This window comes from Anas acuta, chromosome 7, assembly GCF_963932015.1.
Source record: "Anas acuta chromosome 7, bAnaAcu1.1, whole genome shotgun sequence".
NCBI lineage: Eukaryota > Metazoa > Chordata > Aves > Anseriformes > Anatidae > Anas > Anas acuta.
Window position 1 is genome coordinate 11,999,860 of NC_088985.1, and position 457,391 is coordinate 12,457,250.

A 457,391-nucleotide genomic window follows, 5' to 3' on the forward strand; every position below is an offset into this window, starting at 1 on the left:
AATTCTTTTGTTACTTCTTTCTACAAAATACATCTTCTACTCAGCACGTAGTATTACAAAAATTAAGAACATCACAGCTTGTACTCTAAAAACTCAACATTTTCCCAAACACATACAGATAAATGAAAGGCTATACACAGCAGCAACATATAACTTACTCTCGTCATTGCCCTGCAGAACAGAGTTTCCAAAGGGATATACAGAGGTATGAAAAATCTATGCATGTGTCATACCATGGCTTAAACACTGGGCTAGCTCTGGTGCTGGAGTGATAAAGGACATGATGAAGAGAGATAGTTGATAGGTTTTTAATAGGGTTCAAAAATAAAGTTTGTATATCTTGCATCAGGCAAGAAGGAGAATAAAGTTGGATATATATTATTATTCTGATTGAGCCTTCTTTGTTAATTAGCATTGAAATTAAATTGTATCTTCAAAGCATGAAACAATTAAGTGGTAAATTTCATGAGCACTGTGAAAAAAAAAAATTACTCTGATGGGAAAGCCAGCAGAGAGAAAATTATATTTTCATTGGGTTCTTTTTACTGTTTACTGCTAAAAATAAGATGGGTTTGGCTAAGAAAACCTTTAAGAGTTGTTTTTACTCTGCATAAATAGAAAAGTTGTAAATTTTCTACAAAAAAAAAAAAAAAAATCGCAAAACTGCTAGATATGTATAGGCAAAAATTGCATTACATTTGACAGTTATGCACAGCTCCGAATCTGTCATCTTAAAGCATATTTATTTCTTCTTTTAAAATTGGTATCTGTGTAGAAATGAACCTGTTTCTGAATAGTAGAAAAGTTAAACTCTTTTACTGCTTCCAAGTTTCACTGATGTGATTAGAGTACCAGGAGAAAAGAAGGTTGATATTGGTGTTTGTTGAACACTAGCAAAGTCCTTTCTCTGTCCTTATCCTACCTTGCAGCTGTGAGAACTTTGCATAATGAAAAATTGTGTCAAAGTGTTTAACTCTTTGTCACACTTGTGAACCCTATGGTGTTTTCACCCTGCGTGGGAAATCACTAGCAATGTGGTAACATATTTTGGGCCTCAGTGGGCCTCAAGGAAATGTTGTCAAACAGGTACCTTGGAGTTGATTGGGATGAAGATTTGCTCATTGTTTAAAGCCTTCAACACATGAATTTACAAACAGATATCACTCTAGAACTTGCTCACGATCTCTTCATTATACATGTTCCTTTGGTGATTTGGCTGCTGTATATTTCACTAATATATTCAGTGACATAATTTATGTGCAAATGAGATGCCCTTTTCAATTACAGTTCTAGAAAAAAGCTGTTTTCTAGCCAACTTTTTGACAGCACTTGGGGAAGAGTGGGAATGGAAAGAATGAGTTCTTGAAAAACTAAAAGTTTTTTGGGGGCGGGGTTTTGGTTTAATTTTGTTGGCTCATTTAATTTTGGCTTGCTAGGTTTATACTCTTCCCCCATATTATACTCCTTCAGTAACAATTGTTTGAATGTTTTTGTAATTAACTGCCATACTGTTTATAGCTGTATGGGCAAAACTTGACTGTGATTAAATCCAAATTAATTAATTTCACACAAATACTAGCAGAGTGGAATTTACTTGGGAAAAAAAAAAAAAGGCAAATCTACATTCCCTCATCTGTCTCAAACAGAAAATTCATAACCCCTCCCAGAGAAAGTGTTTTAAACAGGCTAACTGAAATGCAAGGACTTAAACTGTCAGGTTTCTTTATGGTTTAATTAGAACAATAGATGCTGTAACTGTATGACAGGATGGTGTCGATTATTTTGGCAGCTTTATACCATGAACCAAGGGAGGTTTAAAAGTAATCCTCTGTAACATCTCATCCACAAACAGATGAGAAGTCATGATGAACAACCCTTTCAAACCGGAAATGGTCAGATGACCAGAAAAAAAAAAAAAAAAGGATAGCCTCAGCCAGAGAGAAGTATTAGGGCCTCCAATTCCTTTTCTCCTGGGGCAGGGATCACAGCCCTCACTCCAAGGATGGTGCCACAGCACCCTTCTGCTTTGTTAGCATGGCAGAGTTAGAGTGCAGCTGTGGATTGCCTCAGCTTTCACATTTATACCACCTTCTGCACAGGTTTTTCTGTCTCCTAAGGAAACGTTTAATCTGAATTACTGGTTACCACAATAACACAGTAGAAGTCTGAACTGCCAGAAGTTGCCATCAACAGAACAGGGTCCCTTTCCTCAAACCAGGACCAGGAAGCAGATTATGGTGTACAGAGCAGGTTCAGGCTGGAAGGCACTCACCATGGTCTACATGCAAGTTTTCAGGAGCAAAATCTTGTAATGGCTTGGTTCTGGAAAGGACTGACTCAAAGGTATTCCCTTGGTAATTTGCACTGGGCAAGAAGTATTATCATCACAGCCTTTCCAAGTGCCTGAATAGGTAAGTGGACAAGAATTCATTTTGCGGCAAGAGCTATTATAATGGAATCTGAGCCTGGCATTCTTAAGGCAGGTATCAGAGGACTTTTAAATAGAAGTATACCAGTTGTACTTCCTCAATAAGTGAATAATATAAAAAGAATTCTTGCTTTTCACAGATACTGTGCACTATAACACACAATACTTCTTTTGTATTTAGGTTCAATGTGGATGTTTTATGTTTACAATGGCACTTTTCTCTGAGGAAGTGACAATTATGACAACTGATGACAATATCGCGCTTTATATGTTTTATATATAATAAACGTGATTTACAACTATTGTGCTACAACAATAAAACAAAAAGCAATGCAACCAATAATATCCAAACAAGTTTCACCCTGTAGATTAATCAAAGCTACATTATTTGCTGTTTCTCAACCCAAGCATAGTTTTCTCTGGGTATCAAACCATTCTCCCTAGTTTCTACAGTCAAGACTCCAGAGTTTCCAATATCAAAATAACATAAAGGACAGTGGTATTGTTTACGTCACTGATAGCAATATCATGTTAGCTAACAGCTGCTACTTTTAATCTGTTATCGACATGTTTTATAAAAAGACTTGTTTGAAATTCTTTTTGGCTTATTTTACAGAAACACAGAATTGTAGTGGTTGGAAGGGACCCTGAGAGATCATCAGGTCCAACGTCCCTGTCAAAGCAGGTTCCTTAGAGCAGGCTGCCCAGGTAGACATCCAGATGGGCCTTGAATATCTCCAGAGAAGGAGACTCCACAACCTCCCTGGGCAGCCTGTTTCAGTGCTCCATCACCCTCACCGTGAAGAAGTTCTTTTGCATGTTGGTGCGGAACTTCCTGTGCTCCATCTTGTGGCCATTGCCCCTTGTCCTGTCTCCACAAACCACTAAAAAGAGGTTGGCCAAATCCCTCTGTCTCCCACACTTCAGGTATTTATACACATTGGTAAGATCCCCTCTCAGTCTTCTTTTCTCCAGGCTGAACAGACCCGAGTCTCTCAGCCTTTCCTCATACGGAAGATGCTCCAGGCCCCACATCATCTATGTGGCCCTCCACCAGACTCTTTCCAGGAGATCCCTGTCTTTTTTGTACCAGTGAGCCCAGAACTGGACACAGTACTCCAGGTGAGGCCTGACCAGGGCAGAGTAGAGGGGGAGGATCACCTCCCTTGACCTGCTGGCCATGCTCCTTTTAATGCACGCCAGGATCCCATAGGCCCTCTTGGCCACAAGGGCACAGTGCTGGCTCATGGTCAACCTGTCACAGAATCACAGAATTTCTAGGTTGGAAGAGACCTCAAGATCATTGAGTCCAACCTCTAACCTAACACTAACAGTCCCCACTAAACTATATCCCTAAGCTCTACATCTAAACGTCTTTTGAAGACTTCCAGGGATGGTGACTCCACCACTTCCCTGGGCAGCCTGTTCCAGTGCCTCACAACCCTTTCAGTAAAGAAGTTCTTCCTAACATCTAACCTAAAACTCCCCTGTCATCCACCAGGACCCCCAGGTCCTTCTCCCAGAGCTCCTCTCTAGCAGGTCGCTCCCCAGCCTGTACTGATACTTGCAGTTGTTCCTTCCCAGGTGCAGGACTCTACAATTACTCTTATTAAACCTCATTTGGATTCTTCCTGCCCATCTCTCCAGCCTGTCCAGATCTTGCTGAATGGCAGCACAGCCTTCTAGCATGTCAGCCACTCCTCCCAGCTTTGTGTAATCCGCATACGTGCTGAGGGCAGACACTGTTCCCTCATCAAGGTCGTCGATGAAGATGTTGAACAGGACCAGACCCAGCACCAACCCCTGGGGAACACTGCTAGTCACAGGTCTCAAGCCAGCACCACCCTCTGAGCTTAGCCAGTCAGCCAGTTCTCAACTCACCTTACTGTCTACACGTCTATCCCACACTTTCTCAGCTTTGCTAGCAGGATGTTGTGGAGACAGTATCAAAAGCCTTGCTTTTGATAGTAAATAAGGTAGATGACATCCACTGCTGATAACTATGGTAGATGACTACCATAAAGGTAGATGACATCCACTGCTCTCCCTCTGTTTGAAAACAGGATTTTGAGAGGAAACATTTTCAAAGGCCTGACAGAGCGATTGGTAAGATATGAATAAACACAAAACAGAGTTACAATTTTTTTCCTTCCTATGAAGCTTTACTAGTGTAGATATAACTGGAGGGAATACAGGGAGGTATTTCCCTGAAATTGTCATGTAAATCCATACCTGCCACTCACCCCTTGTTTAAGAAAATACACTGATTGTTATGCAAGAAGTGTTCCTTCTAACTAGCTAGGAGCATCTTTATGCTAGGTTAAAACATAATGAAGCAAAGCAAAATAATAAATAAATAAAACCACCTTATGGTAGATTTGGAAGTCACTTTTTGGAAACAGAGAAGTCAGACCTCAACAAAATCAGTCTTAAAGTCATAACAAGTCAGATTCATTCTATATTCCATCCTTACTGAAGAATTTGATCTATGACATTTTCAGAATGACATCTGAAAAAGACATCAGGAATGTAAGGCACAAAGAGGCTGTGAAAAAGTTACAGAATAATTACACTTATAAATATAATTCCTAACCATTTAGCAGGTTGATAACCAGACATTTTCTAGTCAGTGTTTTAGCAAGGGGCACAGTGAATAATTAGGAAACCTTGTGCCCTCTTTGGCCTTGAGTTAAAAAGCCTGGCTTACGGATGTCATCAAATACAACAAGTCATTCATGTCACATGAAATGAATGTTGTGTGGCATCTGTTCAGGAACAAAAAGGATTACAGGCTAAGGTGTTAAAAGTGGGAAATATGCCTGTCCACAACCAGAACTTCAGTGATGCAAAAAAGACTGAAGTATGCGGTCATGCAAGCATAAGGTAAAATTTATCATGCCTCTCTCAAGACAGCATTTTGGATCTTCTAATAGATTAGATTCTCTCATGTACAGTTTCTAAAACCTTAAAATTGCCACTGTCTTTAGAACAGATAAAAAGGTCTTGATATGAAGAAGTTGTGACAGCAAAATCTGGAATCTAACCTAACAATAGGGGGAAAAAAAAAAAAAAAGAAAAAAAAAAGTAGGATTTTCATGGATGCAAACTGAGTTGTTAGCTGTCCTTACCACAGATGTTCTTCACTCTCTGAAATCCAGTTTCAACATCAGTGAATTCAGTCAGAAACAGGATTTTTTAAAGTCTCTAAGTTTACTGGGTGTCCACTCTACGAACCCTTCACAAGTTAATTGTACAGGAGAAAAAATAAAAGGACAGGTAATCAAATTATAGAATGCAACAGAGTTTCAGGTTCTCAGAAACTTTTCATGGACCAAACAAATGGTAAATTCTGGATGGTGTTACTCAGTTACCTTTGATTTCATCTGCCATTTTATCACTTCAGCATCACACGTCAGGAAAAATGGGTTATCAAACTACTGTCTGGTTGCTCATGATAGTAACACATGTCTTGGTGTTGAGTCCAAGACCAAGACACTCTTAGCTAACCCCACTAACACATCTGTCAGCTGGCTCTCACAAGGCAGATCCAGCAATCAGTCAAGCACTTACACTGAATCAAGCCCTTACAGCCAGTCAGATTTTATCTTAAGTAGGGTAATTGTAAAAATATTAATTAAATTATAAAGAATTAATTGATTTTATAAATTATTTATTGCTCCCATACTCACACAAAAGTTAAGGAAGACTTGATTCTAGCTGAAGATTTGAAGTGTTTCTTACTCCTCTACTTTCCTATCATTAAACTTGAAAAATGAATAAAGTAAAAATCACTAATGGTTTTGTACTGCTCTATGTTTTTTTGCCACTGAGGAATACGTGAGATAATGTAACTCAGTAAGAAGCTTCATCTGATTTCTCTGATAGTAAAAATAACGGTTTCAAGGTAGGGAAGATATTTCCAAGTAAACTGTGGCACAGAAAAAAATGCAAACTACCTTCTCTGCTCTCCCAGTATGTGATGTAATCATTGATTTCTTCCTTCAATATAAAAACATTTTAAATCATGTGAGGCCAGGATTTTATCTGGTTGAATTAAATTAGTTTTTATTAATAATAATTAATTTTTAATTAAAATATATGAATGAAAGATTGAAGTGCAAAAAAAATGAAAGTGCTGAAGAGATGGGAAGAATGAGGATTCCTTTTCCTCTCCAGCTTTACAGATCTCAAGACAACCCTTTGAATACTGCACAAAGAATTCACTTCTGAAATGCTCAGTACTGTAAGTCACATGGAATCTATGCTTGTTACCCTTTTTGCTTTAGTTTTTGTCCCAGTATATGACTCACGTTATGCTCCTCTGTATGCTGCTATTGCTACCAGACACCATGCCGAAATACATGTAAGATACAACACTTTAGAACTGGCAAGTCAAAGTTACAGTCATGCATGCAGCACTATTCCATATTTTCCATGGGGTTGTTATCAGGTGGATAAGCAATAGGAAATAGGCTTGGGATATTTATTCATCTCATATGAAACATTTTCATTTTTACTGCCATGGTTATTTATTTTATATGATTAAAGCCTTTAGTCCTAATGCTCTGGTGCTCACCTTTCAATAAGGGTAAAAGTGTGTCACTGAAAAGGCAGATTAGAAAATTTCATTGAGAATGTTTGGGAAGATTATGGAATTTCACTTAGAATATTTGCAATAGCTTCATTTTCAGAAGCTAGAAATTCTTTACAGCAGTCTAAAAAATTCAGAGGGACAAGAATTCAGTTTATTATGGCCAAATACTGAAAATCTGTATGTATAAGGATATGCGTACATATACGTATGCGTGTTTACATTACGAACATAAATTAGCAACACAAGACCTCCAGATTCATTAAGGACAATATAAACCTCTCTTTCTTCATGAGAATGAAATGGTTTCTGTTCACTCAGAACAGTCTGACAGAAGGTAGAAAGCCACTTAGCAGTGTTATAAATTGAGTTGGTTATTAGTCAAGCAGTTTCACAGCAATTCAAATGCACTAATTTCATTCTCCTCTCCCCTACACCTCGATGCTCTCATTCCAGCACTCCATGAGCACAGCCACCCACACCCACCTCTAAACTCGCATCTATTTCACACCCTCTCCTCCCCAGCAAAGCAAGTAACAGCATGCTCCACTTCCCCAGTCACCCAGGTGTGCCACTGCAAGCACTTCACACCAACAAAATTACATGGGCAGAAGCTCCACAATGTGCTGTGAAGAAAAGCAATCTGAGATAATTTCTATTAATGAGTGAGATGCTTAATACTGAATGGGAATTAACAATAAACTACCCACCAAACCAGTTATTTAGGAGAAAATATACAGAAAATAAAATAGATTAATTCAGTTGCCAAGTAAGGATATCTTAGCAAGTAACTTGAAATTAACCCATTGTTGTTCTTAAGAAGTCCGTCTACAGCAGCAAAAATGGCTAGATTTTTTTGGCTAAATTAATCACAAAGGGATATTCTTAGGAAGCTGAGGTAGGATGGAAAGTAAGCTTAAAATCTAGATTAATAGCCTGGAAAAAAAAAAAAAAAAAAAAAGGAAAAAAAAGGCTAAACTCATAGGAACGACATATCAATAATAATAATGAAAATATAATAATAACAATAATAAACTCTACCATATAAAGAAAAGAAAATCCCCAACCAGAAGAAAAATATGGATCCCAGAAGTTTTCCCATGGCCACATCACTGCTCATCAAAATTGGAGCACCTCCAAAGAACCAGAGATTTAAAAAAAAATACTAAGAATAACTTTCTCAAAAGTCAGCACTAGTGACGGGTTAAAATTAAAATGCTGTTTTTCCACCATTCCTTCCCCAACCAAAGAAGCACTCACATGAACACTTGGGCATTAAGAATGCATGTAATCAAATCTAGGCCAGTTCTGGACCGGTAAAGTTCTGACATTTCCTGTCTGACAGATATCCATAGCACAGAGCACTGGGATTTTCTCAAACTGTAATTACAAGTTTTTAAGATTCTCCCAAATTTTTTGCAAGTTGTTTATCACACGCGCAAGTCTTTCTTTCCATCCTCAACAAAGTTTATTTTCAAGTAAAATTATTTTCTTAGCTTTCTGAAGCTATGACAGAACAGACTGAACTGCTGTTCCCTACAAATCCTGCATATGGACTCAGTGCTTGAAAGGAAACTGAGAAACAAACACTGACAGTAATGGTCTGCCTCATTGTTCTTGAGGGAATATAGTTTATAGACCTAATGCAATATGACTTTACATAGTGTCTACTGCACTCAGCATGTTAGCAAGAGGTGCCTGGTTTTGTCCATTCGGTTCTTGGCCTCATGCATGGCAGTGTGTCATACCTCCTGTCCAGGTCTTGCATTTTTTTTAAATTTGTTTTCCAGAAAGTACCAGAGGTCTTTTTAAAAAATCTTTAAAATGCTACAGGCTTTACAAAAAATGATATTAATAATAAGGAAATAGAAAAGAAATATACATTTAATTCTTTGTTAAAAATTATTTCAAATGTTTGTGTCTACTATGATTTACCTAGAGGAATAGTGCAGGCAACTCTGTAGATATACCATAAATATTGCAATAGCTGTCATGGGGAAATAAAGAGGTGACCTATTGTTCATCAAAACCTTATCAAAGGCACACTATATAGACTACACTCTGGCTCCAGGGAAGTTAATATAGCAATTTGTGTTCCTGAAGCTAGAAAACATAAAGCTGAGTGAGGTTCCTTACTGTTTTCCTTTTATGTATTATGATTTTTTCCTTCACTGTTACAGGATAGTAATTGATGCATTAGCAACATATGATCAAATAACTTCACAGCTATCCTGTATAAATAAATATTTTCTTCTAATCTTACCACAGGAATTAAAAACAAATGTATTTACTTGAATGACAATTTATTTGCAATTTCATGTAGATATAATCTGTGTCTTTCTCAGAGATTGAATCACAGAATCACAGAATTTCTCGGTTGGAAGAGACCTCAAGATCATTGAGTCCAACCTCTGACCTAACACTAACAAGTCCTCCACTAAACCATATCACTAAGCTCTACATCTAAATGTCTTTTAAAGACCTCCGGGGATGGTGACTCCACCACTTCCCTGGGCAGCCCATTCCAATGTCTAACAACCCTTTCGGTAAAGAAGTTCTTCCTAAAAATCCCAGGATTTCCCAAAGATTGAAAAAATCCCTAGATGACACTTTTGAATAGGTGGACATTCATGATTTGTGACAGTTCAGCATAAAATTGCAGTGGAACTGTGCATGGTATTTACTTGAATACCTAAAGAATTGGCTGTTCTTGAAATGAATAAAATGATTCCATAAAGAGTAAGGGCCTGATCTTCTAGTACTATAGTATCTGAACGTGATTAATACCAGTAAAGATCAGACAGCATCAAGGCAGGTGAAAACATACCCCTAATTCTTTAAATGTTACTGTCACGATGTTTATATGTTCCTTCACCTTGCATTTTTTACATTTTTTCCCCAGTCTGTCCTAGCCCAAACTCTGACTTTTCAGTTGCTTGGATTAAAAGTAAAAAGCAGTGGTAAATGAGAGTGAGCTTTTATGCTGCCCTCACTCATTGAAGCAGCTTAAGGATTCCTGAACCTTAAATAATGTTTGCTTCAAATCTTTATACCATTTATCCCAATGGCTCTATTTGCAAATATTACTTCTAGGATGGGAGGTTCTGACATATTACTTTTTACTAGTGATATCACCTTCTTTTCCACACAATTAATCTATAAGTATTTAACTTGAGTCATCACCCCATTTAGAGACCGGTCTTGCTGAGTTTCCATTCCTACTGACTCCACTCGGAAAAGGAATGAATCCTAAAAGCATGTCCCTTTACACTGCAATAAAAAGGGCAAAAATGTTTGGAAAGAGGCATTAAAGTTTGACAGTATTAGACATTATGTATTTCATTACAAAGCAAAGAGAAGCTGGCAGGTGTTCAATTTGTTATGCATTGGAGTTTGGGCCCCTAAGATAAATTGCAAATGGCACAATGTTTAGGTGTACTGAATTATAGTGAGACACTTTAATGTTCTATGATTAGTTAAATGAATTATTTTGACCCTTAAGCAACTGAAGTATGGAAAAAATCATTCAATTCTATATAAATTTAAAAGACAGCGACTGGAAACACAGACAATGGCTAGCAAGTAGCAACCAGCCTGTCTCATTGATGAGATGAGAATCAATGAATGATGGCTACTCATTCTAGATAAGAAAAACTGTATGGTTTCTTTGCTTCTTCTCTTTCAAATATCCTGGATCAGCAACAACAAATAAAATGGAAACCTTTAAGAAGAGGTTTCCTGCACTAGGTAATTTACACTAGGTAATTGTTTTACCTGTGTAAATGATATTAGGTGAATGAAAACATAAAGAAAAATTGAAAATAGTTAAATATCTAGTAGATAATTTGACTGTCTCCCATCACGGTGATTCTAATGGAAGACAATATTTGCGTATTTCGTATAAATGACTTCAACTGTTGCTCAGCATTGTCCATTATAAAAACATTCTGTATTTCACATCTATGCCAGTACATTATTAGAACTACAAAGCCTTTGTGTAATCACTTAAAACCATACCTATGTTAGTCCTCCTCTGGATGAAAAAGTTGTGTTGAAGTTCCGTGCAATGATTTACTCCAACTCTGAACTGTTCAGACTGAGCCTAGGCATAGAAGAACTCAGACAGACAAGGTTTTCACTATGAGCAATTTTCTTCAGACCAGCAAGTTACACAAGAGTAAATGGTTCTCTCCACATATAGAGCAATGGAAATACAGAATCAGCACACGATCACTGGATACATAGCGATGAACTGAAGAACACTTTTTAAGATTTTTTTATTAGAGTTTGCACAAATGAGGTTTAATGAGGTTATGCTTGAATGTGCGCATTATTCATTACATACACCACTTACAAAAAGCGCCATAGCTTTTATTTGACAAGCTAGTGCAGGGAAGAAATATGAATGATCATATGGTCTGCAAGGTTGCTAATTTAGAAAACAGAAATTGCCAGAGGATGTTAGACCTTCATCCAGCAGCATGTGTCCTCCCTGAAAGGACCATAATGGATGTTGGAGTAAAAAAAAAAAAACCATTCTGCAAAACTTATTAATTACACAAATGTGCAAAACAATAATGCTTTCAAGGCTCCTTCCAGCTACTGAATAACACCTGCCTTAAATAATCCTGTAATTGTATTGCTACATAGAAAAGTCACACATAAATAATACGAGTCGTTAAAAGTTCATAGTTATGTATTTGCAAACCAGATGATAATGGGTTCAAACAACCTGTTACATTCAACTATGCCAGCTCTCATCATAATGGCGTGTGCAGATTGGCTTGGCTTTTTAGGTTTAATGTTAGATCTTTCAAGTCATTTACCTATAAAACAGATTATTTGTTTAGAGTTACACCTGACCAATTCTAAATAGTATAAAATAATACTAATGATATTTAAGGCCTTAACCACCAGATCCCTCTTTCTAGGTTTCCAAGGAACTAGTTTATTTTTCTATCAGATAAATCAAAACACTGTTGTTGTATTAAGCACATATATATAAATGGCTATAGGCTGGCACTGAAACATTTATCCTACTCTCCATTTAGTTTCATGGTAACAGATTCAGGTAATAAATTGGTTTTGAATAAAATATCTAGGCTAATACAATTTGGAATGATTTAAAAACAGATCTCATAAATCAGTTTTCCAGTAGTGTTTATTTTTGTCATTGTTCCTGATTCTTGTCAAGCAGGAAATGTCAGCCTTTGTTACAGCCTTGATTTGTTTTATATAAGAGAAAGTAACTTATCATTGCATTAAAGGTTGGACTTTTTATTTAAAAAAGCTCTCTAGTTTACTATCCTATCCTATATGTCACTGCCATCTTTAATATATATATAATCTCCATTAACGTATTAATTTCATACATTTTTGAGATGAATAGAGTAATTCTCAAAAAAGTTTAGATTAAACTACAATGAATGTTTGGAAGGAAACTTGAACATGACACTGAACTTTGCTACCACAGAAATGAGAAACTAAGAGAAAGAAATGGGATGGTCCACTGAGAGCTGGGTGGCAGCTGAAAAAGATCTAAAGAGCCAAGCTTGCTGGTGACTGATAACTGCTGCAACTGGCAGTAGCACACTGCAGTTGTAGTCAGTCTAAATTCTCACTAACCCCATGGCAGTAGTAGCAGGAGCTTAATAGAAATAGCAGCAAGGCCCAATTCTCAAGTACCATTGCTATTTCATTTCTGAAACTAATGTGCTATCCTAGGCAGCTGCTTCCTTCCTTATGCCTAGAAATGGTTTCAGGACAGGTGAACCTGTCTTGTGGATGAAAACTGCAAGATTAACAGCTCTAGAACATGAATTCTTCAGGTATCTCAGGACAGGTGTAACATAGAAAGTGGATGTACAAGCTCCCTAGATGTGTTGTGCTTGGAATGTAACAACGGAAAATCTTGGCTCTGTAAGCCTACTTGTTCATAGTCCAGTATGTTGTATCGTGTCAGCTGATTTGACTTACTGTTCACAAAGGTTTACGTAGGTACTTCTGCAGAGCATTCTGCTGGGGAATGTGCACCTTCCAGATGGGAGAGCATTGATCCTCTTTAGATATACATATTTGGGGTACACATCAATAAACTTTATGACAAACCCACAAAACACATAAATTTTATCCCTGGTCCTTTCTATTCCACACTATTTATTTCTTGCTGCTAAAGCTTTTGTATCTGTAATTTAAAATACCACACAAAATTACATGATTCAAATCAAGCCACCTGGCAAGACTGTGATAAAAACAGGAAATTGTTCCCAGTTAACTGAGTAGACCTCTAGATTACTATAGATTCAACTCTCCCATATGCCAGACCACTTATACAACAACTACATAAGCACATCTTATCCTGAAGAAGTAATATAACAGATTGCATATCTATTAGGAATGTACAAGTTCAAAGTAACATTTCTCAGCAGAATTCAGTTTTAGCTATCATGCTTTCTGTTCCTTCTAAATTCTTCTGTAAACCATTAGATGTGCACTTTATACATTCCTTCAGTAACATTAACTTTGAGGGCAACTGTCCAAAAGAATAACATGCACAACCTAAAGGTACGTAGCTTCCAGGATAAAGCTTAATTTTGGCATATCCATTTTGCATCTGGCTGCGTATGAACTGTTCGTAACACTGCTGATTTAAGTCTATATTTGTGTTCTGGTTAGGTTTTTATATCAAAATATGGATGTCATTTTAAAATAGCATTATGCTGGGGTTGTTCCTAAGAGTGCATAATGTGCAAAATTAAGAGATCAATAATGACTTTCAGCAATACCATATAAGCCTGATCCTCCAGGGCTGTTAGTCTTCAATGTCTGTTTAAATCTGTGCCAAGAGAATACAAAATGTTACAATGGGCATCAGTGAGTAGAGAATCCTGGCTGGGTCATGGACCATGAACTCTTTTCCCAGGTGAGTTACAGTCTTTGCACGCAGCTACCCAAAGTGAAAGGGAGTGAAGAGGCCTATTACCTCTGATGTAGCAATTACAGAGTGATCACTATATTTTATTTCTCTTTCCCTCAATGTCTGATTAAACCATTTAGCCTTGGAAAGCGGTAGCTGACCACCTTTCTGATTGTGGTGTATAGCTTGGACTCACACACACCTAGGAAGCCCCACAGGATATAAGGCTACTAATTCTGAAGGATCAAAGGCTGCCTCTGTAATGAAAAAGCAAACACAAGTAATTTTACTGGCTGTCATTCCTGCTAGATTACCTTATGCATTGCTTGAAGCCCTGCATTAGTCTGTTTAGACTGACCTGGCCAGTAGTGATTGGATAGTAAATTTATTGTTTGAATAGGATGAGCATCAGAAAATGCCAGACTGCAGAGTTCCAAATTCCAATAAAGTCTGGCATGCTCTGCTGCCCATGAGCATCTCTGAAGTAAAGCACTATAGTTAAGCTTTCACCTTGCATGCTGGTATAGAATTCATAGGACAAACAGGAAAGAAATCATCATAAGAAGCTATTCAAAATGTTACTGCTGTACTCTTGATGACACAACATATTTTGCTGCTTTTCAGTATTCACTTTTTCCACTCTCCTTCCCACTCCAGACCCTCACTCTTAAAAGTACTGCCCACTGTGTAGCCTAGGAAACATAATGCAGGGTGAAAATCTGGTTGGATAACAGGTTCAGTGTCTTCAAGTGAAACAAGAGCATAGTAGAAGGCAACCATAGAATACAAAACAGCCTGTTGCAGCAATTACAGAATACTAAGACTCTCTAGATACATGTATAATTTAGGTGATTTATTATGCACTGTTGGTAGTTACTGAAGAAGACACTCATGTAAATTATTTTGTTATGTTAATATGCTGAAGTGTGTTTTTTTGTTCTTCATGTTTTCATATCTGGTGGCTTGAGGATGACATGGTAGAGTCTGATGACCCCATGCTGTCTTCAGACTGATAAGGGGTGTTCTTCACTGATCATTGTTGGTTTAGACCTAGAGACCTTGCTTCAATTTCCATGGACAAACAAGCCAGAAAATCAGTAATAATTTCCTCCAAACCTCAACCACCTGCTTTTTTGTTTGATTGTTTTTTGACTTTATTAAATTAGATTATCAGCTGAAAGGAGAACACCTATGCAAAGTCAGTGCTCATTAAGATCAGATGGAAAAGTGTCATTCTCTCAATTACATTAAAAAAAGTTATCTATGAGATTAACTGATAGAAACTCTAGAGGCCCTGTGACAGGCACCTACAATTATGCACTGTTTAAATTATACAGCTAAAAACAGAAAACCCTAATGAACCTTCTCTCACGTCCCTGTCTCCACCTTTTTCCAAAGTGACTGTACCATATTTCCCTCTGTTCTGTGTCAGTAACTTGGTTAACAAAACATATTGGGTCCTGGTATGGGGGACAGCAAAATATAATCTCAAAGTTAGCAGATTGCATTTTATGGTTATTTTATTTTCATTCAGGATTCAGCTTCTTGACATCCAAGTTCACTAAGTCATTCTCCACTGAACAGCCTTTCCTACCCAAAAATTTTAAAAATACTCATACGTTGCAATGAATGCCACCTTTTAGTCTTCCCTGGTGGTCAACTAATCAAGCTGACCTCTTTTGTCTCTCTTTACAAATAGTAATCTCCAGTACAGGGTTTGGTGGTTTTGTTGTTGTTTTTGTTTTTGTTATTGTTTTTCACTATCATAAGATTTTCATAATTCTTTTGAAGAACAAGAGTACTGGCACTTCACACAGAATTTCAGTATCAGTGTTACCTGTGGCAAAAAGAGATCAAAGTCCTTCCCTTCTCACCAATCTCCACTGTAAACAGTCAAGGACTCCCTTAAACCTCTTGCCATAGCTTGATCTTGAAAGCTTGTTGTCTATCCACGCTGACATCTAAGTTTGTTGCAAAATCCTTGCTTTTTAGAGAAAATACAATGACTCATAGAGAGTTAATATTCACCATCCACACCTAATAAGCTGTGCAATATAATAAAATTCAATAAAAAAAATCAATAAAATAATTTGTCCAAATAGGTGTGCAATAATCCAATGTAGTTTAGGTGATTACTGATTAAAAGGGCAGAAGGGGAAGGAGGAGGAAGGAAGCAATGAAGGAAATGCTCTGTCATGAGCCTGCCAAAAGAGAGATTTCCTACTTAAACCTCTGTTTTGACAATTTTTTTTTTACCATAGCCTCTGACCAAAACAGAATTTAGTGGGTTCCTACAGAGAGAACTGAGGACTGGGTTGCATTGGGCAGAAAAGCTGTGCCAGTAAAGAGAGAAACTCAGGTGGATGAAGGAAATAGCTTTGGTAACTTATTTCCCTGTAGAAAATGAAATTATGGAGTATCATACTGTAACAGCAACCATATTTGCTTGCTATCTTTTTCTGAGAAAACAAAACTAGCATAGCTTGGAGAGACCAGAGTGTGAGCTTTGATTACTTCTCAGCGACAGTAGTTTAATTAAGAAACAACACAAGTATTTCTTAGCTCAATATAGCCTGTTGAAATCCTCAGAGAAACAAAATTGGCTTTTTGCATATATGACTCTTGTTTTGTATTCTTCTGACAAAGTAAGAATAGCAAGGTTTCAGTATTCCTTTATCTGCTTCTAAAAAGTTACCATCACCCCTCTTGCTTACCATCTCCTATATAAAGGACCATATGTTAGCTCCATTTCATAACCTGTCACATGTTGCTGCTCACGTTTTGAGAGCTTAAGCCTCAATTTGAGCTCAGGGTGGAATCATTTAATGTTTAAGACCTCAGCTGTTAACTACTATGAACCAGGAGAAGTAGGAGGGAAATAATACTTTATAGTATTTCTTAGTAACAGTTCAACAACAACAACCAACATTGACTGTTGGTAACAGACAAAATGACTGACATGAGAGCAAATGACGAGAGCAACACAAAAAATATTTTTCTTTATTCTCTTTTTCTAAGAGTACTTTTTGTAATAACAATTCCTGAAACTTCTTATCCAGCCACACCAATTGTACTGCTGTAGCTAATTGACCAGATATGTCACTTGTCCACTTCTTATTCAGTAGCGTGGACAGACTGTGTTGTATGTAGATCATTTCCACATGGTATTACCAGCTGTTTTGCAATCAAGTGTTTTTGCAGCTGTATTAAAATCAACCAAGTATTCTTCATTCAAATCAACAAAGGTTCTTCATAGAACATATGATTCAGCTGCTGTCTAAATAAATAAAGCGCCATGTCTGAACTTACAAACTTTTAGTCACTCCTTGTTCTCTAGATGGTTGATGGTGCAATAAATAGGGACTGGAGTGAACTCAGTCTCTGACATTTAACAACTTACATGGTTACATAAGAATGAACTGGATGATCACTAGATTCCTCCCAGACAAAATGATTCTATGCAACTGCATGCAAACCAAAAGTCAAACAGAAATTCCTCCTTTGGCACATTCCCAAACCTTCAGATTGGTTCAGACACCAGTAGTGCACCCATAATTTTTTGGCATAACCAGACTCAATATAGTTATTCTACCTTTATGGTACAACAACTGATAGAAGATTATGGCCTGTTTGTGCCTCACATTTTCTGTGCAAAATGGGATAAATGTATTGTCCAGGATGGCACAGCTAATGGCTGTGAGGTGCTTTCAAGTTTTAAGTTGAGACTTTTCTGAAATGGAATTTAAAATCTCAACCTGCCTATGTCACAGAACTGCCACCATCATTACATATTAATTGCTTGAGGGAAAAAAAAAAAATGAAAAAAAGGCTTTGAGAAGGTGGCAGACACCTTCTCCTCACTGACCACTGTAATGCAGAAGAACACAATTTCTGTTCTGAGGCTGGCAAGCCTCTCAGCATATCCACACAACCTGCCAAATTTTTGAAGTGTGTATTATTGCACATACAAACACGTCCTAACACATTTTTTTTTCATTACAGACTTTTCTTAAAAGAAGACAAAATGAGTTGTCCTAAATATATATATATATATATATATATATATATGCAAGGTTTCAGTATTCCTTTATATATATATATGAGTATATAAATAAATATATATATAAATGGGGATTACATAATTTGTTTTGAATTACCCCTTATTTCTACTTGTTACAGTCAGTTTGGTAATTTACTGGCAGCCAATGTCAAGAAGCCCCAGTCTGCTCAGGATTGTTGAAAACTAGACAGTAAATATATCCACAAGCTCTGAAGAAGCACAAGCAGAGCAGCTACTCTGCTGGAAGCCTGACTGAAGGGAGTTGCAATAAATCAAGCCCAATCCACTAAGGAGGATGTCTTGCAATTGCAAGGTCAGCGTTGGACATATAAGGGTACAAGGTAGCAAAAATGTACAGTCTGAGACATTTTCACACTACATGCAGCAAACTGGACTTACCATAGAAGATACAGTTTGCAATAAGTATAAGACAATTAGAAGAGGTCTGCTGCAATGGCAGTCTTCCCTGGTGGAATCCTTTAGATAAACTGCTACATTCTTTACCTACCTGTAATGCTACTATTGTTTGCATCAAGCAATTCTTGCATCCTTGCAATAATACACTGTAAGCTTGTCTGGGCAGGGAACATGTGTTTATGTACATATTGATAAAGACACCCTGAATGACCTCCCCTCAGCAGCAAGGCTAATGTTTTTATAAAGCTAAGAACAAAATAATTTGTATGCATCCAGATGGCAATGTCATGTAAGCAATTCTCCAGAGCAGAGACTGAACTCCACAGGGTACAAGATACACAGCTGTGCATTATGAGAGTGCCGATGTTATTCTATGCTGTGTTAGGAAACAACTTTGTCTAGAGGTTTCACATGTCCTTTAAGAAACAAAGGTTTAGAGACAGATCCTTAATAGATGTCATATTTCATGCCTCTGGACAGCATCTCTGCAGTTTGATTATTTCTTATTGCTCTTAAGAGAAAGTAAGTCCTGGTAAACCAGTAGCATCTCTTAGTTGCTGAAGCAATCACCCATGATCAGTCATATCAGATGTTACTGAAACATCTGCCTAAAATCTTTCAAATCTCCAGTTAGACATAATATCTGCCCAAAAGCTGCTGGTCTCTCACAAGCAGAGTAAAGAAATATATGGTTAACAAATGATTTCTGAGTGAAATATCAAGTTCCTTGCTTGGTCAGTGTTGCTCCAGCTCTCCATCCTATATAACCACACCCAAGTTTTCAGGCAGCTCCAGACAGACCACAGTCAGAACCACACATACCATGTCTCTTAGTCACTTTCAGTTCTTATTTGCCCGTGCAAAGTCAAGCAAAATTGAGCACATAATGTGCAATGTGCTCTTGCTTCACTTTATTGGCCATAGGAATATAGCTTACATTTGCAGAAAAAAAAAAAAAAAGTGTTAAAAATAATGAGTAAGACATCAAAGTACATGCACAGGAATAACTTAGACACATCAGTGTTGTATTTTGTCATGGGTACGGTTTACCCCTGAGAGGATGTGATCTACATAAAAAATAGTGGAGGTAACCCCTGGATGGAAATGCTGAACACAGGCATATTTAATTGCATTGTGGAGCCTACATTTTACTTGCAAAGTGTTATGCACATAAATGAGGATGTATGAAGGATGTTATTATCTACCTGCTAAGAATACCAACATTCCAGCTGTAAGCATTTTTGAGATACTGACTTTCTTCTTTCTTTTTCCTCTTGAGTCTTAATGCAAAATGTCTCCTACAAATTACACTGAGGAATTGTTTGCAGGGGTAATAATTCTTACTTGTTATTCCTGATCCTTCTTACTCATCACCTGCCCTTGACCCTGCTCTTTTTAAGTAAAAAATGTACACAAATCTCAAAGAGCTTACACCTCTTTTAAAATAGAAGCCATTCAGACAGTAGACACACAAGGATGAATCACAAATAGTTAGCTCCTTTAAACCCAAACTTTGCTATGATAAAAATCAATGTTAGCAGAAGATTAGACCTTTGTTATGTTCAGTTTTACATCAAAGACAACTCTAACATCTCCTGCTTGTGAACCAGCAGGGCTGAATGAGCATTCAACCATTGGAAACTGTTTTGACAGGTGAAAAGAAATCAAAAAGCATAACTACAGTAACCACAATAGTCCTAATCCAAAAAGTGTTGCATATGTTAATACTTCTGCAGAGTGTTAGCGAAGGTGTTGGCAATAAGTTGCTTGGGAGGTAACCACTAATAGTACTGAGGCCAACATTCATAAAAACAGGGCAGGTCCCCCTTTGAGGACTACTCTTGCGTCTGGAGCACAGAGGATCTACCGAGAGAATTTTAGCCATCTTAAACTGCTTCCATAACTTTTTGTTGTGCTGTTATCTATCTATAGAATGCATGCAATTTCTTTCAAATAAGAAATTGGATTAATAATTAGAAATTTAATACAAATCCACTCAAAATCAGAATTGTTTTAATTCTTTCATCAGAAAGAAATGGACTTCCAAAGTGAACGATATAAGAAACCTCATTCCTGTACCCATTTCTGCTGCCCTCGGTTTAAAGTGGTACAACACTGTCATGACTTGCAGAATGCATCACCGTAATATTAAATTTATTATTATTATTATTATTATTATTATTATTATTTATTTTTTAGGCGGGAGGAGGGAATTTAGGAAGGGAGTAGCTCTGCTAAAATGGTAAGCTCAATAGTGCCACCTGCTGAGCATCAGTTCAAGACATTTGTACCTGCGAAGCCAGTGGCTCTCTCAGGCAGGCCATCTCACCGTGCACCAGCCACACTATGCTGCCCATGGCTGGATCATTTCAGGGTCACGCTGGCCTAACACCCTCAAGTTCTCCTTCCTTGGCCCAGCATCCTCCTCCTCTAGAGGTGGATGATAAATGCAAACACAAAAGGCATCTGTCTGGCAGCTGCCTAGAAATCAGTGTCAGCTGAGGTGCTGATGAGCTGTGGGTTTCAAAGGTGGTACATTATCTGTCTCTTCCTCATGTTACAGTGGCAGGTTTTAGGGATCTATCTTCAAATCATTCTTTATTTATTCTTAATATGGTGTCCTTTCTCAGCTTAATCGAGCTTCTGTCATCCTGAATTAGTAACTGTTAGTAGCTCAAGTAATAGGTGCTCTTTTCCTTTGTTACAGCTAACAGAGCCAAGTTATTTCAGAGAAAGATACAAGTACATTGTGCATGGAGCTACGGAGAGGAAGGGAAGCAGGCACAGCACAGCTTCCACTGTCAGGCTCATAAAACCAAAGGAACTAAAGTACAGACAGAATCAAAGACCTCCTTCTGTAGGTGAGCATTTCTGCTTTCACATCAAAAGACCTGTCTTTAAAATGCAGTTCAGACTCTACATCAGTTAACGAAATCTTCGTGTTAAACCTCAAAACAAAACTCTTAGTCAAGGTCATGCACTGGCAAAGGGCAAATACAGAGTTAAATATAGACTTAAATACAGACTTAAATCCTGTTTGGAGCTGAACTTGCTTCAGCATGGTACCATACCCACTCAGAAATAGGGAAAAAATGTTTTCAAGCACCTGGAAGGAGTCCAAGCATCAGAAAACCTGCCTAATTCCAGAAGACATGGACTACTGGTCACAGGATATAGCCAGGCTGTCCCTGTGTGCACATACATAGCATTACCCTTGACTTGCAATGCCTTGGAAGAGACGGATAATACAGCAGCATGATGCACAGAAGTTTTCCTTTTTCTTTCCTGCAATGTCTCTCCATGGTAAAGAGTAAAATTGGGGGGGGGGAGAGAGAGAGAGAGAGGAGGAACAGTACACATCTTTCAAAGTATGAAGGGCTGAAGGGCAAGGCTAAAGACAGGGTAAGCTGTCTCATAGTTTGCAAACCGCATCCTAGCATCAAAATGGAGCCTACACAAATAGCCTGTTAGCAAGCCTCATTCAAGAAACGTACTAAAGAGGAAAAATTAAGTGCAGCTCTGACAGTTTGCAGTGCAGTACCTCTAGAGGAAGGGTATCTTGACCCACAAATTTTAAAATGAAACCAGCAGAAAGCACTCGGTTTCCCCTGCATTGAGCCCAGCAGATCAGATTTAAGGATTCTCCTTGAAGTCCTTCTAGGTACTTGAAAAAAAGATAAAATTCTGAGAAATTAGAGGCCAGGTTTCTAGAGTTACTTTGCCACTTGTACTTCATTCCCAGATATATTATGTGGGCTCCATGCAAGAAATTTGTCATAATTTAAATTGCTTTTAAATTATCATCACATTACAAAAATTTTGTAACCACAGTTCCTTGGATCCACTTTATTTGGTTTTATCTGAATTTTTTATTCTAATCCACATGATGTCTGGATAAATTAGAACACTAAGTCAAGTTCTCTAATAAAGGTATCTCTGCGTTTTTTTGTTTGTTTGTTTGTTCTGTTTTCAAATGTTATATTCCAAAAATCACATCAACAATACTTCTTATCCCCCTTTACTGCCATAGTATTTTTAAAAAGACAGAATTTGCTATTCCATTCAGAAAGGAGATATATTTCCCATAAATATTTGGGTTCTAAAGTGGCAATCATCTATAAATGGATGATGCCTACAGTTCCTAAGTGATTTATCCATATGGGAGTTCACTAGACTGTGAACTCCTTTCACTATCACTTTTCTAGAGTTAGGAAAAAATATAAGTTTTTTTTTTGTTTGTTTGTTTGTTTTTTTAAGATGAAGAATAAATTGCAGACTGAATAGCAGAACCCAACAGTTTGTTAAGTATTTCAAATAATGGGTAGATGATCATTGAGATTCACAGTATTATCTTAGTCTTCTTTCCAATTTTTTTCCTTTGTGTAACCATGGCACGAACTATTAGAGTACATGCAGGAACATACTGTGTGTGAAACTTTTCAAATGTGAAACACAAACCTATTTTCACAAGTATTTTTAATTTTATTTTCTCTAGAATGCTGTATAAAATGTCTGTTACAAGCAAATTATTCCAAAGGAGGAAGAAGTTTTTTCCACGTGTCTCCTGATTTCTTCCACCACACGCAAGTAAATGCAATGCTATTTTGGAGAAAGATGAATCTATTTGTCAGGTGTATGCACTTAATTTTCTCAGACATGTTTCAATCTGTACTAATTCTATCTTGATGAGCATTCTGTCAAAATATAATTTCCCCTTTAGTTTCATATGATGAGGAAATTTTCTTATAATTATCACCAGTATGACACTGTCAGCTGACTTCAGCTTTGCACATGCAAATGTGGATGTACAAGTGAATATGGATATGAATATGCTTTGAAGTGACCAGCTTGGCACATAGCCACTAATTTCTGTGGATTAATTTCTATGATATCTTAAATAATAAACTAATATTTCTGTTCAGTTCCATATCAGAGGTAGCTAGAGATAACAAGCAAATTCTATGCCCTATTAAATTATGCAAAAAGTTAAAGGTAGAACCCAGGGACCACATTTCCCCAAGATTTAACACACCACTTAAGCGGGCTGGTGTGTATTAAAGTTAACCCAAATATATCTGATCTAAAAATAAAATAAAATAAAATTGAGCACAGATTTTGGCTAAAGTTTCAAGTCAGTGAATAGGCTTTTTCTCCAGGTTATTTAGGCTTCTTCCATAAGTCAGCTGCAGACCTAAGACAGTAGGACTGTCACCTTATCAGTTTATCTGAGCTTGCTTTTTACCACACTTTGTAAGACCCTCAGAGTTGCATAGTACCATTCAGCTACAAAGGGGGGATTGGAAAAAAGGAATTCTATCTAAAACGATAAGGGCAATCATGAACACATAATTCCCCAATAATCTATTTTATTTGTTACTTTGTTTTTCCTTGTAATTCTAAAGGGAATTATATGAATTTGTTTTGAATTCAACTTCATTTAAACTTCAGGCCTCATTAATTGGCCAAACACTGGCTGAATGAATATTTTAAGCCTTTGTTTTTTAGAAAAACTTTCCTTTTGCTGAGAATCTATCAGAAATTTTGTGCAGAAATACTTCATAGCACACACTACTTGTTAGCATACAGATCCAAGCCATAGAACCTGAGGGGCCTAGCAGAGGAATCAAACCTTTGATCTTCACTCAGACAAAGGCTGTGCTTACTCATTTAGACTCCAGTTAGATTTTGTCACCACAGGACAGCTGGATATGGGAAAGATACACCTTTTGAGAAATATTTGTGCCTGCTTTCTAGAAAACTGCCCCTATCATCTATCAGGGTTGGCTAATCTCCACTGCATGTTCTTGGAACAATACAATTATGAAATGAAGTGTTCCCAAAAGATTATTTTGACCTGTAGTTCTTTATTATTATCCCAAATCAGGCCAAGGTGATATAAATCGTGGTTATAAGGGATAATCCAGTATCAAAAGGAGCCTTTTAAAATATTTAACTGTAAAACTTTTGCCTGGTCTGCTTCTGATCAGCTACTAATTTCATGGATGACGAGGACAACAACAACAAAACACTGTAAAGTTTGAATAATGATAGCTAAAGGGACCAAAACTATCAAAGTCTGGAAAAAAACAGCAGGCCAAGCCTGTTCTGGTATAAACATAAAACCAAGTATCCTTTGCAAGAAAATACAGATCCACCACAAAACTTTTCACAGGAGGAAAACTCATTAAAGTTCTATTTCTCCAGGCTGGAAAGTACATACATACTAAATCCCATTGATCAGCAAAGTCACCCTGTGCAAAGAAAAGTGATCAGCTCTTTAAGGATGACACAAATGCTCATTTTCTTTGGTAATAAGAGCTCCTCAGATGTGAAGTTTCCCAGTAGAACTTAACAGAGAATAGAATTTTACCTAAATGTTTCTTGACCTGTCCTCACAATTTGAATTGAAACATATATTCTTGTTATAAAATTCTGTTTTTAAATCATCCTAATAAATTTTGTCTTAGGCCACAAACATATTGGTTTTATTACAGTCTTTGGAAGTTTGCAATTGGTTTTAGTAAGGATATAGTTTACCCTAGATTTTATCAATAATTTTATAGCTCTTTTTTGTTTCATCACTATGAAATCTGTCAAACTCCCACATATTAAAATGCCCTGAATAATATTAGACTAGAATATAGATTTTAAAACTATGCTGAGTAAGTGAAATGAATACTTGATGGGAAGAAGCCAGAATATTCTCATAAGAACTCATTATGAAGGTTGTGTCTCTTCTATGCGCTGTGCTGGGAAAGAGGTACATACAATAGCTGTGAGGAATATTATCAGATCTGAGGGCTGAACAAGCCAAGACTACAGCAGCACAATCTAGTCATGAAGATTCGCTGCTTCTATTCACTCCCACTAAGGGGATAGAACAGCAACAATTGATTTTCTACTTCGTATGCCCTTCCAGATCAGAAACTCCTGCGGAACCTGATGAGACTCATGCACACATTAGGAATTTCATGCATTCAAGATATAGCATACCCCCTCCTCCCTGCCCCAGTCCATGTACTTCTGTTATAATATGATTAACTGTCAACACTGCTTTCCCTATTTCTGCAGCTGTATAATCTATTATTTTGACAGACCTGTAGTCTGCTTAAATCTGCAAACAGAGGGATGCCATGGCTCAACACCTTCACAGTGCAACTGCTTTGGCATTTTTTAAAAGAGGCATTCCCCTTACAAGTAAAGTAAAGGTATACTGTACCAAGCCACAGAACTACTGGGCTCCTGCAAATACTAGAAACTGAAATCACAGCTACAAAAAGTGATTCCTACAAAGACAGGTCATGCAAAGATGAAAAGTTAATGTTACAGAATGGATTACCCACCATGTAATCACAAGCAAGAAGAACCTGCAATATCTCAGGGACATCTCATACAGTCCAGATTTTCATCCTGCAAGGTATCATTTGGATTTTCTCTGTTGCTTTAGGCTTCCCCATTTGTAATCTCATGATAGAGTTTGGTTTCCCAAACTTCCTTGGGAAGAGTTTTCTTCCCAAATACTAGGTCAAACTATCGCTTAAGAGATTTGTTTGTTTGCTTTCTGCTGTATTGGTAATTGACATGTTAATTGTTTGCTATATCTTTTTTTTTTTTTCAAGATTATAGCTTTGTTCTTACAGAGCTGCTAAAATAAACAGCATTGCCTAACTGCTATTCTGAAGGTTTCTTCTGTGTGCCTGCAAGGTGTCCACTCAAATACAACAGCGATTACCTAAAATGCACAAGATTTTTCCTGATTTGCTTTCAGTTTTGTTGACCTCATTTTGCTGGGTGCCAACATAAATTCTTGATGGCAATAGCAGTAGACGAGAGATTGCAAGAATTCTCTGTAGAAGGGCTCAGGTCAGCATGAAATCAGATACACAGGACTCCCAGAGAATTGATTGAGGGTCTTGACCCTTAACCATGGGTATTAAAGATAGATGAAAAAGAGAAAAACAGCTTGATTACTCCACTCAAGTCCTAGCCCCAGCAGAAGCATCACGAAGGGGATCTTGCTGTGTGGGCATGGTGCCACTCTAGTATGAACTTTATAATCATGTTCTCCAAGAATATGGAAATATAAATACCCATATACCACTAGACATACAATGCACCCACTTCAAGTATCAACTGCTGCATTGTACTATGAACCTCCTAAGTTGTTACCACACACAAGGACATTAGTATATAAGAAAAAGATGATGAGGTCCTTCAGGTACCCTTCTAAATAAAAGACAGTTTCATTCCAGTGCTTTAAGGTCAGCTGAACCCAGCATAACATACATATTTTCATGGTGCATTTCCAGAATTACCCAACTCACTAACCACAAAATTAACCAAATGACTCTTCATTTTCTTCTTTTTTTTTTTTTTTTTTAAATCTATATGTATCATTCTGAATGATCACTTTCTTTGCCTTATACAGAATGAATGTTTAGCAAGGTATAAATAAGAAAAAAATCTGAAGCTAGATTAATCCAGAAGCATGGAAATCCCATTATATTAGCACTGGGACTGTTGTGCATACACCAGTTCTGTCCTTATTAACCACTAACACCAGTCTCCATACTAAACATTCTCCCCTAGTCAATTTTTTTAAAAATACTAGTTTCATTTTTGAGGCTCAGATACCATGCCTTCCTTCTACAGGGATTTTAGACTATGAACAAACTGTTAATAATTCCACTTACACATCTCCAACACATTCCACAGTTGCCACTGCAGATTATATATATTTATACACAGTGTGCAAATGTGTCCCTATAAGTCTAGAAAGAAAAGTGGAAAGTGAAATGTAAAATTTTTGATAGTGTTCCATCAAATCACAGGAGATCAGAAAGGTTTTTGATTTAGCTAAATATACTGATAGCTTTACATGGCCCTCTCTAGTCATAATGCTATACCTTTTTAAACTACTATTTGTAGTTAAAAGCAATTCAAAACCACAAGAGGAAAAAGTTACTTTGCAGTCATGGAAAACTTGTAAACATTTTGCTAAAAGACAAAGTTTCATATAGCTTTTTTGGAAACTTCTTCTTCTTCATCCCACATAGTCAGAATTGTTAAAAGCAATTTTATTTTATTTATGTATTTATTTTTGAATCAAGGCTTTTTTTGGAAACAACAAATAACCTTAAGATGACATGGCACTAATATCCACTTAGGGATAGTTAGATTCATAGTGACAAAAAAAAACGTGCAAATGAGAAACGTAAAACAAGTAAATTAATTAAAATAAATACATAAAAATAACTACTTAATAGTAACAGCAATTACAACAATAGCACAAAGAATTTTTGACGTCATTTCATAGTGCTAGTCCATCAAATTAGCCTCTAAAATTCGCTGAAAGCAAATCACTGATCAAGGACTCTTGAGACTGATTGAGATTGGTTCAGACAAAGGTATTGCAGAAAAAAATGGCACCAGACCCTTTTCACTTTTCATTCTCTATGTAGTTATGATCAGGAATAAATAGATCATGCCACAAAGTCATAGCCACTAGGTTTCTACTAGGAGCTATAAGGAATGCATAAAACAGGGCTTTCTGTCCCACATTTCCAGCATGAAGGTCCTCTACTGAACATGGAAATGTTCATATAAATGTTCATAAAATGATCATATTGATCTATCATTCCTAAAGCTGTGTTAACATTTCAGAGAATAGTAACTTTTGACCTAATCTAAAAATTGAACATATGTGCTTTATAATTTTCCATGTTATTAAAAAAAAATACATTTTGTCTTCACTACAACAATGTTCTTGCATCCATCCAGGCAAATCTTAGTAGCAGCACGTTCAGTTTTACAAGAAAATTTAATTTCAAGGCCTAATGAACACGATGAAGTCTCAGGCAATAAAATATATCAGCTTGAATGTGGCATTCTTCTCTTTCAACATTTAAAAAGATGTTTGCTCCTCAGATATCAGAAACATGAATCCCCATGGGCTAGATGAACCAGTTACTGTCTTTAGCCATTTATCCTATTAAAGAAATTCTGAAATGTGGGAAAGAATTTTTTTCAAAGTTAACAGCATGATGAAAGACCACATATTGGGAGAGTGGAATCAGTTTTGGGATGCTGGAGTTGAAAGACATAGCCAGGCTTGGGAAAAGTGTTAGATCCTTAAATGTTTTCTGTTTAGTATTAGAGGCAGAAATGGAACTTTTGATGTAGAAATCAGTACTTACCACCAAAGTAGGAAGCTATTATTATCTTGCTTTCCATTTTTAATTCAGTCCTTTTGACTGAGTATTCTTAAAGTAAAGTAACAACACATTAAATCTGAACAACTAGTGAAAGGCATGATTATCTGCTTTTGAGTTTAATTGCTGGTTAATGTTCATTAATTATTTTCACATTTAAAAGGATTTTTTTCTTCCCCATGTAATGCTAAAGCTTAATTCCCAGATAAACTGTAGCTCCCAAAAAAAGAAACCTGGCATATCAGTTTTGCTGTCTTAATGTTTATGCTTAATGTTGGTACATAGGAGAAACCCTCAGCTGGTGTACATTGATACAAACCAACTGATTATACAGAAGATGGGCAACTTGTACTGGAGGCCTGACACTTCATTATGAGAATCTGCAAAATTGTGTCCTGTTGCAAGATTTCAGCCGAGTTTTTAGTTTGGAATGGAGTATGGGCTACTTCTAGATGCCTTACTCCAGGGTGTATATTGATTACCAAACCAGTCATTCAAACTGCTTATTTCAAAATCAATCCTGCCTTTTGAGTCTTTTGTCTAACCTTGTATCAGTCTCAGCCTCCCACTGAGATTCTCACTGAAAGTGAGGCAGTGCTCAGAAATATCTCAGGAGGGAAAAAACAAGTAAATAAATAATATACATACATGTATATATATATATCTTTGACAGAAGTCTGCTCTATTTGGTTGCAACTGCTACATTTCACCTACAATAATCAAGCCATACAGCTCTTAACAGAGCTTATTAAGGGCATACTTTCTCACCATTCTCACATAATAATACTATCTACCATTATTCATAATTTTAAGCACATGTAAAGTATCTCTTACATTCAACTGGTGTTTGAGTTGACCTGTGTTAGCATACAAAAACACCAGGAACAGCACTTTGAGATAGTAATCATCACTGAATTATGTCTATGTACCGCAAGGCTTCCTTGAGGTCTTATGCAAGACCTCTATTTGAACTTGTTCTAGCATGGAATTAGGAGATATGCTTTGTATGTCGACATCATATGCTTTCCAGTTTTCACTGTCTGCCCCTGAGGACTTATATATGTTCTGAATCATTTTCAAAAAAAAAAAAACCACTGCAGTAGACTAAAACATACCGAGCATTTTCTTCTACAGTTGCTGTCACTTTATGTGCTTACACAGATCCAGTCACAGTGGCTAGGCTCTAACATTACATTTCTGTTTCAGTTTTTAAACAAGTATCAAACAACCTATGCAACAATGTTGATGCTTTGTTAGTTTAAAATACAAAATATAGCTCAGAGATAAATTTTGCAACCTTCTTAACTCATGCTTTATTTTGATATTGTTTTCCATCATCTCATTAAATTTGGAACTTCCTGTAACATGCATTTAATTAAAAAATGTCTTATTTCACCCACTAAATTTTCACCTATTATCAGATTACATAAAATGTACGCTATCTATTTATATATATAGAGAGAGAGAGAGAGAAAAGGAAGAAAAAAAAAAAAAAAAAAACAGAATTGTGGAATAGATTAATAGTTGGTTGATTGCTGCTGGGGGGAGTTGTTTACAGTTTCAAATTAATTTATACAAACTACAAAATTTGGTTTACTTTTGTTTGATAGTAAAAATCCTTTTATTAGTGTAATTAGATCATTCAGGCTGAACTATGGGTTTCTTGTGCTAAGTGCTTCCAGTATTTTCTGCAAACTATTATCCCGGAAAGGATCTCTGGATATCTAGTAATCACTGGTAATAGCTCAATTTTTTTCTGAGATTTTTTTGTTCATTTCCTTACTAAGTTCAGGGTGTGGAAGTGGAGAAAATAATTATCCAAAGTGCTATATGTTTCATATTCACTTACATGAATAATATGGAACCTTAACAAATAACTCACTCATTTTACAGAGTATAAATAAGATTCTGTCTCTAATAACTGTCTTTTAGATAAAAATATATATATATATTTATTTTTAATGATATTGTGAGGGTTTTTTTTTGTTGTTGTTGTTGTTGTTTTTAATGCTATATTTTTGTTTGAGCTCTGTTCTGTTTTTTGTTTTTTTTTTTTTTTTAAGTCAGTTCTTTCATACAAAGCTTTCTGCAGGAGACTGAATGCATGCATGCATGCATGTCTAGCTAGTGATAGCTAGGTACAAAATGCAATGGGCCTGCATGGTGAATAAAACTACAGCTGGAAGAAACTCCCCCAACATCACAGGTTTTGATCCTGATTATTAGAAAAGAGTGAGATCTCAGAACGACTGAAACTGCAAGAGCAGAAGGGGAAAATAGATACTGTTTTTAAAAGGGCAAGGAACTACCTGAGAATCACAGATCACACAGTCTTATCTGACACCCAGGAAGATTCTAGGAGAGTTGCGGAGAGTAGTGATAACTAAGTAAAATAACCCCCTTCATGAAGTATGGATCTATCAAAACATCTTCCTGTGGCAACCATTCTAGCTGGCTCAATGAACAAGGTTAAGCAACAGATATGACACACTTTGGCTCTAGTGAGGCGTTTGATACTAGAATATAATAAACTGGAAGAATTTACAGAACCACAAGCAAAAATTCAAAAACTAATAATTTATCATTTAGCAGACTAAAGCACTTGAAGTGATGTCTTCTAGAAGTCTGTCCTGAGATTGTTTGTTGTTTTTTTGTTGTTGTTGGTTTTGTTTTTGTTTTCCCTTAAACTCTTTAAGTCATAATATCAATGCAAATTATTTGACTGGTGAAATAAACAGAAAAATAGTGTATGGCATCACACGGTGAAAATTAACATGCATTTTTGAGGAGAGGAATAGAATTTGAAATGATTCTGCTAAGTGTGAGACATGGTATAAATTCAGTAAGATCAATTCATTTAAGACCAGTGCATAGCATTGTCCATAATAAGGGGAAATAAATAGCATAAATAAAAGAAGGGAAACAAACAAACAGATTATGCGTGGAAACAGTCTGGTAGTCAAGATTAAACCTGAGTAAGAGTCACCCATACAGGACAATTATTCAGAACTGTACTAACAGGAATATTCTAAATCAGAAAGAGAGCAAATTGATTTGCTTTGCATATTCCTGGTGAGAGCTCAGCCAGAACATTAACTGTAGGTTGGTCAGTCTGCTTAAAGCAGGCAAAAGCAAACTGCAGAGTCCTAAAGAGAACATTAAGAGTAATAATATTTTTTTTAAAGTCTAGAAAAAGAGAAATCCTACAAGGTAACATGACAACAGGTCTCTAATGTGAAAGTAGGTAAAAATGCTCTTGTGATAAACTATTCTCTGGTCTCACTGGAAGGGAAAAGGGAAGCAAACTTTGGTTGACTCAGAGATTCCAGAGAGATATTGAGGAAAACAGAATTCTAATTCAGAGGTTTTCTATTTATTGTTAGTGACCAGGGAAGTTCTGTTATGGCACAGACAATGAAGAATAAACAGTAGTTATTAAACCTATCTCACTGAAAGAAGATGAACTAGATAAAGAGGTCTATTTCTAATGTTACATTTCTAATATTTGTATGAAGTTTTCTCTCTTTTAGGGAAAAAAAAATCTGAAAAATATTGGTATCTGTGGTTTTTCAGTCAACATATATTAAGCAGGTTTTTTCTCCATCTCAAAAAAAAAAAAAGAAAAAACAGCAACAGCAAAAAAGCAGAGATGGTCCTTGGAGTTTATATTATATTTATATTTATTTTATTATCATTATATATTTATATTATTATTATTATATTATTTATAATATACTATATTAATATATTATATTAATATATATATTAATATATATATATTAATATATATATAATTATATTATATAAATTATATTTATAATATAATATATTAATATATTTATATTATTATTATTATATTTATATTTATAATTATATTCATCACCCCCTTTCTCCATGGAGTCTGTTTTTTTTGCTTGTTTGTTTGGTTTTTGTTTTGTTTTGTTTTTTAACCCTTAATGGCAAACACCATACACATTCATGCAGCTTTACAGGAAAAAGATAGGTAACAGTAATAATTGACTGGGTAATATATATGTCACTACTGAGCAGAAATTCTGCCCATTAGAAGCTTGATTGCCTTTTTGTCATTGTTATGTAGCTTTTTTCTTAGTCACTCTAAGAGTTTGAGTAACAGCTCAGCCATTTGCTGCTATTTGAAACAAATAGTTTAAATCTGTATGGTGTTTTGTAGGTGATTTATTTGGTAGGTGAAAGAAAATAACACAAAGTACTTCTCAGTAGTCATGTTCCTTTGCAAAACCCTGATTAACAATGTATATTTATATTGTTTGTTTGAAACCCATGGAATCAAGTGCTGATGATTGTTTGTCCCTATTTAATTATTTGTAGTATAACAAAAAAAAAAAAATTAAATGTTGATTTCTCATGGAAATGTTGATATTGTATAATTTGTTTATAATGATATTTGGGGAGAACAGTGCAATTTTCTCAATTAGTAAATGTGATTAATAAGACTATGTTATTCAAACCATCATGTCTCTAATTTAGCCTTGGCAGTGCTGCGGTCTATTACAAAAACAAATTTTCAAAATTTAGGATTGCTTTGCATTCTCACTGTCCCTCTAACTACTCACTTAGGATATGCAAATAACCACACAGACATACCTGACTTCTCCTTATCACATGATGAAGCTATTAAAGTAAAAGTCAGATGCCCTTCCTTCTTCCTCCACTGAAAACCATCCTCCAAGTCTCTTGATTTACTTAACTGCCCCAGTCTTTCTCAGTTAGGACTCTTGCTCAAAGTTGTGGGAGAAGGAGAACACACCAGGAAATAAACAAACACACAAACAACAAACCTATTTCTGTTTTATTCATCTACTGTTGATAGCCCAGCCAGAAGGCTATAAGCTAGATTTGGAAGGTGAGTTCATGACATAAATCCAGTTTCTCTGAATATGGAAGTGAAGAAATGAAAGGGAGGAACAGAGGAAAAAGCTTTTATTCCAAATAGTCAGAAGTCTGGTAATTATAAAAGCAGCAGTTTGATACAGGTGAATGAAATTCAAGTTCTTGTATTAATGCAGCTCTCAGTGGTTTTCATGGAGGTGACTATTTTCAATAGTTATTAGAATTGTGAACCTTTTTTCTCTTTCAATTTTTTAATTAAACTTTCAAATAGTGAAATGAATCTGCACTATCAAAATAAAAACATGTTTAGTCCATAATGAACTAAAAGAAATAGTTTTCCTGGGAAGACTTATCCAGAGACCTTGAAAACTTACACAGTGGAAAGGACACTTTGCAATGCAAAGGACACCATTGCAATGATAATGTAGGAGAGAAGAAGGAGCAGCAAGTAACTATTTAGAATGGAAAAGAACTTTAGCGTGACTCCTGGATGAATTACCACCTCATGATTTGATATCAGGGATTGATCTTCTTTCTTCACTTCATCTCAGTCTATAATTCTCCCTAACTGGCACCAAAGTTTTCCATGGCATTCCCAGACCAATGGGAGACAGAACTAATTTCTGTCTCTAATTTCTGTTAATGGGAGACAGGGGTGCTAATTTTGCATTTGCCAACAGAGATACGAATGGAGTGCTGCAAAATGGCACTCATCATCCCTCTCACCTGGGTTCCACAACCAGTTGAGGCCAAGTTGTGTTTTTTTGTTTCTTTTTTTAAATCCATTTGATTACGTTGGCCTACACCATCATATCTGTGTGCCATATTTACATACATTAAAAGTATCCTTAAAAATTGAGGCTTTCAATAGAGCATTCTTATTGATATACATATTTTGGACCTTAATTTCCCTTAGAAGCTCTAATCAAGAACTGTTGAAAAGCATTTCATCAAATAACAAGGAAAGAAAGATTGTTCAAAATTCAATATTATTATTATTATTATTATTGTTCAAAATCATTAGATTTTGGGTTCCTCCATTTTTGCCTTGATTTCTTTGAAAGGATTTGTTCTGCAAAGCACTTGAAAATAAATTAACAACAACAACAAAAAAAAAACTTACAAAATGTAACTAACAAAACAATACAATGCAAAACCACATATCGCATTTGAAAAGTTGGGCTGTAGTACATTCCCAGCTGAGACTGCTTTTGAAATAGGCACCTAGATACAAATATATGAACTGCAGAATGTTGTCTGCCAAGATCAGCCCTGCCTGTTCTTATACTTCTTGGAAAAGATCATAATCATTCTAGCTCATAAACGGCTGCTGTGTCTACAAAACAAGTCAATTTTTCCACTATTGTCTTGCTTTCATTTCAAACACAGAACACCACATGCATGCCAAAGCACCAATACTATTAAAATATTTATTTTAAAGGAATGTGCTGTCTACTTGTTTTCCTAGTAGAAGGGTAATAAGAAAATGAATTCACTGACATTTCAGTACTTGGGCCTTTAACAGTGACAGTGACACACCAGCTGAGAAGGATTCTGTGCCTGTTCCAGCTTTAGCATGATCTGAAACATTTTCAGTCATCTGTCTGCCAAGCCCTGAAAGGGGTTAAACTGAGAATGTCCAAACAAAAACAGAATGCAGCCTACCTGGCTTTATGTCTGTCAAAACTACTTTCATTATTTATTAATGAGTTGTTCTCACTTGTCAAAATTTGACAGAATACTGCAGCGAGTGGGGAGTGGGAGGGTGGGGGGGAAGAGGGACTTATTCCCATCTTATAAGACAAAACATTCTAATTATATGTATATTTATATATTAAAAAAAAAAATGGCCAGCTGCAAGCGGTCTTGGATGCTATAGCCACTGAAAGATCTCCTATTTTACCACAAACAAGTGGGGAAAAGATTGATCTGTCAGCCTGGTTCAATAAAATTATGTTTTAAAAGATATGGCAGCTAACCAAAGTACTGGGATTGTGCGAGCAGGACAATCCCAATTCAACATGCATGAATAAATACTATACACAAATGTTTCTCAGAAGGAGGCTAAAGCATACGAGAAATACGGTAACAGAGATTTGAGAATAATTATCACTCTTGAATTATGCAAGTTGAACAAAACCAAGTAGCATGCTGATGCACATTAAAAGAGGAAGTGAAAGTAAAATGGATCAACTCTGGCAAGATCTCTTTCTTCATTCTGTCTTTGTAGACTTTTAGCCCATCAGGAGTTTCCTGGTTCCAGCACTAAGCACCAAAAATAATGAACTAGGTTTAATGTTTTGCACAGTGTCAGAGCTAAGTTAATATATACTCACTTGGTTCAGGGTTTATTAGTTTGACTCAGCACTGTATTCACTGGCTTCAGGTCTCTGAGCACAGGATGAATACATCCACATCTGCTTGCAGCATGAATATGGAGAGCATAAGAGGTCACTCGTTTCCATGTGAATAAGACTGTTTAGCTTATATTCCTATTTTCACATTCTGTACATTAGGTGCAAAAGTTATATGAGCTGAACTTCAGGTGGAGTCAGTTCTTCAAAGCCCTTCTTTTTACATGTTTTAATAAGGTTCTCTCTTCTTTGTGCAGTGCCTACCTTATCACAAACTTGATGTACTATTTGCAAAATAATAAAATTCCCTCTCAGCAAAACAAATAATTGGCACTTAGCGTTTTGTATTAAATTATTTAGTGCTTGGCTAGAATTTGTTCCATCATTAACATATTGCTGTGGTGGACATCCACAGCTTGATGCAACCCATCAAACCCTCATTTGACTTCCATCTCCAGTCCACATCCAAACACATTCTTCTGCAGGTTGTGGAAACTTTTTCCACAGCAAGGCACTGTTACAGTTTCTCCAGTATATTAAGTCCTTCTCTATGGCACACAAAACACTTCAGGTCTGTGCTGGCTGTGTGCTGGTGTCCTGAATAGGGCTGAATTTTTATGTTTAAAAATTTCTTTTTACCTTACAGTTAAGAGCATTTATTTGTTATTAACTTATAGGGGAGTTGTGACCATCGCCTAATCTTAGAGCCCCATTTTTACATTATTTTTCCTTTCAAAAACATCTTTATTTGAAGTCTGAATGATACTGGAAGAATGTTTGTCAGCAGGAATATCTAAGGTACAGCAGATACATTTTACAAGATCATTTCCATTGTTATCATTCTGTGGAATAAATAAATAAATAAATAAATAAATAAATAAAGATAAACAGATCTGCTTATCTCTTGGTAAACTTAGTTTTTCATGAGTTACAAGCGCTCCTAACACTTCACATATGATTGACTGGCTAGCAGCTGACAGTCAGATACCTAGACTTGCCCTTGTGAATCATTTTTTCAAGGACAGCTCAGTTCAGGCTGATGGCTTATAGCAGTTAATGTAAGATGAGCTGTCTTACATTAATGGGATTCCCAGTACAGAGCTATCTAATCCCCAATCAAAAAAACTCTGCAGATAAGTCAAAAACAGACTCAAATTCATCCTCCTAGCCTTAAAATCTACAGAAACAAGATGAACTGTACAGGAACATGCTGCTGAAAGCCCAGCTCTGCAGATAAAGAATCTCGCACTCTTCCATCCAACACCAATGCCCATCACCTTTTTCATTTTTTGTCTTGTACATCACCGTGTTTTCTCTGCGTGTATAAGATTTTCACTGTATTTTTTTCACTGACTCTACTTTTCATATGAACCAATGCAGTCAATGGGAATTTTAAAGTATACTTATATGGAAAAAACAGTGGCTTTAGTCCTATTGCATTATGATTTCCAACAAATAACTTTAGAATGCTGTTTCTTTTACTTCATACAAAATAGAGTTTCAAGGAGTTTTAATAGAGTTTTAACATAATCATGTTTTAAGAAACATGTGTAAGTTAAAAAGGGTAACTAAACACAAGTCAGAGACCCAAAACCTCAAAAAGATTAATTTAGTGACATTCAAGCCAGTATTCAGAGCTATGAAACAGTTTCATAACCAATGACATACTCTTATCAAGAAAATAAACGGTGTCTGACCAGGTAATAAAGGATTTTATATTTCTCATGATGATGAAAGATGGGGAATTAAAAACATCCTTAAACAGTGTAATTTAAAACACTATTAAAATTGAAGTCACACGTCCAACAGGAGTTTCTAAAACCTTTACTCAAGTTCATTAGGAATGAAACAAACAAACAGACAACGACAACAAAAGATCCCTCTTGCATTAAACTGCATTTTACTTGGTGTTGGGGGGATTGCAAGAAGCTAAGAGGTTTGTGAGGATATGCATTTTAAAGTATTACAAATGGCTTCTTAGTGAATATCAAAGCCATTTTATTGATAATGAGGGATTTGCTGACTATTTACCACTGACATTTTGAGAAGTTGTTCTGTAATCCAAAATGATCTCCTATAGTACAGCATTCATTTTTAAGCTAGGATCCAGAGGGAAAAAAATAGGTATTCTGCACAAAATGACATTTTGATGTATTCTGAAGAGTTATTAGAGGACTTATCATCCAAAGTAGCAAGATAGATTAGAAAATAGGTAAGGACATTTTCATTACAGATTGGCTGTTCTCAAAAAGTTCAGAAGTTTTTATTTGAAGCACAGGACAGAATTCAGACACTCCTCTGAAATTGTTTCAAGAAATTCAAGTCTTTGTGGTTCATCAGATTTATTCACAGCAAGCTCTTCTTTTGAGACTTTTCATTCTTTATGCCTTCTTGTACCAGGCATTTAACAAGTTGGAAAATGAAGATAAAAGCAGGCTTGCATAGATTCCCAGGAGTTTTAGGTCAGGCAGATACTAGCCATGCATTCTTGTAGCACTCAGTTCAAAACTAGTAAGAACCAGAAACTTAGGAGAGCCTAAGGGGAGACCATAAGAGGAGGCACTGAGCTTCTGAGCTTTGCTTAAATATGAAGAATTCTGGTAGTTAAGTATAAAAACAAAGACTTCAGTTTGCTTTAAATTGTTTGCCTTTGTTTAATTGAATTGTTTATTTGAGTGTTTGTCTTCCCTGCTTTTTCTACAATAAACAATTTTGAACTATTCTGGCACAGCTGTCAAAGGAATGCTTCAAGCACACTTTAATGGCATGCTCACAGGATACTGATCCCCCTGCAGCGCTACAGGCTGGGGAAGAGTGGCTGAAAGCTGCCAGTCAGAAAGGGACCTGAGAGTGTTGATGGAGAGTCAGCTGAACAGGACCCAGCAGCATGCTCAGGTGGCCAAGAAGGCCAACAGCATCCTGGCTTGCGTCAGGAATAGTGTTGTGAGCAAGACCTGGGAAGTGATTGCCCCTCTGTGCTCAGCCTGAGTGAGACCTCACCTGGAGCTCCGTGTTCAGCTCTGGGGTCCCCAGCACAAGGACAGGGATGCATAAGAATGAGTCCAGAGGAGGGCCACGAAGATGATTAAGGGATCAGAGCACCTCTCCCGAAGGCTCCTGGGAGACCTTATAGCAGCTTTCCAGTACCTAGAGGGGGCCTACAGGAAAGCTGAGGAGGGACTCTGCATCAAAGAGTATAGTGATAGGACTAGTGGTAATGGTTTAAACTGAAAGAAAGAAGATTTAGATTAGAGATTAGGAAGAAATTCTTTACTCAGACAGTGGTTAGGCACTGGCAAAGGCTTCCCAGAGTAGCTGTGGATGCCCCATCCCTGGAAGTGTTCAAGGCCAGGCTGGATGGAGCCTTGAGCAACCTGGTCTGGTGGGAGGTGTCCCTGCCCACGTCAGGGGGTTGGAACTGGATGAGTTAAGGCCCCTTCCAAACTAAACCATTCTGTCACTAAGGTGACTGCAACTTATTGGCAAATGTTTTGGCTCTCTAAGATGGGGGGTGAGGGGAGGAAAAAAAGGAAAAGCAAAAAATTGGGCAGAACTGCTGAACCAGTTTGTGGGCTGAGTTGTGCTATAATTGTCTGCTTATTCTCCCAGAAAATATGGCCCACTTGCTCCTTTTATAGCCTTACAATTACTATTGATGAAGGGCTCTCATTGTGTGCGTCTAAACAAATTAACAAGAAATGTCACAGCTTTATGCAATTCAACACATTCTCCACATTTTCTCAGTCTTTGAAACTATATTGAATTATAATTTTTCCCAATGTGAAAGGCATCTTGTACATATTAAGTTATGTAGAGAATATCTGAGACTTTTCAGCTTAGCCACTTCTATTTTGGTGCCAAAATGTGAATTTTGAAGCCTAGCTCTGAACAAGCAAATGTGAAAATTAAGGCCATTTGCTTTTTTACAATCATAATATAGTGTAATAACTCTATTTGCATACTCCTTTAGGAAGTAAAAGAATACAAGAAAAACCAATAAACAAGGTAATGATTTCACACCACAAATTCACTGCCTGAAAGGAAAGATCTCCATCAAGGAAGTTAATAACATTGGTCTACTAACCTTCCTGAGACAGGACATCGTTCAGATGCTAATATAAATTCACTGTGTAGACGTTTATCTATTGCAATATTTATTCATTTTCCTGCTGTCAGCATTGACAAATTGTTTCCTTGCCTTCTTTGGTTAGAAATTGACTTTTTTTTTTTTTTGTCTAACATCCCTCCCAACACTCCAACACCTTTTCAGTCATATCTGCAGCTGTTACAGACCTCACAGCAACAGCACTTTATCAGACATGCAACAACAGCAATCACTATAAAATACCAAGCTTAAAGAAGAAACTCCAGTTTTCTGGGGTAAAGCAAAGACTACAACAAATCCCCATAAAATAGTTAAAAGAAACAAAAAACTTTATAGCTCTGTTACATACATTTTAAGAACTTTAGTATTGCTGAAATAAAAGAAATCTCAGTTAGCTTTTGGTATATTTTGGCCTTTTTCAGTAGAAATTTTATCCATAACCACACATTGTAAGTTTCACCAACTCTGTGTGTAACAATAACAAGTTACTTTAACCTAGGATTGAAAATAAATAAACAAATAAATAAATATAATAAATAAAATGTATAGTAAAAACTTTACTCAAAACTTACTGAAACTGTACTGAAAACTACAAGGATGGATCTGCAGGTTGGATAAATAAATCAATCAACTACTTCCAAAGGGTGCATGGAAAAGGAGAAAAAAACATCCCAGATGCTGAAAGTTTAAACAAAACTGAGCAAACTCCACATAAGCCCGTCTAAAATTTCAGTATAAACATGACTTTCAAAGGCCCCATAGTAACCCAAATTATTCTGTGATTCTCAATTCTTTCATTCCGAGTTAAAACCAGCTTTCCTTCTTTACTGTCACAAGGTGGCTCTTTGACCCAGAGCTGTGCTGTGCAGGGCAACCCCTCCTTTGGTCATGTACGGCAGAAGAGAACAAGGGCAGGAGATTCCTGGTCTTTCACCTGCTGCTTCACATCAACTAAAATCACAATATCGTGCATCTACATTTTATTTTCTCTGTTGGACTCTTTGGTTTGCTAGAAATTAAATTACCATGGAAAATACACACAAAATATTAAGGCAAGCAGAAATATTCAATCTGAACTGTTTAAGATAATGTTGGGTTTATTTAGATTTTTGCTACCCTGTTCTTGTACAGTGAGAGGATGTTTATTGAGATAACTTCAGAAAAAGATATCAAAATAGAATAATTTCATCGTGAAAAAATAGATGATTGTATTTTTGGAAGCTATACACAGCATTCCTTATAATGCAAAACATTAATTAAGTTTCATTATTGAGCATTATTTCAGTATGTATTAAGTAGTCCCCACTTTTGAAAGTTTATGGACTGCATCAAAGCATATCAAATCAAACAGAACATACCAACAGGTTGCCACTCCACTTTCTCTACCACAATGTTATTTTTGACATTTATTATTTTGACATTTGTTAGTATTCAGCTTTCCCTCTCCTGTACCTGAAATCATGTGCTTAGCGTTGTATAGCGTTGATGATAAGATGTAAATTAACAATTTCAGAGGCTGATACACTTTTTTTTATATAAATTAAAATTGTTTTATTGAATAGAAATTGTTTTATTGAATAGAAATTAAGAGAAACATGAGCTACCCTGATAATGTGTGTTCCAGCTGTGACGCTGAAGTTGAGAAGGCAGATTAGTCTTTCTTTGCATTCAAGGCTTGATCCAAAACCCACTGAAATCAATGAAAGCCTCAATCAGATTTTGTAAGCATCCATGAGACTGAACTAATATTTGGCTTTCTTTCAGCAGTTAACAGGAATGGAAACACGTTGGATTTTTTTTTTTCCCCTTAGATTTTTTCTAGATTTGGATTTAAGTAGAAAAAATAAGCCAGCGATAGCCCCCCTCATTATCAACCATTGTGATTTTTCATGTTGCAAGTACCAAACAATAACATTCCTAAACACCAGCACCTTGGCAATTTTGGGATGCTAAGTAACAAAAAAATGTACCTTACCACCCAGTCCACCTCCACCACGTGGGCGCTGCGGGAGAGCCAGCCCCTTCCTCTGCAGCGTGAGACAAAACGGCAGCACCTTTCCTTACAGTCTTCACATTTCTACCGTCCAGCTGCAAACGCCACAACTGAACAAGTCCTCTTCAGCAGATGAAGATGCTTAAACCAGCATGGTTTGGGGTGCCCTCACGTATCTCCTCCAACCAGTTTTATTCTGTCAGCCTGTAGTTATCTAATACGTTCAGCCTGAGAGGAATCAGCCCAGGAAAAATGTTTTTATTAGGCTTAGTTTGGGCCCTGCTTCACAGGGAGGCTTTTACCAGATGAAAACAGGTACTGAAAGCTTCTTTCCAGCAAAGCTCCGAGGGTGCACCCTCACCCCTGGAGCCTTCTTTTGGAGCAGTGAAGAGCAAGGTACACCATGCTGGCTCCATCACCTGCAGCTGCTGCTCTTTGATACATAACTAATTTTTTCTTCTTGAGACTTTTTTTTTTTTTTTCGAGAACGGCTAAGAAATATCAGACTTGAAGTGTGAGGTCTAAAAGCCTCATGGAGGAAAAAAAAAAAAAGACTGGCAGTGGTGCCCCTTGGTCCTCCCCTCAGCACTCAACCTGAGGCGAGGTGTGTGTGGTGGGGCAGCGGGCTCACACCACCGAGCCGCGCTGAGGGAGGGCTGTGAGGCGGGAGCCGTTGGGCTGAGGTGTGGCCACTCAGGTGCAGTGGGTGGCTGCCGCCGCCCAAAGCTCAGCTGTGCTAAAAAGCACACTTCAAAACTACCGAAAGGGAGTTTGAGACTGTCATTGCTGTCTTTTGCTTTCAAAGCATTCACAGTAGTAAAAACACCACATGAAATGCCACAATTCAGCTCTTAGAGGAGCACAAAAAAGCCTTTCTACAGGGGAATAACCTAGCACAATCACTTTGCTGTACAGATGGCTTCAAGACAATGTTGAGAGCTGCTGGAGCCTCTCAAGACCCATACGTTAGGCTGGCAGGATTTATGTACTGAGGGAAGACCTCTGTATGCCACAGGCTGCTGCAATGAGGCCACAGTGGCTGATGCGATTCCTGTGGTGCTGAGGGACTGCACAGCTGACTACAAGTCAGGTTCCTTCTGTTGCTTCAGAGAAGGGAACTCAGTCCTTGACCTTGTTGTACTTCCCAGTGCACAGTTAATTACTGCATCACCGTGGAGATTTTAAAACCAATTAAGATCCTCCTGTCCTTGACACCCCCCCAGTACTCCAGGCGTTAATGTACTCACAGCTATATCACTGTGGCATTTACATTCCTGATCATGGATCCAGCTATCAGTTTCAAAGTCTGCTTTTTTTTTTTTTTTTTTTTTTTTTACGTTGTCCCTCACAGCACACGGCTACTATTAAACTAAGTTCACTAATGCATTTAATCTTTATTACATCTGATCTCAAGGATGCCACCATTGCACAGAAACAAAGTTATCAAGGAAAAGAAATCTGAAAAACTATTATCCTGCTAGACTTTGAAAACTTCACTTGATATTGAAATGGGTAAAGCAACATTAATTCAGTCTCAAGTAGAGCGCTCTGTTCCATTAAAATTTCATTGATTTGCTGCTGATATAAAATGAACCACCAAAGACATTGATAAAAAAGCTTTATAAAGGGATATGGCAAGTGATCATCAATTACTAAAGTGTAACTTGAAATGAATTTTAGCACCGTGGGGAGGTGCAGACACCATATTACAAACAGTGTATTAGCCAGCAGGCAGCTTTCTCCTTGATTGTTGTGAATTTGGTTCATTATTAATAGGTATGTGGGACAAGGAGAGAGAAAAGAATTAAAAAAAAAAAAAAAAAAAAAAGCCCTGATGCCTCTTAATATATTTGCAGACAGTGGCCCAAAGTAAAAGCATCCAAACAGTTTCAAATCACCTTGAGTGTCTTCTTGGCAGAGTATTTTTAGTCCATTGGATTTTGAACAACTTCCGAGAACAGCCGGTTTAGCACTTCACAATTATATGTGCGGTGCTGTAGGACAGAATAAATAAAAAATGACCGAGCTGTGAAATCCTTATTCCCCATTTATTTCTCATTGACCTTAATGAATTGTGTAAATCTCTGCTCACCAATAGGAAAAAGATAGCTGCAACAGTTTCATAAAACCTCCTTTTATTCCCTTGAAAACTGACTCTCATCTAGGGCAGGTAGGGGGAAGAATTTGTTTTCAAATCATGGAAATATTTCATGGTTTCAAAATTTTTCACACTCTCTGATAACCCAACATAACCTCAAATAACCAATGACAGAGGAGCCTATACCACACTACCTGGAACTTTGAATGAAATCAGTTTCTAGTCTAGCTTAAGGTGAACAATGGGAGTCAAAACCATTTCCCTACATGACAATGGCTACTCTGCAGGACATACATGTGTACATGCTGTGTACATATATTAAAGTTACAGGCAGAATCACAGTCAAGAATAACTCATATACCCTGTATATAAAAAATCTCTCTGATTTAAATGGGTTTTGTTTGGTTGGTTTTGTTTTTAAATGTTTTTCATTTGCATGCAACTGGTTCGTTGCAAATGTTTCATTTAGCATTTGAACATGGAGTCAGTACTTTCCATTTCTTAATCAGAGTCCTTCATCCAGAAGGAGATTGCTGTTGTGATTAGTCACAATGACAACTTAGAAAATTAGATCCTTTTCCTGCAAAAAGTTCATGAAAAGGCTTAGTCTTTTACATAACCATAGGGCAGATAGAATTAGCCTTTTTCAGAGAAACTGGAATAGCAGACTTTTCCAATTTCCAGTGTATTGTTTATTATTCCTTTTAAATTAATTGTTTTTTAGTACTCAGACTTCATAGTAGTAAAAATGGAAATCACACTGAAGGGATCCAAGCATTTAATGCAAAATATTCAAAACTGTGATCAATATTCATTCTCTTTGCTGAATTTATCCACCTTGCTAGATTGATTTTTCAGGAGAAAATATGATCTATTAACCTTCATAAATATATTTCAGTTGTCAAATCAGACCATTTAATGGGGTTAAAATTTTGAATAGCTATTCCCTGGGTATTTCCATTTGCCTTAAAAAGAAATAGGGAGAAAATGGATACCTAATCAGATGTCAAAAACCTGGAATATCTGTCTTGACTTTGGAGCCTAATACACCACATTTTTTTTCTTTTATAGAGGACTAAAAAATATAAATTTTGTGATATTTTTTTGCATACTTTTCCTATTTTCTGCAATTAGAAATGCCTGTAGATACTAAAGCTTTTTAATTCTAAAACATTGCAACATTAAACAAAATTAAATGGAATTAAATTTTCATTAAATGGAACATTGTAAAGTAGCTCTGTTTCTTTCCAGGAAAAGTGAAAAGTGATTCTGACTGACAGTTCTTATAAATAATTCCCATATTTATCAACTAAGAATTGCTACATGAGTTCCAGCGGATGTGGGGGCTCAGAATTGGAACTGGGCACACAGTTTTGTCCCATAGAACAATTTGTTCACGTATACAGTTCTCAACTGCTTTGTTATTTAAAAATATAGATACATTCCAATGTAGCATACAGCATACTGAAATTCAAAATAGATGAACTAGCATGCTTTGAATGCAGCACTGAGGAGGTAAGAAAACACTGTCTAGCAGTCAGACCAGAACTGTATGCATTTGGTCATTGCTCTTAATTTTTTATTTTTTATTTTTTTCCAGGGATTCCCTGAGAGAAAATGTTAATGCTAAAAATGATAATGAAACATATACCTTAATGCAACTTCCATAAAGCTGGATTTGAATGTATTTTACTGAAAAGATGTTTCTCATTAGTATCAGGCTTTCACTAGAAAGAGGTGTTTGAGAACGAAGAACAAATTTTTGCAAGTTTATCTTACTAAGTGCAGCACAGTGTTTAGTGTAGGTCTCTGAAATGTTTTTCTATAATAGTTAAGTCCACTATTAAGTTTAAAATCCTAGATGAGAAGATATTTTCTTTTTTTATAACATTGACAGCATTCCCTACAGGAAAGGGGTATAACCTGGGATAGCTTTATTCCTTGTTGAATCTTAAGTGCTATAAAAATGATGCTAATAAGTTCACTATGCTTTATGTGGTGAGCAGTGTCTAGCTTTTACATTCTCATATCCCAACAGTTACGTATAACACATTTAAAAATTCTATGTTTCAAATACCATATAGTAATGTATGATAACTCTTGTCTAAGAAAATTATTTCTGATTTTCCTTTCAGACAATTCTATGATTTTTTTGAATAACAGGACTGTTACGATTGCTCATATCTTCATATGGCTGACCATGAATCACAACTGTATGATTAAAAGAACTGACTTCTAGCAAACAAGAATATGTAAATACTCCTAGCTCTACACACCTATATAAAAAATGTCTTTACCATATTATGATTGAGATCTTCACCTATTTTTTCTACATGCTACTTCTGTACCACTCCTGAGGCATGTAACACTACTCATTCAATTCAGTTTGGGCCATTTTCATATTCTGTATGAGCTCTTTTCTGTTTCGGTTGTATAAGGGAAAAGTAGGGACGGTAGGTCTCAGCCTAACCTCTGAACGCTAAGCAAGAAATACACTCTGTCTCAGGAAATAATAAATCAAAGACTTTGCCAGCTGTTGTATGTTAACCACTATGAATAAAGACAGTCCTAGCTCCTTTCTTTCTTATTCTCCATTGTTCATGAGTGTATGACCTTCCCCCACATAAAATTCTCATTAAAACTGAGAACAGGGCAGAAATATCAGCAAAACTCTAAAGGAGACATAAAAACATGCTAAGTATTTTCTTTGCACTCAGATCAAAAGGACACAATTAGGACCAAACTAAATGTCCATTCTCTTTTGTGGTAATTTCTTCTCCATAAGAAAGATCAAGTATCAATGTTTAATAAAGATACTATAAAATTGTTATGTTAATTGAAAAGTACTGGAAGAGTAGTCTCCAAGAGAGAAGAGACCAAATTCACTGAAGGCTCCAGCCTAGTAGAAAATGTGCATTAGCTACGGGTCATAATGTAAATATACAAGCTACAGGACTAATTGCTAGCAGTAAACAAATGTTTGAAGAGATTTCATGCAGCACTTGCATGGCAAGAAATTAGCTATAAAATTCAATTATGTATCATTATCATCAGACAGTATGTATCCAGAAGATCCATCTCAGGAAACACAAGTCAAACATCTGGTCAAGTGCAAACACATCATTCTGCAATTGATAGCCCAGCCAGGGGACATGTTATTACTTTACAGAGGTCACTAACCCCATTCTCTTGGGAAAGGAAAAAGGAATCTTAAAGTAGAGGAATAATAAGACAGAAAGGAAAGTCAGTCCTTGAAAATCATTGAAAAATAGACTCCAACTTATAAATGATGGAAACAAATTCACTTATACAAAGGAAGAGAAAAATTTCTCCCATTGCGAACTGACCCATTTCACTTGAGATCAAGTTTGTGTTGTGGCATTACGTAAAGAGAAGAGTTTAGACTGCAGTGAAATGTGGTGTAACTCCATTAATGCTCTGTAGTCAGGTTTGTGGGGACTCAAGGGAAGAACGAGCAGACACAGATCTCTATTTCTTACAAAACTGAATTGGTTTACTGTAACCAGTGTATTAACCTTGGTTCACCTCAGCAGAGAAATAGGTTTTATGGATTTGATTCAAAGTCATTGAAATCTACTGGAAATTCTCACTTTGAATTCATGGTCTTTGGAAGCAGTTTCTACTCAGTAAGTCTGAAAATAATCTCTTACAACTAAAATTTTTAAGTAGATTTCTCTTGAGGCAGGAGCTATATTTTACTCAGTACTTATTCAGCACAAGAGGGTTTCCACACTTAATAGTTGGCTTGGATTATGCTGTTACACATCTAATAATATGTAAATACTCATACTAGATAGTTATTTCATTACAGTAATTGTAAGAGGTAATAGACTGGCATCTACATTCTTCATGGTGCCTTGAAAATCTCATCCAGGATTGCTGTCAGTTTCTTTGCTTGATTTTTGCTCTCCTTTACAGAAGACAGCAGTAGTAAATTGGAGATGTCTATGTATGCACATATAACAGATTAAAACAAAATTAGACAGAACAGATGCATCTGTGAATCCAGGAAGAAGCAAGAATAAATCTTCAAGAGCTGCTTTTTCAAAGATACGTGCAAACAAGCTTTGGAACTTGCATGCCATATTTTATTGCTGTGAAACAGATATAAAGAAAAGTTCGATTCATTTAAGTGTTTAAAAGTTTTCCTTATTGCTGTAGCATTTTTCCCTATGAAACAGAATTACCATAATAGGTCTCTCATTGTATTCCCGGTGGTCTCATTGACAAGAAAAATTGACAGGAAATCTTATAATGAAAATCCATAACATCTACCTCTTATGACTCAACAATAGCTACTGCTAGAAAAATCTAGATCTGAAAGCAAGACTCGAAGGTCATTGTATAATAGAATAAAGCTGGCCATTTCAGACAATGAAATTGCAGGACTAAAAAGATTTGTATATAGAGATGAACAGCTTCAGATAACACTAAATGTAGACGCAGACAGAGTGAAGCAAACACAGTGTTCAAGGCTCCAACCAAGAGGTGAACAACTCTTGTAGACTAGTAGTGTGAAATCTAGCTCCAAGGTAGATGGAGCTCAAACACATTTCATAGCTGAAATCTCTGAGGCCTACAGAGTAAAAGGGTAACTTTCAAAGGGGAAGTAGCAGTGTCTTTCTCCAAGGGCAGCAGAAATCCAAAATGCTTCTAAAACAACCAGATAAGCATATTTTTCCTTTTCTTTTTTCTTCACTTTCCAGGTTTACTCCTTCACTGCTTTCCCTTCTTTTCTTCCTACTAAATGGCTACCTTTTCATAGTCCACTGAATTTCTGCAGGGCAAAAAGAAGTATTCTAGCTTAGAAATCATCTCCACAATCATACTTCCCCCACAGCCCTTGCTGCACATGTCTACCAAGGAAAGCTTCTGTTTTTCTTAATTTCTGCTTGCTGTGATCTCCTTTTGTTTCCTTTGAAATTTATCTTCAGTTAAGCTGCACTGAATTTTATTGCTACTGCTTCTGGTTATATATTGTTGAGTTTTTCTTTGCTGATACTGTATGAATTGGATGACTCTTTTTTTTATTATTATTATTTCTGTGGGAGAAAAAAAAAAAAAAAAAAAAAAAAAAGGCAATTCCTTTACTTGAGAATTCTGACATTTATTAGCATAATAAAACTCTCAGATGAAATTGCAGTTTTCCAGACAGTAATTTCATTTGCAGAGGAACTTACATGGAATTTATTTTAAAGCCAGGTAAAACCCAGCATAAAACCCAGCATAAGAAATAGACGGAATAGGCAGAAGAATTTACAAAATTAGAAGAAATGTAGTCTGAAATGAAAATGAAACTGCTGGTAGGTTGTTAATTACATCACAATAGGACGTGTAACATACAGAGCCATATTTCCAAGCCTTCTTATCCACTAAACAAAATGCAGGAAGTTGTTGAGAATTGTGTAACTAGAAATAAATAGTGGTATTATTAACAGTCTCTACAAATGTGAATTCCTTACTGAACAAGTTTTTCAATTTTCTGTATTTAAACATTCCCAAAATTGTGTACAATGGCTCAAGTAATCTTCAGAAAAACTCTGAAAATTGCATATATATTTTCCAGCATGCTGAGCAACTTCTCCTAAAAGAAGTCATTTTATGCCTTTAAAGAAACAGCAAACAAAGAGTTCTTTAAGGCAATATACCTGTCTGCAAAGATGTTTAGATGTCTAAATATCGTCTTAATTATTCAGTACTGTCTTTGGACTATCAGTCCTACAGTCAACTGCTGCTCTCTGGCCTCAGAGTCTTTGTATATTTACACTTCTTAACTTTAAAATGTCCCTTTCCCTTCTCCTGTAAAGTAGGGGTCCAGTTCTTCTGTAATGAAACATGTGCAGCTGTAAATAACCTAAAGATAGGGAGATTCTTGAGATGCCTATATAAAGGGTGCAAAATGAGAGCTAGTTTTTTGAGAAGAAGATAGTAGATATGGGGGCTCTTTGGAAGGGTGCTTACTGAATGTTATATCAGGGGGGAAAAAAAAAAAAAAAAAAAAAACAACTTTCTGTGATAGTTTCTATACAGTCCCTATTTGAAAAGCACGGTGAATTACCCTGTGCTGAGCTCCACCAGTGGGATTCATGTCTGTATATACCTTTACCAGGTGTATTGTGGACCCAGATCAGACATACCAGGCTTCTCATTTAACAGAGATTGTAGACCATAATAGAGGAATTCTACATCTACATTCTGAAATGCAAAGCTGTATTCCATTTTGGGGATCCACCCCTGCTGACCTGCAGAGGACCACACTTTAACAAAATTCCAAACAACTTGGGTATCTTGCCCACTTATCTAGCTTCCAAGTCAATTTGTTCCTCAAGATATTAGCTGAAGCAATAGAATGTCCTACCACTGTAAAACTACTTGTTGCAAGAAGCCCAGCTGTCTTCTCATTTGAGAAATGTAAAATAAGATCAACTGTTCCAGGTAATAAGCATTGCTTTTTTGCTGCACTTCTTGATTTGCTTTATTATGAGGTGTTAGAGTAACCACTTATAGCTCAGCTTAGGAAAGTATCTGGTACTATAGCAAAATAAAGCTAGGAATCTCCAGTGTGTTGTACATCACTACACAAAATATGACAAGGTCAGTGCGAGTTGTGGTTGCTGCTACAAATCAAACTGTGGTTACTAGAATAACTAATTTAGAAGAAACTAACCACTTTCTGTACAGAAGTAAAATTCCTTCCACAGCACCTGGACTGCAAGAAATCATAAATAAAATGTGAATGACCTTTTTCTGACTGTCTCTGCTGTGGTTAACTTTGTCGGCCTATATTCAAAAGCATAATGGCAAGTTTCCAGCTATACCTAAACATTTTAGCAATGACAAACTGCAAAAGGACATTTTAAGACTGCATCTCTTGTTATCAAAAGTGAATCACTGAGTGATGAGATTGTCAATAGAAACTGACAAACCTTGCTTTGGAAAAAAGAACCCATTCAACAATACTGGTACTCTATACAATATTTGATGAATAATTCCCATCCATACTTCTAGCTGTTACAGTATATGGTTTTGCATTTTCAATCTTAAACATTAAGAAAATTAAGATAGAAACTTAGCTTTCAGTGCAATTGGCCACAACCTCTTAAAAATTTCTGGTAACAGTCTTCATTTGTAATCTGACAGTAAATTCTCATCTTCAGAATATTAGCAATATGAATAATAATGATAATTCAGATGTGAAACGGAAATATTTTAGGTCTTCTAATGTGGATATTTATTTTGGCCACAAAACTAGTGGCTTTGAAAGTTTGTTAATTACTTTTCAGTGTTTACTTTTGTAGCTATCTATTACTGTAGCTATCCAAAACACATTATTGTTAGTCCTGGTTACTCGAATAAAGGGCTGTAGTCTGGTGGATTCTTCTGCTGTCCACATGGTTCCAGTAGTAGCTCCCCACCTGAGGATGTGATGATTTCTTCCTAAAAAGATACAACCAATTAGAATATCATTCACAGATGTCCAAGCCTTTCCCTGTCTTTCAAGAAAAGAAACCAATAGTAATAAAAAAATAATAATAATAAAAAACCACACACACTGTAATTGGTAATTGATAACAAACAATACTTGATACAATAAGTAAAGACAGCAAAGGGATCCTATCAAGTACTCATTTTCTTCATGGTTTGTTTATTTTGTATTCATGCTGGTAGTAACTCGGGCTAGTATCAAATAGTGAAATCAAATAGTTGTTATACAAAAAAAGGTTGTGATTTGACTTACCTGTAAGTTGCTATATTAAGAAAAAAGCTATAGATGCCTGTAAAGGGTGTTCTCAGTTGTTAATTTAACACACATGCCAGTCCTACTATGCTACTTCCATAGTCGCTGGGATGAAAGAAGCTTCCCCAGGTGGACTGAGGAAGAGCTCTATATTGAGTGCTCACACACAACAGTAACAGCTTTTTGGCTGATTACAGAAAGTTGAAAGATACTAGCCTTGCTAAGGTAAATGTTTTATACAATGTTTTTACATTTTGTTTTTTACAAATGCTTTTTACAAACAGCATCTCTTCTCATAAATTAAATACCCCCAAAAAAAATCTTACTAGAAAACTAGAGAACTTGGTCTTTGCACTACTTCTAGAGTAATAACAATTCTGTTTGTTGTTGTTGTTTTGTGTGGTCTTTGTTTTTTTTTTTTGTTTTTTTTTATGGAAGTTTGAGATCTACAGATGCACCAAAATGAGTCAGAATTCAGAATATTATTGACTACAATAGCATAAAGTTTGATCCAAATTTTGGGCCTAAAACTTTCAAAAGGCATCTAGTTTCCATTAAAAAATACAATGGATATTCAGTTCCTGATTTCCTCAGGACACATGCAGTTGTCATTCTTTCACTCACCAGGCTAACTTCAGAAAGTTATTATTCAAATTAAATACTTTTGTGAAAATTATGAGGAAGTAAATACAAAGATTTAGCAGTTATGTTGGATGTGTTATTCCTGCCTTCTCAAAAGTACTTAAATGCAAATAACAGAAAACGAGCATTCACACTCACTTCTGTAAGAATTTTGTTCTTCCAGCTAATGGTTACCATCCCTTAGTGTCAGCTGAATGACCTATTCTAATTCTTTATTTGTTTTTTTTAAACTGAAATGAAGCAGTAGTAGATGAATAAATATAAGCACCTAAAAAAAAAAAAAAAGAAAAAAAAAAGTAGTTATGTCAGCCCTGCTTATTTTGCTTGAAAGTGAAAAGGAACCCTCAGTTCAGATATCTTATGGTTTGGGGAGCTATACTCTTGCCAAAAACAACAATGAGGAAGTAGCATTTTTTCCAAACAGTATAGCAATAACTGCATGAGAGAGTGTGTCTATTATGCAATCATTTACATCAAGATTGCGTAGCTGATTACCAGAAAAAACACCTGAGTGAGGGAATAAGATGCCTACTGAACTAGTCAAAGAGACCAGTTTTAATGTAACTATTAAGTTAAACAGTTAAAAGAGAACTGTGTGGAGACATTAAACACAAAGCAGTTCCTCTGATAACTGTTAACAGGGGATACCTAAGAAACATTTTTTTTTTTTTTAACATCATAATCTAAAAGCTGTTCAGCTTCTGTCAAGTCTGTAAATAGATAGGTTTCTGGTACAGTGATTGCCTAGGATGAGAAAAGCTGTGATGAAAACAGGACAAACTAATCCTTTACAGCCAACCTGAATGAGTTTGGGATTTTCTGCCCTTGATTCATTTATCTTTTGATTTGGTCACCTAAAAATCCTATTTAAGTAGTGACTATGTATGTTTTTATGAAGGATGTCATGTCATAATCCTTTTTCCTTTATGAAATGTAAATTCTGAGAAAGTCAGCTTCATTTTGTTAAATAAAATTACAAAAAAGTTGACTTACAGTATTATACTGCTAATAACAATTGCAGTATAAGGATTACAGCTGGAAGAAATGTTGCAAACTAACTGGAATAACAGAAAGATTTAGAAAAGAATGGAAATTAGAAGAAATATAATCTCTGCTTAGTGTCTGAAAGACTGAATATTGGAAAAATTAAATGCTGTGAAGAAAAGGCAGGAAAAAAAAGAAAAAGAAGAAAAAAATAATTAGTTTGAAATGAGAGTGACAAAAGGGTGAAAAAAATGGAATGCAGAGAAATCTTGAAAAAAAGGATCAAGAGAAATTGTAAGGGTAGCTAAGGGAGAAAAGCAACATGAAGATAACCTATACCATCAGAAACAGTGCTCCTATTTAGTCTCCATCTGGTAAACAGGAAACCAAGAGGCAAAGTAATTCAAGCACATCTAAACACACCAGAGACTTCAAGCAAATTACTCTCATAAGATTGTTTTGGATACTAAGGAACAATCCTTTGCACATCCCAACAAGAGAAAACCTGCATATTCCCTTCTTTCCCATAGTGCCCTGCTACTATGATTTTGCACATTACAGCCTTCACATCAAAGGCTGAAAAATGTTGAAATTTCATTAAAAGACCTTTCCTGTGGTATTGCCAATCCAATTTTATAAAGCAAAGAGGCTCAAAAAGTGTTAGCTCTGTCAGCCCTTATTAGTTCATTTTTATCCCATGAAAGCATACATCGCATAAGAATCTGCTTAGAAGGGAACACAAATAAATACTGAAGCTTTTGAAAGAAAGGGAGAAGCCTTCTGATTCACTGCAACAGAAGACAGACACAAACTATAAATGTTACAGCTAGGCTTACTCTAGAATACATACGTATATTCTTTTCCCCACTATCGTTACTTCTACTTTCCAGTGTGGTTTCAAATTACACAGTTCATCTTTAAATTATTAATCCCTTCCACTCAGCTATTGATCTCTACCTAGCAAGTGTTACCTTGTGAAAATCAATAAGATCTGTCAGTGTTGCATGTCGGTTTGGATCTACCCCCAAGAAGCTGTAGAAATCCCCCGAAGCATCAACCAAGAAATGTTTGAACCCACTTTGCTGGCGATAAGACAACGCATAGCCCCAGATTTTCTCACTGACTCGCACCAGGAATGTTCCTTCAGATTTATTCATCAACAACTCTTCTGCCTCCTGGCGGCTGATAATACCTGGCAATGAATAAAATGTATAGTTATGAAGACAACAACTCTGGCAGAGCTAAGTAGATCAAATAAAACAAATTCAGAGCACAAGTGAAACTGAAATTGTCTAACTTCTTAATATTAAAATGTTTATAGGAAGAGTTACAGCTCTGAAGACTACATAATTGTTACCTGCTTTTGAAGGGTAGCTATATGAGTTGTGATGATGCCCTTTGGGATACGCATTTTAATTATCTGATTAAAAATTTCTTTTTCCTACCTTACCACCTTTTCAAAGGAAATGTGTTAAACACAACTGGCATATCAGACAGGTGAATTCTGTACAAGGGACCCCTTAGCTGTAGTAGCATAGTTTTACATTGCAATTTGAACTCACAATACCTTGCTGATATTTGCAACTGTACTGCAGTACTTCTGACTGCGTTGCTTTCCACCTGTTTTATCAGGTCCTAAGGAAGGAATGTGACACCAGTGCCAGAAGAAAATGTATTTTTCTGGTTTTGTACATAAATACACACAAACATCCATAAATGCACATAGATAAATTGGAGCACAAAGAAATCAAATGCTGCAGCTAACAGAGCTGTTAACAGAGGTTAATATGTTAGATTATCTATTCACAGGCTTGCATTTCTAGGAAATACTGTTACAGAGGTAAAGAAGAAACAAAGATCGCAGTCCTTCCTTTCTGGGACATTTCAGGCTTAATTTCAGAGTAATAATTCTTCTCTAGTTAATGTAATTGTAGCCACTGACCAAAGAGGAGTACCAATTTTGTGTGGAGTACCAACGCTAAGGACTGGATGTTGTATTTGTTAACCAGAGTTGAGCTAGTCTTCAAAGTTCATAATGAATAATAATGAGTTATGCACCTTGCTCTAGGACAAGAGAAGACAATTCTGTGGGTTTTCTTATGGTACACAGCTGTCATCCTCCTGGTGATGCTGTTTTTTCTATAAGCCAACTTACCTTTCTAAGACAGCATATTAGGGAACAAAGTCTTTCCCCGTGTCCTTGTCACCAAGTAGTTTATGTCCTCCCCCAAATTCATTCCTTTGGTATCTGATAAACTTACTTGTCAGGGCAAAAGAAGGATTATAAATTCGGATTTTTAGAGTAAAGCAAGGAATAAAGTTTAACAGAAGCAGAGCTTTCAAGAAAAAATTTCATTGCTTTTTTTTTTTTCCCCTTTCTTATCCTAGGATATAACACTGAAGTTGCCATTACTTCTGCCTGCATACAGGGTACAAGATATAAACCTTGAAGAACAATGCAAAAAGTGTGATCAGAATTGCACCCAGCACTGAACCATGCCTTACCATCCACCTAGAGAGCTTGGTTCCAATTTGTCTGTTAGGCCTAGAAGATGATAAACTCATGTCTCATAATTATCTGTAAAATACCAGATGCTCATTTTAATCAGGAACAGATGTTGAATTAGGCCATCCTGGATGTAAACATGGCACAAATGTCAATAAATTATATATGTACATGTTCCAAAGTTATTTTCTGTGAGGCTAAACTTTCTCGAAGCTATACATGTAATATTTAAGGGAGCTGTTTGTCATCATAGAATCCTATGCACATCCCAGTGAGAGTTCCATGGAGTCCCAGTACTGAAAGCCACATTGTTTTAGTGTAATAGTAACCATACCTCAGGAATTGCCAATTAGTACAAAGGAGGGCCTACCTGAAAAAACAAACTGCAGGATGCTCAAATTAAGCCCACACAGAAAATTTTGCCTCTGAGAAATGTACGAAGAAACTAAGGAGATCTGGATCCTAAAAGCAAGCTCTGTGACATTAAGATAGAAAAGATCTTCCTCTTTCAGTTTTTATCTACTTTGAGGCAATGAATTTCTTTTACAGTTTTACTTGGTACAATGATAAACATGACAAGGACTAAATCCCAGTGGGACTCAGAGGTTCCTATTGAAGTATCATCAGTACCAAGAAGAAACATAGAAACATAGGCTCTGCTAAATGAGGTACTGTTCTATTTTCTGGAGGATATTACATCATCTTTGCACCAGACATGCAAAAGAGGCAGTAAACATGCAAACATATGCATTTGTTTAGAAACAGCATGCAATTGCTCAGTCATCAGTGTCAATTACTGCACTTTGCAAAACTAAAAACAGATTTATTGGAAGAATTCCAAGATGAATTGTTAAAAATAACTCAAACTCTGTTCAAATGAAAAGACAGTACTAGTTTGAATCCATATGATACAGCACATTATGCAAAGCTGTAGACCAGGTGCCACATGCCAAGAAATGAAACTATTTATTAAGACAAATATCCATTTTTCTGTCATTTTGACCTAATTTGAACATACATTGGAAACTTTTTATTGTGATAACGATGACTACTTCCTTGAAACATCTCTTCTAGAAACACGCTTGAATGAGCAACACCGTAACAAGCTCACAGCACTCAATGGTCCAGGAAAGAATAAACAGTTCCATCAGCAGCAAATGGTATATTAATTCCTGTAATCAATATTTGTACTGCAATTCTAGACTAAAAATATGCTGATAACTTTTGGTGTAGGAACTAGATGCTGTTACAACTACCCCTTCTCTAAGACTTAGCAGTGGCAGAATGGTAATGCAGCACTGAAAAGGAATGAGTTGGCCTAGACAATTTGGCAGATATAAGAATCAGGTTTTGTAAAAACAAAACAAAACAAAAACTAGTTTGTATTATACAGCAAACATTATTCTCAGGGCATTTCTAGAGTTTGAATGACCATCACTATCAGGCATATAATACAAAATTAATTTAGCATTGGTTAGTTTAATACTAAACAATCTGTTCACCTGCTCTCAACTCCCACCAGTAGAGCTAAAACACTGCAGGCTTCCACATGATGTTATCTTCTTTGCCAGAACACATTTTTGTTCTGGGAACTTTATGTCATTGAGTAGGTGAGAAATGCTACGTTGCTCACAGACAAGTTCTTTTTTCTTTTATTCTCTTTTTTCCTAAAGATGGTGTAATAAATTATCAGCCAGATGTTTTTTTCCCTTTTTCTCTCCTGGCTCTGTTAACAGCTCATGAGAAACCATTTCCTTCTCTCTGCTCCTCTCTATTTCCCCATTATTTTATTATCTGGTTCAATTCTACAGTGGGTGGGGATTGCAGCACTGAGTCTCACTCCACCCTTTCGAAAACATTATACTATTCTCAAGACAACTGAAAAAAGAGTGGCAGTGTGCTGACTCCTGAGAGGGCTGTAGAGAAATAAACAACATCTGTGAAACCCCTACATGAACACTTAAAATTGTTTGAACTGAAGTCAAGAAACTTTGGTTTCCCAAGGCTCTGGTAAGAGGTTTAGAATCACCAGCCCCCTTATTTGTGTTAGTTAGGATATTAATTGGAAGTATTATCTGGAAAAAGAAACCAGTGGTGCTTTGAAAGCTTTTTTTTTTTTTTTCTCTCTAATTCTTGCTAATCTCTTTTAAAAAAGGGAAAAAAGGCAACTTTTTCAGCTGGTGTAAAGCAGAAGTGCTCTATTTATTTTAAACTATTGCAAATAACATTAAGAATTCCATTTATTTATGCCAGTTGATTTGGCACACAATATCAAAAACAGTACTCCTTTCAACTTTGCAAAACAGTCACTTAAAAATATACTTCATGATCAATCAATCATCTGTATCACCATTTTAACTTTTTATGTGGCCAAATACATAATAGTGTACTTGAACAGAAGTTAGCTACCCCACTGAAACTCACTTCAGTACCTCCCTTACATGTTCTACCTGTCACGCCAAATAATTTCTCTCAGAAAATGCACGCTGGCATTGTCTATAGGAAATTGCAAACGAGCAGTAGGATTTTGACCGGGAGAAGATTAAAGGTGTAACTAACTCCTCTCAGAAACAGTGAAATCCTAGCAGCTGCCTTTATTTTTAGCTCCCTACCCCCAGATTCACTGCATGTATCCATCATATCACACGTGTCTACATGTCCGCTTTAAACATTCTAGTGTTGTAGTTCTTTGAAACAAACATTTGGTGTCCTTAATGAGAGAAGAATATTTCTAAAGACAGCTATTTCAAATCATAAGACAGGTAGTTATTCATCATTAATTGATCTGTTCCTAATTAACAACTTTTTTTTTAACTGTTTTTTAAATACAGCACCTATAAGGACAATTTGTAGATGATAGGCAAATCTTAACATTTTTGCTGTAATCATGTTCTTTTTAATGCCACCAGTTTCTATTAAGGAAAAAAAAAAAAAAAAGAGGAAAAAGAACATTCTAATATTTAGAGTATAGGAGTATACAAGCATACTAAGCTCACATGACAACTGCAGAGTCCATTATGAGTTTGGTGGGCACAGCTGAGGAATTTTGATGTTCCCTTCAAGTTTATAGAAGTCTCAATAGCAAGAAAATACTATTCTGAAATATTATGGAGTGACACTTCAGCTTCCCACTCCTCTCAGCATATTATCCTACGTATATCCCTGAGTGAAATTCAGGACATGAAATACATAAATATTTTTTCAGATAATGCCGTAACGAACACAAATCCAAACGAAAAAAAGCTGATAAACTTTTCCAAGAAGGCAAGACTATATTCAAAATTGGTTTTTGAATATACTGATAAGTCACATCATGTCCACTCTTGTGACCTTCCAGTGACCTTACGTACCCTGTGTTATAACAATGTCAATATATAAACATAGTTTGGTCTTAATGATCAATACATTTTAAATATGCATATATACATTTATACAAACCGAGAGGTTGACTGAGATTAGAGAGACAGCAGGTACAAACACAGCTCAGAAGCGTTCATTTACTCCCCTGCAATAGAAATTATGTGTTTAGCTGATGTTTTCCCTCCTTTTGAATATTTTTTCATTAGCTTGATCTCAAACACTCTAGTGTGTGAGGTTTTACTCAGAGCAAAAGCATCACAAATGTAGGCATAAATAAATATTAATGAGATCATTCATGCCAAAAGTGCTTTCATGACCATTATGAAAAGCCTTCTATTTCATACAAAATTGATTTGTTGAACAATTATGAATATTCACAGGTAATCAATGAATAGGAAAGAGACTCATCCTGTTTACACATCTTAAGACATCTAACCAGGGAAGTGTGTGATTTAGGTAACCACTCAAAATTAGGAGGAAGATCCAAAACACAGAGAAGCCAATACTAATATTTCTTTTGTCATCAGTGGGGTTATATCAAAGTCTATACGAATATAAATATTCATGGCAATCATTACATGAATAATTCACATACTAAACTTCACACAGACACATTACATCTTGAGCAAGTGTACACAATAAATAAATGAGTAAACACGAGGAAATATGAAGAATTAGCAGATAACTCCCAAATAATGTAAAGGGCTATATTTGTCCAATTATGCAGGCAGGTCTAAATTGTAACTTGAGAGAAAGTAATTGAATAACATAAGGGCAAGAAGTATCAGTTTGCTAAGCACTTGCCAGTTTTTTGTTTTTTTTTCTTTTCTGTAACTGAAAAACAGAGCTGGACAAACATACCGGTAGAACTATACCAGTGGAATAAAATAGTAACGAGCCAACCTACTTGGGACTTTATGAATAAAGGCAACTATTCTTGAAAGAAATCCTGACAAAAATAAACAGAAGTTCAGAAGGATGAATCCTACTGCAGCTAGTATGGTTTTAGATGAGCCTACACAGGTTCACTTGTTCATACCATTTAGTAAAAAATATAGCATAGTAAATAAAAATCAAAATAAAAGTTTGAAAGGTAGTTCTACTAGAATAAAAAAAAAAAAAAAAAAAGAATTTTGAGCTCTTATATTCCTTGTAAATTTACAAATTTACATCTTTATTGGCAATATTTCTGGTTTTATATTAGTTCCACATGGTTTTATATGTTCTTCCTTACTTGGTTTTGTTCTGTTACTAACCTGCATTTTATACAACATACATTGACAAATCCATCCTAAAAAGATGTTTTCAAGGACGGACTCATTCAGATATTGAACACAAGGAAAAAAGAACTTTATGTCACAAAGCCTGACAGACTATAATTACAAAGAAAATACAGAGAAAAAGAAAATAAATATTGAAAAATAATTTGTAGGAATTAATTTGCATTTCTTCATTCCAAATTTCAACTTATCTTACACGGTTTATCAGAAGGATTTCAATAGGTGCCTTCCAGATTCATCTGAGAGTCCCAGGCTATTTTAGCAAGTACCTGTGATAGGTACTTTCTATGATCCATGATGGCATCCATAAAGGCATCCCTTTAGCAAGCAAGATCTGACAAAAAAGGGGAAGTCTCTCATGTTAATTAAAAAGTAGACCCATTCATTTCATAGAAGTATAAATTATAGAGAAGCAATTTTTATTTTTAAATTACATTACTTAAAATTGAGAATATAATAAAAATCACAATCGTGCTTCAAAATGCAACAGTAAAAGGAAAATATCCATCCAGTACTTGATACAACAGTCTGTATTAAAAGGTAGTACAAAATAATGAAGTACACTGTGATTGTACCTATGTTAAAGTGCTAGAATCTGTATTTGCAGCAAAGCAGCAGTGGCACCAGAAAGTCTAGGGATTTTAAAAAGGATATAGCCTTAGCAATGTAAACTTCCTTCTGTCGGTGGTAGGAAAAGTTCAGTTTGTGTACTCAGTGTATAGTTAGGGCTAAAAAAGAAACCTGAGGCATTCTACAACCCCAAGTGTTACAACTACTCCCTCTTTTTTTCATTTGGAACCCGTGTTGCAGCAGTGCCACAAGCTCTCCAGAAGAATCTCTTGTTCTCTCCCCATAAGACTCCTGGCTGGGTAGAGCTGTCCAACAGACTGCGGAAGCATGGCAGGATTTGCATAAACCACTATCAGAAAGTGCAAGAACAGCTTGCAAGAATACAAGTCTATGAACCTAATGGAAGGGCGTCATGGATTCTGGAGCCCATGACAAAGGCAGATACACACCAGTAACAACCACTAGCTAAGATGGAAACTGAAACTGGGGAACTAAAGTCTAGAATATATATATATGTCTAGAATATAAAGTGAAAATATATATATATACTTATATATATATATAAAGTATATATTTCCCCTAAATTCCCTAATAAGGTGGGAAACAAAAGGCCTGAAACTAATGTTTGGATTCATGACACTAACTACCAGGTCTGGCCTAGGAGAAGGTGAAAAATCCAGCTCCTTCAGTCACTCAGAAATACCAAAAGAATAAAAGCAGGGAAGGTGAAGTGATTACTTCCCTGCAGTGCAAGAACTAGAGCAGCTATAGTTTATGCTCTCAAAAAAAGCAATCTCTATATCACTCAAAGCAATAGTTTCCACATGTTGACTTTTTCAATTCTCTCCCACGGGTGTAAGTCCATAGGAGAACTCTTAAGTTAACTGAACATACTTATTGGGGTGCACTGGGAAGGGCACAATTCATCAACAAACTATGATGTTTAGAATTAATTCCTTATTTTATCCTTGAGACTACCAGTGTCACATAAAATTTAAGAACTTTGTTATCAGTTATGATGGCTTATGGACTGATCTGCAACTGAAATAGCCAGAGGATAATATACATATATGGGTCACACCTTGTCATTTCTCAAGCATTTACGTCAGAAATAGCATGCATAATTAAATATACGCACAAATATTTGCAGCGATAGGATCTTACAGTGTGTCAGCTTATTAAAAAGGCTTATTCTCTCCTTTTTCCTTTTAAAGTCTCAGTGCTTTTTTGGATGGTGCAAGAAAGCAAATAGTGAAAGAAGAGATCAATAGTATTGTGTGAAAAAGCTATGGCTGAGAGATAACAATAGTTCTGACTTTGCCGTTCCAGAATAGAAGCAATAAAGTCTGAAAAGCAAAGCAGGGGAGTAAATCAAAGACTGATGGTAACAGAAACAAAGCTGTTGAAGTTATTCACCATCTGCTGTTAATGCAGGATAAACTCACATGGGACTAGGTCTTCAGAAGCGTTCTGTTCCCATTTAGGCATCAAAATAAATGTCCAGGTTTAAAATAATAATAATAAATAAACAAAATAAAAAGCACACCAGCAATGGTTGTTTTTGTTTGTTTGGTTGGTTGGTTTTTGTTTTTTCAAAACCTGGACACAATCGTTACAACAAGAGCCCAAAAGTCAAGGGGTACAGAGTTCCTATGAAATGCTTTTCTGTCTTACAGTTGGTGAGAATGCAAAGATTATTTGCTGTGCTGCATGTTTGTAATCTGAATTTAAGTCCCAGTAAATGAAATAGTGTCCATGAGTGTCCCAAGTATGACTCTCTGTACTGATAATAGAGAAAAGGTGGGCATTAAGTCACAAAAAGTAAAAGCTAAAATATGCAATAAATAAATAAATAGCAAAACTTTCCTGTTTCACAGAATCACAGAATTTCTAGGTTGGAAGAGACCTCAAGATCATCGAGTCCAACCTCTAACCTAACACTAACAGTCCCCACTAAACCATATCCCTAAGCTCTACATCTAAACGTCTTTTGAAGACTTCCAGGGATGGTGACTCCACCACCTCCCTGGGCAGCCTGTTCCAGTGCCTCACAACCCTTTCAGTAAAGAAGCTCTTCCTAACATCTAACCTAAAACTCCCCTGGCGCAACTTTAGCCCGTTCCCCCTCGTCCTGTCACCAGGCACATGGGAGAACAGGCCAACCCCCACCTCGCTACAGCCTCCTTTAAGGTATCTGTAGAGAGCAATAAGGTCGCCCCTGAGCCTCCTCTTCTCCAGGCTGAACAAGCCCAGCTCCCTCAGCCGCTCCTTGTAGGACTTGTTCTCCAGGCCCCTCACCAGCTTCGTCGCCCTTCTTTGGACCCGCTCAAGCACCTCGATGTCCTTCTTGTAGCGAGGGGCCCAAAACTGAACACAGTACTCGAGGTGCAGCCTCACCAGAGCCGAGTACAGGGGAACGATCACCTCTCTAGCCCTGCTGGTCACAGTGTTTCTGATACAAGCCAGGATGCCGTTGGCCTTCTTGGCCACCTGAGCACACTGCTGGCTCATATTCAGCCGACTGTCCACCATCACTCCCAGGTCCCTCTCCGCCTGGCAGCTCTCCAACCACTCATCTCCCAGCCTGTAGCTCTGCTTGGGGTTATTGCGCCCCAGGTGCAGGACCCGGCACTTGGCCTTGTTAAACTTCATGCAGTTGACCTCAGCCCATCTGTGCAGCCTATCCAGATCCTCCTGCAGAGCAAGGATTATAGAGAATATAGAGATTTATAGAGAAAAGCAACATATGTGGCAAATGCTGCCCATGGGATTCCACTGTCCAGCCAGGAGGGTTTGTATTTGTCTGAAAAGGGGGAAAGCTATGGTTGGTTTTTCGCAAGAGATCCCTTCAGGCAAGGATGAGGAATACTGATAATGCACCACACTCTAAACAAGTTCTTCTTGAAGACATACGCAATGAATAGCATTATCTTGAGCCTCTACATACAGGAAGTCAATGAGAAACAGTATCTAGTGTAAAAACATATAGGCCTGATGTTTTGTTTTAATAATATGGACTCATCTCTCTGTTCTGTCAGAATGAAGCAGTTCTCAGAATAGGGAAAACTCAGATCTCAGAAGCTTTCTTAATGCCCTAAGGCTAAGATTCCTTAAAGCAATTAAAAAGATACTGAAATTCAGAAGGAAATGGGTGTCCTCCTCCCCTGGGGATCTTGAAAATCCTGTCTAAAAGAGTAATGCAGTTATAATGGGTATTTTCCTTCAGGTTTACAGAAAATCAAATGTGCTGCAACCATTGTTGCCAGTGTGTCTCACAGTTAATTCCCTATGCACTTTGCTGAAAACATACCCATTAACTGTCTCCTTTAAAGTTCATTCTATATCCAAACTCTCAAATACTGTAAAAGCCCTTATACTCACTGTCAAAATATTTACACCATATTCACTAACAAGCAGTGCAGCACATAAAAGATAGGCATTCGCTTTACTTGCCTGAATACACCACTGGTATAATAGAGCTATAAATTTGTCTATTAATCTCTCCTCAAAGCATAGTGTTGGTGTCTTTCTTGCCTTCCTTTCAGATCAGCATATAGACTGCATTAGCCAGGAGAAAAACAAAGATTTCAAACCATCTCTTTTCTTTGTCCATTGTTATACGCTGTCTATCAGAAAAGAAAAGAGCACAATAAAGATATTTAACCTTTTACACCTCTAAGTTTATCTCATACATTTTTTTTTTTTTGATTTTTTCTTTAGATAAGCTATTACGATCTCAAATTCCTGCATTAAATCTCTGCTATTACTGCTTAGCTTTTCTTATCTAAACAGTTTCTGAAAAGTAACTCATTTTAAAACTGGAACTGTTACCTATTCCATTTTCAACAGCTTCTCAAACCACATTTTGCGTGTGTGTGTGTGTGTGTAGTTTTACACTCTGGTAGAGTCTATGGAAGATCAGTAATGAAGAGGTTCAAAGCACCTAAATTGGATGCCTTATATAAACAGTGCAAATATTCTTGCTAATGGTGTTTTTCTCTTTTCTGGTAGGATGACTGGAAAATAAAAAATGAAAGTTAAAAATGAAACAAAACAAAAACCTGTAAATGCATCCAGGCCTTTATAAGCATCCTAGATGCTGTTGTAGATACTTGACATTTCCTGCAAATAGTATGGTAAGTAAGTATATTCATGAAGATGTCTGCAAACTCCAAATAAGAAACAAACATTATCTGAGAAAATATCAGTGCACTAATCTAAATAGGGAAATTTGTTATAAATATTACTGCTGTAGGATATGTTCACCTCTTTACCATATATATGAGAGTATATTTTTATTTCTATTATATGTGAAAAAGCCAACTCTACAGACTATCAATAAACTTTTGTGATAGGTGCATGATGTTACTAATGAAAAGTAAACCTTAAAACCTCACTGTATCTTTTGAAATATTAAGATTTGTATAATCAGTAAAGTGTACACACAGAAATAGCTCACTAGAGCAGCCTGACAAGGTTGGAAACAGTACAGCGTTGTAATAGAAAAACAAAGTGGAGCAAAATAGCTGATTTGAGCTATGACCCTGGCTCAGCAATCAAAGAGAAACTGAGCTGTTCTGGTACAATAGTCAGTGATATTATGTTGTGTGTGAAAATTGAAATGTTTATAAGTTTTTTAGAAAGTTTTCCTGCAGAGATGTTTTCATTGAGTTCATGACTGACTGGTGCGTAGCTGATGAAGGAGAGTTTGGAGATACAGTTCTGAACACACACAACATTCAGAACAGTGTGTGAGGCTTGTGGGAATTGTTCTTGAATTAAAAGTTCATTTAAAAATGATCTTAAATATTAAAGTGGAAACCATTTGCAGTTCCATATTATCCAACACCAGACTCATTAAACATTGAAAGCATTACAATCAGACTTTTGTGCAAGTTCTCCGAAGCAGCATGCACTATGCATTTTGAACTTACAACTCAAGATGCCTGCTCCCCCTGTGTATGTACCTTACCTTTTCATATTTTCTGCAGGTTGAAAACAGTGAGTCTGAAAAATCACAAGCATGAAAACTATATGAAAACTATACTGTCAGTCTTAGAGAATGCTTTTGAAAAACAGCCTTCTAACTCAAATTTTGAAAAAGTGTCTATAAGTTTTTCTGAAAGCATGCTTTAGCCTTATTTCCGTGATTTATAGCAGAGTGTTTATAAAAGACACCAGAAGAAGCCAGATGTTTAGTGTAAGTTCTTTTAGAATGGGATTTCAAAAGTTACAGTTATTAGAACAAAAACAATTGGGCATCCCATCACCCGACAGATGGGGAATTTCATTGGTTTTACCCCAACAAAAATTGAAATAAACCATTAGCCTTGGGGAAAAAGAAATCTAATTGATGATCCATATAGATGGATCATCATGATGGATCTAGTCAGTGGAAACACATTTTTATAATATTTAAAAATATTGATGCATATTTATTTTAAGTCTTGTGAAATTATAAATTAACTGAAAATTCAAAGCAAACATTTCCCATTGAGAATGAAAGGTTTTTGTTTAGAAACTGACAGTATTCATTCAAATACTTTATAGTATTTCCAGAAAAAGAGATTAATCACAAAATTATCTAACCCAGAAAAGAGATTTGCTCAATACTGACATGAATAAATTCCTATCACATAACTATGTAGATACATCATCGACTACAATGGGCCTTAGTATGGAAATTAGTAAGTAGGAGATGAAATAACAAGACAATAGCAGAAGAGGGCATAGGACTTAGTTGTTCACAAGAAGCACTAAAGTTCCTAACTAGCCTGAGTGCACAATGCCCAGACAGAAATTTACTTTAGGGCTTATATCACAATGAATTCACAGAATTCACAGAAAGGGTCTTAACTGGATAAATTGCTTCTGAGAATGACTCTCAATATATTCCTTTATACCCCTAAGTTTTGTACTCCCAAGAACCACCTTTCTTTTTGAGTACAACACTGGAATTATTGTGCTCAAAGCCATCATAATAGTAATGTTTATAACATTTCTAAACTATCATATCCACAGGCAAGAAAATACTACATCAAAAGTTGTCCAGTTGCACTTGGTAACTACCATACATTTCAGCTCTTGCTGAAATATATATGCAACATGTCACTTCTAAAAGCACTTTGCAGTTTGGTTCAATCACCTGCTAAAGTGACACAAAATGAGTGATACTACTATTCCTTTCTGTAGCACAAGAAGAAGAATCAAGAAGATTAAGAAAGACACAATACTAATGTTACTGGATGACTGCATCATATCACAGTATAGTCACTCAGGACATTTCTGTAAGACACAGTACCATGGAGGAAACAAATCATATATAAATATAAATAATAATAATTAAATTTAATTTGCTGTCTTTTGAAACATATACCCATACCACAACTATATTCACTAATGTCTTTGAAATACTTTATATTCATATACACACAGAGTCAAGCAGGCATGTCCCTGTTTTATGGATAACGCACTATCAGAGTATTTAAGTTTTCAAGTTTTAGTTAAATACAACTTTTCCTCATCTGTTAGGTGACATATGATATACCTAGTCAATACTAACAGTGTCTGTCAATGTTTAACATTTTGTTTTATGCTCTTTGAATGGAAAAAATGGTGAACAGTTGTATCTTCATAAAGAGGATCAGGTACCTGGAAGCCTGAAGGACTGAAGGAAAGACGATAAAAGGTTTTCTGAATACTTTGAACTGATGATATAGTACCTTGCTGAATATCAGAACAACAGATGTTTAATAGGGAAGTGAGTGTGCTCATACAGATAATATAAATTTGAAATACATTATCAAAACAAGAGGAGTTTGGAAAGGCACATGATGGCCTCTCCAGCACATTCAGCTGGGACAGAAACAGTGCTGGTGCTACCTACGCATGAGTTGTTGAGTTGTTCTTGCTAAGTAGAAAAAGACATCAAGTACCATTGTGGCACTGGAGAATCATAGAATATCCTGAGTTGGAAGGGACCCTTAAGGATCATCAAGTCCAACTCTTGACACCGCACAGGTCTACCCAAAAGTTCAGACCATGTGACTAAATGCACAGTCCAATCTCTTCTTAAATTCAGACAGGCTCGGTGCAGTGACCACTTCCCTGGGGAGCCTGTTCCAGTGTGCAACCACCCTCTCTGTGAAGAACCCCCTCCTGATGTCAAGCCTAAATTTCCCCTGCCTCAGCTTAACCCCATTCCCGCGGGTCCTGTCACTGGTGTTAATGGAGAAAAGGTCTCCTGCCTCTCGACACCCCCTTACGAGGAAGTTGTAGACTGTGATGAGGTCTCCCCTCAGAAAGAAAGAGAAAAAAAAAGGTTTAAGAGAAATAGTAAAACAAACAAACAAAACCCTGCACTGACTGTAAATCCAGGACATCCTATATCATAACTATATCATTCTCTATACCTAATTTAGGGGATTGAATGCTCCACAAAAGAGTGGAGCATTGATACGTTAAGAGCAATGTGTAAGGCAAACCACCAAAGTTGGGCTTCATTTCACAGATTTTTTTTTAAGTGTGAAAACAATTGTTAACCTAAAACATCTGTGCCCTATTGTTAGCAGTATGTTATTATCTCAGTCAAGACAACATCTTTCCCTCATTATGCTTTGCATGAAGATGTCAGAAAATATCTCCAGAGTAATTAAGAAGCACAGTAGAACTTCCGTCATTTTATTTTATTGTTTCAGTTTTCTTCAGATGACTTCTCTCAGTTTTGGCACAAGCAGGATTTTATCATCTTGCCTATTCTCCCTTCATTCAACTATAAATGTACATTTAACCAGCAAGCTTTTCTTTGAAAACCAGTGCCAGAAGAAATACTTGTAACTTGCAAATCTACAGGTGTTTAATTTCAACAAGAAACACAAGTCAAGGGCAGAACTTCTGTCTAGAAGGATAAACTATGCAGTCCTTTAAAACAGTACACATATTTCACTAGCTCCAAAATAAGCATTAGTATTATTAGTGTGGAATGTTTTACATCACATGTAATTTGATAATCCCTAGTTAAAAAAAATAAATGCAAAAATATATACAATATATTTCCCAATTTTAGCACCATGTTCTGCTTCTAATACTACACATTTGTGTTGATATTTCTTAAGGAGTAAGGTGCTACAGGACTAAACGATATAATAAATCAACATAAACTCTGGCAGAGTGGGTAGGGCCTGATTTACTTTTGCCTTGCATGTTATGCATTCATTATTCTGGGGTGGTTTTATGATCCATTATATCCATTTTTTCCATGATGCAATTGATTACAGAAAATGCAGAAAAAAGAAAAATACAGATACTTGTCCACAGACTGGACTGAGACAACCAGTTTGACCTCAAGCAATCTGCCAAAAAGCTTTCTAATAATAACAGTAATGAATTACTAAGAATTGTAATATGCTATGATTTCATATCCGAAGGAAAAGGCACCAACATTAAGTCCTTGTGCAGATTTCCTGTGCCACTACTACTAGAGGTGTAAATACCCATGAAATGTAGCCACTAGATTTACTAAATGAAGAAGAGAAACAAATTACTTAAATAATAAGAAGCTACTGGCAAATTTCATCAAGCCAAGTGAGACAAGCTAAATGAACAAGATACTTTAATCACGATTTAATTGTACTGGAGGCTGTATGGTGCAGAGATTGACTATAAAACGACAATGGAAAACCAAAGCAACCCTAGCTACATTACCACATTTTATGGGGTACTCCTGCTTTTATCAATATGTCTCCAAGAACTATAGGAGTAACCCAGAAGGGAAAAACAGTCTATTCAGTCATGAGCTAAATTATAAAAAGTGCAATTTTAATAGTTAAAACTCAAGGCCCCAGAAGTACTGGTTCTGAAGCTCACCCTCAAAAAAAAAAAAAAAAAAAATTTCATTCTTGCATTCTTTCCCTCTCCATACTGCTACAATTCTCATCAATGTGAGTCTCGTATAAAAGCAGTATCTTTCCTTTATTATGAAACCAAAGTATGTTTGAGAACAACTACAATATGTGCATAGGTTGCTCCCAGTTTTGGTGGTGAATTAAGATAAAGCCCAACACTTCAAATTTGAATTTAGAAACTGGATTTTGTCTTTTTTAGAGGACTGACATATTTTATTCCAGTGCAACAAAGTAAACAAAATATAGATTACAGCTTCAAGCAAACAGGAAATAGATCCTAAACCTATTTTGAATAAAAAAGAAAAACAAAAAAAAAAGAAAATAAGATGTAGTAAACAAAAGCACATTTTAAAAACATATGAGGAAAACTGATCTTGCTAGTGGTAAACAGGAAGAAGACTGGATTGGTTTTAGATTAGTAGATGTCACTGATGGTTCTATGGGTCCAAACAGATTGCTCCAGCAATAATATTTACTAGACACCTACGTAAAGTACTTTCCATAATGGCAATTAATTTGTAGTCCTACCTAAAACAAACATTAATCCTCACAATCACTATGATGCAGAATGGTACAACTTTGACATGAGTAAGAACTATTAGACATTCAAAATGTGTTTGTAAGTAAAACAAAATTAAATATATCTGTACACCTCCATACTTAAATTTTATGCAAATGGGAACATCCTGTGTAATACAAAATGCACAGTTGTATGGGAAAGGCTTTGTAATTCTACTGATTAACACTTGTAGAGGTTATATCTGGGTTGATCATGTTTAGAGCTTTCTTAGGAAGTCTTTCTGGTACATTGCTAATTTTACTGGCTTTATTTTATGCTAGTATTGATCTGTCATTCAGCACACTGGGAATGCATTATGAATACAATTTCATTAATTCAGTGGTCTCACTGTAAGAGCATTTGCCCAATGAATAGACATTGAAACATCTAGAAGTTAATTGAGTAACATAGTAGTAAATAAAATATCACATTACAGCCTCTGACAAGCTGCTAATTTGCTACTATTTTCCACTGGCCTTTTAATACTTGTACTGATTTGCACTGATGTACCTACGGCATTTTAATTCTAATTTGCTTTTTATCTGAGTATATGAAAGTTAGATTTTGATTCTTCATAGCATCCAACAAGACTCATTGAACTTGTAGTTTGACCTCCAGCTCTATAAGCAACTTTTTGATTTTGTGTCTGGACTACACCAGCCCTGGGAAGACAGCCCAGGGCTCGCTCAGGGACCGAAATGGCATTGTCAACAGGGTGCACTAAGCTCCAGCTTCTCCTTTCCCATGGTACATTTCCTTGCTCCTTATGACAAAGGCAACCGTTGCTCTATGTTCCCATTATGAAACTTAAATTCAGGAAGAACATAGATGGTTGGCTGTAAATTGTGGTATAGATTTGTAACAATCAGACACACTATCATGAGTACACTGACATATCAGCTGCTAATGGAAATTATATAGCTCAACTGGCTCTGCAATCACCAAAACTATTGTACAGTATAAGGTGAATAAAACTTTTCAGGAGCTGTTTATGATAATGCTCTTCATTGTGAATTAGACATAGAAGAAAAGCAATTGAACGCGTTCTGAATTTGTTTTCAAATATGAAAAAAATACCCACTCAGAAATAACCATTTGACCTATCACCTTTTTATAATGAAATTAATGGATTCAAAGAGTAGGAAAATTTTACATATATACACATGGGTGTGTGCCCATTACCTGATAGTTATTAGCAAACAAATACGCCCATGATCGTCTTCAAAAACACATATTTCACAGTTTTTGTTGAACATAATCTCATAGATGTTGAAGAAGCTGTCAAGATACATTTTTATGTAAACCTCATTGATTATTGTAAACCACAATGACAGAAAAGCTCACTCAATGTAAGGAGAAAAATAAAAGTCACAGTTAACACGGATCCCTAGAATTCAAAGTTTACAACTTGTCTCATAACAGATAACTAAGCAGAAAATATATGTTGTTCTTTGTTTTCAAAGCTTCCTCATAAATGCAGGAAAATCCTTTTGCCTATTCACTTTACGTAAGCTTTAAGGATGCATGTTCATTTTATTAACAGTCAAATCTGAAACCTATGTACATTTGTGAGAATCTTCCAGATCACATCACTATGCTTAGGAGAAATCTTTCTACATTTTTTTTTTTTTTTAAACTAAAAAATCATTAAAACTTTATTTGCTAAAAGGGATACAAATTTAAATCATGCTATACTTATTTTCCCATATTCAAATTAAAATAACAGTTCCAGCTAGACTTCTGCAAAGCAGTTTAATTGTGGTAGTTCTGGAAGTACTGAAGAAACTATACTTCTTTTTCCAGCTCAAAGAAAATTAAGTCAGCAATAATATTGATAACTATTTTTTCTTCTCACACGCTTGAGTAGATTTGAGAACTTTAAGCTAACATTGTTAATTACAGTGCATTCTAGCTGCTTGCAGCATTCTTGACTATCGATTTAGTGTACTGTTCCTCAGGGGAAAAAGTTACCTTTAATCACTCAAAGTGAACCAGACACTGAAGCATTATTGAAAGTCAAACGAGAATAACATTTGGATAGTAAAAACTTCACACCCAATGAGTGTCAATATAATAACCATGTGCTGCTCTTGCAGTGATCCAGTTCTGGACATCCTCTGGGGTTTGCCCCAGTTCTCAGTCAAGCCACTGAAAGATGGCCACTAAATAGCCTCATTTCCTACATCCTGAATTAAGGTAAATGAGCAAGCAGCTAGGCTCACACTCACAGCAAGATGATCTCAGTTAGGCATTTGAAGCCACTGTGTTTGAAGTCACTGTGCTAATCTGTATAGCTGATTTTACCTCCTAAAGATTCACACATTTGTGATTTGTCAGTCCCTTTCACTGAAAGACATGGAGAAGAAAGAAGAATTGACCTTTCTGAAACTGAAGAAGGAAGAGAGGGAGCTGTCTTTCCCTTAACTTTCGCAGGGGAACAGCAAATTTATATTCCCTGCTCTTCACCTGGTTCTGCCTCCATGCCAGCGTCACATTGATAAAGTGCACATACAGGTTACTTGCCAACAGACTCACAGAAATCTCTTTGCTTCATTTTCTTATCATCTCCTACTGTTTATTTCCTGTGGTGAGAGCACTTTAAGTGTCACAGTCTGCTCCTAACTGGATGATCTAGAGTTAAGACTAACCAGCAACATAATTTTGTGCAGGTGCATGCTTTCCCCCCTTACATGCCTACACACCATACCTGCTGATAAACTGTTTGAGAGAGCTGAGTTTGCTTAGCAGGAAAATAGCATTGCTTCAAAAGAGCTGTTGATCTAGTAACTTGTAATCCTTTGCCTTAAGGCTGGATCAATAGGACTGTGGTTTCAGTACTCTGTGTAGTAAGACAGAAGGACCAGTAAGAAGGCCATCTGCTGGGAAACCAGTAAAAATTTCTGACCTTTAGTCTGTAACTATTTGCTGTACTTTAAACAGAAAATACTGAATATAAAATAATATATACAGCTTGGTCTGGCATAAGCTGAAGAAGGTAAGTGGAGGCCTATAAAATTGAAAGTATTTAATTTTAACTCTGCAGGCAAAGTAACAAGGGCTTGCAGGCACAGCTGATAAACAGTTAGACTAATAATAAGCAGGATACCAGCAATTCTTCCAAGACTAACGAGGACAGGACACCTGTGCTGTGCTCGAAGAGGTGATGTGCCAGATCCAACATTTAAAGATATGCAGTATGAGCTGAGCATCTTGGGCTGGTAACAACTGACATCTACGTGCACTTTGTGTGGGGATAAAATAACTAACCAATTAAAACAGACAGGACTGACACTGAAAAGAGAAAACATGATCCAGTGTCTAAGAAACAGACTACAATGTACGCCAAAGGGAAGCACAGCTCAGATTCAGGGTGTTGGACAGATAAACAAGTCCTTCTGCATTCACTTTTGTCACCATAAATGGTCACTATAATTTCTTCCAGTCGTAGCATAAACCTTTGTAGACAGAAGGGCTTTTTACTTGAATCTAACCTTCCTTACGTTCTTAAAAATGCATGAGTTTTAGCCTTTATATATGTTTGTGGTTTTTTTTCTCCCCAATAACTTCTTTTTTTCTAAATTTTTAATAAGTGATTCTTCATTTCCAAACACAAACAGCAGAAATTTCAGCTCAAAAAAACTCTCCTTTTTGTTTTATGTAATGAGATAAAGAAAGCCTGATTGAAGGAGCTATAGTAATAGAGAAAATGTACCCACTCACAGTCCAGTCCTATAAGGGGACACGAGACAGAACAGTAATGAAAACTACACGTAAATACACTAAGTTACCACTGTGGCCTACTAAATGAAATCATAATCGCTCACTATATCATGTTCTAATAGAAGCACGTGGAGAAGAAAATCTTTAAAAGTATTTTAAGTAAAGGTAACAACAAGTCTCTGAATTGTAAACCAATTTGATTTTTAATAGCAAAATATGTTTTCCTTAAGAGATCAGTATTTTCACCCTGAAGCAAGCTCTATGAAAAAGCTGCAGGATATTTTTCACAAATACAAAGAATTCTCTGGCACAAGACTGAACTTTAAAGGACACGCATTCTTTTTTTTTTTCTCTCTTATATATATAAGAGAAATATATATATATATATACATGTGTGTGTATATATATATATATATATATATATATATATATATACACACACACATGTATATATTAATCTTTGACTACCAGTGCACCAAGTAGGCACTGCACCTGACCAGTTTGCATCAATGAAACCATTAACACTTCAAATGTATCTGCACTCTTGTGGTCACTTATGCTTTATAACCTCTCATTTTTAGCATCTTTCTCTGTTTGGAGAAATTGCCTTCTTCTGTCTCATCTACATCTTTAGAATATGGCTTCCAGTTAACAAGTAGTCAAGAAGGACAATGTATTGAAAAAGAAAAAGAAAACTCATTTCACATTAGCAATTAGCCTATTTACATTAATTATTCATTTGCCTCATTCTACAATTTCCCTGCTGTTCTTTTGTGCTTCCTTTCTCCTTGCTGCATGCTACAGCTCACATTACATCACTTTAATACTTTGCTCCCTTCCAAGGGGAGCCATGAGTCTAAAACATTTATTCTGTTTGCTAATAAACAGCCTATGTAGACACTTTGGAACTGTAATGGCACTAGAAAAACAATTCCAAAGCCTTCAAAAGAACTGACAGACTAAAACTATCATTATGAGCTAAGTGGTGTGAATGGAGTATATGAAGACTCATCTCATTTCTCAGAAAACAGCAAAACATTTCTTATTTCTTAAGGAAGAAGCTGAGTACTGAATTGGATCTGATTAAGTAATTGAGTTTTGTCATACATTATGAGCGGACTTGAGTTGAGACATCAATAATCAAATACAGGAACCTGCCATAGGACCTAAACGCTTAACTCCAAATACTCTTCTGTCTTTGAAAAACACTACAAGAAGGTGATTGATAGGGATCTGTTCAGCTACACCAATAGGCACTCTGTTGCTGCTGCTGCTTAAAGGCTCAAAATTAATAGATTTTTGGAAATACTGTTTTAAAGCCTTTATTGAGAGCATCTGATTTGCAGAACATTGTCACTATTTAAGCCTGACAGATTTTCCTCTTGATAACAAATTTCTTCTTTTAGCTATGAAAAACTAAACCTTGATTCATAAAGATTTGCAACATGATACTGTTATGCTGAAAACGGCCTTCCCTGGCTCCCCTGACCTCAGGGCTCACTCAGCTTCTGCTTCTCACAGAATTTTTCAGTCTTTCCTTCAACTTGCTCTGATCAGCTTCTTCACAGTTTGCCTCTCCCTTAGCTAGTAACTCCACTGCCAACCTGACTTCTTTTGAGAAAATAGTTCACCACAATATGAACTGCAATTACATTTTAAAGGTACGACCTTTAGGGCAGCTACCTCATGTTTCTAGATCTGCAATATCAGCCTCTGAACTTTCCTTTCAACCTCAAGGCAAGCAGAGGTCAGATAGTCCTACAGTAGATGCTCAGCACACATGCACAAAGCCACCTCACAGGCAACATATAAATTCCTCATTTTGTCATCTTGCATTATATTTACTATACATCTGAGAGATCCCACTCATGTTGTGAATAAATAACAACAGCAATCACAGAAAATTAGCTTCAAATAAAGCTGGGGAAATATTTAGAGATCAGCCCTTCCCCAGGCAAAAAGGAACAGTCTCCTATGTTCTGAATGGAAAATAACCAAATGCAGAATAGAATACATTACAGCAACATGTCTACCATACCTGAAGTTTCAAAAATAACAGCTGACATAACAGTGGGAATGGGAAAAGATAACATGCTTAAACAAATTTCAAGCAGAAGAGCAAAGTTAAAGGACAAGGGAAAGACAGAGCAAACAAATCACAGAATCAGAGACTATCCCAAGTTGGAAAGGACCCACAAGGATCACTGAGCTCCACCCAGGACCACCATAAAAAACAAACCATATACCTGAAAGCATTGTCTAAACACTTCTTGAACTCTGACAGGCTCAGTGCCATGACCCCTGCCCTGAGGAGCCTGTCCCACGCCCTCTTGGTGCAGAACCTTTTCTTAACACCCAGCCTGACCTTCCCCTGTCCCAGCCCCATGCCATTCCCTCAGGTCCTGTGACTGGTCATCAGAGTTCAGAGATCAGTACCTTGTAATATTATTAATATAACTGGAAATATTATTACCTGTTTCAGATACCAACATCTCTTTTTTATATCACAGAATGGTTGAAGACTTATGGGAGAAAGACATCTGTAGTTTTTTTTTGCCAAAAGGAATAGAAATCAAAGTGTCTAATGGCTACATTAAACTGAAAACTCCAGTTGTTTGCTAATGTGATAAGAGTATGGCAAAACATATGGGGAAGGGTAGTAATTTTGACTTTACTTGGCAGGAGCTGCACAGAGGTTTAAAAAGAAAATTCTAGTTCAAAGCTAAACCTGTTTGAAACAATGAGGCTGTCTCCCTTAATAGCCCTTTTAAAAGTCAGACCTCCCATCCTAAACCCCATATCATTTCCCTGTTTTTAAAGTGTACCAGCAATAGCAAAGCATGCTCTGAATTTGTATTTTTAAAGTTTCATTATCTTAATAAAACATGAGGATCCACTTGTAAGTTAGAATTCATCTGCCCATATTTGTCAATTAGTAGGTAAGATAGCAGAACATGATTATTAATTTCCTTATTATTACAATGATCAAAATTTAGACCAATTTTCTTGTTTTCATAGTGAAGCACTTGAAGGCATGCTTCTTTTCACCCCAAAATGTAGGCATCTATTAAATAATACAAAAGAAAGAGCTGGGTTTTGTACCAAAGATATAGGCACCAGTTACATTGTATCTCAATGACACCTGAACTGCTTGCCCTGATTCTTTTTTATTCTAGGAGCTGGAGATATAAATGGTACTGTGGTCACTGAGTGACTGCAAGCCACTTAAAGAAAATTTGTTGCTTGCCAATCCAACTGAAGTAAACATAGAATCATCATCTAATTTTATGATTTTTGAAGAGATTAAAAATGGTTTTGAGTTGTAAATCAAATTTATAATTAGATTTAAAAAGAACATCAAATTTTCATTACAAATTTTTTAAAAAAGTATTCTGTATTCCCACCAGAGCTGCAGAAGGCACAGCTAAAACAGCTAACCCAATAAACAGATACCAAAGCATTACTTGTGAAGATCTCTGCAAAGAAAACTACTGAGCTTTGTACTGGAGATCTATCTTAATTATCTTTGTCAGCCTTCTTGAGTGGGAGGAGGACAAATGAGATACTTTGCTCACTTTTATAAATGTCAGTGGATAGTCACTGTATCTAAGATATGAACTAAAGGGACTAAAGAATGATTATGAATTCCTCCATTGTTGTAGTGATTCAGAGATTACCCCAAAAGTCACTTAAGTTGGTAAAAAGACTTCACAGGCATTAGCTTAAGACCAGATGCCTTCTTAATTAAAGGCATGAATATATTCATAACTATTCATTTTCGTTTATATGGATGTTAGTTCCCACAAGCAGGGAAAATATTTACCATTGGATCACACAGAAAGATCATAGAGAAGGTGGTAGAAAATCCTTCTGAATAATGTCCACAGATGAAATTTTAATCAGCTTATCTCTCAGAAGGAAGCCACACCAAATATCTTTAGTAAGACAGCAAAAAGCAAACAAACAAAACAACAACAACAACAAAACCACCACCTGTCTGCATAATTGTTCATAAGCAATGGAAGAATGTTCCATTTGCAGGGGAGGTGTGACTGAGGTCAGTATTTTTGACTAACTAGGCCCATTAAAATTGCAGTCTTCTAAGACATAAGGACTGGTACATCATAAAATGAAATCTGAAATCCATTGAAGACTAAACTTGTTCAGAAACCTTTCTTGCCTGGTTAAGTTCAGAAATTCCACACGTCTTGATCATATGCTCACAGAATCATGAAAATAGAATTGAGGTCAGTTTAGTTATTTGAACAATAAAATAACAGATTCATTAAAAGCAGCTGTGATTTAACACTGGGATTTAGCTTTAAAGTCCTTTCAGTCCCTCAATTATGTCAGTCTTTCAATCATTCCACCTTAACAGCCAGAATTATTATTTTTTTCATATTTAAGTATAACAAATATAAAGTGCCTATGAAAACAAGAATGTCTTACCTGTGAATTTGACACAAAAGATTCAGCTGCATAGCAAATGCTATACAGACCAAAAACTCCAGAGAATCTAGGAACTCCAGCAGATATGATGCCAGCTTATTGATTTGAGCAGGAATTCTTTTCCCCATTTTATGAAAACTGCCTAAAATATAAACTTCCAATCCATTCTAAGAAAAATTAAGACCTTTCAATGCTTTTTGTTTGCAAAATAAATATATATTAAAAAAAAAAAAAAGCTACCTTGGTTTACAAAGTACAATGAGGGTTAGACACGAGTTCGAGACATTCTTGCAAATCAGATAAAGCAAAAAAGTATCAGTCATCCATCAGTCATCCACCCAAAATATAGCTCTTTGTATATATAACTGGTATTTGCCAGTTTGTCATTTTTAGAGTCCTTCCCACCCTATAATGGTCTCATTCCTTTTTCTTGGCTTGCTATATTACAGCAAGTATATTTTTATCAAAATATTTCTGTAAAATGTGTTATTTGAGCCATAAATTAATCTACTTAACCAGGAAAAGAAAACAGGAAATCATATGCTACTAATAGGAATGAGGCAAAAATGTTTAACAGGCACCAGGCTTCACAATGTCAATAGACATTCCTTTCTGTGATGAAAGCTGTCAAGCTTTACATCCTGAATGTATGCTCACAGCTCTGTTATTTGAGAAAGTAAGGATCAGCATATTACCATGAAACCATTGAGCAATCCTGTTGGTGTTCCTCTCAAAGCCAGCACGTCGAGGGACCTGCTCTTCTTTGAACCAACGAATAATGACTTCTCGAGAAAAGGGTCTAGATGGGCGCTCCCAGATGTTACTACGTATAAAGACAAATAAGTAAACAGCCATATAAAGAATTAATAGTGTAAGAAAGCAAGGGACAATATAAATATAAATCTATTTCAAGTGTATTTTTAAATACACATATAAAAACACAGGATGTTCAGTATAATTGATGTTCAGTATAATTGATGCTCACTCAACAATTTTAACCTTTTTTGGTTTGTTAAAATTCTTTTGAGTTTTTAGGAAAATCAGAATATTTTGCAATGGAACTGTAAACCTTTTCTTAAGCGAATAACTAAGTGAAAAACAATTCGCCAGAAAACATCCAATGAATATTTCAGCCAGCTTTCCTATTCAACCTTATTTTTATTCCAATTTACATATCAACAAGGAGTTTTGTTTTGTTTTGTTTTGTGGTTTTTTTGTTCGTTTTGTTTTGTTTTGTGTGTTTTTTGTTTTTTGTTTTTTTTTCTGCTTAAAGTACACTCCTTTGTGCTGGCAAGAATTTCTAAATCAGAAACATCTGTAATAGGTACTGTACCTAAAACATTAAGCCTGATAGAGGGAATGTTTGGTTTAAGCTCTTATGTCATCTTTGCATTCTCTTTGCCAGCCTCCCTTACTACTTTCTAAGCACTTTATATTATGTTAGGTAGTAAAAGTCAGGTAAAATATGAGTAAAATGCATCCTGCTACCTCAAATAAAGACTAAGAGCACATCTATAATATCAAATTGAAATGTGACTACATCCTAATTAAACATAGTCTCATGGCAACAGTAATAAACAGTAATAAAAGGGAGGTTTTATAATGGACTTCTGTAAAGTTTGAAATCCCATAGAGGTTTCTGGGTGCTCATACTCTTACCACAAATTACCAAATCTTCATCGCTGTTTCTAAGGCAAAGGTATGGCTAGAGTGGGTATGTCTACTTGTATGATAATTTCACTTTCATTCGACAAGACAGACATAGTTTTCACAGGAACCAGTACAGTAGCTGGATACATATTTCTTGCTTCCTACTCCACTTGCCACAGAGCTGCCACATGATGTTGGTGTTTCCAGACAATGTAATGAAGAACTAGTACTAAAATCAGGATGTCAGCTCAAAAGGCACTGAACAGCATTAAACTAATTTGTGAGATAATCAAGAACCCTCAAAAACAATCAAAGTTCATCAATTCTTGACAGCAAAATTCCCTTAAGAAAGGATTAAAGCAAAAAGATGTCTGCTTGATGATCTGAAACCGAGCCCTTTCAGCTTGTCTTACTAAAAGCAGTGATCAAGTTTGTTGAAATCCATTGATGAAGCCCGCAGTGAAAGTAACACTTACTGCTAAATTACACAAACATGGAAATAGATCTGACCAGTATTCATTATAGAATTTGAAGACACAAAACATATGAATAACGGGAGAAAGTGAAGATTCAGCTATAGATATGCACTAACACGAACAAAAATCCTACATATGCTTCTCATTTCTGCATTTTAATATCTTTCTTCTAAAAAGATACACAAACCCCTTTGAATTCCAGGGCCCTACAATCCATTTCCATTCCTCAGGTCATTTCTCTATTATTCTGTTTAATTTGGAAAGACCTATCAAACTGATCATTTTTTCTGCCCTAGACCAAATATCAAAATTACCATCCATCATTTTCTATGCTGCTGCTGTGGTCAAGCACGTCCAGTCAGACAAGAAGAGAGAAAAACAGCCACAAAACTAAACTAAACTAAAATGAAAAAATATATCTATATAAATAAATAAATAAATAATGATTTTTAAAAAGTGAGTGAGCAGGCCAAATAGAGAACCATTGTGAAGAGAAGACTCAAAAGAACAAGGGAGAGTAGGAAGAAATTGAATGAAATATTTCTGAACTACATAAAAAAATCACAAGAAATTGAGAACTCAAGCAAAAATAAAATAACATTATTTTGGTGTGACTTTTAAAAGAAAATGCAGGACAAGGTAAAAATTACAGGAACTATGCTTCACACTGAAAAACTAGAGATATAGCCCTGAACCTGCATTCCCTAGAGGCTAAACGTCTGCCTCACACCAGTGGTAAATAGCAACATCTCCTCCTTGACTTCCCAGGCTACTGGCAAAGGAAAATTTTAGATACCCACTTTCTCTTAGAATAAAATCATAGAATCATCTAGGTTGGAAGTTATCTTCAAGATCATCAAGTCCAACCATCAACCTGAACTCCAGAGTCCCAACAGCCAATATTTGCAAATGTAGCATATTTATGCTCACATTGAAAATATTTACATATTGGAATTGTTTGATATAGGCTTCATCACACTAGCAATAGGTGTGAGAAGGTGAATTATATGAATTTATTTGTATGCAGTATCACAGCACATGTTTAAAGCATAGCTTATAATAGATAAACAACATAGAACACAAACTGGATAATGATCAGAACGTTCTCCATATTTTTTTTTTCAAACCCTTTTTCAAAAATTCTATTGTAAGTAACCTCACTTCAGAAGTTCTGAACTTCTGGTTAAAAGATTTTTTTTAAAAAAAAAAAAAAAAAAAAAGTCTATCTCTTTTAAAAGGATAAAAAAAAAAAGTTAAAAAAAAAGTCTTTCTTTTTTTTTAAAAAAAAAACATTTTACTAGTGTTTATATTACTCCATTTCAAAGAAAACTTTTATTTAAGTAGTTTGGAAAAATAACTAGAGCATTCCTTTGACAAGTTGATTTGATGGTAATATTAGATATCCTGTTCTCTTTCAGACAGTGAAATTTTGATTCCTTCTCAAACTGGGAGTTTTGGCTGCTATTATCGGAAATTCTGTGTTCCAACACAATACAGCAAAGAACTTATTTGTCAGAACAGAACAGATTTCCAAATGAGAAGGGATTTGTTCTCTCTGGTGGTGACTGGTAAAGAAAAACTTGATTTAATGGCACTCTTTCCTTTATGAGTTTGGATATTTGTTGTTGGGATTATTTTAGCATTTAATGCTAAAACATCCTGACAGTGTTCACATTGTCATTATCACCACATGAAGCCAAATTAATGGTATAAGTTATAACCAGGAAAACAGTGACTTTCTAGCACCCATCTGCCAGTTTGTGTCTTTTTCCTCTTCCACAATTCATGACATTCACAAATAGCCAGATGAAACATTAATAAACAGAAAAGAAAATAAAGACACTTGATTTTGCCTAAAGAAAACTTAAATCCCCTGAAACTTGGGAGCATGACAGCTCTTTGTAAAATGTTCCAAAGATCCATGAAGTGGCGGGCAGTTTTAGGCCTGAGGTTTAAGACCTACCTAAGAATTTGTCCATTTGCCTTTCTCCATATCACAACCTTGCATACTGATCTAATACTAACTTCTGAAGGACCCATTGCTGTCTGTGTGGACTCTAAAAAAAAAATTGTCTGAAAAATAAATGTCATTTAGTTTACATTAAGTGTGCAGTCTGTTTCCACTTTTTTACAAAATATTCTTGTTGTGGTCTTTGTGAAACAGCAAGACTGTGAGAATATCTAAAAACGGAAGAGCTCGTTGAAATGGTGGGGATTGAAGAGGGAGCAGTTTAACAGAAACTGTATTTCAAAGTCACTCTTGTACAAACTAACCTGGATGCTGCAGAGAGAGACAGCAAAGGACTTGCACTGTTGCAGTTCAGTTTTGTCTCCTGTTCATTATTCAGGCTTGTTCCCTGGAACAAATTACTCAGACCAGCCACTATTCCCTTCTGGATGGCTCGCAAGGATTGCCGTCGGTATTCATCCCGTGCCCTGCGTGCTTTGTGGCTCCTTTCCTCATCTGCGGCTTTGGAGCGACGCACTGGGTGGAATGAATGGGAAGGGTTGGAAGGAGAGACTTTAGAAATACTAACAGCCATTTACCCTTTTCCTTATTAAACAACCTACTACATTTATTCTTCACACTCCCTGATTTTAAGAACATTCCAATTATAATGCAGTATCAAAGAGATGACGAAATAACCTTCCTGATGCTTCAAATACAGGCCCACCACTAGAAGGATGCCAGACTTGAGCTACCAATGACCTGATCACTGCTGGCAATAACTAAGCCTCCACGTTACGATTACATCTGACACTTGCATTGGGTGCAATAAGAGAAATTTTGCTGCAGGACATATTTTCGACTGGTGGTACATCAAGTTTTACATTTCAACAGAGAATATTAACTATCACTTGATTTTTAAGTCTGTGCTTAACAGAATTCATTGCAGCTATGCACATAACTTGAATTGCAGGAGGTTCTTCCAAAACACACAATTACCTAACATTTAGGTTGCACTTTTTGTTGTTAATGCTGCTTTCTTTCTGAAGGCAGATGCTATCTGCATTAAATTATTTAAAATCATAGAAGTCTCCATCTTGAAAACTCCAGTCTAAAAATGGCTGCAGTAACAACAGAGAAATAAATAGCCACTGTAAAGGGCATGCTGATGCTAAGGATGGGATTGTCTCCCACTTCAGTCTCTGAGATTGGATATAAAAAAACAGAATCTGTTTTGGCAGATTTAATACACACCTGTCAATGGCACCGACCAGGGATACATAAGTAAATCAAACTAATTTCCATAAACTGAAATGATGGAACTGCAACTCTGGCCATTGCAGGTCAGACATCTATCACTAAAGCTTCTTTATTTTAAAAATAGTGTACTAACAATCCTGTTGTCAAAATGGTGTGACTTAAATGTACCAAGAATCGTACTGCAAATATTTGTCATCTATCAGCTCTTTCCTGGTGCCTCAAGCTCCATTTTGATGATTTTTTGAGACACAAATAACTTCAGGCAGGCAAATTATTCCAGTGCAAAACAAATCTTTAACATGCAGTGAAGCAAATATTAAAGCAGCAAGCTATTGCCTCCAGTAGCAATTATCAATCCTGCCATGACTATCCTGGCTTAGATCATACCCAATTCATAAAGTGCACATGCTATTTCTTACTTTACTGTGATTGTACCTGTGACCAGGAATACATGATATAATACCAGACAGATGCATTTCATTAGGTTGTCTGCACGCCTCTGGTTTACACTCCTGAATTAAAGCAAGCACAAGTACAAATGGATCTGTCTGAATTATGAAAAGGTCTAATGGAATCAAGAAATAAAAGTGCTTAACAGAAAATGAAACAAAATAAAACCCTCTGGGTATATGAAGGATTGAAAGGAGACCTTAAAGTTTAGCTATATAATCTTATTATAAGTAGAAAGGTATACAGGGCTAAAAACTAATCAAGAGAGCATAATAAATGAGTCATAGACGTTTTCTATGTACACAACTGGCAGAATTTCAGTTTCACTTAACTACACACCCTGCACTTTTAGCCAAATGCAGTAACAAACAGCCATACTGTACAGAAAACTGAGTAATAGGTTTCACTATTTATCTTCCAGGTCATTATTTTTAAGGGTACATAATCTTATCTAAATATGCTACTTCAATAGGTCAAGTGTACTAGGTACAACATTTCTGTGATTTATCCTTTGTAGAGCCACTGAGTAATGACTGCTTTAAACACGGACTTTGTGTCTGCAATAATGTGAGAGACAGCAAGGAAGATGAGTACAATGCTGCATGGTGAGACATTTAGAAACCAGTCACTGTTTGTTACAATTGCAGTATACAGATCGAGGGCAGACTGCCTGGAGCTTTTGGGGATTCTTTTCTACTGATGTACAGGCTGATTGGTAAGGAAAAAGGCATGGTGTCTTCATGCCCCAGTTTCCTCAGCAATAGATACTTTTTTCAGTAGACATTTCTTCTGTCTTTTCACTGCCTAACGAATCTAAACCATCAGAAGCCTGTGACCTGGACTAAATTTTCCCAACCAGTAACAAATTTTAATATTTCTTATCTCAAAATTGTGGGAAGAGCTAACAGTTTGCAACTGTCAAATACTAACATTCAGAAAAATTTTTGAAAGGATATCTGACATCCAATGTTCCCTATCCCTACACATATAGATGTATGCATATTTCTATATATGTATATAAATGTATATGCATATGTATCTATACAGATATATATATATATATACAGGGATAGAGAAGGCTGCACATCAGATATCTATGTATAAACATATTCTTATACACACACACACATATATATACATGCATACATAATGTAAGCATCTCTTTCACATGAGGAAGAATTTTTACTAACGTTTTCCAGCTGAAGTGTCTGAACATCATGGTCCATAGGGATGCATAGGGTCTCTTAATCCATTTTTAAATTATTGACTGGCTGTCAAAAGACACTTTTACAGTAAATTTACTTTTGGCATGACCCCTGTGCAAAGCATCAAAGTCAATAATCATTTTTATCCATGAGGAGACTGGATATTTGAATATCTCCTGTTCTCAAAAATCTCTGAATCACTGCTATAGGTCCTTCTATCTAGCATCAAGAATTACTACAAATATATATACACACACACACACACACAATTTATATTATATTCCTCTTCTTTTTATGTTACAGAATAATGCCAAGACAGTCAAGTCTGGGAAATTAGGAATTTGATTTGTCAAGCTTGCACAGGAAATCCATAGTTCAGCCAGGTCCCCTGAGTCCATCTCCACTACCAGTTTTCTTTTTGGAAGTTGGTCATACCAAGAAGAGGTACATCCTCCTTCAGCTCAGGTACAATTCAGCCCACTTCTTGTGTGATGGCACTATCTTGTGTAGAAATGCTAGATATCTGCTAGATACCGATATGATCATAGTTGCAGTAGGCTAAAAAATGGGTTAATGAACCCTCCCAGAAAACTGATAAAAAGACAGAGACCTCTGGCATGATTACATTGTTATCGTTACTAGAAATAACTAGCTTAGAGCAGGTTTGGATGCTTCTACATGATCTGCAGTGTGAACATACTCTAACAACACAGAAGAAACCACAAGGCTTGTGCATGCAATAGCTCTCATGATCTCACAGGTCTTAATTTGAGTTTGCTTGAGCACTTTATGAAAACCTATAATTTCTCTGTGCTAATCTAAATGATCTTTCGAGTGAAAATGCAACACCTTTTATATTTTCAGTTAGGATTTGGAAATCCCTATTTACAATCCTGGCAAGGTTCTAATACCAAATCATTTGATAGAGATGAAGATTAATTTCTCCTGTGCTGGGGCTGAACTTGAATCACATCGTTAGTGAAAGACTAGGCACTCTCCATTTTCTCTAATATTTTGTGATTTTGAAGGGGTGTGAATTACAGTCAGAGCTATGCAAAAGGAAAAAAAAGTGGCCATGAACGTGTATCCTTTTTTAAAATATTTGGTTTAATTTTACCTTCATTAATAATTCTTGAAAGCTTTTTTATGAATAATTAGAAATGACTACTTAAAAATAAAATTCAACTTTCAGATTTTCTGAGTGCACATACAAATCACATGGTATTTTTCTGCTTCTTAATTGAAAAAAATTCCCACAAATATTCTCTAATGTGGTTCCAGTTCAGCAATCTTTATCTAAAAGCATGTGAATAATTCCATCCCTATTCAACAATGCACTCTGAGACCTACTGAAGTTCAAAGAGCAAATACTTAAGGTTGAGCACTTGCTTACTTAACTGTACAGCTGAACAGGGAACTATTCACTTTAAAATTCAGCATTGCATCAAATGCTCCTGCCAGTAAACTCACTAGAATTTCTGTGGAAGGCAAGTACCAAAAGAACATAAATTCCTTTAAAACTCAGACCAAAAAAAGTTCATAAGAAGAGTTTGTAGAAAAACGTAATGATGGCCATAAAAGGTCAGACTGGTATCCTGTTTCCAAGACCAAAAGTGGGTGCTTCAGAAAAGGTATAAGAATAGAGCAAGTCACTCAATCATGTTTGCATTTTTACTGGCATAATGTCTGTCTGGAAGTGAGTGCAGCTGGTCAGACAGTATCCAAGCAATCCATTACTTGTTACAGTTTGCAGGAGGTTGGGAGTATACTAACAGTATGCCTTTTGAACTATTCAATCAGATGAATACTTATGCTACAAGTTTTCCTATAATGTTTTATAAATCCCTTTTCTACTGTCACGCAATAGAGAGTCACACTCAGAGACTCTGGCTTCAGGTATTATTTATTGAATACTCTAGAAACACACAAAATGGAACAGCCTGAGAAAGGTTCAAAACTAAATCAGAATATATACATGACTCCATCCAAGTTTAGCCTCAGTTCTCACTTCTCAGTTTCACAGAATAGGAGCTTTGAACAGAGGATTTTTTTGAATCAGCCTTTTCTACTATTCATCTCCTCATTTGTCAACCTATATACTTCCTCCATATATTAACTTGCAACTGCCCTCTAAAACACCCCAACATATATCTACTTCATGAAATCGGTGTGTAATTGTTCCTACACCACCATTATTTCCTTGTAGCACTTTCTCAAGTTATTCCACGCTTGTCATTTAGTATATTAAAAAGCACTGAAATTATGTATTTCAATTAACACAGTAGTTCTATGGGCTTTTATTGTTATTTGGCACAATCAGGCAAACCGCAGAAGCAAACTGAACAGAACAACAGAAACTAATATTAGCAACACTTTGCTTATTGCCTTAGCAATAAACAGCTAAAGGATAATGAGATGAGGAGAGATGAATCCTCATCACATTCTAAATTGCATCTACTAAATAAATTAGTAGTGTCATCAATATCATTGCAACATTTGCTCTCCACAATAGCTGCTCTAGCATGGCTGCTCGTCTTCAGTACTGACCCCAGCACTGTTGAATATGAAGGGCTGACTTCAAGGAGATAAGACACAAAGGAGCCTGGCCTTGTTCCTAATGGGCAATATGGTCTATCGCAGGTGTTTAGGAGACAAAAGATGTTAATATTACATCCGCTTAGACCTCTCTTATGTATTCCTGCATTTATTTATTGCTTAGAAAAGATGACAAATGGACAGCTTTGCCTATCTTGACTAAATTGCCTCTCAGTGTCTCAAAGGAATTTATGAAGACAAAATGAAAGAATTGACACAGAAAGGGGAAAAATATCCCTGGAACTGAATTTAAAAGTGAAAAGTGTGGTGAACCTGAGATACTAGCTCATTCCTCAGCAGTTTAAGATGTTTATATGTCCAGATATTTGTTGTTACCTGTCTGCTGGAGGTTCTGTTTTTTAAGCAAAGTTAGAGAAACAAAAGATGTGAACATTCCTCAGGAAGCTCAGTGTAGACTGATGGCAGACTCTAAACCAGTGCAGGAACTGGTTTCAGCTAAGGCACTAAACACTGCATCTTCATATCTTAAACTGTCACAGCCATCTGCTAATGGAAGGCAGTTCTAAGCCCTCAAACCAACTGGGATAAATTGAGACACTGAGATAAGCATAAGAGGATAAACAAGGACATGATACACTCTAGTCATTAGTCTGCAGTTAGTTTAATGCTAAATCAATTCCTGATAACAGCATAAACTCTGACAGCGCAGAATTTATAGTAGGCTGCAAGACTCAACCAGCTAGATGGTGCTGACCTTTTGTTTTGCCACAGCAGCACTATTATTGTTGACCACGCTAGGTATCAAAAGTGCACGAGCTGCAATCAGTCATCCTTTTGACCACAACCACACATCAATATAAGTAGTGAAGTATAGAGACTGAGGGTGACAAAGGATGGACCGATAATTTAGAAGTCCTTCAAAGCATAGAGAATGCTCCAAACAAAGCTTACACATGAAAAAATACTGGTTGTAGATATCGGTCAGCATACGATGCAGTTGAAAGTGTTCTAACTGACATGGACTGCCATTACAGAAATCATGCTCAAAGCATTTCATAGCTTGTTCCTTTTCTTTCTGCCTCTACCTAAAATTTCTCTATTGTATTTCTGGTGTCTGTCCCTCCACAACCTGCTTTCCTTGACTAAATCGAAACAACAGTTTCAAAACCTGAGTTACCTCTTTAATGCATAAAAGTAAAATAATTGCAATAGTAAGAAAATTATATCTATTTTTAGTGAAGTTTATAGTATTTTATTTTGTTGCCAATGTCAGTATAAAAATCGGCTGGATTTTTTCTTTATAACATAGTTGTAAATGTATTTTCTTTCCTTATCTACTATCAAAGAAGTCCTAAAGTACACAATACCATCCTGTATGCTAGGTTGCCAGCTGATGCTAATTTGACAAGACCTCAAAGACTATTTTTGACCTAACTTACGCTGCTGTTAAATGCTCAGAATATAAAAAGCATCACTTTTCCTTTCAGAATAAGCACATACACCTGGATTTAGATAATTCTCCAGAGAACAATTACATTTTCCTTATTGACAGTGGTACCATGCAGAGGTTTTATTGATCAAAAATGGGCATACCATGCTACCACCTTGGGAAATGGCACCAGTACATCTTATATAAATTTAATTAATTTTGTACAGAATGATTAGTTGCTACACCAATCCCAGGTAATAGGATTTCAGAAACTAGTCTTTGGTAACTCCTGAAGTGAGCAGTAAAACCATTATATTAACTCATCACATATTTTGAAACATTACTTTTACTTCTGTCAGGAAATAAGTTACACTACGGCAATATTTTTCCTACTTCATGAGGTATTTCATGCAACACACATACTGTCAGCTTTCTAAAGCTCTGTTTTCAGTATTAGTTGATTAAACTCTAATATCCCCTAAATAAAGCTAAAACTTTCCAAACATCACATTTTCTTTTTCTGCAAAGTAATCAAATAACTTTAGCTGTGGGAAACAAAAATATTCTCCCCCCAACAAAAATACTCAATTATACAATAGACTTCAGATAATTATTAAGTATGCCTTATTACCAGGATGTGGACTTTTCCTTTTTTGCAGTCTGTATACAAACAGAGTCATATAGTTGTTCTGTTCCTTACAGGTTTTTAAAAAAACACTAATATATTTTTAAATAGATCATGATGATGATATCAATAAAGAATTTCAGGGTGACTAAAAAGAAACAGGATCTCCATACACTGAGAACATCATCATAAGGATTTTTTCCAGGGCAACAATCTAAGTGTTATTTACTGTAATCCTTCAAAATGAAGTGAGTTTCAGTGCTGACATCATAGCTTGACCCCATCACCATATGGAAGGAATTAAAATACAGATGAAGACAGATTTTACCTCTTCAGAGATAGTTGAGGACAAGCTGTTCAAATAAGTGTGTCCAGAATTATTATTACTAAGCCAAAATTACATTAGACAAAAAATAATGATCTCAGTCACTGTTATGGGTATGTTACATTTTTTTCCAAGGCATTGACATAGATTCTTATTCAGAAAGAAATGTGAAATTGGTAAACTCATAGCAACTTTCATTTGTAAGTGCGTGTTGGTGATCTCCTGCAAAATAATACAGCATTTTGCATTGCTCTAGGTATAAGAGATCTTTCACAACACTTCTTTCCACTCTAAAAACAAATAGAAGCAGACTTTTAGAAGTAACTTTTAGAAATACACAAATCCTGTGAAGGTTATTTTACTCACACTGTTCTTCCCACTCCTGGTCATCGTCACTGTGTTGACTGTGCTGCTGAGCTTGCTTGAGGCTCAGATACAGCTCTTTTGCTCGGATTTCCTCCTGCTGCCTTATTTGTTCTTCACCCTTTTGTCTTTCCTCTTCTTCTCTTTTCTAAGCAAAATGAAGTAAAACAGAGGTGGCTAAAGAGGAAGAATGTGCCAAAAGTTAGGACACTGATTCAGTTGTTTCCTACCAAAGTAGCTATGTTACCTTGACAAATCCTTATTTCTTTTGACTTAGGGTTTCTCACCTGTCACAAATAGGCATAATAGAAACTTTTTACCTCTTACGGAATTACTGAGAAAAACGTGTGTCACAACATCCTTATGTTGTGAGATGCACAAATATCACAGCAATAAGGAATATCTAAGTACCTAAGACCTGAAATGTATACGGAAAACGTGTTTCATTACATGGCATCAGAGCCTGTGCTCTCCTACAATTCGTAAGTAGTGCTTGTTTTCAGTCCACATGTACTCCCACTGTAGGCATCACTCTCAGTGTAGAGCTATGTACATCTTCTACAGGATCTTACAATTCAGAAGCTGATGTACTGATGTTCTCAGTTTAGCAACTGTCACCGCGTGTCATCAATACTAACACAGAGAGTAACATTCTCCAAATATCAAGACCATTACATTCTGGAAGAAACTCCAGATCCTTCAGAACGCACCAATCAACTAAAAGTAACATACACGTAATTTCCCTTGCAAGAAGATCTTAAAGGAGATGGAAATGTGACAGGAGATGGAAATGTGACAGAGTACCTCTACAGCTGCCCTTCCAGATACATCAATAACTCTTAGTTAGTGCAGCAATAGGAATCCACATCTGTGTTTTTTTCTTTGTTTGTTTTTATCAATTTTCCCAATTTCATTGTTCAACTGATCTCTAAAGACAACAAAATTGAACTTCATGCTGTGCACAAAATTATTTCAATAAGAATGGGGCTCTTTAATTAAATTGATAATGGAAACACTACCTTTTGGGTAACAAACTTATGAATAAGAAGTTAAAAAAAAAAATTTATGTCTTCCTTAAACAACATTTGTTTGTTAAAGGACAGAAGTGGAACTTCATAAGATCTTTGCTTTTTCCTAATTTTGTTTCTTTTGGGTGGGATTTTAATGCTTTATTGCAATAGGACCAGCAATAGTTCAACACAAAGAATGGAAAACAAATAAACAAACAGGATTACTTTAAATTGGAAAACAACTTTCTCAAATCCACCAACTTTCATTGATGTATTTCAGCTAACAGTTCTTAAGTACAGACTTTGCACCAGTAATTTCTTTTTATTAAGGCATTGTGTGATGTAAACTCTGAAAATTGTGTTCAGATGAGATTGTTCCTTCTTTCAAAGGGGAATCAGACACATTTAGCTTCCTTCACTTGTGCCCAGCAAACTTTGTGGAAGGGCATACTTTCTAATTTTGTAAATAAATGTGGTATGTTGGATATCTTCATAGTTTTCATCACAGCATAACCCTAACAATCCATTGCCTATTTAACAAGTACTACAACTATGAGTGGAGAGACTTTTAATATGGAGCTTAAAACTGACTTCTAGTATGCTCTAAACTCACACTTTATGCGTTCAGAAGATGCACAACTGAGCTTTCATGATGTTGCCAATAATGCTGTGAAAAGTGTCCTTGACACCTATTTTCCACATGTGGGTTCTTCCTGTTCAATGTTTGAAGATGCTACTTACATGAAAGTTCAAACTATGTGAATTGTAACAAAAATTTCAGCTTCATTTTAGGCTGAAAGGGCCTGAACTACTCCAAAGGCTATATTAATTCAGTAAAGGTATATATGGATTAACACTTTACTCCAGTAAATACATTTTGTTTTATAATATATTGGAAAAGTACTCCTTTGAAGTTTGTCTGTCCTATCTTAACTCCTGCAGTAGACAAATAGGAAAAGTGACCTCAATATAGTAATATTCATGTCCAAACAATGTTGGTGTTTAACACCTATAAGAGTGACAAGTGTACATGTTTTTCCAGTGGTGAAACTGATGTCTGGAATACCTGTCTGGGAAACAAGAAACTTTATACCCACCATTGTGAAATAAAAGGTTTTTTGCTTTTTTTAACCCCTAATTCTCTCCAGCTCTGCAAAAGTTATATGTTGCTGTCAACTGGGAACCTGGAGTTAAAAGAAGACAAGTCTATTTTTTTCAGAAGACAGCTTTTCAAAGCAAATAATATTGTTTATATCTGTGACCCCTGAAAAGTTTTGGCTGTTCTGGTCAGGAATCATGATGGCATGGTTAAGGAAGAATGACACATTATATTTGCATGAATATGGAAGTAACAACATAAATCTAACTGTGAATAAACAAGGACAGGTGCCTTGAGTTTCACAGGGGTGGTTTACTTCTGAATAGTCAGCCAGCTGACACAGCTCTAAATGCGTTTGTCCATTGACAATTCAAAAAGACTGAAAAGTAGCAAGCTATTAAGCAGTGACAATCAAACATCATCTTCAGAGTGGGAAAATAGAACAAATACAAATCTACACCCTTCTACACCCTAGAATTCAACGATTTTTCCATTTCCTTAAGTAACATAAATCAACATTTCTCCATTAGGCTCTGCTGAACGCCACCAGTTTATGCCAGAGGATGTCTCTTTGATTCTACTAAAGCAAATCAAAAGACCTGAAATATTGAGTATTAGTAGTGATGTACCTGTGTAGTCAATAATAGCTTTATAACACATATGATGAACAATAACTTAGGCTGCTCTTATTATTTCTGCAAAAGAAAAGCCTGAAATTGTTCTTCAGTCCATTTTTCATATTTTAATGCTAGAATCTTTGATTGTTTCTAACATTATCCTCCCATTGTTATCTCCTGAGTCGTAAAAAGATTAGTTGAGTGGACAATTCATTATTTTTAAATTGCCAATGCTTCTAGGAAGCACTGATTTCAAAGCCCAGAAGCTTCTTCAGAATAAAAATTAATAAACTCTCTTTGTATATACCTCATAGAATTAAGGTTTTCATATTTCAGTTGCTAGTAAATGTTTTCAATCCCTTCTTGGAAAAAGCAATCAATTCTTTATTCTTATGAGGAAAATATTTATTCACCAAGCTTCAGTGCTTAAAAAAAAAAACACAAATCCAGTACATATAGGCTGTCCTTTCAGGAAGGCAGACCAACAAAGAGGTAATTCTGGGTTATCAGAATGTTTTCTATTCAACATCTCACACCAGATGTACCAGAAAGTAAACTAAATACGAAAACAAAACAAAATAAATAAAAACAAAACCAAAATAAACAAACCATCCCACAGCATTTTCCCTGAATCACATGAGATTTGTCACAAGTTGTTGTTTTTTTTTTTTTTAATGCAGCTGCTGTTGAATAATTTGTAATGTAAAGATGAGAATACCTAAAAAAACAGAATTCAGTCAGTTTGAGTTCTTGACAAAAAGCAATAGCGCCTAAGAAAGCTGTACTTTTTTCTTTTTTTTAGTGAGAATAAGGATCTTCAAGTCAAAGAAACAGCAAAAAGAATAATAATAATTAAAAAAAATTCAACACTGCCACTTGACTCTGAATTCATGAAAGTTTTTGTATCATTTTCCTTTTTATAGGAATCTAAATTGTAAATAGTATTTATTCGCATTAGCTCATGAATGCATGTGTAAGTATGTTTTGCAACCCCTAATGGTGAGGAGAAATGATACTTCTTAGCATGACATAGGAAAGAAAACTAATCCTTTGGATAAGTAGGAATAACAAGTGTACATTATTATTTAAAACGATCAATAATTGAACTTTCCACATATACTCCACTGGAAAAACAACAGCACCCAGTTTATCTGCTTTTCCCTGTGAACCCTATCCTGCCCATCAGAGCTGAAAGAAAAGAGCTAGAATAATCTACAAACATCACCTCCTGCCTGACAGTTGAGAGTGACTATTATACTGTGGGCCCTGACCCTCCCAGCTCTTCCAGAATAATTAGGAAGGTGACAATTCAGTACATGGTTGCAAATTGCCAAGAAATACCAGCCTGCTGCAACAAATTATACTGGCAATTCAATAGGCTACAGTAATCCTCCCCAGCTTTAACTCCACTGGAGGATTTGAACATGCTAAATGATCTTATCTAGCCTCTGGCATTTGAGCATTTACCACAAACTTGTTACTTATTACTGTAAATGTGTGTCTCTCAGTGTTTGATAGCTCTACTACAGCCAACTCTAAATAATATTTAATCTTAGCCATGGTTAGCTTCTAATGTTTCAGTCCAATGCAGATGAGAGATTAGGTCAGTATTCAGTTTCTGCTGCAGGAAGATTTTTAAATGCCTTGGGGAAAAGACAGAACGCATCACTTCATTGTTTTCCGATGGAAAACTGAGCTTCTGGTTGCTCAGGCTCTCAGGGCTTCTCTGGGGAGCCCTGCAGGATGCAGGGCAGCTGAATGACTGCCACCTAGCTCAGGGCAGAGCCTACCCAATGTGTTTTTTACAGCAGCCCTCTCCAAAACAAAGGATGCCTGGGATTCCCTCTATGCTTCAGACCGTCAAGAAGCGTCCCTGGCTCTTCTGAGAGCTGAAGCCACTCTGCTGCATCTAAGCTGCTGTGAATGTCCTGCAACCCTTCAGCAGTAGGCCTTGAGCCAGGGCGGGCATTCAAGCCACCTGCCATGGAGCAGAGAGCACAGCTTGCCTTCAAACCTGAGTCCTTAGGACTCCCAGCTCTGAATAAGGAAATCTGAAAAACCCAGGGCCCCGGCTCCAGGACAGCCTGCTGTCAGCAAGACTGACACAGCAGGACCGAATTCAGAGATCAGCATTCTCTACAAACCCACCTGGCAGTTTCCAGCAGAGCTGTGAGCGAATACCAGCAGAAATATGTCCAACTGCCTGACAGCCTTTTTCTGAGAAAATTCTCTCACTTGCCTCAGAAAGAAAAGTGTTTGCAGAAACTTATTTTCTCTACTACCACTGTCTCAAAACAAACACAGAATTTGCATCATTTCAATGGTCCATGCATGAATTTGCACGGAGATAAATGTCAGCAATGCAGCCATGCTTTATGTAAAGTCATGTTTCAGACACCGATATGCCCCAGGACACGCTATTCACATATAGCGCATATGAGCTGGTGCCAACATTGTACTCTGGTTCGCAAAGGCCCTCATTTACCTGAGATACAAAACAAAGGTAAGAACTGTTGCTGATCAGGAGACATCTGAGATTTATTAAATGTGCTGGAGCAGACTCTCCTTGGGTAACTTGCCATAGATCCAGTGACAATCCCCTAGGAGTTTATCCCTGCATCTTAGGGAGTGTTCATAGCTTGAATTCTTGATACGTAAACTATCCTCATTAGTGGCTCAGATGTTCCCATTTGCCCATGGGAAATATCATAGCTTTGCTGGTTTTTACTAGAGATCCAGAAAAAGGACAGTGGCTTCAGCAGCACAATCATTACTGATGTCACTGGGGAAAAGATTTTTCTTTAAAGTTAATATCACAGTTCCTCACATGTAGGATAGGAAAACCTTAAAATCTGATTCCCAGCAGAAACTGAACAGCATTATTAAAGAAGCAACTACAAAGAAAGAAAACTATTTCTGAACCATGGTCTCACAAAAGAGGACAAAACGAAGCATTACAGAATTATTGCAATTGGGACTGAATGGACCCATTGGATTTTTGGAACGAGTTGGGTGCAAAATGCCAGCAAGAAGCTGTTGTCATATTCTTGGATTCTAAATATGCTGTCCTTGGGAGACAGTTCAGTGTTTTCTTGGCACAGCAAAGCACAGAGTCAAAATTACAGCTTATTTTCACTTAAAGATAACAACAGGCCCACTCAGGTGCTTGATATTTACTTGGAAACAAGTGGTTTGGTTTTGTTTTCAGATCAGGACAGAATGCTCATTGCTATGTCGTAAGTCCACAGTACTGTAAATTTTGATGGTGACATTCTACTGTATTCCTAATCCCTACACCTGGCAGCAGCTATCTGAAGAATCAGATCCACAGTACTTTTGGGCACAGGAAAGAACTCAGGCATGTGTTGAAATCTCATTCAAGTCAATGGGACGAAGTGTGTTCTTTCTATTAGGTACAACCTATCCTTATTAGAGATGCTTTCCTGACCTGGAGCCCTAATTACTCTTTTTCTTCTCTGAAGGTTGTTTCTAAGCCTGTCTTCTTTCATGAGAATGAAGACAGCAAGGACATAGAAACTCTTGGATTCACACCTTTAAAAAGCTCACTTCACTCACCACAATCCCAACAGGAATTAAAGGTCACAAACTTCTTCAATCCAAAAAAAAGGAAAAAAATGTGGCAGGAAATTATCACACACTATTACTCTCTTGTTGCCTATCAAAAGAATAAGGATTATTTCTCTATAAGCACCATTGTCATTACAACTCCCACTAAATATTTTTTTTTTGCATGAAGAAACACAATGCCATTAAAATTGATATGCCACTTTTGATTAACACACATGGAATTTTTAAGAAGCAATCTAGCTTTATTGTCAACTGTGCTTATATAATCATATTTGACAGGTATCTGATGTTGTCATAAAGACAGTTCTTCACTATTAATATTTTCTTGCTTTATGAAGACCACAGAACTGAGAGAATCTCTCTTATTTCTAAAGGTAGCTGAAGGATACCATTCTCCCCTGGCTGGCTGAGGCTCATACCTTTAATTTGCTCTGCACATTGTTCAGGACTTTTAATGACAGCTGCTGATAGAAGTAGGAAATGGTGCTTATGATCTCATAGCCTTTGTGAATTTGCAAAAAGATTAATGACAGTAATTGGCTCTCCTATTTGTCCTTTGCAATAGGTGCATAAAACAATAGCTGTCCTCAAACTGCAAAAATAGAGCAGTCAACATTTATATTCTAGCATCATAAATTAAAGGTGTTTCTGCTTGAGAAACACCAAGGAATGCAATATTTTTCCAATAGCATTGGAAAATGAAACAGGAGTCATCTTTCACTCTGATATGTGAGATATCATTTATCTAGTGCAGACAGCTTAAAAGTCTCGTGATAGGTCAAGAGGCATAAAAGTGTTTTAAAAACGAGATTTTGCAATACAATGCAGTTAGAAATTAAACATATCAGCAGAACAGACAGAGTTTCAATCTCCCAAGTCATAATGCTTCAAAAGCATTAGCAGACAGAGTTTTTCATTCCCCTGTTTCGGAGACTACTTTAACTGCACTCTGGTCATCATCACAGGATGACTACCAGTGCATTAAATATTTTAAACCTGTTAAAGTGGGCTTGCTAACTGATCTGCATCTCATTCCACACCCTGAATCATTTATGAAAGGTACAGTTCTTCATGATTTCAATGATTGCAGTCATACACGAGTAGACTGATTAATTCATCTTCTTCCCAACATCTCTAGTTCCATTTTTGCAGTTGGAGGTAGATGCCAGCAGTATAACCTTCCTGTCTGGGTACCTTTCCTCTTATTCATGGAATGAGAGCTTGTAAATATTTCATGTACTTTGTCCACTGCACATTTATAAAAGGAGTAAAAGAGGAAGGACAAGGAAAGCCAAGTGAAATTAAATAAACTGGTGGGCAGAGATGCTACTGTGACATTACCTTTCCATCAATATGACTATGAGCAGAATTCGGTGGCATTCTTTTAGAATTGTAGAATATCAGTATTCCTTAATAGAAAAAAATATGGCTGCTGATCTCTAAGAGTTTCATAATTTGCTCATTCAGCTTTTCGAAAAAATCTCTTTAAAACAGAAGAACAACAGTGAGCTTGTGGACATTTGCCCCATCAAGTGCACTGTAAATCAACCACAGAGATACAAGTGAACAACTCTGTATCAGTCTTTGTTCAAGAGGGCTTTGCTATCTGCAAAGCAGAGGAAGGAGCGTTTAATTAGTTGCTCTGCTCATTATTCATACATTAATAAAGCCACTTGAAAGGTATAGTTTCATTACTCATTGACATCAAATTTCAAAGGCCCTGTTCTCTCCTATGAATTCAAATTAATTGTGCAAAGGTAAATCAGCAACTTTGCACCAAGGAAGCTACAGGAACTGTCCTTGCTTTGTGCTACGCAGCCACCCTCAAATCCCAGTCCCACAGTGTGCAAAATAACAAGTAACTTGCTGACTCTACCTGGTAATCAAACCACATCAACAAACACTGAGTTTTTCGGCATTTGTCCTGTTACAGAGGGATGAGGAGGGGGATTCCATCCACAGTTTCCTCACCTTTAATCACCATCCCAGGAAGAGAAAGACATAGGCAAACTGGCAGCAGGGGACAGAGAGAAGCATGCAGACGAAGTCACCGCATGCAGGCCTCCTAGGAGTCGTACTTTGCTGCAGGCTTTCTCCATGGAAACCCAGCAGCACCAGTCTTGTGCCGTACACATCACAGCACACATCCCAGACTCAGGAGACTGTGGTGATTTCTCTGCACATTAAGACAATTCTATTTTATCATCTTTAAGTAAGTTTTTATCATGACAAGTTTTTATCATGACAAAATAATAAGCAAGTTTTTATAATGACAAAATAATATGAAAGTTAAGACACATAGGCCTTCATTTCCTGTTTTGTTTTCAAAGGGTTATTTTCAATAAGAGAATCTGGAAAAATATTATTTCAAACTAATGTTAATGCACTATAACTGAGTTCATGGAAAATTCATGATGGAGTCAATAAAAATCAGGTAAATGAACTTCTTGCAGCTAAGCCAACTGGGCTGTTCCCACGTGTTGAGCAGGAGAAAGATCCACCCCTCATTTCCTTAATGAAAATAGTGACATTTTTTAAATTAAATATGTGAGCAACCTACATAAAATACACTAGCTTAAAAAGATATATGTCACGATCATACATTTTTCCCCGTGTGATTCACTCAGTACAGCTGACTGAACAATTCTGTTAATGTGTGAGCTGAATAACCCATTTGATTGTCCTGACACTTTTGAATGAGATATGTAATTTTTTCACATCACTCACCCAGCTGTTCTGGTGAACACCATGTAGCTATTTGCATATTCCAGGATGAAAAATTACAACTCTGGTTCTTAAAGCATATTAATAAACATACACTGAAGGTGACAAGAACTTTGAATCTATATAAAAACACTATTAAAAAAGCTAAATGTGATTCTATGCAAACCTTCAACTCCTCCTGAATTTTTTCCTCCTCCAATTTGGCAGCTTTCCGATCTTCTATTTCTATTTTCCATTTTTCTGCCACTATTCTGGCTTTTTCTTGAGCCATAGCATCCCGGAATTTCTTTGTAATTTCAGCTTCTTTTTGTCTCCTTCAAAAAATAATTTGAAAATAAAAACAATTTAAGACACTGTTCTTTTTTTTTCTAAATTGAGGATCAAATTTTAGTCAGTAACTGGTTGCAACATATAATTAGCATAAGACATCATGGAAATATACAAGGAAAAAATCAAGCTGTATTTAACAGGAGACCTAGCATGAACTGGATTTAAGAAAACCATCCAGAAAGGAGAGATTTCAAATTTTTGATAAGTGAACAATTAATAAAGCATCTTCCAAATTAGAGAAATACTTCTTGGATGTTTTGTATTCATACCCTATGTTTTTGGTTCCCTGGCTGAAAACATAGATTTTCCTGTCAGTCTAGCAAACCATGATCAGGAATTTATTGTCTCTCAAATATCAATGATAACGCCTGCCAAATTTTAACACTGGAGTGTTTATTAGTACTGACAATCTAAAAAGAACACAGAGCACAGGCTGAAGCCTTTAATCTCTGCTTAAGTATGCAATCACTATAAGCAAGAAGAATCTGATATGAAAAGGAATAATACAGAATAATCTGGTATTTAAAGTGTCACTTTTGAGCACTGTACTGCAAAAGGAAGTGCAAGAGGCAGGTGGCCTACTTCCCAGCAGCATCAAGCTTCAAAACAATTTTGAATTGCTCCCAAAGCTGGAAGAAGCCTTGCTTGAAACACCAGCATGTCACTTTTTGTAATCAGTTTCTAAACTGCTGGGATAAGAACTAATACAAACAATATGCACTTGAAAACAATTGCAAAAACAATTCTATGTACAAAATCTTCATTGTGGGCACAGATGTGTGCTGCAACAAATATTTCTAATTTAATCATCTCAAAACCAGATTGTTTCATTTTTATTTATTGACATACTGGCCAATGGTTTAGGAAAATTCCCCTAAAGAAAAACATTTGATTCCTTTTTATTTTTTTTTTTTTTTGTGAAAGAACATTTCTGTTTTTCAATACTCAATAAAAATACAATTCAGTTTTTCACATGCTTAAAAATTGTCATAACAAGTGAAAGAAATGCTCAGAAGACATACATACGAGTTTTTACCCACCATTACCTGACACCTTCCTACAAGGTTATATGTCCCATTATGCCAAGTGAACCCTGTATTCAGATTCTTAAATCCTCACCATAGCTCCTCTGCCTCCTTCTGTGCTTGTTGCCTGGCTCGTTCTGCTATTAGCTCCTCTGATATCTGGTCATATGGCTTGTCGCCCGGGGCTTCTCCCATAACCCAGACCCAGACCTCACCATCTTTCCCACATAGCCACTGCACGTGCTTGCCATCACCTGCAACAGCCAACAGAAGAAGAAAAAAAAAGACATAAGTATTAGCTCAAACTCTTTCATAAATATAGATGAACAGACAGGAAATCTGTAATTTAGAAACATTAAGCTTGTAATTTATAATTCAGAGCAAAACATCACCAAAATGTTGGATGAAATCTTCAGATTTGCCCAACCCACCAGAAAGGGTATGTACACTTCAGACCGTAAAATCTTTAAAGACTCATTGTTCCACAAAAATATATTTATATATTAATTTTCAAACATGTTTCCCAGAATTTAGATATTATGATCCATTTTTCATTGCTGAAAGTGCACTTTTTTCTTGCTTAATTCAGCAAGGATGAACAAAGGGAATGGAAAGGAGATGGAAATAAAAATATTAAAAATTTTTAAATTTTAAAACACCAAAAAAACTTGTGTGTTCCTTACAAAATAGATGTTTGGTGAGCCTTCATGTCCAAGAGTCAGCTGAAGGCTTCCAGCTGACTACGTGGCACTAAATCAGATCCTATACGAATACATTTAAAGTCATATATATACTACCTGACTTTTGTATATTTAACTCAGATACTTTTATGCATTTTTGAGATTCATGGGAAGGAAACAGTGGAAGCACCTTTTACACATCCAATTTTGTTTTATTTCTTGCTAATAGATTGAAACTGTTCTTCACAAAAGGATATTCCACCACAAAGACTATTGCCAAGATAGGCAACAAATTTATTTCAGAGAGCACAGACTGAAAGGCCACAAGGTATCAGCAGTTCATCTCACTCCCTCTGTATTGCATTCCACAAGGTTTCACCCTCTTGCCCTCGTATTTGAGATCAGTAAATTCTGCATGGCCACGTATTATTGTCCAAAAGGCCTTCTGTCTCAACTGAAAACATGAAGAAATGGACAGTCCACCATTCTCCTAGCTAATTTTCCTACGATCATTCCAGCAGGATGAAAAAGAAAAGAAACCTAGTCCTAACCTGATGGCTAGTCTGCATCTCCAGTCTTTTTACATAGAATCATACGGGTTGGAAAAGACCTCTAAGATCCAACCTTTAACCTAGTACTGACAAGTCCACCACTAAACCATGCTACTAAGTTCTACATCTACAGGTTTCTTGAACACATCCAGTGATGGTAACTCAACCACTTCCCAGGGCAGCCTGTTCCAATGCCACAGAACACCTTCAGCAAAGAAATTTCTCCTAATATCCAACCTAAACCTCTCCTGGCACAACTTGAGGCCATTTCCCCTCATTTTATCACTTGATGCTTGTAAGGAGAGCCCAATTCCCATCTTGCTACAACCTCCTTTAAGGTGGTTGCCAAGTACAATAAGGGCTCCCCTGAGCCTTCTTTTCTCCAAGCTAAACAACCCCAGTTCCTTCAGCCACTCCTCCTAAGACTTGTTCTGGAAGGGTTTGGAGAACCTTCACTAGCTTCATTGCCTTTCTTTGGACACATCTTTCTCTTCTCACATCAAATTAGCTATTCTCACTACCTTAGCTACCTGCCGTTATGCAACAGGACAATATCCTCTTAACCAGATTAAGTTTCCTGATGTCCAATCAATAAGGTGTTTTTGACATCCCAGACAGAAGAGAGAGAACTGCAGAAAGGAATGAAGCAGGACTGTTGACAGCAGGCACCGCCAGCACCAACCCACACTCACAAGTGTTGACAATACAAACCAAAGGCAATGAACATATCAGATCTCTCAATGAAAGCTGATATTCTACATCAAATTTGAAAATATGATCTGTAAGAATTCCCTCTGTTGGCCTAATGGTACTGACTTCAAGGGTGGAAAAATTTAAGCTAATAATGTTTTCCTTCAATAACTCTCAAAAGCATTTGCTCTTTCACAGTCTATCAGATTATGTCTCAGGATATAAATGTCAATGCATTTTATTGTGGTTCCTATGCTGTATATTTCTGTGTTCCAGTGTTAGTACTACATTTATGTTGTATTTTTTCTGATATAGCATTTGAAAACAGTCTACCAAGAACAGATTGAACATATCAGTTTGTGCTCCCAAGGCTGTCACCTACTGCCTTTCATGGTGAAACATCCTGAGAAGTATGGAACAATTCCCCAGGAGTATTGATCCCATGTGACAATTGACAGGTGTTGCATTAAAAGTGGCTGATGACCTCCTTCCTGGGAGAATCCTGAATATCCTACTCATTTCCCCTTTATTTAATGCTTTAAAGAAAACATCCCAAACATTTTACCTGTATCATAACATGCAGATACCAAATATTGCTACTGTTTCAAGACACCACTTTTCCTCACTAATGACCTTATCAGATGAAAAGAAGGAAAAAAACATCTCAGATAAGTAGACATATTTCATCTTTGCTTTTTTTTTTTTTTTTCCAGTTTTTCTGTGCCAAAGCATTATTAATATGTTTCTTGGAGACACTACTTATCCATTACTACCCAGCCTCTTAAAACAAATAGTTGATTGCAGACATGTCTTGAGAAATTGTTCTGATTCTTACTTTTAAAGCAACGGATCTCTTTTCTAAAGCTATAGACAGCAGACAGTAGTAAACTATTTTGAAAACATTAGTATAAATTTTTTAGTTCAGCACTAACTACTGTATGCTACAGTAGAGACTACTGCTGTATATACATCCATAGTTCAAATTGAAAGATAAAAACACTATCAATCTGGCAAATTAAAGCTTCAGTATTAAACAGACAGACCTCTACATGTAAAATTAAAAACAAACAAACAAAAAAAACAGTTTGAGCATATATATCTTTATTTACATTTTTCATTAGAACAACAGAAATTTTTCCATGTCCAACCACCCATTCTACTTTACTTCAAGGAATGACTCCCATGTAAATCTTTCCTTAAACCTATACCAGCTACACTCCCCATAAAGCTGAACATGCACTTATATGCAAAACCTGAGCATAAAACTTAGTAGCTCCTTAGCACATAGTAACATTTAAAGATCAAAGAGAGCACAGAGAATTTTTTTCCTTAATACTTTTAGGAAACTAGTGTTGTCTGCTTTGCAACCGTAGAATTACCACTATCGAGGGCTAATTATAATAAAACAATTTCTGCTTTAAGATACCTTTCAAGTATAACATTTTTCTGAAAAAAATAAGATATCCTGTTTATATATATTTCCAAATGAAACAACTTTGAAAAATAAAAATTCAAATAAATATAAAGAAAAATACAGGTCCTGACTAAATACATTTGAAATCTAGGTGAGAAAGAGGCAAGGGAATCTCATTTTTCCTGTTCAGAAGCAGGCTTCTGAGCCCAGGAACAAAACCTAATTCAGAATCAGGAAATAAATTCACATCTCTTGAGTCCCAGTCTGGTGCCTTGACCACAAAAGTACTTCTCTTTTTCCTGAAGAGACTGTGACAGGCTGTGAATAGTTGCCATTAGGAAGTAGTGGATGTCAAAATTAGTCTGGGTGGGAGAGGTGAAATAAAAGTGTTATAGAAACAAAAACTGCCTTATCAGGAAAATGTACTTAATAATTTACCAAGTTGTTTTTCCAGCTGTACTGTTCAGGCAAGCTATTTATTAGGTATAATGTTTTACCATGTTTTTGTCTAAACTCTGTAGCACCACAAGAAGGCAACATTACTTCTTGCCATTCTCTTCACTCCTCTGTGAATGAGCACCTCTCACAGAGCCCCCCAAAGCTACATCTACACAGCTTCAAGATCAGCAGATAGGTTTCTGTATGTTGCTTCTTACACCAGACAAATGAAAAATCAAGTATCCTAAATATGCAGCACAAAGGAATCACAATGAAAACTTTCTTGGAGACCTACAACCTGCAGTGACAGTAACACAAAATTGCATATATAAACACAGATACATACACACAGTCAAAAATAATAGCAAACTATGTTTTCTGCTTATTTGTATTTATAGAGGGAGACCTCTGTAAAAGCAATATAAGTAAAAAATAAGGCCCTGGGGAGCAATAGTAAACTCAAGGGTCTCACCTGTAAGCGTTACTAATCTCTACCAGCAGTACTGCCAGCCTTGTGTATGCGCACACACACACACAGAGCTGGGGTGTGAGCATGGGCTGTGCTGTAGGGCACCATGGGCTATCCTCGGCCTTTGGGCTACCCTTAGGGAATCCCAGGTGTAAGGCAGCGCATGGCTGAGCGTTGCCAGAAAATACGATGGAGAGAAAAAAACACCCCGTGAAGGTGCCTGGGAGGGGGATTCCGCTACAGGCATTACTTACGCTAAATCAGGGTTCAGTTCGCATCAGCTCAGGCTTCCATGCTGTGACCAAGGCTTAAAACAAATGGAAGTACATAAAAGGAGAGCTACACCTTTTCGTGCTCTGCTAAGTGGGACAGAGAAGCAGAACCATGGTTTGGGTTTGTCTGCTTTTTCTTTTTTTTCTTTTTTTTTTTTAATGAGGGCTTTATCTGGCTTTATTTTCACACATGCTTCTAATTAAAAGTGCTTTAAAAATAGCAGTAATCAGAGCAAACGGAATACTGCTGGAGTCGGCTTCCTTCCTCTGAGCTCATTCGTCATGGCTTTAATAGCTACAGCAGCATCCCCGGCAATTCCTGTTTGTGATCCATCTCCAGGGCTTTCAAGGGAATGGCTCCAAGCACCATTAGAGGCCTGATTTGGTGTCAAGCCTCCCAGCTGTGCTGTTACTTAGCCACAGGCTGCCGGCTCAGCCCAGCAAAATGCTGAGTGCCAGCAATCCCCCTTGCCTTTGCAGCGCAGGGATTGCTACAGGCCATGTCAAGTGCAAATTCAGAAAACCGTAAAATCACCAATTTATAATTTCAGGTACATGGAATGACATTCAAAGTCTGCTTAAACTTTCTCAAAATGACACGGAGCTGCATTGGGGAAGTTCAGGATGGGTGTTAGGAAAAGGTTCTTCACCCAGAGGGTGGTCAGGCTCTGGGACAGGCTCCCCAGAGCAGTGGTCACAGCACTGAGCCTGCCAGAGTGCAAGAAGCGTTTGGACAACGCTGCCAGACACAGGGTCTGATTTTTGGGTGGTCCTGTGTGGAGTGAGGAGTTGGACTCGATCCCTGTGGGTCCCTTCCAACTCAAGATATTGTATGATTCGATAAAAAAAGTCTGTTATTTCCATTAACTCTCTTGATTCTCTGAGGTTTGGCTTCCTACCATTATTCACCCCCTTGGAAGCTACAGATCTCTGTGATAGCAATTGACTCTCCTTCCTCACTAGCTGGAAAGCTTTGTAGTCACATAAATATCCTCTGACCCAGTCTTTAGAAAGCCTTCCTTTTCTTTTCTCACCCTGCACTAGAAATCCTTCCTTTTCTTTTCTCACCCTGCACTAGAAGAAACCTCCTGAAACTTATTCTGCATTTGAAATAGACTGCGTGAGCATTCACTGCTGACATCAAGCTGATCAGCCTGATCTGCCTTTATCATTCAGAGATAAATGCAGCTTGTGGGGTACTTTTGTTGTTGTTGTTCTTTGGGAATATAGATGTGGTATACTTTGGTCTTAGCACAATGTGTTTTACATGAAATTTTACTCTTGGCTTTCTGAATAAACAATTTTTATGTCTTCTTTAAGACAGAAGTTTGAATTTTCATAGTCAGCAGGGTAGATGAGATTCCATTCAGAGTTTCAGGAGCTACAGGACATGTACTAGGAAAACACTGATTGAGATGAAAATGAAGATGTTGTGAGCTTTAGGCTGTTCTCAGTTCCTTGAGCCTACCCCCTACATGCATTTATTTATTTATTTTTTTAATAGAAACACACCAATATACACAAAATTTCAATTCTTTCTATGGAAAACCCAGGAACTATTACTGCAAATGTTTCTGAGATTGTTCAAAGGACAAAATGCACTTTTCCAAGCACTAACTGCTGCAAATCCATTAAAATACATATAGAATAATTAGGTGGTAATGATGAAAGCAATGAAAGCAACATAATCCCACAATAAACTGATGATCTACTATAATTAACTCTGCAGTCTGCCCTTGCTAATAGTCACAGGACCATGAACCCATCTCTTCCAAGAATACATTCCAAAAAATCACTCACTTCAAATTAATCCTCAAGGCAACAACAAAATGGGGAAAAATTCTAAACTTCCTTAAGCAGCCCCCCAACATTTCAGTTTACACACTCTCCAATTTAAACACCATGTCGTGTGCCTTTCTGTATAAAGGAGGGTTTGCAAGGGGAGAAAAAATCAGCTGATTTACATTAATATATCAACAAGTATTGCTGGATCTCAGCATTGCTGAAAAATCAGCCTTCATGGCTCTCCAGCTGCTTCCCGATCATATAACAAACTCAATCTTATGTTTATGGAATTACAGCCTGTTACCATGGAAATAATTACGCTGCAATATACCCCTGCAGGATCAAATAAAGGAAGAGTGACTGCAAGAGAGCAAACATTAAGCAAGGAAACAGTTATTCAAATAAGACTATGGTAATTAACAAATGTGGCAAAGATACCTATTCATAACACTCAAAGGTAAGTGGTTCTGCAATATCAGATGGTGCATTTTCAAGGTTTGCATAGTGCAAACAAAATAACAACAACAACAAAGGAAAAAAAATACACTAGTATTTGTTTGGTCTCTATCTAGTATGCCCCAAATATCTTCTTGACTCCCTGGCCAAGGAGCACTGTAACACCTATTAATCTTATAATTTGCCCCCTATCAACCAGGAGATAACATCCAGAACTTACTCTTTTTAAAAAGACACTGATGTAACTCTATGAACTACAATCTAGTTCATAATCTGCATAAGAGATCAAAGTGGAACATTGTGAATTCATTCGCATCAGTAGGATTCATTTGATTTATTTTTCATTCATAAAAAAAAAAAAAAAAAAAAAAAAAAAGCTATAACATAACACTATAGCTTCTGATTCCCAAACTCAATTACCTTTTGTAAACAGTAAAGCTATATGCAGGATTTTTCACTCGCACAGAGCTATTACAAGGCATCAAGGTTTACCCACCACTGGAGAATCAACAAAAACAAGTCTGCATGACTACTTCAAGGATTGATGGAAAGTCAGAGCAGAAGGGTTCCCTGCTACAGAATGAACTGGTACCCGTGGATCACTTGCTGCACCAGACTCCCCTGCGTAATGCAGTGTGGCAGGTCTGCACTGACTCCTTTTATCAGGCACACAGGACCACCAAAGCAGGGAGAGCTGTACCACTACAGTGAGATCTTCCAGCACAACAGCAGAGGATTGGATTTGAAGGTTAATGAACCATCATGAGTGTCTGGCTAAACCCACTGCTTAGTTGAATACATCAAGTTTTCCTAAGTCTTCCAAATCCTGCTATCAAAACCCAATGCCTCTGCTTAAAACTGGCAAAATCAGGAAGGAAATACTGAATTAGCTTGGGTAAATCCCTCTCACCTTGGCTGCAGTGCTGCTCTCTTTCCATATCAAGTATTCATGAGCTTGCAACCAGTCACAACCTCATATCATTACCAGAGCACAAGTACGTACAAGAAAGCCTGCCTGCCACCACTCTGTCCTGACATGCTCAGAAACACCATGAAAGAAACACAGAATTGTCTCCATGCCAGTTACTCAATTAACCCAGTAGCCTCTCTCATAACGCAGCTGATACAGATGCTTCAGACAGTGCTGAGGACTGCACACATGCAAGAGAAACCTTGGGCGAAATAAGGGCCAGGTAGTCAGCAGTATTCTGTGCTTTTTCTGCAAAACAGAGAAGTCAGCTGCAGGGCAGAGGATGAGACTAAAAAGCATAGACTTATGGCTAATCCTAGGAGGCCCAAGAAGTCCCTCTGGATTTGTTCCATCTGGTGCATATTTAGGTCATATGGCAGTTGGGGGTCTCTTTCCGGCCCCAGCTTCAGATAAGTGAGCAGTTTAGAAGCTGCTGTTCAAGCATACCTCACTACACAGCCATACTCAGCACGAGCTCCAAGCAGCTGAGTTCTGGCCCCAAGGTATCTACTACTAACAAAACCGCATCATATCACAAGCTGCTATACATGTTGTGAATGCTACATTAAAGCTTTTCCAATTATTTCAAATTAGTTGGCTCAGTCCCCTAATTACAATTATTCTAATGTTCCCTTGTTACATTTTCAGTCATCTCTGAATTGAAAAGAAAAGATGGGACTTTACAGGTTTCAAGACTGCGTATGACCAAAAATTTCAGAAATACTCCAGTCTGATGTTTTTGGTGAGACCTGTACCCAACAATGCAGGGAAAGAGACAACAAACAGTGCCAGGAGCATACCTCTGTACTCTTAGCCAAGTCTTGGCTAAGCATTTCCAGGGCATTGAGAAGACAGTATAAATGAGGAATACATTTCTGAGTTCAGAAATGTAGAAAAATGTCACAGTACACCCACTCACCCTTACATGCACACTCTACAACACATACATGTGCCTTCATGCGTGACAGTGATGTATCCTCCAACTATCCCGTTGTGATATCTGAAATACTTGCTTTCAAATCACTTCATCTATTCTCCAATAATTTTCTAACACAAATGTCATTTAGATAAAGAAATTATTTTTTAGCCATGCTGTGATAAGCCTACCTAATTTTCTCCCAGCTATACTTGTTGAGGACGGGTAAATAACAGCATTTACAAATAGCTCCTGTCTGAACATCACGAGCTACAGTTCACAACGAGTAAATGTCAGAATATGTAGCAGCAGTCTAGCACTGTCTTCCCTATCACATGGCTGTCCTTCAGCTATCTAGCGCTCAATAGGTTTTGAAATCTCATTTTGGGTATTCTGACAGCTCTGGATGGTGCACAAGAGTCAAAACCCAACCTGGCAGCGTCCTTCACTTAGTCTCAGCTCAGCTATCCTGGTTAAAGGACTTCTGCCTAATCACATCAAGGCATTTCTTTGCAAATTGCAAAGCTGCCTGCCAGTCAACTGAACAAATCCCAAAGGGATCTTGAACTTTTGAGGAGGTTTCCCTTAGTGATATTAGCACAACAAGAAAAGGCAATCTGTTTTATCACAATGAAGATATGTCCCTGAAAAATCTGCCCAGCAGTAATTTTTAAACAAAGTGAAGACCAACCCCTCAATTCCAAGAACCCTATTGGCTTTTGAAGCTCTTTCAGTCCAAGCCAGGAGTCATACTAAAAGCTAAAAAATAGTTTTTGTTTTTCGTAATTTCGAATAAATTCACTAAATACTGTCGTTTCAGGAGAACCCAAACAATGCTGAAATTCTACTAACATCTTTTAGAAAAAGTACAAATGTAGATAAGGTACAAACAGCAAAAATGTCAGAACAGTTCACTATTTACTGAAGGGAATATTTCATTCTGAAGAAGTGATGTTTTATTTGTTTTTAAAAAGGGAATGAAATTTAAACTGTTAAACAACCTGGAAGCATTTAATTCACCCCCAAAATGAAATGATTTCTTTAATATTGGCACAATCTGATACAAATATTAGTTTTGACCTTTACTCAAGACACATGAACCAAGCAATCCAAATGTAAAAGCAGGCACAATTTGCAGTTACTGAGGAAGGCTAATATGATTTTCTTTAGACATGAAGACTAAGACTAATCACACATTACACAATTTGGCTTGCTAAACACTCTCAACAACTTACATCATTTTAATTCATGTTTGGAGCTTATTTTTGTTTTAAAAAACAAAACTAAAACCAAAGACAAACTAAAAAACAAGTGTCTTAGTATTTAATAGGACATTTACAGACAATCTCCATTCAGTGGCACTTCTATAAAAATCGCTGTAGATTCTGGGTCTTTGCTAATCAGTTTCCAAACAGTTCAAACAGTTAAAAAGTTATCACGCTGAGCAGCATTCCCTAAACACGTGGATGGTTTTTAAATCTATAGCAAAGCCTTTTTTTTTTTTTTTTATTTAGTCTGTGAATGCCACGTTTTTTTCTTTCCAAACTCTGCACTTGTGATTTCTGTAAGACAACACATTTAAGCCTTGCACATGGTAAGTTACTTACACGATGCAGCTTTCTTTGTTTCAGATCAGAAGGACTTCCATGACATCAACGACATGGAAGTACTCCATCCTGAAGAAGTAGACAGAGGCATGCTGGAACGGGGTGGCCCTGACAGTCTGCAGAAGCCAAGGCATCTCCGGCTGTGAGCACTTCACCAACCAGCTCCAAATCCCACTCTTAGAGACAGTGCCAGGAGTCCTCCCAGGTATGTGTAACCACTCCTCACCTCAGGTGAACCCCAGTATATTCAGGGATTTACCTCTACTGAAATTCCAAATGATTTGGACATGGGTTTCACAGAAACTTCTTGAAAGCTTATGTGAGTTTGGAGCCTTCATCCTCAAGACACTGCAGAAAATCAGAATTGGATTCACCATCACCACAGTATTTTGAAAAATCCACCTCTGTTTATTTGCTGCTGGGTTTGCACATAGAATAGCAGGTAAGCTCTTGAACTGATTCAGAATTGTATCAATCGGCGTACATGACTCCAGATCAAGCCCCAGAACTTTTTGGAGCATTTTTAGTTAGAGAAGTGCCCATTATTACCACTTCCTTTTGCTCTATCTCACCCTATCACATCCCGAAGAGGTGAGGTAAGAGTTTCATATGTAGCTATTCTGACTATGAGGAAAATGGAAGGATTTGAAATAGTCCTTCAGAGGCAATTCAGAGTAAATTACTAAAAAATAATCATTTTATGGAAATGTTATTTCATATTCACAAACATACACATTTTCCTGTAAACTAGAAAATCACATATTCAGCTAGCAGATTGCTATGCTTGAGTAATCCTGAGATTCAGCACAGCATTAGGGCTAGATATTAAAAACTCACTTCTGTTTTCTACTATGTGTCAGGCTACAAAGACCTTTAATTCTGTGCTCCATAAACACTTCTATAAAGCCAGTGTAATTTCTGACTTCAGCAAAGTAATACCAGCACAAAACCTATGTTATGCAGTGTCAAAAACAACATCTTGAAGGTGAAACTGTCCAAATCCCCCAGTCTCAAAGGGATAAAGAACATATAATTGTGGTAACTTCCAAATTTCCTGGTAGACACTAATTTTGAACAGGAAAAAATACTCCATACTCTGCGTTGTGTAGCTGGGGGAGAATGTTTAGATACTTGCTTATACACCAATGGAAAGAAAAAAACTGTGAAAAGGTTAAATTTCCAAAAAGAGTGATGCTTAATGTATTTTAGAAAGAAAAATAATCACATATTTTAACATAGGAAAGGATTGTTACAGCCATCTGCTCTGACCATTTGAGTTATATAGGCAATGGAATTACATAGTAATTCCTGCATGATACCCTCAATTTCTGGTTGACTTACAGCACATTTTCTTTACAAGAATGTAGCTCCATTGTGAGACCATTTACCATTATATTATGGAACTGTATAACAGAAATCAGTCACACGTCTCTGTACAGTTATGCCTGGATAGATGGAAGTTATCTTTTTTAACTCACCCACATCAGATCGTGGAAGTCAAAATACATTTTCAGAGGAAGCAAATGCCTGACTTTAATCCTCAAACTGTAATTCCAATAGATCTGTCTCAAGAACTTCTGTAAGATCAGTTCTTTAGTATGTTTGTGAAGGAAGTGGAATGTTTTCATCTTGGGTAAAAGTCAAATCTAAAGAATAACTCAAACTGGCAATTTAAGAAGGTGAAATGTAAAATGAAAATGTTCTGTTGTGAAATTTTGCTCTATGCAAATACCCGAATACTTTCATCAGAGCAAATATAATCTACAGGTTAGTCTGCTGCTCTTCTCCACCATTCTCTTATTCTTTATAAATCAGAAAATTAATTACCCAGAAAATGGCCTCCTGTAGTAGGAAGCTGAACAGGTTTAATGCATAGTTTGTATATGGAAATTTAGATGTCAACACTATGAGAAATCATCACATAAATATTTTTACAGTTAGATTTTTCTGCATCTGTCTTCCTAAAAGAATGAGAATAATACAGATTATTTCAATGATATAGTGGTGTTTTGGCTTAAGGATCTGAACTGCATTTTCATTTTTTTTCTCAGCAACAAATCAATCAAAATGAACAAGGTTATTGTGCTGTATGAGAGAAGCTATCTTGATGTCATCCTTCTTAGAGGAGAGCTATTCACAGTAAGAACATTAAAATGAAGAAAACAGAAATTAAACAATTAAGTTTCCCAACTTCCACCTTGTCATCTCTAAGGGGCCATTTTAAGCTCGTTCTACTGCTTATTAGGCCATTCTGAATGTTCCTCCCTTACTTTAAGGCTACCATTGTTACTTACTCTAGAAACATTTGATAAAGGCCTTTGCTTCAAGTGAGTCTTGAAAAATAGTTTTGCTTTGAAACACATTTCTTTAGTCAGTCTTTGAATTGTCAAGTATCTAATTGGATATACTTGGCACTTTGTAAGGTTCAGCAGCTTTAATAAGTCTGACAATTGAATCCAATAATGCATCTGTATTGAGGTGCTCAAAGCAAAGACTTCTACCATAGGTGTATGTTAACATAAGCAACACTTTATATAGTGAATATAGTTGTGAGATAGCTATTAAGGCACTTTCACATAATCAGCTAATCACATTATTAGTGATTTTGAAAATTCAGATTCGAATTAATTTTAAGACTGGATAAGGCCTTTGGCATTTCACAGGAAAAGGGATGTTTGACAGATCTCTGCAACATCTCCATGTTGAGTGAGGATCCACTGCAATTACATTTCCATGAGGAAACTTTCTATCCTACATCAGCCTGACAACTTCATTCTATTAAAGGGCAACGAGACGGAATCCACTTGTTCACAGGGGACAGCAAGGAAATAAATATTCCTACTTATTCTAAACCACTTGAACCCCAGATCAAACACTTGGTAATGACACTTCAAGAACCTTTAACTTTTTTTTCATGAGTTTGCTTATTTGCTTTTTAAACCAACACACGCATTTAGCATCCATAACAGCCTGGGGATGGAGCCCCATAGCTTAACTACATATTGCATGAAAACACATTTCATTGTTTTCACATGCTTGCTCTGCTCTTATCCTAGGGGACAGCTGGCACTCTTCTTTGTAATCTCTTCCAGACATGCTGTATCATAGCCAGTTGCATGCCCATCTCCCCCAGCTCCTGAGCAAGCACAGGAGGTCACAAAGCTTACTTTGTTTGCGCCTCGCTGTCCTTCTCAACACAGCCTCCTCCATTCGTGCTTTTTCTTCCCTCTCCTTCCAGCGCCTCAGCTGCTCTTCTCTCATTTTGTAGAACAAGATCTGCTTTTGCTCTTCATTCAGCTCTGCCAGGAGCTCGGGGTCAATATACATATCACGTAAAATTTGCTGCAGCATGATGACTCCAAGAAAAAAAAGAGACAAACCTGCTCCCAACTATCCTCACTACAGTGACAAAACCCCACGTACGGCACTCCAGACAGCAACCTGCAGCAAAGGAGCTCTCCCACGCCTGCCTGCCCAGCAAAGGCTCGATTCTTCTTGTTCTGTTCCTCTTCTTGCGGGCATATTCTGCTACTCTTCTATTACAGTGCAGGGTTCTCTGCTTATCTCATCCACCAAAGGCAGTGACAGGTGTCAAGTGAAAGAGGGGGGAGGAACAGGGAAGGATAAGGAAAAAAAAAAAGAAAGTTCAGGAGAAATAATGATAAGTTGCTTTAGTAGTCCTGACTGCATTCAAGTAAAAATAAAGGATTCTTGACTGAACCCATCATTTTTGCTCCCTTGAGTAGAAAGAAATTCAACATAAAGTCTCACACTTTCAGCTGAAGTGGTAATACACTCCCAAGGGTCTAAGTGTTGCCCTGGGGGTTTAAAGTGATGTCATGGTTAAAGGTATCACCTACACCAACAATATCTATGTCACTTTGGCAACTGATCTCTTCTGATAGGAGAAATGAGCTTGCATGTTATTTCCCAGCCTAACCTGTTAACTGGTCTCAAAAGGGTATCAGAGCTCATATTTACCCGGTGCTGACAAATACAGTCATGCAAACTGATTAAAATGCCTTTAAAATTAAAAGCAGCTGTAATAAAAGCCACAAGAAGCTTGTTATCACTTTATAAATAGCAAATTAATATTAATTAAACAAGAGTTAGTTCTCAGCAGTTCATGCGGACTATGCAAGTCTTGTTGTTAATTCATTTTCCACTTTGCGACTGGAGAGACAGAACGCTGCTCTTCAAGCATATCGTGACCTTTCACTGTTCAACAAAGTTTGTACCAAACTCAGTAAAATGCTATTTTACAGCAGCAGGGCCAACAGTCAATTAAGTACATGGAAAAAAAAAATACACTGAATTTCAGATCCAACTTTCACAGGGCAGGTGCCCGGATCCTCCAAGGAGCAGTGGCACTTTGTGGGAAGGGGGCCACCTTCTGAGGAGACAACAGATGTGGCCCTTCTGAGCTATAAAAAAAGGAAAACCACACGAGAATGCATGCTGACTGGCATCCCACTGCATGATGTTCACACAAGATACCTCCTCTAATCTCATTTCTGCCTCTAGAAGGTGGGCTTGGTTGTAGGGGGAAAAGATATACTGTCTTGTTAGAAGGATCGGAGCATCACTCCCAGGCCCTTCCTTTCAGGCAAAAGGAACAGCAATGGAGCAGAATTGCAGAGCAGTCATCCTCCTTTTCTATTCCTTGTAGTTAACAATTTTCAGAAATAAGATATCTAACCTGAGGTATTTGTGGTGGCACAAGATTCTCCGTAGGGAAGGGGAACACAGATGATCCATCCACCATTCACCTATATCATTTTTCAAATAAAATATTCTAGATTATTACAAATATACTTATCCCCATCCTTCATCAGCAACATTTCCTTGCTACTGTGCACAACAGGTGACAGGAAGATGCCTGCTCACTTAATTACCTAATATTATATTCCTCATACATTACTGTTTCTTCCTGCTGCTTGCCAACACTGAGACCAGAAATGAAAAGTTCTAAAGCTTCACTTGTACTCAAACTATCCTACAAAGACAGCGTTCAGGAAGATGCTACATAAAACAAAGCGATGCATTTCTTCTGCAGAGAGAGATCAACCAGGGAACGTAATATGCAGGTGCCCCCCTGGAGTCTGTGTCCTGGCCTCACCTCAGTTCCTGAGCAGAGGAGGACACAAATCTGGGGCACATTTCCCCCTTCCTCACTCCTTGGGATTCTTATTTGTTCTCTTTCATTGGGGAAAGGAAATGGAAAGAGAAGAGGGCAAGGGCACAGAGACTTGCCAGTCCTAACTCAGTCTAATAACTACACGCATTCAGTCAGACACAGGCTTCTTTCTCTGCTAGTGAACATTGGAAGTTCCCAGGTACAATGGCAGCAGTCTGTCGCAAAGTGGCATAGCAGGTGTCTGGGCATGACTACATATTTAATGTTATGGCCACAAAGTTAAAAAGAAAATCTAAGAAATTCTGAGAGTGTACTTAGAAAAAATAAAAGATTGTGTACCAGCTCCTCTATGTGCCTGTAACAACACTATCCTTTAACTGCATGATTACATACCATTTTTTCTCACAAAAAATCCTGTTTTATAGATATGTATGTCTTAAACTCTTATCTGACTTGCATGATGCTCAAAATCAAAACCTTATACTATTATTCTCTATTCATGTAACATATTTTTGAAGAGAGCAAAACATTATAATAATATAAGAAGAAAATGTCTTTGATCTAAACTAAATTTCAAGAAAGACACCATCATATGGAAGCACAAATCCAAAGACTCTACTTGAACGATGCCCTCAGCCAAAGCGCAATTTCGGATCCCATTGAGTTTGTGCTGTACAGGGTGGAGTTCATGCACAGGCTGCTTTGCAGTTCAGGATCTCTCTTTTATGCACAGGTTTTGTCTCATAAAACAAAATGCTTTAACCTTGTTTTGTTTGTTTGTTGTTTTCTTTAAAGAAATAGAGTTTGGCAAGAAAATACCTAAAGGAAGAAAGACTTTTCTCCTCCTTGCTTTTTCTATTTTTCTTGGTCAGGTATAGAAGGGGGAGAGCCTGGGGGACTTGGCCTTTCTTCCTCTGCTTTTATTCAATTACACTAGAGCTGTAGCTTCACATTTTGGCACTAATTGAAAAAGACTCGCCTTTGTAAAGGCTTCAGGGCAAGCAGTTTTGCTGTTCTATCCATTTGTCATCTTTCTTATTTTATTTTACTTGACTTCACAGAACAGAAATCAAATCGTGATCACAAGCTATCACAGTGCAAAGAACAAACTCTTCATCAAGGATTATGTGCATTTAAGCATGATAAGAAGCAGGAACTATTTCTGAACAGCATTTAACTGCAGAAGTAGCTCAGGATGGAGATCCAAGATGCAAGACAGCATACAAACAAATTTTCAGGCAACTGCTGGTAATGTTCAATGAGCAATCACACAACAAAAATAGAAAAAGCAGGGAGTTGAAATGAATACTTCATGAACAACCCACTGCCTGAAGATTATTTACCCAAAATATCTGAGAACAGTAACCAAATGATTAAGTGGAATTAATTTGTGGGGAAAACATTTATTTATTTATTTTTCTAAAAGGTCACATTTGGAAGTGATATAATCTAATAGCAGCAATGAATCCAATATCTTCCTCTGTTATAGCCTTTCTTCTTTGCATTGTATTCTCATTCACAGAGGAAGAAGGAGTCTAGCCTCTCTCACTGAGAGGTGAACAGGGAGCAAAGCTGCATCACTGTCTGTGTCTTGCTGGTCATCCTGACCCTGCCATGTGCTAGGGGAGCACACTGAAAGCAAACACTATTATGCAAATATTCTTTCCTACTGTTCTCTTTCTACACAGCTTTTGTCTTCCTGTGGGAGGCATCATTTTAGACATTAATGCCCTCTTCACATTTGGCCTTTGGTGATCTTTAAAAGTAGACTGTTTTCACAGTCTACTCCCCTTAACAACAACATATAAAAGAGATGTCTGACTCTATTAAAGTGATAAAAGGGCTGCTTCTCCCTTGGCTACCTCAGTGAACCTGTTGTCTGGACACAAACTGTTCCTAGCGGCATCCTATGCAAATCCATGACTGAATTTTTAACCTAGTACACGTGGATTCTTGTTTTACAGTTCAACTATTCTGAAATAATCCAAACAAATAAACCAAGTCCAAATTACCGTGAGGAAAGCAGCATGAATTCTCCTACTTTCTGAGAAAATTTGGAAAACCCACAAGGTCTTAAACTCAAAAGGCAACCTTGAAAAGACAACAAATCTAGTTTTAAATACTTTCTTCCCCTAGGATTTGTTCACATTTTGTAATGGCTGGGCTTACCAGCTCCAGCCAACCTAGAGTCAGAAAGCTGAGGAACAGGAGATTGGTTCAGACAAAACGTGAATTAAAACTTTCTATTGCAACATAAAAATTCTCTCTCTTTCCTTCCTTTCCCAGATTATGACATGGATAAATAATGACTCCCAAGAGCAGAGAAATTTGGAGTAAGGGTGCCTGACTGGGGGCATTTTTCATCTTCCCAGCCTTTCTAGGAAATATTTTGAATTGTTTATAAGGACGATGACCTCTCCATTGCTTTTTCATCTTGATTACCCCTATTTCAATGCTCCAAACTAAGCTAAGATCATTACAGAAAAAGATTATATCTCAAGAGCTTATGTGCAAAATAGAAGATTACCACCAATACGATTCTGTGCTGGCAGTTGTTACCCTGTTATAACTGCCACACAACTTGATGTTCTAATTAGCAGTAGTCTCAGCAAGGAGCTCAGAGCTGTTTGAAATTTAAGACTTTAATCTTTAACAGTATTTTCTGGGACTAGACACACACTGTCCCAGTCTCTGGTATAGCATCTTTCTGGATAAGCAATCCTCAGCACTGCCACTAGAATTCATCTGCTGGGAAGGGGAGGTGAAGAAGAGGCATCTGTGGTTTAGTTCCATTTTTTAGTTCAAGTGTTTTAATTCCACTTTCAAGAAAAGGGGAAAATGTTTAATTGGCCCAAGCTTGCTCATCTCCTCATCCATTTTTTTCCAAGCATGCGCATCCTCTATTCCCTGGACTGAACAGCTCACTGGCAATGCTGCTGAATGCTGAACCAGCAGAAAGCATTTTCATTCGGATTTTGTAACACAGCCACATAACCTACTTTAGCCATGTCATTTACATAAAAATATTCTGCTATAACCTACATACTACAGGGAAGGAGGGGAATAATACACCTCTCTCCATAAAGAAGGGTATAAAATTAAGGAAGAATAAACAGAAAATGTGGCAACAAAAATGTGACTGAAGTCTGCAGCCTTAATATTTATCTTTTTTTAATACCTTTTTTTTTTATTATTCAGGAGGTAGCAGTGTATAATATGTGTAATTTTTCAAGTCCTGCTGTGTCAGCATCAAAACGAGAACAGTGGAAACTGGAACTGAATGGTGTGGGAGGGGAAGGTAAATTAATGTATTTATGAGGCCTTCTAAACACAAACAAATCTGTCACTAGAAAAGTAAATACATTAGAGGACTCACCTCAGGAAACCAGTCTTGTGCCTGATTTTCACATTGCTGTCAATTAAAAACTAGAAATAAACAATTGAAAATCATCCCTTCCCCACCTCCTCCATCAGAGATAGGATGTAACAGAACCTGCCTTTTTCCTCCAGTTCTATAGTCAAGTCTGTGGCTCCCTCTAAGGGCTAGAATGAGCTGGGACTCAGGACAAGCTCAGAAAGCTGGCTGAAATTCGACAGCATAATCTGCAGAGGGTTCAGAATGATTAGCAGATCATTTCCCTGGAGCTGCTATTCCATTACAAAGCATCACATAGAGCAAGGATAAGGGTATGTTTTCCAGACCTTCCTTTTCCATACTGAGCTCGTATCAGCAAATCAGACTGTCTAGTGCTTTCAGAGTATGGACTGACTTTGCATGTTTATCATCTTCTCTTTACTTGTTCAAGACTAGCATTTCTATGAAGCACCACCATAAACCAAACAGGAGGGAAAAAAAAAAAAAAAAAAAAAGGAAACGAGGTCTCTATAGCAAAATAGGAATGAAATAAATTAAAACTTTGTCTTAAAGAAATGAAAAGCAGAACTGCAAATCAGTAAATGAGAAAATCTATCTTATCATGCTGTCATTCACATAGCTGTATGTGAAGCGACAGTAACTTAGGATTTTAATGCTGCAGTGAAGATTTACACTGGCAGGAGTCTCATCAGATAGCTGTGTTTGGTTTATTGTGTTGTGGGTTTTTTTTGTTTGTGTGTTTGTTTGTTTTTTTGTTTTTCTCCCCAAGATTCAAATCTCTTACACCTCAGCCTCCTGCAAAAATTAGACAATCCCAAAGATAGATAGCACTGACAACAGGGAAACTAAATATATGAGAACTAACCCTGAGAAAATAGTATTTGAAGTCTGGAGATGCAGACTATAGAGTGATCTGTATTATTCTACTCTCCTAAGGTTAATTCTCTCTCTGTACTCTGTACCACCATTTGCCCTTCAGAAGTCACATCAGTGATTTTTGCCTAGCAGCATGGCAATCCTCCCCAGCAAGATTACACTAGGTCTATCCCTTTGTGTTCGGTGCTACAGCTGTTGTACACATGATTACACTGGAGCGTGTAATGCCTCCATGGTTCAGCACAATTTATCAAAGATTTGAGAAGCTGGGTAGAAAGGGCAGCACTCCAATTTTTCTTCAAGTTGATAGCAGATATTTGGAATTCTAACCTATATTACCAAGGTCTGAGGTTAACACAAATTCATCAACTTTACGTTTAGACTTGTTTCAATTTTAATGCTTTTATAGCAGTAGACATGGATACAACCCAAACTAGAACATTACATACATAATGTTTATTGTTATCAATGCATTCACAATAGCAAGATACAAAGAGTTGGCAAGTTCCATCATAGTTTTTCAAAAGCAGAATGAAACATCTACCATAAAAATAGATAATCAAAGAGGGAAAGCTAATAAAGTAAACCAAACAGATAAAAAATTCAAGGTTCTTTGAGAAGGTTACCTTGAGAAAACATGGTACATAAGTCTGGAAGCAGCAGTAAGGGTTCTAGAAGTCACCAGAGAAGCACTAGAGAAGTGTAATTCACAGGGAGTGGGCTGAGAGTGAAGGAATGCACACTCGCACTGCAGTGAACCCAGAGCTCTCAGTGCTCTACTGTCCTCTCGCTTGGATTGTCCTGGTGTCTTTGGCGTTGTATCTTGTTTACAAACCAGTAATCAAGCTTTTCAGGTCAGACCCTCCACTATGAGAGGGGTGTACTTGGTTGGCAGACAGCAGGCTCTGCTTAATAAGCAATTATAGCTTGCTAAGTGTCTGTGGGGATCTGCTCTGGCCTTAACATAGCCAAAAAGGCCCAGTGGCAACAACCTCCATGGAACTTTAGTTAAAAATGTATGCAGAATACAGTGCCCCCTGCTCTCCTATTTACACTCCCTTGCTCACATCAGATCCTGATGTTAAACTGCGCTGTATTAAATGCAGCATGTGTTTATCCTGTATGCTGCAGTTCAGCTTTGTGCTACTTAAGTACAAAATGCATCAGTCCATCTGTTTCTCAGCAGAAGTCTGCATAGCTGAGGGAGGCCATCCGTGACTCTTCAAAGTGGAATTGGTTGCCTTTCAACTCCTGATTGATAGGCTCTTCTCAAGGCTCCGCACACCTTTCCTTTTTATTGATTTACTTATCCGCCCTCTCTATCTGATCTTTGTAACAAACTGTTAACCCAGGGTGAGACTTTAAGTACAGGCAGCTACATAAAGAATACCGGTACAGTCTGCTCTTCTCTTCCCTACCCCTCAGCGCACACCTGCCTGCATAACACAGGCTACGTACCTTTAAGAAGGAATTTAATATTATCCTTTACATGAATTATTCACTTTGTGTATATGCAAAGCCCAGGAGACCTTTGGTTCCATGACCTAATTGCTACACAAAATTATTCCAGAGTTTGGTACGTTTTCAATGAAATACATTACAATGAGCTACCCAAGAGATATCACATTCTAAATTATGAGAGTTTCTTCTCTCAGATATATATTAACTTATGAAGATGCTCACTAAGTTCACCTTTTTCCATCTAACTGCAAGTGCATCAAAATGTATCATGTGAGACCTAATTTTCTTTAATATACTCCCTGGTACAATTTATCTGCATTATGCATAATGCTGCAGTCATATCATATCAACTTCACATCATATTAGACACTGCATTATGGCAGCTAAATTGATTACTGGTGTAATTGAAGGCTACCGATAGGAAAATTTTTAATTGTTTAAATGACTCATCAGCTTTATATACAAAATTTCTTGCTTTAGTGGCATCATGCAAGTGATTTTCTTTCAGGGCATAGCATTTTGCCTATTTAAGCCACTTCTTATTCTTGTCATCTTTGTTGGCAGTAAAATCCCACAGACTTCATGGGATTTCTTTTGACTGCTGAACTCTTGTTTGCAGGATTTGATCAATAATTCAGCTGGCAAGAGCTAACTGCCATTTTTGTTTATTTTCATTTGTTTGTTTGTTGTTTGTTTGTTTGTTTTTATACATATTTCAATATAAAAAGCCAGACTGTTTCTCATTTTCAAGAGACAGGCAGAGAGCAAATATTTCCACAAACATTTTTTTCCATTATATTGTTCTTTAAAGCACCTTTGAAATTTTCAACTTCACTTGCTGCCCACCCCTTGAGGTGGTAAATCCTCTACCACAAGACCCTTAAATTCCTGCAGCAAGCCACATTCAGTACTTTCTGTGTCTTGACACCAAGGTGCTACTCAAAAGGTTTAAGGACCAATACCTAACATATTCTCAAAATCCTTTCTTTTTACCTCATAGCCTTTCTAAGACCTTCTCCATTCCTGTCATAGACTGCGGGACAAAGAACAGCTCAAGACATTGTTGAGACTTTTTTTTTCCTGACTCTAATCATCTTCACAGTTTCAAGCCACAAAGCCTGGATTAAGCCTGCTGACTCATTTTCACAATACAAGCCTTAGCAGCTCTGGCATTTCCGTCCATGTTCCATTCAGCTGACAGAGAAAATACACACTTCAAAGCTCTTTGCAAAATCAAGACAGATCCAAGTTTCACAATAGGGATGTGCCCCATCACACCCGTATGATGGGCATATGAGGGAACAAGAGCTCTATTTCCCCTCATCCCGTCTTCTCTTACCATGTCCTCAGTCATAACAGGTACCTCCTCACCTTTTTCAGCAATGCCATTCAATGTAGTTCTTCATGCCCTTGTTTATTTTTTCCTTTCTTCTAAGCTTCTGCATTGAGGTTTCCACTGCTGCTTCCTGTGCTAAGCCTCTATCCTCTTTTGACAGCTACCTTCTGAGAAAGAGGACCAGTTTGAGTAAATTCACCCTCACTTCTCTCACTGCAAGAGAGGACTGTACTATCCCTGAGGACTGTACTATCCCTGTGGTACCTTTCCTCTCTCCCAACAGGCAGATGAGCCTCCTCTACATTCCCTATGGCTCAAACACGCGAAGGGAACACATCATGTTATATTAAATACACTATACAATATGGCCACAAAATGACTAAGCTACTCATGTGATTGAATAATTTCTCAGTACAGAAACTCTTGTTCTGGAAAAATTACCACTGTATTAACCAAGTTCCTGTAAAAAGACACACACCATATGCTGGCCAAATTTTCTAGCTATTCTTGAGTAACAACAGATTCAAGTAGGTTATGGCTGTTGGTCCAGGTCCCTTCTCTCCTTTTACTAAGTGATCTTAAGCCACCTATGCACACTCAAGAGGATATTCGGTGATTACCCAAAATAAGATTATCTGCAATTGCCAAACAAGATTATTTTCATGTGTTCACCTTAAAATTCTTTAAGTACCTCTTTAGCTTACCATAGGGCAGTAAGTCTGCCAACCAGATGGGAGTCAATGTACTTTTACTGTTTCATGTTTCTCTTCTCTCAATGCTACGTGTATGGCTCATCAGCAGATCAGATCTCTGAATGACACAAGCTGCTGTCTGCCATCCTCAGAAATCTAGAGGATTGGCTCCTGCAATTCAGTTACCAGAATTTGCTCCTATCATGGCCATATTCATGTTCTTCAGGGCAGTCTTATGTCTGTAATGCCTACAGCCTCCAGTTCAAAGTCATGGTTGCCTTCAGGTATATTTTTATTATAGCTAGAATGACTGGAGCTCCATGAAATTTGTTTGCATGTCACTGGTTCACCTCCGGTAACATTTTCAGGAATCTGATGTCTCATACCAAGGCTTATTTACCATACTGCAGAGCAGTAGCTACCATCGTATTTGTTCTTGTCTTCTCTTCCATAGATCACCCGCCCTAACTGCACAACTGAGTTGCTCAGATATCCCCTCACATCCACACTGCCATGAACTCCAGAAGCCTTAACTAACTGTTCTGCTCTAAACTAAAAAAACAACCACACACACAAAAAAAACACCTCATTGTTTTTCCCTTAGCCTTCTTTTAGTCCTCTTTCTCACAAGTCCAATAGTCAGGCCAGGCTGGCACAAATCATCCTCTGTGCAGCGAGGCCCAGCTCTCTGTGCTATCCACTACGCTGGCCCGTCCTTAGAAGCCTGACTTAGGCTGCCCTTGCTACCTCCCACCCAAACCTATTAGGTGGAAGAGCTCATTTATTCCCTGTGAGACCAAGCAAGTAGATCAGATTAGTTTATGGAAGTAAAGGTGGGGCATCAGGATTTAGTCATTCCTAAATTCTCAAAATAGTTCACATAAGCCACCATCTGGCTTTCTGACCTGGTCCCTCTAATTTGATGAAATGTGATCTATTTACTAGAGGAAGGGATTTTAACATTAATACTGTTGAGTTTCAACTGAGACACACAGTAAGCTGTGTCTTATGGATACAGGCAGTTCCTTTGATTAAATTATCCTGATGATCGTTAGTCACCTAGTGAGATTACTCATGCACTAACATAAAGCTGAAGGCCCAAGTTATCAGTAAATTTTTCATTTTTCTCTATTGACACCACCACCAGTTCTTTGCAAACCAAATTAAGCATGATTTCTGAATGTTAGAGTGCTCCAGTAATTCCTGAGAAGTTGCTTCATTTTCTCCTATGGAACTCAGAAAGGTCATAGAACTATTATTTCCAGCCTTAGGAACAAATGTTACATGGATAACTGGGTGAATTTTTAATGGCCTGTGATGATCAAGATGATCTAATAGTGCCTTCTGGCTTATTTACTATGAATCTATAAACTCACCCAACAGTCAGACAGACTGTTCCCAAATGGAGTTGTCACTGAATAGCACAAAGGAGTTAGTACTTAAACATGATAACTGCCAGAAGGCACCAGAGTAATGCACTACTTGGGCTGATAATTTTATTTAGTCTTTACTTTGATCATATAAAGTAATAATCCTTATAACCATAACTATTATAGAAATGAAAACAAAGCAGTTTTCTATCCCTCTCTAGGATTTATTGGATTTGCTTGCAGCTTTGTCACCAGCAGAGAGTCCCTCCTTTGTTGGACCAGCTGTTAATGAAAATACAGACTGAAGCAAGCACTTAACTTTATGCAATAAAGGCAACTCTACTAAAAATCAATGGGATTAGCTAGAGTGTGTAATATTAAACAGCTTTGTAGGTCACTGAAGAATTGGGATCAGACGCTACATCTTTCACGGAAAAAAAAGCCTAGTAAGTAGAAGCATACATGTGGGAGTATTATGTGATATGGAGGTGAAGAGGGAAATGCAGGCCAAATTGTTATCCCCAGTACGGCTCCTCAGAAGCCACAGGGAGCATAGAACCAGCTTAGCTAGTTCCCAGAGGACTCCTGTCCCATGGGTCGTGTTGCTCTGTAGTATGTACAGCAGCTCACAAAAACAAGAAAACAGATCAGCTGAAGCCTGAGCTAGAAGGCATTGGCAGGATGCTATAAAACAGGATGCTTATTTGGAGAAAAAAATGCATATATCCCCTTTGGGCCATGAAAAGCAGGTAGAGCACTAGAACAACCTTGAGGCTACACTCTGGGCTACACAGGTATTTGAACTGCCCCAGTTTCACTCCAGGCCCTTCCTACAAAACCCAAGGCTATACACAGAGTTCGGCTATAAAATGAAGACTCTAGGTCCTACATATTGTCATTTATATTTTTTTCTACTTTATTTACTTCAACTTCTTTCCATATTGATTCCCACAGACACGTTCGCAGACCATATTTCTTTAAGTTTTATCACTGTTACAAAAATGCTGTGTTAATACTTTTTATTTTCTGGGAATAAAATCCATCACAGAGCAAGATGGACAATATTTGCATTCTCTAGGAGTGATACTACAGACACTCATTATGTAGAACAGGGACTAAATAGCCTATTTACAAAAAAAAAAAAAAAAAAAGCTGCAGAAAGATAGAAAGATGCAGATGGTTGATGTAGGAAGTCATCTTATAGTTACATCTGCATTAAAAAATGGAAGGGGAAAGGAAAAGCTAACAGTGTTAAGAACTGAAAATAAAATTAATGAAACAGAATATATCCTGGTTTAATAAGGTGAAATCTCATATTTTACCATAAAAATAGCAATCTGGAATTGAAATAGAGAAAATTCTGCTACAGTGGATCCCTTTGTGACTTAAGGATGTCAAGTGCAGAATAGGTAGAAATTCTGAAACCGGAACTGCAACCAAGATCCAGACTTGAATGAAGATGGCCTCCCAGAAACTCACAAAAACTTTCAGACTTCTTATGGCCTATTCTCCTTTTGAATAAGCTCACTTTCATTTCAGCAGTGTTTGAATATGAAGGCAGTTCTCATTTACTGATATATCCCTGTAACTTGCAGCTGTTGTATTTCAACAAAATAGCTCACACTATTAATACCTGATCTTGTGAGCAAAGACATTTTGTGGTCTTTGGCAAACGTTCAATAAGCAATCATATACCAGGGTATATTTCTGTCTTTATACACTCCTTTATCATACAAGACTTGTAAATATATAAAGCAACACCACACTAAAAAGTCTCATAACTTTTTACATGTAAAGATATATTGTTATCACTGAAGTGGAACAAGATGAACAAAGTCCACAACAATCTCAGAAGAATGCAGGCAGTTATGAGCATCATAAACACAAAAAGAAAATTCAGAGGGGATACGTGCACATTCATGTGCACACCAGCAGGAAGAAAAAAAAAAATAAACAAACAAAAAACAAACAAACAAACAAACTTTCTTGTGGATTCACAGAACATTTTATAGGCTATTTTGTGCCCTGCAAAGTCACAGGTTCAGGTAGCTTCCATTGTTCTGCATGTCTTTTTTAAAAATTTCAGTGAATCCTAATGTAAATTTTTATTCTTCAAGCAGGTTTATAACACCATAAGCATAATATTTCTTCATAATAATTTCTTCAAACAAAGCAGCTACTGGATTGTTTTATTACTCAAATACTTATTTAAGAATAGACAATTTATCTCTCAAATGATTTAGAAGAGTATTTAATCAAGACTCTGGAAAGTATGGCAAGAGACAAGTGCAGCTGGGTTCTTTGCATCTTCCAGGCTTCTACCAGGTCAGTTGGAATATCCCTTCCAGTATCCCTAACAAGGACTATGGTAACTTTCCAGATGGCTGAGCTGTAGAATCTGTCTGCTTCCTTCCCTTGATGTTAGAATACTCACAGCCTCATGAGGCAGGGAGCTGGGAACAAGTACCTCAAATCTGAATTGCTCAGTTGGTGCTCAATCTGTTTCTTGAGCCTCAACTCTTGGAACTGAAGGGGAAACGATCTAAATAAACAGTAATTAATGAAAATTAAAGGAAGGAAAACTTCAAATTCTCAGAAGACCTAAGAAAAGAAGTGATGCTAAAAAATAGTCTTAGCAGTGAAGTCCTTCTAATTGCCACTGTAAAATGAAAACCAACAGGATTTGGATGATTTTAGGTAATTAAAAGTGACATGGGAAACATTGAATATTTCATTAATATTACTTTCTGCAGTCTTGCTCAAATTCTGAAGTCAACTACATGGTTCTCCTGAGCATGACAGAGATGAATTACCCTAAGTGTTAAACATACTAATTGTAGAAAGCAAGATCAGTCTGTACTTCTGTGCTGTACATGCTGTCACACAGATGGACATAATTAGAACTGATTGGAACAGTTCCTACTAAATGAAGTTCTGTGAATGCCTAAATATTTCAGATTTATCAACAAATGTTGTAAAAAAGGGTTACTTGGGGCTAGGTCTAGGTATAAACGTAGACATTACTTTCACTGGCCCTATTACTGAAGTCTTTGACGTACCTGGATGAATTTGCATTTAAAACCTACTCCCAACAAATAGCAGTCAGAACAATTTGCCATTTCCCAACCAGATTTACCAGCATGGGTGGATATGTATACATAGTCTTCTAATTGAAATCCCAGAGTTTCCATTCCAGAGATGTCAGAGTATAATTCTATTTTTGTGGAAAAAAATACAACCCAAATCTTCCCAATGTAGAAGAAAAATGTCAAAAACAAAAAATCTGAAACCACTGTGGTAGTGTGTAGCCAGCTGCTACTGTAATGTGTTATGAGGCAAATTATCTTTCTACTGAAACAGACAGGAAGAATGAAAAATCTATAGGTAATTTTAAATCTGCCTGGTACACAAAACATGTAGAAAAATTTACAAATGTACAGTGGCAGAACAGCTCACCTAAATAAGGGATTTGCTTAGTAATTCCCCAGAACACTGATACGCCTTTAACCGTTCCTTATTTTGTGAAATGGGACTCAGAATTTTCTTAGATTTCTCTCAGAAAATTTCCTGACCAACGTCCTAAGGAAAAAAATGATTTAAAAGTCAGTTATATGGAAGGACATGACATCTCAGCCTCAGGGAAAAAAAAAAAAAAAAAAAGCTAGGAAACCCATGGAAAGTTAATTTTGTCTCTTTGTTTGTATGAATAAATTATCACAGTAAGGCTATGACAACTTAAGTTTTCACCTATGCTACATATTACAGAATGAAAATCTGACCTATAGACATGATAATAAAGGATTCCTAGGCAAAGAAGCTTGCTCAAGTCATTGACTGCACTAGTCCTTTGGTCACACAGATCCACAGCTCTTGCGCCACTGAGCAGAGCTCAGGACCTTACATGTTAGGATTGCGTGGGTTTTACTACCTTAATGCAATTCACAATTAGATTTCCAATTCACTATAACCCTGTTAATTTCCTGCTTACTCAGTTAGGTCTCAATATTCCAGGGAATGAACAAAACGTTAACATTTCTTTAATGATGAGCAGACCAAAGGCTGAGCAGAAATGCATCTTTTCACACAGCAAGTCAGAAGCTGCTCTGAACGTGCAAGTCTATATATCAGCCTTTCAAGTAACCTGAGGACTTCAACCAGCAGCCCCTGTACAAATTCACCAGAAGAGCAAGCTATACTATCACAGTAAAAGTGTGTGCTGGTCAACTATGACCAAAGCACAAAACTGTCAAAGTTGGAGTGAAATTCCCATTTTTAGAGTGTGAATGACCTTCTGGATTGAAACCACAGCAAGAGTTTTGTCCCGGTACTGAACCTTAAAACATAACAGGAGTGAAGAACAATAAATCCAGATCCTGTATAAATGGAATAGAACTAATTTTACCACACGCTAATTTGGCCTTCATCCTGAGACTTAACAGTACTTATGACTTTGATAGAGTCAGTCTGACTTTTTTCATGACACTGCTACTCCACCATCAAATAAGGGTAGGATTTGTGTTTTGACAGCTCTGAGAAATGTTAGCATGTGGGCCTCATAAAGTGGTTCACATAGAATAAGGAAACAGAGCAACTTGAATCTTTATATACAAGTTTTCTAACTAAAGTTAAATTTAACCAGGATCACGAACTATCACATCTATTCCTGTCAGTCACTTCTTTGCCTTCCAGAAGCATCTCTTCAAAATGAGAAGTGATGCAATGACTTTTTTCCATCTGCCCTCTCCCCCCCCCCGCTTTTTTTTTTTTTTTCTTTTTTTTAAATATGTGAGTCTCTTTCTGCTCTCCAAAAGCACAGGCTTCAGTTCCACCAGGTCTCTGCCACAGAAAAACCCCAGACAAGTTTCTTTGAAGTGAATCAAGGGGTAAGGATGATAATGGTGTTTTGTTGTGTTTTTTTTTTTTTTTTTTTTTCCCTCAGCTGAAGATACTCAGGCTAACTGCAGGCATATGCTGCTTTTCCATTTTCATTTGCTATTTTTATTCTGTACCAAATAGAATAAGAATCTGTGGGTGTACGTACATATATTTTTATTGCATCAGCATCACATTAAACAGGAAGCAAAAAAAAAAAAAAAAAGGTACATAGAAATTAGAAAGACAGACAAAACTATTCAAAAACAAACTTGAAGGATCCACGTGCTTCATCAATGTATAGGAAAGGAAAATACCCTAACACTGAAATTACTGATTCTATTCTAGTAGTAAAGATGAAACAGGAAAAAAAAAAAAAACTTAAGTGGTAAATTCAGCTCTTCACACTTAGCACATTAATTCACTAAAAGATATCATCCTTTTCTACATCTTATTTTTAATCTTTTTGGTCAACACTTTTGCTTGTAAAGTTCCCTGATTATTCATTGTCAAAACATGAACATTGAAACGATTAGAGAAGAGTTCATAACATCGGACCCTACTCTTCTCAGTAGGCATTCATAAGCAGACTTTCAAAAGTAATTTGATCATCAGAGACGTTCTCAAGAGGTATTCTCTAAGGTCTCAGGCAGTTAATGGTAGGCATGAACACCACCTTCTTCAAGTAAATGATTACTGACATGTTAAAAACTGCATGGCATTAAATGAATTGTAGATCTGCGATGCTTTGTGCAAAAAGTAGTTTTACAACACAAGAAGATAAAGCCGTAATAGTACAAATTTATGGCTTCCATATTTTCATATGACGGGAGGATCCTATTCCAGAGAAGGATAAAACTTAGTGTTGGCATTTGCCAGAGTTAAAGAGAAAAACTTGAAAACACTCACCAAAAGTTTAATCACTCAAAGTTTAAACAGCTTATCTCTACAATGAGTAGGACACAATTACACAGAGAAAGTTGGTGGTTTTTTTGTTTTGGTTTGGTTTTTTGTTTTGTTTTGTTTTGTTTTTTTGCAGCCAAGGAAAAGAAAATCCAAAGAAATGCCTTGGCCAGCTGACTTTCTTTACAATGAACCATTGCTCCAGCTTAATGCAATGCATTTTCAATGAATTTATTTAAAATCCTGTCTCTACTAAAAGTGTAAGAGTTACTGCATTTGTCTTGGATTAAATGAATTTTCATGACAGGTAAACCAACCTAGAACCAATCTGAAAGTGAAATGAGAGTATTCAGTTGGCCCACTGCTTCAATTTCATAATTCACAACTAACGAGGCATTTTAATAGATAGACAAGCTTTTGGTGGCCAAATTCTTCACATAATACAATATTGAAGGTGTATTGGTATAAACTGCTTGAAAAGAAATACTAGTGGCAGCAGCAATTCATATACTTCATTGATAATTCTTCTCTTGCCATCAAGAAATAGTGCCCTGAATCTGAGAACTTGACCATCAGGTATATCCCAATACAACACTGAACAAATTGTCAGAACTCCAGACAAGACCCCTAAATACATGCAAATTCAGTTTATATTTTATTACCAGAGTACTGTAGACAAATAATGGCAATTTTCCCTGGATTTGGGGATATCTGTAGCCCAGACAGAGCTGTAGTTACAAGAGAGTTGTAAGCATCAAGAAATCCCTGACAATAGCACTGTCAAGTCACATCCAACACATGCATGGGAGCATGCACAGTAAGTCCAGAGTGCAGTAGATTTGTGTGCTCCTTTCAAGGAAATCTCGGGCAGAACTCTGATATATATCAAGTGATTGCTTGTTGTTTTACCAACAAGAATAAATAATAATTTTCATAAGTCAAAAGTGTATCTCTAAGCCTAGTATTTGCTCATATGACTTCCCCATCAAAGTACTTCAGAGTCTAGTAAGAATTTCAGAGTAATAAATCCTTTCAGTAGCTTATGCACAGCTAGAGAAGCCCAGCAGCACTCTGGGAGGACTGCAGCCACCTCTCCCACAGCACCGTGTGAAGTTGTGTACTACTCCCTGCCTGACAACATGCTCTCTACCACTCTGAGTCCTACAAAGTCAGGATCGTGCTCCTGACCACAAAGAACGAGAAGCTTGCGTTGGGTCTTAACGGGATGTTCTAGATCACGTTATTTCTAATTCCTCTCAAAAACAGTTTGCTGAAGCACGACCATGGGCCCTAGTTCTACCCTCTGATGTTCTTGTCCTCTGCTCCAACTCCTCCGCTTTCCCTTCTGTTCCCTTAGGTTTATTTTCATCATAGTTACAGGAATTTCATGCTAAGCAAGTAAGCCGATGATAGTTCAGCTCCTCTTCTAAAAAATCTTTGATTTTCCCAAAATAACTGCATTCACTAGACCTGCAAACCAGACTAAAATATCACTTCATAAGTATTCAAAGGCAAAGAAGAAAAATGATACCATACATGGAAACACCGTAGATTCCCTGTGTAAAGAGTCTTTAGCAGTTATTTTCTGACATTTTACTGTGCTGATCAATACATGTATCCACTGTCCACTTTTTTCCTGAAGAAGCCAGTTTACCTAAAGCTACAATAAACATTTCCACTTTTCAAAAAATTAAAACAATAAATTAATCTTCAGATGACAGAGAAATCCCAGTGCAAATTATTAGGTTAACTACTTAAAGCAATCCATCCATCAGGAAAGAAAAAAATCTCCATTTATTCTAGATCAGTTCTTTTACTTCTGCTGAAAATAAATTCTCATAGGCACCTGCAGAGAAGATAGCTGCTCCATCTCTTTCAGTCCAGTGATATGCCTAGAAGAGGAGGCACGAACACACCTTTGCTCCCCCAGCAGCAGTCCCTGCTTCATTTCAGAAGCTGCACAGAGGTGCAGACCCAGACCAGCATGCTGGCCCTCTCAGCCCTTCTGGCTACACCTAATGCCTCTCCAGAGCTGGGGGCTGCCTCCTCCAAGGAGCACCGCCAAGTTCCCCAGCTGCCTCTGCCACTGGCTCTATCTCAGGTTACCGGCAAGGTGTTTTTTGATTTTTCAGTTTGGTTGTAAACATTTCTGGAGCAAAAACTGTTCTCGCTGTGCTTTTGAACAGCACCTAGTGTAGCTGGCACCTGATGGTGGTAAAGACTACTAAGTGTTGCTATACAACAGGTTTACAGGACTATACACAAACAGAAGGAGCATTTTAGCTTGACAGTGCTGTTCTACAAATTTGGATTCCCATCCTGTCTTATTTTGCCATAATCTTTGTAGCTGATTAGTTTGCATATAAAATCACAGTTCATTTGGCACAGAATTTCCATACCTGGCTGCTTTTCAGTGTTTTTTGCAGTATTATGATCTTGTGTTTTCCCATTAGTATTCACTGAGGCATGATGATGAACGACACTGAAGATGAGTTTATCTGATGTGATTTCTTACTTGTCTTCACCAATTTACTGTACACCTCATTTTGTTTCCTTCAGGCTTTTACAAAGGACAGGCAGTTTTTTTTTCCATTATTACCTTTTTATACACATTCATGAGTCTGATTCAGTGTTACTTGAAATCTTTGAAAAGCTCCCATTGACTTCAAAAGGCACTGGAAGTGGCCCCTATACAGGCTGTATGCTTCTGGCTTACCTAATGCCACAGTACCACCTACTCCTCCCCACCACGCTTTGTATTACATCTCTTTAAAGGCTTCACCCTTTACCACGTTTGCCCATAACATGCCATCATTTACCCTTCTCCCTTACATTTCAGAAATGTCACCACCTCTGCCCATGCTGACAGCTTGTGGCAATCCCACCGAAGAACTGTCAGTACCCTAAACTCCACTTTGATACCCAATAGTGGTCAAGAGACAATTAATCTTGTAAATCCCTCAGCTGGCAGGAGAGTGTCACTGTTTTGTGACAAGCAACTTAATCCATGACTGATATCGGTCCCTTTTAAACAGTCAAACACATATCATATTTCTCCAGTATCTGTATAATACTTTTTCCAAATGTAGTATTGCAAACAAATGATACACAAATAAGTAGTTTTCCCCATTATGATATGTAATGGAGCAATCCTTACCTTAGGACTTTATTTTCCAATTTACATGAAACTGCAAAACATGCCAATATGACTGGGGAAAAAAAATGCATTCAGTTTACCCTCCCTCTCTATAAACACAGCCAAGGGGACCAGCTTTTTAATTATCTAGGAAGAGTCAGTAAAAACTTCCAACCTCCTTAACAAGATCCTCAGGCTCCAAACTCATTATCAGATCACTTTTTTTTCTTTAAGAGTCAGCAATTTAAACTCCCTTCAGTGTTATAACCATCACAGTCATTATAGCACCACAGTGCAGCAAAGTTTAGAGCACTACAGACTTGGAGCCCAGTGCTAAATCCACAACCGCGACAATACGTCGTGCCACACTGGGAAGCTCAATCTGCTTGTCGGAACAATCTTTAAATAGTATTAACAGGCAGACAGTGTTTCCTTAAACTCATGCTACAGCAACGTCAGGGGGCTGTAGCAGATCCTAAAGGGAGCACAGCATGTACTCTGTAAGCCATTCTTGTAACTGCCTTGCATGTTAGAAGCTCAACTCTCAAGCAGAATGAAGTGGGCTGAAAAAGGCAACAGAAATAATGTACCTTTTTGAAACTATTGCTTGGAAAATACTGTTTTTTTTTCCCCATAACAATTACTCCCACCAAAACACAGAACATTTAATACACATTCTACTTAATCAAAAATAGCAAGGCAGAAGTGGCAGCTTCAGACTCCAATGTTATCTTAATGGAATAGAAAACAACACTTTGGCCACATATGCTTCAGTCACATGAACTTGAAGCGTGAGTGAAAAGTAGAAACATTAATAAAGTGAATGTGGATCAGATGAGTTTTCTCAAGTTCTCAGCACCCACCAGGTGAGATTCAGGTGTTGACACACTTTTGCTAGACTTTAGTTGTAGCTTCAGGGAACCAAACACTTTTTAAACTGGCTGGTGTACTTCGATGCCAATAAGGGAACTGGGTTCTTGAAAATCTGTTCTTTATTAGATTCAATAATCACTTTTCCTGAATGACAGCAAAGGGAAATTCAATATAAACTATTCTGAAGATTTGAAAGGTTCTCTCCCAGCATGATAATTGCTGTGTTTCCATTTCTGTTAATGACATCTAAGAACTGGAAACACAAGCAGTGGTGGAGGATTAAGTAATTATGGAGTATTAGATGCATTTGAAGAGCAGGGTCACAGAAAAGAGAAGGAGAAAAGAGCGAAGCGTGCTGTGGGCTGCTCATCAGCCTGAAAGCTATAAAATCTCTCCCTTATTCACAGCTTGCTAGTTGTAAAGGACAAAGACTCACAGTACAGATCAGCTATTCTCTATTGTCCCCACTCTGGAGAGCTGCAGCTTTTATGGGTAAGTAAAGCTCTTGTTAACTATAGATAGATATGATTGCTAATACATGATTAATTTGCCTTTCTCATATAGGAATTGCAAATGTATGTGCTAGAAATAGAAAACTAATTTAAAATCATTTAAAAATAGAAATGTAGTTTTATAATAAACACATCACTGTAGCTGACCTGAAATCTTGTGCCCCCTTTTTCTAACAATTTGCACTCAAATGAAAGCTAAGATTTGTTTAAATAACATTATCAAATTATGAGAAGGACAATGAACACTGAAAAAGACACCGGAAAATTATGAGTTCTTATGAATAAAATATTTTGAGGGGAACTAAAATTTACCATTCTCTATTGACTGTACGACATACATCAAAGCAAAACTGCTCACATTTGCCTCTGCCTCTTTGTCAAGCACAACTGAAAAGACTGGAGAAGCATCTAAATGGCCCAGCCTTTGAATGTATTTCTCTATGACTCAACACTTAGCCTAGATAAAGACTGAGTGTGTAAGCCTTTAAATATGAACGTTCCGTGTGAAAGGAATGACATTCAGACTGGATTTAAAATACACCTTTGAGATTTTAATTTCCATTATTCTCCAGATCATCAGAAGGTATCAGGTAACTGGATCAAAGGGTTCAACCTTCCACCTCCATTCACATGATGGTAACTTACTCCACAATTAGACCCCATGACATCAGTGGAACTAATCTTAGCATTACTCAACGCATTTAAAGGTGAAATAATCTGTCTCTAAGTGGAGTACAAAAATTGAGCAGCTATTGGGAATAATTATCTTCTTAGTCAATTAAATAAATGTTCAAGTCAAACATCTCAGTAGTTCTGGGACACTGATAAAGCAGATCAAAATATAATTTAAAAGCACCATAAAGACTCAAAGATGGGCACACAAAACATAGGCGGACTAAACAGTATTACATGTGTATCTTGGTATTGCTTCTGGCCTAACCTAGTTCTATCTGTATAGAATATTTCTGTAGGACTTATTGTTTCTACTGCAATTCTTGTGAAGATGACTGAAGCAAGTCTTGTCATGGTGGGTTCTTTCTTCTCCTATTCCTACATTGTTTCTGTATATCTGCCCTATTTTGTGAATGTTCTGTTCAGAAGGCTTATTTGCTGATGGCTGCTCAAAGCTTTAATTTCCAGTTCTGTTATTGCTCTTTACAGCATGCATTTGGTCACGCAGCACTGTTTCTGCTCTTGAAGTATAAAACTTTGGCCAGAAGAATAATAAGTAGCAAACAGAAGACCGCACAGTTCTAGTACATTTATCAAATTTTCCTTTTTAAAGAACTATTCATTCATATAAAACCATGTAACAGTTACAGCATTTTTCAGACAAGCTGTGTTACCTACCTTACAACTCAAAAAACTAAATTGCCCAGCCTAGGCAATATTAGAATACATGTATTACATGTAGTAATCAACCTTCCCCGGTATCTTGCTATACACCATTTACTTCAATAGCTTATTCTTTAATACATCCATAAAGTGGAAGTCCCACAACTGTTGTGGCTTTTTTTTCCTTACAAAATTTTCAAGCATCATGTGAGATTAATAAATACAACTTGTTTTCCAGTTGTTTTCCAGTACCTGAAGGAAATTCAGCCACCCTTGTTCTTTAGAATTAGAACCTAGATTGCACCAAAGCCAGTAAAGCCATCCTGACCTGCACCTGCAGCGGAGACAGGGTTCCAAACTGCACAGCTTTGAATAAACCCCTCAAAGTCTCTCTGCTTCATTTCAGCTAGATGTTCTTTGTGCTGTGTGAAGCAAAGCTCTAACACTTAAGAATAGATGTTGAAGGAATAAACCCAATTGTACTTCACTATCAGGGTTTCCATCTTTCCTTTGTTTGTAAACACAGTAATTTGTTTTCATCACAAGGTCATCAAGCAGCTGGAAAGGGCCTCTTCTTGCTCTGTCACAATCCAAGTAACTTTTAATACCTAATCCCCTGAAGCTACAGCTTGTATGTTTTTTACTTCCCCCTAATCATAAATAAATAAATAAACTAAATAATATTCAGCACTGCTTGGAAGGAACTCAATTATCTTTTTTTTTTTTAATCTTTTTATCTTTTTTATCTTTTTTTTTTTAATATCAAAAATAATTCATATTTTTAGCCAGATTGTTCTAATAAGGAGCTTCCAATAAGGAGCCAATTTCAAATAACAGATATAATGAAAACATACGTAATTCAGGAGTCAGTCCAGCAAAAACATAATGACAGTAAATTCCTATCAATAAACTGGGGTTGAGAATTTGCTTTGTAGATGATTGCAGTCTAAAATGACTGCCTTGTTTACACTAAAAGAAATTGGGGATAACTGCTCAGCTTTACTAAAAGACTTCTAGAAACTCCTTCAAAGAGGACACTAACTTCGACATCTCTAGAAATGAAGTCAGAAAACAAAATAACCTTACATATCAAAAAGTACATTGTTTCTGGTAAGGATGTTTCTTCTCTCTATAGTGGATGCTCCTTTTAAAGGCTTGGATTATGGTAACAATGCTAGAAATGCTAGGCACTGTATCTAGTTAAATCTAGGAATTTTTAACATCTACGTATATCAACCCGTTGTACACTAAGAAATGCAAATGGCTTTGTAAAAGATAATGAAGGAGAAGCAAGTAAGAAAAAAAAAGTTTCCAGAAAAAAAAAGTGAATATATGTCCACTTTAGAAAGAAACTATCTGAAGGTTCAAATCAGAGAACATTTTACCACTAAAAGGATAAGAAATAACAGAAACAGGTATTTGAAATCAGCACTGTTGAGCCCAATTGTTGTCCCAAAACCTTTTCATCAAAAGTATTTCATCTTCATTCTTTAAATTCTGTGTGAGAAAAGTCTAACAGTAGGTAGAAATCTAGTCACAAAGTACTTAGACCGAAATGCACAAGCTCACCACAGTAAAAATGTTATTTATTCAAAAACACTTCTTCCCTCCACACCTTAATTAATTGCTTCCTTCCTTTCTTTTCTCCAAATCCCAAATCTCCTCCCATACGCTTTGGCATATGTTTTGATATTTTAAAAAGCTAAGATAATTTCTAACGGTTGTAAGGGAAAAATAAAAGAGAGACAAGCTGCAAAGACTTTTGAACCTGACAGTTCTAGGTACTATCAAAAAAAGCTTGTTTAGCATTACATAAATTTAGGTTTGCACTTGAAGACCTTATTCCAACGTTCAGACCAGGAAGAGACATACACATAGAAGGTATTTGTGTCATCTTGAATAGGCTGGAGGTGTTGTAGACACAAACAATGCCTAAAAATACTTCACAACTATTTTGCAAACCACTTTACTGTATTTATTTCATTAGTACATCTTGAGTTTTCTCAAGATATCAAGACGCCTGCTCCCTTTCAAACAGCACTGTTTGACATCACCACCCTCTCACTCTGGCAGCAGAGAACAGCTACGGGGAGCTCCCAGCAGCGAGCTCCCTGCAGAGCCTGGGAGCTGCACTGCAGCATCCGATGTGCCCCCAGCAATGCCAACCCACTTGTATAGCAGAGCTCAAACCTTTCATAAAGCACAGGTAACAGTAGGCCAATATATTTAAGTAATATAAATACCCAAATTAAATTTAAAGTGTTAGGAGACGCATGCCTTTAAAATCTGACCCTTCTTTTTGCACTGGGAACACACACAAAAATGGCCCTTTATAGGAAGCAATAAAGCAACGCACCGATAAGGCAGATTCTACTGAGCAACTCAGGTTTTGGAGCAGAGCTCTAAAACAAGTCATACATTACAGCAATGGGTTACTTGTATTAAGCACTGATTTTATAAGGCTATAATTTTTAAAATGCATGTCAGACCTCCAAATGATCCTTTTTCACTGTGTGATATCTTACGCTGCGTAAATACTGCCACCCTCCACTACTAACTAGGAAAAAATATTCCTAGCATGTCCACTATGCAATCAATTTCAAGGGTATCTTTCAAGGATCTTCTTCACATCCCTATTAAGTGGTCTAGTGGGGTCAAGTTCACATGTCAGGATCAGCACTGTAATATTGAGTACTGCAAAAGCTTCAGACAACGCCCACAGAAAAAAAAAAAAAAAAAAACTGCCAGAATTTACACAAGTTCCCACTACAGTAGCTTTATTCAGAAGACCTCTGAGTAATAAGAAAATGTAGTAACTGCACTGTAGACTCTGTGGAACCCTTAAGTTACTCAACAGTGCAGAGACAAATCCTTCCTCTCTCAGTGGGATTTTCGAGGTCTTGTGTGGAGGCATACAGATAATTATCAAGGACAAGACAGGTGCAGATGGAGGATGAGGTGCAGACAAAAGCTCTGTCCTTGTGAACCACAGAAATACACTTCATTTGCTGTTATACCAGAGCAGACGAGAAATGTCATTTCAAGTCTGACAATCTTTGTACTATAGCCTCCTAAATCCATGTGGTACAATGAACTTACATAGCATGTGTCACACGCAACTGGAAATCTAAAATGTTCAGGCCTGAGAGTTTCCTTGCACAGATAATAATCATGAATTAAACTCTAGAAGTTCAGGAGTTTTCATGTGATCTGAGGGACCTTTTTGTGCTGTGCCTGTTTAGGTGGAGTCCAGGCACAGAAGCCCAATACTTGTATTTGGTTTGTTCCTCAGCACCCGTCCAGGTAGTTGCTCAGCAGGCTACTCACTTCCTGACTGGGCCTCCCAGTGCTTCCACTACCATCCATTTTCTAGACTCTACAGGGCCATCTTTTCTTCACTGCTGCAACAGGTTCTCGCTTAAACTGCACATCAACATGCTCCAGCAACACCCATATGCCAACCAAAACTTCTACAGCCAAGCAGGTAGCTTTCAGATCTGTCCCTGTGGACAACTGGATTGCATGCATTGCCATGCCAGGGAAGAAACTCCTCTGCTTCTGTGGAGAGAAGGCAGGCAGCAGGCCAGGGATGGCATAACTTCCAAGCCTCCTGGCCCACTGTTCTGCAGTCTACCTCCAACACTTGCCTGCATCTTTTCTTACAACATAGCAGGGTCTAACAATACCAACTATTGTCACTGTTGTGCTACTATGGTCTCAAACATACATCTATGTTCCCAACACACTGCTTAGCAGGGATAGTCGTGGACTGGTCTGATGCTTTGACATCAGTGCAAAGGCTACTTTATTCACAGCCATTCTTTTACTTGACTCAAGGAAAAAAAAAAAAAAAAAAAAAAAAAAACCTTGTAGGAGTTGTCAGCCAAAGGAAATTAGTGTTTTCTCTGCTGTGGAGTCTAATTGGTTTTTCCTCTACTGACAGCTCTTCAAGCTAAATTTAGGGAGCCAGGGAAATTAGACTGAATGTTATTTGGCTGACACTAAAGCCCACTTCCCACACGCATATAATGACCAAAGGAAAGGGCTCCTTTAATTCACTTTGTGCTGCAAGATTACAGATGTGAGCAAACAGCAAGTCCATGATGTAAAAGATAACCTACTTAAGATGTATAGTAGCTGTGTGACCAACAGTAGCTTTAGAGATCAACATTGCTCATAACAAATAAAGAGAACTAAGTCTCGGTGCACTAGCAAGACAGAGCTGAAATTGCATTAATTTCCATAAATGAAATCAATCAATTTACACTCTGCTGTCACAATTTGTCCTATTACTTATCTGCTCACATTGTTTTACAGTCAGCATGTAGCTTTGCCAGCTCTGACAACTCACCCCATGTTTGACAAATGTGTTGAAATCAACGCCTCCTAGAAGTGAGCATCTAAGGAAAAAGCTGTACTTTGATTTAAACCAGCAAGCTTCTTGACCTCGTTTACAAAGAAAAATCTGAGGATGCGACCCAAACACAAACTGTTGTTCGTGCAGAAAGCAAATTTTTAGGTACATTGCTCACTATTTTTGAGCATAGCACATTTGCTGCTATTCCTGCAAGTCTGACTAGTAAACGTGCATGCTAGCATTCCCATACCTACCTTGCATAAGGAATTAGGGTATCTGGGAGCTCAGACTCAGCATTAGCCTATAAAGCTAGCATGACAAACAGACCTATTCCATAAGCACTGTGTCACAGTTAAATTATCAGGAATATAAACAAACAAACAAACAAAAAGTCCATACTTGTACACAAATTTAAAACAACATTTTGATTCAACATTCTAAGTGAATGTTATTCCTATTCTACAGCCCTCAAAACAGGAATAAGTTTAGCAGAAGACAACTAAGCAGCTTTTCATACTATAGGTCATCTCTTCAGCACATATGTTCTCCCTGACTGAACTTGTCTGGCTTTCTTCCGACTTACCTCACTGATCTGTTTCAGGTTATCCTAGGATAAACATATTCTTCCTCTTATCCATTTTCAGGCAGGATTCTCCAGCCATTCATAATGAAGACTCCACAGGGCACAGCATCAGCCATAGACCATTAAGGTCTGCTTTCAACCCCTCGTCTCCCTTGTACCAGCACTCCCCATCCTTCCTGCATTCCCTCCTTGGTGGAATTCAACTATCTCAAAACTTTATTTTTTTTTATTTTTTTTTTTTAGAAAAAAGGGTTGGATTTCTTCCTGTTAATCTCCATTTCACAATCAATCATCATTTTTCTCACCAATAATATATCAAATTTGTGTTACCATACACTTACAGCTTTGTACTTCAGTAATTGTGCTGTGAAATTCTATACTTCAACCATGTAATTCCCAACCAAATCATACAACATTCCTTCGTCTCCTTTAACTGTTGACATTTTCAAATTCTTCACTCGTTTATGTTTTACTCAAGTTAAAAACTATGTTCAGCTTCTCCATTTAAGTGATAATGATGAATACAGTCCATTAAAGTCCGTTCCCACACCAACACACTCTTTTTAAATCTCTCAGACACATAATGAAGTTATCTTTCACCACTCTGAGCAGTCAGGTTGTTAGTAACACTTGAGCTCAGAAGAGAAGTGCTCTGTCCACCCATCTGTTCTCCAATATCTGCTCTGAATATGCCTGGACACAAGCCTGACACCAAAGGCCAAGGGAGAACTAAGCTTTCTGGACAGACTGCAGGCCAAACAGCAGATGAACAATAGGAAGCCCCACAGAAATAAATGCTGAACTGTGGTAATCAACAGCTGAGAGACTGAAGAATAGCCCAAGGCCAGCTGATGCACATATTGTAGACATACCAACACTATAGTAAACTCCTCCAATACTTTCTGCTATCATCCTCTTGCAATGCTCTTCTGCTAAGGGATTGGTGTTTAAGCATTAAAAACCCAACACTCAGTACCCAGCTATGGCCACAAGATGCTGACCTATTTGTGTTTGTTATTGCTTTTTCCACTTTACTGCTAGGTGTTCCTATTATTTTTCAACTCATTTTTTGACCACAGTACTTAAAAATAAATAAAAATAAAAATAAAAATGAAAAAAACACAGATGCAACACTGAGTCAAAGAAGGTATTTGTAGCTGTCCTGGCTAATCAATGACAATTAAAGGATTTCTAGACATGGATTAGAGAAAATTTTTTTAGATCCTTTGCAATTGATAGAGCACCTCAAGCTAAACAGTAAAAACCTCCTTAAATACCTGCTGCACTCTCATTCTTCTGAACAGTAAAATGTTCAGAGTTGCATCCCACATGATCATAGACAATGAACTCTGTGATCCCACATGATCATAGACAAAGTGCTCTAAAGAGTTCAGGGTTGGTAAATGCAAAACAGAAAGGCTGCAAAAGCAATGGGCAAAGGCAAGTTCTTGTGGACAATATGAATAGTAGGTTTTCTTTTGTTTTCCATTTCTTGATAATAGGTATTTTTAAAATCATTCTTATAAACTGTAGGTATTTGGCCATTAACATTGAGTATATACATCAATAGTCCAGACCAGGTAAAAAGAATATCAGGCAAAATAAGGAAAAATAATAATAATGGGGACAACATGACCCTTTTTAGATTGAAATCAAAAGGAAACCTTGACATCTTTCAGACATTCACATGCCTAACTCAAATACTTGCATTTAATAAAACTAATCTGTATCTTCAGAGATTTCAGTCAAGGCTTGTCAAGTTTACAAATAAAACTGGTTGGAAAAGACCTGGATTTCTTACTGTTAGGGGTGGTCAGAATGATGTATTTCACTTTCCAGTTAATGACAGGGCTCCAGCCTTCTAGAATAACTTATACTAGTCATTCATTCCCACCCCTTTCCTTCTTGCAGAGGATTGCTAAGGGATGCAGGGGCAAGACATGAAGGCTATGTATGCCTACGTGACCATCAACTATAGGACCACCCTGGCTCAATTAACTTAGAGCAGTCTCAGGTGTCATTCGAAATGACACTTAGCTTTCAACCCCATGCTACTGACAAAAACAGGATCATGCCTTAAACTCAATTCAGCTTAAATAAACCAAGGGCATTCCCTCAAGAGACTGCAATTTAAAATGCTGTCTCAAACTCAAAAATAATTCAAAATACTTCCTCCCCCTTTTCTTCAATCTATGCTAATTTTACTACAGCAATTGTGTCTACAAAGCAGAAGTCATTTTCCATCCACAGACATTTTCTTTCAAGTAACTTCCATTCAGAAACTTTAAATAAATAAATAAAACACCACCACCACACAAAAACCTACCTCAAAAGAATCCTTAAGATTTACTTCTATTGCAAATTCTTTATGGCTACGGACTTGAGTAATCTAAAATACTTTATGCAGAAAAACAAGAGTAAAAAAAAAAAAAAAAAAAAAAAAACAAGTGAGGAGATGTTCATAATTATGTTATACCTATGATATTAGTTTCAAATTCTCTCCCATGCTTCTTTTTAATCTAATGATTTTTCCCCTACATCTCATCACCCTTTAGTGCAGTGACAGAGACAAAACATATCTTCCAACATGGCTGCATCTTTTCATAGAGAGATGGATAAAAACGTGGCTTATGAGACAATCTTCTTGCCATGGATTTAAAAGTGTAAAGAGATGGAAGATCTGTTCTTACTGTACTTTACTTTTTCCCATTGGAGAAATTAATTAATTAATTAGTTAAATAAATTGTATCTTTCTTCTCCTTGACCCTCCTTTCCTTGCTAGGCACACAGGAGTCAGAAGCAGCAGGTTTTGCTTCCTTCAGTTACAACAAAACTGTTATAATGACAGAGCTGCTCTCCTTTCTTTGGGCACAAGCGTAAATATTTGAGCATATAAATATATGCTTTATTTGCTGTTAAACACACTTACCAGCCCTTCCATATTACTTCATCTCCAATTTATCAAGTAAATATAATACAACATAGCTAGAGAAAGAGAGCTGAAGTCCTACTTCCACTGCTACTAATTCTTCTAACTTGGTATGCAGACGCATTTTTTATTTTAGGGTTACATGGGAGATTTTGCATCTCCTATGTACCAGACGTTAATTTAATTGTTTCAGGAAAGAACATCAAAAAATACTGTGAGAAAACTGAGGTTTATAGCTACATGATTTTGCAGGTAGCCATATTAAAAAACAAAACAAACAAAAAAAACACTATGAATACAGTGAATTTTTAATTTTTCATTTTCTTATTAAATTGCTAGATTTAACACATATTTACTAGCATTATAACTTGAAATTTTAGTTTTCTTCAGGACTCCTCTTGTGCCTTCTGGCTGCTCTTAACCTGCAGAACTCTAGCAGTTTATCGATATGGACTCTTATCCCTTAGCTGTTACGTAGGATGTGATTTTAATTAACCATAAAGACTTGTGCTTCCCGCCAGAGCAATACAGTGTGATTTCAGAAAACCAGAATGATGAGAAGGCCAAATAACCACTTCAAGGTTGTTTTTTTCTCCTCTCTCAACCCAAAGTTACTTCACAAAACTCATCACCAGTCTATATTCTGGAAGCTAAAGTATAAGCAAATTTAAAATAAATATGTTCATGAATTTAAGTGTAAATTAAACGGGCTGAAAGCTCAAACTAAAAAAATCCCTGAAGAGTTGGCTGCTTATAGTCAAGGATATACCAGGGAAAGGATATGTACAATCATCCTTCACTTTTTTTTAATCATCTATTACCAGAGATTACACAGAGCTAAATGGACTTCTGCTGTAATAATCCCTATGTCTTTATGTTACAGGAAAAAAAAAAAAAAAGAAAAAAAAACCTTATTTATAGCTTTGAATAATAATCAAAGTGTGTGGAAGAATCTTCTAAAATATTATGAGGATAAGCAACAGAAGAACAAGTTTAGCTTGTGAAATTACTAAAGTTGTAAAGGAGACATGCAAGGCAAGGCATTCAAGGGGAGTAAGTTGTTTCAAGTCCTCTGAAACAAATTGGTACACACTGACTTTACACTGCTTGTGACCAAACAGTGATAAATATCGGTAACAATTGCAGGACAGGGTCTATGTTTCCTATAGGAAAAAAAAAAAAAAAAAAAAAAAAAAAAAAAAAACCTAGAAAATAGCTCATACACACATGAAAGGTTATAAAATGAGAAAAATAAATAGGTAAGGCATTATCTTTTTAGGGGATAGTTATCAATGAAAAGTATACAAAGATGTGTGGGATTCCTCACTTCTTGAGGACTTTATTAGTCAAAAATTGTGTTGTTGTTTTGGGAATTGACTCAGCAGCGTTTCAGCGGATCTAAAGAGCCCACATTTCATGGCTCCTTCCCTATGGCAGAGGCCAGATAAAGTCAGCAGGACACAGCATGTTTCCTGCATTATTGTTTCTGCTCTCGGTGATCAAAAAGCCAACTCCCACTGAAAAAGTGTGGTTCCTACACCTCTACTCAGTAGTTTATGCTCAGATTTGTGTGTGAATTAATCTAGCCCTTCAGCTCACTGGAGGGAAAAAAGGGGGGGCTTTTGTACTTGAGTCTCAAGAAGTTCTGGCCCCGCAGGTAACCAGTGAGATCAGAAGATTAGAGCTTTCCAGAGCAGAGCTCGACTGCATTTCATTCATACAGCCAACTCCTAAAGCTGATCAACAATATTCTGAAGAAAACCGCTGATTCAAGAGAACGAAGAGATTCCTCGAGACGCATTCATTCTGCTGAAGGCCTCCTCAGCACGCAGGCGGCAAGCGCTCCCGGGGCCTACCAGCTGGCCAGCTCGCCTGGCTTCCGCCCAGCTCGCTACCAGCCGGCCGGGCTGCTGGCCAGCCCCGGCTGCCAGCTGGGGAAGGAGCAGATTTGCAAAAACTGAAACAAATTGTTCTCTTTCGCCTCAAGTTCTGCAGTGTCGACATTCTGTTCCAGCACGGGATGAAACGAAATGTCAACAGCCCAGAATTTTCCACAAAACAGAAATGCCGTTTTCTGGCCAACTTTCGTCACGAGCTTTGTGCACGCTACTGTTGTTGCCTCTCCACAGTACGGCATCTGCCTCCTAACTCCGCTTTCATAAGCATTGACTTAAAGGCAATGAGTATCAAGGAATCTGTCCCACGCTGATTAAATAACATGAGTTTTGAGAAATAACATACAACATGGGAAAATTCTGAGTGTCTGAGGGCTTATTATTTTAAGACTGTTGCAGTTAAATACTGCCTTCTGCAAGACACATAAAAATAGCTCTTTAGTCAGCTGGGTGATTCTGCTGCTTATGGTACTGTTTTCACAACACAATAGACAAACCAGATGGGTTATTTTTCAAGGACTTTGTCCATCATCATGCATATGGTGTTTCTCTGCTAATCTGTTCCCTGGAGAAATAACAAAGCACCTGGATTTCTAACCACCACTATCCCATCCTAATGGGTGACCAGTAATATATACTGCTCACTGCTATTTGTAAAACAACCTCCTCCAATTTAAGACATTCAGATGCCTTTTCATTTTTCTAAATATCTTAACTCTATTCAAAATGTAGTTGCAAATATAACTATTGCTCTAATTAGACAAGTACGAGAATGTGAATGCATTCTCTCATGCTAATGTGTTCTGGGTCTTGGTAAGGATGAAACCATACAGTTCAGAAGATAATTCTCATGGGCTCCTAATTTATTAAAAATTGCACTATCAGCAGTTGTAGCTCTCTACCCACTCCCACTAGATCTAGTTTAAGATGAAAGCTGATTCAACTGTCAGGTTACTCAGGTGATTTTTTTGGGGGGGGTGGAGAGAAGGAAGAAAATTTCTACCTACATGTACCTTCATTCAGAAAACTGTAGCAGCAGAACCTTACAGAAACGGAAATCAATGTTTAACACCCATTTTTTAATAAGGTAATATGCAATCAGCCTTGTAAATCTATTCTAGGAGTTTTCAAAAGGCAACAAATTTAAAGTCACCTACTTTTTAAAAAACAAAACAAGGAACACTGATCTATCAATTTTATGCCTCTGTTGTCCTTAGCACACAACTTTGAAAAGGCCATAAAAAGACAAAAAAAGAAAATAGTTACATTCAATTACAATAACTTTCCAAGAGACATCAGATACCTACAGCCTCAGTTTCTTACTCAGAATAACAACTATGGAACTACTTCCTCATGTTTCTTCTCCATATGGATTTTTAACCTGATGAATGCAGGTTAAAAATTTTTCTGAAGGTGGCATCTTTAAAGCACAAAAATCTAAAATTGTGACTCTTCATAAATAACTGCTTTTAATTAAGCCAAAAGACTTTTTTTTTTTTTTTTCTTCTCAAGGTCAATAACATTTAATTAATCTTCTAGTTCCCCTCTCTTTAATTCCTCCTTTCTTCCAAACAACTCAAGGCACTTCTGGTTCCTCTGTAGAAGTCAGTTCCTGTAGGTACTAAATTTACACATTCTAACTTAAAATATATATGTATATATCTTACATTAATAGGCATGTTAGGGAGAGAGAAAAAAGTGAACCTATTAAACAAGAAAAAAATATGAATTATTAATCCTACGCAACTACTGAAGGATTTCTAAGCCAAGACTCATGAATCATCTTTTTCAGTGAAACAGTTTGTGAAGTAGAAATGCTATTTTACTGCAATTTTGATAACATTTTACATTATATTCTACTATAAATTAACTCCTTCAGCCATTAGTTTTCCAGCATAATTTCTTACATTCATTTCAACCACTTTAAGTCCTTTTTGTTTCCAGGAAGTAGTTGGAGAAATCTTCAGACTGAAAGGGCAGAAGATTGATTTAGAGCTAATCAATAAAACAAATGGTAACAAATTGTCAGGTCTGGATGTTATTCCCCAGAGTGTATAAGAGAATAAAAAATGAATAATCAAATCATTAACTGTGATGTGTAGAATGCCCTTTAAATCAACTGCAGAATTAATAGTTTGGAAAGCAGCAAGTGTGGCAAACACAGTTACACAATGTAGGAAATTAAAGTACAGAAGTCTGATCTCTGCACAGGTAAATTGTGGGATTGCAGTAGAGCACATATTTGTGTAGTAATTTTAATAAAATGGGAGAGATTGTATATGACAGTTGCTCAATCTCTCTCTAAACATTTTTAAGGATCTTGCAAGAAGGTGAATAAAGAAGATGCTGTTAACCATGCCTTTTGATTTCTACAAACCTTTCAATAAAGTTATCATTGAAGCTATCTTTGGATGTGAGAGAAGGTTATCTGGTGAAGTCTGAAGGGCAGAATAAAGACTGCTTTCATAATAGAAAGCCACAGTTATTAGAGGTTACCTTTTCTGGAACCTGTGTCTTTCAATATATTCATAAGCAATCTGGAAATAGCTGAACAGCAAAATACTTACAGAGTGTTTAGAAACTCAATTAAAAGCAACAGAAAACAAAAATCTTCAAATTCATGGAAGAAAAGGCCATAAAAATATATTAAATGCACTGATATAAATAGTAGATTTGTTTTTAAAGCCCAAGGCTGCCAGTAACAAATGGACAAGTACGTTACTTTATCTGAAGTTACTGCATTCTTTTAATGCCTGCTACTGCCCACTATCATCAGTGAGTAGATATACAGCTAGTTGAACTGCAAGTGCTATTATTTTTTTAAAAAGATACTTTGAAATGACAGATTTGACTTCATTTCTCTATTTCTCTCCTCCCCCCCCCTCGAACTCTACCACAGTTACTATACGTTAATTTATTTTTCCAGACAGAATTTCTCTCTGCTGTTTATGCCTGCACAAGAGCTATGTGTTGTATGAGAAGTAGACCAAAGTTTTGCCGCATGCTTTTGGGTGAAATGAGTTACTTAATGAGCACATTTAGACCTGAATAATTCAGAAGATGAGCTTATAGTTAGCTGAAGTCACTGAAAAGAAAAAAAAAAAAAGTATTTTTTTATACTGGCTCAACAGTTTTCCATCCCTTTCTGTTTAGAAACCCTGAGTCAGCACCTGGAGTACCTGGGGCTCTGTGGAGATGACACGGAAGCTGAAGACCAGATACTTGAAAGTCTAAATGGGATTCTCGTGGCTCTTACTGAAGATAGCTAAGTATCACTCTTGATCGCTTTTTAACTGTTTACACAATGTGGAAGTATTCACTAGAGCTTTTCATCTATTGTGATAACCTGTATTAGAAGAGGCTGATGATGATGCTATAGATCTCCCCCAACCTGTTTCATGATTTTCCTTTCTTTCTGCCTACTCTCAAACCTACCTGTGACCAGATAAAGTTACTGACCCCTAAAACACCTCAAGCTACAAAGAAATTCCAAATTTAATGTTCTACTTATTACAAACTCCTACGATTAAAAATGGAGTGACCCTATCAGAACATAGGTAAAAACTGATTACTGTGAAACACTTAGCTCAGATATAGGTATAGACCACATTAACCTCTAGAACTCATTTCAAGGATTAATTAGCAATTAAGGTAAATTTGTAAGAAATAGATCTGGAAGAAAAATATCTCTAAATCACTCTAATCACTCAAATTACTAATCTCAATGGTACAACAGGCATCTTAAACTAGAAAATCCATTATTTGTGTCATATAAAAAGCTGTAATGGGCTTAAAATGCAGTGAATTTGTTACTGAATATATTTAAGTTTATAGCTAGTTATTCTACAATACAGCACAGTAATCATTATGTAGATGACCAAAAATGACTTCTGGAAGTAATTTTCATATGAATAAGCACAAAGACTAAAGTTCCTGAAATGTTATCTGAAATACTGATGAATTTTTCAAATACCACTTCGAATAATCCAATAAATTAGAGCAAAAAATAAGTTCCTAGGTATTTACAGACTTTATTCTATTTGACCATCCCATTAATAACACCAGTCTCATCTCAACAACTGTTTATACTTTCCTTACCTTATCATGTTTTCCACTCTGACGCATCACCACCTCTCTACTAGTGCTGTTCCGCAGGGCTGTACAAACAGATATTGCCAACCTACTCTGCCCAAAAGCCCTTTCAATTTCTCACAGACATCTTATTTGCAGAGGCAAACTAAGTATCTGAGGGGACAGAAATCATGCCTGTCAAGAGCTGATTACTTGTTAATTGAGAACTGTTTATTCTTCACTGAGGGAGCTTGTTTTACTTGTGACGTAGCTCTCCCTCCTTCAGTGGCTATAGTGATTTGACCGTACTGGTACAGCAGCGTGCTTCACACACAACATGTGAACAAACCCCTTTGAGCCCACAGAAAGTAAGAGTTACAAAAATCTGAAGAATAAGGCAAACATGGCTCTAACCCTTTAAGAGATTTCAGCTCACGAGATCTGATTTTTCACAGGCTTTCACGAAATGTCAGTCTTTCCTCATTAACCAGACTTCCTGATCTTCCTGAAGACCTCAGAGAGGTCTTCAGCAGTATCCAAGGACTGCTCTGTACTAGAGATCTAGAGCTCTAAACAAGCCATACACACTACTTGTTTGCAAATAGCTTTGCAAAAAGACCATACTTGTAGTTACGACAAATGCTTGCAATAGTATTCAGTGTATTTTTAATGCAGACAGACATCACTGCAGCCCCACTCAGTGTTCCAGGCCAGGAAGAGCACAGCATCCAGCTTCAGCAATCAAGTATGTTGGCAATGTTCTGAGGAAATCTGCCTATACCAAATGAGTCTTTCTTTTAGTACTAAATAAAGTAGAGAAGATACCATGCTATACATCTTGACAGTTACAGTTATGTCAGCTTTCACATACAAAGCCAGAACTCAATCTCCCTTCTGTAAATATTAGATTGAATTCTTATAAAGGCTTAGCTCTAAGAAAGCTTGTTATTAACCTTTTACCAAATTACTGTGGAATGATGCTGTAATGACATTTCCGCATTATAGAATTGGTTTATGTAACCACATAAGAAGAAATTGTGTATCTAGAAAACATATACTCAAGCACCCTTTACCTTTTAAACACAGAAAAATCAATAGGTGAATGGAAAATTCAATGGTCTCCAGGGGATAGCCAGACAAAAGCAAATTAATGGAATGATCTACATCTCAAAACTGCATCGGTGTGTCTGGGTTGCATAACACAGCCACATTGTATGGGTAGTAGTAGTCAAAGCAAAATAATGAGGTGTACAGAAATGGCTAGCACTGGAGTTCTATACAATGAATTACTGTTTATTGTAGGTTTTCTGCTATAATACAACTTGGCCCATTTCTAAATAGAAGAATGTCACTTTGACCTGCTTTGAAAGAGAAGCAGGTTAGATGGGATCCTCTGGTTGATTATTCCCTGTGTTACCTACAGTATCAGAGATATTCTAATTCTTATACCAAGAAAGTCAATCAGTCATTTCATGATGATAAAACATGCAGCCTTACAGTAAATAGTCTCACACAGATATCGACAACAAGGAAACAGACTTTAAGTTTTATTTTAATTGTCTATGGTTTGAGCTAAGACATCCACCAGCCAGACAAGAATTTTAAAAGTAGTTCTTATTATCCTTATGAAAAAATCTTTCTCTAAGGTCTCTGCGCGTTCTCCTGAGATCACATATACCTGCATTTATTTGAATGCCCTGGCAGATGGTGACTTACTACTTTAAGGACAACTAGACGTGCTTTTAATGTAAAAAGTCTGAGAGAATGGACTGTTCCAATTGCTGGTCTAATAAAAGATATTGTGCCTACCTACAAAATTAATGGCTAGGCAATACATCAGGAATAGCATCTTAATCCACAACTTCCCATGCCTTACGCAAATATCTTTTTATAGTCAGAGATGAAAATGTCTTCCTCTTTGCTTTGCCACCTGTGCTTCAATTCAGCATGAAGCAGAATAATCAGCTGGATAGACACTCGCTGCAATTTAAGCAGATGAGCATTCCCGTATATTTAGACTGAGACAGACTTAAGTACCCTGTTAAGGCAGCAACTTAGATCCCAAAGACAGCCACTCAAAAGTCTAGGAAACAAAGTACCATGTAAATAAACAGTTGCAAACCTACTGCAGGTGTTGTTAATATTCCTATCATTACAGAGCAGAGATCCTTCAGCCTACTCAGAGAGAGTGGGATCTTCCTAACTTTGGCAAAAATCCTGAAAGGCAATCCACGATGTGCAGTGAAAGCAGCCCAGGTGCTTTCAGAGATAGCCAAGAATGGTATGTTGCACTTTAGTATGTACAGCGGTACTACAAGGCGTATTACAGCACCTTAGCTGTTTTTCCACTGCTTAATTTTGTTTCATGGCTACCAGTTATTGGTCTTGCAATTGCAATCATTTTATTTTAACATGACAAAAGACACAGCAGTCCCTCTCCTTTACCTTTTCAGATGAAATGAAGAAGCCGTGTATTGAAGCAGATTTGGTTGTGACTTTGATACCTTTGCTGGAAAGCACAGACCAAGAAATGCTTCTTCATGCTGGGCGGGCTATTGGCCGTATCTGTTATGATAACCGTAAGTAACTACTTGAGAGAATTCAATTTTTTTCTAGTTGCAAGACTATTTTAGAAGGCATTATTATGAATTATAAGCTATGTTTTATTCCATGAGACCTGAGCACACTATGCACTTCAAGCTCCTGTTAGTCATACAGTATACACAGCTCACAGATTCCAGTCTGAACTCATCCCAAACACACCCTAAACTGAGTTTCCCCCTATATTTTTGACTTCAAGGTGATATATCTTTCTCAGACCAGAGGCTGAATACTTCCGCTCTTCAACTAAAGAGTAGCAAAGCTTCATATATACTTTAACAGCTTAGCAGAAATACCTTGGGGCCAAATCCCAAAGGGCTTTGACTTCTCCCAAGTGTTTATAAAGCAACAGGTTGTTTTTTTTTTCAAGTGTGTCAGGAAAAAAAACATTAAAAAAATACTGAGACATTATCTAGTTCTTTATTAAAGACCATTCTTTGCATATAGAAGATCTCTGTGCTCCAAAGATTTCCATAAAGCCAGTATACCAGCTTGCATGCTGGTCTCAAAAATTAAGCCCGTTTCACTTAATTGACTCAACAGATTATTATTATTTTTTAATCCTCACTTCCCAGACTGACCAAAGTATTTATGGCATCCTGGAGTTAATATGGAGCTTTTCACGCAGTGTCTGCTATCAATATCCCTCAACATTCTCGTATTTTTCTAGTGTGGACCCATGTAGATTTGTCTGGAGAACCATGGGTTTGCCTCCTTGCATTGTTGCTATGAAATCCAAGCATGATAGGCAAAAAATCTGTATCTGGTATAGATTCTACTACCTCCCTGCAAATTAGATCAGAGATTCCCTGATTGAATTACAATTACATATCCTACAATAGCACCCAGATGCTTTTCCTGGTAATTGTCATACATGCTGCCACCTGAGTTGCAGTCTAGCTCTCAGCAAGACACTTACAAAAGCACTGTCATTGTAATGGTAAGCAACCACCACTGACCAACTTTGTATCTCAGTTTTTGGCGTTCTCAAAATTATTGTAGAAATTAAGCCTTCAGTCACTGCAAACCAAACTACAAAAAGAAGAAAGAAGTTATCCATTTTCTCAGTAATTCTACAGAGACAACTGTACTTCATATATTAGAACTATGAACAAATTCATTTCAACTTACCGTACTTCACTGACTTCCCTTGAGCTACAGTGATTTATGCTTGTCTGATGACTTTGCTCAGCCTATAAAAATGCCAAAGGTACATTGAATTCAAGCACTCCAAGGCTCCCTACATTCAGAACAATTAAAAAAAAAAAAAGATACACTCGTAGATCAACTTTAAAGCCACCTCTCTTTCTCAGTAGTACCTTATAACAGCCTGGGTATTGTAAAGCATCTTTCACAAAGTTTTTTGTTTGTTTGTTTGTTTTTCTCCTCAAAAAATAATCATTACCAACATGCAAAGAACAGGTATGTGGACATATACTACACAGTTCAGAATACTGGTGATCCCCAAAAGCTGAGTCGTCACTAGATTGTGCCTTATCATAGGTTCGAGTCCCTTATATATCTCTGCCCTTTAGACAGAAAGAAGCCATGGGATAATACAGGTCAGGTTCCTGCTCCCCAAGAGAAATAAGCCAATGTATATTTCTCACTCAATTTTCAGATAGTTATGAAGTGATGCAGTCCATCAGAATTTGCACTAGAAGGTGTGCTACTAGTCAAGATGCTCATTCAATTGCCCTGATCTATTTATTTTTCGCAGTGGCCTAATTACTCAGTTCAAACTAAGACCCGGAGGTCTAGCAGAGCTGTTCTGAACCTGTATTTTCCATGCACACACATTAGCCTGAACCCATGACATGAATGCTGTATGAAATGTAACAGTGTAAAAACGAACTAGATTACCTTGCTGCAAAGAATCTTAGTTTGACCTTGTTTACTGATTTAATTGGCCCCTATTTAATCATCTTTAACTTCTGTGCATGCTATTACCAGGTGATCTTCAGGAAGAGCTGGTGAAGGTAGGTGTAATCTCATCACTAGTCCGAATATTGACTGATTATGCAGAGAGCGAACCACTTGTCCACGTTGACCTACTGGCCTTATGCAATCTTGCAGACCTTGGTAAGTAAATGCTTTTGTATCTTGCAGGTAAATGTCAACTTCATACTGTCATTGCCTTATCATTTACATGCAGAATGCCCACAGCTGTGGTAGGCTTTTTTATTTGTTTTGGTGGGTTTTGCTTGTTATTTCCCCTTACTGGTACATAACAAGAAACTGGCCACAGCACCCATGTTGGGAAAGTTACTATTCTGTCCTGGAGTATCAGCAATTATTATTTAATAATTATTAAAATAATTAAGTTTCAGCAGACTGTTTTTTGTTCTAGAAAAAAGGTATAAATGGCATAACTTCATCTACTGTAAACTGATATAGTTTCAACTAATTCAGATACAGTACATAAAAATACTGTTAAAAGTTCTATTTAATAATTATATTTATAAACCTTAATGAATCAGTTTCCATTTTCATTTACATAATTTTTAAGCAAAGGCATCTCCATCAATCTGAACTATATTTGTGGAATCTTACATAAGCCTTAAGTAGTGATGGAGGAATAAGACCAAACAAAAGAAGTTACCACGCTTTGTATACGGTCTGACTCTACGCTATAATTTAATTACCTCCTGTCTTTAGGGGAGAGGCAAGAAAAGGGGTATGTCACACTATCTTCTAGCCAGGCCTTCCCTTTATAAATCTCTTACAATACTAAATACCATATTCTATTAAAATGTGTTCTATGTCTAAGAACAGTAAGCTTTAAAATATTTGATCTCTGTTATCATCATCTTGCAGATGGTTAGGATCCCAGTGAGATTAGAACTATCTAATCTAATCAAGGCAGAAAATATACTGCTACAGCAAACAGGCATGTGGCAGATGCCAATTTGATAAATGAAATAATCATACTGCAGATGGATTTATAAGAGTAATTTATAAGGAATTAAGCCAGGATTAATTTCACAGCTATTATAAAGTCATAGCTACAGGAATTAAACAAAAAAAAAAAAAAAGCATTAAAACAATGAAAGTAGTAAAGATGGGGAGTAATAAAAGTGATGGAATAGAGTTTTGCTGTCTCAGTGCTGTTCAAAGGGATAAATAAATATAAAATATTTATATATGTATTTATAAATAAAACAGGAAAGGCTTTCAAAATCAAAGTAACATCTAGTTACTTCTGATTATAGGAAGATACGTTTTTAACATTTTATCAAATACAGAACCAAAATCCTGACTTTATCATATACACAGATACAGCTAAGGAAGCTCTAAGCAAGACAAAGGTTGCTGAACAGCTGGTGAAACAATTGAGAAGAGCAGAGAACCATGAAAGGTTAGAAATCATCTTTGAGGTCCTACAAGCACTTGCAGAAAATGGTAAGGCTCCTTTTGGCTTGAGAGAAAGAGGGGAGAAAGGGATACTGGTGCTTAACTTAAGCTCTGGGTTCTGCATTTACTGAGGGATCCTACTATTGGAAATTAGTCATCCCTTCAACGGAAATAAACCACAAGAACATGTGAAATCCCAGCCTGATTAAGGCTTGGAAGCTTAATAGGTGAGACAGCAAATCCAGGCAGGAGAGAATAGCTTTCCACTCTATTTTGGTAGAATATGACTTCGCAACAGAATACCAGAGTAAACAAAAGACTGAAGTCTTTTCTTTTTGTATTAAAAACTTGACAACCAAATACAGAAGGTATCTACTCTAAGCAGCAGTGTAACAAGCACTGACAAGAATCCATCTAGAATATCTAGATACCTGACGAAAACTCATAACTGGCTTTGCTCATCCTGCCTGTGGTTTCATCGTTGCACCAGGATGTCTGATAAACAAAGAAACAGAAAAAAAAAATAAAAAATAAAGACCACACCTGGAAAGAGACTGACCTAAATTCAAAGATTTAGCTTCCTAGCTTGAAACTTCTAATATGACCCAAGAAACTTCTAGTGTGCTTTTGTGTTCTTTACAGATGCTCTAAAAGTTCAGTTGGTGGAGGCAGGTGTGCAAGAGGTGCTGTCTGACATCCTGCTGAGGCTCCAGGGCAATTCACAAGCTGAAGATACATGCATCGTGAAGGCTGCATCAGATCTCATTGTCTCTCTGCTTCTTGGAGGTAAAATAAAATAATGGAATATTGACAGTCCAGATACATAAAGAAATGTCAGGAAGTCCACTTGGAAGAAGTGTTGTCATCATCTGCTTGGTTGCTTCCATTTGCTTAACAGGGACACATCTGCAACCTGTTTCATAATCCTTAAGGGAATTCTCAGACATTGTATTTTTTCAGTGTTTATAGGAGCTTGGTGCTCATGTTGCAATGCTTCTCTTCAAGCACCATGCATATGCTACCTCAAGCAATCTAATAACAATGTGAATGCTTCTGTGCAGAAAGCAAGTGCAGGTACAAGAACTTCGAGCCACTGTAGCTGTACCCATGGTTGTGTCAGACACACCCAGCTTCTAACACTTTACTTTCAAAGATGAGCCAAGAATCTGCTTTAAATTTAAAGCTAATCATCAGATTAAAATGTTCACATGGTGCTGTGCCACCTGTCTTTCCTCATTCACTACTCCAAGCCTACTTAAATACTTGAAGCATTTGGATTAACAAGTGAAATGTAAGAATTTCCTTGTAAAGTAAATTGCACATTTACGTAGAAGGAAGAACATCATCATTCCATGCTACACACATGGCTGATGTAGATTTTCCTCTCAGTCTTTAAGCTGATTTGAGCAACACTACAAAAAGGCTGAAGACACCTAATGCACCTAAGTTTAGGTGGCCCTGTTATATTGTATTTTGGACAACACAGATTAAAAAACAAACTTCAAGAACTGGACACTTACACTGTACCCCACCAACCAAATTCCAAAGTAATCATCAGTTTAAAGATTTTAAATTATTAACTACAGCAACAACCTTCAAGTCATTATTGATTCATATGTCCTCTCTGGTCCCCTAACAAAGACAAACAGAACAGTTCACTTTGGGGGTAACTATGAGCAGACACGAGATGTACATTTAACATTCTCTATTTATCATGCCTTAGATAAACCCATGAAGAATTTTTATGTATTTATTTTGCTAAGGGACATGGCATTATCTCCCAGAATGCTGTTAACTGCCTCGTATCCAAACATACGCAGCGACAGAGTCAGGAACACTGGCTTTTGCTAATTTTACAAAACTAACGGTAAGGTTGCTTTTTCTCTACCCATCAAAGCTAGAAAGCCACTGTTTGAGTGAAGAACAACACTGTTAGATTTTATTGCCTCATGCCTCTGAAACTATAACCTTGTTTTTCTGCAAACTAGAAACTTGCATACATTTAAGTAACAGAGACTAAGGATATTGAAATAATTTGAGGAACTTAAGTCACTTTTGGGAAGTGGGGAGGGGATTACTCAGACATAGGGGAAAAAAAGGAATCTCAAAATAAGCCATTTTTATCTTTCACACTTTCCTATGATAGAGAGCAACGAGCCTTAATACTATGCAGAGAGAAACACAGAGAGACTCTTATAAAGAGACGCTTGGGAGACATGCTGTGCTGAATCGGTCAGCAGAAGAAACTCTGTTTTCTGTCCATTCCTTTCTCATTGACAGATGCTGTGATAGGTTCAAGCTTAATTAACAAAAAGGAGCTCTTTTTTTGAACAATTCCTAACTTTCTCCACTAACTTAATTATCAGTAAGGATTCCCTGAGATCTTTCTGAATAGTTAAGCAAGACAGCTCACTTCAGAAAAACGATGTAACAGTATCACTTGCATTTCTCCTCGCCTTCCCCCACATCCTTTCTAGCCTTCCTTTCTTCATTGTCTCTTACCTAGCTCTGAAGCAGCCTTTGTGCACGGCTGCCCACGAAGGCTACAGAAATGCCCTCCGTGCCTTTAGACTTGCTATCTCCGGCTTAGCCAGCTGAATGGCTTGCTTTGTCACTCCCTCTTCTCCCTCCATCTCCCCCACAACCCTATTAGATATTTCATGTGGAATAAATGAATAATCCTTTTCAGGCCCCAGTTTGTGCCTTTAATCTAAGAAAAGAAATCCTATGGAAATCTGATCTCAGCATCAAATGACTTCTGAGGCAGTGAAAAGATGACAGCTTTTGCAGCTATGAAAGTGTCTGTTCCTAGCAGAGTTTAACCATGAGCCATTAAATTCAAGGTTCTGCTGCCATCCAAGGCAAAAATCCATAGGAGAGAACCAATTTGGAGCTCTGTGACAATTGAAGCAAGGAAGCCAACTAATGGGTTCTGCCTATTTGCACTTTACAAGAGGGTAAAAAAAAATGTTCTGCCATTCTTTGGTGTGAAAGGTGGGGGAGGAGGGAAATTAAGTTCATTTAAGGTTAGTCTATATGAAGATCAAAGTATTTTGCCTGTAGAATTTTCTCAGGACAAAACAGTCTATTCTCAGACAATCATTCCTAAGAAAAGTTGCCTAGCCTTCTTTATATACTCTAACCTCCAAAGATAAGGACCAGGCAAAAGAACGTTTGAATAATCACAAGCAAAAAGATCACCTTTAGAGAATGTAGACATAAAACACTTATCAAAAGATTCTTGCATGACTAAAATTTGAACTATTTCACAGAATGACAGTTTTCTCATGAAAATATCCCCTCATTCTATACACATTTGACTTTCTTATTTAACATATGCAGAAATACAGGGGGAAAAATATGCCACTAACTCAAATGCAACAGCAGTAAAAATGCTAAAAGAACTGGCTTGTTCAAAAGAGAACACAGAGGAGTTTTTACTGCTTTGGGGCAGAAATAATATTCAAACAAGCACAGATGTTAAAACTTCTACATATGGCCATTTAAGTGGTATATTAAAAAAAAAAAAAAATCTTAGACATGCAGCTAGCACTATGAGGAACAAGCAAAGCTACTTCTGAACTGATTCTTGATTCGTACGAACCAAGACTGCATAGTTTCACAGGTAGCTCTTTACCCCAGGTGAAGATGCGGTCTTCCTGTATGGCATTCACAATTTTTGCCATTTTCTAACAAATAATATTCATACAGTAATAACACAGTAATAACAGAATGTTGACTGGTGTCAAGAAAATGCTTCTCTTGCGGTGTGATTAACTACACAAAATAATAAAATGCAGAAAAATATTTGCCAAATGTCATCCTCAAAACACTTCCTTCAAAAAGATGTGGAGGGTAACAGTTTCCGTCAGCTCTTCAGGGGAAGGCACCTTCTCATTTCCTATCAAGGAGAGCTAAGGAAGTTCTAATAACAAAAGTCCTCTCATCACTGCAGACTGAGTTCTCAAAAATAAAGGGAGACTATACAGACATACAGAAATGCACTTACAAAGAATTGTGGAGCACTTACTGTGCAAAATGGTGATTCTTTGGAAAGTATAAATCAGCTCTTTCACCAGCTTTGAATAGATAAGAACTCTCTAGGTCAATAGAGATTTTCCAGATTTCATGAGTGCAACGCAGACTTATTTCAGAAAGTGCGTTTCTCAGAACAGGTAAGAAAAATCTAATGATTGTACTGAATACAAGGAGTAATAGCAGTACAAAACTAGTAATCAGACTCACCATTGATAGCTAAGATATCTGGTCTCGCTATAGTCTCTTAAACCAGTAGAACAGCAAAATGGGGCATTAAAGCTATCCTGTGGAGAAATGGAAAATGCCACTAGTATTCCATCACGTGTTTGTATAGTTATATATATATATATATTTATATATAGTAGTGCATATATATATATATATATAGTGGAAAGTAAAGCAGTGGTGGAGGAAGAAATTGAATGGAGAAGATATAGATTTTAATTTGACAGTGACTGGCTCTAGCAAGCGTTCTCAAGCTAAGTCTTACTAGAGTGTGCATCTCACAATCAGTTCACAAGTAGCTGAAGCTCACTTCCAGCTCTAGAGAATTGAAGACTGTAAAAACAATGCAAAAATGCAAAAGCTACAGTCTCAATCTCATCAAAACACTGAGACAGACAAGGCAAAGTCTCCCTGAATTCCTCATTCACATGATTAAGTTTCTTATCTCATCTGTCTACTTGCTTGGTTTCTCCTCTTTCTTTAGATGGCAACTGTATACGAATGGTACAGGTGGGAGTCATACATCAGCTTCTGGACCTTTTGGAGAAACATGTGGAGAGTGGGGATGTCTCTGTACAACATGCTGCACTCAGCGCACTTCGAAACCTTGCTATCCCAGGTACAGAATTTGAAGATCAATGACTTACTGTGATTCCTTGTAAAGATGGATCATTTAATGTAGATCTGTGCAGCTCTGTCCAAGTCATCATTTCCAGTGTCATGTATTCTGAGGGGCAATTGACTTTTTTCCCCCTGCAGAGACATATTTTTGCATAATTCATCAGGATTTTTCAGCTACATGAAGGGTCTAAATATAATACACTGTAATCTCATTGCCAACCGCTGGAATTATTTCCTATTAACAATATACAGCAGTTTAAGATAATAATGCAGAACCAGGCTTATAGCTTAAAATACATAGTTTTGTGTGGAGCTCCCATCACACTTGGTAGATTTTTTTTAATTATTATTTTAATAAACTTGTTCTTCTATAAAGCCAATGTTCATTGTAAATTTGCCCTGTACAACACTTTAAAAATTTTACTTGTGATCTTCAGTAAATCCATATCAGAAAATTTTGTGCTACTGCTTCCACTCGTAAACATAATTCAGACAAAAAATGTTTTACTGGAGACTTAACAGAACAGCACCACAGTCCTTACGCTGTGGTATAGCACTCTTCAGAGGAGCACAATGACACCTTTCTGAAAATACAAACTTGGAGCTATTTGCTGAATTTTCTATGTAAGCTAGCCAGCAGGCCTAGTTTTGTAAATAGTTCTACATATATAATCATTACTTTGAATAAACAAGAGCACCACAAGAAAACTTACTACTTTGCTTCCACTGCTTCCTTTTAAATCCTGATACACCTTGTACCAGGTGTTTGAAGCCCTTGCTTCTTCCTTCAGATAGCTCTCTTCAAAACTTCACTTATCCAATTTCAACTTGTTTTTATACACTCTCAGGTAACTTAGTTTTGCCTATAGTATTACCACACTCTCTGCATTATAAGAGTCAGCCACATCTGTCTATTCAGTGTTTCAATAAATATATTCCACATGATTAACATCTCACCACTTCTGTATTTCTCTGTAAAGAGGTTTTCTAACACTGTTCATATTAGTAGATAGAGGCCTGTGCAATTGCTTTTTGGTGCTAGTAGTGTATGCAGACATTTCTATGCATGCAAGCTACCTTACATCACTTACAACTTAACACAGCTTTTAAAAGATAATGAAAAGCAGCTTGGCTGTATGTGCATATATCCAGATACGTATTTACAGTGCTAAGCCTATCCTTGGGAGTTTCTTAACAGAGCAATGAACACAGTTCATCTTGCAAAAATCATAAATCTAAAACTCTGGAAGACCATGGATGTAACCTACAACTTCGCTCCTATATTACTGCCTGATACATATAGTACTGGTAGAACTTAATGTTCTCTGCAGCTGCACTTTAACAGGCTGAATTCCGAATTATAAAATACCAACGGATCACTAAGGGGCCTCTTTTTTGTTATCTGTTCTGCTCAATGTCTATCACAAAACCTCTTCGATCTTTCCAATTTTATGTTTCTACCACAGAATTTCAACTAGATGTCAAACTAGGAGAAAAACAAAAATGAAACCTGCAGACACAACTAATGAGGTCTGTGTAAACATAAAAGATCAACTAAAGAAGTGGAAGTATTTAATAAAAAAGCAAGCAAAACATAATAGGCATTATTTAAAATAGCTGTAATTGAGCAATGCATAACTTAGATTTCAAAATACCGTTCCTAAACTGTGTTTTTCCTCATCACCTCAATATACATATATATAAATATAAGCGCAAATCTAAACAAATCATAAAAGAGAAAAAATTAAATAAAGGCCAAATTTGCAAATGTGCACAGGGGAGGTCTTAAGTTAATTCAAATAGTGATCTTAAAACTGTAAAAGAAATAAAATCATTATGCTTTAGTGACTAGAGTCAGTCTACCACTGAAAAACATGCACAATAAGAACAAGTTATTTAAAAGTGCCTGCTTCTCAGTTTGCCCAACAGAAGGTCAGACAGAACAGACATCTTCCTAATTTCACTGTCATCCATCCCTCCTCCTAAAAGGCATGCAGAAGACTGGAGGAAAATTGCTCTGGATGAAGCAGCTTTTGGTAGCACAGTTAAGCAGCATTAGGACTCCTTCCAGACAACTGTCTGATCATTACCAGGGATTACTGCACTAATGACTGGAGCAAAGATGCAAGATTTAGGAGAGGAAGGCACAAAAACAAAGGTGTGAGCAACAGAGGGTTGGTGAGCTCAAATAAAAAAATGTCATTCTCAAGAAATAAGACTGAGTCATTTCTGCCACCCAGTTCAAGATGAGCAAGCACAGGAAAACCTTGCTCATAGGGGTGGGTGAGTAGGTGAATAATCTATAACAACTAGAAAACTGAGGGAAACAACAATGCCGTGTTTATCCTGTTATATACTGTATTCTAGACAGAGCTGAGATCAAAAGTACCCAAAATATTCTAACAGCACTGCCTAAAAACTTTTAGCTCAAAAAACACACCTAAATGGTTGGGTTGTCCTGATTTCATCCAAGTACTCCAATGAGTTGGACCCTTTTGCTAAGAGCATAATGGAACACAAAATTCAGAACAATTATATCCTATCTATACCTTCAGATGCTCCTACAGTTAGTGAGCTTCACACTAAAGTCCCTTTTTTCCCCCCTGGTTCCATTTTCTAGTTGTTAACAAGGTTCAAATGCTGGAGGAAGGTGTGGCAGAACGGATTCAGGCACTTCTAAGGTCAGAGATGCCTCCTGTGCAGTTTAGACTTCTGGGAACACTACGGATGCTAGCAGATGGTCAAGGTAGGGAATTGCTAATGTTTCCTGATGTCAGCTACACATTCCTCTCCTTCCCTTCCCCCACAAGACAACAGATGTGCATGTAGAGGCCAGGCTAAGTATCCTGCTAACCTAATTCCACTCACTCTGGACAAATTCCAACAGAGGCCATTGCTCAAGGCTACAAGCCCTCCCATCGTGCCCTTAGCCAGCCTCTGAAGTAGATGAGAAGCAAATCAAACAGAAGAATCTGCAGTAGTCAGGGAGAAATGGCAAAAGCCTAAAGAAAGATGCTTTCCACTGGACACATATGAGCAAAGCCTGAGTATGATGGAAAGGAGTCAAAATAAGGATTTATAATGCCAAACAGCAAGAAAGCAAATGAATAGAAGAATTGGGCAATATAAAGGATCAAAAGGAGCTGAGGTTTGGAGAGGAAGAAGAAATGAGTTTCTATTACTAACAGTTTCCATACATGTTCCCAGGTTTATCTCAGTAAGGCTCAAATGTTGCATTTACTTTAAGCATTGAAATATGGGATTATCTACTTCACAGGCCACATCATTTAGTTTTGCATAGACAAGCATGCAAAGGCAATGAGACTCAATGCTTCTCAAAATGTAATTACACGCAAAGCGCACCATTTAGGCACAAAACCTTGGAATTACATTAAGATCTAGTACCATGTCCCAATTCTTTGATTTATTCAGCTTCTAAGCAGAATATAATGATATATGAAAACAAGTTGCTGTGGGTTTTTATGATAAAAACGCCCTAGTTGTCTCAAATCACCAAAGCAGCTGCTCTACCATACTGATCACTATAGACCATCCTGATGTGCATGAACAAAAAGTCAAAAACAGAATCAGGAAAGTTGTAGCCATTTTGCAATGGGAACTGACTTCTGGTACAGAACAGTTACAACCACAAATCCATGACAATATGAAAGAGCAGAAACAAGCACGCTCTGCTTTACTTCACATTGCATTCCTTTACATCAATGCCCTCTCCACACTCTAATTTGACAGCTACTTGCATCAAATTTTCAAATGAACATGCATCAAATTCAGATCTAGCACTCATTGGTTTGAACCCATTCCAGTCCAGTAAAAAGCTGTTTCCACTTATATTTCACCATGGTCAGAAACTTCCCATCTTCTTCCTCTCATGCTTTGAAAGAGGTCATTAAAATGTCATTTCTCTGAAGTGATAACTGGATTTCTGGATTGTGAGAGACCATTTATCTTTTAAAATTGAGACATTAGAATAACATAGATCTATATTAACAAAACCTTTCTTTTCTCTCACACTCAATGCTATTTTCAGCCCTGATACGAAGTCAAAATTTGGCACAAAATGGTACAACTTCTGAATCTGAAACAACACAGATGTCAAAGTGCTGAGTAGAAGAAGATTTAGAAGATTATTCAATGTTTACCCATTTATGCCTATGAGCACACATTTCTCCCACCTTTAATTGCTTTCTATTGTTTACCCATGAGCTAACATTGTCCTTAATTAACTCAGCCTGAAATGCTTGTGAATACACATCTACTAACAAGTCCACACTAAATTAGCTACTTATATTAGTTAATTGCATTATCTAGTGTAAATTCATTACTCTGACAATCACTGGGCATGCTGAGACCTATAAAATAGAACAGAAAAGGAAGATTTCTTTCTAACTACAGAAAAATGCACTTAGCTCTGTCAGCTTCATTACGCTGAAGTGTTAGCAATGTTTTTTCACTTTGCTTCAGAACAGCAACAGAATTTGTGCACCTCACTACACGGCCAAAGGACCTTCAGCTCAAATTAAAGTTCAGTCATATGCACAATTGAAGTTTGGCATTTTATAAGCTAAGAGTTCCTTCTGTTCCAGTTAATGAAGGCTAACTGGTCTTTGTCTCAAAGAGCTGGCAGACATCAAGAAGTCTCTGGTGAACTGGGTCAAGATCCCTTTTTAAGCAAACCCCTTGAACTGGTTCCATTTGACACCCTCTTACCTCTGTCAGCTTTCTAGACTAAACTGGATTACCATGATCTTCTCAGACTAACATGTGACATCTGACCTAGAAACAAAGCCTTTCTGTCAGAGGAGGTTATTGTGCAACATGCAACTTACCTCAAAACAAACACACTCAACTAGGCTAAAAGCTCCCATATCGTTACAGGATTTTGACCTGTGGATTGTTCTGTTGGGTACTGGACAGAAACCGAGGAAGTGTCTATCCTTCTTTGTCCATCTCCCGAAAACAGAAAAAAGTATAGTTTGACTTAAAATTTCTGCAAAATACCCAGAGTAGTCACGTGGTTTGTTGACATTGACATCTTGCACTCTCTTGTTTAACACTTTCCAGAATATCCCAAAACAAATACAATACACACAGAAAGGGACAGGTAAAGAAACCAGAGTAGGGTGTCATTGGCCAAACCTATTTCTTTTGTTCTAGATCCATTAACTCTAATTCTTCTTCAAGCCTTGTTTGCCTCAGGAAAGCTCCAAGAAACAAGTTTCTCAGCTTCTGAAAACCCTGGAGACTTCTCCCAACACTTTTACCTTTCTGAATCTGCTTCCAAATGAACAGGATATTCTGAGCTCACCCCCTGCTTATCTGATTTTAAAAGTATATTTCACAGTTCTCAGCACTTTCAAATCTACATTTTCCTTTGCTTTGGAAATCATTTTCTGCCACCTAGTCACTTTTGAGCCATAACACTTTAAAGGTGCATTATTAAACTACAGTAAGATTTGTACAGAATCCCACATTAGATCAAGAGCAATATCAAGACTGCATCTTCCACGCAAGTAGTTTCTTTTGCTACTGAACTTTTGGGGAAGTTCAAACTACTGAGTTTGGGGATTACTTTCCCGTAGTGGTACAAATCTTAAGTTACAGCATCACTTTGGAGTTTCTCTTCCAAAAGGTTATTTAGTGAGGGGTTTTGTTTGTTTTCTCTGTGTCAACCATATAGATTAATACTTTGGGCAAGTCCTGAGATACTGTTCCTGAAGCACAGTGGAAAGTAAATTAATGCATTCCTTCAAACTTGAGGGAAATTTTAATGGTGTTTAATACATAGTTCAACACGTTGACTTGAGAATGTAATTACAGACATGCTGCAATTCTGTACCAAGGACTGGTTTCCCACATGCTACCAACAGTAATTATGGCCATTACTGAGAGCACCAAAATGGCAAGAACAGGCTCCAAAAAGCCCATGATTACATTCATAATGGTCTCAAAGAGCAAGTACAAGAAACAAAGGGAAAGAGACAGCCCTCATGTGAAGATTTTAATATAGCAACATAAAATTTGCTTTCAAAGATCTGAAACGCCTCATTTTAATCCCTGCTTCAGAGGCCTATGAAAATGCCAGCTTTATAGGAACAGCTTAATTTGTTCTTTACCTCCAAGCAGTGCCCTGAAACAACTGGCATTACCCAAGCAAAGATATCCAAGATCACACAAGTCCAATGCTTTAGTTACAGCTCAGACCACAGGATGGAGCTCAGTATCCTTTGTTACCTTTACATTCACATTTCAGTGACAAAGACTGAGATTTTAAATGTCTCCCAATGATGCTTTTCTCTTCAGCTGATGCAGCTGAAATCTTGGGCCAAGACCCCATGCTGCTCAACAGACTTGTGCAGTGGTGTGATGTTAAGGACCATGCCGGCATTCGTGGAGAAGCAAATCGGCTGCTAGCATCAATCGTGCGTCACAACAGATCGCAAGTATGAGTAATTGGTCTGATGTTCCTACCTTATCTGTCTCCTATTTTTAAAGCTTGTCCATATAGCAAGGGGTTAAATGCTATAGGGGTTGTATGCACAGCTATATACTTAAAAACAGGAAAGGTTTTGGTAAAATGCCTCTAGTCTGCCTCTGTGTCAATTGAAGAGAGGGGAGTAGGAAAGCAGTGCTCTCTGTAACTAGATATCACACTGAAACAAGCAACACGGTTACCTGCTGTCACTTGTTGACTTTTACCCCTCTTAAGTCTTGACAAATGCTAGGCAGGCAAAGCTTTTCTATTTCCATAAATAAATTAGTTTCAATCATAAATCAGACCTATCCTGCATGCCAGTCTCTCAGGAGTTCCAAAGAGCTCACTTATCAACCTACTGACGGATGAATCCAGCGTGATCTGGATCTACTAGCATATTATATTAGAACAGGCTTCTGTTTTTTGCAAATCATGCCATTACATACAGACATCCCAAATGTACTTTACTCTGAAGTTTCAGTGGAGTAGATACTACCTGCAAAGGCTTTGACAGAATAAAACCAAACCTTTGCTGGTTTGAAGATTTAAATGAAAAATCAAAGTTCAAACTAAAATTCTTAAGAGACCATATATACACCTGCACAAACACCTTATACACATAATTGTATGTACCAATATTCCAAGTAAATTAGACCAGCCTTAAGCAGACACATATGACTAGTGCCAAAAAGAGTTCTCTAGTCCCAGGATATATTCATTCCAAATACCATGACCTTGTATTGAAGCATGCAAATCATTTCCACCTATTCAGAGACTGAAGAGAGAGTGCAATTTCCCTTTTCATTCTACTTCATTCATAGCTCAGATTTCAATCTGTGATATTTTACCTTTGCTTTAACAGGAAGTGGTCAAAGCAGTGCAGGAGGCACAAGGAGTGAAGCATCTGGTTTCCATGACTACAAGTGAACATGCTGCCCTGCAGAATGAGGCTCTGAATGCCTTGGCAATAGCGTCTGCTATTGATTTAGGTATTTTTCACCTAAAAGCGTTTATTAATATGAAGATCTTGCACAGTTAAGAAACGCTCATGCTGTTAATTTCATATGCAAGAAAAAGCATTATGGTCTAGATTTAGCTCTTAACCATCAAATAAAGGAAGTGACCCATCCAGTAAACAAGACCCCCAGAATTCAGGAATTGCCTGAATGCTTTTTGGCCAAGTAAAATAATCAGGTTGTGTGGACAGGATAATCTGCTGAGTGCTGTACGACCCTATAAACCTACAGAAACACAAAATGGAAATAATGATGAGGGCTAGAGAAAACGATGAGAAAAGATTTAAATGTAGACAGAATTAGACAGGGACAAGCTATGGACTTGAATGGTCAGTGACAACTGTAAATAAGAGGAAATAACATTCAGAAGACAGACACTTGAATGAAGTAAAAAAAAAAAAAAAACAGAAAAAAGGAGCTTATGGAATATGCAAATGAAACAGATAAGATTAAATGCTGTAACTGCTTTTAGTGAGCTAGATTTTCAGAGGTTGAGTACAACTTCTTTTCAGGTTTGTCCTGTATAGATTTTTAAATATGATCACAAATTATTACAATAAAGACAGCCACAACAAATTTACACACATCAAAAAAAATTGCAAGTCAACTTTAAGTTTGGATTTTTTTTATATCAAAATAAAATAATATAAAAAAATAAAATAATATCATATTTTTTATGGGCTATTTTTATATAGCCCATTTTCATGCTTAGCCCACAATTAAGCCTTTCAGACTCATGTGTGCAATTTAAATGACCTAGCTCTGATCATTAAGACTGTATGGGTTTATGTATTATGGGTTTATTTTGTAGTGTGTATGTTATAGAGGGTTCCATCTTACAGAATGAGCCTACTGAAAAAAACACTCTATAGGAAATCATAAAGAAAACCCCCAGTATAGACAAGATGCTCAAGTCATCCTTGTATATGTAACTAATTTTAAATGAAGCCAGTCAGGAATTTTGTTTAAAAAAAAATAAAAAAAGAAAAAGAAAAGCACATTCACTCTTTGTAACACTCTTTTCACCCTCTTTTTACATAAGAGCTCAGGTATTTGTTTACTTATTTTTCAGATACCCTTGAAGCATCTTTTAAGGAATCACAGCTAGTACAAAGCTTACACAGACTCCTACAAGATGATAATACAACTCCTGAGGTTAAATATAATTCTATGAGTCTTTTGTGCAGTCTTCTTAATTCAGGTAACTTCATTTTAAGTAGTCTGTGATGAAAGGATGGATGTTTGTGATGAAAACATGCGTTTTATGTCGCTGAAATGTACCACTTGTGATGTTGCAGTCAGTGAACAGTAAAGATTAAAGAGGTTCATTCTTTACTTATCAGTAAAAATCCCACTCGTGTTTTTTTTTCAGGAAAGTAGATTAAACCGTTAGCTATGTAAATTAAAAAAAAAATCTTTATTTCCAGTGACAGTCAGTGGCATAATCACGTCCTGAAAAGCAAAATAAGAGCCTTAAAATATAGGCATCTTTGTCCAAAATCACCACAACCACATACAAATGTCTGGCAGTCCCAGGCTTTGCCTACACCATAGCATTTTTGTGTTCAAAGAAATAAGCTGTCTGCATCATCTTACACAGGCAAGCACACATTTGTCCTGCCTATGCTGTAGGCAAACCAGAGCTGAGATAAAACAGTATCTTTAGCAGTGCTGGATTAAATGCATAGCAACTTTTAATTCTGTTTTCAGTTTCTCTCTCTCTGTGGTTAGGGAAGATTTAAAATTCTTCCTGAAAGATCAGACTGCTCCTGTAAGCATGGTGTGGCCTCACGCCACAACTCACCGTGTCTTTATACATAAACCATGGTTACCAAAAGCAATGACTGTGCTTAGGCAAAGACAAGAGAGCTGTTTTTCAAATCCTGGAGCTGCCCTTTATTGGCAGGCAAGCTGGATTTTGCAATGCACTCCACTTCTTCCCCTTGTAGTCACAGGCCTAAGCACTTACATCCTTCGGTGCAACTGTGCAGTATTCACACAACAAACCTGATTTGTACGACTTTTGCCAGAGGTGTATTTCATGAAAGGCTAAGAAGGCACACAGGCAAAAAAGCTGGAGCACACAGCCTATATTGTATTTTCAAAGTACTTTTCTTTTGTTCAATCAGTTCTTGGAAGACAAATGAAGAAGAAAAAAAAGTCTTAACCTGTTCAACATTTTCAAAGGTTTAAAGAATACCTATTGAGAGAAACACATTTAAGTAATATTAGGGAAAAATTCGTACAGTGAGGGTGGCCAAATGCTGGAACAGGCTGCCCACAGAGATGGTTGATGCCCAAGTCTGTCAGTGTTCAACAGGAGTTTGGATAAGGTCCTGAATAATATGCTTTAACTTTCAGTTAGCCCTCAAAAGGTTAGGCAGTTGGACTAGATGATCTTTAAAAATCCCTTCCAACTGAAGTAGTCTACTGTAAAGCAGCTCATTTTACACAGTGAATGCTCCAAATCAAATATGTTGCAACAACTGTCAGGAACCACTATGACATGGTATGTCACTAAAACTCAGCATTTAATTTCCCATTCAGGTGATCTGAGACAAGAAATAGAAGAGGACAAGATTAAAGAAACCCTTGAACAACTCTGCAGTCACAGCAACGCAAATGTGGTCAAGGAAGCTGCTGCAACGCTACAGGTTTTGAAAGGAGAGCCACCCCACTAGCCTCCCTTCCAACCCAGAGCAACCTGTGCTGCTGCTGAGGCAAATGCAATAAAATGCCAGCTTGGCCAACGCTACCTTGCATTTGTCATGCTGCTGCACAACCAATGCTATTAAAGCCCAGGTACAGCTCCTGCTTTTAAAACTACGCGTACAAAAATTTGGCCTACAGATACCTGTATCACTGCTGCTCTTTACTGAGCTACTAACACTGCAGTAGGAATAAATCCTGTCAAACAAGTGGTCTTAGAAAACATTACCTGAGAGACAAAAGGTAATTACCATCTCTAATACATATAAGCTGCTTGGTTTTGTCAAATCAGGGAATCAATTGAAACTTTAATTTTTTAAAGTCAATAGGACTTTAAAATCGCTGTAAAAAACTAAAGCTTGTATCATGCAACCCAAAACAACGTGGCTTTCGATTAGATGTGAGCTGTTGATTAAATAATGCAAAAGGCTAATTGGACCATTTCAACTCCTGCACACTGTGAATCAATCTGTGTACCCAGCTGTTAACTGGAAATTTCAGAACTCCCCATAAGGCTGTACCACCTTTCCTTCCCCTTCCACATCTTAATTATGCTTTTAAAGCTCATCACAGTACACCTGCTAATATCACAATCTATTACTAAGCATCTGAGGTCTCATCCCACATTCAGAGTTGCAGCTTTTGTAACTGGGCATGATTTGCTGTAAAATTAATGTTTGCAGTAAATTGCAGTTAATGTCCAGACAGTACTTGGACAAGATACAAATTAAAGCTAGAAGTTAGAAGTGACAAGTGAGCACATACGAAGATTCAAAGGTGGCCAGCATGTCATTAAGCCATCTCCAGTAAGAGAACCTAGGCTTAACTACAAATAATAGTAAATCATAGTAAAACAAATGTCTCTGAACATTTCTATAAGAATTGTTCAAGTTTGAAAAGTCACCTGATTAAAAAAATAGTAAGACCAGGATCTACTCCACAGCTTGTCCTTACAGGAACTTCATGAAATAGTTGTAGTAGGTTGCAGTGTCACATCGCCAAGATCCAGGTGACTGAATTCATCAACAGGGTAGTGGTGGAAACTGAAAAGCTAGGGAACAATGACTTTTTTAATCCAGCAGTAACACATTGTCTGTGAAAAAAATGTTACAACTTTTGTTCCTGTAAAAGCTTTCACACTTGGAAAACTCACTACCACTATTTAGTTCATTATATTAGTAACTGATTCACGCCACCAGATTCCAATTCCAGGAGTACTGAAAAAGGGAACTTCACAAAACCATCCTAGACAAGTCACCTGGTAACAAGCAAGTTTTTGATTACATAGTGAGAATAGAAAAACTAGAGCTGAACTATGTCTAGTTTCATCTAACTTAAAGTATATAGCAATATGGGCATCCTGCATCTCTCCAGTGTCAAAATAAAACAGCTTCATCCAATCTCAATTTGAGAATAAGATATGTGCTTGTGCCTAAACCAGCTATTAGGATGAAATATATCAGGGTTATTACAAACATATATATACACACACACACCCTCAAAATAGCTGCATCTGAGTTGTCATATTTATTAAAAATGATCCAGCCTTAACATTCTATCTATTGTATATATTATTTTAAAATAATATATCCATTATCTACTGCCTAAATATTCAAAGCATTTTTTTTTAAATGCAGTAAGGAAGAAATGTTAAAATTGTCAAAGAAGCAGCTACAAACTGATTTATGTAAGCCTCATGTTCAAACCTGTTACTTCCCTCTTCTGTACTCAGTAATGTCAGAATCATTGCTCAGACATGATAAACCAGATTGTAAATCACGGGAGTGATAATTGGGCAACAGAAGTCACAATGCAAACAGTTTCAACTTTTTGGATATCCTTAGACAGCATCAATATTTCTCTTCATAGTGGCTTTCACATTACACTTTTTTTGGCTTTCACATTACACATTTTTGTGGCTTTCCATTAACAATTCTGAGAAAAGCACCTTTCTCTTATCTGTTATTCATCAGCCAAAACTAAAAAATCAAGAATTAGGTAGGTTCAGAAAGAAAACACACAAGTATTAGCAGACCTTTACCATTTCCGTAGTTATCCACAAACTGCAGTCTCAGCCAGCCTAAACCTCAGAGAAGGAAACACTAGTAACTGCAAACAACAAGTCTTAGAACACAAACTCCACCAGTAAAAAACATTCATTTTATTTAATCAAATAAGGCTTGAGAAGAAACATATACTGAAAGTCACTCATAAAAGCTGTATCAGAAGAGCCAGAACCTCCCCTTCCACTGGCTAAACAACATTCAAGCTGCATGATAATCCACAGGCAGTAAGGGAAGGAAAAGGAAAGGATGGAATGGGGAGACAAAAAACAAGGCAATGCTAACTATAAACCAATTGTTGCATCAACCTCAACTTACTTGAGGTATAAATCTATCCACATGGCACTGTACAAGGGTCACCAGAACTAAAGACCCCCAAGAAACATTCAGACTTCCAGGAGGCAACTGAAGTTCCTTTGGTCACTCATATTCATCCTCCTCCTCATGTACAGGCAAGCTGTGTCCAAATGCAGATGTAACAGAAACAAAAGAGCATATGCACAGTCAAAACATACTGAGAAATAAATACATTGCTTCACAGAAATAAATTGTGCTCATTTCTGAGAAATAAATGATCACACTGATTGAAAGGATTCCTTCTCAGTCCAGTTAATCAAGCCTGATCTCGTATTTAATATCTTCATTACAAAACTTGTTTCCATTGTAGTGTTTGTGGAGATGTTCCAACTGCAACCAATGAAATCTCAACATCAATTTATCAAACCTCTCCTTGTGAAATTGCTGAATTGCTTCTTCAGGGCTTTAGAGCAGGCTCACACCCAACTACTTATTCTGACAAGACTTGTTTAAACCATAAGCTAAAGTTTTAGTCATGAAGTCACTGCAGGTCCACAGAGAAGGTGCTAAATATAACTTGAAGTAGAAAGCAGTAAGAAAGTATTCCCATTCCAAGTCTGAAATTACACTACCACTTGTACCACCATTGAGGGTGTGCTTCAAAGTGCCTAGGTGTAAACCAGCCTAGAGCCCCAGGGTTTTAAAAATGATACCAAATAAACATAGAGAAGTTTATCCACAGTGAAAAGAGGAATAAGTTCATGAATGTAAATGTCCTCAAATAGGTTGAACTTGCTCTCTTGAATTCTGTTCCAAATCACTGGAGTATTGATACAAAGCTGGTGTTAACATGGCCAAGGCCGATAAGAACAAGCTGTGGAAAAGACAACACTTTAATTAAATTTTGTTTTGCATACAAACGATACTTCAAAAAAGAAACCAAGTATATATTTGTCTTCAGGCAACTTGGCAAGAGCAGCAGACAGGGGAAGTCTGATCAGTGACACCGGCCCTTGGTGGCAGCTAATTTCAGTGCATCAACTCCACTGATGTCATTGAAGCCATGATGATTTTCACCAAGTGTTGAAATGACTTCCCAGCACTAGGAGCTTTGTGTCAACAAAATGGCAAAGCGAAATGTACTGCCTAGATGGAAGTTTCAATTGAACATTTCACAATCAGCAAGTTACATATAGGATGCATCTTTCTCCCATTTTACATATATCAGATTATTATACATAACAAAGTAAGCTGGTTGATGAGGTGTGGTAAAAGTTTCAAGCACCAGAGTTGAAAGCAAAGGTTACTGGACACTGCTTTGTTGCTTGCAAAGTTGCAGTAACAACAGCAAATTTTTGTCTGCTGCTAGTGGACTGGATTCAACAAACAGGTAGTACAGACATCAGATTCAATGCTCTACAGAAGAAATGTCTCTTGCTCTCCCCTTCAGCAATCTACTGCTATTTTTCCCTTGTTGCATACCGACCAAAGATTAAAAAAAAAAAAATCACAGTGCACTTCTATAGATTTTACTTTCAGGTTTTTCAGATGAATAATAGCAGACTGTTCTCTGCTCTTCTAAGGAAGTCAGCCATCGTTAGACAAGCTTCCTTTTCCTGTTGTGTCTCAATCACTGGACAGAAAAAGAACTATGAAAGCTGCACTGAAATATACATGAAAAGTACAGCACTGTCTGTGAAGTGTTTCACAGACTAAGAGCTAGAAGAACATCTGGACAATCGATACAGACACAAAGATTCTTACTGTAGATCGGTTTTTGCCAGTGAAATGTTCATTAATACATGCATAATACATAAAAAAAGGACATGAGAGAGATTTAGAAGTTTGGCTTTCCATGAAGGCCATGTACTTTGGAAATACAAGTATTAAATCCTTCACACAGACTACATGTAGTAAAATATCATTAAAAAAATATATACTTCTCTAAAAATTTACACTCAGGCACTGTAAAAAACGTCTGCTCTCCCTGAAAAAACGGGTGTCACTGGAAGCAGTAAACAATGTTTACTTGAAAACATGTTTCACATGGCCCGGAGTAAAACAGACAACTACAACTACTTCCAAGTTTTCAGTCACATACATCTGTCTTTTACAGATAAAAAATATACTATGTCAAGCATAGCAATACTTCTGCAGCCACTGCAGTCCTAATCCAAAGACTCTCAGAGAAAATTGGACTTTTTACTGAATTTCAGATCGACCCGCAGGAAGGAAGGGCAGGAAGAAGAGTTCGTTTTTCTTCTAGTAAAAGTAAAAAAAAAATAAAAAAAAATAAAAAAAAATTACTTCAGCAGTAGTTCAGTTTGATACAGTAAATTACTGTGAAGAAATGGTTCCAGTCAGCATACTGTGACTGGCATTTTAACCCTGTATGAGAACACAAACAGAACTGACAATTTCATAGCTTTATAGAAGACTTACAAAAAAAATCAAAAACTGATATTCCACTAAAACACATCTTTTCTTACTAAAAAAAAAAAAAACGGATTTCAGTAGTGATTAATGCTGAATTTGAATGTTTTTCATCAGTCTTCATTTTAGCAATTAAGACTTGGGAGAATCAGCAGAGCAGATGTGAAAGAAGCTACAGGAAGGGTAAAAAAAACATCCAAAGCTAGCACAGAATGCTTGCTACTGACTGCATTTCAAGATCTGTGCAGGCAGTACTTTTCAAAGGTATTACTAATCAATAAAAGCTAGGCGTTTTGAAAGAGGTTTTTTTTTCTTTTTTATATAAATAAAGACTATTTACAATTTTTCAGACAGGAAGCAGCATTAGGGATTCACGCTCCCTTGCCTGAAGAAGAGATTTCTAACTTATAATGCTGTAGAGAGTTGGATTTTGCCCCTCTTGAGAAAACACTTGCATTTTCATAACTGCTTGGGTTACTCAAACTCTGATGGTGAGCAGAAGTTTCTGCTCCTGAGACATCTGCGTCACTCCCAGTCAAACAGAAATATCCCCTATTTCTGCACAACCGAGAATTAAAAAGCTAGAAGATTAGTGACTTTTTCTTCAGTTTCCAATGCCACGATGATTATGGTTGCTGGTATCTTGCCAAGCTGACCAGATGAATCTACTGCAGAGATTAAAAACATTTTCAAGGTTCTTAAAAGAGATCAGCAGGCCTTCGAAGAGATTACAACATTAAGACTGATGACAGTTGGGAGTCAAAACAGAAAAGTCTTCACGGTAATTCTTCATGGAAGGAGTTCACAGCAGTTTCATTTCTCCTTGCTATGAGTCTAAAACCAGTTCAGCCAATGACTTGGGAAAGTCACTTTTTTCCTCACCACAGATCAATTCTGGTGCAACTGAGTTGTCTCATTAGAAAAAAAGGTAGACCAGTGTGTTTGAAGATTCTTTTTTTGTATCAGCTTCTAACAAAAACCACGAGCAGGGTAAGATCCACATAAGGCCTTTAATACCAGGAGCATTTCACGGTCTGTGCATTTTTTTCCACCTTGGTGTCTGATTGAAAATAGTAAAATATACTTTTTGCAACACATTTGCTTTAGTATTCAGAAGGCATTACCTGCCTTTACAGCTTCAATATCAGAAATCAACGTCCTGGCTAGGAAAATCCCAAAAATCTAAAAAGAAACAAAAAACAAACCAGTTGTGAGATGAAACACTTGCGATGTAGAGTCTGCAAGAAGTCTCTAAAGATTAGTGTAGAATAGGAACCTACATATTTGTTTCTATTTCTCTGCACTGAAGTCAATGCAACTCTTAAGAATAAAGATATACATTGATAAAGCATTTGCAAGCTCAGATACCATTTCATAGCCAGGATCATGTGTTGGAGCATAGCTATTACTACACAGTAGTAAAAACAGCAGAATCTAGCACAAAGTACAACTGATGAGAAAAAGATGTTTTCATGTGACACTTCAGGAACATGCAAAATAGTATCAGACTTCTAGATGTCCTAAAGATGGAATAAATCCATTTTGCCAAGTTTACTTATAGCATTCACACTTACATACTGCTAAAATTACAAGTCTGAAGCATTTTAATTCATTCCATAACTTTGGTTAAGCCAAGTTACTATTTATTTATATATATATTTAAAATACTTAAGAATTTCACTTTCACAATTTCAAATTCCATGTCAGAAACAACAGTTAGAGAAGTCCCAGATCCTTCTGAGATACCTAACAACTTTGAAATTGTAACATTCACTCAAGTTCTCTGGGAAATTTTCCTTCACAAATTGAAAATAAATTCATAACTTGGTATACTTCCTAAAACATTATTAGGAAAAAAATAAAATACTGTGAAGTTCTGGAAAAGCCAGAAGATTTGTTTTAGAAAGAGACCATGTGTCTCACTCCCAGTCCCACCATGAAAAAGCTTAATGCACAAGATAAAACTAAATTTGAAAATAATCCTGAAATACAAAAAGGGTGTCAGAGAGACTCAGGACACAAATAGGAACAACAACATCAAGTGACTCTCAATATGTCAAAAGTTTAGATTCTCTATCCTGAACCTCCTCTCCTCCTAACTGAATGTGTTTTTCTCAGGGCAGCATCTCTCTATGAAAGCACTGGAAGCACTACTGATAGATACTGATAAACTATCAAAAAAGCAACAGAGGGCAGTATTGCCATGGCTGGAAAAAGGTATTTTACCAGCACTACGTTCAACATAGTTTCAGTTAAATGGAAAAGATTTTGTAGCAGATTTACAACTCTTTATTTCCCACTGAAATAAAGCAGTACCACGCAAAAGCAACTTAGGCGAGTATACACAACTGCCACGATGAAAGCAGGATCCACTCTGAAAGAATTTTCATTCGATATGTTTTACTGAGGATTTCAGTTCATTTTCTTTGACATACCAAGAATAGAAGAGGTACTGCAAGAAGTTTCAGCAACTCCATGTACTGCTGCTAATATCACATCTGCAACCTGTTCAACAGCTTCCCTTCTCTTCTACTCTTGAGATTTTTGTGCTGTATGCTACAGTGTTCAGAATAGCATTCTTAGCATGAAAGATAGAATTGGATTTCAGTCTTTTGTATTTGCACTAGAAGACAGAAGTTAGGATCTACTGGAGTACATTACCAGAAGATCTCCTGTCCCTGATGATATATTAAAATGTGAGAGATGCATATAATTTTATATATAAAAATAATAGCATGTTGCCATGTTAATATATAATAAAATATCATTATAATGTTTCAGAATCTTGGAGATCTCTTCCAACCTAAATGATTCTGTGATAATATAAAAATATGATATATTTACAATACAGTACAGTGGCCTTCATTTCTTTGAGAAGTAATTTTGCCTGAAGGAAATAATTGATTTCGAAATTTTACATTAAGACCCCACCACTAAAAAATTCCCCCCCCCCCCTTTTTTTTTTTTTTGCAATATTGTTATCATACCTAAAAACATCCACAATGTTTTTATTAAATATTTACTGCATCCCACCATACTTTTACCTTCAGTGGGTAACTTGAAACTTAAGGGAAAAAAACAGTAACAAAACTAACCTGCAGCAGTGAGATAGCTATGAAGACTCCTGCAACAATGTAGATATTTCGTGGCAACCAAGCTTCCAGAGCAAGAATACAGCCTTTTATGAAAATCTGATCATCCCATTGACTCTTGCTCTGAAAGAGAAGAAGAATTCAAGAACATCACTTTTCTGCTCAAATTTATTATAACAACTCTCAGTCACATGAAGGGATATAGTAAAACTTACGATTGGTTATTTATACAGTAATGTTTTTAACCAGATTCCAGAAATACATGAAATACAGAAATACATACGCCCAAATTAATTTAAGGGATGTCAGGACATTCATATTAGTAACTTCCTGAAAATCCTACTATTAGAATACTTTGGAATTAGTAGAGAACACAATTCAGAATTAGAACTAATACCTGAGACATTTGAAATGCAGGTCTTACCCCTTTTTTGAAGAAGACTTTTTATTTTTTCCACCTTTCCACAGTACAAAACAAAATCTCTACCACACTCTACTTGTAGCAGGATGTAGCACAGCTGATAAGCTCACAGAATTCTGAACTGACATATATCAGTGATTCCACAGTTTTCATTATTTTGTCCATGCAGACACAGAACAGTAGAACAGCAAGACTCCAGCACCTTACCTTCTTTCTGACATCATAGCCACACTGTGTATTCACAACTTTTTGCTGCAAAATAAAGATTAAAAATATCAGTGGAATTATACCTTCTTCTTGTCACATCAATTTGCTGTCTTTTAAATTCACAAAAGAATCAGAACTGTCAAGACCAGCCATTTAAAAAAGCATTTTAGTAAATAATAATAATAATAATAATATATATATATATATAAAACAGCAACAACAAAAAAGCATTAGCAGAACACCAGGGAAGTATAACAGCAAAGTATATATTAGCAGAAAACATCCTCTGCAAAAAATCCCAGCTTCTCCTGTTTCTTGGCTTTCATCCAGCAACGACTATTCAAAACTAAGCATTAACAACTATACTGACAGCCTTCAGATAAGACATCTGCATTTCCAAGATCAAATTCATTTTATCTATTTCACATAACGCCTAAACATTGAGATAAGAATAAAGGCATTACACTGATTTATTTACACCTGCAGTGGAGGAATGTGTCTTACAACTCCTTCATTTCACAGTGCTATCCTGATCAGTCAATACAAGTAACAGATAGCTGCAAGCTACTTGACCTCCCTTACGGTTGATAAATCAAAGTCTCACATAACCCAGCTCCAAGACAAAACTACTGAAGATAACAAAACGTTCCTTTTGTAAATTTCAAACAGAAACACAATAAACACCTTCCAGATCCCAACCACATACAACCTAGCAGCATTAAGCTCATAAAATGCAAATACATTCCTTTTAAGACATTTTTGTTTCTCCTTTGTATTAGAGTTATGAAAATCTATTTACTACACAATTATAGAATATTTTGTATTACACATAGTGAGTTGTATTAAAATGCTAGCAGTAGAATCTCAGATTTAAAAGATTTGAAGACACCTACATCTCCTTAAATACAGCACCACCAACAGAAAAATGGCAGTGAAATAGCACTGCTCTGAATTACATTAAAAAAATTACTGGGGAATTGGAATTTGGAATATATTCCAAACAAAATTTTTCCTTGGATTATTTCCAAGGAAATCAAAAGCCTTAGCATAACCTACCAATAGTTATCTGCTGCATGAGGATTGCTGGATCGACCTTCTGAGCTACAAATGCTACAAGGCATTTTTCATCTATTACATCCATACAAAGCATTTTGCATCCATTAGCACATACCGCCCTATTTTTTGCTTCTACTGCAAGGGTCAGGTTCCCAGAGCTTAATAAGCCAATCCAACCAATGAGTACCTGAATCTTGCCAAAACCAAAGAATTGACTCAAACATTTTAAACTGAGTTTGTGCATCAGCACTTCACTAATTGCTGATAACTGAAGTCATGAGCAAATGGAGTTACTCCTACTTCTCTGGCAAAGGGGTGCTGTACAGTAATTCTAACCAGGGCAAGCGTACTGCTTAGGCCATAGATAACACGCTTAAGAATTCAAGGCATGGGGAATAAAACAGTATCAACAGCCAATGATTGCAGATTTAAGCCATACAAAAATAGCTTCTGAATTCCTGGTGACAGACAATACATTTTCAGTTGTGTAATGGGTTACCACATTTAGACTCTAAAAATGATGGAAGAGAAACAAAGAAATTTGGCTATCAAGATAGTAATTTTTGATCATTTAAAAGTCCTCTTAAAGCCCCAGGCACACACTATATTCAGGAAGCACTTCCTTTCATAACTCTTCAACAGCAGCAATAAAAAGCTGTTGTATATACAAACATATACAAATACAAAGCCAGGAAAACAACTTACAGCAGGATCAGGTATACAACAGGAAAATGGAACACCACACTTCTCACGACTTTTGCTTTCACTGCTGCAATTAAAGTATATGTTGAAGTCCCAGTCATCTGGACCTTGGGCACCGCAGCAGTGGTTCTGCAACAGATAAACAAATACTTAACACTTGGGGACATTTTATAGACAATTTATCCACTGAACAGCTCTCTGGAATGATATTTGGTCATCATCACCTCTTTCCCAAGGCTGCAAGGAATCAATAGCAACACCAGAGTAAAAAAAAAAATATATATATATATATATTTTATCTTTATATATCTATATTTTATCTTTATTTTATATATTTAAATATATATATATTTATATATATTTATATATATATATATATATTTTATTTTATTGATATATATATATATCAATACTGTGGCTCTATGAAATCAAAGAAATGTATTTGGCATAATGTTCTTGGAAATACATGTCAACGCAATGAGAAATTATCATAAAAATTGTCACTTTAAAAGTAATTACCCAATGCAAATCTGTGTACATCCATAAACAGTGCAACAAAATAAGTTACATGGATGCCTTGTTCTCACTACTTCCACATCAACCAAAACTGAAAGTTATAGAAAAGTTTCTCTAAATATGTGATTTGACCCTTAAATCTTCATAAATCAACAAATTTTCTCCTTCTTGTTTACTCTGAAAGTGATCAAAATATTCATGAATACTTGCTTTCCTTTAAATGAGAAGATTTTCATACCCAAATTAACCGACACGTTGTTAGTTCAAAGGTCAGTCAGCTCTAGAATTGTTTCATACAAGTTTCTTAACCTAAAGAGTGTATTGTAATTACCATAATTACAGGTTAGGGAATCCAAATATTTCAAAGAATTTTTAATTCCTGAAACTGATGAAAGTTAGTTTCTCATTAAGTTACGCTTTGCAGTTTACCAGCCTGGTTACTTAAGGGTGTAAATCTTTTGCCATAATGTATACTTAATATGTTATATCAAACATTTTCCCGGTACCTCATGAAATTCCCTCCTTTCTTAGGACATCACTAGTATCTCTAACATCTCTTCTCTGCCCACTGCTCATCATCACATAACCTGTATTGACCTTTCTGTGAGACTGCCAAAACTTGAGTGAGTCAGTACATGGATTCAGAAGTTACCAAGTGGTGACAGACACAGATGTGAACGGAGCAGAACTGTGTGCACCTACTTTTCAAAGGAAATATGACAAAAAGGAGTTGAACAGAATAGTCAGAATTGAAAAAACGATGCTAGGTCACATGTGTTTATAGTGAAGATGAAGATAAAGAACGGGTTAATTTTTATCTTTCTAGTCCCTCCTCCCTCACTCATCTCCACCACTAAAAGGCCATGTAACCACTACACATGCTGATCTACCTTAGTAAGACAGAGGCTATGAGGACACTTACAGGCCTGAAAGTAAGGTAATTAGCCAGAGTAAGGAGCAGCCTACAGAAAGCTCTCTGGGTTCCAACATACCCATGAAACTCCCTAGAAAATTGATTTCACTGGGGCACTTAAATATACTGGTGCACTTTATCATTCAGCCCTTGCAGAGCTACACTTACTGATCAGTGCTGCATACCTTTTCCTCAGTACTTTCAGGTACAAATCAATGACAGGCTGATTCAGAGATTCTGATCTTTGTTTTTTCAGGTTTCTTTGATCATTAACAAGGCTAGTATACTCCCTTTAAAAAGTTCAGCCTTTTAGTTTAATTGAAAAGCACTTAACTGAAGTTCAAATGTAAATCAGCTTAGCACATTTCCCTGGGAGACTGCAATGAAACTAACTAGAAAAACAGAAAGAGTAACAACAGTGTAGACAAAATTGAGACAGTTACTGGTGTTTAAAGTGGCCAGGATCATCTCTGGTGCCCTTGGCCTTAAAGCAAACAGCACTGAAAGCCATCCAGGCAGCTTAGTAAGAGGGTAATTTCATGTACAATATTAATGCACACGAGTGAATTAACAGGATAAATAAAGCTGCTGGCAATATACAACTGTTCAAACTGACGTCTAGTCTAAAAACAGGATTTGCTATCAAACCAAGCTGTGAGCACATATTTAAACATGATCTTCTATAAAAAAAAGAAAAAGGACAAAAACAACCTTTTTAAAAGGGAAAAAATATATATATATAATAATCAACCTTTTTACCTTTTTATAAAGTACTCATATACGTATTTTGTTTCTGTCCACATATATAGATACAAATAAATAAATAAATAAATATAATCAGAAGAATTGCCCTCACTGGTTGTTTCTTGAGGAAGACAGCAAAAAGAATCTAACTGACTGAAAGCCACCAGGCCCTTACCAGCACAGGCCTTGTTATCTCCTGGTATACATCGTCTTTTAGTAACTGTGTGTTTTAGGACCACAAGGGCATAAAACTGTTTCAATCTTCCTTGACTGCATGTACTAGCTTCTCCCAGTTCAGAAAAATCCTCTTTTGCTTCAAGCTGAGGTGCTTCTCAGAAAACAAAAGACCCTCTTACTATATCCCTGAACAAGACTGCAGTGCCTCCTAAAACAAGAGCGCAGACAATCTAGTCCATAGTTCCACTGCACAACTTTTCCAGGATGAGCAGTTTTTGTTGCTCAGTTTTTACCTCACCTGGTGCAACACTGATCAGAACAGGGGAACAAAAGTCAAGGTCAAAAGGCAGGTGGATGCTTGGTAAGTTCCCACACATGCACTTAGAAGGGCACTGCATCTCAGCAGTCCTGCCTCTCTGATGCTTTCAATACAGAAACAGCAAAACTGCACTTCTGTCACATGGCACTACTGTCTACAGGGTTTTATAGATCTGTAGAAACTACTTGCAATGCTGTAGAACACAAAGAGGAAGACTGCCATATCTACATATTCTCTTAGAACACACAGGAAAAGTGACAGGATATGAACTTACTATTTTCTGTAGCGAATCAATGAGGTTCTGGAGGTCAATATCATCTCGGTAGGACTTAATGTTATTCTCAAAGAACTCCTTGACTCTGTCCCTCACCCAGTCCTGGAACAAGACAGCCAGAACTGCTACTGCCAGCTCCAACAGAAATATAAACACAATTGTTCCACAAAACTGTGAAAGAAAAAAGTCACAAATTAGAGAATAACTCTTTTGAATACATCCCCATTCCAACTCCTCTGCTTCTTGGACAGTTCCCATTGTTATGTATTTTTTTTCCAGCTTAACTGTTTCTAAATCTAAAGCAAGAAAACCTCAATACAAAAACAAATGCTTAAGAGATTTCACAGTAGTCACTCAAGTTCCCAAGTTTTGTCCACTAAATATTTAGAAGAGATTAAACTTTTAAGGGATTTTGTTCTCCCCAAGCCACAATATGATCTCGTTTCAGTAACTCCCAGCTATGTTCCAGCACGTCATATTTTGTGATGCTATATATCCAATGTTAGATTCTGAAATACATACTATAAAAACATCGCTGCAATAGCTGTATGAGAAAAGCAAGGAACATATTCCAGAAGCAGGGAGGAAATAATTAGGTTTAAACCTACACTGCTTTTAATACCATTCATTCATCACAGATGCTTGTCAGGGCAGTAAGTTCACCACATGTTGTCACAAACCAAATGCTCTAAATTAATTTTCATTCGTCCCCCAGGTTCTTCACCCATCATTTCCTACTTTCACATACGTAATAATTCCCTCATATAATGGTGATACTTACAAACTTCAGAAGGCAGATGTTTTCTCTCAGTGCTCCTACACAACCAGCAAATCCCAAAGTAAACATCACTATTCCCACCACTAAGACAAGCACCACTGGGTCCAGACCATGAAGACCGGTCACTTTTGTTAGATCAGACAACACACCCTGAAAGAGAAAAACACGATAACAGAAAGATGACCACTACGTACACTTTTCATTTAACAATCCTTCTGAATTGCCATGATTTTTACATGATTCCAAATGAACTGGTTGTAAATCCTTGAGCTTCCGAACAGTGACCCACTCAGACAAGTTTGGTCACAGAAGCATTATTGATACCAGTTTTCTTCACACCAGCAAAGGAAGTATTAACGCAAAGTGAAAGCTATTAATTCTTTTAATAAGTACAGTCTAAACTTTTCAGATTACTTTCTCCTAGGTCTATCTGCCAAACAAGCTTCCACAAGATGGTGCCAAAAGCTCAGTACTATCACTGAGTATTCACCTAGTTTCAAGGCAAAAGGACCAATGATTTATATTAATTTGAAATGCCTCAATCAGGAGAAGACCAAAGTCATTAAAAAAAATCTTTCCGATCCTGATGTTTAGGTGGCAGAAATGAAGAGAGAACACTAACCACAAAGAAGGATATGGATGATGTGAGGAAGAGAAACAGGATTTTGATTTAGTTTTCACATGAAACAGATTTCTTCTTCTCACCATTTTAGTTAATACTGAGAAGTCTTTCAAGTGCTTCTTCAAAGCCTTTCCCCAAAAAAAACAGAAATATAGTTTAAGCATTCCCTTCTCAACACAAATAAAATCCTCACAACAACAGAAGTTGCCCTTTTCCAACAGGACACTTGCAATATACCTAATTTAACAGCGATGTTTTATTTTTTCTTAACTATCTGGAAATGCCTCTTATCTGTATAGCAATCTTACCTATTAAACCTGTCTACCCAGATATTGGGACAGAATTTCTGAGTCTATGTAAATGTAATGCTAATACAATGAAGCAGTCACCTTCCCAAAATTAATTTATGTACCAGCTACTGTTACAATCCCATCAAATACATATAACACAAGACTCTCAGGTTACGTGCAAGAATAGCGTGCAAATCCCCAAAAAACAGAAGGGACAAACAGCTGAAACTGATGAAGTTAACAAGAATAATCCATATCAACATCCAAGCAGCCCTGATGTGGTCTTAGTGCTCCTCTCAGACCCAGCAACAGACTGATCATTTCAAGGAGGAAATACCTTCCCTTGAAAACGGAAAAATTATGAAAACCGACATAACAAAAGATGCCATTACATGTTTACTGTTTGTTTTTTAAAGTATATTCTCAAGGTAATTGCATTTGATACAAGATAAAAGTATCAAATAAGCTCCTTAAGGTTTACAACTTATACAAGCAGTCCAATTCTGTCAAGAGAATGTACATTCTTATTTTGCTACTCAGGTATTTGTGCTAGAGTTAAGCGCAAAGAATATTCAACCTAAGAAAAGAATATTCAACCAAAGAATATTCAACCCAAGAAAATACCTTGGAAAAATTCATATCACTTTACAATTACATGTTTACCTAACAAAAATACTGTATTGGAAACAAAACCTTAAGATAAAACGTTCACATGGAGAAAAACTTCAGTTGATGAAAAGACACTGGTTAGAAGTACTCTAGTGACATGCAGGAGTTTGTCTTCTTTCATAGTGTGGTTTACAACAGATCTTATTAGAGCTGTTAATTTAGTGATAGCAAGACAATAGGGCCCTGGTGATTGTGTTTTGCTTTGCTTTTTGTTCGTTATTAAATCAAAACTGACTGAAGGAACAAAAAAAAGTAATTAAACAGTGGAATTCAGGAATGCCTTGCCACAGGCTGGTGACTGAGTTGAAATATCCTATTAAGAATTGGTCATGGTTTATAGATTTCCCAATACTCAAAAAGTCCTGGGAAGCAAAGGCATTTCTAGTCAGCGTCATCAGTGGCGTTGTCATCCTTACAAAGGGAGACCTCAAAGCTCGCTATCACACTTAGTCTAGTGGGTAAATCAGAGTGCCACCTAATCAAACTCTGGCCTCAAAAACCCTCATCTCAGACGCTGCAAACAGGGAAGATACCAAGACGAATTCAGTGCACAAGCTATGAAACAAGCTGTGAAACTAGTCACATGAACACGAATAGGATGCTGAAAATTTCACAGCCATTTCCAGCTATCTCCTTCCCACACCCAAACTCAAGCTTTTCTCAGACAATCTCACTTGTTCAAGCAACATCTTTTGTAGGAAAACTTCCTCTGATCAAAGGATGTTATGAAGAAAAGGAGGCAGGAACTGGGCTCTATTATTCACCCTCAGACATTGGTTCACAAGTCCTCATATTCACATTTGATGTTTACAACAGTCTCTTTTCAAAAGAGTGGGGAGGGCATAGGGGGGCTAACAAAAGATGTTAAGTAAAAAATCCCAAAGGAAGGAAGTCAACAAGAAAATTAATTCAAGGATTTTTAGTTCAAGGATTTTCCAAAAATAATTTTTTTCAAAAATTCAAAGACACTATCTTATCTCACTCATGTCTCCAGGGACGTTTCTGCCTGTGCCATCTGACTTTCCCCTCTCTCCCCACCAACAATCAGGATTTCAAGATATCACTGATATTAAGACAGGCCAAAGAACTGAACTTGTGGAATTATTTACTTTCAAGGAAAAAGTAAATTATTTCAATAAGCAGTAATTCAGACTCCCCTTCTTCCCTGACCACAAGGCCGTCATTCCTACCTTGATTTACTTGAAATAAAACATCAGAAGTAGAGCTGAATAGCCTTTTTCCAAAGAAATTCCAGGGCTGAGTTTTGTATATTAAACAATGGAAGTGACATCTGCTACTAGTGCAACAAGCAAGAGGTTGCAAAAACTGGTATTTATAAAGCCCTTTGCAGCACAGGCCACCCTTCCCAATAACATCTAGATTTCTTACAGGTTCTTTCCTCATGCAGTGCTGATTCTAAATGTGCGCAACTCAAAAGGGATAGGAAAATGAGGCGTACAGAAATAAAGCCCACTTACTGAGGTCAGTATCAAGAAAATCAAGAAATAAAAGTCTTTAAATCTTCTTCTCAGTCATTTTTAACAGTGACTTAGGAGTCCAATTGTACGTGCTTTATTTTCCATTTCTTTTCATGTTTGTAAGCACTATACCTCCACCTCAATTGAAATACATCAGTAACAGAGGGCAAATACTAATTGCCTTGAAAAAACTTACAGTTACAGTCTTGAGGTACATTAGTACAGAAGTTACGAAAACATCCAACAAGGACAGTTGATTTTTCTTACACTTACATTAGTTGGACTTACATAGTTGGCTGAATATGAGCCAGCAGTGTGCTCAGGTGGCCAAGAAGGCCAACGGCATCCTGGCTTGTATCAGAAACACTGTGACCAGCAGGGCTAGGGAGGTGATCGTCCCCCTGTACTCAGCTCTGGTGAGGCCGTACCTCGAGTACTGTGTTCAGTTTTGGGCCCCTCGCTACAAGAAGGACATGGAGGTGCTTGAGCGAGTCCAGAGAAGGGCGACGAAGCTGGTGAGGGGCCTGGAGAACAAGTCCTACGAGGAGCGGCTGAGGGAGCTGGGCTTGTTCAGCCTGGAGAAGAGGAGGCTCAGGGGCGACCTTATTGCTCTGTATAAGTACATTAAAGGAGGCTGTAGCGAGGTGGGGGTTGGTCTGTTCTCCCATGTGCCTGGTGAGAGGACAAGGGGGAATGGGCTAAAGTTGCACCAGGGGTGTTTTAGGAAGAACTTCTTTACTGAGCGGGTTGTGAGGCATTGGAATGGGCTGCTAAGCCTGCAGTGAGGGCCCAGCCGCTCAGGGCAGGGCTTGTGGCTGTCACCACCAGCTCTGGCCGCAGTCCCTGCTGCCTCCCAGCTCCCTCACCCCCTCTCCTACCCAACCCCAGGGGTCTGCGGCTCCTGCCACAGCTCCCTTGGCCACCAGCCAGCTCCTACCCAGCCCCACTGACCCCCTTCCCTCTCAACTCTTTCAGACCATGGTTTCAGCAATCTTACTCGCTTTGACATTCCTGGGCTTAATTCAGAGCCCACAGAAAGTCAGCGACAAACCGGATGAAGCTACAAATGCATGCATGCAGCAACATGAAGAGTAGCTGCAGGCTCGCATGATGCAGCTGTGGCTGGAAATCAAGAAGAGAGACCAGGAGCACGGCTGGGTGTGTGTGGGAACCCTGCTCCTGTCTGTGCTGCAGCACTGGCAGTTCTGGGTCCTGACGGGAGAGCTCGTCCTGTTCTTGGTGCTCCGTCGCATGCTCATGAAATTGTGCTGTGAGCTGCGCAGCAGAACCAAGAAAGGCATCTCCGGAAGGAAGGACGACGACAACTCTGAGGAAGACCCTGATGACATTCTGGATGCCCACAGATTTGTCAACGAGTACCTGCAGTGGCCAGTGAGGGACCTGGAAGGAACGGGCAAGGTCGTGGAGGAACTGGTGGACAACCTTCTCGCCGCCTGCCAGGGCCTCCCCAGGAACAAGTTCATGCCACGGCTGCAGCCACCCATTGGGGTGGGCAGCGCCTCCGGTCCCACTGAGCGTGACACCATCTACCGCCTGCTCGTGCCCCTGAACCCACCGCCCGGGCACGCTTTCCACCTGGAGCTGGGCACCGAAGGGGAGAGGAGAGGCTGGCCAGGAACTCCTGCCTCTGCGTGGAGCTGCAGTGCATGTGCACATAGGAGCGGATGCTAGGTGACGTGCTGTGTTTCCTCCACTGTCTTGAGCATGAGCTGAAGAATCAGGACCCAAACCTCCTGAACACCCTCTGCTGCAGCTCCTACTTGGATGCGTGGAAGACGGCACATCCGTGGTTCCAGGAGCTGGTGGCAGAAGCCTGGGAGGCCATGCCTCAGTCAGCCCAGATGCAGCTAATGATGCTGCCCTCCACCCGCTTCTGAGAGTTCATGCTGACTAATGCCTCCAACGAAACCCTCTCAATCAAGCTGATGCTTGGGGCAAAAGAGGATAACTCAGACACCTACCTGACCTTCGAGTAGTCAGAGGCTGGCATTCGCAGCAGCACGAGGTGGCCCCAGAGCTGCGCTGTGCCAGAGATGCTCTTCTTCAGGAAACACCTTGGCATGCTCGGCACACCTTCCACCTCAGACATCTGCAGCTCTGTGTCTGTACCCTGGTAGGCACCAACTTTGCCACCCATGCCTCAACGACAGCTGTCACCCACCTCCTGACCTGACCACCATCCTCGTGGCAAGCACGCGCAGCAGGGATTTCACCAGCAATGATTTCGGTGGCTGCAAAGCTGAAGGAGTGACACCCTGCTTGCCACATGCCCCAGAGCTTAGCATGCTGCCCATGGAGAAGACACTGCTCAGTTGGGAATTGCTCCTCCATGTCCTCTCCGCAGCAAAACCACTCCTGGGGGAGGCACACCTCATGCAGCTGAAGACACCGCAGCAGGGAAGCTTGAAGCAGAGACTCCTCTTTCCACCTGGACAGTGACCATCTGGGCTCCTGGGGAGCATCCACTCACTCCAGGAGCTCTGGTCTCTGCAAAAATTGTAATATATATTGTTTGAACAAACGCTTTGTCTGTCAGTGTCTGTTTCACACCGGGTCAGGAAATGCAAGCGTGAGGTGCTGACAGCTGGGCTGCCAAAGCCCCGGGGAGCATTTAGCCAAGGAGCTGATTCTGTGGGCTTCAACTGCGCTCCTTCTGAAGCTACAGCTCTGCTGCCTGTCCTGGCTCCTCCAGCAGGGCAAGGAGAATAGCTCAGCACCCTCCTCAGCGCCATGTGTTGCCAGTGTGCTGTATGGAGTCTGAAGGGGGGACTTGTGCAACGTGAGGCAAACCATGCCCTGGGAGCCAAACGGCTCCCATCACAGTCCAAACACTTCTTAAACTCCTGTCCCAGTGTGTGACCATCCTCTCGGTGAAGAACCTCTTCTTGATGTGGTTTAGCAGAGGACTTGTTAGTGTTAGGTCAGAGGTTGGACTCAATGATCTTGAGGTCTCTTCCAACCTAGACAATTCTGTGATTCTGTGACACTGATTGTCATCATAACACACTGTCACTTACTTACAGCACAAGCTACGAGCATACCTTTAAACAGTTTACATGTGTACAGATGCACAGAGATCAGCTAAAAAGACTAAAGAATAAGTAACCTATAACAATAGAATAAGTTGTGTTAGGCTCCCCTGTAGCAGGCGGGTCTTTTCCAAAAGCAGACATGGTATTTCAGTTGCAGTCCCCAGAGTAACAAGTGCTGTTGGAAGTCTCCTCCCTCAGCCACTGGCTGCACCAGTGCTAATACAGCCCAGCACACATGTGGTCTCCTTTGATATGAAGGCAGGCTGCTGACTGATACTCAACTGGATGAGCAGCCCAAGGTTTCTTCCTCACAGAACTGGCTTCCAGGCAGTGAGCCCCCACCCAGCCTGTACTAATGCATGAGATAAATCCCATGTCTGGGGTGGAGTAAAAAAAAAAAAAAAATTAAAAGTGCAAAAATAAGCTTTCACAAAGTTCCCCTCAACTCATTTTTCCAGGCCCACAAAGTCCCTCTAAGCAACAGCTTTGCTTTCCAGCAGACTGCTCCCTCTCCCTTTGTTATCAGTCATGAATTTGCTGGAACGAAGTTAGGCTGACCCATCTCCAGTTTCCCAGATATTGCTTTGTGTCCTTCTTGAAATGGTTTTATTGAAAAAAACTTTTTCAGACATGATGGCTGTGTAATTTTGATTTTATTACTGGTTTATTGCAGTGACACTCATTTCCTCTTTTTGCAATACTTCTTGGACACTGTATGAACATTGATCCAGTTTTTATTGTATAGACTTAATTTTGTGCAGCAACTTTTACATGACTGTTTGGAATAGCAAAGCACATGTAAAGATCATAAGAATAGGCCAATTAGATCAAAAACTTGATTTACTGTATTAGACTCATGAGCAAACAGAATGCAAATCAGGGTGGGTGACTTATTTTTTTTAAGTAACTTTCAACACTTGACACAAAACACCATGCTTCTTTTGATATATTATCAGCTCAGAGACATACACGGGACTTACGTCCAGAAAAAAAAAATCTGAATTGTAGTCATACTGGAAAAGATGACAAAAAAATGAACAAAGCAGTTAAAGGGATCCAACGTACTTCATGCTGCACTAGGAGACAGGATGTTTAAAGTTCTCCCACCACCTTTAGTTTATCTTTGGGTTTACCACTGCAGCACAGCTTCTGGAATGTTTTTCTTTTACTTCCTATCTATTGTTCACTGAGACTTATCTGCAAACACACAGATCCACACAGGCACATACAAAGACTATGGCTTTGTGGCACTAATATGAAAGCGTCCACACAGAACAACTGGCATGAAAAATAACCTACTGATTGCATGAGCCATACAGAAGTTTAAAACCACAGGAAAAGCTTCCAAGCACTTATTTACAAAACAGAACAGACAACAAAAACATTTCAGGCAAAATTTAAGAAAAATCAGAGTCAACAATTTTACTGAAAGTAAAAGCATTACTAATGTTAACATACCATAGAGGACATGTGGCAAATGGAGCTAGTCATTTCTAACCCCAGATATCATATGCGTTTCTCCGCAGAACAGTTTGTACAGAAGCAATTTTATGAAAATGAGAATACAAACTGAAGACAAGTTCGACACCTTCCATAAAACACCTTCCATAAGGATTGGAAACAAAATCCCTTTATAAGGGAATAGGAGGTAAATGTATTTGTGCATGGAGTTAGCCTGCTTACTATGTATCAGTGATATAGTTGTGAGGATCGTGCATACACACTGGGAGCGATGAGGAGAATAAATGCCTCAGCATTAAAATTATCATAAAACTCAAGCTTCCAAGAAGCAGGGAAATCCCAGAACCTCACTGTATGTGGACAGTTTCTCTATACAAGTGCTCTATGGAAATGTTACACTACATTGGTAATGAGAGTGTATCTACTCAGCAGCACAACTCAGTGAGGGCAGCTGCCCTCTTCTGTTAATTAAAACGCAGATTAAGCCTTCCAGTCATTGTCACTTTTTCCCCTACTGCCTGCAGTCACAAAGCCATGCTTTTACATTTGTAACAATGGGGCGATCCATTCACTTCCACGCCTACACTGCCTCTTCTCTTGTGAGATGAGAGTTCAGCAGGTACATGCCTGCAGACTTCCTCTGACCGAGGAAGTTGTTAAGCTGAAAGAAACCTTACTAAAATAAGCATTACTTGGCTGGATCACGTTTCCCAATTTTGTTCCTCTGCATGGTCATACAATCACTTCTGCAACTCCACAGGGTATAAAGATAACAGATGGACTTAAGATGGAAATACTTCAGAACTATGGTCCCAGAGATGCATTTTAATTTTTATATACATTAAACTTTTATGTTCCTTTCAAACACTATTCATTCCTAATAAAAGGAGGTGAGGAGATGAGCGTATTTTAGAAAACATGTCCATAGAGAGAACCAGTCCAACACTATTCATGAAGATTATTCATAGAAGTCTAAAATCTTTAGTTCTCTTAAACCCTACTCTTAAAGCCTACAAAGAGGCCTAAAGATTGAAGGACACAGCTTAATACCCAATCATGGGCAAAAATGAAACTCCAACTAACTTCAGTTTAGATCATCTGAACATAGTCCTGAGCTCTGATGCTATATTTAATCCTCGCTGCTTCATGAGGAGAGAAATTGGTTTACTGGGGCAGGAGAGAGCAGCCACTAAAGAATGCAACAGACATTTCTACCCTTACCTTTTCACTCCATGCCCAAAGTCCAACTGCGAGGAACGCCACACCAGCTAGCTAAAGCAAAAAAAAAAAAAAAAGGAACATTAGATCTAATCAGTGAGAAAACACATTCTCAAACACTTAGCCAGTAGCACTATTGCTCAAGTAGAATAAACATTGTCTGCAATCCCGGATAATAGTAATGGGACATTCTTCCATGAGTTACTCCTAGAAAGAAAATCTAGAATGCTTTAATTCTATAAAAATCCTGCATTTACAAACTACTTTTTGACAGTATTTTACTTTGATTATTCATGATTATTTGAGAGGGATACATTAGATTCCAAAATATTTAATGCACTTCGAGGTCATTCTGTATTTAGTCACGTTATAGTACCACTCCTAGACAGCAGGCATACTTAACTTTTCACAACTTCGGTGTCAATACTCAGATTAGACTCTTCCCTAATTACATACAATTTCTCATCTTTTGCCTTGTTTGAGCCCTTTTGACCATTGCTTCAGTTTAATTCAATTCACTTACTCGCAATAAGCAACAGATCTAATGCATAATATACAAACTCCACACCAATTCACATGCTTGCATAATAAATACTTCTGAATTATATTAATCCAAACTAAATGAGATCCTTGTCCTAATTTGTATTCCATTTCTTCATTCTCAGGCAGTTCGTTTTTAGTATCCAATTTCAGTAATCAAGCTAAAATGACCTCTACACACTCAGGGCCATCATCACCCTCCACCCAATCAATTACTTAAAATGGCATTCTGGCTTGAAACACCCATGTACCGAGTCCACTGTAACCATATGAACAACTGAGGTTGCTCCTACACACCAGCCAAGCCTACAGGAGCATGACAAGTAAATCCCTTTAACACACCCTAAAAAGGGGATCCTTTCTGCTAGGAAAGGCAGTGCCTCCCATGAACTGAATGTGCATTATAAGCAATTTCCTGTAGTACAAGCAAGAAATGGGACCCTCCTCCCCTCACACGACAAAATATGTGTAGGTTTGAAGTGCTGCTGGGTTCACTGTCCACTGCCTCTAAACTGCATTCAGGGTAAATGAAGCTTCTCTGAGTGTACTCCATCAGGAAGTGGGGAAAAAGAAAGCCAGAAAGGCTACAAGTGTCATCATCCATGCCATTCTGTAAAAATTACTTAAATGATGTGAGACAGCTCTGTCTGTGCACGCAGCAAGCCATACGGTGGCGCTTAAGCACACAGATGAACAAACCAAACCCACAACTGATACACAGGAAGAGTTACTACTAGGCAAAGCAGTGCTAAGTGAGTTAAATTTCCAGATGTTGCTTAGTAAGTGTCCTCTTCAGACTTGCTGTCTTTCATTATAATTACCCTCCTAAATAAACTGGAATGGATTCTTATCAAGTACATTTGCACTAGCATGCTTCATTCTCATCTCAACAAGCACTGCCCTCATTTCTTTTTATAGAGCATTCAGTTTCACAAAACACTATATTTGCAGAATTACTGCTGTGAACACCCATGCAAACTAGCTGCAAGTAAAACTGAGTTTATCAGCAGAAATATAGGCTTGGTCTCATAGAATTAACACTGATAAATCTAAAACTCAGTCCAACTAAGACATAAGTGATTCAGAACTCTCATGGGAAACAGCCAAAGTACAAAGAGTTCCTTCAGCAAACTTAGCAAAGAGCAGTCAAGTATAACATTTTGCTGGGGGAACAAAGACACCAGCTTCTATATTTATAGGTGAGATTACTTACTTGCAGATAGGTTGTCTTTGTAAAACAGTGGTTATTTACCCAAGTGAGATTTCTTTGCTTTAAGTGCCACGTGCAAGGTACTTAAAGTATCTCACTGAAAACTGATCTAAAGACCACGGCAATAAAAAAAAAAAAAAGCACAATCGGGTATACTCAGAATGGAACTCTACAGAAAATTAGCTCAAGGAAGATATCCTCTCTGCTATTCTTGCACAAGGAGGCATTCAAGTGACTGCTGTGGGGCAGACAAGGGAACAGATCCAGCTTGAACTGAAAGAAGAGTTTTAACCTTCATTGGCTCACTGATCTGGCCACAGGAATGGGAGATCAGGCAGCTGAGAAGCAGCAATGCTAACTGAAAGTGCTCCTGAGGGAGAGTGAGCAAGCCAGCTAGTTCAAAAGAGAAGCATGTAAGTTTGCCTTTCACTAGGATCTGAATAACTTTTAAGCAAGAAAAACGACTGGACTACCCAACTCACTTCTGTGTCATTGAGTCACTTATGAGATATGATGCATAAAAGGTTGGATGGAAACATACACAAAGCAACTCAACTGTACCCCTTTGAACAGGAAACTAAACTAGCAGCCAGTGCTTGATCATTTCCTGCTTTAGAACTGAAAAAATCCAGAGCATGAACACACCACACTGAGCTTTAATCTCTACTCACAAGAGGTAGGATACTGATGCCAGATCCCAAGCACCAGACAGACAACCACTTAGCTTAAACACTACCTGTTCCCAAGCACCCTTTGAATTCCTTCAACTATGCTATGAGGATCACCTACAAACAGAGAACTTAGCACCTGGTTTGTTTCTCCGATTGAGGTTGTAGCTGAACACAGCTCCCGCAGTAGGGCCCTTGCACACAAACCATGTCAGCCTGTTTCAAGGCCCAGTTAGAAGTTATGGGAACGTATTCCCATTGAATTCAGTTTCAGCACACACAAAATGTTACTCTTAAGAAAAACACTCTCTCCAGCCCCTGGCAAATAGTATTTGACATCATAGCTCCACCCACACCGGACTAATCTGCAGCCTACAGCCCTTCCTTCCTTCCTATCCTTGTCTCTTTCCAGACTTTTCCTCTTGGGGTCAGGAAACAACCTGATGGTGGATTCTTGCCTCTTCCTGGCACAACCCTGCTGTTTTAGGTATTCATGAAATACAACATAAGCTGCAAAAGCCAAGAAACCCTAGTAGTAGCTTAGTTGTTCTATTACTTTCCAAAAATAAACTCTGGAAAATAATTTCAAGCTTAAGAGATTTTTTGCCCATCATCTTCATGTTCAGCGCAAGGCCCCTACAAGTCTCCTATAGTACAAGTGAAAACTTTTAATTCTCCCCTACCCAAAGCCCTTACGAACCAGGAACAAAGCTACAGAGAATTAGAAGATAAAATCAAGATGACAGCAACTGAAACCTATTTCACTCTCTCCCCTCAATTCATTAGAGGGGCAATCAGTTTACACGCAGCCTAAAAGGCTTCAGAAGACAAAACCACATATAATCCTTCACTCAAATAGCCACATCCTGGCCAACGTATAATTCTTGGGCTGCCCCAAAAAGCCTTCAACTGCAGACAGAAAAGCAACTAAGGCACTTCCTTTTACTCCAGAGGCCTTCTAAAGCAAAAGCCAAAGGCTCAGAGCAGTGCTGCACAAGGCAGGGCCCCACCCGCCCCGCTGACTCCTCTGGGCTCCCACAGCACGACTCAGGCTCCCTTTGCAGAATGACTCAGTGCGGCAAGGTGCCAGAGCCAGGCCCTTCCTCTCTCACAGCACTGCAATCTTTTAATTTCATTACACCAAATGAAGCTACTGAGCGGGAAGAAGGGGGGCGCCGAAAGCAGCTTTGAAGCTCAGCAGGAGGTCTGGCCTTGCTGCATGCCATAGGGTGGTTTCACCAAAACTTCTGAGCACCCACTGCAGGGCTGCAATCCTGCCTCAACACTGCTCAAAGGAGTGTATTTGGAGAAGTTTGATCTTATTAGCATGATTAAAAAGCAAGAAAACAAAGGAACTGCACATTAAACTCATGTCCAAGACCAAGCCTCCCTGTGACCTCCACTCCCTTTCTTAGAAGGAAAAGCAAAGCACAAAGCACAGAGAAATGACTCTGGAAGCCAGTCAGACAACTCAAGACCATCAGAACTAAGGCTCTACTCTCAAGTTGTCCATGTGAAAAAGAAAACAACACACTTTCAAATACAGATTTCTAAAGGATGACAAAGCTGTGAGCTTGTCATTATTACAATACTGTAACAGAATCATATCTGCCTCTTTTAAGTTCGGTATTTTTCTACTCATCAAATGAAATGAATTTGAAACATGACAAACTGAAGAAAACCAATCACCCATGGAGAAGTCTACGTATTCTGTAAACTAAGACACCACATATTTTGAAGTTTACCAAGTTCACTTTTATTTTGAGCTACAGCAGGGAAGGCAACAACAGAAGTACTGCATCTTTAGTAAGCACAACAGAAAGACAAACACAGTTTATCTATATTTACATGCAGATTAGCTAGCATCATCTCTCTGAAAACAACTCAAATGGGCAAAAAGGCTGTCCACATAGCCAAGGCGTCATCTCTCACGCCCATTAGTGGCCACCCTCATTCTGGGAAAAAAAAAAACTCACACGGAACTGACAGGACTTAAAAATAACGTAGCCAAAGAAGAGCTGACTTTGGGATCAATTTCCAAATCCAACTCCAGTTTGTAGAAACAAACCATCTGTCAGAGGAAAAAGGCTGGACCACCTCTTCCAGCCCCAGCCTGAGGCACTGGATCCAGCAGGGCTCCTGGGCCCAGCTGTGCACTTGATCCAGTGCAGCTGTGCCGCATCCACAGCATGCAACTTTATCAGCCCACCTGCTGGAGCATTCGCATTTCTCATTCCAGCAAGCAGATTTGAGCAGTTTACCCATGAGTGCCCATGCACCTGTCCTGCAAATCAAAAAATCTTGATCAGAAATAGCACTGCCTCCTTAAATGCTGATTTTAACGTACAGTTACATTTCCCTTCTGATTTTTTTTAGCCCACTCTTATTTTAAGGCGCATAGAAGCTTATTTACTTTGTTCTTCTACACAGCACTGATTTGTCCAATTAAATGCATTGCTAGACTCGCCATCTCAGCCAGCTTGATGTCATAGGCTCTTGAACTACTGCATTGGCTAAGATTCATGCACTTGCTTATAAGAGCGCCTACCCTCCCACTCAATGTTTTTACATAGCCTGTTCTACAACTACAGCTGCCACACTTGCCAAAAGAGTTGTAGTTACACATAATTTACCAGGTCAGCCTGATGATAACTTTTCAGCAGAAGCTTTAGACCATTCACTGAGCAAACTACCAAAATTCCTAACACCTGCAGAAGAACAATTCTTCCAGCAAAAACAAAAATCATTGGAAACCCATAAACTGTATTTCAAGTTCTCAACATTTTCGCGTCTCTTAAAAAGATTCTCTGTGGAAAGGAAAAACCCTTAGACTTTCATCATTAATTTCATGAGAATACAATCAATATTCAAAAACTTGAGAACTCCTCAGGAAATGAAAAAAATGAATTCCTGAGGAAAAAAAAAAGCAGAGAGAAATGACTGATAGCATTCCCAATAAAGACAAAATAATTTTAGCTCTTTAAAGACTGTTTACCCAAACAGTACTTCATTATTTATTTGCTAGAAAGGAAGAGGTCTAGCACAATCTTAATACATTCGGGGACAACAAAAAAATAATCTGTCCATTTCACACATCTCTCAATATCTGTATGAGAGCATCCCTTCAGTAACACAGTGATTTCTCTGAAAACCAGAACTTCAAAGAACACAGCCAAACAAATTCTATTTCTCATACAGCATTCTGCTACAGGTACATGGGAGTTGTATTATGTAAGACAAAAAGTAACTACAGAGCTGGTGGCATGAGGGCTTAAGTTATGACACAGGAAGCTATGATAAAAGTACTCAAATGATAGGGGAAAAAATATCGCTTATGTTCAAACATTTGCTCTAAGGCAATACTGTGGACAAGCAACACCTCACACCTCTTCTGCCCTGTTAGCCACACAAGCCCCTAGGGCTTAATGCTCCAGTATCACGTCAAAACAGTGCACTAGTAAGCTAGTTGTGACAGTAGCAGAGTTCTGTGGTTTCCAACAGCACCCAGACATTTCAGTCTCAGAATTAACCTAGCCCTCTAACATTTTTATTAGGATGACTAAAGACAGCAGAAAATTCATTACTAAGAAGCTCACAAGATTCCTGGCTTTCCTCTTTGAGCAGTGATCCCCTACACTAAAGATCTTGCTTTGAACAGAAGACTGAGTCAGACTATCTCCAGAAGATCCATTCAAACTAGACTTTTCTATGATTCTAAATTAACTCAGTTTTGCCCATCACATACGCATCTTTCAAAAAGGCTCATTCTTTACATACTACAAAAGCAGCCAAAATGCACAGAAATGCTAATCCAGTTTACCAGAACTTTGTGGGTTAATCAAGCAAACCACCGAGTCATTATTGACAAGTATGAACAAGATTCTGTTGTCTGTAGCTTACATTCAGACTTTTTCCCTCTGAAGTTAATACAGATAGATTTAGTAGTAACTATCTAAATCTTTAACTTTAGGGTCTAGGAAGATGGGGTGGTTTGATGAACAGTGACAAAAAAATCAGATTTATGTAGTCTGCTCTAGCACAAGTACTGATCTCAGACAAGTCAGGGTGAAATGAAACAATTTTTACTCAACTTAAACAAGATGTTTCAACCACATACAATTCTTTGATTCCTACTGACCCTTCTTGCTTTGAAAAAAATAGAATAATTTAGAGAAGACTATGCAGACTATACAAGCATTTCAGCTCTGAATGAAAACATTAACCCAAGCTGCTAGCATTGGGCAAAGTCCCTGTATCTGCACTTCATCATGACTACCTATGCCTTACCATGACTTAAGCTTCCATTACTTCAGGTGTGAGCTCCTAATACCTGACCTACACATTCTGAAAAGAATTAAAAGGTTCAATTGATCAGTACCTTTGGCCTCACAACCCCTCAGAGAATACTATTTCTAATGCAAGGCTATATACTGACCTTTGAACAGCTGCCTTTCCTAAGGTAGGTGCTTTGGTCATCTTGACCATCATACTCATCTAAATCCACACACCTGATTTTGCATTCTTTGAATTAACAGTAAACAAACATTAGAGGCAAGCTAGTCCCTAATCAAGTATTTAAAGATGGCATCAGACAGCCTTGCTATCCTGGAAACATAGCCTTTAAGATCCTGATTACATTCTAAAGCCCCAGAAATGTGTTAACAGCCGGCAACTCCTTCCTTCTCTTCTGCACACTGTACTTATAGCTGCAACGCTCCAACACAAAGATCAAAGCAGATCTGAAGAGATATATTTGAAGACACTTATATTAAAAAGGGAAGCAACCTAACATGCCACGTAAGTGCACTTAAGGACAGATTTAACCTTTGCCCAAACACACAACCAGTATTTAGTGGCCTCCATCATCCAAAGGACAGAGGCCCTGTCAGCAACAACTGAGACTACTTTCTTTTGACAAATCCTTAAAGCAGATCTTTCCCTTCTGAATAAGAAGGCTATTATCTCTCCTTCACTCATTTATCTTCCATCTAATGGTAGGAGAGGAGGAAGACTGAGAAATTAGTATCCATATAATTTTCAGTAATAATTACTTTTGTACATGGGATAGGCTTCTGCAACTTCAGAACACCAGGGACATACACTATAAATCAGCTACCTGGTTTCAGTTAAAGATTTAGACACATCTTGAATGGAAGCGCAGGAAATTAATGAAATTGAGGTACTCCCAAACTATTTGTTTCTACATTTTGTACTCACCCAGAAGATAATGTTGTAGCTGAAGAGCAGGTATTTGTACCAACAGCTGACCTCTGCATTAGAATATCGGTAATAGTGCATCTTCTATAACACAGCGCCTGCATAGAAGAGAAAAAAATTGAAAGAATCAGTCAAAGATTTTAAGAACAAGGAATTTTTTCCAGATCTTTCACTCTGTTAACAAAGGACTATTGTAACCTGTACCACATGTCACTCAGAAGTACGTTCGAAGTCAGCTCACAAACTTTTGCGTACCCCAAACTCCTTCTAAGTATTTATTGTTTAATAACTTTATCTTCTTTAAGTGCACTAACATGGTAACAGGGAGGGACACCCAAAAAGGAAACTGGCTATATAACTACCCTAAGATCCACATCAGCTTTCTCACTCCCTCAAAGCCGTTGTATTTACACAGAGAGCTGCCTGGACTTTCGCAAAAAGTCTAAACACACCCTGTGGATTTTACATCCAACACCCCAGACCTAGCAATCTGTTCCAAGTGGTTACCTGGAAAACTTCAGTGTCCATGGTGCTAAATGCAACAGGGAGTTGTACTCCTTTCCGTATTTTAATGTTTATTTATCAAAAGAGTACACCACGAGAGGTTTTATTCTTAAGAAAAGCCACACCATCAGACAGCTGATCTGCTCTGCAGAGTTCTGTTTTCATGTTTCGTTATATGTGAGAGAGAGATAAGGTTCAATTGCAATTGTTGCTCAAACATTTCAGAGAACTAAATAAAGCTTTTCGTATTGTAGCTAACCCACTTCTGCAGAAATGCCATGGATAGAAAAACAGAAGACAAGCTCTTAAGATGAAAGCTGGAAAGACAAAGCACTCAGCCACCCAGCCAAGTTTCAGAGAACTGACCGTGCAACAAACGCTGCCTACAACTGACCCCACGCAGCAGCTCCAGATTTCAACCCTCTGTGCACTTGAGACAAATGTTTTCCTCCCATAAGACATTTAGGAAACGCCTGCAACAGAAGCAAGCAGAGAGAATTTTTCAAACACCTCATCACTAAGAAACAGACTTCAAGGACTATGCTGACCTGGGCATCTACAGACAGCATGCAAAAACTAAGCCTAGCCTGCAAAGTCTGAAAAAGTGCCATGGAATGGTTAGCTGCAGATCACCACTGCAGCCACAGTTATAGGAAGGCAAATACATCTCTTTTAGAAAGCAATCTGTAACTGGGTGTTAACAAAAAAAAAAAAAAAAACACACACACACCCCAAAAGAGCAGGGAGAGAAACAAATACCCGTACGTTCTTTATTGTAAGTACACTACTGATCATTTTCCAGGACAACCATGAATTACTACTATCAGTGTCATCTCGGAAAAACTTGTTTTTGAAGTCTCATGACAGGCATTTCAAATCTTGCCTTAAGCCTTTCCCCGAAGCTAAAGCCACACATACACAGATAGGACACATGACAGACATCTTCCGCCCAGGAAGCTATGCACAAGGATCCCAGGTAGGCTTTGATTTTCCTTCCAGCGTTCTCCCTGTCCCTGGCTTGGCTTCCACCTGCAACCAAACCAAGTCCCTGCATGGTCCAGACACGCTCGCCTCCTTTTTATCACCATCCAGAAAGCTTCTCGGCAGCCTAACCATGAGATAGTTATCAGAAATGCAGAAACAGTGCAGAAAATCTAAAGAGAACATTTCAGTAAACACTCCATACTTTTACAAAGTTACGGGAAAAAAAAAACTGGAAAGTCAGGTGACCTGATACAGCAAGTAAGACTGAAAGATTTGCAGACAATTTCTGCTTTTTCCAACCCAAGACAACTGCATGTAGATAAATTTTCAGACCCCACTGAAAACTGGCAGGTGTTATACTAGTTACACTGATCCACTTGATTGGAAATTGATTAATTTATATATAATAAAGCCAGACATCACCTAAATAAACTTTAAGATGATACCTATGCAGGTTGTTTTAGACACATTATCCACAGGCAATTCTAGACAGCATCTTGAAAGACCCTTCAGCAACAAAATACTCTGCTCTCTCTTTCATAGAAAACTCCAAGTTTGAAACACTTTGGTTAAGGCACAAAACTTCTCTTGGTTGAAACGAATGTCACATGAATGCAGAAATATGTACACTACCAGAAGTGCATTGCACTGGGCAGAGGAGCCCTTGTCCAGCACTCAGGATGACTGCCTGGCAACCTCACCAGAGAGAAGCAAGAGCTCAATTATCTTGAGGTGCAGGCTCTTTAACAGCAACATCCTCAAAAGCTTATCAGTTTGTTATTGTTAAGAAACACAAGCACAAATGCAGATGAGGAAGAGGATTTCAGTATCACCATGTTTTTATATCATTATGTACTTGATGCAGCCTTTTAAATTGGAGCACTAGTGAAGAAAGCTTGATTAAAAGCTACTATAAAAAGTTGAGAAACCTCCATATGAGATGGAATAAAACTGAGTTTAAATAAGAACTGAAACTTTTTGCCATGAACAGCTCTAATAAAGAGACAGTGTGCACAATGAACTACTAAGCTGTTTACAGAGAAATAGCAGAAAGATTAAAGGATGTATTGCACATTCTCACAGAAACAATACCTGCAAAATTTCTCATGCTAGGGTATGAATATTCACCGTTAGAACCTTAGCTCGTTATTTCAATAGTACAAAAGTTGAATCCCATTCAGTTTTAATCAAACACTGACAAGTTTTGCCATCCAAAAACTCATCCTATTACTAGTTTGTATGGTCACGGCTCATTTTTAACAAGAACCCAACAACTACAGAGACACCAGCTAACACACACAACCTTTGTACTTCAATAATGGAAGTGCTACTTTATGGCACTACAGGCAATAACTGGAAATTACTTCTCTAAATGTAACCCAGTCACACGCATAAGCTTAGTTTTGCAACACACATTCTTAACATATAGACAGTTCCATTTCCTCACGCCCTACTTCAACTTCAGTTGCTGACATTTTCATCCCATCCAGCTTCACAGGCAGCATTTACGCATCTTACAAGACATTACAAAGAAAGCCTGTTTGGACACAACTTTCCTAGCATGCTTTTCTAAGCGTGCTACTGAGACAACACTAGAAAAGGAGCAATCAGTTGATTTTCCCAGCTTTGAATCCCTTAGACTAACTACATAGCTACATCTCTAGCTCTAAATGGCAACTCATATTTTAACAATCTAGGTTCATACACTTGAACTAGTCAGCAAGTGTGATGGATCTGGGGAAAAGAGGAAGAAGATGCTAGGACAAAGCAGCAGAACCTCACTAATCTGAGCCGTGTTCAATACTCCGTTTGCCCCAGCACACATCACACAGCGAAGTGTCTCACAGCACTACATTCCTTAAAAACAGGGTTCAGCTACACAGACTAAGAGCCTGAAGGTGCAATCTGAAGCAGAAAAGCAAGCATAGCAATTCAGGAACCAAAATACAAGCACAGTCTGGTCTTACTTTGTTAGATTGCCCTCTTCAACACAGATTTGCATCCAATTATTCAAGTCCCAGCTGCACAGAAACTCAGCACCAGGAGCGTCAGAAGTGTCCTTACTGATAAGCACTGTTGCCTGCTTAAGTCATCACTGACCAACAACTTGTAACACATCTCTCCACATTTCCCCGTACAACTGGGGAGGTGCCCCAGCCATACCCATCATAGGACTGTCACAGGATGAAAAAGGAAAGTGATTTTTTATTTGCTCTTTATTTTTCTTAATGCTCTGAAATGGCAGGGGTCTGGTACAACCAGCATGGGTTCTTTGTTGCAAGAAGCTCTCCTACAACAACAGCAATGGTTCCTGAGACAGATGTTTCCTCCTGAAATACCTATATTGAGAGCAGATTTGACTTAACTGCATTTGTTTATCCACATCGGGAGCCTTTGGTTCTTCTTGACAGACCACCAAATGCTATACGGAGAAGTATGGTCCCTACTGATGTGGGACTGACATTCTGACATGTGACATCTGAAGTGTAGGTATGTTTGACTGTTTTTTTCCCCAACCCTACAAATAAAGAGGCCAAACAACCCACTCAAAGCCACACAGCCACCTTTCCCATGTTTATACTAAAAACAGTCATGAGTCCTAGCGTAGGAAGGATCTGTTATCAGACAAAAATCTGCTACCTCTGTACTTCACGTACTTTGCATCACAGGCTGCATAACTATGGTTAGTGATGCTACAAAACATTGGGAAGCTTCAGGCAGCCTGTAGGCAGCACTGACTAGTCACTTTCTCTACTGCATTTCTGACAAAGTCACAGTGTCTCAGCTGGCAGTTATCACCCACTCATAGCAACAGGAATTTCTACAAATTAAATATAGAGCACAGCTGCTTTGGTAGAATTTATAACTTTGTTTTCAGCTTTAACAAAGAAAAGAAGTTGTCGTTCATCAAGTGAATGCTGCCATTTCAAAAGCATTTCTACACCCACTCTTCCACTCTTACTTTCCAAATACTGTAGCAGTGATACAGTCTGTAGACTTTAACCCTTACAAAACAAAGCTGTGATGTATTAACCAATCTCCTGTGGATATGCAAGGAAATCCTCAAAGATAAGATACCAATGTAGAACAGACAAAAACTGGAACACTAATATGCATCTCTAAGCCTAGGTCCACAAACGCTTCTGAACCTCAGGAGGCATTATAGCTTTACCAAGCAGACCTAAGCCACACTCATGTTGCAGTTAAAGTCAGCGCTGCCACCGCACCAATTCCTCCTTCCCTGCCCCATCGTGCAATCCACAGCCACTCCTCATCCTACTCAGCAGAAGGGGACCAGCAAGTCAACCCCGCAGTTTTGTCAAACGTGCTAAGAAAGCAGACTTGAGCCTCCCAACCCACCTCGCCAGAGCCACACGGGCACCAGCAGTGGAGGCAGTCAGGTGGCAGCACAAGGACAATGCTGGGAGGCCAGAAGCAGCACCAGCTCCCAAGTGTGCTCAAGGAAATTCGGTACCACTGCAGTGCTCTCTACACCAGTATCACAGACAACACAACGCTAATGCATGGAAATGGATGAAGCTGGGGAACACTGTACAGAAGTGAGGCATGAGGAAAAAAAATAATTCTGCTGGTTGTTCCCTCCCCAGCCATCATCCACCAATACAAAGTATTGGGTCCACATGAACCTGGTGAAGGAAATGGACACAAACACAGCACAGCAGAGGAGTGGGAAGAATTTTTTACCATATAGCAAGAGATGCACGTTGGCCTATTGCTTCTTTAGGTGTGCCTGCTTAACTCCACTACGCCATCAACACCAACTCCCTAACAAAAACAGTACTTCATTCATTCAGGTCACTGTTATTAAAAATAAGCATCATTCTCTTGGAGGTGTTCACTTAATAGTTTTCTGTGGCTGGGTTGTTTGTTTGTTGGCCTGCATGCTTGTGAGTGAAGTGGAAAGACGGACATGTCCCTGAGCAGGAGCAGCTCAGGCTTTCTTTGGGCCTTTCTGAAAAGGGCACAACCAGGAAGCACCTACAGACTGCTCTTTCCACATCCCCAGAGAAACTGACCACAGCGAGTCACCAAGATCAGTACAGCAGCAGGTGCTGGGTGTCAAGTCTTCATGTGTAAGGACTGAGCTTGGGGAACAAAAAGAAAAAGTGATTGGATTTACAGCTCTTACACAGGCTAATCCATCTCTGGAATGGGAGATAACAACACTTTGATGATTCAAGAACTCTCTGCAAGGCTGTGTCATCTTTATTTAGTAATTTTGTTTCCGAGGAACTCTTACAAGGGCCTCTAAAGAAATACACACTTCTCTTAAGGAGCAAGGGAATATAAGGGTATATTTATTTCCGCTGCAACCCAAAAGAGCAGAGAAACATCTGCTCATTCTTAGAAGAAACCTGAAGATTATTCAACAAAAGGTGTGTTTTTTTTGTCTGTTTTTTAATTTTTTAACCTGAAAGACTGACATGGCAGTCATGGCTAATAGTTATCCCTCTCTATCCCTCTTTTATTAACAGAGAAATAATGGCCAGAAACAAATCTTTGACGTTAATGGAAAATACAACCAAAGCTAGACAGATTTCTCAAAACATCATCTTTTGGGGCTCTTACTTCTGTAGTATGCTGGAGAGTCAAAGTCCTCACACTGTTTGAAGAGTATTTCTGGCCCAACTTGTTCCAACACATACCCCCCAACAATCCTCAGAACTGACCCAATCCCCTCTAAGATGGGAAGAGCTTCAGCTTTCAGTGACCAGGCTTTATTCACTGCAGCACAAACTGCAGCTTAAGAAAACTTGTAAGGAACAGCTATCAGTGTTCCCAAACCCAAAACAAAGCAGCAGCAATTCAGAAGAGCCCCACAGAAGCTCTGCAGACCACTGACATTGTGCACCTGCTTATGGCAAAACCAGCTGCTTTCATGCAGACAAGCTGAATCAGAAATACCGTGTGAAAGTACTCTGAACTCAGACTAACATTCGGAATACAGACACCTTGAATTCTGAAAATATACACGAGCATTAAGGAATATTATCTGATAACCTCTTCCGAACTGCCCATTTGTCTAAAAAGCCACCAAATCTTTGGCATAAAAGCACCACAACTGCAATTCAGGGAACCATTCAAGCTATTACTCACAGGATATTAGATCTACTTATTTTCTTAACCTAACAAAAATACAGGAAAGGAAGACTTGAAGAGAGCACACAATCAAAGACCACGAAGGGAGGACAAGAGCACTTGTAACAATCACTTCCCACAACTCTTCACACAGAAGCTACCAAAAGATACAGTCAGCTGGTCCTGCTCACACACTAGTGAAGTCTTTTTTCCTACTTAGCTACAAAAGCTACCACTAATTCTAAAAAACAAACCACACACACACAAAAGCAGCTCCAGAAGTTTCAGTTTTTCATTACCAAAAACAAAGCCCTAGTCAGAATGAGAACTAACACCACCACAGAACACAAGCAGTGACTGTGAAGATTCAATTTGCAAATATTTTCTACTGACACTGAGGAGACAGAGGCACAACTCGACTTAGCCATGTACTGAATTTCACCAGGTTTATGGTATTTCTGCTCTGCTGACTTCAGGTTCGCTGCAGTAGTAAGTGAACAGATAGAAACTGTCTGCTCCAACGTGCAGCAGCCCTTGACAAGGAACACCAACTACAGCGGCACCTCTGACCCCGCTGAGGAGCGATCTGCTCAGAGGAGCTGACTGCACATAAAGCTTCTATTCTGTATGCTGACTTATAGCAAGAGACAGCAGGGGAAGCAGAAAGAGAAAGAAACATCACAAGTAAAATGAATCCAAAAGTCACTGGTTTTCTGAACACAGGCAGGAGAAAGTGAAGGATCATTTCATAAGCTGTCAGGCTCTATTAATATTTGAGAATTGCAAACAACAGCAAGAGTGTAAGATGTAGGCTTCACTGACCTTATCTTCTAAAGCACTACGGAATAATCCACATTCGCAAAAGTTAAAACTCAGACTGATTACTAGGAAAAATTAAATCTACACTAGACACAGCGCAATCAATGGCTCATTAACCCCTTGGAAGTGTCTGGAATAATCTTTCTTCCCCAAGAAAAAATACAATAAAACTATTACGCAGTTTCTCCAGAATAGAAGCTTGCCTACGTGTTGTAACTCTAGCATTTAGAAACAAACCACAAGCTATGGTTGCCTTTTTCACTTCACAGAAAGCTCAGACGTTGGGAAACACACAAGCGTGTCACTCATTCTGACCAGGCGTTTGTTCACTTCGGGGAGCAAAGCCTGTCAGAACAAGTAGCCAGAACAACCTTAGCTGACCAAAACCCCTCAGCTGCTTTCTCCCACCTCTCCTGAGAGCAGACACATATCCATTCCCTATAACATTAACAGTAGCAGGGCAAAACTCAGTCTCAAATTAAAACAACCATATAATTTCATTTTTTTCCCCTTCCCTTGCAACAGAAGGTTTTGGAGCCTTGCAAAGCAAGCATTTTCTTTGGGGAGCCAGAACTGCCAGCATGGGGAATAATTTTCTTTATATTTAGTTATCCAACAGTAGAAAGTATTCCACAGACACCATCTGCTCCTTCCCATGCCTCCATGCAGACCACTGGGCTTCAAGAACAGAACGGGTCCTCCACTTGCTGTACCACTTTATATCACACATCACAGCTTGGAAAAAAAACAGGAAGCCGCCAACTTGCTTTGCTGACACATCTGCTCCTTCTTCAGAGGACAACATCCTAAACTTTTAAACATATTGTGGCTTTCCTCTACTTCCCAGGAATGCCACTTGTTCTAGTCTCCTGTTACATTTCAGCCAAAAAGGATATCCCTTCATTTTCTTTTTTTTTTCCTCCCCCACAGAGAAAAACGGGAGACTGATTATAGTAATACACAGTAAAGGAATTACTACCATGTCATTTTTTTTATTCCTAAAAGTATGCCTTGCTTTGGGTATAACATGCAGCCTGTTCATGTCTGCATCATATTCTTAGCCTTTATACTCAATGTCCCTATATATTTTAACAATTTAAACGACCTCAGAAAGCAATGAGCTTGCAGAGAAGTGAACACACCTATCTATGTGATACTAGTTACACTCACCATTTGTTCTGCTTAAGCAATGCTGTGTCCATGTCAGAAACATGGTGTGGAGCTGAAGCCACTGAAGAGTCAATTTTTCTCCCTTCCCAGGCCCCGTAAGTAACAGGGCTCCCGCTTTCAAATCCAGGAGGAACAGGTGCTCCTGGCACAGCCTCCCAGCACCATGGGATCCACCCTACCTGCACTTGCAGCCCATTCATGCAAAGCTCACTGACTGTCGTTGCCCTCCCTGTATGGTACACAAGCTGCATTCAGCCCACGCTCAGAACTTTGGTTTTATGTGCCAACCAGGATGATCACAGGCTTGGGGAGCACAAGAAAAAATAGCACTTTGTGGCCACGCAGACAGCTCAACAACGGTACGGTAATTGTTCCACCTACCAGCTGACTTTCTGGGAAAGAAAGGCACTTGTGTGACTTTCAGAGCAGGACTAGCATGCAAACCTCTACCGTGCAATGCAGGAAAACATTAGAGAAGTGACAAAACAACATTCAAACACCTCCTCAGCCTAGCCACCGTCAGCTCTTCAGGAGACCACGTGGCTCAGCCTAAAGAAGCAAATGCTTCAGGAGATGTGGCAGATAGGTTTGCATAGCACCTTGCACACGCTACCACAAGGCAAGGAGTAAGACAGACCAAAGCTGCTCCAGGCTGCTAAGCCAGGGCTTGAAATGCTCCAGCCCTTCCCCCAGTAGCCGGTGCTCACACGGGTCATGAGAAACCGTCAATTGTTTGCTGGAAGACTCGCGTCCTCCCCAGGGGAAGGAGGAAAAACAAGCTCTCCACCTCGTGAGGGGCTGGCCAAGAACAACATGGTGTAGCAGAGATCACGGCGGCAGAGGCTACGCAGCGATGCTGTCGGTGCTCCCTCACGCCCAGACTTCAGTCTCTGCAAGCAGCAAATAGCAAAGGCACAATGAGAAGGTGCAGAAGTGAGACACAACAGCCTCACCTGGGCCTTTAATCAAAGGAGAAAGCATACCTCTAGGGGGAAAAAAAAAAAAGTAAGAACACAGGAAACTGCCATCTTAACATGCTGACAGCGCTGCTGCTTACACAAGCAGCCCGGCCCAGAAGAAAAAGAAGAAGAGCTGAAGACACCTTCCCTTCCCATTTGTCCCAGCTGGACAAGTCTTGCAGTTGAACTCCCTCCCACCCTGCAGAAGCGGATCACTGCTGTGACCACTTTGTCCACGTACCCTTCACAGTCTCACTGCAGCGTACACCTTGCAAAGTCACCTCACGCTCTTCTGGGAGCCGTCTCACTAATTCCCCATCCATCAATTTCAAACCACACAACTTTTTAAGTGAGCTTTCTTCCTCTACAAGCTGGCCATGCAGACACACTGAAATCACAGGCAGGGTGAGCAGCTTTTCTGCTTTGTGCCCTGTGTTATGTATAGCTTTACTGCTGTGTTCATTTTCCACATAACATCAAGCACTTCCCTGAGTACTGTTCAATAACAAATTGTTGGGGGGGGGGGGAAGAGTATCAAGGCCATGAGCTCCTTATCCTGGCAATCAGAAGCCTGCTGTCATGTAAGAGACTAAAGTCCAACAACTATGATGTCTTCCTTCAGATGTAAGTTACTTGAGGCTGCTCCCTATACTCTCTGTTCCGGGGGTTCCCAGCTGTCAGAATACCTGTCACAGCACCGATTTTATATCCCAAAGCAAGAGCAGACAACTCTTGCTACACAGAACATTCCTTGACGTAATAAAATTTTCAGCATTCAGCTGCCTCTAAACACCGTGCTTCACCCTGCTTCCTGCAGATGCAATTAGAGAATACTTTCCAGACAGATACAAATATCAAGTATTTAATCTTTGGGCAACAAAACAAAAACCTTTAAAACAGGGAAAAGACTGCTGGAAAGGGCTTTTGGGTCACAGGAACAAATCAGTTTTGTGCACTACCAACTTGTCTGAAACAATCAAGCCAAAATAAAAACACGTTAAAGCCAAAAGTTCACATTCACACATGCTCAGCAAGCACCTGAACCTGTTAGCACTGAAGAAGAGCTTCAACTCCAGCCATAGGCTTCAGCACAGGTTTTCACAATGAAGACTCCTGTTCAATCTCTAGATCAAGAGCACACAGCTTCTTGCAATACCAGGGAAATCTGGTAAATGTGTGCCTACCCCACAGAATGAGACAGCAAGGCCCTACGCCTTTGCCTTGGACATTCAGGTTCACAAAGGAGACAGCCCCAAGACTTCCAGCTGTTGCACAGACTGCTGCAAAGACAAGTACGCAGAAATAGCTCTAAGAAAATACATAAGATGACATTCCAGATAAGAACAGAAATCCACACATACCATGTATGAGGTTTACTATAAAGGAAAAAAAATATTGCTTCTTTGCTCCCCAAAAGGGAGAGAAACAGGAAACGCTGTGGCAGAACAAGTGCTGGTCCTCACTTCCAAACAAGGGCTGAGGCACAATTTGAGCCACATAGGACATTTCCTCTTGCATTCAAGCACATTTTATTTTCCTTTGCTCCAAGTCTGCTGCAATAGGTGATAACAGAACTTGGGAGGCTGTGTTCTGCCCAGTCTTTCACAATCTTCTTTCAAAGAAGGCTTCATTTCCAAGATGTGTGCAAACAAGGTCAGCAAAAGCCTTGTCATTCAAGTCAGTAGTTTCAACTGCAAACAGTGGAATCCCTTATCCCATCAATATTTGAGGATCACTATTTTCTGCGGGTTAAATCCTTTCTCTGTAATCCCCACCTGTGACGTGCCTAAAATAGCAGAATTAACCCAACAACAATTTTTCAGCTCACTGACCACAGTGAAGACAGGTTTTGTTCAGTCATCCAGAGAAGCTGTTTTACAATGCAAAAAAACTAAAACACAAGACCTTCAATTATATTTAATTACATAGTGGCTGTTTCAAAATGAAGTTGTGTGAACCTACAACACAACATGTTTTCTCCTCCCTCCTTTTCCTGAGGGAAGATTTGCTAGGCTAAAATCAGATTTCAGTTATTTTGGGGGGATCCAGACTATAAAACTCTAAAACCCCCACAAAACAAACCTCGATCTGCTTTACTCTGAAGATCTCCCACACCGCTTTAAACCTTTCCTTGACTGGATACTTTTGGCTGAGCATGAGCCAAAGGACAAAGGACAAGGACACTGCTCCTGCCCGAGCAGCGCTGGGGCTGGAAGGCTGCAGCAGTACCCTCCAGCAACACAACATTACTACAGCTCCAGAAGAGCCCTACATTTTCTGTTTGTGTAATACCAGGGAGAAAGACACTTCCTTTGGAGGTATCAAGAGCCACCTGGAAGAGAACTGTTCCTCAATTCCTTCAGCTGCTGTTCCCACAGCTGAATTCTCCAATATTTATGCCAAAATAAAGAAACCTCTTGTTTGTGCATTTGATTCATTGCAGGTACAATGGAAAAGCTTAACAAAGGGACTCAACAACCATAGTACATTCACAGATTTTGTGAACTGGACTGTTAGTAGCCTTGAAAATATACCATGGATGCCAGAGTACAAGAGTACAGAGGCCTCTTCTACCAGAAATGGGACGTTTTGACCCAGGAAGCCACAGTGCAAAGCAGCATGGCACAAAAAGCCCACAAGTAAAAACATTCTTGAATCACATGTGAGCTGGGCATAAGAGTCTCCTTTGTCTCATGTCTGAAGCTCACATATTTCACCATACCCCACCCAAGTGGATTTTTTTTTTTTTCAAAATCTCAGAGCACAGATCAGACAAAGAACACCAGCTTTCAATGACTTGGGCTTAGTTCTAGACCTTACCCTTTAGCAAAGCCTTGCCAACCCATGAGTGAGACCATCAACAACAAGAAAAAACTAGCATGCAACTTATTTTTCAACAGATGCATTTCCAATCTTTTGGGAAACTATTCCTAAAAATTGCTGTTTCAGTGGCACTATGATTTTGAACATGAAAGTCTTTTAAGGATAGAGAACATCACGTTTTTTGTTCCCCCAAGAAAAGAGCTAAAAGAACATCGTACCCTAGAAGTACTTTCTTGCAGCGTCATTAGCCAGAGGATACAGAACACCATTTGAAGAACACACATTCTGTATTTGTTTAAAAAATACACAAAAGCTGTGAAACAGTTTCCTCCCACCCAGCTCACTCCTACTTCATACCAGGGAACAGACCCAAACTCCCACCTGACCTCTTCTTTCCCTGTCAAGCAGATGGCAGTACTATCTCAAACACCATCCCCACCTCAGTATTTGAAGTCTCACACATTTATTGTTTGCTCAGGAAGTCATGTGTGAAGTCATCAGCTCACTGATGGAGATAGCTGGAAAGGAAATCAGCACCCCACTGAGCATTTATGAAAAATATATACCCTGTATTTCCATCCTCAAAGAGCTGGTTTCCTTGCAATTTATCCAAAGCTCCAGGTCACAAGTTTCATGCCCCCTTGGAGAAGGAGGAGAAAAAAAAAAAAGCAGTACTGGAAAAATCTGATCCTGCCAGCTATCTTAAAATAGCCTCACCACCACCACCTTTGAAGGCCTACCAAGGAAAGGGAAAAACCAACACGAGTAACTTATCTTACCTTTAAACTATTATTTTTTAATTATTATTGTTACCACTCAGAAAGGCTCCAAATGGAACCGCCCTCAGTACAAACTGAGTACAGGAGGTGAAGTTCGCCATGTACTTCACAGCCTGCTGCAGACACTTTGAAAGCGTAAGATTTCTCGTTTGTTGCACACAGGGAAAAAGGCCAGCGGTAGGCAGGCAGGTACAACACCACGGGGCTTGCTCCCTGCATCGCTCCGAGCCGCCTCCAGCCCTACTTAAACCTCTCCCTACAGAGGCAGGGGAACGCAGAAGACCCGTGTGTCCCCTAAAAAGATGAGGCTGGCACACAGAGAGGGGTAAGTCCACACAAGCCACGCACAGCGTGGCAGCTCGTCGGCAGCGCTCTGCAGCAGGAACACCCCGGAGCAGGAGCCCGCGGCGGCCCGGCGGGGAGCGCGGTGTCCGGGGGCCGGCCCGTGCAGCGGGGCTCGCCGCCCACCATCTTGGGCGCGCCGCGGGCCTCACCTGCAGCGCCGCGGGGAGCCGCCCGGCAGCCGCTCGCCCGGCGGGCGGCCCAAGGCCAAGGGGAAAGCCGGGCGGGCCCGGATCCGGACCCGGCCCTGCGATCCCCGGCGGCTCCTCGCCGCGGAAACAACTTCACGCCGGCTGCCCGAGGAAGCCTGCCGCCTCCTCCTCCCTCCCGAGCCCCCGCCGCGGCGCCTGGAGCACGCCCGAAATGGCTGCCCGCTGCCGGGGGGCTGCGAGCCCCTCGTCCCCACTCGCGCTCCGAAACGCCGCGGTTTTAATGGGAAAAGGGGATCAGGGAGAGAGCAGACGTGCAGCCCGCACGCCGCCCCGGCCGGGGGTCGGGACTCACCCGGGGCAGCAGCCTGCTCGCCAAGTTTCGCCAAGTTGGGAGGAGGGCGAGGCGGTGGCCGGCGAGCTCCGGGGTGCCGCGGCTAGTCCATGGGCACGGCGCGGAGCCGCCTGCAGACGCTGCCCAGACACCGCCACGGAGCCGCTCGGCGGAGCCGCCCCGAGCCGCCCCCCTCGCCGCCGGTTCCCGGTGACCGAGGCGGCGCGGAAATGCGCTGCCAGGCCACGCCTGCTCCTCGCACACGCAGCCGCCCTCCACACAAAGGAAGCCGGCCCCTCCGCCTGCGGGCCCGCCGCTGTCCCGGGCTCCCACCGGGCTCCCACCGGCCTCCAGGCGGATCCGTGCCCTCTCCCCAGCCGCCGGGGGAACCCCGGTTCAGGCGCCCGCTGCGACAACCCCCGAGGCCGGGCGGGGGCTGCGAGCGGCGCGGCTCCGCCCCGCCCTAGCGGCCGCCCCTCAGAGCCCCGCTGGAGGAAGCCCGGCGCTGTCAGCTTCATAATAACAAATATCATCATTTTAGACGTTTTTTTAACCGAGATGGCCGCGGGGCCGCCCTGCGGAAGAGGTTCAAGAAACCGTGAGCTCGGTGGCGGGCCGGGGCAGGTCGCTGCAAGGGGCGGCCTCGCTTCCACCACGCTCCCCTCAGGCTTTCGTAACCACAGCGAGCGTGAAGCAATTTCAGGGCAGAACCCTAGAAGCACAACCCGAGCGCTACCTAGAAAACCAGAAGTTGAAGGAAAAATAAACAAATAAAGCTACCCCAAAGAGTATTTTGAGTCCTCAAGCGTCCCGGGGTTTTTAAGCTTCTCTGATGAGGCCTCAGGAAGGCAGGCGTGAGGGGAAGGAGTGGCTGACTCATGGTTTTTAAACCCCTGTGGTGAGCAAGCGAGAGCTCTCACCTGAGGCGGTTGCCACCTGGAAGGTGGGGAAATATCCTGCCTCATCCATCGGCTGCCTGCTTCCCCGGGCCAGATCTGGCCACAGGTCAGCCCTCCAAATCGATCCTCGTGTGGAGCAGTCCCTGGGCATTGCTGTTACCTGATGGTTACCTCAGCTTTTCTTGTCCCCATCTGTGTTTTGCATCTTGGCCTCCCTGCCCTCCCAAATAATGGGAGAAAGGCAGTCCTGGCCTCCTGCGTAGATCAAAGGCAGTAAGGCCTGCTTTGTAAAAGGGTTTTGGGAAGCAGGCTGCATGTGATGGAGGGCATATGCTGAATAAGAGCCACAAGGCCCAGGACACAGACAGAAAACCTAGGCTTTCCTCTGGGGCAGCTCTTTGTACCACAGTTTCTAGCTTAGATGCTAACTTCCATACACTTCTCCTCCATGCCTTAAGAATTCCTTAACAGAAGGAAAAGTCACCTTCATTCTCGTCCTCACAGATAGAGCAAAACTATTTTCCTCAGTGCTTCACAAACTATGAAAATACATTGGCGTGCAGTAAGGCGAGGCTAAGGGGGATAGCTCAGTGCCAGAGGCACTGATACAGGCTTTCTCGTATTCTCTACACTTCTTCATCTGCCTCAGGACCTGGAGTTCAAGACTTAATTATTCCCCTGGATCAGCAACAAGTGCTCCTCACAGAGATGACAGCAATCTCACCAAGTGTTCAGCTAAACACCAAAAGGAAGATTTGAGTGGATAAATGGAGTGAGTTTGGTTCTTCTCATCTATTCAAGGCCAAGGTCAAGAACCAAAACCATGCTAGAGTTTTTTAGAGCTGTAGATGCGCAGCTCCTGTTACACACATACCTGTCTGAAACCTAAGTGCAGGTGCACCTCTGGTGGCATCGCCAAGATTCCTTCTCACCCCCTACATGCAGTTATTCAAAGAAATGTAAATACAAAGGTTTTGATTGTGTCTACAAAACTTAGATTCTCACAAAGGCAAGAGATTGCATTTGTGAATGTCTTAGATGCAGGCATTGTGAATGCTGGCTTACGCCAAAGGCATGGAAGGCTGAACCCTTCCAGGGCCACAGCCGGGCTCAGCTATCCTCTGTCCCTCAGGTAGATACCATTTCAGGGATCCCATCTGGGACTGGAGAAAGGCATTTTTAATTCTACAGATGGCACTTAAAGATTGTTGCATGATAGCAGCTTCGCTATAGTCTCTACTGCTTGCAGGCTTCCCCAGGCTTGCTCAAGGGTTTTAGAAATCAAAGTAAAAAGGAATTGACAGATAAAGCTGAGAGAAAATGCTAGAAGAATTACCTGAATGTTAGGGATGATCTAGGTGAAGAAGAGGAACTAGAAAGGGTCACTGGATTATTGGGTAATGAAAAGAGGTAGAAGAGATCTTTTCCTCACCTCAGAAGCTGTTCCAGTCACCTTGCAGAGCACTGAGCCACATCTCTGGTGACATCCAGAGCCAAGGTAGACAGCTCCAGTATGCTGCCAGCATAAGAGATGAGAAGACAGAGGGAGCAATAGTAACTGCTAAGGTTCAATGGGGGGGGACAGCTTTAGGGTATACAGACTGTGGAATAAGGAAGGGGATCCCTGTCTGTAAAATAAGGATCTCCTGCAATTGAAAATAGTCCTGCAAAACGGCCAGTAGTAGCAGTTCACAGTGTAGCTGAATTGACTGTGTTGACTGTAAACGTGGATATAGTTCAAACAACCTCTCTATGTGCAATTTACTTGCCTTTGACATTATCTCTGTTCTGTGCGTTTCACTGTGTGGCCAAGAAAATCAGGGTAAAAAAATCTTATCCTTCACAGATGCATTCACTAAGTGCAAGGGCAAATTGGAAGACTTTATAAGGTAGTCACTTCACCAGTAAGAAAGTGTAATAGCATTGCAGGAATGAAAATGGAAAAAAATCTGATTTTTTACTGAACTCGTGCAGGCTCCTATTCATGCATAACTTGTCATTGCAGTTTCCTCTGGCCACTACAAACATTTCTTGAAATTAATGAATGATGCATTATGAGGAGTAGCTGGTAGAAAATGACAAGACTGGAGCTATTCAACAATTCTGTACGTATTCCATTGTATACGATCAGCTTTTTCATTACCATCAAGCACAATTTTTTTAGTGGAAGAAATTTCTATTTATGCAGGAAGGTTTCTCAGAATCAGAGTTAAATTTGGAATTAGTGTGTGGTTTTAATAATTACAAGGTTCAGAGGAGGCTGTGGGGATAAAAAAAAAAAAGCCTGCAGAAGCTACTGGGAGACTTTAAACAGCTGCACATACTGAGAAATCAATAGCTGGACCTAAAAGAGAAAGTCGAAATATTCTGGGAAAAACCTTTATAAAATGTACGAGATCCGTTAGAAACAGGAAAAATTTGCATGGATTTATTCAGATATCAAATAAAATTAGGGTGGGTTAGACTGAACCGGTGATTTAACGTCATCCGTCATTTCTCCACAGCGTTCTCCGTCTTCCCTGCGCCCTCAGCTGCTACCAAGTGGTTATTGCACCTGTCCACTCCAGCTCCTCCAAATAAGCCACTCGCTCACTGGCAGCATCTGAAGTTAATACTGCTGAAGCATAAAACGTTGGTGAGGATTACAGTGAGTCTGCTAATAATTTATTCTCTCCACACTCATTTAGAAACATTTATATGCCGCAAACTCTACCATTCATCACCGAATAGCTTTTCTTTAACATTTTTAAAAGGTTAAAAGGTTCACACAAGTGAAAAGATTGCAGGAATCGATGTCTTTTCTAACAGCTTTCTTCAAGCCTAATCGGGACCTACAGTGTCCAGTTTCTGGCGTCTTTATTATGCAAATCTTTTACTGCGGAAAAAAAATCGGGTTTATTGCTGACCTTCGTTTTGGCTAGGGAAGTAGTGACATCCAGTGGCTTAGAGATAAAAAGAGCTTTTCTCATTCTTTTATTTCTGTCAAAGTGCATCACAGGAAACACATCAGAAGATGGCAGGGATCCCTTGGCATTCCCTTCTCACTGTGGATACTTGCAAATGACACCAATTACAGGCAGTTTGACAGCCGTGGGAATGGATAGCCCACACAGGGAAACAGAAATGCAGAACAGGAAACAAATAGAAAACACCCTCTGAGACCATCGTTCTCATGGATTTAAAAGGACACTGCAGACAGGAAACATAATCGGCATTTTTTAAAGTTCAAGTATAAAGCACCTTCCTATATTAGACCTACCCCCCACCTTACAGCATTTTCCCACCATAATGTTTTTCTTCTAACATAGTTTCTGTCCCAAACAAAAGGATGAATGGCAGGCTTTCAAAGAAATGAACAAGGGGAAAATGACTGAAGAAAAATGACTATATTGGAGTTTTATTGCTCGTGCCCAGGATAAACAATTTTTCAATTGGTGTTTCCACCATCAGAGTTTCCAGTAACCAACTAGGTATTCAACCTAGATTTTATATTTGACGCACTGACAAGTGACTTATTTGGTCTACATGTGTTAAATGAAGAAAAAATCAAAACATTATATATGTATAGGGAACTGAGCCAGCAGAGGTAGCTGTTGGCACAACAAAATCAACAGCCATTAAAATATTTTTCCATTGAGCATTCTACGTTTAAAGAAGAAAATGTTTTCTTAAACCAGATATTCAGACCTTGCACAGTCTCCATCACTGGAAATTCAGCTAAAACTTACCTGTTCCTCTTTCATTGTTTTGCTTTTTTATTTCTTTGAGACTGCCCATTTTAAACCCCTATTAACAGCTCCTGGTTCCTAGGCACCACATATTTTCCATCCTCTCCATGTGTATTCCATCAACACAAAGTTCAGAAAGGATGAGGCAACTCCAAATAATCCCAAGGTTGCCTTAAATACATATATATAAACAGTTTATCAAGTAATTATTCTTCTGAACATTTTTAATACTATTTGGACCTTTTGCAGATCCAAATTTGAGTTGATCTCCAAAAGATGGGAACTTTGAAATGTGGGTAAATTTGCATAACTCTCAAATCAGTACACTGTCCCTCTAGCTGTTTACATGAGCTGTCACTGTGAACAGTGGCAAAAGGCACTCTCCCAGATCTGGAGGTCTCATATGGTTACTGTACACATACCTTTGCTGAAGCTGACAGATCACAGATAACCTGCAGTCTCTGCAAGTATTTTAATAATCATCTTCAAGAAGACTTCATGGGTCTTTCCAAAAACGTTTCTATGCTAAGCTGTACATTTCATCATGTTGTAGCATCAGTATTATGCTTAACAGCCACTGTACTTCAACTAAACAGTCTAAATGCTGGACAAAATGGCTTCCTAACTATTTCCAGGATCACAAAACACTGGCCCTTTTGGTAGGATAACAGCAGGGCTGCAACCCCATGGCATTCGTCTCATCGTGATCAAGAGCCTTGTGGAGTCAATGCAAGAGCTGTGGACGAACTCATCAGAGTGGGCGGAATTCAATTGCACATCCACAGAATTTTAAGTAGATGCTCTTCAAGTTTAGCAAGTTCTAAAGGCACTTCACTTTATCTTACATTTCTTGGAATTTATCTGGCTTTCAGCCCATACTCCAAGGACTGTGTACGTATTTCAAATTTCATGTTTATGTGAAATGGATAAACAGCCCTTGAAACGAGGCCTGAAACTCATGTCTCCATACCTTTTTGCCTGTGTTTGTGCAAGCTCTGTCCCCTGCAAATGGCAAAGCCTTCCAGGTCCCACTGCAAGGAAAACAAAACTCAAACAGGAGTCGTGATCTAGAAGTCTGCTGGTACTATGAGTAAAATCTTTCTTAGTAGTAACATTGTGCATCTCTAAGAAGCAGTAGTTCCTAGCCTTTTTTCTAGCACCTCTTGTGTCTCCTACCCCTTGCACCCCAAAGTAACAATGTGTATACTGAAAACAAGTGTCAGACAAGCACTCATGTTATGGGTACTCCTTTTCAGTGATAAAAAAAAAAAAAAAAAAAAAAAAAAAAAAAAAAAAAAAAAAAACCAGGGCAAAAAGACCTCAAACAATTCTTCATTTATTGAAGCAAACTCTTGGCAGTTTTCTGGCTGCTCTGGATCCCATTCAGAAGAGCTTACCTCCACTTCATCATTTCGTACCTCACTTTTTTTGACACCATCACAAGCACCAGGTACCTAAGACCTAAATACTAGGAATACTAAATACTTTTGGCTTTTACACCAAAGATGTAAGATCATAGCTGATTTAGATTTCTCAAAAACAAACAAACAAAAAAAACCTTGCAAGATGAACTCTAGTCCCATCTTTTAGCCTTTTGAACACTTTCCTCCACCCAACCATTAAATGAAAAAGGAATGACTACAAGGGGGTTAGGAATCTGAATTTTTCTATACTGCTGTTATTATAATGGTGTACTTCCCCAACAGGGAAAATTGTCTTGGTATTTGCTCCTGCATACTAGTAATGTGTTATTATTGACATAGAAAAACGTTCTTTACCAATATCAGACACCTTTATACAAACCCAGGGCACTTTTTTTTTTTTTACTTAAGTAGTTAAACCAACCAAGTAAATCAGAATACTTGAGAAAACATGCGTTAGCATTTAGCTGAATTTTCTGAAACAAAGGTGGGAAGAGACAGATGAGTGATGTTAAACCTGCAAGGAGGCTAGATGCAGTTATCCTTGTTTGCTGCCAGGGTTCATTAGCTCTAGTTCACCACTGATCTTAGGGGCATCATTACCCAGGCAGCTCGGAACATGGTCAGAGACAGAAGACGGTTCTCTGCCCCTGTCTCTGAATCCTAGGAGAGCCTTTATGAAGTCCATTTCATGCAGTGAATTTGCTAAGCAATCAGCAAAATAGACTTCGCTGCCCTCTACCCTGCAAACTCCTGCTTCTTCCTCCTCCAAAATCAGTCCAGCTGATAGTAGTATACATATCCAGTTCACATTTAGTTTTCAAATAAAACTTGGTGAACATACAAATCACTCAACTTCTTGCTGCTAAGTGCTATTTAAGGCAAACAACAGACAACAAAGAGCATATTTCTAGTTAAAATTAGGTCTGTCTGGACAGAAATATTTGAAAGTCGGGATTTCATTAATAATGATGCAATTTTAAAACTTGCATAACTGATTTAACACAGACCAATGCCAGTCCTCAGTGTTTGTGAAGTTTTAGTTTTTGCCTTCTAGGTTTCATATAGCCAACACTATCATCCCCTAGGCAACAGCATGAAGCTGCATCAAGGGACATTCAGGCTAGATGTTAGGAAAAGGTTCTTCACTCAGAGGGCTGTCAGGCATTGGAACAGGCTCCCCACGGTCATGGCACAGAGCCTGCTTTTGGACAGTGCTCTCAGACACATGGTCTGTGTGGAGCCAGGAGTTGGCTCCGATGATCCCTGTGGGTTCCTTCCAACTTGGGATAAGGCTATGACTCTAGTCTCCTAGAAACACAGACATGGTTAAATGTTGATGGAAAACAAACAAACAAACACAAAGTGAAGACATTTCATCTACATAAAATTTTATTATCCTTCAAACTCTACAGATACGCAATTTCTCCAGCCTCAGCAAAGCTCCCCTAGGCAGACAGGCTTTCAGTCGACTGTCTCTGACTGAGAACATCTAGGCTACGTCAGATTTTAGACCTAGCCTTTCATTAATAGTCAGACACAAAAGGCCAACTGAAACCCTGACCACCCGAAAGGTTGCAAAGCAACAACAAGGAAGGTTTTCATCAATTATATTTGAATAGAGAATCTTTCTTCTGTGATGATCACTAAATAGTTAACAAGCCATTGAACTGCACGTTCAAGAGAAAGATGCATTTTACATTTCAAGCTGTGATCAGAAAAATATGCAACTATTTTGTCACTTCTGAAGCTTGTGGTTTTATCTTCTCAGCAGCTTCAAGGACAGATGGAAGGCTGACTTTGTCACCAAATTCTTTCTCACGATGTTCCAGTAGAACACCCTAGTCAAAGACAAAAAAGAGAAATTGATACACTAATCCTGGTCTCCCCACAGGAGATCAACTGACCAGCAATTGAATAATGCCAGAAAATAAACCTCTAGGCTCCCAGGAGGCATGAAAGCCTCCTAGATGGTTTGCAGTACCTGTCTTCCTGCCCCAATCACATACACGCCTCCCAGGGTGAATCCTTCGCCTTCCAGGTTACCACTATAGCCATTTTTCCAAGCACGGAAGAAATTTTGCCAGACTCCAAAGCGGAAGAAGCCCGACATCATCATTTTTCTCCTTCGTGGACCATAGAAGCTTCTCTGCAATGAGAAAAAAGCAATCTCAAAGTGAAAAGGACTTTTCCTCCCAAATGAAAATTAGGAAAACAGACAACCTGGTTTCCAAGAAAGGCTATAATACAGAAAAGATGAAAAGGCAGAGCTCAAAAGCAATTTCATCTGAACTAATCTCTTTAACAAACTACATGACCACTTGTATCCAGACAGCTAACCATTGTTACTGCCACCATGCATGAATTGTTTTTTTCAAATGATCCACAGCTATTTAAGCACCATAAACATTTACAGCCACATTGCTGAGAACAAGTGTGCTTTACGATAAACATCATTTTTCTTATTTCTGAAGCGTGGCAATATAAATGTTGGTCAAGAGGTAACAGTGGTGCCAAGTCCTGAAACTATCAGCCATCTGCTTATTTTGCCCTTTTTAAAATTGTTTCCTTCAAACAGGCACAATGGGGAAGGAAAGCAAACGTATCTTTTAGTTGATTTTGAATATTAGGTATTCTTTTTCCTTCAAAAGCCAAGGGATTTGTAAATGGGTCTTTTGAGTTAAGTAAAAACATGTGATTTTGTAGGACATCAAACTGGCAATACAGCACCTATGTACTGGGAAAAGCCACATGCCACAATGTTGAATTACTTGCATCTTTCACCTTCAGACCTTGAGTCATACATTATAAACATCAGCAAGTTACACAGCCAGTGGAAGAAAGGAATAGGTATTAATAAGCTATATTGTTTATCTGTTAAAGGGGAGAAATAATCCTGCAAAAATGTATTATCAGTGCATAGCTACAGAGCAGTTTGTAAGCTAAGCAGGTTATATATAGAAAAGCAGAGCTAATTAACTTCTTAAACCACAATGCTACTAAACCCTTTTTCATTAGAACACGTTCTATCTATATCATACCAGCTCTTCAAAGAGGACATCCATAAGGTTGTTTTTAAGCAAAGTCCCGTCCCCCGCCAAAAAATAACACACTGACTTCATTATACCTTTTCATCCAGAAAGATTTCTCCTTTGAAGTAATGCTGAAAATCTTCCACTTCAGTCCCTATCTTCTCTTTCACAACTGCATAGAGAGGGACACCCAGCTTGGACAGCTGAGGTTTCAGAGAGGAGAGCTCAGAAGCCTCCTAAGACAACAAAAAAGAACAAACATTTCAGCAAGTTAGTTAGAAGTTGGAAGCTAGAAAGCTTCACCTTGAATTTCAGAGCATCAGAAACATGTACATTCCAGCTTGAAGTGCAAAACAAAAACAGACCTATGAATCAGACATTTAGGCTAGCTCTACTGCTAGGCAGGTCTTCATTACGTTTAATGGAATTTTCTTCCCTAGGCAGGGAAAGAGACTTTTGGATCGTTCACTGGATAAAATATTTAATATTATCTCACACCAAAGCAGAGAAACACATCATGAGCCTTTCTGCAAAGCACTGAGGCCTCCATGCAGAAGTATAAAATGCAAGTCTAGAGTAAGTAGTGGGGTATAAACGCACTCTCCGTCCTAGATTCCCAGTGAAAACAATCAGGTAATTTCTTCATGTACCTTCAGTATCTCAGAAGCAACACTTTTTGTAGTGTGTAAGCACATACAGTCATCTGCTGGCTTTTTTGTTCTGAAAGAAACTCAGCTCTCAGTTTGAACAGCAGCCTCCAAGGTTTCTCCAATGGAGAAAGGTCTTTTTTTTACTGCACAAAACTCCCAGAAAGAATTCCGCGCAACAGCAAAAAAGACTATTTACATCAACACCCTCAGCCAACTAAGTGAAATGCCTTAACTCAAAGGTTTTTGGGATATCTAGACCTTACAAGTACCAAGTAACACCCAGATAGGGGTGAAGAGAGAAGACATTAGAGAAAGACACCAGTGGGTGAAAGGGTAGGCAGAACATTCCAGAACACTACTCTTGATTTTTTTCAGAGGAAATGAAGAAGGATGAATCAGCATCACAAGCAAACAGTGAACAGTGAAGTGTGAGACTTAAAGGATCATAGCTTAGGCTTGCTAGACCTTTCCCCTATTTTCCGATCGTAAAGACTTGCTAATTATTTTCTGTTTTCCTCTAACAAAATATCTTGTGATCCTCCTAGAAGGGAGGTTAATGGAAATTTTATCTGGATTTTTTTTTACAGTTCAAAATTCTCATAATCAACAAAAAAAATCTGTATTGTGACATAAGTGTTCCAGGCTAGGGAAGTAGGGCTCCCTGTAGCCCTACAGAAATCACCACCTCTGGAGAGAGAAAGATACCATGAAACCCTGATTATCCTTTTGCCTTTAGAAGAAAGGCATTTCAGCAATTTAGTGTGGGGAACAGCGGGGGCTGTGTCTCCTTCATTTACAGGGAAGGGAGAGAGCAAAAACAAAGTAAAAACATCATTAAGTTTTAAAATGATACAGCAACAAAAAACAACAGCCTCCTTTTGTGGGCAAATTACTGCACATAACAGCTGTACAGTTACTGTCTTTATCATGGACCTGTGACCATTTCATCCAGTCCATGAAACTGTTTTTCTTACATTTGTAAAAAACAGACAAGCACACCCCAGCAGAATACTTTCTCCCTCCATCAATGCAAGGACAAGTTATAAGACCAATTCCCATTTTGTTTTGTCTCTCTCCTAGTTCAGCTATGGCTCTTCTGCTACTTTAGACTGCTTGAGTTGCATTTCACCTACAGTACTTAGCAAGCCCATGGAACTTTCACAATGGCTGGAGCACCGGATCACTACATGGCTGGATCCAGACTCTGAGTTGTAGAAGCATTGTACTGTTGAACATACGCTATTGTAATAATAATAAAAAAGGAATCTGATGATTTAGGATAGAGATGATAAAGATAAATGACTTTAAAAAAAAAAAAGACTAATTTAAGTCTACAGCCCTCAGAGGTTCTCGAAGGTCCAAAAAAATCATTTCAGTAGGATTTGTGATGTTACTTAGCAGTGGATTCATGGAAACATGTCCTCACCACTGGTACCAGCTCAGTGACCGATAAGGTAGTACGGCCACATTTCAAACCCATCTCTGTGTCCAGAGACATACAGGTACCTTCCTGGTGCAGTCAACAAGGACAAAGTTTGACATCCTTTCCAAAGCATAAGATAGTGGGAACCAACTGTAGTTTTGTCTCTTGCAGAAAAATAAAAACCTACAGCCTCCAGATATGGCAAGTCACCTGTATTGAACTATTCTAGCAGCTCAAAGGCGGTGACAATGGGGAAAGAAGTAGTTTACATACTACAGAGTTTACATACTTGTTGGTAAACAAACAAGGACAGCTTTCTCAGGGGAACGGCAAGAGTCAACTCACAAAATGATTTGAGTAAACAGCAATCCAAAATAACTTAGTTTAGAGATCTTAAAATATTTTTCAAACATTTTCACCTTTAAAATGCAAAACAATTATTTGCCATAATTAGCTGAGCAGTACAGTAACTGCCTGTTACGAGTTTGAAGTTTTGAACCAGAAGTAAGAATTAGAAAATTAAATTTCTCCCTTCCTATTTTTTTTCCTGAATGAAAAAAAAAAAAAAAAAAAAAATTCTTTAAAATGGCCTCTTTACTACAACTTAGGAAGTCAGCTTTAAAAATAAAAACAACCAACCATTAATGAATTCCCATCTGACTCTATCCAAAAGTCACAGAGACAGGCACCCAGCACATTTTCTTCCTGCCTACGCTACACCTGTTCAGAGAACAGAGCACTTTAATCTAACCTGTCATAAGTCCTACGCATACTTAAGTGGTTATTACTGATGGGAGCAGATCCCTTAATTAAGTGGTTACAATATAAATTACCCCATTTTATGGAGTAGTGACTAACAACATAATAGCTATTTTCCCCCATAGCTATGAGAAAAATAGTGGCCAAAGCACAAGTTATGGCTGTTTCCAAGCACGTTTTACATTCAAATTTCATTTCAAGTGTCGCCTCTCACCTCCACCCAAGAAGCCTAATGCCAGCCTAAGGAACAGATCTTGTTTCTCGATCCACCTTGTTAGGAACCAGTAGCAATTTGCATACACAGTCTGTGAGGAAACATGCGGTTTCTGCAACACATTCTTCTTCAGACTCCTTACCTTTCTGTCTCCCCTTCAGCACCCAGAACAGTGAGGGACCCCCCTTCATGTGCTCCAGCCCCCCCCCCCGTTTTTTTTTTTTTTGCTGATGAGCTTTGCCTGATTACTTTCTGCCAGCCCTATCTTCATCTGTTTTTAACCAGAGATTACCCAGCTCACAGGATTTATTTTGGGCATATGGAATATGACCATGTCATAAGACTCATTACTAACTGTATTTTGGGTAGTCTCCGCTTCTAATTATTGTGGGCTAGATCCCTGGCAGATGTAAAAACATCAGGCACCAGTTGCCTTCAAAAGGAAAATACTCAGGATCTAGACTATACAAACTTGTTGCCAAGAAAACTGAAACTAAGTATGTTGTTAGCTGGTGACTGGTTTGTGCCAGGAAACAAGAAAAACTTTCAGAAACTCCAGATGTATCTGATGATTGTCCCATTCACCCGCTCCCTTTATTTAAAGGAAATATACGCAAGTAGGGCATAATTACTCTTAATTTATCCCCAAATCCAACACGTACCTCTCTGCACAAAAATCATCCGGGTCTTCGCACAGCCATTATCACTGCACCATTCTTCTTCCATAGTTCTCCTGCTTTGAAAGTTCTTTGTTCTATTTATACAGGAGAAATAGCATCAACAATAATTATTAACCACTCTTATTAATAATGATTAATGTTTTGAAGACTAACATAAAGCATTGCAGAGAATTCCACATTCAAATACAGTTATATTGCAGGAATCTTCTATGTGCCTAACAGAATATTACGTGCTTTATTGATTTTTTAGTGTGTGTCATGTTTCACCAACTGAATTACAATTTAAAATAGACCTTTCAGAAATATCAATTGTGGCTGGTTTTCCTTCCCCAGAATCATCTGCTACCAAGGAAATCCAACTACTTCCCATAACTAGGGAAGACTAAGAAAAACTGTTTACATACCTAATGTGACCTGTGTGAAATCTTCTATCCCCTACAGAAAACCTTCAGTTAGGGAACATTAATCCTTCTAAACATACTTCACTCTTCTTCAGTGCTTCCAGCCCAAGCCTTACAGAAGGGTTCTTATGTAAGCCCATTTATCAAAGAATAAGGGCTCAAACATCCATAGTCTTACCTGATCCCAAAGTTTTTAGCTCAATCTCCTCCAAAAACTCCAATGTAGCCTTTTCTGGCTTGGACAAAAATAAGTCTGTGTTAGCAAGGACAATTCCTGTCACAGCGGCACCAATTGCTCCAAGACCAACAGACCACAAGCCCATGGTGAAGATTCCAAAGTCAGGTAGAAAGGACATTTCTGGAATGGGAAACAAGAAAGCAGCTCTAACACTGAACATTGGTGATGCCAAGGAGGAAATGGATTAAAACAACAACTAAAAACTCACATGGATATTTTGGGGTTGACTGAAGATGATCTGTATGTTTATTAATGTCCTGACTTGGGTTTCAGGTTTCATTACAGGTCTGCTCCTGGCCCACATCAAAAACATCACAAGGTGATCTTACCTTTTTCTGGTACCAGATTGGCAAGAACATTAATGATTGAAGTGCTCAAAATACAATGGGGAGGAAGGAGACAGAAGCATACGTGGGCAATAAAGAACCTTTAATAAGATGGCCTCTATGTTAGCCAGTACCTTCAATTATTACAGTAGGACAGTGATTTCTTTCAAGAAAAGAAAAAAAAAGTATTTGTAAACATATTTTTCCTATTTTAAACAGTGCATTTTACCAACATACCACAGAAGACTTTAAAAAAATCTCTATGCAGCTCAGCATAGCTGGCAGTCTTTCCTGTTCCCTACAGTTCCACACTACAACCAAAGCAGACACAGGGCCAAAATCAGAGCTCAGAAGATGTCCCTGCACACAGAAATATGTAGACTTGCAACCTTTTTATTAGGCACAGCGATCTGACATTACAGACATGTCCTGGACAGCACCTTTTATATGCAGACCAACTTCCCACTCTTTCTAAAGCAGATTGTGTAGAAATCTCACCAGGAACAGACAAGTTAAACTCACACCCATCAGTTAGAATGGATAAGTTTGCAATAGAAGCCATTACATATGCTGGCTTGTGATTTAAAAGTACAAACGCTGCTTGTTATTACCAGTGATTGGTTTAGTAGCATTTTTAAAAAAAAAAAAAACAAAAAAAAAAGAGCAGCCATGCTTCTCACAAAAGCCTTCAAAACTCAGTCCTGACCCTTGCACAAGTTTCACAAGCCTGGAGACGGCTGACAGCCACCTTCCAGTGAGGCAGTATCAGTTCTGCGGTGCAGGAACGCAAGCTTAGCCCTGCCTAGAGGTCAAAATTCAAGATCCAACTGCGAGCAATAACTGGTACAAAAGTCACTGAATTTTGGCAGTATAAGAAGTCACTGCCTGTCCACATCACAGTAGTTATGTGTTATAAAGGGCTGCAGATTTATTTCCTAAGTCACCCAATACTTCAGTATTGCACCAGCATTTTCCACAGCCATCTGCAAAACCCCATTCCTTGATATACTGCTTTGCTGAGCATTACTGCCTGTATATATAGTTCTGTTCAGAAGAGATTTTCTTCCCCATAAATATAGGAAAAACATCACTGTTTTGGATGCGACTAGCAATACACCGGAGACACGCATCATCTTTATCCCCACAGCCACCTTTTGTGTCAGAGACACATTCCCCAGATTTTTCCAGGAAAAAATCTCCTTAAAAACTATTTCCATCCTTAAAATTAGTTCCAGGATAATACTGATGACCAAATGCAACCAACTACCAACCTGCAGAAACAGTTAGAAACACTGAATAAAGTGGAGTGTTTTTTTTTTGTTTGTTTTGTTTTGTTTTTCCTTTCAACACCATACTTGGTGCCAAGGAGGACCCTATCGCAGTATCTAGAAACGTGAGCAATCCAAGATCCTGAGCAGGAAACAAGGGCAGTTTACACAAACACGCTGCAGATAAGAGAACTTATTCTACACAATTTCACCGCTTATTTCTAACACAGGGAACCCTTCCTTGTCCTTATCTCCTTAGCCTACATACTTTTTTGAGGCATAAAGTCATACTGTAACAACAGTGTGTAGATATCTGCCTGTAACTCGTATCAGAGACCATTCTGACCCCAGCCTTTGGAATGAGCAAAACATAACTTGAAATGCACTGCTTTAACGCGCCAGTGTCCTTGCGTTAAAACTTATTCTCCTTGGCATACCCAAAAGTCTAGAGCCCTGTTCTCTCCCAGCATTGATTGTCCAACTATTCCTTCCACATTTCTCTGAGCAAGACCTGTTTTTCCTCTTCATTCTCAGATACAAGAGAGGGCTATAAATACCAAGCATTATTGCCATGCACGTTTCATTTGTGTACTGAAATACTGTCAAGTTGTTGGCAACTGCTAAACGAGCAACTTCTCACACAGCTTTCCATTTCCGATAGCGTTATGTCACTGTTAGCGTTATTAGCATTGCTGAAAGCCAGCTCCACTATTAGTTTACATCCACTCCGTTGTAGCCTCATTAATTAATTGTTAATCTTAGCTCACCTCTTCAGTCTAACTGGGCGCAACTCACGGACAGAAGAAAACGCAATTTACTAAATGCGCGAATCTTTTGCTATTTCTCTAAACAGGGACACGGGAGAAGCTCTGCAGGGATACTGAAATCCTCCCCCCGCCAAGCAAGCACCGCAGCGAGCCCCTCCGAGCAATCCAGGCGGGAACGCGCAGCCGGGGTTATTCCAAACCCGCTGCCCAGGCGCCCGGAGCCCCGACGCATCCCCTGCACCGCTCTGCAGGCGAGGAGCCCCCAGCAACACCAGCAGAGCGGGGCCAGCCACCAGCTTCCCCCCTTTGGCGTGCAGCCTCCCACGCAGCAGGTAACCCCAAATCCCCGCCATCCCTCCGGGCCGACCGCCACCCGGCGGGAGGGCAGGACGGGGCCCCCCGGGACCCCTCCAAGCCCCTCGCGTGCGCACTCACCCGGAGAGCCCCCGCGGCGGCCGGGGGGGAGCTGGGGGCGCTCCGCCACCGCAGCCGCCACCCGCAGCACTGAGCGCCGCAACTGGCCGGCGGCGGGTAGGAGCGAGCAGAGCTGCCCAATCCACTGCCAGATCGCTTACAGAGAGCTCAACCCGCCCCCCCCCCCCTTTTTTTTTTTTTTTTCCCTTTAAGCTCAACCCATGCATACCATCTCTATAAGGAGGGTGGATTGGGGAGTGCAAGCTTTCTAGAGGCTGAGAACGTAGTGCTAAACTCTAAATTCTGCTGAAGTAGGGGTTTTGTTTGTTTGTTTGTTTTTTCCTGTAGAACCATGCATCTTTACAGTAAATATTTTGCTTATGTTTCAGTCCATTCTGCTTTAACAATCCCCAACCGCCCAGCATACCCAAACAACACAAACAGCTCTGGAAACAATTAAACCATCACACTGTTGGAAACTAGTTTCAATAGAGAGGATATACTGATGAATTAACTCGGTGTTAACATGATTTACCAGCATGTTACCAGCGTTTACGGTAACATCCCTTCACTGAAGAGCATAGTTTTCTCTGCAACTATCAGACCTGCACGCTCTCAACTCTGCTAACTTCTCCAGGTCTCAAAACCTCCAGAAGTGGATGCACACTTCTCTATACAGAGATGAGAGACTAAAGAGGAAAAAAAAAAAAAAAAAAAAGGAAAAACATATTTTTGTGTGTTTTTGTGGTGGCCACAAGCGATCTCCAAGATAACAGTGACTTGTTTTCTGGTCTGCCAGTACTCAGCTAACCAAAATTTAAACAAGCTAAGCCTTAATCCTGCTCTAAGTGCCAGTTGATGGTCTTCACTTGTGTCAAGACAACCAATTAAAACATGGCTCTCTAGATGCCTCATTTCCCTCCCACCCACAAATGGAGAAAAAAAAAATGTCATTAAGAAGATAGCTATCCTTAAACATTTATTTTAGCAATGTAAACAGGACCCATTGCAGCTGTGACAAAAAATACTGGAAAGTCCGTGTATTCGTTTTGTCAGTAAAAGTCATGGTAGCACGGACTTTCTTGCATACTTTTCTTAAGAATACAGCTGAGCAAAAGTGGAAACATTCAACCAGCACTGTCACAAGCCGGACTGCACCAGTACATAGCCCCTAGCCTAATAAGTCTTTCACCAGTTGTTTTTGGCCACTGCCTTTTCATCCCTTCTCTTCCCTCTCATCTTGAACCTAAAAATCTTTCAGAGTTTTGTCACAACTTGCATATCTCAAACACAAACTGAGCTGATGATTTTTTATGAAACATTCTCCCCAGAAATGAGTCATCAGATTGCAAATATCTTTGTAATTAACTCCTTTTAAAGAAAATTTACAATTCACAATAAACCGGTGACATGCTCATCGGAATTTGATGAGCTTTTAAATACCCTTAAAGATTGCAAAATAGAGCAACCTATCTCACTTCAAAACCAGCTCTGCTTTACCCAGGGATTGGACTAGAGAACCTCCAGCGGCCCCTGCCAACATAATTCAATCACCCTTTAAACACCAGAATCAATGAACAAAGCAACCTCCTAACATTTTTAAAGGCAAGAATGTTTCCCCCCCCCCCCCAACTTCCCTTCCCCCCCCTTCCTTTATTTTCTTTCTGTCATCGTAAAGATCCTGCAAGAAATCACTCCTTGTGTCAATAGCAGCAGTCATCTTTTCAGGCTTCTTCCCAGCCTGCCCATTTCGTTACCAATCTCAGCACTGGGTCCCAGCTGAAGAAAAAGTTGCTGTGTCAAGCAAGCAAACCACACTCCTTTGAGAGGAAGTTAGTTGGTAGACCATATAACCTGCCCCATTCTGAAAACATTTTAAAGAAATCCAACAGCTCGACTGCACTTTCTTTTTGAGCAAAGGAGAGCTCTGAGGCCCTTTGGAAATCTTCCATCTTGTGAGGGGCATTCAGAGGGAGCTCGATGTTGGCTCTGGGATGACAAATCAAGCAGCGAACCAGGGACACCATGCAGATGGGAGGCAGCACTGAAGCACAGCCCCACGGAAAGCACCATGTGAGAATACTCGGGGCTGAATTCGCTGCTGGGGGCCACAGCTGGAGAGCTGCATTCAGCGGGAGGCCGCAGCGGTGGGGAAGGCAGGGGAACAGCACCGCCCAGCAGAGCCACAGCACGCTGCATGCCTGGCAACGGGGCTCTCGGGTTTGAACCCTGCAGTAAATACTGAATATAAACTTACATTTTCCCCCCTTTTGCGCTTTTTGTATCTTTGTATTTAAAGGAAATCGTTGCCGAAAGCACGACCACAGGCTCACCGACAGCAGCTCCCGCTGCAGCCCAGGGGCGGCGGCGCCGTGCCACCACCTCGCGGTGCCGCGGAGCGGGGCACCCAGCCCCGCGGCCAGCCCGCAGGGACGCCCCGGGCACTGCCGAGCCTGCGCAGGGCGAGCCTGCCGGGCACCGGAGCTGTGCCCGCCCCGCCGTGCCTACTTACGGGCAGCCCCGGGCACAGGGCGGGCGGAGCAGCGCCACGGGCCCCCCTCGGTCGCCGACCCCCGGCGGCAGCAGCGGGGCCGAAGGCGCCCCCGAGGGCCCCGTGCCCGCCTCGCCGCCGCCAGGGCCCGCCCCAAGCGCCCCTTCTCCTCGCTGGGACCGCGGCCAAGCCGAGGGGCTCCGACCCCGCCACACGAGCAGCGGGTGCCGTGCCTCAACGCTCGGGAGGCGGGCAGGCAGCAGGGGGCAACCAGCAGGCCAAGAAGGCGGTGACCTTACCATGGGAGCAGCGCGGTTAATGGGGCACTTGGAGGGCCTCGATGGATGGATATAAATACACTGCGCTCAAGAACAGACTTGCTCAGATAAGGCAGCCAGTAACAACATGTCACAACACCACTTAGCGAGCACACTCGTCAGTTGCTCGCGGTCATTTGGCACCAGTCCAGTCAGCAGCCCTGAGGACTTGCCTTTGCTGTCCTGGGACTATTTCCTGAGGGTTCCCGTTGACCTGGCAAAACAAGAAAGTACTGACGATGGCAGCACTTCAGGAGAATGGACTTAATCCCTCCATGGATGGTACCAGCGGGTCTACGTGCCAAATAATCAAAAGTCACTGTTTCTCAGCATGGTCTGAAGTCGTCCTGACCCAGAAGCTTCTCTTACCTGGAGGGTTGCCAGTCAGACCCATGCAACTTACCCCTTGTTGAGGGTTTCTGGAAATGCTAACTGTATTTATCATCAGTGCGATGCTTGGCTTTAGGAGGAACCACACACAAACCAAGGTCCCTGCTAACTGGAGGCAACAGCACTGCCACAGTCCTGACCTAGCACAGACCAAGCTGTGCTCACTGGGATGCACCAGGAGCCGCCACCCAACACCCATCTGAGCACCCTGGGGTGCTGCCACAGAGGCGTTTTGTGTCTCAGTACTGCTCCAGCAGCACAGCGCCACTGGACAGCAGCACTCAGCCCTCCTGCCCCATCACATCACCCTGTGTAATGGAGTCACTCAGACACATCAGCAATTTAAAAAAGAACCTAAGGAAAATTTGAGGTGGGAACATTACCAGACCATCTGAGAGCAAGCACTAGGGAGTCTGGTAGGACTGCAGGGTTTGGGGCTGCTTAATTTCTTTGGAAATGCAAAGAACTTGTATTTGCAAAATAACAGCAAATAATCTCAATGATAACAAATTTCAGTGAATGCACTCTCTACTTTGTCTCCTTAACTAGGACAGGAAGGTTCTCTGTAAACACCAAACATAATATGCTGAAATGGCTTTCTTGCTCTTTGTGAAAAACAATCAGCACTAAAATACATACATCTTTGTCACTGTGACACAGCACTTTTTGGGAAAACAGCATTATGACAAAAGTGTGATGGACAAATTTGGTCAACCATCATCATATAATTAAAACCCTAGCTTCTGCAGGCTGTCAACATTCCTTTCTTCTGAATTTTATAATGGTCGTAGCTCCAGCTGTCAACACTTGGTAATGGTACAATTGCAGCTTCCACTATTTTTGTTGCCATGGTGAGCATGCAATACAAACATTTTTTTCCTTAATGATCCTTCTGCACATTACACCTCTAACAGCCTGGCAGCTGGCCTCTATTTAGAGAATAGAGGGAATTTAGGGAAGAGCTGGCCTCAAGGAAAAAGAGCTATCAAAAGATGAAACCATCTTATTCTTTTCTCCAGGTAGAAGCCCCTGACAAGCAGTTGCAATAGGCAGTTAATCAGAAGCGACTCTGACTTCATTTATCCTTATTATAACAAGAAAACACAATGCAGAAAAATCTAAGCCCGCAGACCTGGAATTCATCCAGAAAAAAGTCTTCCTGCTTTAATTTATAAAGCAGTGAACCCCTTGAATGCATATACACTTCTAGTAGATGCAGAACTCAAATATAAATGGCATCATGAAAATACATGTACTTAATACTTAACTTCAAATAATCTAGCATTCTCTAAGTTTCCAGACACACTCACATTCCAGGAAAAGTTACTGTTTTGTGTGAGTGGAGTTAAGCGGTAATTCTTTGTCCTCATTAGACTACCACTGCCTTCATTATTTTAGAAGGGTAGTGGAGTTTTGGCAGGAAGCCTGAATGGGAAGGTAACTTTTTTCTGTCTTCCTCTCTCAATAGTTTAGTTTGTCCATACAACTATTTAGATGTTATTTGCACATTTTTCTTGTGAATAAAAGAGAAGTCCCTGACACACGCTGAAAGATTATTTCAGAGCAGTAGGCACCAACATTTTCTAGTTCTTGGGTACTGAATAATGCCCTTAAAAAGCTCATACTCTTCCTGCTTTCATAATTCACTTGCATAGCAATTATACAGCAGAAAGAGTATCATTCTGCAAACGGTGTATGTAATTAAGTTTCACTAGCATGCCAGTACATAAGTCATCTGGCATGCACTATACCAGTATGCCAAAACATGATCCTAGCATTACGAAACTTTCATTCCATGTACAGAATGACAAAGCTGCGTGCTACATCAGAAGTTAATTATTTCTGTTTCTTGTTGGTTCATGCTTCTATAAATCAGCTTTAGATCAAGGGTGTTGTTAGACAAAATGGGTTATATAAAAAAACTCTTCTATCAGGAAATAGGGGATCTCAAAAGCAATGGGGTAACAGTGGTGGGCAGGATCTAGGCCCTATGACTGTGGAAGGATTTCCAGACTAATTAAGTCTGGACTAATATGCACGTGTACAAAAATACAGCTTGAACTTTTCACCCATTTCCTTCTGAGGGCATATCTACACAGATGCTGACACAGGTTTCAAATAGACCAGGCAGTAGTCATCTCACTTGGAGGCTGTACACACTGACAAGGTGTTTGTTTTCAACCTCATCCTGATTCTTGGGAAATTAAAACAATCAACAGCCTGGACACAGACCACAGATTTATCTCAAGTTAGATCAGGGCATGGTAGTCACTGAATTAACCAAAGGACCTGCAGGCCTTTTGAATGTTTCATCGAGATGAGCACTTCATAGTGGGGGAAAAAAAAGATTGGTGCAACACCATCCATCTGGACAAGAACAGGAAGAAAGAATTAGTAAGTCTTCTTAAAGGGTACACAGATGCATATACAAATCTTTTGGCAACAGCCTAATAAACACTGAATCACAGAAAAGCCTATCAGTTACTACAATAGGTAACCAATGCCTCTGGAAAAAGCTGGTTAGGTCATTAATGAGCTTACATTAATTTTTTTTTTTTTGCATTGCTTAGAAAATTAAACCAAAATTGAATCTAGGTGGCCTGTAGTTTGTCTTGCTTACTTAAGTGCTATCTGTACCTGTTTACATTTTTAAAGTCTTCTCATATTAGGTAGGACACTGAGTAAAAAGTTGCTATTAACTACTACTCTGGTTATGAGAACAGTGATCAAGCTTCAGGCCCTACAGGCAAAAACAAGCTCTTGAGCATCCCAAAATACCCACACTGATACCGCTGAAAAGGCAGTAACTCTGTATTTGAGAGATCAAGGCACTGGAGGAAAATAAGTTATTCCGCAGCAGTCCCGGTCAACTGCCCACAACCACTACATAGTTTCCATTAAAATCCCAACACTCAAAATTATTTCTATGCTTTCTTTCAATTTGTTGGGACAAAATTGACAGGTTTAATTCTTTACTATAAATCTCAGAATTCTAATAATCTTGCAATCTGTACTAGTCAATGGTAAGGCCAAAGCTACTTCTAATACATCTAAAAGTGCCCTACATTTTCTTTAAGACAGCTCATCTCGACATTCAAACAATTTATCTCACAAAGTTGGTTCCATATACCTAGCACTAATAGTATAATTTCTTTTAATAAATGCACTTATGCAAAGATTGGAGTTGGCCATTTTGTAAGGTTTGGTATAATCTGTTGATTTAGCTGTTATCAAAAATTGTTCAAGAACGAAAGAACAGAATGGGGCTTTCTCTAACAAGTTTAGGCTTCTCCAGTAGCAGATGAGCTGCTCTTAATACTTAAAATCTGGGACAAAAATTCCATGACCTCTTTTGTTAAATAAGATCTAGGTTAGAAAAGCAAAACAAACCTACTATGAAAAGCTTTGATGTCAATCCGGGTCATTTTGACAGAACTTGGCTAGGAATCAAATAAACATCCCAGCAAACCTCAGCTGTAACTCCTGGTTATAAGGTAGCAATGATCAGGGTGCAGTAAACTTCTAATCCAGAAGAGGTACAGCCACACATTAACCATAGCCTTAGAGGTAAGCTCTTAATCTTCTTATCACACTGAACTATTTGTATGTGCAACTTTCTTCTGCTGAAGCAAAACAAGCATGTTTTATTCGCACACATTGTTTCAACACTGCAAATCTGTATTTTATGTTAGCAATTATTGTCTCCATACAACACGTCAACATAGGCAAGATCACAAACTACCTATTTCTAATGCATTATTTCCATTGTGAACTTTTTAAGGGGTTGTGCTCATCTTTAGGAATGTGCTGTGTCTATTGACATATACGAAGTTTAATTTTCTTTAACTCTCACTACAACTTGAAAGAAAAGCAATATAGCACACAATGTCAATTCATCCAGCATCTTAAAGGACTTTAAATAACAATCTAATTTGACAGGGATGTACATCATGCATAAAAATTAAACAGGAAAATGTTCCACTGAACATACATTTCACATCTACACCATTTCTTCTGGTAGCTCCATTTTTTAAAAACATGCATTCATATGCCTTTAACAGGGATGTGAAAACTTCCTGCAACATTTCCAGCAGAGTATGTAATTCAACATCAGGCTTTCCTCATAGATCCAAGCTATTAAGTATGTTACTCTTTCTGATAAGGGTTTAGTCAAAAATCCAGAACTTACAAATTGACTGTATATTGTCCTGTCAATATTCAGTAGAAGCCTGAACATTTTGTTCATAAGGTAAACCTGGTCAAATGTAATCATTGCTTTAAGGAATGTATACAGCTTTCTTTCCTGATTAAAAGAGCCAATACCGTCTTCTTTAGAAACATTTAAATATGCTTTAAACATTTTTCCTCCTATATCCACTGCCATTTGCATTACTGCTTAAATTGTCAGTCTTAAGTGTAGTAAATACTAAAAATAGTTGGTAGTGGGGTAAAATTCAGGTACTTGGGGACACACCATATTACTGAATTAATACAGGCATAATTTTAATGTATTTGTTTTTGTTTGCTGATCTTGATTTAGCTAGGGTTATATTTGGGTAATAACCAGTTGGCAGCAAGACAGAACAATGGGTGGTATGAAATAGAGCACTAATGATGGAGAACATTTTCAAGGTCACCAGTTGCTATGTTGCACCACAAAAGCAGCATTTTAAAGTCATGGGTTGTTCATTTATCATGCAGGTTATATTTAAAACTCAGATTTCTGGGAGGGGGGAAGTTGTTTGGACAGGTAAAAAAGGTAAGACTAATCGCATTTCAAGTCACAACTCTTCAGGAAGTGATCTATGACATTCCCGATTCTTGTGGTTTTACCATTATGATCCAAGAACATTCACACAGAAAAGCAGTCAGCTCCCTGAATTGTGATTTGGCAAATGCTTTTCCTATGACTCCTATTTTTCTAATAATAGACCACTCCCATGGGCTCTGGTTAGCCTAAGTTGCAAAAACACCAGGGAAGAACAGTAACTGAAATCCTTATTAAATTACAGCATCTCTTCATGCATAGCATGAGACATTTACAAGCCTAAAAGGATTTATAGGATGTAAGCCTTCTTAGCCAGCAGAAAAGGAAACAGGTGAAGAGACACCTAAGACCTACCAAGCCATGTGAACAGCACCCTAAATGCTAACTAGGGAGGGCAGTGAAACGAAGAACTCCGAATTGTAACCATTACACTCAAACACCATTAGAGTTGAGTTCCTACTGAATCGGGGAAGCCCCGGTTAAGCATATGAGTCAGAGTTGTGGCTCTGAACTGAAGGCATTTCTTAAAGAGTAAAATGCTAAAGAAAACCACATCATCAAAAAACACAGACTGAACTTGGATGAGATAGAATAGGAAAAAATGTTTCCATTTGGAATTAAGTTTTAAGGCTTCCTCAAATTGTTTAATCATTTTTTCTAGTGTCTTCACTATTGCTTATCAAGCATTCAGTGTAAGAACATCTAAGTAACTGCTTAAACAGCTACGTTCACCACTGTAGTTCTTACAGTGAATAGACAAGTTTTTCTCCCACAGGAAGCAGGTGTCAGTTAATTCCCCCCTCCACTACGCCAGGGATCTTTCTCAAAAGGTCAGGAGCAACCTACTCATACAGTAAAATACACTGACATATCCTTCCTAGAACAGCATTTCCTCTATATGCATGTGAAGAACTATTACACAATGAAGCCTAATATAGCTTTATCTGCAGATGCTGATTTTGTCAAACATGAAGCATAGATGAATCAAATCTTTGTGATGTAACTAAACAAATCTAAAACACCTAGAATTGAGAAATGCATGGCTCTTCCTGCAGTGAACTTCAACTATTTAAAAAGCACTTATAAAGGAGTCCTAAGTGACTTCAAACAGCACTGCCATTAAGTATATTTTTAGCTCCATTACACCATCAAGTTTCCAGAACGTTCCCACTGAAGCTATATCCTAATCACTATTCCCTTAAGACTGTTAGCATGGTTATCTTCAGGGAAAGCAGCAATGCCACTGTGATTATACGTTGTCTTATCTGATCGCTTGCCTCAACTACCCTGTATTTATTTTCTGGTATGCCCTCAATTACTTTCTTCTATTTCTCCACCTGTGTTTCTATTCCCAAGTTGTGTAAGAATATTAAATAATCAACTCATCACTACATAAAGCACCTGATCAGAACAAATGACCTACAGGATGCTTTCTGCTACCCCCAAGTAAACATGTACTGTTTGAAGCTCCAATGCTAACAAGTACCCTCATCGCAGTCTACAACTTCCTCGTAAGGGGGTGTCAAGAGGCGGGAGACCTTTTCTCCATTAACACCAGCGACAGGACCCACGGGAACGGGGTTAAGCTGAGGCAGGGGAAGTTTAGGCTTGACATCAGGAGGGGGTTCTTCACAGAGAGGGTGGTTGCACACTGGAACAGGCTCCCCAGGGAAGTGGTCATTGCACCGAGCCTGTCTGAATTTAAGAAGAGATTGGACTGTGCACTTAGTCACATGGTCTGAACTTTTGGGTAGACCTGTGCGGTGTCAAGAGTTGGACTTGATGATCCTTAAGGGTCCCTTCCAACTCAGGATATTCTATGATTCTATGAAGTAAAAGGAAATATATGCAGTTAATTTATTAACCTTTTTTTTTTTTTGAAAGACTTGGAATTCCACCTCAAAACTCAACTAACAGAAGCTTTTATAGACTCTCTCCGCATTCTCTCCACATCAGTCAAAATTCACAACAGGCAGGGTTTCATAATCACAGAAGTAATCCTAAAAAAGGCAGGACCAGCTGAGTGGATACAGGTAATTGAAGAATAACAAGTCTAGGACTTCATTTGGAATATCACTTTTAATATAAATATTTTGTATACAAAAATAACCAAAACACCCTATAGTTATCTCAAATCTTCAAGTTTTTTTCTACTCAATTTCCTGATAGTTTGGCAAGCGCCTGTTTTCTCTGCTCTGAAGTCATATACTCACAGGCTTCTAAAATATTTACTATAATTAAAGTCTGTTGAACTGTTTTTGCTTTTACCCATATTCTTCCATTCATTCCCAGCACCAGCTCAAATGGGTACAACTGTGACAACTCCTGAATTATTTCACATTTGGGAGCCAAGAGCCTGTAAATAAGATTAAAAAAAGATAAAGGAAAATGTAAACATTCACATTTGATAAACAATGCATTATTTCAGTCAGTAGCTAAGCTACAGCACTGATATTATGGGAGCTAGTGTAACTACCCCAAAAGATGATCCAGTCGCGTATCCATCCAAAACAGGCATCCAATATCAGATTTTTCATTTTCCTCCGAAAATATATGCACTTAAAATACAGCACTTGTGAATTTATAGCTGGTTTTCTAACTAGATTCAGAAGAGTTACTTGACAAATTGAAAGCCAATTGTTTCTTTTATAATAATTCTATAATTCACTAAGTTCTAAAACTACTGCTTGACAAAGCAACATTTTGAAGTGCTGTAACTTACTAGTTTAACACCAAAGGTAAAGATGTGTTTATCCAAACAACAATTCCCTCCTCCTCTTTCAGGAGGCAATATTAACACAGAATTAGATTGAGACCATTTTAGTTTTATATCATAATACATTTCACAATCAAGTCAAGCTTCAATAAGCTTTTTCAAAGAGAAAACAAACATATCAAGAGTAAACAGTAATATACTGTTATTTCTTTACTTACATATATAGATGATGGGCCACAAACCAAATCATTTACAAAACCCAGACATGAAATAGCTGCTTCATGTTTTTAAGATAGCTTTTCCAAAGAACCGTCCCCCTACCACCTACCTTAATCACCAAAACAACCTGTATCAGCTGGTACTTTCAGATTGTCACAAAAATCTTGTATTTACTACAACATTAACCTAAGTAACTCCAAAATTTGGAATACACTTCAAAGACTGAAGTTAACATATCAGTTTTATAAAAAAGACTTTTCATTTTTCTGTATCCTTATTTCAAGGTAACATTTTTCTTTGGAAATTATAAAATAAAGTGTATTGATGAGAGAAGATCCCCTTACTTAGTGAGGGATGTAAATTTAGCTGACAGCTATCTCATTAATCAGAAAAAAGAATTTTTAATTTAAGCTTCAAGACAGTACATACTGAAACCACACCTTGAATGTTTGATTCCCTCAGGTATGGTTGTATTTTCTATACTGCCTTGGCAGCTGAATCCTTTTTTTTTTTTTAAAAAAAAAAAACAGGTTACAACACAATATGGATTTCTTCATCTGGATTTCTTCAGGGGGAAAAAATGTGCTATTTCTGACTCAAAATACATGCATCTTCCATCCAGTAAAACTAGTATAAATGTACTAGAACAATTACGACTCATATCCTGATTATTGGTTAGTCCATACTTCTCAGGGACTCATACTTCTCGTACTTGTGCATGTTCTACCTAAAACTACAACCTTACATGTTAAGAATTACTAGCTTTCTTGGTACTTACTTTCTTATAAGACCTAAGGAAACTTTAAAGAGGAATCCATCTTGTCCAATTACTCCCATGCCACTTGCTTTTCCGCTGCTGTCTATACAGACCATCTCTGGTTCCATGTCTTTATTTGCTACAAGGAATTTACCATAAATAAGGTCTCCCACCTAAACCAAACAGGGTCAGAAAGCAAAAAGTATTAGACATGATCATACTGTACATTCATAAAAAATATTATATTTATAAAGCTCGTCCAGGGTAACACAAAATAGTTGGTGGAAGAGAAATGAATGAGTAGTTTTTGTTCTCTCCTACTAAAGACAACTTACCACATAAGAATAATATTGTATCACTACTAGAATCTAAAAGATATTTAAAAAACACATTTTATTTTATGGACGTATTCTTCTTTTTCTGTTTTGAAATACCTTCTCCAGACTTTAAGGATGGAGAAAAGCAAGTCTAAGCAGCCTACTCTTGTAACTGCTTATCAGGACCACAAGAAAGCCACACCAGCTTATTTTGTTGTCCTTTAGAGTCCATTTTACGTTCTGGCGATGGTATTTCAGCTGAATGCAGAAGCAGTGACACGCACGTGCCGCGTTTCCAGCGGTGTTACGAAACAAACCCGGTTTTCTCCCAGCGTTAAGAGCTCGTTTCACAACCTCAGAGTGCCCCCTGCGGGCGAGCATTACCGCCTGACCAGCACCCACGGCTGGCAGCATCATGGACGAGGGAACACGGCGCCGGTTTTGCCTTGCGGCCCCGCTGAGCCGAGCACCCCCGGGTGAGGAGAAACCCGCTACCTGCACGTTGGGCCGGTTCCTTTTGGTCGCTCCCTCGAAGGCCAGGTAGGACAGCGAGGCCTGCTCGCTCCCGCCGACGTCCAGCCTGAAGACGTCCCCCGCCCTGGCGGTGACGATGCCGATCACCTGGTCGCCCTTCACCGGCACGTACTGCGGGCAGCCACACGCGGCTCAGCCGGGGCCCCTCGGGAGGGGCCGGCCGAGCCCTCCCCGCCGCCCCCCGTGCCCTACCCGCTTCTGCTGCGAGTCCACCCAGTAGGCGCCTCCCGCCGCCGCCCCGCCGCCGCCGCCGCCCGGCTGGCGGTGCCGCAGCAGCCCGCACTTGGTCACCAGCAGCCCGGCCGCGCAGCGCCGCAGGCCGGGCCCGCACAGCAGCCGGCCCCGCGGGGCCGCCTCGGGGCCCAGCGGCAGCCGCTCGGCGTCGTGCTCGGGGCGGGCGGGCAGCAGCAGCACGTCGCCCGGCAGCACCACCTGCCCCACCGCGGCCTCCGCCGCCATCTTGCTGCTGCCCGCCGCCATCTTGCCGCCCTCCGCCATGGCCGCCGGGCCCCGCCTCCAGTCGGCGGCCACGTGGGGGGCGCCGTTGCTTAGCGACGCGGCAGCGCGCGCGGCGCCCGGGCCGTTACGACCGTTAGGGTCTGAGGGGGGCGGCCGGGGGCAGCCAGTGCCGGTGCGCAGCGCCAGGTGCCTGGTGCCGCAGGGGCAGTCCCGGGATGGAACTCGGGGAGGGGGGGGGGGGGGGGGGGAAAGGCCCCGGGCTGCGTTTACATGGAGCCGGGGGCAGCGGCTGTGGGTGGGGGCCGCAGGTGAGGGCGCTCAGGGCAGCTGAGGTGCACCTGGGGGCCTGTCTGGGCGCCCACCCTGACAGCCCGCCGCTGGCGGTGACTGCCCAGCCGCCGCCTCCCGGCCTACCGGTACCGCCTTATTTCCGAGCAGTTTCTTAATGCTACGTGCCCAAACAATGAGCGGGGACACGCGCAACTAAGCACATTTCTCTAAAGTGCTTAGTGTAATTGATCTATCATTCGAACGGTTAACAACTAAAGCAGTGTTAAATCTGAATAGCTTTCCTCTATTAACTGCCCGATTAAATTAGCTATAATAAAATACGAAGAGTAATGCCGTATCCACTGTTTGGGACCTGAGTCAATACTTCTTAAAAATCCTAATTTAATTCTGGCATTGATGACTAATGTATGTCTGTTTGTTGTTAGTAGATCTGAATGGAGTCTCAATATCTGAAGAGATGCCTGGGAAGTTGCCTGACAAAGGGACTGGCAGAGGTTGTAGAGCATCGCCCAGCAGACCCGATAGAGTACCTGGCACATTGGATTTATAATTACAAGAGAATCTTAGATGAAGAAAAAAAGGTGGATATATAGTGGATAAATAGTAAATGAAATGAAGAATATCAGATTGTGTCTGGAGATAACTCACAGAAAATTTAAGAAATTTTGTAATATAAGTTATGGGAAAGATGTTGAACAAATATTTCATGGCAATATAATTGGTGGCTCGTTAATCTCTATGTTGTTTTAACTGATTCCATGTTACCTTTGAAACAGAGAATGCAGGAGAGGATTGAGCTGGAAAAAGAACGGGAGGCAGCCCTGGAAGAACTTGAAATGTTAAGAAAAATGAAGGAGGAAGAGCTAATGATTCAGCAGAAACTCGAAGAACAACGTCAGGTTAATAATATTAATAATAGATAGTTATAAAAGCATATGATGGTGTAGAAACTTGTAGTATTCAGTATGTTTTTATTCTCTGTATACGGATTTTGAGAAAAAGGTAACATAAAACAAGTATTTAAACCTCACTTTTCTAAGTAATAAATGAAACAACCTGTCAGCAAGTGGGAAGAAAAACTTACCTACGATGTGGTAAGATGTTACCAAAAAAATGAAGGAATGTAAAGAGGAAATGCCTTAAAACTTACGTGACAAATGACTTAAAATAAGTAGACTGTCTTCTGTAGTTCGTTACAAACAAGAGGTGGTGTAAATAAAGCTAGAATTCAGTACAAAAACTTTTGACAAGCTTGCAAGGAGGCCTAGGAGTAATAAGCACTCAAAGATATTTCAATGTAAGGCAAAAAAAGGTAATGAGAATGTATACACAATTATTGATTCCTGAAAATAGTTGGGAATCAATTAATTAATATTGGATATTTAAGCAGCAGAGGGCCCTGATTCTGTCCTTAGCTATTTGAGCATTCTGCTGACATAGTAGTTTAAATGCTATACTATGTGATACTATGTGGACATGAAATATGAGAACTAAAGATGACATCTGTGTTTGAAGTTGTCCTTCGTGGATGAGGGTTGTGAATATGACCATCCGTGTCAGCATGCATGCAAGAGCCTCAGTTGTGCATGCTGCTGTAATTAATGTAGATAGTATTTACTGGATTTTTTTTTAATTGTTTCACATGATCAAATCAAAAGTGTGATTTAAAATGTAAGCTGATCATATTAAGCACAGTTCTGGTGTAAGATGAGTTCAATCTATTTCACTTGCACTTTTTTAAAATATGGAATTTACAATTTTAGATACCAAAAGTGTTGTGCTAAGTGAGTAAAGTTAAATAGTATTTCCAACTGAAAAATGTAAAGGTTGATGAAGATGGTTAATCTAAATAGCTTATCATTTTTATTCATAAATTTGAGTCTATATGATTCATCTGTGAGATTAAGTCAGATGATATTGAGAGGACTTTATATTATTAACATAAAAGGGTGTTTCATGCTTTTTTTTTTTAATATTTCAACCATGAAATACATTGGAAGCAATGGGGTGGGGAAAATGGACATGCACTTTTTTCCTTCTAATTTGTCCCTTCATTAAATGACCACAGAGGCAGCTGGAAGAAGAACGGGCGAAGCTAGAGCTGCAGAATGAAGAAGACAAGATGCAGTTGCAGCAGAAGGATCAAGAGGTCTAAAACAAAGCTTAATCAAGTGTTTAAAAATGTTGTTAATCAGATGTCTTTTCTAGATGCAGTCACTAAAGACAAAACACAAGGCAGAAACCCAGTGTTGTTATATTAAAACAAATTAAAAAGAAAAAAAGTGAAAACTGGGAAAGAATGTCCAACCCCTTGTTTCCAGTCTGTGTTTTATACTTGAATTTTCGTTTGTTGTGTTAGGTTTCTTTAGTTTATGTTCAGAACAGAGCATAAATTTATTGCAAAATCTGGCTTAATTTGTATGAGAAAATGTTATAACATAAACACGTCTAACTTAAAGATTTATACAAGTATGTTTTACTGTGTGGCAATGCCAAGTCATTTGCTGTACCTGGAAAAGGGACTATGGCTGGAATTGAGATGTCTTTTAATTCTAATATCCTTGTGGTTCCCAGGAATTTATGCTAACAGGAGTGTGTATATGGTGGTCCACATAAATATATTGTCATATAATGCTATTTCAGTAAAAAATCTAGACTGATAATTGCCATAGCTAACTCAGTAAAGCTTTAAAATCTGAAACACTTCTTAAATTTATATGGACCACAATATTTTAGAGATATGCATGTTTTTAGAGCACTGTTGAAATACTGATGGTGTGCAATTGTAGAAAAATGACTGTGAACGTGACAGGAAAAAATGAATATGGAGAAATTTAAACCAACAATTCCTGTTATTTACAAATGATAAAAATAGTATAGACAAGTATGGAATGACCCCATTGACTAACACATTTGTGTAGCATGCATCCGAAATATTCTTTTTATATTAATACATAAAGTCATTTTAGCATATCTGAAGTATTCACTGTAGATAATTACTCATGACATGGAATACTTTTAACTGAAAACACATTTTCATTACCACAGGAAACTGAAAAGACAATTGCTGAACTTACAGATAGAATGGGAGCACCTAATTTAACCGCAGTTGAGGAGCTAGACGAGGGTGGACAGTTTGAGGTAAGTGTTTAGAAAGAATCAGGAGACTATAAATGATTATGTTTAAGGATTTGCTTATCTGTGTTGACTTACCAAAAGCTAAGACTGTTGTAGTTAAAGCTGTGCTGTTTCTCTCCTATGATCTTAAGGGATGGTATTTTGGCCATAGTATTTAAACTGTCCTTAGCCTGTTGTCTGTTTCATGTTAAGGCATTCTAAAAGTCACTCTGTGTTGGCTGACGAAATCCTCAAGATTTAAGATGCATGCCCTTTTGGATTCAGATGTGCTACAAATGGAAGTATGAATATTCTCAGAGTGGAGGCAGCCTTCTTTGGCCGTGTGAACAGATAGTTGTACAGGATATGCACTAAATCACGAAACATGACTCACTTTTGAGTGAAGTTATTTGTATTTTTCTGAGTGGTTCTGATTGTTGGTGCAGCAGAATGCAGTCTTGTGCAGAGATATCTGAGCAACTGTTTAAAGTAAAAGACCAGGTATTAAAAGTGCACAGTGCTTATTGTGGCGAAGACCCACTGAGATTCTGGTTGTCCGAGCCCCATGCCGGCATGACTACTGCTTTCAGTACTACAGCTGTGACTGAAGTGTGATATACACGCAACTTGCACACCTGTATTTTTGTTTTCTGTTTGTACTTACCCAGAGAACTGAGAGGACATCAGTCAACCTTCAGTATTGTAAGTCATGGCAGTACATATAACAGTTGATGCCAACTCATGTGAAATCTTCCACTTTATGTGCATTCACTGTAGAGAAAAATATTATGTCTGTCTTTTTTAGTTAGACTATTCCAAGTGGTGTTGAGATTTTGGTAGGTTTCCTTTTTTCTTTTTTAGCCTTACTGATTTGCTCACTTGGTTTCTGACATCAGTAGTATAATTTGAGCTCAGAACTTAAAATTGTGGTATTAATATGCTTTATGCTTAGGGTTATTTTAGTGAAAAACAGTATTATAAGTGTTTTCCAAATATAATTGTGAATATATCTATGACTATACTTAAGGCCAGGTTTTCGCGGCTTCCTTGATATTGCTAAGAGGTAAATCTGATGAGTTCTCAAGGTCTTGTCTAGTCCTGATTTTTATAATTTTCTGACAATGGAATATTAAAAACTATTCATGAGGCTCCAGGCATATTTTATGTGTCCTTAAATAAGTGAATTGCAAAACCAGAAGTGCAAAACCAGAAGTGCAAATGAGTACTAAACTGACTTGCTTCTTCTTGTATGTATCATTTTCAAAGTTTTCATGCCTAACATGGTTTAAAGTTGGATTATGTAGTCCTTTGATGATGTTATTTCAGCTTTTCCAGTGATACATTTGTTGTATTAAAATACAAATCAAGAACAGATATATAAAATGAAAAAATATACACCTGTACTGCTGAAACTGTTCTGTTCTCAGAATCATAATACTTCAACCAGACTTACTGGATCTTATAATAAAAGTCAGGTGATTGTTTAATCGTTTTTTGTTGTTGTTGTTGTTGTTTTGTTTTTTTTTTTTTTGACAAAATCCAGTTAATGTTAGCAACCAATAGACTGATAGAACTTTTTGTGTTCTTTTTAGACTGCAACAGATGTCATGGCAGAACCAGAGGAAGAAAATTCCCAACCAATCTGAAAGCAGTAAATATATTTTCTATTCATTGCTTGCTGATCAACTTTCTATTAATTGAAGCGCAATGCCTTAATTTATGTATTTTATATATAGAACTGATTTGCATACCTGTTATTTGAATTTCCTTGCTTTCTGGGTATATGAAGTCTGTTGGTTCTGGCATGCCATGCTACCCTTTTGCTCTTAAACTGCAGTAGCTGTCATAGATGACTTGAAGGAATAAAACTGGAGTTGTGATGAAAGCAGTAAATGTATTTTTTACTTACTGCCCACTGATTCTTGGAGAGTAACAACCTAAAATGGATTTTATAGATATAATTCATGTATCAAGGGTGTTTTGGAGTAAGGGCAACGATATGCTAATTTGAATCAATAATAAAAAAAGCAAAAGATCAAAGAAAGTTTACAAGAATTTGAAAGGTTTCTGATATTAAGAAAGGATATAGATAGATAGATAGATATAGATATAGATATAGATATCTATCTATCTATCTATATATATATATGTCAGGAGATGGAGAGAGAGTTCTATACATCAGACTAAATGCAAGAATTTAGTCAGAAGATTTATGCCATCTAGAAGTAACCTTCTCACTCAGTAGACAGGTGTACTAAAAATCCATCTGTGTCTAACATAGAAATCATGAGGTACTTTTTGTAACTGTAGGTGTTTGCTCTGGAGTTCAGATAAACCTTTCTGGTTATTGTGTGATATTAGGTGAGCTACAAGTGTCTACATGTCCGTTTGGTTAATTGGATATTAAAATAATCTTCTGCATTTGTCTTGAATTTGCAAGTTAATAAACTATGTCTGTGTTGATTATCTTTGCTAAATACCGTTATTGGTTTTCAAAGCTCCACATCTAAAAATTTGGAAGAATATTTAATATTTTCCATATCTATTTAAAAATCAGTTTTATATCCCTTAAAGATTGAATTAATTCTTATCACAATTTTCTGTAATCACCAATACCTTGGTACAGGTCACAATGAGTGTTTCATTTCTATTTATTATAAATGGAAAACATACCAGCCTTGAGAAATCCTCTGCTTCTTGGTTAAAAAGTATCTTCATATCTCAGTGTCTTCTAATAACATGGGTTACTGGACAATTAACATTAGGGTATTGCCAATATTGTATGATGGGATACTCTTTGTTACAAATTCAGTGCATAGTTAATGTATTTGCCATTCCAAGTGTGGGATGAAAGAATTGTTTGGGAAGTTTCACTTTAATTAATTTATATTATAGCTAGCTTTAAGATTTTTCTCTTTGGAAAATGTTAAAAATAGGTATACGCAATAGGCAAAGGTCAGTCATGTAATAAATAAGGTCAATCGTGTAATAAGTATTTTTCTGCTCTGAGTAACTGTTCTGTTCATGTAGCTCATACTAGGCAGAATCCTATCAATTTTTAAAAAGGTGTGCACTGTTATTTTTAATATAGTAATATATAGTTTTTTCCTTACGTATAATAAAGTTGTTGGCCATTATTAAAAAAATGCTATCACCCTCTTTGTTGTCACATTGATTTGTATTGATTGCAGATGCTACTGACTGTTTATCTGCCTTTTACGACATATATTTTCCCAAGAGGGAAAAATGGAATTTCCCAGGTGTAAATATTTACAAATGTTGATTTAATTTTACAAACCTAACAAAAATTAAACAAATTTAACCAAAAATCTTGTTATTTAGATATGTTGATTATGAAAATTTCAGCCTTCACATTTAGGTAGGACATATGCTTAAGATATAAGACAGGATTTTAAACATGCTAGTAAATAATTCTAATTACTAATTCCAACAAGTGACTTTCATTGTCTAGTTTTTCATAACACTTGTATCTTCCTTTGAGTTGGTTATATGTGTGTCCACTAGAGTGCATCCTTAAAAAAAAAAATAGAGGCGGCTGTGCCTGTTACGATCCATGATTATTTGTCATTTTGTTTCATCTTGTTTTAGTTGTGACTTTTTCTTTGTGATCTTTCCGTTGCTATTTCTCATTTTCTTTCTAGATAGCATTTGAATTTTCAAATGGAAACTTTTATCAGAAAATTCTTTTAGCAAGGGTCAAAATAAAAAGGCAGATTACAGTTTACTTATTCCTTTGTAGTTATATTAATCTGATCATGTACATAAAGTATATAAGAAGAAATAAGGTGTTCAAATACCATTCAAGATAATTCCCATTGTTCAGAATCTGATGTGCACAGACCTAGTGCACTGATTGCCTCCTGCAGCTTCATAGGAATTCTTATCTTAGATACGGGATCAGAGGGTAAAGTATTGTTGGTTCAATACTGTCTTAAGATGCAAAACAGTTGTAGGTAACTTGGAAATCTTACTATAGTATACAACAGGGATGACTTCTGCTTAGTTGTCTAAGCTGGGAGGGAAATGAAGACAGCTTAAAATCATTGACTTCTCTTTCTGAACTTCAGTCTTTGGAGCATAGCTAGATTAGAGCTTGGAACAGGAGACAAGGAGGAAGATATTGTTCCATTGTTACCGCAGATGATGTGATTCCAGAAGTGGTAGTACTACTTAACTTTTGCATAAAATCTAAGGTTGTATAATGAAAAACAAAACAAATAAACAAACATAAACCCCTGCAATTACATAAGTTAAGCTACAGCTTTCTTTTCCATCAGAGGCAGATAATAGAAAATGTTGGTGAAAATAACTATTGACAGAAGATTACACAATTATAGTTTTTCATTTCTGCAGACCAGGAGCAGACTTTTTTGGGCCATTAAAAGACCCTTAGTACAGATCCTCCAGAGAATGTGCTGATAGTGATGTTCCCAATCACAGCTGTTCTCATTCCAGCAATACTCAAGCATAAGGATGCAAACAGATATGAAGCCCAAAATAGGACAAAATGAATCAGTTCAACTGCCAGTCAGTTTATAAAGATGGAAATTCAGCTCTGCAATGCAAGAAACTTCTCCTGGAAGGAAAAATATATTTTGCAGCAGGCACATTTTTATGTTATCATTTAACAGAGTAGGCTTTATTAAGTAAACAGTCCTCTTTCTTTTGATAGGTGGTTTTCCTTCATAGTCTAAAGAAACTGATCCTTTTGTAAGCAAGTGCTTTTCACAGCAACTTGCTAATGGCAGTGAGAGTTGGATGAATTAGTCAGGATTAAATGCAAAATTGATTTACTCTGAACTTTGCTAATACAGTTTACTTACATTTGAAGTCAGCTATTATTTGTTTTACCTCTGTGAAGTTTTCCTGTTCTTAGGTTAGATAAAGAACAGTGTTGTCTATTGACTGCAGCTAGAAGAGAGAGGCTAATCCTGATTTTATTGATATGGACTGATGCAAATTTTAAAATATCTTACCAGTTGTTTTATTATTTTAATTGAATTTATTTTGTTTTGTTTTGTTTTAGTTATTTTTTAGGTTTGTTTGGTTTCTGGCATTACCATTATCACTCATGCAGTCTTTGTGCTATGTACTTCTGTATTTGTTTCAATTCAGATGATGGAAGAAACTATACTATTATAAACTTTTACATAGATATTGTTGGGTTAGTACTAGTAGAAGAAAGGCAGGATAGAGGAAGATACCATTTGAGATGTCATAGTGTAGCGAACTTTTTTAAGAAGCAGAGGGCTCTGATCCAAGGAATTTGAGAGCTTTCAGTTGAATATCCAGCTTAAATACTGTGGATCTTCTCTGTTATCTTGTGTATTCATCATTATCATAAACCAAAATCAGTGTTTATTGTAGATCTGACTTGCTGAGGTTTACACCAATTTTTCTTTGAAATTATTCTAGAAGATGCTACGTCATGAACGATTATATCCATTAGGGCCCTTTATGGAGATGCTCAGTGCTTCCATTGTATGCTCAGTTATATGGCACCTAAAGTCAATGGCTATTTTGAAAAAAAAAATTGTGACAACTAGTTTCTTAGAGTAGTCCTTTGACTGTCTGAACATGAGTTCATGAGGTTGAGGTTAACAAACAAACAAACCAACAAAACCAAAAACAACAACAAAAACTGACTATATTAAGCCATTTGCCATTTTATTATTAATACCAACTGTGGTTGTATTATTAACCAAAAGTAGAGCAACAGACAAACAGTCAAGTAATTTAACAAGTAGAGAAGGCTCAGCATTGGTTTCTTGCTAGTTAATCTTATTCAAGCTGTTATTTATTAAAAAGGCTGTTTTGATGTTTCAGTAGTGACACAGAAACATATACTACACTAAAAATCAAAAGTATTCTTCCTCGTCAGTTTTGCATCTGGCATATTCTAAAATTTCAAACATACTTTAAACAACTATGTGAAGTTCAGGCTTGATTTAGAATAAACATTAAATAATTAGACATACCATATGAAAGTTATCTGAATTACCTTACTCTCTCTAAAGAATATTTAGAAGGTTTAGGAGTCCTTTAACAAACTCTCAGAAGGAGATTTTGCCACTTTCTGCATGTAGTCATTCCTGGATATAATAATTGGAGATGCTATTATTAAGGATTTTTTTTTCCCCATAATCTTGGGAAAGTGGGTGTGAAAAACATACTATTTTAGTTTGATGTAAACCCCATGGGTGTTAGAGTTCAGTAAATGTTTCTTTGGACAAAATAAATGATTTTACTCAGTGGCTTGTCTATAATGTAGATGTGATCTTGCAGATTCGAGGTAAGAACATTAGCTTTTTCTGGGGGAGGAGGAAGTATGTCTGAACTTTATCAAGTACTTTGGTTAGTCTACTTCTTTTTAATGAGCAGAATCAAATTTCCAGCTCTGTAATAAATAGAGCTTATTTCTTTGTTGTTGTTGATTGAAACAAATAAAGCAAAAAAAATATATATATATATATATATTGTTGTTGCACTGAGGAAGGAGTCTTTTAATGATCTCAATTTTGTTCTCACTAAATTTGCTGAAAAAGCTCTGGTTGAAATCATTAGTAAGAGGGTTGTGCTCTCTACTACTGTAAGCATGAATTCTACCCCTGAGAACTCATCTCTTACTTATTAAACTTTTATTATACCTAATTTTAGAATGAGAAAATTGATTGATTCAAACTATATGTAGAGGAAGACACTGCAGAAGAGAAAACACTCATTGTGGCAAGGAGGATGGGAGAGAGGGAACATTCTGACAATAAATTTTTCCCATTGCAGCAGCAGGGCACTGCAGCTCCCCTTTGCTCAGTTTCAAGTCACATTCCTGGGAGTGTGTTGGGCTTCTCCAATCATTCTGCTCCATTTCTACCCCACCTCCTGAATGTAGTTTCTTCCAGAAATGACTGGCTGCATGCAGACACACCTGTATTTGAGTCATTATTATCTTAAGCAATTTTGGTTTTGCCACTGATGTGTTTAGTAGATAAGTTTAAAAAATGCTATTTATTTAACCGATAATTGTAACCCTGGAAACAGGATCTGTTGTTTCATTGTAAACCTAGCTGCACTGAAAAGTTACCCTTAGGCATTGACAGCTGAAAATTTCTAAAGCTGGGACTGCTGTGAAGTTCTGAGGCAGCTGTTCTTCCACATTTTTTCAGTGCTCATATGTGTCTATATAAGTGGAGTCTATAGGAAAAATGTATGACTATTATTTTTCTCTATAGGGCTTGAGCTATGTGTTACTGTATTTGCTTGTATTTTAAAACTATTCAGGCAAGCTTCTCAACAAGAACTATAAGTCATCCTTGTGAAACATTGTTTATTCTTATCTCAATAGAGTGTGTTTCTAAAGACCCTAAATATATTTAGAATTGAGGTTTTCACCATTGCTCAGACCTAGGCCATTGGTAACATTCTCCTTACCCCTCTTTTGTGACCTGTTTTTTTTTTTTTTTGTATATATATATTATTTTTTTAGTCTATCACCTGGAAACTCATCACAGTTACATGATAAATGAACTTGTCCTAGAATATTTCTAAGCTTTGCTTGGCACAAAAAATCAGGAGAGTACAGACAGACCTGTATGTTCCTAAATATTTGGGCTGACTCTTGAAATACAGCGAAGTGTAGAATGGCAGTTTTCCATTTTTCTTAATTTTCTTCAAATGTTCTTCAAATGCCAAACAGCAGCTACAACTGTTGCCATGCTATTCTGTGACTACACAAAAGTTTCCACCTGTACACATAGAGGCTTTTGCGGCTGGCAGCAGTACACCAATACTATTTTTTTCTTTTATTTTGCGAAGACCATGTAAACTTTAAGAAAAAAGATCCACTGACTATTCTGTGTTTTGCTTTGCTTGGGAGGATAAGTAATTCAAATTTATTAAGATAAAATTTTATTACTTGTAGTATTTCAGTGTTGTGAACTGTAAATGTAAAACCTTCTGTTTTGAATAGGTTCAAATATATGTGAATTCAAAATCTGGAAATGAATTTTGAAATCTAATTTTCTCTCTGTGTAGAGAATACTTTATTGTCTAAGGAGATAGGTCTGTGCTTACTGAACTTATTGGCAGGACTCTCACTTGAGTCCTGGTAAAACATTTGTGCCAGTTGTGTGGGAATGTGTGCACATGTCTTAAAGATAATTACACATTGCAATCACTTTGCTGACCTTACTTCTAAAGACTTACAGAATCCCAGCGACACATTTTGTGGTGCTGCAAAGGTGGAGAGGTAGTAAAATAAAACTGATCACCCGAAAACCTCTGAATGCCTCATTCTCTGACCATTGCTGTTGGGATTCTAAGGCATTTATAGCAATTGGGAAGTAGTTAATAATAAACTCTAGTATGGGCATAGTATTAATTTTCTCATTAGCCAAGATTTCTAGAGGTACAGAAAAGAGCATGTCTTTGAGGAGTTGGTTTATGACGGATGCCATTTTCAGTATTAATTTGCAAAAGAAAATACCTTCTGCCTAGGAGACAGAATTAATGAATGATGTGAAATTGGGAATTTAAGTACTCCTAATACAAAACTATTTGTATGAAGAGCTGAAGGGATAAAAAGTCAAGAGAAGAGAAAATATTAGAAGAAGGAGATACACTTAAGAGCAGTTCTTGCAGTTGTTTACCACCAAGAACAACAACCCTTGTAGGGTAATGTTCAGCTTGGTAAAGAGTGTAGCTGCTATTTTTTTCCTTCTTCCCTGCCTACCAGAGCTGCAGGCTTCAGTTTCCTTTTACAGGGCTATAGTCTGCTTCCTTGAGAAGTTGTAGTGTCACTGGTCTGTTGTGTGGAGTAATGTGATTTTGGAGTAAAGTGATGAGCATAAACTGAATGCATTGCAGAAATTAAAAAAAAAAATCAATCCTTAAGAACAACATTCTGAAGTTTATAGTCTTAATTTACATTGTGAACACTAACACCAGATTATAGTCTTATTTTGTTGTTGTTAGTTTTGGTCCTTGTATGTTTCAGACCAACAGGAAAGGTGTGACATTCGTAGGCATTTCTCTTTGTTAAAAATGTTCCTGTTGTTAAGGATCAAAGCAAGAGGTCATTACACCTCACAAATCCCACTTTACTTTTCAGGCAGATGATTTAGCAGAAAGTAAAAATCAGTCCTCACAATAAATAAATAAATAAATAAATTTTTATACATCTTCTAGCAGAGGTGTCTGGGTTGGTTTAGCATTCTTTTGTTTTACTGTGTTTTCCAATAGGGAATGACTAGGATGTCAGTCACAACACGAGGAGTAAGAAACCACTGCATGCACATATTTTTGTAACTAATAATTTTGCAAAGATCAATAAATTACCCTTTTTCTTTTTTTATACTTTTCAACTTTGGTAATCCTACATGTGACTTAATAAAAATTTCTTTTTAAAAGGATATTAATGACACTTCACTTGTGATAAACATTCTGTTGCAAAAATAATGTCATGGAGAATAGGACTCAATTGTGCTGTTAGCACACCTATAGTTCAGAGCCTACTTCTTATAAGCACCTTCAGCTCATATATATCATTTCTGTGTATTGTCATGATTAAGTGCTTCCAATCAGCTTGTGATGAAAAAATACTTGTTTAGAAATGGAGAAAAAGGAGAAATTTCTCACGCTGTAGAAAAAAATGTATGCATATATATTTACATTTGATCATATTAAAAAAATGTAGACCTCTTAACCCTTGTCATTCCTTTCTAGTTGTCTATGAAACATTTTTTAGCCTAATTATTTTAATAATTTTTTGGAAAACAAAACATATGGGGGAGGTGGCTGGCTGATTCCTTGCACTGCACATCTTACAAGTTTTTGCTGCCATACCCCAGAGTTTCCTCTCAATACAGTATTTCAAAACTAATTCAAGAAATTGCAAGTCAACCTTTCTGGAATGCAATTTAAAATGCCAATAGCATATAGTAATAGATGTTGGGCTTTATTTGTCTTGTCTTGAGCAATCAATTTTATTTATTTATTTACAAATCTGAAATATACCGGAAAAAATTCTGAGACATTTAGTCTGCAAAACACTGGACATCATAACAAAACTTTGAGATGGCAACAATGTCTATAAGCCTGAAGATATTTTGGTGGTATTGAATTTTTCCATTCTATATTTCATCTATAAATAGTAGTCCATAGAAATTTTTATGTGCTCCAGTTACTGTATGTATTTTTGTCTAGTACCGTTTATGCTCTTGTGTTGGTTGATGTTACGTGCCCTTCATCCATTAATGTTCTCTGGTTAGGCACACATCTAAGAACATTTTGGCTGTGTGTTATTTAAGACTTGTTTATTTGAAACTGCTAAATGACTAGTTGGAGTGAAGTCTTTCAGACACAGATGAAAGATAATGATGTTTGCTGTCTGATAATGTATTTGTCCAGCTCAAGTATGTGAAATTGCTACCTGAATGGTAGCCTGGATGAACCAACTCGTGACAAGGTCAGGTTGGGGGTGTTTCTGGAAGATGGAACCAATCGGATTATGTACATAATCGGCACATCCCAGAGCACTGGTAGTGCATCTGAGCTCTGTAGCGATAATGGTGAGAGTATTTCTGAAAACTTGTGAATAACCACCTTGGATAGGAGTAATGACTAATGAAGTTGTTGGTTGTATGTTGTATCTTTTTCTCCAGATATCCACATAAGCTTAATTCTGGAGTTTACAGCATTGTGCAGTCATTTTCAGTCATGCAAAAATAAAGTAAAATTCTGCTGTGCATTATTGACTAGGTTAGTACTGAGTATACAAGTAAATGTATTTGTCTGGATCAAGCAGTTTCCAGTATGCAAATATTTTCATTGTGAGCATAAATGAGCTACATCTGCAAATACCGGCTGTGGGGACTTTGTAGGTCAGGCTGATGGTTGGACTTGATGATCTTGAAATTCTTTTCCAACATAGAGGATTCTATGATTCTATACACTGTGCATATAGGGCAGGTATATATGAAGATTTTTGAGTAGTAAATGATTAAGAAAAGTAATTTTAGTCCTATACCACATGAAAGAAAGGTCCTTTCTTGCACTACATACCTAGAAGAAATAAAAAGCATCTGAATTTAACCTAATGTTCCTTGTCAGGAAGCCAGCACTTAGGGATTCCACAACTGTGTTCCTGCAAATAGGTTCCTGCAACCTCACTTCATGTACTAGAGTCAATATTTGTTTCAAAGTCCAAAGACCACCTGTACTGTAAACATCTATGAACCACTGCAGCAAAAACTGTTGGGTAATGGCTATTTGAATGTATCAGTCTGTTTCCTAAGGTACTGAGGAAATCCTAATGGTTTACATATATACACTAATAATGTCGTAAGACATGTAAATGCAGATTGTACAGATCCCAAGCTGCTGGAAGACTGCTGTGTTACCCTAGCCAAATTGTTTTTGAGATAAAGATCTGTGGCTGTAAAGGGATTTAGTCTGGACAGGTGATTAGACCTGTCATTAACAACAAGGAGTCCTAACTATTTGCTCAGAAAGGAATTGTGGTTCTGTATGTATCTGATGTATGATCACACCCCTTGCAATTGAACTTCAGGGTTGCGCTTTGTTACGCGGCAGGTGACAGTCATTCTCAACTGACCATGACAGCTGGAAAAAACATATAAGGAAAATACATAGATGGCTTCCTCTAAGGTTTGAGGGAGCCCATTTATAATTTAAGAATTTTCCATTCCTGTCCAGGACATAAATTTAGCAATGAATGGGTTAAATTATTAAATTTATCATAAATATCATAAGCAAAATCTGGAGTTATACAGTATCATGTTTGCAAACTAAAAAAAAGGCTTTTTGCAATGTGAGGTGAAGATGAAATAGGGCTCCATTCTATCTCATCATTTTTGGAGGACCCATAGAGAGTTTATGATTCTGTTCTGGCAGGGCTTCATATGAGGACATAACACAAGCAAATGCTTTAATAAGAAAAACTGACAAAGACAGAAGTATTATATACCAGGATGGTTTAATGCTGTTTAAGTAATAACATACTAAATAAATAAATAAATAGATAGATAGATAGATAGATAGATAGAAGATGTAAGTGAAACCCTAAATTTCAATTACTGTTGTTATTTTTCTACCTTTTCTGATTTACCAATTCTAATTTATGAAGATTGATTTAGAAAAAAACAAGCAATTTTTTGTTATATAACATGCAAGAAACTGAGGTGTCTGTCTAAGGGCTGTAAAAAATGCCTGACTTTGTAAACATGTACTCTATCTACAGACCCTTGAAGAATGATCTCAGGTTTTACACGTAAACAGCTAGGACTTTTATTAAAAATATCAACAGAAAACAAAGTAGTATTCAATTCTCCATAGTGGCACAGTTCTGGGAAAGTAATGCTCCTATTGAATTTGCAATCAAGACTACATTTGACTTTAATAAAAGCAAAATTTAATCTCCAAAGTAACTTTAATTATTTCATAAGAAGCACCTTAGAGTTGCTTGTTACTTAATGACATTATGCTGAACGTGCTTGTTACATGTTACTTAATGACATTATGCTGAGCAACCTGGTTAAGTTGGTCCTGTTGTGAGCAGAGTGTTGGACTAGAGACCTCAACCTTTCTGTGATTCAGTGATGTGTCAGAGTAGAAAAATCAAGGTCAAACAGGTGCAAAGAGGACAAGCACATGTGTGCAAAAATAATTATTTTCTTTCTTATTAATAGTGGAAGAACTTGAAAAGACCTCTTAGGAAGTAGGGAGGAAGGTAGATGGGAGACACAGCAGAGAATCTCTGAAGCTGAAATAACTGTGGAATAAGTCAGATAGAATGCACAGTAAGAATTTACTGTGAATTGGTATTCACTCAAAAATTTAGAAAGCTCAAGGATGAAAACGAAAATGAATTGCTCATGATAGTGTGCAGAGTTTGCAGGAGGTCCTGGACCCCAGAGTGAGAAGGAGAAAGGTGGTATGAAAGAATAAATGCTAGGTGATAAACATTCATCACAGCATACATAACATTTCCTTTCTTTGTGCAATCACAATCTGTTTTTTGCTGTTGTTGTTTTATTTTTCTGTCCCATAATATTTGATTTTGCCCTGAATGGATATGGGTCAGTGAAATTTTACACCTGCATGTCTGAGAGGCCTTGAGCCAGAATTTTCAGGTAATAATAAGTAAAGGTGAGAGTTTTGAAGCAGGTGGGAGTTCTGTGTTGAGTTCCTGATATACAGGCTCTATTGCTTTGCTTGTCATTCTTCATGCAAAAGAAATAAACCCAACTAAACAAATCTTCCTTATGGTAACTTCAAAAACAAAATATCCCCCCCCAGCTTGCCTAAAACAAAATATAAAAGATAAATCAAATCTTTTTATCAACAAATCAAAAAGCCCTCAAAGACATCTCATGATGCTTCCGTAATGTAATGCTTATTTCTAATAGGAAAAAAAGATGACCTACACTACCTTCTTGAAAGCACACTGTTTGTATTAATCTTAAATAATTATTCTAAACAGCACTGATAAAACTGGTATTAGAATTATTTCCTCAATTAGAAGATATATTTCTACATTTTCCACATAAGTGGAATTTATTTCTACATGTTCCACATATGTTAGGAGTAATTTCCTTGCATGTTTCTGTAAAGTGACAATAAAATAGCAAGATAAGAAACTTTACTGTTAGTCTGTTAAACAGTTAACATCTTATCTGAATATAAAGTTGAGAGAACAAAATAAAAGTATTTGGGAAAACACTCTCATATGTGTTATTCATATTTATGAGGTATTCTTGTGTATTGGTAAAAGTTAAGCATGAGTTTGGGTCCTTTAATGATAACAGAAGTGTAGTTAACATGAAGTGTATGGTCTCTACAAATTGATTTGTTTTTCAGTGCTTTTGAAAGTTGTGGTGAGAGAGCCAATTGCAAAGCTTAAGGAATGGTTTTCCTGTGACTGATTCTAATAATCTAGGAGATCTGAGGAGTTCTTGACATAATTTCCTCATTACTCAAAAGGAGTTACCTAAAAGTTGCTACTGCAGTGAAACAGTACAAGCAGTTTAAACCTGTACTGCTTCACCTGTACAGTGAAAATATTTTTTTGCATCCTTTACGTAAGGATGTCCAGCTCTTAAGGACAGCTACCTTCTTCCTTTCCCTTTTGTTGTGGTAGTTTGGAAGTGTTTTATATCTAAGCGTATTTTTCATTTCTACAGATATTATTCATCCATGTAGGCTCCATTCTCAGTGTTTTATAACATAAATAGGACATCAGAAGTGATATGTAGGGAGAAAGAAAAGAGTAAAAAGAGTAAGCAAAGGGGGGGAAAAATAAAAAAAGAAACGTGTCTTAAATAACCAAAAGGATATAAGTAGGACAAGATGAGGGGAGGGGAACAAAGGATAAAAGTTGATAAGGGCAGGAAAGAAGAAGGTGAGCAAGTAAAAGGAACTAATGAGACTATGTCATGAAAGGTCTAGGGTTAAGGCGATTTATCAGTCATATCTGTCTAGAGAATCTGCAACATTGATAGCAGTCATTCATAAAATTCTGTTCTAAGTTACTTCTTGTTCACTTTGTTACTTCCAGGGCTTTCTCAAGGCTGCCATAAAACCATGCCTTCAGACAGCTGACAAATGTTTTATGAACTAGAAGAGGGGTAGTTTTGCAGATCTGCCATGAGTAAAAGTAACAAGAACATGGAATGGTTCCAAACAGATTACAATTAGTAGAAAGAGTTGCACTGCTATTCCAGTGGTTGGGATTGTCATTACTGTCAACATGAATAAATACTGAGAGTATTAGACAGTGTAACTTTTACTATTGTCTTGTCTTTAGCCTCATTTCAAAGCAAAGCAGTCATTTAGCCTCATTTCAAAGCAAAGTCAAAGCTTCAGAGGATTTTGCCTCTAGGTATCTTTTGAGTAAAGGTGACAGATTATAGTCTAAATGTACCTAAAATGATGCAGAGAAACTAACTTTCTTAGGGCTCAGTACCACAAAGCTGTTGAGTTTTGCAGTAAAGTTAATAGAAATTCTGGAAGCCTGTTACACTGATAGATGAGTTGCTATCTTTAAAAGGGAATAGGGAAAAATGCTTATATCAATCATTATTTTACTATCTTTTTTTTTTTTTTTTTCTTTTTTTTTTTTTGGCATAGGCAGGAGATCTACACATGATGATAGAACACTATCTTACCTTTTTACAAATATTTAACAAGTCAAATTGTCTGCGAAGAGAAGCCAAATTAAACATTACCTAACCCTACACTGGTTTAGAGTCCTGGAAGATGTCCTGGAAAACAACATGCTGAGGTGCTTCATGGCCATAAAGCAAATGTGTTGCTTTTGATAGTAAAACCACACCTGGAAGCAGTTCAAACTGGAGGTTTTACACAAGTTATGTGAAATGCAGCTGTGCAGCATTTCTAAAATACTATTAGCAGTGAGGCTATTGTCATGAAGGGTGACCTTCCATAGGTCTCAAGGACAAATGCATTTAACTAGGCAGAAAAGAGTTCAATAGGAAGAACTGCAAAGGCAAAATAAACAGTGGGACTGCAAACTCATTACTTGTGTGTCAAATTACTTGCACTCTTCAGCATTTTAAGAACTTGTGATTTTTATTTTTAAATAAGGTAATATGAGAGGAATAAGGTTATGTGAGAGGCCAGTTTCTACATTTTGCTTAAGTGTTACCTGAAAAAAAAAAAGTCTAGTCCCAAACTACATTTTCTGTTCTTAAGTGGCATTGAAAAACAAGAAAAAGCAAAAACAGAAGCAAGAGAGAGTGGAAGTTACAGAATGACCATTCAGTCTTGTCTACTTTTGCTGGAGGATTACTCATAGAATTAGAAAGAGAACTCTTATGTGTACAAAATGAGGTTTTGTCAGAGCTGTTTCATCCGTTCCCCTCATGTCTTTCTGTGTTTCCATGGAGAAAGGCATTTGCATTTAAGAATGAATGAATCTCACCAACATTATTTTACTTTAAAAGTTAATATAATTTTTCAATGTTACTGATTAACTAGAGTTAATCTAAGTAGTTACTCTTTGGTCTTTTTTTCTTTTTTTCTTTTTTTTTTTAATTCCATTTTTCTAGGTGTTATTAATGCAGAATTTATTCAGACAGATAGAATCCTAGTGTCAGTGGGGTGATGACAGTTTACTCCAGAGAAAGCTATGCCTCATAACATGTCTGATATGTGAATTCTGCATTATTAAGTTAAACCAGTGCTTTTCATTCTCTGGCATGAATTCTGTGCGAAAGAATACCAAGAGGTTGTTTTTTTGAAACAAACTATTCCATGTCAATGATCATTAGAAGGGGGCCAGTGCTACAGCAGATTACTGGGGAACATTCACAGAAGTTGATCATCATTTTCAGGAATGTTGGTAGAAAGTAAAAAATTCCAATGAATTCTTACGTTAATATGTAGCAATGCAGAAATTTGAATCCAAGGGACTAGTCATTTAGAATAATACTGACAAAGAGTTTGAAGTGAACTAAATTTTTAAACTGAAGAACAGTAAGGATGTCAGTGCTCTCAAAATTGCAGGGGCTATGGTACAAGCAGCATGTCATTTGTTCCAATCCAACTATCAGGTACTTTAACATCTGAGTGAATGATTAAGAGAGTATGATTCTGTGTTCATTGAAGTAAAGGGAGAATTTGATTTTGGTAGATCAATGGTTCGGTCTGAGGTTGAGACTAGAATGATATCTGTAAATGAATTAAGAGTAGTTAAACTTTTTTTTTTTTTTCTTTTGTTTTGCTTTGTTTGTTTTGTTTTAATGATGCTGGGCATTTTCTGTGTCTGCCTCATGTAGATATTTACACTTTTTTTTTTTTTTTTGTATACAAGCTTACACAAAATGCTCTCTGTGTTCATACCTGTCATACCATCAGCATATTCCAAATATTAGCCATCTGACTGAAGACATTTTCAGTAGCTGAAACGAATACTGAGTACCCAATTGTGGCAGTTAGTGTATTTCTGTGGGTTACAGAATGTAATATGAGAATATGATTCTCGAAAGTCAAGCTGGATCTTAATTAACAGAAAAGAGAACAAATGAAAAGGAAGGCTAAAGTTGAAGGCAGAGGTGTGCATAAAGGAGAAATGTGTCATGTGCTATATCTTATCAGGTGTCTCTTGTCTCAAATGTGCAAGAGTAATGTATGAAAAGGAAAAAAATATTTCAGGAGAGAATGCTACATTTCAAGAGATGAAAAGGGAACAGTAAAATACAGTTGCATGATGCAGAACAAACTTCTCCCAGTCTTCTGCTACATAAGGCGTGCATTTACAGATCTTTCATCTATCCCTGTAAAACCACAACACACGGTTGGAAACACAACACAGATCCCAGAACAAGGGGAGACACAAACTGAAGAAGCAGCTAAACTGAACTGTCACCAGTACTCCTGGATTACTTCATTTTCATTAGAGTTCCTATGGTATCCAATCTTGTATAGGTTGAATCTAGAATGTTGCCAAGAACAAAGTTAATTAGTGAAATATCCCCAAATTAACTTACTCCCCTACCAAGAAATGGGCTCTTCCATTTTCCTCACATGATTATCTGGGCACTTTCACTTTTCCATATATAGGAGCAGCCCAGAGACTGACAGATCAGGCTAGGTAGGGATACAGACTTCAGACACATGCATACTCCTTGCATGCACGCACAGATACCAGCCCATTTCAGAATCACACGCTGAATTCAAGTTAGTGTTACAGGTAGTGAGTGAAGACGGTGACAGTCCTGCTAATAAAGAACCTTCATCTTTAACAGAAGGCACTAAGGCTAGAACTCTTCAACCACATTTTAAAATAATCCACCTGGAAAAGCATCACAACCATGAATGGACCAGTGGATGGTTTATGTGACTACACGCTGGATGATGAAGGGGCTTTCATGTTCACATCGGAGTCAGTAGGAGAAGGGCATCCAGGTAAGAAGCCCACTGTGGCAAATACATAAAAGAAAAAATATTTTCATGTTAAACATTTTAAAAGCCTGAAGAAGTATTAAAAAGAAGTTTTGGAAGCCGGAGGAAGTTTTAAAAGCCTGTTTGTTAGTCTTATAGAAAGTCTTTGTAACAGAGTGATTTTAACGTTATTTCCATTGGACCTTTTCTACATAGTGTATAGAAGTGCTATAGCTAGCAGTAACTGCTATAATAGAGAACTGCTACAACTAGGGTGCTTCCAGCAGGACTTCATGTGCCTTTGCTGGGTGTGTGTTACAGTGGGGAGGGCAATGGTACATGGTTGCTACTCCTTCTTTATCATCTGATTTTAATTTTTTTTTCAGTAGTACTGTGGAGACAGTTCTGTATCTGACAGTTCTGTATCTCTGGTAGACTAGAATTTCACATATGGATAAGAGTGCATAGCTTCCTTCTCAAGTTCCATATCACTAGGGGTCCTTATATATATATGCTATGCTCTAAAACTGTCACCTATGACAGGAATATCTATGAGCAGGCTATTTTAAAGCATTTAAAAATCAGTGGTCCCAGCAGCTGCATGTGGCAGAGTTACTGATAGATTTTCCCCCATTTCATCATCTGTGTATAAATGCAATGTATGGAATTGCTTAAGCAAACAGCAGACAGTTATTTGCTAAAATTTATGTATGGTCAGCAGAGCTGAGTTTGATTTTATGGAAAACAAATATTCATCTACCCTAAGCATGTACCTTATGTCAACAAGTGTTCCCCCAAATGAATCCAAGGGACAATAAACTCTTTGATGTCCTGAAAAGTGTATTTATTTTAGAACACAACTTGGCATCCTGTACCTTTTGCAAGGTTTTTTTTCAGATATGGACTCATGTAATGTAAGTAAAACATAAATGGTGGATGACAGAGAACAGAAAGTTCAAAAGTGAGAATTTTATATCGATAGTTCTGGTACTCCTCTGTATTACGAACTTTTTAGTGCAGGTCAAATCCATGGCTGATGCAATTGAGTCCATTGCTGTCAATTTCAAGGCAGCTACATCAGGTTAAGCCAGTTGGGGTTCTTTCTGATGTAACACCATCAGAAAATGACAACCATATTCAGTCCTTGGGATGTAGGTCCCGTCTCAAATTTGTGTATAATTACATCCAGCAGCTGTAGAACAACATACTTTCATAGAAAAAATAATGTTATCCTGTAAGGTGATTTTAAATTGAGCAATGATATTTCTGAAGATGACAGGACGCAACTGATACTACTCCCATCATTTTCTAATCCCCTTGGGGCAGTAATAGAGAAATCTCCGAACAGGAAAAGATATAATCGAACCTAGCTAAAACCAGGTTTAGCTTTGTCCCTTAGTTTCCTTTTCTTAACCGGTTCTCTTTTTGTTTTGTTTCTTGTTTTAGAATTTGACCTACTTTTCAGTTGTTATTCACATTGCCTTCTTTATTTCCAAAAACTCTATGGGCTCTTGGTAAGCCTTCTTTTATGTCCTATGAGCATTGTCCATCTCTGAAATGGATATACATTTGAGAAAATGTTATCACTTGTTAGATTTGTCTGCAGCATCTCATCTGGCAGAGCATGCCAGATCTCTGGGTATTTTGAGATTTATAGACCCAAGAGATTTGTTGAGGGAGTGGAAAGTTGAAATTTATTGGACTTTTTCAATTCTGTGATGCTTGTATTTTTCTAAGCAACATAGGTCTTGATATAGAATACTGAAAACCCAAGCACCCATGTCAAAAGAAAGAACCAGATTTGCCCAGTGAAGTGAGAACAGGATGACAGTAAATAATTCTGTCTGGGTGGTCCTGCAAATTCTTTTTCCTGAACACAGTCCAGCAAAAGGTCTTAATGGTCTCAGAGAGGTGTCTAGTTTCTGACAGCAAATTGTCCTTTACTTCTGGCCAATCCACCTTTTTCCTGGCTATGGTTTTACTCTAGGGATGTAGACATGCCATTAGCTTTTTTTACCCAGGAAAACCTTGGCTGTTTCTTAAAACTGGGGCCAGCATCTGAGGCTCGGGCTAGTTGGGCTTCAGATGTTATCAGTAACACTAAACTTCTATTGTGAGTTGTGAGCTCCTCTGTTTCATATCAAATGGATAATTTGCGCGTTCTTGATTACTTCCCTTCTGTATGCGATAGTATAATTTTGCTAGAGGGCATTATGTGAAGTAAAGATCCTGAACCAGATCCTTGTCTGGTGGAAATTTGAATTGTTCTGATTATATTAGTTTGGGATTGAATGCACTCGTGCAGTCTTCCTTCATAATAAACAAAGCAGGGGAAATTATATACTTATTTATTTGGGTATATAGAAAGCCACCTTATATCTGTGCAGTGCTTTAAAGCTTTGTGTAATTAAGAAGCTCAGATTCCATAGAGGCAAGTAATAGCTGGCAGTAATTACCATATAGGCATTACCTATGCTCTCCAAAGAAACCCAGAAAACTCTGTTTATCCCATCTTCTCAGTCCCACTTCTTCAAAACAATGTGGGTAAAAAGTTTTGGACTCCCTTCCAGAAGGTCTTTAAACCTGGCGTCTAGTAGGGTGATTTCCAAACTCTCCAAGGACTTATATAATACCTCCTCCTTTTTAATGTAATAAAAACACATGAATAACATGATTTTTTCCTAGCTTTTTTTTTTTTTTGTCATTGCTCCATTTTCCTCCATCCAGAAATGTCTGTCCATGCTGCACAGTGGTTTCATCGTGCTTTGAAAGACATTGTGTGTTACTGTGACCCACAGTGTCTTACAGGCGCCAAACTGCTTAGAATTAAATCCTTCCCCTTTCTGGTGTGGCATCAGGTGGGCTTCCCTGCAAACCGAATGTCATTCAGTTTTCCAGTAAGTATCAAGGAATCTCTTTAAAGTATCAAGGAATCTCTTTAAAGTATGGGAAAAAAACATCTGCCAAAAGCACCTTCAGACTTCCAACTGTGTTAAAAACATGCTAATCTTCTGGAGGTCCACAGAAGAAAAATTACACCCACACACTCCCAAGAAAGCAAACCAGAACAAAAACCAAAAACAGAATATACAGATCTTCCAAGCCAGTTGATGCTTGCATGTCTGATGTCTAACATTATATACACCTAATATATGTAATTGTTCTGTAAACTGCACAAAGAGGACATGTAAGATAAGCTGATTAAACAGTGCAGTGTTAACACTGAAGTACCACTGCCATTTTCAAGTAGCACTCCTGAAGAGTGCTTTTAAATAGCACTCATTTTAAATAGGAAAAATGTAATACAGCACAATTCAGTTATATTAAGGTTTTCCAGTGAAACTTTTTTTTTGGTGGAATGTTTATTTTCTGATGAAGTGTTCAAGATAAGTAACTATAGTTACTAACTGTTCATTTTTCATCGTTCATAAGAAAACTGAGAAATGCTCATTTTCTCATATTTTGAATGCACAATTTCACCTCCAAGTTCTGTTGACATAAATAAGGTATCTTTAAAAACAGCACTACCCAAAGTGATTTTGACGCTCACAGGTTTTTAAGAAAATAAACTTTACCTTTTGAAATGTTTAATGTTTATTATAGTTACTGCATGATCAAAGTCAGAAGTGTGGTAGTACCTGTTTGTGGTTTCAAGGGGTGGAGCCTTTTGAATTAAATGTTTGTTTGTTACTGTTGTTCATAGATTTTATTTGTGATGAATGTGTGGGGAGATCCCACGAATTTGCAGATAGAACTGATTTTAGTTACAGAACATATAATTTTCAAGGATATAGCACTTCTAACTGTTATGCTGGTAATGTAGTCTAGAAACACATAATAAACCTACAATCAACTATGCAGAAAGATGCTTGAAGATCCTCCTGATTTGTGGAGATCACCTTTGTTGTTGAATACCTCCTTTAATTCATAATTTAACAACTTGGCATTTTAGTAGGGTTTATCATCAGCTCTCCTGGACTCATTCATTCCTTTTATAGTTAGCAGGAGATAGATTGCCATTTGGCATCTCTGCCATAAGGCTAGCTTTGTGGCATGGTTGGATTTCCTAATAAGAATTGATGGCTCTCTAATACTTTCCTGTTCATTCAATAAATCCTTAGATTAGACATTGCTTTTTCAATATTGTGAAATATTTTCTATTTTTCTATCAAAAAGTTAATAATAGACAGACATAGTTTGTTATATGTAGCAGCTACGAGAGAAATAGGACAGTCGAGATGAGGAATTTAAATAACGGAATGAAAGGCGCACAAAGCCTGCTAAGTATTGCTAAATATAGAAATGCCTGGTTTTATTTTTTACTAGAGACCTTTCCTAATAGACAGACCTTCAATATGATGCATTAAGCAGCTGATCATCCTGCTGGATTTCTCTTTCTGGTTTTGATACTTGTGTACGTATTTGTCAACAAAGGTGTCTAGTTGCACTAGGATTCAGATCTGGCACCAGCAATCAGATCATGCATGAATTATCAAACTCATTTGTCTGAGCCTATTTTAATCCAAAGTGGTTATTTTCAGTGATTGAAATTGTCACATAGACTTTAAAGACCAGAAGGTCTTCTGATGTATAATCCAGCCTGAACTTTATATGCAAGTAATGAAATTTCATGCAAGAATTCTTCAAACATGTGTATTAATTATGGCTGAGTTTCATTCGTACTTTTAAAAACATTTCTAATGTAAGTTTTGAAGGAATAAGGGATCCTGCAGAATTCTAGATGGAATAGACTTTTAAAATCTTCATCTTTCTCTCTATTTTCAAACTATCAAATGCAGTTACATTATTGCCTATCAGACAGAAACTTTTCCCTCAGTATACTATCTTTCAGGTTTTTAGAGACCAACCCAGTGCTGTTATTTCCTCAAGTAGGTTACCTTTCCTTCAGCCTTTCAAAACTAGACTGAGCTTGATTAATTTCATCCTTTAAGGCACACTTTTCCGATTTTGAGATGTTTTTCTCAGTCTGTCCTAAAAACTTTCCAATAACTTCTTATAAGTCCCCTTCAAATAAGGGGGCTTAAAAAAAAGATGGGCAGCAACTCTTTGATCAATCGAATAATGATAGGATGAAGGGGAAAGGTTTTAAACTAAAAGAGGGGGGATTTAGATTAGAGGTAAGGAGGAAATTCTTCACTCAGAGGGTGATGAGGCACTGGAACATGTTGCCCAGAGAGGTTGTGGATGCCCCATCCCTGGAGGTGTTCAAGACCAGAGGTTAGATGAGGCCCTGAGCAACATGATCTAGTGGGTGGCATCCCTGCCTATGGCAGGGCAGTTGGAACTAGGTGATCTGTGAGGTCCCTTCCAACCCAAGCCATTCTATGGTTCCATGATCTTTAAATGCCACCACCAAAATTAAGTATTCCTGGAGGAGTCTTGCTGGTGCTATTATATGGAGATTAATTCCATCTTTGTGGCTGACCCCTCATCTGGTTTACTATCATGAGCTTTTCAGAGTAACACTTCACTAAGATAAGAGTTCCAATTCTGTGAAAGACTATATTCTTTGTTCACAAATGTTTGATGTGCTAATTTGTCATGAGGGAAACAGAAGAGCTTTTTTTTTTTTTTTTTTTTTTTTTTAACCAATAACATGAAGGAGTGTAGAAGTGTAGATACTAATGATATACTTCAGGAAAAAAAAAAAAAAAAGGCATGGAAACATCTTGCTACATGCACTTTTTCATTTAACTGCCTATTAAAGCTCCCTTGAGAAATTTTCAGGGAAGTTTTAGGTAAGAAAGTAATATAAACCTGCAAAATCTATGTAAGGTTCTTTGTACTGGATAGGCGCCATAAAGAATGGGGACAAATCAGTAATGGGATTACTCATGTTCCTCTTGAGTGTTTTAAGAAGTCTGTATATAATAAATGATATATTACATACAGGGAACTTTTACTAGTATGGGACATTGACATCTAATGTAGATGAGACATGCCTCATGTAGGACAAGAACAGGGATAAATGTTTTCGTGCCATAGAAACTCTGCATGATGAAAAAAGGCTGTACAGAAGTCTTAATCAGTTGGAGTGTACATGCCCTGAGGTCATCCAGTCCCAATTGCTCTGCTGTCCCACCCAGGTAATCAAAAATTATTTATTTTCTTTTTTTTTTTTTCCTTGAAAATATGACTTTACTGTCTAGTACAAAATTGAAAATTTGAAGAGAGCAAGCAGAGATACATTTTAATCAAAGTCCTGCTACCTTTGTCCCCAGTCTTGCTATACAAGGTTCATTTGGAATTCCAACTAAATTGCAAGAATGGTATCTGATTCCTGTTTGGTAATAATTGTCCCAAATTTAGTAATCCACTTACAGTTCTCATGAGGCTGAATGTTCTACTGCAGGCTATGTTTGCTAAACATATTTTGTGTTCATTCTTTTCATATTGAAGTGGTTAATATGGGAGATGAGTGTCAGTCAGATTAGTTATCTAGTTTCTGATTTTGTCCCCTCTAAATGTACACCTTCCTCATGAGATAAAAGAATTTATTTTGACCTGAGATTAAATGTAGAAAAACTCAAATGACATACTGGTATAAAACATGGCTTTCTGACAGATTGGGTTGCAAATGGCAAGGAAGAAGATGTTTATTTTGCCATAGAGCATGTTATGGCAACACCTAAACATTGTATGCAATAATTGACATTGTATTTTTTAGAACAACAGAATTAAAATATATTAGAAATATTACAATTTTTAGGTGATAGGCATTGTTATCGATGCTGCTTTTTTGTGTTCAATAGATTAGCTACATTATTCAATAAAGAGTCATTATTCAATAAAAAGGTAAGAAGAAGAAAAAAAGAAAAAGAAACAGAAAAGATAAAACTGAGATGAAACCTTTGTAGTTAGAATGTCACTGAGGATATACTCAACATTTATCTCAGGCAGGCATTAGTTGGTAACCCCTTCTTGTTTCTGTATTTGCTCCTCACTCACCCATCTCAAGTGGATGCAGAGATTAAGAGCAGATAACATTGCAGGATTGTGGGAAGCAGTGAGAAGAAGCAAACCTGAAACAGGTGCTTGACACTGAGCTGTGCATTACGTGTAGTGATTTAAACTATTAGTCAGGCTGTATCAGCTGTGTAACTCAGGTACAGTCCAACTTTTTGCTGGGGAGATGGAAGTTAGGGGTGGAATATTACCTTCTTGTTAGCATACTGCTGTGGCAGACAAGGAGAAGGCAAGGAGTAGAACATTACCTCAGCCTCTCAGGTAATTCTGTGCATAACATAACTTAACTTGTTTCACACTGATGTGCAGAAAACTACAGGTGAGGTTGTAGTCAGTATTAGTTTACACCAGTAAGTAAAAGTTTCATCTATCTATTGGTTTTGCTTGCAGGATGTTGCGTGTGACTTTTTTTTATCTAGTTTGCCTAAATACTTCAGTAATAAGCAATAAAGGAATTCCTTACTAAAGCACTTTTCTGCTGAAATGGATGCAAACGGTCCTCATTTTGTATTAAGTGCCCTGGTTTTGAATAACAACCTTGATGTCTTGCAGATAAAATCTGTGATCAAATCAGTGATGCTGTACTAGATGCCCATCTCAAGCAGGACCCAAATGCCAAGGTTGCTTGTGGTAAGTTTTTTGTTCCTTTGCTTTAAGTCAGTATCCAGTCACTGTTCTTTTATTTTTGATATGTTCGCAAAGAGCATGAAGGTGTCGTGTGCTAACTCATTTTACTCTCAAAAATATGTAAAAATTAACAGTCCTCAAGAGAAGGAGAAACAAGAAGGAACTGAAGTTTTTACAAAGACTGAAGCCTGAGCAGGTAGCAGAAGGATAGAATAACTACAGAAGGACAGACAAGATTGTTAATTTTGTGTGTCAACTGAATATTCTGAGAAACAGATTCTATTTCATCATGGTGGATTATTTAAAGAGTATGTGTATGTTGTTAAAAAAGTATATCCTGTATGGTGTTGAAAAGTACATTTACTATATTTAATAAAGTCCTAATTTTTCAGTGTTAGACCCTGTAACTGCTTGTTTTCTTGATACCTCTTTAGACAGAGTTGTACCATCAGTTGTACCATGAGTTGTAGCACTCATTTTCCTAGTTCAGTTAACTAAACCCCATCCTCACATTCTTCCTCCTTGGACTGGAGGCACATTTTCAAAATAGATAATCACTGTTGAGAATTATTTAGCCTCAGAATGTATCTTAGAGTGATTAAAGATTAAAGGGATTTAAAAATCACAGTTTAATACTACATTTCCCTAAATGACTCTGCATCTCACTGAATCATGAAAGGAATTGCTTGTGGAAGGAGCTAGTTTTGCCAAAGATATGACTGAAAAGTACTAATACTGTATATACCCAGTATATTTCTCTAAATCACCATCATCACAAACCTAGTTGTTTGTCCTAGCGGACTGGTTATTCTGCTGCTTTAATCCTGTTTCCGTCTCCCTTTTCAGAGACAGTATGCAAAACAGGGATGGTGTTGCTCTGTGGGGAGATCACATCTCGTGCTATTGTGGATTATCAACGAGTTGTCCGAGATGCAATTAGACACATTGGCTATGATGATTCAGCTAAAGGTTGGTGGAAAATCTTATGAAATCCTTGAAGAGCAAGCAATAGGCAACTGCAAACCTGGTCTGTCAGCACTTCCTTATGTGGGCTTTAGCAAGCCTGATAAAAACTGAATATCCCGTGTGAAAGCTGCTTACGTGGTGCTACGTGATACGCTTTCTGGCTTTATCCCTGTAAGTAGAAAAAAACATCATATATTAGTTAAAACTAAAAAGGAGAAGGCAGAATCGACTTTTATGCATGAATGTGAGCCGCAGAACCTACCACTAACCCAAACTTGGGAGAACGTGAATCTGTTATTTTGCAAGCTGATTAATGCATTTTGGTCAGAAAGAGAGGGACGAAGAAACTCAGTTCATTTTGTGTTATCATTATGTATGTGCATTGCAGTAGCATCCAGAATTTTCAGGTGGAGAGCAGGTTCTCACTGTACAAGGTGCTCTATTAGCTCTGAGCAAACTCCTAGGCTGAGCAGTCCAGGTCAGGTTTGTGTGTCATATAAATGACAGAAAAGTCAAAATGATTTATATACCAGACTCATTCTACCATCTGATTTGCCATGTATCTCTTTATACACTACAGGCATTCCAAAGATGCTGTTAACAATAATTACATTTTTTAAGGGTTTTTAATTAAAAACAGTAGTTTCCTGCAATCCTTCAATAGCTATCAAATTTCTAGGGAGAATGTATTGGGAGAATAGTATAGCAACACATCTGGAAGTTACCTCTATTATGACATAGCAGCAGGGCTTCCAGAAAGTATTGTCATATTTAGCAGTTTGCAAAACTGATTTTTACCCAAACAGCCTAATGATAATGGCAGATGCAGTGACCCTGTAAAAAACACCTGCTATGCAGAAGTACACAAAAGGGTAAACCAATTGCACACAGACATACTGTTTACTTCTCTAATTAGCCTATTTAAAAGGGGGTGGTGAGGATTCTTCAAATGGATCGTATGCATATGGATGTGTATGTAAGTTTCATTGGATGAACATGAGTGTGGGTAACAGTTAGCAGTAGGTACAGGTTTAGAATATGCTGGATTTGGAGAGATGCAAATTACTCTTAATATACCTAGGGAAAGGTGGAAAATTTTGCCACAATCATATGCAAGTCTGTGATTTTATTTTTAAAATCTTCCTTGTGGTCTTTGAAATTAATGTGAAGTAATTTCCTACTTCCAGATTTGCTGTGAGACTCAATTTTTTTTTCCTCTGTCTATGGCTCTCACACAAATTCCCATAAGACATTTAGGTACATACTCTACATGTATTACAAATAGTGTATCAGGGAGCAGATCCCTCAGTTAGAGGTTAATGTCAGCTCATAAGAATTTATAAAAAAGGGTTTTCAACATTGTTTATTTAGGACAGGCTCCCAAATAGTCAATTTTTTTAAAAACTAGTTTTCTCCAGTTAGCATTTCCTAACCCGAGTTGGCTTGGCAATAGGGTGCCAAAGCAAGAGAAAACAAACAGAAACAATCAATAAAGGCGACCCTATATACTGTATCACCTCCTCAGAAGAATGAAAGCATTGTATTGACAAAAATGTAACAAGAAACAGTAGTTAGGTTGTGAATTCTGAATGTGGTATCCTTCAGAATGAAGATTGTGTTGTGTGGTTACATGTTACTTTCCTCAATTGTAACAGAAGAAAATAATTTGCCACTATTCTTTTTTCTAAATAGGCTTTGACTACAAGACTTGTAATGTTTTAGTGGCACTGGAACAGCAGTCACCCGATATTGCCCAGGGTGTTCATCTACACAGGGATGAAGAAGATGTTGGTGCTGGAGATCAGGTAGACATGACATCATATCTAAAACATTAAAGCTGTTTGAATGGAAAGAACTTACCCCACCTCATTGCCCAGTTTTCTAAAACAAAGCCCATCTGAAGATTTGCACATGTCCATCTTGGGCTAGTCCAGAATAAGAAACATATCTTTATTAAAACAGTCGGAAGTTGTTTGAGGACAGGCTTTTAACTGGTGTTTGTCATGGTACTCCACAGAAGTCAGGAGAGCTCTGTCAGTTTGTACTAGCTCAGAATGTGTCCTTCAGAAATTAGCAATTTATTTTTTTTTTTTTGCTTATGTTTTTCGTGTGTTTGTTAAGGAGTTTTAGATTCCTTAGACTATTAATCTTGCAGCCTGGTTTGTTGTGTATGATGGAATAAACAAAAGATCTTTCCACTTCCACAAAGCTCTTGAGATTTTACACAGCAAAAAATTAGGCGATGCTTCAACTGTCTGCAGCATTAGTACAATGAAGGCAAATATGCCAGAGTACTTTTAATTCTCCTTTATTTCCCAGAGGCAGAGATCTGTTTTATTATGGTAGGTGTTCCACATAATTAAGGCTGTCCAAGCTGTGTTTCTGTGAGTGAAATAACACACGTAGATAATTACTGTGTGTTCCCAAGAGAAAGATGCTAACATAAAAACTCCATAATCTGACCGATGTCTGTATGAATGAGTTTAACATTTACAGTAGGTATCATTAGTAGTAATATGTAATTTATAACAATGCTGTTGAGAACCATATCAGAGTTCAGGAGCCAAGCTAATATTGTTCAAATAACCCTTGAGGACTAGATTAAAATGCTAAAAAAAAAAAAAAAAGCTACAGAAGATGAAAAGATGCCTGACTTTTTTTGGCGCTTTCATGGTTTCCCTTCCTGTTGAAGGGAAACCTCTCTTTATTATATCACAGCATGTGCTGGGTGAGGAGACAGAAAATGCTACTAACCACCTAACAGATGAGAATGTGATGCAGGGAATGTGACCGCATAATAGTAGAAGCTGTGACTAGAAGCATGCGGTATTGCAAATCTCGGGCAGGAACCTTAACTGTTGAGTAGTACCTCTTTTAAGCAACATCCAAATTCTATCCCACTGAAATGTCAGATGTGAGCCGCAGTAGAAGTTAGTGGCAGTATTCATACATGAAAGCCTCTACAGCCTTTCCAGACCAGGAAGAACACCTTTTGCATGACAGAATAGCCCTGATATTGTTTTGCTCAAACAGATCTTTTCTTGAGGAAACTTTTTTCACAGACACCTCTCAGTCTTTGTCCACATTGCTTGCCCAACATGGAAATTTTCAGGCCCTCAGTAAAAAATTATTGGAATGCGGTTTGTTTCTCATTACACTGTAGCATGTTGGAGCCTGATCCCAGTTTATGCTTCTTGGACTATAATGTAAAGAGTAGAAAGTAAACCCGAGGGTACTGTTTACTTTTTGTTTCAGATGAAATCTCCTTGCCTTTAGTTGTGGTGCTTTTTAACAGTAATTGAAGTATCTCTTCTCCTCCTGTAGGGTTTGATGTTTGGTTATGCAACGGATGAGACAGAGGAATGTATGCCTCTAACAATTATTCTTGCTCATAAACTGAATGCCAGGTTAGCAGAGCTGAGGCGCAATGGAGAGCTTCCTTGGCTGAGGCCTGACTCTAAGACACAGGTAAATATTGCCGTCATTCTGGTTTCTCTCTTTTACCAGCAGAGTAGAAATCCAATCATTTATGGATAGTCCAAGTGATTGAAAACTATCATTTTTTACTTTTGCAAAATGTTATATGGTCTTAATGGAAAAAATCAGTGGTGGTTGGAGTATCAGGATTGCTACTGTAAAAGCTACAAGTAGCAGATGAAGAACTTTCAGACTTACAATAGTCTCTTCGACTGTTGGAAAATGGTTAACCTGTATCAGAGTGTTAGATGCATTAGCCATATACAGATGAGGGAACATTAAACCCTTTAGATCTGAATGCTTGGTGCTGGTTGAAAAAGTAACAGGAAATTTGAAGGTTTTATTTGTATTTAGGGCTTTAGACTGGCCTTTTTTGAAGAAGCACTAAGAATGTAAATTTTTGAGGCTTGGCAGTGTAGCTAGGAATCCCAACCAAAAGGTGCATTGTGGACAGTTTCATAGGAAACCAAATTGTCAATATCAACTCTTTTTTTCCTCACCACTGCATAAATGAAGAATGAAGAAGAAGGGTTCATCCCCAGGTGAGCAGTGGTCATTATAATATCAATATTGACAATCTGTTGCAGTTCTTCTCTTGGAATAGCATAGCATGAGGTTTGATGTGTAAGTAGCTACAATTCATAGTAACGGTGGGTTGCATTTTTCCCCCCTTCTCCCTGCTCTATTCAGGTCACTGTGCAGTATATCCAGCAGAATGGAGCAGTCATCCCAGTGCGCGTTCATACCATTGTGATATCCGTACAACACGATGAAACCATTTCGCTGGAGAACATGCGCAAAACCCTGAAGGATCGTGTAATTCAAGCCGTGGTCCCTGCAAAATACTTGGATGAGAGAACTATTTATCACCTTCAGCCTAGTGGACGTTTTGTTATTGGAGGACCTCAGGTTTGAATCATATTATTTTGTTGTTTGTATCAGCTTGTTATTGTCAGTGGGTGTGTGCCTTCACAGAAATGGTCAGCCCATCTGGCACATCGGTCCTAAATTGTGAGAAGCAACCAGCGTATCACTATAAGTTTGTGTGTCATTGGTAGTCTAGACTATGGTCAAATGGATAGCCAAACTTGAGCTGTAACTTCTAGAAAATCAACCTGTGGCAGTCATAGCTGCATGCCAAGCAGAAGGCTACACATACGAAATTCTTCAGCTGTGCACTGAATTGCAGCCACTAAAAAATGCAAGGCTTTGAGGTGTGACCTAAACTGCACACATTGTAAAATATAGTATAATTACCCGTAAGTCAACCAGCAATACCTTTCCTGCTCTTGTGGTGGAACTGTATGGCTTATGTTTGCATGTACAAATGCAGACATGTTGCAGCGTATCTTTGCAGCTTTTAAAGCCTTGGATAAGTTTACTTAGTGTGAGTCAATCTGCCTGTGTGTCCATGGCCTTACAGCCACTACTATCATTACTGGACTTGCACAATTTACGATGTGTTGCAGCAATCAGAAAATTACTGTTTGTTTCCTTGTCTGTTATGTCATGAACTTTCTGAGTACAACTAAGTGTTATTTTTAATAAAGCAAGCTATGGAAGGCTGTCTTAAATTGCAGCCTCATTCATCTAAGGAAGATGCGTACCTCACTTGGGGATTTTCACCTTACGTTTCCAAGCATAGTGGCCCCTTGAATTCTGGCTGTGCCGTAGTCAGTCATTTTGCTGCTATCACTGTTTTTTCAAAAGTAACACCTGCTGGTAGTATAAGGACATCACAACTCATTACAGAAGTGACTTCCACACAATTTATGTGTGCTCTTCAGCCCCTTTAAATGGAAGTGTGCTTTTTTTCTTTTCAGCTGTCCATTTCTCTTCCTCTCACTCACTTGCTGTCAAGTCATAAGGGCACACAAGGTGTTCCCACCACACCTGTCTCTGCCATAGTCAGAAATTAAGGGTTGAGTCAAGCAGCAGAAGCGCAGGAGGACAGGGTCTTTTAGGCAAGCTCAGCTATCTGCAATTCAGATTTTCAGCTCGCTGTTTTCTTAGCAGAATGGGACAAACAGTGCCAAAGGTTTTAGTCTGTGTATGTGCTCGGTCTTTCTAAGGAAAACCTTGGCTTTCCTCCTGTGTTTGCTATGCAAACATTCCAGCAGCTGAATTTTACTGGCATGATATTGTATAGAAAGGGAATTTCAAACCTGCCCACAGCAGTGGGAACTGAATGTTAAATTAGACTATGTTTCCATTCACACCAGAACACTTAGAATTTATTAAATAAGGGGTCAGATAATTAGTCAGGTAGTGATCAGCTAACCTAGATTGAATGAAAATATCAAATACTTACAAGGAGCAAGCAAGATAGCTGTGCAGGCAGCCAAAAGGTTGTCTGTGTTTCCCTATTTAATGTCTTACAATTTTTGTATATAAGTATCTGTTCTAATGTTTACTTCTCAATTACCTTTAACAGCGTTTACTCCATACCTGTTCTGTATCGTTTGCATAAGAGTGTAAATATTTTGAAGCTGGAAATGTGTTTTTAGCATGTACTTGTATGACAGTCTCTGTAGTGATACCGCACCAGAAGTGCTGAGTGCTAGCCTCCACGTAGTGGTGTATAAAGTAGCACTGGCATACCTTAAATTAAAGGGAAAGACTTGGTATTCACCCTACTTCAGATTTTGGCCAAAAGAAATGAAAGCCTCATCTATTTGTTTTAACCCAACATAAAGTGTCTCAGTGGTTCATTTATGGCATGTATTATGGTAGCAATATCCTGTATTTTGTTTGTTTGTGGTAGATGGATTGCATTTAGACTGAGGCTCCCATAGTGTTCCTATATTTTTGAAGCAGGAACCGAATGCTCTAGCTTTCTAGATGTAAAGCTCTTTGGTTGGCTACCAAACACCAGTCAAGTATGGCTTATTTTACGAATCTGACTTTAAAGAGCAGTTATAGCCACTTTAGGAGCTCATTGAGAAGTTAAGTCCTTCAGCTATCCCAGAACAATCTGTAAGTGGCGAACTTATATATGCATGGTCTTCAGAGGGCTGTGTAGTCTTGAGGGTTATAATAAAGTGGATTGTAAAATGGCCTAATTCTTTTACTGAATTAGGGTGACGCTGGTGTTACTGGTAGAAAGATCATTGTGGATACTTACGGTGGCTGGGGAGCCCACGGAGGTGGTGCCTTTTCTGGAAAAGACTATACAAAGGTGGACCGATCAGCAGCATATGCAGCCCGTTGGGTGGCCAAGTCCCTTGTGAAAGCTGGGCTCTGCCGCCGTGTTCTGGTTCAGGTATGTTTTGTTCTGGATGTTGCTTTTCTCCAAAAGATAGGTCATTTTCAGCTTTACCTTGAGCAAATGTCATACAGGGCACTGTACTTGAAGTTGTCTTGCAGTTGGATTGGGGCTGGAGAAAGAAATATATTGGTGTGCTTGGTTCAAGACCGCTGTAATGTGGCTAACAGCCCATCTGCTTCCTGAAGCTGGAATGTGTCACCTAGCTTTCATTTTATCAGCAGGTTTTCCAGACATTTCCTGAGCCCTTAACCCTCTGACACTTACTGTCATGAACATGGGATGACTAGGTAATGAAGAAGAAATTTGTCCAGAGACTTCAGTTTTTTCAAAGGTTTCTCTTTTTTTTTTTCTTCCCTACAAATACAGATTATACAATTACAGGACAGGAAGCAGAGGCCTTCAGTTTCCTCAGAAGGCTCAGGAATGAGTGCTTTGGTCTCTTGTATTCTCTTGCCCACCAAAGTGCCGTACTTGATAATTGCGTTGTATTTTTTGCTGTAGGTGTCTTATGCCATAGGAGTAGCTCAACCACTTTCCATTTCACTATTCACTTATGGAACTTCACAAAGAACAGAGAAAGAACTGCTGGACATTGTGCACAAAAACTTTGATCTTCGGCCTGGAGTCATTGTCAGGTATGGAAACACATATATACATAAATATCTTCGCGATCACATCTTAGAACTGAGTACTTACAAAACCATTCAATGTTACAATTTAATAAGTAGCCTCCTAAGCTAGCATTAAAATGTTCTATGCACTACAAAAGAGACTTTTTGTCAGACTTTGGAGTTGATAGTTTTTATGGATCCATCAGTGTGCCATATTTTTAAAGGTGACATTTGTTTTCCAGTTTCACACACTTTCAGCCTTTGGCCTTATATAGTCTACACAATTGAAATGAATAATTTTTTTATGCCAAGAATTTAAACCTTGCTGTTAAAAAGAAATATGTGTTGTTTTATAAAAGGAAATAGAGATACTTCTTTTCCATTAAAACTCATAATTTTTGTAGCCCTACAGTACTTAATGTTTAAGTTTTGTTGTCAGTTTTATAATTCATATTTGAGCATGTTCACCGGTGTGTTTGCATCTCCAGAAATGCCTCATAGATAAAGGGCGTGAAATGGGTATCAACATCAGGATTTTATTGTTAAATACCACGATTATCATAATGTGAAGAATTTTCTTTTCTTTTTTAATATTCACAGGGATTTAGACCTAAAAAAGCCCATTTACCAGAAAACTGCATGTTATGGTCACTTTGGAAGAAACGAATTCTCATGGGAAGTGCCTAAAAAACTTGTATTTTGACACTTGCTCTCTCTGTTTAAAAACACCAAGGAAGAGAAGTCCACTAATATGAGGATGCTCCCAAAATTGAAATCTGACAGCTTTGTATTCAAGGAATGGAATTTTAGATTTTAAATGGAGAGAAAGAAAAGGATATTTTCTTGGAAATTGATTTTTTTTAACCCTCAGTGTCTTTCATTATCTAAGATATCAAAGACAGAGTCCTTTTAATCAGCATAAGACAACAAAATGTTGTTTACTTGTTATTGCTGCTCTATTGGTTCTTTTGATAAAGGCAAAACGTGACTCAGGTACTCAAACCAATGGCTGAGCCTCAAACCTTTTGTGGGCAAAGGAAAGGATGACTTTCCCAACTCTGACTAAGGGTCGGCAGATCTCTTGCTTCTAATTAGACAATGGGAAATTCTGGGGTCCAATTTCCTTACTGGAGTTAGCATTGCATGCAACTGGGGGTTGCTTTGATGGGAGAAGGCTGGATATCACATAACAGTGTCTCGGCCTCTTCTGTAGAAGATGTTAACATATATATAATATTTAAATCTTCCTCACTGGGTATGTGCTGTTACTGTTGTGTTTCAATTACCTGTGTTTTTGAAACATGTGTTCTCCTATAAAGCAATCATACAATAAAATGCTCTTTCCTACCATTTATACCTCCTTTGGTCTATGTTTTTAATGTTACAGTATAATGGTTGGCTCCACATAGCCTCTTTTACCCCTGTAAGGGTGTTGTTTAGTAACAAAAATGAATTATAGTATGTTTTGGAGTTGTGATACAAAGTCATTTTTCACTACATGTGATAACTGTGTAGTCCTTCTGATTAATAGAAACTTGGTGAAAACGTATTTGATTTTTAACTCGTATGTTTGCACTTGACAGTATTCTCTCCCTTAGTTTTTACTCCCAAATGTTAGGTTATGGTTATTGTATCGGTTACCAGGTTTTATGTGATTTAGATATAAAATAATGTGAATAGAAATAATTGCAAAAATATTGGAAAAAAAGTAGATTGTGAGGTTAAAATTTGGACCACTGCCCTGTCCAGCAGTCTCTCACTGAAGAACTAGCCACTAGATGGCCGTGTGTCCCTCTACAGCAGAGGAAGTCTTTGCAGAAGCTATGTCCCCATTTGTGCCCATGCTTGGCTGCACCGTCCTGCTACCAGCACACTCACTCCTGCTGGAGATGGCGATGCCTCGCCTCTTACCAGCTTTGGATAAGCAGTGTATATGGTGGGTTAGTTAGGTGACTTAACCCTAGCTTTATGGTTTAAGCAGTGCTTCTTGTAGTGCCTTTGTGCTGAAGTCCTGCCACCCCACATTTCTCTCCATATTCAATGTCTTTGTATAGTGGCACCAACACAGATGTGGAGGTGGAGAATGCCTGGCTGATGAGCAATAAAGAAAAGCTGCCATTTTCTTCTGTCAGTCTGTCACAAACATAACTTCATTCGATCAAGTCAGAAGCTTTTCCATTTTAGTAATTATACTAATGAGCTATATGACCTGTGAGAGAGAGCAGAACAAGTAATAGGTTTTTGTGTAGCATCCGATCTCCTTGGGACTTAGAACAGAAATTGGACCTGTGGACACATATTGGCAGAAAAATATGTTAAGGTACAGCTGCACCTTAAATAATTGGCAAAATTTTCCCAGGGACTATTTCCTGGCTGCGTATTGTTCGTCATGCAAGGAAAAAGATTGCTGTGTGTGTCAGCCTCAGAAATATAAATTGTTTGGGTCCAGGTCTGAGTGATCTGCCTAGAAACGTAAACTGTGGCCTTCAGCATTAAAAAGTTGTTTTGCTAATGAACTTTTACCTATCAGTAATGTATACAGGATTAAGTATATGGGACTTTTTACTAGGTAATGAGGGTGTCCCTATTAATGCTGCCATAGAACTATTTTGTGGAAGCGTGTTATGGTCCAGCTTACAACCCTGTATCAAGACTTGCCTGACATGAGAGGAAAACCTGTCTTTGTCAGGGCAATGGTGGCCCTGCTGTTGGCTTCGCTGGGCCAGGATCTCCTGGTCATAACGGGTTATACTACAACTAGCAGAAGCAAGCAAGCAAACACAGGAAGACACCAGAAAGAGTTCTGTATAAATAAATGTGTTGTGTAACATGACATGAAAGCTGAACATCCCTGTCTCAACAAAAAGAAACACCTGCAGACAAAATGAACAGGTCTACTCTGACAGTAACAAGAACAAGCATTAAAGAATTCGGTGCATTTCTTAAATGTGTGTGCATTTCCAGGATAGGTGACACAAAGCATGAAACCTGTGAACTGTAGGTTCAATATATGCCGTAGGAGTCCCAAGAACAGAATCCTTGCTGGGGGCTGGGATGTGTGGGCGGGCTGGCCTGGTGGCCCTGCAAGGCCAGGCAGTGGGGTGATGGTGCGGGTGAGAGGCCGCTGGGTTAAAGGTGTGACACCAGAACTTGCATTTCACAAATGGGGTCAGGCAGATCTCCAGCATGTGAGCAGTGTGCAGATACCGAGTTAACCCACTACTAAAGGATAGAAATGATCACAGTTGTGTGGCAATTTTGCTAGCTATTCAGCTTGTCCTATGACTAGACATGTGTGCGAAATTCATGGGTCCCTTAAAAAGTACAAACTACAAATGGACATACCATGGTACTGATGATAGGATATGTGCAGGGAGTAGGTTCATGTTCTCAGGACTTTTTTTCTTCTTCTTTTTTATTTTTTTTTTCCTGCCAGAGGTGATGCTTTGTTTAATTTTTAGGTAATAACCTAGAAACAGGAAAACATAACTTGCCCTCTTTACTAAGTAGCTGAACTCTGGATGTTACAGGATAGTAGTGTGCATCCCCTGGGTCCAAATATACGTGGCCATTATCTGTTGTTCTGAGCTTTCTCTTGGAGACTGAGATACAGGTTTGGGCCCTTTTGGCCTACTGATGTTGTCTATATGAATGTGCACGTGTGTGTGTCAGACAATCACAGATGGATAGAGTGAGAGAGAAGGAGAGCGAGAGCAAGAGCATGCAAGAGAGTGCATACAGTAAACCTGTTTGCAATACAACAGTAATCTGAACATTTCCCAATGGGGCTGGCAGCAGCCACAGGGAAGCCAGCGCACCTCAGCCGTAAGGAGCACCTCCCCCTGGCCTCCCCAGCCTCCTCTGGCAGACTGTCCAGCGGCTTCCCAGCAAGTTAGGCAATATCCGCGTCCCCCATCCCATCGTAGTGTCCTATCACAGCACTGCCTGGTGCCCGGCGTGGTGCAAACTGGCTGCCCAGCCAAACGCAGCCCTGTACCTGGCACCAGCACTTCAGCTTCTAGGCTCCACAAGCAACGGGTAGCCGGGCCCTGATCTCCCGCAGCGAAAATGCGGTTTGGCTCCTGCCTGCTCTGGCGAACACTGCTTTTTGTAAGCGTAGCAGAGTTTCTTACAGGTAAGATAATACCGGTCTTAAGTATGAATTGGAATTACTTAGAAAATGACTATCATCTAAATAAAATGAGGCATCCCACTTGGGAATCCAGGCCTGGGTAGCCACACATAGGTGATAGCATTGTAAACTGTTAAGGGTAAATTAATATGTGCAGGGTTTATTCACATTTGAGCCCTGATTGCCTCAGATATACAAGGTAGCACTAGCACTGCAGCACAGTGGCACAATTCCCATAAAGAAGTACTGGTTTTTGAGCTTTGGGGTTTCTGTGTGTGTACCAGAGAGGATCATTAACCAACTATGTACATGCTTCTCTCTTTGTCTTCTAGTTTTTTCTGGAATGGGAGTTTTTGCCATTCCAAGTGACTGCAAAAGTGCAACCATAGATGACGTGAATAAGTGTCTTGAGGTAAGAGGCTGGCTGTACTGTCCAAACCTGGAGAGGTAGCACACACCTTCTGCTGGTGGTGGGAACAGCAGGGCCCTGCCGGGAAGAGTGCGGGGAACAGGGCCCTGCCGGGAACAGGGCAGAGTGGGACGTAAGCATGCTTGCTTTGGCACTCCTGGCCTGCTTTGTACATGGTGGGAGGGGAGGGAGAATACAGGCATTTGACATGCTGTGTCTTTGACCCTGTTACTGCTAGTTGAAAGCCTTATAGATGTGTTTTGCAGTTCTGCTTTGCTCCACGTATACAGAAATGCTTGCACACAAACAGCCATCTCTTTTACCTCACATGTATAAAGTTTTCAACTCCACCTTCAAATGTAACAGTAAATATTTTAAATATTAGCAAAGCTAGGTAACTGAAAGCCTCCGCTTTATGACTTTTTGCCCCTACCTTCTATGGACTACGTATACCATAAGGGAGAGACCAAGCAGCAACCCTTGAATACAGTAGGAAATGTATTTCTTTGCCACATATATGTGATTGATGTCCATCGCTTTTACCAATGTCTCTTAGAGCCTCAAGACTAAGAACCAGAGTTACCTGTTGCTGATGAGTGCCTCAGCATCTGGTAGTGAGAATTGCACTGTATCTTTTTCCTGTGTCTGAGTTCAAAGTAAATGGAATCTGTCATAGTGATGGCAGACACTTGTGTTTTGGTTGTGGAGGTTACCACAGTTTTTAACTATCCACAGATGTGTGTGGGCATATACATATGGAGAGGAAATAATATATGCATATCCATGTAGAGCAACTGCTAGATAAAAATACAGAAACGTCTTTGTTTACACACAGTCACAAATACCTACATTTACACACATGCACACACAGAGAAAGTCTGTGAGATGCCAGCATTCTCAGACAAGAATGGCCAACCAACATTTTATACAGGAAGAAGCCACATTCAGCCATTTACAGGTATATATTTTCACACATAGAAGAAAAACATCCATAGCAGTCCTCTCTTTCAAGCCCAGTGTAATGGAAAAAACTCTCTCCCTGTTTTCCTAAAGCAGGTCCCAGGCTTTTCCTCCTCAATTTATCATTTTTTCTTCCCTATCTCCATAGAAATATTCAGAATGCTTCCCTGAAATGGCCAAACAAGGTGGACGAGATTCCCTCAATCACCTCATCTGGGTGCTGCAAGAAAGTCTTGATGTTCTGCGACCTATTCAAGACAAATGTGAGGCCCCTGTTCCTCTTTGTTGGGCGTTGAACGAAGCAGCAGTAGAGAAGCCACAAGATTATTTTTTTGACCTGCAATCAGAATGAGCTAAGTGCCTGCACTTCCTGAGGGACCAAAAAAAAAAAAAAAGTTTAAAAAAAAAATCTCAAGAGGAAGCCAGCAAGTAAGGTTGCTCAGCCACTGCTCTGGCAGAGGGCTGGGAGGCATGGCAGTGTCTGTGCACAGCCTAGTTGAGCTGCTGAGCTGCCTCGCAGTGGTGGGGGGGCCTTGGGGTGAGCTTTTTAGTCATATTTTCCCAAGAAATACTTGGATAGTTTTACCCACAGCAGTACTGAATGTCACTGCTGAGATGAATGGCACTTTGATTCACTTGTTAGGCATAACCGGGGCTCCCAGGGACTTTGATGTCACAGTGACAAGTGACGGGAAAATTGGGGGTTGCAAAAAGGAAAAAAATAGGGCTTTAAGCAAACAAAAATGCTTACTTTGCCAAAGTCAGGTAGAGGGGAAGTTGCTACCCAGCAAAGGTCATGCAGATATAGGTTGCGTGGAAGAGACTCATTTTCACTTGTTTGTGTTTTTCCTCTTTTTTTTTTCCATCTGAAAGTTTGCAAGCATTCACCCCAATGCCCACAGCCTCTGGCCCCTAAGAACGGTGGGCTGGTGTGTGTCACCATCGACAGTGTTGAGTACTGCAAACCCATGTGCAACAAGGTAATAGTCACAGGTCACTGCTAGTAGGTTGCTGGCTTTATTCATTAAGTTTTAAGTGTTTATTGTGTGATGATGTAGGATTTGTCTTGGTATGCCTTTTCTGCCCTAACAGGACAGGGAGAGGGTGTAGTGTTCGTATTGATCTTCACTGGCTGAGTGTTTCTTCATTTACTGTTACTGTGAAGTATCCTAAGACACACCTGTTTTTCCCATCCTGGTTTCCCAAGGGTTACGACTTCCAGTTCCTCAGAAGAAGCAGGCTGTATGAAACGTGTGGCAACACCACTGGGTTTTCCTGGACGACTCAGATGGTTGGGGGGCAAGCACTGGCTGTTTGCGAGCGTGAGTAGTTCTCAAACATGTGGGCAGAGGGATGGAGGATCAGACTGTTGTGTTGTGAAAAGGGAGGCAAGAGAAACAGCCTTGGCACACAGGAGACTGCTAGGGCCAATGCTGGGTCACAAAGGGCTGAGCCAGAAAGCAAGGTAGTTCTAGAACTACCACAAATGCCTGTGCTGATGAGCATTGGTACTTCAGGTTGACCTAGCAAATAGGACCGGTATGCCTGAGGGTTGTGGGACGGTGCCCTTTTTTTAACTGAAAGCATTTATTGTCTTGACACAAAACCTACACTGCCCAGTGGCCGTGTGACCAGCTGGACCGGCAGTGGCAGCACACAGCTGCAGTTTCTCTTGCAAGTGTACCCAAAGAGCCTCATTTAAATTGGACAGCACCTGCAGTATTCACTGTAAGTGCACACAAAAAAAAAAAAACAGCAGCTGTCCCCCAGCCAGGAAGACTACCATTTCACATGGCAGCCCAAGGGTTTGAAGAATGCTCCCATTGCTTCCAGCAAGCAGTCTGTGACCATCTGAATCTGTCATTATGTGCCAAATGTAAAAATAAATTTGCATGCAGATACACAAATACACGAACCTCTCTCTCCCCTGTGGTTAATGGAAAATACTAGACCATCGACTGAGTCCTGTAGCTCGAGCAGTTGTGTTTCCCTAGGCGTAACAAAGCAATCATTCAGTCACTTTTATGCCAGATTGAAAACTTCAGTCTGGGAAATGGGAATGCTGGAGCTTGTGTAGAGATTGGGACAAATGTGCCCGGGTTTAGCTATGTAATTCAGCAGCTTCTGTTGTTGTTGGCTTTGATCTTTTCAGCCTCGGAGACGGCCGTGAGTGGAGCTGAGTCTGCCTATTTCCCTGCCAACAGCAGCTGCCTGCACACATTAGCCTTCTCAGAGCCCAAGCAGCTGAACATTTTCCTCAAAGAACTTGCAGAGCAAGGCGTAGATATCTCCAACCATGACAAGCAGGCGGACTGTCTAATGTGTGGTTACTAGCACCGAGGATGGCAGGCCCGCAACAACGTGTGCCACCAACCAAGCGGCTGTCTACGGTCAGATGTGGGTATTTTGATGACAGAAGCTGAGCAGTGAAATCCCTGCCAAGACCTGCATTTCATTGGAAGGGTAGCAATCATAGTCACCATTTGACCTCAGCTCTTGGGTAGAGGCTACATAGCCTAAAAGTAGCTCACAGTGGGGGCGCTGCAAAGAAAGAAGTTCACTTTTTGAAGCCTTGAATTTGTCTATCCGGAATTATAAAAGAATTTCAGTTGCCTAATGGTTGTGGTCATTAAACACAGTAATTGTTTTCAGAAATCACTGTCTGGCAAGGTCCATCTTTATGGAAAAAAGGGCTGTAGAGTGAAGTATTTTCACCATTGCCAATCAATCACTGGTGTTGCTCTGGTGACCATTGAAGCAGTGGAAGTCACAACAGCTGTGCCTGTAGGGTAACTGTATTCACACACCTGTGGACTCCGGGGTGAAATCAGACCTTGCATACAGGTGCTCAGGGCACTGTGGGTCACATGAGCTGCAAACCCAAAGCTTTGCAGTTTTTTGGGGGACAGGTCAAATGGTTCTCACTTTGTACTTAAGAACCTATGGATGTCCCACAGAATTACATACCCTTAGGTAGAGTGCAGTGCAAGCCTAGGACTCCAAAAGTGCCCCGGGGGGTTGCTGTAGTGAGATAAAGAAGCCAAAAAAGTGTGCCATTTCAAGCCAGCACAAAATGTGAGAAATGGGAGTGGCCTGAACTGATGAGCATTGATTGCTATACACTACCTTAAAATTTCATCATATCTTCCTACGCAGATAATGCAGTTTCTGAAAGCTGTGGCCTACCTTCAGAGGAGCAATACAAAAGCAGATGAGGTCTGGCTGGTAGTATGGTTGGGACAGGCTATATAGAGGGTAGAGCTCTAGGGCTGTGGACTGAGTGCAGGGCTGACTGGCTCCGATGCTCTGGTGTCAGCACAGTAGTGCAGGGGCAGCTCCTGGCACTAGCCCAAGATTACCACAGCCTCTGACTAGTCACCCTCCACAATATCCCCCCACTTGATGAACAAAGATCCAAGTGATGTTGTGTTGTCATTGAATCTTTCCAGGAAATAGGGAAACTCTTGTACCTTCTCCTATCCCCTTGCTTCTATGAGCTCTCCCTCTCTTACACCACCTTGTATACCCCCTGTGCTCATGTTTACACTGGAAACCCGAAGCCAGAGAGTAGGAAGCAGAAAGAGCAGCAAACGCTGGTTGTTGGCTGTCTGGCATGTAGGGTGAGTGAAGGCCAAGACAACACAGCACTGGCAATCCAGTGTATTTGTGGAGCTGTTGCTACGGAGCAGACGTGTATGTGAATTATGATGAAATCTAAACAGAAAGCCTAGGTATTGCTTGCTTGGTTTGCAGTGGAAGCAAAGCCTGGGGTTTTGTTTGAGTTTTCTTCTGTTGAGCAAACACTGAAGCTGTGGATCTGAAGACATTTCAGACTGTTTGTGTTTTCTGTCTCCTCTTTACCTTTTCCACAATCCCGTGAATCTCTCAGATACAGAGGTAACACTGCACATGAAGTGTAAGAGACCTTTACCTCAATAGTCAGGTAAAGGATTTGGAGATATAACAGTATGTAAGGAAAATTAAGCACTGCCTTTCGTGTTTGGAATCCAGTCATGACAAGCAAGGAAAAAAATAAATAAATCTGTTGCCTTTGGGCCCAGAACCAGCCAGTCATATGACTGTTTATTAACATAGCAAGTACACCAATGAAGGTATGACTTGACTGCGTTGCCTGTGTAAGAACTGTAAGGCAGTAATGTAAGTAGGCACTGTGTTGGTGAGAAAAGTGGAGTAGAGTAAAAGGAAAACAAATGGTTTCCAATCATGGGCAAGTTTGTTTATGTATGGCAAAGAAATCATGGACAAACATGAAGTTATAATGGCCTTGAGTCTTCCATTTGCAGCCAATTCATTATCAGCCGATACTGAAATGCAATAGCTATCAGAAACACCAAGAGGTTTCCAGTACAGGTTTTCTATTGGTACTGGAAGTATTTTTCCTTGAGGTATATCAAGATATTCCAGTGACTTTTTCCAAACCATCTGACAGAAGAAAAGAAGCACAGCATTAGATTTCATGAGCAAACCAAGCCCATTTCTCATGTCAAGTAACAGAAACTGAAATAGGTGCATCAGAAATACTAGTAATGGGCTTCATGTAATGTGGAGGAAAGAGGCTGGAAGGCTCCAAGTTGATATGGCATGAAATGGAAATAAAGCTGAAAATTAAGTATGTTATAATCTTGCTGAGAGGCTGTTTTGTTCTATTCCCACCATCCAAGTTATTACGAATATATGGGAAAGGGCAGTTGAACCAACAAGCGTAAAGGACACAGTAGAAAACTGAAGTGAGGTTAATCACGTTACTTCCCAGTGTAAATGTGCTTAATGTAATTCAGGCAAACAGTTGCTCTTTGTTTGCATTAACTGCAAGTTGCCGTCTGGGCAGGCATGTCTGAGCAATGGGCTTTGCCTCCTGCTCCTGCTCCCGCCCCAGCCCCTGGATGGGGAGGGCTTTGTGTTCTGATACAGGATGTAGCAAAGAGAAGGAAACTCATAGTGAAGGAAGGAAAGGGAAACAGAAATGAAATGAAACACAGAAAGTAAGTTTACAGATCAGACAAAGGAAGCACACGATACATATGTGTTGAACCATTGTCTGTTTTTTAGGTGTCACAGTACAAACAAACTACAAATCCCACAGCCCAGACCACAGTGCTCGCTCTTGATATGGCCACAACTTGTCAGTTGTCTCAGTCAAAAGCTTTGGCAATAATTAACACATAACTGAGGAGAGGCAGGCTTTACTGGTGTAAGTACAGGGAGTACAAATCTGAATTGTGCCTGCCTCTCTGTCAGTCCTGTTTTCAGTCCATTATAATGCACGAGAAGATGTAAATGTAGGAACCAAGTGACCAATAGCAATTGGAATGTTGACCAGGAAATGGGAGGCAAAGTGCTGGAAACTGTAGGAAAGGAAGACAAATTGCTGCACATCCTCTTTTGACAGGAACGTACCTAGCAGCAATGGATTGGGAAAAGTGTCACTGTGGGATAGATCCTAGGCAGTAGCCAGTCCTGTGAAATCTCATAGTTGTGATGCATCCTATAAACAGATGCATGGCTGGCTCACACATGGCCTTGCAGCGAGATCTGAGGCAGACGCCGCATTCTCCAGATCACCAGTGCTGCGGGGGGCAGGACCATAAGGAAGGTCATGGTCAGTACCGTAGCAGAAATGACCAGCAGTATTTGCCATGGCGCAAGGATGGTTTTCACCACCATTTCCTCCATGTCCAGAGTTGGAAGCTGTAAAGGAAAAAACACACTGCATTACTTGCTTTCAAATATGACGGCATAGATGTGTTTGTAGTACCTAGCAAAGGAATATGAAACAGAGGTGTGAAGTCAGAGTCATGATGTGTCGGGTGGGCAAACAATGGCAGGGCTGGATGGCATTATAGAAATGTCAGGTATAGGACTTCTGAATCTAGTTCCTAATGTCACTTCTCAGAGTGGAGCACCAGCTTTGTTTGTGAGTGTTTTCTCATCAGCATGCGAGGGGGAAAGTAAAAGTGTGTCACGGGGCGGAGGAGTGGAACATCTTCCCCAGACGGACTGCAGTTAGCAGAATAAAGACGTTACTGCTCTGGAAATTAGTAGTGCTGGTCACTTTTCCGTAGTTATCTAACAAATACGTTGCCCACCAAGCAGGCAACTGAACCTGATGTTAGTGAGTAGAGCTGGCAACGTGTCTGAGGAGAAGGACAGGGACAGGAGGTGGGAGGCAGACTGTCTTTCTCTGCAGTAAAGACTGGCTCACAGATGGATTGGTTCCAACTGGCATTAAGATGCTCAGTAAAGAATGGTGTGTGTTATGGATGACTGCAGATATATTTTAATAAAATGAAATATATATATATAAATATGTAATAAATAATGTAATTTGTAATATAAATAATGCATACATATAGTAAAACCTATAATACATAATACATATAGTAATGTAATATATGGGATTTATATTGTATACTGTATAATGTAGATATCAGGAATGGTATCTAACAAAGAATATTTACGTTATTTATTATTTAGTTAGTCCCATGGTAACGTACCAGGTGGTATTTCTATAAATTGTATATTATATATATCTTTATATATATAGTCATTATTTTTATATTTATTTTTATATGTTTATATGTATCATATATACTATATATTTTATATATTATATTTGTATTTATATCGATAATGACTATAGGGCGGATATTAGGGTAGGAATAACAAACCCCCTAACTATTACTTTTCTCTGATTGATAGATAATACTCCTATTAGATATGCAATGCAATATATTGTAAGCTATTAGAAATACCTCCTAGTATGTTACCATGGGGCTAACTTTTAATGAAACCGTTAGATCTGTATGAAATTCCTTCTTGTTTGTTTGAAATGCTTTTGATTGACCACGTGAGGAGGTTTGGCAGTCAGGCTGTGGCAGATACTTCCAGAGCAGAAGCACAGCCGCTGCCTCATGACTGCAGTACCATACAGCAGGTGAGAGAGAAGCAGAGCGGTTAGGAAGGGGTTTAATCAATCACATTTGTTTTGAGGCAAGGAGAAAGGACTGCTTACAGGTGTGCCCTAGTTCACCGAGGGCTGCCTGCAGCACCTCAGCACCAGCCCACACACCTGAGGGCCATGACGCATTTAAAAGGGGTGGTTGGGAAGGGGCAGGGCTTTCCCAGAGCCCCCTGCCCGTGCTGCCTGTGAGGAGGTTTCCTGAGGGATGGTGGTGCAGCCCGCAGCCTGGCCTTCTCTGCAGGACATCCAAGGTTTATCTTTGGCTACTCACAGTGGGGATATGGGTGGGGGTGTTTTGGTCAATAAATCCTGATACATACGGGAGGTGTAAGACATAAGCGACACTGAGGAAGTATGTTTATTTGGAAGACGTAGAAAAAAATGTCTCTTTGGAACCAAACATGCTGCTAACACTTTTGTACCTGACTTTAAAGCATTAAAATCATCCACAGTTAGGACCTCTATACAGAGGTCTGTGAGGAGAGGCATCAGGTTTATAGTACCACACCCTGCAGGGCTTGTTTCTGTGATGATACTCCCTAACAAAGGCTAGCAGCCTGCTAGGCAGACTCTAGCTGGAGCTTTGCTGCATTGATAACCATGCAGGACTCTGCTACTCTGTGTCATGCCTTTGCTCTCTGGTGTCAACACCTTTGTACCTACACCCTCTCCATTTGAGGTGCCGGCTCCATCTTTTCTGGAGGGAAAGTAAGAGGCTTAGCAGAAAGCCTAGTCTCCTTCTAGACCCTGCTGTGGCTCTGCCTGCCTTGCAGCACTACCGAGATTTTTCCAGAAACTTTTGGCCGTTGAAAGCTCATGTTAGGTTTTACACCTCCGACTCCCGCTCGCTCTGACAAACTGGAGAATGTGCTGGAGGGTATGGATGAAGCTCCCCTAGCTCAGCACCTGAGGCATGTGAGAGGCCTCCCCTCCGGCCAGGCACGCGCCTGTGGGAGGATGGCTCTGGAATGCTGCTCACCAGGCTTGTTCCCCTGTGATGCCCTCACCTTTCCTATAGGGTGACATTTTTTTCTTCTTCCCTCTGTGGGTGTGTGAGGGTAAGCATGTGTGTGAGGCTGCTCCCTGCAGGGGAGGCAGTTGTGGGAGAAGGGCTGCGTGGGGAGCTGCCCTGTACTGCTTTGTTCCTGACACCAAGCTGCATGGGTAGTATCAGAGTTGGGCATTCTGTCCTCCATCCAGTTGTCCTTGTCCATCTATTAGTTCTTTAAATATCTTCATTTCTGACCTTGTGGTCTCTCTTTTTGTCCCTCAGGCTTTTCCTGTCTGTCTTGTTGCTTCTGTTTCCATCTCTAGGTTTCTTTTTGATTCCTGATGCTTCTTTCACTCTTCCTTGTTCCCCTCTTCCAGTTCTTCTGTTAGACAGGCTACTACTCTGTTGCTGTTTGCATAGGAAACCCCAGCCCCCTTTTTCTGTGATTCTAATCCCTCATCAGCAGATGTCTGAGAGATAACATCCGGATAGAGTACCCGCTGGGCCTCACACAGCAGGCTACAGGTGATGAGAGTGGAGAGACCACCCCTTTCCTTGAATGCTGCCTGTTTGAGGAGGTATACCAGTTAAACTGGCAGAAAACCACCTTTCAGTAATCTTCAGTTGGATTATATCACATTGTGTGGGAAAGAGATGGCATCCTGGATGCTGAGAATGAAGGCAGGCTCTGCTCTCTATCTCTACTGAGACAATAGGATGAGGGGTACTTCAGCACGTTGGCGGTAGAAGCGCCAGAGGAAGGCACCCTCTGCTTCTTCCCTCGGTGCAGATGACCTTGTCTTGCCTGGATAGGTTGCTTGGATATGGTTGCTGTGTAACGTGAAGGTCAGACAAAACCCTATGCAGGTCTGTGGGAGAAAACACACTGGGAGGGGTCAGCTTTAGTTGGCCTTTCTGAGGAATGAAAATGCTCTGCAGGCAGGACATGGTGGTGAGGATGATATGGCAGAGGCAATTGCACCTGCACCCCGTTAGTCTTTTGAGGACTCAATGTGTCAGGAACTGTTCCTGACTCCCCCTATATGATGAGTGGGAAATGCTTACCATGAGTATTGCTCTTCTACATACCTTTCAGTAAGATGCATTGTAAATAAGTTACTTTTATGACTGGAACATGTCCCAGATGCACATAGTCTGGAAAAATAAGTCTGTCAAACTGCATTGCTGGGCAATTAGTAGTCACTGAGGCTGGAGGCCTTGACCTTCCTGAGTGTTGCCTGTCGGTGTCAGCTGGCCTGTTTCGTTCTGTGAGGCTGCATAAGATCTGGAGCTGCTGCTGAGATAATGAGGTGTTTGTCTCATTGTCTGTACTTGAGGCACACACGCTGTGTGCTTCAGTAATCCTCCCAAACAGCCGGTAACCCTACTAACTTTCTAAACCTCTCAGGTTTGATTACAGGAGGGGTTGAATGAAAAAAAAAATAAAATACGGATGGTCAACCAAGCCATTGGTCTAGAAATACAAAAGCACTGCTGAGTCTCTTTCAGAAAAAATACAGACACTGGAGCTGTGCAAGCTCTGTGACAACTAAAATCCTCATCAGTAAACGTATCACATCTGGTATCTACACTACAAAATGTTTTACACTGAGGAATGCGCTAGATTTTCCCCCAAATTTACTCACTCTCAGGAAGAGTAAAGGCCTCTACCTTGCAACTACTCTGCCATCTTTCCCCACCTGCTGAAACTATTTAAAAGACTGCTTGTCCTGCCTGCTGCGGGCATTGCTGTATATAGAGCATTATCTTTGCTTTCAGCTGCACTGAACCTGTGCTTAAAAATAGCTATTTTTCCTCTGCTCATCTTGCATTTTTCTCCAAGTTACTCATGATTACCTTTGCTAGTCCTAGCTCTCAAAAAAAAAAAAGAAAATCCAAATGATCTTATCTGCCTATCACACCTGGGGTGGTATGGGAAGTTACTCCTCCCCAGTGTGAGGAGGCCAAATGGTGAGGATTTCAACACTGTTGTACAAAAAAGGGCTGGTTTGCTACCTACCGACCTATTGTTAAAGCTTTCACATAGCCCTCGTAAGCTCATGGGGTCACTGTAACAAGAGAGGGTCTCTGAACGAGATGCTTGAGGGAGGTGGTGGCCTCCCAGTCTATGCCTTGCTCTCAGTTGTGGGTCCTCTGAAGATGCTTTGCCTGTGGTGGAAAGATGATCTGGTACCTGAATTGGCATCAAAAATATCTATTTATATAACTCTTCCTCCTCCAAACCTCAGAATACCTGGCTGTTCTGCAATATTTTTTTTCTCTCTACTTGGAAGGGTCACACATCTACTGCTGCTGACCAACCTCTAGGTACACAGAGAGCAAGTTTTAAACTCTTTTCGGGAGCCTTGTAAAGTACAGTGCAGCCACCAAAAGGCCGAATGGATTGAGGTCTACAGGGCCTGTTTCATACGAGCACATTGAGTTACATTCCCTTGTTTCTATCAGGTTTTTCTCTTTGGTAGCTTTAGCTTTCAGTGTTGCCCTAAAAGCATCTGAATAAACGACTGTTTGACATGAGGAAGACTGTGGACAAGGGCTATTTGCCTTTCCTCATCTTTGTTTCTAACAGAAAGGCTGTAGTTTCTCATCTTCCCTAACACAGTATTTCAGGTTTAGGCACCTAGTTAGAGGGTTTCAGAAAGAACCTGTTCTCTGTAAATCCTGTGACCCTTACATGATTGCTGCAGGTAAATAACCTCAGGTGGGGGGCATCTTGGTGCTTGCAACAACAGAAATTCCCGACTGGTGAGCTAATTGGTGGTCCTTTTCCAGAGTACAACCCTTGTTGATAAATATTTGTAGGGCAGGCATGACCATGCCTTGGCCTGACACTTGCATGGAGGCTTGTGTGACCGAGTATTTATGGGAGCACAGCAAGGAAATTAGACCCTCGACTAATGTCCACACAGGTGGATTCAGTATTTAATTTTGTGCAGGGTGGCCTGCTCTAGGGCTCCTCTTTCTAATGTTACTGGAAACTCTTGGCAGTAGCACTGGGATTCTACCCTATTGTCACTTGTGAAGACCTGGCTGCATCAAGGACTGTGGCCTTCAGATCGACCCATCAGCCACAAGTTTTCCATAAAGACTCTAGGCCCCTATTGCGCTGTTCACTATTACGTGAGGATCTATCCCTCCAGTTTCCTTCCCCACCCGAATGAGCATGTTCCTATGGTGTGTAAGCTTGGATTTTTCGTTGATATGGAAACAAACTAAAACCAGAGCAGACAGTAAAAAGAGAATGCCTACAAAAAGTGTGGTTGCATGACAGCTTTTGGGAATACCTTGGTCACACTCCACTTTGTGCAAGCACACAGAGCAAACCCTACCTCTGCAGTGCTCAGCTCCTGGTCTGCCTTCTTGTCAGAGATAACCACCATCAAACAGCAGGTAAAAACACGACTGACAGTACTAAGCAAAAAGATAGATGAAATGTTAAAGACCCAATATTAGTTATTTCCTTTCACCTACATTTTGGCTATTTTATCATGCTGGCAGTCCTGCTACAGTACACCGATTCAGAATATCAGATAAAACCACATATCTGGTATTGTGTTTCCGTTTTTGTGTGCACAGGGCCTCCAGCTCCTTGCGGGAGGGGTTTTACCACCTAGATGTGCGTGCTACCTAGCTAGATGCATGGGTTAACTGTTGCTTTGGCACAGCTGTAGCTGCAGAAGGCTTCCTGTTTTGCATATGTGAACACCTCGGCAAGCCCTTGTTTTAATGGAACAACAGGTCAAAAGGGCTGAACCTGCAATGATGACCTTGTTCTGCTTGCTGCTCTCCTCATTCTCTGATCAAACCCTTTGCACTTCAAGTGGAGCAAATGAGTATTACTGTGCGCTGCTTCTCGACCATAGCTGCCAGCATCCTATTGACATTTAAAGATTTGACATGGCCTCTCAATTTTTTGGAGAGGCTGTCACTGCTGCAGTGTCCCTAGTCTCCCTTGCGACACTGTGTGACTGCAGAAAGGTGAACCCCTATGCCGCTTTTCTGACCTGAGGCCAGAGGTAGCAAAGAGTAGGAATGTGAAAGGTTCTGAAACCTGAGGTTTTTGCACGCTGATAAACTAGAAATGAGGGTGATGGTCAGGAAACCTGTCACTGTAAAAGTGTCACTTAAAGCTCCTGAAAAATCCAGAAATTAAATCAGTTTAGCAGCTTGGAGAAAGGGCCACATTTGACCTCTATAACACCTGAAAGATCAAACTGCACTCGTCCCTAAAGATCCTATGCTTTCAAACCACGAGTGCTCTGCAAATGCACCGAATCATAAAATTTTAAGAAAACTCTCTGATTTGGCTTGCAGTGCACATTTGCCTCTACAAGTAACAACTGCATAAAGTGCTACTTACAACAACTACTTCGGCATTCAGTTTTACAAGGATTTCAATCTTTCTACAGCAAGCTGTAATGTTGTCTGATTGATTAAACTAAAACCAATCTAGCACTGTGAGTAAATTCTCAAAAGACACATTTAGTAGAAAAAAAATCTTACCGAGAGGTTTGGCTACCGATCTCTAGTCTAGTGTATGTAATCTTAAACATCATGAAGACAGAGCTCATTTAATAACACCAAAGCAGCTCAGAACACGGGTATTTGGCTGCTGGTGCCTTAAGTTGCAGTACCTTTCATCTTATTTTTCACAGAGGCAGCTACCTAAATTGAAAGTTAAAATGAAACAGCAGACTCCCTGCCATTTAAAATAAATGTGCATGACTTGCTTTGGACATGCAAGTTCTGTTTTTTTCCCCCATATTTCACCTAGCAAGGTATTTTTGTTGTCTTAGTTCCTGGCAGGTTTGTTAGTTTTTTCACTCTTAACAGTACTGCAGAGGGCTACATACGCCTGTATGCTACACACGCATTGCCTATCCACAACTGTTTAAATGCTTTTGGACAGACTCTTGCAAGCTCCTGGTCTGCTAACTTCAAAAGGAAAATAAAGCCTTGTTTTATGCAGTGCGCTTGCTAGCATAAACACCTGTTTAGCAAACTGACTCTTTTGATGGTAGTGAGATTAACATTAAATACATGAACAGAAACTTTACATTTTGACTATGGGAAATAAGTTCTAACTATCCCTGAGGTGTGATGCAGATGGAGCAACACATGAGTGCTCCTGTAAGAATTTCGCTCCTTTCCATCCACTCTTACCTTGTTAGTGTCCCTGCAGTGTGTTGCAAGTCTCACCGATGAAATTGAGTAGGTTTGCCCGGGTTTCCATCCTCTTGTCAGGCAGCCTGGGTGGGCGCTGGAGCCGTGCTGGACCTGCTGGGGATCATGAGGGTGGCAAGCCCCTGAGCTGAGGTGTGCGGTGGTGCACAGGTACTTGTTTGTACAGCAGTGCCTGCACCGCCTCCCACTTACTGGTTCTTAAAGTGGCACAATCCTTTTCAAAGCTAAGGGTGAGGCATTTCTGCATTGACTACGGTTTGCTTGGGACCGGTAAAATAACACCCTGCTTGGTCACATGTCCTTGAGCTGCTTTAGCAGACAGTCACTTGGAGGTGATTGGTGATGGCTCTTTTTCTGCCCAGAAACCACCTTGGGCATTCTCTGTAAAAATCATAATTTCTCAAAGTCACTGTTCTGTTGACAGCCAGTCAGAGGCTGAGTTATTACCTGAGAGCATGGACAGCCTTCAGAGTATGAAGGCTGACACCCCTAGGGTTGTTGCACGTTCAGGGGGTTGAGCCACCTGACTCCCAACACTGTAGTTTGGCTCGACATTTGCTACTTATGAGCTTACCTTTAAGTATTTGACAAATCACGGCTGTGTTATCTATTACAGGGAGTAGGAAGCTCATGGAAACCCCATCAGGGGTTTTGCTATGCAGTTCAGGCTCTACTCTTCACTGGTGTGGGGGTGGCCTTGCACAGTTGCTAAAAACTGACCCTCTTACCTCTGCTCAGTGCTGTAGCGTTGTGACCATCGCCTCTGGAAGTGGTACTCTCCACTGGCTGAGATATTTGAGGCGCATTAGTTTGGCTTGTCAGCACACTGATACAGTCATGTAAGGCGCAGCTGGTGTTCATGGTTATAATCAAGCGGAATAGGTTTTTAAAATATTTTCGTAAAGGTTTCAGAAGGTAATACTGAGGTACTGCTCTAGCCTTGGGCGTCCCGTCTTTTTACAGCACCTTTTACAGAGGATTCTCTGCTGCCCTCTCAGTCAGATTTTGGAAATGAATGACATAGGTGTCCAATGCCATACTGATTAGCTTTTCAGGTCAGGCTTACTGGTTCCAGACCCGTCTGCTGTTGGCAGGGTTGCTGGAGGGACTGAATTGAGGCACAATACTTCCTTTGGTTGAGGTTTTACATCCTCATCTGGAACCACAGCTAGAGTGACTGGACAGCATAAGCATCTGTAGCTGCAGGGTAACACTAAATACCTTACCCTCTCCCTGGGTGTCTGTGGGGCAAACATGCCCAAATATTGGGCACACGTTTCTGCCATGGCATGTGTTCCCTAGACACCCACTTTCTTTTACATACTTTTAATTTGTTCTGCCTTTGGCATGATTCTGTAACCCCTGCAGATAAGCAAGGAGATGTTCTGATACTGAGGCCTAGGTTTCCAAGAGAGGCGACATAAAATAAAACCTTACCTTATCTTTTACTGTCAGTGGGGGTCAAACCTCATTCTCAGGCTGGTGTTACTCGCTGTAAGTTTTCTAACCTGTATCGAAATACGACGAGTGGAAAACTACTGTACGAGGTGATGCCTGTGCTCCTGTTTCCTAGTGCTTGTGGCAGAGGTGGTTTCGCAACAGGAGTCACGCAAGGCTGAAGGCTGTGGGTGGGTGAGCTGGTGGGTGCATACAGTTACTGGTAAACTGTAAAACATTTCTGAGTAAGAGTATAGTTTGAAAGTGAAACAGTGCCTGCGAACTCTTGGTTCCATTTTCCCTCCACATATCTATTTCGACCTCGGTTAGCAAAGCTACGTAATAGTCTACCTAGACCTAATATGAAAGGATTTGGTATTTTAGGTTGTGATTGTGATGCCCAGAAACAGTACTCTAGTTAGCAGCTTGTGATTCTTATTGCATGCTAGACGGGTGTGTTGCATAAATGGAGGACTGTGCTCTAAAAACACTTCTTTTTATATGTTTGGATACTTTTACCATTCCAGCAACAGGAAAGCAGTCCTATTTCATATGCATTGCTGTGATGAGCAGTCTGAGTATTACCACAGTGAATAATTGGGTACCTTGTTGATGCAAACCACCTGCAGACAGCAAATTATCCAGGCAGAAAGGTATCTTGGCCTGACATTGGTCCTGTAGTGTTTCTCGTCCAAAGTAAATACCTGTAAGATAAATTGCTTGGTTTGCAGAGAATAGCAGCATGACTGCTTTGCAGGCCATGACAGCAAGCGAAGCGCTGAACTGAAGCCAGGAAGATCGGTACCTTTCCATAGAGCAAGTGGTGAGAATGTGTACCCAAATACTCCAGTACCTGCACTTACACCGGCTCAGTATTACCATGCACAGCACTCTGGAAGTGCAGGGATGTGCATGGCTATGGGGCTGCAGGCAGCCCCCTCTCTGCCCCCAGCATTAGCACTGGCTGTGGTCTTGCCTTCCTCCCCCCGCTTACCTTTATATGTTGACAGTTTGGCCTCCCTGTCACCCAGGGGGAATGAGGAGCTGGTCTGGCTCTAGGCCTGCATGGTTGGCTCCCTCTGACTATGCTGGGTCTAGGAAAGCTCTTGTGAGTGGGTGCAGCTGATAGCGAGGTGTTCGGCCTGGTGAGTATGGAGGTGTGCCTTAATGGTCAGCCGGCCTTTGCACCACGTCTCTGTGGAGCTTATGCCGAGCCTATGGTCTCTAAGCTCTGCTGGAGTCAACTGCCCAGGAGGAAGGAAAAAAAATCATAGCCATCTCTGGGTGCTTCCACTGCACTGCGCAGCTCTTCCTCTGCTCATGGGAATGCCCAACTTTGAGGTGCTTGGACCTCAGCAGTAAGGCTATTATAAAAGCTTTGTTTTAAACAATCATTTAGCTTGCACTGGAGGGGATTAACTCTGAGTGGCTTCTACAATGAGCACAGAATACAGGTGGCCTCTGAAACCCACGTTCACCAGACCTGGCCCCAGGGAAATGCTGCACAAGATTTACGCAGCTCTGAAACTGCCAGGGGTGCCTAGAAACCAGGGGTGGGTATCTGACTCCATCCATGTTTTGGCTTAAATAGCTCGACCTTCCCCTGGCTCTGCTGATCTCACCAAACTCCATGGGCACTGTATCATCTTGGCTCCTGTGTGTTTTCTTCCCCACCTTGTCCCACGTGGCATGAGATGTTGGTCGTCTTGTCCTGCTAACACTGTCAGGAAAGGCATTAGGAATTGCTAGAGGTGCTCAAGCCAAGTGGCTTCTGGCCAATGTTTTTAATCCTCATATAGAGGATTAAAGACTGCTGGTTCTAAAGCTTTCCCATGGAAAACATTAGGATAGGTGAGACCCCCTTGAGCTGATAGCCCTGTGTCTGCCTAGCAGTGCTGCTTACTTCTTTCAAGGAATCTGCTGCAGGTGAAGAGGCCTGGAGAAATGCAGGCTGAGCAACAGCTGTGGTAGCAGCTGTCTGCAAGGGTGGGTTTGGTGAGGGAAATCTGGGAACTAAGGGGATCACAATACAACTTTAAGGCTTGTGGTTACAGGGGGATTGAAAGCCTTTGTAGCTGCGAGTCGCTTTAGGTATGTGCTCAAGAAATCTACTTTTTTCTCTTGTGAAAAGTCAGCAGTTGACAAGAGCATAGGAACCCTTGTACAGAGAGTCAGTAGCATTGGACCTTCAGTAAGAGACCAGACAAAATGGTCCCTGCTCTCATTACGAGTCTCTTCATGGATGGTATTAGTTCAAAAGCCAGATCAGGCTGGGAAAGTGACTTTTATTTATTTATTTATTTTGGCTTTTATCTTAGTTCACTAGCTACACATCAAGACGCAAGGGATGGGAGATACAACTCCAGGGACTCTGTCAGGCAGCTGCAGGAGGAAGTGCTAGAACTGGCAGACAATAAGGCGATTCTGGTTGCACTTTTTGTTATTCCAAGTGCCATCGGTGTACATCTCCACGCACTCCTCTTCCCCTTTGCCTGAAGGCTCGTTTGAATGCCAGTTGGTATAGCTCGGTTCAGCACCATCCAGGAACTGGAATTTGCCTGGAATTAGAGATTCCTTTATCCCTAGGTAGGCATACCTATTGAACTGCTTCACGAAGTACAGAATGGCATCGTTCTCGCCTGTGTTCCTTGGAGTAGCAATAGACCCCCCAGCCTCTTCACATGTTTTCACTGTGGTGTGGAAATCAGCCGTTTTCCCGTTGGTAGCAAATATTTTTCCTTCAGATGCTGTTATTATTTCTTTCAAGTGGAGGACTGCAAGAACAGGTGGAAGCTGTTAATCTTTCCTTTGTGCATTGCTTTGCAGTTAGTTTGCTGCCAATTGTAATTCCCACTGCCTGCTTTCCTCCATAATTTTAAGGTAAACCCAGAACCAATTAAGGGACAGGAAAGCTTAAAATCACAGATTACACATGGAGAAAAGAGACAACCCCCAAAAGCCATATCTTTGCATTTAGATAAGGTACGCTATTATTCCCTCTGAGTCTACTCCTACTGCACATGCCCTTTGTGATGGCTTGCAGAATACAGAGATAGTTGTCAGTCCTTGGGCAAGTAGGATCTCAGATATGATCTGCTTGTAAATGCTTTGATTTTTTTCTTTGGCATTCAGCTTCTATTAGGGACATGACAGATGCCCATGGGGCACTTTCGCATAGGAAGAGCTTTTAGTCACAGTTGGATTTGTTTGCTGCCATACTTCAGGCCTGTTAGCAAGGCATCTCCCCCTTGTTACAGAAAACTAATGCCCCCTGCCCCCAGTTTGTCAGTTATCTCTATCTGCCAGCACACACAACATAAATGTAATGAAAACTGAAAATTCTGCCTTTTCCCGAGAGGCCGTTTTGTTGCTCATCTTCCTTATGCCCCTTATTTACGCTACGGCTGTAAATAAAGGTAGATAACTTGCCTCTTTCAAGTTTGGAAATCCGATCTTCTATCTGAAGGATCACATCTCCCGTTTCTTTGCCAGGAAGTGATTTGAAGCCTAAAAACAAAATCAGAGATTATGCACTTCAGTTCGCTGTTTAAATGTTGGCTTTTAGGATAAGGCATAGATAATTGTGTGAAACTAATATTACTTATTGCCATTTGACCTGTTAGTTCATTGCTGTGTTTTAAATAGGGAGTTATTTCAAACAGTAATATTTTATTTTATTTTTTAACTATACTAAACAAATTCTTGGCATCATCTTGTGGAGGAGAAATGCTGGAAAATGTGAATTAATAGTCTGGGTTAGTATCTACTCTACAAATGTTTGAGATGGTGCAGGCAAAAGACTGGCACTTGCCCGGTAGGTTTTATTTTTATTCATGCTACTTTGCGCCTGCAGACAGCATTGCTCAGGCTCCTCAGGCACTTACTCACAGTTTCACCCTCACACCTGGCACCAAGTTTTTTGTGCCCTGTGCTATGGAAAGCGATATAACCTTTTCCTGATATGAACTGAGCCTCTGAGTCTTTAGGCAGGGCCGTTTTGAACATCTTTCTTGCTTCGTGCAGGACACTAATAAAGATCTGATTATTTTTCATCATGTAGAACCCACTTCAATACACACAGCATAGCACTCGGTTTATGAGGCATAAAGATGTTACACAGCAGTACATGTAAATACAAAAGGAACTGGTAACTGCGGGTACCTGATATAAAGCCTTGAGCTATTCCCTTCTCAGGTGAGATCCTGAAGCCAGGCACCGGGAACTTGTATGCTGGGTTACCTTGAGCGCTGCCAGGGAGCAGGAAAAGAGCCACTGCTAGGAGTCTGTGGAACATCTGTGGTGACAGCATTATTCGAAGCCAAATATAAAAGTCTGGTTTACTCTCCTGTGTAGAGTCCTGGTCAAAAAAAAAAAAAAGGTGTTTCAGACCTTTGTCTGGATTTGAAGTTTCTCCTAAGATACGCTCAATGAAATGACTGAGATTGACAGCTGCAAAGCTAAGTTACCTAGGAGGTAACGAATGACAACAGTGAACAAACTTGTCCCTTGCAAGCCATTTTCATACAGCAGATACTATCATATGACATTTTCCCCCTGGACCAAGCTACAGCTCCAGCGTTAATCTTACAGCGGAGCAACAGACTTACGCTGTAGTAAGGAAAAAAACATGTTAGGGCAAACCGCAACACTCTTTATCAATTTAGGAGGGAAACTGTTATTAATATTGACCTGTTAAAGTATCTTCACTGCAGGAGCTACCCTCTGTCACAACATGCTAACATTTAAACAAACCTGTTGAGACGCACATATCTAAACTGCAGAAGTTTGTGACCGGTTTGAGAGAATTAAACACATTTCAAAGAGAAACCTCTTTAGGGATGTTCAACTTACCTGTCAGCTCCTGCCAGAAATAGGAAAGGCACATTACCTAGTCTAATTTATAGGGTGTGTAACTTGAGATTCATCTTATCTATGGGAAATACCAAGAGCGTGTAATATGATATGAATTTGCACATGAATAGAAATTTCATGACCTTTAACTTGATTGATTGATAGGGGGTTTTCTTCAAGAGGTGGACACTTGAAATGTGAGTAATAATTTCAAGGGTTCTTTCTTGACTTGTAGAAACACTTCCGCGTGGTAGAAAAATTGGAGTGCAACAAGCACTTTCTCAGTACTTACTTGAAATACTTGATATTTCCACAGAATTGCTGTGCAAATGTTACCTGGTAAATGTCGGTTACGATATGCCAAACTAATGAGTTTCCCTGAGGCATAATATTCATCAGGAACACCCCTACAATGCTGTCACTTTCTTCATCATGACAGGTCCTCTGCCTGTAATTACTGAAAACTTGTAACTCCATAGAATCACACAGCAGCAACAAAGCCAGAAGACAATAGTACATCACAGACTTAAATAACCTACAGATTACTCTAGGGGAGGTTTATATATTACAAATAACAATTCTCCTGTACAATGTAAGTAAGTCATAGTTTCGTCCAACAGCAAAATGACCTTTGAGTGAGGAAAGAGCTGCCCTGTATCAGTCCTGTAATTACAGAGGCCTCAAGGCATGGAGCCTGGCTGAAATGGAAACTGTTGCCATGCATTTCTGAGTTACTTTCAGCTGTGAGTTGTTTCCATCTAACTGGGACTTGCAGGCATGGAGTCTCAGGCTGTGTTCCAGTTCAAATAACTAGGTGGGATCACAGCATCCTTATGTCTGGACAGCATCCTGATGTTGCGTGAAGGCTACTAGCTAGGTCAACTGAGGAATGGGTGCTTTCGGGTTGGACAAGGAATGTGAGCGGTACCCATACTGGCCTTAGATGCTACTGCTTTGAGGCAAGCCTAGATTGCCTCTGTAGGTATCCTGTACCCTGCACCCTTGCAGGATGTTACCTCAGCAGCTACGGTGGGGTCCTTGGCCATTGGTGTCATACCCACAGAGGCCTGATTAATTCCCTGCATTGCTTCTCAAGTGCCCTGGAAAAGGCACCACTCCTGTGAAAAATAAATAGGCAGTACCAGTTGTATGTAGTCAAATAGAGGAGGGACACATTGAATTTGCATGAGTAACCTTTGCTTAAATTTTCATGCTACAATTTGAGGTTCCTACCTTTGAGTGTTTGACTTGGTCCTCTTAACATTCTTTTTGCTGAGGTTTTCTAATTATTCCCTGAAACAAACAGATTGTGAGGCAATTACATGGGGTCCAGATAAGCTCTAGCAAAAGACACTGGCAAAACTTGGGTATTTGCATCCGTGCTGGGAATGCCTTCAGCATTTCAGCTGCATCTGGCAGAAACTGGGATGGACAGGTATGAGAAGGGCAGGAGGCTTGGCCTCCTCTACTGAGTTTCATGTGCTGAGTGATGGCCTGGGAAACTGAAGTCTCTTTGCACACTTCCTTCCCAGAAGGACCGATGTGGATTTGATAGGTTGTAAACTTTTCTCCTCTCACTTTTCATCAGCATTTTAATATGATGGAGCAAGCTACAATACTTTAGAAACTTTACATTTTAACTGCACTTGTTAATGCTTAATAGAATACTGTAATATTCTTCATAATTACTATTCCTTGTAACCTATAATTTATAAGCTACTTTATTTATTCTCAAGTTCTGCCAGGTTCACTGCTATGGGCCTCACTGATGACAAATAAGTTTTGATTGAGACCTTTTCCTCAGTGTTTCTACCTCTATTGCTAGGAGGCTTTAAAATACCAGTGCTAGCGAAGCACATTAACGAGAATAACAGCTTAGTGTTACACAATGTAGGTAGGTAAAAAAAAATAATAAAAAAATAATGCTGTGGACAGAGGTCTGTCAACACATCTTTCCTAGCTGCATCGAGAAATACAGACACTGGAGATGACTTTGAGGTTATGAATGTGGATGCATGTTCCTTCCATGGGCCTCTTTGTTAGCATTTCTTCTATATGTTTAACCTCCTGAAAGCTCTGTGTGTATATATATTTCCTTCATGGAGCTAGTCATAACATAAACAACCTTAAAGTCTCTCGCCTTATATTTAAATGGTTCCAACCATGTTTTCATATATATTTTCTCTCTACCTGGCTCTTTTGCTGTGCTCTGCTGCTGCTGCACTCCTATCTCACTACCACCTGGTCCTGCAGTTTCTGCGTGTCCTTTTCCATGTGTCCTTGTCAGACTGCCCCCTTATGCCTGTGAGTAACAGGAAGAGCACGGCGCATGTGGGCCCCAGCATCTCCCCTCCCAGTGCGGGTGTCTGGCAGAGCTTCTCAGAGGAGATCTGAGGCTATTCTTGCTGAGCTTTAAAACCCTGGAGCAAAGATTTCAGCTACATGTGAACACCTGAGAGGACAACCTTCAACCCGGTGTTTTGTTGCATTTACAAGCAGCATTTTAGAGCAGAAAGTCTTACCTTTACCTTTAGACAGCATGATCAGTGCTTGTAAATGCATCTTGCTCTGCTGACCCAAGTCACGTGTGGAGGATCCAAGTGGAGGTCACCGGGCGTCTCCAGTTTGTCACTTTGTGCAGCTCAGCTGAGAAACAGAGGCAGAGATAGTTGTGCGTTTATAACAGGTAGAAAGCAAAACATTATCTCCTCTATGGTTCCCACTAGCAAAATAGCTTTCTAATGAGAGCGAGAACGAGACCTCAGGTTTCTGAACTAGTTGAAACTGCTTTGCCATATGTTCAGCGGTTGTCCACCATTATCTGCAGAAGACTGTTCAGTTGTTCGCTACTGTCCTTATGACCATAACTGCAAACACTGAAATGTCAAGGGTTACAGTGCTCTTGGCACCTGGGGCACCAGGGAAGATATGGGTGAAGGTTTCATTCAAGGTTTCACCCTGGCATCACACCTGCCTTACCACCCTTAAGCCAACTGCCACCAAACTCCAGTTTCCTAACAGGCACTTCACCTCCAATCCAAGTCCCCTTATCTTTTTGGAAAGGTGCTACTCTAGTTTCCAAGCATCCTGTATTGATCATGCTTTACAGCCAGGCCTGTTTGTGTAACTGTAGGTTAATGCATTTTAAAATATTAGACTTTGACTTCAGATACTGAAATTTACTTGCACTCTGGCTCTCTTCAGGGTCTAAATAAACATGTGTGTTACACCGTTACACAATGCACTCAGGACCATAGTTTTCCTCCAGTTCATAAGAGTTGTAGAAGGGCCATTAACCTTTCCACCTCTTTTCAGTTTGGTTGCAAAACCGGCTAGCATATCCTGGCAGCAAATACTTCTTCTCCTGCGTATGCTTGCTGTTCTAAGGAACACTTGTAAATAGATGTAAAATGTATGATTACCATTTACCTTGTATTTGTAGCACTGGTAGGATATTGCACCATTAGGTACTGGTGTTTTTCCACTACGTATGGTCTCCTAGAAAAGAACAGAGGAATAATATAATTAAACGTAAAAAAACAGAAAGTGTAAGGGAGGTACTGGTCTCAGTTTTTAAAATATAAGGTAGCCCTACCTCCCTACGTTGTGTCCTGGCATTTACCACACTCGTAAAGTCTCATTTGAGCTCAATTTTCTGATGCTCAACAGGACTTGTTTTCATCACCTTTTCCAGAGAAATCAGGAATCCTTTAAAACATGCTTATTTGCTGTAATCTAGGGTCAATTTCTTTACACACAGTAGAGATTTCTGGGGGAGCAGGGAGGTAATAATATTTCTAAGATAAAGCATCTATTGCATTCCACAGTTATAACAGGATATCGCTCTAGACCCGAGATCCCCTCTGAAACCAATACCCATAATTTTTATGGCCAGACAACCCCCCCAAATGTTACTTACTTACATACTGTAATTAATAACAACTGCAGGAAACCTATTATCATCTGATACGCAACCATCTTGCTTCAGAAGACACTGAATTTTTGTGACCTTTCACAGAGATCTCAATTTTCACAATCTGATTTTATAACATTTGCAAAGTTTCTGAAACAATTCTGATTTGTGAGATCCTACTGTTAGATTGCTTATCTGTTATTACAAATAATAAAGGCTCAAACTAATACAGGAAAAAAAAACAAAACAAACAAACAAACAAAAAACCAACACACACCACTAAAAGACTTAAAAATACCAAGGACTAACTTGGAATTCCTGTGTCTCCTCACTATGTACCACTGAGACAGTAATGAACAGGGACAATTTGTTGCATTCATCCTTTTGCCCAGCCTCCTTTCTCTTCATTAAACACCAACAACTTTTTCTATTACTACGTGTTAACGAGACAGTTGGATCTCTCACAAAAAAAAAGACCACTTTAAAAAAAATAAAATAAAAAGCACAAAGAGACTGACTGATAACATTTTAAATGTTATTGGAGAGTTTAAATTGATATGGTTACACACTCATGCACAAAACGCTAGCTATAGGAACAAAACAGTTTGGGGATGCTTTTCTGCAGATTAGAACATGCCACTCATTTAATCTCCTGACTATGTACACCGGTAGTTAGTTAAAAATTGCTATAGCTTCACCAGGCTTTTAATTACTACACATGAATCCCGTGAGATAATAATGATTTATGACTATATCTGTAGAATATGGCTTTTATCGGGGAATTATTTCTTCTGGGCAAGGTGGACAACACTGAATTATGTATTTTCGGAGGTTGCTAGGAGATAGCTGTCCATGCCAAAGAACATGGACTCCATTGTTTAACAAGAAGACAGGATGCTGGCAGGTGTTTCCTTGATATCTTCAGATTTACACATGAGCAATAAATAAGTTGAGACTTTGGGTGCAGAAAAAGGAGGGCCGCCTCAGAATGGCATAGGAGGAAGGGTGGTGTATTCAATGAGAAGAACTGAGTATGACATTATAGGGAGAGATATTTTCATGACAATAACTGAAACTTGTAGTTTGCTTACCTCAATTGTTTCTGTTCTTGGAGTGAGCCGTCTACATGCAAGTGCTGCCTAGCAGTTCTTTGACTTGATGACGAGTTTTCATTTTTACACACCATGCCTGTGTTTGGTTGGGTTTTTCTAATACTAACAGCTTAGGCAGAAATAAATTGTACTTGGTGACCTAGCTTGGATGCTTTGCTTTTTGATGTAGTAAAACTCAGCTCTTGACACAACAAAAAAGTGTTGTTTTTTTTGACTGCATACCAAGCATTTAAGTGTCTTGAGGTATAAATCCATTTATCAAGAGATGATATACTATGATAGGTAAGTCATCTGTAATATTTTACATATTAATGCTTTCAGTAAGAACCTTTTATGGTCATAATGTAATCATAAATGTGATGTGAATAATTCACTGATTAACCAAAGGAATAGGATGCTCTATAGATAGTTGGGGATTTACATGTATTAATTTGTGCATTTGTTTCAGATATTAACTTAGCTTTTTAGCAGAGTGATTTTTATTTTTGTGTTTCTGCAACATGATGCTGCTTTATGCCATTTATTCCTCTCGCTTTCACAAAAAACCTTTATGTTTGAAATACACAGCTTATCAACAAGGTTTACTTGTTACAATATTAATTATTACCATTCCAGAGGTAGAGGTAGCTTTAGGTTAACCTTAAAAATTTCTCTGGCAGATGCAAACCAGAGAAAAAAATTTCTCTGTCAGAGTCAAACCTAGGAACATTAAACAGTATAACTTTAGTCTTACCTTTTCTCAAGGTAACCTGAGAGTCAGAATTTTTGTTGAGGCGTGATCTATTCCCTTCCTGTTTGAAAATTTTGGTGGAAATGGTATTACGGTCATAGGTTTCCAATGAGGCTATTGTGTAAAGTAGTTTCAGACTTTGAAATCTATCCAGCTTGCTACTGGGCATACTTTTCCCTTTTCTACAACCCTGTCCATTTTCAGATTGGCTGAGGTCTTGCATGTGATGCTGACTGTGAACCATCTGCTGCCAAAAGTATCCCCTCATCTTCTGTGACTGAACATCTTAAAGCTTTTCTACTCCACAGGGCTTGAAATGACCGCATGGATAGATCCCGTTTCTTCCCCTGGTCAGGCTAGGGACAAGAGATGACAATGCCCACAGTCAAGTCTGGGTTCAGACTGTCTGCCTGCACAGAGCAAGTTGTGGGGGAGGAGGAGAAGGAAAAGAGGAGTATAAAGTATACATGTTTATGCATGCATTTTAATTTCAGTACTTTCTTTCCTCACTCAGGTTGAGAGAAAATGAGCCCACAATGAGAATGAGCCCAGGACTTCCCCACTGCGAGGTAAGCCAGTGACACTTTGCTACTCTTGGTCTTTTGCTGGGTTTTTACTGCCCAAACCAACTACTCAAACTGAGTGGCAGTGGAAATACTTTCTGAAAAGGCTGTTCTGGATCTTAGGGGTTTTGGGTCTTAGTCTGACTTTGTGCTTTCAGCAGAGAACTAGTTTTTCTTTTGCCTTGATTGAACTTCCACTCTTACCTCCACCCCTGATATACATGTAGTGTGTGCTTTGTCAGTGGTTTTGGAGATGGACAGGCAGCCTTCTGCAGTGGTTATTGTTTCATGAGAGAATGTGATATTTAAGCACTAAATAAACACTTTAGTATTTTATAAACATATTATATGTTTACGTAGAACAAAGACAATGCTTATCAGTGTTTCGTAGGTTCTCATTTAACTAGGAAAATTACTTGCAACTGCCACTGTTACTGGTTTTGTTTTTTTTTTTTTTTAATGACAGTTGACTGCGGTTGCTAAACCTATCACTGCAAGCCCCATAATTCTAGCAGACACTCAAATCCCAACACCTTAATTACTCCAGACTCTGTCCATCTCCTTTTGGACAGAAACTCATAAATACTTAGAAATGCTTCCTCTGTGAATCCCAGGACATTTTTTAACCAGTATCTGAGGCCAAACCTTGGATTTTTCCTCTAGTCTTCACAGAGACCCAGTGCACAGAGACAGTCTGTTGTGACCAAGGACTTTTGAGCTCCTCCCAAACAGAGAGAAACATATACCCTTAGGCACATTTTAATTATGTTAATCACCTTCTACATTTGGGATTTTCTCAGGGATAAAAATACACCATAATATGATTTGTTTCCGATTTTCTGACATGCAACAACTGCAGAAATTGCATAAACTTGAGGCCTAGGTCATTTTATTGTCTCCATACTCTCAGGTGCCTGAAACATCATTCCTTAAAATTCACAGATTGTGAGGCGATAGAGGTTGCATTTCCTGTCGTTCCAGTTCCCATTGGTATACATCTCTACACATTTTTCTGTGCCTTTGCCATTAGGCTCATATTGGTACCAATTGGTGTAATTCAGAGGCGTGCCATTCATATACTCAAATTGTCCAGAGGTCTCATTCTCTTTAATGCCCAAATAGGCATAACTGTTATATTGCTCCACAATCCCCAAAATAGCTCTGTTCTCCTCCTTATTCATGGGAGTTGCAAGAGTTCCTCCAGTCTTCTCACAGGACTCTAGGGCAGATGAAAAGTCCGCTTTCTTCCCGTTGCTGGCAATTATTTTCTCTCCGGCTTTTGCTATTTTCCCTTTCAAGGTAAGCACTAAACCCCCCCAAAAAAAGAGCTAGTTAGCTTTCTGGGTCCCTCTGGCATATTACTGAGAAAGCGCAGACAGAGAAATCAGGATGACGAAGAGGAAATTAAAAGTTGTAAGAGAAGCGCAGGAGGGAATGGATGAGGGCAAGACTGAGAGTGAGGGGAGGATTACAGGTCTTCAGAGTTCACCCAGTTCAATAGGTGTCCCATAAGTTTATTGCTATGCTGCTTCTGTCCACAGATAGTCTCCTCTGAGACAAGGATATCCTACTCATAGTTGCTATGTACAGTATCATCTCTACTAGCTGTGTGTACTCCCTAAAGAGGATCAATTTTGTTTCAAATTTGAGCAAGAGAAACAGAGAAACTATCATTACTTTTGTAAACTCAGTACTCAAAACTTTTTCTAACATCTCTGGAAACTCCATTGCTTGAAGATATAAATGCTAGCAATAGGGTACAAGGCTGACAAGTTCCGATGAATCCATGCAGAAAGTGCAACATCATTTGCAATGTGTGTATGTACATTATGTGTAATATATATATATATGTATTTATATATATATACACACCAAATCCAAACAAATAATCATTAGGTGTTCCTGAGAAATCCGCGTTTTATTCTCCTACTAAGAAAGTACTTTGGTTCTTATCTCATGTTCGGTACTGCAGTATACTTGGGTATATCTTGCCTTACCATTGAAACATGCTTGACTTTGTAAAATCCAAAGTATTATTCCAGGTTGTTTCACAAGTAACCGTTACGTTACTTACTGGACATCTATTTCTATTGAGCATTGTAATAGCATCTAGGTATATTCAACTGATTCTGGACAATCTTAATAGATGACTATCTGCACAATTATTGTTTTAAAGAATACATTGACAAAGTAGATCTTATTCTATGCTGTCAATAGTGGGAGTAAGGCTTTTCAGGTTTAGGTCTAGTCACCCTCTCTGAAGCCAAAAATTAGTTTGTGGCACTACAAAAAATGAACACAGGCCCTGCAATAGTCCTAGAACAGCTCTATGGTGTCTCACAGCGAGTTCTAGTTTTGTAATACAGGACCATTTTTCAAGTGTGATTTCTGTTCTACAGGTCTTGATTCTATAATTACTTTTGCCCACTATGTTTGGAAATGGCCGAGAGCTGAAAAGGTAAACATGGAAAAATTACCTCCTTCGAGTCTGGACAGTCGTTGTCTGAAATTCTCTAAAACATCGCTGAATTCAGTGTCAGGCGAGATAGGTAGACCTACACACATAAGCATAGAAGTTATACAAGCAAGAAAAACTAGGTTCTGCTGATAGGAACTAATAATTAGCTTTAGCTGTTTTCCAAAACTAGCTGGTGCTTGATGTCTTTTAACATTGCCTGGGGTCTAATAGATATTTTCCCATAATTTTTTCACTTTTTGGCTATTACGCATTAAACAAAGAAAAGAAACCCTCTGAAATGCACATATATTCACTTCTGCGTAGAGAAGGCCTAATAAAACCACACATGAAATACATTTCTAAATCCAGTTTGAGGTCTTATGTGTGTCATGCCTATGAAAGTGTACACATCATAAGTATTTGCCAATGGTTTTGCCAGGGATAATTTTTCATTCTCATAATTGATACTGGACAGGCACCAGGGATATTTTTAAGAGGGAACAGTTCTTGTGGCATTACACAAAATTCAGTCTATATCATTTCCTTTTTATTCTGCTGAATGGATGTTTTGTGTATTTACAGCAGGATCTTATTTTAATTGGAACTGTAAATGCAGATATAGGTTGGTTTCCACATAGGTGGAGTGAAACACAGAGTCCATCCAGCACTGGTTGTTTAGGATGGGCACTGACAGTACAGGCAGATACTTATTTCATACAAATTTCCACTGGTAACAAAGGTCCTACGTGTAGTACAAAATTACTGACATGCTTCTGTGATGGTGTTCCCATTATTCACAACTAAAACTAGTGGGAATGTAGAGGCATAGCATATGTTACATCTGAGTTGCACTGTTCTAACTCTTACATACCTGGCTTCACAGCCAGTAAAAAATAACGTTTCACCCAACAGAGAGAGATATTTGTCTGACAAAACACTATATAGAGATCAGCCATTTTCACTTGATATTGCAATTACCCCTTTTTCTCCTTTATTTATTTATTTATTTATTTATTTTACCTTGCAGCCATGTGGGCAGTGGAGGTTCAGGAAGCCTTTCTCTTCCAAAAGGCCACTTTGGGCTAAGAATAGGTTCTGGAAAAGACAGGCATACTTATATACACATAATTTATATAATGGGTGCATATTTGGGGAATTTCAGTATACGATAGATCTTAAATGTAACACATTGCAGTTTGAGAGTATGAACTATCTTGTTAGCACTTTAGCCCGGGTAATGCACCTGGAGAAAATATTTCCATATAGACATAAAGTTACCCAGTGCAATTTATATGCCTCTCCAGACTCCTTTTGCACATACCATCTTTGAATACTATAGAAATAGACTAGGCACCTTTGATTTACATTTTAAATTACATATCGGAATAACATTTTAGTTATACAAAAAAAAGGCTTCTATGCTTCTCTTATGTAACGTGTAACACTGGAAAGGCTATATGAACTAGAAAGGTTTAAATGTTTGCTTATATGTATTTCTATGTTTAGGTATTGATAAACTGCATTTCCCCTCTTCTCCCAGATGAGACAGGAGCTCTGTCTTTTAGAAAAAAATTTAACTGACCATTTTCTCCATCTGTTTTTTCCCCTCTTCTGCCTACTGCCACCACTTACTTGAGGCCACATGTCCTTCTGTGTTACCTGCTTTTATTCATTCAGCCTTTGTGACAAGGATTTTTCCCCTAAACTTGTGTTTGTTGCCGGCTGAAAGTATGGGCCACAGAAACACCTAACCATTTAAATAACCCTAATATTGCCTTATTTAGTCTGAATGAAAAGACAACATAAAGGTTTGTTTTTTCCTTACCGGGGACTTATAGTTAGTACATGTGTATTATAATGAAGACAGTCACTATTCTTACTTAATAGTCGAAGTAGTCCACCAAGTCCTGGGATATTGGATAGCTCAGGAAGTCCTGGACAGTTGAGTGCATGGCAAGGCACTAGCAAGGCAGCTGCTGCTGTGAGCATGCAGAAAGAGTAAGACATCATGGTTGCTCAGGGCACCTGTCAGAAAATGCACATATTTGTCAGGCAGTGATTCTGCGAGAAATACAGGCATTGGCTTTTGTAATTGATTTTTTTTTCTCTTCTTTAAATATGCCTCTTTGCCTTGTTCTAATAGGGTGCAGTTTTAAGTTTACGGCTTGTTTTGCTACTATTGCATAGCTTATGCACAAAATTGTTTCTAGACTGATACAGATTGCAATACTTATTACAGAATGACAGTTACACCTTTGGGAATAGTGGAGACATATCTTCTTTTTTGCTGTGTCTGACTATTTGTAGGATTAATCCTTGAGAAATGAGCTCAGATATAAAACTGATCAGGCTTAGGACATTACTTCTCTGTTAGAGAAGTTTCAATGAAACATAGATGTATATGCCCCCAACCTTAAAGGCACAATCTGTTACAGTAGTTCTTGTGATATTTTGGAGCTGGTTAGCAATCTCTTTCTTTAGGCACAATATTGTTTAGGGACATTTATTTGAAATAAGTTTTTCATGAGGGCAAAGTTTTATAGCTCCATTGACATTCCCATATAGTTTTGAACAAAATTCCACAAGCCTAAAAATGTCAGTCTTGCACAAAATGCATGTTTGCTGGTTGGCTATAGGCCCGTTCATCATGTTTCAGTTTATTTCATCTTTCAGATATAATATTAGGTAGGGTTATAATCTCAGTGCTGAGATATGATTAAAAAGCACTCTGAAACTACCGATCATGGCTTTGCAACACATCTGCTGGGTATGCAGCATTGTCTAATGCTGTGCAGTTAAACCTGAAATGATGAAATATAAGACACCATGGTATGGAGATATCCAGTTATTAAATGAAAAGCAGATACAGAATCTCTGTTAGTGTCATTTATTAATTGGATACTCTAAAACTGGATTGAGCTTTAAAAATAAGGAATATGGCTTCATCTGCAGGACTGACTTTATTGTAAAAGGCTTTTGACATTATCCTAGATCTGCATCAATAGTGACTATACTTAAGGGCAAATCCCACTTGTTCATCTAGAGGCATGTCTAATCAAACTCGGCTCAGTGGGACATGCCCCCAAACATAACATTTATGTCAAAAATTTCAGCCTTAGGATGCATTTATAAAACTGTTTGAGCAACTCTCTCTGTCTCATTGCCAGAATATCCACCCTAACAAGTACATTTCAACTCTACCTGAGAGCATACATGCAGCATTAAAATGCACTGTCACGTTGCATGTGTTGAATCTGAGGTGGGATTCCTTCTGCAAATACCGGCTGCTTTGGGCTTTTTTTTTGTGGTTAGAACTAGATGATCTTTAAGGTCCCTTCCATCCTGAGCCATTCTATGACTCTGCAGAGCAGATTACTAAAGTCCCTATCAGAAGCCTACCTTAGGTGGCTAGGCATACTTATGTCCCTGAGATAAGGAAATGCAATTACAACAGGTATTTTTCCTCTGGTGCTGATCATTCAGAGACTTACATTTAAATGGACTGTTGCATCCAGCTCGTAATTGGATCCTGATGCAGAGTCAGAGTTCTGATTAGTTAAATAACAAAACGGAAAAAGAGATCTTTGCTTTTATTCCAGTTTCCATGCCCTTCATCTGTAACTACAATCTGGTGTCCTACAGGCATCTCTGCATCTACTATAATTACTAACGTAAGAAAAGTGAAAATCTAAACAACACCAAAAAAAAATCCACCACCTATTAAAGGGAAATTTAATTTAAAAATAAGTATGACCACAGAAATGAAAAGAAACAGGTTTGCCTTCTAGCTGTAGTTCCTTGTGATTTATGAGAAGGAAATTCAACTTACCTTTCTGCTTCAAAGTGAAATGAAAGAGTGGCTTTCACAGGTCCCCTTTATATAGTGTGGTGCTTGTTAAATGACACTGCTGAAGTGGACACTGGATATTCAGGGCACAAATGAGACTTCTTAGTATTGCTTAAACACTTTTTATGCAAATAATGAGAACACTTTTAGGGGCTGATAAATTTACCCTTCTATTTCTATTTACAAAGCTCATTTTTCTGTTTTAATGGAGAAAAAGCAATTCATCTAACAGATAACTCCAGATTTGTACACCCATGAGAAAGATAAAACACTATAAAGAAACCTTCAATTAGTCTAATACCTGCAATGAAACTGTTCCCAGTGTTTTCCTTACCTAGAAAATGCAGAAATGATATGTGGCCATGTTTTAATGAACAAGTTGACGAGGTATTAGTGTCCTTTTCTTTCCTAAAAATAGGAAAAAAGGAAAAAAAAAAAAAACTTATAAAATATCTATGTTTCACTCTTTCCTGATATGCAGCACAGGTTTGCTTGCAGGTTAGTCACTTCATATAACCTCTAATCCCACTGGCTGAAACTATGGTAGATGAAAAAAACTACTGCTAGGTCTATAGAATGTAGGTTAGATAGCATCCAGTAGGGAAACTGACTTGCTTGTGAACACTGCTGTAGTTTGGGCAGATATAGGGCAGTTCAGCACAAGACATTGGCAGGTCTGTTTCTGAATGGCTGTAGACCTCTGGGGTTCTTGCAGCTCTGAGAAATTTCTGCAGCTGCAAGATAAGATCAAACTACGAATCTAGACTTAGGGAAGCAATATTTTAAATGGTAAAGTGCCCAAGTTCTTTGGAATCTACCTTACCAGGCCACAACCTCGTACACACCCAGTTTCCAGACAACTACAACAATTGTAATGGTTTATACTGATCTGTGGTGCTGCCCACATACATCTCCATGCATATGCATACAATTTTAATATATGTACAACTTTATATATCTTTGCAGATTAGTGCTATGTTTCCTATGGAACTGTTTGTACTTCGCAAACTTACCTACAAAATTGCAACATTAGGCAGAGAAGTCAGTGAAACCCTACCAGCAACACACTATCTCTGCTCATCTGGGAAAGTATGGCATGAGCAAAACCAAATCTGCAAAGGCATCAGGTATATAGAAAAAAAAGGACTAATTACCTTGTATCCTCCTCCTCTCCCCCAAATTACTATGAATTTCAGACCAATTCTTCTACTGTCAGCCAGATCACAATTGCACAAATAGGCTGATAAGACGTTGACACATCATCCACCATGACTGATTACTTAGTCATTACATTTACTTCCCTTTGTGAAGTAACAGAGAATTAGGTAAGATAATTACACTGAAGAATAAGGCAGAAAGAAAGTAAATATTTTCTTTTTTTCTGCAACCTGCCAACCTGTAGAATAGCTACAACACTCGGTAATCTGAAACCTGCAGATACGCTTATGTGGCAATGGCTGAAGGTTTTTGGCAGGCTAACACCCACAAAACTCAGCCAGCATACATGAGTGATTTCAGTGGAACCCGGATGCTAAACCTTCCGTCTGTCTTAAATAGAACAATGAGGTTCCTTCTGAGGTTCCCTAACACAAGATTTATGCTGCATTTTTAATGCCAGAAAATAAACCTAGGCTCCACAAAGGCCTGTACAACTGTTAGCAAAGGAGAATTTTGAAAAAAAACTGGTATCTCATTTTTTAAGATGCTGTGTATCCAGAAAGAGTGCTGCTTCTTATAGCAGCAGTTCCTTCAATCCTCAAAAAACAGCGGTTTGATAGCTAATACCTTCTAAGGTGCTTTCAACGCCAAAACAAATTTCAGATAGCCTTCAAACCTGTAATTTCCTAAAAACAAGGTGACCTCCATTTTGCTCAGCACTGTTTTGAAAGGAGCTGATTGCTTACTAAGGATACTATCATAGTCTGATCTTCATAAAGCTATACAGCACTGTTTCACATAAAACAATGTTGTGCAGCCGTGCTAGTTTATTTCGGCAACCTGTGAGACATTACTCTCAAATGTGTTACTGTGCTGCAAACTCCTGATATCAGCTACCTTAGCTTGTCCTTGGCACAGCATCTGCATGGCAAGCACGTATGGTCAAATCTCCATCCTCGCAACATTCACACTTGATATTTGTCTAGTATTTTCTCTGCAACCTATCTGCTCTGCTGCTGCTGATCTTAAAATAGGCCAGACTTGGGTGCCCAAAGCCCGTTTAGGACTCTCTAGTTATCACCTTCAGTCCTCAACAGAAATATAGGAACTAAACCTACGCCATCTACTACGTAATGAAACAGTCCGATGTATAAGTGCTCCCTGCTCCCCGGCTGCAGCGAGTCCACACAATAAACAGGGGAAGGTCACCCGTATCCGTGACTTTGGAAAATAAGAAACACTGATCAAATCCTACTTATACTAGTTTACACTGCATTGATATAGAAACAGGATGACAAAAGTAGAGATTACAGTACCTTACTATACCTCCAATACGGACAGAATCCAAATTCTGCTGCTGTTAGGGCTTAGAACATTTCATTGCTGTGTACTCTAGCCTCGTGCCACTTTAATTGGAAGATAGGCATCCTAGATGTAGAATGCAATTGCTAATGAGACATCTTTATATTTATAAACAAACACAGTATCACTCACATCTTAATAATACGCTGTCATCTGGGCGGATGGATCCCAGGGCAGAGATTTCTAGGTCCAAGTGCATAAGCAGGTAGATGGAAGAGGAGAATTAACTGCTGAATACAGATAATGAGGTTCCTAAAGATAGGACAGCAGCCATAGGGAGCAGAGCTTGGGTGTGTGGGTTTTAAGAGTATACCAAACAGGTCTTGCCTAGCACTGTCCTTGTACATAAGAAAATACTTTAGTGTAAGACAAAACAGAATGCCTTCAGGCCCTTTAATGAAGAACAAAAGTCCTCCCTTTCAATCTATTTTCTGTCCTAGGAAAAGTAAATTGACACTGTATTATCAAGGAAAGGGTGTCTGGGTTTTCCACAGCTTTTGTGAAAAAAAGCAGGCACATATCTTTCCAGTACAAGGTATATACCCCTAAAACATTGTTGACAGAGGAAACACTTGACCTTTGTTTTCAGATTGTATCTGGTTGCTTCCTTCTCATACACCTGAGGCCACTGATTTACACTACACAGTCAGCATACTAGAGAACATCATTATTTCCTCAGTAAGTTGCAATATTTGACTTTAATCCCTGGAGAAAAAAAAAAAAAAAAGTAGTCTGGGAGAAAGGCACGTCACTGATGTATTAGGGCTTATTTCTTTTTCCATGACGTAGGAGGTGATAGCCTTTAAGGCCCCCTCTGCCTCCAGAAGGAACATATTTTAAGAGCCTGTACTCAGTGTAAAAGTTGGAACATGTAGCAATATACCTGCAATACTATACTGTGGTATAGTATATACCGTGTACATGTATATCGTACTATATTGTATACTGCAATACTATACTATGGGTCAAAATTTGAAATTTTTTAAAGCTACAGGAAATGGAGAAAATGGCTAAGGAATATTTAAGAAGAGTTAAGAAATGGCACATCATCCTTTTATTTTGATCTGCAGTAGCAGATCCAACTCTGACACGGTCATTTCATGGTAGAGACTGAGGTGCCAAGAAACTAGGTGCCGGAATAAAGTGATGAGTCAAAAAGCTAAGTTCTGAAGAACCAAGGGAAACGAGGCTGCCTTCTGCTCTATCGGGTCCCTATCATGACGGCATGAGCTAGGTCTCAGGAGGAGTCCTGCTCCTGAGTCTGAGGACTTTTAATTGGACAAATTCCTATCAGAAGGAATTTCTCTCAGGAAGAAGCAGAGAAGGACACTCAGGCCTAGTCCATGCTGGGTACAGAAACTGATGTTTTGGCATACTATGTCTGAACCTTCAACACTTACTGAGACCTTACACTTAGCCTTTTGTCCATTTCCCACAAGCTACACCAGGGAGCACACCAATCAGAAAGAACAGGGATGTAAGAGAACACCTATCACAAAGGCAACCTGAAAAGCATTAGAACATCAGGTTGATTTTCTCCTGCTTTTCTGAAAAAATATTTATAGGCACTTATCAATATCTATAGAAATAAAGCCTCCAGAACTACCACTTAAATAAATGAATAAATAAATTTCCTGAAGAACACACACACACACACATATATATATTTAGTCCCTGCTGTTTACATATTTTAAAGTGTAGGTTTCGTGTTACTTTGTGTGGGAATACTAATTCCTGGAGCATAGTGAGGCTATAGCTCCTTGTAGTCGAAACGAACAAAAGTCCTGCACAAAGAATAGACAAAAAGCCTGAAAAAAAAACCTATTGCTCATCCTCATTCCTGCAGCCTCACCTTCCTCACCTGTGATCACTATGATCAGGTTTTGCAGATACTATGACAAAATGTCATTAATGATTAGGCACGATGCATACACTCCCCTTCTCCTTTACTATATTCTTTCTCCAAGCTTACTAAAAATTACCTGTCCAAGTCAGCCTCTGTCTTGTCCCTTTACACGCAAACAAGCAAAACCCCAGAAATGCTCTAACTCAGACGTCACAACCTAACAATGATTTCTTGAAAGCCTGTACCTTTATAGTTTCTGCAGCTGTGAAACAGGTAGCTTAGAGAGGTGCAATCCCTAGGATCATTGTGGAAGCCTGCTTTTCTTTGCCAATCTCAAAGAGTCTGTTTTCTGTCCTGTAGGCCACATTACTAGCTCTGTAATTCCTCCTTACATCTTCCTTGCTAAGCATATAGCCCTGCTTTGCGAGTACTGCACAACACTCTGGGAGATGATTCCTAATACTTGCTCAACACCACGACAGAAATACCCACTGCAATGACAATCAGTAGTGTCATGATGGCATAAATATTGTCTATCTTTACTGGAAATAATACAAAGATTCATCACAGGGCTGTTCTGTCATGTTGTGTTCCCATGGAGATGAACTATACCTCCTCTGAAAAGACGTAACAATAAGCATTTTTTGCTTTAACAGCCACTGGCCAAGATTGCCTTGGAAACATATGCTCGTACTTCATATCTTGTTCTTTTGAGCAGCCACCTGGCTCTTGTTGTCAATTTAAAATAAAGATAATCTAGTCTGCAGATAGCAAAAAAACAAAAAAACTCCACCTTTTTAGGCTGTTATTATGCTATTATTGCTGGGAAATGGCCCATCTACTGTCTCACTGATAAGTATTACAACACATATATCCAAAAGCACTGCCAAATTTTTATTTACTATTGAAAGTCTAAGTCCTTGGGAGAACCTTGTGGTTGAAAACACATGGCAGAAAATACAGACTTAGAAGTGAAAATAATGAACTCACCAGGCTGCTGTTCAGGTCTGACAGTCACAGTGCAATGAAGCTGCTTCGCACCTTACTGAGGGGCTCCCAACCAATAATGAATTCCCATGAAATGCCACGTTTCATGGTTGTTATCTTGCCATTAGCTGTACACAAAGACAAAATAAGTATTACAGATGCTCGTTTTTGCACAGAGCTTTTTAGGAGACTGAACACAAATCTGTATGTTTCGGTTACTTGTGCTGTTTGATGCATTTAGCACTTAATATATTGAATCTGTTTCATTTGTAACGTTACATTTTAGACTCTCGTTAGTGCACAAGTACAGAGGGACACTTGTTATCTTTGTGATAGCTGATAGACAGATGTTAAGGCACGTCATCATCTCATTTTCCAGGAAACACAGAGCTCTGGAGCACCTTACCAGGCTGGTGACGTGCAGCTTTGAGTCCATCCAGTGCCTGCAAGTCAGCATGGTGGCTTTGTGCTTCATGTCTGGAGGACCGGATTTCACTCCCCTGAGACAAGAGGGATGTGACAGTGGCAGCAAGTGATTCTTTGGGGCCCCATCACTTCTTGCCTTGGAGCAGTACTGTAACAGTGCAGGCACATGGCCCTACTTAGAGTGACTGTATCTTGTGCTAATAAATCCCCAGCAGCTCCAAACCAGCCATGCTGAGCACTGCTGGCAGCACAGCCAGAGCTGTGTGATGCCAAGGAAAGGCCATGCAATTAAATGCCCAAGGAAGCTCGTTAATTTCTTCCTCTTTTACTGTTACTTGAGCTGGCCTGCAACTATGTAAGTAACAGTTAATAGAGAGCCTTCAGCGTAGACATATTCTTGGAAGATTCCTCTAAAGGATGAGGAGGAAATAAAGGCTTAGTTACAGACATATATTTATTAAAACAATTTTTCTTTCACCCTGAGCATTCCCTGACTATATCTTCTAATCCAGGACACACTAATCTGGAGCCCAAGTACTATAGAAATTTATTTTGTAGTTTTTGCAGTACTTTAGTTTATCACTAGGTTTCGATCACTCTTAGACTACTAAGGTTAGATAGACTAAAAAGGTTGATAGAAAGGTGCTGATAGTTTTATTCTTTAATTACAAGCCTATTTCTTTGCTGAGTTCTCTGCAAGCTTTTGCAAGCCAAACTCTTAATGAAAATAAACATAGTTTGCTGAAATCCAATTTTCCTCTATAGTGAGATTTGACCAAAACTATTCATATACAGAGATAATAATGAGGATGCAATTGGAAAAGTAAATACATTAAAAGTGAGCAGATTCTCTCAAGAAAAGTATAGCTACTTAGGACCAAAGTACCTTTGTTTACAATACCTGTTACATAACTTCAGCATGTGTTTTGAGATGCTCCCTGAAGAGTGACAAATCACATTTTCACCACCTAGACATAAAAACAGCAAAAATTGAGCACAGACCTCTTCACATCCAAAATAGAGGCTTAACACCTACGCCTGATGCCCTACTAAGACATGTGACCACTCCAAGCAAACATTTACCATGCTTACATCCTTAGAGCATTGCTAAAACTATACTCTTGCTATACCATTCTGATTATTATTCTGTTATTATAATCTGGTCTTTACTGAGGTCTTTTGTTCTGACTGCAAATTGTTAACACCGATCCCCAAAATCAGAAAGATTAACACAATGAACCATTTATATTCAATCACTCATGGGGATTAGAAGACTGCTGCAATGTAACTGAAATTGAAGCAGATGAAACTACAGTGTTTTAACCAGCATTGCATTGTCCAGTAGTATTTCTTCTCTGTTTGCTTCTGTTAATATTTCAGTAAATTATCTACAAGACACAGAGCAAATCAATGGCAAGTTCTTGAATTTTTAGATTTCGACCACAAAAAATGTATTTTTTATACTTAACAGAATGATTCAGGTCATATTATATTAGGTAGGAATATGCAAATTACTGAGTCTAAAATGTAACACCCGCACTTCTAAAAATGTAATTTTAAGTGACCTTCAAAGGCAATTGGGTACTTAACTGCCCTTTAGAAACTTCCTTAGGCATATAGGTTGAGATGAAAGGCAAAACTCAGAGGATGACGCTTTGCAAAACCAGTACGAGGAAATTCTTTCCTCTACTCAGATATTGAGAGGGAAACAAGGTGAACTACTCAGTCGCTGGTCAGGATAACAGACACTACTGTTAGCGTTCTCCTTATGCTGAGGCACAAGCCATTGCAACCTTTAGCACAAACTGCATTAAGAAATACATACCCATCTGTTTTCTTTCGGCTCTGCCGTATATTTTCTTTTTCAGCTAGCTAGTTAAAACCCCCTGGAGTTCATCTAGGTAGACAAAAACCAAGGAACCAGTGACATAGAAAGAAAACAAAAGGGAATGAACAGAGTCCTAAAACCTCAGATTCTCTCTGGAGAAAAATGGGAGATCTGATCAGTACAGGGAGATTGGCCAGTACAATTTAAACTGAAACTGTTCAGCAGGTTCTTAAAATATAGCAGACTTAGCTTGCAGGACAAATCAGAGAGAATGTTTAATAACCCTGAGAACCGTAATAACCATGAGTGCCAACTAATTAACTAATAAAATATAATTTTGTTATTCCATGAGGGTCACTTCTTACAGTCTTTATAGCAGCTTTACATGAGATTTTGAAGATTAATTACTGTTTTTCTTAGTCAAACAAGAGAAACCTTAATGAAATTATTACTAACCACCTGAGCTACCTGTTGATTTTCTTACATTTGTTTTGGCATTCACTGCTTTGAGGAATCATTCCATGAGTTTGGCATGGAGAAGTCCAGCCCCCATGTGTTTAGGCAGCTCACCACCTGGCTAAGGAGTAGTTGTCCTGTTCTTACTGGCCAACCTGACCTACAGCCCGGCCTAGAGATTTCGGATCCATTCTGCTAAGCATGACAAATATATGCATACCTGTACAATAGACTGCATATATCTCCATACCTTTTCCATCTGAAAGGCAAAACACAATGAGCATGTTCTGCTCATTTTCTCTCAGCTCCCTACGTGTCATACCATGCAGCTACATAAGCATTATGTTGCTCAAATATTATCTCTGCAGCAGTGACTATAAAGGATGTTACTGATTGCTGGCCTGTCCATGCTATTCAGGAAATATAAACAGCAGTACAGCTATGGGTACCTTTGTTCATTGGCTGATTTATTCCTGTTCACTTCAGCAGAGATGTGAGCTTTCTAACACATGCTGAATTCAGTCGAGCCTTCTCACACATGCTACAATCACAGTGAGGTTTACCTTTAGTCTAGACCAATATTGTCAGATACATATGCAAAATCACGGAAGCAGCTGTTGTCCTGTTAATAATTTTTTCAATTCTTTTGCCTTTTCCTGCATCTCTCCCATCTCCTGCGGCCCTCAGTGGTTTCTCACATCTATCAGGAACCAAAAACTTGCTTGTTTCTGAATGTTTTTCCGTTTGCTCATGAGAGGAGGGCAGGTTGCAGTATTGCCTCTCTAAAAGCAAGCTATGATATCTTGTAACCTCTGGTTTGTGAGGGAATGCGCTCCAACAGAGACATCTGGTACATCAGCAGCTGACAGACAGGAAAATAGTTGTTTGTCATGAGTGGGTACCTACAAAAGAGTGCTTCAAATATGCTTACTTGTTAGTAATGACACGTTGCTTGTCTGTCTTACCAGACTGTCTCAGGGGATCAAGCTAGAAAAATAGGCCTAGCATAGGGTTTCTGTAACTGCCTTTTCAGAGTGTGTTCACATGTCCTCTGGGCTAGACTGTGCAATTGCAGCTGTGTCCACTTAGCACAAAGGAAGAAATACCTTGGGACTGAAGAGAGGGTGCAGCCCCCGAGCATGAGGGCTTCCTGGCACTCCACATGGGCTTAGCCTCCTGTGACTCAGTCCTATGCAGAGCCCGGCCTACCAAGTGCCCCTTTCAAAAGGCCAGTCCATTTCCACTGCTACCTTGGGCAATCATCTCAAGCTGAAGTGGGTTTTCAGGTATTAACTTCTAAAAATTAGTATTTGAAACCTGCAGAAAACAATCGTACTCCTGGCTTGCAGTACCAGTGTTAGCATGCAAGCGGTACACTCCATTTCTTTCTAACTTTTTGTGTTTTTTCACCTTTCCAAAATAACATACTGTGCCACTGTAACAGAGATAAATTATTCACACTATTGCACTTTCCAACAACTCACACAATTTGCTAGAATAAATACTAAAATCAGATTTATTCTGAGAGCATTAGACAAAGATTAACTTCAGGGCTGCAGCATACAAAACCAGCGGAGAGCTCCTAGTAACTTGAGACAGTGGGTAGTTTACAGCATTCAGTGAACTAACACATGATACACTATAAAGCACTACAGACACATCAGAAACATTTCTTAAATAGCTTTTACAACTACTGCTGTGCAAAGACCTGGCAGCTTTCCTTGCCACACTATTCCTGACACTTAAATCTTACTTGCTAGGAATACAGATTCCACCTTATTAACAGACTTTTAAAACATGAGATTAAAAGGCAATAAACATTTTCACCTCATTAGCAGAACTTTTCAATTGAAAGGCTTTTGGGCTTTGTTAGCTTCCCCTCCTCACTGTTAGTTATGCAAGCTACTAATGGTCTTTACTGTTGAAAGGGAAAGGTAGGATTCTCCAGATGCTGCCAATTGCAACTCTACACTACATAACTGGTACTAGAGGCAGTACTAGAATAGCAGCACACAGAGGGCCATCTGGGCCTTCAGGATAATACTTGCTTTACTACTTTTTGATGCACAAATCCATGATTTGGTTAGCAGGATTAGGAAGTAGTATCAATACCTCTTGTTTTCATCGTAGCTGGTAACAATAGGTAAAATGGTAAAGAGGTTTAAAAAACCATCCCTTTTTCCTCCTCCATTTCTCTTTTCTTATCTTTTCCTTGCTTTTGTTGATACTTACAGCAGTTTATCAAGGGTAGAGACTGCATGAGGGTCATAGAGGTGTTAAAACGTTTTGCTCTGTAAGCAAGGCAGCATTGCGCAAACTGCTTCTGAGTGGGATACCCTTGCACAGGTGCCATCGGATCCATAAAGTGCAAGGTACGAGATCAGGAAGTACTCATTAGTATTATGCTCCAGATGTTTCAAAATTTCCAAGTAAATTTAAAGTGCTGTGGCCACCTCTGTTTGTTTGTAGTGGTTGCACCTCCCTTGTTTACATCAAAAGCATGGCTGGGAATAATTTATGGGGTGGGTGGAAGCATGCAGAGACTTTTCTGGTGTTTGTCTCAAGCACCAGGTTGGGGTGGCCAAGAGCAGTAGTCCAACCGGTGCATATGGGAGGTGGGGGGGAAAGGTGCAGAGCTCTGACCCCAAGAAAGCACCAAAAGCCTGCTGGGTAAAGCTGCAAGGCAACACCAGGCCCCTGGTTTACTCCCTCTCTACCCTTCACATTTCCTTGATGGCAACATCTCTGAAGGTTTTTCAAGTACTAGCTCTCAGAAATTGGACACCTAAATGTGGGTTGACTACTGTCACGTTTCGTAAACAGTCCAGGGTAAATTCCAGCTGCCTGAAGTGTCTGTACTCACACTCTCCAGGGCTGGAGGAGGATGCCAGCCTGTCACACACTGTGGAGTTTTCCTCCCGCTGCAAAGCTGCCTTGTGCAGGATGAACGCACAAACTCAGCTTTGAGGAACAGACTGTGCTGCTACCTTTAGACATAAACAAACCAGAAACAAAACAAAACAAAACAGAGGGCCAGGAAACAGGTTTCGCACTGGTCTGCCCTGCAGCACTGATCTAAACAGCTCAGGCTACCAATGCCTGAAACATCACTATGGTCACAGACCATAAAAAAGAGATGTTAACTGCAGGTGCCTGAGGATAAGATCATTCCCTAGAGTGAATACAAAAGATCTGGTGCTGCTGCAACTGCTGAGAGGTTTGGCAAAGAGTTTAAAAGAGATTTGAAACTGCATTTAGGTTTCCAGACTCTCCTACATTACTTCTTTTCCTGGATATTATTGGCCAAACTACAATCCAAGATTTATTTTTCTTTCCTTGGCAGGCCCTGGGCTAAAGAGCCATACTGATAGTCCTAAAGACACAGGCTTCCCTATGTAACTCTTCTCTGCACATTTCACACAAGAAGGCGATGCCTTCTTCCATAGCAGGAAACAAGCCAGATAAAAAGACATGTTTCTCCTCTGCTCTGAGCATAAATTATCCACTCCTCCCCCACATTTATAGTTTTTGATTAAAAAGGACAGCAGTAAGTACAAGTTGCTACTGATTGAACTAGTTTCCTGTTTCCGTCTTGTAGTTCCCATTGAAAATTGCCACTTGAAAACTGAAAAGAAGGAAAAGAGCTTTTCAGAAATCATGTTTTTTCACAGGTGACAGGATAGCTTTTCCTAAGCCTAAACTTAGCCTAAAATTGTGCTATGTTTCAAAAAAATAAGCCCTGCAGCTGATTAACAAATGCTGCTCTCATCTTGAATTACTTAGAAGCTCTGCGGAGGTCATATTAGCACCAAATGAGATGGTTCTAATCAGGGGCATAACAGCAAATACAGATTGGTTTCTAATTAATGCAAAATTAAGTGGTCATCAGGGATGCTGATTTAGGCCTCTAGAAAAACAATTTCAAACTCACTTTTTGCTGTTCAGCATCTACTAAAGAACAGTGTTCCTACAGAAAGAATAGTGTTCCTGACATGTCTGGTGACAAAGGTTGGAACTGAGGGAACCTCTGAGAGTACCTCACTGAGTTTAACAGCTTCAAATAGTATAACTTAGGCCAAAGAACTCAATAACTCAAAATTGGTCTGACTAGATATTTACCTGAAGCAACCAATTCAAAAACCTCAGCTCAGGCTTTATACACATTCTCCTTTCTGAAGGCTACATACACCTCTCGCATGCAAAACCTGGTAATAAGGATAGTTATCTAATAACGTTGGACCGTATGAAACTGAGCTTACCTACAACACGAATATTCATCCTCTCCACTTCCATGAACTTCTTCCGTATTTTTAGCATACAACTATTTTTGCACTTACCTGAAACCAGTTTTTTCAGTCTGTAGAGATCCCATCTGAATAACATGTAGTGCTGTCTAAATGCAAATAATCAATATAGGGTTAGAAGAAGTTTCATGAAGTTCAAACAAGTGCATTAGAAATTCAATGGGCAAAATCTTGTAAGAATTAGTCTAAATTACATTTCAGAGCTGGACTCTTGATACATTGAATGACATGGAAATCAGGAATAGTATATCTACAAAACTTCTGCTGAGAGACAGCTTTTAATTGGTTAGAACATATTTGCTTTATGATACTTGTGTGCAATGAAATATCATGTATGTATCCACAAGCACTATCTACAGTGCTACAAGCAAGTGTATCTAACAAGCACTACTATCTGTATTCCTGTCATTACTCTCATAACTATTACAGATCCCAAAAGCTTTTATTGACATCCTGTAATAGTTCGACTCAGCATGACTGAAGCTGTAGATGCAGTCTAAAAGAAGAATGCTCATATCGCATTAATATTTTGCCACTTCATTTCTAGCATTGCAAAGCAGGATCAATTTTTTGAAATGACAAAATGAATGAGGTACAAGTGCTATAATAGATATAGCTACTAACATGTAATTTGCAGGTTTTAATCTTTCCTTGCTGTGATTACCTTTGGGCATCTGTTATTAGGTGCTGCATAGCTGATCTTCATGGAGGACAACTTGATGGTTTAGGTGTCTGAAGGTGGGAGAACAGAGCCATTCACATCTGCAAAATACTACATTAAAACCTTTTAAAATTAACAGATAAAACATTGTAATTCATTGGCTGGCCTACTGGAGGCATTGCTCTTAGTTCAGCTATGAATGAAATGGTCACCAAACATAGCACAGTGCTTGTGCAGATAATCTTAAAGCACACTTCCTTATTCTTTACAAGTACATGCACCTGACACTGAATTACCACTGATCCTTACACCTAGCAGCGCAACAGGACTATATTTACCTCTCTAGAATGTCTCTTTTCTGTCCTAAATTAACCCACATCTGTCTTCGAAATACTGCACCTTATCCTGCATTTTCATGTAATAAATATTGATTAAAATCTCCAGGCACATTTTTAAAAGTTCCTGTTTTCATAGCTGCAGGATGCCAATTAATGACGGAAAGGAATGCAGTTCACTTGAGAAACTCTAGGGATACATTGCCAGTAATGACACGGAAAATATACAGATCAGCAGATATATCACACTATAGAAAATACATAACCTTCAACAAGTGCAGTAATTGTTTTTCCTTTGCACTTACATATCCTGGTACAGATATAAGAACTGTCATTACTTACAAAGGTTGACACAGTATTAGGCAATGAAAACAAGAGATGTAAAACACGTGAGCTGAGCGGATGAAGTAGATGGATACTGCCTAAAAGGTCTCTCTTGGGACATAGCGTTGGACTGTTTTAACTTTGGCGCTGTCTTAAACTAAGCTCGGTTAGGACCATATTTTACACTTGACAACTCCTGGAGACTATATTAGAGCCTCAGGTTCTTCATGCTCCATACAGAGCCTCTGTGTAGAGCAAGGTGAGAGCTTAGTCTCTGACTAAGTAAAAAAGCTCTACCCCTTATTGCTGGCAAACACAATAACAGTTAAATATATTACCATAACGACAGTCTCTACAGCAAACCTTTCCATTTCAGTTGTGAAGGCTGACCGAGTAATCTAGGTGCTGTCTATGGCAGCATTTCAATTTGCCTCAACGCAACTGCAAAAAAACACACACACATGTAAGGAGGACTTGTCTCCTGTGTGCAGGGAGCACAGCCAGGGGCCTTCTAGACACACTTCAGGTGAAGGTTGTTGGTCACCTAGTAGGTCACAGTACTTCTCATAGAAGCACAAGGTGGAAAAGTTATAAAGATAGGAATTTTAAACAGACTTGTGGAACCAAGACAGAGAGGAATAAGATGGGTCTTCCGTGAAGGCAGAGTTCCAAATCATCTGCCTCATTAGCTGTACACAGACACTTTTGTTTTATCAACCTGAGAACTCACCAATTATTGTTTCCAACACTGGGCTGCTGTCAGCTGCGTAGACTCCAAACAGAAACACTGAGAAAAACATAGACGTGCACTTTTCTTCTCAGACTCTGAGGAAATCACATTCCCATGTGTGATGATAATATGGCCCAGATCATGACATGGTCTTTGAACCACAAGTCCACATACATGTACAAATGCCTGCTTGATTGATGCAGTTTGCTTGGAATATATGTTTGCAATGGAGCAGAAATACTCTTTTTGAGCTTAATCATTTACTTAATAATAATCACTGCTTTACAAATTGCCCATTATATTCCTTAAACTAGTTTTAAATGCTCTACCTTACCTAAATTTCCATGCTTATAAAAAAGAGTTCCATGGTTTTCATGTGTAAAATTTATTTTGGCTCACATTTTAGGTTCAACAACTCATGAGGTACAGATTAAGCTACCAGGTCAGACTGTGGTAGGCCACAAACTGCAAAACACATTTCAAATGTTGGTAGGCACCCTGTCCAGGGGACCATATTAGAGCTGACGTGGAGTTCAGCCCTCCAGAAGCCTATACGAACGTTAGATCCCCAGCAGCCCATGTGGTAAGCACAAATTAATTCATAGTGATTGAACAAACAGGTCTACTTCATTAGGAGATGCAAAACTGAATGTCAAAAGTAAAACAATTATACATACATGCTGGTTCTGATTTTTCCAGGCCATAAATGGTAACAAACTTCTGTATCAACAAACTTCTATGTCAACTGAGAACAAAAATGTTGATTTTCTCAGATCTGTCAGCTCGAGAATTCACAGATAATTAAAGCCTGTGTCTTTGAACAGTCCACATCATTCCATTTTCCAGATTCGTATATTACCACACAGTCTTCATTTTTTTGATTATTTGGTTCTCCAGTATTCCAATTTGAGTAAGTTACAGCCCCTCCACTCAGGTACACAAACCTGCCCTCAGTCTGTGCATCAGATATCCCTATATGAGCTTGCCTTGCAGATCTCACTAAGTCTTTTAAAGCTGTATTCTCAGCATCATTCCGAGGAGAAGCAAGTGTACTTCCAGCTCTCGCACAAAGGGATTTTCCATTTTCAAAAGTGTCTTGATTGCCGGTTGAGACAAACATTTTTTTACCAATGCTTCTGATGTTCTTTAAAATTAAAGCTAGAAACAAAAATAACCATCAAACTGACTTTCACTATAAATTGAGGATGGTATACTTATATAACTATTATTATATAACTTTAGTTATTTTCCATAATATCACAGTTGTACTTTGTACACAGTTAACACCAGTTATAAACAGACTACTCACTGCAGTAGTAGGCAGAACCCAACAGAAGTCAAACAAAAGAAATATCTGGAAATAGCAAATCCATGCTTTAGGAAAACTGGGTTTTCACAAGACCTGGATCACGAGTCCTGTTTTAATATTTTTTGTTCCTGGTTCATACATTACTACGGTTCTTGAATCAGGACCTTAAGAGCTCATGCTCTAAGGCAAATCACAAGCATGACAAAATAGCTTGCCAGATTTCATTGCAAAAACCAGAGATCAATTCAAATTCCTGCATAGGAACCGAGCTGCAATTAGGAGATCTTCTGTACCCTTCTGCTTTATTGCATACATTCCTGGTATCTCACAAACTAAAGCTGAGAGCCTGTAATGAAATTCAGGGTTTAAAGCAATAGAGCAGAAAGAGGAGACACAGGAACAGCTTCAGCAAGTCTGTAAAACCACATATTTGTCCTGAAAATTTAACTAATCTCAGGAGAAATAGAAATCTGTAGCTCACACACCTGCCAGGTTTTCATGAAAAAACAGTGGAAAGTGAAGCTTTTGATTGTTTAGTAGATAAAACAGGGATTGCAATACCTCTTTTGAAATGCAGTTGCTGTCTGTAACAGGCCAGTTATTTTAACTTACTCTCTCAAACATGTTTCCAGGATTAGCATGAGGTCTGTCCACCACCTTATAGCAACTATACAAAGCCTGTGACATATGCATAGTTACATTTTCCCTGATACTGTGAGAATGGAAACAGTGCAATGCTCCTGTGGGCAAGGAAGCCTCTGCTCTCCTCCTGTTTTAGACACCCTTTTCTAGGGCATTGATATACAAGCACAGGAGAAAAGGGAGATGGCTAAAGGGATTACTGCTACCAGCTGTTCAGCCTCTCCACGTCCTACAGCTTCTTGCCCCAGTTTCAGGTTACCATCAGGCTTTTCACACAACTATGGCTTCAAAGTTGTGCTTTCTGCAGGGAGGACACCCCCCTTGGAAGGATGATCAGAGCTACATGACTTTACTCTGCTGATGTTTGTGCTGTGCTACATTGCAGACTGTGCCATTTCCTTCTAAATTAACCTAGGAACAGTAATGGACTCTGTGCCTTTCCTACTGTGGTATTTGTACCAGTAATTATAATGCAAGGATGAGACATTCTTTAAAAATTTTCACACAGTATCTCCTGGGAAATTACTTACAGCCAGGCTTACACAGACAGCATCCCAACCCTTGTCTACTCATAGAAAACTATCTAGAACTGAGGCAGTGAGAGAGAGATAACACACCACTTAAAGCACAAATGACCAGAGAACATTAGCCGGTCCTGCAGTTCATGTAACAAAGCCCCTGAGCTGTATGTTGGCAATGAGATCCTTGAAGTTTGGCAGGTTAGTTCAGGATGGATGTAAAGTATGCAGTGAGAAAGCATTTAAGTAATGACCATCTCCCATGAGTGACACAAGAGAAAATTGAAATATTTGTTTTACCCTACTGTTTTCAGTTCCTTCTCCAGCACAAGCATGCCCATCATATCGCAAAGCCACAAAGAAAACAAAAGAATGATCGTATCTTACCATTTTTGTATCTATTTAATTCATCTTCCAGAACCTTGAGTTTTGTTTCCAAAGCAGTCACTTGTCTCTGCAGGCCATCACTTGCTACAACTAGAAGTTTAAGGTATTGTTTAGTAATTCATATTACAACGACTACACAACTACTGTCTTTGGTGTAATGTGATGCCATGTGAGAGAACTGTTTGTTTTCCAGAGCAGAAACCACAGGCCACATTGCAGACTTGTTCCCTGGGAAACTGTGCCACTGGGAGAGCCGCATCCCTTAGTGGGATGGATGCTTGGGTGAACTTTGAATTCTCAGGGCTGACAAGGTCATCCCTTATGCAGCTGGGAAAGCCCAGTTCTCAAAGGCAAAACACACATGTAAGTATTTTAAATGAGTTAAAGTTAAAACAGAAAACATACGATCAGTCAAAGAATGAAAGGTAAACTGCTGTTTATAACATGAGCCAAGGGTTTGTTATTTCATTCACAGACAATAAAGTAATGACTCATTCCAGGCACAAAAAAGTTATATTGGGCAACTCATCTCCTAAGTAACAGACAGTTCATCTTTCTGCTCCTCACACTTGTGTGAATCACACCTTCCCTCAAACGATGTTATAAGAATATCAGACATTAACACAAATATTTCAGGGAAAATATAATAACAGATTGAAAACTAGATTATAGAAACATGAGAAATTTATTTCTTACTTCCTTGTTCTCCTTTTTGTCCTTTCTCTCCTCGTGGTCCTACATCTCCTTTCATTCCAGGAGGTCCTGCTTTCCCAGGAAAACCCTGCAGACCTCTCAACCCTTCTCCTAGAGTTTGATTTAAAAGAAAATGGCTTTATTGTTTTCTGAGACAATTCTCCCACCATGTTTTCTTACTGCTTGGAGGGAATGACAAACACAGGAATTGTTTAACAGCAGGCAATGGTGTGCAGAAGGCACAAAGAGACAGAAGACACTCCTAGAAGATAGGTTGCAAGGTCCAGCTGGGAATAGGGGATAAAATGGTATTTGTTTGGGAACAACCAGTTACTATTGATAAATAAGCAGGAAACAGATGATGTGGACAGAGCCATCCGTCAGTCTTCCTCTTCAAGGAAGCTTTTGAAAAGCAAAGTAAAGCCCCTACATTCTCACTTAGGAGCCACAGAAATAATGCAGAGCATAAGATGACTTCTTGGTCACCCATGATTTCTTAACACTCACTTGTTATTTTAGATTTTTATGAAGCCCCGTAAGATGCATATGCACTTTATTCCTGATGACCTTGTTCTGAGAAATAATCAACTTTTGAGTTTTGTATACAAGACACAAAACTAGCCCCAAATTCAAAGTGACACCTTTTCATAGAAACAATGGAGGCTGGGTATTCAGCTTTCTATGGAGCTTAAAAAATAACAAACAAAGCCAGAGTAAGATATATTAAGAACAATATATTAAGAATAATAATACATGATATGCAGCTTGACCTTCAAGGAGGAAAAACATAGAGCATGGCCAGGAGTCCTAACTCAGCGGAACGGAGGGGGATGTGGCATCTAGCAAAATCCCCAAGGGACTAGACCACTATATTACCTTGTAATTGTCATCACTCACATTTCAATTCATCTTTGTCTGAATCTTTAACTCTTTCATCATGGGTCAAATACCACCCTCACCTCTACCAGAAAACTGTTCCTGTGGAAATATTCATTTGCTAAGAACATATTTACCATTACTACACCATTACTTCAATGAATTCCGTACTGCATCTATTTATGACGATGAAAATCCAATGAAATAAATACTTTCTCTTGTTATTGCAGAGGCACACGTGCTCTAAAACCAACCACACCACTCAAAATATATTATTTAGACAATGAGCTAAATAATGATAAAGGTTAAGGATACCTCTGAAACAGTTATTTAAACAGGTAGAGCTAGATTTACTTATTTCACCTATGAAATTGCAGAGGGCATACTGAGGATATGTGCCACTGAAAATGTGTATACAGCATATCAATCCACACCACTGAAAGTTTATGTCTTAGATCATATGCAGTGGTATGGGTACTGATGAGAGTTTGCTTTGCTGCTGAAAAGCAATTATCTAATGGTAAGCACCTGACAACACAGGATATGGTAAGAAAGTATACAACTCTGTATGCACTTACTAAATGTTTGGACTGTTTGGACAAACATTAAATGTTTTGGACAAATCTCCCAAGATTTGGCATCTTGGGAGAGCTGGTGACTTGGTTCTATCATGCGACACATAGCCCTTGCTGATCTGTTTGTTGTTTGCAGCAATTGTTTGACACATCATGTCTTAGGGGAATTCAGTTGTTGGGACTTAGTGAATTTGAAGCAATCCAATTATGATCATCAGATTAGTAGCTACCTCTAGCAAGCATGATTTCTGGTTTTGAGAGCTGGCCCCCGGAAAGGAAAAGCAGACATAATTCAGTATGGTATTGTAGGCAACTCTGTAAGTGGTTCAGAGTACAGATGGTACATTCAGATCAAAATCTCATTGCATCTCTGTTTTATGGGCTGCTGCGAAAATGTGGTTCTCATTTATTTATTATTATTATTACTCATTTCTTAAAAGCCAAGTATCCAGTCTAGAATTATAAATGCAGAAAGTGCTTTATAGATAGATTCCTGAAATTGTACATAATCTACAGAGGGTTAATGGGACAGAAAAAAAGGAGATATGTTAAAAAAAACACAAATGAAGGAGTGGAAGAAGTATAAAATAAAACTAAAGAGATGGTAGGCAGTGTTAAAAATGAAGTATTGCTAAATGCTCTTAGCTCTGTACCTGGGTCTCCCTTTTCACCTTTGGGACCATCTCTTCCATCTCTGCCTGGTAAGCCATTGACCGCAGGAGCACTGCACTGAATTACCGGGCAGGAATACCTATTCTCTTCAGGTTTATCTGTGTTAACTGAACTCATTACCATCATCAGTGAAATCCAAAGTACCAGGGCACTGAATGGCTGAAGGAGAGTCATTGGTATGGCCAAAGCTCTGCAAAAAATAAAGCAGATTCATATCACTAATTTCTCCATGAACATCATTTTAAAGGGTTGCCTAGGGAAGAGTTGCCTACAATGCCCAGGAAATATATTCTGTTTTCAGTCAAAAGAACAAGAAGAGGGGGTAGCGCCTGAACCATTTCATCTAGAGTCTGGTTGTATCTTCATGTATAAAAAACAGAGGAGAAACAGCCAAGCTTGTAAGAATCTGAAAATCTCAAGGTGTAATGAGAATACCTAATAGAAACAGTCATCCATCTCTCATGCTGCAAATCCATTGTACTGTTCTCTTCATTGTATATGTAAACTTCAAACATTTCTCTTTATGCCAAATGAGTCACACACAGTTACAGTTTGGGACAAATCCTTAACTCTCGAACTATTGCCTTTCTGCAGGGATGCTTCTGTTCACAGCTATCAGGATGTCTAAATCTATGCTGATTAATCTATTTCTCTTAATAACATCTTCAGTGCCAGCAAACACCCACAGCTTAAAAGGACCAAAATTTTACATGTGTTTAGGTAGTTATTATCTGATTGCCTCCCAGTTTCTCCTCTCATACCTTGTACATTAATAAGTTACATTTCTTCCTCAGTATTACACCTCAGAGCTTAGGTTCTCTTGGATTCCAGATCTGCAATACTTTGCTGCCCTCTCTGAGCAGACTAGTAACAGGCAATAAGATCATGCTCTGCATGATGTTTCAACAAATTGCACCACTGAACTTATCCTCCATTTTCATATGATAGCCACATTTGATGCAATCATGTCCCATGTATTTTGTGTTTAACTGAAAACCAACCAACCACCAACAAAAAAACAAAAACCCTACAGCAAACACAAGCTGACAAACTTTTATAGTAAATGAGTGCCAAATCAATTGACTTTGTTTTCTCCCAGTTCCATCAGTCAGCTTAAAATAGGAAACAAGTTTAAGTTCTGCTAGGTTACCAGAAATTAGGGTAAGGAATCAAATCCAGCTTGAATATTGGTAATAACATCATTTATTTCTCTTTACTTTAAGCTTCAGGAAAAATTTCCCATGGAGAGCAGACTCCCTAGTCATGTTTTATCTGATAAAGTACAATACAAAGTGTAATCACTAGCATATTAATTTCTGTAAGAACATTATCATTACAAAAAAAAAAAAAGGCAGAGCTTGAGAAGCACCATTTTTCCATATACTTCTCTGTGCTACTTTTAGGCTCAGCTCAAAATCTAGAGCAATGGCCTATAATAAAATAAAATACAGTAAGGTATTTAGATGGCCAATATAACACAGCTATAATCTTAGCTTATATTTTTTAGCCAGCTTCACGAATGAAGCCAGTTCTTTTCTTCTCTCTGAGGGTTTCTTCCTGGTGGATTTTAATACTGTGTTAATTATCCAGTACCACGGACATTGATATCACTGCAGTCTCCCACAAACTCAGTAAGAAAAATATACTATTTATGGTCCAAAAAAAGAAAAATTGACAACAAAATGTTAGGCTCACAGTAAAGTCCTTTCCCTACAGAGAATCCTCCTCATACAGATCTTTGCTCTTTTTGCCTCCCAACCTGTCCTTCAGAAGCTACAACCTATTTACCTCCAAAGTTTTCCATGTCGACCACCCCATTTCTTTATTCTGGGAGATGCAAAGTGCCTGTTTACCTTTGGGAAATTGGAGGCAGGGTTTCCTTGCAGCTAAATCATTTCCCCAATAGATTAATGATAGCTTGCACCAACAGTACTTTAGTTAAAAATGCAAAATGTTCCCAATTTCTCTGAAAAAAATAGGGGAGAAAAAGTAGGAAAACCAGATTTTGCATTCCATATTTAGATTTAGAGAAGATGGAGAATCCCGCATGTAGGATCATACTAAGTGTGGGTGTAGCGACACTGCTTGGGTCCTGAGGCTTACACAGTTGCAGAATTTCTCAGCAGAGAGATTAAAATCAGGCTCTGAAAGATGTAATGACAATTCTTTTATATTTAGGAGGCTAGTTAGCTCTGGAGTAGATATAGGAGCTATTACTTCAAGATATAAATCTCAGGAAATTCTTCCATTCCTCCTTAAAAGCTGCTTTAGGACGTGATTCACCCAATGCTGGTAAACAGTGCGGAAGGGATTCTGGAAAAGGCAGCCAGGAGTCATTGCTCCAGTCCTAGTCAAGGCAGTGACAACTCTGAGTCATCAGCCCCAAAATCTGAGTTGGACAGCACATGATAGCCCTATTAAGTCAATCACTGGGAAACTGCTCCTCAAAAGTAAATATTACATTTATAGGGGCCAGAAATTAAACTGACAGAGCACATATTGCTAACATTCCTCCTCAACAGCTTGTCATAGACTTGTGGGGCAGCCAACAGAACTCCTTTCTAAGCAGCATGTCTGTACCTGCAAGGGTTGCAGGGCCTCTGTATGGTCAAATAGTTATCAGAGCAAAAGAGAGTTTTACTTACCAGCACCTTTACCTATCACTCTGTTGGCTTTCCTGACAGGCAGCGTGACAGAACGTAGTAGAGAAGAATTGGAAAAGACACCTGATGGATTTTATCTTGAGGACAAATCTGCCAAGACAAAAAAAAATCCCTTTCATTTGTACTGAAAGCTGTAATTTTGGGCTTTATTTTGGGAAGAGGTGGCTTACTAGCTTATCTCTGTCTTGCACAACACTAGCGATTGCCTACTTCGACCTTACCACCCTCTTTACATGTTATTGCGTATGACATCCTGGGATTAAGCCCTTTGATCTTTGCATGGCCTTGGAGAGATATTGACTGTGTTACAGTACAACCAACAAAAATGTTGAATACCTGCAGGTACCTCACATTTTGACTGTAAGATGTTTCCGCTTTATTCAGTCAATGGTTTAATTTTCAAATTGGTGATGAGGCTAAAATTCTCAATAGAGCTTGCATGGCCATCCAATTATGGTACCATTATGTAGATATGAAACATACAGCAAGAATAGTGTGCCTGTGGGGATATTGCCATGGGTAGCTCTGCAGAATGAATAACATAATACAGTTTTGAGGAAGAGATGTCTCTGGCACCTCTGCTTGTAGAAAACTTCCTTACCCTGTGTGAGGTAGCCCTGTTGGACATCTCCAGCTGCAAAATAAAATCAAATCATAATCTCCATACCTGCAGCAGCGGTGGGAGTGATCTTGTTCCTAAGGTCCTATTTCTGGGGCTGATATTCTCCGATGAGATCAAGTCAGATACAGATGTTGTAGCCTGCCAGGCTGCATCCCTGTCTTTTCTGTTCAGGAGCTACAATAAATTTAGTGTCAGTAAAAACAAAATGAAAATATCAATTCAGAGCACTGCTGTTTTCAGATGTGATTTGCTAAAATCATTGCAGACCCAACACCATTAAAAAGGAATTTGGATTTAGAGATTTATTTCTTCAAATAAGCAGCTGGAATTTCTATACCAACCTTTGCTATTGTGGCTAGGAACCTGAATGTGGTATCCATTTGCTGTCAACACGTGACATCCAAGATTCACGTTGTCACCTTGTAACCTGTTAAAACATCTGGTTTATTTTTCCCTGTTGAAATTCTTGAAGGTTTCTTTCCTGCAGAAGTGGAAGCATGTAGTAGATAGAGTTCTTAGCAATTTCCCTACTCCCAGTTCTTGCCAGCTCAGAACAACAAACAGTATCACGTGAAGCATCTTGTTGACCTATAGTTTATCACACACTAGAAATGTTACTAAGCTGTAGCACAACAACATGTTTACGCATTATCCAAGCTTACAGGACTATTGCACATTCCTGCATCTAGTGGTAAATAATGCTCATAAGGGCAGGTGGTTCTTACCTCAAAATTATTAGGAGGTTTTCTTCATGTCGTTTCATTTTTTATCTCCTTATTTGTATACAGACTTCCCTTCCTCCAGCTTTATTTGAGTACTCGGTTCCTCACTATTTAGATGCTTGAAATCTTATACCTTCTTTCTGTATATCACTCTTTGTGGGAATGGTCTTTTCTTATGTCTGTCTGCTCTTTGATGTATGGTGCCGCTCCCTGCAAATTTCCTTGGAGAAGCAAGCAGACTGGCACGTGAGAACACTTGGCTTTTGAAGTTTTAAAGTTGACTTTGGAGCCATCAGTTTTGAGTACTCTTCACCAGCAGCAATATCATATGGGAATAACAGAAGTGGGAGCTACATCCAATTATTTTCATCACAGCATAGCAGGGTGACAGCTTCTAGAGGCTTGCAACAGAATATATGGCTAAAGCAGTGGATAGAAATGCACAGCCAGCTCATTGATTCACTTTGATGTCAGACCAATAGTGTGCTCTTATCTCCAAACCAGGAGCTTAAAAAGTATTTCAAACTTTTCACTGAGACAACTAGAGGCAGGAATACCAAGTTCTGAAGAACAAGACCCTAGGAATAACCTTGTTTCAGAAAACCCTCAGAGCAGGCATTATGGAGCCCAGCTCTAAATAGGTGCTCATACAGAGGGCTTAATTAAAGCCCTTAGGAAGATGTAAAGTGGAAGCTGTCCTGTTCAGGATCTTTTTCTTCTGAATTAGTAGTGATTTATCCCTTGCCTTTGTAACCTACCATGCATCTGTATTTCTGCACAGCAAGAAGGATGGAGCAGAGCTGAATCTCTTAGTATATTTCTTTTTACTTGTCTGCCAGCCCCAAAGACCATGTGGATGAATAGTTGTTTCCTGTGTTGGGCCACCACCTTGAGTCACTACTAATAAAATCTGTGGATGTCCTGCACCCACTCTATATATTAGAGCAAAGAAAAAGTATCAATTGCTGTGACAGACGGAAATTTCTATAGCAGGACACACTAGGAACAATGCCATAGCAATTAACACAGATAAGTAGGAGTAGGAATAATATTGTGATTAGAATTATAGTCTCACCCTTTATTCACTGTAGCAATTAGTACAAGCATCAACACGTAGAAAAGTCTGAGTTCATGTTACTGGAGTCTGTCTTTGAAACTAGAGACCTAAACAAGGCATTCCCAGCTAGTTTCCAGTGGGTGTTAATGATAACCAGATATTCTTTTATTTATTTTTCTATCAAGGGCCAAGGAGCCAGGAAACTAGGTACAAAGCTGATACCAACTCCTCCTCCCTTAAACTTTAAATGATCGCATTTTAGTTTGGACCTGTGCTTATAAACCAAAACCTATTCCTGTTTTTTGCTAAATACAGACCCTACAGAGATGCTGGTCTATAGTTCAGAGTTAGCAAGGCTCAACATAATCTTTAGAGAAGCAGTAAGACAGTGAGATTGATCTGAAGCAGACCTGACAAAAACAATTTTCTTCACTTAGAGGAAGTTCAGGTGTGTTTGAGGTTTCAGACAAAATTCACAGTTCACATAGTGTCTCCTCACACAGGGAACAGACTACTAAAAACACACATACTGAGTTCCTTCTTTTCCTTTGAATATTAACTGCTTGAGCTTCCAGCCACCTGAGCTAAAAGGCATCCACGCTTTAGGAGCTCATAAAATACCGTTTGATTTCCAGATTTTCACTTTACTTACAAAAGATGATGTAGAATGGCACTTCTGTAAGACAAGTTGCTCATTTTGTTAATTGATAAATCAGGTAAAGAATTCTGGAGGGTTTTCTTCATACTAAAAGGAAAACATATCAGGCACTGACCTCTCCAAGCACATGACAGCTGAGACACACTTGCTGTTGAAGTATCAGAAGCTGTTTTTGCTTCTCAATTTCAGTGCACATTGAGAAAGATTTTGTGACAATTTAGATAAGAATCCAGATATACATTTCACATGGATTTGCTAGAACACGATAGCGTCTGGTTGTTCTGAAAATTCTTTAACATGCACAGTACAGCTTGCAAGGCACGGGGTAGCTACTGAGATCAGTCACTCTGGGATGTGTCTTAGGTGTGATTATGGGATCAATTGAATCCTTTTCCTGTTTCAACAGGATCTTGCCTTTCTGTCTTTTACTGATTCTAGAAAAGAGTCTGTCATTAGAAGGGTTTTCTGGACTTGCATTTGCACAGCTGATCCAGAAGTCAGCGACAAGGGAGAACAAGAGAGCTAACCACTCAATTGAAAGCATAGCCAGTAATGAATAAAGTTGCCAGGTAGTGACCTCTGGTGGACAGCAACAAGAGTGTTAAATATGCATATGTATTCAGGAGACTAGTTGATTCATTTAACTACTTTACTTCCACTGACTTGAATATTTTTTAATATTATACCATAATCAAACTTTCTCCTTAAACCAGATTTATTTAATGTAAAACTTGGAAACCAATACCAGAGCAGTAGTCTTGAATCATAAACTTTAGAAACCTCTGTCCCAAAAAAAGATTATTGACTTTCCATATAGTAACACTATAGTTTTAACAAAGTGAACCAAAGGCAATCTTTCAGGTGATATAAAATTACAAAATTACAGGCAATTTATTTCAAAGGGAACAGAGTCCTCCTCTGAGGGCATGTCAATAATTCTACAAAACACGTTTTCACAGATAGGGTGAGGTGCTGGAATCTGCTGCTTTCATCAGCACACGCAAGGTGCTGATCACAGCCTCTGTACTAAATCATAAAAACTTTTATAGCTGTGCACTAAAATACAGAACATCCCTAAGGACCTCATCTATTCCCAACTAAATGTTGCTGAAGAGAATCGTAAGCTTTGGAATTCCTTTTGATATTGTGGCCTGAAGAGGCTCACAACACTGGGCGGTGGGGCCCGTATTTGTGAAGTGCATGCACATTCTGAGAGACCATGAACTTTGTGCAGATCCACGTAGGATTGCAAGCTCCCTCTTGATGGTAAGAGTCGCTTGCGCTTCCTACTGTTTCTCAGTTTCCACCTGGAAACTCCAAGAGCTTGCCTGGGTCTAACAGTAGATACCAGAGAAAGTTTGGTGTACAGAAATAACACAGTGAATTTTTTCCCAAAGAGCACCAGTCTGTCTTGGCAACAGTTGTCCTGGCAACAAAGTCTCCTAGTAGAGGATCATGGCTGCTGATCCATGGAAAGTGATCCCTGAGTCATTTTCCACACGGCCAGGGATCAGAGCTGAGAGCCCCCCACCATTTGGCTTTTCCCCCAGCTCCCGTTGTGAGGAGCTCCCACGAGCTAAGGACGTTAACTGGAATTCTGCCTCTTGACCATGGATCCAGAGCATATCAATTGCAAGGCACATTAATAGGCAGCACCCTTACAGGCACTTTTTTTTTTTTTTTTTTTTCGTTTTAGCTAATTGTGTTAAGGATTGGCTTAGCTCTCCAGTAGAAGACAAAAATTGTACTGAAAAATAACATTCAAATGTAAGTCAGGCCAGCCACAACAGTACTAAGCAAAGCACAGATAAAAGCAGCAGCACACCTTTCTGTCTAAGATCTTCAGAAGTTCATATGAAAGCTTTGAAGAGCTGCACAGCTTTCAAAGGAAGGCTCCACTGCACTTGTAGCTGCACAGCCCCAGACAAGGACCTGCAACAGACGCACATCAGGGAGCTGGAACCGTGAGCTCTTACCTTAGACAGTGCTTCCATGCTCAGCTCTCCCTGGCTGCATGTTATGACTTGATTGATCTTGATTGCTGAAGTGGCATTACTGTAAGTCTGTATCACTCCAGGACAAAGCAAGTGCTATGTTAATCACAGCTCTTTCCCCTGCGCATCATATAGCTACCACTCATTGATTAAACGAGCAACAGATTGAAGAGTGAGCAGAAACTTCCACTACCATGATTTGAAACTGATCCGTTATAAGAATCAGGAGAACTGCCTGGGTCCATTTGGGCTCAAAAAGTCCACCATGAGTGTGAGGATGAGCAGGGCTACACTAGGATGTCCGGGTCCAGAATCAGCAGGGCTTCCAGCCATTTCTCAGAAATGAATCTGAAAGAAACATTCCTGTTTCAGAAAACATAATTTTTTATTAAAAGCATTTTGTTCTGGAATATTTCTCTCTGTTCATTCTACTTCTTTGATATGAACTATGCCAAACTATGCATATGTTTATTTAGTCATGAGTATTTGGGCACATGGCATTTTCAGATAAGAGGAATGCACAAGAGTTTATTAGATGATAGTGCAGCCATTGCATGAACTAATCTTTGCAGAAAAAGATTTGAGGCAGAGTAACTTTTTCCAGCAGTTTACACTACTTTTTCCATTACCTGCACAGTAAATGTTTCAGGAGACTGTTAGGCAGGTGGACTAACAGAGACTGTCAAGGAGGGAGAAAAAAAGCACCTGTGGAAATAAATCATACAGACAGAAAACTGCATAGAAAATACTCGGAGCTATGTAAAATCCCACTTCTAACCTACACTAGTAAACAACTTGAAAAAATGAGCGCAGACATAGAAATTATGAACTGACTACAAATCAGCTGCAAACACATTAAAGGCCTGTATTTGTTCAAATACATAATTCATAATGAATAATTTGAGCAGTAGTTGTATGCAATATATGTTGTATAAACTTTGGTAAATACCTGTAACCAAAAGCTGATTTGAAGAATTAACGAGCAATCTCTAAATAAAATTCTATTACTAAATAACTCCCTTCCCAAGTTACAAAGCCATATGTTTCCTTCGACATATATTCCGATATTTCTGTGAGCAGCTAGGCTAGGCCTTGTAATGTTGGGATACTGACAGTTTATGCCTGATGAAGCTTTTGCTAAACAGGGGAAGAAACAACTTTTTGAGAAGTCCTTAAAGTATTTAAGGTTCAACGGCAATACTACCTCTACATAGGTTTACTCTATGTAGTTACATTTCTACTCAAAGATTAATTTAAAAAAAAAAAAATTGGTAAAGGAACAGAAGGATTTTTTTTTTGTCTCTACCAAAGCACTTCCGCTGACCTTCTGTGCTTGTTTAGACATGAAACATAGAAATGAACATCTCAGGTTTAGAGGTGTTACAATACAGTGTAGCACATCTGCACAGTCTGAATTGATGTACCACCCTGGCACAAGTTGTGCTTTTTAGTGACTATAAACAATTAAGAAATTCATATTTCACATGTCTTTTAGTCAGCTGATTCAAAATCTTTTCCTACACACCATGACACACTTATGTCATTTTTACCTTCACCAAGAAAACAGCTACGTACTATTACCAGTTAGTTACACATACAAACAATAAGCACAACTTCACCAAAGACTAATTTGTACACCCAGGATATCCTTCCCCTCTCAACTCTTCCTTCCCATCGCTACCTGGCAAAATATCTCTAATATGGGTACAAACAAAAACATGTCCACATACCCATGTACCTGAGTGACTGTGCTTACATCTCAGTCCACAGCTTCTTTGACCTCAGTGATGGCTACAGAGAAGAATGACAACTGGGTTTGATGTGCACAAACTTCACACAGTTCTGCACTAATTCTGCACTAAATTTGAATATTATGTCAAACAAAAACAAGTCGTGCTAAAGCAGTATCACCAGAGTCATTAGTAAACCAGATAGTTTTGAATTGTTGGAGATAATGAAGAATGTATACACCTGAACCCACCCTCCAGCTATTACACCCCCAAATTATTATACAGAGAGAAGAACTTCTGTGGCTTTAACAGTTAGCTGAGTTTTTACCAACAGTTGAGACACTGTAGAGCTTCCTAATGACTTTTTTTGACTTGGATCACACACATACCAGTGATAATGTTCAACTAAACAACAAATCAACGTTTGCACAGAGATGAAAGACCTACAATACCTGTAGTGCAGTATTTTGTATTACCTACTTTCCACTACTATTTTACCAGCTTTCTCATATTCACTTTGTCATGCAAATGGCGTGTTTAATTTCCTATTATGTTTCCATTTATCCTCTGCTTCGAAAGCAGTTTTAGAGTTCTGAATGGTTTTGGAATAGATTCACAGCTTGCCACAGGGCAGATGCCATCTTGCAGGTTGAGCCTGTTTAGAGACACACTCCAAGCTTTACTCAATTGTTTGAGATGCATCCAGAGGTTGCTACGTAGCAGACGGGCAATTAGGCAGAACAAGCTCTTCCTCCTCAGCACCTCCTCTAGATATAACTCTTGAATGCACGAACAACACTGTTGAAGTTTTGCCTTTTGTAAATGGAAAAATTACCCAACATTGTAGAATAAACCCACATATATACATTTTTAACCCCCTCCACTAGTTTATGGCAGCAACTACACAACTATTGGTTGTCATCAGTCATTGCTATTCAGATATCAAAGTTGTTTAATTTCTCTAAAATGTGTCTTAGCATTCGAAAACTATTTGTTAATGAATTGTAACTGGTCTTGCCAAAAATATGGAGGTTAACAAGATTTTTTGAACCCGGGATTCTGAAACACTAGATTTTCTAAAGAGATTGAGACAAAGATATGTTGATACATTGAGAAATGCAATAATGGGTTTGTTTATTTATTATGACAGAGCTCCTTAGCTCACAGGTACTTCTTGGTCACATCCCATCAAACAGGAGTTTTGCAGCTCCAGAATAATAAGAATGACTGTTATTCTGTTAGTCATTTACATCATATAGTCTGAATAACATTTACATGACTAGTAGTTTGAATAGAATCTTCAATGATGTATACATTAGAACAGAAAAAGTACTCCCTGTGACCTGGCACAGACTTTTTCCTGTTAGTAATTGCTGCAGCAGGCAAGCAATGGCTGCACTCTAGAGCCCCTTTCCACTAAAGCCTGAAGACGTTTGTAATCTTTTCGAAAATCTGGTAACCCAAAGTTTTCATTGACCTCAATAAGAGCTGTAGGTTGCCGGAATTTTTAAAAACATACCCATTATTTTCAAAGCCTAATTTTAATGTATTAGTTTAAATAGCATGTGTAAATGCAGAAATAATTCTGAAAGATGTGGAACAGATCCCCAGCACCTCCATATATATAGGAGAAGCCCTGAAAAACAACCATCTGTTTCTCCCAATGTTTTCTAACCTGTGTTTAGATAATCTTAGGAGACTTCACAGCTCTTCATACATAACTGTGAAACAACTACTAAATGATAGATAAATAAGGTCATGGGAGGATTTATTGTTGCTAATGTCACCTTGCTGTAAGAGGGTATGTTCATTTTCTTTTAGTGAGTCACTACACAGCAGACATTGTCTGTTTGTCTAAAAGTGATAAGGAGGGCAGGACACAAGAAAATTAATTTTCACTGATGACAAAACAAATGATGGAACAAAGTCATGTGGTTGACAAACTGCAGTATGAAATCCAAGCAGGAATGCTAAAACACTGATGATGCAAGTTAAACCGTAATGGGGATATCATTTATCCCCATTATCATTTACAGTCCAAAACGTTACTTAAATCTGATACACAGGCAATATATTAAGTAACATGTACATTATACCAAGTGACAAATAACCCAGGTACAGATAGATTAAAGAGGCAGAAATTTTACCAGGATCCATCTTTCCACTTATGCATTTGTCCGTTCTCTTTTTACCACTCCATTTCTACCAGCTCCCTGTCCGAGTTACAGGATTTTATTACATACATGCCTAAGCATTTCTTCTGCCTGTATAGTATTTATTACAGTCAATGGTCTCATTATGCCTACCTGCTACTTATTCTATAGCACTGCTCTCTGCTGACTTCCTTAGAAAAGCAAGCAGCCCAGCAGCTTGGCAAAGAGGAGCTTTTGAAGTCTCAAGTCACCTTCAAAAAAATGGTTTTGAATATTTTTCCACTGCCAATCATGTCTTTTGGGAGCAGGAGATTAAGGAGGACCCAGAAGCACAATACATCTAAATTACTGTCAGCACAGCATAGCAGAGTGGCAGCTTCTAGGAGCCTGCTGAGCAAGGCCACGCTGTTTCCCTGAGTGACCCACATGTGAGAGCACTGCATACAAATGCACAGCCACTTTGCCAATTTACTTTGATGTCAGTTCAGCTGAGTACTGCTACTCCAAATGAAAAGTTTAAATGGGTTTCCAGCTCTGTAATTCTCTGAAAAGGGGATCAGGATCAAAGGGGTCGTGGAACAAGAAACCCTTTGAGATGGCCTTTACATCATGGCGTTAGTAAGATCCTGGAGAACGACTTCAGCCAGATCTCTGAGGAATCTGTTTTAACTCTGAGAAATGTTATTTCTTGAAGGAATGTTGTATTTCTTGTATGAAGTAATCGGCCGTGGTTTATGCCACCAGCATACCACCACCTGCCATGCAATAGTTTGGCCGCACAGCTCAGCTGTGCAAAACAAAGCCTGCAACTTCTCAGGTGCCCACAGCAACTGCGAACCACATCTCTGAATCTAATTCACCTATATGGTGAAGTGACTAATGGAAACTGCTGCACCTCTGCTACACCAGCTTCTCCTACCTAAAGAAGGACATTATTTGCAACTCTCACCCTGGAAAGTGCACATTTTTTTCCCTACTTTTATGATGTTTGTTCACCCTTCAAGGCTTCTGTCTATAATTGTAAGCTACTCCTTTTGTTTTCTGATTCCTTTAAGAAAAGGATGAACTATGCCACTCAGTTCTCATAAAGTCTTTAAATGTTCTGTTTGGACCACACAGCCCATATTTCCCATGATCTTTACCATTTCATGATCCAATGAGTTGAAACAAAGAAGTTGAAGAGAATGACGTGAAGAGAAACAGTGCAAATAAAGCAAGTCTATACCATGGTTTCATTTGTATTGCAAACATTTGCATATTGCTCTCAAAACCACTAGACACAGGCCATAACAACTAAAAGGAAACCCTCATCTTTTGCTACAGGTGCAACGCGCAAGATTGAACTTTACAGATCTTAAATGGAATTCCAGAATACATATATTCATCTCAAATATATTTAAAAATTTCAGATGTTTGCATTTATATCCTTCTTGAATATTTTGCTATAATTAACAGAGTAATGGCTTTTTAAGTCTTCCTTTTGGTTTTAGTAAGATTATTTAAATGGAAACGAAGCATTGTTTTCTCTGCAGGTTTGCCCAATCAGGCTTAGTAAAATTATGTGATGGGAGGAGATACAATAACGAAAAGCTTTCTGTGCTACGCAGTGGATTTCTTCTTTAAGAGTGGGATAATTTAGACAGTAGTCGAATTTCCATGTAGACTAAACAACTGCACTGGCCTAAATATACTGCAAATAAATTAATTACAATTTCAGGAGAAAATGTGGTCTCTTTTGAATCTCAAATCATCACTAAACCCTAATACTTCATTCATTAAGAGGGATTTCTCTGGCAAATAGCAGCTGCTATTTGTTACTGTTTGAAATCACAAACTTCACTGCCTTACTTAATCTCAGAATATATTGGATTTATTGGAAAATGTGAAGCAATGATATTCTATTTATAGCAGTGCCATGATGATGAATGAGCATTACCTTAAGGTAAAATAATTATGGTGAGTTAATACTGGCCTTATTAGAAACATGTCTAGACTTCTGTCTTTATTACTAGCTAAGCTGGAAGGCTCCTTTGGCTGGGAAATTGCCACTGTTTTCTCTTGGTCTGCCTATCTTTCTGTAGTATCCTGCTTGCCATCTCTGCTACTCTGACGAATTCTGTAAGGAACAGAAATGCAAAACATTCCTGTCTCATATTTGCATAGACTGGCAATTAAATGCTCTTGACATTGACATTTCTAAAGAGGAAAATGTGGAAAGCAAAAGAAAAATACATTATTCAAATACCTGGCTTGAGACAATGATGGCAAGAAAAGAATTGTGTGTCGGTATGGCATATTTGCCAAAAGATTCATCTGAGAGACATTTCTGCCATCCTCTCCAGGCTGCTTACAGGGAAACTATGACAAGTGCCACCACAACACCATAAGAGAAACTCTAGATATCTGATATAAAACTATATTAGAAAACCTCTTGAACAGAGGCTGATATTCAGAAGCAATAACAAAAAGTTTTGAAAGTTTTGCCAGGACTGAGGTAGAGTATATGCTTGTGGAAGACTTTTTTTTTTGGTAAAGACTAATAAAGTGATTGCTGTGCTGGACAGAAGGGGCAAACTGCCTTGCTTTGTGCCACTGCAGCTCTGGTGCTGATGCATAAGGCTGCTTGTTTTGACCAGCATGGATCCTTTCTCTTCCACGATGTCTTTTTCAGCTGCCTGCTAACACAGATGAGCAAATAAGTCACTATCAGTATCGAAAGGATGAGGAAAGGATAGAAGGCCTTGCTTGCTTGAATCAGAAAGGTTTAAATTTTTCTGCCTAAGTAACTTCAGTAAGATATAAAAGCACACTGCCTTAAGGATTTGCCCTAAAGGCATTAGTCTTCTATCCTTCCCTCAGGCAGAGATGGATTGTATGACCTTTCACAACCTTTAGGCAGCCCGCTCTTCTATAGTGCTGTTTTTTCATTGGTTTAATGCCTTAATAGTATTTTCCTGTGAGCGGCTTCATTTTATGAGTACTCAATCTGTTATGACACATACATTTGTGTTCATTACCCTTTTTTCTTCACTTGATAGTGAGAAATTTTCAGACCTTCTCTAAAGTTAAAAATAAGTTTCTTTCCTCTAGCCATCTTGAAACATCAGATTCCTGCAGAATTTAACAATCAGGATGATGCTTCCAATAGGTCCAGGCACATTAAGTTTTTCATATCAAATCATTTTAGTTTTACTGTAGGCATTTTAATTTGCCTTAATAATGAAAAATACTTCTTCAACTTTAAGCCATAGATGACAATAATGTCCTCTTTTCTTTACAATGTTTCGAGTGTGCTTGGTAAGGATGTTAGCTGAGTATGCTCGGATAGCTAATGAATTCCTTCCTCATTACTAGCAATAGCTTCTATTGGAAATAGTTCTTATGCCTATAAAATTGACATTTTTATAGATGTTTCCAGCTTTAGTTTAAAATATTGAGCTGGGTTATATACTACACACCTTCATGTTTTGCTTAAAAAAATGGTTTGAAGGATTCTTCAGAAAAATTGCTGAGGCAATTCCATCAGGAACAGACTTCATTCAGTATCAGACCAGAATGGATTTAGATATGGTAACCTAAAACTGAAAGCTCCATAATTATACTAAATCTGAAGATTTATAAACCTTCAGCATAGCTATGCTCACAAGTCTTCTAAACATACTCTGAAGGGTGAGCAGAACTGTACTAAATGCCAGTTTAATGAATAGTTGAACACAGTTGTGAGCAAGAAAAATTGGAGAAAGAATTTTTTTTTTTTGTACCTGGCTGCCCTCCTGTCCCCCATTTGCTGTTTCTGTCTTTGCCTGGCTTTCTGTTCCGAGCAGGGTCACTGGTGTGGGTTTGCAGCGCTGGAGCTGTCGCCAGGAGCTCTCATTCCCAGGGCTGACATACTCAGCTTGGACGCAGCTCCATCATCTGGTCTGGAAGAGGTAGTGAAAGAGTCACTGTCAGGGCTGCTCGCTCTCCTCAGCTGTTCATGCTCTGTAATACATCTATACTAAATCAAGTTGCCTTGATTACCACTTTTTTTTCTTTTTTGTTTTTTTCTGCTGTTAAATACATAGCATGAATACTCAGTCAGCTCTTAAATAAACCCCTTAAGAAAGAAGCACTTATAAAAAATTAATTTCACAAATCACTTAAAATTTGGAAACCCAAAGTGGCAAACTGAGGTTTTATTTCACCATCCTGTCAGAGCCTTGGCACATACGTACTCCCAGATGCATTTTTCCTCGCTTATAGTTGGGGGTGTGCAATGTCCCCTGAAAATAACAGGCCTTAGAAACGGGGCAGGTATCCAACATGCTTGGAAGCCTTTATTTCTCAAGTGTTAGGTGATGGGCTTGGCGAGGGCTAAAAAGCCTGGTAATTATGGGGGTATTTCTGGTAAGCCATTAAAACTGCAAAATTCAGCCCTTGTAATTCTGTATCTTTATATTCCATTTTGCTGTTTCACTTGTTAGCTGTAGCAAATGCCCAATCTGAGCTCACAGTTGCTCTGAATTCATGGAGTTTGTTCAAACAGAATTGCACTAACATCCAATTTAGTGACCTTAGATCTTTGTAATCAGCAGCCAGTAAAAATGCAGACTGGATCTATCAAATATACGTTTATCTACCCAGCTGTGAAAAAGGTAGATATGCACAGATAAACTGTGTTGTAAGTGTAACACCAATGTAATCCAAGGCCAGAATTATGCAATCTCAACAATAAGAGATAGCACATCAATATATCTTCTGTAAACCAGAAGATCAGAAATGTGGCTTGCCTCATACACATTTAATGTAGTGCCATATGTTATGTTAAACTCAGAATCATTTTAGTAGACCTATTATCAGAAAGTCATCTATATAAATGCAGACTCCGAATTAAAAATAAATAAACGCCACCTTTTCTGAATGTAGCTTCACTGATAAATGACAAAATGAAAACTAGAGGCAGAAAGAGCACTTGGTTATTTACTCTGTAATTTTTGTTGCTTTACAGAAGTCTTAGCAGAGCTAATTTTGGAGTTCAACTTTCCATTAGCCTACTAAACATTTAGTGAAATGATCTAAAATCTCTCCCCATGCTACTTTACTTTAGATACATTTAAATAATTAATCTAAAAGATTAATCTAAACATGGTAAACACTTATGCTATAGCAGCAATAGAATTTCAGTTGTTAGCTAATTAACTGATATGGCTACTATCTGGCATAATGGAAATCAAATGTAGATTATTTTCTAACTTCCAGAGTACTTGAAAATAACAGAAACAATGTGCAAGTTACTACAAGCTACTGCAATGTACACTGTAGTGCAATGTAGACTTTGCCCATACAAAGTCTACATTGAAGATTGATCAAAAGTCTAATAAAAGCAATGAAAATATTTCCACAGACCATAATGTCTCCAAATCATTCCTCTGTCAAAGTTAATTTGCATCATGTTGAACTTAGCAGTAAATCCAAACTCTGAAATTCAAACAGAAAGGATTTTTTTCTGTGCTATATCCAATTGACTTCATATTCTTCCAATCACATCTGGAATTCCTCCTGTTCTTTCCCTATATCCAGTTGTCATTTTACTGGCTTCTGTAGGATATCGAGATTGAATTATGGGCTACTGTGGAAGATGTTCCACAGAGGTTCCCATTTCTGTAAGGTTTATTGAAGGTTCAGGTGTAGATCAGATTTTATACTCCTCCTACTCCTTCCTTACATTATTCTCCTATCTTACTTAAATTTAAGATCATTTTTCTTTCCATGCACAGTATTTTTAATAATACTTGAGAAATTTCTAATTTTGCTAAAAAAAATGCTGAAAAATGCTTTGCAAACCTCCTGACAATCTTGAAGTAGGCTGATGTTCTGATAAGGGAGTACACTCAGAATTTATCACCTGTTATGCCAATTATAAATTCACTGGCATTAAAGAAACAATGAGGAGATTCTAATCTAAAGAAATGTGGATTGGAATGGTTCAGTTCAGTTCAGTGGGAAGGGGCCTTCGGAGGTCACCAAGTCCAACTACCTGACAACTTTGGGGCTCACCAGAAGTTACTGAGGGCAGTGTCCAAATACTCCTTGAATACTGGCAGGCACAGGGCACCAAACACCTCACTGGGCAGCCTGCTCCAGTCTTTGGCCACCCTCACAGGAAAGCAATGTCCCCTCCTGCCCAGCCTGATCTCCCCCATTGCAGCTTGGTGCCAGTGGTGCCCAGGGAGCAGAGCCTGGCACCTGCCTCTGCACGAGGTTGCCTCTCAGCCTCTTCTCCTCCAGGCTGGGCACCCTGAGCCTCCTCAGCCTCTCCTCACAGCACCTGCCCTCCTGCCCTTGGCTGGCACTGTTGCCCTCCTCTGGGAGGAAGTCACCAAAGTCCTTCCAAGGACCTTAACATCCTTTTCATACTGCGGAGCCCAGAACTGCACACAGTATTCAGAGATGAGGCTGCATGAACACTAAACGTAATGGGAAAATCACCTCTTTTGCCCATCTGGCTCTGCTGTATTTAATGTGTCCCATGTACTTCAGCACCTAAGCAGCTAACACACAGCTACACCACCACCATTACAGCAAGGTTGAAGACTAGTGCTTACCTTAGTTTAGCAGCAGGCAGGCAGGCACTGGAACTCTGGCAGCTTTATGTTTCTCAGAAAAGGTTCTCGAAAGTCTGCAGAAAAAAATCCAGACACACACACAAGGGTCAGCTTCAGTCTTCTTTCCCCTGAAAGCATCACAAACTTGGGTATGTTACCCCTAACCTTACATCTGTTCACTTCAGTGCTCCTTCATGCTGTCCGAGCTTGTGCCTTCAGCTGCAGCCCCATGGTGAGCCCAGCTGAGGCTGAGCAGGGCTCAGCTGGAGTCCCATCTCAGAAACCCTCGTCCCCCTAAGCCAACTGTAGCCATAGGTATCCTGGTCTGTAGCATACCTAGCTTCTACCTGGATCTTGAACATTGCTTTTGCTTTTTGTTCCAGGACTTTAACGTTTAGTACGGTCTAAAGGTATCCAAATCTTTCATTCTTGAGCATTCATTTAAAACAGACTTTCAGCACTACACGATATAAACCAGTAGTTCTTTGGATCAACTAAAAAAAGAGGTTAGAGCCATGAAAAAACAGTAAATAAATAATTGCACATCCTGATCCATCTTTTGTCCTTTAAGGACATCCATCCCATTCCTTCATTTTAGAAGTATAATCCATGTATTTGGTTCCTATTTTTGGAAAGTCTGTGTTGGAGTAGAACTAGCTGTTATCATTTAGGGATTGCACCAGAAGAGGAGGATGTGAAACTGGTGGTAGCGGTACCATGCAACTGCTCACCAGCTCAGTTGTAATCACGCGATCTTGATGCCAAGTAAGGTACATATTTTTCAGTACTATTAAAAGCCTCAAGGCATGCTAAACATCTACAACAGAACTTATTTGCATAAATACATGCATACAAAAATGTCAGTATTCATAAAGATGTTTTAAATCTTTAGTCTTTCAGGCAGGTCTTGTTAAATCATAAATGTTCAAACAGTTCCTCGTGCTTGAACATTCCTTACTTCATGTCCATGCAAAGAGTCAATTTGTTGAAGTTGCCCTCTAAGGCATTTATAAATTGCACTAAAATATCTGTACACTTAACATTTGAGTGCTCCTACTGAAGTCCTGCAATTTTCGTGCTACAGAGCTAATTGTGCAACTACAATATGTAGGTGGGCTTTTTAGGAAAAGGAATTGCTGTATTTGTAACCTCATGTGCTTGCTTTAAAACTACTATTCTTGCAATATTTCACTCTGCAATCACAACTGCACCCTTGTCACACCAATAATTTTGTTCATTTTTGCCTCAAGTTTCCTGCATTAACAGCATAAATTTAGAGCTGCATTTTTGCTGCTCTCAGGAGAGCATAAAAAAGAGCTCCATATTTAATATCTAAAAGGCAAACATGTTAAGGAAGTGAAACTGTGGCAATTTATGTATTGCTTCACCCTGAAAGAACAGATTTAAAAGATACCTAATGGACATCAGTCCCTTTGAAATTATGTTTCAGAGGATCTTTAACATAAAACCTTCCCTTAGAATCTGGCACATTAGACACATACATTTATATGCGTATGCTATTGATTAGGAGACAAGAGCTTTGGTTTCTCAGCTGTGCCAGTTTACAGTAAACAGGAGTGGCACCAACCATTCCTAAATGTAGTTTGCACTGTGAACTGAATGAAATATAATTTAAATTATTATAATAAATTATAATAAACATATTATTAATAAATTATGCTGCTAAGGTGATGAAATAAATGAGTTAGATCATCATATGCAGTGAGTGAATACTAACAGTGGGAGTTATATTGATTACAATATCTGTGAATCTACAACACAAGATTAATACATCAGACAAGTGTTCTTCAAACAAATTTTCTTTCTATTCATCATCTTCTCAAACTTCAGTCACTGGCTTCTGTTTGTTTTTCACTGTTACCTGCCAAGCACACATGCCAAGTTCTGGCTATCTGGGCTTAGTTTTACAGAAAACTAATCACTTACCTTGTGATACAGCAAGAGAGGGGCAAAAGAGTCATGCAGCATAACTTGAATATTACTTTTCACATGGAAAAGTTACTTAGACTGAGATTTTTGGATGATGACCTTGTTTACTACACAATACAGAGCAAGGCTATCATATACTCTTGAAACCTTTACCTTAATTTAATACACCTCCAGCACAACTATATACCAAATCTAGATAATACAGATTTCACAAAATAATTTAATTTAAAGAGTTAATCAAGTAAACTTGCCTAGAACATGGAAACTATGCTGGGGCTATCAATATCCGAAAGCTCTATCTGCACAGAGCAAAGAAAAATCCACACTGAGAAAAATACTTCTCTGAAAGAGTGGAAAATCTCATTTTAAATACCTAAATACATTGTGCTTTTTGGCATGAAAAGAAACAGAATCGCCCAAAGTAAGGGCAACATTAGGTCAGAGAGAAAATACAACATAAAGCAATTAACTACAGAGAAGTGTACAATTAATTTACTCTTTGGGGACATGGCCTGATCAGAAACAATTTATATATATATATATATATATATATAAATAATATAATATAATATATATATAAACAAATTGTTAGAAGGTTTATGCTTTTAAAGACTTATTAATCTGACCCAGAATGACTCATAATCCTTGGGTCATTCAGCAGCTTTATCTCTGGCAGTTTATAAACTCTGTCACGATCCCCTCCTCTCTAGTCGAGGCCCCAGACTCAAAAAATCCTTTCCACTGAACCTTTTCTGTTGTTTCTTTTTCCCCCTCACGTTTGCTTGAACTCTCCCCTTACTCCATGTAGTCTGAACAGGGTTGATACATTGCAGCATTTTATTGAACCTTTTTCAAGTAATAGATATGACATTGCTGACTTTATTCAAAATTGCATGTGCTCAGTTACCCAACAAGGTCATGCTTCCAACAGATATTTTGGCAGTTAGTGAAACATTTGTTGTGATTCAGTCAGTTCTAGCCTCAAGGTTTTACTCGCCCGACAGAGAAGCTTGCTCAGTATTTCTATAACACTTTATCACATGTGGCTTTTCATCTCAAAAAAAAAAAAAAAAAAAAAAAAAAAAAAGACAGAATCCATCTTTTGATCTTAATACATCATTTTTTTTCCCCATGGTTGCAAGTTAAGGGAAGTCCTAATGATATATGATGGACCATTAACTACAAAAAGTCACCACCAGGGTTCCATTTCAAGCCAAAACTGAAGAGATCAAGTGGATAAACTTATCCCCCAGGTGAAACACTTCAGAAAAAATGACTAGAAGCAGCGTATTCTGCTGCTTAAACATCTGATGACTGTAACTTCCATCTGTGCCTTGCTGAATTCTGGCAGCAGGCAGGATTATTTAGTCTATTATTGTTCAGCCAGCGGGAAGACTTTATTATGGCAGGAAATGTGGGACAGATTTCTCAAATGAAGGCAGCTCTCAGAACAAATTAGTAACTGAAGAAATAGGACTCCACTAGAATGATCTGATGACCTGCTTATCTATCGGCAGACTAGGCATCAAACAAAAATTGGAGTGATTTGTGATGTAGGATATTTAGATTTTGATTCAGCACATATCACTACCTCTTCAATCAATTGTGAGTTATTACTTAGTGTACTGAGTAAAATTAAGCCTTTTTAATAAATGAGAAAGGTTTATACTGTCATATGATAAGAGTAGAGATGAATTAAACTTTAATTCTTTACTTAAATTAATGAATTAAACTTTACTTTTAGTGAAGTTTATTCTAACAAAAGCATTACATACAATAAAATGTTCATACTTACCTGGTATGCCATGGAACAGCAGCTCTAAATCCTTTTTTGAATATGTTCGCTTGTATTTTGTTACTTCAACAAAAATACTCTTTTAGACATATTTTAATAGTTGGAGATTGTACAGGGCACTTAGGTATAAGCAAGCAAAAATTTCATCATTTAACGATGTCCTTTAATTATGGGATTAATCTTCAAAGCCTTGTAGAGTACATGTGCAAAGTCTCAGAGAGAATTAAAGGATTACAGAGGATAAAAACCACACACAACACTAAAGGTACCAGTTGTTTAAGTGAGCAGTGATAATCAAAAGATGCACATACACTAAGGCTATATTTATACACATAGATTACACAGCATATGGATGAAGGAACCACTATTCTTCTGTCCCCTTATACCTGCAAAACATATTGAGACTAACATTTATGCAAGGCTGCTTTCATATTTTAAAATCAGCTCTTTCCTAAAACTGGGTGTTACGTATCACTTACAGTCAATCTCAGCAGGGGAGCTTCAGTGTATGATACAATAGTTCTCGGTCACAGTTCTTTATCCAATGGATTCTGAAGGTGGAAACTTCTGGTTTAATGTAGTCTCCCCCACAATGTTATTAGACTATTAAGTTAAAATACCTTTCTTTTCACGAGCTCTCCTAGATGACCACTACAGAGGTATACTTGCTTCAGCTTCAGAAAAGCTTGAGGTTACATGTGATTAAGAATCAGTCCTCATTCATGCTCATCTTGGCCTCTGGGAATTTCCAGATATGCTCCAGAATAATTTATTTAAATTATCATCATGTGAATTAAAGTTGTGAATGTATCTGAAAATACATTTTTACTAGCAGGTGGAAGATGTCAGTTCCTTTCTGCTTTTTATACCTACACGATAAAGCTAGTCACCCTTGATAAGTGTTTTGTTCCCAAAAATACTTAAGATAACGATAGCATCCCAGCTGAATAGTGTCAGCTTTCTCTTCTGCCCTCTGAGAAACTTGCAACTTGAAAGTGTATTTTGAATTAAATAACAAAGCGCAAAGACCGGTCAGATTTTTCCTTAGTTGAAGAGATATGATTCTATTTATGTTTATAAGTTACTGGAGAAACCTGTTGAATTAGGTCTCAAAAATTGTTTCTTGCTGAATTCTCTGGAGAATACTTAATACAGAATCTGGTGTCTTCGCCACATTACTTACGCTTAACAATGAAGAAGAACAGTCAGTCTTTTGAAATGAAATATAACATAAAGATATAAGGAACACTGAACATAAGTTATTTGAGATTATTGGATAATTTGTCTGTTATAGAATTCATATCTGTGCAGATAGCTAACATAAAATATATGCAACACAACTAAATTAAATGGTTCATAAATGGTTCACTGGCCATATGTCTGGCTATGTATTTCATGCAGGATATACTCCTAGACAGAAATATTTCCAATATGTATACTAATCAGTTCAGTATTTTCCCTCTTAAACATAAAAACATTATGACTTTGTGCCCAGAACCTCATAATATTAATTTAAAAATTAACATAGTTTTCTTACAACAAAACATTTTCTGAGATTTAGACATATAAACCTCCACAGTGCTCTGAAGTCCAAATTCCATTGTTAAATGCACCACAACACAGAAGAAATCTTGGAAAACAATCAGTGTAGGAAGGTGATTGGATCTGAATAGGAAGGTTAGGCTTCAAAAAGAATTCAGAGATGCAGCCAGGCTAGACAAGAGAGAATACTTTGTATGTAAAACACCACTACCTGCTTGCTTTTTATTAACACTAATGAAAGAAGAGATAGCAACATCCTCAGGCATCCTTAAGCACAGCTAAAGGTTGCTGTCTGGAGCCTGAATTCCTTCCACAGCTGTGCTGCAGACTCCAAATGCCCTGAGGAGGACCAGTAACTACCCAGCAAAAAATATTACAAGAAATGTTTAGCTCCACTGAGATATACTATGTGTTCACTGTATCCCTACATCAGTGTTCCAGTTGCTCAAATATGAGGAGACACAAACATATCAGAATGACATTTGCTAAAAACTGACACCAACCAACCCCCTGGGTAGAGAAACTAAGCAAGAAAAATAATTACTTTTATCAATTCCTTGAAACGCAAATCCAACAGATCTGCTCTGCTATGACATTATTGTTACGTAGGATTTCCTGGCTGACAAAATAATCACATCCATTAAAGGGTAACCAGTGTCTGACCGAGAATGGAGAATGTGTTGGACTCAATCTCTCCTTGGAGACCTTTCATGTACTTTTGCTGTTCTACTTCAAATCCTACCTGAGGGCATGCAATCTAGCAGAGGCCAGAAAGGTCAAATTACTGCCCTTGTAGGAATTCCCTTAATCATTTCGCAATATTCTGTGTTTTTTTAAACACAAAAATAAGATGTTCCGTTTTTATATGGTTCTTTCTTTTCTACATTCTCCTCTTAGCTTCAGTTTAGAATGAGATGCCTGTTAAGAAGGTGGAGTCTCTGAAGTGATAACAAAACATTCTCCCTGGTTCTCTGAGTAGCATTTCAAATGCTACTAAGATGTAAGCCTGTCCCCAGTCTCTAGATCTGTCTTCTAGCCAAACTTTTGGAGCGGAAAATAACCTGATAAAAAATTAGCAAGCTCTCATTGCAAATGTACTCTTTTCCCTAATATTTGTTCTCTTATTTTTTCATTGCCAGTCGAAATAAAAACCTAAATACCATTCTATGATTATGAGGACTCAAACAAATAACAGTGCTAATCATATGCTAAGTGGCAATTTTATAAATTCTGAGTATAGTTCAAGTAAAACCAATCTGACTGAGAGCATTACATAGCCATAAAAGTAATATGAAGCTAAGCTTTATAATTTAGTTGCCATTTACATACATTACTTCCAATATTAGAAAACAAATTTGTAGCTCAAACTGTCTTCCTCAGATGCATTTAAAGTATATGAGATTAAAGAAGCTGTAGTTTAAATTACTGTAATGCAATTATCACAGATTATTACTTGTGACCCAAAAATAGAATTTGAATTGAATTTGGGATTGGTTTGGAGAGAAATGGTACTGCTGCCGAATTTTAGACATCTTTCTAGCCACTTAGACAACAAAGTCACCTTCTACTTCTTATTGTGTTACATTTAATGAAAGCAATAAATTAAACTAGAAAACTTAAGTACTCATAAAACTGAAGGAAAACGTGAATGCCTTTGCATCTAAAACTGCATGTACACATTCACAAACAAAACCTACTAAAGAACTATGGATGACTTTATTCTGGAAAAAAAATGCTTTTCCTGAACCACTTTTGATTTTCAACAATGATTTTCCATATGGTTTCAAGGCCAACCAACAAGTACAAATATTCTATTAACAATGGAATAATAGTATGCTATTGCTTTTATCCAAAAGTACTTCACATTCTTGCTCCTACACACTATTATCTAAAATTCTATGTAACATTTCTCCTTTCAGTTCTGTTCAGTAAAATAAATGTGTATACAAACACACAGGAATGTCATGTGGATAGATAAATGTAGAGTGGCTGGAAAAATGGTCTGGTATCACTTGGAAGGAACCTCATCTACTGCACTGGAATCTGTTAATCAGTTCAGTGAGCACCACAGAGCAACTCTGCAGAGGGAAACATTTCAGAGCCTGGCATCCTCTATCTAACGTGCTCTTGTTTTTTTAAAACTTGTCTTTATGTTGCTTCTGTATTTTCTAACTTGCATACAGAGATGATCATGGAGAGGAGAGATATCAAAATATCAGGAAAAAGCAGGAAATTGGTATTAACTGTAAAGCACAAGAGTATATTACTTCATATCTAAATCCCTTGCTATCTTGACAGAAAAATAAATTGTCTTGAATTTTGGAGCCAGGCATGTTTTAAGGATGAGCTCCAGGTCACTTAGAAAAGAGAAAGGGAGAAAATTAACTCTATAAAGCAAGCATTAGTTATTTTATTGACACTCTTGTTTACCAGTAGTGCCTGAAGTTAAGCATGCTGGGACATAAACTGGATAAATGGTTGGTTAAAAAAGGAAAAAAATATAATTTATACATATTAAGTAACCTAAACGTCACTTGCTGACAATCAAGTTAAAATACCAAAATGTTTTCTAGCATGTTTTTCTTTTACTTGCCAGTATTCTCTTCAGTTTCTTCAAATATACGGTCTTGGGGTACTGTCCGTGTTTTTCCACCATTTTTCTCCTCTACGGGCTTGTGCAGGCTGCAGTGCTCTCCTTGTGTGCTTTTCACGTGCTCTTCCTCAGCCTAGTTTAATATTAAACACAAGAATTATGTATCTCTCACTTTTTCCCTTTGAATCAATTTATCTCATAGTAAGCACCTGAGGAACAAAAGTACAGAAAAACAAACGTATTAAATTACTATGAATTTCTGATACATAATTTACAAGTTTTCCTTTCCAAAAAAGTATCTAATTGCCTCTTGAATTTAAATGCACACTTAAATAACATACAAGTAACAACTCCTATTTCAGATAAAAGTTTTAGCAACGAACCTGCCTACTGCTGCATTGTGCTTGGACCCGTTGCACTTTTTGTATGCTTCCACAGTTCACAGTGGCAGTAGTTTGAAATAGCTTCTAAAGGCTGGCGCCTGCTAAGGTGCTGGAAGAACAGATTGACATAGGTATGGTCAAAACAGATCGATGCCATCACGGCACTCTGCAGACACCCACTCGGGAAGTAGGAGATGAGAAGGGAAGCAACACTGGTCTGTGGGATGGAGCTGCGGCATCCCTTGAGCGTGGCCGGCCAGTGAGTAAGCTCTTCAGATATGGGCAAAGTACTGCATTTAAGTGTTGCAAAACACTGTTTTGGTTTGCTTCATAACTCCTGCGGCTGTTATCAACTACCACCAAGGAAAACTGGCTGGGAAGGAAGACAAAACCAACATTAAGGGAGAATAAGGGAGTTTACTAAGGGAGAATAAGCTGCAACGTAAGGAAACGTTCCCATTTCTGTGTCAAAATGGGCAAAACGGGCAGCTCACAGCCTTGCAGCTCAGGCAGCCCTGCAGGCAGGTGGGAGAGCACAAGGCTTGGTGCCTTGGCCCCAGCCCGCTGTCATTTGGCAGCAGGAGCTGTGGGCAGGCCTGCACGGCATTGCTGCTGTGCCAATGTCTTGCTGAGTAGCGGTGCTACGTTAAGTCCCCACACAGGGAGCCACAGTGTGCAAGAAGCCCCAGCATCTCCCTCTGGCCTAGGCCAGTAGCAGCTGCTCTGACAGCGCTTCTCTGCCTGGGCACAGGCTGCTTCCCTGTGGGCGCTGCACAGCCTGTCATCCCCGCTGGTGCCTTAGGCGTAGCCAAGCCTCAATGATGAGGTTGGAAGGAACTGGGGATCTTCCCTCAGCTTGCTATTGTGCTGATTTCTGGGCCCCAAACCACATTGGGCTTTCCCATCTCACCTGTAGGAACAGAAATCACAGAACACCTATGGCAATGTCTTGCCTACAGTGCTGTTTCCTTGCATGCAGTTACACTGCTGGCACAAAGATTTTATTCCAGAGCCAGGTGTGGCTGTTATGCATCAGAGTCAAAACACATTGCTGGTGACAGGGCAAAGCTTTTCTTCCCCACATGTATCTCCCTCCTTTGATGCTACCGAGCACATCAGTCTCCAGCCCCACTGCTCCTGTGAAATGTACTTCTGGTACATTTCATTTGGAGTTTCTGACAGAACATTATGGAAGACTGTCTTACATCTGAATCACTAAGCTGAATATGACGCACATTCAGCTACCCCATTTCTTCTTGAGATCCAAATGTAACTAGATTGCATGTAAGCCCATTGCTCTTGTGTGCTGTAAATCACCAACCTCAGCAATGCCGAGTCATAAAACTGTAACTGAAGAGGAAGAAACATTCCTTATGGCAACAAAATGCTACCACATCTGATGACTCCTACCCTTTCCTTCTCTTATGCTGTCTTTATTCTGTCATGTTCAGTAGATAATTAATTAGAAGATATGAATTAATGTCTTTCCTCTCTAAGCAGTACTTTTGTATGAATTCAATCATAGTGTAGCATGGAGCTCCAAATCCCATCTCACATACAGCTGAACGTTATGTTGCTACACCTGCGACATAATCCCTTTTCTGTAGAAGTACAGATAGATGTTTTTAACCTTTTTGCATTCGTTGTAATTGCTGTTTGAGTCCGGAGAAAACTGATTATGCTGCCTGCTTTGTTTGGGCAATTTCAGGAAATTAATATGTGCTAAGCTGTTTCTCTAGATACTGCAGACTTCTGTTAGCTGCTACAGTTACTGAGCAAATATAAAATATGTTCCCTGGCAATGTAAAGACACCTATGGCCTTCACCACTGCCTGCTTCTACTTTGATATCCAAAGCCAGATGAGGACACATTGTGATCTTAGGTTGCGAACAGCCATCTAACTCCTCAGTGCTACTTACTGCAGCTGATGCAAACCCGTTCTTAGATGTGGAACCAATCCCAGCTTGGCTGCTCCTGATCATTAATCTCAACACATCATGAGGGAAACTGGCTGCCCTACCCGAATAAACTAATGACAGTGCCATGTATCACCTGGATATTGCCCCCTATCCATGTAGCATGGTGCTCTCCAAAGAGATCTACATATTTTATTACAAAGATATTTGACAAAAACAAATTGAGAGAAAATACAAACTGCCTATATGACAGGCAATCTAGTTAATGCACTTCTCTGATCATATATATGAAAGAATTTTCACTTAAATTGTCTTGTATTTCCTTTAAAACAGTACTTCTGCAATTTTTTTTCTTGGCCCTTCTACACATTGCAAATAATTTCCAAGGTAATTCTTTTTCCTTGCAAGTATTAGTAATACAGCTAATGAATCCAGTTTCCCAACATGATGCTTGGCATATGTAGGGGAACTTCTCATCTGGAGATGATGTACACAACATCGCAGCCTGCCACAGGTCTGTATACAGCTACAGCTGTGACATCAGGGCCACACAAAAAGAACATCATCATTGTCAGGCTCTGGGTTCTTCTGACTCACCACAATCACTGGTGGTCCAGAAAGAGTAGGGGACGTCCAGATAAAAAAACAAAGGAAGCCCAGCAGCTGAAAGCAGGGATAAGAAATCCAGAAATATGACTGTAATATATAAAAATATATTCTTCTGCACCACTTACACTGGGCATGCTGCCTAGGTCACCTCTACTACTGTATCTTTTGGTAGTTGCAGCTTTCTGAGTAGACATTTTTCAACTAGCTGCAGCAGTGCTAGCTGTCTGCATCATTCTTATTTTCATTGTTCTCCTCTGAAATAGTTCATCACATCTTTAACATCTTACCTGCTAATGCAGAAGAATTATGGACTACTAGGAAAAGGGAGAGCATGTAGGCACCAGATCTGCAGGAGTTTCACCATCCACAGCCACTAGGAAAAAGAACAGATATGAATCTTTCTCAATAATTTCATTAATTATATTTAAAGTTTTTATTTACATTTGAAATTGATATAAAATGTACCTCATTTATTCTTATGTAGTTTGTGCATTTGTATTGCCACAAGCATTTTCTCCTACTCTTGTAATGAAATCTTTACGTTTTGTTTGTTTGTTTGTTTGTTTTTTGGGGGGATTCTGGCTATGTAAAAATGAGACACAAGTGAAACTATAAGTTCCAGAAGTCTGATTTTGATCATGTTTTCCTGGTTTGTACAAACTGCCAGGCTTTCTCACCAGATAAAAATTCCTTGTTTTTCAATTCTGCTCTGTCAGACACTCACATGCATGATACTGATCTCAATGCCACAAGAGAAAACTCAAACCAGATTAGTGACATAATAGAAGTACTGTAACACCTACAAAGGAGTAAATAAAAACAGAATCTGGCCTGCAGCTCATACCTTAACATGCATAAAATTTTTATTTCATTTCAATTCCATACTTTTGTTTTCCTCCCCAGCACTTTCAAAAATTTATTTTGGAATTGAAACCTTCCAGGCTTGAATGAGTGTTTTTTTTTTTTTTTTAAGTGAGAAAAATCCATTTGGCTGCCTTCCAGTTATATAAAGCTAAAATATAAGTTTTACTGACTTAAAAAAAAATAAAAAATAAAAAAATATGCAGATGCTTTTACTTCCACAGACATCATCCAAATTACTTTAATTCATGAAATTTAACAATTGAATATTTTTTGCATTCTAAGTTCAATCATCATGACACAATTGAAAAAATGTTTGCATGTGAAAATTGGTTTGTTTACATGTCTTTTAAGATAAGAAATAACTCCAAATTTAGAAAAAAAAAACCAACATGTATTCTATCAATAATTCAAGAAATACTGTGTCAGGTTTTTGTTTTGTGATCCCTCTCCCCCATCCCATTTTTTTGGGGTAGAAACACATGGGGATGGGGAAGAATTTATTTTTATTTTTTCCAAGATGTCTTTTGAAGGATCGTTTCTTGTACCAAGTGCTTTTTATCCATTGTACTGGGAGTAAGATCAGATCCAAATTGTATTCTGCTTGCATGATGACTGATGTGTATAAATATTCATGAGTTAACACCTGCAGTTGGCTATTTTCTAAAAGCTGTGCAACTGTTATTGCAGTTGTAGCTGTGGACTGTAACATCTCATTTGAATTCATGAGACTTGTTATACATTTTTAAATATATATGAAGTGATATTAAAGTCTAATGAAGAACAAGAATCCCATCTGCTACCTGCAACCTAGTAATACCTGCGTAACATAACAGAGGGAAACAGTAATGTAAGCAGTGAAGATGGAAACTTGTTTGTTTATTAAAACTTCAAATTTGTTTTGATTATTCCTTCTATTCCCTGTTGGTAAAAGTTATGTTCCAAAGTGGCATCTTTCCAGAAATCTGTAGAGATCTTTGAGTTTTAGCCCACTAAAAGTTTGGCAGAGAATCTAACTGCCAAATTTTTCTTAAAGAAGAAAACGACATAAAATTCTGTAACAGACTATTTGATATTCAACTTTGCTCACACGAGACTCTCTTGAAGATGTATGCGCACTTGTTTCTACACACTGCAAGACAAATTAATTTAGGGTTTTCAACTGAGTTTGGTGTCAAGAGAATTACAGGGACAAAAATGTTATTACTTTAAAAGTTACACTACCAGGAAAGATGTAAGATTTTCTTCTTCTTAATACAAAACACCATGTTTTTTTCTCATTTGCCAATACCTTCCTGAAGTGATTTTTCCCAAGCTTCATTAGTAGTTATTTTTGAGCTCAGACAGGAAAGATTCAAAAGTGCCTTCCAGGAGGCTGTGAAGATTCAGAGTTTAGAATATGATGACATTCTTGGTAGGATCCTGGTATCCACTGCTTAGGGATAATAAGCACCATAGCATACCTTTAAAACACTTTTTTTTTTTTTTTTCTCTTTACAATTAGATTTATGGTGAAGGGTGGAGAAGGCATGTTTTCCACTGATATCCACAAGGCTGACATTTCATGCCCTGCCTGGTCACTGGCATCATTTACTGTAGTATGTAAACATCTCATAGCTTGAAAAAGCTAACCAACCCATTCCCAGAATATTTTTAGCATAATGAGCTGTCACTATATCTAATTTACTGAGAACACAAGTATTTAAAGAGTTCCCAAGAAGCCTGGAGAGTAACTGAAGTAGTTTGGCTGTGGGTTGCAATTAAGTCCCAGGAAAGCACTCAACCTGTGTGGTTTTGCATAGGTAGCTAATATAAGTGTGCCATTCATACCTAGCCAAAATGTTTGTATTTGCTGTGGTATAAATCCATGGCATTATCCAGTAGCCTGAACCTCATGTTCAAAACTATACTTGTAATGCAATACCAGTATTATACATCTTTATGAACAGGACAGGTGATCACACTTGACTTGCAGGAGCAGCAAAACTCTAGTTGCAAGAAGGATACGACAGCACTCTGCGGTGCCTCACGATCCCCGAAGGGATCATACACCCAGTACAGATTTGGAATTCTGTACACTAACATAACTATTTAGGCTACTTAAACTCAAGTCTGTTCCAGCAGTCTTGGTCACCATTTCTGATAATTTTCTTAAACATCAAACTGTGCTAGAATAAGGCAAACTGCCTAATTATTAGTCATTTGTGCAGCCTGTAATAGTTCTGATCATATAACACTGAAAAGTCAGAAACCAAGAAAACACAGAGAATACCTGTAGTTTAAATATATGTATATATCGATCAATCCACGTAACAGAAAAGAACATATTTTTCAGTTAAACTCCAGTTACTCAGATGACAGATGACAACCAACATTTTAACCTAAGAGCTTCTCAAGCCTGAAATGTCATTTTCCTTCTCAGCTGTCCTTGACCATATGCTTTCAGGTGAAAATGGAAGAATCTGTCATACATCAGGAAAGTAGTTGCTTGCTATTTATATTCATAGTCACTAAAGGCAAGAATATTTAAGCTTACAAGAAAGATTAGTTTATAGGAACTCATTTATGCAACCTTCTGTGCTGTTCACATAAAACCTATGCACATTCACAAACATTCATTATCACCTACTAGATAAACATTAAAAATAAACACAGTCTAGTAAGAATATTACAGGGCTGAAGTCTCAGAAATCACCAATAGAACAATGATACAGAGCCCTAATGCTTTTAGGCAATATTCAATTGTGTGAAAAGTCAGATTGTGAAAAGTCAGATTTGGCTGAAATTAAATTTTACATGTTAAGTGCCTAAATCACTTTTGAAGAGAAACCATACCATCCTAGAGTACTTAAAACTGACAGAATCCCATCTCATTTGTGGTCTTTTTTTTTTTTTTTTTTAAATACCTTATCAGTATCCAAATTGCACTCAGAGTACTGCCAATCACTTCTTTTTGATGCATGATTCAGGACTTCGCATATTATTACAGCTTTGGTTTTCTGTGGTTCCTAAGCAGACTTCTAAAGGAAATTGGGGAAAAAAACAAACAAACAAACGAACAAAAAAAAATTGAAAGAATTTGCAGGCTATATGTTTTTTTAAAATCCTAGGGAAAAACTTCGCTCTTAATAGCATTTAGTTATCAGAAGGTAGATAGACAGAAAGCCATTGGAAAAAGAGTATCTTGATCTTGAAATGATCATATAATCAGTTCAGCACCAAAGGGAGTAAATTCTGACCTCGACACATGAAAACACATTGCATGAAATATTTTACTGTATAATATCAAGGGGTGAATCTAAAGAGTATTGAACAATCAGTGTCATTTCCTTTGTGTGTATCTAACCCCAAATTCATCTGAAATTTACTATCAGTTGACTGGGGGAGAATGAGCTCACTCATGGACTGTGACTAGGTCTGTGCAGATTCCTCACCACATTCCCTGTCAAAGAGGATGAAAACACAGGACTCAGGTCTGGTCCTCAATGATCACAGTTTCCTTATAGGTAGGGTCAAGCATTTTCTGTGTTTCTGAAACTAAAAGAATTAAATGCAAAGAGGGGGAGGAGAACTTCATTCTGAAAAAAAAAAAGCTATAGGGGGAGGAAAGGATACAAGAGCAAAAAGCCAGAGAAGTATGGAAAGGATGGGGTAATGACGAGTTCGCATGGACAGACATAGACAACATTCACTGCGTAGACTTCAGGAAGAAAAAGGATTTTTTTAATATTTAATTTCCAAGTGTAGCTTAACACCAAAATATGCTAATGATCTATACTAAAAATCTTCTTTTTTCCATTGATACATCAAGCTTCTTTACTAGAGACATTTCTAAAACTGTTTATATTGGCCCCTTGTGACAGTCTCCAACATGCACAATAATTACAGCATTTTTGTCTCCATATCACTGAAAATATGCAATCATCTACATCATTTCCCTTGAAAGATGCATTTAAACGCTCCAGTGGTGCCACACACAGCTTTCTACGCTGCCTTTCACCCAGCAGCTGCAGCAGAGGAAGAATAGGTCTCTCCAAAAAGAGGAAGAGGAGGCAGCAGCAATGCTGACTTGTTACAATCCCTGTCACTAGCACAGAGAAAAAATTTCTACTCTGTTAATAGAACTCTGAGTGTTTTACAAATGGCATAACAGATGCAGTGCACCGATGGAAATGCTGTAGACAGTGATGCTGCAAAAACTCTTCAGGCAGAAACACAGTTGTCATGGGCTGAACAACGTCTCACACACACGTTGCCACAGGAATAATTTGAGGAACAATTGGTGGGGCCCTAAGGTAAACCCCCTGCTCTTTCTGAAGAATTCCTTGGGGCTTTAATTTCCAGATGGAGAAACCATAGAGCTGAGTTCATCATGTCATCTACGGGATGACATCTCCCACGATGCAATACCCCCTGTCACTGAAATACAGTGCCAAGCATTGGGTATGAGCCTAGTACATGAAGTAGAAATGGAAACCACAGCCTTCTGCTGCAGAGATGCAAGCCAATAGTTGAGTCATCTCAGGACCTCCATCTAATCCTTATACACTGTTTTTTACATTAGAAAATTGATAAACTGATACAAATGCGTGCTGCCAGGATCCTGCCATCCAGGTGGAAGGAAGGGAGTAAAGAGAAGAAAATACCAAAGTGTTCAGGCAGAGTTTTCTGATGAACGGTATACTCCTCTTGCATTCCTGGCTGCATAAAAGACTGTATTGTAATTAAAACTGCATGCAAAAAATAATTCAAGATTAAAAATGCATGGAAACAAACAAACAAAAATCAATGCTACCTGAAAAGCAAATCAAGACCTTGCCCTGAAAAACAGCTTGGCAAAGGGACAGCTGGCCGAGATTTCATTTACAATTAAACTGTACTAGACATACTGTTTAGCTGCATTATCCGATGCTACCTCATCTGACTCAAGGCCTCATTTGTTATGTCCTGCCTTTTAGTCTCCAAATACAATGGCAAAGTGATTGCTTGTGATTTCATGCTTTTCTGTGCCCAGCACAATGAGGCTGCTCAACTGCTCCAAAGAGCTATGATGAGAAAAGAAAGTCCAAAGCCACCAAGGAAAGCACTATAAAAGATCTTATGCTAAAGAATCACTTTATCAATATTGTGTATTTTTAACTGCCTTAGAGTTTCTGGAAGTAAAAAAAAAAAAGAATAGACACGTTGAGACAAGAAATTATCAGATGCATTTCATCCAGTTAAAATATTAAAGAGCCATTTGGAACTTCATTAGTCCACTGTGATTCAAAATGCTACATGCTTCATCAAATACTACCAGATAGGAGGATTTCAGTAGCAATTTGTGACTATGAAGGTGAAGTAGTTGCACAGTGGGCTTCTATAATAGCATATAATCTCCTTAACTCTTAAAGAGGAACCTGTTTGACACTTGCTTGGCTTCCCGCAGACAACCTGTGTGTCTGGGATGCTTTATGCCTTTCAGACTCATTAGAAACTCTATTAGAGTTCGCTGTAAATAAAGTGGAGCCTTCTCACTGCAACAAGTTTCAAAAAGAAAAGAGAACATTTACAGAAGAAGAAGTTAACTTGGACAGTTCTCTCTTGCTTTTTCTTCATTCACTTTTAGGTACTCATACATGTATGAAAATACCTTAACCCCTTGAATCCAGGTTCTTCTATTGCTTAATTCAGGCGTCAAGTCATAATTCTGTGTTTGCAACATCACGAGCTCTCTGGAAATGACTGCCATCTTACAAAATCAGCACTTTAGAATTGTTCTGCAGAACAAATGAAGAAGAATAAGGACCCATCCCTATGTGACACTCTATACCAAGTGCAAGAGTTAAAGCCCAGTTTTTATTCTATAACTGTATAAAGTGTTTGGGTTTATTGCAGTACAATTACAGGAACCAAAGGATCAATACTGAGAAACATCATTTTATCTAAGAGGAAAAAATAGTTTCCAAACAAACATAAGATGACGATTCTATTGAGCTTTATTTATTTACACACATACTCACACAGAGGAACACACACCCCTTCTTTCCTAGAAAACGTCTCCCAAATCATATCTCAGAATTATTTTCATTTTAGAAGGAAATACTGATTAAACTCTGTCTGGGGAGAAGAATACGAAGAACTGCGATAGACTTATATTGAATGGAGCTGCAGCATAAAATGAGAGGAAATTCCTTTCAGGCTCTGCCTAAGAAGTGGCCTTAGCACTTCTAAGACCACGTGTCAAGCCAAATAAAATAAATATTGTCTGGTAAAATTAGAATTATATTGATAGACTATATGCTGTAATTTCCCAATATAATTGCATTTATGTATGAGGGGGTCTCTTGACTAAGAGCTAAATGTCAGGTTTGTTCCTTGTTGCTTGCCAGGATATCAGAGTGACAGAAATAATGACTGAAGTCCAGGATTCACGAACACTAGGCTTACAGCAAGGATGATCAGCCTCAGCTCAAGAGACTGCTCAGTCTTCCGAGACTGGAGCTGTGAAGCCACCCCTGACTGGGCATGGCTGGCGGGCAAACTCTCCCCTAATATCAGCCTGGGTTTCTTTCCTCAATAACTCTGAGGCCTCTTGATATTATATTATCACATGTGGATAATGTGTTACCAGAGGATACACTTGCTTCCTGGAAAGGCCTGATGATACCACTTAAAGAATGCTTTATGCCAAAAATAGATAAAACATTAAAATAAAATCCTTTCTGCTATCAAATATTTTGGCACTGTAATATAGAATATACAGCCAGTGTTGAATGGGAAATGGTGTTGCAACAAAGCAAGGAAGTCTTTAATGAAACTTCCTTTTAGGAAAAAGTTTTGCATGTGCTTAGACAACTAATGACAAATTACTAAAATTTTTTAAGAAAAATCTCACTGAAACACTTTCCCCTTTGGCATACTCTTTTCAGCAGGCTCAAGAGATGCCAGACAAACATATCTCCAGACATTTAACTGTACATAGAGTCTAGCTAACATAAAGATAACTGGGAGTTAGAACATGCAGTTAATGTCTTAGATAGTGGGAAGCTTTCAGGACAGAAAGATTAGCATCTGACAGCACAGAGTTATGATGACAAGACAGTGCAATAAAATACTGTTAGAATAGCAACTAACCTTCCACAAAAGAGAAAAGACATGAATAGTAAAATTAAGCAGACAAAGGAAACTACCACAAAAAAGAAAGATTAAATGGCTTTGAATCCCTGCATATACTGCAACATTATTTCTTCAGAAGCTTTGTGTCAATAGCAGGCATCAATTGTTTAAAATAAATGACTGCAGTGGTATGGACAACAATGAGAAGGGGATAATTAACCCGCTGACAACACAATAATAAATTTTAAAAAAAACAAAACAGAACAAAACACATTCAACTCATTTAAAACCTGAAAGTTGAGGGCAGTGTCAGGAGCATGCTGGTAGATGTTACAGTCAGAGTCCTATACAAGTGATAGAAGACATCATATTTATATATATATATATACACATATACATTAATAAATATATACATTAATATATACATATATTTATATAAATATATATAAACATATATATATAAATATGATGTCTTCTACTACAAAGAGGTAAGGATCACACTTGTCAAGTAAACAGCATGTTGAACCCCCAGAGAAAAGGAAAATGAAGCCAGTATTCACAGAGAGCACTAAAAATTGATGCACAAACCTGCAGTCCATCCACATCTGCAAATGCATCTACAGTCCTTTCAAGAGATGCATATGGGGATATAATCCTGGTCAGCATTTTCTGTAATAAACTGTAATGAAAAATAAGTTTGTTCTTTGATTTTGAAAGCTCTAGCATCTGATAAATTAAATCCAACTCCATTAAAGTCAAAAGCAAACCTCTACTGATTTCAAAGAGAAAAATTTCACATAGTGATATCATAAAATACAAACAATGCAATAGCAATATTCCTTAGTGTTTAATTATTTTTAGTCCTAAACCATTCCCATCAATTTGCACAAAAAACAATACTAATTCTAGCCCCTAGAAGTGTTGGTGTCTTCACTGAATTCACTGGGACAGCAAGCTTGAAGATTTATTTACAACTGTGGAGATCCAATCTATTCTTAATTAAAAGGGATTAAAAATAGTCATAGAAATAAAAGTACGTCCCAAGTATATTCTGCCAGATGAAGAGAAACAGTGTAATGAAAATCAGAATTAAAATAAAATCCTGTCTGTTTGCTCAGGTTTTATTGTAATGCACCTGCACTCTTGGAGATTTTTCATAGTTCCCCTCTTCTACTAATAATATTGCATTTTCATGGCTGGAAAGCAAATTACCTCTTTTTGGGAGGAGCTCAGTTTCTTTGCTGATGATATCTAAGATCGTGCTCAGCAACACGTGGAAGCTGTGAGATTTCATTGACATGATCAACATCTCTGACTTCCAGTGGAACAGCATATATAATCTTCTAACTGAAAATCTGGTAAAAGGCAAAAGTACTTGCCCCTGCAAGGGCAAGTTTCTAGGTCTTTTCTTTGCTGCCATTGTGTTTTTTTTGTTGTTGTTGTTGTTGTTGTTGTTTTTTCCCCTATGAAACAATTAAACTACAGAAACATTAATTTCACTTTAAAAACCATTACTAAAATTTTCATTTTAAATATGAAAATACTTAGTAAGAGATGAATGTACTTGTTGTGGTTACTATATAACCCAGCCAAATTCTACTTCTAAAAGTTCAGCTTGAACCCCAGCTCTGCTGGGATCAGGAAACAAAATTGAACGTGGAGTGGGTTGAAATAGCTACTGCTGTAGGATTCATCCTCCCCAGTGTACAGCTGGGAAAACTTGGTGAGTGTCTCAAAAACGTCTTTAAGAATTCTGGAAACCACAATACAGCAGCAAGTTTTTCTTTTTTCCCTTCATAAAATGCTGAAATCTGAAGCTGAGATGGTCAGTTCAAATCACTGATATTGACACCAATTATCTCACTACTTTTGACAAGATAAAATTGAAGAAACCAAAATAACTTATCTGAGACTCAAGGATGCTTAGTTTCAAGATTTTGGTAAATTCTTTTGTTTATTCTTTATTCTGAAAGTGGACTGGCCTTCTTAAGGTCCCTCTGGACATTGACAGGAACACTTTACAAAAGAGTTCCTGTCCACATATAAAACAAACAAACAAAAACTATGCCAACCAACCAAATAAAAACAAACAGACAAAACCTCACAATTTAAGCTTACAATTTATTATTATTTTTTTTTAAAGTTCTCTGTGATTAGTTTTGGACATGAACGGAGTTGCTCCTGCTGTTATTCACAGAACTTCTTAAAGCCCACAACTAGGTCCTCAATATGATTCTGTAAGTTATGAAAATCTACAAAATTCTAAGATTCTATAAGATATGATTCTATACGTTACACTGAAATTGTGTGAATTTTAAACTACAAATCACTATAGATCCAAAAGTTCTTATTCAAAGTGGGCATCATCCATTTTTCTTCCAATTTAATCATATTTTCTCTAATAGCATTTTTTTTTTCCTGTTTCTTCTATTGTTCCATGAATATGTTTATTCATACTCAGTGTACTTAAAGTTACTTACTCTACATTCTGGAGAGACAGAAAAGTAATTAAACTTCAAAGACTTTTCATTCGTCTTGGTCCATACTGGAAGTGATCTCACATTACTCAGATGACAGTGACATGAAGTAAGAGACTGTGAATGGTGTGATGGCAGACATTTTTCATATAAATCACAGTGAAACACAACAACACCAAACTGCAGAGTGTATGGAAGGAAAAGAATAAACGATTCACAGGGAGAAACTTCACATGTGCACGATCATGCTGCGGACAAACCTACTTCCAGTGACATTAATGGAAATCTTGTTCTTGGCTTTACCTTAATCCACACAGTATGTTCATCTTTCTGCTCAGCCTAACGCTAGACGTGAAGCCAAGCTATACCAATCATCTCACACAACAGATGCTGAGATCAGATTGTCAACAGTATACCAAGACTCAGATCATGAATACTGTCACCTTAGTGTGGTCCTGGATTTACATATCTTAAGCATTCACCCAGATTCACACACAAGCATCCCAGCTTGACATAACTTGGAGTCTGAGTTCATGAAGATTCAGTATTTAGACAGGAGGCAGCAAAGAGCAGTTTCTGAAAATGTGCTTTGGCTGTTGTAGCCTGTGCTAGTGGACTGGGCCTGCTCAAGGCAGGGTTAGCAGGGATTTGGGTGCCACTGTAATGGGCTGAAATGCTCTGTGCAGCTAGTGTCTGTGGAAGGAGAGGAAGGAGCATGCCTTTCCACCTCAGCCCTCTAACCGCACCTTGCTGTGGCCTCTTTGACAGGCATAACAGGTGCTAATTCATCAAAGGAGGCTTCACACTTCCCACATTACAGGCAGGACATGGCTGGGTGAGGAGCAAAGCTCACCACGTTGTCATTTGGACATGTCTATTTTCAATGCATTTCCCTTACTGAACAACCACCTGCTCTCTGCTGGGGCATTTCACACTCTTACCTTAACAGCTTTGGACTGCTTTCACGTGCTGTTCCCCAGACAGGTATCAGATGAAGAGTGAATAGCTGTTGGCATCTCAGATCTCAAGATATCCCATGGACAGACTTTCCACACTTTAGCCCTGCCAAGCTTGCTGAACCTTGCAGCCAGACTAAAAAAAAAAAGAAGGGAAAATTCTCTTTATTTCAGGTATAACGTGGTTTGCAGCATAAGATCAAGTATTCTCTCCTTTCCTAAGCAACCCTGTACATGCACAGTGGGTGTTTAGTCATTCTCAATGGGAAGGCACTCTGCACAGCCCGTCTAAAATAACTGGGCTGCAGGGCAGAGGAGCTGCTGCAGGTGGAGCTCAGCCTGGGGCCATGCAAACGGCCAAGCCAGGGGAGAAGCAGCTGCTACCTGTCATCAGGATGTGACCCTCTCTCTGGTTGCCTCAGCCTCTCAGTCCGTGATGGCAGCATAAATGATGAGAGAAGTGAGCAGAAAGCTATTTTTTTATCAATTGATAAATAACACTGCACCTAACAGTCCCTGTACACTGCTTAGGAGTGAACGAGAAAAAAAACAAAAACAAAAACAAAAACAAACAAACTCTAATGGTCTGCAAATAAAGTTCCACATGAACAATTTACTTTTTTTTTTTCTTTTGGCATTTTAGAAATGTTTTCAGTTGCTGTGTTTCCTGTATAACACACATATCTGAAAGGGGGAGATGAATTGCAATAATATAATAAACAGTCCATAGGAATACACATATTACAGTTTTGCAGCTCTCTTGTGAATTGAATGAATTTCTGTAAGCTTTTGTTTAAAAACAAGTAGCATGATTAGAGTGGAAAATAATACAAGCCCTAGATAATTATAACATATGTCTGAAATATTAACGCTACACCAAAATCTTCCCTTCCCCAACTACTTTTCCTTAGTGTGCAGGTGTGGATCAGGTAGATTACCTGGCTTAAACTGAGGTTCTACTTTGAGCTGTTAGCAAGAAAAGCAGAAAATGCCCAGGACAACAGTATTGCACAACAGAATTGCTGAGACTATAGTGCCCGCTCAATGGAGTGGCCCATTAGTGCTGACACATTACCCACTCCTGATGGCAATCAGGCTGTACCTGCTAATTACTCATACATATGGCTTTCATGTTGGCTTTTGCTACTTCATTTATTTAGATATACATAGCACTTATTAAAAGATTGTTAGAGGAAAACAGGAAAGGAGCTGATAAAACTAACAGAGTTTGTAAATATTTTTTTTAGTTACAACTCACATTGGCATCACAATTTTTGTATGTGCATGTGAGATTGGCATCCAAGGTGACAAAAAAGGAGACAAAAGGAAAAACAAAAAATAATTAAAAGCACTAAAAAGGAGAGAACAACAACAACAAAAAAAAGCAACAGGATAGAAAAAGAATAGCTTTAATTTCATTGTATTATGCCATTTATGTCCTTTTTCTTCTCCTCACTTGTAACCCTTCGGAGGGAATCATTTGTAGCTGTACAGATCTTTGGTAAATACTCCCGTCTTTGTATCACAGAGAACCCGTAAGACACAGTGTCCTTGCCTCATTTTCACACATTCCCTGAATCACCAGATGAAAAGCACAAAACATTAAAAAAAAAAAAAAAAAGAAAAAAAAAAAAAGAAAAGTGTGATTCCCACTATGGTAAGAAAGTATCACAGGACCTCTAACACTACCATTGTCACAGCTGCAAGTTACTGCTGTCTGCTTACATATTCAATAGAAAACAACAATAAAAAGCAGTTTTATGTGGCTTAGGTGCAGTTTCTGTTTTATATTTAGGCATGAAGGCTTTTCAGCTGTTTCTCATCAACTCAGAAACAGTATATCCTAAAGACTGACAGTTTTCAGTGGAATATAATGCAGTCTGAGATTATTTACATTTCCAAAGCACCATGATACCGTGCTGAAAATAAAACCAGGCAGAAGTAATAATGTTAAATACAGTTTACTATGAAGATAGGAAATAATTTTCAGTTTTATTAGTAATACGTCTGAGGATTTGTACCAGAAAATAACTGGTAGGAAAGGACAAAACTGCTAATATATCACAGCACCAGATTTGTGTTAGTTCATGAAATGTGTTTGGTAACCATGGGTACTAAACAATTTCATGAGGACTTCACATAATCTAGGATCTATAAATAGATTTGGAAACAAAGTAGGAGCTTAACTGTAGTATACATGGGAAGCACAATATTATTCGTAACAGAATTCATTTCTTTGTGCTCCAACAAGCATTGGAAGGTATTTATGACAATGCCACCATCTCTTTTCTTGTCTTTCTTCTTTTCTAGCTTTCCCTCCCCATCTCCTGTGACTCAGTCAAGCTGAACTTGGGTGATAATGAACAGGGTTGTAATCAGAAGCTCTCACTGAATTACATTTGAGTTTTAGAGAAAAGCATGCAGAATAATGAATAATGGTCAACACAAAGAAAAACTAACCAAGTGAAAGATGTGAGGAATATTAGTCAAGAACTTAACAAAAACTACTACTCAAACACAATTATAAATATTCCTTCAATGTTAACTTTTTTTTTAAAACCTCTTTGCACACTTGCCTTCAATAAAAGAAAAGAAAAGAAAAGAAAAAAAAGAAAAAGCAAAAAAAGGCAGCAGAACTGAATATGTTCTGGAGACAAACAGATAAATATAGTGTGATTCTCCACAATTCAAGGAGCTGCCAATGAGCAGATAACTCAGTTAATCAGATCATCTAAGTCATGGTATAAACTGCTTCAAAACAAAGCTATCAATAAACTAGGTTCAGTATTGCAGGTTCTGAGGAAAGCTTGGAAATTTGTGATAGTATAAATACTTCCAACAGAATAGGGTCTGCTATAATTACTTGGAGTAATAATGCAGTGGGACTTCAGCCACAAGTCACAGTTCAAGTTAGCATATTTCATCATCTGTTAATCGGATCACTCTGGGCTCCAAAGGCTGTGGCTAGGCTGGGTGAAAGAACTGGCAGCACAGCCTGCAGTGAAGACAAAGGCTGGGAGCACACCCAGCCAAGTTTAAGCAAATGCTCCAGCAGTTTTTCCTCTGTCAAACTAATTCATGGGTGCTCAGCTTTTAATGGGAAAATCTTAATGAATTTAACACAAATGGCTCTTTTTCTAAAGGCTAACTAGCATGTGGATTTATACTTATATAGCTGGAGCTAATTATAGATTTTTTCATGCTTTTTGGCTACCCTTATCATTAAAGTGGAAATATATGTACAATACAACATTAAGGCAAAGAAATGTTTTTCTCATCCTAGCAAGAAGTCTCAGTTAGATTTCTCATTTTAAAATAAAAGTCCTCGGTAATCTTTGCCAGCACTGACTGGCCACAATCTTAGCTTGGCTAATCATTTTAATGGTCTAAAGAGGATTTACTTTAGTTACCTATGGGTGTTAGAAAAGTTTTAATTGTTGAGTGTTTAAACTCACACACTGCACTCTTTGAGAGATTGGACAATGTCCCAGGGAGCCTGGGGACCTGATCTGCACACTGGGGCTCTCCAGCCTCAGCACACTGACACCCTGCCCAGCTGGCAGGTCTGCGCAGAGCCCCTCCAAACCACCGGAAGAAATATGCTCCTGCTGGGCTGGCCTCTACTGAGGAAGGCTGGTGCTCTGCTAGGAGAGACACAGCAAGAGCTCTGAGATGGAGAAGGCCACTGCCATCCCACTCCAGATATGACTGGGATCACTCCTAGCAGCACTCACGCTTTCCCATCTGTGCCTATGACTGCATTTTAGATCATTAGACAGGAATTATTTTTTTTCATGCATGTATACCTACACGATCATAAAAAGAAACCTCGGTTTATTCCAAAATTGTGCTTGACTTCACATTCATTAGTAGGTATCCTCACAGACATGTTAGACATTCAAGCTGATACTGCAGTCTAATGGAGCTTCAGGAGTGAGGCCCAATGTAACAGAATGTTCTCACTTGTATGCCTTTCAGCAGAAACATGACCATTTATGGATGAATTCAGGCACACTAGAAAAACAAAAAAATCAACGCCTTTACCTGTATTGTTTTTTCAGTACTCACTAAAGAAAGAAATCCATGCCAATTATCCCACCAGGTAGTACTTTCTTCAGTGAGTTAGAATCTTAATGGAACCATAAATCAGGCTTTCCCTGGGGAAGGAGTGGAAACTTCATTACTGTGTATCATTTGCAGATGTGGCCACCCATTAAAATGGTTGGCTACCACATTTTGCTTCTCAGAAGTGGAGAGGTCAAAGACCTATCACAAAGCACAAAGATGACCAAATGTTTGGAAACTTATAAGCAAAATGTTACTTGCAAACAATACATAAGCAAAAATATACATATATCTACCTGCCTGATAGTGGGTGTGTATACATCCCTGGGAGATACAAGACATATTTTTTCCTTCTCTTAGGAACTCTGTTTTTCAACATCAGTTCTAAGTATCAGCTTCCAGAAATGGCAGTGGTAGTTGAAAGTACAGTAGGAATTAGTATCTCTTCAGTTCAGGCCATTTTTCTTTCTTCAGAATCTACCATGAAATCCTTTTGTAAGTTTTATCCTGTCTGAAATAAAGCCTAGAGTTCTTATTAGTTGCTAGAATGAAGTAAACAACTCGATCCTTTCTTTGCTTCTCTGATAAGGTCACATCACAAAAAAAGATAGAATAAAAGCAATTGTGTTTCATCTAAACATGAAGTATGGGACAGAAATGATAATTATACAAGGAATATGTGATGATGGTTCACGTACTAGATCTGTAATTGGTTAAGATGAAAATTTGACCACCATTACCATCACTTGTATTGAAGGAGCTCTAGTTCATGAAAGAAAAATATTCTCTTATTCTGTCTATAAATTTAAGAACTTTTTTTTTTTTTTAAGATAGTCACTAATTACACCCGCAGAAGATTTTAAATTCTTAACTACTTTTTTGTAAGTCTATACTGCTAATACTATCTAAACACTGCCGTTATTTTTCTAGCAATAACCTGTTTGAGTCTGTCGTGGTTTAACCCGGCCGGCAGCTAAACACCACGCAGCCGTTCGCTCACCCTCCCCCCTCCCTCTCTGGGACGGGGAAGAGAAATGGAAAGTGAAGCCCGTGAGTTGAGATAAAGACAGTTTAATAAGACAGGAAAATAATAATAACAAAATAATAATAACAATAATAACAATAATAATACAATGGTGATAATAGGGAAATAATAATAATATGTACAAACAAGTGATGCACAATGCAATTGCTCACCACTCGCTGACCGATGCCCAGCCTAACCCCGAGCAGTCCAGCCCCGTCCCCCTGGCTAGCCACCCCTATATATTGTTTAGCATGACGTCAGATGGTATGGAATACCCCTTTGGCTAGTTTGGGTCACCTGTCCTGGGTCTGTCCCCTCCCAGCTCTTACTGCACCCCCAGCTTGCTTGTTGGCAGGACAGAGCAAAAGGCTGAGATGTCCTTGGCTTAGTATAAGCACTGCTCTGCAATAATTAAAGCATCGGGGTGTTATCAGCACTCTTCTCATCCTAAGCCAAAACACAGCATTCCACCAGCTACTAGGAAGAAAATTAATTCTGTTCTAACTGAAACCAGGACAGAGTCTCACAACAAACCAACAATGCTCCCAATTTACAATATGCTCAGCATCTATGAAGACTTAAAAGAGATTCTGAAAATCCCTTGAAAGTTCACTATGGAATAAATATCTTAAAATGACCTTATTAAACAAAGCAGCTATTGGAAAAATTGTTACCTTCTTCTCCAACTGCATTCATCTGCAGAGTCCTGCACATGCTTATTGTAGTCAATACATGACAGTTACATCATTAACAATCAGAGAGGAATACCAAGCTTACTTCTCATCCACTGAATAACTTGTGTTCTTTCAGCATTGTTTCATGGAAAGGGCATCTGAAAATAACAGATCAGGATTAAGATCTGTGCCAAACTGCTCTCTGTTAAGTTAGTGGGATGTGAAATAAAACGTGAAAATTCAATCTCAAAGTTTTTCAGTTATTATCATCCTTTGCATCTGTTTTGTCTTTTCTAAGGGTTAACACAAATTCCATCACCACTCTATTAACTTCCTGCTGCCTGCTTAAAGGGTGAATTACTCGAAGGCTGAAGCCTCCTCCTGTTACCGTGGTTAGCAAAGTCTTCTATCTGCTGAATCAGGTTCCAGTCAGGATATCTCAAGCTGCTGCTACTAGTAATTATGTTTTCTTTCCTCTCTGTTGTTATTCAAACAACAACAAAATATTTTGTATTTTGGAACAATCTTGACTTCCATCCTCTGAGGAGTGTCCTAGGACTTAGCCCCTCCTTGCACCTAACAGGTGCTTTCATTTACTCCATATCTACTCTGTAATAGCAGTCTAAAGAAAAAAAAAAAAAGGTTCTGACAGTGGAGGAAAATGAGCTACCAAACAGAGGACACCTTCCAGTCTGACATCCCAAGGGAGTGGCCCTACTTGGCAGGAACCATGTAACAGACAGACTGAATCTGATAGACTGAATGGATACAAATCAGATGTACAAAACACACTTCCAGTGGTTTGAAGAACCACCAGAATCCCTAAACACATATAAGCAACTCTGAAATAGACACATTTTTTTCTTTTTGTTTCTGGAAAGCTGATGGTGAAAAATAGCACCACCAGCTAGACAGCCCTGCTTCTCTGCACTTTATTTATTAATTCTTTTCTTTTAAATAATAAAAGAGGCCATTCTTTTTACAGAAATCAAACTGCAGATTCAATCCAGGGTAAATGCGTGGCTGGACCAAACTACAAAGTTACTGATGAAAAACCACATACAAGAGGTCATTCCTATGTTAGAATTCTAACCAGGCTGCAGTGAAACTGCTAGAGCAAAATTGTGGTAACATCCCATGGCATCTCAGCCATCGTGTACACTTTGCAATAGTTCGTTTTTAAAAGGATACTGTCAATCCCAACTGTGAGTACACACAAATATTTACCTAACATAATAGTGCAACAACTCACGAAGATGAAATAAGCTTTTATGGCAACTTCAAGTTCCCTGCCTGCGTCTCCCCTTGTGTGGTTCCTCCACAGTACATAAACACTGTCAAGCATTTTCCTTGGCTTCTTTAAAATTAACAACAATTATATTTAGCTTTTAAAGTGAAACAAACCTTTTAATTGTGACAGGATTTAATTAAACCCATCTTATTTAAATTTAACGTAACAGCCCCAAGGCGGGAAGGGAAAGGCATGAAAAGGTGAAGAATCAAAGAGTAACGTAGGACATTAATCAAACTCAGACTAGAATGAAATGTTGATTCCTCTGCATATTTTCCAAAGAAACTTTCAATACTGTGAGGACTTTCTTGAAAATTGTTTTTCACTGACTATCTCTCATACCTCATAGGGTTTCTGTTTTAAGGCTGTGTGATAAGCAGAATGTTATGGGAGCATTCTAGGTATACAGGACGTACTTGATTGCTCAACTTGGTTTAGCAGTTACACAAACCATTACAACTGTGAAAATCATTCCTTTTTTTTTTTCCCCCCCTCCACCCTCCTCCAGCAAGAGGGATGCAAAGCTTAGAGAAGGGAGTATAATGAAATTCTTCATGAAACTAACACCTCACAGATATTTTATGTCCTTTTTTATTTCTGGGGTGGTTTTTTTTTGTTTTTTCGGTTTTTTTTTTTTTTTTTTTTTTTCCCATTTAAAGCAATATTTGTTCTTCTAATTTTTAAAAATAAAGAAAGCCACAAGATCTTGTTTAAATGTTTAGTTTACATAATTTGAAGGGAAATAGCTTGAACTTAGGTTTTTAAGTTTTGCAGGCATGAAATATTTTTTAACTATCCTAATGTAAAAATCTAGGTAGATTAACTTCAATAGAATAACCAGTGCTCAGCAAACTGTATTTCTGAGTTGACAACAGGGATAATAAAACAGAAACCCCAATAATTTTGGAACCTCATACGGAATTCATTTTCTCCACAAAATTAAAAGATCACTGAGAATGGAAGTGAGGCAGAGAACTGCTGAACTCCTTCATTTCTAGAACAGCTGTTAAAATATGAAAAGATCCTAAAAGATAAACTCCCAGGAAACTCTGATTTTATGAGTTAGGGTCTTCAGTGTTCATGCTATATCTAAATTATTGAGGTCTACGTATTGCAGCAAAAGATAGGCCTCTTTTTGCCTTCTGTTGACTGACAATACAGACAATTTTCATCAACAGAAAGCAATGGAGAAATGAACATTTGAACATTTTTAGGAATACACCACAGGATTTCCTGGAGTTTCGGAATTCCTGCCTAATATCAAAAATATCAAAGAAAGTGGTTCTCAAGCAGACAGATATGAGAAACCTGTACAATGATAATGCGGCTGCCCATCTGCCTACTGAAAATGAAATCTATTTATGGCCTCACAGTACAGGCAAACAAAATTGCTATGACTTTAGAAAACCTTGGCCAGCTGAATTGCTCCAAACCTGTCCTTCACATGATGTGCTGTTATATTTTTGTTATAATGTTAAAACAACACTGTCATTTCCTTAGAATAACCAATACTGTAATTTGAAAAACCAAGGTGATAGGAATAGGTCACGTCAAGAGTTATTTTGGCTTAAAACTTAAATGTCCAATGAACCGGGTGAGACAGAATCACACAAAACTACTGCATAACATTTGTGGGAACACAAAGGGTTGTTTGAGGATTTCTAAACTGCAAAGGCAAAAAAACATAAGATGGAGGAAGATCAGATCTGGGAAGCTATGCAGCTGTTGATATGTTAAGGTCTTAAAGTTCTATAAATTACAAAAGTGACATGGAAAAATCAGTAAGATTTGATGGTCATAAGAAGAACTGGGCAGGCCAACCCTACCTTTCCAAAATTCCTAATAAAATAATCCTAATAAATCCTAAAAAAAATGTTAGAAGATCATTGTATTCCAAAAACAACAGTCTAATGAAAAACAACATTTTGGAACATCATATATGCCACTGTATATTATTATTTCACTGTTTCTAAAATACAGTGTTTAAGGTGACATTAGCAGCAGACTGATTTAACGTCCATTTGGAAGGCAAATATGCAATTTTAATTCCATTTACTTTCGCTGTGCTTTTTAAACTCAGCTCTGACAGAAAGGAAGTCAGACATCTGGATAAATGAGGTAGGTTGATTGAATATTGATAAGCCAATTTTTAATTTATCAAGGTTATCTAGAGGTGCTAACCTGGTGCCACATACTAACAAGAAATATCAACACACTAAGTGATGTGTGCAGTGAAATATTTCTTTGGGGAAACAGCTCTGGATGGGCTGGGATTATTAAAATTAGAACCTTGCAGTGGGGATAGAAAGTGACTTCCTGAGGGGAAATTAAAAGCAGGTGCGAAGTGTGACAGAGAGACAGAGATGAATAGGTGGCAAGTTTTATACTTTGCTCAGACTGAAACATAAAAGCCACATCAAATCAGTACAGATGAGAGAGAAAGAAAGAGAGAGAACTACCTTTGTGAAAAGTACAGTTAACATGGCACAAAAAATGCTAATGTTTCGCTTTTCCAAAGTTTCACAGCAGGGCAGGTAATCATTACAGACCTTACAGCGCACTCTCTGCATTGTCACAATCCGCAAGGCTTGGCAGCCGCCCACATAAGACCACGTCCAAACAGCAGAGAGCGGGTGAGCAAGCATTGTTCTTCAGTCTCAGGGACTCAGAGTAGAGCACAGCACATTGCAGCAAGAATAATGTCACAGAAATATGCAAGACTGTGGGGAAAAAGAAGCACAGATTGGCTCATGGAAGAATTTCAATAAAACGGCATTTTGCAGTAGCATGGGAGCAATCTCAGATATTTGCATGTTTGTTTTCATTAGAGAGAAGTCATTAGAATATTTCATTTCATAGATTTGTTGATAATTTAAATGCAACGTGAGACTCTCAAGTAAACATCAGTGTGGGCAGAAAAGAGCAGAAATAAAGCTTTTCTTCAGGATTTTTTCTTGTGAATCTAGAAGTACTGAAACTTTATTTCAGAACTTCAGTCAGAATAAGAAAATAAAAAAAAAAGGAATTTTGATGCATGGAAAGAAACTGCTTTGAAACACTGCTTCCTTCAAATTCTAATGGTTCCTCAAATACTTCTCAATAATCTTATCTCATAGTTTATAAAATTTATAAGAGAATAATCGTTTCTTAGAAGACAATTAGCCTACAGGACATGGTTGCCTGATAGTTAAAATCAAATAACACAGGCACATGACTGTAGCTGCAACCTGCCTCCTAACTGGAACTAAATCAGCTTGCCACATTTGTACACATCAAGATAATTTTCTTTTCACATGTTTTAGCTCCTGCCCACTCTCTACTATGTCAGCAGTAAACAGCATAACTGTGGCATTTCACGTTCCCCCTGACTGGTGCCAGCTGGGATGGCCGCAGTAGCAGTGTCTCAGTGTTAACTGCTGGCAGCGTAGCTCTAGGCATGGGTTTTCTGCCATAGCTATGTTATGATGCAACTTCACAGATCACTTCCTTGTCACTGCCCTGCGTGAATAAACTGAGGTATTCAATGAAAATTTCCTGTCGTTACTCATCTTTACATCTTTTCAGATTTTGCAAGACCTTACTTACTGCAATCTTTCACCTTTATTTGTAACAGTGTGGGACATACAGATTGAAATAGGATTCCCCCTAACTTGAACCAGAAGTGTCTTCTTTCATCAATTCCTCAAACACTTTTCCCTAACAGTCTCAGAGTTTCATAGTTTGTAGCAGATAAATGCTGTAGCTGCTTTACTTTTCAGAGACAGACACAAAAATGTTCTTACAGCATTTTCCCCCAGATAGAAACACAATTAAGTACACCAGAGAGAGAGTCCATGCATCTCCCTGTCACATGTATCCTTCTAGTCTCATGCTTTTCATCTGTTCACTGTTCTACATGCTTCTGTGATTTTTCTCCTGTATGAAACAAATTACCCCTGTTTTGTGTTTAAACACTTATGTGTTTAGTTCTTCTTAAGGTTTTTCTTAATTCTTCACTTATTTAAAATAATATCTCCAGACTTTGTTAGATTGCTTATCTTTTGCTAGAGAGATCCTATCTTCATTACAAAGACAAATTCTTTTACACCCCATATATTTGCGTTTGGTCTGTTCAGAGTAGAATTCTGTCCTTCATGGCTTTACAGCTGGTTACAACTGAGCACAAGCTATATCATTAGCTCATGGTTTGTCCTCCTTTTAGGACAGCTTACCACCAGCTGCACATTTTGGCCTGCCATTTGTAAAATCTGCTCTCCCCCACACACACACTTTTTTTTTTTTTTTTCTTCCCATTTGGGGGGGACCCATTTAATAGAACTGTCTGAAATGAAAATGACTCATTGAAAAGGTAGCTTCAGAACCTGTCTTAGCACCTACCTATGTACTCCACCATTTCCCACTTGACAACTTGATCAGAAGCATGTTATTGTTTCTAAAAGCTTACCTTTATGTCTGCATATAAGGTTGCATTTCTTGTTTGTTCTGAAAATACCGGTGTTTCAGATTGTTACAAGGTTTTCCCAGCAATAAAGAAATAATACTGGGTGTTTGCTGTAAAATAAAGCAGTATAAAGCAAAATAAAATATATAAAAACAAATTCATACATCTGAAAACACAGGCAAATATGCCAATAAATGTGTAGTGTTTAGATCAACACATTTGAGACAGATTCTGATTTTTTGCATTCAATGCACTGTAAACGAATCAAAGCCAAGATAAAGGAGTAAATCACTACTACACTTGAATAAAGATAACTAACTCCTGATAAAGAAATTGTTTAAGAATTATTATAGATTCCAAAAAATATTTCATGCTGCCATAGTTTTTCTGTGCTTGTAAAACATATCTGATTTTATCACTGCAGCTGAGATTCTTCATGATTATAAGTTTTTACTGGTCACATTCCTCTCAAAGACAACACAAAGGAACATAGTGAAGCTGGAACTGAAAAGGGCATAGTCTGAATTTGACCTCTTTTGAATGACCCATACTACTGTCTTGGTTCAATTCCTCTTACCTCTTAGAGGCTATCAATTGGAAATAGAAATCTGAAATATTAAACTGATAATGCGCAACTTTAATTTATTTCAGACATTATCATACTGTATCAATTTGCACAGCTCTGAGAATCAGTCTCTGTGAATTAATGATGCATCTCCATATCTGCATGGGAAAGATAGAGGGCTGTGACAACGTTTACATCTGATACTATTAGAGTCTCTTCAATGATAATCATTAACAAGTCCATTAATGAGAATATATTTCCCTGAGGCACTATGGCCATTTGGCATTGTAATCTAAATCTATAGTCTCCAGAAACTCTATTCGGAAGGCAATGAAGTAAGTCCCTGAACTATATAAAGGTTATCAGTCAAATTATCTCACTGAGCAAAGAAAGGTGACAGAGACTTCATTCAATATTGGCAGTATAGAAGATTAAAATGTACAATTGTCTATTTTTGTAAACCGATAACTACTAGAAACGCAGTGAAAAGCTAAATCCTGCATTCCAAAGGCTTTGAATAACCAAGCAAGAAATACCCAGATCCTTAACTTTTAAAAGGTTGTATTTAACTGGAGTAACAATGGTAAGAAACTCATCTCACTGGTTATTTTAAGCATCTAATAATAATGACAGACTTGTTAGAGCACAAATCCTGTTGGCCTGAAATCTGTACCATAACTTATTTAGATATGACTGAATTAAGAGCTACTGCAATATGCATTTCCTTATTGCTCAGCAGATGAAGCAAGGGTTCAAGAAACAGAATAATTACTTTCATTCCATTTTTTTCCCCCTTTAAATAAAAATACAAACTTCTTTCTATCTGCTTTGAAACCAGTTTCACCTAAAACACAGTAATAATCATTCCCCCTACACTGTGTATCTTAGTTGACAGCTTCACAAGCAACAAATATTATGGGCAAAAATAGACAGCTGTTCCCAAGTCCTAATATTTACTGACAGAAAGTGGGCGGGCATCATTGCTGCAATCTCTCCCTCTACAACTTTAGAGCAAACAGAATTGCAGACTTCTGGACAATACTCTTGGCATCCTTCATCTATGTTAAATGAAAAGCTTGCTGGAGTCAAGAAAATGGAAGTCTTCCTTTAAACCTGTATTACTGAAGAGAATTTTTCTTAAACCACCATAATATCACCTCCAGTTATTCTCATTAAAAGTCCCTTCATGAAGGCACAATTTCCCTGAATGTCAGTATTAAGTGAAGCAAAATAAATTATGCCCAAAACATAAAGAAAGTATAGTTTCGAGTACTGAAGCTATGGTTAATCATGCCTGGAAAACAACATAACATCTCTATAACCTAGTATAACCTACTATACTATATATATAACCTACTATACTATATATAGACACTACTATAACCTAGTATCTTTATAGCCTCTAAGATCTCTGCTGAACAAGTCCCATATTACCACAGATCTGCCCTGATCCTGAAGGATTTTGCTTTTGTGGATAAATATCAATTTATCCTGAAAATATTACAGAAATTGAAAGACAACTAGCAATAATTTTTTTTTTTTTTTTGGGGGGGGGGGAGGGATTATATTGCAATACAAATGTAAACAATTTCCTCAAGAGATAGCACTGATCATCTGTTATTTTGGGGATTATCAAAGTATTTTTTTTTTCCCAGCAATAAAATCTATTGATTTAGAAGCTGCTTGTGTTTTTCACTCCATGTATCATGAGGAGATCCTGTATGGAGATTTACTGTTAGCACAGAATTGAATACTAATGTCTTTTCACATGTTTATCATATTCATGATGAGCCCTATCCTTTATTAACATACTGACATGAGAAATAAAATAAATGTGGAGGAGATTGAATCCTACACCTGTTTAATGTGAGATTCTTTTTTTTTTTTTTAATTTTTTTTGGTGTAGCTGCCGTGAGAAACAGAGGAATGAACTAGACAAACCTTCAGTTTAATCCAGTGTAAGAAATTCTGTCCGTGTAAGCAATACCTTGTTTCGAAAAGCCTTAAACATCTTCTGTTTCCCTGTAGGTCTCTCTCAGACATGTTGTATTTATGTGTTTTTACGTGTATTTACATGTTGTATTTACAGACATGGTAATTACATACTCAGCTTGTGTCTTTCTTCAGTTTCTTTAGCTATGTTACAATTTCAAGGTTAATTTCCTAGAGTGAAAAACATGCTTTAAAATTTCATCTATCACATACTGCTCTTAGCTGTAAGGGAAACATTAAGACCATCAAACTTTGGAAGCTATTATCACTATCTAAGAATCTAACATTTAAAAACAGAACTTGAAATTTCAAATAACAAATGTGTTATAATTTACTCAGTGAACAGTTCTGAAGAACTGCTTGTGAAATGTTACATTTAGAAATGTAAAGCAAGTCTTGTATTATAAAATACAATGAAGTGTTTTAAAATCCAAATCCGTCCACTCTCTCAAAAGGAACAGATTATTTTTTCCTGGAAATAAGCACACTGCTAGATTCAGAATATGTTTGCCAACTCTGAGCCTGGATTAATGTTTCAATGTGAAGACATAATACCTTGGAAAGAGAAAACAAACATAATGAACCTGACAAGAACAGCAGTGCACACAGGGGTTAGCCATGGGAACAAGAACTGTACCAAAATTAATGACTTCTAGCGAAGTGCAACTTCTTCATGATCATCTTAAGCAGTTGCCAATGATGAGGACAACTTTCAACATTAAGCAATATAGTAGATAGGCTTTCTTTAAAAAAAAAAGAAAAAAAAAAGGCAAAGAAAAGCAGAGATTAAAGAATGGTCTCCTCATATTCAACTGAAGTAATAAATAGTGATGAATTTTCTGAAACACTGAGAAGCATGCATCAGCACACAAACGTACTTGAACCGTATTTGTGGCAATTCACAAGAAAACTTGAACTCAAATTTCCCAGCAAAATCTTTCTTTCCCAGTATATTCAACCACCTGGGTGTTCTAACAGTGTTGCTCTCATCCTTTGTTGCACTGGCTGAGCAAAATGTCAGGCAGAGTTCTACATCTACACTTCTGCAAATGCAGTTGAATTCGAATTCTTAACAAAACTATTTAAAAAATACTCACTAGATTTTTCACTATCCCTATCGTATTTTTTTTCTGGTATACAGAGCAGTACTTGCTTTTCTTAAACAATCAACTGATTTTTTTTTTTTTTTAACTGGCTCACAGGAACTTCAACAAACTACTGTATCTGTGGTCTCAAGTAGGTGCTTACTATCTATGTATATACATTAACTTGGCACCTTCAAATTTAAAAAGAGACATAACTTAAGATTAATCGAATCATCTTTACAGGATAATTTCTCTAATATTTTACATACAGTGCAGCATTACAGTCTCCAAATTCTATTTCAAGCAGGGTATTAAGAGTTGTCTGCTTCTGTGATCCATTATATTCTGCTTTAGAGTATACTAATACATAACTTGCACTACTGAATTGTCTCCTTGAGGTTTGGCATCTTCTTAACAAGGCCATCTCTGGCAGGAACATGGCTTCCATGGTAATAAAGTAGCAGAGAGATTTCTAATTACCTTGGATAGCTAACCTTCATTATTGTTCCATGACTTCACTGAGTCAGTGTTCCTGGAAATCACTCATCACAGGCAATGCCTCCAAACAGGCTGACTCTGCAAGACAGGAAAAAAGTTTTTTTAATGACTTAGAAATAATAATCAGACATATACAGAGAGATGAAATGGAAAAGGAGAAAGAAAACAAACACTGTTATGCAATGATATGAAAATTAAAACAAAGCAAAATAGTAGAGAACAGAAACAGATCAAGTGGGAAAGCAAGACTGTAGAACGCAGCAGAATGGGAAGAAAGCTCAGGGACAAATATCAGAATAACTACTCTTGTTTCTCCATAAACAGAGAAGTTGTGTGTCAAGTATCTCAGTCTAGGTACATATACAGACTAATGTCAGCTTGCTGTACAGTATCTACCTCTCTAGTCTTCTGGGGTAATTTCACAAGTCAGGCTCAAGCTCTTCCAAAAAGGCTACAAACTGAAGGGAACACCAGTTTCTATGGACAATTGCTCCCTGACCTGTGTAGTTTTATAAAAAAAACAAACAAAACAAAAACCTAACTCTCTAGATTGGCCTTGCTGAGTCTCCAAAAACACTTCTGTGCAAAACACATGGCAGCCCACTTTTGGGAGAGAAATTGGCAGTTGCTGGCAGTTCACAGTCTCAAAGAAAGCTTTTAGTAACTTGTTCACTTCTCTGTATCTGACTATAAACAAACCTTTTGTTATCCTCTAAAATACCAGTTGTACTGGGAGTACACAGACCTTCAGAAAGGATTATATTTATCAAGACTGTTGCTGCAAATATTACTTTTACAGTCTCGAATGTCATCTTCAAATCTAAATGCCTGCAAGTCTCTGATATGGCCACATCAATTCTGATTGGATCACCCTGTAACAAATGGTCAAGTCTTGCTGGTTTTGTGGTTGTGTGCCCTTACCTTTTCCTTCCTGTAGTCTGCAACATCTTTCTGGGAATGTATTATTCATTGGGAAATTTAAGACCTGCACTTGTCTTTTCAATGAAAGAAAATATTCACCAGCTTTATAAACAGTAAAAAGGGCTGTAAACATATTCACAGAAATGAAATGGAGCAATTTTCTTATCGGTTTGAATGTAAATACCACAGTACGAGACGTGCAGAACTGACTGCAGATCCATATTTTGTTATGTTGTTGGCATATACACGATGCTTTGTACTTGGGAAAAATTGATGTTGCAAATGTTGTTTGACTGACCAAGTCATGAAAAAAAAATAATTTTGTCATTTGTGCCCCGGTTTATAGCAGTAGCATCCGATTAAATAGTGGTCTAAAACCATAGCTTCCCATAATCTCATGACCACCACAAAGTATATACAACCTTTTTAAATTTCAGTTGCTGCTGATGTTTAGACAAGTATTCCAGTTAAAATATTTGCCTTCCAAAATTATTTTCACAGTAATTCTTCAGTGAATTTTGGATACTTTCGATCATTCATATTTCCTACTTTAAAACGTGATCTGCAGTTACCTGCCATGGAGAGAAAAATCTTCATCCCTGATACTAGTGCCATACAGGGAACATGGGGACAAAGAAACGTCAGGCAGCAGAAACCTTTCTGCCAGACTGTGAGATAAGAAGACTCATACCGATTGTCACTCCTGAACCAAGACCTAAGCTGAGACTTGCTTTTATCTATATGTTTTAGTTTTGGGAAACTCTAGAGAAAAAATGAAGTAGAAGGAGTACATGAAAGTCTCCTGAGATTGTCAGATATTCAGGACCTCGCAAAGGAAGAAGGGTTTAGAGTAGGACTAGGGTACAAATTTGGATCTTAGAAAGGCACTCCAAACATTTTGTTAAAAGTGCTTTTTTTAGAGTTGGTCATTTTATCCATCTTTTACTATTTTTAATTACTCAACTAATGCAAGAACTGACTACCAAATAGGACAAAAATATGTGTTCCAACAGAACAAGGCATTTTCTAAAACTACTTATGCCTTTTTGGAAGGAAAGGAATTTCAGAGATCTTCTGAGATGAGAACTAACTATTTTTTAAATAAGCACATTTAAATTTCTTATACAACGCCTTGACTAGAATTACTTGCATCTTTAGCTTCATCCTAGCAACCAATTGCAGCCCCAAAATAACTTTGTAGATTGTCCTCCCATAGGTAGTTTTGAGTCTTTTGAAATAACAAGTACCATGTGGCATAATTACAAGGGATAATTTGGTAGCACAGAGAATATAATCGCACAGTATTTCATAACTGAGTCATCTCAGAGACAGAAATTAAAAGTAGCAACAAAAAATAAATTGATTGTAAGCTTAAAATATTCTGGCCAATAAATGAAAGCATCCAACATACTTCACATGTATGTGCTACAAGTAGCTCGGGGTAAATTATGCAGCACCTGGTAAATACTGTTAATTCACTTGCATCTAAGTTAATTACAGATTCAAGCAAGCAATCAGATATGATTAAATTACTTTTTGGGAAATGATCAAATGGTTCAGGCTGAAGGAAGACAGCTTAAAATAGACCTTAAAAGGTAGCACTAATTAGGCAAACTCTTAATTCTACTTATTTTTCAGCTTCAGAATTTTCTTCAGCTTCAGGGACAAATTTTCCTTTCAGAGCACCATGTGAAAAACAGCTGTAATCACTGCAGGGATTGTACAGGTAAACTGAAAGCAGAATTTTAACCTCCCATGGAAAATTTCTTTTGACCTCCTTTATACTCCAAAAAGTATTTGACCAAAACAAACAAACAAACAAACCAAGCTTTGAGAAAAAACATATACCTGTTCTTACTGAGTTTTCGTAGTGACTTATGACAACTGTTCCTGATGCTGTGGTGAATTCACACATCAACTCCCTTCTTTAGAAAGACATTAAAATTAGGGACTATTAGAACATTCTGAAAGCAAGAGGTGGAAGAAAACAGCTAAGCAAGCAGCATTACTTGAGAAGAGAGAATAAGTAGGGAGAGGAAGGAGATGGGAGGCCAGGAACTCTGGAGTCATTTGGGAAGCTATTTTCAATAATGCAATATGCAGAATGATTAATATCACCCAGAATATAAATGATCTCATATCTGTCTCTGACATAGTCTCTCAATGAAGCCCATTTTCCATTTTGATTAGAAGTTACCTGTTCCTCCCTGATTTCCTTAATGCTCTTCCCTTTCTCAACTATTCTTAGAGCGGTCATATTTTCACTTTTTTCGTTGCACCAAAATATGCCTCCTTCAGTAACCTCAAAGCACCTTCCTTCTACCTCTTGTTTCCATTTCTAATTACACTAGAGACTTCAGTTAAAAACAAAACAAAACAAAAAAAAACCTCTCACAACCATAGTTTTCAACTTACAGACCTAACACACAGAAACATTTTGCATTTACATTTTACAGAAACAAATTACAACCAACTTCTTCTTCTGCAGTAAAAAGACAAACCTCTGTATCTACATCACCAGGAAACTGCCTGATTAAAGATCATGGGGCAGCAAATGTGTTTTTAAGTGTCACTAATGACAGCAAAAGATAACTTTGTACACCCAAGTTCAGCCATGCTGTAATAATCACTATTAACAATAATTGCCACATTTTTCCTGTTTGATACATTATGTCATTGCATAAAGACAAGTGACATGTGCCTTATGGGTAGGTAAATCTTGGTTTATATTCAGGATCTACCTAATACCATGCGATCTTACAATCTCTAATTGCCAGGAAAGTATTTCAGACCTCCAAAAATGCCCAAACCTGTTTTATGATCAAGAATGCTTGGATCAAGAATACATGATGCAAGCTGAACAATTACAGATATAACCAAATACATGTTTTGCTTTTAATAATGTACTATTAATAGTTTTTCCATTCTTCTCTCAATAAAACTATTTTACCACACCAATACTTTACCTTGAATGGGAGTACATATAGTACATACAGTTTAACATAAAGAACTGAGAAATGTTAAAATAATACTGAAAATCTCAGGTTTTATGAATTGTTCTGGCTACAGCTCAGGCTTTTGGAAAACACCAGCAACAAGTTCATTTACTCAGCAGTGTATTTTCCCACCTGAAGCATACTATTTGTTCATCAGTTTTGTATTACTGAGCCCCAGAGTGCAGCACTTAGATGAAGACAGAAAGGACAAAGTGTGGGTGGATAGACATAAAGTGTTTATGTATGCCAGGCTGTCTGATCACAAAAAAAAAAAAAAAAAAAGGATTACTCATAAATGGGACTTCTGAGACAAGTATTAGACACAACTGTGCCTCCTAATTCTGTGAAAATTCAAGAGAGCCTCCACTCCATTGCAGGTAGAACCTGACTAAGTAGCAAATTAGAACTTCTTTATTCCCTTCTTCTGTTTTTCATGACTCATCTGGCACTGGTAGAGGGCTTAGTCTTGCAAGACACATCTTTAGTTGTGAACTTCAGTGTGACAGATCAAGGTCTGCTACTGCTACATTTAGCAAGATCAGTTCCTTAATGAACTTGATATGCTGGAGGGGAATGTATAGTTGCTCCCAGAGGACCTTGTGTAATTAATCCATCAGACCGAGGGAAGAATGGATGGTCTCCCTGTCCTAGGTGGAATCAAATCCCTTTGGACACCCTTGAATCTTTTCAGTAAAAAAGCACTTGTAAGTTCCAGGGATATAAAAAGTACTTCTGAAGATATTACTATATTTTTCTTTTTAACAGACTGGTTACACCAAAATGCCAATATTTGTAAAGAAATTGCCAGTTAAGGAATTGTGAATATCACAGAAGAATCTTCGACCACATACCTGCCTAAACAACAAGAGGTACTGAATATGTTCTATGAGTAATAAGCTGACAATAAGAACATATTTTGATAATAGTAAAGAGCTCCCCACCTTTAACATAAACCTCTATATTTTCATGTATAATCATATATTGAAATATACATTGGTATATATATTGATAGATTTGTATATGCCAGTTCCCCTTCTGTATAATATATATAAATATGTGTATAGACATACATTAAAAAAATGTTACACACATGCAGAGATACAAAAAAATGCAAATAAATAGAGGCTCTATTACAATGGAGTAAACCAGCTGACTTTTGTGCCTACTGCACCAGTACTCAACTGTGAACATCTACATCTTCCTCCTTTTCCCAGGGACCCCCACATCATACAAGATTTGCACTCAGTTTCCATCTTTAAAACAAATTTCACCTGAAAGAGGCATCAGTACAACTTTCTGGTCACACAGTTTTTCTGTAGCTCCTCCTGATCACCACCCTTTCACTGGCTGAAGCATTTTCATTTAACACTTAAGCTAAATAGCTACTAAGCTCTTTGGGCTTTGGAAGGTGTCTGTTTACATACCCAGAAATAAATCTTAAAATAAATAAATAAAAAAAAATTAACACATGGTAGGACTGATGAGAACAGCAACAGCTGTAGATATGCAGGGGCATGAACACTACCACCACAGGGAAGTGAATCAAATTAACAAATTGTTCATTTGGGGGAATGAAGTTGATTTTTTAAATCACCTCTTTTAAATACCATCATTCCACCTTCATAAGAACTACAGCATGCATCTGTGTGCACACAGGTGAAAGTGTTAAGCATGTGTATTTCTCTCTCGTTTTGAAGCTGAAATTCACATCTTTGTTTTAAAGGGCACTACACATCAAAGTATTACATAATTGGACTATGATTTCTTCCAGAAATAACATTTGCTGTCAGTTAACACCCACTGAACACTATGGAAATGCAAGGAAAAACAGCCTGGGAACATTGCAGCTGACCCATAAACAGGCCCATGTGATACATGTGCCTTTTCTCTCAATAAACAACTCAGCCACAGGAAAGTTACCATGCAGAAAGGTACAACTTTTGGAAAATTAAGATAATCTCTGAGAATGACTGCTACTCTTTTAATGAAACTGGTGTTGCAAGATACCTCTTACTTTACAGCAGTGGCTTTTGAGCCACTTGCTCATAGCTAAGCTTCAAAGATGCACTGAAGTCAGTTAACACTGATGCACCATAGTTGCAGAGATGCAACCAGAAACACATTTAAAGTAATAACAATATAAATAAATAAATACACACATACATATATATATAAAATCTTATCTTATTCCGTACCACAGACTTAATATTTCTTGGCTGCAACTTCCTATGTTTTCCATAATACCCTTGTGTCTGTCTCTGGTGAATACATCACCAAGGAGAATACTTTTGATCTGGAAGCATTTGATGTCTTTAGGCAAGATTTTTTCTTCAGAGGTTAGAAAGATTAGAAAGTTTTCTAGCTGAATCATCAGTACACATCCAGACCAGGACAACAACAACTAATGGTGACCAGGACTATAACAAAACTGGTTGTTGGGTCCATACCTGCAATAGGTTTGCAGTTAACAGAAAGACAGTAATTGAATAGGGATATGAGCTGTTCTCAGCTCTGAGCATTTCTCATTTCTTTCAACTTTATTTACAAAGAACAAAGGCAGAACAAAGAACAAAACCTCGTGAGGTTTTCTTTTGACCTGATATAAACCAGGTTTTGCAACAAAGCCTCTATGGTTGCTATTCTAGTGGTTTTCTTGAACCCTGAATACATGCTTTGAAAGCTGAGATAAATATCTATATTTTTTTTTTCCTCTCTCACTCTTTTTTTTTTTTTTTTTAAATCCTTTGTACAATTCATATTCAACAGAGTAACCAGACTGCTTTCTTGAAAAATATCTGATCTTCAAGTAGGGGACAATTCATTTGACACAAGGCAATCCACCAGTGATTCTTCAGTCAATCACACAGATAGCCCACCTTCCTGTCGTGCTACAATAATGCTGAACGACAATTTTAGACTTTTTTTTTTCTTTTAAATGCTGAATTTATGTTACTATGAATGCAAAAATGGTACTCTAGCTTTCATTTCAGAAGACACTGGTTATTCTAAACAATAAAACCATTCAAACCAGCTGCTGTTTGGTCAGAACTGCATGTTTCTGTGCTGAGTTTTCTTGAAGCACATTCTCTTACTACTACCTTATTTAAACATACATTTCATCTGAATTCCAGAATTACAGACTAAAATACATACACCTTTTTATTTTTCAAATATATCCCTAAATTAGGCTATACGAATTAAAGCAAAAAAAAAGCTTTGTAAAAATCCGTTTAACAGTGATGTCTAACAAATAAATGTAGCAAGAAAGTTGGGGTTCCATTACATATGCGTTGCCTATTAAATTGCAAAAGCATCTCAGTAATGTTCAGATCTTGTTTATATTGGTTTAATACTATTTATTCTGGAGATAATATAACAACATCAAGAACACCCTGATTAATTAAAACTGTCATTAAAGTGAATTTTAAACTTTATTGGCATGGTTTCATTTAGAAAAGCTTTATCCCCATAATACAGGCAATATTATCAGTATAGTTCTTTGCTTATACGTACACCATTAGTATCCTCAGAGATTATTCAAGAACGTCGCTAACATGCGAATTAAGAAAGTTTTTTTTAGACAAAGAGGGATGCTGGAAAGGATTGTCTGGTGTCCCACGGCAGAAGGGTGTTTTAACCCACAAAACAAAACCAGAGAGCAAGTTTCAGTTCCGTGATTCTGCGTGACACTGAGAAATTGTTTGGTCTTAGCAAAGCCCAGTTTACTAACTTTAAAAGAAAAAAAGTAACAAAACTACTTCAGCTCTCATTTATCAATCTATACACTTAGACTTTTTGATTGAGTTATAAAAGAGTTTACTTGAAATTCACTCTAAAAAACAAACAAACAAACAAACATACCACGACCAGCTAGTGGGCTCCATCTATGCCACAGCATAGCAACAGAAGAATTAAACTGTTAATCAATAGCAGATATTGATTTATTTATGTAGCATCAAACCAAGAATAATCTCCTTAAATGCACATGCATTCAGGAATGCATAGGCATTGCTGAATTTCTCCTTATTTGTACTGCCAAAGACAAAACCAGCTATTTAGATCTGTGCTGCAGCAGCAAACTCAGTTCTCATCTGTATTTTCTCTCTAAAATACTTATATCACTGAGATTTATGCCTTTCTGGGATTCTTTCTAGTGTTATCCAATTAGCCAACAATGCAAAGTAATCCTCAGGCAAAAGTGAAAGAACACACAAGGGTCCAAATGACTGGAGTTTATGAAAAAATCAGATGGATATTAAGACTCTTTCCTCTCTTATACCATGTAAATACTGATACAGTGAAACTGCAGCAATAAAAACAGGAAAAAATAAACCTCATATGACAAATAGAAAAATGGAAGAGATGTGAAAAATGCATCTGTGAGAAACAGAAATGGACAAATAAAGTTGTGGGTTAAGGAAACACTTCCAAAGATGATGAATATGATCTAACACGGCCTTTATCAGCAGAAAAGACCAACTGACACTATGCGCAATGGTCATTCCACATTTTTTTCTAATAAATAAATACATTAAAAGTTTTAAATTTATTTTGAACATTATTTTCGTTCTAAATAGGCCAAGTCATTTTTGCCCAAATGAATGCTCAGTTCACAGTTAATGTATGTTTGGTTTTAGTCACTCACCAACATCTGGCTAAGTGGTTCCCTGTTCTTTTCCACCCTTTTCATGTCACAAGAAACCATCTGTGGCAGATGTGGTCCTTATTTTAATGCTGGTGGTTGGTTACATCCTCTTGACTGCTTAATCTGCTGGTAAATCAGAGTAAATAAAGACTGTTGCTTCCTCTGACAGTAAAGGCAGGCCCATAAGTGACAATTAAAAGGCCTTTAGGCATGTCTGTAAATACCTGAAGGGAGAATGCAAAGAAGACGAAGGCAGGCTCTTTTCACTGGTGCCCAGTGCCAGGAGAGGAGGGAATGGGCACAAACTGGAAGACAGGAGGTTCCCTCTGAGCACCAGGAAGTACTTCTGTGCTGCACGGGAGGCAGAGCACTGACACAGGTTGCCCACAGGAGGTCTGGAGTTGATGGAGATCCTTGGAGATATTCAAAATCCTTCATAATGCCTCAGCAGGAAGAAGGGCTGGACCAGGTGGCCTCCAGAGGTCCCTCCCAGCCTCAACCTTTCTGTGATTCTGTGACGTGTTGACCTGGAAATCAATTATCGTAACCTGTGACCACTATCTGCTTAGCATTTTCAGACCTCCTTCTAAATCTTAGTCTTCACCATGAATGGAAATTAATGCTCAGAAAAATGATTCTGTATTTAAAAGCAACATTCAAGTTAGGGTGTTTCACAGAAAGACAGTACAATGTCATGAAAATCCACACCAAAATTGTGTGCATTTTCTATTTCAAAAACTGAGTTACTTTCAAAACAGTGAAAACTTCTGTAGTGAATGACATGTACAACAGGCAAAAATCCTACATTGTTTATTTAAAAAGCAAAATACATCTCTTGCTTAAAATCAAAGTGAAATGAAAGATCTGTTGATGTACCCTACCATCCAGAACTTGCTTCTTCCACATGACAGTACTAAACTAAAAACAAAAGTTTGACACAAATGTGGTTAGCAAATTTACTGGCACATCCACTCAAAACACATAAAACACACACTGCTGGGCTTGACGTCAAAAAGTTATAAATCAACTCAACACAGAAAAAAGCTGGAGGAATCTGACGTCAGACGAAAAGGCCCATAACTGACAGAAGCCTGGTTTCAGCCACCTGCACGTGCATGGATTATACTACCACCTGTGAATGACATGCATGCTGACACTGTACTGTGGTCTAGGCTTTTAACCTGCCTATCTAGCCAGCCAAAAGCAGTTTTCTGTCTCCAGCTAGCCCAGCTGCTATTTATGAATATTTTAATTGTCATTAAAAACACATCACTTCTACCCTCCACTTACAGCTTCACAGGGATGCTTGAGGCACATGTACAAGCTACCTAATTCCTCCAAAGAGTTGCTAGCAATTCTGATTTTAGGACTTAAAGTTTTGGTGTGTTTACTGGATATTTTGTGGGTATGCTTGGTCATTCACAGAATGAGTCTGATAGGCTATACCTTCCTGTACATTTTGTGCAAGAACATTTCTTTCTGTTGAATTTATTATCATGACTCACCATCTTTTCCCTCTGTAGAGCAGACTTTGATTCTTGAGGGATCCCTATCCCAGTCCCAGCAGTTGTATTTCTTTGGAAGAAATAAAGTGGTTTCATCTCTGTCCTAGGACAAAGGATCTTTGAAACCTTTCTCTCTTCCTTCACTTCATCATCACTTCCACCCACTCCAACTCGTCTTCTATATTATCAGCCCCAAGGCTGACTCGTGGTCTTATCAAACCTCAGCAGCCCACCTTTCCTTTAAGCTCCTTTTCTCAGCCACCTTGTACAGTCTCTCCTTGATATATTGTCTCTCTTTCTTCCTTCCTTTTAGTTCAAAGGGCTCTTTGCCTAGCGAATCTCCACACATGCACCTGTATGGTATTTTTGCACAAGCCATACAACCTGAATAAAGGAATAATTTAAAGCACACTAGAAGATATGAATGGCAGCTGTGCTATGTGCCAATTAACTTATAATGGGGTTCTTCAGAGCTGAAAGCTAAATGAATAACTTAACATGAGAAAAAAAAAAATTAGTAGTGAACAGTACCCAAAAGATCTATCTTATGCTATATTAAAAAGAAGATACACATCCTCCAAGACTAACATATTAATTTTAAAATACTGATGATTGTATAAGACATTGCACAGTGTTGACTTCAAGAGTTGAAACACGCTATTAACATGAAAAAACGTGATCGAGAAAGTAATTCAGAATCCTCAATCATTTAATAATTGTGTATATCAGTCTTTTCCATTCCCTCACTTCTACATTAGCATTTACCCAATTGCTTCACCTCACAAGATAGACAGTGGGTCAGAGATTGTAGAAGTGAAAGCAATCTAATTTCAAAAGTATCTGCTATTCCCTTATGATTCTTAATTTGTCTTTTATTCTACTGAGCAGATAATTAAAAGAGCTTCATGAAATAAAATTGGCAGACAGCTTGCACAACCAAGATAAATCACCATTGTTACATCCTAACACGTTATAAAGACACAAATAGTATGGAAATATTCCAAAGAAATGACATAGGAACAATTGACTGAGATCCACCCAGTTTTTCTGCTCAAGTCTTTATCCAAGAATATACTTTAAATTATTAAGCTATCTTTCCTTAGCCATTCAGTGCCTGTTCTTAAGCACTATCACACTGAAGGAGTTCAATAAAATACCACTAGTCTTGACCTTTTATTAACTTTGGTTCACTACTTCTACTTTCTAGGACTGATAAGTTCAGCTTGCACTACACAGTGCCTGTTTCACTCCTACCTGTGCAATACCTTTTTCTTTTTTTCATGACTAGTTCGCCTTTTTATTATGCTGTTGAAATAACATTTTTTCCTTGAAAAAATAAAATGAAACAAACAACCAAATATTCATCTTAATTCATCAGTTTCTCTATCACACACGAAGCTGTGGAAAGAAGTAACTGTTATAAACTGGTTGTACCTAGATTGTACTTTTTTTTTTTTTTTTTTTGTATTTATAAAAATATAAGAGCAGGGAAATTGATTAGTACTGCAACATACCAAATAGAGCTGGTATATGCCTTGGAATACTTGCATGAATTACTAATGGAAAAATAATTCTGTCTCCCCCATGCTGCTTCCTGTCCTTCCCAGCTTTGTTCTTCCCTAAAATCATATGCTTCTCACTAAGGTATTTTGGACTGCTGCAAGGGAGTAAAGAGCTGAGGATTGCTTCATTTCTTCTTGCAGATAAGTGTGGTACTGAGGAAAATGAAGTGAAATAGAGGGCCTACCCTCCAAAATGGTGAGGAACCACTTCCCTCTCACAGCAAGTCAAGGAGATGTCCCAGACGGATTAAGAGTCCCCTTCTTTACGTTCAGCCTATGCTGTCTGAGCAGAGACGGCATAGCTCAGCCCCACTGCTTCAGCTCCCCAGCAGGTACCCACAAAGGGTCAAGGCAGGAGCACAGAGGGAGCTGCAATCACCCCCAAGTTATGGAAATGGAGAAGAAAGAAGAGAAAACTGTTTCCCAGGAATAAGTGGGAATGTGCAGAACACATGACTGTCTCACACTGACCTCTCCTTTAGCCTGTGGAAGATGTTTACCTAGTTAAATGTCAACAGCCCAAAACTAGCTTGCTCCATAATGCAGTGAAATACTGATGCCAATAACTGGATTCAAAGTATGTGAAATGTACTTCTCTGTGCTCCTTAATAAGCCTGACTTTTTACAGCTGACCTACAGAAAGGTCCCAGAGCTCCATACCGATTAGTCTGCAGACTACGTACTTGAAACACCTCTGCTGTCAGCAGCGAGCTAACAACTTTCTATCTAGTCATCTCAAAAGCAAAGCATATTTCTTCCTTGCAACCAGCTGAAAACATTTAATGCTTTGACCTCCAGAAAGCACACTGCAAGATTACTCCCAAAATTACAAGACGGTGTTAGAAAGCTAATGGACTGCCACTGTCTCAACTGCGGGGACAACAGGACTCTTCCCTCCCAGAGCTGTGGATCTGCTCTTGTATGGTACAGCAACAGCTATGTGGCTGCTTGCTTACAACTGCAGCAGTTCCTGTGGCAACCATTGTTTCATATTCTGTCACAGAAAATCCATAAATATATTCGATTACAATACACAGGATAAGGTAAGTGGGTTAAAGATGTTACAGCACATTAGATTTACATGCGTTAGAGTGACATCTGACTAGATGTCATCTATGAAAGTTTCATATTATACATGTAGCATAAAAATACATGCTAGAGTGTAAATAGAATAATGAATGATGGAAGATTCACTATAGGGCAGCTGTAAGGGAAAGACTATTAGATATATAGTCATTACCAATGGACTTGATTGTTTATACACACAGTTTCCCCCCCAGTTTCAAATGGTCAGGTTTGCACATCCCTGAATTCCCAACAACTGCTGCTCATATGCCTCCGTGTGGGCAGAATCAGGAATACAGCCAAGAACGAAATGAACAGGAGGAAAAAAGGCTATATTCTCACAGCTGGAGGGGACCTACAAATGGAGCACTGGAGGAGCCGGGCAGCACTGCTCTGGGCAGGCACTGGCAGCTGCTCCCACCCAGGCTCTCAGCCTGGCACCTGCAACAAAACACAAGGTTCCCAGCTCTTCAGAAATAAGAGTCTCTGGACCGCACGGCCTCGCCCCCGAGCTGTAGCACTTTTAAGTGGTTCCCAATTCCCATTAGTGGCAGATAGGGCTGCCTTCGGCTTGCAGCCTCTGTGAGTCTGGCAGGCCTGGGTGCTGTGCCTGCCTCCTTTATGTGAAGGTTTTTCTGAAATACAGACAGGCAATGCCAGCTGAAGTTTGATTAAAGCCTGCCGTATCAACCTTTTGCTGTCTTTGTGCAGGGCTGGAAGAAGGAGGGAGGGGGAAAATTTGGAAAGTTCCAAGTACCTATTTCCTATGCAAATCTCATTTTTCTATAACTTTTAATGAGTTTTAAATAAACCTGTTATCAACAGGCATATTATGTGAATTAATACAGAGCACTAGAATGAAATGTAAAATGTGTTCAAAAAGATAAAACAGGGCAGTGTTATTGGCTGTCACTTGTTTCACTGAAATACTGCATTCCCTCTACTGTACCATCAAAGCTCATCTTCTCATTACTTTTTATTTGCTTTACTTCCCTATAATACATTTACATAAAGAATAAAATGTCATAATTTTATGTGCTATGAATGGGACATAGATAACAAGGCAGGGAGAATGCCTTTGCACTTCATAAAGGACAGCTCAAAAATGATGCCTCTGAAGGAGGGAGTTTACTGCAGAATACATTCATCAAAAACAAGAGAGCAGCATCACACTGGAGAGGAAGCGAGCAGGTCTGGGACATTTGTCTGGCTCTGGGCCAGATCTGCATCTCATTCATGCTGATGAAATTCAGAGCAACTGCACTTAACTAATCTTGTATCACTTTACCCACAATCAAAATCTTGTTCAGAGACACAAGTTTCTAATCAAAATATATCAGCTTCATTCCCCTGCGATGTGATCTATCAAAGACTACACTAGATATAGCGATACAGCCCAGTACTATGCTTTTCTATATAACCAAGTTGGCAACCAATTTAAGTTTCTTCTGTGAAAGGAAGATGATACTCTTCCTACATTTTTTTAAGATATCAGAATGAGGTACAATACATTAAGTGTGCAGTATTTAAAAAATATTTATCAACAGTTTTCAATAACCCTATACAGCACCAACTGTAACTTCAAAGGTAATTTTACAAGACAGAGTGAAAACAACAATGCCACTGTTATCAAAGCAACAATACTTTTGCAATGTGTCCTATACAATCCTGTTACCCATCAGTTTCTGGGTCTAACACTATATACGAAAGACAATGCTGCAAGATGTCATAACCTAATTTATGGATAAATTATTAATTGAACACAAAAAGTACAATGATGATTGAATTACTTACCTGCATTCCTGTAGGAAGAAGTTGTCCATTCTTGAAAGATGGGAATCCAAACATTCCTCCACAGTCCTAATCATAAGGAAATTGATACAAGCTTTATTTTACATTAGAATATTGTTTTTTTTAAATACACTATCCCAATGTATAGTAAGGCAACTTTATAAAAAAAATTCCTTTTAGCTTAAGACAGGATATCATGACAGAGGACTTCAGTGATTAAAAGGACTGGACTTCAGTAGTACTATGTTTGCACTTTGTCTAAGGGCAACAACACCACATCTGCACTGAACGTGATTTTGAGGCAAGGTTTTCCACTCTTAACAGTTGTGATCTGAAGATGAATTTCACAGTGAGTAACACCAAAAGATGAACTGTATGTGTTGTTTTCACTTGTTTCTACAAGCCACTCTTAGTCACACATCGATACAGACCAATACTAGACTGTCCATTGTGATCAATGCACAGATATCAATTCTGACCTGTCTTACTAGACTTGCTATTTAAAGCACAAATGTTTGTACTCCTTCATTTCCTGAGTTACTGTCAAGATAGTAAACCTTCCCCTTTTTAATTAGTAGATACTGACTTGCAAAATTAAATCTTTATTCTCTGTTTATGCTTGGAGATCATTTGCATTCATGGTAACTCTCTAAGATAACACAGCAAAATGAATATGGGAACCTCCACAGCAGGCTCACTTCTTTCTTCAACTTGTGACCTTAATGTTTTCAATTTCATTAATTTAAAATTATACGCACTCTAAGGTCAGAAGGTGCTGAATCAAATATCTTAGGAGTCAAATGTCTTCATGTCAACTTGAAATGACTCTGCAGAAATCCATGTTGTGGAAGTTAACAAAAGTAAATAAGGTAAATAAATAAATAAAATAATCTAACAGGCATGCAAAAGGAAGGGCTGGTTAATATATACTTTCTCAATGAAATTCATAGGTACCGAGGAATGAAGTAGTAAGACAGTTTTGTCAGTGCCCTGCCGTTAACAAGTGATTGTTGTTTAAATACAGAAAATGAATCTAACTAGATTTGAATCACATTGAATGTAAGGTCCATGGAAAAGTTTAAACATATGAATTTCATGCTTTCCTATCTTGGCCACCTTATTCAGAAATATATTAAAATCTTATATTTATATTCAGGGACATAATGAATTGGAGATTTAAAATATTGTGAATTTTCACAACTTCCTTCACAACTTTTTGAACTTCTGTCACCTAAGTTTTTTGTTTTTTTGTACAAAGCATCCAATCTGCACCATCTGTGGGAAGGAAGCAAGAAACAACCAAACATCAGCAAAGTAACAATGCGTAAATGAACTGGCCCTGTACAACTGGCAGAATGGGGCTTGATGACAAAACCAGCAGAGCGCAAGCCCACAGACCCTTAGGAGCCCAGCAGTGCTGGGTATTCTCACACAAGCTAGTTAAGCAGATTGTGTTGTAACCCGTCTTTTTACAACTCCTCCTTTCCCATCACTGGTGGGACCATTTTCCTAAAACTACTTATTTGGATTGAATGTTCTCCTTTCCAGATGTGAAATCGCAAATATATTTTATATGTTCTGAGGACCAAATACTTCTTTACTACTTGTTCCCGAGCTGATCTGAGTAGAGGACTGACTTCCAGGGGCCTGTCACTTTTCTTTTTTGCTTCTTCCTCCCATAGATGGCCAAGCTGTCAGTTCTGACTGCCTTGTCAGACAGTGAAGAATGGCTGCAGTTATCAAGAGAGCAATTACTTCAAACTAAGTTCATGGAAGTCAGTGGTTCTAGCTGACAACACAGATGGATGAAGTGAATGCACTGATAAAGAAGGTGGTCTTCAAACCATTCACAATATACTGTGAGGACTGGCATATGCATGTATATTTACTTCATGGGTATATATCCATTTTTCTGACATTTGAATTAGGAAGATATTTGTGGCCCTAGTTCTGGAGACTCGTCTGACAGAAGAAATTCAAACTGAATACTTGTTTAGGAAAAATTTTGTTATGCAAAATCTGTGCACAATTTAGTTCCCATCACAGCACAGAGCTCACTAATATCAGAAGACTGAAAGCTCCTATGAAACAGACCTGTCTTCAGTCCAACATCTGTAGCTATGCCATTCAATTCAAAAGGCAAAGATGAGAATAGAATAACTCTAACCTTGATTGTCCGAGCTGCAGGAGAATGTTTTGTTATGACTAGGGTGTTAGGGACTTCATTAAAAATACCATCCTGCACAAACACATTTATAATTTTTCTTGCTAAGTTCTCAGAAGCTTTGCTTCTTTCTTTCTGCTCTCCTCCCTTAATTTCCAACTAGCATAGACATTTTGTACCTACCACAATGTGGAGGTTCGATTCACTAATGAGAATTCAGCTTTAATACATTACCCTTTGCGCTCCATCACTGAGATTTTAAATCCCAGCTGGATGTTCATATTCATGATGAGACTGCAATTATTTCTGGATCTCTGTTGTACTAACATGAGAACTTCACTTTCAGCAATAAGCAGAGAGGTTGTAAATTCTCTGTGTATATGTGATTATCTGAGATGGTAAAAATCCAAGAGAATTTTCATTATCCATCACCCATGGGATCCAGAAAAATGTGCTTTCTCTTCTAAGAAGATGTAAGAATCTACATTTATTTCTCAGAAATAGAAATATTCAGGTGAAGAACTTTTCTGTATACAACTCCTTGTTTGTAATATTTTGCATGAGTGTTGTTTTCCAATTTAATTTCTGCAACATGGAACTTGCCTGGGTGACGATGGGACAGAGTTGCTCTGAGATTATCGTAATGGCAATTCCCAGAACCAAAAGGATAGTTGATATTCTACATCTACTCTTGCTAATTGCTTTTACTTTGCTATCAAAGCTGAGCTGTGTTTTAATTTTCAGACCTCTTAGAATTAACTGTAACTGGAAATTATAGTCAGTAAATATTGAGATTTGAATATTTAGATTGAGATTCTCAGGTTGAGAAGTTGAATTTAGGACTCAAGCTATGCCCAAACTACACTGGTGCCACACCCTCCATACCCTTTAGATCATGAAAAGGCTGAGGAGCCTGTAATGATCTGTCATGTAAACGAACCGCTCAAATACTGATTATTTGTAATCAGCCTGCATAAACAGTAGTCTATAAAGAACCTGCCTTAATTATGCATCCAGCAGTCATGGGTAGGTCAGCAGGTTTTAATCACAGAACTAATTGCCAACTCTTTTGTACCTGGTCCCTAATGAATTACACTATTACATGTTGTTCTTCAAACTGGACAATACAGCAAATTTTTCATTTTGAGGATGTAATACATTTTATACCAAGTCTCTACCTGCCTCACTTTATAAAAAGAAAAATCACAGACTGTATATATTGCTTGTGATGAGAAGCTGATGCTTTTGCTTCATTAATATATCCTTGCCAGAAAAGGAGAGCTGGGAGCAGAAGTATTCCAGCTATAGGAAGAACACAGAGAGCAAATCCGAAGAGGGCAGCAGCAATTACTATGCACAACACACGGGCCAGTATCTTGTCAGAGCCCTGAATGCAGGTGATAAATTACATTAGCAGAGAGCTGAAAAATTGCCTTCTTAAAATACAGTAGTAACTAAAAAGGGAGCTGATCCTAACTAGATTAAATACAAACACAGCACTCTTTCTTTCCCCCCCCCCCCTTTTTTTCCCCTCCAAATTAACAGTTACGATGCAACACAACATTATGTCTATAATGCAGACCTGACTAGAAAGCCAAATGTTGCACCTTTTTGCTGTCTAAAGTCAATAGCTGCAAAATATATTTGATTCACTTCTCCCTGCCTAATACTTGCATAGGGAACAATCTTTATAATATTCTTAAATGTAGCAGGGAGCTGAAAAGGTTGCCATGATTTAAGCTTCAGTCTCACACTTCCCCCAAAATGTATTGAGACTGGCAAAACACCCCACACCTTGCTCCTTCTCTCCCACACAAAGCAGCGCTTCATAGTTTGGTTCTCCTCCTCGTTAGAGAACCACTTCTTTCCTGCCTTTTATTTTCCTTTGTAGAAATGAGGTTTGCACTTGGGCAGGTAACCAGCACAAGATGCCTGCAACACTTCTCAAGGTCTGTAATATGAACTCTGACATCATTCCTGATAGACCCTTAGCAAAATCACTGCACCCTTCCAAGATGGGAAAATGGCACTCATCATGTAGAGCATTACAGACACAGGTTCAAGCCAGAGTCCTGAAGTACCCAGTGGATAAGTCTGAGCTCATCTCTAGAACTAGCACCATGGCATAGGACCATTCCTTCTTCAAATATGCCTTCTGCTAGCGTATGATGTTCTGCCCAAGGAAATCTGCAACTCATTTCCAGCAGGCTGTTTGTGGTCTTTTGGTAGACTGGTACCTCTACCTCCTGCTCCACATCTTTCTTCATCCTATTACAGGTTCATAATGTATCTTTGCCCAAATAATTTCTACATAAAGTTGCAGGTTTTTTGAGTGGACAGGGAGTCACTCACCTGAAATTCCTTTTTAGTAGTGGACACATATTTAGATCCAGCTAATTACAAAATACAAAGAACTGAAATGCAACAACTATGTGAAAGTACTCCAAACACTCCTGTTGAAATTGGAACAATTACAAGAAGGCTATACATACATCATAGACACTTTGGTTGTGAACACATATATGCAAAGAGTGAAAAAGAAAAAAATTCTCTGATGCAGATAATCTCAAATAACTTTGCATTTCTTTAATATCCTTGAGCTTGTAAGAGGGGTAAACTCAGAATGCCTCCAATTTTGTCATGAATATTTCACACATCTCTAAGACGAACAACACATATACATAAGAGGGGTGCTGTGAGACTTAATTAATGTTTGCAAATCACTATGAGATACAGGGATGAAAGGTGCTACAAAACAGCAATATCTCATTGGTAAAACTTTTAAGAACAGATCCTCAGCTGGTGTTAATTGTCAGCTCCCCTCTAAAGCCACTGAGGCTATCCAATTTATAATAAGCTCCTGTTCCTCAAATCACAACAGTTTTTGTAAGAGGACAAATACCATTCTTATTAGAGTGATATCTGCAGAGCAAAATGCCAGCTTATCAGCAAGCTCCCTGTACTCTCTGTTTCTGAATTTTAAGATATGCTTTACTTCTGACAAGTTCATTTCTTAAACTACAAAAAAGGTACTTTTTTTTGTGTGTGTTCTAAGCAAGTGTCTGACAACCCAAAAATGAAATGCTGTAGGTGCTGACAAGTTATGCCTTGTTTTCTTAAATATCAAGTACAGATATAATAGTCACCATCTAAAACAGATGAAGTTAAATAAAGGAGGCAGGCTTTTAGCTGGTGTGCAGGTGCAGTGCAGTGGGATAGGGGTGAACCACGGAGGTGCTTTGGTCATGCCCACCTGAAACATCAGAATAGAGCTCTTCTATCTATGTGTCTTTGTCGACGAACAATTTCTAATGCTCAGAAAAGACTGAAACTCACCCCGCAATTCCTCAGCTCTTATGACTCATGCTTGCAGGTGCAAACGGTTTCCAGGGTGACACACATTCACAGGCTACAAGCCTCAAAATCATGTGCGATTTCTTACCACGTCTTGCGACAAGCTGCTACACCAGAAGCCAGGATTCCTTCTGTGAGAGCTCAAGTAATTAACCCACGAGGCATGCACTGAAGAGCCTGTAACGGGAGTAAAGGATCAAAACCATGCTGGTTCCCTGCCTGTGTCTTTAATACCATCTGTCAGTATTGGCTATTATGGCTACTTTCTGAGGCCAGAGTGCTTTTAAAGACTTGCAATCCTCTGAACAACAGGGAGCACTTCTTGCTAAGCTCATCTGAGAATTTTCTAACGGTCATCTTTGTAACAGCTCACAAATATTTATTGACAATGTTTCTTAGCACTCAGTTTCCCTCTCTCTCCATCTTCCCCTCGCCCGCCCTGCTCCCAACCAACAAGCACAATGCTTGCTTTCATATAATTACTTTTAAAGCTAAAAAAAAAAAAAAACAAACAACAAAAAACAAAACAAACAAACAAAAAAAAACATAACCCAAAGTGCATTTAAGAGTTAAACACCAATCCTTGTATATAAAAAAACATGAAAAAATAAACATAAGCAAGCAGGTGAACAAAGCATACCAGGCTGCTAAATCCATTCCTAAAGCTCTTTGAAGAGCTGTGAAACCCTCTTCAGGGACAAGGTTTGACAATCACATTCCAGTGATACCTATCACTACACCTACTACCCTAAATTTTGCCTAGCTCCCTTGGCATTGCAGACTCACAAAATAAATATTGTTGCTATTTAGGAAAACCTGTAATTGTAATTTCTCTACACCTATATGTATCCAAGCTGACAGAATCTAGCAACGCTCACGCACTTCAAAAGATTAAAAAGATGAAATAATAAATAATTACATTTATATCCACTCTTCCTTAGAGGATCACCAACCACTTTGTGAAAATAAGATTTAAGCATCACTGAGCCTCTCTGCAGTCACATTATTCTTATTTTATCAAAGGGGGAAATGTACAAAAAGAATAAGGGTATTCCCTACAGTCGTGTGGCTAGTCAGCTGCAGCACAGGGAATTTAATTTATGGGAGCTGAATTCTAGTCAACTTTTTTGCTTCCTGTTACAAGCACACTCTTCAAGTTACATAGCACTCTATGTACTGCCTTGTACATTTTCTTTTCAGTGGGGAAAATATCATCTATACATTTCAACTCATTACAGCACTGTTCTCGACTTCAAAGTATTTTGAGCATAATTAAGAGGTTTTCTTATAATGAAGGTGATTATAATAAAATGCAATGAAGCTGGGAGCCATGGGACAACAGTCTTATATCATTCTGTGGAGATTTGGTGGATTAAGAGAGACATACCAAATTATGATCACAAATGCAACTAATTAAAAAGAGAAGTACATTTACATCATCTCATAAGACAATTATGCTAGAGGGACTCTCCTTTGGTGGAAATCATCTTATCACCATCTTCTTTTTCTCCTGAGAGACAAATGATACAAAATGTTCATTTCATAGATATAAAGTAAGATAAATAATCAATAATCCCAATTATCATCAAAACTTTTTTTTTTCTTCTGAAGTTTACAAGCAGGAAAAGCACTGTAAAAGCCTAGCACAAAACCAGGATAAGATAGCTGCATTTTAATTTAGACTTTGACAAGTCTTAGCACAGATTGCTTGAATGATTCCTTCTGCTGAACAGGGACATATGCTGGCCAAGAGTCAGAGTGCCAAAACGCAGCCCTGAGAGGAGAAGACATAAAAAACCTTTCTGTGCCTCAATCAAAGCTCCAGCTTGCTTTTCCCTTGCAGTTTTAAGTTCCCCTTTACAATCCTGATTCCTTGCAAGAAATAAAAGGAATAATATTGCTGTGCAACATGAACTTGTGATGGGAATGGGGAGATTACAAAAAGAAAACTCATTCTGCTGTAGTATATGGACAACTGGTAAAGTGTAAAGAAACCTAGTAGCAAAAATAACATCCTATTTGGAGAGACAGAGAGCAAAACAACAAACCTTATTTCTGAACTCCAGATCAAGCAAGGTTATTTGAATTTGACTTTCATCACAGAAAGATGAAACTCAAGATACGAACATAGACACTAGAGTATCTTTCAGAAAATCTGGGCAGAATTCCTAGAAAGCTTTTTTGTGGTTTGGAACAAAACTTAGCCAAGTTTTGAGCATTACTGAGGCCAGCCTGCATCCTGGGAGTGGAAACAAACAGTACTTTCAGACCGATGAACGATGCTAGGAAAGGTTCCTGTAAGGGAAAGCACCATCAGACGACAAGTTTTTTCTGTGCAGTTCACACTAAATTCAAAAAGCTGAAGGAATCCATTTTGTAGGAACCTGCAACAAAGGGAGGGCTTTAAGCAAATAGATGTTAAATTCTTTTTAAATATTCCTTAACGTGCTCCAGTTGTGCTGGACTCCTACATGATAACCTTTCAGCCTACAGACTTCACTTTTTCGTTTACTTCTCATAGGCCTCTTAGAAATAGGCTGTGGATTTATAAGGAAACCACCATTTAAGATCAAAAAATGCCACGAACAAATCTAACAAACTCTTATTTCCCGATGAAACAAATCATCCCACAGCACAAACACAGAGGAGGCATAAAGCTTCAGGAAGTTTTCTTAAAACTGAGAGGAGGGCTCTGCTAGGGTAATTTAACAAAGTGACTCAATAGAGCTGAGATTTCACCTTGTGCATATAAAATTATTTAAATCACTAACCAGTAAAGAACTTTGGAAAAGGGTATCAATCCCCCAAACAGGACAACATTTATAATTGCCATGCAAAATATCGTTAGCACATAGTATATCATTTTTGCCCAGCAGACTTTCCCTGCATCACTTTTAGAATGTCATCCATGTGTTTTAATACACTTTTTCTGGGAGAAATGATTTGGGATGAAAGAACAATACAATAATAATTTTAAGACAGTTTCATGACATCGGCCATTTCCATCTATCAGGTTTCTTATCTCATGGGCAAAACATCCAGCTGTTCACAGCTGGGATGCCCTCTCAAACCATCAGAACTAGTCCCTGTTAGGTAATGATCTGCCTTCGAGTCCCAGCAGAACAAAAGCTATGAACTGCAGAGAACAGCATCAGAATGGATCTGGCACCAAACGATGTGGGTTTAGGGAGGATTTTCTGACAGAGACTTTGGAGAGTCTGCTGGGCTGGTCGTGTGTAGGCCAGGCTCAGGCAGCAGCAGGCATTCCCCAGCCCACTTGTGGAACCATCCAGGGCTTGAACAAGCTGTATACATGTCCCATGCCTTGAATTCTCTGCCTAGAAAAAAGGGGGGTGATAAGAGCATGTGCTGACTTGGTAGGAAGTAAATTCTAATGCACAGAAATACACACACGAGGGACTGCCCATAACTCTTCCCCTCCCAAACAATAGATGATAAAAAAAATGCAGTAATTATTTCAAGCAGCCTTAAAAATAACAAGAAACTATCTTTCCATATCTTGCCTTTTCTTTGGGCAGCAGATGATTTCTCTGACTGACTGCTCTCTCTTAATATGTTTTCTACCCTAGTCAGTGATCATTACTAGGTCAATTTGCAGTTTTAAATGAAAGACCTTAAAACACATTATGGGGGGAGGAGGGAGTACAGAGTTGAAACCACTCTAACAACAAATCAGTTCAGATAACATCTTTAATATGGCCTTGATTTTGCAAATCACTTATGCATATATTTAACTTTAAATCCCCAAATTATCATATTAAAGCCAATGAGATCTTTACTTGCAGAAACACTCTAGTAGATTAAGGGATTTATTGCAATTTGCATAGGCCTCTTCATTTTTTAAAAAATCAAATCTAGTATCTATATGTATAAGAAGAAAGAATGAAAGAAGGAAACACTCCATATGTAGCATTTGTGCCTAACATCAACCTCCAGGTAAAAAAAAATAATAAATAAAACCACAGAAGAGAAGAAACGCATTGTGGTCGACTACATGGTTTGGAGATAAATATCCTACTAGTACTAGCAGTCAAATTAAAGGGCCAAGGTTCCCCACAGCCACATGCACTGGATTTAAAAACACAGAGAGTGAAGCAGGTGTTTCCCAGGTGACATTCACCCCTGGTGGAGCAGTGCTCCCACACCAATGTGTGCTATTTATTTACTAGAGCACTGCAATTCATGACAGTATTGAATTATGCAGTCGAGTTCAATTTGACATTCACTCCCAAATTACATCTTCGCTTCTATCATTTCTTCACTTCCATCTCCTAATCAGCACTCTTGGAGCTTATATTTATACATTTGATTACCTGCTCCCAAAGGGACCACTATAGCATTCACCATTTCAGCCTCACTCTTCTGATTTCTGCCTATTACTTCTCACTTCTTCTTGATGTCTTTGCCTCAGAATTAAATATGCCTCCTAATATTTGTGTCAGTGTATTTCAGCAGATCTCCCTTGAAAACTGCACGATGCTCAGCACTGAACCACTTGAGAGATTTGCTGACTTATCCCCACTAACTGTCAGATTTGAAGGTTTTGATTCAAGGTTTTCATATTTGGCCAACTTCTCTTTCACACAAAATGATTTGTGCAATGTCTTCCTTCTCAGAAAAGAGGAAGCCTCTTTTTGCCTTCTCAAACTGCAACCCACAAGAGATGATTCTCCATGAATAATGCAGGACTATTAAAAACACTGAATTGCCACTTAAGAGGGCAATAGTTTTCCCATAAGGATCACTTTCATGAGTGAAAGAGGAAATTGTTTTGCTTCCTGGCCACTGAAAGAACTTGCTCTGGATGCATCGTCTAAATTTGCAACAGTTCAGGATACCCTGTAAATGCAAATTGGCTTGTGCATGTGGGTGGCTGCTGGGCTTTTTTTTGTTGTTGTTGTTGTTTTGTTTTTCCCTTAATCTTTCAACAGCAAAGCTACCAGAAGTTTCAATTAAAATTGATCCATCCCTCTCTGGCTTATGTGCTTCTTCCCCCGCCCCACTTGCAGACAGGAAACAGATACTGTAGCAGTTAATTGTAAAATCTTACTCTATTAGACAGATCATAGAACATGGCAATTCAGTCAGTTTTATTGCTCCATCTTAGGTTACTCACTTCTATCATTCAGAGCTATTTATAGCTGATTTTTTCATGGCAGAAGTTTGAAATTTCAGTAGCAAGCTGCATAGAAACAGATCCATCTCTGATGGCATGCATCCTTCTCAGCACCAAGATTAAAGATGTTTTGATGCCTAAAATGTGCCTTGGAATTTTCTCAGCAGAAAGATTCCAGCAAGCGGAGTATGCAAGCAGCACAAAGCCCAACTGCCTGTGAGAAAAAGTGGAATTCTGAGGTTATATGCCCATTTGATATATAATCTCTCAAACAAGGAGCAATAGCAATCACGGAGGTGAAGCATGTCATACCGCCTCCTCCAGCGCTCCCCATTCCTACCCAAAGAGGACATGAACTTCCTCATCAAACCTTAACGGTGCAGAAATTTCCCTGACTACAGCAGTCTACAGCACATTTTAATTTATTGCATTTAGGGCTATAAAACCATGTTTTACTACTGAAACTAATTGTGTCTGACATTTCCATCACATTAACACACATTAGGCACCATGACCTTTGGACGATCAAGGAAGACCTAATTTAATAATTTAGAGACAGTGTGAGGCCTGAGTAGGTCCCAAAGGGGAAAGAAATGCAGTATGAAAAATGACACTATTTCACTAGTGGGGATATTTGCTTACTAAATCTGCCAGGCGAACTTTGGCAGCTACTTTACTGTAACATCTATGGGTCACATGCTGTAATTTGAAGTTCCCAAAGTACAATATATTCCTTATAATGCTGGATGTGTAATGCTCTGTCACATACCTTTTAAGTTCTCTGAAGAACAACCCGCTTTTTTTCTTGCTAGACTCCAGGCTTACAACAGACAAATGTTTCTAAAACAGCAGCTGGAATTGCAAACAGGCCAGCAACTGCAATTAAACAAAGGCATCCCGAATTCAGTTGGAGCTCATGGTACAAACTGTAGTAGAAGCTGTAGTAAATAGTGATAAAACAAACACTAACACTTCATATGGGCATTAGTTATTTAATTTCTAGCTATAGTAGCTAGAAATTTCAAGCTCTAGGGTAGGATGGGTAAAAGTATGAGATAGAGGTGGATCTAGAAAGAAGAAACATACACTATACAGGGAAATGAAACAGAAATAGATCAAAAAAGACGGAACGTGATAGGGTAGTTGCACTGAATGCCACAACTGGATATCACCACTGACAGAATAAACCAAGCAAATAATGAAGACAATTAAAATTCTTCAATGCTAAGTGACAGCTGTGTATTTATGCAAAGTAAGTAACTGTTGCATAGATGTACATACTACATTGCTGCAATATATTTACCTAAACTCCCACTGATTTCAGAAGATAACCTCCCTCTTGATAAGGCTGTAAAGTTTTAGATGTAAATTAGTAGAGGGGATCAACATTAAAAATATAATTTATTTTCTCCCCCTTCAGCAAATTTAACACTTCTGAACTCCAGTAAGACAAACACGCCCCAAAAACCTATCCAAAAGGTAAGACTGCAATTCTCAGGCAGTGCAGCCCGCTATTAATGGTGTTATAAAACCCATTTCATCTGGGATGAAAAGGATAAAAATGCACAAGCAGGTAAAACACGGGGCTATTTTAGCTTCTGATTGAACCTTTATGGACTTAATGATGAACCACGGACATCTTGATAAACACATAGCTTGAGAATGGCAACTTCTTGCTACAAGATGTAATATACCATATGGAATGTTGTACAGCACACGCAGCCAGACAAACTTTTTCTCGTTAGAAAGAATTAAGCTTCATTCTAATGCAGTAACAAGCACTTATTTGCTTTCTGTATCAGCTGCAACATCAAGGCTCCTCTAAAGCAATTAGCAGATTGACAGGAAAGCAGTCACAGCCACTTCACAGGCACCGGACAGTATTTATACTCCTGTTTTTTTCACACCTCGAGAAGAGCGTCCTAGTTTTCCAATTTGCCTCTCCACACTTTCGCAATTGTGTCATGCTTCTCTCTCTGTAACGCAAGCAGTTTTGTTTTTGACACAGATTTATCATCCTCAGCGTATAGTGTACTTTCACGAACAATTTCAGTGCTGGTTAGGCTAGAATTTTTTGCCATTTCCTGTACAATAGCTCAACTCATCTTTGCTCGTGGTGTTTACTAAAACAGAGCTGCTAAGAAATCTTCATCCCTAAGAAGTGGTTTGTGGTGCTGTAAGGGAATGCAGGATGCATTGCCTGTCATTCTGTCTCTCAGCCCAGCACAGGCCTGGGTTAGGAGCAACGTGTCCACAGGCTGGGGGATTTGTTCCAAGGCCCCTCCCACCTGCTGCCTCTTTCCCCTCTCTCCTTCTCCCTTCGCCCAGTTATGTGGGTATTATTTGATCATTTATGCACACACTGGTGCTTTACAGAGAGAAGATAATCATAAATTAAGCTTTCTGTTTCATCGGATGCAGTCTGTTCTCTCTCATTTCTCAATGATGTGAAAACCTCTGATAAATTACGGCTTAATTGCATCTTGACCAATTGGAGGTTAGGAGTAGGCATGACATTTTGTAACTGCAGGCACAGAGTACTGCTTGCTGCCTCTTTATATGGCTTAAACTAGGACAGATTTACCGTGGGACATACAGGAAGCACACACAACTTACTGTTTTCACCTAGCAGGTTCATATGTGCTATGATATGTGCTATGTATGTGATATACCCCCCATCCCTGTTCAGGCTAGGTACACGTCACTACACACAAGAGGGTATGCTGGTAGGAACTAAATGGTTTCTGCAAGCTTCCCTTGCTGTTTGATGCGTATATACTCCCATTCTTGGTTTGGACAGTGATGCTACAGAAGGATAAAAATACACATACAATACCAACTTCTGTTCTAAAAAATTAGTAAAGGTTTCGGTTGAAAAACCCATTCTTCTTTTGTCTCCCCTAAGCATTCACATGATGACAGGGAGCTGCTGCTCTGCTGGGAATAGAATCATTAATTAAAGTGAAGCTTAACTTTCGTGTCATATAAAATTCCACTGGGAATGCAATTGTTATTGAAAGTGAAGCATAAAGTTTTCTGTGATATAAACTTCTGATATAAACTTCTGTTTTAGGGATCTTCTTCAGTGCCTCTGCTCTGGTCTTCCTAATGGATGCCTCACATCCAAAAAAAAAAATCCACAACAACCATATGTACATGTTCTTCTTTGCTCTTCCCTCTCAGAAGCGCTTCTTTTGCTTTTTACATCTAAGAACTCAAATCATCTTTACTGATCAAATATATATAATTTTTTCAGTTTTAAGCCTCAACCTACTTTGGGCCCAGTTTGAGAAAGCACATTAACATGCTAAAATCTATGTCAAAAACAATACTCCCTTTTTCAGCTGGTTGCTGAATCTAGTTGCTTTGCTTTTAATGGGGCAACACAACATTAACATCCTTTCAAAAAAAAACAACAACACACAACAAAACAACAAAAAACATATTGCTTGATATTACCTAGTATATACTACTTGTTATTAAATGATCACTATTATAGAGAAGCCAAAGCACCTATCTAGCAGTGTCCGTTTGTCCATTTGATTGGAACTGTTTGCCTCTGTTTTGCTTTCAGATCTCCTTTCTCTTTTGGGACTTTTCTATTTATCGCACAGGACATGGTGACAGAGTGTACAGCTTGACTCTGTGCAAAGTGCTCTTTGCTGCACAAGTACTCCCTGTCCTTGATTACTTGGGGATTAATAAATGTGACTTTTTTTTTTTTTTTTTTTTTTTTTCTGCTAAAATTACAGGGCTTGCCAGGACCAAAACCACTTTTCATATATTTCAGCAAAGAGTCTCTGTTTATCTCAGGCAGAAAATTATCAATATAAAATCTTTACTGTTGGAGGGAAAAGAGGGAAAAAAATATAGGCTTAAATTCTTGAAACATACCTCTCTATCTTGAAGGGAAAAACTCATCCATAATTTAGACAACGAACTGAATAGAATGGCATCCTTCCTTGAAATACTTTTCACATGCTCTACTGCCTTACCTGCTTTTGATGTGATAACTAGGCTTAAAAGTGCTGACTACCCACCTAGAAAACAATGAGGGAAACTTTGGTCCTGCATATGTTATATGGAACAATTTGGAAAGAAGAGGAAAAAGGAACATGACATTTGGGACCATTTTATATATTGGCAGTAGCAGATAAAAATATCTCAAGAATTTTTTTCATGTAGAATTGTGCAACATGAACTCTGACTTGCAATTTACAATCTGCAGCTACGTTCACCAAGCACTAATTAACTGGCCTCTAAAAATGCTGATATCAAGCATTTGGGGGGTAGGAGGGAGGTAGGAGGAAGGAAGAAAAACTTTGGAGACCAAACCAGTTCCATAAGTTTATCAGTTTGGATTATTGCTTGAGATTTCATACAGCTAAAAATAGTCTAAAAGCACTACTGTTCTGCACTGCTATCCAGTTCTTACCATGGAAAGGCATCTTGTTTCGAAAAGATGCCAGCCAGCAAAAATTCCTGAGAAGCCACATAAGAAAAATAAATAAATAAATGAAAAGCAAATGGCACTGTGTTTTCCTCAAAAATACTTCTGTCTTTTGGGAGTCCTAGAAGACAGCCCCTGCAAGACACCGTGCACCTTGAGTATATGAAGTATTTATTCTCAGGAATTCCTCCCTGTTGGTATACACAGATGCATATTCTCTTCCTCTTTCTTCACCACCTGTGAATCTGGGACAGAAATTCCTGCCATATCTTCACTATAGAGATCATAACCAGTAACAGCACCAGATGAGATGCACTACAGGTGCTGTTCCTAACCTCCATGGGCACTACCAAAAGCCAAATTTTGGTCTTTATCACTTATAACCTTTTGTACCAGCAACACAAAAGTAGGAATGTCTCAGGACACTTGCAAGTGTCACTCTCATACAATTTATTTAAGAATATGCTTAACAGAGATGCTCCATAAAAACAAAAAATCATTGTGATTAAGTGACATTTTTCCACAGAATTTCAAGTATCAAAGTGCTTCTGCTTCACAGGCCAATCCACTTACTACCTCATTGAATACAACTCAGTAACTTCAATGATAACACATCAAACCAGCATTTGTATGCTCTTTTTCAACATGAAGACAGATGACAAGGAGAAACAAGTCTTCAATATTACCCTCCAAGGAATACTTGAAAAAATGCCCAAATAAATTTTATTCCAATGCCTTCTTTACTTTACCTGTGGTGATAGGAAATCAAACAATCAACTTACTGTTCAGAATCACAAACAGTATTTCACTTCATTTGTTTCAAATCTTAGGATTGTATTCATTTGCTTGAGAATTTTAGCTTCCACCAGAAAACAAACAAACAAAAATAGCGCTATGGAGAAAATATAGAAAATTTAAAACCTTCATGATTCAAAACCCAAAATGTAAAAAGGAAATGAAGTTTAGATTAGTTTTCTAAACAGCTAGCTTTCTGAGCTTACCTCATCAGATTTTGGTTTTAGTTGTTGAAAACACTTCTATTGACTTACCAAACTTCTTTAGAGCAAAATATCAGCAAGAGTGAAAGATATTTTTCAAAGATAGGATACGTATCTACTAATAAACTCTGTTTCTTCACAGTCTTCAAATGCATCTTTTCACATCAAATCAAGTTCCTATACATATGTATTTCTATTTCTTTTGAATTTTAGGCACTGATACACACTATGGTCTTGTGATATGGATAGTAATGAGAGTTCTTCACAGAGCATTATTAAGCTTTGACACCAGAGAGCTGGATACACAGCATACACAACACAAATAAAACACCCTCCCAGAACTTTTGCCAGAAAGATGCTACTCCATTTTCCAAACTCAGACTTCATTTTTCCTAAGGCAAAAATTTGTATATAACTGCTTGCAACATAGAAATGTTGTATTTCTTTAAAAAAAGGATTGATTGCAAAAATGTAGCAAAATAATAAAATTTATGTAAGTATAAATATTTTGATTTTACTCCTCACCATGAAAAACACCCCAGGAAAGGAAGAGTGTTATGCCCACATTTCTCAGAAACCAGGGATAAAGAAGTGCCCGTCATGCACTAAGTATGCTTGTTGCTTCCTTAATTCTGCAGTAGCATGACTGAGTCAGGTCTGTGTGAAAATGGGGAATTACTCTCATCCTGGGATGGATTTCTTCAAATGTTTCAAACAAAAACTTGGGGCTAAAATTAAAAAAAACCTTTCCCCATGAAAGAAATCCCATGGGATTGCCTGATCTGTATTCCACTGCCCTTTATTAAACACAACATCAGCTCTCATCAAATCTGTGATCGTTATTAAGAACAGAAAAACTGTACTGAGACATTTTAATCCTACTAAAGGGTGGAAAGTCATGGCTACACTAGAGCCAGAAGAGATTGTTCCATCAAGCAGAGAGATGTCTGTTAAAACCAGGGCTCCAAAGAAACTAGCAATGACAAACTGCACAAGTACCTTTGCAGGTCAGAATGAGCAAAGCCTGCTAGAAACATTTGAATGGTGTTGAGAGCACTGCAGTAAAAAACTTCTTTATAGGCAGAGTACATAGCAAATGGGCAAAACAGAAGAAAAGATAGGAGTCTGACAGTTTTACTAAATCTAACAGGTTTTTGTGGAATGAACCAGAAACACATGAAATTCAGCAGCTTGAGACAAAGCTGAGCCTTGCCACGTCTGGAAAAGGTTGCCTGAGAAACCATGACTGGTGTCACAGGGTCTACAGGATGAAACCCTTTTTCTTTGAACCTTGTTTTCTGTTGATCCTGTACCACCCCAGGGATGTTTCATTGTGGCAGGCTTCAGAGCTGCTCATACCACTTCTTATCAGATATGGTCATAGAGCAAACGTCTCTGGATTTCACTCAACTAATAATATTTTATGTATCTATACAATCATGCAGACAGCATTTATTTATTTATTTTTTTAGCAACTAAGCAACATAGTGGGTGCACGAAGTGTATTTCCAAGAAAATATTGTATGCTACAAATCACCAAAGCTGTAACTGCAGATGTGATTAGTTGTTGGTACATAACAAAAATTAGATTCCAGATGTGAAATCCTGGAATCAAAGTCAGCTGTACTGCTAACTCCTCCCTGTTTCTTACAGCCCTTCTCAGATCCTCCCCCATTATTTCTGCCTTTGTTATTTTTGATTTGATATGCAGAAGAGTTCCATGGACTCCCTTAAAATAATTACACTTTCTCCTTCTGCATTACCTTATTTTTGGTAGGTTTACAAGATGCTTTTTCCAGGCATTCTACCACTTATCAAAATTTCAGAGAGAGAAATGAAAGGAAAAGAAGATACAGGAGGAAAAATATTTATTTTCAGCAGAGATTTGAAGTGACAGCTGAAGGCAGAGCAGGCTGTCCTGGGAGCTTGCTGGAGAACCCCTGGGGATGGTGGAGGGGCAAGGGCCATGCCAGTGCCAGGTGATCCCAATCAGCAAGGACATTTTTCTTTTTCTCCAGGTAAGGCTTTTCTGCAGCACTGATGCTACTGTGAATGCACTTCTAACCCTCACATACCCATATCACCCCATTTATCCCATGTAGCCAGAGGAGCCTGAAGCTCACAGTAATTTTCTGAATGTTCGTTCAGTTTCTCAAGTGGGTTTTATCGCCAACAACATGCCTGAAATACTGCCTCTTCCCAACCAAACCAGTTTAAAGCTGGATCCAATCCGTTGCAGTCACCGCAATCTGGACAAGCCCTTAGAAATCCCACTGTGCAGAGCATGTGGAATACATCAGGGCTCTTTGTCAAGTCACATATTTCTGCTCTCATAAGCAGCAGCTTTGGCCTAAGGTATGTCCTAGAAGCGTAAGTATTTCCAGTGAAATAAATCTACTACAAAGTGCTACAAATTAAAAGAAAAGTTTGGAGATCATATCAAAATGAGCAATTTCATTGGCCTTCCCATCCTTTAGCAGTTGAAAAATAAGCAAGGAGCCAGAGAGTGACATATGCATATCCCCAACACACATAAAATACATCAACATAAGAGCTAACTGGAAGTTTTTCAGCTGAACATTATTATTATTTTTTTTAATCAGAATGTGTCAGTTTGCTGAAATCTTAAACTTTTAATGAGAAAACATCAATTTCTGGCAAAAAATGTTCATGGGAGAAACTTCTCATGCCCCAGCTCCTGGGAGTTTGCACTGTGGTTTACTGAGCTGCTTTCACGCTCCAAGTATTTCTGTAGCTGGAACTCCTAGAAACGCCAAAGGCCTTCACTGGAAACTTGCAGGCTCATTCCTGGGAAAGAAGGAGATTTGTGGGATACTCTGAAGGCACCTGGAAATACACAATCTTCTTTTAATTCTGAATTGTTGTTCTACTTACAATACCATGGAATATTTTGAGAGAGAAAAAAAGATCTTTCAACATTTTCTCATGCCATTGGAACAGTTTAATTTCTACCATTGGAACCTCATTGCAGTAAAGTCAATTAGAGTCTAAAATCTGAAATGCCAGTTTTCATTGGCCTTAAAAACCCTTATGTTAAATTATATTGAAAACAGCAAAACACATAAGCACTTCAAGATCTGGCATTCTTAATATGAGTGTTATAGAGGGATTGCATAATGAATCTGTAAGAACAATTCTAAAAGTTTATTTCATGTTTCACAACACCAAGAAATCAAAAGCACCACCAAAAGAGCTGTTACTCTGAAGTTTGCCTTAAAAATGCTTCCACCAAAGAGTATGCTTAGTGCCCATGCCCAAAAGGAGGTGTTTTGCCTGTCTCAGCACTAATTTCAAAGAAGAAATGTGCAAAAGCAGATCCCAAAGAGCCTTTGTGATCAGGGGAAGGTCAACACTGTTTATTGAAAGTTCTGTATTTTTGTATTGGCACAAGAAGTACTCCTGGGCTTGAAGTAGTTTAAGTGAATCTCGGCTTAAGACACAGAGTCCAGGCTTAATTTATTACAAATTCTCATGAGAAGGGCTTTTATGAGATAAACAGCCATTTGAAATGTTTTTCAGCTGGAATACACACCCTCTAGTTTCCTTTACTTTTCAGTTCACATATGTGGTTTTGTTTGTTTTGGTGCTACATAGAACGCAACTTTCCCAGAGTTTGCTTCCTAAAGTAATCAGGAATGCTGGCAGCCCAAGTGACAGAGCAGACGGCGCTCACTCTCCCCTCCTATCAAAACAAAGCAAGAAACCAAAAAAAAAAACCAAAAAAAAAAAACCACCAGCTGATGTGGTACAAACTTAGGTTTTAAGACATTGTGAACCATTCCTGCATCTAATACTTTAATGGAAAATTTTACCAACCTGCTTTTACTGAACCCTGCTAGTAATGTTCTACCTAGCATATACCTGTGAATTACCACAATAGGTGGCAGAACTATGAAACTTAGAGGTGAAAGCAGTATCCTTGAGAGAAGAGACCTTCCTCATCAGACCCACAATAGCACCTATGTATGTGCAAGCATGTGTGCAAGAGACCCTATTAATTAGCCCTGCCTGAGGGCAGCAAACAGGTACTTTTCTGGGAGGATCAAGTTTGCTTTTGGATGTTCAGTTCTTAGAAGGAAGTCCTAAGACTGCTCTGCTGTTTTATGGACCCACGTATGTTCACGTTCCACACTATGAAAAACGATCTAGGAAAGAGCTCTAACCAAAGACATTTAACAATCTGTAAAAGCATTAAGTTCATCGCACTACCATCCATACCAAATACTACTGTGCAGTTATTTCAAGTTGTGGCCAAAGCCAGCGAGTAGTCAGTCAGCGCCACAGGAGCTGTCACAAAAATCATGACAAAAAGGAGGCTAGCCCACACTGCACCTCAGAGGCAGGGTGCATGAGGAACACACAGACATGCAATTCATTCAGATGAAGGAAACATGAGCAAAAGCACAGATAGATGCACCTTTAAATTCAGAAGATTATTGATTACTCTATCAGCTTTAAAGAAACCTGAAAAAATAACAGGGAAAGCAAACTCAATTTTGAAATAGGAAAAGGGAATGGCAAGGCATAAATTAAAACCTGTATTACCATCAACTACCCACCAATCCCAAGTGTTTTCTGTTTAGTATCGATGTAACTATTAAAATATGCATTGTTCTTTTCACATACAGCTTGTTTTCTTCTGTACTTTTCTGTAAGAGTCACCAAGATAATTTTTTAATTATGTAAGCAAGAATTTTAAATTCATAAAGGCTGTATTCCTTGAATGTTAATGCAAGACAGTCTCCACTCTTTTGTCGTAATACATAGATGCTTACTTATAAGCAACTTCTTTGTAATCAATTAATTGACTGTATTTTAATTTGTCCCATTGCTAACTTGCACTGGTTAATAAATTTCCTCATCCCCCAGATCAACTAGTTATGGATCTTAAATGAGGAATCAGAGCAGCAAAACTTAATCCATCTGTATGAATATAGTAAGGCTAGAAATGTTATTCACATAATAGTAGGAAGAAAGGAAAATGGACAGAAATTACTGCATTATAGTCATGCACTTGAAGAAAGTCCATTTACTCAAAGAGAATTGAAAAAGGGTTATAATCTTCAATGGACAAAATTTACATTTTCACCAGTTAAGCGGTTTGGGAAAAAAAAAAAAAAAAGGCTTTAACATTTCTAAAATTTTGAACATTACCAGATAAAGGATTTTCCTAGTATGTATTCACATACGACCAATCCAATTAAATTTTTAAATAAAATCCAATTTGTTGCAACTTGGTTGACTGGATCTATGAAGTGCTTATAAAGAGGCACAGCAGGATGGTGGAATAAAAAAATAAATAAATAAATACAAAAGTACTGCAATATTTAGCATAACAAAACCAAGTCTGCTTACCCCCCATATCTATAGCAAATACTTGGTTCTTTAATACAAACAACACCCTACAAACACCATCTCCAAGTGAGGTTCATCAGTATGCACCAGCTTATTACCTAATAAATCCAGCAAAAGCAGAATGCATCACCAAATTACAGTGCATTGCACACCTTGTTACTGAATGTATGTTTGGATGATGATGGTTATCAATACAACCAGATTACACTACACGGGATTTTCCATCACACACCCCCACTAATACTTGGTATTAAATACCACTAGTATTTCTTTTCTCAGGTTGATAGCTCGCACTAAGCCCATATGAATAGTCCCAGGTAGCTGCTCCTGTTCTTGAAATACTGTAAACTGATGAGGTGCAGGAACATCACTAGCTACAACTATAATATTAATATTCTCTGATATGCATTGCTTTACTTACAATTGCCCAGCCCAAATAAAAATATGTACAAGGCAATCTCAGCTTCATTTAAAAGAGTGGGTTGGGGAAGAAATGTGTTGCAGAGAAATAACAAAGAGTGTGCACAGAGCAAGGTCTAAAGGCACTAAGAAGGAATTAAAAGAAAATAATGAAACTGAATAATTTTCAAGCCATCTACTGAGACATGAGTTAGACTTTTTTCAGCATACTCTCTGGTCAGAAATACCTCTTGAATGCTGATCATCTCCTTTGTTCCTAGTTTAAAGGAACAAACCTGTTAGAGAGAGAAAAAGAGAGGGCAAAAAAAACATGCTGAGATGTTCCAACAATGACAAATCCTCTGGTAACACAAATAATGCTGAAATACACAACTAATTCCCTGGAAAACTATGCACTGCAATTCTATGGAAACATCATGTGTGTCCACATGGAAGAAGGCTGCAAAGCAGAGTGACAAACACTGGCATGCAGGAAGGACACATCTAGCTAAACGGACTAGGCTGGGAGGAGATGTGGTGGTGGAATGCAGCTCCAGCAAATGCCTGCAACAATGTACATAGGAAGACACCAATGCAAAAACACCTCATTTGCAAAGGCAGGCCCTAGGTGAGTTTCCCTCTGCATGGGAATTCAGACAGTGCCGGAACACTTTCTTGCTTAGAGGTTGATTTCAAAATGTGTTGTACCAGAGAGTCCTTTCCATCTCTTGCACCTGTATTTGTCAGATGTGGTAATGAACAGTGAATGCCTGAAGCATTTAGCATTTCCCAGTGACAATAGTGACCTGGCAGTAATGTCATGTAAGTAAACGCAAAATCACATTTCTTCCCCATGTAGCAAGGGAGAGATGGAAGATAAAATGTGTACTTGGACAGGCTTACAAAGTTGGCAAGTGAGAATGAATGGAGCAGACAAGAATAGAATATGTTCTCCGCTCCATTAAATCACACAGATGATTATTGAAAGTTAAAATATTCAAATGCCAGTTTGAAGCCATGGTAATACCTTGATTTCAGAATCAGGTAATGACTAAATTTCAGGAATATTGCACCATTTAGAAAGACTGCAAGGCCTAAAAATCAAAATAGACAAAGCATAGTTCTTCTCATCTCAGAAGTCTCGGGGGGGGGGGGAGGCTGGTCTGACAGTATGAAATAGCCAAAAACAGAACAAGGTATTTTTTTCAGAATCACATTAGCTAGAGATGGACAGAAGAGAACTATGAATTAGTGAACCAAATTTAACATAGCTTAAAACGTTAAACCATTATTATGCACAGTTTTGCATTTACTCTGTATTTCTGATCTCCCTGTTACATATTCTATTAGAAATAGAGATGCACATATACATACATGCACATTTTTCTTTTTGCAAATACCACCTCAAAATTGAAGCAGAAATACAAATGGATTCTAATTTCCTTCTGCATAAACAGCAGGAATAATGCTTCTGAAAAAAAAACTTTTAGCTCTCCAGCAAAGCTGCCCTTACTCTGTACCTTGCTATTCCCATGACCTTCTATTTCTCTGGCAGTAACCTGCCACAGCATTCCGAACTCTGTAATTTGAAGCCATTGCAGTTCTCACAAGCAGACTTCATATTGACATTTTCTTAACAGCTCAGGTGCCATATCATGATCACCAAAGCCACTCTACCTTACTTTACTCAAGATCCATTTACGCAGAGCTGACGGATATTTATTTCTAATGAACATCAGGGAGTACAACAATAGACCAAGGGTAACTGCACTAGCAGACTTCACAGGTTTTCAAGATTCTCCCCTTTTCATAGTGCATCTTTTCTACCACAATGCTGGCTCACAATGTTAACAAAGATCTCGTCTTTCATCAAGCCATAGAGAAAAGTTTTCTCCAAGTGTCTTATGGAAAACGATAAAAACCCTGTCCTCCTTTTAGCAGTAGCTTCAGAGCTTCAGAAGCTACACAGCTCCTGAAACATCCATTGCTGCTGCTCTCCTCTCAGGCTTTTCTCTTTTTTTTTTCATGCTATTTGTCCCACAACAATTTTCAATAATAATAAAAATTCAAATCATCAGTCCTTGTCTCATCTTTTCTGTTCAGTAAGTCTAAAAGCATAAGATGCAATTTAAAAAGAAAGAAAATTACATCCCTGAAGATTGTGTTTATTTTAATTTAATTTAATTTTTAGATCTCTGGGTTTAATTCCACAGCATTTTACTGCATCCCTATGTGTAAATACATCTATTTTTGCATTTCAGGGAGGAAATACTTATTGAAAATATTTTTTCCCCCACATTTGGATTAAAAGGTTGCAGAAAAAACACTATAATTGTCCTACAGACTAATTGGTTTATACTCTACATCTTTCCTACACAGACTATATAAAAATTTAGAACAAAAATGTTATGGGTGCGTGCTCAACATGATTGCTATACTCAAGAGCAGTAAAGGCCGAAATGAACTACTCAGCTACAGTCAGTGAAGCACCAGTAAAATCTTTCAATGCTCCACACTGATGGCCAGCATTCAGCTTGTACTACATGCTTTGCAGAAAGACAACTTCATAAATGTTTAATAGATCTTTAAAAGGGCACTGAAATACTTTGTTCTTTCTCCTGTAGTTAGAGGTGCAAGCTTCTTCTAAGTTGAATGGTACAGGGCTCAGAGAAAACTATAAAACCTAAAAAGAATCTTAAAATCTCTTTTGTACCAACAGCATCAGAAATCCTTAGACCTGTTATTACAGTTCTTTTCAATGATAATAATAGGAGCTGCATCTCATTTGGGGGAGAAATCCAAATTTTCAGACTAAAACTTCCCAGGATCGTCTACCATATAATAGAAAAACATCTCCTTTTCTGCATGGTGTAAGTCATTTGAATCATGGTACACATATACACTATTTTAAAAGGCTGTATTCTTGAAAATATGTTTGCTCCTTGCTACAATATTCCAGCATTATCGAACTACCAGGCCTCATCCTACTGCACTGTATTTGTAGCTGCTCAGAAAGAGGAAAAAAAAAAAAGAGAGAGAGAGAGAGAAAGAAAACTGGGTACATAAAGCATTCTATTTGTAACTGGTGGATGTTATTTAATTATTGGAGATGTGAGGAAATCATTATTGAATTCGGACATTCTTCAGGGTGGAAATACCGTATCACAGAGAACATGTTTTTTACATCATCATAAATCAGGATCTGTTGTGTCATTTTGAATTAAAATTGATAGACTTTTTATTATCTCCTGTACATTTCATTGTCCCAAGAGTTATTGCTGGTGCATCAATGTAGAAGTTTTATTAAAGGTGAAAGTACAAATATTATAAATCTTTTGATTTCTGAAACATAATTAACTCATTCCCCTACTAGAAAAATTATCAAAGAACTGCATTCAGAGAAAAGATATTGTACTGATGAACAAAACAGAATCTTCTTCTATATTCAATAAACATACACAGTAGTTCTGAGGTTTCAACAAATTTCAGTTGGCTAACTGCTATCTTTAAAAAAATTTCATAAAATAACTCTTAAAATTTCTAGTATTCTTAAAGTATTCTTAAAGAGAGAGGGAGGGAGAGAGAGAGAAAACAAACAAGCAAAACAAACAAACAACAACAACATCACCACACACCACAGGATGATGTGCTATTTATTCCTTGCAATAAAAAAGGAAAGCAAAACCACCATTATTCCATATCTGACTTCATTAGTCCAATTCTGTTCTGCTTCCTAAGTGATCACAGTCCTGGTCTACTGATGAGAAAGGGTTTTACTGCATGATTATTTGCTTCTGCCTACATCCTTGGGCTCATTTTCTCCATTAGCACATTAGTGAGGGTTAAGATTTGCACTGCAGAAGAGATAACCCAATGAACATAAGGAAATCTGGATAGTTAATGACTTCTCCTTAGTATGCAGGCTATGATTTGCATTAGTGTAACTCTTTAGCAACAAGCACCGGTATTTCCCTTAGTGAAACTGCGCTAAGAGGTAAAATGATGCAAAGGCTAGTACACTACCACCAATCATTCTTTCTGTTAATCATCCAATTTGTTAATGTCTTACCCATTTTCACACTGGGAGCTCAGTTGCATAGCGATATCAGCTTCAGGCAACTATTATTCTCAGTCATCCCAGATATTTTTCCTACTGCTACAAATGTGTCTAAAAGCACTCAAAAAGGGCTGTAGGCTCCTCTTATTTAATAAGTATAACTTATAAGAATACTTTAAATATTCCACTATCTCATTGACCTAATGCTTTAGATCATTTGGGTAGCAAAACCATGATATAATGCTGAACAAATTCCACAACAGCTTTATGTCTGACCTGTCTAATGTTTGACGGAAAATGTTCACAACAAAACTAGCTTTCAACGTTTCTGGCCATCTTTCATTTTGAAATGTTAACCACACAACAAGATTGTATTTAACTGAATACAGATTGTAAACAACACTGAAAGACTCTTCATAAAATGTGATTTCAGCAGTTATAAGTGTGAAATATCATGTGCTGAAGGTACTCTGTCTCAGCCTACCACTCTAAATCCAAGCTCAAAGTCCATCCCTTTCAAAGGGGAGCTCATATAAGAGTAAAAAAAAATATCAGACACTTCTATTTGGAGAAACCAGCCTCAGTCTCTACACGGAGCAAAGAACACACAGGACTTTCTGAAAATTTTGTACCTTTAAAATGCTCTTTTATTGGACACACAGGATGAAAGCAAACACGTTCACCAAATCTTTGAAGTTCTTGCCCTTGGACCTATAAAGACTCAGTACCATGAATATTCTTCCACAGTCCCAATTCCAGCTAAACCATGGCTATAGTGCTTGGAAAGTTTTAGGTACAGAAATGAAGCTAATATCTTTGCCAACTATCTCCACTTGAATTTTCCCTCCCTGTCTTAATCTGCATTCAGGACTAAAACAGGTACTCCGCAAAAGGACTCCCAAAACAACACAGGACATATCTACCCTTGTTCATCCTCCAGCCTGGGTGCAGCTAGATTAACACATCTGCACACAAAAAGAGGGATGTCCTCTCTCAACACTTCAGCATGTAATTTGGTCCAATTTCTAGGGAAAGCAGTTGACTATTGGGATGACTTTACGTTGTGATATACATAGAACTTCCCAAAGATGTGCTACCAAAAACTGCAAAGCCCAGTCCTGATAGATCACAAGCTTCCATCTCAAAGCTGAACAGCATAAATAAGACAGAGTAGGAAGCCTGCTGTCATTGCTATGGCATATTGTTCTTGAATAAAGAGATATCATTAGATTTCCAGTACCATAAAGCTTACATCTTTTATGAGGTAGAACACATAAATAAAGAAGATGCATCTCTCCTGTCTCAGAGAAGTGGAATTACTCAAACACTGGCATAGTATTATGATGACAGGATCATTTTCTCACAAGATAGTTTTTTTCATTCATCTGGATTATAGCATAGGGTCTTCAGAGTTCTCCATTGCTTTTTGGAACACGACCCATTCTAAAACATATTTGCCCTGTAACCTCATATATGCCCTCATATTAAGGAGTCAGGCAGAATATTTCATCTAAAGCATTGTAAAGCATTCTTCTCAGTCATATATTTCTGTCTAAATCATGCAATGTCTGGCTTTGGCATGACTCATATACACAGCACTCTGCAGTCTGTGTTTTAGCATTGCTGCTAAGACAATTACATAGGTACAATGCGTCTCTCTAGCCTTGGATGAGATTGTACTAAGAACAGGGAACTGAATTCTTCTCTGCTATCAGATGCTAGTAACATGCAAGTCAATGGCCAAAATAGCCTTAAATACAAAGGTGTTTTTTTTTTTTCTTTTTTTTCTTTTTTTTTCTTTTTTTCTCTTCCTCTGTACATAGCAGATTAGGAATGGAAATGTTCCTGTGTTAAAGGATTACTTTATTCAGGGTGGAGAGATATTGACTAAATAACCCTTACCTATCTCATTCAGATTATTGGATTCTGAACATTTCCTGCTCCAAGCGTTAGTTTTTAAAATTGCAGAGCAAATTGCTTCCTTCAAACTCCACTTTTATATAAGTATCGATTTAAGAGATTAAGCCATTAAAGCCTGAATGGAAAGATTCACGTAATGCCAAATACTGATATAAACGGCACAATTTACATAGCATAGGCAAAAAATAGCTAAAAGAGGCCAACCACCTGCTGGAAAGAAAAAGCCTTTAGGCCTTTGTTTATTAACCTATTGATTATTTATAGTAATGGTGGCTCGCAATGGGCTTTGGCATCTACAAATGATTGTGTTTTGCCCCCATCCCACAGTGAGGAAGAAAAACAAACAACCTAACAGCACTATAAACTCCTCTTTCAATAGGCTTCCCTATATCTATCCAAACATAGGCTCTGCACCACCTGTGAAATGTTTTTTGGCTTCCCACTGATCTAGTAGAATTCATCACCAGAAACAATTATAAACCCTTCTCATGCAGCTGTTCTGAGGGAAAGACTGAACAGTTACAAAGGCAGGGAGAAATGCAGGAAGAAGTAGTGAAGGTGGACTCTGGTTTAGTCTTGCCACTTGCGGCTGACAGCTTTATGCAACAATTAGCAGCAATGCACTTGTGGTAGTGTTGATATATGAGATATGAGTTATCTGCAGAGTTTGAGGTTTCTTTCCATAAGGAACCTGTGTGCCTACCTAAAAGAAAATTTAATTTTATGTTGAAGGACAAACACAATAAGAGGTGTTTAATTTAAAACCTTCACATTTCCCTCAACTACCAAGCCATAGCTTTGCACATAATAACGTAAAGAGATGAATGGTTTCTGCAATAAAATGGGATTTAGAACAGAGTAGATATCATCTTTGCACACAGAAATAAGGCAGATAGTCTGGATCTATTTTACCTTGGGACCATAAATCCTCATGCTTTTGCAATGTAACACTTCTCTGAAAATTCTCAAGCCAAAGTACCATTGCCCTCTCTTTCCACGAGTAAAACTACACAGTCACAATCTAAAAAAAACTACACAATCTGTTTACATAAAGATGATATAGAAAACAATCAACAAATATGTGACAATGTACAATGTAGCAATAAACTTGCCAAATGTGGAAGCTCAAAAATGTGTGTTTTGTTTGGAAAACAGAAGTATCTGAGAAATACTGCAGAACTAATTTGCAAAGTCATCATACACGACAAAGGCAACGGATTCGGCTTTTACATCTAACACCTAAATCGAGAAGAAAACCCTCAGGCTCTGGGGCACATCTTCAGCTGTAGTAAAACAAGACAGCTAGAGGGCACTGGCAGAGCTAACACTGTTTTAACCCCACTGAGGATCCTAAATCCCCAAAATTCAGCCTTCTGCATCTGTTACTGAGAGGCTTCCCATCAGTGCTCTGTGTATATGCTCTATTCACAGTGCCATCAAGGCACCAAAATGTAATTCCAAAAGTTCTTCCAGCCCACAGATGACTTCTGCAAGACAAGCAGGAGTGTGCAGGACTTGCTTTCTTTTGAAGGAGCTCTCAGCCTACTCGGGAAGCAGAACTGGTCCATGTGGATGCCAAAACCCCTGTTCAGGTTGACTGACCCTTTCCTGACTGGGAAGGAAGAATGTCGTGATCTGCACAGAGCTCCTGAACCCATCCAAACAACTAACGTCTGCCTTAACTCTACTACAGCCCCCATGCCTTTCTCTTTCTTTTCCAGTCTGATTGTCAAGGGGTATGCACACAAAGACATGGGGCTAAGCAGCAGACCAGAAGCCGACCACTCCTCTCTGGGATGCTCTTGGGGGGAAAACCAAACTCCTTCAGGGCAGGCAACAACTCTTGCTGTGTTGGCATGGTTGTAACAAAGGTTGCGTACGACCACACGATTATAAATTGCTGATTTTTTCTTTTGAAAGACAGCATTGCAATGTTTACCAAGTGCTGAAAAAAATGCAACCCATTTTTTTCAAATGAAAGTCAACTTCATGCATTTCTTCAGTATCTTCCTCACACAACAATTAAAACAAACCAGAAAACTGCTCGCGTCTCTAAGCAAACTGCTGCGGGGGAGGAAGGGAAGAGGAAAAGTCATATAAACACTCTTTAAATGTTAATTCCAGAGTTTAATTGTAGCTCACTGCAAGCCTGTTAAACCCTGACTAAGTGCACCTGACAGACTGACAACAGCATAATGCTAATGCATGCCACAGAAGAACAGTAATTAGCTTTTTTAAAAGGGTGAAGATTTGGGGGAAACTGCTAACAGAACAAAAGAAAATGGGAGAAATGGGAGGACGGAGAAGAGAAGGATTTTTTTTTTCCTGTTATACCTTTTTACATAATATGTAAATTTCTCTATAGAACTCTATGCTATAAAAATTCTGAAATAGCAAAAACCCAACAAAAACAACACCAGCAAAACCACCAAACAACAAAAAGCCACCAAAAACAACAAAGAACCACCAAAGCCAAAGCCACAGAACACCAAGACTACAGGGGAGGAGAGGACTGTTTACATTTCATAGAATCATAGAATATCTTGAGTTGGAAGGGACCCTTAAGGATCATCAAGTCCAACTCTTGACACCGCACAGGTCTACCCAAGTTCAGACCATGTGACTAAGTGCACAGTCCAATCTCTTCTTAAATTCAGACATATCTTTCGTTTTCTGCATGGACTGTGAGCAAGCTAAGGCACCACTGAAATGGATGTTAGAAAAGACCTTGGAAAGAACGTTACTTGCTAGCCTGAAATTTCTGCCAAGTCCATAGAACTGAGAACGTGTTCAGTGAGTAACCTTATCCAAGGTAACCCTTTTCTTTGCTGTACACATCAGAATGACCATGTGTCAGGCAGTACCAACCTCGATTTTGGTAATCTCCCTCTCTAAACAGATGCATTACACTTCACTGGACATGCAAAGTTAAAATTTGTTCAATTCTAAACAAGGATCAGATCCCTCGCCCAGCATAGTGCTCCACAGCTTCAGAGTACAAAAGGCCTTGGGGGGTTAAGTTTTGCTTTTTGAAACTATACTGCAAGTATATGTAACGCATTTACCTATACATTAGATTTGGCCTACTGTAATGCCAAAAAGATGGCAGATTTCAGTAGGAGCCTGAGCTAATCTTGTTAGGTAAAATTGTAAGTTTTACTAAAACTTTTCCACTTCATCATTTTATTCAAAACTATGAATTGAGAATTCCATGCTATAAATCTGGTATTTCTTTATTTCTCTATTGCCCTTTGCAGCATAGCCCTTAAGTAATATTCTCCCAGACTATTTAACAATATGATAGCTAAAAAATAACAGTCTTGTGGAAATCAACACCACTTCTGAGATTCCTGACACAAAATGTCCTGTTCTGCAGCAGCATGGCCATTGTCTAACAAAGACATCACTCTACGGAGAAGAAAAGCTCAGACAACACGTGGCAGTGAAGGAACTCCAAAACATTAATACGCTGACACCATGCAGAGAAAGCTGAGCCAGATGGAAATACCATTTCTCTTTCACTTACAGCAAACATTTTCTTCAGATCTTGAGGGTGCATGTCTATGAAAAGCATGTACACTATCCTAAACCACAGTGAACTGAGTACAAACTGTAGGTGTACTTTCACATATCTGCTTCCTTATTTAGCTACCTTTGTGACATGATCTAAAAAATCTTTAAATTAAAACTAAAGGAATTAGACATTGTTTTCATAAACATTTTTACTCTCATTTAAACTTGTTCCTAATTTCTACACATATCAAAGCAAACTGCCAACAGTGCTGTTGTTTTTCAGGTTATTGGTCTTACAGATCTCTGTTGGTTCCCAGGCCCTGAGGTTTGGAAGCAAAACAATAGAGCAATTAGCTCCCATTTCGTTGGAAGTGTGTTTTGTGCACCTGGTGGGAGAGATGTCTCTTAAATGGCTGCCCCAGGAAAGGGGGAAAGTCCAAGAATTAAAGTGTCTCCACAGCAATAACTGCGCAAGCTGTTCCCTTGGCTCTGTGCTTGCTCTTTGTTAGAAACGACCTTGCAAAGGTGGCACAGGCAGCAGGAGAACCCAAAGAAATGAAAACAAGCAAGGAAACAATTAGAAAGCAAGATGTTCTAGGAGATGCAATAAGAAGTGATCCTGAAAGCTCATGAAAGGCTACCTCTTTTTTCACTTTCCCCGCTCCTCTCAGCCATCTAGTATTATTTTAGTGTACTATAGGGTATGAAATACCACCCTGAAATATCAGTTTCTTAATTTGTGCTTTCTTTTATCAGTGAGTAATACATTGGAGTTGTGTGTGACATGCATTTCGTATTAAGAGACGCTTTTTTTGGTGAATGCAGGTAGCCTCTCAGGCAGGAAATCGCAGCTATAAGCAGCGTTGTAGGGGACTGAGGCTGCCTTTTGTTGCTATAGAGAAATTTACTCTAAGACTGATCCTTTCACTGTTGTACTGTTTGTGTCTTTAATGACCCACTGAAACTTGGAAGCATTTGTTCGCAGCTGCCTCTGTCCCTGTGCTGGATCACTTCCACCATCTCCAGCTCCTCGCGGGTGGCTGTGGTAATTCATTTGATTGCGCCAGCCTCCTCGCTGCGCTGCCATGTGGCTGCATTAGAGCAGCCGGTGGCTGTTCTCTCACCTTTTCCAGTTACCATTTGAGCCACCATGCGGCAAACTGGCAGGTAGTTAAGAGATGCAGTGCTAAGAAGCTTGCAGTACCAGGTCCTCTCCGAAGTACCTCACTCTCCTAACAAAAGCGTGTGCAGCCGCCCTCAGCTGGGGCCTGGAAGAGGCAGAGGTTTGCGGCAGGGTGGCCAGGCTGCCCACTGCTCCTTTTGTTCCTAGCTATTGTTCCTCACCATTATTACAATAATCCTCTCCAGATAGCAGCATTCAGTGCTCCATCCAAAGGGCCAGCAACCAGCTTCTATTTGTCATAGTCAGAGGGTCGGATCAGCAGGGACACCCCATGCCTCCAAATCCCGTCTTTGCTGTAAATTGCAGATCACCATGGCAGACACAGCCGGCCGGCTAGGTCTGCAAACACAACCCTGATCCTGTCGGCTTTCTCCTGCCATGTGCTGTATTCGCACTCAAATCCCCAAGCTGAGAAGTCTCACAATTTCTCATTTTCTGTTTGATTTTTCCATGACACCTGGGAGAACAGCCAGGGAAATCTAGCCAGATTTGCCCGACCTGTAAGCGAACAGCACTGCAGAGTATTGTAGATCTCCAAAACATGGCTAAGGACAACATGTTACAGTTCTCTAAGCTTGAAAAACTTATGATACATCATCCTTTCTCTTCTGATTGATGAATTCTGTCATTTCCTTTCAAATAAGCAGATCCCTTTAAAGAAGCTGACTTCTAGCTTTAATTTTGCAATGAGACAAACCTGTTCCCCAGGTAATATACACCACATATTTATTCAGCTTTGTACTTTAAAGAACAGGAAAGAATACTGGGGAAAAAATAAAAAAATAAAAAAAAAGACACCAACCAGAAAGTGAAGATTATCATACTTTGCCATGTTAGAAATCAAAGTTTATGCTTAAAAAGAATGATATTCTCTGGAGACAACAGACAAGGCAGATGAGAACATGCTCAGTTTTGGGGGAAGGCATCTCCTAGAATCCTTTAATCGCTCTGCCTTTCCTTCGTATCGTTATAATGCTCTGGTGCAATTTGCAGACAATACTCAATCAGAAGGAGTTGTGAGCACCAGTCAGAGCAGAGAAGGAACAGTGACAGAGCCACAGGCAACAGTGGGCAGAAAATGACAGTGTGAGTTTCAATTTAGAAAAATGCAGATAAAAACCACCTCAGGAGACAGGATTCCACATGTGGCTGACTTCTCCGTAGGTGGGAAAAGTCTCAGAAAGACGAACAACAAAAGAGAAGTATGGGTGACAGATGCACCCGTGTTGCAGCAATTCCAAAGAAACACACAGGTTCAGTCCAGTTGTCCACAGAGTAAAATCTGTGAAGAACTGCATCTCGGAGCACAGAAACGATAACTGCCTGTCCAAGACAGCTTTTAGCGCATGCACACTACAAAGAGTGAATTCAGTGCAGGACATAATGTTAGCAGTAAGGGTGACGAATTGCATCAAGTTAAGACAAGACCAGCAGAACAGATTACAGCACGGAAGAACTGATTTGCTAGGGAAAATTTATATAATTATTTATTGGCCTGCCTAGCTGAAACTGGTGACAGGACAGGAAGACATAACAGTCTGCCTGTTAATACCTGGAAGGCTTTTAACAACGGAAACAGAAGATGGATCACGCATGCCCAGGTCTGCAATGTGCTGATGTCTGGGATCAAGTTCTAGTACAAGATATAAACACAGAGTCCTAGGCTGTTGCTCAACAGGACAGAAAGAACAAGTGAATGGTCTTACAGGGAGAACACCACAATTCTCAGTATATCAAAACTTTAAAACAAGCTTGGAGAAAATCTGAGCAACGAGCACTGAGCTCAACGAGCACAATGGCACTGAGATATTTAGCAGAGCTTTGCTAATTTGTAGTGAGAGGGGGTGACTGTGCTGTGTTATGCTAGTTATGATACACTATGTTTCTAAGGATCATATGGGACACACATTCGCTTAAATGCATACTTATGAACCTTCACAGAAACCTTAATATATAGTGATGGATCCAGAGACAGGGAAGTGCTCAGAAGCATAAATCACTTTGCTTGCTCAGTGTATAACAAACATTGCCCAAATTACAGCAGTATTATTTACTTTAACCTGCAGTCGTGTGAACCCTAACATCCTTCAGCTGTCAGCTGACAATATTATTTTGAAATATGAAGAAAAATACAAAAATTTGCAATTTGTTTTATATAAAAAAATAACCCAATGTTCTGAACTTTTGAAAAGTAAACACATTAGAAGCAACCGAAAAGCATGCTTTCATCCAAAGAGCCAAATGACTACTGTCATAATGAATTAAATCTTAGTTCTAACTGATACAAACTTAAACTATGAGCAAGGGAAAGGAGACTGTGAGGTGCCAAGGTGATAGAGAAGAAGGAAAGAAATTCACATGACCTCTAGGACTCTGTTTTTTTCTTATTTCATGTTTTGTTTCACCCTACAACAAGAACTTATGCTTCCTTTGCTGGTGCTGACTGTTTTTCTTTGTAATGTATTTCAGCAATACTGCAAAAAAAAATACATATATTCTACCTACATCAACTGGTTAAATAAAAATGTTTTACTGTTAACAAGATCAGGTGTCAGGACCTTAATTCAACCACTTGTGAAACCTCAACTTTTCCCTATTCCCAAAAGATGGGACATCAGGTCACACTGTTGGTTTAGTTCACCTGTTTGTGAGAGATCGATTGTGTGCACAACATCACCCAAATCCCTTACAGTAGGGAGATGGCTTACAACAGATTTAGTGTTGTCCATACAGCCAATGACTGAAGCAAATGTAGTACAACTGCATATGTATAACCCCACCATTAAATCTCTGATCAACAGATAGCCAATATAAGAAAAAAAAGATGAAGTAAAACCTTCATCAAACACATCATTCAACGTACTAAGGGTGCACAATTTAAACACTTCTGATACTGCATTCTGCAATATTTCAACCTTTCAGTCACGCTTACACTGAGCATGGTTTTCTTGGATAATTACATGTAGTCTCTCAAAAGAGATGGCTGACTTCCTAGGATTCAGGTGAGAATCTACTGCCTTTAGACATTGGTCTTGGAGACAGTATTCCAAAGGAATTTTATTTGTTGGAAAATCTATCCAGGGGTGATAATATTTACCTATAATTCCCAAAACTTTCTGGGAGACTTAAATGCAATATCTGAGAAAATCCATGAGATCTGATGTTATCTTTAGAAATAAAAGGATATATTTCTTTTTCTTTTAGTACCTTTTATAAGCCTTTCTCTTCCCCAAGAACTCTCATGATGTTAACCATCACAAGTAACATGCCCTCCTAATGAGTTATATGTACTTCTGATCATCTTGCTCACAGTATAGGGGATAAATAAAGTCCCAGGTTGTAATTTCCATTTTTAAAGGTTCCCCACAGACACATTCCTTGACCATCTGTTCCCTGGACCCAATGGAAATGGATGTCTGCACCATGCGCTACCTGCTGGGCAAGGCTGACAGCTATCCTTGGCTTCACAGCACTGTGCTGGCCTCCCAAGAGAGGCATTTTTCGAGGAATTAATGACTGAGAGGAACTATTACAGAAAGCTATAAAATCATGAATAATATAGAGAAAGTGAGTGGGAAATGAATATTTACTGCTTCTCATAATATGAGACACGCAGGCAAATCAGTGCTAGGCAGCTGGCTAACACAAACAGAAGAGTACAAACAAGTATATTTTGAAGCTCGCTATCACAACAGCACCAAGATCCAATATATAGATTGACCCAAAATGAAAGGTGAGAAATTCATGTAAAGCATGTCCAACAGTACCTGTAAAACCAAAAACCTGAATTCACATCTGAATCCAACTCAGATGTGTTACAACACATTACTGTTTCCAGACCTTCTTCTACCTTGCTTTCTCTTAAATCTTGACTGCATCTGTTTAGTTCTCCTCCTACGCAACATCTTTCTCTTTTATCATCCTCTAAACCTTTTACACACTTAAGAATTTGCCTTTTGTTTATGCTGAATATCTGTAAAATATGCATTTCCTGACTCCAGTCATACCCATCCACACTTGTGCTTTCACCCCACTATTCCTCTGCTTTGAATAAATTTGGTCACTAGACACTTCAGCACACTGAGGATAGGAAAGAGTACAAAGAGTATTAATTTGGCAGAAAATATTGCCATATAACTCGTGTCTTGATAAATAATGTCATTAAATCTGAAAATACCAAATATTTTTAGCAATACACATATGGAAATGAATCAAAAGAATGCCTTTTGTAATTTATTAATTTGACTTCTTAATCAGTCAGAATTTACATCTGAGGAATACACTTTTTTAAATTAACATTTAAAAATTACCATATATATGTATTCCTAAGTGGTACTAGAGCAATACCCCAATCTTTTTAAAACAAAGGTCATATTTGTTTTCTTGCCTACGCCTAGCAATGCATTTCACTTCAATATGGAGCTATGAGACAAAGGCATAACTCCAGTTTGCATTCCCATTAGCTGCAGATGCTGCTAGGTGAGTACCATCAAAAGAAGAAATGAAGATGTTAGTGTTGCTAGACAACCAATTCTCTTTTTAACCCTACTGATGACTCAAGCTGTAAGAGCAAAGAGGAAAATTCACTGCCTTGTCTTAGGAACCTTTTCAGATATATTTATGGTGACTTATATTATGCTACGATTTTTCTATTTTTTAAATTAAAAATAAAGACTCATGATAAGTTACACAACAGATTTGGTGCTTACCAATGAGAAGTTACATATAAGGTTTGTAATTAACAAAATGGTCCAGCTGCAAGGGACCTTCAGAGGTTATCTGATCCAACTGCCTGACTACTTTAGAACTCACCAAAAGTTACTGAGGGCAGTGTCCAAATGCCCCAGACATGGGGAAAGAAATGCCCCTGCCCAGCCTGAGCTTGGTGCCACTGGTCCCCAGAGAGCAGAGCCCAGCACCTTTCAAGGACCTTAACATCCTCTTCATACTGTGGAGCCCAGATCTGAACACAGGTGAGGCTGCACTACCAATAAATATAGTGAGAGCATCACCTCTTCTACCCAGCTGGCTCTGCTGTGTTTAACATGTCCCTCAGTGCTGTTTTCCCTTCTGGCTGCCAGGGCATCCTGCTGCCTTGTGGTGAGCCTCCTGTCCCCAGCACCCCCAGGTCCCTCCTGCTGAGTCCCTCGTCCCCCAGTCTGTGCCCATGTCCGGCACTGCTCCATCACCAGGGCAGCACCCGGCATTCTCCTTTGTTGAACTTCATGCTGCTCCTGATAGCCCTACTCTCCCATCTATCCAGATCTCTCCACAAGGCCTCTCATTCCCCCAGGGAATCCACAGCACCTCCCAGTTTATCATCATCAGCAAACTTGCTGAGGATGCATTCCACTCCTGCATTCAGATCACTGATAAAACTATTGCACTGAAAATTTTCTTACAGTATTAAATTGATATAACAGCAATTAAAATGTATTGGTTTTTAAAGCCATTTAAAATATATTTTTATTAAAACATAGATGAGACTTCTAAACAAGTTCATTTTACATTTCTCTATATTTCCAACAAACTGGCTTGCTGTTTTTTTTGTAGCAGCTCTTGGGAGTAGACTGGAAAGCATGAGGAATTCACAGATAAATGGAAATCCTGATTCTCTCCTAGGTCATCACATCTATCCTCAGCTCCCCTAAGATAAAAAGTGCTGATTGACAAACCAAGTACTTGAGAGCTGTAAGTTTGTGAGGGTGGTCAAGGGAAAAAAATTATGCATACTGTACTATCATGAAATACATAGGTGTAGATTTTTTTTAAAATCTCAAATATAACAAATTGAAAGCTCATATTTATATTCTTAAGGCTTAAAGCTTACTTATTGTGCATGAGCAAGTGGAAAATCTTCAGCATTAAAGCTCAGCTTGATGTACTTCCTATTTTTCTGTAGTACTCATCCAGAAAAGGATCTAACGGAAAATTAATCATATATTTATAACAGAGCTGCAGAAATCTTCAGCTCTTTATAGACTGCTGAAAATTGTTTACAAGTACCCTTTTTGCTCCTGTCTCTGTCAGAATAAATACATCCAAAACAGATTTCACAGTTCATTTTTAACAACTTTTTTTCCCCCTGCTTAAGCCAGACTTGCACAAGTATTTTACTGATTTATGGTACTGCAAATATGTACAAACATCCTCTCTCCCATATATGCATAGACATACAAGGAAAACAATTATTTAGGTAGCTCAACTGCTAATATAGCCCAAGCGCTGTTTTAAACCCAGATTAAGCAGCAGGTTTAAAATCAAGCACACCAGTCTCCCTCAATCTAAGCCAACAACGGAATGAGAAGGATTTCTACCTTTTCCTAAAAATGTGAATTGGAACTAACATGTTAATTTAGTAATTCAACATGCTAGTAGCATGGCTTTTTCTACTGCATCCATATTCACAACACAAAAAGCCAGAAACGCCACGTGAGCTATCAGAGAGGACGCCCTTTGACCAGCTCTTAGAGTAGTCAGTCCACAACAGTAAGAAACTTTCTTTTTGCTCTTTGGATTCTTTCCACTCTTTCAGTCAGAGACTGATTGGAAAAAGGGTTCACGTGGCTGCAGCATCTGCCTCATCCAGTCAACATATTCTGTATTTCAGACAGAAAGAGTCAGGGCTCTCAGCTGCCTCACCCCAAAAGGTGATGGGAAAGCTGTGCATGCTCCAGAACAACATCCAAGAGATCAAGTGTTGCATGGGGCTTACAAGTGACGTGAAGTGAAATAAAACAAAACAAAAAAAAAAAAAAAAGGTTTTGCAATTTTGCCTACACACTTTTTTTTTCTTTTTTCCCATTCTCATTTTTGCATTGAGAATGTATCTTTTTTTGGTGGTGGTGGGGGGGGGGGTGGGGTATTTGCAGACTCGATCTAGCAAAATTTTATCATCCTTGCATCTCATCTATCCCATGAAAACATTGAATGTTCACCTCTCCTGCTGCAGCATGCAAACTGACCCCAACAAACACTTCTGAAAAATAGATAGAAAAATATTTTCATCATGAAACAGTCCAAGCAAAATCAATTCTGCATGACCATGTTTATTAGGCACAGGGAAACTGAGAGCCTGTGGGTTTAATCTAAGAAATTATACACGCTCAAATGTGCATCTTGGATACTAAAGCAACTCTGGCAGAGTTTGTAGCAGGAGTGTTGCAGAGCAAATCTTAAAGTTCTGTGCTCCTCTCTTTTTCCAGTTAAGAAGTGTTTTCAAATTAGAATCCCAGATCCATAATTTTAATACTTCATTGCAGTTTCCAGCCTACACTACAGAGCGGTGCAAGTTTTTTCATGAAGTCAGCTAGGAAGGTTCCGGATTTCTGTTTGTGAAGACCTTTACTATACTTGGCACTACTACTCCAAGAATGGAGTCAAAAATTTTATCCAGCAGAGACATGCATAGAAAGAAGAGATGAGCAGAAGTCTGTGGTATAATCATTCATCTACTGAACCTCCTGTTTTTCTTTTCTTCTGGAAAAGGAGGGAAGTTTTTTTTCTCCAAACCAGAAAATAATTTTGAGGGACCCTTTCCAGATCTAAATCCTGGCTCAGCCTAGGTCACCAGGAGCTTTGCCAAAAGCATTAATAAAACTAGGTTTCCAGCTTTTGTGTTTAAACTGATCTAATAGTGATAGCTAACAAGGGTCAGCTATTGAACTGCATGACTGGGAGGATTAATATTCCAGTCTGTAGAAGGCTTAATCTCCTAAACACCAAATATAATTTTCTTTAAATATAAATTGCCCTTTCAGTTTGGAGAAAGGATTTAGATGTTAATTACTAGCCTCAATATTTTTCATAATTCACAAAGTGGCTGCAGCTGCAACAGAATCTTTTGGAAAAACAAATACCCAAATAAGCGATGAAGTACTGCAGTTACCCCCAAGAAGTGTGTCACATCTGGGGAACTCTTTTGGATAAATAACTACATGTATTTGGAAATTTGTAACAACATGAACAGGAGCAATATTTATTGCAAATAGAAATTCTTAGCAATATATTAAAATGTGGAATGATTTTCAAGAAAATCAAGAATATACTATATAGTTTTCATTATGTGAGAAAAAAACAAATTTTCATAAAAAAATGTGGTCAACTTAAAAAATATGTAATTGTTAACCATATTCAGATATTTTATGCTATTTTGCTGATGAAGTGGCAGATATACGTGGCTAAATATATACACACATGGCGGCTGATCTTTTGGCATAGGTTCTTATATAGATAACACAGATTTTGAAAGAAAATCAACTTAATAAATGAGCAAACCAGAACTGTCTTTACTGGGTGACGGTATTAAAAATGAATGGAGCAGACAGGTGTTGGACCAAGAGAAAAAAAGAGGGCAGTAGGGTGAGGGGAACCTTGAAATCTCTGGTGTAAACAGGAAAAATACTGGAGCTGAAAGAAGAAATACTGAAGCAGGAGACCAAGTCACACCTCCAAACACATAGCCCTTAGTCAAATGTGCTAATCATCAAATTGAGAAATCTTCACACAGGAAATGAATGTCCACTTCTAAACTAAATATCATTTGTTGAAAAAATTAAATTGCATTTAACTGAGAAGTGGCACAGAACCAGGTGAACAACATGAGCATAAATTTTAGATAAAAGCAAAGGTGATAACTGAAATGTCAGGGACTAGAGCACAGCTTTGAGATCACATAGGCTTCCTGGATGTTTTGAATTAATGTGTCAAGGTTGAGGAAATAAAGAGCAAGGTTGGTAAACACTGTTTCAATTAATTTTAAAATGTTGTGCATTTTAAGTTGGTACAGGTCCTCTTTCTAAAAACGGACAGCAATATTTATTGCACTGGAAAATCTGTCCCTATGCCCTGCTTTTCTCTAGAAAGGCCATTATCTACAAAATCTGAAATCCTGATAATGTAGTATTAATATCAAGTTACATTAAAAAATACAATTTACTGTATTAAAATAAAAATTATGTTGTAGCCTAGAGAAATATCAGCTTGTTGGAAATTATAACCAAACATAAAAATAAAAATAAAAAGCAGGATACTTTGGGGAAGAAAGATTTTTGATTATTCTTTGGAAAGGATATTTTTAGCTCTTTTTTTGAGCAAAAGAAATGAAATCTTAATTGTTGAGAAAGTTCAGAACGTCTCCTGAAATATACTTTCTGATAAGAAATTGCAGAATTATTTTTAATTCAGATGGACTGATTCTGGCATTCAATAAAATAGAAATATTAGTTAAGTAAAAAGCAATGAACAGCAAAAGCAATGAAATCTCCCAAAGCCTCCACTGCAAGGTATTAGCTATGCAAGACATTTAATTCACTTATTTCATTAAGTAAATTTACTTTTTTAAGTAAATGGGCCACAGCTACTGGGGTCCTGTTCCCCCCGGCATGCTGACCAGGGCAGCCGGGGTGCATGGAGCCAAGCAGTGGGTTGCTGCCAGCCCTGGGGAGCAACACGGCCTGTGCTTGCTAGGTCTGCTACAAGACCAAATCACTGATAGGGAAGTTTGCAGTAGTGCTGTGTATACATATCTTTGGTAAGGGTATTATGAGTGGTGCTAGTAAAGGGTCCTTAGTAACAACGTTTTGCCTGTGGCCGCTAACAGTTGGTTTGCTGTCCTGGGTGTAGCTCTTTCTAAGCAGTAATTCCCCTGAGCATCTGCTGTCCATTTTCTGCAAGTGAAAGACCTTCTGAGAACTGATCGATTCCAAAGAAAAGCAATGAAGTTCCAGCTGCAAACAGGCCAAGTGAATAACTATTATTCTCGATTATATATGGAAGTAAAAATCCTACAAATCCAGCACTAACTACCTCTGTTAAGAACAAGCAATCCGTGTTCATGCCGCTGCTATTTTTGACACAGCTGCAGTTACAGGACAGACTCAGGTAATGGGACAGATATAGGGAACAGGCAGTAAATTCTCCAAAGCGAGGACGAGAATTCAACCCAGAGTGAGGTGCGGTGCCTGGAAAAATCTCCAGCTTGGCCAGCTGGGATCACTCCTCAAGTAGCCCCAGTGCTAACCAACAGCTACTTTTGGCCCTACACAATGCCCAGATTAGGTTTTCTGGTCTTATTTGCACAATCGCCTCACTGTATGAAGGACACAGGCAGGACAGAAGCAGACCTGGCAGATGCCACACCTTTTGGCAGTTTCTCACAATGGAAAGGAAAGTTAATTTTGTTTCTTTGCTGCATTTTATCTGCAACAGCTGTGGAAATGCTAAATATATATATATATATATACACACAAGATATGAATTTTTAAAATTATATCAAGAACATCCTAAGGATATCTGCTCAGATTTCAAGTTCTGGTGATAACATAGTTAATATGGGAGTAGAGAAGATGCTCCAAGTTTCTCCCTTTAGTGAGATTATCTAGATTTTTAAAAATCATTATTTATTTAAAATCTTACAATACTAATTAAAATATGGCTTGCAGTTTCTGCAGTGGGAAAACCAAAGCAAACATCTGCAAACATACTCAGCAGTCAGGAGAAACCGTTTATATCTAGCACCCAAATATGCATGCCAGGAATACAGTCATACTTAAGGCTCACCCACAATTAGATCAGAAAAGTAACCAAAAGAAGCAGTCAGGGTTTATCTAGCAGATGTACAGGTCTGGTCTTGCTGAATTTGGAAAGACTAACACTACCGCTTCCACTAGCTTAAATTTGTGAAAATTAAAAATGACATCCAAATGTCATAATTGGGCAAGGCTGAGAAAAGCCCACTCAGAATTGTCATTATTAATCAATCTGTCACTCCCTGCACCCTCCTCTCCATTTCTGTCATTATGTCTGATTAGAGCCCTGACACTACAAACCCCTTCTGACTGGCCTGTGCAACAGGCTGGTGTGAAACCTCTCCCTGAATCACAGTAAAAATAGCTGCACTGCATTTGGTTTAGACACTTAATTGTATAATCTATTATTCATTTTGGCTGTTACTCATATTTATAATAGAGTCATTGGTTATTATAGCATATTTCAGCGGAAGAATGTTAGAAAGACAGGAAAAAAAAAAAAAAAAAAAAAAGCTTTCTTCCCCTTTTGTAAGACTTCTCCCATTTTGTCAAAACTACCCAGGTCAGCTGTAAATTTCTATGCCACGTATCCTTCTGACATGGAATTAAATTTATTAAATTTGTGTTTGTGTGGGTGTGCATGCATGTGCACACATGAAAAAAGGGGGAAAATACATTTTTCCCATAGAAAAAGTAATACAATTCTGTTGCAAACATATCCTAGCAGACCCAGGATGTAGACAAGTGACTTACATTTTTAATTTGGCAGGGAATATGCTGCTTTGGTAAATGACGCCATGAAAATTAACCCTCTATAAACCCTGCTGCTGTTCAGTTACCACAGCTCCCTTCAGGTCTGCACATGCAGTTCCTGAGCTGGGCAGCATGTGTCATTTTTCAGCCAGGCACTGCTGGGAACAGAATTCCTCTGTTTCCAGTGCTTTTACCTTTGGTGCTCACCAGGCCATTGCTGTGCTTTCTATAGGTTTCTGCATGGTATTAATAAGGCAAATCACAACAGCAGGAAATAAACTGACAAATGAAAGGAAAGCCAAGGATGACATCTAGAATAAAATGGAAGCAGTAAATTATTACATGGAATGGAGAACGTGGTGGAACCGTAGGCCAGTGATATTATTGCAACATAAGATACACACTACAAAAGCCTGATTTCATTAATAAAATAAAAGTTCTTCATTTGCCACTGCTCATTTCAAAGCTACTGAGGACTTCAATTTAAATTATACTACATGCATACGCTACCAAAAGAACACTCTTCATGCAACAAAGCTCTCATGGTGCAGAAGAACAAAGCTTTTCAATGTGCTAGTTTCAGTTTGGATTTACTACCATAAATCAAAACTAGAACAAAGTGAATCATTCTAATTAAGCAATTTATGGATCCATTTGTATTGTTCTTAAAAGATATTTTAGGAGCATCTGCAAATAAGATCTCTCAACACAAAAGTTTATTCTAGATTAGAAATGAACTTGTGAATTTACAATGAATAAAGATACCAAAGAATTTTGACTTAAATCATAATGCAGGAAAATAAATTAATGTAAACTAATACAGATACAAGTTAGTTAATGCAAATTATAGGGAAAAAAACAATCAGCCTTTTATTCCAATGTTTCAGCTAAGGAAGAAGTCAGCCAACCACTGCCTGAAGATTTAGAATTTTTTTTTGAATGGGATACCTATGCTAAACATAATACACTCATAAACACTCATACAGCTAATGGAAGTCACTATGCTAAAAAAAAAAAAAAAAAAAAAAAAAGAGAGAGAGAGGAACTACTGTCATTGTTCAATACTCTCTATCTCTATTCAATACTTGTTAATGCTCTAGCTTTTTTAAAAACAAAACAAAACAACTTTTAACCCATGCCCATCCTTCCTATGTCAAGGAAAAGTGTCTGTACTTGAGAAGTAACCTAAAGTGTTATTTATGATCCTAACATTTATTAGATTTAAAAACAAACAAACAAAAAACCTACTACTTGTGAGAGCTTCTTTTAATGAAAACTTCTAAACTGAATTGTGGACTGTAGCAAGGAACAGACAGGTATGTCAATGTACAACGGTTAAAATAGACTATTGCCTAGGATAGTCCAGCCAACGGTCCCGTATTTCCGAGTTTGACATCATTTGCATCTCAATATCCTCATGGCATTTATTATTTGCTACCCTTATCAGTAGGTACTCACAGTGTCCAAACACACTGGTTTTCAAAACCTATGTTAATAAATAAATAAATAAATAAAAAGACCATTGAAATCCACACTATAACACTCATTAGGAAGATGTTCACTAATTTACAGTTGGAAGGCACCCAACTATGGGAAGATAAGGAAAAGGACACAAAATCTTTTAAGCAGTAAGTAAATATTTCAAATCTGTTGATCGTTGATGGGAGGCAGAAAGAGAAAAAATGTGACAATGGATGCTAGGTTGATGGCTGAAAGGATACCAGAAATTGGAAAGAAGAGGCAGGAAGAAGAAAGACCAAATTAACCCCGGTGAAAACAGAGAATTTTGTACTGTTACCAGAGAGACAAACAGAACCAGTATTTGTATTGCTCTGGAAGACTAATTTTTCTGGTGGGAAAAAAAAAAAAAAAAAAAAAAAAGGCAGCTAATATCGATAATCCAGGTATTTATCAATGTCATAGCCAACAAACTTCTTTGCCTTCTGTTAGACCGGCTTTGCTGAAGAGCAGTCATAGGTAGGAAAATACTCTCACGCAGAGCAACAGCAAGTTGCTTCAGACAATGAGGACACTTTGGATGTCAGAAAAAGTAAGGATTAACA

General features: G+C 38.4%; 10 protein-coding genes, 1 long non-coding RNA gene and 1 pseudogene across 24 annotated transcripts; 6 read left to right on the forward strand and 6 right to left on the reverse strand.

Moving 5' to 3' along the window:
* Positions 1 to 49,152: 49,152 nt before the first annotated feature.
* SH2D4B (SH2 domain containing 4B) lies at positions 49,153 to 144,472 on the reverse strand. Of its 3 annotated transcripts, none has more exons than XM_068687877.1 (8): positions 144,326 to 144,472; positions 101,552 to 101,711; positions 100,269 to 100,416; positions 91,068 to 91,212; positions 83,178 to 83,388; positions 79,473 to 79,600; positions 54,402 to 54,622; positions 49,153 to 51,503 (listed from the first exon to the last, which is right to left on the reverse strand). In XM_068687877.1, exons 2-8 carry the CDS (start codon positions 101,650 to 101,652, stop codon positions 51,411 to 51,413), a joined length of 1,047 nt encoding a protein of 348 aa, XP_068543978.1. In that variant the 5' UTR covers positions 101,653 to 101,711; positions 144,326 to 144,472; the 3' UTR covers positions 49,153 to 51,410. The 3 variants fall into 3 exon arrangements, with proteins under 3 accessions (XP_068543978.1, XP_068543979.1, XP_068543977.1); XM_068687878.1 differs by lacking the exon at positions 144,326 to 144,472 and adding an exon at positions 114,873 to 115,346; XM_068687876.1 differs by lacking the exon at positions 144,326 to 144,472 and adding an exon at positions 105,954 to 106,300.
* LOC137859160 (rap1 GTPase-GDP dissociation stimulator 1-like) lies at positions 136,077 to 172,563 on the forward strand. The gene is made up of 13 exons (XM_068687875.1): positions 136,077 to 136,229; positions 150,502 to 150,612; positions 153,578 to 153,700; positions 153,873 to 153,998; positions 155,974 to 156,102; positions 157,297 to 157,422; positions 158,017 to 158,160; positions 162,122 to 162,256; positions 164,879 to 165,004; positions 168,580 to 168,719; positions 169,614 to 169,740; positions 170,840 to 170,968; positions 172,315 to 172,563. The coding sequence occupies exons 1-13, from the start codon at positions 136,226 to 136,228 to the stop codon at positions 172,446 to 172,448; spliced, it is 1,554 nt and encodes a 517-aa protein (XP_068543976.1). The 5' UTR covers positions 136,077 to 136,225; the 3' UTR covers positions 172,449 to 172,563.
* A 2,051-nt stretch (positions 172,564 to 174,614) lies between these two features.
* TSPAN14 (tetraspanin 14) lies at positions 174,615 to 217,659 on the reverse strand. 3 transcript variants are annotated; one of them, XM_068687880.1, is made up of 10 exons: positions 217,638 to 217,659; positions 202,895 to 202,992; positions 195,263 to 195,313; positions 186,472 to 186,618; positions 185,691 to 185,861; positions 182,751 to 182,876; positions 180,990 to 181,034; positions 180,365 to 180,484; positions 178,394 to 178,451; positions 174,615 to 175,710 (listed from the first exon to the last, which is right to left on the reverse strand). In XM_068687880.1, exons 2-10 carry the CDS (start codon positions 202,973 to 202,975, stop codon positions 175,682 to 175,684), a joined length of 828 nt encoding a protein of 275 aa, XP_068543981.1. In that variant the 5' UTR covers positions 202,976 to 202,992; positions 217,638 to 217,659; the 3' UTR covers positions 174,615 to 175,681. The 3 variants fall into 3 exon arrangements, with proteins under 3 accessions (XP_068543981.1, XP_068543980.1, XP_068543983.1); XM_068687879.1 differs by lacking the exon at positions 217,638 to 217,659 and adding an exon at positions 216,879 to 217,289; XM_068687882.1 differs by lacking the exon at positions 217,638 to 217,659 and adding an exon at positions 216,879 to 217,289 and having other exon boundaries at positions 174,615 to 178,451.
* Positions 190,638 to 191,524, forward strand: LOC137859152 (inositol 1,4,5-trisphosphate receptor-interacting protein-like 1; annotated as a pseudogene).
* A 6,616-nt stretch (positions 217,660 to 224,275) lies between the features above and the next one.
* PRXL2A (peroxiredoxin like 2A) lies at positions 224,276 to 235,983 on the reverse strand. Of its 2 annotated transcripts, none has more exons than XM_068687905.1 (6): positions 235,868 to 235,983; positions 230,243 to 230,422; positions 229,646 to 229,737; positions 226,033 to 226,173; positions 224,890 to 225,054; positions 224,276 to 224,746 (listed from the first exon to the last, which is right to left on the reverse strand). In XM_068687905.1, exons 2-6 carry the CDS (start codon positions 230,418 to 230,420, stop codon positions 224,636 to 224,638), a joined length of 687 nt encoding a protein of 228 aa, XP_068544006.1. In that variant the 5' UTR covers positions 230,421 to 230,422; positions 235,868 to 235,983; the 3' UTR covers positions 224,276 to 224,635. The 2 variants fall into 2 exon arrangements, with proteins under 2 accessions (XP_068544006.1, XP_068544004.1); XM_068687903.1 differs by lacking the exon at positions 235,868 to 235,983 and adding an exon at positions 233,099 to 233,256.
* A 7,120-nt stretch (positions 235,984 to 243,103) lies between these two features.
* On the reverse strand, positions 243,104 to 246,084 carry EXOSC3 (exosome component 3). The gene is made up of 4 exons (XM_068687898.1): positions 245,779 to 246,084; positions 245,548 to 245,697; positions 244,757 to 244,908; positions 243,104 to 243,399 (listed from the first exon to the last, which is right to left on the reverse strand). Exons 1-4 carry the CDS (start codon positions 246,082 to 246,084, stop codon positions 243,198 to 243,200), a joined length of 810 nt encoding a protein of 269 aa, XP_068543999.1. The 3' UTR covers positions 243,104 to 243,197.
* Positions 246,085 to 246,093: 9 nt separating this feature from the next.
* On the forward strand, positions 246,094 to 267,279 carry DYDC1 (DPY30 domain containing 1). Its single transcript, XM_068687908.1, has 7 exons — positions 246,094 to 246,231; positions 246,765 to 246,917; positions 247,113 to 247,235; positions 248,405 to 248,485; positions 249,385 to 249,477; positions 251,046 to 251,104; positions 264,619 to 267,279. Exons 2-6 carry the CDS (start codon positions 246,771 to 246,773, stop codon positions 251,097 to 251,099), a joined length of 498 nt encoding a protein of 165 aa, XP_068544009.1. The 5' UTR covers positions 246,094 to 246,231; positions 246,765 to 246,770; the 3' UTR covers positions 251,100 to 251,104; positions 264,619 to 267,279.
* MAT1A (methionine adenosyltransferase 1A) lies at positions 267,100 to 284,679 on the forward strand. Its single transcript, XM_068687897.1, has 9 exons — positions 267,100 to 267,417; positions 274,933 to 275,010; positions 275,854 to 275,976; positions 277,666 to 277,778; positions 279,298 to 279,441; positions 280,141 to 280,359; positions 282,530 to 282,712; positions 283,220 to 283,353; positions 283,930 to 284,679. Exons 1-9 carry the CDS (start codon positions 267,324 to 267,326, stop codon positions 284,030 to 284,032), a joined length of 1,191 nt encoding a protein of 396 aa, XP_068543998.1. The 5' UTR covers positions 267,100 to 267,323; the 3' UTR covers positions 284,033 to 284,679.
* A 2,341-nt stretch (positions 284,680 to 287,020) lies between these two features.
* On the forward strand, positions 287,021 to 291,485 carry LOC137859171 (uncharacterized). Its single transcript, XM_068687906.1, has 6 exons — positions 287,021 to 287,464; positions 287,794 to 287,873; positions 288,979 to 289,093; positions 289,704 to 289,810; positions 290,038 to 290,152; positions 290,983 to 291,485. Exons 1-6 carry the CDS (start codon positions 287,398 to 287,400, stop codon positions 291,162 to 291,164), a joined length of 666 nt encoding a protein of 221 aa, XP_068544007.1. The 5' UTR covers positions 287,021 to 287,397; the 3' UTR covers positions 291,165 to 291,485.
* A 2,388-nt stretch (positions 291,486 to 293,873) lies between these two features.
* On the reverse strand, positions 293,874 to 320,889 carry LOC137859172 (pulmonary surfactant-associated protein A-like). 6 transcript variants are annotated; one of them, XR_011098181.1, is made up of 11 exons: positions 318,093 to 318,154; positions 317,092 to 317,169; positions 311,726 to 311,794; positions 310,819 to 310,942; positions 307,607 to 307,802; positions 306,875 to 306,952; positions 304,440 to 306,219; positions 304,051 to 304,149; positions 303,446 to 303,516; positions 301,988 to 302,389; positions 293,874 to 294,539 (listed from the first exon to the last, which is right to left on the reverse strand). XR_011098181.1 is itself a non-coding variant. In XM_068687907.1 (5 exons), the coding sequence occupies exons 2-5, from the start codon at positions 319,080 to 319,082 to the stop codon at positions 315,544 to 315,546; spliced, it is 660 nt and encodes a 219-aa protein (XP_068544008.1). In that variant the 5' UTR covers positions 319,083 to 319,097; positions 320,564 to 320,889; the 3' UTR covers positions 314,637 to 315,543. The 6 variants fall into 6 exon arrangements, 1 of the variants encoding a protein (XP_068544008.1); XR_011098184.1 differs by adding an exon at positions 300,154 to 300,235 and having other exon boundaries at positions 304,051 to 306,219; XR_011098182.1 differs by having other exon boundaries at positions 304,051 to 306,219; positions 310,825 to 310,942.
* On the forward strand, positions 295,457 to 327,057 carry LOC137859175 (uncharacterized). The gene is made up of 3 exons (XR_011098185.1): positions 295,457 to 296,063; positions 314,566 to 314,620; positions 326,652 to 327,057. It is a non-coding gene; the product is annotated as an uncharacterized lncRNA (long non-coding RNA).
* Positions 323,393 to 348,889, reverse strand: SFTPD (surfactant protein D). Of its 4 annotated transcripts, XR_011098179.1 has the most exons (10): positions 344,635 to 345,343; positions 344,339 to 344,467; positions 343,654 to 343,761; positions 340,990 to 341,198; positions 338,889 to 338,996; positions 338,193 to 338,282; positions 333,951 to 336,494; positions 326,679 to 333,375; positions 326,276 to 326,400; positions 323,393 to 323,505 (listed from the first exon to the last, which is right to left on the reverse strand). XR_011098179.1 is itself a non-coding variant. In XM_068687900.1 (8 exons), the coding sequence occupies exons 5-8, from the start codon at positions 341,180 to 341,182 to the stop codon at positions 336,115 to 336,117; spliced, it is 771 nt and encodes a 256-aa protein (XP_068544001.1). In that variant the 5' UTR covers positions 341,183 to 341,198; positions 343,654 to 343,761; positions 344,339 to 344,467; positions 344,635 to 344,720; positions 348,707 to 348,889; the 3' UTR covers positions 335,703 to 336,114. The 4 variants fall into 4 exon arrangements, 3 of the variants coding, with proteins under 3 accessions (XP_068544001.1, XP_068544003.1, XP_068544002.1); XM_068687900.1 differs by lacking the exons at positions 323,393 to 323,505; positions 326,276 to 326,400; positions 326,679 to 333,375 and adding an exon at positions 348,707 to 348,889 and having other exon boundaries at positions 335,703 to 336,494; positions 344,635 to 344,720; XM_068687902.1 differs by lacking the exons at positions 323,393 to 323,505; positions 326,276 to 326,400; positions 326,679 to 333,375 and adding an exon at positions 342,862 to 342,974 and having other exon boundaries at positions 335,703 to 336,494; positions 344,635 to 345,350.
* Between the last annotated feature and the right edge of the window lie 108,502 nt (positions 348,890 to 457,391).

Coding starts and splice junctions, on each gene's coding strand:
- LOC137859172 (XM_068687907.1), bottom strand. CDS start 319,082: ATGATGTCTTACTCTTTCTGCATGCTCACAGCAGCAGCTGCCTTGCTA. Junction 318,168..318,952: donor TGGACTACTTCGACTATTAA/GTAAGAATAGTG, acceptor TGTCTTTTCCAG/AACCTATTCTTAGCCCAAAG. Junction 317,170..318,092: donor ACTGCCCACATGGCTGCAAG/GTAAAATAAATA, acceptor TTATGTGTGTAG/GTCTACCTATCTCGCCTGAC.
- DYDC1 (XM_068687908.1), top strand. CDS start 246,771: ATGGAGTCTCAATATCTGAAGAGATGCCTGGGAAGTTGCCTGACAAAG. Junction 246,918..247,112: donor TCTTAGATGAAGAAAAAAAG/GTGGATATATAG, acceptor CCTTTGAAACAG/AGAATGCAGGAGAGGATTGA. Junction 249,478..251,045: donor ACGAGGGTGGACAGTTTGAG/GTAAGTGTTTAG, acceptor TGTTCTTTTTAG/ACTGCAACAGATGTCATGGC.
- LOC137859171 (XM_068687906.1), top strand. CDS start 287,398: ATGCGGTTTGGCTCCTGCCTGCTCTGGCGAACACTGCTTTTTGTAAGC. Junction 289,094..289,703: donor GCGACCTATTCAAGACAAAT/GTGAGGCCCCTG, acceptor TCCATCTGAAAG/TTTGCAAGCATTCACCCCAA. Junction 290,153..290,982: donor AGCACTGGCTGTTTGCGAGC/GTGAGTAGTTCT, acceptor TGATCTTTTCAG/CCTCGGAGACGGCCGTGAGT.
- SH2D4B (XM_068687878.1), bottom strand. CDS start 115,056: ATGCTGCAGCAAATTTTACGTGATATGTATATTGACCCCGAGCTCCTG. Junction 101,712..114,872: donor GACAGCGAGGCGCAAACAAA/GTAAGCTTTGTG, acceptor TGGCTGTTGCAG/GTGATGGCAAGCACGTGCAG. Junction 51,504..54,401: donor ATCTTATTGATTTTCACAAG/GTAACACTTGCT, acceptor GTATCTTTTTAG/GAAGAAATCATCACATCCTC.
- TSPAN14 (XM_068687880.1), bottom strand. CDS start 202,975: ATGCACTATTACCGATATTCTAATGCAGAGGTCAGCTGTTGGTACAAA. Junction 181,035..182,750: donor GTTGTATACCTGATCCTGCT/GTAAGTTGTTTT, acceptor TTTATTTTGCAG/CAAAAAGTTGTGAATACACA. Junction 175,711..178,393: donor TATTGAAGCTGTAAAGGCAG/GTAATGCCTTCT, acceptor TCTTTTCCACAG/CTTGTTCTTATCGGCCTTGG.
- SFTPD (XM_068687900.1), bottom strand. CDS start 341,182: ATGACTCTCCTTCAGCCATTCAGTGCCCTGGTACTTTGGATTTCACTG. Junction 338,997..340,989: donor AGGTGAAAAGGGAGACCCAG/GTACAGAGCTAA, acceptor ATCAAACTCTAG/GAGAAGGGTTGAGAGGTCTG. Junction 338,283..338,888: donor ACAAAAAGGAGAACAAGGAA/GTAAGAAATAAA, acceptor TTAAACTTCTAG/TTGTAGCAAGTGATGGCCTG.
- EXOSC3 (XM_068687898.1), bottom strand. CDS start 246,084: ATGGCGGAGGGCGGCAAGATGGCGGCGGGCAGCAGCAAGATGGCGGCG. Junction 245,698..245,778: donor TGGACTCGCAGCAGAAGCGG/GTAGGGCACGGG, acceptor GGCTGCCCGCAG/TACGTGCCGGTGAAGGGCGA. Junction 244,909..245,547: donor GGAACCGGCCCAACGTGCAG/GTAGCGGGTTTC, acceptor TGTTTGGTTTAG/GTGGGAGACCTTATTTATGG.
- LOC137859160 (XM_068687875.1), top strand. Junction 150,613..153,577: donor CGTGGCTCTTACTGAAGATA/GCTAAGTATCAC, acceptor CTATCATTACAG/AGCAGAGATCCTTCAGCCTA. Junction 169,741..170,839: donor AGCGTCTGCTATTGATTTAG/GTATTTTTCACC, acceptor CTTATTTTTCAG/ATACCCTTGAAGCATCTTTT.
- MAT1A (XM_068687897.1), top strand. CDS start 267,324: ATGAATGGACCAGTGGATGGTTTATGTGACTACACGCTGGATGATGAA. Junction 280,360..282,529: donor TTGTTATTGGAGGACCTCAG/GTTTGAATCATA, acceptor TTACTGAATTAG/GGTGACGCTGGTGTTACTGG. Junction 283,354..283,929: donor CGGCCTGGAGTCATTGTCAG/GTATGGAAACAC, acceptor TAATATTCACAG/GGATTTAGACCTAAAAAAGC.